We start from the raw sequence: 573,031 nt of genomic DNA, 5'->3' as shown, positions 1-573,031 counted from the left end.
AGCTATGGCTGCTTTCTCCCTCCAACCGCAGAGTCGAATGGTTGCAACAGAGATCATACAGCCCACAAAGCTGAAAATACTATCTGGCACTTTGCAGAACAGCTTTGCCAACCCTTGGCATAAATGATTCAATCAAAAAAAGTTTATGGAGAACTTAACTTTGGTGAAGGACAAGCTGTTCTGGTCTCCATGGACATTTCCTGTCCTGCTAGGGAAACAGTCACAACACAGGGTGATAAGTGCTAGGATGGCGCAGCACAGGGGACCAAGGCCTCGAGCCACACTGAGGAGATCAGGGAGGGCTTCCCAGAGGCAGTGACATCTAAGTTGAGACCTATGAGTGAGAAGGAGCTGGCCAGCTGAAGAGGGGTGAGGTTAGAGGTGGCAGGAAGAATGTTCTGGACAAGTGGAACAGCATATTCAATGGCCAGAGGGATCAGGGCTTGTTAGAGAAACTGGGAGATGTTTGCATTATTATTTGTATCATAGGCTTATTTGTAATTAGACAAGTTAATTTGCATATAGATAAATAATCATCTACTTAGGGCTCTTAGTGATATAAGCAAGGAAGGGGGAAGGTCAAATCATTGGTCAACTGATCGATTCATTCATTCATTCATTCATTCAACGAGCATGAAGTAAACACCTTCTAAGTGCTAAGCACGAGGCTAAGTTCTGAGGATACAGAGGAAAACATGTGGATCCCTGTCCTGAAGTCTTAGTGAGGAAAAGCAGATAGATTTAAAAGTAATTTCTGCAAGTATGAGGAGTGTCTATTCTGCCAGGTCAGGGACGGCCCACAATTTCCATCCCTCTTCCCCCTTGCCACTTAGTCATTTTCCCAGCTCCCTTGCTGCTAGGACTGGATATGTACCCCAGTTTTAGCCAGTGAGACACAGGGGAGATCTGCTGAGAAGTGTCTAGGAAAACTCTGTAGATTAAAGGTGATGCCACAGGACACCATCGCTTTCCCCCTCTTGCCTGCCTTTGAGTGGGACTGTGGTGGTGGCACAATGGGATCTGTGGCAGCCATCTTGTGATCATGAATTGATGAGCATTAGGACAACATTGGTGGTTGTTGGCATCATCAAGCTGCTGCCCCAAACCACCTGGAACTACCTGCCATCAGGGACTCCTAGTTAACGTGAGATCATTGCATGTCGTTATTGCTTAAGCCAATAGTTCTCAGCTGGGCGAGATTTTGCTCTCCAGGGGACTTGGAGGCATTTTTGGTTTTCACTACTGGGTGGGATACTACTATCATCTAGTGAGTAGAGGCCAGGGATGCTGCTAAACATCCTACAATACACAGGACAGCCCCCCTCCCCTCTAGCAAATAGGTTTACAGTCCAAAATGTCAACAGAGATGAGGTTGAGAAACCCTGGCTTAAACCAGGTGCTTCCTTTACCGGCACAGTGTGAGAGGGCTTGCCAGAGCCACCGGAGGTTGAGGAGACCAATGTCCACCTTAGGACCCAGGAAAGAGGAATTTGGGGAATTATCCTGGCTGGGCTCACCGGTGTGACACTGTTGGGCTTGGAGCAAGTTCTGTGAGACAGCTGTGGGCCCCTGTCCCATGATGAGACCTCGCTGTGGGCTCCTCTACAGCAAATGCTCCCACTACCCAGGTGCCCACCAGCATCCTATGCCAAGTGCTCACTGCATCGCCTCACTCAAGTTTCCTAACAGTCCTGCAAGGTTGGTATCATTTATTCCCATTGTAATGGTGTGAAAATTGAGGTTCAGAAGAACAGTGGAGTGAACTTTGGAGACTGACAGATTTTAATTTTTATTTTTTTTGGAGACAAGGTCTCGCTATGTTGTCCAGGCTGGATTAGAATTTCTAAGCTGGAGAGATCCTCCCGCCTTAGCCTCCTGGGGAGCTGGGAACACAGTTGCATGCCATAAGGCCTGGCTGACTGGCAGGTTTTAATCTGCCATTTACTAGTATCACTTAAGCATTTTACCTTTTTATTTTTTTTTTGAGATGGAATCTCATTCTCGCCCAGGCTGGAGTGCAGTGGTGCCATCTCGGCTCACTGCAACCTCTGCCTCCCAGGTTCAAGCAATTCTCCTGCCTCAGCCTACCGAGTAGCTGGGACTGCAGGCGCACGCCACCATGCCCGGCTAATTTTCGTATTTTTAGGAAAATACGAAATGTTGACCAGGCTGGTCTTGAACCCCTGACCTCAAGTGATCCGCCCGCCTCAGCCTCCCAAAGTGCTGGGATCACAAGTGTGAGCCACCACACCCGGCCTATTTTATCTTTTTGAGCCTTAATTTCCTGATCTGTAAAATAACAATATATTCTTTATGAATATTATTGTGGGGCAAAAATCATGTATTTAGAAGCTCGTGCTACGGGCTTGAGGTCTGGTAACCATTTTGCGAATGGCCGTTGTCATTGCGATCACCAGCGCGCCCCCTGGGGGTGGGCAGCCGGAGCTGCAGCGCAGCTCTGCCTAATGTCAAAGCCACAGCTTTCCCACTCCATGGGGACGGGCACTCGAGGCCCCCGCTTGCAGCAGGGACCCACAGACAGCTGAGGCGGAGGAGAGTCTAGGAGTCGCTGGGAGCCACGAGGCAGGGGAGCCTGGAGGGGAACTGAGATTCACTGAGCACTTCCGGCACAAGACCTAAATCAGGCATCGCACACAGCAACCGAGGGGATATTCTGAGGCTATTTTCGGGCTGGAGACTTTGGTCCTGGGTTCTGACGGGGCTTGGGAAGGAGTGAGGTCATAGCCTTTCCGGTACCTCTCACTGAGGACACTGAAGGAGACTTAGGGAAGGCCGGTGGGTTGGAGGCTGGACCTCGAATTAGCAGGCTCCAGGCAGAGGGTGTGGCCCGGGAAAGGAGTGAGAGTTCACCAGCTTGCTCTTTGCTCTGCGGTGAACAAGAGCCGCAGAGCAAATGAAGATCCAGGCTCATTTCCATATGTAGATAATTCTGCCGGGATGGGGACGGATTTCTGGGAAGCAGCGTTCACACTCAGAGAGGTTAGAGTGTGCCTTGTGAAAATCCTTCTTAGGTTTGTTACTCAGAACCGCCACATCCCGCGCTCCTGAGACTGGGGCCCTGTGTTCCACCCACTCCTCTCCGTTGGCTACCATCATTTTTATCCAAGACCACGTTTATCTTCCGTGCCCCGTGCTGCACACGCAGCCCACACAAGCGGGTGAAAAATCTTTATAAACAAATGTACAGACTCTCTGGGAAAAAACAAACAACAACAACATCTCAATTGTGTGAATATGCCACTGTTTGTACATTTTCCTGTTAATGGGCATTTAAGTAGTTTCAAGTTTTTGAGAGTTTGGCTCTCACAAACAGCACTGATATACACATTCATATCAAAGTTGTTTCGGGGGGCCATGGGGATGCATTTCTGTTGTGTATCTATCTGGGGGTGGAATTGCTGGGTCACAGGGCAGGTGTTTGTTCAGCTTTGATAGATATTGCCAGCCGATTTTTCCAAGTAGTTGTGCCATTTTCCACTCCCACCAGCAGCGTATGAGAATTCTGTTTGCCCCACATGGGCTCTGACACTTGGGATTGTCCGTCTGAGAATACTCAGCAGTATGGCTGAGTCCCGCAGACATGCGGTGAGAAAAGCCAGGCGTAAAAGAAAACATGCAGACCGATGATGCTCAAAAATAGGCAAAACCAATCTAATCTGGGAGTCGTGAGGGGAACAAGGTGGGTTCTGGGGTGCCAGGAATGTTCTCTTTCTTCATCTCGGTGGTGGTTACACAGGTTTATTCCCTTCGTGAAAATTCATCGAGCTGTCTGCCTGTGATCTGTGCACCTTTTTATACGTTATACTTAAATAAAAATTTCAAAGATATTCTCTCTCAATCTCCCTCTCTCTCCCTCTGCCATCTTCCCTCCCAGCACATGGTTGGGAACTGTCACCTTCAGAGCCCCCTTCAAGGCTGTGTGACCTGGACTGTTGCACAGGGTGTGCACTCAGAAGGGCAGGGTGCTTGGTTTAATGTTCTGCTGTCTGTCTTGAAACTATTAATACGTTTTGAACAAGGGTGCTTTGTTTTCATTTTGCATGGGGGCTCACTCGTAGTGTAGCCGACCTTGGCCCTGGGACAGGCAGCTGCCAGAGTCTGTCTCCAGATCGTGGAGATCGTCTCCAGGATATGGTCTTTGCCAGGCACTGAGGGCAGGGCTAGGTTGCCCCCCGGACCCCTGATGGAGAAGGCGTGGGATGCCCAGAGCTGCCCATGATGGCTCTCCCTCCCGTGAGAACCTAGGAGCGTATGTACCTGCAGATGGGATTGCTGGGTACATGGGAGATGTCTGCACGGTGTGCCACGTGGCTGTCTGCCCCTCCCCTTCTTTTTATTGTGGTAAAATATGCATGACATAAAGTTGACTGTTGTAACCTTTTTAAAGTGTACGGTGCAGTGGCATTAAGCACATTTTGATTGTTGTACCACTCTCCACCACTGAACCATCTCCAAACTCAAAAGTTGAGTTTGAGTGTGCCTTGTGAAAATCCTCCACATCTCAAAAGTTGTGGAGATGGTTGAATGGTGGAGGTAGTGGTACCACATTCCTCTCAAACTGAAACTCTGTACGCATTAGACAACTTCCTATTCCCTTCTGCTTGCTTGTATGATTTTTCTCTGTGTGTTTCTCTCTTCCCAACTACTTTATGGACTCCATGAGGGCTGGGCCAGGCTGGGCATATTCACCTTGGAATAAGAAAGAACACAAACGATACACACAGGGCCTGGAAGAAGTGGTTGACACAATAGTTTCATTAAATAAATGAAAAATATGTAATATTATTTAACATTTGTTTGAAGGCTGAGTGACTTCTTGGACTAATAAATTCTAAATTTAGTGCTGAGACAGTGTCTGTCACATAGCTGGATCCAAAACCTGTTGACAGAATGAATGAAGCATTAATAACTCTGTTGCCCGTAATAAAACATTGGCCCTTTATTGAGCCCTTACAAGTACCAGGCACTGTTAATACACAGAAAGAAAGATGTCTGGCACTCCATACATTTCCTTCCTTCCTTTCCTTCTCTTTCTTTCTTTCTTTCTTTCTTTCTTTTTCCTTCCTTCCTTCCTTCCTTCCTTCCTTCCTCCCTCCCTCCCTCCCTCCCTTTCTTCCTTTCTTTCCTTCTTTCTTTTTTTCCTTCCTTTCCTTCCTTTCTTCTTTTTTCCTTTGAGACAGGATCTCACTCTGTTGCCTAGGCTGGAGTGCAGTAGCACGATCATGGCTCACTGCAGCCTTGACCTCCTGGGCTCAAGCAATCCTCCTGCCTCAGCCTCCTGAGTAGCTGAGACTACAGGCATGTGCCACCATGCCTGGCTAATTTTTAAAATTTTTAGTAGAGATAAGATCTCACTATGTTGTCCAGGCTGGTCTTGAACTTCTGGGCTCAAGCAATCCTCCTACCTTGGTCTCCCACAGTGCTGGGATTACAGATGTGAGCCACCATGCCTGGCCTTCTTCTTTTCTTTGTAAGCATTATCACATTTGGCCCTACAACTACCCTCTGAGATGACTACTTGTTTTATAAGTGAGCACAAGCTCAGTGACATCATGTCCCCTGCTGTGGTTACACAGCTGGCAGGTGTCTCCAGATGGGGCCGACTCCAAAGTTTGGTGCTTCCATATATATTTTGTGATGCCTCCCTGTGTTAATGAACCAAAACAGAATTTCTTAATATTTTTTGCTTTTTTTTTTTTTTTTTTTTTTTTGAGACAGAGTCTCACTCTGTCACCCAGGCTGGAGTGCAGTGGCACGATCTCAGCTCACTACAACTTCTGCCTCCTGGGTTCAAGTGATTTTCCTGCCTCAGCCTTCCAAGTACCTGGGATTACAAGTGTCTGCCACCATACCTGGCTAATTTTTGTATTTTTAGTAGAGATGGAGTTTCGCCATGTTGGCCAGGCTGGTCTCGAGCTCCTGACCTCAGGTGATCCGCCTGCCTCAGCCTCCCAAATTGCTGGGATTACAGGTGTGAGCCACTGTGCCCGGCCTTTGCTTTCATTTTAATAAAACATGTTTTTCTTTTCTGATTATAAACATGTATTTACACTCTATTTTTTAAAATAAGGCATTACAGAAAGTGGAAATCTGACTTTTTAAGACTTCTTAGAATGTTCTCTCAAGATCCATGGCAACCCTTCCCGGGCATAGCAGATCTGGAACACGTGGCTCTTGTGGGCTCTTCCTTCTGGGTTGTCTCCAGGTCAAGGGATGTATGTATCACATCGCTGACCTTTCTTTCTAGGTACCTCCCTCCCCACTAATCTTCAAAGATAACTGAGGGACGTTGTAAAGGCAATAAAGCCACCTTGACTTTCTCCCCCTAACCTGCATTTCCCATTAAGGCTTGTTTTCAACTCTACAGGCGGGGTTTTCCCCAGCCAGACCTTAGGTTATTTTCTGAGCTTTGGTTTCTTACTGGGGTTTGGGTGCAATAAGGAAGTTGACAAGTGAAACTGTTTTTTCCAGGGTAGCTGAGCTAAGCCTCCTATAATTGGAGGAGTGGGGAGCAGCCCTGGGATGGGTGGTAACAGGTGGAGGCAGGTGAGCCAGCCCATGGCTCTCTGGATTGGCTGCCATGTATTCAGTTCCTGGGAGATACTGTATATATGGACGGCCAAAGCATCTTCTGAGACACTCAGAAAATTGCCAGCACCAAAGTAGTGGCATCTTCTCCCTGGGAGAGCTGGGTCTGACTTCTCATTGGACACAACTTCCAGCTGACAGGGAGCAGAGCCTAACACAGAGACCTCTTGTCTGAAGATCCCAGCCCAGGGTGTTCAGGACAGAAGTGATTTCTGTGGTCCAAGGTTGGTTGAACAATACCCTCTCCTTTGGGGGTGGGAGCAGTGGGTATGTATCTTGGGATCCGGAGAAGAGTTTAGTCCTGGGTGTCAAACCAAGAGTCCAGTCCCAATGCTGCTTCCAGCATGCTGGACCCTCCCAGAGAGGCAGTGGGGGTGGAGGTGGGGGAATCAGTTTTCTTATCTCTAAAAAGAGGGAGCAAGGTTCAATGACATTATCTCAACGGGGTGTTTCTCAAAAGGCTCTGGGCTCACTCGGACTTAAAACTCTGTATTCAAGTCCCAATCCTGCTTATTAGCCGCCACCCGGAGCAAGTTTCAATGACATTATCTCAACGGGGTGTTTCTCAAAAGGCTCTGGGCTCACTCGGACTTAAAACTCTGTATTCAAGTCCCAATCCTGCTTATTAGCCGCCACCCTGAGCAAGGAACTTCACTTCCTTGGGCCTCAGTTTTCTTGTCTGTAGGATGGGGCAGCATTACATAGCTCACCTGCTAGTTTCCCTCAGGATGTGGTAGAGGTCGAGTTATAGACTTTATGTGAAGGTACATGAGGGAACCCCCTGATAAATGAGAGGTGTTATTATGACCTATGGTTAAATTAAGGTTCTATGAGTTTTAAGGTTTTTGGAAGTTAGTCCAAGAATGGGGAAATCTTATTAAAATAACTCATGGTCTACTGCTCTCTTGGATGGGAATGTAGAGGCTGGGGGGTGGATTATAACCCACAGTCCTGACCGACTCCTCACACAGTGTTGTATTGCCCGTGGTCTTGGATAGAGGACAGAATGGGGTGGGGAGGGCATGGGTGTCTATACCTAGGCACACGTGATTGTGTGATTCCATGTGCATAGGTCATGGTAGGTGTGTATGTGAATGTGATTACCTCCATCAGTGTGAAATAGCAGGTTTCTCCCCTAAAGTCCATGTGTAAGCGTGTGCATGTGTATCTATGCTTACATGAGGCCATTTGGTGTAGAACAGAGAATGTAGGATTTGAATCGGGAGAAGTGGGAGAGTCTCAGCTCTCTGCTTCCCGGCTATGTGACCTTGGGCGTGTCTCTTAATGGTCCGGAGCCTCAGTGCCCCACTGTTAGCCCATCTGATTCACTGCTCCTGGCAAAGATGAAATGAGATCATGTCAATGAAACGGCTCTCTGGACACCGTGTGGCTGCATGAAGGTGAGCTGGTTTGGGTTTGCACATGCCTGTGTATCATTTGTTTGTTTCACAAACACCGAGAGCCTCCCAGGCTCAGGTCCCCTCTCATGGAATTTAGAGTTAGGACCGATGGCAAGTGGTGAGTTTGGTCACATAATTATTCCCTTACACTTGGAACAGGAGAAATACAGGGCGTCTTGAGTCCATGTTGGTCTGTGGTGTGCACAAGTGTGTTCTGGTGACACGTGGATGTCTGTGGTGTTGACTGTGGGTCCACGTGTGTGTGCCACACACTCTGTCCCTCAGGGTGCTGCTGTGGGTGTGCAGCAGGTTGGCTCTCTGTGAAGTTTCTATTGTGTGAATCATGGGGTGGAGAAGGGGAGCCGCGAAGTTATCTCCATGAAAGGCACCAGAGCAGTTAGAGAGTAACGCGGCCAGGTGAACAAATTAGAGAACAGCATAGAGATGAGGTCACCGTGCAACTTAGAAAGTAAACAACACACAGCAGCAAGCTTGGGGAAGGCAAGCAAACTTCCTGTTCCAGGGTCAGCTTTGTGAGCCTTCTCTGGTTCTTTGTTGCTGTTGCTGGACATGTCACCGGTAAATGTCACATCTTATCAGAAGCAGTCTTGTGATGTGCAGATCACTTGGGTATTTCTGAGCTGATTTGGACTTTGCTCTGACATCCACTTTCGGCCAAGGCAATAACAAGTTTACAAGATCAGCTGGGTTTCCGCATAGTGAGACCACGCTGCTCACTTAGGATTCCTGGTCTGGAGCACAGTCTGCACAGGGTGGGATTCCCTGGTGTTCGGGCTGAACGTAGTTGAGCACCTGGGGCACAAAACAAAAAAAGAAGAAGAAAGGAAAGGAAAGTCTTGCTTTGATAAATCCTGGATAGCAGAATTTTATATTTGGAAAGTCTTTAACGGTTTAATTTTGGCACATGTAGGAAAGGGGAGGTTATTAGGATTAAAAGACAAGCTTCCCAGGGCTTAGAGACTGAGGACACCCCATCCGCAGAGGTTCTTCAGGGGTCTTCCTGGGGGCGTGTGGGTGTGTCTTCCCCAGTCAGCCGCGCTGTCTCAATCCCTGGCCTAGAGCTGAAGACAATCTTTGGAACATTACAGAGGAGGAGCAGTTGGAGCGGGGGAGAGGGAGGAGAGAGCTGGACTGAGGACAGTCACAGCCACCCAGAGAGGAAAGAGAAAAGAAGGAAGTAGGGCTGGTATCAAATGCTGAAGCACGTAAGGGAGGACAAGACATGGGAAGAGGCCACTGGATTTGGAATTAGGAAACCTTGGGAGACCCTGGAATCTCTTCGTTGGGGAAACTCTTGGATAGCAGAGGCCCCCTTCCTGCCTCTGGGCTGCAGCAGCCGCTGCGGGGGCTCCTGGCCTTAGTTCCTCTCATCTCCCCGCGGGCTCAGGGCACCGGTTATTCCAGGGAGGGAGCGGCCAAATCACCGCAGCTTTCCTGAAAAAACATCAGGGAAAGCATGTGCTGGTGGGATTGTGTTAATGTTCTGATCAGGAGGAGCAGCGTGTCCTTGGAATGTGGTAGGAGGATACTGCTGCCATTGGCAATGGCGAAAACCGTTTCCATAGCAATGACAGCTTTTTAAAAGATTACTGCGTCTCTCTTCCCGTTAACTGGGTAAGGAAGCGCCGGTCCTCCGTGCGATGGGTCCCATGGAGCCAAATCTGTGCAGACGGAAGAGAGGCTGAGCTGAACAAGAGTGTCCTGGTTCTGTGGTTTTGTTAATGAACAGCTTCTCTGACAACCCCATCCAATTTGCCCTGACCACAGGAACATATGGAAAATGCAGAGAGAACCCTGACACCGTTCAGTAAATATTTCTGGTCAGCTTACTCTTTTTTAAATGTGATCTTAAATCACATAGAACTTCAACCTAAATTTATCTTCTTTTAAGACCATGTGCTTCTGAAGAGAGAGCAGATGCAGGGGAATGGGACATTGCTGTCATCACTGTGTACTCACGTCCTTATTCCTGCGCATTCAGAGAAGACCAGAATATTCCCTCTGGGGGCACACACTGCATCTCGTTCATGATTGTATCCCTAGCACTGAGCATAATTTCTGGTGCAGAGTGGGTGCTTATTAAATGTTGAGAGAAATAAGTGAGAACAAACATAAATATTTTCCTCTATGATCTCTTCTCCTTATCCTACCCTGCATCGTCTTTGGAAACACAACCATAAGGCAGCCAGTCTCTGAGCCTTTCAGGAACATTAGTGAATTTCCATATAAGGTACAGATACATATCGCTAGAAGTTTCCATGTAGCACAGATGTTCCTTTTAAGGAACATTAAACAACAAATAAGTCCTTTTAAATTGCCTGCCTCCTCCCCGACCTGATTTCTCATTTCCTCCAAGGTCGTCCACGTGTGGACACTCGGCCCCAATGGCCTCTGGCCTCGGCGACCTGGGGCTGCAATACCATCTGGTTTCCTTCCCATACTGGTGCTTGGAGGAGGGAAGGCATCCCAAATGTTCGTGTCACCTTCAAATATGTGTGTTCCCATTTCTTTTCTTCTTTCTCTGTATCTTCTTCACTTTCCTGTGGATCCCACACATAAGAAATCGCAATTATAGATTCTTATTTTTGCCTCTAAGCTGAGCGTAGCAATAGAATACATTTTAGAGTACATCCCATACCACTAAACATTACTTGGTCAATGCATGCTAAAGCTATAATGACAAATTAGAGCAGGCAACCTGTGGTCCTAAACTCCATAGGACTCTCCAGGGCTCAGGTTTGGCAGTCAAAACCATATTTTATTTTTCTTTTACCTTCCACTGAAGGGAAGAGGACTTCTGAACAACTCTGGAAAAATTGGAAAGCCCCAAGAGTTTTAGATTAAAGACACACAAATCAAATGCACTGCCCACACCCGGGCGGGCTTGAAATGCTGCCCAGGTGGGAAAGGTTTTTTTTTGTCATTTTTCATTGGCCGCTGCTTCATTCTGGATGGAGAATGGAAGAGCCCCCACTGCTCTAAGATGAAATTGGCCCGAAAGCACTGATTTCATGTTAACTACACATCCAAAGATACCTTACGTGTTGTGCCATTTACTACATCTATTCATTTATACATCTATTTATACATCTATTCATTTGTTTAATAAGTGCTTATTGAGTGGCAGTGATATGCTAGACATTGTTCTAGGCACTCAAAGATAGAAGACCTAGCAAAATAAACACAGGAGATGGAGAGAGACTCAGACAGGAAACAACTAAACACATGAAGACACGACATTGCATACCACCAGGCCGTAGGGTAGGAGGGGAAAGGGTGTGCTGATGGGGAATGGGCAGGGAGGGCCTCGATGGGAAGGTGACAGTTGAGTACAGCCTCAAAGGAAGTGAGGGAACAAACCATGAACAAACTCATTCTTTCCATGAGGGAAGAATGTTCTAGAAAGAGGGACTGGCCAGTGTGAAGGGCCTGAGGCAGGTGGGCCTGAAGGACAGCAAGCAGGGCTGTGTGCGTGGAGTGGAGTGAGAGAGATGTGGTCAGAGGGGTGATGGAGGCTGGGACGTGTGGGGCGTGACAGCCGCTTTAAAGACTTTGAGTGAAAGGGGACCTCTTGGAGGAAGGGACGTAAGTTTTGTTTTAAAAGCCCCCACAGCTGCAAAGGGGAGAAGTTACTGTAAGGAGGGCAAGAGGAGAGCAGGGAGGTCAGTTAGGAGGTGGTGGTAACAGTTCAGGTGAGTGCAGATGGGGACCTAGAGACCACAGGGGGCCGTCGGGGTGAGGACAGGCTCTATGAGAGTGAGGCCAACAGGTTCTGCTGATGAGTCGATGTGGGAGTAAAAGAAAGAAAGGAGGCCAGCAGTGGCTCATGCCTGTAATCCCAGCACTTTGAGAGACCGAGGTAGGTTGATCGCTTGAGCCCAGGAGTTTGAGACCAGCCTGCACAAACACAGCAAGACCCCATATCTATTTTCTAAATACAATTATTTATTTTTTTAAAAAAGAGAGAAGTCAGGGGTGACTTTACATTTTTGGCTTGAGCAGTTGGAAGAAAAGAGTTGCCACTGACGGAGCTGCCTCGTGGAATATTCCTCGTGGAATATTCATGCAGGGCTCAGGCATGCTTCAGATGAGAACACGGGGCCAGAAAAGGTGCCTGAGCTGCCCAAAGTCCCAAGGCTAGTGAGGGGCAGGACTAGGCCTCTGGCTCCAGCTGTATTCGTTTTCCATTGCTACTGTAACAAAAGCCCCCAGACCCGGTGGTTTTGGACAAGATGAATTAATTATCATGCAGTTCTGGAGAAGTCCCAAATCAGTCTCGATAGACTAAAACCTAGGTGTGGACAGGGCTATGTTCCTTTCAGGGGCTCTGGAGGTGCGGCTGACCAGCCCTGAGATCTGAGCACAATCTTCCTGTGGTCCAGTTTTATCCTCTGGAAAATGAGAATAATGACCCCCATTCCCCGAGGGTTTTGGGGGAATTTGCACAAGACAACAGCTTTGAGAAATTGTTGACACTACTCACGCTAGTGGGCAGTGTGAATGGGCCCACTGGTCAGCACCAGGAGCCAACTTCGGTGTGCCCAGGAGGCCTCTGCTGAGGGAGCTGTTTGGCCGGGCGAGGTGGCTCATGCCTGTAATCCCAGCACTTTGGGAGGCTGAGGCAGGCGGATCACCTGAGGTCAGGAGTTCAAGACCAACCTGGCCAACACGGTGAAACCCCATCTCTACTAAAAATACAAAAATTAGCCGGGCGTGGTGGCGGGCACCTGTTATTCCAGCTACTCAGGAGGCTGAGGCAGGAGAATCGCTTGAACACAGGAGGTAGAGGTTGCAGTGAGCTGAGATAGCGCCACTGCACTCCAGCCTGGGCAATAGACCGAGGCTCCGTCATAAAAAACAAAAACAAACAAAATAAACAAACAAAACAAAACAAACAAACAAAAAAGCTAAGGGAGCTGTGTGTTTTGGTTGCAGCCCGATGGAGAATCCAAGGTGCCCAAGGAGGCCCCTGGCGGAGAAGAAAGCCAGGTCTCTGGACAGGCCGCAGGCCCCCGGGAAAGGCTCGGAGTCGTGGGACTGCCATTGTCTCTCCCTGCCCACTGCCCCCTCCAGGAAGGCGCTTCACTGGACGACCAGTGATTGGGCCAGACATTCAGACAGCCCAGCTCCATCTGCAGAGGCTCACTGCACCACCGCTGCAGCCCCCACTCCCGAGGAGACCGGAGAGTTTCTCCCCAGCGAGCAGAGGCCTTTGCAAGACACCAAGAAGGGGTGGCTGAAGACCATGCTGAACTTCTTCGTGAGGACGGGCCCTGAGGAGCCCAGAGAAAAGGCCAGCAGGAGGCCAAGGGGGAAGGAGGGTATCTCCCAGCATCCGGAGCCCCTGGAAGCAGCAGGGGAGCCAGCCCTCAGGAAGAAAGCCCACCACGACAAGAAGCCCAGCCGCAAGAAGCAAGGTCACAAGAAACACGCGGCCGAGGTGACTAAGGCAGCTCAAGACCAGGAGGCCAGAGGCCAAGAGGAAGGGTTGTCCAAGGCAGCTGCTGCCTTGCGCTCCGGGGAGGCTGACCTGGGCCCAGCTCGCAGGGGTGAGCGGACCGTGCCTGTTCCTATGGCAACCCCTAGGGTGCTCTAAACTTGCTCCAGGAGCCTCTCCACAGAGGGACAGGGATAGTCGGGGGAGCTGTCAGGGGCCGGCACCGCTGTGACTTCCTTCCTTCCTCCCTCCCTCCCTCCCTCCTTCCCTCCCTTCCTTCCTTCTTTCCTTCCTTCCTTCCTCTCCTCCTCCTCCTTCTTCTTTCTCTCTTTTCTCTTTCCTTTCTTTCTCTCTTTCTCTCTCTCTCTTCCTTTCTTTATCTCTTTCTTTCTTTCTTTTTTCTTTTTGAGATGGAGCCTCTGTCGCCCAGGCTGGAGTGCAGTGGCATGATCTTGGCTCACTGCAAGCTCCTCCTCCAGGGTCAAGTGATTCTCCTGCCTCAGCCTTCCGAGTAGCTGGGACTACAGGTGCCCACCACCACGCCTGGCTAATTTTTGTATTTTTTAGCAGAGACAGGGTTTCACCATGTTGGCCAGGCTGGTCTTGAACTCCTGGACTCAAGTGATCCACGGGCTGTGGCCCCCCAGTGTGCTGGGATTACAGGTGTGAGCCACCACGCCCGGCCCACTGTGACATTTCTTTGAGGTAGAACAGCACCGTGGCTGAGCGCTCCAGGGAGAACCACTCGCAGTGCCGCCATTCACAAGTTGTGTGGCCCAGGGAGGCAGCTTTCCTCTCTGAACCTCAACTTTTTTCATGGATAAAATGAAGATAAATATAACGTTACTGTCTCATGGAGTGGCCACAGCCCACAAGGAAAGTGCTTAGTGCACAATAGCTGTTATTGCCAACTCCTATAGTTTCAGGAGCACAGACCTAGGAGAAATGAGAAAGCAGGGAGCTGGGTGAGGAGCGAAGCCCTGCTCCCACCCCACTGGTGCCTATGTGCTTCTGGGCTGCTGCTTCCAGGCCTTGGTTCTAGACTTGGCTCCATGAGGAGTAAACTTGCTGTGTGACCTTGAGCTTGAGCTGCTCCCTCTAGAACTTTTGATTCCCCACATGTAAATAAGGGTGCTGGCTCCCAAGGTGCCTTCCTATTCTGCCTCCCAAGGTGCCTTCCTATTCTGCCTCCCAAGGCTCTGGAGCTGAATGACCACTGGCACCTAGAGGGAGGGGGGCTCTGCCTTGCAGCACTCAAAACTCAGTGTTTATGATGGGGAGAAGACTGAGGATTTGCAGGGAGGGGGTTAGCGAGAGAGGTGTCTTGGTGGAAGCAGCCTCTTCTCAAATAAAAATCTTAGTGGGTTTCTGATTTTTTGGTTAAGCCTAGAGCGGGCTGCAGCAGCGCCTGTTGCACTGTGAATTCTGTGCTGTTTTCTTGTGTTGATGAACAAAGTCAGGAGAATGTCACTGACACACGCACACACACACCTACATACCCGTTTGCTTTCGTCTCTATTCCAGGTGGGGAAGATTCTGATCACCAGTCCTTCCTCATCGAAGTGGATGGTACTGGAGCTTTGGATGTTTCTCCCCATGCCACAGGTCATCAGCAAGAAGAGGAGCTCAAAAAGCCTGACCGTGAGTCGGAATCTCTAGTGACCTTTTTGCCTGTGGCTGAGGTGGCTGTTACTGAATGAGACGGATTGTTCTGAATGATTACTGAGACCTTGGATGGTGGTTCTCAAAATACTTGCACTGGCCTTTCTTGCCTCTTTTGGTGCTTCTGGCCACGTTTGCTTATTTTAGAATTTCACAGAAGGGAGGCTGGGGAATTGGAAATGCTGCTGGCAAATGCTTCTGCCTTATGTGTTAATGAAAACGGAACTTTTCTTAGTCTTTTAAAATTTATTTTACTTTAAAAAATATGTAGAAGAATGAAAAGTATCATTCAATGCTTTGTATACTCACAGTTGTTTACACGATGCCACGACTTGTATACTTATAGTTGTTTACACTCTGCCAGTTTGCTTTGTGTGCGTATCATTTTGTTGCTGAATCATTTTGGAGTAAATCATGCCTCATCCCTAAATACTTAAACTTGCATCTCCAAAAAATAAGTACAGTCTCACACAAAACCACAATACCATGAGTGCTCCTAATAAATGGAGCATAATCCCCTATTCATCTAATTCCCTGTAAAAAAGATGAGCATATTTTATCATATATGAAATGAAGGAGCTATGCATATGTCCAAGAATAACTAAGAGGCATTGAGTTAGTTATTCTGCAGCTAATTGTTTTCTTACATGAGAGGGAACCAGCTGGTAGCTGAGTCAAGCGACAAAAGCCAAACAATTTATAAGTGACAGGGAAGTTAGGAGTAAAAAAAAAAAAAAGCAAACCCACAGACAGCCTGGGAACAGGGAACCTTGTTTGCATCTCTTTTCATGTAAACTCATCAGCTGGCACCTAGCAGAGGACAGTGTGGGCACATTGTCCTTGAATAGGCTGACTGGGGTATCAAAGGAAACCATTTCCATTGTCAGTGGCTTCTCCATGCAGACATGGGTGTGTGGCTGAGGCATCAGCATGGCAGGCTGTCTCTGTGTCATGCCTGCTGACGTCCTTTCATCCTCCACCTTAGTTAGCCCAGGTATCTGCCATTTTCCCACTGGAATTTTGCAGGTTGGAAGATCAACATCAGCCTTGCAAAGTGTTCTCAAGCCCAGTCCCTCATTTGACAGCCTTCTGAGGGAGGCAGGACAAAGATTATGACCCACATTTCACTAGGAGAGATAAAGGCCCAGAGAGGTTAAGAAACTTATTCAAGGTCACACAGCTTACTGAACCCAAAGTAGACATTCCTAGATCTGTGACTTTCCAAGGAAATAGTGGGGCACAGATTGAATGCCTAAAGGGCTGACCTGAAATTTCCTGCATAAAGTGTCATGATTTGGCTTAGTGCCTTCCCCGGTGGATCTTCCAACCTTCTCTCAGAAGAACCTGCCCCTGGGATGTGGTGCTTTCCCTCCATTGTGTGGCCTAAAGAGTTGTTTAAGAGAACTATCCAAGATGGTAATTTAGAAGGAGTTGTCTGTGCATTTAGAAAGAATAACCGGATGCATTCGCTTTCTTCCAGAGGATGCTATCATTCAGATGATAGTGGAATTGCTCAAAAGAGTGGGAGACCAGTGGGAAGAAGAGGTGAGGAGTAAACTTTGCAGGTCTCCAGGGGCTCTCTGCCTTCTCCTCCTCCTCCTCTGCCAAGCTCCACCTGTCCTTGCAGGCCGGGCTCTAGTCCCTTCCTTCCCTGAAGCCTCCTTCTGCAGCTTCAGAACTCAGCCCTCCCCCTGCTCTGGGCTCTGCTGCCTCCCCTCTCTCGGGGCCATCTTGCAGCTTGGCTGCTCTTCACTTGCCTCCAGAGAGCTTTCCCCCTCTCCTCAGTGTCATGAACCTGACCCAGTTTTTCTCCTCTCCCCAACAGCAATCTCTGGCCTCACAGCTGGGGGTGGCCCTGCCAAACCCAGCACCAGCTGTTAGGAAGAAATCCCAAGAGAAAAAGACAAGCCTCAAGAGAACCTCAAAGACAAACCCCAAGAAACACGGCTCCGAGGAGGCCAAGAGGGGGGCTGCAGATGTTTCCAGTCCAGAGGCCCGGCCACCCAAGAAGTCCAGCTTTCTGCCCCTGTGTGTCGGCGGCCATCGGCCTTCCATCTCCAGCAGCTACGGTGAGCAGGCTCTGCAGTTGCCATAGCAACCCTGCAGCTGCCTCCAGCTCTGGAACCTTCCCTGGGGATGGAATTGACCATTTTAAAGGTTGCGTTGTGCCTGGTCTGACTTTTGCACTCTGCCCTGAGTGGTGTGAGGATGACTGTGGGAAGACAGAAAGAATGCCAGCAGGTCACCTCCACACACAACACCTCAGCGAGCTCTAGGCAACCCCAATAAGCCCTTGATGGAAATTATGTTCCGGGATTTCCCAACCATCCACATTTCTTGGCCGCCTCAACTTCTGCACCCTGGCAGGGAGGGGAGTAGTGTGTGCAGGAAGGAGCTGGAGCAGGGGAGGCAGGAGACCTGGGTTCTAGCATATTGTCTATGTCATTCCCCATCTTTGTGCCTCAATTTCTTCACCTGTAAAGTGAGACATTTCCCTGCTGCATATCTATAACTCGATCAGTCCTCACAGCCATCAGATGAAGTGCAACTATTATCCCCACAGCCATCACATGGAGTACAACTATTATCCCCACCTTACAGATGAAGGACCTGAGGCTTTGGGAGGTAAAACAATGTGTTCAAGGCCACATGGCCCATGGATGATGGGGCCAGAGCTAGAGGCGGAAAGGATCAGACAAGTCATTTCTTCCTGGGCATCAGGGAGAACAGGTCATCCTGTTAGTTCATCCCGGCCAGGAGAATTTACATCTTAGAAAGGAGGGAGTGACGCTTAACACCAAAGAGGGGAATTTCAGGCCCATGGGGAGATATTTTCATGCAGGGGGATTCTGGCTATGATTCATTAATTCATGCCATGGAACCAGGCCTCTACTATTCAACTTGTGAATCAAGTCAAAACGGTAGAGGGAGGAGAGGGCAGCAAAGCCCAGGAAAGCCAGTTCTATGGAAGCACAAAGGGATAAGGGAACTTGGTCTGGGCCAGTAAATCAGAGACACAGCCTTGCCCAGCAGCTGTCTTCCAGCCCCATAAGGCCTTAATGTGATCCAGCCACAGAGCCCACTTTTAGTTTGTGCTAGCTTCTGTGCATAGTTAACAGCCCCAGACAGACAAAACACACCCTCGTTTTCCTTCTGCTTCTCAGGCTTGGAAGAACCTGAAGTCCAGGAGGCCCCATCTACAGAGGCTGGGGCTCCAGGTCCCTCCGTGCTTCCCACCCCATCAGAGAGCCAGGAACCTGGAGAGGAGCTTCCACTGGACAGAGCCTCGGAATACAGTCAGTACTCCTCTCTTTTTCTCAGACACCCCTTGCAAAACTTCTGTTCTGACTCCCCCACTTGCAAAGAGACACTGAGCCAGAGAGAGGCAGTGACCTGTCCAGACCTCCCTCTGAGTACAGCAGGCTGGGGAGGCAGCTTGGGTCCCAGAGCCCAGGCCCAAGCCAGGCTGCCTGTCTGAACCTCGATAAATGGCGATAGTGTTGGTGCTTACCCTGATGAGGCAGACAGGAGGCAAAGGGAGGAAAGTGCTGGCCCACACCAAGGGCTCGGCCAATGGGGTGATCTTATGGACCTTGGTTTGAGTCTGGGCTCTGACCCCTTTGAGCCATGTGGACTTGGGCAAGTTACTTCATCTCTGGTCTCAGTTTCTTCATCTGTGAAATGGGGGCAGCAAGTACCTGCTTTCTAGAATTGTCGGCAGCATTTAGGGCAGCCCCTGTTAGTGGCTAATATGTGTTAGGTGCCATTTGTTGCTCTTATTGTCGTTGTCGGGTGGCCCAGCTTGACAGCAGAGCTCAGAAGTAAAGAGGATAGGGACAGGGGTAGGGGCCTTGGGAGGGAAGCTCAGCTAATGGCAGCTGCCATTGCTGTAATTATTATTTTACCATTGGCAGAGCCAGGCCTAGAAACATATATATATATATATATAAAATATCACCGTCAGGTCTGAAAAGACCTGGAAAGATCTCTGCCCCCTATCCCCCGCCATTCTGCCTTGTTTGCTTTTCATAGAAAATATGCCTTGAAGGGAAATTTTGCCTGGACAGAGAGAAGGTGCAGGATGAGGGCACCTGTAGGGAATGGGCCTTTCCAGATGGCCCTGAGGGGCCTCCTCCTGGGTGTCTATTTAGAGGCCGTCATTGGTAAAGTGAATATGTATCCCATGAAACCAGCTCTGCCCTCAGGCCGCCCCAGGGAGCCACAGGGGCATTAGGAAATGAAGACTGACCGCAGAAGAGCTTTTCTAGCACCAAAGTTAACCATGCGTGTTGATCTTTTTCAGAAGAATTCATTCAGAAGATCATTTCCATGCTCCAAGATGCAGAAGAACAGCAAGGAGAGGAGGTGAGGAAGACGCTCCCCATGTAACCCTGACCTCACTGTGGGCTCCCCAACCCTGCCTGGTGTAACAACTTCCCTGTCTCTGCTGCTCTTCTGTGTCCTGCCAAAGCCCTGCTCCAGTCCTTCCTCTTTTTTTTTTTTTTTTTTTTTTTTTTGGAGACGGAGTCTTGCTCTGTTGCCCAGGCTAAAGCTCGATCATGGCCCACTACAACCTCCACCTCCTGGGCTCCAGCGATTCTCCTGCCTCAGCCTCCTGAGTAGCTGGGACTACAGGCATGCGCCACCACACCCGGCTAATTTTTGTATTTTCAGTAGAGACAGGGTTTTACCATATTGGCCAGGCTGGTCTCTAACTCCTGACCCCTGGTGATCCACCTGCCTCAGCCTCCCAAAGTGCTTGGATTATAGGCGTAAGCCACTGCACCCGGACCCAGTCCCTCCTTCTTGAAGCTTCCCCAGCCCCCTCCAGACCACACATATTTCCCCAGCACTGAGCATCAACCACTCTTCTCTGGGCAACGCCTGCTAGCCCACCGTGGCTCTCTTTCCCCACCTCACCTGAGATCTCCTCAAGGTCAGGGGCCCTGACTCAGTTTCTCTCATCTCCCCCACAGCAACCTCAAGTCCAGCAGGAAGAGGTGGGTGTAGAAAACCCGGCCCCACACTGCAGAAGGAAATCTCAAGAAAAAAAGTCGAGCTTCAGGAGAGCGTTTTACCATAAGAAACACACCTCCAAGGAACCCAGAAGAACGGGGGCAGCAGGGGCTGCCAGCCCAGAGGCCCGACGACCCAAGAGGCCCAGCTTTCTGCCCCTGTGTGTTGGTGGCCATCGGCCCTCCACCTCCAGCAGCCTTGGTGAGCAGGCCCGGTGTTGCCATGGTAACAGAGGCTTCCTCTTGGGCAAGGCTGCTGTGTGGCCTGTCTGTCGTTGACAGGCTGGCATAGTAGAGGATGTCCACTGTTGCTGAAAGCCCTGACTGTGTCTTTCCATGCTGAGTAGAGTGGGGGGTGTGGAAGTGTGGGGAGAGGTGAGGGTCCAGGTGCCAGCAGGACCCCACCCCCAGTAGGCCCTGCTCACTGCACACGCCCTCCCCTCCCTCTCCACACACAAACACTTAACAACAAATGTGATGGGAGATCCGTGCCGCTGTGCATCAGAATCACCTGGCCAGTTCATAGAAAAGCACAGAGACCTGGGTTTGATGAAGTAGGAGATGGCCTGGGCCTGTTTTTTCACTACACCAAAGCCTGAGGGCCACTGGTGTACAGTAATTCCCCTGACATCACAGAGTGCCTACTACCTGCTAGTTTCACACATATCTCATTTAACCTGCTTGCAACCCTGTGAGGTCAATCTTATCACTCCCACTTAACAGATGGAGAAAGTGAGGTTCAGACAGGCTAAGTGAACCAGAAAACCTGGCAGAGGGAAAGGGTTCATTTGGTGGGCCCTGTTGGCACACCTGTTTTAACTGTGCCCCTCCCAGACTGAGGAGGCAGAAAGGGTTGGTGGGCGAACGTTAGGTTTCTGGAGAAGGCCAGGAGTGCACCACGAACTCCTCTGAGGCAGAGCCCGGGGCGGGAAATTCACCGAGGAGCCTGGAAACCAGCCCCTGCTTATGCCTGTGCCTCCGAACAGCTTCTTGTCAGGAACTAGATTCAGCTCTCTGCAAAACACTCAACAACTCTTTTTTTGCCCTAGATCCAGAAGATCTCAAGTGCCGGGAGCGCCTGCCCGCAGAAGGGGAGCCAGTTGTGATCTCAGAAGCACCCTCCCAGGCCAGAGGCCACACGCCAGAAGGGGCACCTCAGCTGAGTGGAGCATGTGAATCTAGTCAGTAACACCCCTGCTCTTACCTGGACAGCTTCCCGGGTGCTTCTCTTCCACATGGAGTTCACAGGCTGAATAGGGGATGGTTCTGAGGAAGGAATGGGGAAGGCAGCAGGCAAAGACCCCAGGAGACTCTAGGATGGGGCAGGGGGCACAGGCTTGGCCTTTAAACTGGGGCTGTTGGGGCAGAGTTGCAGGTAGAGGACACCTGTCTATCCTGTGGAATGTAATTAACACCCCCATTCGTTTGCTTGAATGTTTCATATGAAATTCCTAGCTTGCTCCGGGTCTCATAAGCAGTGGTGTGCTGGCAGACAGGCTCTCCAATGGGAGAAGGATGCCCTACTTTGTAGCATTTGCAGATTTCCATGGCATAAATATTTTTACCTTGGCTGATTTCAAGCTGCTAACAGTTTATAACAACTAGTCCACAAATGAATTAGCCTGGCATGGTGGTGTGTGCCTGTAATCCCAGCTACTCGGGAGGCTGAGGCAGGAGAATCACTGGAACCCAGGAGGCCGAGGTTGCAGTGAGGCGAGATTGCGACACTGCACTCCAGCCTGGGTGACAGAGCGAGACTCTGTCTAAAACAAAACAAAACAACTAGTCCACAAATTTCCTGAATATTTACAGTAAACTTAGTATGAGTAGGCCCTGGCACACCGCTGCTTAGAACCCAGGTGGATGGGTGCATTCCTAATGGGTCAGTAGCCCTGGCATGTCCCCTCCCTGCATTCTGATGTGCTGCTCCTCGTCCAAACTCCCATTCTTGACTGTGCTACCCTGTAGCCTGGATAAGGGACACTGGGAGGCCTCAATTTCCCACCTATCAAATGAAGCTGAATGTGGTTACAGGTGAGGCCCAGTAAACCAGAGTCCCTTCTATTTCTATAAAGGGAACCCAAACAAGTCTCTCACACTCCAGCTCTAGCTTAAGGCAAGAATTGTCTGGGTCCATCATAACTAATGTGTGTGCTGAGTTTTAGAGAGAAAATACTGTCTTTCACAGGTGGATGTGTTGTTGCAGCACTTTGTTTTTGGAAGGGAACTGGGCATCACCCAGTCAACAGTCACTCAATCCTCCTTTCTTTTCCTTAGAGGAGATCATCATCCAGAAGCTTGTGGCACTTCTCCAAGAAGTGGATGGCCAACTGGGGCAGCAGGTGAGCACCACTCAGCCCTCCCCAGGCCAACCCCAGGGCCTCATCTACCCACAGCTGAGACCTGGGTTCCATCCCCAAGTCTGCACCTCTGGGCAACTTTGAGCATGTCCCTTAACCTCTCTGAGTCTCGGTTTCCTCTTTTCCAAAATGAGAGAGAATTACCTACTTGACTAAGCTTAGTGCATATGTAGAAAACGCCAGACATGTAGCAGATGAGGGAACTGTTTAAAATAACACAACGCTCATGTGGCCTCCCTGCCCCAGCCAGGACCACTCCTGTCCAAATCAGCTATTGAAGTTCAGCTCATGTCCCCTGTCCTTGGAAGCCTCCTCCGCCCACACCTGGCCACTCCTGGCCCCACCCGCCCGGCTGATTCCATTCCCTGTGGTCTCCGGGTTCACTCTCGGTCTTGCCGTGCTCTTCAGCATTTATGCGGTCTCTCATTCTTTCAAGCTTGTTGATTTTCTCCCCTGATAGGCAGTCTGTAACAGAAGGTTCCCCACCCTTGGAAAACACAGTCTATTTTGAGAGACAAACACAGATCACATGTGAAGAGGTCAGGTTAAAGATGAGTAATCAGCATAGTGGACGCTCTGGGTGCCTCTCTTCACCACCAGAGTGCACGCTGGCCCATCCAGCTGCCAGCACCTGCCTCCTTGTGCCTGAGGACCCAGGGCCATTTTGCAACTCATGTGGGGGGCAGAATTAACAGCCTCCACTTCCCCATGAGCAACCCTCAACCAATGGCTGGTGGGAGTTGGTGGATAGAGACCCCAGCTCCCTTGCCTTTGTGGGGTATAACTGAGGAATGTGCTCTCAGCTAGCTCCCAAGGTGCCCTGAGTGGATTAAGCTCCAGTTGCCACCCCCTGGGCCGCCTTCCCATTCTTGTTCCAGGTCTCATTCTTCCATTAGCATTTCCTGGGATCATTTAATGAATAAAATGCCTGTACCCAAGTCCTTGTGTCTGGGTCTGCCTCTGGGGAACCCATTTAGTTATTAAGAGAAAGGAGCTTGTTGGAGGAGGCTTAGAAGGAACTAAAATTCCTCTGACATCTGTACTAAACATTCCTGTACTAAACATTTTATATAAATTCTCTCATTTCATTCCCCACCCCTCCAATCCCCGCCCAGCAATCCTGGGGCTGGGTGGATACTTTACATTTTATGGATGACCAGAGGCTCACACACATAGTAAGTGCAACTTAAGCATCCCAATTCTAGACTGTTATATGTTTAAATAATAAAGTATGATTATTTGTCAAATATGGAATGGCCAGGGTAGACGAGAAGGCTCTGTGGGGTGTTTGCTTCTGAATTATCTGAGTCTAAAGACCTGTACTTCCACCCTTGCCCTCTACTTTGTCCTGCTGCTTTGAGCTGGACCTTGCAGAACAGATTCTGAGAGGCTAGGGGCAGTGGAGGGATGTAACAAGGGGAGCTCATCCCAGGGACAAGGAGTGCCCCGCCTGGCTGCATGGAGTTGTGGGAGGGGCAGTTGGTGGGAGGGGTACTGCCAGCAACACTAATGACCTGTTTTCATTTCCACTTCCAGATCAGGCGCCACCCCAGCTTTAAGAGGTTTTTTTACGAGTTCTCGGACTCCTCCCTCAGCAAGCTGGTAGCCACCCTGCGCAGCCAGGTGGCTCACTCCTCTAAGCTGGACAGGAACCGCGCCAGGAGACTCTACCAGTTTGACGTTAGCTTAGCTAACAAATTTGCTGGCAGCAACAGCCATGCCATGTGCATCCTCATGGGCCTAAGAGACCACTACAATTGCACCCAGTTCCCATACAGGGAGGACCAGCCGGTGAGAGAGGGCGGGGAAGACAATGGCAATGTAGCATGAGTGACAGCAGGCTCACAGCTGGCCTCCAGTGGGATCTACTTATCCTCCTCTCCCCTCCCCTGCTCAGTTCAGAATTTTTGGGTCTATCTCAAATGTCACCTCCTCACTGAGGCCTTCTGAGACAATTCTAAACCATGACAACCTTTTTCTTTTCTGAAACCTCACTGATTTTACTCCATAATTAACATCTTCTTTATTTGGCTCTAGTCTTCAATTACATGTACATTTCCATGCTTTTTGATAGAATGGCATATTGGACTGGCTACAATCTTAGCTTGCCTTGTTATTATTTTGTGGGCTCTGTTGCTTGGCTTCTCAATTCTAGGCTGTCATAAAATGTAAATAACAAAGTAAGGTTATCTATCAAATAAGGGGTGGCTGAGATAGACAAGAAGGCTCCATGGGCTGTTGGTTCTGGAAGGCTTCCAGGAGGCGATCACTCACTGACCTGGCCTTGGTTGCTTAATGAACAGCCTCTCTCCTGCCGTCACCTTCACTGTTCTGAGTGCATTTATGCTTTTCCTAATAATTTCGCCTCCCCCAAGTCTCTGAGATATTCCCTTCAGAGATGACGCTTGTCACTGATTTTTTTTTGAGACAGGGTCTTGCTCTGTCACCCAGGCTGGAGTGCAGTGGTGTAATCACGGTTCACTGCAGCCTCAACCTTCCTGGGCTCAGATGATCCTCCCACCTCAGCCTCTCAAGTAGCTGGGATTACAGGAGCATGCCACCACGCCTAGCTAATTTAAATTTTCTTTTTTTTTTTTTGGTATAGAGATGGATTCTCACTATGTTGACCAGGCTGCTTTTGAACTCCTGGCCACAAGCAATCTTCCCACCTTGGCCTCCCAAAGTGCTGGGATTACAGGCATGAGCCACCACAGCTGGCCTGATTTTTTAAAAATTCTGAGCTCTCATATTTTCTGGTGGACTCTGATAAAGATTTCTTCATCCTTTTCTAATTCACTTAACATAACCTGCTTACAAACATTTGACCCAGATCCACAGCGTAGAAGCCTCTGAATGAAGGTGTGACTTTAGAGGAATGAAATGTTCTGTTTGCTGGTGTTGGACAAACAGGACCAGAACTTCTACATCCAAGTGGTCCCCTGGGAAACCTTTTGCAATGATGCTACTATCACCCGAAACACTTCTGTCTTTCTTGGAATTACCTTTAGAAGCCATTTGAAAAGTCTCTCAAGAGAGCTGGCTTATTTCATGGTAGTTGTATCTTGTCATTCAAATGCTCTCCTCTACTTTGGTTCATTTTCCTGGTCGGAAATCCTCCTTACCATGGACCTCTCTCTCTCCTTGGCTTTACTGTCTTCTCCTAGAGAATAGGAATGTTACAGATAATTTGCCCTCTAGGGTGGCTTAGGTAATAGCTTACAGATCGATCTGAGTTATTCGTGAAAGATATTATAGAAACATCAGTTCTGACATCCTCAGTTGCCCTGACTCCATCTTCTGGTTTTACTAACCATTCATTCATTCATTCATTCATTTAACTGGTAGCTATTGACAGCCTCCTATGTGCTTAGTTGTGCAAAGGGCTGTGAGGCTCTGTGGAAGGTTCTGCCTTCAAAGGCTTCATCTGCCAATTGAAAAGACAACAGTTTGATGACAAAATTAAATAGCAACCAAATACCAAATGAGTGGTAGCTGAGGCCCATGAAGCAAGTAGGTCCTGGGAGCCTTCCAGGAGGTGGAGTTGCTGATTTTGACCTTTGAGAATGGGGAGGCTGTCTGGGGAGAAAGGATCAGGAGAACAATGTCAGCAGGAGGTGTCCCAAGAACAAAGACCCAGAGATGGAGGCTGGGGTGGGGTGTCAATGGGATAATGGGAAGTCTGTTGTTTCCAGAATGAACCCATAAATAATTGAGCTGTGGCTAACACCTATGTTCTTTTTCTCTTCCCAGAACATCACAAGTCCTGAGGTTGAAAGTCCAGATTGAAAGCTGTGTCTTGCACTCCAATTCCCTTGAACTAGCCAAACGGTTCGCAGCTTTAGCCAGGAGACCCTGAAGATGCTCTGTAATGTCCCAATCCCTGCTTCACAAACGTGATGGAAGACAAGAGCAGACAATCATTCTGTGTCCATACCCTAGTATCTGAGAAGCACAGAGCATTCTTCCACAAGGCAAGACACAGAGGCCATGTCTGGGGAAATCAGCACTGGACTGGGAATGAGGAAGACTGGGGCTCTACCTGCTGAACCTACCCCAGACTTGCTGCATGACCCTGTACACATTCCCCCTCCTCTCCAGACTTTGGAGTCTAGGATCCCACCCAGAAGGCCTACTGATATTTTCTCAGATGTTCATTTTAACTGAGTCTGGTTTTTAAACTAAATTTTTATTTAATCTCTAAACAGAACATCCACATGCATCCAAACAGATGTGCATCGAAGTGTATCCCATCATTTCTTCAGTTGACCAGTAGTTCTTCATGCTCATATGGATTTGTAGATGCCTCCCAGGAACTCTGCAGGCCCAAGATGGAAAGACCTAGAGACTGGGGACACTTGGTCTCTCAGAATCCTTCTAACTCTGTGTCCTGTCATTCTATGACTAGAGAAATGGAGCGGATACCTTGCACCTCTCCCATCTCATGGGATTGGCTAGGAGTCAGTGAGAAAATGGATGTGAAGAGTTCTGAAAATTACCTAGTGCCATGTCCATGTAGGCACTATAGCTTCTTTTGGGTAGTTTTCAGGAAGTGGAGGAGGGCTTCAATGGGCTGGACTGCCATGGATTGTTGCACAGGGGTGCACTGCTCAAGAGCACCATACTCCAGGAGGTACTATTCATGTCCTAGACATTGTGGATTTGTAGATTTATCATGACAGTTTTGCAGCTGGTAGCAGTAACATGTCTTGAGAAAAGGGCTGTTTTTTTGTACTTGCACAAAGGTGAAGTGTGCGGGTGCCAGAGGCTCTGCCTTCTGTATAGCTCAACAGTTTCAATAGCTTGACTCAGGTGTGAAATTTGCCACATGTTCATATCTATGTGCAGGAAGGACAAGACTGTAGACAGACAGTCGGCTCCCTTGGACACTGCCCGGAACATGTGGTCATGGGGGAAAGGGTGTTAAACCTGGATGGCAAGTGAGATCTTGTGACCCTTGGGGACATGGTATTGCCGTGTTGAACCTGCTGTCGCACCATGGGGTAGGACTGGGGAGGAGGAGCAGTCTAGAGCGGAGAGGCCCTGGGTGCTTATATGGGACTGGCCTCCAACCTGAGGCACTGGCTTCATAAGCTCAACTCAGCCTATCCAGAAAGCCATTTAGTTTTTATTGCTGCTTCTGAGAAGTGGGGGAGAGGTGAGCTATTTGTGGATTTGTTTTAGGCAGTGTTCACAATCATAGCACCTAAATATGAAGGATCAGAATAAGTTATGAAATGAAGGTCAGGAACCTTTTGTACATAGTTTCTTATTTGGAATGATGTTCTTTAAGCCCTATGAGTATTTGGTATGTGCTCCTGATGCTGGCATCTGAGTCTCATTTTTGTACCGTGTTATTTGAGCAAATAAATACATTAACTTGCACAAACCTGTGATCTGGGTTATTCACCATGGAAGCAAGACAGATACCCACCTGCCACATCTATGACAGTCTGGTGCCTGCAAGGCTGTGTGGGTTGGCCTCCTTGTCCCTGCCTGGATCCCCTCCAGGTGTCCCATCCTTGGAGTGCCAGCTCTCTGATGCAGTAAAAAAGTGTCCTGGGCTGGGTGTCAGAAGACTTGGGTTTTAATCCAGCTGCCCCCAGGCTGGGTGACCCTGGGGACAAGATACTTGCCCTCCAGACCTGACATTCTACAACTCAGTGACTCTCAATGTGACAGTTCATTGCATGTTCAGGAAAATCGGGAGCAGTACTGATTCCACCTTGTCTCTTATTAGTCCCCCAAATCTGGTGATTAAATTCTGTCACTCAGAGCCAAGATAAAAAATTGTTAGACAAGGAGAACACATGGACACAGGAAGGGGAACATCACACTCTGGGGACTGTTGTGGGGTGGGGGGAGGAAGGAGGGATAGCATTAGGAGATATACCTAATGCTAAATGATGAGTTAATGGGTGCAGCACACCAGCGTGGCACCGTGTACATATGTAACTAACCTGCACATTGTGCACATGTACCCTAAAACTTAAAGTATAATAATAATTTTAAAAAAATTGTTAGAATACAGCGCTAGGTTTTTGGTCCATAAAATGTGGTCTCCAAGGACAGACATTGATGATGTCCTTTCTCCTCTCTCAGGTGACACATGAGTGTCTGTTCCTCAACCCCTGAAGGCTCACCCTAATGCTCCAAGGAGAGCAGGAGGAGGCAGCATTATTATCCTCCTCTCACAGATGAGGAAACAGAGGCTCAGAGTAGGGAAGCGCCTTGTTCACAGTCACACAACCAGATACAGACAGAACCCAGCCAGGAGCAGGCTCTGATAACTCCTATTTTAGTGCCCTTCCCTCCAGTTATGATCTAATCCATTAGTTCATTTATTCAACCAATGTTTATTGAGCACTTACTATGTACCAGCTCTGATGCTAACTGTGTGGAATGAACAAATGCAAAAGACAAAACCCCTGCCCACAGGATGCTCACAGACCCCACTGGTTACGGGGCTTTTGTGCCAATATGAATATAGGGCACCCTGTGAGGGTGCTGTGGAGGGGTGGGGCCCCTCAACTCCCACCATAGATGTTTTTGGTCTTTTTCCGCCAAGGGCTGGCAAGTATGTAGAGCAACACAGATGGTTTTTACAAGAGCACTGGGGTGCATAGAGGTCCTGCTGCTTTGCATGGCTTTAAAAAGGTGGGCAAGTAACATCACAACATAATTAACCTAATTCCCTCCCTCCGAGAAGTCAGAAGCCTAAGTGGGTGAGTCAGAGATAATGGGGTCAGCTGAGAACTGGTTGAGCTGGAGGTGTTAGCTGGGTTACAGCGGGGTTGTGCTGTGGGTATCAGTCAGAGGTGCTGCCTGGAAGAAAAGACAGCATTCTGGTGTTGCCCCGGGCACAAGTGAGGCCTCCCAGTTTCAAAGCACAGTGGCTGACATGTAACAATTCGTTCATGTTGATCAGGAAAAAAAAAAAGAGAAAAAGGAGACAGAAGCTAATTTGGGTTGCCAGATTTAGCACATAAAAATACAGGAGACCCAATTAAATTTGAATTTCAGAAAATTACAAATAATTGCAATATTGAGGACATACTCCTAGTAAATAATTATTCATTGTTTATCTGAAATTCAAATTTAACAAAATGTCCTCTATTTTATCTGGCAACTCTGAAACTAATGTAAGAACAATTATTTTAATTACCTCAAAACAAGAAAAATAATTAAACCAAGTGAAGGGAAGTATGCAAGAGGATGTATTAATACTTTAACATAATTGACATTAAGAGCATCTGGGCTCTAAATACAGACTTTGAATTAAAACAATAATTATGATTAAGTTCGAGTCTTCCTTGGGTCCCAGGGAACAAGCATTCCTGGGCTGTGCAAGAGAGGACACTCTCCTCCCGCTAGTTTCCCAGGCCTCAGGCTTCTGCAAACATGGAGGCCACTCCTGGAAGAAAGGCCTGCGGCCGGCCGGGCCTCTCTAGTCAGTCTCCCCCCAGTACACACCTCCAGCTGCTTTCCTTTGACCGGTCTGGCCACAGATCAACCAGAGTAGGCAGAGGATGCAAGACCCCTGGGACTTTGACCATTTTCAGGGTCTCAAAAGTACATTTTGTCCCCTGGAATGGCTGTGTTAAGTGGGGTCTGTTGCCACAGCCAAGCCCCAACCCTCTAAATCCCCAGCCCCACCAGCCTTAAATTTGCATATGGTCTCCTCAGGCTCCAAAGGGCAGTTTAGTATGGTCCTCCACCCATTCATTCTGGGTTTTGCATTTCAGGATTTGGTAAGCAAATGTACCTGAGGCCTGTGGGCAGCTGGGGCTTCCTTGCTGGGCCTGGCGGGACCTGGAGGTTGTCTGCTCTCTGGGGAGGATGGGGGCAATTATTTTCTGGACAGGCTGGAAAAATTGAGGCTGAAGTTGTCTTCCTCACGGAACATTTTCACTGAGGTGTGAACAGCAGACAGAGAGCCCTCATTTGTGTTGGCTGCAGGGGAGGGACATTTGGCCTCCTTCTTCCTCTACAGCCACCCAGGACTCCAGGGCAGCCTGTCTCAACACCACAGCACCACATAATCCCGGGGGAGCTCTAAAGATCTCAATGCCTGGGCTGCCTGACCAAATTCAGCCAGCGATTCCAGTGACCAGCTCAGGCCAAGCCGTTAGTACACTGTAAGAATTAAAAACCAAACAACAGAACTTGGGCTCCTGCCACCACAGGAAAGAGGGAGCGTGTCGTTGGCTCAGTCCTGCTGGGCCCCCAGGAGTTTTGCCCTTGGACAGGATCCTGGGGAGACTAGAAATGATCTGGCTCATCTCAAAGAAGCAAGCTCAGGCCAAGGTTGAGAGGAAGGTCCATGAGTGCCGATCAGTGCTGGCATCCATCAGTCTGTTCAGAGTAGGGTAGTGGAAGGGTTGAAAGGATCGCAGGAAGCTGAGGTGCTCACCCTCAGATCTTGTGCACCCTCAGAAGGGAAATAGATCTTGTGCACCATCAGGACTGGCAATAGGTGTTGCCCCTGGTCCTCAAAAAGGCCCAGAGTCAGGGGAGTGTGCCGGACAGCAGTGAGAAGCAGGCTTGGCCTCAGGGTCCTCAGGTTCTCTCCTGTTCCAGCTCCAGTTCTCTCTCTCAGCTCACAGCTTCCTAGGAAATCTCCCCCATCTAGGACTTCCCTAACCTTAGTTCCACCGGGGATCACCCTTACAGGTTCATACACCTTGGGCAACCCTCAGCAGGTAGCCAGGCCTTTTATAGCCAATGCATGGAAATTGGAAATCTCAAGCTACACCAAAAGCCAGTTAGGGGGTTCATTTCATTACACAAGGGTCTTTTGCTGCTTGCAAATGTAATCTCCAGTAGGAGGTGATAAAAGGGTGTTTGAAACATCATTCCATGTATGAAAGTTCAACTGATACTTGTTTTTTTAGGAAGGGGATGGGGCTGAAGTGGTCTCCGGATGGCTGAGTACAGTTGTGCAGATTTTACACTATACAAGGGTACAATGCCATATAAAAGGGGTAGGCGATTCGCAGACTTATGCATGTCTGTGCATGTTCTTTGTAGTTTTCTAGCAGTTGTCAGTCAAGTGTCTTGCTCTAACAAAATCAGCATATTATGACAATTTTCCAGCAGCTGGTAGTCAGGTTCTCCAGGAATAGGTGCTATTTTCTTAGTATAAAAGGTACTGCCTGGGCTAGTGTTGACCTTGACTATGACCAGGAAGGGAAGGTCGGAGAATAAAAGGAGCTGGATCAATGAGACCCAGGAGTCACCACAGCATCCCAGAACAGGACAGGCAGTATCTGCCTTCCAAGGTCATCCTAAGGAATTCCACACTTCAGGGCAGCATTCCTGGATCCGGCCGGGATGAGGTCTGTAGGTGACCCAAACTGTCTCAGAAGTGGAGAGCAGAGGGAAGTTGAGTGGGCAGGGAGCAGACCTGGATAGGAGAAGCCGAGGAAGAACAGGTGAAAAGAAGGGAGACAAAAGGGAGAATCAGAAGACCTCACTTCCAAGACTTGCCTCCACCTCCTGTGTCACTTGGGGCAAGTTACTTGCCCTCTCTAGGAAATTGGAGGAAGACACTTGCCGAGCCCAGAGAAATGCTGGGATGTGGATTTGTACATTCTTGGATAATTTTAAAATCTCCGTAATTTTCAAATCTATCATTCTGTTGCTTAGACCCTGCAATGACTCTGCAGCACCACACGGGAAGTCCAGCCTCATTAGCCGGTCATCCAAGGCAGCCTGACCTACCTTCCACCACATCTCCAAGTTCACTTCCAGGCCTCTCCGCTACCTCCATCCTTGCAACTGCAGTTAACTGCTTGCATAGACTATTTCCTTGTTCTGGGCCATCCCGTGTGCCTGGAATACCCTCCCACACCCTTATCCTCAGTCTGACTAACTTCTGCTCATCTTCCACATCTCCACCAGGTTCCCTGAGATCCCCAAGCTAACAGAGCGAATTAGCTGCCTCTCCTCTGTGCTTCTATTCCATAGTAATCCAGTGGTTCTCAAACTCCAGCGTGCATCAGTCATCTGGTGGACTAAGTGAAATACACACCGCTGGGCCCCAGCCCCATTTCCGATTCAGTAGGTGCAGGGTGAGCCCAAGAATCTGCATTCCTAAAAGCTCCTAGGCAGAACCGTGCATTCAGATACCCTCTCTTTGCTCCTTTCTCTTGGTGCCCCAGTCCTACACACTGCCCCGGGACCCTCCCAAATGTCCCACACAGGCCTGGGCACTGGTCATAAGGTTCTGACATGTCTTGTTAACCAGAATTACACAGGATGCTTCCACATTCAGCTTCTCAGTTAAGTCCCAAATAACCATGGGTTGAAGGCAGGGTGAATGTTATAAAGAGAAACCGAAACTCCCACTAAGTAAAGTAACTTGCCAGAATAGAGAAACCAGTGCTAACCCCTGTGACTTCTGACTCCCACCCCAGTGCTCCCACCACCCTCGTAGGCTGTATCACTAAGTTGGAACATCAAGACACTGGTGACAGACAACCTGAATTGGGATCCTGGCTCTGCCACCTACCAACTGTGTAGCTTCGGGCATGTTACTTAACCTCTCTGTGCCATGGTGCTGGGCACGTAAGTACTATGTAAGTTGTAGCTATATTATTACATTCACATCGGAATGGGGGAAATTCCATAGAAACTCAAAGAAAAGGATCTTTTATGGTGGAAACTTGGGGCATCTCACAGACTTGATAGGAATTAGGAGGATTTGGGGGCAGGATGGAGTCCTCCTTCTCCATTTGTAGCCTGTAGGCAGCCTCTCAATTTCTCACTCTGTCTCTTCATTTTGAGGCCAGTGACACAATCCAGAGTCGGATGACCACGGAACCCTTACTGGAGGAGAGCCAAGGCTAGCAGAGGAAAGCTAGGCTGATGCATACACCCACCCAAGCTCCAGGAGAAGAGCAAGTCTGGCATCACTGCCGTTCCTAGAATGAAAGGGGCCTGGAGCAGACTTAACCCAGCCTGCAGCCTAAATAGAGCTATCCCAGCCAACACATAGGCCCATGAAAGAGAAACACAAATATTTGTCCTTGTAATCCACTGAGATTTGGGGGGTTGTTTGTTATGCAGTGTTATCATAGCAGCAACAACTGACTAATACAGTTTGCATCAGAATATGAATTTCAACCTCTGATTAAAAAACAACACTGATTAGTGTATGGGACATCTACACTTTAGCTTTTGTTCTAGCCTCTCTCTACTTGTCTGCAGGGATATCAGCTGGGGACTGGAAGTTTGCACAGGACTAGCCATGGATGTGACAGTGGTTGTAATTTGGGAGGAAATGAACAGGTTTCTCCTCTTCCTGAATCACTCCCCCCTTCTCCATCCCTAACATTTTTGAGCTTCTCTTTTCTACCCCTTACCCCAGCCTTTGGAATTGCTTAAGACCATCGATTGGTAAATTGCCACCTCCAGGCCGGCTCAGCATCTGTTCTGTAAAGGAACGCAGCAGACAACCACCTGCCTGGTGCAGGAGGTGTGACCCAATGACAACAATGCTTCCCACAGTTTATGAATGTTGTCTTGTTTGTTTTTATCACAGCCTGCTTCTTTGTAAAGCACCTTCATTCCCAGAAGATTTGTTAACCAAAGTGGCTCTTGCTGAATTGCACAGTTCCCGCTTCTCTGCTGCAGTGGGGAGAGAGCTGGCCCTGGAATCAAGGAACTGGAGCCTGGGCTTGGCTTCCAGATAGTGCTCCTAGTCCCAGGGAGGCTCCCCACACCCACCGCAGATCCGTGGCTTCCCAAGGCCGAATGTGACCATGAGCTCCTAGAGACAGAGATAAGGACACTCAAAGGTCAGGGAAGTGTTGGGGCTGGAGATCAAGAATGAGTGAGAAGAATCCCAGGCTGGGATTGTTGATCCCATGAACCCAGGGACCTCGAGCTGCCGTCCTGCACCCTCCCTTACCTACCTGTCATCCAGAAAGAACATGTGGTTTGTTCCACTTCCTGCAGCAGCTCTCAGAATCTCCGCTACCATACTGCTTCCCACCACTCATCAAGTGCATTGCTTAGACTTCGAGATGAGCCTTTGGCCACCGGGTGAGCCTCTGACCCTTGTCTGTCTGATAAATCCCTGTGCCCATCCAGGGACCCCACTTGGGACAAGAACAACCAGGAAGGATGTTGCTCAGAATGATTAGAGGTTTTTCTGACCAACAAAGACTTGAAGCAAATTATATAGCAGTGTGGGTCTGTTCCATTCAGAGAATACTATGTTGCCCAGCCCAGACTCCAACTCCTGGGCTCAAGCAATCCTCCTGCCTCAGCCTCCCGAATAGCTGGGACTACCGGCACATGCCAACATGCCTGGCCAATTCAGAAAATACTTTGATAACCCAATGAAATAACTGTAAATAATACCCCACTTGGTTTGAATCTGAGGCTCTCATTTTGAATTTGCGAGTCTGTTTGTATACATGCATGGGGCTTTACTTAAAATATGATGACTCGGTAAAAAAATTAAAACTTGGTTTAGGTGGGACTCAAAGTTCATCAGATTCTTAGGTTTTAGTCTTATCTTTGATCTAAAGTTAGACTAGGAGTAAACTGTTGAAACTTGGGGATAGAGTTTTAATTCATTTTTTATTTTGCCAGAGTCCAGGAGAGTGTTTGGCACTTAGTAGGTGCTCAATAAATGTTGACTGACTAAGTCAAAGACAGCATAATATAGTCAAAAAGCTATAAGAAGCAGGCCTACATTGACTAGGGCCCTTAACTGTATACTGGCAACATTTGAGTGTCACGTAGGCACTCACTTGTCTAGTTTTGTTTTTTTTTTTTTCGAGATGGGGTTTCGCTCTTGTTGCCCAGGCTGGAGTGCAACGGCGCAGTCTTGGTGCACTGCAACCTCTGCCTCCTGGGTTCAAGCGATTCTCTTGCCTCAGCCTCCCGAGTAGCTGAGATTACAGGTGCACACCATCAAGCCTGGTTAATTTTTGTATTTTTAGTAGAGATGGAGTTTCACCATGTTGGTCAGGCTGTTCTTGAACTCCTGACCTCAGGTTTTCCACCTACCTCAGCCTCCCAAAGTGCTGGGATTACAGGCATGAGCCACCATGCCTGGCCTGTCCAGTTTTGTATTTAAGTAGCATAAATACAAACATAATATGTAAACATAATACCTACTTATTGTGAGCTATTACACATTCTGCATTCTATGAAGCAATTTACATCATTGATCGCATTTAACTCTCACAACTTTATGAAGTGGTATCATCCCCATTTTACAGGAAATGGAGGCTCAGGGAGAGCAAGTGTCCCAACCATGATCCCTGAGTGGAGCTGTGGCAGAGCAGGAATTTTATGTCGGATGTGTCTGTTCCAAAGCCCAATCTCCCACTGCACCCCCTACTCCCTTACACTCTCCTCTATTCCTCGGAATCTCTCTGAACACAGTTCCCAAAGCTGCTCCTCTCCGTGGGATTTAAGGAACATTAGCCATGCTCACTGCACTTTGCTGCTTGGTTTTTTGGATCCCGGATGTCTTGGGAAGCCTTTTCTGGTGCCACTTGTCTTTTGCTTGTTCTTCTTGAAGACCTTATTCACCCAGTTTGAGTCTTCAGCAGGGCTCTCCCTAGGCAAAGAGATTAAGTAGATGGTTCATTATGGGCCTGACCTCGGTCCTCCAACATGGTGGCCTGCTCAGCTCCGCAGGTGGACACACCCGCGCTGTGGTTCTCAACCCTGGCTGAGGATCGGATTTCCCAGCAAACTTTTTTAAAAATATAATCAATGAATATTTATCTAAGTAACATCATGCCCATGAGTCAAATGAAACTCAGACTTTTATAGAGTTATATGTAAATGCAAAAAAGTTTAAATTATGTGAACAAAATGCATAACTTATGCCTAAGCTCAAAATTGTTAAATTTATACAAACTCTTTCAAAAAGTTTTATGGTTAAAATTATACTTAATGTGGGAAGCAGGTAAATTTTAATATGCTTGATGTGAGAGAGAGTGCAAACATTAAAAGCAGGAATGCCTCGGGCCCTGCTCTCTCAATACCTGCAGCTGTGGCCATGGAGAAACCCAGCTACTGCCAGAGTGGTCCCAAGGCAGGGAGGGATGAGAGGGGGCTGGGGTTGTGGGGAGAAATACCCTTGACCCAACTTCTAATCTCCTGCGGTGCCTCCCCCACCACCAGTACAAATGGCATTCAGCCAGCAAGGGAGCCTGGGTAATGTGGTCCTCAGGGAAGTTTTTAAAAAAGCAGATCCCCAGGTCCTCTCATAGTTATTGCAAAGATATAATGGAGTGTATATTATGCAACCCAGACACTTGATGTGCATAATAAAAAAGATTTTCTGGGGACAGTCTACAGTCTAGTACTATCAGGTTATTATCATGCTAATAGAAAATAGTTCGAAGTAAGGAAGGCCTTTGATAGAGACCCTTAATTCATTTCATGCAGGAGCTACCTAAGGCTGGGAGGTAGGATGCCTGCAGGCCCTCTTGGAACTGTGGCATCACCAGAGAGTAAAATATGAGGGCAGGGGATGCACATTCTTGCACTGCACTCAGAGAAGGAGCATCCCCAGTGTGCAGGAGAAGAGAATGACATCATCAACACGGACAGGCTCCTTCCCCACACACTGCCCTAACTGAACAAGAGAAGGCAGCTTTGTGAGATGTAAAGGGGTGGACCTGGAATCACACAATCACACACACCAGAAAAGGATCCCAGAGTTCCTGGCGCAGCTAAGGTGGTGGAAGATATCGCTTAGCCGGGCTTGCTTCTTCCGCCCAAAGGAAAGAGCGTGCTCCACGAAGGAGAAACTTACATTACATAAGGCTTGCTGACGGTTTCCTTCACATGAACCAGAGGCACGGCGCTTTTTGGTTTTGAAGAGACAAGAAGAGCTACAGCTAAAAGTAAAGATATAGGAAACGGGAGTGAGATGGGGAGGGGGGATATGGAGTCATTTTTGAAATAGCAATAGTCAGTAAATGAGAATGTTTAAAAACAGCAAAGAACTCTCTTGTCCTCAAATTCTCATCTTTACAACCAGAGTCATGTCGTGGGACTTGACTGAGACGCAGGCCCGCGGCATCTGTGGGGCGGCTGACTCGGACCCTTGGTGGAACATTAGAAACAACTCCCAGGGGCAGGCCCGGTGGCTCATGCCTGTAATCCCGGCGCTTTGGGAGGCCAAGGCGGGCAGATCACTTGAGGCCAGGAATTTGAGACCAGTCTGGCCAACATGGTGAAACCCTGTCTCTACTAAAAACACAAAAATTTAGCTGGGTGTTGTAGTGCATGCCTGTGATCTCAGCTACTCGGGAGGCTGAGGTAAGAGAATCACCTGAGCCTCAAAAGTTGAGAGTGCAGTGAGCCGGGAGTGAGATACTGTCCCCTCCTCCACCACCAAAAAAAAAAAAAGAAAAAAAAGAAAAAGAAAAAGAAAAGAAAGATAAGGAAAAGAAAAGAAATAGCTCCCTCACAGAAAGCAGCGTGTTAGGGAAGGTTTTCAGGAAAATCCCCTGAAGGGGCCTGGACTTTCCATCACATGCTTCATGTAATGCTTTTTGTTTGTTTCTTAGAACAGAGTATGAATAGTTTCATGGCCATTACTCTTAAGTAAGCTCTTTACATGTTTTTAATGAGTATGGGGATACATAATATATGAAGGTTAATATGTAATTATGTATTATATATAAATAAAGGTAATATAAAGTATATGTGGGTTCTTCTGAAGTTATTTTGTTAGAGACTTGTTGTATGTCCCCAACTCTCCCAAATCTATTCACAGTGAGGCTTGTCCTTTTGTTTTTGGATTTTCCTAGGGCTTTTAACTATTTTCCTGTTCTCCAATGCCACCAATGGCCATCATTAAATGACTGATACCACTAAACTCTAGGGCAGGGGTGTCCAATCTTTTGGCTTCGTTGGGCCACACTGGAAGAAGAATTGTCTTGGGCCACACATAAAATACACTAACAGTAATGATAGCTGATGAGCTGAAAAAAAATCCAAAAAAAATCTCACAATGTTTTAAGAAAGTTGATGAATTTTTTATAGACTGGTGCATTCAGAACCATCCGGGCCGCAAGTTGGATAAACTTGCTGTAGGGGGTCTCAGCTCTGCCTAACTCACATAGATGACCTAGGATGTCACCATTGAGGCTCAGCTGTAAGCTATAACATGGCTTCTCAATCTCAGTACATGCTATTGACACTAACGGTCAGAAAGCACTTTGTGCAGAGACTGTTCTGTGCACTACAGGATATTTTTCAGTGTCCCCAGCCTGTAACCACTAGGTGACAACCAAAATGTCTGCAGACATTGCTAAATGTCTCCTGGAGACAAAATCACTCCCAGTAGAGAATAACTAGACTATATATGCCCTCTATCCACCCCCAGCATGAGTGAGGAATGCCGACTTGGGGTGCAGGATTGCTCAGGTACCTGAAGATGGCCGCCTTCATGCACACGTGTGGTTAATGTAAAACAAGTGTTTTGTATTTAACAGGAAATAAGAGAGCAGGTAAAACACTGCGCCCAATTTTCTGACTCTTTTTTTTTTTTTTTTTTTTCCTGAGACGGAGTCTCACTCTGTCGCCCAGGCTGGAGTGCAGTGGCACGATCTCTACTCACTGCAACCTCCGCCTCCCAGGTTCAAGTGATCCTCCTGCCTCAGCCTCTTGAGTAGCTGGGACTGCAGGTACCTGCCACCATGCCTGGCTAATTTTTTGTATTTTTAGTAGAGATGGGGGTTTCACCACGTTGGCTAGGCCGGTCTCGAACTCCTGACTGAAAGTGACTTGCCTGCCTCTGCCTCTCAAAGGCATGAGCCACAGCCTAATTTTCTTAATGGTGTTTTGTTTTTGTCTCATTAAAAGAGTCAAAGTAAACCTGTTCCAAAGAAAGGGCATCTCTACCAAGTTGGGGCTAATTCCCAGACGAGGAGACATTGCCGATCTGTGACGTTTACCATAATAGCTCTGGAAGTTTGGCTGAGGACTATCAGCACCCTACAATCTGGCTTCAGTCCTTCATTTGGGTCTCTGTCCCTCTGTCTCCACCCAGACCATCCATGGTGGCCACACACAAGTCCTCTCCTTCCTAAAGTACCTTGAAAGTACCCTGCACATTCCTGCACTGCACCTGAGCATCTTAAATAAACAAAATCGGAAATGCTCTTTCTACTCCAACCCATCCAATCCCACAAACCACGATGTTCAAAATCCTGCCCATTTAAGCTCACCTGTCACCTCCAAGAAGCTTTTCATACTGCCCCAGAGATAAGTGGTCTTATTCTCTACGAATACCCTCCAACACTGTGTTTTTATTAGTTATATAGTACTTAATACTTCTGATTTTTTTTTAAATGGATTTTCACTCTTGTTGCCCAGGCTGGAGTGCAATGGCAGAATCTTGGCTCCCTGCAACCTCCACCTTCTGGGTTCAAGCGATTATCCTGCCTCAGCCTCCCAAGTAGCTGGGATTACAGGCATGCACCACCATGTTTGGTTGATTTTTTGTATTTAGTAGAGATGGGGTTTCACCATGTTGGTCAGGCTGGTCTTGAACTCCTGACCTCAGGTGATCCACCCGCTTCGGCCTCCCAAAGTGCTGGAATTACAGGTGTGAGTGACCACACCCAGTCCCTGATTGTATTTTTGAGGTTAGTATCCGTGTTATCTCCTCTGCTGAAAGGGAGATTTCCTGAGTAAGGAATTGAGAACATTTTATCTTTGCAGGCCCTATAGTGGTGCTTCTGAAACCGTCTGTAGTAGTAAGGAAACAGTTTTTTAAAAATTTCTGGCTGGGCGCAGTGGCTCATGCCTGTAGTCCCAGCACTTTGGGAGGCCAAGGCAGGCAGACCACAAAGTCAGGAGATTGAGACCATCCTGGCTAACACAGTGAAACCTGTCTTTACTAAAAATACAAAAAATTAGCCAGGCGTGGTGGTGGGCATCTGTAGTCCCAGCTACTCGGGAGGCTGAGGCAGAAGAATGGCGTGAACCCGGGAGGCAGAACTGGCAGTGAGCCAAGATCACGCCACTGCACTCTAGCCTGGGCGACAGAGCGAGATTCCATCTAAAAAAAAAAATTTTCTTTGTAGTCTATAACAAACTAGTAATTTTGTGAAATACAATGCAAATGAATTAGTAAAAAATGGTCAAGCTCCGGGATGTTGTGGAAATACCTTAGTGCTATAAACGTTTCTAAATGATTACTTTTAATTTCTGCACACCCTCCGTGGTGGGCTAGTAACACACAGTTGAGGGCTGGGTTGGTCTGCGGACCACTCTTTGAGTAGCACTGCCCAGCACAGCAGGTTTCACAGTAAAAATCTACTGGCCCAGCGGTCTCAAATGTGAGCAGGCAAAAAATCAACCTGGAGGGCTTGTAAAAAAGACAGCTGGGCCGCACCTCCAAAGTTGGTGATTTAGTAGGTCTGCAGTAGGACCTGAGAATTATAATTTCTAGCAAGTTCCCAGGTGATGCTTTTGCTGCCGCTGGGGGGATCGCACTTTGAGAAGCACTGCACCAAGGGAAATGAACTAATGTCTATTATACTGCCCCCTTGTGGCGGACTGTCCTCATAATGGACAGAGATGCTAAAGCTCACTGCTAACTTCAGCCACGCACCCCTAAAGAAGCGGTTATCAGCCCTGGTGTCCTTGCTCGCTTGCCAAGGGGCTCCAGGCATGAGAAAGTCATAAGAAGCCAGAAGGGTCCATACCTTGGGGCTGTTCTTGGCCTAGTTCCTCCACAGGTGGCTGAGCAGGGAAGGCTGAAAGAGAACTTCGGGGCGGTGTTTGAGGTGCCCCCACAGTTGAAGGCCCCAGGGATGGCCTGGGTGAAGTGGGTGCCTGAGAGTGTGGGGATCTGGCTGGTGATCCAGACGGTTGTACCTGCTGCTGAGGTGACAGAGGTGACAGTCCAGGTGGTGGGGTGGGCAGTGATGAACCAGGTGTGGAGCTGGGTGGCTTGTGCACAGCTGGGAATGATACAGGTGGCATGCCACTTAGAGAAAGTGGAGTTGAAGAGGCCAGTGGCTGTGCAGGTGGCTGCTCAAGTGGAGAGACTGGTGCTGAAACAGGTGACTCGCATGTGAATTCAAGTGTCTGCACAGGTTGGGACACAGGCGGACCATGGCTGCCCCTTCCATCCCCTTTGGGAACCCACTCTGTGTGAGGTTGTGTGGCACCTTCCAGACTGGCCTGCCGTGCTCGAAGGTTTGGTTGACTGCGTTCAGGGCACTCATTGCCAAGGGCGAGTTCTATCTGGCAGTACACTTCCACCCGGGGGAAAATCACTCTCTTGGAGGAAGAATTAAGATAAACAGCATCTAGGAGAAACAACAGCATGGGGTGTTACTCAGCCCTGGCAGCAGCATGGCCTTTGCAAAAATGGTTTCTTGAGTTATTTTCCTAAACAGGAACAGTGCTTTTCAAAGGTCTTTCTGTACTTACTTGAATTTATAGTGAGTGAAAACAAACGTGATGGTTTCTGGCACTTACGGTGTAGTGTGGGGAAGCAGGCATTGCCCACCCAAATTATCTAGAGTTTCAACTGAGGCAAGTGCAGGAAGAGAGGAATGTGGTGCTGTGAGAGAGGGCAGGTCATCTGAGGGATTGGCAGTGAGTAGAGATCTGAAGGGTACGTGGCCCAGGATGGTCAGGGCGGGGTGGTGAGGGTGTTTCAGCAGAGGGAACAGCACACACAAAGGCCACAAAGTTTGAGGACACACCAGGTGGTCGGGGGCCTGAAAGGTCAGTGTGGGGCGGGGGTACTGTGCTGGGGGAGGAGGCTGAGGAGGCGGCAGGGGCCGGACCATGTCAGGGCTGTAGGCAGCAGCTAGGATCCTTAGTTTTCATGGCAAGCATTATTGTAGCATGACTTTTAGGCAGGGGAGGTAATCAGCTGAGGCTGGTTCTGAGAAGGTCACTGTGGCTGTAAGACTTATTGAGAAAGGTGAAAGGGTTGCTTGAGCCTGGGAAGCTGAAGCTTCAGTGAGCCATGATTGTGCCACTACGCTCCAGCTTGGGTGACAGGGTGAGAACCTGTCTCAAAAATGGTGGGTGGAGGGGGCAGGGGGATGGCGTTTATCTAGGCCACATAACAGCCCTTAAATAAGAAAACAAACAATTCAGTTTTTAAAATGTGTAAAAGAGCCAACTGAAAGGGCTCCCAATGGCCAAAGCCGGAACAATTTGAAGAACAAAATAAAGTAGTATTGAATAATAACCCAAAGTATAACATAACCGTGAGTCCATACTGATATAAACATATATTACGTAGGTAAGTAAATCAGGGAGAAGAGAGAAAGCTCCCCTGCAGAAGAATTCTTAGTAATTTATGTAGATGCTTGACCCTTTAGGAAGTGGAGCATAACTTCTCACTCCTTAAGTATGAGCTGTGCACAGTGACTTTCTTCCAAAAACTGCAGTAAGGATAGAAGGAGAAAGAGTACTTCACAATGGAGAAACCCGATGGACACTACCTCGGCCAGGCGGTCATGGTCAACATCAGCAGGGATACGTCATGTTTGCAGCACGTGCCCATGAGGTAACGTGATGTGAATAGCACCTTACCTCTGTGGTCTCCTCCCCAGAACTCACAACCCCAGCCTAATCATGAGAAAAACATCAGACAAACCCCAACTGAGGGACGTTCTACAAAATACCTGACCGATAGTTAACTCTGTCAAGGTCATCAAGAATAAGAAAAGTCTCTGTAATCCCAGCACTTTGGGAGGCTGAGGCGGGCGGATTATGAGGTCAGGAAATTGAGACCATCCTGGCTAACACGGTGAAACCCCATCTCTACTAAAAATACAAAAAATTAGCCGGGGGTAGTGGCAGGCACCTGTAGCCCCAGCTACTCGGGAGGCTGAGGCAGGAGAATGGCATGAACCCGGGAGGTGGAGCTTGCAGTGAGCCAAGATCGCACCACTGCACTCCAGCCTGGGCAACACAGCAAGACTCTGTCTCTCTCTCTCTCTCTCTCTCTCTCTCTCTCTCTCTCTCACACACACACACACACACAAGAATAAGAAAAGTCTGAGAAACTGTTATAGGCAAGAGGAAACTGAGGAGACGTGACAACAAAATGTAATGTGATTCCTGGGTGGGGGGTCCTGGAACAGAAAAAGAAATTAGGTAAAAACTGAGAAAATCTGAATAAGCAATGGCTCTTAGTTAATAATATGTCAAGATTGGTTCATGAGTTGTAACAAATGTACTGGACTGAATACCGTGTTATATATGTATCATTCTGTAACGTCTAACAGATGTGAGACAAACACCCTGTATTATTTTCACAAGTTATCCATAAATCTAAAACTACCCTAAAAAAACAAAGCTTATTAAGAGTCTAGGTGAGAAATGTACAAAAGAGTGGAACGAATGCTTCACCAAAGAAGATCTATGGGAGGTAAATAGGCAAATGAAAAGATGCTCAAAGTCATTAGTCATTAGAGGAATACTGATTAAAACCACAATAAGTTACCGACATGCACCTGTTAGAAGGGCTAAAATGAAAAATTCTGAGCATTAATTAAAAATACCAAAAGTTGGCCAGGCGCAGTGGCTCACGCCTGTAATCCCAGCACTTTGGGAGGCCGAGGCGGGTGGATCACGAGGTCAAGAGATCGAGACCATCCTGGCCAACATGGCGAAACCCCGTCTCTACTAAAAATGCAAAAAATTAGCTGGGCATGGTAGCGGGCGCCTGTAGTCCCAGCTACTCGGGAGGCTGAAGCAGGAGAATGGCGTGAACCCAGGAGGTGGAGCTTGCAGTGAGCCGAGATCATGCTACTGCACTCCAGCCTGGGTGACAGAGCGAGACTCCATCTCAAAAAAAAAAAAAAAACAAAAAGACAAAAAAACAAAAAAAACCCCAAAACTTTTGGAGGAATGGGAACGCTCATCCACTGCTGGTGGGAATGAAACATGGTACAACTGCTTTGGAAAACAATTTGGCAGTTTATTAAAAAGTCAAACATATATTCTGGTTATATATCCAAAATAATTGAAATAGGATCTGGAAGAGACATCCATGGGCACTGCAGCATTATCCACAATAGCTGAAAGATGGAAGCAACTCCAGTGTCCTTTGTCAGATGGATGGACAAAGAACATGTGGAATATATTCAGCTCTAAAAAGGAAGAAAATCGGCCAGGCGCGGTGGCTTACCCCAGTAATCCCAGCACTTTGGGAGGCTGAGGCAGGCAGATCACGAGGTCAGGAGATCGAGACCATCCTGGCCAACATGGTGAAACCCTGTCTCTACTAAAAATACAAAAATTAGCTGGACGTGGTGGCATGTGCCTGTAGTCTCAGGTACTCAGGAGGCTGAGGCGGGAGAATTGCTTGAACCCAGGTGGCAGAGGTTGCAGTGAGCCGAGATCACACTACTGCACTCTAGCCTGGACAACAGAGCGAGACTCCGTCTCAAAAAAGGAAGAAAATCCTGTCACATGCTACAGCTACAACATGGATGAACCTTGAGGCCATTATGTTAAGTTAAATAAGCCAGTCACAAAAAGACAAATACCGCATGATTCCATTTATATGAAGTACCTAGTGTAGTCAAAATCATCAGCACAGAAAGTGGGATGGTGGTTGCTGGGGGCTGGAGGAGGAGAAAAGGGGGAGTTGTTGATCAATGTGTGTAAAGGTTCAGTTTTGCAAGATGAAAAAGTTCTAGAGATCTGCTGCACAACAATATGAAATAGTTAACACTACTGAACTGTGTGCTTAAAATTTGTTACGTGTTTTTTTACCACAATTAAAATATTTGTGTATGTATGTTAAACATGAATGTACCATGCAATCCCGTCATTCCATTTCTAGGTATTTACCCAAGAGAAATGAAAGCATATGTCCACACCAAGACTCATGCGTGAGTGTTCATAGCAGCTTTATCCATAATAGCCCAAATCTGAAAATAACCTAAATGTCCATCAACAGGGGACTGGGTAAATGGGCTGTGGTATATGCATACAGTGGTATATTCAACTCTTTTGGTAGATGAGCTGTGGTACATTCATACAGTGGCACGGAACGTAAAAAGGAACAAACTATTTATACATTCAACAACATGGATGAATCTCAGAATAATTATGCAGAGTGAAAGAATTCAGATTTTTTAAAAAGAGTTCACATTGTAGTGAATTAATCTATAATGGCAGAAAGCAGATCAGGAGTTGCTTGGGAATGGCAGGGGGTGAGGGAAGGTGGGAGGGATCACGAAAGGGCATGAGGAAATTTTGGGGATGACGAATTATTCACTAACTTAATTGTGGTGATGGTTTCACAGGGTGTGTGTGTGTGTGTGTACAGAGAGACAGAGTCACTTACCAAACTGTGAGAGGGAAGAAGGGAGTGGGGGAGGAGGGCGGAAGAGAGGTTTGGCCAGGAGTGCCTGAATGCCGGATGGATATTTTAGACACGGCATCCTCTGAGCTCCAACCTCACTCAGCACCCACATTCACACATCTGTGTGGGGAATGCGGATTTTCAAGCACGCCAGCGTGCGCTGCCATTCCCTTTGGCAGAAGGCCGCTGCCAGGATGGGCCGAGTGTAGACAGAGTGGCTTGCCTGGCAGCAAGAATAATTAATTCTCCCCCCTTGGGAGGGAGGAGAAAGAGGCTGTGAGAATGTGAGCTGAGGAATGGAGGGTGACATCTTTTGGGGTGTAGTTTCCTGCTGGAGGTGACCCCCACCCAGAAAGCAGCCCAGGGGAGGCTGGGCGGACTCCCATTTTCTGTTCCCAGATGGCAGGTGGGGATAAGAGTGTGGCTCTGGAGACCAACTGCAGTTTCTCAGTATGTGTCAGTAGTTCCTGTTCACATCCGATGCAGGCAGAAAAATCCAGTCCCACTAAATCCAAGAGGACTGAGGTGGTGGAGGTGAAATCTGCGCTGAGAAACCCGTGCCATACACTGGCAAATCGGAAGAGGAAGCAAAAATAGCTGGTAGTCAGCACGAGACCATTTCTCCCTTAGGAGTTGTATCTGTTCCTACTTGGAGTGATTCCAGGACCATTGAAGAAACCTGCCCCCATCCATATACTGGCTCAATTTTGGGGACAGATTCCTGAAGTGCCACCATCAGATTTCACCCAGCAGTAGGCGGGACTGACTGTGGCTAGGACTCAGCACTTTGACGTTCTCATGAGAGCTACCATTTATTTGAGCATTGTGATAAGGGCTTGTGGCTTTGCTCCTTTAATCTTCAAAATAAATCCATAAGGCCCCTTTTACAGATGAGGAAACTGAGGCCCCAGGAGATTAATTACCTGCTCAATATCACACAGTTAGTAGGTGTCAGGAACTAGGATCTAAACCCCCTTTTTTTTTACAGATTAGGAAACCAAGCCTTAGAGAGGAGAAGCGATTATCCGGAGGTCACACAGCTTGTGGGTGGGGTGGGGGCCTAGAGCTACTTGCCTCCAGGGCCCAGGTTTTCTCCATCCTGCTCTCCTGTCCATCCAGCCTCTCCACCCCCCTTGTTGGGAGAAAGGACCCAGGAGAAAGTAGAGACAGGATAAGGGGAGCTTGGGAAGCAGGAAGGAATTTTGAAGAAGGGAAAAATAAGTGAGCACCTCCTAGGAAGAAAATCTCATCCAACCCCTTAATCTCACCCACAGAGTATTTTTTAAAGCTACATATACAAAAAGTTTACCACAGAATTACTCATAATCACGAACATTTGGAAACTCAAACAAATGATCAAGCAAATTTTTCTGCACAGCTATGATGGAATATTATACAACTGCCAAAAAAGACAGTCACAAAGACATGTGGCAACAAGGAAAATGTTTCTGATGTAACATTAGGTAAACCCTTTGACCTGGTGATCCCTTTTTCTGAAAATAATTGATTCTAAATATGGCAAAGCTTTTGTTGATTTCTTTCTTTTTTTAGAGACAGGGTCTCACTCTGTTGTCCAGAGTAGAGTGCAGTGGTGCAGTCATGGCTCGCTGCAGCCTTGATCTCAAGTAACTGGGGCTATAAGCGTGTGCCACCATGCTCAGCTAATTGTTTAATTTCTTGTAGAGCTGGGAATCTCACAATCGCCCAGGCTGGTCTCAAATTCCTGGGCTCAAGTGATCCTCCTGCCTTGCCCTCCTACAATGCTGAGATTACAGGCATGAGCCACCACACCCAGTCCTGTTCATTTCTTTTAACAAAGATGTTTGCCATGGAGTTAGCACATAAAAGACATGTCATTGGAATTGTTTCTTCCACCCTGATAAAGCACAGAGAATATATAGGTGGAGGGACCACCATTCCAAACCTACATAGGGCAAGGGCTCTTCTCTGTGATTTGCTGATCAATAGGTCACTCAAAGTCTTACACAAATATAAACTAGTGACATCCAATTCTACATTAATAATGTGATTTTACTAGAAAGAGAATAAAGTGGAAGAGAATGAAATGACATGAAAATGGAATTCTCCAGGAAGATCTGAACTCTGGATTTCCTAAATAGAGTTTTTACATTCATAAGCATACATGCACAACTGTCCTAGACACTGTGCCCTTAGTTAACCCCAAAGCCCCCTTTACATGGAGATCCTACTTTCTGGACCCAGCGGTCTGGGCTGGGCGATGCAGCCTGTTAGGTCCCCACCCCCATTTCCAGCTCTCCCAGGTGAAGGGCGTCTCCGGGTCACAAATCTGGGGGGAATACCCCTCCATTCAGCCCTTCTACTGTTTGAACTTTCCCTACCCTCCAACACTGCCCTTACCTGGGGTCCCACCGGTACTTACTCAGCCGCCTCAAGTACAAAACTGCATCCTCGTACCCTCGGTAGTAGTAATCGTGCAGGATCTGTGGGCGGGGGCACCAGGAGAATTACCAAGGCTGCGGGGAGGAAGGGAGCCACAATTCCCCTGACCCAGGGCAGCTACTCCCATTGCTCTTGAATTTTATTTGATGGGCTTTTCAAAACGTACCCATCCAGTGTCCCATCCCTCACTATCTGCTAAGAAGAACCGAGGAGCCATTCCTGATCACACGCCCCAGTGATGCTCCGTTCATGAGTTACACCATTCATGGTGGAGCCTCGGCCTCCCCTGGGAGGAGAGTGTGGGGTGCTCATGGCAGAACCAGGTGCACTGGGGCCATATGAAGAGCAAAGTTTGGAGCCTGAGTTCAGGTCTCTGGGCTGCCCCTTATTGGCTGTGTTGCTGTCACCTCTCACAGCCTCAATTTCTTCATCTATAAAATGGGGACAGTTATAATATTGATCACAGAGGATGCTAGAGGATTACATGAGCTACTGCCCACAAAGCCTTTTCTGTAAAGGGCCAGATAGTAAATACTTATTTTGGGCTTTGCTGGCCACATGCAGTCTCTGCCTAATGTTCTTTTTCTTTTTCTTCTTTTTTTCTTTCCCCCATAACTCTCTAAAAATGGAAAACCCTTTCTTAGCTCACGGGCTGTACAAAAACAAGCCATAGGCTAGATTTGGCCCGTGGGCTGCAGTTTGCCGACCTTTGATTTGGTACATGAACTGTCTGAATGGATGGGTTCAGTTAATATTTCTATCAGCATTTCTGGCATCATCTCGCTTTACCGGGGAGAATATTGAAGCTGGGAGAGCTTGAGGCACTTGTTCAAGGTCACATAGCTAGTTAGCAGCAAGGCCAGGATGCAGGTCTAGGAGGAAGTTTAAAGGATCATTTGAGGGGAGGAGACTCAGATGGAACTTGAGTGGGCCCCAGTGGCTCTCTAACCCCACCCCTAGTCCCTGGTACCTTCTGCTACTCCCCAGACCCCTCCTGCCTCTCACCACCAGGTCCGGGGGGAACAATGCATGGGTCATCCTGGCGATGTTCTCCAGGGAGAACTGGAAGGAGCAGTTGAACATGCGGAAGTCGTGGAAGATGGCCGGGCAGTCCCGGGGACAGATGTCCTGCTGCCCACTGAAGGTGGAGATGGTGATGGCGTCGGTCCAGAAGGCACAGGGCTGCATGCCCGTGAAGCCCCCATCGATGTACCTCTGTGGGGGCAGAGTGAGAAATGCCCACTTGGGGCCAGAGTTCTCAGCCCCACTCGGGGTACATCGAAACGGCCCATGGGACATGGCACCAGCTTCAAGGGCCCATCAAGGAAGATCCAGAAGACCCCTCAGGATAAGCCTGGAGACGGAAGTCCTGGTGGGTGCGTGGTGTGCCCCTGGTCACTTAGTGAGTCTGCATTGGCCTCTGGACTCCCAGCCCGGTGCTCTGTCCTGCACTGATCCTCCCTCCACTATCTTAGTGGCGCTGAGACTGGGGCTCCCAGGGCTCTGTGTGCAGGGGACCCATACTCTGGGTAAAGCAGGAGACGTGCTCCTCTGCTACAGCCCCACCACCTGTTCACCCACAAGCCCCTTCCTTTCTGGGGCTTCTGTTTTCTCACCTATGAACGAAGGACAACAAATACTGAGGCTCTGACTCTCAGGGCTGGCTGACATGCAATACAAGCTCCATCTACTACCTGAATCCTAGTCTCTGGCCCTGACTTTCTCTGCATATAAAATGAGGAGGGGGCATGAGCTAGACCATCACCACTCAGAGTGTGGCCCACCCACCAGCAGCACGGGCAGTACCTGAGGCTGGTTAGGGGCGCAGACCCTCAGGCACTGCCGCAGACCGCCTGGATCAGAACTTGCATAATTTTATGAGACCCCGAGTGATTCAAGGGCACATTAAAGTCTGTAAGGCCCTGGCCTACAGGGCCTCAGAAAACATCCTCATCATTTGAGTTTCCAGGTCCCAGTGCTTCATCTCCTCTGCTCTGTCAAGTCTGGGAAAACCTGCCAAGCCTATGGAGCCTTGATTTGCTCGGCTTGGCAGTGGGTAGGTGGGTCCAGAGAGGAACCCACCCCAGCTGGAGAAGTTCATCTTAAAGGCCCAGAAAGCCACCTACATTGGGAATTCTGAGTAACAACACGAGAAACTCTCCAACTCTAGGTCCTCCCGCTGCATTCTGAGACCACCCCCCTGCTCCCCCAGGTGTGAGTCACAGGGACCCGAGGTCCCTTGGATCCCGTCTCACCCCTCACCATGCCGAAGCACTTACCACACCGCGGTAAGTCGGGGGAATGAGGCCGCAGTACACCGGGACGAAGCAGCTGCAGTATAGGGCCTGTGCGGAGAGAACAGGGCTGAGATGCTGGAGGCCCGGGGGTGGGGTGGGGACAGCTCACCTGTCAGCTCCTGGGCCACCCACCACCAGCCCGGACCTCCTTAAATTCTAGGTGAAGGTGCCACACTGGGAAGCAAAGCTCCGAGTTCAGTTCCTGGCCTGGCCTTCACTAATTGGGTCCTTGGTAACCTGCTTGGTCCGTCTGACCCTGATGTCCCAGCTTTAAAGCGGGAGGGGGTCCTCCATAGCTTCGGGGTTCCTTCTGATGCTGAACTTTCATGAATCCAGTGGGATTCAACAACCATTAATGTGTGTCAGCCCTGGGCCAGGCCCTGGAAGCAAAGGAGGCTGAGAGGCCCACCTTTGGGAGTGCCCTATGAGAGGGAGTGAGTAAGTGGGTGACGGTGCAGTGGGGTGACAGGGGCATGGTGGAGGTGAGCATGGGCACCGTGGCTCCACAAGAGGGGTGCAGGCAGGGTGGGAGGGGATGAAGGGAAGTGCCCTGGCAGGAGGGACTGGGTTTCAGGAGCAGGCAAAGCAGTGTGGGAAGGAGGGAGGGGATCCCAGGCAGAGGGAGCGGCAGGTGCGAAGACCCAGAGGCCTGGCTTGTGTGTGGTTTGCTAGGGTTGGCATGGTAGGAGTGGAAGGTGGGGGAGAGGGCCGGGAAGAGAAAACTGCAGCAGTGGGCGATGAAGTCAGAACGGGGGTGGGCGTGAGGAGGCAGATCTGGAAGAGCTGGCTGCTGATAAACCCAGGGGGCCGTGAGGGACGGAGGTGGTATCTGTGCCCACTGCCTATTCATCCCTCATCCCCAGGATTACTGCCAGGCCAGTATGGGATGAGGATGGAGTGGCGAAGGCCCTGCATGTGGGGGAAGGAAGGAGAGTGGAGATGTGGGAAGGAGGCCACACAGCTTAACCCCTTTTTCCCGAAAGACACTGGGACCTACCTGCGGCCCTTTCCAGCAATCATTATTCATAACTAAAATTAATATTAATGAGCTTAGGGCAGCGCACTCAGGATTAGCGTGCACTTTTCTAAGTGTTAACTGATTTGGTAACCATTCAATCCCTTATCAAGGGCCACTGGAAGAGAGGGGGCAGAAAGGGGACATGGGGGCCCCTCTCCCCTGACCGTTCCCAAAAAGTGGGAGTAATTCTGGGGGGATGCATGGCAGCCTAGCCTGGAAGGCCCTGAAGGAGACCCAGGCCCTCTGCAAGTCACACCTGGGCCTCTGGGAAGCTCCAGGCTTAGCGCAGAGGGCCGGGCAGGATGGATGTGAAGGCCGAAGCATTGAGGGTGGCGGTCAAGCCTGGTTCGTCCTGGGCTTCTGTGTCCATCTCATCTAGCACTGCACCTTGCACAGCGAGACACTGGGGGCATGAAGGAAGGGAAGGACTAGGGAAGTGAGGCAGGTGGATAAGGCATCGGGTTGAGCTGTGGAGAAAGAGCAGGAGCCGCCCTCCCCCGCCCCCTCCGTGTCCCTCCCTCCCAGCCCAGCCCCCTTGCCTCAATGAGCTCCTCCTTGGACGTGAACTCTGAAACCACCACATTCTCCCCGTCCGTTAAGCGGGTGAGGCTCACATGGAGCTTCCCCGTGGTGACCTTGTAGGAGTCCTCGGGCAGGACCCGGTACAGAAACTGCCTCATCATCTGCACCATCTTACAGGACGGGGACAAGGGCCCCAGGAAGGATTTCTTCACCTCGGCCACACCCACGTTGAGGACTCTGAGATACTCATCTGCAAAGGAAGCAGAGAAGAGGGGGTGGTCGGTGCCACCCAGTGGCCAGGGGCCAAGGGAGGTCTAGGGTGGTTTCTCCAACTCATCTCTGAATCCAACAAATGGGGAAACCTAGAATTCAGAAGCTGGGAAAACCCCAGGAATCGGCCTGCTGTCTTGCACATGACGGAAGCAAGATATTGAGGAAGGAAGTCGCTGGCTCCGGAGAGCCCAGAGCTAGGCGATGATGGAGCTGGACCCAGGCATCCTGACCTTTGTCCAGGAGTCATTACGTGACAGACACCTTCATATCAACAGCTAAAGGAACACTTTAGCCCAACCCCCAATAGCTTTCCCTAACTTCTTGTCACTCTGCCTGGAAGTCCACTGCCAGATGACATTTTTGGGGTCCTGTATGAGATTCCTATTAAAACACTGGTGCAGTTGGAAGTTGTTCCTAAGTGACACCCTGGGATACTTGCTTGGTGCCCACTGAGTCTGTGGGCAGGGAAGGGGTGCTGGCCTTGGGCCGGTGAATTACGAGCAGGAGGTGAACTTTGTCTTGAAACCATTGCATCATCTTTCCTTTATGGCCCTGGTCCAGGTCTGAGAGGGAGATGACCCTGAGATATGGAGTATGTAAGGCTCGCCTGTGCCATTTGCTCAGTGGGCAGATGCGCTATTCGGGGGTGGCAGAGGAGGGTGTAATCTTCCCCACCCCAAGTCCCCAGAACCCCACCAGGGAAGTCTGGGTTGTAAGCTTAATAAGAAGTGCTAACTTGCTTAATTCCCACAACAATACTGGGAGGTAGGTATTTCTATCTTCCTTTTACTGATCAGGAAACTGAGGCTCAGATAGGTAATATAACTTTCCCAGGGTCAGCATCAGCCAGTTTGTAAGTGGGTAAAGTAGCATTTCAACCTAGGATGAGTGACCCTAGAGCCCAGGCTCCTTCTATTACACTAAGCCAAAAGCTTCTTCTGCAGCCGAGCCCACACCTGCTTTTTGCTGACCCCTGCTCATCTCTACCCTGTGCAAGCCTTTGGGAAAATCCGGAGTGAAAATAGCTCTGGAAAGGATTGCTAACTTTTTTAAAACAAACATTTATTTGTAAAATATGCTATAATATGCTATATGGTAGAACTTTCTTATGGTTAGTGTCATGAGTTTTTTGCCACAGGAGGTAACCAGGCAGAGGCTAGGCAAGTATCTCTGTCAGAGAGTTTATCAAAAAGATTCCTGCATGAGTGGTAAGGGCTAAGATTCCTTCCAACTTTGAGATTCTGTGATTCTCACAGGCACCTTGCAATATATCCGGGAAGTAATCAGTGTGCCTTACTCGCCTATTTATAAATAGAGCAGCTGAGACACAGAGAGGTTAAGTGATTTACCCAAAGTCACTTGGCAATCTGGGGACAAGCCAAAACTAAGGATGCCCTACTCCTCCTGTGTTTTATGGTTTACCGATTATTCCACCCCAGTCCTGGAGGTGAGTAAGAAAAGAAGCTTCAGCACCATTTTACAGATGCAGAAACTGACACAGAGAAAAGCTAAGTGTCTTGCCTGAGGTCAGGCAGCCAGGCAGTGATTTTTCTGACTCCATACCCCACTTTCTTTCCCTGGGGTTTGGACTGATCTCAGGAATGAAGAGGCTGAGCAAGCCTGGGTTGCCATGGTGACAGCCTTTTCTTTTTTCCAACCTTCAGAATCACACCTGCATATGTGTAGCAGGGACCTCCCTGAGCAATGGAGCATCGTAGTTGTCACCCTCCTACAGGGGAGGGTGCTCCTGGGAGGCGGAAAGGCCCTACGGTTTTAGTGAGGTTAGCCTTACCATGTGCCAACAGAGGTAAACAGTGTTTGCCTTCAAGGGAGGGCAGCAGCTAACCCACTCACAGGTGATGCGGCAACTGCTCATTTGGATACCAAGGTGTTGGATCACTGAGGTCTCGCCCATAACACCAGCTGGGATGGGGAGTCAAGCCGGGGCAGGGAATTCTTAGTGAGCAGCTTAACACCTGGTAAGGGTCAATGGCTTTTCCCATGAGGCCTGAGAGCCAGGAACGCCTGATCTCCCAGCAGAAGCCACCCCTGGGAGGGAAGCAAGGAAATTTGTTCTTATTACAAAAATCAGACATGCTTATTGTGGAAAAACTTTTAAAAATGCAGATAAGCAGAAAGAAAAAAATTAAAATGTCTTGGAATCCCTCCTCCTAGAGACTAACATTTGGTCTGTCTTCTTAAGCTAAATATTTTATTTTTATTCATACTTATAAGGGGTCATATAATACACACTATTTGTAACTTGCTTCTTTCACCTAATATGTTATGAATGTTTTTCCAGGTCAACAAATATCCATTTATAACCTAATTTGTTTTTTCAAATAGAGTTTTGTTCTGTCACCCAAGCTGGACACCATGATAGCTCACTGCACCCTGCAATGCCTGGCTCAGGCAATCCTCTCACCTCAGCCTCTTGAGTAGCTGGGATTACAGTCATGTGCCACCACATCCAGCTAATTTTTTTATTTTTTAAAAAATAGGGTCTCGTTATGTTGCCCAGGTTGGTCTTGAACCCCTGGTCTCAAGCAATCCTCCCACTTTGGTCTCCCAAAGTGCTGGGATTACAGGCATGAACCACTGCACCCAGCCTATAATCTAATTTTAAAAGCGGTATGGAAAACTGTTGTAAGGTTATACCATTATTTATTGATCAGGAAACCAAGAGTGGATGGCTATTTAGTTTGTTTCATTGCTTTTCTAAATAACGATGCAATGAACAATCTCATGCTAGCTTCTTTATCCGTATACTTATTTTCCTTAGGATAAATTCCTAGAAGTGAGAATGCTAGGTCAAAGGCACACATATTTAAAGTCTTACAATGCTTACTTTAATGGTGGCTTTAGTATATTATTCATCTACAGTCAACTCTCACCTATTCAGGGGTAGGGTTGGGTGACAGGAACAAAACAGTGGACAAAATAATGCAAACAGTGTCGACATTCCAAAGTACTCACATCTGAAAATGGTGCTATCTGGAAATTAGCAATGCTCTAGCCAGTCATGTAGCCTGGGAGGAAGAGGGCAGGAAGTTTTCTGATTCAGTCTAGCTCTCCTGCTGCTGGCTGAAGCCACACACCAAAGGATACTGTTATCTCTGCATCTTCTTACTTCTCTCCAGGGGTGGGTGTGTGTGTGTGTGTGTGTGTGTGTGTTTCTGTCTGTCTTCAAAGTCTCTGACTGTCTTTCTCTGTGTCTCTTCTTTCTCTGTGTCTCTTTGTCTCTGTCTCTGTCTATCTCTCTCCTTTCTCTCTCTCCCAGCAACTAATCTGGTTAAACAAATCTATACTGGTAGAAAGTTAAGTGTTAAGCACAGCAATTGCTGGGTGCTGAGAAAGGGGATAAATTTAGCTTCTTTATGTATTACCATATTTTCCAGCACCTTCTCCCATTTAAAGGCCTCCTTCCGAGCTGCAGGCTGCCAGGCTCTGAGACACAGAGTCCCACACTAACCACAGCAAGGTTATTAGAAGCAGCACCGCGGACCCAATGTGTCCTGATCAGGGTACTCAAGGTTGACTGCTCCCACCCCTCAGCCCACTCTAGGCACATCCACTTCTACTCAGAGGAGGGGATTCTCTGAGGGTAAATCTGCTTCTCCTCCTCCTCTCACAATAGCCTGTCACTGAGCTTTGCCCATAGGAAGCTCCTCAGAAACCTCCCCTGAGGGCTGGAAATTCCTCCAGGGGAGAGATGGGCCATATTCTATGCCCACCAAGGCTCTCAGTGTGTGAACAACGGAATATAAAAACCTGAGAGCAATGGAGATGCCCCCAAGGAAGAGCTACTTGACTTAATTACCCAATAAAAGCTTGAAGGCGAGATCATCCCAGATAGATGGATAGACAACAAGATTGGATAGACAACAACAATATTGATTACTGTGGTCAGCTCACCAGGTTTTATGAGTCTAATGTGCCAAGAAAAATAAGTAAATAAGATGCTGGGTCAATGCTGGGTGTGGTGGTTCATGCCCGTAATCCCAGCACATTGGGAGGCTGAGATGGGAGGATCGCTTGAGCCCGGGAGTTTGAGATCAGCTCTGGCAACCTAGCAAGACCCCTGTCTCTACCAAAAAAAAAAAAAAAAAAAAATTTAAATTAGCCAGGCATAGTGGCATGCCACTGTAGTCCCACCTACTCAGGAGGTTGAGGTGGGAGGATCACTTGAGTCCGGAAGGTCAAGGCCACAGTGAGCCATGATTGCACCACTGCACTCCAGCCTGGATGACAGAGTGAGACCCTGCCTCTAAAAAATAAAATGTAAAAAGATGTTGAGACTGGGAGATTTTTGAACGGCACTTGGAAGCTATGTTTCCAAGTTTCAGCCACTCAGAGAGTCTTTCTTTTTTAAATTTAATTTAAACTTTTTTTTTTAGAGACAGGGTCTCCCTCTGTTGCCCAGGCTCCTCAAAGGATCCTCCCACCTCAGCCTCCTGAGTAGCTGGAACTACAGCATGTGCCACCATACCAGATAATTCTTTTTATTTTGTAGAAACAGGGTCTCACTGTGTTGCTAAGGCTGGTCTCAAACTCCTGGGCTCAAGCAATCCTCCCATCTCAGCCTCCCAAAGTGTGGGGATTACAGGCATGAGCCACTGTGCCCAGCTGATCAGAGAGTCTTTCCATGACCACATCCATTTCTTGGAAAGAGCTTAGGCTTTGGAGCCAGGCAGATTTGGTTCAAATCCCAGCTTCACCACATGCTATCTAGATCATCACTGGCCACTTAAATAACACCTTTCATCCTCAACTTTGTTGCCTGTAAAATTAGTATAAGAATACCTACCTTACTGGATTATGATGAGGCAGACAGCTTTTAAAGTGCCAGCACATAGTAAATGACCAAATATTGGGTATGGCAATAATTCCTTATGTGACAAGGCACTTTGATGATTCGGACTCTCAGACTGCTCATCTGAACAGGAGACAGTGATCCCTGCCCCCACATCCTTATCAAGGTGTGGTCAGGCTCATGTGTGGAATCAAAAGAGCAAAATACGAGCTTGGAGTAAGAGGGTGCACCCCAGTTTCAGAGTAGTGTAGGCCTGACTGGGGGACACTCCCTCTCCTGTCAAGTTGGGGGACCCTACAGATATAGTAGGGGGAAAGAGGGGCTAGAAAAATCATCAAAGGGGGAAGAAAAGGGATAATTGTACATGCGTTTATTTTATTTGTTTAGGTGGATAATGTTCCCCTCTTCACCAGGGCAAGGACGGTCTCTGTCTTGTTCATTCTTTTGTCCCTAGCACTCAATATAGTGCCTGGAATACGGTGGGCACTTAAGAAACATGCACGCAGGCATGAATAATGGATGAATGAATGAACTCCAGAAACTGAAGCGGGATACTGAGGTCTAGAGAGAGAAGTCGCTATTCAAGATGACCCAGAGGATAAAAACAGAAGGCTTCTCTTCCCCAACTCCACGTGGCCTCTTGCTAAATGAAAAATCACAGAAAGGCGGGCAGTTGGGGCTGATAATTTAAGCTGCTGAGGATGCCGTTCACAGGGTGCCGGAATTAGGTCTGCAGTGAGGGATGGATCTGCCACAGAGGATGGGACTGCGGGGCCCCAGGCTCAGGGCGCACTGGTAGCCTAGCAACAACCTCCGGTTCAACCAATCGCTGCGAGGCGGCGGCGCCGCCGGCCCTGCTCCCAGAGCAGCGTGCGTGGTGGGCGCGCGGGAAGCAGGGGGCGCAGCAGCCCCTGGGGAGGCGCCGACGAATGCTCAGAATCCCTGCATGGATCACCTGAGAGTTGGCTGCTGCTATCTGGTCCCTAATTGCAGACTGAATTGTAATCTGCATTTTCCTGTGGGTATATCTTGAACACCCTACCCCAACGTAATAATAATTGTTATCATCTTAACAACAATCGTTTCCCTAAGCAGGCTTTCCCACCTATTATCTCAGTTTATCCTCACAGTGACAGCCAGCCTCTGAGGAGCAGTGACCCTGGTTTATTTACCATTTTATTTCTATGCCCTACACTGCAGGGGTATTGATTGAAAAACAATTTGGCTTGAAGCTACAGTGTCACTACTAGAAGGTTTACAGAGACCCTCTGGGGCAGTGAGTTTTCAGTAAGGGAGGCTTTGTTCGAAAGAAATCTTAAGTAGAAACCCAATATATAAAACAGCTAAAAATGTGGCTGTTCTTGGTTGAGGCTGTTCTGAGACTGTCCCATCGCCCCACCCACCTTAGGAAGGTAGCCCCCAAAACACTGCCCTGAGACTCCTAAGATTCTGGGATCCTAGGTCAGAAATACAAGTCCCAATGAATTCTCACATTTTACAGGTAAGAAATCTTGCCCAGGAAAAAGATGAGCCTCAGTAAATGTCAGCCGGATGGATGGATGGATGGATGGATGGATGGATGGATGGATGGATGGATGAGTGGATGGATGGTTGGATGGCTGGTTGGATGGATGGATGGATAAAGGAAGGACATACCCTAGGACCTAGGTCACACAGTTTTTGTTTGCAGAAATAGAACTAGAATGTATGTGAAAACTCACATTTTTCTGCTCTGCCCTAAATGCATTACAGGCTTTCGCCAACAGCAAAACAACTCTGACCTATTCAGCACTTCAAACCAAACCAAACAAAACAATGTTTTTAATGGATAATAACAATCCTCCACATAGACCTTCTTCTAACCCTAAGAGTTTACTAAATAATTGGATTTAAAAGTTCAGACTGGCTTATATCCAATTGTCATGGAAACAGAAGTGTCTTCTGCTGATTCATCACCTGTGCTCCTAGCAAGGTGTCCACAGGACTCTTTGCTTGCCCTCAGGTAGAGGGCCTGGGGCCTCAGCCCTCACCCTACTATGAGCTTTTCCCCCCAGAATCCAGGCACAACCTCCAACATCCCACTGCAGGTTCTTACTGATCACTCTGAGGTGAAACAGGCAGAGAGGGAATGCACCTAGAAAGTTCCCTGGAAATGATCATGTATTCAGGGCCATTGCCCCTGCTCTTTTCTCTCTGTTTTCTTTGGTGGACCCAGAAGTCCTTTTGGGGCCCTGCTCCAAGGTGGAAATTAATTCTGCCTCTCATCTAGGCTGTGGCCTATCCTGCCGTACAGATTTTCCATGCACTACCAAGGGGACACTGGGATGATGCCACAGCTGTGAACTAAGTCACCCCCTAGTCTTAAGACTCAGCTGGACTTGAGGTCTGATGAGGCAAACCACAGGCAGTGTGCTCTTTCAATCCTGCTTCTAACTTGTGTTCCCACATGGATGCATACTAGACTCTGAGCTAGGGCATAGGAGGAGATTCTTTCTTTTTTTGTTTTTTCTTTCTTAATTTTTTTAGAGATAGGGTCTCACTACATTGCCCAGGCTGGACTTGAACTCCCGGGCTTAAGTGATTCTCCTGCCTCAGCCTCCTGAGTAGCTGGGGCTACAGGTGCACCACCATGCCCAGCTGAGGAGATTCTTCCTTACGTGGTGATTTCATGAGGACAGAGTTGGGTTACCCACAGGATTCATGGGTGAACTCCTAACTCAGGGGAACCAAAAAAAGTCTGGAGGTTTATTTACCATTTGTTTGGCTGTCTTCCCCCTAGAATTGGAAAAAGAGCTCAACTGTCTTTCTTGAATTTGAGGCCAAAGTGAAGCAAAGAAAACAATGCTATTTTAATACTGTCTAAGTGAGTTGGTTTAAAAATGGATCCTCCAAATGCAGTGTGGAATCCTGGATTGGATTCTGGGACAGAAAAGAGACATTAGTAGAAAAATTGGTGAGATTCTAATAAGTCTGCAGTATAGTTAATAGGAAGGTACCAATATTGATGTCTTAGTGTTGGCAAATGGACCATGGTTATGTAAGATGTTAACATTAGGGGAGACTGGGTGAAGGATATGCAGAGCTCTGTACTATTTTAGCAAAGTTTCTGTGAAGCTGACATTATTCCAAAATAAAAAGTTTATTATTAAATTTTTTAAAAAACACAGATCAGGTCAGGTGCGGTGGCTCATGCCTGTAATCCCAGCACTTTGGGAGGCCAAGGTGGGCAGATCACGAGGTCAGGGGTTCAAGACCAGCCTGGCCAAGATGGTGAAACCCCATCTCTACTAAAAATACAAAAATTACCTGGACGTGGTGGGATGCACCTGTAATCCAGCTACTTGGGAGGCTGAGGCAGGAGAATTGCTTTAACCCAGGAGGTGGAGGTTGCAGTGAGCTGAGATCTTGTCACTGCACTCCAGCCTGGGTGACAGAGCAAGACTCTGTCTCAAAAAAGTTAAATTAAATTAAAAACACACACATACACACAGATCAAGCAAGGTTGTTAGGGATACAGTGTCTGGCACTCACAGGGGCTCAGTTAGCACCTGCTGATACCAGGGGGATGGATTAACATATGTCACCTACATGAGTTGCTTTCCAAACAGATGTTTCTACTGTGTAACCAACACATTCAAAGCTTTACCAGATCTTCCATTCAATGTTCTTCTACTAAAAAGTCCAAGGGATTGTTTGGGGAAAATGAATCTTTATCCATTTGGATAGAGATGTTTAAACATGTAAAGCATAAGTTCCTTTGAGTGAGATGGAAGATACTGGTTCCAACATGGTAGTGGGAGTTACAACAACTATCGCACAATGACACCATTTCCATAATATTGTATAAAAAGTCCTTTTGTATTTGTCATGCCATTTGATCTTTCTTTCTTTCTTTCCTTCTTTCTTTCTTTCCTTCCTTCCTTTCTTCCTTCTTTCTTTCTTTCTTTCTCTCTGTCTCTTTCTTTCTCTCTCTCTTTCTTTCTTTCTTTCCTTCTTTCTTTCCTTCCTTCCTTCCTTCCCTTCCTTCCTTCCTTCCTTTCTTCCTTCTTTCTTTCTTTCTTTCTCTCTGTCTCTTTCTTTCTCTCTCTCTCTTTCTTTCTTTCTTTCTTTCTTTCTTTCTTTCACAGAGTTTCACTTTTATTGCCCAGGCTGGAGTGCAATGGTGCGATCTCGGCTCACTGCAACCTCCCCACCTCCTGGATTCAAGTGATTCTCCTGCTTCAGCCCCCCGAGTAGCTGGGATTACAGATGCCTACCACCATGCCCGGCTAATTTTTTGTATTTTTAGTAGAGACAAGGTTTCACCATGTTGGCCAGGCTAGTCTCAAACTCCTGACCTCAGGTGATCCACTTGCCTTGGCCTCCCAAAGTGCTGGGACTACAGGTGTGAGCCACGCACCCGGCCAGATCTCACTTTCTTAACCAATGTATAAATAATTGCTTGACACATGGAGTGTAACAAGAAAGCTGTCATGTTGCTTGCAAAGCAATTTCTGAAATCATGATTAGAGAGGATGTAGAATGTAGACATTTAGAGAAATCCCAGTCTTGGCTCTGTTGTATAAACCTGGGAAAATTATCTAATCTCTCTAAATCCCTGTTTCCTCATTTGTAAAGTGAGTATAAATATAGTGTCTGCTTCATAGGGTTGTGAGGGGATTAGAGTAAATGATGCATATGAAGCACTTAGCACAGGACCTGGCACATTCTAAGTGCTTGGTAAATAGCTGTTATTCAAAAGACACTAGGATGGGAATTTGAGCAGAATACCTTTTTACAGAAAACACTGCCATCTCAGATAACTAATTTTGGGAGTGATTTTTAATGAAGACATTTTGATTCTGAAAGTGTACCCAGCAGCCAGGACTGAAATCCAAGTTACATCTGGGCAACATATACATGTACACACCCACTCACACTCACCCACACACCTGCACCAGGAAAAAATGGAGGTTCTCATTCATGTATTAAGGAACACTGGAGAGACTTCCAGCTCCAGTAGTATGGTGGGCTGAGCTAAAGAGGAACCTTTCCAGCTTCAGAAACAAGAGATCAGGTGCCATGGCTCATGCCTGCAATCCCAGCAATGTGGGAGCCGGAGGCAGGTGGATTGATTGAGGCCAGGAGTTCAAGACTAATGTGGGTAACATAGTGAGACCCTGTCTTTACAAAAAAAATTTTAAAAATTAGCCAGACATGGTGGCACGTGCTTACAGTCCCAACTACTCAGGAGGCTGAAGCAGGAGGATCGCTTGAGCCCAGGAATTCAAGGTTAGAGTGAGCTATGATGGCGCCTCTGCACTCCAGCCTAGGTGACAGAGAAAGACCCTGTCTCAAACAACAACAACAATAACAACGAAAAGCCCAATATTAAATACAATATAAAACAAAGTTATAAGACATGATTGAACTCACAAGAAAGGAAGAAATGAAGAGGGAACTGAAAGCCAGTGGCATGAGAAGGAAAGCTGATGATGTGGTAACTGTGGGGACTGTTATCAGACAAGAAACTGGCAGGGACAGGGACTGCGTTCTTGGGCTGGGTGAACTGAGACCTCTGCTTAAAGCTAGGACCCTCCAAAGGCTGCTGGGCTATTACAAGCTGCCAGTGGCTTGTGTCTGCCCAGGGATCTGGGTGAAAAAACACAGCTTCCCATAAAAAATGAAAGACCCAAATCTGTATTACATATGGTTTAGAGCTTGAATTGATACAACCTACAGAGTAATTAACATGAAAATTGGTCCCAAGTCAGCAATAATCCTAGGGTGTTTGGCCGGAGCCAATGTAAACTAGCTGAGATGGGTCCTTCCACTGCCAGGGCCACACAGAATTCCTGCAAAAAAACCAAGTCCTTGTGCAGATGAGCTCACAATTACCATGAAAAACATTGCTCAGACTAGGCTGGATTCCAGTCATCTATGTTTTTGTTTTTGTTTTTTGAGATGGAGTCTTGCTGTGTTGCCAGGCTGGAGTGCAGTGGTGCAATATTGGTTTACTGCAACCTCTGCCTCCTGGGTTCACACAATTCTCCTGCCTCAGCCTCCCGAGTAGCTACAACTACAGGCATGCACCACCACGCCTGGCTAATTTTTGTATTTTTAGTAGAGACAGGGTTTCACCGTGTTGGCCAGGATGGTCTTGATCTCCTGACCTCGTGATCTACCTGCCTCGGCCTCCCAAAGTGCTGGGACTACAGGCGTGAGCCACCGCGCCCAGCCTGTTTGTTTTAGTAAAGTTTAATTTGTTCTCTGGGACATTCTTGACTTTGGAAAGTGCTGCTTTATCTATGCTTTTCTATTTCAAGGTAATTTTCTTTTCATGTATTCATCCATTCATTCAACATTCATTCTTCAAAGACTTATTTTGTGACTAATATTTGCCAAGCACTGGGCCAGGAATGCATCCATGACTTCTTTTGTCTTTCACCATAATGTCCAAGGGATGTGTTTCCAATCACCCAAGTTACAGATGGCAAAACCAAGGGCGAGATGGGTCCCTGGCCAGCCAAGAACCCACAGAACTTGGGGGCAGAGTTGGAAGTTCAGCCCTAGCCCTCCTCCTTCCTGGGAACTCTATTCTCCACTAATCCTGGCTATGTCTCATTCCTCAACTGAGTGACAAAGATAGGTGCATGAGTGACCAAGGAAAGGAGTTACTAAAGCGAGGTTCTCACAGAGGAAGTCTTGACTCCCCAGTGCCAGCCCCAGTGGACCAGAATACACCTTGAGCCACCTATCAATGACAATAACCAGCCAGCCTCAGCTCCAGGGCCCCAGGAGAATTTCAGTTACTGGGCGGGCAGGAGCTGCCAAAGGTAGCACTGGCCCTAGTGTGGGAGGCCGACCAAAACACTTCTCCAGTGCTCTGTCTCCATGGGAGAAGTTGTGCTGGGCCCTGTTGTGCACACATTTGCAGGGCAGGGGGCAAAACACATGGCTCCTCTGGACCTCTCATGTGTTTTGCAAGATCCCTTTGAAGCCCATTTCCCGTCCAGAGGGACAAGCCATCTCCCTTTCTGAGAACACAAGCATGTTTTCACCGGGGGGCAACTACACCTGCAGACCTGTCAGCCTGGAACTCTCTTCCCTCAGTGCACGTGGCTCTCTCCCTAGCTTCATCCACCTCAGAGGGGCCTTCCCTGGCCAGCCCACCCAACACTGTGCCCCTTGTGTCATTCTCCCATCCTTCCCCTGCTTTATCTTCTCCTTTGAGCACGCATGCTGACCTTTTTTATATGCTTAATTTTCTATGGTTTAATTTCACCAAGAGAATATCAGCTTCATGAGTGTGGACATCCACTGCTTTGCTCACTGCCAGATCCCCAGGACCTAAAATGAATGAGCGAATGAATGATCTATTTCATCACCGTAATTCAGCCAAAATCTGATCCTCAAACTCCTTGTCTGCATCTTGAGGGAACTGGGCTCAAACAGTGATTCTCAAACTTTAAAAGAAATTACTGAAAGATTTTCTTTACATATAATTTTAGCAAGATCCCCCATGTATAAGATGGACAACAGCGGGGCTGTACTAGTGCAGCCGGGGCTTCAGACGTGTCTGTCCCCTGCTTTTCCTCCCCATCTGCAGAACCCTAAGGATCCCTGGAACACAGTTTGGAAACTATTGGCTTAAGTGAGGTCTGCCTCCAACTAGTCACTTTCTCTCCCAGGGTCTAAATACAATTATCTGCAAAATGAGGGAGCTGGACTTACTGACCTTGACACTGTAACATTCTAGCGTTATATCTCATATCCGTAACTACAGAAAATTATCCAAGAGCCAGGGAAACTACAAAATACAAATAGCAAAGACACATTCAGTATCACACTGGCCAATAGCCAGCAAACACCAGGAGTTTATCAAGGAGTTCTTGTTTTATGAGCAGTTTGTGGGAGCCATAGGACCCACAAGATCTCAGATTGCTCAACAAATCTAGTTGATGAAATGAGACACTGTATCTGAAACAGTTAAGACCATACAACATCAAATGCTAGAATATGTGGGCAGATTTTATGGGCAAACTAGACATCATGGAAAAGAGAGATGGAGTGGGATAAAATGGGATGGGGTCTGGGGAGGAGGTTTTCTCTCTGAAAGTGGGGCAGAGGGTCATTCTAGGCAGGAGACACAGTAGGTGCCATGGTGCATTGCCCAGGCCCCCTGCTGCAAGACTGAGGCACTCATGCTCCCACTGCCACAGGGGCAGCTGCTGGTGGGCCAGAGCTGAGCCCTTTCCCAGACAACAAACTGGACTTGGCTTTGTGATTGTTTGTTTGTTTTTAGAGACATGGTCTCTCTCTGTCACCCAGGCTGGAGTGCAATGGCAGAATCATAGTTCACTGCAGCCTCAAACTCCTGGGCTCAAGTGATCCTCCCACCCCAGCCTCCTGAGTAGCTGGGACTATAGGGACAGGTCACCACACCTGGCCAATTATTTTATTTTTTGTAGAAACAGGGTCTCACTTTGTTGCCCAGTCTGGCCTCAAACTCTTGGCCTTAAGCAATTCTCCCGCCTCAGCCTCCCATAATTCTGGGCTCACAGGCACGAGCCACTGCATCTGGCCAACTTTGTGATTAGGAAGTCATGGTTTTGGTCTCAGGCAGGGGCAGAGTTTCTCCAGGATCCTCATGCCATTGATTATGGTTGTTGCAACAGAGACTGCTGGTTGTCCCCAATACCCATTCTCCCCTTCTTCCTTTGTAATCGAACCTCCAATTTTTAGCTGGCCACATGGCCTCCCAAAAATAAAGTCTACATTTCCTGGGTTCTGTTGCAGTCAGGTGTGACCATGTGACTAAATTCCAATCCATGGGATGTAGCTGACGGGACATGTGTTACCTCCAAGTCCTGCTCTAAAGGACTGTGCCCTTCCCTTTTCCCTTTCCGACTAGCTGGAGTGCAGACATGGCAGGGGGCTCTTGGACCACAGGAAAGGCAACGCCTTTCAACTCCTGACGTCAGTTGACTTGCACTGTTTACCATGCTCTGGAGGCATCATGTTTCCCCACTGTGTGGCTTTGTCGTGTTGTCATGCTATGTCCTTGCTGGATGCCTTGGTTCCTGCCCAACCTGTCTCTACCTGTCCAACTTCTACTCACATTTCAAGCATGGACTAGCTCAAATGCCGCTTCTATGAGGCCTTCCATGTTTGGAAGTGTTTTCTCCATCCCTCTGCACTCCTATGCCTTATAATTCTCTAACATTCAATAGGAACTTTCTTGCATTATAACTGTTTGGTAGCTGCCTTTAAGTTTGAGTGGACTGTAAGCTCCTTGCAGCAAGATCAGAGTTTCATTTTGTGTTGTATCTTCGCATCCTCTGCAGGGCCTAGTATGTGCTCAACTAACACGGAAGGAAGGAAGGAAGTAACGAACGAACGAAGAAAGGAACGAAGGGACAGACAGATTGGCTTGCCAGTTTTTTATGGGGAGAAAGGTGCCAAGAAGTAGCTTAAGTGGGAGTAGGGTTTCAAGTCTGCCAAATCACTATTCTTCCATAAGAAACATTTTGTTTTTCAAAATTATGCAAATGCAGCTTTGAGGCACGTTTCCAACCCCACTTCTGACAAGATTGGAAATTCTGGATCCCCCAGTGGCAATCACGGAGACCACCCCTCCTAGGTGAATGAATGGATTAATGAAGGTTACCCATCTCTAGTAAAAACCAGGCACTATGTTAACTGCTTTTACAACATTTTCATGTGCCTTGAACTGGCCTAGTCACAGAACTGGGCATACACGCCAGAAGTTGCACCTCTGCCACCTCAGCTTTCACAGGAAAAAAACACAGGATCTCAGGATAGAAAAGCCCCAAACTGGCTACAAAAGTGGGGACGTGGCCTTGAGAAGAGCCTCAGAAAATGCTAGCTGGGTGCAGTGGCTCACACCTGTAATCCCAGCACTTTGGGAGGCCGAGGTGGGTGGATTGCTTAAGGTGAGGAGTTCGAGACCAGCCTGACCAACGTGGTGAAACCCTGTCTCTACTAAAAATACAAAAATTAGCTGGGCGTGGTGGTGGGTGCCTGTAAGCCCAGCTACTCGGGAGGCTGAGGCAGGAGAATCTCTTGAACCCGGGAGGCGGAGGTTGCAGTAAGCCGAGATCACACCACTGCATGTCAGCCTGGGCAACAGAGCGAGACTCTGTCTCAAAAGAAAAAAAGAAAGAAAGAAAGAAAATGCCATAGGTAAAAAAGATCCCATTTCCCGTAGCAATAAAAAATAAAACCACAAGGGAAAAGTAAATCTAATAAAACACACAAAATCTTTACTGAAGGACACAAAAAGACCAGAATAGAAAGATCAACTATATCTACAAATGGAAAGATGCAATTTCAGTCGAAAGCCCAGCAGAGCTTTTCACATGGGGCAGGGAAAGGGCCAAACATAATGGAGGCACTATCTGAAGAAGAAAAAAGGAGGAAGAAGAGGAGATTGCTTGTCATATGTGATGAACCCTTTATTATAAGACTATAATGATTAAAACAGAAATAGACAAATTAGCCAACAGAATAGAAGAGACACTTGAATATTCCAGAAGCAGCATTTCAAGTAAGTGTGGAGATAGCCTCTAATTGGCTATCACATGGCAAAACAATTTAAAAATTAGATCTCTACCTCAACCATCAACAAAATAAATTCCTGAGGAATTAACCTAAATATGAAAATTTTAAAACTTTTGAAAGACAACGTAGAAGAAATCATTGTAATAAAGATATTTTAAAACACAAATTATAAGAGGATGGCCAGGCGCACTGTTTTACGCCTGTAACTCTTGCATTTTGGGAGGCTGAGGAAGGAGGATTGCTTGAACCCAGGAGTTCAAGACCAGCCTGGGGAACATAGTGAGACCCTGACTCTACAAAAAAATTTTAAAAATTAGCCGGGCGTGGTGGCACGCACCTGTGGTCCCAGCTACTCAGGAGGCTGATGCAGGAGGATCACTTGAGCCTAGGAGTTCAAGGCTGCAGTGAGCCATGAATGTGCCACTGCACTCCGATGTGGGTGACAGGATGAGACCTAGTCTCAAAAACAAAATAAAACAAAACCCAAGTTGTAAGATGAAAAGATGGATACATTTGACAGCATTAAAATTAAAATCTGAATAACAAAAGACATCAAAGCAAAATAAAAATACAAGAAATAGAGTGGGAAAAGAGAGGTGCATTGTGCATAACTGGTGAAAGATAAGTGTACAGAATATATAAAGAACACCTACACATTAAAGGAAAAAGATAACTCAGTAGGAAAAAACAGGGAAAGGTGGTGAACAGGCACAGTACAGAAGAGGAAACGTCTAGTGGTCAATAAGTACATGGGGATGCTGAACATCACTAGCAGTCAGGATAGGTAGATTAAATACAGTAGATGAGACACAATTTCACATTTATTCGGTTGGCATAAGATTTTCAAGTGTGACATTGTGGGGAAATTAGAACTCATATCTGCTGCTTGTGATTAAATTGGTACAACTGCTTTGGAGAGTAACTTATCAAAGTCATTAACAAAGTTAATGACACAAATACCCTAGAATGATATACATGTCATGTGAGCATGGGAGACACAAACAAGGATGGTTGTAACAACAAGGAAACTGGTCAGATCCATCAATAAAATGACTAACTGTACTGTGGCATAGGAATGCAGAGACTTGAAGAAAAACCGGAGATCTAGCCCTGGTTCCTTTTCGGCTTCTAACTAACGATGAGACTTTTGCTTCTGCGTAGAATGTTCTTCCCAAGATATTCTTGGGCTCATTCCCTTACCCACGTCAGGTCTGTGTGGAAATTCCACCTGTTCAGAGAGACTCCCCGACCCTGCCTCCTCACCCCTTAACATCGCATTGTTAAGCAGGGCAATTTAAAGGATAAGAATGTAGACTCTGGCCAGACTGAGTTCGAATTCTAGCTTTACCAAGTGCTATCTGTGTGACTATAGGCAAGTTATTTAAATTTTCTGTGACTCAGTTTCCTCCTCTGTAAAATGGGGATAATAACAGTTTTCACCTGGGAGGGCTGTTGTGAGGACTCAACAAGTTAATATGCCAGAGGTAGAACGGTGCCTGATATAAAAGGAAGTGCTAGTTAAGAGTAAATTGTATGGCAGTTAAAATGAGTGAATGAACTAGACTGGAGTGACATTGACAAGTCTCATAAACATGCTGCTGAGCGGACAGCGTGAGTCCCACACATACCTCCCTCACCCTTCCCTGGACTTCTGCGATAATTACTAGCAGCCCACAGTCTAGTCCTTGATTACACCCCACTGCTTGATGTCCTTTTTACAGGTTTTAGTTCCTACCACTGCCGTCCATGACCATCACAGCCTGGCCAAGTAGGTTTGCAGCAGTATTCATCAAACTGAATGAATTAAATTAGGTCTGAAAAATCTTTTCTTTCTTTCTTCATCTTTTTTTTTTTTTTTTTTTTTTTTTTGCGATGGGGTCTTCCTGTACTATCCAGGCTTCTCTTGAACTCCTGGACCCACACACAATCTTCCTGCCTTGGCCTCTCAAAGCGCTGGGATCACAGGCATGAGCCACTGCACCCAGATGCTGTATTTTAAGATGACATAAAGACAGAAGAGTGAGGGTAATGGAGCAGATGAGCAACGCAGGCGCCCGGAAAAGGAGAGAGAATCTCTGCACCAGGTGTTTCCAAGGCAGGAATTCGGTGACTCCAGGACACAGTGGGGGCTGTCACCCTATCCCCATTCTGAAGGCCTGGAGTTCAGTGGGGAAGAGCCATTAACGGCTACATTCAAGGAAGACTGTGCATTAAAAAGATCTGGAAAGATCCATGCCTAGCCCTTAACACTGGCTAGAGGAGGGAGGGGGGGATTAGGGGCAGCCGGGCAAATGGAGGCTTTCTTTCTACTATTTATTTATTTATTTATTTATTTATTTATTTATCTGAGACAGAGTCTGGCTTTGTTACCCAGGCTGGAGTGTAGTAGCGCGATCTCACTGCAACCTCTGCCTCTGGAGTTCAAGCAATCTCCCACCTCAGCCTCCCGAGTAGCTGGGACTACAGGTGTGCACCACCAGGCGTGGCTAATTTTTGTATTTTTTTAGTAGAGAAGGGGTTTCGCCATTTGGCCAGGCTGGTCTTGAACCCCCGATCCACCTGTCTCAGCCTTCCAAAGTGCTGGATTACAGGCATGAGCCACTGCGACTGGCCTCTATTTTCTACTTTTACTCTATACACTTTCGCACTGTTTGAATTTTGTCCAGTGAGAAAAATGTGTTTATTACTTGTGAGACATTAAAAAGAAAAAATTATATTATACATTAGAGGTACTCAGTGAATGGGCATTACTATTATTCTTTAAAATAAAGACTTTCCACCCAGCATAGAGGTCCCCAGCCAGGAAGGCACCCTGCTTGGGCTGGGAGGGGCTATTATCTGCAGCCTGTCCCTCACACAGCCCAGCCGGCCCTTCAGAAAGTCTCACTGGCTCTACTTTCAAAGCACGTCCTGAATCCAATCTCTTCCCTTATCTAGTTTCCACCTTGCTCCCTCAAACACACTCTGCCCATCGTTCAGAGATCTTAAGAAGCCTAATCAGATGGTTGCCACATTCTCAACACTTGCCATGTGCCAGGTATTGTTCTAAGCAGGTATTCATATTAGCTCAGCCAATCCTATAACCAGGGGTTCCCAACCCCCAGGCCATGGCCCCGGGTCTGTGGCCTGTTAGGAACCAGGCCGCACAGCAGGAGGTAAGCAGCAGGTGAAGCTTCTTCTGTATTTACAGTGGCTCCCCATCACTCACATTACCGCCTGAGCTCCGCATCCTGTCAGATCAGTGGCAGCATTAGATTCTTATAGGAGCATGAACCTTATTGTGAACTGTGCATGGGAGGGATCTAGGTTGTGCACTCCTTATGAGAATCTAATGCCTAATGATCTGTCACTGTCTCCCATCACCCTCAGATGGGACTGCCTACTTGCAGGAAAACAAGCTCAGGGCTCTGATTCTACCTTACGGTGAGTTGTATAATTATTTCATTATATATTCAAACATAATGATAATAGAAGTAAAGTGCACAACAAATGTAATGCGCTTGAATCATTCTGAAACCACCCCCCACCAACCCTGGTGTGTGGAAAAATTGTCTTCCACAAAACCAGTCGCTGGTGTCAAAAAGGCTGGAGACCGCTGCTGTAACAATGCCGGGAACTAGGCGCTATCAGGAGCTCCCTTTTGTGGACGGAGAAACAGAGGCGCAGAACGTTCAATAACTTACTTCAGGCATGCATCATGAAATGGCAGAGCTGGGATCCCACCTGAGGAGCTCACGCCCTCTGCCCCCTCCCCACTTGCTGTCACAGCCGTCTGTGCTCCCCCTCCCTTAGGTGAGATCAGAGCTTGTGGCTAAGGCCACATGACCTGGCCCCTGTTGACCTCCCACCACCTTTTCCACACCACAGGCTTCGTGGCTGCTCCTCCACCAGGAATTCTCCTTTTCAGGAGCTCCCAGTAGCTTGTTCTATCACTATACCCAGCTCTAGGCTTGAATGTCACCTCCTCAGAAAGGCGTCCCTGACCACCTTCCTGAAATAGTCTCCATTTTATTCTCAGTCCCTTTCCTGCTTTAATTTTATTCATAGATCATATCACTTCCCGACCTTACACTAGAAGGTGCCTTGTTTGAATGTTTATTATCTGTTTCTTTTCTCTAGAATTTCTGCTCCACAAGGGTGGGGACCTTGTCCTCAGTACCTGGAACAGAGCTCTGTCTAGAATAGGAGCTCTGTAAATGAATAAATGCCCCTCCAAGGTAGCTCACTAGGCTGTTGGGCTTGTTCCTTGGAGCTGCTAGATGCATCTGCTGTCCGGGACAGTGTTTCTCTCTCTGGGTTAGCAGTGTAGCAGTCCTTCTCGCTGAGGCTCCTGGACCAGCAGGACAGAAGGTGAAGTGAGAGCTTCTGTGTTCTCTCCCCACCCCTTCCTATTCTTCTCCCACTCTGGGCTCCCTCCTGTCTACCCCTCCAGCCTCAGGGCATTCATCTTTCCAGCCACCTGGAAATGGTGGACAATACGTCCCCATCAGGGTGATAGAGATTTGAAGAGTTGCCTCTCCCAAGGGTATTTGCATTTTGAAAGAGGCCAGGCAGGAGCAACACTGAACCCCAATGTATGACTGTGCTGTGGTGTAGCTTCTGACAGCACCATGTTCGATGTTCGAGGGAGATACTGTCCTTTACTCTCCCAGGCGCTGGGAGACAGAGCATCTCACAGGTAAGGGCACTGAGGGAGAGGGACAGGGGTCCAGGCTCACCCTGCAGGTTAGAGACTGGGGCCTGGCAGACCCCAACCTTCAAATGTCACAGCTGCTGCTATCCTACTCCAACCAGCTCTTCCCTTCCCTTCCTGCCACCCAGGCCTGGCTTTGTCCCCCAAAGCATCCCCAGCCTCTCTCACGCTCCTTCTGTCTCTGTGGAATCCCCCAAGAGACTTCCCAGGGGACCCAGAACACAGGCCTCACCCATTTCAATCCCGCAGATGGCCAGGGCGGCGATCACAGCACCTGCCGACGTCCCCGCAAAGCGGTGGGCTGTTTCCAGCATCCGGGGGGCCAGGTCCCGCAGGGCGTCCACGGCCCCCGCCTGGTAGAAGGAGAGGAATCCACTGCCCGAGAAGGAGATGGAGTGAGGGGTGTCCGGGTCCCCCTTGAACACCTGTTCTTCCATCTCCTCGGCCTCTGGCTTTCTGCGGAAGGCGGAGCCACCCTTCAGCACTTGCCTGCCCGAGCCTGGGCTGCCGCTCCCTGTAGGAACTCCCTGCCCAGCTTCCCTGCCACCCCGGAGCTTGGAATGTGGCTGTCTCTACCTGGCTGGAGCAACCACAGGCTGCTCAGGAAGCTGCCTCAGCCTGTTAAGCTCCGCCAGGAGGCAACTCCAAAGGTTGGAAAGGGGCCCCAGGATGAGATGCAGAAGGCTCCCCCGGTGTGTGAGCAGGGTCCTGGTCCCGTGAGCCCCCCACTGGCTTCATTTCTTGGCTAGATTCATCTCAGGCACGGGATCCTCAGCCCTCTGCCCATCCATGGTATACCAGGGTGCATTCACTGCTCCCCAGCACAGGGCCATGCCCAAGGAGGCGGGCTCTGCCCAGCCCTCAGCTGCAATATTCAGTTGCAAAACCTCTGTGATGGTTATCGGTGGACACCTCCCTCCCCAACATGCTGCTGCGGCAGTGAAGGGCTTCCAAGCCCGCCTCCCTCCAGGAGGACGGTGCCTACCCCGTCTCTTTTGGACGGGTCCCCCAAAAGAGATGCCCCTCCTGGGCTCCTTCAGGCTATGTGGTATGTGTGATGTGTTACACAAGCATTTTTATTTGTTTTTCTTACATAAACACCCCTTTGTTTATTCACTTGTTTATTTACATGTTAGCATCGGCCCTGGGTAAAATTTTAAGAGAAGTGTGACTTTGGCGGCCCCACCCACCACCGCCTCTGCACCTCTCTCTGTTTTTTCTCCTGGGCCCTTCACTGACCCTGTGACCTTGGTCAGTGCCCTCTCGACAAGCCCCAAGCCCTCATGCTATCTTCTAAGTGTGCAGGAAGAAATCAACCTGAAATCTAGATCATTCTAAGTGTGTGAGGCTTCGTGTTGCGTGTTCTTCTTCCCGCCCAGAAATGAGAAGTTTGAGATAGCAATGTTTAACCCCAAGGAGGAGCAGCTGGGGAGGTCACCTGTGGGGACGTCGGGGTCAGGGCAGAGAGACGTTTTGGTAAGGGAGGTGGTGTGAGAGGACCAGAGTTCGCTCCAGGGGCTGCGGTTCTGCCCCCTGAGGGGCTGTATCATGTGGTCCTGATGGGGAGGAGTGGTTCTCACACCCACAAAATGTCCCCTCATGGAGATATAACAAAGTAGGCAAGATGGCGTCTCCCGCTCCCCTCAAAGACCACACAGCAACAGGACCAGAATCAGAATCAAGACACCAAGGCCTCCACCAAGTGCCAATCCAGGATGTGACATCAGTGGCTTCCCCGCTTCTGGGGAGCTTGCACCATTCTGGTGGACTCACTTATCTGCAAGGGAATTCCACAGTGAGGGCAAGGCCAGGCTTCAGTTAGGAGGGAGTTTTCTGTCTTGGGTAGGTAATTCCAGGCATATCATTGCCTCAGGTTGAAAAGAGAGCTTTAGATTAGATAAAGTGTGTGTGCCTACATGCGTGTGTATGCATGTGTGCATGTGTGTGCAGATATCTGAGGCATACTGCTGGGGTGGGGGTGGGTGTGTCAGGGTGGAGTCCAGTCAGCTTTTGGACAGCAGAGACCCTGCCCCCTCCCTGGAAGGTCAGGTCAGCTCCACTGAGGGCTTGTGTGCCAAGCCCTGTGCTGTGTCGGGGCCCTGGGGGACAGGAGCACACAGAAGCTCCATCCCCAAATCAGACATTTGCAGGCTTCTTGGGAACAAGACAGGCAAATGTGAAATAAGCAGAAAACCGTGCAAGGCAATCTATAATTAAGTACTAAACTGTGCAGGGCTGAGATTCCTGCCAGAAAAGTTAAGAGGCGGGGCTGAGCAGTGTGGGCTGGAACATCTGAGGAGCTGTGCGGCGGAGGTGTGGGCTGCGGGACTGGAGGCAGCTGGGAGGAGCAGGCGGGCACTGGACGAGGAGCAGCAAGAGCCCCTTGCAGAGAAGGGAAGGGGTGTAATGGGACCTGTTTCACAGGATGAAGGGCTTTGGATGAGAACCCTTCTGAGTCATGACATTGGATCCCAGCTCTGCTATTTACAGGCAGTGTGACCTGTGCATGATCTCTCTGAGCCTCAGTTTTCCTCATCTGTGAAAGGGACAATACTGTCATTCCTATGCTGCACAGTAGCTGTAAAGGCTAAAGGTAATGGCTGTAGGACGCCTGGCACATGGCACGTCTGTGGTTATCAGAGGGTAGTAAGAGTCAAGGCTTCTGGAACAGATAGACCCCAGAGATAAGGTGGAATAGAAAGGCAGGGTCCAAAGGGGAAGGCTTGATCCACATGCGACATGAGGAGGAGCTTGGAGAGGTCTCAAGATGCAGAGCCTTGGAAGGAAGATGAGACTGGGGCTGGAGAATGAGGAAGGAGGATGGTGGCCCATTCTCCTAGGTTGATGGTGGCCAGGCCAGGGTGGCAGCTGCAGGAAGACAAGTTAATGAAGTTATTACTGCAGAAGACTCTCAGGGCCAGGGACTGGTTGGATGGGCAGGGTGAGTCAAGGCTGAGGCCTCACTTTTAGCCTGGGGGTAGGGAGGAGTGGGGCTGCCTTCTGCAGAGTTGGGGAAACTGGAACAGACCTGGGGAAGCTGGGTGGAGGATGATTTTACTTTAAGATGCATCTGAGATGACAGCAAGACATGGGCACTATCCATGGGGGGGGGGGGGGGCAGGGATGGCACCAGAACCAAGGACAGAGATCCCTGCCACTGAGGCAGCAGAGAAGGGTAAGCAGGTGGAGGAGGGTGTGGGGTCATGTTGAGGGGAGGACAGCTATGGATAAGTTTCTTTTTCCGGGTCATCCCAGTGAAATAGAAAGCAAGGCCACCTGCTATACATGGGCTGCAGGCACCTGGGGGGGCTGGGGGCCCACCACCCCTTCAGAGACAGCACATCCTGACATGGCCCCCGTTGTCCCCACCTCCTTGGACCTGGCTGACTTCCACGAATGCACATATGTTTCTGTTCCCTGTGGACGTGGAGACAGCAATGCCGCACAGCCTCCTCCATGCAAACACGCCAGCCAGAAATCCGTGACTATACCCAGGAAGGCCGTGGAGGAGCTGCTAACCTGGACCCCAAAGGCTGAGCCTGGCAGACTGGTCTCCACAGCTGACAAGGGCTGGTGAGCAGCAGGCCTCAGCCTGTCCTCTGCTGGGTGCTAAACTCTTGAGAAGGTTCCTTTCATTCGCCCTGGTTCCTGACCCTCTACTCACGCCCTAAGAACTTCAAGCGAATGACATCGAGGAAGAATCACTTTCCAGCATCTCTGTATTTGATTTTTAGTCATCTCATGATCTTTGCAGGTGTTTTTTAACTAAGTTAACACTGCTTGTATGACTCATCCATCCCTGAGGAAATCACGTGGGAGAAACAGATTGCTTATCACACACATCCAACAAGACAACCCAAAATGAATTTCTAGAGGAACCTGGACTTCCCATAAGTTTAAGATATGTGAAGCCACCCAGGACGGATACTGGGGAGAAAGATGCACATAGACTCCAGACTGGCTTTTACCTGATGGGGTATCACCCTCTGCTTACATCCTGAAAATGTTAATTCAGTGAAGAACCTGGTGGTTTCTTGATTCGGTAGAGTAGGAAGGTCACAACATCACCCGTGATTATTCTTGCCAAAACGATGTCACCTGAATCTAATTGAGGCCTAACTTCCAGCTTACAGTAAATATGGAGCATGAAGGATGCCAGGTGCAAACAATCAGACAAATGGAGCCTGTGGGAGGCTGGCAGAGACTGTTGCTGGCTACCAGCAGCCATCTGCGGCCCACTTGCTCCTTGCCCACCTCCCTGTAAAGCAGCTGAAAGGCCTGGTCCTCGGTTTCAGCTAAGGGTGAATCATGAGCTCACGGTGATCATCAGACCCCACCCCCCTGGACAATGAGAAGTAACAGGGACTCTGCTGGATTGCTTCTTGGAAAGATTTCCCTCCTTGATAAAAGGTAAAAGGCACATAGGGAGACCCCTGTAGCCCCATCCCCTTTTCTTCCTGACAGAGACACTGTCCTGGGAGCATATGGTGTGCGGATCTATGACAACTGTTTTACATCCATCAGGGGAAACGTGGCAGACACACTGAATGTATTGTTATCCATTGCTTCATGACGATTTACCCTGAAACATGGCACTTTCAAACAATAAGCATGTATTATCTCACACCATTTTTGAGGGTCAGGAAACTGCAAGTGGCTTAGCAGGTGGTTCTCGCTCTTGTCTCTCAAGGTTGCATTCAGGCTGATAGCCAGGGTTGCAGTCATCTCAAGGCTCATTGGAGCTAAAGAACCCACTTCCAAACTCACCCTTCTGGTTGCCAGTGGGTATCAGTTCTTGGTCAATGTTGACAAAAGCTTTAGTGCCTCATCAAGTGGGCCTCTCTATTGGGAGCCAACTTTCTTGGCAGCTGACTTTCTTCAGTGAGAGATGAAGAGAGTGAGAGAGAGAACGAGGGAAGGAGAGTGTGTGAGCCCAAGACGGGAGCTGCAGCCTTTTTATAACCCAACCTCTGATGTAATCTCAGCTATATTCTATTGGTCACACAGACCAGCCCTGGTTAAAATGTAGGAAAAGTGTGAATACCAGAGGGTGGGTATTATTGAGGGCAAATTTGAAGGCTGGCTAAGGCATCAAAGATCGTATAAGAGAAAGCAAGAAAAACCCTGGGTCCTTGATGAGATTCTTGTGTGACTGCACCAACCCCCACACCATTTGTGTGTGTGCTTCCTATGATGACAGATAACTCAATGTCTTTGCTTTTAGTCACTGTTCCCTTGATATTTGCTGCTGAAAACCTCATGGCCAGTGCAAGAGCTCTTAAATATTTCTAGTAAAATGTAGCCCTTATTTTGAGAAGAATGAATGAAATATGCCCTTTGCTTTTAGTAAAAACAGAAGAAATACTTTAAGGTATAGATACTTTGTTATTGTAGGTAAAATAACTGATTCATGAAAATTCTGAAAAACTTAATTTGAAAATTTGTATATATTTTTAGAAATTGTTTACCAACTTATTTTTGTTAGAAGCCAAGAAGTAGATTTTTTTTCTCTTCCCTACCCCTCCTGAAAAATACAGTGGGGGTCTGATAACTTTTTTCTTTTTGAGACAGAGTTTCGCTTTTGTTGCCCAGGATGGAGTGCAATGGCACTATCTCGGCTCATTGCAACCACCGCGTCCCAGGTTCAAGACATTCTCCTGCCTCAGCCTCCCAAGTAGCTGAGATTACAGGTATGTGCCAAAACGCCCGGCTAATTTTTGTATTTTTAGTAGAGATGGGGTTTCACCATGTTGACTAGGCTAGTCACAAACTCCTGACCTCAGGTGACCCGCCCCCCTCAGCTTCCCAAAATGCTCGGATTACAGACATGAGCCACCATGCCTAGTCCTGATAACTAATTAAACAGCCCTCCACTGTAGCACTGGCCTTTTGAGGTGTGTGACTTAATTTTTGAATACTTGACCAAACATGTAGACATATCCATGGTGGGGGTAGAAGTGTTTAAATGTTTCCAAAAAGTCAGGAATTTTTAAAGGTACAATGTAAGGAGAGAGGAGAAAGTTTGGCACAGCTGAGATGGGCACAGTTGAGAGGCTTGCTGGCTTCCTGAGCTGTTGTTATTTTGTAGGACCTTGAGATTATTCATGCAGTCTAAATAGTATCTTTTTTCTTATAATGAAAGAGCTCTAGCATAAAGTACCCAAACTAGTGCAGCAAACATTCATATACCCACCAGCCAGACTGAAGAAATCTTAACATTTTACTACATTTGGCTCAGCTATTTCCCTGGTTTTAAAGCAATGAGACGTCACAAGTAAAGGTGAAACCTCCTCAAACTGTTTCCTAATCAATATCACCTTTCACTTCCCCTCCCAGGAGAACCAGGGAGGGAGTGTTCCATGTTGAAGGGACTCTTTCCCTTCCATGTTTTTTATACTTTCAGTATATTAATATGTTTCATAAACAATATATACTATCGTTTTATAAATCTTTTTAAAAATTTCACATAAACAAACACATTGCCTTTATTTTGCAAATTGCTGTTTTTACTTGGTGTTATGATCCCTGGCTCCAGTCTTTTCCATTTTCCTGCTTTCTGGTGACCCATTATGAGACCATGGGACAACATGTATCATTCTCCTCCTGATGGACATTTGGGTTGTTTCTAGTGTTTTGCTGTAACCAGCAATGCCACAGTGAATGCTTTTGTGTACATCCTTCCTTGGCCCTGCATAGGAATTTCTCAGGTCACAATGTGGGTTTATCAATGGTACCCACAGGATTTCAGTTGATGGAGGTGACTGAGTTACCACATGGAGAGGCTAGTGTCATTGAAGAGATTTCTATTACACATACTTACATTTCCTTGCCATGCAGGACTGCATGGGGAAGCTCCAGGTTCGGTCATGGGGCAGAAGGGACGAAAGGAGAGCACAGCCCAGAGCCTTTACGGTGTTTTCCGTGGGAAAGGGAAGGGAAGCAGGGAAGCAGCTTAGGGGCAGGGAAGCAGCTTAGGACTGGCTGATTCAAATCAAGGTGGCGGGCTCTGGGTCATAGGGTTGGTCTCTAGTTGACTGGTGCCTGGCTCTGGGTGATTTTGCCTCTTGGAGTGTAAAAGCCAGATAGAGAGGGTGGATCAGAGCATGGGCTAGTTTACATATGAGAGGCGCCGCTGCCCCACCCACCTCAGCCCTCTGCTATCTCTAAGAATGGGGTAGCCCTGGGAGGGGCAGCCTTGCCCCCATCAGTGAGGCCACAAATGCCAGAACATCAAAAATTCACAAAATAAGAAAGCATGGTTAATACAATGGGCATTTCTGCAACTCTGCAAGGAGTTGCTCGATTGCTCTCTAGAGTGGGTGTGCCAGTTTCCACTCCCATTGAGTGTTTATAAGAGTCCTAATCACGTCATTTCTCTTATTACCAGATTTAAAACGTTTTGCCAGTCTGAGGGATATGAAATGCTATCTCACTGTTGTTTAATTTATATTTTCCTTATTTTTTGGTGAAGCTAGGCATCATTTCATTTCATTCATTGGTTGTTCCTGTTTCCTTTTCTCTGAATACCTTGTTCTTAGCCTTTTCCATTTGGGAATGTGGGGCAGGGGGAGTGTTGTCTTTTTGTTAATAACATGTAGACGTTGGTACTAATATTGGCTCCGCTGAATGCATTGGAAATATCCTCTCCCGGTGTGCAGTTTTTTAGTCAACATTTTAATGGTGTCTTCGGTGATACAAAAGATTTAAATTTTAATGTAATAAATTGTGTCATTCTTTTCTTTTATAGTTTATGTTTTTTGTGTTTATGGTTTATGTTTTAAAGGCATCATGCTCTCCCATATAAAATAAAATCTTGGTTATTTTAAACAATTTGACCATCAAGCCTAAGCTATTCATTCAGTCTCCTTTGAAAAGCTGCATTTTGGTGGGCAATTTGGCACCATCTATTTAAAAATCAATACTTGCAGGAATTTATCCTACAGAAATACTCATAGGAGTCCTCCAAAAATATAGGCAAAGAATTTTTAAATACAGCATCAATTGTAATAGCAAAGATCCAGAAATAACCTAAAAGTATATCAATGGCAAGCTAGTTAAATGAATGATGGTATAGCCACATAATGCAATTTTCTGCGGCTATTGAAAAGAATAATTGTGGACCTGGGTGTGCTCACAGGGAACGTTCTCCAAGATATATTGGTAAGAAGGAAAAATAACGATAAAGAAACAAGGATTCAGGCAATATAGTATGCTACCATTTATGTCTAAAAGGTAGAGGAAGAGCTTCTGTATGTATATGCATGTAACATTTCAGAAATAAAACCGCTGAGGATGGTTACTTCTGAGGAAGGGACTGGGGCTTGCGGGTGGAGGGAAACCCATTTTTCACTGCTAGCCTCTTGTGTTGTTTTCATTGTTGCTTCCATTACAGTAAACAAAGAAGAATTACTGTGGATGGTCACATTTTCTGTGCGCTGCTATTTGTTTTGGCATTTGGAATATTCTGAGGTGAAGAGGGCCTTTTGTTCCAATAGCTATGAAGAAATTGAATTATTAGAAATGGGGCGGGAGGTTTCATTATATGTGCTGCGTAGCCCCGTCTGGCTGATAAGATTTAGGCTTGCTGTTGTCTGGGGATTAAGGGCAGAGTGGGAGCAGTGGAGGATGGGAGGGTTGTCTGTGGGACAGAGGTAGGGTGGGACGAGGTGGGGGACAGGGGAAAGTGGATTGAAGGTGGGACAGGTCTGAGCCAGAGGATCAGCCTGGGCTTCTGTAGCCCCAGGACCAACTGTGTGAGGTCTGGGTCACCCCCAGGCTCTCAGTCTCTTTGCACTGCCTGGCTGCAGGGTTGGAAGAACCTCTGCACCCCCTCCCCAGTGGAGAAGGAGAGTCCCAATCTCAAAGGCTCTGGCAGGCGATTCTCCCCAGAGGATAAAAAGCCGTGCTCATCCTAGGAAAATGTTCATCCAATAAAAAAGAAATAAAGGCACCCTGAGTTTACCCTGGTTAAAAGAAGAGAAAGGGATTGGATCAGCATCCATGGAGCAAAGACAAGATGTGCCGCCAGGGTTAAGTCCAGCCGCCTTTCTTAGGGCGGTACAGTATGGCCACTTAGGGAGTCCAGCTGTCTTAGTTCAAGACACAGCTATGTTAGTTGCACCTTTGACAAATTATTTGACATCTCTGTGCCTTAGCTTTCTCATCTAGAAAATGGGAAAATAATTAAACTTGCCTCCTAGGGTTTTCTCCTGGCACATGGCAAGTGCTTACCAAGTGTTAACTGTTTTTATTCTTTATTTCTCGCTTTTGTAAGTTCAGCACAGCTGGGCCCTAAGACTGTGATATGGTCAGTGCACGAAGATTGGAACCACGTCTGAGGTGAACACACGTTCACCAAACTCACAAGCCTGATGAATGAATTGTAACCTAACTTGTTAATTTACATTGACCTGAATACGTAGGTAAACCCATCAACACTTTCCTCCTCCCTTTTCCTCATGTGGGAGCCCAGACTGTCCTCAGAGGCTCTTTAGGGGATGGGAGCACTTCTGTGCCTTATTTACTTCCCTGGCTGTTCCTGCTGTTTGATTGTAAGCCCCTTAGGGGAAGACACTTCGGTACACAGGAGGATCACCATTCATGGTGGTCAGAAAAATATCTGTTGAATTAGTGATGGTCATTGCAAGTGCTCTCTATCATAGCAAAACACTGGAAACAACCTAAGTGTCCAACAACAGGGATTTGTTATTAAATTGTGGTCTAGTCACCTCACAAAACTGAACAATCATTAAAAATGATCATGAAAATGGTCGTGGCCAAGCTTGGTGGCTCATGCCTGTAATCCCAGCACTTTGGGAAGCCAAGGAGGGAGGATTGCTTGAGCCCAGCCGTTCAAAGCCAGCCTGGGGGACATGGCAAAACCTCATCTCTACAAAACGCACACACAAAATATTAGCCGGGCGTGGTGGTGCATGCCTGTGATCCCAGCTACTTGGGAGGCTGAGGCAGGAGGATTGCTTGAGCCTGGGAGGTCAAGGCTGCAGTGTGCTGTGATGGCACCACTGCATGCACTCCAGGCTGGGTGACAGAGCCCGCACCCTCCTCCCTGCCCCAGAAAACAATCATATGGAAAGATAGATAAATGCTTGTGATGTAATCTTAGAAAAACAAAATAAAAATAATCGAAACAGACCTGATGTGGATTCATCTGTATGATATTTTAAGTACAAAATGAGGTTCAGAAGAGGGTGTATAATATGCTACCATTTGTGTAAAAAAGGAGGCAAAGAACATAAGACTTCACTTGCAGATATAAGGATAAACTACCTCTGAATGAGACACAAGAGACTGAAAACATCGGTGGCCTCTGGGGAGGGGACCAAGAGATGGAAAGTAGGGAAACCTGTCCCTGACAATACTTTTGCACCTTCTGAATGTTGAACCATGTGAATGTGTTTCTGATTCAAAATTTAAATAATTTAAAACACTTTCTTCTACATAGCAAAGTAAAACTAAAATAAATATACTTTTTCCATATATTTCTCAATCCTAAGGCACATATTTTCCCCCCAAGTTGTAAGGTTTCTGATATTAAGATGTATCTCACCATCAATTGCCATTTTATTTTTTATCCTTATTTTTATATTTTAGGGACAGGGTCATACTCTGTCACCCAGGCTGGAGTGCAGTGATGTGTCATAGCTCACTGCAGCCTTGAACTCTTGGGCTCAAGCAATCCTCCTGCTTCAGCCTCCCAAAGTGCTGGGATTATAGGTATGAGCCTGGCCTCAATGGTCTTTCAACTTTTATTTTAGATTTAGGTAGTACATATGCAGATTTGTTACCTGGGTACATTTTGTGATGCTGAGGTTTGGGGTACAACTGATCCTGTCACCCAGGTACTAAGCATAGTACTCAATAGTTTTTGAACTCTTGCCCTCCTCCCTCCCTCCCTAGTAGATCCCAGTGTCTACTGTTGCATCTTTATGTGCTTGAGTACCCACTGTTTAGCTCCCACTTATAAGTGAGAACATGCGGTATCTGGTTTTCTGTTCCTGAGTTAATTTGTGTAGGATAATGGCCTCTGGCTACATCCATGTTGCTGCAAAGGATGATTTCATTCTTTTTTATGGCTGTATAGTATTAATGGTCATTCTTATTAGGTTCTCACAGTGTTTTTTTTTCTCCTGAAAAGCTTTTACTAAATCAATGTTGGATCTTAAAACTGATAGTATTTTATAATCAAGGAGATATAGTACATAAAAATGTGGGTGTGTGGAGAGGGACTGTACAGTGAAAACCATTGTGTGGTGGGATTGCGGGGATCTTTCTTTTTCAAAATAGTCTTTACTAGTATATTTACATCACCTTTTCAATATTTTTTTTCTTTAAACACAGTTTTAACTGCTTGCAGCGGATTATCGATGGTTTTGGAGGAGTTCCCCAGATAACCTGCAAAGCAATAACCCCATGAAAGTCACCAACTCCTCAGCTTAGTTTAGCTTAAATATAACTGACAGAGTAAAGCCCTGAGCCCTAAATTTAGCTGTGGTTCCAAGGAAAGACCCTTTGTCTTTGGATTTTTCATGAGAAATCCACCTTCTAGGAACAGGTTGCGCAAAACTGAGATAATACTCCCTTGGTCACTAGGAGGGTCTGTTCCAGCAATTGGTTCAGACCTCAAGTTTTGGTCTGAACCATTGCTGTGGTTCACAACACAATGATGAGTTGGAAATGGTGATACAACCCAGAATCTGCTGGCCAGACTGCCATAGTGGGGCAGCACACTGAGCATTGTGACCAAAGGGTGGCCTTGAAATCCTGCTGCTTCCAGAAATTCAGACCAGTCCTGACAAATCTCCGTGGATAAAGGACTTCTAAATCAAATAAATACATTTAAGGAATATTGCAGGTGAGATTGGGATAAGCACTTGGAGAGCGACAATGCAAACCTTCATATTAAAGGCACTGAAAAGTTCTGTGTAGCAAGTTTTATTGGATTCTGGTCCCTTTCTTCCTGACTAAACAAATCCTAATTCTGTTTACCTTCTTCAGGGTAGCCAAGCCCTTCAGGACAAGAAGACCCCAGAACAAAGGAGTTTAAGAAAGAGCAGATAAAAACAATTCTGGTCCATAAGATAGAGAATAAACCTGCTGGGGAATTCTGAGAAAGATGTCTTTGCTCTTTAAAAAGACACTAACAAAAATTTTGCATTCAGTAGTGGCTGAGTACCTCCCATAGGACCACAAACCTCCCACATGAAAAATTATAAAAAACAACTATGAAAACCCTGGAGAGTGATCAAAAGGCATGAATATTGGAGGGGAGACAATACTTGGAAGAAGGGAATAGGAATGGATTTTTAAAAAAAAATTTTTGTAGTTTGTTTGCTGAGGGAAGCCCCTAGTCAGGGATGTGTGGGGTGGTTAAAACTAGGATGTAAAGCTCACGCTTGTACTGGCTTGAAAAACCAGAGGACAGAGCTCTGGTGACTACACAGCTGGAAAGTGAGGGAGGAAATCCTGGAAAGGAGAAGAAGCCATAAATGAGTAACCTCAAATTCTGTGTATAGACTCTGCTCAAATCTCTGAACCCCACATGTGCAGGACAGACTCCAAGCTGCATGGCTAAGGCTAAATGATCTAAACTAAGATTTCAGCTCCCAGCCAGATGCAGTGGCTCACACCTGTAATCCAGGCACTTTGGGAGGCTGAGGCAGGAGGATTCCTTGAGACCAGGAGTTCCAGACCAGCCTGGGCAATGTAGCGAAACCTCATCTCTACAAAAATAAAAATAAAAAAATAAAATAAAGATTTCAGCTCCTATTCATCAGAGGGAAGAGCATTTGCAGTTTGAGAGTTCAGCCAATTTAACGGCTAGCTAAAACAAATAAACACAAACAGTAATACTTTTCAGAAGAACAAAAGAAATCCAGAGTTCCTACACTGTACACTTGCAATATTCAGGAGACAGTTCAAAGATGCTTGACATTAGAAGCAGGAAAATGTGACCCATACAAAAGAGAAAAAGGAATCAATGGAGAACAACCTTGAGACAACTCAGATGTAAAAACTAACAGACAAGAATTTTAAAGCAGCTATTATAACCATTTTCAAGAATGTAAATGAGAATATGCTCACAATGAATGAAAAGATGGGAAACCTCAGCAGATAAACAAAAACTGTAAAAAGACCTCAGTGGGAATTCTAGCACTGAAAAATACAACATCTGAAAGAAAAAGACAAACAAGCAATAACCCATTTTTTGCCTTTGGCCATCATCAGGATGTGATGTTTATTTTGCCACAGTCAACTTCTGGTCATAAGGATAGCCATCCTGAGGACAAGGCCTATGTGCTGTGCCATCTATGGCAGAGCAAGAAGACAGAAGGAATGTGGGTCTTTAATCATGTCTCTGAGCTGCTGGACTAATTAGAATTTCCCTGATGCCAAATGTCTTGTATTGGGAGAAAAATAAAATATCCTTATTTAAGCAATTTCTGTTTGGATTTTATGTTACTAACATGAGAAAGAAAGCATTGTTGGGGCTCAGAAAATGATACACTAAAATATGCTATTTTGGACTTCAAACTGAGAGTACCTGGGGAGCAGCAAATGCAGGGAAGGGTTTTCTCTGAAGTTCTCCACCCAGAAGCTCCTCTGGAAGATATTTAATTGTTGTGAATCCCCTCCCCACATATTTCACCTACTGGAGGAAACTGATGCATATTGCAAAAAGGAAGACTAGAGTTGACACCACACCCAGATCCCAGGCAAAATTTGTCCCAGGCTATTGTCTGTTCTTCAGAACCGTTAATCTCCCCTAGAAATCACTTACTCTTCTTCTAAAGTTGCCTATATCCCCCCACTCCCTCTGCCCTATGAAGAGGGTAGTTAAGCTTTAATTATCTTGCCCTTCTTTGAGTTTCAAGCTTTGTGGGACTCCCATTCATTTGCATGTTAATAAATTGGTATGCTTTTTCTCCTATTAGTCTGTCTACTGTCTGTTTATTTCAGACAAAATTATCAAACCTCAGAAATGTGGGGAGTAGGCCAGGCGTGGTGGCTCACGCCTGTAATCCCAGCACTTTAAGAGCCTGAGGCAGGTGGATCACGAGGTCAAGAGGTCGAGACCATCCTGGCTAACATGGTGAAACCCCATCTCCACTAAAAATACAAAAATTAGCCAGGCATGGTGGCACGTGCCTGTAGTCCCAGCTACTTGGGAGGCTGAGGTAGAAGAATTGTTTGAACCCGGGAGGTGGAGGTTGCAGTGAGCCGAGATCACACCAATGCACTCTAGCCTGGAGACAGAGCAAAACTCCATCTCAAAAATAAATAAATAAATAAATAAATAAATAAATAAATAAATATGGGGGATAATTTCTTAGAGCATCATAAGTGATAACACTCTGAAGTAAAGATTTTGGCTTAATTTGTTTAACCCAAGGTTCACTAAATGTATGCAACTACATTTTTTTTTTTTTCTAAGACAGGTTCTTCCTATGTTGCCCAGGCTGGTTTCAAACTCCTGGGTTCAAGGGATTCTCCTGCTTTGGCCTCTCAAAGTGCTAGGATTACAGGCATGAGCCACCATGCCTGACTGACCACATCTTTTTAAAGTAACATCTATTGACATATCAAGAACACTTAGGAAAATCTTGTGTAGATCCTAGTTTCTACCTTAAAAATCTGCATCATTCAATTATATCACCTGTAGGATATTAAAGGCCTGGGCTATTTTGACCATATAACAAGTGAGATACACAAACAACTGGTGACTGGAAGTCTGCTAGGAACCTACCGTTAGAAATTTTCATGTTTGCAAATTACTGGAAACTCTTGGTACTCAAAGTGTGGTATGTGAACAGCAACATCTCAGCCCAAGCCCAGACCTACTGAATCTAAGATCTGCATTTCAGCAAGACCCCTCAGTGTTTCAGATGCATGTTAGAGTTTGAGAAGGACTCCTGTAAACTATAAACTGCAATAGAGATGTTAGCGGCACTGTTATTAAAGAAAAAACTACTACAAATAATTTCTTAGCCTGCTATTTCAGAGACCTTCACAGAATCATCTCATTTGGCTTTCACAGCAATGCTGTCAGTTAGATTTTTTTTTTTTTTTTAGACGGAGTTTCACTCTTGTTGCTCAGGCTGGAGTGCAGTGGCACAATCTTGGCTCACTGCAACCTCTGCCTCCTGGGTTCAAGTGATTCTCCTGCCTCAGCCTCCCAAGTAGCTGGGATTAGAGGCATGTGCCACCACACCTGGCCAATTTCGTTTTTGTTTTGTTTTGTTTTGTTTTTTGAAACAGAGTTTCACTCTTGTTGCCCAGGCTGGAGTGCAATGGCATGATCTCGGCTCACTGCAACCTCTGCCTCCCGGGTTCAAGCAATTCTCCTGCCTCGGCCTCCCAAGTAGCTGGGATTACAGGCATGCGCCACCATGCCCAGCTAATTTTTGTATTTTTAGTAGAGACGGGGTTTTTCCATGTTGGTCAGGCTGGTCTCGAACTCCTGACCTCAAGTGATCCACCCGCCTCAGCCTCCCAAAGTGCTGGGATTACGGGCATTAGATTTTTTTAAAACCTCTGTTTATAGAAGAGGAAATAAGATTCAGCAAAGTAAAGTGACAGATTATGTTAAGTTATGATCAGTCCCATAGTTGGGAAAGAAGTTGCAATTCATTGTCCGGGCACTAGGTCATTGTTTTCAATGATGCAGGCATTTGATGCCCAATTAAACTCGGAGGCAAGCCCCTGCCATCCCTTTGAACATCCTTTTGCAGTCTCTACTTGGATCTTGCTCCTCTCTCAATGCCCAGGGCTGTCCTGTGCCCCAGAAGGAGAGAAATGATAATCCAGTTCACACAAGCAGCCACTTCTGTCTGTCTACCAATGGCCCAGAGAGGTCTCAGCCCCTGAGAGGGGCCTGAATCCAAGGCTCAGAGTTAAGTAGACCCAATGGCCACAATAACAAATTCCTGGTTAAGAAAGCCAGGTCTGTCCCTACAGCAGCCTGCAAGGACTTTTAAACTGCACTCCAGTTAAGATGGCCCATTCTTTTCTTTTTCTGTTTTTTGTTTTTTTGTTTTTGTTTGAGACAGGGTTTTCCTCCGTCGCCTATGCTGGAATGCAGTACTGTGATCATAGTTCACTGCAACCTTGAACTCATGGGCTCAAGTGATCCTCTGCCTCAGCCTCCAGCGTAGCTGGGACTACAGGTGCATCCCACCACGCCTGGCTAATATTTTAAATTTTCTGTTGAGATAGGGTCTCACTATGTTGCCCAGGCTAGTCTCGAGCTCCTGGGTTCAGGCAATCCTCCTACCTCAGTCTCCCAAAATGTTGGGATTACAGTTGTGAGCCACCCACCCTTCCTAGGATGGCCCAATCTAATCAATTAGGGAACCAAGACCAGGATGGGATTAGGATGTGATTGAAAAGAATTTATGATTAGTCAGAAAAGAACAGAAGCAATTAGTTTTTAAGAAATTTAAGCATTATTTAAAGGTTTATTTGTAAAAACAATTCATGATGCATTCTTTACTTGGCTATTTAATGGTTGTTTAGCTGTTTAATAAAGGGTTGCAATTTTGTTTTTTTTAAAGGTGAGAAAACATATTGCTTTCTAGCTCAGTTAACAGTAGCTACAACTTTAGCTCTGTAGTCAGACCATATGAGCTCGGAATGGGAGCAGCATACCCTGACTGTAAGGAATCTAAGATGAGGACAGTGCTGAGGGCTAAGCTCACATGGGGAGAATACAGCCGAAAGACACGTTCACTTCTTCCTGGTTCAGGTGAGCCAGTCTTGCACTTTAAATGTTGAACAAAATTCTCATGTGCAATGATAGAACCTTTCTGAAAGGTAATTTGCTATTTACCGAGAACTCTGGCCAGGAGCAGTGACTCACATCTGTAATCCCAGCACTTTGGGAAGCCGAGGCAGGAGGATCATTTGAGGCCAGGAGTTTGAGACCAGCCTGGGCAAAATATTGAGACCCAGTCTCTACTAAAATTTTTTTAAAAATTGTCAGGTGTAGTGATACATTCCTGTAGTCCCAGCCACTTGGGAGGCTAAGGCAGGAGGATCACTTCAGCCCAGGAGTTTGAGGCTACAGTAAGCTATGATCACACCACTGCATCTAGTCTGTGACAGAGCAAGACTCTGTCTTTAAAAAAAAAATTATCAAGAATTATAACAGTTGTGTCTTAGGTGAGACTCACTGTTTTCGATATTTCTTTGACTTAGTTATCCCATTTGTGGAAATATATTCTAAGGAAATAACCTAACTCTAAACAAAAGAGCTCACCGCATTATTTTAACTACTCAAGCATTGTAAAGCTACATTGCAGAGTAAGGGAGTAGTAAAATGATCTACAGTGTATCCACCCAATGCTATGTTGAGTAGCCATATTTTAAATGATGTTGACATTCATAGTATATTTGGTATTGAACTAGACTTCCCCTCTGTTGCCTTTATTTATTTATTTATGAAGACAGCGTCTCGCTCTGTCTCCCAGGCTGGAGTGCAGTGGCCCAATCTCAGCTCACTGCAACCTCCGCCTCCCAGGTTCAAGCAATTATGCTGCCTCAGCCTCCCGAGTAGCTGGGACTACAGGCGCATGCCACCACGCTCGGCTAATTTTTTGTATTTTGGTAGAGACGGGGTTTCATGTGTTGCCCAGGCTGTTTTTGAACCCCTGAGCTCAGGCAATCCGCCAGCCTTGGCCTCCAAAAGTGCTGGAATTACAGGCGTGAGCCACCACACCCGGCCCTCTATTGCCTTTCTGTCCAACAGATGAAAATGGTTGAAACAAAGTTAAAAATGAAAATTGCAAGGCAAAGATTTTTTGTGAAGTGCTAGCTGTAACATTTGGTCTAAGATAATACCAGGAAGGGCCTGCCTAGACATACCGTCTCTTCTATCCACTCAGATCTGAAGCTCAGCCATGCTTCATGTCCTGTCCTCTCCACGAGGCTTCCCCTGAGTCCTCAGCCCTCCTTTCACAACTCCGACAGCACACTTTGGTCCTCAGATAGACTGTCTTGTGGAGTGGGTGTCTTCATTAAGTACCTGTGTCTTCCCTTGGGCTTCCTGACATCAGTGCCTGGGGGTTTTTTTTGACCCCTTTTGCTGTGTACACACACAGCCCAACCCCTGAACCCAGTCGCTCACCAAGTCCTACTGATTCCGCTTCCTGGCTTCCTTACTCCATCCCTGCCTCTCTGTCCCCTCCGTGAAGGTCTGCGCTCAGGGCTGCCTCATCTCTCGCTGCATTACTGCAGCAATCCATGCTGTCTCTGTTAGGCTGCTTTGGGCTGCAAGTTACAGAAAACTCAATGTGCAGTGGATTACACGACATGACTATTTGTTTTATTGGGGAGAAAAAACCCCTTTCTAGAAAGCCCTCCAGAAAGTCCTCAGGATCTGCCAGCTGGAACTGGGTCATGCATCCATGCCTGAGCTGCAGGGGAGGCTGAGAAAGCCCTCGTTTGGCATTTTCCATCACTACAGTGATGCAGTCTCTGCCTGGAGGAAGGAGAGAAGGCAAGGGGCAGTTTCTATTAGGATAGGGAGCTGACAGTTCTGCCTCAAACTTCCTTACCTTGGATCTCCCCACCCCTTTGCTTCATTCCTGACACTGCCACTATTCATTCATTGATTTAACTAATTGTTCATTCATTGCATTAGTCAGCTTTGGCTAGGTCTTTTTGTTTTTTTGGAGACAGGGTCTTGCTCTGTCATCCAGGCTGAAGTACAGTGATGCCATCGTAGCTCACTGTAACCTAGAATTCCTGGGCCCAAGCAATTCTCCTGTCTCAGCCTCCCATGTAGCTAGGACTACAGACTTGCACCACCTCACCTGGCTAATTAAAAAAAAAAATTTTTTTTTTGTAGAGACAGGTCTCTCGCTATGTTGCCCAGGTTGGTTTCGAACTCCTGGCCTCAAGCAGTCCTCCCACCTCTGCCTCCCAAAATGCTGGGATTTACAGGTGTGAGCCACTGCCTGGTTATGTTGTGGTAACAAACAATCTTGAACTACCAGTAGCTTGGAATAACAAGTTTACATATTTGGCCATGGTATCAACTGAACCTTCACTGGCAGCAGGGGGAAGAGAAAAAGAGATCTGTGCCACCTCTGAAATGCTTCCACCTGAACTTGACATGCATCACTCCTGCTCACATCTTACTGGTTAAAGCAAGTCACATAGCTACACCTAACTTCAGAAGGGCATAGAAGAGCAATCATCCTTTGTGCAGGATGAACAGAAGTAACAGTTACCACACTCAACACATATTTATTAAGCATCTACTATGACATTGTAAGCAGAGAAACCAAACCCAGCAGCCCAGGAGTTCTAGGTTGCAGTGAGCTATGATGGCATCACTGTACTCCAGCCTGGATGACAGAGAAAGAGCCTGTCTCCAAAAACACAAAAAGATCTAGCCAAAGCTGACTAATGCAATGAACGAATGCTTAGTTAAATGAGTGAATGAATAGTGGCAGTATCAGGAATGAAGTGAGGGGATGAGGAGACCCAAGGTGAGGAAATTTGAGGCAGAACTGTTGGTTCCCTACCCTACTAGAAACAGCCCCTTCGCCTTCTCTCCTTGCTGGAGATGCATTGGTGAGCAAAACGAAGTATGTGTTCTGAAAGCCTTTACAGGCCGGGCGCTGTGGCTCACACCTGTAATCCCAGCACTTTGGGAGGCCGAGGCAGGTGGATCACGAGGTCAGGAGATCGAGACCATCCTGGCCAACATGGTGAAACCCCGGCTCTACTAAAAATACAAAAATTAGCTGGACGTGGTGGCGTATGCCTGTAATCCTAGCTACTTGGGAGGCTGAGGCAGGAGAATCACTTGAACCGGAGAGTCAGAGGTTGCAGTGAGCCAGGATCACGCCACTGCACTCCAGCCTGGCAACAGAGTGTGAGCCGCCACACCCAGCCTACCTCTTACATTTCTATTGCATTAAAACACCAACTTGCCTGTCTCCCTGAGTAGACTATAAAACCTTAAAGATGGTTATCTCTTCTTATGACCCTAATACCTAGAATGGTGCCTAGCACTAGTAGACACTTAATAAATATTTGTTGAATGATGTATGAGACAGGATGAACTCAGCTACAAGGAATAAGATGCCCAACTGTCATTGGCTTAAACAAGCATGGGTGGTGGTGGTATTTTTACAGAGCAAAAAATCTAACACCCAATAACTGCTGGGGTTGGTTTCTCTGCTCAGCAATGTCACTCAGCACCTAGGCTCTTTCCAGCCTTACACCATGATATTCTCAGCTTTTGGGCTTTCCTTCCTGTGACTGTGCCTCATGATCACAGGACTGCTGCCACAGCTCCAAATAACATACAGTATTCATATTTAAGGTGAGAGAAGCAGAAGGGACCACAGGGGGCTCTTCTCTTGGGACTGTTGCTTTAGCAGGGAAAAAAAGGCCTCCCAGAAGCCACCCAGTAGCTCGCATCTCACAGCCAAAGCATGATCACATGGCAGAACAAGGCCAGGAAAGAGAATATCTGGATTTCCAATCTCTGTGGTTGGAGATGGCAAGGAAGGGGCTGGGAATGGTTTGGGTAGCCAACCGAAAGCGTTCACTGCAAATGAGGAGTATGTGCTTAATAAATATTTATTAGTGGAGGCTCAGATTTTTATGGTCTGGTTCTTCCTTTATTTGTAGTAGCATATAAAGAACCCTCATCATTGCAATAACTAACCACTATTGACCACGTTTTCTGTTCATCCGGAACTCTGTGCTAAGCAAGTTATATGAATTTTCTTCTTCTATCTTTGCAACCTTAGGACAGAGGTAATATCAATCTCTGTTTTACATATGAAGAAACTGGATCTCAGAGTAGTTAAGCAACTTGTCCAACTTGTTCACTTACCAGCTAGTAAATGATGAAACAGGGATGTAAACTCTCATGGTCTGAGTCCAGAGCCCATGTTCCTATCCTAGAACATTAGTTAGATCTCAGGGGAGCCTAGAGCTCATCATACACAAATCCTTCACTTACATGGTGCTGAAGCTGAGGTCCAGAGATGGCTGGTGACCTGCTCCAAGTCACACCACAAGCCTAAGTCAGAGCCAGGCCCAGAACCCACGAGTCCCAACACCCAGGCCATTGTTTTATTTTCTGCCACACTGGGCATCCTCTGTTTAGAAACTCCACATCAGTTCACTCATCTTTAAAAAGACAAAATGTCAAATTTGGAATCCTGTGGACAATTCGGTCAAAAATAGAACTGTATTTGACTTAAGGTCTGGCAAATTAGAACAAGCTGTTTCCTTTTTTGGAGTCAAAACCTGACGATAAGCTGGTTCCAACTCTTTTATTCATCTCAATGGAAACTCCAGTGTGTATAATATTTTTTAGTTCTCAGGAAATAAAAGGAAGAATGTAAGGTCAGAGCCTCAGCTGCGATGTACTGAGATGACTTCCAACCCCAAGCTCATGACCCAGAAATGCCTTATTAGTAATGTTTACTCATGTCCTGTGTAACACAAGCCTTGGGAAGTCTCTAGGAGGAGAAAGTATGCAGGTTATACCACCTCCTAGCTGTGGGATCCCATGACTAGGCCCCTAGCAAAAACTAAGCAGCACTAATGGACAGAAACACCTGGCACGAAGTAGGACTCTGTAAGAGCAAGTTCCCTCTCCCCTGGCCTCTGCACCTTCCCCGTTGGGCCTCTCTAGGGCAGATATGCAGCCAGCATCCATGCAACAAGCAGTGCCGACCTTGCCCACACCCCCGCTATTTCAGAAGATCAAGTTCTTCTCAATAGGACTCAATCTTTTGTGGGGGGGAAGTTTGCCTAAATTGAAAAGTTGGCCAGGTTCAGTGGCTCACACCTGTAATCTCAGCACTTTGGGAGGCTGACGTGGGCGGATCACCTGAGATCAAGAGTTCAAGACCAGCCTGGCCAACATGGCGAAACCTTGTCTCTGCTAAAAGTACAAAAATTAGCTGGGCGTGGTGGCATGTGCCTGTAATCCCAGCTACTCAGGAGGCTGAGATAGGAGAATTGGTTGAATCCAGGGGGCAGTTGCAGTGAGCCGAGATCGTGCCACTGCACTCCAGCCTGGGCGACAGAGCAAGACTCCGTCTCAAAAAAAAAAAAAAATGAGAAGTTATTTTGGTGTGGCATTTAAGACACCTAAGTAAGGTTATAAGCATGAGCCCGAGTGAAGCAGTGTTTGAATTTAGGCTGTGTCACTTCCTAATAATGTGTGTGGTTATGCAATTTCCTTGTGTCTCAATAAAATAGAAGTAATAATAACAGAGCCTCCCTCAGAGGGCTGTTGGAGGAGTAGATGAGGTGCTACATGCAGGGCCCTGAGAACTGTCCTGTCGCTCAGGAAGCAAGTTTTGCAGGTTCACCAGAGCCTTGTCGAATCCTTATATCTGTTCTCCACTGCATTTTTCTTTTCTTTTCTTTTTTTTTTTTAATCACCTCCCTTCCTCCCACAGCATTGTTCATCTGAGTGTTCGGTGTGGATTACACCAAACATTTTCTCTGCTTCTTTTAAGGGTGTGGACAATCGGGCAAGTGACTGCATGTGACAACAGAGAGAGGGCATGGTACACGGTGGCAGATGAGCCCGGGACTGGAGGCAGATCTGGGTTCCAGTTCCGGCTCTACCAGCAGCACCCATGTGTCCTTCTGTTCTCTGGGCCTCAATTTCCTGTTGTAAAATTCAGAACTTGGAAGAGGTAAGTGGTTAGGTCACTCCTGAGACATCCCAGATAATCACAGCCATCCAGACGCTGGCTCGGGAGCCCTGAGTAACCAAGACTGCAGGAAGCAACAGTTTAGTAAAGGTTCAGAATCCTGTGATTAGGGCTCGAGAATGAAATACTCTTCTAAGAGCTTCTCCCAGACCAAAAGGAGCTAACTAGGAAAGAATGGTGGCATTCTCTGGGCAAACTGGAGGAGCCCCTGGGCTTGGCCTCCTTATGCCTTCCTCCTTGACCCTCCTCTAGCCCCCTTGGACACAACACAATTTCCCCCCTCTACTTTTTCCCCAGATACTATGGTAAACCTGCTCTCAGATCTTTCTCCACACCTAGAAAAATTCATTCATCAACTATACACTTTAATGAATATGCACTTACTATGTACCAGATATTCTTTGGCTGCTAGGGCAGAGTAGCAGGGACATAGCCCCTGTCCCCGTAGGGTCAACATGCTGATGGGGGCAGTCAGAGGTAATAAAATAAGCAAGTAAGACACACAGTAGAGCAGGCAGAGTTGGAGGAGAACTGGATCTAACTGGGTTGGGGTTTTGCCAAGCGAGTCCAACTTGGGGTGCGGAGGGAAGGGTATAGAAAAGGTAGGGACTAGAATAACTAACCCTGGAATTTAGGCTGGGAAAGGAGGGAGTAGGGATTTGAAAGCGGGTGAGGTCAGTAGTCTGTGGGGTCCTGAGGGGTCGATGGCTCCAAGGCACGAGCCGGAAAGAGGTTTGACAGTGGCTTCTCTGGAGGGCTCAAGCTTGACCAGGAAACTGAGTGCCGAGCCCTGGAAGATCACTGGGGAGAGGAGGTCAAAGAACTGGGAGTCCAGGGCACCATCGGCGGGCTGGTAAGTGGATGGTGAAACCACCAGGCAGGGGGCAGGAGGAGCTGGAGAGAGGACACGAGATGGGAGCTAAAATCCTAAAATCTGCAGGGAGTGCGGAAAGCAGTGACAGCAGTGAGCGCGGGGGAGGCTGGTCCTGAGTCTGGGATGGGGCGATGGAGTTCAAGAAGACATATTTAAGAGTACTATGTAATTTTACGTGTGGGAAGAACCTTTTGTTTTCATAATTAGAACTACAGAAAGGGACAGAGCTGTTTATGTCATGAAAAGCAGGCCTGAGCATTAGAAGACTGAGAAACACCTGGGAGGATCTTGTTTCAACAGAGCTCAAAGCCGTGGCTAAAAGGATGGAGCTCGAATTGTGCAATTGTGAGTGACTCGAAGCTGGGTGGGAAAGCGTCTAGTTTCTTATGCATAAAGGACCTTCCTGTTGTCTCTGAAATCATACCAAGTAGATGCCACCATTTCAGCAGAGGCTTGAATTATATTGATAATGACAAGTTATCAGTATCATATAACTAATGTAATTGATTGATAGGAGGAGTTAAGGACACGGGATCTGGCCGGGCACCATGGCTCACACCTGTAATTCCAGCACTTTGGGAGGCCGAGGTGGGCGGATCACTTTAGTTCAAGAGTTCAAGATCAGCCTGGGCAACATGGCCAGGCAACACGTAAAAATACAAAAATTAGCTGGGTGTGGTGGTGGGCGCACCTGTAATCCCAACTACTTGGGAGGCTGAGATGGGAGAATCATTTGAACCTGGGAGGTGGAGGGTGCAGTGAACTGTGATTGTACCACTGCACTCCAGCCTGGGTGACAGAGTAAGACCTTGTCAAAAAAAAAAATCCAAAAATGTGGGATCTGTTTAAACCCTGGCTCTGCTCCCTGCTACTCATTACCCTCATCTGTGCAGCAGGGGTGATACCAGCCCCCACCCCTCTGTTTCTGAGAAGTAGATGAGCGCGTATGTGCACAGAGACCTGCCTGCAGTGTTGTGAGGACTCACAAAATGTTGGCTAGATATCCTAATCTTTCTCATGTTTGTTGGCAAACAAAAACAGGCTGAGATGGCCCTGTGCCATTCGTATATCTGTGTGTGGAATAACAGACAGTATAAAGCTGAAAAGCAGGTCCTTCCTTGGCTAATTGCATTTCAGCAGCCGCTGGGAGGCAGTGTGGCGGGGGGCGGGGAGTGAAACTGTGCGGGGAGTCAGGGAGCCTGGGTTTCCTCCTCAGCCAATGAGGCCAAGGCCAAATCAGGATGTCCCTGAGCCCCTGTTTGCCTACCTGTAACGTGGGGATGACGGTTCCTGCCAGGTACCCACAAGGCTGTTGTGAGGACTGAATGAGGAAATGCTCCTTGAAGATAAATGAGCGGATGCAGCTCCCCTGTGCTGAGTACTCACCTACTGTGTGCTGGGTACAGGGGCAGAGCCACCCACCCCTCCCTGCAGCAGTGCCTGGAAGGCAGGACCAGCATCCGGATAGCCAGAGTTGAGACAGAGTTTAAGGGCCTGCCAGGCATAACTCCCTCGCCAGGCATGGAAATAAAGGAAAATCTTGAGTTCTTTCAAGGGAAGTTCCAGGCACCTAGCTACCCCTGAGAGTAAATGAACAACATGATAAGCAAGAAGGTAATAATAGCTTTTTTAAAAAAATAGCCAAGGAAGTTAGAGTCACAAAATACTTGGTTCCCTATTGAAACTTAAGATAACATCTTAATATATGTTCCTGAGTTGTTTTTCAGAAACCCAGGCCCCCAGCAAATGGAAAATGCCATCCACTGGCACAGAGACTTCAGTTGGGAGCCGAGGACTGAACTCAGACCACCATTCTTTGTTCAACATTTCTTCCTGAGGGGCCTGGAGGAAGTCACACCCACAGGCCAGAGCTCAACATTCCTTTCTGCTGACCCCAGGTTTTTAGACAAAGCTTTGCCTCCTTAACCAATCACAAATCAGAGGATCTTTGAATCCACCTATGACCTGCGGGCCCCGCTTCGAGATGTCCCACCCTTGTAGGTCAAACCAATGCACAGTTTCCACGTATTGATTTATGACTTTGCCTGTAACCTCTGCCTCCCTGCCTTTAAAAACCCTTACCTGTGAGCCACCCTGGAGTTCGGGGCTTAAGCATGAGCTGCCCGATTCTCCTTGCTTGGCACCCTGCAGTAAATGCCTCACTTTCTCTTGCTGCAAATCCCAATGTCAGTGCTTGGCTTTGCTGCACCTGGTGGGCAGACCCAAGTTTGGCAACAGAGTCTGTGGGAGAAAGTGCTGTCAGAGGAACATGCTGGAGCAGTCAGATTATAGAAGAAAGAAGTATCGTTATGGTTAAGTCTGTGAGCAGATTTGAGGAGAAGCTAACGAATGGCACCAAGTGTGTTCAGCATCTCCCCTTCTAGGGTGTCATCTGACAGATGTGTTATCTGACAGATGTGCTGCTCATGCCTTCTGCACCTGAGGTCAGGGATGCTCACACAGAATGGGTTGTAACTGCATAAGGTCGGGAGCCCCCTCTACATCCACCAAATAGAGGATGAGTTGAATATGCAGATAATAAAGCAGAATAAGGAAAGGCTCTTTATGAACTGATAGGGAAAGACTATCAAGAAATACTAAGTTAAAAAAAAAAAAACCCTCAGTGCCAAACAGTACATATAGGATGCCACCATTTTTTTTGTCTAAAAAATGGGGAAGAATATCTATGGAATATACTCATTTATATATGAATAGAATATTCTAAAGCTAGTTGCAAGAAACTAGTACCCTTACTTTTCTCTAGGAAGGAAAACTGGGAAATAGTAGGAAGAGGATTATCACTGTATATCCTTTTGTACCCTTTGATTTTGAGACCATGTAAATGCAATTATCTAAGAGAGAGAGAGAGGAAGGAGGAGGAGGAGAAAAAGGAGGTGGAAGAGGAAGGGAGAGAAAGAAACACTGTGCATGGGCTCTAGAATCAGACGGACTTGTGAATTCCAGCTCCACTGCTTCCCAGCTGTGTGACCTTGCCCAAGCTACTCAACCTCTCTGGGGCTCAATCTGTGCAGGAAAGGGGCATGACAATTACATAATGCCTCCAACCCACCTGGACTGTTGGGAGATTGAGACTAATGAGTTTAAAGCTCTTAGCTAGAAATGGTTGCTATAGATGTTTAGCCAGCCCTGGCTTCACACTCTCCAGACCAGCTTCCAAACTTCCTGGAGGGCACATGCAATTCATCTTTTCCTTTCCCATGCAATTCCCCAGGCACCAGTCCATGGCAGTCCCTATGCCTGCAGGATACCACATCAAAGCAGAGTTGGGGGAGGTGAGTGCCTTGAGTCAAATGCAATACCAGCCCCCATGCTTCCTCCCAGAGCAAAGCCCCCTGCAGACTAACTGCTGGGCTCTCTGGTAGTAGGGTCCTGCTCTACTGAACCCCACATCCCTTTATCCCAGGCTGCACCTCCTTCCTCAGATGAAAATAGCAATTCTCAAACACAAGTGCGCGTCTGAATTTCTGGTGCAGGGCCAATTCCTGGGCCCACCCCAGGACTTTGTTTTGCCCACTGAGTTGTCAAAGATGGAGCTCTTGCCACCTCTCAGGCAGTAGGTCCCTCACCCTTTACAATCCACATCTCTCCCCAGTTACACACTGGTTCCCAAACATGTCCAAATCTTTCCTCCCTCACTCTCCATGCTTCTGATTTTGCAGATCTCCCCTTCAAGAATCTTCGCACCACCCCCCACCATGCATTCATGAACATTTTCCCACTTGCCTAAACGATGCCTACCTTAGTAGAAGCAGCTCAATCATCTCCTCCTCCAAGAAGCCCTCCATTGTGGACTGCCCTCCAATGTGGGCTCCCCTCTGGCTGATTTTGTGTCTGTCATGGCATCTTCATAGCTTACTTGAATTAGAATTATCCTTGATAACAATGAAAGCTTTGACTAGTGAATGCATGAATGTGAGTGGTTTATTAACATTGGCCCTCATCTGCCCCACACCACAAGGGGTAAGTGTTATTGTCCCTTTTCATAGAGGAAGAAGCTGAGTCTGAAGGATGTCAGAGGGTTTGCCCAGGGCACAGCACATAGGGGATGGGTTGGAATTTGTCTGCCTTTACCTGTTTTTTTTTTGTTTGGTTGGTTGGTTGTGTGTGTGTGTGTGTGTGTGTGTGTGTGTGTGTTACTGGGCTGACTTTTGAGACTAAACACTCTCTAGAGTGGTGGTCAGTTTGTTTTTCTCTCTTTCAGGGCAAGGCAAAGTCTAATCCCTCAGTTAATACTAACTTGGATTCTCAAGATGGGGATGTCAATAAGAAAGATGTCTGGCAGTGACTTGGGAAGCTGAGGGGGGAGGATTTCTTGAGCCAAGGAGTTTGAGACCAGCCAAGGCAACATAGCGAGACCCTGTCTCTACAAAAAATATAGCTGGGTATGGCGGCGAGCAGCTGCAGTCCTAGCTATTTGGCAGGCTGAGGCAAGAGGATCGCTTGAGTCCAGGAGTTTGAGGCTACAGTGAGCCATGATCGCACCACTGCCCTCCAGCCTGGGTGACAGAGCAAGACCCTGATCAAAAAAAAAAAAAAAAAAGGGAAAGAAAGAAAGAAGGAAAGAAAAGGAAGGGAGGGAGGGAGGGGGGGGGGAGAGAGAGAGAAACAGAAAGAAAGGGAAGGAAGGAAGGGAAGGAAATGAAGGAAGGAAAGGAAGGAAGGAAGAAAGAGAGAAAGGAAGAAAAAAGAAAAGAAAAAGTGAGAGATGCCGGGTAGAGACAATTCCTGAGGAGTCTATGAGGTGGGGGTGGCTCGAAGGGAAGCGGGTGGGAGATGAACATCATCATCTGAGAGAAAAGATGGTACGGTGCAAACAGGACAGGGTGGATACCATTCTGACCCTGGGGCACTCATGGAATTCAGGGAATTTGTTGAAAATAGGGAGGCACAGGGCCGGGGGAGCAAACACTATCTTTCCTTTTCTTCTAAGCATCTCAGGAGGTTCCTGTGAAAAACCTACATGCACACACCCCCACGTGCAGCTGCAGACTGCTATCTATACACGAAGTTATGCATCGCAGAGTCGACTGCAAAAGGCTGGAGCCCACACAGCGTCTATCAATAGGGAACGGGTTAAATCGACCACAAGATTTCCATATGACGATGGAACACTTTCCAGCCAAGAAAGGAGGAGGAAGTCCTCACTGCTCTGATACGGAACAGTCACCAAGACATATTTTAAGTAAAAAAAAGGCAGCATGCATAACCAGGGAAATGAAAACTAAAACCACAGTGAGTTACAATTTCACACAGATCCATCTACAAAAAAAAAAAGCTGATAATTGCAGGTGTTGGTGAAGAAGTGGAGTGAGGGGAATGCTCAAACTACTAGTGGGTGTGCGAATGGTTATAACCACTTTTTAAAATTTTGGCATTATCTACTGAAGTTGACAATGTACTTTCCCAATGGCCTTGCAAATGCCCTGGAGAAGTTCTTACTCAACCCCCGCCATTCCCCCCAACACACACCAAAAGAAACAATTAAGAACATTTGCACCAGCTCTGTTCCTAGAACCCCAAAACTGAGGCCAGCACTGAGGCCAAGCACAGTGGCTCATGCCTGTAATCCCAGCAGGCATGAGCCACCCTTTGGGAGCCCGAGGCCGGAGGATTATTGAGGTTGAGAGTTCAAGACCAGCCTGGGCAACATAGTGAGACCTTGTCTCTATAAAAGAAGTTTTAAAAATTAGCCAGGTGTGATGGCTCATGCTTGTAGTCCCAGCTAATTGGGAGGCTGAGGTAGGAGGATCGTTTCTTGAGCCCTGGAGGTTGAGGCTGCAGTGAGCCATGATTGCACCACTGCACTCCAGCCTGGGCAACAGAATGAGACCCTGTCTCAAAAAATAAAATTAAATTAGAAAACAATAATAATTATTATTAATAAATAAAATAGTCCAATGAAAATAATCATACTATCTCCATGCAATGGAATTCTATACAAGAGTGAAAATGAACTAACTCCGGACATGCGTATCAGTACACTGAACTTCAGAACTATAATTATGGGTGGGACAAAAGCCAGCCGTAGAAAACTATTCTATTCATAATCCCAAAAAGTAAGGTAGTATACCATATTCAATTATTATATATATTTATGTCTTGTTATATATAATGTTTATTACATTTATCTTAGTATAAAAATATAGTATATTTATTATAATCTATTATAAACAAGTAGTAGGATTATAAAAAGACAAAAAGGGCAGGATAAGGGTAAAATTCGTGATAGTATTTAGGGGAAGAGGAGGGTGGGGCTGGAGAGAGGCACATGGTTTCAAAAGCCCAGCTTCTTTGTCTAAAACAGGGCGTGGGTACCCATACTGGTCTATTGTATTGTGGGTGTTTTTAAAATATATATATATTCTATAACTACTATTTTTGTATCTACTCAATATTTAATTTTAAAATTTTAAATGAGGCCTAGAACACTATAAAAAGTATGCTACCATTTGTATAGAAAAAGTGGACACGCACATCACTCATGTGCATAGATTAAAGTGTCTCTGGAAACTTACACATGCAACTGGTGAAACTGGTTTCCTCTGGGGAGGAGAACTGGGAGTCTGGCGACAAGGAGGGGCAATAAATCAATTGAAATTAAAAATCACAAAATTTAAGGAGAAGGAGACAAAGAAGGGAAGGAGGAAGAGAAGGGAAGGTGGAGGGGAGAGGCCAAGTCCTGGTCCCAGGAGGGACAGGGAGCAGAAAGAGGAGGACTGGCCAGGCTCTGGCTATCAAAACCTGTGTGTGCCACAGGCACGAGTGGAGCCAGAAGCCTGCAGTCCTGCCCAGGAAAGCCTGTGTCCTCTGCGCACAACTCAGGCCTAGACCCAGAGAATGCTCTTTCTTGCACCTGAGGACGGGGCTGGCTTCAAACAGTTGCCCAGGTTGACCCTGGCTCTGCAGTCTTTTGTTTCCAGAGCTTTGCTTCCAAACTAGGCTCCCTTGGGTCTCTTTCCCTGGCCCTGCCTTCTTATCTCCAACCTTCACCCCACCTGTGATCCAAGTGATTCCTTTGAAGTTGCTTCAGAGTCTTCTGAGCCTTCATCCTTGATGACTCTGAAATGTGCGTCTGTGGCACCAAGGTCAGCCAACAGCAAGTAGGCCCTTTTCATCTCCTTTTAAACCTTCCCCTCAAGGACTCAGTGTCCTTGCTGTATTGCCTTATCAAAACCTGCTCACACATCCTTTGTTCACACTGGGATACCGGTCACTTAAAGGAAAACAGGCCCACTCTAACCAGGGTCACTGCCAAGTCCCTAAGGATCATGCCCTTGAGAGGTAAAAGCATAAAGCACTAAGGGTAGAATTTTGGGCATCAGCCAGTGGACAAGGACAAAATGGGTGCAATATGCAGGGGTCCCTTCTGCCCCACCGGTAACCATAACACCTCAGGACACAGGCTGGGGTCTGTATTCAAAAGTGGGTCCCTCAGACCGGGCACAGTGGCTCACGCCTGTAATCCCAGCACTTTGGGAAGCCAAGGCCAGCGGATCCCTTGAGCCCAGGAGTTTGTGACCAGCCTGAGCAACATGGCGAAACCCTATCTCTACAAAAAATACCAAAATTAGTCTAGTCGGGCATGGTGGTGCACACACCTATGGTCCCAGCTATTTGGGAGGCTGAGGGGGGAGAATCGCTTGAGCCCCAGGAGGCAGAGATTGCAGTGAGCTGTGATCGAGCCACTGCACTCCAGCCTGGGCAACAGAGTGAGACCCTATCTCAAGAAAACAAAAACAGAAAGTAAAAAAAGCAATCCTCGAGCAAAAGTGGGTCCCTCAGAGCCCAATGACAGTGATGAGGAGGATGAGGTGGGAAAGGTAGTGTTACTCTGAACTAAAAAGGACTGCCCAGTGTGACCCTATCTCCCAAACAGCCCATGCAGGGATCTGGGTGGCACCATAGTACAGAAGTGGGTGCTAAGAGAGGCCTGGGCTGCACAGCCAGGTGCATACATGCCCTGGAGTCCAGGACAGGATCAGCAGCAAATCCACTCCAGGGAGCTCTCCCCCCTCACCATCCTCTCAATCAGGGTTCCCCAGTTGAAAAGCACCTTGGCAGTTCATAACTCTCCCTCTAAAGCCAGAAAGTGCTGTAAAGGATAACAGAAGCCTGGCTGCACAGTGGAGCTTAATGGAAGTCATTCAACAAGCAGGTCTGGAGCAAACATCATGGACCAGCAGTACTGTGTGTTGGCACAGATGTGAAGCAACTACACTCTGATACGGCTTGGATATGTGTCCCCACCCAAATCTCATATTGAATTTTAATTCCCAGTGTTAGAGGAGGGGCCGGGTGGGAGGTGACTGGGTCATGGGGGCAGATTTCCCCCTTAAGGTTCTCACGATAGTGAGTTCTCAGATCTGGTTATTTTAAAGTGTGTAGCACCTCCCACTTTGCTCCCTTCCTCCTGCTTTGGCCATGTAAGATGTGCCTGCTTCGCCTTCCCCTTCCGCCATGATTCTATGTTTCCTGAGGCCTCCCCAGCCATGCTTCCTATACAGTCTGCAGAACCGTGAGCCAATTAAACCTCTTTTCTTTATAAATTACCAAGTCTCAGGTATTTCTTTATAGCTGTGCGAGATCAGACTAATACAGGTGGGGAGCTGTGCAAGATCAGACTCATACAGGAGGGGATATAAATTGAACACCAAACGGGAAACTGGCAGAATCCACTAAAGCTAAACATATATCTGCCCCGTGACCTAGCCATTCCACTCCTGGGACATACAAGCACTTATGTCCATCAAATGACATGTACAAGAATGTTCACAGCAGTGTTATTTATAACAGCCCTAAACTAGAAATAACCCAGTGCCCATCAGCAGAAGAATGGATACCCAAACTGTGGTGTGTTTGGATGATGGACTATTACTCAGCAACAACAAAAAGCAAACTATAGCTACATGCAAAACAGGGTGGAGCTCAGAGCCACAAAGTTAAATGAAAGAAGCCAGACACAAAAGAGCGCAAGCTGTGTCATTCCATTTATGTGAAGTCCAAGAACGAGCAACACTAACCCACAGCAATGGAAGTCTGGATGGTAGTTACACTTGCAGCAGGGGTCCTGACTGGACAGGGTCATGAGGAACCTTCTAGGGCACTGGAAACATTCTGTATTTTGATTTGGATCACAATTTCATGGGTGGGTACACATATAAACACTCATAGAGATTAATCTTAAGATTTGTGTCCCAGAGTTACTGTATGTAAAACTATATCTAAAATATGAAAATACTCAAACTTCGGGCTCTGTTCCTCCTGCTCCTGACCTGACTACTCCACTAACTGGTCCTGACCTCGGAAGCATGTTGTATCTGCTGTGGAGTGATCTTCGTTCCCGATGCTGGTGGCTGTACCCAAAAGCAGAGGTGGGAACTTCTCAATCAAGAGGAGAATTATATGGCCATATGGTGGCTTCCTCACTCATTAGATGTTTGTACATGGGGCAGAATTTGGTCTAGGACTGAATTCCATGGAAATTTACCCAAGAGAGCAAAGTTGTTGGGAGGAAGATATATAGCTCCCATCTAATTTCAAATGCTATGGAGACTATCAGTATTTTAACAAAACAGAGGAACAAACAGGCAATGCTTGGTTTAGGCCAGTCCATGAACAACAGCAAGTGAGAAAAAGCCAGACTTTGGCTGAGGAGGCGTGGGGAGGACTTGCATCCCAGTCGTACCATGAATTTCCACAGTGATGTCAGAGAGCTAACAGACTACTCAACTACCTAGTACAAGAAACTAAAATACATGCTCTACCTAGAAAAAACAAGAGACTATAAGGAATTACATTAAAATGGTAATTTCTGTGTGGTCAGAATAAGGGTAGTTCTTAATTTCTTTGCACTTAAAAATTTTCCCATATTACATACAAAACACCCCCACGGATTTTATAATCTTTCATGACCAGCTTAGATAAAATCTCCTTCAGGCGTCACTCTGGACTGTGAAGCTGAAGGGAAGGAGCCCACCCCTGGACCCTTATGTGATACTCCCTGCCCATGAGGAACCATCAACGTCACATCCCCAGTATGGCTTCTCTACCCCCCAAACGGACGAATACTAGGCAGACAGGAAGAGGAAGAGGAAGGGATTGAGACACGGCTTCAGGAGTTCAACTGAATCCACCCTCTTCCAACCAGCCTTACAGGTGTCAAGCAAAGGACATAAAATGTTCTCAGAAACAGCACCACGGCCCTTCTGAAATTTGGGGACACCTAGCTTTCTTGACTCTATGTAGCCTGTGATGGGGGTAGAGCTCAGTAGTAGAGTGTTTGACTGCATGTAGCCCGTGAGTCCTGGCCCTATTAAAGTTGAAGAGAATACTTATGTATATGTATACACACACACACACACACACACACACACACACGGACGTTTTTCTTCTATCCCCAATTACCTTCTGCCACCCTCGAAGGGAAAGGGCAGACAGAAGGTCACCCCAGGTGCCAGTGAAATGGGAAAAGTTCTCTTATCCCCCTCGCTGGGCATGCGATGGGGGTGCGGCTCACTTCTTTGGTGCCCCATAGCTCAAACCCCTAGCGGGAGCATGCAGACAGGCAGGTCATGGGGAGTGTGGGCTCCGACCCCACTGCAGCGTCTAAGGTTTGAGTGTTTACAGCTCCCCAAGCCCCGGTGGGTGTGTGTTACATTATGCTCTTCTAGTTTAGCCATCCGCAGACAGCTTGTGTTAATCAGCTTAATTAGGCCCTCTGCCTTATCACAAGGACAGAGGGCTTTCTGTATCCTGGGTTCTTGCCTTGGTGTACCAGAAAAATAGGATCACATGTGGGCTTGGAGGATGGATGCAAGGTTTTATTGAGTGGAGGTAGCTCTCAGTGAGGTGAATGGGGAGGCCAGAAGGAGGATGGAGTGGGAAGGTGGTCTTCACCTGGAATTGGGCTGCCCGGCAGCTGGACTCCAACCGCGCTGTGCCAAATTTCACGTCATCGTGGCGTCGTCGATAGCCTGTCGGCATCTGTTGGTGCCTTTCGGTGTGTTCTGCTTCTCTGGACTTCCAGCCGGCTGTGTGTGTGTGCCCGCTAGGGTCTCGGGGTTTTTATGGGCCCAGGATCAGGGGCGTGGCGGGCCAGAGTGGTCTTGGAAAATGCAACATTTGGGCTCAAAAACAAGAGTGCCTGTCCTCACCTAGGTCCGTGGGCCAGGCCTGAGGGTGAAGCCCTCACCAGGGACCCCATTCTTCTCTACCCAGCACTTCCCTGCCCTTCTCTCGTATCACCAGGGTGGATCCAGCACTCCTCTCCAGCTCTAGCCCAGCACGTATCTCCCTGGCCCTTCTTCCTCATCACAGAGTAAGAAACTTCTGCCCCACCTTTTGGAGAAACCACTTCCCTCCTCCAAAGACCTCCTTCCCTCATCCCAGCTTCAGTAGAGGCCAGAAGGCTGCAGCCAGCAGGACCAGAGACCTGCACACTCATTGCCCGACTGCAGACACTGTGGGAGGCCTGCAGACTCAGCGTAGTCAAGGCCCACACCCTCCCTCTCTCCTTCAGCACTACTCCGAGCCTGGCAGTCTTGCCACTAGCCCCACCTCTTCTCTAAAAGTGAAGCTCAGAGCCTAGCCAGGTCAGGAGAGCCCATCTGACGCACTGGCACATTCACACTCAGGTGCTAATGGCATCTAATACATTAATGGAAGCAGCCAAGCTGACCAGGGATTTTGGCAAATGCTTTCAATGATATTTTTTAACTTGTTAGGAGAATGGGATTCTCTATTCCGAGAGTCAGAGTGTCTCCAACACGTCCCAATATTACAGTATCATTTTAGACTTGAGTTCATGAATTTCAATCACATCATTGATAAAATTTATTAAGGACACTTTTGCCTACTTTGGGTAATATATAAGTCCGTGGAGAGCAGAAAGGGCTGACTGGGTGCTGAGTTCTGGTCCAGCCCTGCCTTTTCCTGCCTTGTGATGCTAAGCACATCTGACCTGCCTTTCTCCTCCATCTGTGGCATGAGGGCTTGACATTCCCTGTGAGGCCCTCCCTGGAGAACAGACCCTCAAAAGGTGCTGTCTCCCCCTTTCCCCCAACCCCAGACTCTAAGTGTAAGGGGCTTTCCTCAGGTCTGTCCTTCGCCTTCCTTGCTGTCCTTGGCCATTCTTCTAACTGCCCAGGTGGGCTCCACTGTGCCCACATTTCTGTCATCTGCTCCCATCTTTCTCCTGAATTCTGGGCTCAACTCCCATCTGTTTGCTGGAGGTTTTTCTTAGATGTCCCATAGACAACACAAACTCATCAAAAAACTACACTTTCTCCTCCCTTCAAAACCCACAGCGATCCCTCCAGCAGCCACCCAGCATCCTGTCTTAACACTCTTGCTTTTTAACTTTGATGTTTAGTTAGTTGCCAAGCTCCAATCAAGTCTCTGCCCTGTTCAAATCTTTCAATGGATGCTGCTACCTGCCATATATGAATGGCACCCACCTTGCCCTGTCTTTGGGATCCTTTATTACGTCAGTCTCAGAGATGCCCAGGGTCACAGAGTGAGTGACAGTGACAGGGCTTTTAAGCCCGATATACTGCTCGCCACCTCGGTGGGTTCCAGTCACGTGGGAGGTCAGCTAGTCACTGGAGCTGGAATATGCACAATCTCTTTCTGAGCCATGACTTTGTCTCCTCTTCTTAGCCTCACCTGCTAAAATCCTACCCATCTGGCCACTTTTATTTCTAAAATGGTTTATAGAATGAGCTTGTAATTTCACCCTAAATATTTTGTAAATATTTTGCAAACGTCTTTGTAATTCAACTTACAATTCATAAATAAAGTCTTTCCTAACCCCATTTGTCAAGGCTTGAATTAATTGCTGCTTCTGAAGGCTTTCATTACTCCCCAACCAAACATGTCTCTCCCAAACGCCTCCACATATCTGGGACCCTCACACTGGCCTTATGCGGCGTTATGTGAGATGTATCTTATAAATCAAGTTGTGAGTGTCTTGAGACCAGGGGTGTGTGTCTTTGCAGCCCCAACACGTAATACAAGGATTATCAGCACATTGGCAGTACTTTGTCAGTGTTAGGCCAAAATGAGAACTTTGACACTTTGACTTCAATGACAAGGCTGTCAAAGGCCCCGTGGAGGAAGTGATCAAGAGACCCGAGTCCTCAGCCACACCACTGAGACAAGCATAGGAGCCAGGTAGGACCAGAATGGGATAGGAGTAGGGACAGGGGAAAAGCTATTCTATGCCCAGCAACCAAGCAGTTTGTCTCTGGGAACTCCCCTCTGCTTCTGCTCTTCAGGACATTCCTATCCAGAAATGCCAGAGCCACAGCCACTGAGAGAGGAACACGATACAGAATAGGCCAGTGGAGTCTTGAAATGCTGTGGAGCCCATAAACAAAGCCTTGGCCAGATCCTTGTCTCAGAATTATGCCAGAGTTTCTTAGTTGGCTGACCTTGGTCTTTTAATTTTGCTGGTCTGTTTCCTTGTCTGTAAAATGAAGACCAGGTAGGCTCAAGGATGCCTTCCAGCTTTAAGAGGAGTGAGGCCTATATTCCCCTGTGTGTGTCCCAGCTACCCATCTACAGAATTAAAACAGCAGCAGTGACATAAGAGGTGTGAGCATCCTTGAGTCTCGAGTTCAGCAAGCTTGGTAAGTCACGTGTGTCCAAAGGGTCACTCTCCTTCTGAATGAGGAGCAGAGGCTCCTAAAGGAACATGGCCACAGGGAAGGCGAGGCATGGGAAGGTAGGATGGACCTTCCAACAGCTCCCAGAAGGTGTCAGCGCTGTCTGGGAGGGAAGCAAAGTCAGAGAACATCCTCACACTGCTCCTAGGGGTCCAAGAGATAGACAGAAGCTGGGCATGGTGGCTCCCACTTGTAATCCTAGCACTTTGGGAGGCCAAGGCGGGAGGATTGCTTGAGTCCAGGAGTTTGAGGCCAGCCTGGGCAACAACAACAAAAAAACAGCTGGCCATGGTGGCACGTGCCTGTAGTCCCAGCTACTGGGGAGGATGAGGTAGGAGGATCTCTTGAGCCCAGGAAATCGAGGCTGCAGTGAGCTATGATCATGCCACTACACTCCAGCCTGGGCAACAGAGACGCTGTCTCAAAAAAAAAAAAAAAAAAAAGATACAGCCCTCGCTAGCTAGGAAACTTTCTTAATGGTCCTGGCCTGTTGAGGAGGAGGCTGTAGGGAATGGGAAGACAGGGGTATGCCCCTACTGATTAAACACAACACAGCAACTACTGCCCATTAGAACATTTATTTCTCAGAGAGAAAATAAGTTTCAGACAGTCATATTATAGTAGGTAAAATTAACTTTTGTATTCTTTACAAGCATAGATTTTTCTCTGTTTATTACCTCTCTTATACCATCTGTTATAAACAATTCTAGAAAGCAAATAAAGTCACTTTCTACAATAAATAGAGCATCATGTGCTTCACAGCAGACGCGACAGAGACACATAGGCCCCGTGCCACAGCAGGATCTGAGCCGTTTCCCGTTCTAAAAGAGCATTTTAAAAAATGAGACTCAGAGAGAGACTAAAATATTCAGAGATTGAAAAATAGAGAGACTAAGAAGAGAAAGTGTTGGGGGGAAGAGATAGACATAGAAAGAGAGGAAGTCCCAAGATCTTACAACACAGGTTTAGACAAAGGTCACAGAGTCCACAGCTGACCAACTACCTGGGGAGAGGGGAAGCACTGGCTCCTTTAAATCAACGACACTGTGTGGCCACACAATGGAGGACTCCAGTAATGGAAACTATAGGCCTGAATAATTTAGAACAGTATTTTACAATTATATACACCATGTCCTTCCCTAGCCATATGCTGTATTGTTTTTATTATTATACAAAATCCAAAACCCCATCCTTTTAAGTTATAGTGTTTTGTTGGTTCCCTTTTAAACTCTGGCTCATGTCCCAAATGTATAAGAAGTTGTGGTGGTTGGTTGGTTGTATTTTTAAAAAGTCAAGTGTGTAAAAATGGCAGTGATCTCCCCAGTGACTGTTTTGTCCAAAACTCCCCTATGAAAAATTTAAAACAATTAAAAAGAATATCAGGTTAAAAATCAACATGGCAATCAGCGGCCTGCAACTGGCCCTGCGACTTTGGTGCTCAGGAGGTGAAAAGAAATGTCCAGAGAACAGACACTGAAGCCTCTGAAAGTTGTGTTGGTTTGTCAGTCAGCATTCCCCATTCACAGTTTTTTTTTCCTTCCATTTTTGAGAAGGTGAAGGTGGGGAGGGGGATGAAGAGAAAGAAGGAAGGAGGCAGAGGGTTTGAAATAAAAGTAATGCATTCCCTGGAGTTGGGAAGTGGGAGTAGCAGAGGCTAGGCAGGGCAGGGCAGAGCGCAGGCCAGGAAGATGTTTGGTGGCAGGCGCCATGCCATCCAGGTGGTGGAGAGTGAAGCTTAAGACTGCAATTGCAGAAAAAGTCCATGAGGAGAGAAGAAGGAGAAAAGGGGGAAGACGGCAGACCCAGCTGACGAGCACAGCTCCACACAAACCACCCTCGACATCCATGTGGACAGATGGACACTCGCACACCCAGCCTGACAGAAGCCCACCCTGAAGGCTTGGACCACCTCGTGGCAGCAAAGAAAAAAACAAGAGGGGACCCGCCTTGATCCAGGGGGCACACTTGCAGAGCCGGGAAGTTGTGTCAACAGCTAAAGGGAAGGTCTGTGGGTGGGAGGTGGTGTCCTGGGGGAGGGGGTCATAGGTTGTGGGCTGGCCTCTGTCTGGGCCTGAGGAGCCTGGCAGAGACACCACCTGGCATAGCAGCTGGCCTCAAGGGGAATGAGACATTAAAGAAAAAGACCAGTGTGGTGACGGTTTCTGTCAGTTTGGCACAAGAGAAAAAGAAAAGGAATATGGGAAAGAGAAAGCAAGACTGGGCAATGGGTGCAGAAGATGGGACCGAGAAGAGGTGTGAGAATAGGCGATAAGCGGGAGAGAGAGTGAGCTTGGGGAGATTCCCCCTGGGACCCTGGTGTATCCACGGCATCTCTGGGATCAGTGTCGGAACCTCACCCGCCCTGAGGTGTAGTTAGTGGGAGTAGGATGGAGGGGGCCAGGCAGCCCCTCAAGAAGGAGCCCAGGACCTCTTGCCATCTGGGCAATCTCCTAAGCTGGGCCCAAGCCCCACAGCTGTTTCTACTTCTAACTGGTTCTTCAGTGAAATATCCCCTGAGGGACCTTGGGTGGGAGTTTTTGGCACACAGCAGGCCTGCCAGGAGAACCATGCAATTGGTCAAAACTGGGGCCTTGCCCTTAGTGGGGAGAAAGCCCAGTCCCTGGCCTACCATAAGAGGGGGAAGCTGCCGGCCATACATCTGGCAGGGGCAGAAGAGGCTTCTCTGTGCCCTGCGGGACGGAGGCAGGGCAAGCGGATGCAGGCCCAGCCCTGCCCTTACAGGTAGCTAGAAGTGACGAAGGAGTGGGGCCCCCGGACTCTGCTCAGGTGGATCATCGCACGGTCATAGGCCACCTGCACTGACTTGCGGATGCTGGTCTTGCGGCCTTCCAGCATCTTGAGCTTGTCCACGGTGTCTTCCACACCCAAGGGCAGGACTTTGTCCCTTGGAAGCCACTGCCTGAAATGCAAGCACAGTAAGAGGCTGGGCAGTAGTGGGTCTCACAGGGGGCTCCTGTGGCCCCACTTGGCCAGGACCAGCAAAGCCAGGGAGAGGGTACAGGGCAGAGGGAAGCAAATTGGGGGACTCCATGCAGGAGGCCACCAAGAACCTAGCAGGTCAGGACAGCAAGCAGGATATGCAGGAGTTGGGTGGGGGAATGGCATGGAATCAATTTTGCAGCTAGGTCCTTCTCTGGGCCCTTACTCTGTTTGGAGAGTTGTAAGGGTCCATAGGCTAAGAAAGGCCCACCTGCTGCCCTCTGGGGCCAGCTGAGCCACCCTGGAGGGCTCTGAGCCTCGCCTTGCCTTGGAGAATTAGGGGGCGATGGCTAGGAAGTAGAGCTGATGCCAGGAACTGATAAACTCATCTGTGGTGGGACCTGCACACTGTGTATGTGTTTTTAAAGCTCCCCAGGTGAATATAACATGTGGCTAAGGATACAGCCTTTGGAGCAAGATCTTGTTTTGTATCTCAGTTCTGGCTACAGGGTCTGGACTTTCTGAGCCTCAACTTCCTCATCTGCAAAATGGATTATGAGGGGATTAATGAAGACTTAAATGAGGATTAAAAGAGATCAGATATATAAAGCAATCTGCATAAGGACATGGAGTAAGCACTCAATGGCAGCTACTATGATCACTGTTTTTATTAGCTAGTTCTCCCTCCTCACTCTATAGAAGCTAAGGTGAAAGCACTCTCTTGTTGGTGCTAAGAGAAACCTTAAGTGTTGTAAACCAAAAATGAGCAAGTCTCCTGTAGCGGACACTGCACTGGCCAGAACCCCCCTCAGGACGGAAACATGCTTCCCAGAAGCTACTGGAAGTGCTGGAAGCTCACAGGCTCTCATCTGAGTCCCTCTCTAGGAATCACCCTCCACCATGGAAGCCTCAGGCCCAGGCCACACCCCTCCCTCGGGGCAGTGGCATTGAATAACTAGTTGGCACAGGGCAAAAAGGCACAGGCCCAATTCCTGACATCTCTTATCTTGTTGAGCCACCCAGCTCCAGATGTGCCCAGTGGATGAGCTGAGGCAGCAAGTGGGCTGTAGTTCAACTTCTGCCCAGTGCTGCATCGCTCCCACCCCACAGCTCTCCTCAATAAGCCTCCTGATGCAAGTCTCGACCTCAGAGTGTTTCCCAGGGAATCTGATCTGCAACACCCCTCAGTTACTATTAACATGCCAAGTGCAGGCCTGTTGCTGGCAAGTGGAGACCAGGGTAACTGGTAACATCCATGGCCCCTCTGTACACCTCACTAGCACAGCACCACTGGCACAGACCCCTGGCGTGCCCCTCAGCCCCCTCACAGCAGCACCCACTAACCAGGTGCGCTTGTTGTCAAAGAAGAGGACAAGGAAGAGCTTCTCTCCAGCCTCTGCCTGTTTCTGCTCTCCCAGCTTCAGCACGTCCAGCGGGGGGACAGGGATGGGAACGCCATTGTGCAGGAGGCCCTCCCGGGGCATCTTGGGATCGATGATCTGGAGGCAGAATAGAAGATGGGCACTCAGTGAGGGAGGCCAGGGTGAGCAGTGCCCCTGCTGCAGGACCAACTGCTGAAGCACCCACACCAGGGGAGTATCAGGCCTGAGTGGGATATCTTTGATGTCCAGACCAGACAGGCAAACCCCTTCCTCCAATGTCCCTTAGGACAGAAGAGTAGAGGTCACTTTTTTTTTCCTGTCAATTTCCCCTTAGTACCTTTGCAATTCACCTCAAATGTTTGGGGGCCTTCCCTAGGTACCACGGCTATGAAGAAGGCTTTGCATCGGGAAGGCCATCCAGTTGGTTCTAACGAGGTCTCTGGTTACCCAGTACCTTCCTGTCTGACTACAATCCTTCCTGATACATGGACCAGATATATTTGTGACACCTCCATGGTAAGATCAGAGAGGAGGCTCAGTGTATAGCTAGAGAATGAGCTTGGAGGTTGATGGAGAGGGGGGTATGATGTGGGTGGAAACAAGGGCCACTGGAGGCATTAATCCTTGAGGCAACAAGCTCCACAAGGGCAGCAGCTGGGCCCTTCTCCTTCAGGTTTGCTTCTGGCATCCAGCCCCGCCTTGCCTGGCTCAGAGACGGCAGGTGCTCAGCAAAATGCCTGGCAGCATCAACACAACAATCAAAATCCAGGTCTAGGGAGCACTTTCAAAGTTTCCAAAGCTCCTAATTATTCACACATCATCTCATTTCAATCTCTTGCTGATGCTGAGAAGTCTGCTAACAGGTGTTAGCTGACAAGAGGAAAACACCAAGCACAGAAGCAGAATGTAGCTGGCTAAAACCACATTGGGACTAAAACCAAACAAGGCTTGGGCCTCCACAGCCCACTGCCTCCTACACAGCCCCTGCTTCCAGAGCAGAGAGCTAATAGCTCTGGGAGCAAAGACTAGGAACTTACTGAGGAAGCAGCCTTCTCCAGAGACAGAGCAATCTTACTTCCTATACGCTGTCCCAGTGGGCCCCTTCTTACAATAAACTGCTCTCATTATTTACCTTTGCTTGTCTGCCAATTTCACTACATCCTTCTCAAGATAAGCAGCTGAAAGCAGCTGTTCTGGTTAGGAGTTTACTCTAAGGAAGAACCACCTTACCCCACCCACCAGGTGTGTAATTTGATCAAAACTCTCTCTCTCAGCCTGTCTGTCCCTCCTGGGATTGAAGTAAAGGGTCTTAAGGAGAACCACCATACAAGCCCTTGTAAGCTTCCTTGATTACCAAACAAGACAGTGAGGCTACTCTGATATGTTTCCTCTTGACTAAGGCATGCTGGTTCCTGCCTTGGAACCCAGGGTGCTTGCAGAGGGTAGATTGTGAAAAATTTCCCCTGAGGGCAAAAGCAAGGTGGGTAAGTCTGCCATCTGAGGACAGCTTTTGTGTCCCAAAATAATAAATGGTCCATTCATTCAATGAATACTATGCAAATGTAAAACAACATGGTAACAAAGCTTGTGATAAAACTTAACATATGTGTACATACACTATTATTACAACTATAATATGAATATGCGAACAATAAATAGAACGATACAAAATGCTTGGAGTCAACATTAGAATGGTGGGGTTTGTGTTTTTTCGCCTCTATTTTTCCAAACTTCTATAATGCAGTATATTACTCTTACAAAAACAAAAAACAAAAAACAAAAACAAGAAAAAATGTTTAAAAGACAAGAAAAAAAAGACAAGAGCCAGAAAAAATTAAAAACTTTATATCCACTATTTATGGATGCAAATACATACTGAAGAATGCATAGGAAAAAGACTAGGAAAGCATACACCAAAATAAAAACACAGGTTGTGTTCAGGTGGTGGCTGAATTTCTTTAATCATGACAAAATGTATAATTAAGAGGGTAATTTTTAAAAAAAAGACGAGTTTTAGACTAGTTTTTTTGCATTGTGAGGTATTCTGTCTGTTTTTTAAATCCAAACCTGCACAGCTTAATCACTTCTTTAATGACTGAGCTGGGAGTCCTGCGGTTTCACCGCTGGCAGGGCAGAGAGCCCTGTGAAGGCAGGCAGCCCCAGGCCCTAACTCTTCAGCTGCTAGGTCACAGTATGGATTTTCCCCACCTGCTACTGCTAAGGAGGGAGTAGAGTAGGCAACATGGTTTCCAATATGGCTCCAACAAACTGTATTAATACAACCTCTTTGAGCTATAATTTCCTTATCTGACCAAACAGGATCAGAATTCCTCCTCTCCTTATCTTAAAAGGCTGCTGTTAAAAGTTGCAGATATGAAGGGGCTGGGAGGAACCCAGAGTCCTGTATACATGTAAGAGGCTGGTGGGGTGGTTCCCAACCCTGGCTACAGATCATCTAGGATGTTTTCTACAAAATATTGATGCCTCAGTCTGGCCTCAGAGAGTCTAATTTGATAGCGCTGGGGTGGAGGTGACTTGATATGGGTATTGTTTTAAAAATTTCCACAGATTATTCTGACATGCCCCAAAGGTTTAGTATCAGTGTTATCTTCCAGAGCCAGGTGGACACTACCTCCCCAACTGAGAAAGAGTTCAGAAATAACAATCAAGGTGGTAAAAATTGAACTTTTAACTGCTGCTACTATGACAGAAATGAAAAGTTTAGTTACTGCTGGTGTGAGTATAAACCAAAATGAACTTCCAGCAACTTGGCAACTTGTATCAGAATTCTGCATAGACTTTGCCCCAAGAAGGGACTCCTAAGAATTCACTGTAAGGAAATAATCATGGATGTGCACAAGGGTAAAACTACAATGATGTTTATTGCCAACTGTTTATCATAGTGAAAAATTCAAAACAATGTAAGTGACCAACTAGGGAATGGTTAAAATATGGTACATGCATACAACTGAAGACGATGCAATCATTAAAAGTGATGTTGATGAAGAATGTTTAATGGCATAAGATGTGCATGTTCATGATATGCTGTTAAGTGAAAGGGAGGCTAAAAGCAGTATGGTCTCATATATATGCATATTTATACATTTTTTGTAAAAGAGTAAGTGGATATACACCCCAAGTTATCCCTGCAGGACTGTGGATGATTTTGAACTCAGTGGCTCAGAACACAGGCTTTGACATCACACATTTTAAGCCCTGGGCTCAAATTCCAACCCTGTCATTTATTAGCTGAATGACCACAAATCATCAGTTTTCTTCTTACAAAATGTAATAATCATACTTTCCTCAGTATTTCAAGGACTTAGCATGACAAATATTTAATAAAATGTCTAAGCATTATCAGTAGCTTTAAAGATTCTCTAAAATGGGCCCTGTTACTTTTATGCATAAGGAAATAAATAAATGCTATTAAAACTCTAAGAACCCTGGCCTTGATCTGCATACTTTTAGCCTATTTTTAGTGCTCCAAGCTGGGAGCCTTGCTAGTTTGACCCACTCAGGCTGGGGCAAAACCCCCCTCCCCTCTACAGCTAAAGACACTCTGACTCCCACCACACTCTGCTGGCTTAATCCAATCAGATTAGCCCCCAAGGCAAGGCAGGGGAGATAGGAGGGTGGCGTCTGGGGCAGACTCACCAAGGCAGGGTAGGAGGGGTAGCCTCGGCACTTGGCCCACACCAGCTCCAAGGGCTCCAGGTCTCCGCGGTCTTCAAAGGGCAGCAGGAGGCTTCTGCCTGGGGGTGGGGGAGGGGAGGAGACAGCACCCAAAGGGGACTTGGAATGGTGCCCAAAAGGCCTGCCTGTGGCCTCCACTTGACTGGGGCAACCCAGGAATGAGTCACAACATCCCCTCCACCCTTCCTTTTCCCTCTCCTTTCCTTAGAAGTTAGACTGGATCAGGGGTCGGCAAACTAGTTCTGTAAAGGGCCAAATAGTAAATATTTTAGCTTCTGTGGGCAATACGGCCTCTGTTGCAATTACTCAACACTGCTGTTGTTATAGCATGAAAGCAGCCACACACACAATCTATAAATGAATGAGCATGGCTATGTCCCAACAAAACTTTATTTTTTGGACACTGAAATTTGAATTTCATGTAATTTTCATGTTATGAAATATCATTCTTCTTTTGATTTTCTTTTCAATCATTTCAAAATGTAAAAACCATTTTTGGCCCATGCACCATACAAAAATAGGCTACAGGCCATAGTTTACCGACCTCTGAACTAGAACCCTAAGACAGCTTTCCCTGGAAAAATGTTAACTGCTTCATCCTCACGGCCTTAGGGAGAAGGGCCATAATCCAGCTTGGGCAATGCCACATACTGCTCTCTGGGCCTCCCTGAATGCGGAGTCCTCATGATGGAGGCTTCTTGGACAAAGATGCCAGGGAAGACATCCTGGTAAAATTACTTGCTAACTGAGTTATTTTCTGACAGGGTCACACCTGGCCATCTAGGACACCTGGATGCACGGCACTCAGCAGAGCTAAGCAGTCTGCAAGTCCTTCACATGCCTTCTTTTGTCAGAACTGAGACTGGGTATCCCTGGGGCAGGCACTGCATCCTTTCATCTTACTTTGCTCTGCACTCAACGCACTAACACATGTGAATGAGTGCTTCACAGATGCTTCTGAACACACAGAAGAACCTCTCTTTCCCTCCCCACATCTATACACTGGAATGGGCAGATGACCACACTCAACCAACGAAAAAAGTCCAAATCTAACAGGGTGGAAATTGTTATTTCTAAGGAAATATTACTACCTCACTTTTTAAAAAATTTTATTTATTTATTTTTTTGTAGAGATAGGATCTCACTATGTTGCCCAGGCTGGTCTCAAACTCCTGGCTTCAAGCAACCCTCCTACCTTGGCTTCCCAAAGTGCTGGAATTACAGGCATGAGCTACTGTGCTTAACTCCACTTGTAATTTTTAAAAATGTATTAAAATTATAAGATACTATTTTGCACCTATTGAATCAATAGCAGTAACAATAAAAAGATAAAATCCAATACCAAAGAGGTAGACTGAGTAGAAACTGGTGCAATCACATACTACTGATGCAATTGCAGACCAAACCCATCCTTATGGAATGTAATTTGGCAGTATGTCTGAAGAGCCATTTAAAAAATGTATGAACCACCTGTTCCAGTAAATTCCTCCCTGGGAATTTATTCTAAGAAAAATAACTTTAAAGATGAATAAAAGGATTTTAAACAAAAATATGGGTTCACTACATTACATATAATGCTAAAAGCCGGAAACAACCCAAATGCCTAACAATAGAATGGTTAAGTAAATTATAATGCATTGTTAGATACACTGTTCCAATAATATGAGATATATAAAGATTATGTGTCAACGTGAAGAAAGTACAAAAAAAAATTGAAAAAAGTAGAATACAAAAGTGCATGTGTTTGGGTCAGCATTTTGTTAAAAATGTGCCTAAAATAAACAGAAGGCAACACAGAAAAATGAAGACAATCATGTTACAGTGATGGAACTATGGGAGGTCAATATCCTTTGGCGTAATTTTAGTAAGCATGTGGTTTTAAAAGTAAGAATAAGATGTCACCACCAGAAGCACAAAGTGTGCCAATCCACTCCTGGCTTTGTGTGAGATGCTGTACAAATTCATTTAGACATGAGCCTGACCTTTTGGGAACTGACAGTTACAGAAAGCAATGAAACACACAGGCATGCATTCATCAACACACATACGAGAAAGAAACTGATGCTAAGGGAAAATAAAGCAGTTGGGTAAAGGAAAGAAGGAAGAGAAGCCCTGCAGCCTGTGTGTTAGATGGACACTTCAAAGACAGGGCATCCAGGGAGCACACACCCCTGTATAGCAGGGCTGGACAGAGGTGAGCTCAGAGAACAGCCTGCTTTGCACCTGTCCCACCTAAGCACCACCCCAGGCCTCTCCCCCAGGTCCTGCCCTGCCCTTTATTCCTTTTATCCAAGGAGACAAGGCCCATAAAACTACAGGGTTATGTATGTGCGAGATTCAGTGATACAGGCTATCACTGATAACGTTTGTGAATGGGGACAGGCAGTATCCATGAAAACTACAAACATACACTTCCTTCAATTCAGTAATTCCACTTCTATAGATAGGCTCCCTATGGATATAAAATTATCTATGCATCAGGTTGCTCACTGCAACACTGGTTATGATAATAAATGAAAACAATCTAAACGTCCATCTTTTAGAGGACTGGCTAAGCAAATGATAGCATTCCTATATAATGGGACACTGGGAAGCCAATAAAAAGCACAGAAGGATCTCCAAGATATATTATTAGCTGGAAAAAAAGGAATGGTTTAGAGGAACATGTGCATATTAGGCTTCTCCACTCACTCTCTTAATTATTCATGCAAGTTTTGGCTTGTATACATATGGATTACCTCTGGAAAGATATAAAAGAAAATGCTAGCAGTTGATGTTCCAGGGAGGGGAGTGCTAGCTTTCATTATACACTCTTTTGTACCTTTTTGATTTTTATTACTATGGGCATGTATAACCTATTCAAATTTAAGATGCAATTAAAAAAAAAAAAGAGTATGATTGGCCTGGGAGAGTGCCATCTCCCTGCCCAAGGGCCCAAGAGTTTGGGGGAGCTCAAGGACTGGCTGCCTGGTACGGAGCCCCAGCAGTGCAGCAGCCTGAAGAGCTGGCTCCTCAGAAGGCCTGGCCCCCTCAGTTCTGCCTGAACACTGCTCCTCACCTGAGCCATTGTAGTCAGAGTCTCCGTTCACACCTTCCAGGAAGGGCACTCGAGACAGGGCTGGCTTCCCACGGCTGCGTTTGGGGGGCGTCAGACCACTGCACACAGAGCAGGGAGAGAGGGGTGAAATGAGCAATTTCAATGACTAAAACGCCCACTCCCCTTCTCCCCTCTCCCCTCTCTGACAGGAGTGGAGTTGCAAAAACTCTTCAGGGAGGACAGTTTCTCACCTTCCCCTAAAAACTCACACTAACCCATGTTTTTGACTGAAAAGTTCCCATGAGGTTTTGAGGAACCATTTCATCTACATGGAAGGACTGAACCTGGAAGGAGTTGCTCGGTTCCCTGCTCAGGAACCTTGGACTTCATCCAAAGGAAAGGTCACACCAGTCATTTGTCAATCCTTCCAGCGTCTAAGCAGCTTTGCCATGACAGGGGCCATCTTACATCTGCCCAGAATTCTTTGCTCTGGTTCACATCGCTTTTCTTTAGAAACCAATTTATTTTTGAGATTCAAAAATTTGCCTCTTTGCCAAATTTTCTAAAGTGGACATGTCATACTTCCTTAATTAGAAAAGACATTTTTAAATTGGAAAAAAAAATGCACTTCTCACTTCCAAATGGTTTATGTGTGAAGTTTTTCTTGGATAGAGAGAAGTGGATTTTTTAAAGTAAAAAGTGGGCTGGGTGTGGTGGCTCACGCCTGTAATCCCAACACTTTGGGAAGCTGAGCTGGGCAGATCATGAGGTCAGAAGATCGAGACCACCCTGGCCAACATGGTGAAACCTCATCTCTACTAAAAATACACAAATTAGCTGGCCGTGGTGGCACGTGTCTGTACTCCCAGCTACTCAGGAGGCTGAGGCAGGAGAATCACTTGAACCAGGGAGTTGGAGGTTGCAGTGACCCAAGATCATGCTACTACACTCCAGCCTGGTGACAGAGCAAGACTCCATCTCAAAAAAAAAAAAAGTAGATCAATTTTTGTTTCATGACTATTGCAAAGAGGCAAAATGTATATTACACAAAGACTAAAAAGTGATAAGCAAAAATTAGAATAGCAATACCAAAGCAATGTTGCAACTGAAGCCCACCCGGGCATCAGTATTTTCAAATTGTTCCCCATACAATTCTAATGTACACCGTAGCTTCTGGGCAAAAATGATATGGCTAGCACTTTTTTCCATCCAAACTTCAAAAAATAATATTACTCCTATATAACTTTAAATTTTCTCACTAAAAAATGCTTAAAGAATAGGTCATCAATCTGCAGAAAAGCAGAAATGCTTAAAGAAACCCCTAGTGGGATAAGAAACAGCCAGGAGTAGGGACTGGTTGGAGAGTAGGGTACTCCCGTTTTACTGAATCAGAACTGACTTTATCAGGAACGTATGCTAAGAAAACTTTGCTTAACCAAAACCCAATGAATCATAATTTTTCAGTAACCAGTAGTTAGGTTGGTAGTTTTTATTGCTAGTCAAAATAGAAACTGTTTGGGAAAAAACAAAAAATACCCAGTTTACATTTAGGATTTAGTTCCCATTTACCCTATAAAAATCTGCCAACATATTAGAGAAATTGAGGCCTTGTACAAATGTAAAGTGCTAGTAATTTTATCAGGAAAGCCTCTCAAAGTTCACGTCAAGATGAGAAAAAGAAAAACAAATCAAAGTTCACATCAAGAATCTGGGGAGACATCTTCAAATACAACAGAAGACAGCACAGCAAAGTAGTTAAGAAATTAAACTCTTGGAGCCTATCTGGGTTCAAAACCCAGCTCTTCTTATCAGTTCTGTAACCTTCAGCAAGTTACTTAACTTCTCCGAGGCTTACACTCCCCACGTGTTGTTGTAAGGATTAATGAACGAACACACATAAAACTCTCAGTACAGCACATACCATGCAATCAATAAACACAGCTGTAGTGATTGTCATACAAAGGATAGTAAATTTTAATGTCTTACTTAAAGTATTACAAACTGCTAATACTGTACTATAGAATGATGAGCTCTGAGAAGGATGAGCTCAATAAAATAGGATGCAACACCAAAAATAGGTCTGTATGTTCCTGATTAGTAGAAAAAAGCACAACTGACTCAATCATGGCCTGCATTTCAGCCCTTTCTCCAAGTTACCCCAGCCTAAGCAGACAACCCAACCTACAGTTATCTTATTTACTGGTTTAACATCCATATCCATGAGAACAGACACCTTAGAAGATAATCTTCATGAGAACAGGCACCTTAGTGCTTAGAACAGTACCTGGCATACAGTAGGTGTTCAGTTATCAATATTTGAATGAGTGATCTACAGAAAGCACATGTAGCACCAACCTGCTCAGAAAATCATCAGAAAAGATAAACCAAGGGGTAAGTGAAAAAGGGAGTGTGGGGGATGGGTTAGTGACCAGTTCTTTCAAGGTTATTTCTAATTCTGGGATTATATGATTCTGGTCTAATAAATAAGGTCTTCCCTTATATAGTTATTACCACAGTATGGGGGGGAAAAGAAAAACAACCCTTGCAGTTGAAGCCTTTGGATCTCCTATTTTAAACCCTGAAATATTAATACATACTTCCTCCAAGGGGCCCCAGATAAATCAAGGGCATTGCACTGGAGTTCTGCAGAAAGGCAAACACGCCACCCGAATTAGCAGGCTAACCAGAGCCTGGCCTTGCTTGCTCTTGTGGCTCATAGCTGAAAAGAATGCCCTTCATAGAAGAAGGGGCCAACAACACACCTTTCACTTTTAGTCAAGAGCAAGAAAAGGATAGTTTGATGGGTCCAATCCTACCCTGACCCCAACAAAGTGGGCTTCCAGGTACCTTATCTTTGAAGGGAGTCAGGAACTTCAACCCAGGGCCAGGCTAGAAGCATCGTGTAAGATTCTGAAATCTTTCTCTTTCCTGTGCCTGATAATTTTTTCCCATCTACTTCCCCTATATCTCTGGAGGCTGCAATAGGAAGCTAGGGCAACTCTGAGGGTTGGCGGGGGGTAGGGGAATCTCAGAGAAACCATAGCAGGGAACCAGTCCAGGCCAACGAGTAGCTGGGGACCCCCTCAGCCCTACCAGTAGTCCTACAGCCCAGGTAGACTGAATGCCTAAAAGAACACATGCCCAGTCTGCCTTGGAAGCACTTCAAACACAAACAGTCTTCTGGTGCTGCCCTGGGACCTTTCCTCCCCTACTCTGAACCTAAGACCCATTCAGCAGTCATGGGTGGGGCCATGACATTAGCCTTCAGGACAAGTCACTTTTCCTTTGTGGCCGTGAGGGTTTCTCATTTCTAAGAGTCCTCCCCGCCCTGGTGTCTTGCAGAACACAGAACACAGAGCAGGGGCTCCATAAGCTCTTGTGCCTGGAAGAAACTTTAAGGTCTGGTCTGAGAAATCCTCCCTTCAGATAAAAGAATGGGAAGAAATCCATCTCTTTTCAGCTCAAGGACAGCAGAAGAGCTTTGGGGCCTTTGTCTGAATAAAAGGCAATTCCAGGCCAGGCACAGTGGCTCACGCCTGTAATTCCAGCACTTTGGGAGGCTGCGGCAGGCAGATCACTTGAGGTCAGGAGTTCAAGACCAGTCTGGCCAACATGGTGAAACCTCATCTCTACTAAAATACAAAAATTAGCTAGGCGTGGTGGCACGTGCCTATACTCCCAGCTACTCAAGAGGCAGAGGCAGGAGAATCACTTGAACCCAGGAGGCGGAGGTTGCAGTGAGCCGAGATCGGGCCACTGCACTCCAGCCTGGGCAGCAAGCAAGACTCCGTCTCAAAAAAAAAAAAAAAGGCAATTCCAAATTTCCTACTTGGTCATTTCATACACCTACACCACACCTCTATAAAGAGGCTATGACGCCCCAAAAGGCAAAGAGCAAAACCAACTCTGTAATGGCTGGGTTGTCTAAATGTGTGTAGGGGCAGCAGGGGACTTTGGCTTAAATGTTAATTTCACTGAACAACAGGAGATTTAGCTTTTCTTATCCTCTAGAGTCCAAATTCAGCCCCACAAACCCTGTAAGCATCAGCACTACTCTTCCTCTCTCAGATCAGATCTGAGAGTCAAGGGTCACCCTGTTTCCTAGGAACTCCCAGAGTTACAGATAAGAGGCCTCAGGAAATAGCAGGAGTGGGGGAAGAGAGAAAAAGGTAAGCAGGAAGAGGTTCAATCTGTAGCTGAATGAAGAGTAAAAGGAGGGGTAGCAGAGCTGCTGACAAAGCTTTGGGAATGTGTTCTTACCTGCAAGCTTCAAATGCCAGTCCACCACTGAGACCCAAACTACATTCAGAGTCAGACCCGCTTTCGGTGTGTTTTCCAAAGCCGTTGGTCATGCCTGCCAAGGACACACACAGTGAGTCTGAGTGCAGAAATCCCCCTTCCCAACACATGCTACAGGGTGAGGCAGCCACCTCAGGAGGGCTCAGTGACGAGTGGAGAGGATGGCTATTCCTTTCCCTGTGAGAAATGGGTCTTGGGTGATAGAGAAGATCTGATCAAGATAAAAGTCTGGGGGGAAATATTGCTGGCTAGGGCAAGGAGCAGACACTGCAATTTCCTTCCCATCCTTCTGCTTTTTGTTTAAGGAAACCATAGCACACAGCTCACTCAGCTACTGTCATTTGGCTACACAGGGAGATACTAAGACTTCTCCTACCCTGGCTGGCTCACAAGTCCTTGGATCTGCTTCTAATTTCAAACCTCGATTATCAGGTAGCCTTCTCTGCCTTTTTCAGGAGCCCAACCACCTTGCCTCTTCAGATAAAGACTCACATAACCTATGCATCACACAGCTGGCAACAGCTAGTTTGATTCTTTGGGGGTGGTGTCAAGAGAGACTAGAGATGGATAAGGGCCCTTTGTCAACCACACCCTGAGATATCTCACAGGGCTAATCCAAAGTGAGGATGGGGGCACTCTTCAGCAGAACTAAAGCAGCCCGGAACTTCCTGGGAGGGAGAGTCAGAACCTGGGGTTCTAGGCTGGGCTCTGAAACACAGGTTCCTTTTCTCTTGCTTTGAGGTCTCTTGACCTCTCCTTTGGTGAAGTGAAGATAATACCTTACTTACTTACTATTCCGTATGTATGAGAGAAGGTCTGTTTATAGTGGGGAGCCCTTCAGAGGCGAATGAAGGCTGTTTGGTCATCCCAGGTATATGACCTTGAAGTGAAGGCTTCTACTCTCCTATCTATCCAATTTATTTTTCTACTTTTTGAGATAGGGTCTCGCTCTGTTGCCCAGGCTGGAGTGCAGTGGTGTAAACAAGGTTCACTGGAGCCTCAATAGCATGGGTTCAAGTGATCCCCTGCCTCAACCTCCTGAGTAGCTGTGACCACAGGCATGAGCCCTATGCCCAGCTAACTTTTTAACTTTGCAGAAACAGGGTCTTGCCATGTTGCTCAGGCTGGTCTCGAGCTCCTGGGCTCAAGTAATCCTTCTGCCTCAGCCTCCCAAAGTGCTGGGATTACAGGAATGAGTCACTGTGCCTGGCCTTTATCCAATTGCTAGCCACACTAAAAGTCCTATAATTCTAACAGCTGAGCCAAGAGGTGTACAGAGATGGGCCAGGCACCTGATTTGAAAGCTGTAGATTACAGACACCGTAACTAGAAAACTGTGAGGCAAGTCCCTCCTATAAGAGCAGGTGTCTGAGCCACAATGTCTATCCTCTGACCTGGCTCTGCCTCTAACATTATGACCACAATTTAAATCACTGAAGCCATCTGTGTCTTGGGTGCCTCACTTACGAAGGATCAACACCTCTTTTTGTGAGATTCAACTAAGGTTGTATAGAAGTATCCCTGAGTGCCAGGCAACTGGGATGGTGAGAGACAGGATTCTAGCAGTATCTCCAAGCAACAGGCCCCATCAGGTTGGATGGGCCTCATGTACAGAGCTACTTCCCAATAGCAGGATCTTTCATTCTTTTAATGCAGTGTTCTCAGCACTGTATGGCTAAGCCTGATTCAACTGACAGGATGACAGTAACTGCTACCATCTACTGCTATATGCCAAGTGCTTTATAAAGGGTATTTCTAGTTCTTAGAACCCTGCAAGGTAGGTATCAGAAACCCCATATTAAGAATAAGGAAACAGGCTCAGAGAAGTTAATTAATTTTCCTGTCGTTACACAGCCAGTAAGAAATTGGGGATTTGAGTGCAGGTATGCCTAACTCCAGGCCTTAAGCTCTTGCCTCTATATACCAACTTACTCCCCTAACACAGAAAAGTTTTGGCCAGATGAGATGGGAAGGTATTGTTGAAAACAAAATGTCAGGCAAGAAGACAGAAAAGCAAGTGCTGGCCACACAGTCCAAAGTCACCACATAAAAGTACATGAGGGACACAAAGAGCAAAAGCCAAGAGCAGCCCTCCCTGCCAAGAAAGTGGGTCTTCCCTAACCCACCAAGACCTAAGTAGTCTGCCCGGCATTCAAAGTCCTTCACATTCAGTCCCATCTCACCCATCCAGTCTTGGCTCCTGATGCTCTGGGAAGCCCCTCTCTAAGCTGTCCCTCACAGAGATTCTGTCCTCCTTGTTCCCACACACCCAGGCCTGAGGCCTTCATAACCATTCCTTTCCAGTCTGCCCTCATCCCACAGGGCCAGCTCAGCCCAACTCCTACAGCTCAAATTCCCTGAACACCTCTAGCAATGCTACCTCTCACCTGACAAATAACAACATACTGTCCACCACTGTGATTTCTCTACATTTTGAGAGACTCATTTGCCCAATGGCCTGTGAACCTTCCAGAGCTGGAATTAAGTCTGACTTATTTTATTACTTCCTCACAGCTACTCATGACTAGCTCCTGCTGGATGTATATTAAGAACACTTTAGGTGGGGCGCGGTGGCTCATGCCTGTAATCCCATCACTTTGGGAGGCTGAGGCGGGCAAATCACTTGAGGTCAGGTGACCAGCCTGGCCAACATGGTGAAACCCCATCTCCACTAAAAACACAAAAATTAGCAAGGCGTGGTGGCGGGCACCTGTAGTCCAGCTACTTGGGAGGCTGAGGCAGGAGAATTGCTTGAACCCAGGAGGCAGAGGTTGCAGTGAGCTGAAATCATGCCACTGCACTCCAGCCTGGGCGACAGAGCAAGACTCATCTCAAAAAAACAAAAAAACAAAAGAAAACCTCTCTTTAGTGATGGAACCTCCACTACCTACCTCTATCACCACCTCACCCCACCCCACCCCCTCTGCTGCAGCCAAACTGGTTCCCTCAGTGTTCCTCAGACATGCAGGCATGTTCCCACCTCCAGGACCTATGTACTTTCTAGTCTATCTTTTTGGAATGTTCTTCCCCTAGACATACAAATAGCTCATGCCTTCAACTCCTTCAGATCTTTACTCAAACGTTACCTCCTTAGAAAACCTGGCCACCCTCTCTAAGACCACTCTAGCATTCCTTCCCTGCTGGATCTTTCTCCAAATCTTCTAATACAAGATACGGTTTACTCATTTGCTTTTAATATATTCCCCCATAAGAGAGCAGATTTTTGTCTGTTTTGCTCATTGATTTTTTCCCCCAATGCCTAGAACAGTGCCCAACACAAATATTTGATGAATGAACTGAAATGAAGGTAGGAATCATTTTACTTTATACAACATTGCATTACCCTCAGGGCCAATGAATCCCAGACACAATCTGGCTCTCTGGAAAATACCTGCTCAAAGCCTATTTCCCCTGGCTGCTACTCACGTGCCAGGCCCAACTGTGAGCTATGGTGCCCTCAATGCTACTATTGCTGTCCAATGGGGCCATTAGAGAGATGGCCAATTGGGGAAGGTGCTGGTTGGCAAGGCAAAGCAGAAAAGCAGATGCGAAGTATCAAGAGAAGTCACAGGCAGGGTCACCTGTCTCTTCCTCCTGCTGGGGGGACCTCTCCCCTTCGCTCTCACTACAGCTCCTGCTCCTTGGCCGCTTCCGGGAGTGGCGCTCTTCCTCGATGCTGGCTGGAGAGGCAGGAGAGCCTGCCACACCATGGTCCTCGCCATTCTCCAGGACCCTGTCTGGGCTTCTCTGTAGCTTAACCCCATTCTTGGCCTTCTTGAAGAGGACTGATGTGCGGCGACCCACACCACTAAGTGGGGTACCGGCCGGGGTGTCAGGGGCCATGAGGGATAGTCTGTTGATGCCATTGTCACTGAGCAAGCGTTGCAAAGGCTCATTCCCTAGCTGCAGTGGTGATTTTTCCAAGAGCTCATCTTCTTCCACCTTTCTGGGCTTTAGGAACCTGCTTGGAGGTTTGCTATCATTAATGGGTTTCAGAGTAGGGGGCTCCGGGGGGGATTCTTGCTCAGACAAGGAAGGTGCAGGCCCAGTGGGCTCCAGGGTTGGCGGAGGAGGCAGTTTGGAGTCATCTATTAGAAAAAAAGAGAATCTGCTTGAACATTTTAGAAAGAGTCTGCTCCTACAAGCTAGATACTGACACTGACAACCAAGGACCAAAAGCATTGGCTGTTATAAGGCTTGAGATGCATTCAAGGTCTTAGATCTGAAGCAAAGAGAAAGGAGGATTAGGTTTTTTTTTTTTTTTCAGAGACAGGATCTTGCTCTGTTGACCAGGCTGGAGTGCAGTGGTCTGATCACAGCTCACTGCAACCACAAACTCCTGGGCTCAAGTGATTATCCTGCCTCAGCCTCCAAAGTAGCTAGGTCTATAAGCACACACCACCACACTTGGCTAGGCTAATTTTTTTAAAAAATTTTTGTAGAGACAGGGTCTTACTATGTTGCCCAGGCTGGTCTCAAACTCCTGGCCTCAAACAATCCCCCTGCCTCTGCCTCTCAAAGTGCTGAGATTACAGGGATGAGCCACTGTACCCATCCCCAGGAGAAGTAAGTTTTATCTACACTAGTAGTTCTCAACCCTGGCTATGTATAAGAATCACATAGGAAGTTTCTTAAAAATTCCAATGCCTAGGCTCCATCCCATACCAACTGAAACCAAATTTGTAAAGATAGGGTATTTTGTTTTTTAAAGCTTACCAGGTGAGTCTAATGAAGTGAGGATTGCAAACCATTGCTCTACACAAAGAAAGCCACATGCTTAATCAATAAATAGGTTAAGTCTCAGCTTGACAGATTAGGTATCTACAATTCTCACTGGACTCAAGAGTTTTCTCATCTGTCAATCGATTTTATTTCACATCACCCAAGTAAGAACAAGTACAGCAGGCAGAAAAAGTTCACAAATGTGAAAAACAGAGACCAAGTAAGTTAAATCAGTGGTTGCCAAACATGTCTGCTCACCTACCACCTTGAAACTTTTAAAAATGGAGACTTCCAAGCCAAAGCCCAGACATCCCTAACTGAATCTATGGGAGGTGAGGCTACACCTTTTTTTTTTTTTTTTTTTCTTTCTAGGTGATGCTGTTGGCCTACTGGGCACAACTCTGTACTGCCACAGCCCCAGAAGTAGGGATACAAATGGCATGCTGACTGTCATACGGGGAGTCCAGAGGAGTCACAATGGACATAAAGCCCTCTGATGTCAAATGTGATCTCTCAACTATGTCTCCATTCTCTGCCAACCAAAAATAAAATGGGCTGTTACCTATAATTTGGGCCCCTATCCATTGGAAGTAACTTCCAGCCTTTTCGACTGTGTGCGTGACAGGCCCTCCCAAGCTATAGGCTCAGATCCGAAGGCAGGTAAGAGGGAGACAATTCCATCCCCAATGAAGGAGAAGAATGAGAAGCAGCTTAGCTTATAAGGTTCCTGGGTTTCTGAGAGTCACTTCCCCGGCTGTCTTTTCTTCTTTTTTATTTTTATTTTTTTGTCTTTTCTCAAGATTAAGAAAAACTGTGGAAACCAACTATCTTTTATAGTCTGGCCTCTCTACTTGAGATGGGCCTGTAGATTCAGCCAGATGGGGTAAAAACCATGAGGTGGCTCAAAAGCCCAGGGTCTTTCCTTCTCTGCTATCACCTCACACCCCAACCTAACCTGCTCTAGAGTCTCTCCACGTGATGTTACAAGGTAGGCTGATATTTAACTGGTATGTACAATACGGCTGTATCAGGTGCAAAATACTGACATACTTAATTGGCTAATAAACAGCTGCTGGGCTGCAGCACCTGAAACTCCCCACAATCCAGCAACTAAATATCCACAACAGGGGCCTTTGGGAGCCCACTCCAATATAACAGCCAACATCTACTGAGATGGATAAATTTTGGTCTCTAGTGATTGTTAAATATTATGAACATCATCCCTGCGTATACATGGAAGTGTGGCCCTTCCAAGCGCTTTTGCTTGCCCACAAGTGTCAGATCTAAACTCAGAAAGAATACCCCCATTATGATATTTCAGCTTAGCCTTTGTCCCTCTTTACCCTCCAACCCCCTGCCTGCCTGTGACTATCTCTCACCTCTGTCCCCATCGTCTTCTGGCTCCTCCTGCAAGGCCTGCTCCAGCACAGCTGCATCCCCCTGGGGCCCTGCTGGCAGCTCCCCATTGGATACTGTCTTGTTGAGTGATGGTGGCTGTGGTGGTAGTGGCTGTGCCAGCTTCTGCCGAAGGGCATTGATCTCCCGGCGTAGCAGGCGGACACGGCGGGTGCGGGCCCCACTGGACCGCATGGCGCTCACCAGGTCCAGTTTCTCCAGCAGCTCCTTCAGCTGCACCTCTGGGGACAAATGCGCCCGGTTCTCTGGGATGAGGATGTTGTCCACTGCCAGGGAGAAGGGAGGACAGAAGGGGCTGAAGGACCTGCCCAGCACAGGGCAAGAGAAAGGGGCCGAATCCTTCGGATGCAAAACTCTCTCTTGGAATGCCTGGGCCAGCAGCTTCCAGCAGCGTCACTGTGGGCCTTGGCCCTGCAACACCACTGCCCAGAAGGCAGCCACAGGGGCAAGGTCAGAATCTGGGAAACGTCTGCAGGAAGCAGTTCACAGTCACGATTATGGGCTCCATGGAGCAGGCATGAGGCAGCTTGGCAATACCCTGGCCTGAGTGACTGGCTGCTGCCATCGAGAAGCAGAGAGCAGGGACAGGCAGCGTGTGGGGCTCAGAGGCAATTCCATTTTTCTGGTCCTCCACCTGCAATCTTCTGAATGAGCCAAACACACACCAGCAATGCACTCTCCCTGTCCCATGCTCCAATGCCATACAGAGGGGATCCAAGAGAGGAAGACCTCTGATGAGGCTTTAAGCTTTTCAAACAGACCACTAGTACCTGATTCCCCTTTTCTACCACTTAAGAAGTGCAGGGTGCATTAGTTAAACTTTAACCCTTAGAACTATTCCAGCCACAAAGGTATACCTCAGTCTGTGCTCACCCTCAGCTTTGCTCCTGGAGTCTACCTATAGCCCAAGGACCACCCTGATCCCTCACTCTGTAGACTCTGTTCCTGTGCCTCCTCCTGGCCCCTCTCCTCCCCACCCATCCAGGCCTCTCACCGTCTTCCCAGGAGAAGCGGTAAAAGTCTTCCAATTTGGGTGACTCGGGCAGGTGAGTGCCCCTCTCGGGGTCATAGCCGATGTTCTCTGCCTGCCGCCGGGCGTGCCGTAGGATGGCCCCTCCCAGGTCCCGCAGGCGGACAGCTGCTCGGTGGAAAATTGTGTCTTTAGCATTATACTTCATGCAGTTGGTAACTATAAGGTTAAAGTCCTCCTCAAACTCCTCCAAGGTGCGGTACAGGTGGGACTCCAGCTTCCGCCTCATAGTAGAAAAATCCATTGGCTTGGATATGAATTCCAGGTAATCTGGAACCTAAACATATAAAACCTGTACAATTACAACAACCATTTACTAGCCAAACAGGCACACCCTTCACCAATACTCTTGGCCTCCTCAATTTCTGATTTGGCCATGCCAGGCTAACTCAAAGACCTACAGTCCTGGCCCACCCTGGCCTGCTGACCCCTCATCAAGGGCAAGTCTACTAGCTTTGCCAGACCCACCCTCCTACCCCTGGTTTTGTACACCCTGTGGCCCAACTCCTTCCTAGCCTACTCAGACCCTGTTCCAGTTCAAGAAGAATTTACTACTTGGAAAGTAGGGGGAACTTGCCTCACTCAAGTTGACTGGTTCTGCGAAGATGTGTGCAGGATCCTTCTCCTGCAGCAGGTCCAGTGTTGTCCTCAACAGAACATTGAATGGCATCAGCTCCAGCTCCATGGCAGCCTGCTGGACTTTGACCTGTGGGGAAGGTGGGGTGAGATCAGATCAGAACATCCCCTGCAAAGATGTACTGAAACTTTTTCTTGATAGTTTGACTTTTACCAATCTTGTACAACAAATTTTCATAGAATATTAAGCTGACCAGTATATGAGAAGCTATCACCCAACCTTTAGCCTAGGAATAATGACACCAACAGCTACTATTTTATTATTGTTTCCTATGTACCAAACATCATACTAAAATTTACAGTAACAATAATAATTATCATTACAATTATAATAATTAACACTTCTATAGCCCTTACTAAATGCCAGGTAATGTTCTAAGCATTTTATGTAAAATAAATGAGTATATGAGGTAGGAACAGATGAGGTATTTTACAAAGAGGAAACCAAGTAACTAAGGAACTAGGAGGAAACTAGAGGAAACTAAGTAACTGGCCTAAAGTCATAGCTAATAAGGAGCGGAGTTGGGATTCAGTCCCAGTGATTCTACAGTGAGTGCTCTTGACCATTATGCCACACTAACTCTGTACTTGTATTACCTCAATTAATCATCACGATAACCCTGAAACAGAAATTATTATCCCCATTTTACAAATATGGATCAGAACAAGGATCACCAAGGACTAAAAGAAAAAAAATACAAATTAAAAAAATGTATATGGAATCTGAGGTTTAGAGACAGCATGATGAAGGAGTTACTAGTCTAAGGTCATCTGGCTAGAAAAGAATAGAGATAGGATTTGAACCCAGGTCTGACTTAGTCCAAGGGACACAATGATGATGTAAAATGTGCTTGAACCAGAATTTCCCATTCAGTGTGCTGAGATACTGATTCCATCAGCCCTTGGAGCATCTGGGTCAGCATGGGGTCACCAGGGCCTCCAGGCTTGCCCCCGCAAGTGGCAAGTAGCTTCATATACTTACAGTAGTATGCTGTACAAATGCTATTTTCTACATATGCCCTAATGTGAAAAGTTGGGAAGCCACAAATTAAGACTATAGAAAATTTCCACCTTTTGGCTATATCAAAACAGGCCTGCCTACTTCCCCAGGACCAGGCCTTCTTCTCTCTCTCATTTCTCTGAACCAGAGATGAGATGAGAAGTTCAGCTGTGGGATCATGCCTGGGACAGCACAGACATTTTGAACCCTTGAAGAAGGTCCTGAGATGTCCTCCATGGCCATCCATGGTAAATATGGCATGAGCTGCCCAGGCTATGAGGAGGAAACTCAGGCTACTGGCCTGCTAGAAAAGAGGTTGTGCTAAGGCTGACCACTGAATTAGAATTTGGAGAAAGAGAAAGAAACATCTTTTTTTTTTCCTCTTTTTGTGGAGAACAGGTCTTGCTTTGTTGCCCTGGCTCGTCTCAAACTCCTGGACTCAACCTATCCTCCTGCCTCTGCTTCCCTAAATGCAGGGATTACAGGCATGAGCCACTGTGCCCGGCAAGAAAGGAACATCTTTAACCCGGGCCTCTGAAGCATGTGAGTGACAGCTGCTATTCCTAGACCAGAGAGAACAGTTTTGGCTTTTCATCCACTTAATTAATAGTATTTGCTCTCTGCCATGTGCAGTAGACACTTCAGAGAAGCAAAGAGTATTGATAATAATAATAATGACAGCAGCTGACATTTCTCTGGCTGTTACTATGTGCCAGGCACTGTTCTAAGCTCTTTACATGATGAAGTCATCTAATCCTCAAAACAACCTTATGATGTAGGCTCTATAATTACCCCCATATTCCAGGTGAGAAAACCGATGTATTAAGCGATTAAAGAACTTGCTTAATGTCATACAGGTAGTCAGTAGAAGAGGCAGGATTTAAACCCAGGCAGTCTGGTGCCATAGCCCATGTTCCTAAACACTATGCTACACTACCTACCTCAACATTTCCTATGCTCAAGGGCTTAAAATCTCCTAGAACAGAGGAGAAACAGAAAATTTAAATGATTCAGGACCATAAGTGTTTAAGAGTCAAGTGGGAACCCTCAGAAGTTCCCAGGCCAGAGGCTTTCAACTGATGATGCCCATGAGAATGGTCTAAGAAGCTTTTCAAAATCCTCAAGGCCAGGCTCCCTCTGAGAGACTTCCTGAATCAGAAAATACAGGGACAGGCCCAGGCATACGATATTAAGCTTATGCTTGAGGCCACCAGGAGCTGAAATCCAAACTATAGAAACCATCAGTAGCACCACATCTAATACAAAGTAGGCAGATCTTGGAGCCTACAATCCTGGGTAGGGAGGGGAGAAAGAAAGCTAGCATAAGGCAGGGGCTCCCAGATTTCCCAATACTAGACTAATAGTGGGAGAAAGTGGCCTTGAACTAGGGCCCTAGGGCTGGGGGCTCCTCCTTACCTGCTCTCGTTTGAGCTTCTCTCTCTTCCGAATCAGCTCAATCAGCAGCCGCGCCCGCTCCAAGTCATGCCGGAGCTTCTGCCAATACTTCAGCTCCTCCTTCACTGCACTTGTCTTCTCATCCTGCTCTCGCTACAGGAGGGAAGAGAAGAGGGACTAGGAACCTCCTTCTTGCAAAAGTCCTCTCCCTGTTCAAGCCTCACGGGGCTGCAGCAGGTAAAAGTCTTGTCCCCTTCCTTGACCCACAGTTCCAAGAGCCCTTCCACCCCTCTCTACCCCATGCCTTCCTCCTGAGCTGCCCCAGTATTACAGCACTGTTTCTTCATTATAAAGCAATAACCTTTGCTGGAGTAGGATCTGGGACTGCTTCCCCCTATCCCCAGGTATGCCAGAGAGCAGCTATGGCCCTCTGGGTCAGAAAGAATTTCATAAGAAAACTGACCTCAGGGGTGAAAAGAATTTCACCCTAGAGCTTTCACTTGGCTAGAAAACAAAGCAAGGTTCTTACTATAAGCCTGAACATACTCTGGTAAAACAACAACAAACAAATCATGATTCCTGCCCTAGAAAAAATTACAGTTGGAGTCAGGGGAAGGGAAGAGACCTAGAGCTTGAAGCACAAGGGCATATTAGCATAAAGATAATACAAACTAATAATATAAACTGGAAATAAAATGCTAAGAGGATACAAAATAGAAGATCTGAGTAGGTGGAGGTTAGATCAGAGAAGCTTCCTGGTGAAGACTCTTACTAGAGTTTAACATACAGGTAGGTGAAAGACATGGATGGGCAAAGTAGTAAGGATGGTCTCTTCTGGAACCAAAGGGATGAAAGGGGCAGAAATGTAGAGGCAGAATTAGTGATTCTTTGCTTAGTAAGTGAAACAGGCTGGCCAGAACAGAGATGCTGGAGAACTACAAAAGCCAAGGAAGATCCAGGATACAGCTAATAAGAAGCTTCAAATGTAAGGCAAAAGAGCCTTAACTTCGTCTGCCTAGAAAGAGGAGTATATTCTGGAAGAGGAAGTAAGAGAATGGAAGAGCAGGACATTGCTCACCTAGGCCTTGCTCCTCTCCACAGTCAGACATTCCTGCCCCAAAGCCAAGCTTATAAAATCAAGAACTAGGCCTTTCCCCAAAGGACAGATGCCCACCAATGTCCATGCCAAGCACACCTGCCCAGATGTAGGCAGCACCCTCCCTCTACAACCTCTTGGCCATGGAGGATCCCAACAGCATGTGAATAAGAAACTACCAGTTGATTGGGAGGCCGAGGTCAGGAGATCGAGACCATCCTGGCTAATACGGTGAAACCCCGTCTCTACTAAAAATACAAAAAATTAGCCGGGCGTGGTAGCGGGCGCCTGTAGTCCCAGCTACTCGGGAGGCTGAGGCAGGAGAATGGCGTGAACCCGGGAGGCGGAGCTTGCAGTGAGCCGAGATCGCGCCACTGCACTCCAGCCTGGGCGACAGAGCGAGACTCCGTCTCAAAAAAAAAAAAAAAAAAAAAAAAGAAACTACCAGTTGAAGATCAAAGAAAGAATTAGAGGCTGGAGATCACCCAGAAAGCTATTGCTGAGATTAAGAGGGCATGGATGAGCAGGAGAGCTGCAGAATGAAGACAAAAACCCATGTTGATAAAGCCCCCAAAGCAGCTTAAAGGATGATTAAAAATGGCCCTTAGGGAGTAAAGAGTCAAAAGTAACTCCAAGGTGGGGAACTCTTGACATGAGTCCAGGAGGGAGGGGAGAGCCATAATGATGGGGAAATAAGTTTACTGAGAGGAAAAAAGATAATTAATTTCCAATATTTGAGTTACAAATTAACAACATCCACATGGAAACATCCCTGAGGGACTGATGGCAGAAAAAAGGGATGAGAACAAGACAAAAAGTCTGGAGCTGCTATTACAGTTATTGTCAATTATGAGATTGGACATGTTCTCCAAGCAAACGAGCAGATAGCAGAGCCACTGAGAATGTTACCATTAAAGAGCAAGAAGTGGGATCAGCATAGGGTACAGTCAGAGAGGTAGAAGCAGCCGGAAGTGGTATCACAGAGAAGCTCTTAGACAAAGTCATTTGTGGTGTCAAATGCAGCCCAGTGATCAATCAGGTGAGAATATAAGGAAAGACTTCCTAGGAGAAGGTAGCTGATGTTTTAGGGGAGGCTTCAGTGGAGCAGGTGGACCAAAAGGTTCAAGGGGGGCCAGATACAGGCTTATACTTCAGGAGTTTAGTTATAAAAGGCAAAAGTGAGATCAGACAGAATGCAGAATGCACCAGACTCACATAAAGCTTTGCTTCATCTCTGGAGCAGCAGTGTGGGAACACTTAAAGGCAGAAAGAATAGAACAGGTAAAGGGGGAGAAAGAACTAAAGAGTTAAAATAAGAGAAATTAGGAGCAGAAAACATTAAACATGCAGCAACTCCAGTTGCTAATGGCTAACAGCCACCACAACTGGACAGGCTGTGTGCTACAACTTAGATCGTAAATTTGTGTATTTACTATGAAACATTTTTTGGCAGATGGCAGTATAATGTCTTGAGGAAAGGGCACCTTTTCCTAATTAACACAATGTGGCCACCCTGGCTCTCATTCAGCCTACTTCTGGCTTTCTGCTACATCTAGAGGATTTTCCCCACATATATGGAAAGCTAGGCATGCTCTCCACTCTCCCCTAGAATTCTCTACAAAGTCAAGCCTCATCCATCCAGAAGGAGCTGCTTGAAGATCTCTGCAGTGCTGGGGGTTGTTCCTGGGATAGGCCACCCAGACAGGTAGGCAAAGGCTCCATGGAGGGATCAAGAAGGGGTGCCAGCCCCACCCCAACCATCATTCCTTTTCCTTCACTCTCCACCTCCCTCTACCAGCCTCAAATCACCACTGCACCTACCTGCTCAGCGTTTCTTTGGGACTGCAGATGGGAGTGCAAGCGCCGGATAAGAGGGACACCATTCCGTGCCTGCCGCTTCAACAGCCAATAGTTGTGAAGCCGCTGCATAAACTGGTTTTTCCTCTGAAAGGAGAGACCACTACAGATCTTGTTCAACCTTGAGTAGAGGCACACGGAAGTGAAAGACAAGGTCAGTGGGCAGCCCAGATTACAGCCTATGCATCCTATCCAGACCTGGTTCATTTCTGAACCTTATACAGGAAGACAGAATAAAATGGCCAAATACCTCACCTCAGAGAAAGGCTTGAAAAGGACAGTAAAGTTAAGCAGCTCAGATTCAGCATGAGTTATTTCATTTGCTTTTCCACCTCTTGCCTTGCAGTCCTAATCCTCCAAAAGAACCATCTCCCAGAGTCCTGTTTCCTATGGTCCTAGACTTCCTTGTTCCACGTACGGACTGAGAAACAAGCCTATGCCTCAATACCCCCAGCCTCCTCTTATAAAAGCAGCGAAAGGGAACAGGAACTTGGGTAAGCTATGGTTAATGTGGCCACTATTTCCTGCCTTCTGCGGCTGAGAGTCCCATCAAACCAGGGGGTAGCCCACAACCAGGCTGAGCCCAATGCAACCCCTTAGACTTGTTTGACGTCTGGTTTTTCATGGTATAAACCTCAACAGCCTAAAAATGTTGTTTAATTTTGAACCAAATGAAAAAAAAAATTGGATCTAAAGATGTAAGAGGATGGGAAATGTGAAAACCCAGCTGGCTAAACTACTCAAAAGTCTTAAGGTCAGGGTTTAAGCCAGTAACTCCTTGGGGGAGGAAAAGGGGTAGGAGAGGAACTAATGCAAGCCTATAATATCTGTCTTTAATATCCATATTGCAAGGTGGGTATCATTATTTCCATTTTACAAAAGATGGAAAGGCAGCATAGGAACAGAAGCTGAATAAACTGTCAAAGTAACTAATACAGCTAATAAGATGGTGGATCCAGGTTGGATTTGAATCCACTATCTCTCTGCTATACCATGGTACATCCCCAGACTGGTTATCCACAGGGTAAGCAAGGCCTCAGTGCTCTTGTGGTGTTTCCTCCCCTTTTTCTCTTCATGCCACTCCATTGAAACAAAGATACGCACAGCTAAACAAGTTGAAACCTTAGAAGGATGGGCATGTTGGGCAGGACATTGCTCACCTAGGCCTTGCTCCTCTCCACAGTCAGACATTCCTGCCCCAAAGCCAAGCTTATAAAATCAAGAACTAGGCCTCTCCCCAAAGGACAGATCCCGACCAATGTCCATGCCAAGCACACCTGCCCAGATGTAGGCAGCACCCTCCCTCTACCTCTTGGCCATGGAGGATCCCAACAGCATTTGTGCAGGTAGGGAAAAGAACAGCAATAATAAAATAGCAGCAGCAGCAGTAGTCACCATTTATTGAGCACTTACTATTTGCCAGACACTGTGCTAAGTGCTTTACTTATATTATCTCATTTATTTCTCACAACAACTCTATGTGGTGGGTTCATTTACAAACAAACTAAGGCTTAGAGCAGCTAAGCAACTTGCCAAAAGTCACAAAGGTACTAAGTCACAGAACTGGGTTTCAAATGTAGGTTTGTCTGGTTCTTAGCCAGCAAGCTCTGCTGGCCCCAGCAAGAGGAATCTAGAACAACATATATGTCAACCAAAGATTCTAGCCTCAGGGTAAAACCACCCTACAGATGGGAACTAAGCATCCACCCACTTACCTCAGGAAAAAGAATAACCTAGAACAGCTCTGTGACTAGAAAACACATACAGAGTCACTGAAATTCTAACTTGGGTAATAACTGGCAATAAGAGCCTCCCCCTTCTGATCTCGCACTTATGTCTTCTTCCCAGCCTGGCAAGTCTGGTTGCCTATTCATAGCTCTCACACAACTCTTTCCCCAGCACTCCTTTCTCTCTACCCTTCTCATCAAGAGAGACGGACTACAGGAATGCAACCTAGAGGCATCATGAGCCCCAGCTCTTGTGGTATAGGGTCTGTCACTTTCCACCTGGTTCCATCCCTTAGAACAGGACATGGCATGTATTAAGTGCTCAATAAATATATCATTGAATGAATAAAGGAGTGAACAACTTTACCTCCCTTGGCCGCAGTTTCTTCATCTGGGGGTGTGGGAGAAGGTGCAAGGACTACATCAGATGAACAGTCTCCAAGACTCCTTCCTGCTCTAACAGTGTATACTGTTTAATGAATACCACCCCTGAGATGAGCCTCTGCTAGGAAATCTTCCCTATCTCTTGCTTCTCTGCCAAGCTCCCATCCCTCCAATGGTTCCAGATACCTCTCTGATGTTTTAAAACAGGTACCATGGGCTCTCTACAGACTCAATGGCGGGGGCGAGGCGGGGGGGGGGGGGGTGGTCCACAGAGCTTAGCTACACAGCTGAACTGAATGATCCTCTTATCCCTAAATCTAAAGCTTCAAGAGGAGGAATAGCATGTTCTCTCCACACCACCACCCCCCTCATACCCAGGACAGAACTTGCTGGACAGCAGATGGCCATGCCGATCCTCTGAAACAGTGGTTCTTCACTGGGTAATTAGTTCTACCCTCCCCAAGGGTTTTTGAAAACATGCATGAGGAGTGTTTGAGTTTGTCACAAAGACCAGGCAATGGGGGAGGGGATGCGACTGGCATTTACAAAGACCAGGGATACTAAACATCTAGAAATGTACAGGACACTTCTAATAATGAAGAATTATCCTGTCCAAAATGTCACTTAGTGCCCCTATTGAAAAATACTCTCTTAGATATCCTATCACCTGAGTTTCTAAGTAACTTAAGTGTTTTATTTCACTTTGAACTAAAGGAAATACGTTACTCTAAGGGCAAAATCAAAACCACAAACCAGGCCAGGTGAGCCTGGGGTCAAAAGGAAGAGTTTAAATTTGGGGAGGAGGATATAGTGTCCAACTGTGTTAAGCGAAGGCCTGGCACAGGGCCAACACCAACCCAAGAAGAAACCATGAGTCCCTAAGGAGCCCTTCTGGGCATGCTTACCTGTAAGAGGGTATCTGTGGGACAGCGAGCATGGGGAGAGTGGAGGGTGTGTCTTGGCCTGCTTCCTCTGACTCCTTCTTGATCTTCTGCTTCAAACTCATCTTGCTTTTCTTGGGCACTCCCTTGAGGGGGCCACTCACCCCGCCTTGGGCTTCCTGCTCCTCTTCCTCCACCTCTTCCTCTTCTTCCTCCTCTCCATCACCCTCCTTCAGCCCTTCCTCATCGCCAGTCTCACTGATGCTTCTAGGGGAGTCGCCCTTCCTCCTAGCAGTGGCCGCACCTGGTGGCGAGTGGGCCTCACAGTAGGCAGTCTTGCGCACTGTAAAGATGGTGCCATTGAGGCTGGTTTCGCGCATGGGCTCAATCTTCATGAAGAGCCCAGCCCGCTGTGCACATGTCACATGGAATGCTGTGTAGCAGTTCACCTTATGGCACTGGATGGCTGCACCTAGCCCTTTCTGCTTGCAGATATAGCAGGTTAGTTTCCAGCGGGCAGGCGGGATATTGTCAATGCCCTCAATAGGTTCCAAGAATACGGTGTTAGCAAAGCAGACTTCAGGGATCCAGATGGCACACACCACATGGGCCCAGTGCCCATCACTGGTCTGTTTGAAGGCGCCACCCTTATTGGGGCAAAGGACGCAATCCACAGGCCGGGAGGGAGACTGCAGGCAGCAGCGGCATAGCCACTGGCCCTCAGGGATGTATGGGACGCCATAGCACTCCTGGTGTACAGCCAGGTTGCAGATGTCACAGAAGAGAATAACATTGCTATTGTGACATTCATCATCCAGGCACACACAGCAGAAAGCGTCTTCATCGATGAGTGACTGTTGGGCCCCACTGCTGCGACTCTCCAAGTATGACTCTTTCTCAAGCCGGTCTACCAGCAGCTCAAAGGTATCTGCAGACACCAAACTGTGCCCATCTACTCGCCGTTTTTCATTCACCATGTCCAGCCAGGCAAGGTCCTCCTCATCCATGTCATACTCTACCTCTGCATCCAGGTCTTCAGGTGGCTTCTCAATGTAGCGATAGTAGGCAGCAGGCAGCGGGGGTGCTTCTGGCTGGATGCCTGAGTCCACCATACGGAAGCTGGGCTGTGGGAGGTGGAAGGAAGTACCAGATGCATGCTTGGAGCAGGATTCCTTCTTTTTGCCCTTGGATGAGGGTTTCTTGGACTTGCCAGGGAACTGAGGCTGTTCACTGTTTTCCTTGTTACTATTGCATTCGGTGATATCCTGGGCAGTTAGCTCATCCTCAGTGATGATTTTGAGTGGGTCATAGATGCTGATACGATGCAGGCGTCCATCAATGTCTACCTCGACAATCCGCTGGGCCTGGGCATATGTCAGGGTCTCCCGGGTGGGTGAGCACTTGAGACTGTAGGGGGACGGGGAACGCCGGCCCTCGGCATTCTGCCGGGACTTCCGACGAGGCTTCCTCATGGCACCTGGGAACTGAGGGGACAGGCCTAAGGAGAGAAGGCCAGGAGACTATGAGTTGGATGCCCTTATGCACCCATTCATCCTCCCATATGATCAAGCATCCACCAAGAGGACTGGCTTTTCCCTCTGTCTGAACAACTTGCCCCTCAGGCATCCACATGGCTTGCTCCTTCACTTCCTTTGAGTCTTTCATTTCTTCAAGTGAACAACACTTCTCAGTGAGACCTTCTCTGACCACTTTATCTAAAATTGCAAATCCTTTTCCTCCACCAGCAATCTACCTTTCATTCTGCTTTATTTTTCCCTTTAACATTCATCATCTTATACCATGCTACATAATTTACCTACTACTATGTTTATTGTTTCCTTCCTTCCACTAGAATATAAGCTCCATGAGGGGAAGAATTTTTGTTTGTCTTGTTCACTGCTGTATCCCCATTTCCTGGAGCAGTGCTTAGCTCCTAAGTAACCACTCAATAAGTATTAGTTGAATGAAAGAAGAAATCAAACACACATGATCCCTGCCCTCAAGGAGCCCTGTCTAACTCAAAAGACAGAAAAGTAAACAGATTATTACAGTGTAACATGGGGAAAGATCTAATGTTCTAATGATGTACATAAAGCTGTGCGACAGCTAACTATGGAAAACACATGTAGTTAACGGTTTAGAAAAGAAAACAAGAAAAGCATCCACTGTCAAGCTCTGTATGTGAACAATGGGCCCCATCAGAGGATCAAAAGTCACTAGAGTCTTCTCCCAATATCTCTTACCACGATCAGAAACCCTACTCCTTGACCCTGCCTAGAGGTGAAGGGGTGAAGGCATCTGAAATATCTATGATACATGGTCTAAGGGCTTCAAACTACAGTATGCAGGGTATTCCCTACAAAAGGCACCATCCAGGACAGCGGTCCCCAGCCTTTTTGGCACCAGGGACTGGTTTCGTGGAAGACAATTTTTCCACAGATGAGGGTGGGTGGTGAACACTGTTCCACCTCAGATCATCAGGCATTAGTCAGATTCTCATAAGGAGCATGCAACCTAGATCCCTCACATGCGCAGTTCACAGTAGGGTTCGCGCTCCTATGAGAATCCAAAGCAGCCGCTGATCTGACAGGAGGCAGAGCTCAGATGGTAATGCTCGCTTGCCCGCCACTCACCTCTTGCTGTATGGCCTGGTTCTTAACAGGCCACAGTCTGCGGCCTGGGGGTTGGGAATCCCTGATCCAGGATACACCAACTAGTACATTTCCAGGCAGAAACAAACCCTAGAAGCTCTGAGAGTGGCTCCAAGAGATCTCTAAAGTTATAGTGGCCTGTCTAGGACCTTCATTCGACCTAAGGCCAAGATGATCTGGGCAGTATCTGAGGTAAACTCTCAATGCATTCTGTTACCTCAAAAGTCTCTCCCAGAACACTCATATCTAGTCTATCCTTGTACAGCCAAGAGAAAGTCCTAGTTTCCCCCATCATTCTCTGGATGACAAGCTCATAAGGAGCTGCGGTAGGCAGTTACCAAGGCTGTCACCACCAGGAGAGACCTTTGGGGATACAGGGCCCCATGGTGTGGGCAGACTTGGAAGGATATGAACAGAGAGAAGATTTCAAAGAGAAAAACAATTCATCGCCTTGGTTGCAGGGTCTACCATCTATATAAAGTAGAGACGGTGATAATAAAAGCACTTTTTCCAAACTACAAAGCCCTCTTACTTTTAATATTTCTCACAACTACCTTAGGAGATGGTGTAGCTATTATCATCTACACAGAAGCTCAGAAAGATGTCACTCAACCTAAAGCTAGTAAGTGATAACGCTACAATTTGAACCCAGGTCTTCCGATGCTCAATTCCTCTCAGTGGGAATTAAGAACACCACAGAGGTGCTATGGTCTGGTACAAAACGAGGCTCTGGGGCAATCTAGGTTCTAATCTTGGCCCTCTGTGACCTGGAGAAAGTCCCTTAAGCTCTCTATGCCTCCATACTCCATCAGTAAAATGAGGGTAACACAATCTAGCTCTCCAGGTGCTACTTGTTAATAAGGTATTATTAACATCTTTACTTGAAAGGCCTTCCAATCCCAAAGTGTGACTGAAACAAACAAAAAACCAATTTGGCTGAGGAGCAGTGCCAGGCGGGCTGGCACACACCCCCATTTGGAGCCAAAGGAAACAGAATCATCGCAGCAGTTCTGTCCGGGTTCCAGAGGCCCTTGGCTACTGGATTCCTTACAAATGCCAAGTCCCTGGGGGCAGACAGGGCCAACAGACCTGCTTCATCACCCACCCCTCCAAAGGCACCGAGGCCCTAGAAGAGGTGAGAACATCTGCCTCCACACCGACCCCAAACAGCGCAGACAGGCGGTGCGGCGCCCACTTTCATGAAAGCCGCTCCATCTTCTCCTTCCCCACCTGCCACCTCCTCGGCTGCTCAAGCATCTCTCGATCATGCAAGACTCTACACAGACGTGTTTTGTCCCACCCACGCCTCCAGACACCGGGGAGAAACTCTAGAGGGGGAAGGGACTGCTGATGAGGGAAATGAAGAGTTTCGCCCACAAGGAGCTTACAGTCTAGACGAGTTTTTTGGCGGGAGTTTCTCAACCTACACAGCCCTTCCCACATACACACCTCCAAAATATCTCCAACAACCCCCGCCCCCCCAGATTTCCCCTCGGCACCCCCTGACCCCTCGCTCACCCACCCCATCCAGGTCCCCGGAGAATGAGGAGCTTCTGCAATTAGACTGTATCCCCTGCACCTCACACAAGATACTCAGGAGACAAGGAGAACCCCAGCCAAGGCTCCTGCTCCTTTAAGGGGGCACCTCTTCCAGAAGAATCTTGACCCCTCGGAGAAGAAAGGAGGGAAATAACATCTCCTCAGAGGGGAGGGGCGAGCGCACCAGAGACAGCCTGACGTGGAGTCCGACCCTCAGACAGAGAAAGCGAGCGCCAGCGAATGAGCGGGGCGGAGAGGCGAGAACCCATTGGCTGCGTCACCTGCCCGTCAGAGGGACCCAGGGGACCAAGGGCCGCTCAAGGGGCGGGACTCTCGCCTGGCCAGGCCAATTGGAAGGCGTGGCGGGGGCGGGGCTTAGCGGCTCGGAATCCAGGGCTGGGGGGGAGACAAGATGGCGGCTGCGGGAGGGGGTCCTCGCTTCTCAGCTCCCCCGCTCACCCGCCTTCTCCTTCCCTGCCGCCGCCCTCGCTCCAGGAGAGAGCTTTCGCACCGCCCCCGCCCTGCTCGGAAAGCCCCCCGCTTCTCCGGTTTCCCCCCGTGCAGTCCCTGGTCTCCGAAGGCCCCGATGCCCCCGCCCCCGCTCTGTCCGGCCCCGCTGCCGCCCCCATTACCTCAGCCGCCTGCCCGGCCCCACCGTTCGGGGCCCCTGGGCGCGGGCGGGCAGGCCGCCGAGCAGGTCGGCGCGGCCCGGGAAGCGGAGCGCGGTCTTCTCCCGCGCCTGCCTCCGTGGCCTCCGCCGTGCCCCCTCCCGGCCCGCGCTGGGGCCCCGGCCCGGCCGCCGCCGCCGCTCCCGGGGGAGGAGGGGGAATGGAGCCGCCGCTGCTGCCGCTGCCGCCACGGAGCCCGGCCGAGGGGAGGGAGGGATCAGCCCCCAGGCAGGATCCGCCCCTCCGGCCTCCCCCCGCCACCTCCACCCCTTCCCTCGCTCCCTCCCTGACTCTGCGGGCTCTCCCGCTGAACAGGAGCGAGAGCGCGAAAGAGGGGGAAACGGGAAAAAAATCCCCCCGCCCGTGCCTGGCGCGGCGGCGGCCGGGGCGGTGCGGAGAGGAGCGCGGAGGCGCCGCCGCCGCCGCCGCCACGGGGCACCGTCCCCGGCTCGGCCTCACGGTGGCGGTGCGGGCGCGGCGGGGACACCGAGCAAGAGACCGGGTCTGCGCCCGCCGCGATCCCTGCGCACCACGGCCCTGCCCGCCACGGGGCGAGCCCGATAAGAGGGCTGTGGACGTTCGGGTCTAGTTGGGAGAGACAGGGGTCCCTGACTCTTGAGCGGTCAGTCATTTCCTCCCCAGTCCTTGTGGGTGACGTGGCTACGGTTTGGAGCAGCAAGCCCCCTCCCCGAACTAAAGGGCCTCTCCAAAGGTTAAGCCAGGGCAGTCATTGAGGTCAAAACCAATATGTAGTTTCTTGACTGCAGGTGCCCAGAAAGTCGCGTCTCCCCTAACCCCCATGCCCAGGACCTGAGGACAAAGGTCTAGCGATTGTCCATCCCCTCCCCCAGTGAGAACAGCCGGGAAAGACCTGCCTTTGTTGTGTACAGGTGAGCGTCTTGTTCCGCACCACACATCTTTAAAAAAAAAAAAAAAAAATCTGACTTTCCGGTTAAAAGGAGTAAACAAAAGTTTGATAGTCTGCTTAAGCATGCCTGGTAACTCGTCTGTCACTGTGGGCATGGGAAACACTTTAAACCTGACTTGGTTAATTTAATGCACTAGGCGGCTTTCTAAAAGATGCTTGACAAATGGCAGCATCAGACCAAACTGGCTTTTGTTTTGATCTAAAAAAACAAAAAAATAAAGAAAAGGGCTCCATTGCCACCCCCTTTTGCCTATAAACTGGAAAGCTTACCTCATGTGACTGAAGTCTTAAGCACCAATACATAATGATGTTTATAAAGGACGTATGGATAAGCTGCCTGTAAATGTGAAGGTGAGTGACAGTTTGAAAGTGTTTCCTCTGCCGGCACTTGTGGTGTAGCTGGTGAGACTCAATTTCTTTCTTGGTTCTGATGATCAAGGACATGTATTCTAGAGTCAGAAGGATGAAGGATAAAGTCTTAGGATCCAAATTTTCTGAATGTTTAAAGTGAACATACTGCTACTTTGGAAGTATAGATGTTATACTAAGGAATTTAAATATAGAGAGTTTCAAATTCAAAAGTTTGATTAAGGAAGCTAATTTGTTTCCAAGTAAATAGCATCTTCTGGCAAAGAGATAGTACAAAAATGCTTCTGTTAACCAATTTTTTAAATGCAAGGGGGGTGGCTCGTGGAGCTAAGCAAGGGCAGGGCAATGTTTTGAAAGCTGTGAAGATGAAATAGTATGAATTAATGTCAAGTGTTCTGAAGCTAGGGGGAATAATCATTTGGAGGGAAGGTGTGGAAGAAAAAGATGATTCATTGTGGAAGAGAAAGCCCCAGAGGCAAGAAAATATTGCAATTACAGTACTTTTAGTTAAGAAAAAAAAAGTCTGAAAACTAACAGAAACTATCGAATTTCTTGTTCTTTTAAAACATGAAATATAATAATCATTTATACATATGACTAGTAACTTTTATTTCTTGATGGATGTTCTCAAAATTTATTTAGCACAATTCCCATTTGTGTGATCAGGAGCTATCTTTTTCCACTAAAATGAATGAATAAATACCTTGAGAAAATGCATTGGTTTCGACTTGTAAGTCAACGATTTAAATGCTGTTGAAAAGGCATTAAGTCAACCTAATGCATGTGATTTTTTTCAGGTTTTTCTATTCAAAGCTTTCATATTAAGACCTTATTCAACCTAAGTGTTTCTCTTCCATTTTCAACTTCTACTTTTTTAATGATATCATTACAGTTGCCCTCACTTTAATTTTTGACATTTGGAATTGGTTTCTACGAGCATAACTGCACACGTAACCAGTTCCCTGTGATGGAATCTTAAATGTAACATGGAACAATTATGTTATTAAAAACAAATTTGGAACATATATCAAAAATCTCAGAGGCACTAAATTTAATTCACTTTAATCGTTTGCTATTTTAAACGGTTTAAATTCACCACCCCTGGCCTTTCCAATAAACCATACAGCAATTAAATTCAACAAACAGAGGCATGGATCTTTGATTCCAAATAGTTGTTTTTAAGAACCTTCCAGCTGTAAGTAGAAACCAACTTATTTGGGATAGGAGAAGGTTTTACCATTTAAAACTAAAAGAAACATGAATACAAAAAAAATCACCATTTCCCCACCTCTTTCTTTCATACTTCCCCATCATACTTTTTTTCAGCATCTCAGGATATCTTTGTTAATGCTTCACTATTGTCATTAGTTTATCAGGCCAAGAAACCTCTCAAGGGTCAGACGCAGTACCCACTGGATTAATAACGTGGATGATGAGGAAAAAATAGGCCTTGATTGATTGTTAAATTATTTTTAATAGAATATTCCTTCCTTAGATACTTGACTAAAAGAATTCTGAAACCACAGTTGGGAGGAATGTTTGAGGTTGGAATCATTGTGATACTTTTACACTAATTAAAATGGTTTAAGAATGTAAAGTTTGCTTGGAAAATGGGAAAAGTTTAGCTAGGTTAACAACAGGTCTTAAATAGAGTAACATACCACACTCTCTAGATTTAATTCCATTTATGTATTTCTAAAACATATTCATTGACCACTTAGAGTGTGTCTAATACTGCACAAGTTCATTGGAAAATAATGACAAAATCTCAACCTAGAAAGGGACTAATGATCATAAGTATAGATAGAATATATTTTTTCTTGCCTTGAGTAGTGTGCAATCCAGAATGGTAGAAATAAGTGGAAAACACATACAAGAAAAAATAGATAAGGCAGTGAAGAGTATGGAGCCACCATTATTCAAAGAAGGCTTCTTGGAGAATGGGAGACTTCTTTAAGCCAAGTTCTAAATCATGATGGATGTGAACTGGTGAAAAGAGTGTAAAGTGACATTGGGTTGGTGACAGGACAGTCCAGGCAAAGGGAAAATATGCAGGGAATAATGCGGAAATTATCCTAGCTGGTATGTATGGGCAGATGATAAGAAAAAGATTGAATTGGGTAGGAGGTATGGCAAGGGGACAGGGATAATAAAAATAATACCTAACACTTATGTACAAGGTACTGTGCTTAGTGCTTTATATACTCCATTTATTAAAGATCTTTGTTGCAGTTAGCAGAAAACCAACTTAAGTGAGTTTAATAAAGGAAATAAACTCTCATAACCAGAAAGTCCAGGGGTGCATCTAGCTATAGACAAGATCGAGTCAAAGGACTCGAATTATGTCATCAGCATACTGTATCTTGCAATTTCTCAGCCATCCTGAGCCAATAACTGTGGCCAGAGGGACATGCTGCTTGTCATGTATCAACTCCTAAAACCAGAGGACATGAGCAGGAGAAGATTGTACAATGGGGTAGTAGGTACATGTACAAACTAGGTCCAATATGCACACCATATCTTATTTATCAACTTACTAACTCTATAAAATGTTACTGTTATCCTCTTTATGTATTGGAGAAAGTAGAACAGGAGATCCGGTAAACCTGGAAGAGTTTACTATAGGTAATTAGGCATTATGAAAATAAAAAGGCATTAAGCAGAATGATGGAAAATGTGTTAGAGAAAGAGGAAAAGGAAAGGTCAAATCAGAAATCAGATGACAAAGCAACTGTTTTGTCTGGACATAAGAACAAAGGAGAAGATTGAAGAAGAATCTAAGTTCAAACTTTGTAGGTTCTCACAGTTTGGTACAATCATTGCAAATTAAGAGGTGGCAAAGGGTTGCTCGGGAGCTCCTATTGGAGGTGGGAACCTGAGGATTGAAGAAATGATGAAATCAGCTCAAGTTCTCTGGAACCTCTTTTGGTCACACTGAAATACATATTTATTCAATTACTATTTGTGAGCTGCTGGTAAGGTTCTATTTTATGGCTGTAAAGGCCGCAAAGGTGAAGAGAGTATGCTTGCAGACTTGAAGGCATTTAGATTCTAATCACAGTATAAAGCAAGGGTATTTATAACTGGAACGTGCTACAATATAAGCACTTCAAGAGAGACGCAAACGAAGTGCCAAAGTTTGGAGGAGGGAGTGAGCTCGTCTGTTTAGGAGAAGAGGGAAGGCTCTGTGAAGAAAGTGCTATCTGAGCTCCACCTGAAAGCTCTCAGGTAGGTGTGTCAGCTAGAAAGATGGTAGAGGGAGTGTGGTCCAGGCTGAGCCACCAGCATGAGCAAAGAGGAAGAACGTATCAAAGAATAAAATTTCAACAAATGAGTCCCAAAGATCCAATTGGCTTTATTAGCTGTTTATGAACTGGGCAACATCCAGTCTACAAAATAGAAAGGAGTTCCTTTGAGCTAAACAAGTAGGTGAGTTTTATAGGCAGAAAGAAGTGAAATAAATCAGGAACAATGAGCAAATAGCAGATTGGTCTTTTCAAGATTATTTTTCTTTATAGGAATGTAAATGAAATCTTGTTGGTTTAATGGGATTTGACTATCATCTCTCTCCTGATTTCTTGAAGAGTCAGATCTTATAGTAAAATACAGGTTTTGGTTTGGTGTCATGGAACCTCTCAGCATGAATGACTCCATTTGGGGTCTGCTGTCTTTTCTTTAACACATGGAATGCCATAAGATTGTTTCAGGAAACAGTGGGTTACCCATTGACCCAAAAATGAGGGATATGAGAGAGAAGGCTGGGAAGGTAAAGTCAGAGCATGGAGACTGTTGGTTGGGTAGGGAGCTAGACATGAAGGGACAGGAGACCCTGATGATTTTTGGAACAGGGAAATGACTTCAATAGTTCCATGCTTTAAGTTCTAGTCAGGCAAGAGAGTGTGATACGGTATGGTTTAAATTAGCTATCCAGTGTGGCTTGCATTATCCTCTGAACTTGAATTCTAGCTAGAACATTTTACCATATACTCAGTGGAATGCTAAACCAAGCAAGCAAGTAGTATGTGACAAGTATAAATTGTTCAACTTGATCTAATGTCTTATCATTTCAACCTTTAATTAGGATTTCTATTAAATCCTAAACTCTTAACTGTGAGTGAAGCCAGGACACTATAAAATATAATTCCATATTTTAGCAGAAGTACCAACCCTAAAAGTAGCCATCTTATTGGCATAATTTTACTAAAGGGAGAGAAAATACACAAAAATAATAGCACATACTAAACTAGAACCTGCATTTTGACAAGATTTCCATAAGTAATTTATATGCATATTAAAGTTGAGAAACAGTGAATTAGAGGATTTTAGAGAATTCCAGGATTAAAATACTCTGAGAAAAAGGTAAAGTTAAAGGATTAATATTAGCTTTTGATTACTCCAGAATACCTATAATAATAAAATACATGTTTCCATTTATATGAAATTCTGGAAAATGCAAACTGCTCTATAATGATAGCAGATTGGTGGCTTCCTGGATGTGGAGGGGAGGAGGGACTATAAAGGGCATGAGGAAACTTTTTGGAGTGATAGAAACATTCTGTAAGTTGATGGCAGTGGTGGAGAAACAGGTATATATACATTTGCCAAAACTTAAACTGTACAGAGTAGCTGTCTTTTATTTTACATAAATTTTACCACAATTAAGTTGATAAAGCATACCTGTTGCAATTTTTAGACTAATCATTAACATTAAAAGAATGAAAAAATGAGGATGTAACTCACAAACTAGTACAGAGGAAAAAAAGAATAAAAAATTCGACCGACCTAAAGGAAGTCAAGGAAAGAAAAGGAAATATAGTAAAGGTGAAACAAATATAAAACAATGAAATGATGGCAAATTTAAATTCAATTTATAATTTACATTGTACATTGTAGAAAGAGTAGTCCACAATGAGTGGGACATTTCTGGAAAAGTTTAATGATTGCATGGTTAAAATAATGTCTGGCTTGACAACATGCATTGGTCCCCACTCCCTCCCCTAACTTCAATAATGTTAGTAAAGGATAAAAAAATCCACAAGACAATGAAATCCACAAGAACAAAGAGAATGAGGGAAAACAACAGCAGATGAGATTTACTATCTCAAGAAATTGAACTAAAGAAGTTCTAGACTTGGGGCCACCAGGAACCAATGAAGACAGCGATGAAGTGTCATACTGAAAACGGAAATTAAAGGGAAACTCTGCATACTAAATAATAAGATGCTCCCCCGAGCCCCAATAATCACCATCACATGTTCTTCCCTAGACTGATGAGGGAGGGGAAATCTGGTACAAATTGCTGGAATCTGGTGGTGCAGAAGGGGGCTAAGAGAAAATTCCATGAAAACATTTCTAGTCAGTCCATCCTTTTAGTTGAAATAAATGTTTCATAGATCAAAATTCTTAGTGGTCCTGCCTCTTCCCCCAATCACATTGCAAAACACTGGAAGCCAGGTTTATTTTAGAACTTTGCTAGTGTTTGTTTTTGTTTTTTGAGATGGGGTCTTGCTCTGTTGCACAGGCTGGAATGCAGTGGTGTGATCACAGCTCACTGCAGCCTCAACCTCCCAAGCTCAAGCGATCCTCCCACCTCAGCCTCCTGAGTAGCTGGGACTACAGGGACACAGCATCATGCCTCGATAATTTTTTTTAAGAGACAGGGTCTCACTTTGTTGCCTAGGCCGGTCTTGAACTCCTGTGCTCAAGCAGTGCTCCCAACTTGGCCTTCTAATGTGCTGGGATTGTAGACGTGAGCCACCACCCGCAGCCAGAACCTTGCTACTTAGATTATTGTTCAAGAACCGATAGTATTGACATCTCCTGGGAGTTGGTTAAACATGTGGAATTTTAGGCCCCACTCTAGACCTACCAAACCAGAATCTGCATTTTAAGATCTCCCTACATGATTCATATGCATATTAAGATTTGAGAAGCAATGGATTACAGAATGTTAGAGAATACCATGATTCCTCTCTGAAGATGGAGAAAAGACCTATTTATGAATACTGGCGATGGAACATCTTTACTAAAACATCCACCTTGTCACCTTTTGCCTTATGCTGAAGCTCACCTGGTATCAAGCATTCCCCACCCCTACCCCAACACACATAGAGTTTTAAACAGCTTTAAAAAAAACTACCTCTTAACATTGAATAAACAATCAAAAACCAACAGATATATGAGGAAAGTATCATGAAGATCAGAATCCAAGAAAAAAGAATGGGGAAAACAATATAGAGAACCAAAGAAGTCTTAACAAACAAACAAACAAAAATCTCAGCCTCAAAGAGTAGCTGGCTGGGGCGATGGTTCATGCCTAGTAATTCCAGCACTTTGGGAGGCCAGAGTGGGACAATCGCTTGAGGCCAGGAGTTTCAAACCAGCCTAGGTGACATAGCAATACCCTGTCTTCATTTAAAAAAAAAAAAATGCTGGGCGTGGTGGCTCATGCCTGTAATCCCAGCACTTTGGGAGACCAAGGTGGGCGGATCGCCTGAGGTCAGGAGTTTGAGACCAGCCTGGCCAAAATGGCAAAATCTCATATCTACTAAAAATACAAAAAAATTAGCTCGGCGTGGTGGCGGGCACCTGTAACCCCACCTACTCAGGAGGCTAAGGTAGGAGAATTGCTTGAACCAGGGAGGCGGAGGTTGCAGTGAGCAGAGAGAGTGCCACTGGACTCCAGCCTGGGCAACAGAGCAAGACTCCATCTCAAAAAAAAAAAAAAAAAAAAAAAAATGGGGAGGCCAGGCACCGTGGCTTACACCTGTAATCCCAGCACTCTGGGAGGCCAAGGTGAGTGGCTCGATTGAGCCCAGGAGTTCAAGATCAGCATGGACAACATAGAGAAACTCTGTCTCTACTAAAAAAAAAAAAAAAATTAGCCAGGTGTGCTGGCATGTGCCTGTGATCCCAGCTAGTTGGGAGGCTGAAGCGGGAGGATTGCTCGAGCCCAGGAGGTTGAGGCTGCAGTGAGCCAAGATCGCACCACTGCACTCTGGCCTGGGTGACAGAGACCTTGTCTCAAAGAAATAAAGATAGCAAGGGGAGGGGAGAGAGAGAGAGAAAGGGAAGGAGGAAGGAAAGGAGGAAGAAAGGACAGAAAAGAAGGAGTCAGAAAAGAGCAAATCTTGAATATTAAAAATGTGAAAAAATTTTAAAGACTGTAATGGAAGAGTTAGAAGGTGAGGTTTAACAACTGTCCCAGAGAGAAAAGGAGATGGAAAATAGGACAGAAAAGAGAATAAAAAAGAGAATTTGAGGATGAATTTAAGAAGCTCAACATCCCATTTACAGTAGTTCTAGAAAGAGATGAGAATTTTCCCCAGAAATGAAGGTAGTGAGTTTCCAGAATGAAAGTCTCCTTCAGTGCTCTGGTACAATAAATGCAAAAAGATCTAAACCAAGAACACTAGTGATAGAAAAAGAGAGAATCCAAAAAGTTTTTGGAGAGGAAAAGCAGGTCAGATACAAAGAACTAGGAATCAGAATGTTATCAAGCAGCTATAAGGCAATGAAAAAACTCTTTCAAATGCTGAGGAACAATGTTTCCAATGGAAAAGTCTATGCCCAGCCAAAATATCAAGTGTGAGAATAGTATAGACATTTTCAAACATTCAAGATTTCACAACATTTATCTATACTTCCTCAGGAAATAACTGCATGACATTTTTCACAAAAAATGAGGTAGAAAAAAAAACCAAGAAAAGTAAAATACATGGGATCCAGGAAATGGCTTTGGAGCTGAGTCCCTGCCGAAATCTCATGTCAAATTGTAATCTCCAATGTTGGAGGTGGGGCCTGGGTGGGAGGTGATTGGATCATGGGGGCAGATTTTCTGCTTCCCCTTGGTACTATCATCACAATAATGCGTTCTCATGAGATCTGGTTGTTTAAAAATGTGTGGCACCTGCTCCCACCCTTCTTCCTGCTCCAGCCATATATAGTGTGGGCTTCCCCTTTGCCTTCCTCCATGATTGTAAGTTTCCTGAGGCCTCCCCAGAAGCAGATGCCACCATGTTTCCTGTATATAGCCTGCAGAACTGTGAGCCAATTAAACCTCATATATCTATTTAATATATATTATATATTTAACATATATTATATATATTTAATATATATTATATATTTTATATATTATATATATTTAATATATATTATATATTTTATATATTATATATTTAATATATAATATATTATTTAATATATATTACATATTTTATATTTTATATATAATATATTATATATTATATATTTATATATATAATATATTTAATATATATTATATATATATACCAGTTTCAGATATTTCTTTATAGCAATGTGAGAATGGACTAATACAGGATTCAATGTAAAAAAGAAGCAAAAGATATCCCCAGGATTACGATGAAGGGAAATTCAAGGAAGAGAATTGTGTGGCAGGTCTCAAGTGAAACCATTGGAGTAGGAAGACAAAGGACTCCAGAAACAATTGGAATGGATAGATTAACACATACATTTGACCATATGAGAGGAAGTTTTTCAATATTGCTGAAGAGTTTCTGGATGGATTTAATAATGTATACATAAAAAATAAAAATTTTAAATTAGAGAATTACTAATTCCAAGAAAGATAACTCACATTGTTTTAGTCTGTTCTCATGCTGCTATAAAGAACTGCCCAAGACTGGGTAATTTATGAAGGAAAGAGGTTTAATTGACTCACAGTTCAGCATGGCTGGGGAGGCCTCAGGAAACTTGCAATCATGGCAGAAGGGGAAGCAAACACATTCTTCTTCACATGGCAGCAGCAGCAATAAGTAGAATGGACAAAAGGGGAAAAAGCACCATATAAACCCATCAGATCCCATGATAACTCACTCACTATCACAAGAACAGCATGAGGGTAACTGCCCCATGATTCAGTTACCTCTCACTGGGTCCCTCCTGTGACACGTGGGGATTATGGGAACTACATGATGAGATTTGAGTGGGGACACAGCCAGACCATGTCACACATGGGAAAGAAATATAGATTGGGTGCAGTGGCTCATGCTGTCATCTCAGCACTTTGAGAGGCCGAGATGGAAGGATCGCTTGAGGCCTGCAGTTTGAAACCAGACTGGGTACCATAGCAAAACCCTATCTCTAAAAATTTTTTTTTAAATTAGCCAGGCATGGTAATGCATGCCTGCAGTCTCAGCTTCTCAGGAGGCTGAGGTGGGAGGATCACTTGAGCCAGGAGTTCGAGGTTACAGTGAGCCAATCTTGTATGCAGATCCTTCAAGGATGGTAACCAGACCAGGCACATAGTTGGCATCTGGAGACTTGGATTTTAGGCGTGTTCTCCACCACTCTAACTGATAAGAGTGACTCCACTGGGAGAGGATTCATGGAAGCTTGGGCCTGGTTTCCTCTGGACTTCACTCCATGTGTATTTTCCCTTCACTGATTTTGCTCTGTATCCTTTCAACATGTCACAGCCATGAGTACAGCTGTATACTGAGTCCTGTGATTCCTTCTAGAAAATCACTGGACTTGCGGGTGATCTTGGGGACCCCAACACACATATTTTAATCCAAATATCTCATTAAAATAATAGGGTTGGGTTCAGTGGCTCACACCTGTAATCCTAGTGCTTTGGGAGGCTGAGGTGGGCAGATTGCTTGAGCCCAGGAGTTCATCTGGTACAAATTCCAGCAATTTTTTTGTCTCTACAAAAAAAATACAAAAATTAGGCAGGCATGGTGGCATCCACCTGCAGTCCCAGCTACTTGGGAGGCTAAACTGGGAGGATCAGTTGAGTCCAGGAGGTTGAGGCTACAGTGAGCCATGATGGCACCACTGCACTCCAGCTTGGGTGACAGAGTTAGGCCTTGTCTCAAATAAAATAAAATAAAACTAAATAAAATAAATAAAACATTAAATAGTGTAGTTACAGGATGTGTGCTTGCAAGTAACAAAAAACAACTGATCTAATTTTTTTTTTTTGAAAGATGGAGTCAAGGCTGGGCTCAGTGGCTCACGCCTGTAATCCCAGCACTTTGGGAGGCCAAGGCAGGCAGATCTTTTGAGGTCAGGAGTTCGAGACCAGCCTGGCTAACATGGCAAAACCCCGTCTCTACTAAAAATACAAAAATTAGCCGGGCATAGTGGTGGGTGCCTGTAATCCTAGCTACTCAAGAGCCTGAGACATGAGAACTGCATGAACCCAGGAGGCAGAGGTTGCAGTGAGCCAAGATTGCGCCACTGCACTCCAGCCTGGGTGACAGAGCAAGACTCTAAGAAAAAAAAAAATTAGTTCAACCTTTTTGTGCCTCAAGCACAAAAATAATTTATTGGAAGGGTTTAAGGAGGGCTCATAGAATTGACAGGAGACTGGAGGAGGAAGCTATAAAGCAAATATAATCTAGCCTGATCATTGCCACCACTGCCTATAATGTAAGTAGTATCTTAAATTTTTCTCCTGTTAGTTGTATTGAAGATATAATTTATTTTTGCATATTCATTTTATATTTAGCCACCTTGCTAACCTTTATTCTAATAATTTGGCAGGTTAAGAGTTTTCTCTATAGAATTATATATTTGTGAATAATAGTTTTAATCCTCTCTTTCAAACATTAGACCTTTAATTTCTTTTTCCCCCAGGTTTACTGAGATATAATTTACAAGTAAAAATTGTACATATTTAAGGTATACAATGTGATGTTTTGATATTTGTATACATTGTGAAATGATTACCACAAGCCTGTCTTTGGCTTATTTCACTTAGCATAATGTCCTCCACATTTGTTCTATCCAGTCAAGTCCAGTGCTGAAGTTGCCACAAAAGTGGCAGCAGAGAAGTTCCTGCAAGGGACTGACCAAACCATCCTGACATGGAGAGAGTAGGGCTTCCAAAGAAAGAAGCATTAAATGCCAGAATGATCAGTCCAAAGCATTAATCAGGGGGAACTTATGTACAGAGTGCATCAGCAGTCCTCATGATGGACAGTGAGAAAAAAGATGTTCTACCTAGGTATGTCAACAAAGAGGTTGGATTATAAAGTTTATATGAGGGGGTTTAAGGAGTTTGGCTCAGGGCCAAGGATATTTTCTACATATTTGGCAATATGTTGATGTTTCAGTGTTTTGGACAACAGCCTATACAAATTTATCAGTTCATGGAGATGTTCAAGGTCCCAGCTTGGGTTCAAGCCGATAGGAGAAAACATGCAGCTGGCCAGGCCATAGAATGGTCAAGGCACTCTGTCTCTGAGTCAAAACAAAGAAAGCAAGCAGGGGAATCTGGGGACTCTGCAAGGTTCATCTATGTTTTCACAAATGACAGCATTTCCTTCTTTAAATTTTTTTAGAGACAGGGTCTTGCTATGTTTCCCAGGCTGGATTCATCTCCTGGGCTCAAGTGATCCTCCCACCTCAGCCTCCCAAGTAATTAAGACTACAGGTGTGAGCCACAACACCTGGCTATTTTTTAAAAAATTTTTTTACAGATGAGGTCTTACTAGGTTGCCAAGACTGAACTCAAACTCCTGAGCTCAAGCAATCCTCCCACTTCAGCTTCCCAAACTGCTGGGATTGCAGGCATGAGCCATCATTCCTGGTGGATTTCCTTCTGTTTAAGGCTGAATAATATTTCATTGTGTGTGTTTATCACATTTTCTTTATCCATTTATCCATTGATGGAAACTTTGATTCCAAATCATGGCTGTTGTCAATAGTGTGGCCATAAATAGTGGAGTGCAGGTACCTCTTTGACATAAGTCCTTTTGTTTCACTTTGAAGAACTTTCCTTAGCATTTGTAAGGCAGGTCTAGTGGTGATGAACTTCCTCAGTTTTTATTTGTCTGGGGAAGTCTTTATATCTCCTTGATTTGTGAAGGATAGCTTTGCTGGAGTTGGCAGTTTTTATTGTTGTTGTTTTCTTTCAGCACTTTGAATATATCATCTTAGTCTCTCCTAGCCTACAGGGTTTCTGCTGGGAAATTCACTCATAGTGTTACGGAGTTTCTTTGGACGTGACAAGTCTTTTTCTTTTGCCTCTTTCAAAATGCTCTCTTTGGGAATTTGATTACAGTGTGTCTCGGTAAAAATCTCTTTGTGTTTAACTATCTGGGTTTTTGGGGGAATTAATGGACCTGGATGTTCATTCCTTCTCCAGATTTGGAAAGCTCTCTCTCGTTATTTCTTTAAATATTATTTCTGTCCCTTTATCTTTCTCTTCTGGGAATCCCATAATACATACATTGGTTCACTGGACAGTATCCCACAAGTCTCATGGGCTTTCTTCATTCTTTTCCATTCTTTTTTCTTTTTGTTTCCCTGGCTTAGTAATTTCGAATGTCCTGTTTTTGAACTCACAGATTTTTTTCTTCTGTTTGATGGAAACTGCTATTGAAGCTGTATGTGGAATTTTTCAGTTCAGTTGTTGTGTTTTTCAGCTCCAGAATTTGTTTGGTTCTTTTTATGGTTTCTATCTCTGTTGAACATCTCACTCATTTTCTTTATGTCTTGTTTTCCTGATTTTGCTTAGTTGTCTGTGTTCTCTTGTAGCTCACTGATCTTCTTTAAAATTTATTATTTTTAATTTCTTGTCAGGCAGTTCATAGATCTCTGTTTCTTTAGAGTTAGTTACTGGTGCTTTATTTTGTTCCTTTAGTGGTGGTGTCATGTTTTCCTGATTATTCGTGATCCTCATTGCCTTGTGTTGATGTCTGTGCATTTGAAGAAGTAGGCATCTCTTTCAGTCTTTGCACACTGGCTTCAGCAGGGAAAGCCCTTCACCAGTCAGCTTGTCCAGAGATTCTGGGCAGGCCAGCTGGTGGGGTCTACGAGAAGGCTTATTGCTGGAGTCCCTGGACAGCATGGCCTAGTGTCTGAATCAGTGGGCAGGCAGGCCTGGTGCCTGGGTCTAAAGGGACAAGCCAGAGACTGGGGTCCACTGGATGTATATGGTATCATTTCTCTCTCTCTCTCTCTCTTTCTCTTTCTCTCTCTCTCTCCCCCCCTCTCCCCTCACCCCAGCTTTCAGCACAATATTGGATAGAAAAAGCGATAGTATAAATCCTTATCTTGTTACTTATTTATTTATTTATTTGAGACAGGGTCTTGCTCTGCCACCCAGGCTGGAGTGCGCTAGTGTGATCACGGCTCATTGCAGCCTTGACCTCCTGGGCTCAAGCAATCCTCCCACCTCAGCCTCCTGAGTAGCTGGGACTACAGGTGCATGCCACCACACCTGCCTAAATTTGTGTATTTTTTGTAGAGACAGGGTCTAGCTATGTTGCCCAGTCTGATTTTGAACTCCTGGGCTCAAGCAGTCCTCCTGCCTCAGCCTCCCACCATGCCCAGCCCTGGTTACATAGTTAAGAGGAATGCTTCTGACATTTCCCTGTCAAGAATGATGTTTTCTATAAAGGTATGTTAGATACTCTTTAATAAATTAAGGAAAATCATTTCTACTTTTAATTGTTTTATCATCACAGCTGTTGAATTTTATCAAATGCTTTCTCTGCATCTATTGAGATAATAATTGGTTTTCTCCTTGTGATATCGTGAAGTATATATTTGGTCTTTATTCTTGTTTCCTGACATACAGTCCCTAAAACCCTTGAAATCCCTGAAGGGGATTTCATGATAAGGGGGTGATAATGATAATTGATAAGGGGATGTTTTGTATGCTAGTGAGATGACTAGTGGCTGGCAGCTCATAGGTAGCTTCAGGATGGGGGCTGGTCACAGGAAAGACCAAGGCATTATTAGAGAGTTGGGATATTTAGCCCCACCTCCCAACATCCAAGGAGAGGAGAGAAGCTGAAGCTCAAGTTGATCACCAATGGCTAATGATTTAATCAGTCATGCATATGTAATGAAGCTTCCATAAAAACCCAAAAGGACTGGGTTTAGAGAGCTTCCAGATAGCTGAACATGTAGAGATTCCTGGAAAGTGGCAGGCCTGGAGAGAGCATGGAAGCTTCATGCCCCTTCTCTCATACCTCACCCTATGCATCTCTTCCATTTGGCTGTTATCTATATCCTTTGTAATATCTTTTATAATAAATGGATAAATGTAAGTAAAGTGTTTCCCTGAGCTGAGTGAGCTGTTCTAGCAAATTAATCAAACGCAGGGAGGGAGTCATGGGAATCCTCAATTTATAGCCAATTGGTCAGAAACTCAGGTTGCACAATGTAAGCACAATCTATGCTTGCAACTTGCATCCAAAGTGGAGAGGAGTCTTGTGGGACTGATCTCTCAACCTATGAGTAGAGAACTCCAGGTGGATAGTGCCAGAATCAAATAGAACTAAAAGACACTCAGATGTTATCTGCTGCAGAACTGATTGCTTGCTTGATGTGTGGGTATAAACCCCCACACATCTGGAGTCACAGAAGTGTTCTGTGTTGTGAGGGTATAGTAGGAGAAACTGAGTTTGTTTTTTTCCATACCAAGTACCCCTTTAATCTTTAATGTGAATAATTGTTTCCCTAATATTAAACCATTCTCTTAGCAATGGAAAATTCTGCTTACAAAAAATATATGTATTAAACCATTCTTGCATCCCTGGAATAGCCTGACTTTGTCATTATTTATTACCTTTTTAAAATATCTCACTGATTTGGTTTGCTAATACTTTAATATTTTTACATATAGGCTCCAAAGTGAGATTGTCTATAATTAGATTGTTTAGGGAATCAAGTTTTATTTACCTCATAAATGAGTTGAGAATATTTTCTCTTTTTCTATTTTCTATAAGAGTTTGTATAACATTGGAATAAGCTGTTTATTGAAAAGTTGGTAGAACTCACTGTCTTACTGTGTTTCTGTTGCTGTAACAAAATACCTGACACTGGGTAATTTATGAAGAAATGAAATTTATTTTCTCACGGTTCTGGAGGCTGGAAAGTCCAAGATCAAGGTGCCAGCAGGTTTGGTGTCTGGTGAGGACCTAGTCTCTGCTTTCAAGTTAGCGCCTTGTTGCTGCCTCTTTCAGGGGATGAACACTATGTCCTCACATGGCAGAAGAGATGAAAGGGCAAAAGGAACTGACTAGTTCTTTGGGCCCTTTTATAAAGTCACTAATCCCATTCATGAGGACTCCACTTCATGAATTAATCATTACCTAAAGGGGTTACCTCTTTGTTTTATTATCACCCCTGTTTTGACACAGAAGAATTACCTACCTCTTAATACTATTATATTGGTGAGACTGCTTCAACTTGAAACAATATGAGTTTTAGGGGACATTCAGATCATATAAATTATTTAATCCTGATGGCTTCATTGTAAGAAGATTTTTATTAACTTCAATTTCCTTACTGGTCATAGGACTTATTTCTTCTTGAAGTATGTTTTCCTAGGATTTCGTTCATCTAAGTTTTAAAAAACTTTTTTTTTCATCTCTGATCCTTCTGTAGTTATGTCCCCCTTTGCATTACTAATATTTTTTCTCCCTCTCTCTTCTCCCCTCCCCCTGCCCCCTGTAGTTTGTCAATTTTATTAGTTTCTTCCCTATATAACAAGCTTTTGAATTTGTTGATCCCCTCTATTGTACTTTTTAAAATAGTTTTTAAAAATATCTCATTTTATTTTGTTTTTATAGATGGTGTCTCACTGTGTTATCCAGACTGGACTCAAATTTCTGGGCTCCAATGGTCCTCTCACCTCAGCCTCCCAAGTAGTCAGGACTACAGGTACACAGTACTGTGCGTGGCTATTGTATTTTCTTGATTGTTGCTTTAATAATTTTTATGTGCTTCCTTTTACTTTCTTTGAGTTCATTCTTTATTTTCTACTCTCATTGGTTGGGTGCTTAATATGTCATTTTCAGGTTTTAATTTCCAATATAAACATACAAGACTATATAAGTTTACCTTGAATTACCACTACTATTTTGTTTCCCAAGTCTTGATACACAGTATTTTTATTATTGTTCATTTCTAAATATTTTTTACACTTTTATTACAATTTCATCTTGGATTGAAGTATTGTTTCAGGAGTATGTTTAATTAAATTTTGAGATAATTATAGATTCACGTGCAGCTGTAAGAAATAATAGAAAGAGATCCTGTGTACAGTTTACCCAGTTTCTCCCAATTTGTAAAATTTCTCCTATTTGTAAAACTATAGAAAATATCACAATCAAGATACTGACATTAATGAGAAATCAGCTGTTAGTTTTACCGAGGATCCCTTATATGTGATGAATTACTTCTCTCTCACTGCTTTCAAGATTCTGTTTGTCCTTCGCTTTCAACAATTTGATTATAATGTGTCTAGGTGCAAATCTTTTTGAGTTTATCGTATTTTGAGTCTGCTGAGCTTCTGAAATGTGTAGATTAATGTTTTTCACAAATTTGGGGAGTTTTGGCCTTTTTTTCTTCCAGTGTTCTTTTTAGGTCTCTCCCCTCTGCTTCTTTGATTTCTTTTATATGTATGATAGTACACTTCATGGTGTTTCACAGATCTCTGAAACTCTTCATTTTCTTTATTCTTTTTCTCTCTGTTTTTCATATTGGGGCATCTCAATTGACCTTTCTTCCAGTTTGCTGATATTTCTTTCTGCTAGCTTGAATCTACTATTGAGCTCCTCTAGTGAATTTTTCATTTCAGTTATTGTACTTTTCAACTCTGGAATTTCTGTTTGGTCCTCGTTTATAATTGTATCTTTTTATCAATATTTTCTAGTGAGACATTATTCTCATGCTCTTCTTTAGTTCTCTAGAGATAGTTTTCTTTAATTGTTTGAACATATTTATACTATCCTATTTAAAGTCTTTGTCTAGTAAATCCAACATCAGGGCTTCCTGACAGTTTCTATTCATTGCTTCCCCCCACCCAGCCCCCACGGTGTATAGGTTATTTTTGCTGTTTCTCTGCATATCTTATACACTTTTATTGAAAACTAGATGTTTTAAATAATAAAATGTGGCAACTCTGGATTCCCCCTCTTCCCCAGAATTTATTCTTGCAATTGCTGTTGCTCCTGTTTGTCTAGTTACTTTCCTAAATTAATTCTGTAAAGTCTGTATTCTTTGTAACGTTTGGCCACTATAGCCTGTGTTTGCTTAGCTTAGTGATCAGGTAATAAATGGACAGATATTTTCTTAAATGCTTTGAATTGATAAGTCTCCCAGCCTTTGCCAAAGGTCTGTGTGTGTGTGTTGGGACATATCCATAAAGCTGTACCACACACTGGACAACTCTGCTTTAGTCTTTACTTTCTGCTTGTGCAGAACCTCAAGGTCTGCCAGTGGTTAGAGATTAAGGTCTTCTCAAACCTTTCCTGGGTACGCACATAGTTCTGGGCAGGGATACATCCTGTACATGCATGTGGTCACCTGTACATGCATGTGGTCATCTACATTTCCGGGAAATCTGATTAAGCTTTCCAAACACACTTACAAACTTCTTAATCCAGCTGGGCAAGGTGGCTCATGCTTGTAATCTCAGCACTTTGGGAAGCCGAGGCGGGCGGATAATTTGAGGCCAGGAGTTCAAGACCAGCCTGGTCAACATGGTGAAACCCCATCTCTACTAAAAATACAGTAATTAGCCAGGCATGGTGGTACATGCCTGTAATCATAGCTACTCAGGAGGCTGAGGCAGGAGAATCACTTGAACCCAGGAGGCAGAGGTTTGCAGTGAGCCAAGGTCGTGCCACTGCACTCCAGCCTGGGCAACAGAGCAAGACTCCATGTCAAAAAAAAAATCTTATTCCTCAGTTTTTCCTTATAATCTTTTTTTCCCCCAAATGTTATCACCTCAGGCACCTGAGATGTTAAACAATTGCCACTAATTGTTTTCAATAAATACTCCAAAGAAAAGGCTGTTCACAGTAAATGAACCCTGAGTCAGTTCCAATAAAGACCAACCCTGAGAGCCCCTGTGGTTTCCAGGAAACTGCCAGACAAGTCAAAGAATAACTAATGGAAGATGAGCATTTAGGGGAACTCCAAGCCCATTCTGCCTGCTTCAGTGACTGCTAGGTTGCTGGTTTTCAGGGTTACCGTGATTGAAGGTTGTTGGTTTCCAAGGCTACTATGGAACTACAGAAAGAGGGATGGCAATAGGACAAGTTAAAATGCCACCAGTCTTGCTCTTCTTATGAGATTTAGCCATGTGTATGTGTGTGTGTGTGTGTGTGTGTGTGTGTAAATGCTCTTCAAACTTTTGTGAGCCTTTGGTTAGTTTTCAGAGTTCTAAAAATGTTGATTTTAACAATTTTTTGCCAGTGCTCTCATTGCTTTTCTGAAGAAATCAATTTTTGGCGATTTTTACTCCACCATTCTGAATGCAGTTCCAATCATATTGACATTAATACAGTCAAGATACAGAACAAAATACAGTCAAGATACAGAACAATTCCATCACCACAAGGATCTCTTGTGTTGTTCTTTTACAGCCACGTGCATTTCCTTCCTATTACTGTCTTAGGCCCTGGCAACCACTAATCTGTTCTCTATTTCTATAATTTTGTTATCTCAAGAATTGTATAAATGGAACATGCAGTATATAGCCTTTTGGGATTTTTTTCACTCAGCATGATTCCCTGGGGGTTTATCCAGATCATTGCCTTTATCAATAATTTGTTATTATTGCTAAGGAATAATCCATAATATGGATGTACCACTCTTTATTCACCCACTGAAGAACATCTGAGTTGTTTCTAGTTTAAGGATTTATGGATAAAGCTGCTGTGAATATTCATATACAGGTTATTATATGAATATAAGTCTTTCTTTCTCTGAGATAGATGCCTAGAAGTGTAATTGTTGAGTCATACTTCATTTAGTTTGTTTTTTTTTAAGAAACTGCCAATCTGTTTTTCAATTCAGCTCTACTATTTTACATTCCCACCAGCAATATATGAATGATTTGGTTTCTCTGCATACTTGCCAGCATTTGATGTTGTCAAAATTTTTTATTTTAGCTAGAGAGAGTATATGCTAATATTTTATTGTGGCTTTAATTTGCATTTCCCTAATGGCTAATGATATTAAACATCTTTATATGTGCTCATTTGGCATCTAATTGGATTATTTTTTACTGTTGAGTTTTGAGAGTTCTTTTGAGAGTATATTCCGGATACTAATCCTTTGTTGGATATGTGGTTTTCTTCAGTTTTTAGCCTTTCTTTTTATCTTGTCAACAGGGTTTCTGAGAGAGCAACAGTTTTTTAATTTTTTATAGAGTCCAATTTATCAATCTCTCCTTTTATGAATTATGTTTTGGTGTCAAGTCTAAGAAATTGTTGCTAGTGCTAGGTCTCAAATATTTTCTCCTATTTTTTTTCCTAAAAGTTTTATAGTCTTGTTATTTACACTTAAGTCTGTGATCTATTTTGAGTTAATATTTGTAGAAAGTATGAGACTTACTTCAAAGTTCATGTGTTTTTGTTTGTTTGTTTTGCATATGGATCTTCAATTACTCCAGTGCCGTATGTTGAAAAGGCTATCTTTTCGTCATTGAATTGCTTTTGCACCTTTGTCAAAAATCAGTTAGACATTTTTGTGTAGGTCTATTTCTGAGTTCTCTTTCCTGTTATATTGATCTGTATCTCTCCCTCTGCCAATACCACACAGTCATGATTAGTGTAGCTCTATAAAAATCTTGAAATTGGGAAGACTGGTTCCCCCACTTTATTCTTTTTTCTAAATTATTTTGGCTATTCTAGTTCCTTTGTCTTTTCACATAAATTTGGAGAACAATTTTGTGTATTCTACATAAAACCTTGCTGAGATTTTAGTAGAAATTTTATTTAACTTATATATCAATCTGGGGAGTATTGACATTTTTAGAAGTGTGTTTTTAAATTTATAAATACATGGAGAGTTCCTTTCTTTTCTTTCATTCCTTCCTTCCTTTCTTTCTTTTTTCTTTCCCTTCCTCCCTCCCTTCCTTCCTTCCTTCTTTCTTTCCTTCTTTCTTTCTTTTCTTTCTTTTCTTTCTTTCCTATGGAGTCTCGCTGTGTTGCCCAGGCTGGAGTGCAGTGGCACGATCTCGGCTCACTGCAACCTCCATCTCCCAGGTTCAAGTAATTCTCGTGTCTCAGCCTCCCACGTAGCTGGGATTACAGGCACTTGCCACCACGCCTGGCTAATTTTTGTATTTTTTAGTAGAGACAGGGTTTCACCATGTTGGCCAGGCTGGTCTTGAACACCTGACCTCAGGTGATTCGCCCACCTCAGCCTCCCAAAGTGCTGGGATTACAGGTGTGAGCCAGCACAGACAGCCTTTTTCTTGATTATTAACATCTCATTTAATTCTAGTGTAGTCAGAGAATATTATTATTATAGCAGTTATTTGAAATTTGCTGACACTTTATGGACTAGTATTTAATTTTTATAAATGTTCCACATGTGCTTGAAAAGAATGAATATTCCCTAATTTTTAGATGTTCTATTGTGTTCTATTGTGTGATCAAAAACTAATCCTGCCATTCTGGCCAACATGGTGAAACCCTGTCTCTACCAAAAAATATAAAAATTAGCTAAGCATGGTGGCACATGCCTGTAGTCCAGCTACTGGGGAGGCTGAGGTGGAAGAATCACTGGAACCCAGGAGATAGAGATTGCAGTGAGCCGAGATCGCACCATGGCACTCCAGCCTGGGCGACAGAGTGAGACCCTGCCTCCAAAAACAAAACAAAACAAAACAAATTAATTGTGTTATTCAAATCTTTTTTATTTTTTTAACCAATTTTTTGTGTACTTATAACCCCCTAGCATATTTTTAAAATTATATAACAAACTTCTTCCTTGCTAATAATGTTTTTGTCTTAAAATCCATTTTCTCTAATATTAATATAACTACCTCAGCTTTCTTTTGTTAGTATTTGTCTGGATTAGTCTTTTTCATCTTTTTACTTTCAACCTGTTGACTTATGTTTTAAGTGAGCCTATTGTACAGTATATTATTGGACTTTGTTTTTATTTCAAATTTAAGTATCTCTGTCCTAAATGGCACTTTTAGGTCATTAACTTTATTGTAATTATGATACATTTGGCCTTATTTCCATCACCTTGCTTTGTGCTTTGTCCCCTTTTCATTATATTCCCCCCACCACACGCATATACACATTTCTTGTCTCATTTTAGATTTTTGCCAAACGTTCTTTCCTTCCTTCCTTCCCTCCCTCCCTCCCTCTCTCCCTCCCTCCTTCCCTCCTTCCCCCCCATTCTTCCTTTCTTTTCTTTCTTTTGCATATATCTTCTCTCTATTGGTTTGGAAATTATACATTCTAATTTTATTATTTTGTGGTTACCATTAAAATTTCACCATGCATACTTTAAAATGTCTTGAGCTAATCAAATCTGTAAGCCTTCTGAACAACATAGTCTCCCTCTGAAGTTCTGAATCTTCAGATTCAATCAATTGCTGATTTAAAATATTTGAAAAAAATTTGGCCAGGTGCGGTGGCTCATGCCTGTAATCCCAGCACTTTGTGAGGCTGATCACCTGAGGTCAGTTCAAGACCAGCCTGGCCAACATGGTGAAACTCCGTTTCTACTAAAAATACAAAAATAGCCAGGCGTGGTGGCAGGCACTGGTAATCCCAGCTACTTGGGAGACTGAGGCACAAGAATCGCTTGAACCCAGGAGGCAGATGTTGCAGTGAGCCAAGATTGCACCACTGCACTCCAGCCTGGGCAACAGAGTGAGACCCTGTTAAAAAAAAAATTAGGCCTCAGTAAACCTGATATTTTTAAAAAGAAAAAAAGAAATTGTATAATTAACCACTTTTACACACCAAATATAAATGGTACAAGTGGAGATGAGGAATTTTAAAATTCATTAAAATGTATAAATATATACCCAACGAGGAAAGAAATATGGGTAGAGGTGACAGTCCCTATTCTGTAATTGCTTATGGGGCTGTAGTTGACATGTATAAATTTTCCTCTCTGTAATTTGTGTCATGTTCCCTTTGCCTTCACAAAAGAACTCAGTAAGTTGGAGTTTCTTACCAAACTCACCTCATAAGAATTACTTCCTTGGTAAATCTGTCTTCAGGGATATAGCAGTCTTCCATTAACTTTTTCCATTGGATATGGTTGTTTCAGACCTGCTCCAGAATAGCAGACCTGAGTTCTATTAAGATTTTCCTATCCCGAGGTCAAGGCTATAGTGAGCCATGATGGTGCCACTGCACTCCAGCCTGGGTGAGAGAGTGAGACTCTATATCAAAATTTTTAAAAGATTTCCACATCCCCACTTTGAAGCAGCAGCCTTCTTTCCCATGATGATCAAGATTATTCAGGATCAGTCATCCCAGTCAACATCATGACCTTCTTTATTTTTTTTTTTTGCCTGTGGTATAAGAGCCCAAAATGACCAGCAGTGGAAACATTGTTTTGTCTTCTTATAGAAGCAGTTATCTCTTGGATCCCCAAATGCCAAGTCAGCAGAGCCCCAAGTCATGGAGAGGAGAAGCAATAATTTGATGAGTAACAAACACATTAGACTTAATCATGAAAGGTACTATCCCATTTCCACCCCATTGTTTCCATACCTGTATATTCTAATTACAGGAGAAGCCACACATACGCATACATTGGTTCATGATTCAGAACATATAATATATCCTGCATGCCAGTGCCCCACCCTCATGAGGTGTTGTCCTAATTGGAGGCACAGCTGGCTCTTCAGCAGGGCATTCTGCTATTCTCTAAGGCAAGCTGCCAGACTAGGCATGGTGGGAGCATGTGTTACTTATATTCAGACAGCTTATTGTATCTTCAGCTATGGCTGGAGCCTCATTCTGTATTTTATACCTCTTATAGCTCATGTTAAAATGTTGCATAGAATGCCCAACTTCATAGCTAGGTAGCTGAGACAACTCACAGTGGGCAGTTTTGATCTTAGCACTTGGACTCCCCCAGATCCCCAGAGCAAGGCTAGAGCAGTTTTCCAAAATGAAAATAATCACTTGCTTATGAGGCAGTGGCTTTGCTCCATTACTTTAGGGGCCGCCACTGCAATTCCTGTTGAGGATTGTCACAGATTTCCTATCACATTCACAATTCCCACTCATTTATGGAACACCATTGGATCCACTGCCTCATAAATGCTAAGGGAAGGAGCTTCCTATGTACTTCTGCATTATTTCAAGAAACTTCTGGCACCTCAACTTAGTGTGTTCCATTGTCAAGTGAACACCAGGTGGTTCTGGGTTTTGGTTAACCAGCTGAGCAAATTGTTAGAACTATTCCCTGCTGCTAGTATAATGAGTCCAAAATCATAAGGACATCCACATCAGTAAATTCAGTCCCAAACTAAAACTATATTCCTCTTCATTTGGTGGGCAGACGCAGAATCCAGTTCTGCTATAAATGGGCAATATCCCTATATTTATTTTTGTGTGTAAAGCTTTTCCTAGATTTGACTTGGACTTATATCCCTAAAAGCTTACTGGGATTTGTCTTTAGTTAGAGAGGATTGTCTTTCTCTTACAAGGAAAGGGGATAGGTATGTTTTCGAGCAAGGGAGAGACAGCTTCATCAGATAAGGGAGGAGAGAGAGACTTCTTCAGTGGGTAATGAAAGTGGAAGTGAATGTTGAGGCTAAACACAGGAGGGTAGTTGAAATAACAGCCCCTTCTACCCAAGTCCTGGCACAGACAGCACAGAATATTTTTCTAAAAAGAATAGAACACAAAGTCTGGAGGCAGCTAGTGTGATGTTGGCACCTCACCTAAAGCCCTCCTCATTCTGGAATTTGAGAACTTCATTGTAAAGTAAGATTCCTGCACTTTACCCAAAGCAATATAGGCCTCCCATGTACAGGGTCCTCAGTGAGATGTCTTCTTTTCTATTTTCACAATATGAGTAGAAAGCCAAAGATCACCAGACATTGAGAAAGGTCTGTAGCATACAACTGGAAAATCAAAATAAAAAAAAAAAGAAAGAAAAAAATCTGACACCAGAGACAATTCAGGAAATAGATTAGAAACAACAACAAATAATTCATATTCTCAAAGATACAGCTTTTTTAATTTAAAAAAGAATTATAATATTGTGAAACTAACAAAGAACAAGAAATAATTCTTGAGAATTAAAAACATGATTGCTGATTTTAGGAAGATGATGGTAGCATAGTTTTTTTTAAAGCAGCTTTATTGAGGTATACTTGGTATAAAATCATCTGCACATGTTTAAAGTATATAATTTATAAGCTTTGACATATGTATATACCCATGAAACCATCACAATCAAGATTATGAACATACAGTCACCTCCAAAAGCTTGCTCCAAAAGTTTGTAATTCCTTTTTTTTTTTATTCCTCTGCCTCCCTGCCTGGTAACCAATGATATTCAAATGAAATGATATAGTATTACTATTTTGTCTGGCTTATTTCACTGAGCATAATTACTTTGAGATTCATCCATATCATGACATGTATCAGTAGTTAATTCCTTTTCATCGCTTAGTAGTATTCCATTGTACGGTTATACCACAGTTTATGCATTCACCTGTGGATGCACATTTTGATTGTTTTCATTTTTTGACCATTACAAATAAAGCTGCTATAAATGTTTGAGAACAAGTCTTTATGGGCATATGTTTCCTTTCTCTTGGATAAATTCCTAGCAGTGGAATGGCTGAATCATATGGCAGGTTTATGCTCAATTTTTTTTTTCTTTAAGAAACTTCCAAATTGTTTTCCAAAGCAGTTTTACCATTTTTACATTCCCATCAACAGTGCATGAGAGTTCTAACTTTTCTACATCCTCACCAATACTTGGTATGGACAGTATTACAAAAAACTTTTTGGGACAGGGTATCACTCTGTTGCCTAGGCTGGATTGCAGTGGTGCAATTATGACTCACTGCAGCCTGGACACCTAGGTTCAAGTGATCCTCTGCCTCAGCCTCCTGAATAGCTGGGACTACATGCACCACCATGCCTGGCTAATTAAAAAAATTATTTTTTATAAAGACAGGGTCTCACTATGTTGCCCAAGGTGGTCTCCAATTCCTGGGCTCAAGCAATCCTCCCACCTTGGCTTCCCAAAGTGCTAGGATTATAGAGGTGAGCCATTACATCCGGGTACTATTTTTAATGGTTTAAAGCAACTTTATTGAGTTGTTATATAACTTACATACCACAAAATCCACCCATTTAAAATATACAGTTCAGTGACTTTTTAGCATCACAGAGTTGAGCAATCAATGTGACTATCTAATTTTGGAATTTTAGAAAAGGCCTCATCCCCATTAGCACTCACTTCCTACTCTGCCCTCTCCCTGACTCCATCTCCCATTCTAGGCAATCTCTAATCTGCTTAATCTGCTTTCTGTCTCTAGATCTGCCTATTCTGGACATTTCATGTAAGCTGCATCATACAATATGTGGTCTTTTGTGCCTGGCTTCTCTCATGTAGCATACTGTTTTCAAGGCTCATCCATGTTATTGCATGTATCAATACTTCATTCCCATTTTAAACATTTTTTAAATTTTAAAATAATTATAGATTCACAGAAAATTGCAAAGATAGTACAGAGAGGTCTGGTGTACCCTTCATCCAGTTTCCCCAGTGGTTACATCTTACATACTTACAGTACAGTGTCAAAACCAGGAATTTGATATTGGTAAAAAATAAAATGGTGTGCACCATTTTATCACATGTATAGATTCATATAACCACCACTGCACTCAACATACAGAACTATTCTATCACCATAACGCTCTTCCTCATTACTGCCCTGCTCAACATCCCTAAGCCCTAGCAACACTAATCTGATTTTCATCTCTATAGTTTTGTCATTTCAAGAATGTTATATAAATGGAATCACACAATGTGTGAGATTGGCATAATGAATTTCCCCTAGTGTTCAAATAAAGACAGAGTAACTAGATAGTGAAACCAAAACCATGTAGATGATACTTTTAAGAAAACTAGGTGACAAACCCAGAAAATATCAGGGAGTGGGCCAGAACAACAGCCCCAAACCTACACAGTATCAGCACCTGTGTGAGAGGAAGCAGAGGAAAGATGGTGTGCCTGGGGGACCTGAGAAAATGAAAACCACAAAATGTTCCCAAAAAAGTATTACTGGAAAGTGAACTAGGGCATTCTGAGAACAGCCACAGAAACCAGGAGGAGTTCTGCTCACTCCACTAGCTGGCAAGTGTAAGGCCATCCTCAGAAAAGTCTGAGAAGGCTGTGGAAGTACAGCACCTTATTCTCATGAGACTGACCTCCCAGGACTTCCACATTGAAGAGAAACTGAGCAGGACAGGGACAATATCAGGACCAAAGGAAACAAGGAAGGGCAAAACAAAATTTGGAGGGTCAGGGAGATAGAGCCAGGAAATCCCAGAAGGTAAGTTGCCATTTATTTGAACAGTACACAAAAACAGAAGAAAGAACTCTGTGAGGTTGGAAAACCTCATCTGAACTATACTGCCTTCTAAAAGTTCAGAGAAACAAATCTCAGATAAAAATGAGCAGCAGAGGCTGGGTGCAGTGGCCCACGCCTATAATCTCAGTGCTTTGGGAGGCCGAGGCAGGAAAATCACCTGAGGCCAGGAGTTCAAGACCAGCCTGGGCAACATAGCAAGGCGGTGTCTCTACCAAAAAAAAAAAAAAAATCAGCTGGGCCTGGTTGCATGCACCTGTAGCCCCAACTACTTAGGAGGCCTAGGTGGGAGGATTGCTTGAGCCCAGGAGTTCCAGACTACATTGAGCCGTGATCTTGCCACTACATTTCAGTCTGGGAGCCTGGGTGACAGAACAAGACTCTGTCTCAAAAAAAGAAAAAAATGCAACAGAAAGTATCCAGATCGATCCGATACAAAATTGTTATAATAAAAATGGAATAATATGTAGAATAACATGCCTACAACTAATGAACACACGCCAGGATGAGCCTATACAATAGATCAAAACTGTAACTTGTTACTTTAAAACAAGCTAAAAGACATTCAAATAAAATAATACATGGGATGAAAAACCCTAAATCAGAATTAGAAAAACAGCATGGGTGACAAAATTCAGAAAATAATTAGAAATAAAAGATCGTTTCATAAATGAAAACCAAATTAAAAGAAAGACAAGTAGAATAAACACAACACGTGATGCCTTAAGGTGAAAAGAAGATTTGCAAATAAAAAAAAAAGATAAAAAAGGATTTGAGAGAAAATAGCCAATATTGAAGATATCTCCTCTTCAAAACAAAGAGGAGCCAACATATATGTAATGAGAGTCCCAGGGTTTAAAAAAAATCAGAGAATATAACAAATACTAAAAACTAAAAGCTTTCTGATTTAAAAAAAAAAGATTTAAAGCTACATATTGAAAAAGACTTCTCCATCCTCCTCTTGTGCCTCTTCCAACACATGTTCTGTGCTGCATGTTGCTGAATGTTCTGAAATTCTACGATCATGCTTTATTATTATGCCTCTCTGCCATTGCTCAACTCAGTCCTATGCCTAAAATGTCTTTCACCATTTCTTCACTTGGTGCCCTACAATGTATTCTTCAAAACTCAATTCCAACATCACTTTCTCTACGATGCATTACCTGAGTCCTCTTTCCCCACCCCATACCCAGTTCTGGGTTACATGCCCTCTTCTGTGCTTTTATAACACTGTGTAAGTATGTTTTCAGAGCTGTGTCTATCATATCTTCACATATAAAACTGTAATTATGTGCTTATTGACTGTGTCCAGTCCCTCTCCCTGACTGTAAGTATTCCAGGTCACAAACCTATCTTTTTTTTTTTTAATCCTCTTTATCTGGCACAATATTTAGCGACCTGTCACTGTAAAATGAGCAAAAGATAATGAATTTTGTATAAGTTACTATTAGAAAGGTAAAATAGCTGGACTCTCCCATTTGTTATGGTTTAAGGAGGTTTGAGAAGAGAACATCATCCTATTACATTTACATGGCCACTATAATTATATCAGAAACATTTTTTGCCCTAATCTAGCAAATAATTATGACAACATTTTATCAGAAAAAAAGTATTAAATAAAAACATGAAATTGTGATAATATATTCTCAATGATGATAGAGGAAAATGTATGCATAAGCCAAAAGAATGGATTTTTTAAATTTTTAGTTTTTCCATAAGTTATTGGGGTACAGGTGATATTTGATTACATGAGTAAGTTCTTTAGTGGTGATTGGTGAGATTTTGGTGCACCCATCACCCAAGAACTATACACTGCACCATATTTGTAGTCTTTTATCCTTTGCCTCCCTCCCGCTCTTCCCCCCAAGTCCCCACAGTCCATTGTATCATTCTTATACCTTTGCATCCTCATAGCTTAGCTCCCACATATCAGTAAGAAGATACAATGTTTGATTTTCCATTCCTGAGTTACTTCACTTAGAATAATAGTCTCCAGTCTCATCCAGGTCACTGCAAATGCTGTTAATTCATTCCTTTTTATGGCTGAGTAGTAGTCCATCATATATATACCACAATTTCTTTATCCACTCATTGATTGATGGGCATTTGGGTTGGTTCCACAATTTTGCAATTGTGAATTGTGCTGCTATAAACATGTGCGTGCAAGTATCTTTTTCATACAATGACTTCTTTTCCTCTGGGTAGATACCCAGTAGTGGGATTGCTCAATTAAATGGTAGCTCTACTTTTAGTTATTTAAGGAATCTCCACACTGTTTTCCATAGTGACTGTACTAGTTTACATTCCCATCAGCAGTGTAGAAGTGTTCCCTGATCACTGCATCCATGCCAACATCTACTGTTTTTTTTTTTATTTTTTGATTATGGCCATTCTTGCAGGAGTAAGATGGTATCACATTGTGGTTCTGATTTGCATTTCCCTGATCATTAGTGATGCTGAGCATTTTTTCAGATGTTCATTGGCCATTTGTATATCTTCTTTTGAGAATTGTCTATTCATGTCCTTAGCCCACTTTTTGATGGGCTTGTTTGTTTTTTTCTTGTTAATTTGTTTGAGTTTGTTGTACATTCTGGATATTAGTCCTTTGTCAGATGTATAGATTGTGAAGGTTTTCTCCCGCTCTGTGGGTTGTCTTTTTACTCTGCCGACTGTTCCTTTTGCCATGCAAAACTCTTTAGTTTAATTAAGTCCCAACTATTTATATTTGTTTTTATTGCATTTGCTTTTGGGTTCTTGATCATGCAGTCCTTGCCTGAGCCAATGTCTAGAGGGGTTTTTCCATTATTATCTTCTAGAATTTTTACAGTTTCAGGTCTTAGATTTAAGTCTTTAATCTATCTTGAGTTGATTTTTGTGTAAGGTGAGAGATGAGGATCCAGTTTCATTCTCCTACATGTGGCTAGCCAATTATCCCAGCACCATTTGTTGAAAAGGGTGTCCTTTCCCCATTTTTGTTTGTTTTGTCAAAGATCAGTTGGCTGTAAGTATTTGGGTTTATTTCTAGGTTCTCAATTCTGTTCCATTGGCCTGTATGCCTATTTTAATACCAGTACCATGCTGTTTTGGTGACTATGGCCTTACAGTATAGTTTGAAATCAGGTGGTATGATGCCTCCAGATTTGTTCTTTTTGCTTAGTAGTCTTGCTTTGGCTATGCAGGCTCTTTCTTGGTTCCATATGAATTTTAGAAATATTTGGCATTGGTGTTTCTTTTCTTTCTTTTACTTTTTTTTTTTTTTTTGTGGAGACAAGGTCTCACTTTGTCACCCAGGCTGGAGTCCGGTGGCACAATTATAGCTCACTGCAATCTCAAACTCCTGGGCTCAAGCGATCCTCCAGCCTCAGCCTCTCAAGTAGCTGGGGACTACAGGCATGTGCCACCACACTTAGCTAACGTTTGTATTTTTTGTAGAGACGGGATCTCCCTATGTTGCCCAGGGTGGTCTCAAGCTCCTGGCCTCAAACATTAGGAGTACAGATACAAGCCACCTTGCCCAGCCTGACACTGGTGTTTCAAAGGCTTTCACCCTCTGTGTTTGGATCTCTGCCTTCCAACACTTAAAAAGGGGCTAGAGAGCCAGAGACAACATGGAAGAGCCTCTTCCTGTTCATAGTGGTCCATACTTAAAATGGCTGAAAGACTCTCATGTCTCATATTTTTTTAATCTTGAGTCCCTTTGTCTAATACATCCTTTAACAAAGAGGAATTAGAGACATTTGCAGTCATTTTGGTCTAAACTAGCTGATAGAGCAGGCAAATCCGTTGTCTGTGGTTATTTCCATAAAAAATGCCACACTAGGATAAACACGAAAGAGTCTGGGGAACCTGGAGAGACCAGTTTGTACTCCAGAATGACACAGTAACATTTAGTTGGCAAGAATTTGTGTTTATTGCCACAGGAAAAAAATGGTTACTCCTCAGCAAGGCTGGAATCATTTAAAAGAATACAAACAAAGTTATACTTTTTTGTGTGCCTGAGTTATAACTGCAAGTTTTCTTTAAAACTGTCCCTTTCTTTTCTCTAGTATTCTTCCTGGTCATGTACAATAATTCACTAAAGGTATTCCTAATGGGAATAATCAATTATGACTGAGAGCTGTTTTCTCTATCATTAGTGTCAGCTTAGTGTTCATATTCTCACACTGTAGTGGTGCTCTTTTCTCTAACATTTGTTCGTACTGTTCTAATGTTCTGACCAATGATACAGCTTCATGACACCTTCCCAAGGGCTGTCTCCTTTTGCCCTGTGCTTCATCTTATGATATCGCTACACTCACTTAATTTTGTACCCCTTCTCCAAGATTTATAAAAATGGTAAATATGATTATGTTTGCATTGATTCCTAGGAAACCCCACTGAAACATCTCCCTTGAAAGAAGTATCCATTTACCCCTGTGCCTTCAGCCTGAATTTGCTCTTCCCTAATTTGAGTGAAATAACTCTTAGAGTTTGTGATTTCCCTAAAAAGTTAAGCATAAAATTTGACCTAGCAATTCTACTCCTAACTATATTCCAAAAACAATTTAAAATAGGTGCTCGTATCTTTGTAAACAAATGTTCGTAATGGAACTATTCACAATAGCCAAAATGTAGAAATAACCCAAATGTCCACTAATGGATAAATGGATAAACAATTTATGGTATGTGCATGCAGTGAAATATTATTCAGCCATAAAAAGGAATGAAGGGGTCAGGCACGGTGGCTCATGCCTGTAATCCCAGCGTTTTGGGAGGCCAAAGCTGGTGGATCACTTGAGCTCAGGAGTTCGAGATCAGCCTGGGTAACATGATAAAAACCTGTCTCTACAAAAAATACAAAAATTAGCCATGTGTGGTGCCACACACGCATAGTCCCTGCTACTGGGGAGGCTGAGGTGGGAGGATCACTTGAGCCTGGGAGGCAGAGGTTGCAGTGAGCTGACATTGTGCCACTGTACTCCAGCCTGATGACAGAGTGAAAACTCTGTCTTGAAAAAAAAAAAAAAAGGAATGAAGTACTGATACATGCTACAATGTGGATGAACCTTCAAAGCATAATGCTAAGTGAAGCTAGACACAAAATTGTATTAGTCCATTTATTTGAAATATCCAGAATAGATAAATTCGTAGAAAGCTTGGGGGTTGCAAGGGGCTATTGGTAGGGAGCAATGAGGAGTAGCTGCTTAGAGATTGCAGGATTTATTCTGGAATGATGAAGTGTTTTGGAACTGGAGAGAGGTGGTGGCTGCACAGCATTGTGAATGTACTAAATGACACTTAATTGTTCACATTATTTATTATTTATTTATTTTTTTTGAGACAGAGTCTCACTCTGTCACCCAGGCTGGAGTGCAGTGGCACAATCTTGGCACCCAGCAACCTCCACCTCCCAGGTTCAAGCGATTCTCCTGCCTCAGCCTTCCAAGTAGCTGGGACTACAGGTGCCTGCCGCCACGCCCAGCTAATTTCTGTATTTTTAGTAGAGACAGGGTTTCATCATGTTGGCCAGGCTGGTCTGGAACTCCTGACCTCAAGTGATCTGCCCACCTCGACCTCCCAGCGTGCTGGGATCACAGGTGTGAGCCACTGCACCTGGTCTGTATTGTTCACATTAAAATGGTTAATTTTAGGGTCTCACTCTGTCATCCAGGCTGGACTGTAGTGGTGCAAGCATGGTTCATTCCAGCCTGGACTCAGGCTCAAGCAATTCTTCTGCCTCAGCCTCCCTAGAAGCTGGGACTACAGTTATGCACCACCATCCCTGGCTATATTTTATTTATTTTTTATTTTTTGTAGAGACAAGGTCTCACTATGTTGCCGTCACTGGCCTCAAACTCCTGGGCTCAAGCAGTCCTCCTGCCTTGGCCTCCCAAAGTGCTGGCATTATAGGTGTGAGCCACTGCACCTGGCAATATATAGATCTGTTCTTATCATAGATCTTAGCAACCTCAGCATACGATTTTTCTTTCTTATTAAGTTGACAACTTTCAACTTTTCACTTAAAGGAATCACTTTATGGCATCTCTTTGGCATATCTGAATTATCAGTATTACTATTTTTGCTCTTTGGGACCAGTATTACATAAAATAAGGATGACTTGAACACAAGCACTGAAATACAGTGATGTAATGATACAGTTGTTCGACTGGAAAACCCAAGGAACCAATTTGAAAACTACTATAAATAATACTATAAATAATAAGAGACTTTAGTCAGGTGACTAATTACAAAATTAATATTTAGGAATCAATAGATTAATAGAAAAAGTCTTACTTACAATAGTAACCAAAAAGATAAATTTCTAGGAACAAGTTTAACCCAAGAAATGTGCAGTTTTCTGAGTGACATAACAGAAGATTTGAACAAATGGAAAAGTGTACCTATTGTGTCTTCTGGGTTTGATTTTTATTTTTCAAAAATAATACTAAATATTTTGGTGAGGATTTGAAGTAAAAGGCACTTGGCAAAATACGGTAAGATGTGATTTGGTGTACACCTCCCTAAGGTCAGGTTGGCAGTATTTGTCAGTGTGTAAAACATACATGCTACATTTTGTGTAACAAAGGAAGGAATAAGAATATATAATAGTGTTTGTTTGTTTTTATTTGCATAAGTGATGCAGGGCGGGTTCTTGGCTTCGCCCAGGAAGGAATTCAAGTTCAAGAGCTAGCCGATGGTAGCAGACAGCTTTATTGAAGCTGTGGCAGGGTTATAGCTCCATGACTGCTCCTGCAGAGCAGGGCTACCCCACAGGCAGTGTGCTGAGAGCAGCAGCTCAGTGACAGTTCTGCATTCACAGTTATACCCACTTTAAAGTACATGCAAATTAAGGGGTGAGTTGTTCAGAAATTTGTAGGAAAAGGGTGATAACTTCTGGGTGCTACCATGGCGATGGTAAACTGACATGTCAATGGCATTGGTGGGCATGTCTTGTGAAGAGGTGCTTTTTTTAAAAAAGTCTTTTGAGACAGGGTCTGGCTCTGTTGCCCAGGCTGGAGAGCAATGGTGCTATCTCAGCTCGCTGCAAATTCCGCCTCCCAAGCTCAAGCAATCCTCACACCTCAGCCTCCCGGTAGCTGGGACTACAGGCGGGTGCCACCACACCTGGCTAATTTTTTGTACATTTTGTAGAGACGAGATTTTACCACATTGTCTAGGCTGATCTCAAACTCCTTGGCTCAAACCATCCACCCACATTGGCCTCCAAAGTGCTGGGACTACAAGAGTGAGCCACTGTGCCTGGCCTGGAGAGGTGCTTTCACCTCTTCCCTGTTTCAGCCAGTCTTCAATGTGGCCTGTAGTAAAGTCCCACCTCCTACTCCATAAGGAAGCTTAGGAAGTCTTCACAATAAAATAATAGGTAAGGTGTAGATGGAAATGGGATATAGGGGGGCCAAAAAAAAAAAAAAACCCTACCAGAACTAATAAGTGAATTTGAAAAATCTGTCAGTTCAAAAGATGATAAATATTGTATTGTTATTATAATTAGTTAATAATCTTTGACATTTAAAGCCACCCACTATAATCCCCAACACTGTGAGAGAGTTGAGACACTGCAAGACCAGCAGGTTTTAGCTTCACCTTCTCAGTCATACTTAGAAGGCACAATATCCTTCTGCAGACCCAAGGTCTTTCTCTCCACTGCACTCCCCAGGTAACTTGTGTGCCGTGATAGCACAGCCAATACTTTGGAGACTTGAGCAAATGGTGGAGGGAAATGCCAATCAATAATATTGATGATAAATGTTTACCAGATGTCTGATCAATCAATAATGAAGCAAAACAGAAACAGGAACAAAATGAAACAAAAATTAAGGTAGGGGCAGTGCATTGCCTGTTATTGCGTGACTGGTGGCCAGTTATGAGACCTCTCCTCTCACACCCCACCGTGTTCAGCTGCAATTATGCTTTAAATGTTTACTCTCTCTGACAATTTCCTTTAGTTTATATTGATGATTTGGGTTTGTTATTTTCCTAATTATTCTTTTCAAGGCTAAAGTCAAGCATATTTACACTACGCTTCTCTATGTATATTTACAAGAGGCACTTTCTCAGACTGAAGCAGCCTGTCTTCAAAGAAATAACCGCACACCACGCATACCTCCAATTGTTCTTCCTGAAGCATGTTTTATTCTGTGTTTTTCTCTCTCTAGCATATCTCCTCTGAATTTTATTCTTATGCCCTAGGCCTTATAGCATTGCTCTGTTGTGTGTTGAATTGAAATCCTAAACCCTGTGGCTGTGACTTTATTTGGAAATAGGATCCTTGGAGACATGATCAAGTTAAGGTGAGGTCACACTGGAATAGGGTGGGCCCTAAATCCAATGACTGGTGTTCTTATAAGGAGAAGGAGATTTAAAGACACACACACACAGAGGGAAGACAGCCATGTGCAGACAGACAGAGATTGGAGTGATGCAGCTATAAACCATGAAATGCCAAGAATTTCCAGCAACCACCAGAAGCTAGGAAAGGGCAAGGAAGAATTCTTCCTCCTTTAGAGCCTTCAGAAGGAGCACAACTCTGCTGACATTTGACTTCAGAGTTCTGGCCTCCAGAACTGTGAGAGAATGCATTTCTATTGTTTCAGGCCATCCAGTTTGTAGGAATTTGTTATAGCAGCCGTAGGAAACTCATACTCACTCTTCACCTCAGCTTATCTAAATTAAACATGTCAGACAGAAACACTATGAATGATTTGGTGGGTTATCTTTATAAGAAGCATGCTTAGGCCGGGTGTGGTGGCTCGTGCCTGTAATCCCAGCACTTTGGGAAGCTAAGGCAGGCAGATCGCTGGAGCTTAGGAGTTCAAGACCAGCCTAGGCAACATGGCGAAACTCTTGTCTCTACAAAAAATACAAAAATTAGCTGGGCATAGGGGCACACACCTGTAGTCCCAGCCACTCAGGAGGCTTGGGTGGGAGGATCACTTGAGCCTGGGAGGCAGAGGTTGTAGTGAGCTGAGATGGAGCCACTATACTCCAGCCTGGGTGACAGAGCGAGAGACCCTGTCTCAAAAAAAAAAAAAAAAAAAAAAAGCATACTTAATCAGAACCTGCAGTTATTTACAAAATCAATTAGCTAACAAGTCTATCAAATACATTTCTTTCTTTCTTTCTTTTTTTGTGTGACAGAGTCTCACTCTGTCGTCCAGGCTGGAGTGCAGTGTACGTTTCTTACAAATATTGTTTTAAATGAAATAAAAGTGTGAACGTTAAAGCCATTCAGAACTCAAATTACTATGCCTACTACTAATTCCATTTGGAACTCCATTACAGAAAGAAAAGGCAAATGGGAAGAAACTAGTTAAATTTTCTTTGATACAAGAGATGTTGTCCGTTTAAATTATCTAACAGAGAGCCAAGTGTAGTGGCTCGTGCTTGTAATCCCAGCACTTTGGGAGGTCAGGGTGAGAGGATTCTGTAAGTCCAGGAGTTCAAGACCAGCCTGCGCAACATAGTAAGACCCTGTTTCTACGAAACTAAAAAAATTAGCCAGGCATGGGGGCACACACCTGTAGTCCCAGCTACTCAAGAGGCTGAGGTAGGAGGAGGGTTGCTTGAGCCTGGGAGGTTGAGGCTGCAATGAGCCGTGACTGGGCCATGCACTCCAGCCTGGGTGACAGAGTAAAACTCTATCTTAAAAATAAAAAATAAATAAACTCTGTAACAGAAACCTTTTGTTGTAGAAGTTTCCTGGCTGGGCGTGGTGGCTCACACCTGTAATCCTAGCATTTTGGGAGGCAGAGGCGAGAGGATTGCTTGAGGCCAAGAGTTCAGCCCAACCTGGTCAATATAGTAAGATCCTGTCTCATTAAAAGAAAAGAAAAAAAAAAAAAAGAAGTTTCCTTACTAAGGCTGCAAGAAAAATCAGTGAAGAAGCTATTAATTGACAAGTGAGCACTTCATATAAATTTGGGCCAAACAGGCTGGAATTGAAGTTTGGGAAGTGTTTGCTCATTTATCTCCTGAGGTTGGTTCAGGAAATCGGCGACTACTACCTCCATATCATTTGCTCTCCTTCCTTTTAGAACTCCATGGCAATGTTTTGAGGATTAAAGAGGAGAGTGATGACTATCCAAACGTCAGAGAATGCAACTATGAGACTAGAGACACTGGAAAACTAAAAAAGTAACGGGCCTTTGCTGACTCAGGGAGATGATTTCCCAAGAGGGAAGAAAACTGGAACCTGAGAAATAAGTGATTTAGTAATGTGGCTGCTAAAATACGGAAAAACTAGAATGAATGGCTTACACATTTTTGAAATGAAGTTAGAAGAGGGTTATACTGTGAAGAAGAATGAAAAAGCCAAACATTTCATTCAGGTAAGCATATCACATAGGAGAAACTCTAGGTGACTTTGGTTTGGCAGTGAGTTTTTAGATACAACACCAAAGCACAATCCATAAAAGAAAAGAAAGATAGATAAGTTGGACTTCATTAAAATGAAAAACTTCTGCTCTGCAAAGACACTGTTAAGAGAATGAAAATACATGCCACAGACTATGAGAAAATATGTGCAAAACACCTATCTGATAAAGGAAGTATGTCTAAAATACAAAGAACTCTTAAAACTCAGCAATAAGAAAATGAACAACCTGATTAAAATATGGGCAAGAGAGCTGAATGGAAACCTCCCCAAAGAATATATGTAGATGGCAAATGAACATATGAAAAGATTCTCAACACAATATGTCACTAGAAAATTGCAAATTAAAACAAGATAGCACTATACACTTATTAGATGAGCTAAAATCCAAAATACTAAGAACAGCAAATGCTGATGAGGTTGTGGAGCAACAGGAGCTCTCATTCATTGCTGGTGGGAATGCAAAATGATGCAGCCACTTGGAAGACAGTCTGGCAGCTTCTTAAAGATTAAACAAAGTCTTACCAGACACTCCAGCAGTTGCACTCTGTGTATGTGTGTGTATTTATATATGTGTGTGTATATGTGTGTGTGTATTTATATGTGTGTATTTGTGTGTGTGTGTATACAGTGATCCCTCGGTATCCACAGGGGATTGGTTCCGGAAAGCTCCATGGATACCAAAATCTGAGGATGCTCAAGTTTCTTACATAAAATGGTGTGAGATTTGCATATAATCTATGCACATCCTCCTGTATACTTTATTTTTTATCGTATGTACTTATTTTTTGAGACAGGTTCTCAGTTTGTCACCCAGGCTGGAATGCAGTGGTGTGATCACAGCTCACTGCAGCCTTAACCTCTGGGACTTAAGCAATTCTCCCAGCTCAGCCTCCTGAGTAGCTGGGACCACAAGCATGCACCACTACACCTGGCTAATGTTATTTTTTGTAGAAATGGAAGTCTCACTGTGTTGCCCAGGCTAGGCTTCTGTATACTTTAAGTCATTTCTAGATCACTTATAATACCTAATACAATATATAAATGTTATGTAAATAGATGTTATACCGTATTTTTAAATTTTGTATTTTTTTAATTGTTCTATTATTTTTTATTGTTGTTTATTGTTTTGTTTATTGTTTTGTTTATTGTGTTGTTTGTTTTATTGTTGTTTATTGTTTATTGTTTTTATTGTTGTTTGGAATATTTTTGATCCAGTTGGTTGAATCCATGGATGTGGAACCCATAGATATGGAGGGCCAACTATATTTATTATTTAGATCAAGATATATTTCAATATATAAATTTAAAAATCTTTTCTGAAATGAAGATTGACTCTTCTTTTCAAGTCAAAGAACATACCATGTGCCAGGCAAAATTGATTCAAACGTATCTTCGTAAAACTATTGTACAAGGGATCTTCTCTTGCTACCTGAATAAATAGTGTGAAAAATATGGTTGTTGAAGAGACAAAATAATAGTATCTGTCAATTCATTTTGATAAATTTCAGTTTTGTAAGAGATTATATATATTTGTATATATTTTGCATTATTTGTATATATGTATATTTAATATTATATATTTTATATATGTGTGTGTGTTTATATGTATGTGTGTATATATATATTTGACTCTTTATATCCATGGGTTCATCTAATTACCTCTGCTTCTATTTAACATTGTACTGGGCTGTTTTGTAGTGATGTTCAGGGAATACAATCAGGACAGTGCAGTTCTGCTCTGTAGAGGAGTTTCATGGGTGGATGTTGAAGAGCCTCAAGTCACCTTCCCAACCCTCCTACCAATATAGCTTCTCCCTGACTGGTTGAGATGAAGACTTAACCTGAAGATTGGTTTGATGTTACTGGTTTTCTGGTGCCCAGGTTATATGGTTTGGCTGTGTCCCCACCCAAATCTCATCTTGAATTGTAGTTATCATAATCCCCACATGTCGTGGGAAGGACCTGGTGGGAAGTAATTGAATCATGGAAGTGGTTTCTCCCATGCTGTTCTTGTGATAGTGAGTAAGTTCTCATGGGATCTTATGGTTTTATAAGGAGCTTCCCCCTTCACTCAGCTCTCATTCTTCTCCTTCCTGCCACTGTGTGAAGAAGGACATGTTTGCTTCCCCTTCTACCACGATTGTCAGTTTCCTGAGGCCTCCCCAGCCATGCTGAACTGTGAGTCAATTAAGCCTTTCTCCTTTATAAATTACCCAGTCTCAGGTATGTCTTTATTAGCAGCATAAGAACGGACTAATGCACCAGGGCTCTCTTAGTGTTTGTTCTTCCCCATCACACACCCTTCACATCTTTCTCTTTCTGTCCTGTCTTTCACACACACACACACACACACACACACACACACACACACACACACCCTTTAGCTCATTACTGTAATACTGTGGCTTCTGTCCTTCCCCAGTGTTCCTTATTGGACAGAGGAGCTAGGGGATATGAGTTCACAGACCAAACTAAGATATCTGAGTAACACAACCACTTCAAAATAAAAAAATAAAAAAAATCATGGCCAGATGACGGATAACATCAGAAAGAGATGCGTTAGAACAGATGAACCAAGAGTTTAGAATAAGCATAATAAATATATTAAAATATGTAAGTGAGGATATTAGCAACATGATAATAATGAAATACATTGTATATGTACAATTCCAGGTTTCAGGGTTTTACTTTTAGCACATTAAATATGGCATTCCATTGTCTTTTGGCCTTCATTATTTCTGATGAGAAGTTAGCTGATTTTTCTACTCATGGTTCCCTGTATATAGTATATGCTGTTTTTCTTGGTCATTTTCCAGATTTTCTGTTTTTTAGTAGGTTGATTATGATATGTTCAAGAGTAGTTTTCTTTGTATTAAGTTGTGTTGAGCTTCTTGGATCTGTAAGCTTATATTTATCATCAAACTTGTGAAATTTTTGGCCATTTATTTCTCCAAATAATTTACTTCTCCAAATATTTTTTCTGTCCCATTGTTTATTTCTTCTCCTTCTAGGAAATGAATTTTGTGTATGTTAGATGATTTTATATTGTCCTATAAGTTACTGAAGCTTTGATTATCTTTTCAAATATTTTCATCTCTGTTCCTCAGATTATTATAAATTTTATTGATTTTTATTCAACTTCACCTTTTCTTATTAAGCCTGTCTAGTGAGATTTTCACTTCAGATATCATGCTTTTTAATTTTAGAATTGCCATTTTGTTCTTTTTTGTAGTTTCTAGTTCTTTGTTGAAATTGCCCATCTGTTCATTCATTATGACTGTGTTTTCAAAGTCCTTGAAAACATATATTATATTTGCTCTGAAATCTTTGACTACTAATTCCAATAGATGAAGTGTTTCAGGATTGGTTCTCATTGACTGCTTTTCTTTTCTTTTTTTCTTTTTTTTTTGAGACAGAGTCTCACTCGGTCACCCAGACTGGAGTGCAGTGGCGCCATCTTGGCTCACTGCAGCCTCTGCCTCCCCGGTTCAAGTGATTCTCCTGCCTCAGCCTCCTGAGTAGCTGGAATTACAGGCACGCACCACCTCACCCAGATAATTTTTGTATTTTTAGTAGACATGGGGTTTCACCATGTTGGCCAGGATGGTCTCGATCTCTTGACCTCGTGATCTGCCCGACTTAGCCTGCCAAATGCTGGGATTACAGGCGTGATCCACTGCACCTGGCCAACTGCTTTTCATTGACTATAGATCACATTTCCCTGCTTGTTTTCAAGTTTCGAGTTTTAAAAAAATTGTATTATTCTAGACATTATAGATAATACAATATAGAGAATCTGGATTCTGTTACCTTCCTCTGAAGAGCATTTATTTTCAGGCAGCTAACTTGGCAGGCATAAGTTTCCAAATTCTGTGTCCCCTGAGATGAGTGGCAGCTAAACTTTCTGCTCAGTTCTTTCAACTTCCTGTCTTTTACCTTCTGCTTGTTTCTTGCTGGGCTCCTTAAAGTATCCCCTATCCATGCACATCAGGAGTCAGCCAAGGATTTGATCAGATTTTATATGCACTTTTAAGAAGCCTCTGTGGTTTCTTCATTTCTTAGATTTTCTTTCTAAATCCCATTCTCTGACTTGTCAAACCAGTAAGACTAGCCACTTTCTGGCCATCCTGTGCTACCTGTTCTGAAGAGTACCCTCAGGCAAAAGCCTTGTGATCACAAATCTTCCCCGCTGCACTTCCTTCTTCTGGTGGTTTACTCCCCTCTGGTTTCTGCCTGCTTTTGGTCTCTCCAGTGCCTTCCAATAGTTGGGTTTTTTATTATTTCTATAATGATCATAATACAATACAAGCGACTCCACCACTACTAGAAGCAGAACCTCTGACTTTTGATTTAAAACACTCAAGGGAAGATGTTGACTTGTCTGAAATCAAATACAAACATCCAAGGTAGAGATGTGCATTTGCTAGTCATCAGCATATGGATGGTATGGAAAGCCAGGAGAGTAGAAGAGACCATTTAGAGGGGAGCATGAACAGAAAAGGGCAACCAAGGAGAGAGCCATGGGCACTCCACCATTAGGAGATGCATGAGAGGAGTTGCTGGTGGAAGAGACTGAAAAGAAAAAACTGCAGTAAGAGGAAAACTTTGGGGGAATTAAGAAAAAAAAACTCCTAGAGATTCAGTTTCTATGTTTGTTAAATTGGAATAATAATTGCTGTGTAATTAGTGCAAAGATTAGATGTGATATATTTAAAGTACCCAGAAGAGTGCACCTAGAAAACATGCAACAAAAGGATAGCTACACTACCCATGATTTATATCTGTTATATTTTATTTCCTTATTTCATGCAAATAGAATGAAGATCCCCTACATGTCTTACCAGGGGATAGGTGGGTGTTAGGATGGAAAAGGGAGAGAGGATCAACAAGGAAGAAGCCAGATGAGAGCGGGAAGGGCCTCCAGGGTGCTCATCCAAAGTGAACTCTGGATTGGTCAGCATCAAAATGGGAGAAGTGAAGCATCTTTCCACCACCCGCAGGACTCCGTGTGTTTGCATGACTGATGAGTTGACTCCCTCTGGCTGTGAGCAGTACCTCCAGATCCTTTCAGGGAAATGGGCTCAATTCACACAAAAGAAAGTAAAGCCTATAAATCAAGTCAAAAGGTAGAGCTCTTTAAAAATTTATTTACTGGCCAGGCACGGTGGCTCACGCCTGTAATCCCAGCACTTTGGGAGGCCAAGGTGGGCAGATCACTTGAGGTCAGGAGTTCAAGACCAGCCTGGCCAATGTGGTGAAACCCTGTCTCTACTAAAATACAAAAATTAGCTGGGCATGGTGGCAGGCATCTGTAATCCCAGCTACTCGGGGGGCTTAGGCAGGAGAATCACTTGAACCTGGGAGGTGGAGGTTGTGGTAAGCCGAGATCGTATCACTATACTCCAGCCTAGGCAACATAGTGAGACCCTGTCTAAAAAAAAAAAAAAAAAAATTATTTACTAGCCAGGCACAGTGGCTCATGCCTGTAATGCCAGCACTTTGAGAGGCCAAGGCAGGTGGATCACTTGAAATCAGGAGTTCAAGACCAGCCTGGCCAACATGGTGAAACCCCCATCTGCACTAAAAATACAAAATTAGCTGGGCATGGTGGTGGGCGCCTATAATCCCAGCTACTTGGGAAGCTGAGGCAGGAGAATCACTTGAACCACAGAGGGAGAACCCACACCACAGTAAGTTGGTTGAAATGACTAAATTCATAGACAGATAGAAACCATAGTTTTAAGTCTTTGGAATTAACAACAACAAAAAAGATAAAAAGCAAAACTGTCTCAAGAAGATACAGAATGTCTAAACAGGCCTATAACAAGGAGTATGATTTAGTCATTTATAAACTTCCCCAAAAGAAAAGCCCAGACCCAGAGGTATCTGTCAGTATCTTTTCCTAGAACATTCCTACTTCCCCAAAGGCAGAGGTTGCAGTGAGCTGAGATTGTGCCACTGTACTCCAGCCTGGGGTTCAAGCAATTCAAGACTCCATCTGAAAAAAAAAAATTTTATTTACTATTTGTATTAGTCCATTTTCACACTGCTGATGAAGACATACCCGAGACTGGGTAATTTATAAAGAGAAAGAGGTTTAATGGACTCACAATTCCATGTGGCTGAGCAGGCCTCACAATCATGGAAGAAGGCAAAAGGCACTCCTTACATGGTGGCAGGCAAGAGAGAGTGAGAGCCAAGCAAAAGGGGAAACCTCTTATCAAACCATGAAATCCCGTGAGACTTATTCACTACCTCCAGAATCATGGGGGAACCTCCCCCGTGATTCAGTTCTCTCCCACCGGGACCCTCCCACAACACATGGGAATTATGGGAGCTACAATTCAAGATGAGATTTGGGTGGGGACACAGCCAACCCATATCACTATTATTACTTATTTTTATTATGTTATTTATTGGATTATAACCAAGGTATAAAATAAACACCTGTTGGTCCATAGACCTAAATTATTGAGAAAAATAGCCCATACAGAAATATTCCAAATAATTTATCTAGATATTCCCTTCTCAAAGAAGTGGAGTACACTTCCCCTCTTTAAGTATGGGCTGTGCTTAGTGACTTATTTCCAAATATTATAGTGTGGGAAGAAGGGGGAGAAAATCACTTCACAGTGGAGAAGTCCGGCAAACACCACCTTAGCCAGGTGATCAAAGTTAACATCAGCAGTGCTAAGTCATATTGATAGGATATAGCCTTGATATGATGTGATGAGAAGGTTACTTTACTACTGTAGTCTTCCTTCCAAAAACACATTACCTGAGTCCAATCACGAGAAAAACATTAAACGAGTCCCAGCTGAAGGACATTTTACAAAATCCCTGACGAGTACTCCTCAAAACCACCAAGGTCATCGGAAACAAGAAAAATTTGAGAAACTGACGTGGCCAAGAGGAGTTTAAGGACACATCATGACTAAATGAATATGGCATCCTAGATGGGATCCTGGAACAGAAAAAGAACATTAGGTAAAACTTTAGGAAATAAGTTTTACCGTAGAACTTTGGTAAAAACGAAGGAAACTGAATAAAGTATGAACTTTACTTAATAATAATGTATCAGGCCAGGCGCAGTGGCTCATGCCTTAATCCCAGCACTCTGGGAGGCCAAAGTGGGTGGATCACCTGAGGTCAGGAGTTCGAGACCAGCCTGACCAATACGCTGAAACCCCGTCTCTGCTAAAAATACAAAAATTAGCCAGGTGTGTTGGTGTGGGCCTGTAATCCCAGCTACTCGGGAGGCTGAGGCAGGAGAATCACTGGAACCCGGGAGGCAGAGGTTGCAATGAGCTGAGATCACGCCACTGCACCCCAGCCTGGGTGGCAGAGTGAGACTCTGTCTCAAGAAAAATAAATAAATAATAATATATCAATATTGGTTCATTAGTTGTGAAAAAAGTGCTGTACTAAGATATTAATAAGAAGGAAGCTGGGTGCAGCATATATGGAAATTCTCTGTGCTCTTCTTGCATCTATTTTATAAATCTAAAATAAAGAAGTTGTTCATTGTATAAGTTTTGTTTGTTTTTTAAAGGATGAGGTCTTGCTGTGTTGCCCAGGCTGGTTTTGAACTCTTGAGCTCAAGTGATCCTTCTGCTTCAGCTTCCCAAGTAGTTGGGAATACAGGCATGCCCCACTGTACCCTTAAAATAAAAAGTGTGTGTGTGTGTGTGTGTGTGTGTGTGTGTGTGTGTGTGTATAAAATCTTAATACTGTACACAGAGAAGTTCTTTTGAGATCATTTTATTCCTGGTTCTGAAAGAGGCAGCTGAAGTAATGGCTTTACTGTAAAAAAAAAAAAAGGATAGGAACAGGCAGGGCTGGTGTGGACAAAGGCAAGCAGACTCCTAGGCAGGCAGAGATGGGTGCCAATTAATTGGGCAGAAACAATGAAAAGGTCTCAGAGAGAAGCAGAGAAACCCATATCCCATCCCACGTATTTTTAAAAATTGATGCCTAGGCCGAACACATCAGAAGTAATCAGTGGACAACACTGGTTTAAAAAAAGAAAGGAGGGAAGGAAGGGAGAGGGGTGAGGGGGGAGAAAGAGAGAGGGAGAGAATTTCCACTTATAAAAATTACTCTTATTTAAAACAGCTTTTTGGAATGTTAGCAAGATTTCACAATGCAGACATCTCAGTTTGAGACAGCTTGATTGATTTCCTGATTTCCAGGAAAACGGAGCTATCATCTTGTTCCTGCTTCGTTGTTTACTGGCATAAATATGCAGTTCTTACAAAATGTGAAATGGCTGCTGAAGAAGTGAAATTTAATTCTTTTTGATATATTGTTCCAAATCCCCTCAAAAACGAAGAAACCAGTGGAGAAACTTTATTCCTTCCTTCCCAAAAATGAATGTGAAGAATTGTGGAAGATTTTGTTCCTTTGGGAGTTTTACATGAACTAAAGGCTCTGAACCAGTCTGTTGGGCCCCAGAGTCAGATGGGAATAAGCACAGTTCACCTCCATACTTGCGTGTTATACCTACACAGCCCAACCAAAAACTGGAGGGCAGCAGCCGTGTTTTGTAGGTCCCATATTCCCAAGAGTATTAACATCATCCACAAGTGTTTTTGAGTACCCACTGATACAACCACAACAATAGTAAAAATAGCTAATATTTACTGTGCACTCTGTATGCACTTTACCCTCACTAGTTCTATGAGCTGAGCTCTTCCAAGATTCCATCTTGGAGAAGGAAAATAAGGCTCAGAGGAGGAAAATACCCTGCTCCAAAATGCATGGTGTGACAAGCAGGCTTACATGCCCAGTTATTTGGTTAAACAGTCTAGATGTTGCTGCAAAGAAATTTTGTAGATGGAATTAGCATTTACAATCAGTTGGTTGTAGCAGATTACCCTCCCTACTGAGGGTGGACCTCAACCAATCAGGAAAAGGCCTTAAGAGCAAAGCTGAGGTTTCTAGAAGGAATTCTGACTCAGGACTACAACATAGAGATCTTGCCTGAGTTTCCAGCCTGCCTGGCCTGCTCTATGAATTTCAGATTCAAGATTGCAACATCAACTCTTACCTGAATTGCTAGCCAGCTGGTCTGTCCTACAAACTTCAGACTTGCTAATCCCCAGCAATCTTGTCAGCCAATTCCTAAAAATAAATAAGGATAGATAGATAAATAGATAGATAGATAATAGATAGATGATAGATACAGATATAGATGACAGATGATAGATACAGATATAGATAGATGATAGATATAGATTATAGATATACATGATATGTTGCGGGAAGTCAGGGACCCCAAACAGGGACCGGCTGAAACCATGGCAGAAGAACGTGGATTGTGAAGATTTTATGGACATTTATTAGTTCCCCAAATTAATACTTTTGTAATTTCTTATGCCTGTCTTTACTGCAATCTCTAAACATAAATTGTAAAGATTTCATGGACACTTATCACTTCCCCAGTCAATACCCTTGTGATTTCCTATGCCTGTCTTTACTTTAATCTCTTAATCCTGTCAGCCGAGGAGGATGTATGTTGCCTCAGGACTATGTGATAATTGCATTAACTGCACAAATTGTACAGCATGTGTGTTTGAGCAATATGAAATGTGGGCACCCTGAAAAAAGAACAGGATAACAGCAATTGTTCAGGGAATAAGAGAGATAACCTTAAACTCTGACCGCCGGTGAGCCGCGCAGAACAGAGCCATATTTCTCTTCTTTCAAAAGCAAATGGGAGAAATATTGCTGAATTCTTTTTCTCAGCATGGAATATCCCTGAGAAAGAGAATGCGCACCTAGGGGTAGGTCTCTGAACTGGCCCCCCCGGGGCATACCTGTCTCTTATGGTCGAGATTGTAGAGGTAAAATAAACTCCAGTCTCCCATAGCGCTCCCAGGCTTATTAGGAAGAGGAAATTCCCGCCTAATAAATTTTGGTCAGACAGGTTGATCTCAAAACCCTGTCTCCTGATAAGATGTTATCAATGACAATGGTGCCCGAAACTTTATTAGCAATTTTAATTTCGCCTACATCCTGTGGTCCTGTGATCTCGCCCTGCCTCCACTTGCCTTGTGATATTCTATTACCCTGTTAAGTACCTGATGTCTGTCACCCACACCTATTCACACACTCCCTCCCCTTTTGAAAGTCCCTAATAAAAACTTGCTGGTTTTTGTGGCTTGTGGGGCATCACGGATCCTACCAACATGTGCTGTCTCCACCGGATGCCCAGCTTTAAAGTTTCTCTCTTTTGTACTCTGTCCCTTTATTTCTCCAGCCAGCCGATGCTTAGGAAAATAGAAAAGAACCTATGTGATTTTCGGGGCAGGTCCCCCAAAAATGATAGATACAGATATAGATAGATGATATATATAGATGATATAGATATAGGTGGATATAGATAGATGATAGAGATTTTTGCAAGTTCTGCATATATCCTGTTGGTTCTGTTTCTCTGGAGAACCCTGACTAATACGCATGGCTAATAAGTGGCAAAGCCAGGATGCAACCCCGGGTCTTTTTGAATGCAAAACTGAGGCTCTTAACTCCACACTCTGCAGACCTTGCCCGAAAGGCTACTAGGGTTGTAATACAAGCAAGAGCTGCTGTAACACAGCTGTGTTCCTACTGTGGGAACTAACACAGCCAGGCGGGGTATGGTACCTGGTGCTGTAAGCAAGAGGGGTCTATTTTTGGCTTTTGAGCAAGGGGATGAAATGTCTCAGCAGCATTAAGGAAGAAGGATCTGGCAGCAGAAAAGATAAGAAAAGGAAGAGCCTAGAGGGAGGAAATCATTGTGTATTATTAATCTTATAATAGAACAGGTGCAAAGGGGCCTGGAGTGGCCAACACAGAATAGCTGGGAGGAGCATTATCACAGAGGGGCCCCGAGATGTGGGATGAACAGGGAAACAAGGCAGAGGCAGGGAGGGGCCAGCAAGGTGGCCCTGCTAAATGGCCAAGAGATAGAGGGCATCGTGGGCCAGAGTGGGGGAGTCTGATGGGAGAGCTGGTCTAGGGAGGTTAGTTTAGGAAGGTTAAGTGGGAAGAGATGTGGTGGCCCAGTGGGAGGATTCCACGGAAAGCCTCCGGAGTCAGATCCAGGCTCTAGAGAGAGGACCAGGCTGGTGGGCCAGTACGGCTGGGAAGAAAGGGAAGCCACAGGCTAAGGACTTTGCTCTGTGAGCTAAGTCAAAGGCAGGAGGAAGCTGGCCCAGTGACCAGACTGGGGAGATAGAGCTGGAAGGCACTGAGGGGGTGGGAGACAGTCACACCACTGAGGAAGAGGGGCTCCCTGTAGAAGGGGGTGGCAGGCATGGTGGAGAGGCATGGGACCCAGGACAGCAAGATTTGTTGATCAGAGACTGCTGTAGAACATGACAGAGTCCTTGTGGAAGAAGGGTAGATGGTGAAGGCAGGTGTCAGGGTGTTTGCTAGGGAGTCGTGGTGAGAAAACAGAGGTGACACACACAGACTCCTCTTTGAAGACAGTTTGTCAAGAAGGTAAAGAACCCAGGTGGGAATAAGGTAGTAGACCCACTGAGGAGGGATTTAACATGGACACAAGGTGAGTGGGAAAAACTGCTACTGAGAAGGAGGAAGTGGAGATGTCAGGAAGATGGGGTAATCGAGGAGGGAAGAGGATGTGGTAGAGAAAATAATAAAAATAACAGTTAATGCTTGGCAAGCACTTCCTTTGTGCCAGGTACTGTTCTGAGTACATTCCTTATCTTTATTTCTTTAGTGTTACTGTCCTCATTTTACAGATGAAGAAACTGAGGCCCCAGATCACAGGGCTGGTGAGAAGAACGTGATATCTCCAGAGCTAACACTTAACTACTATAGTGTACCACACAAGGAGAGAGCAGCATTAGAGAGGGGTGCCACTTCCTCTGATGGAGGATAAAAAAGAAAGATTGCCAGCCTGGGCAACATAGTGAGACCCTGTCTCTACAAAAAATAAAAATAAAAAAATTAGCTAGGTGTGGTGGCATGTGCCTGTAGTCCTAGCTACTTGGGAGGCTGAGGTGGGAGGATTGCTTGAGCCCAAGAGTTTGAGGTTGCAGTGGGCTATGATTGTGCCACTGCACTCCAGCCTGGGCAACAGAGCGAGACCCTGTGTCTAAAAAAGAAACAAATAAGATAAAAGGAAAGGCTGAACTAAACTCAGATTTCTAAAGGCAATGCCCTATCCTGCCGGGCTGGAGGAAATCCAACTGCAGCCTTTACTGTGGTTCTTCCTGGGAACTTTACAAAACTTCTGCCATCTTACGGACCCCACAATCTGGAGAAAGCCCCCGTGCATATGAGTCTGTATTGAAACCACTGAGATGCTGTGCCAGTTAAGAATGTATGGGCCATACATACAAGAAACCTGCCTGATAGCGGCTTAAGCTAAAAAGTGATTTAGTTATTTCACACAGCAAGAGGTCTAGAGGCAGGCAGTCCTCAGAGTGGTTTCATAGTTCCCTGATGTATCCAAGCATTTAGGAACTTTCCATCCTTCCATTCCATCGTCCTCAGTGTATGGGCCTTTTACCCTAGGCTTGCTACCTCATAGTCACACCATGGCTGCCAGAGCTGCAGAGCTCACAAAACCATCTTCAGGGCAGGTAGCAGGTGCAGACCACCTGTATCTTCTTCCCAGACTTCTCCCAAGTTCTCTTGGGCAGGACTGAGTCCTAAATCGATCCCTAGCAAAGGGAAAATCAGCACATTTGGTTTAGGGCTTTCATGGGTCACCTTCTGGAGCTGGGGGAAAGGCCACCTTCCCGAGCAAGCTGCATCTAGAATAAAATGTGAGTTCTTTAAGGAAGATGGGAGAATGGCTGTTGGGTGGGTAACCAACACGTCTGTCTCAGAAGACCACTGACCCAGTCCACAGGGCTCTTTGGGGTCCATGGTCTGCTGCCCCAGGCCACACTCCGGACACAGAAATTTCAGCCAAAACCCCGAGCCCTGGGCTTAGGGTCCAGCCTTCCCGGGCACACCCAGCAGCTCCTTCCTGGGCTTTGCCAGGGTGTTGTGGGGAGCTGGCACCGTCCCAAATGAATATGGGGACTCATGGGCTTCAAACTCCTTCTGGTCAGGAGAAACCTCCTATCTATCTAAGCCACAGTGCTTCCCAACCACACTTCCCTCTCTCATCCCCCACCTTGTCCCATCCCAGGGTCCTGGCCAAATATTCTCAATAGTGAGACCTTTGGGAACACAGAGAGGAATGTATTGTGGCAGCTCCTTCTCTTGGCCAGTTAGTTAACACAAACTTGTCCCAAGGTGTGGCTACCTTTGTGCCTATGGTGGCCGGGGGCTCAGGGGCAGTAACACAGGGAGCAAAAAACACAAATTCATCTCCATAGTGCCCGTGCCACACTGGCAGCAGGAAGAATGGTGCAGTGGTAAATTGGAGACCTGAGCCCTGGCCCTACTCTGGGCCTAAGTGTCTTCATCAGTAAAATTGTTTAGAGGGACCACAGTAGGGCAGGAATGGAGGAGTTCCACCCATTCTGCAAACTAGATATAGAGGCCTCCACCAATTCCCTAACACAGGGTTCCCCAGCCCCCAGGCAGGGGGCCGATACCTGTCTGTGGCCTGTTTGTTAGGAACGAGCTGCATAGCTGGAGGTGAGCCGCAGGTGAGTATTACAGCCTGAGCTCTGCCTCCTGCCAGATCAGTGGCGGCACAAGATTCTCATAGGAGCACGAACCCTATTGTGAACTGCACATGCAAGGGATCCAGGTTGCACGTTCCTTATGAGAATCTAATGCCTGATGATCTGAAGTGGAACAGTTTCACCCAAAACCATTCCCCACCACCTTTCCATCCATGTAAAAGTTGTCTTCCACAAAACCAGTCTCTGGAGCTAAAAATGTTGGGGACTGCTGCCCTAGCAAAATGCCCCAGTCAGGTCCATTTCTACCCAGATGGTGAGGTTGGGCGGTCCAGAGGAGCGGGCCCTGATGAGTGTGTGGGCGTCCAGGTGCAGTGCTGGAAGTTTCCAGCCTGGCTCCATGATCATAGAGGGTGGGGCTGGGGGGTTTGTTAGGAATTGACAGAGGATACCTAAAGCCTCATTTCAGTAGCTAGAACAGCCTCATTCCAATAGCTCATAACTGGGGTCCACAAACTATAGAATTCAGGGGTCTGTGCACTTGGATTGGAATAGAATACAACTTTATTTTCAGTCATTTCTATTTCCTTGGTTATGAACAAAGGTAGCAAAGTGCAGTTGTATCAGCAGTGCCAATAGAAATTACAGAGTTTTTCATATCCCTTTACAGTTTGCCACAGGTATCTTAAAATATTGTTTACACTCATCTCTACTTCAGTTTACCATTGTTTAATAGGCCTACCCTCGATCCTTTTATTCAATATGTTAATAAACCTATACACATAGTATCACGTTATACATTTTAAAAATATTTTGACAACTGTATATAAATATAACTAGCTTACTTTGTAATCCTACATATTTTATGTGTATGAAAATATTATTCTGAAATTAGCCAGGCATGGTGGTACATGCCTATAGTCCCAGCTACTTGGGAGGCTGAGGTGGGAGGATCACCTGAACCCAGGGAGGTCGAGGCTACAGTGAGCTGTGATTGCACCACTGCACTCCAGCCTGGGCAATGGAGTGAGACCCCATCTCAAAAGAAAAGAAAAGAAAATATGATTTTGAGAAGCGATCCATGGCACAAAAGATGGCCAAGAGCCCCTGACTGAGAGGGGCCCTGTTGACACTCACATGCCACCCGCCCAGAGTGAGGGCAGCTGCCCAGCTGAGCAGGGACCCCGCAGGAGGAACCAGAGCAGGAGAATCCCTGGCACCACCCTTGCTCCAGTACACACCCATGGGTGCTCAATGAAGAAGTGAGGACAACTTGCTGCCATCTTCAGTTTGATGGAATGGCCTTAGGCCTCTGCTGCTGATTGTGAAATCACCGGCCTCTTACCTAAAAGCTCAGGAGGATTTAGGGGGAATGCAGATAGAGCACCTGAGTTCACTGTGTAATGAAGGAAGGGGAGCCTCCCAGCATTAGATCTTAGGGAATTGTTCAAATTTAAGGAAGCAAAAGCCAAGAGTTGGGAGGAGAGGCAGGGAGATATTCCTTCCTCCTCAGCTGTAGCTATAGCATTGCTTGGGGCCATGGAAAAACAGTTTTCCACACCCTAGCAGACAGCAAAAGCTATTTCAATGTGCCAAGTGAAAGTTGAGCCATGCCCTCATCCAAACTAGCCCCCAGCCTCACGCAGGCAGCTCCGGGCACCCGTGCACACTGGGTTCACCCTTACGGAGCTGTTCCTCCATCAGGCAGCTCTGGGCACCGGTGCACACTGGGCTTGCCCTTATGGGGGCTGTTCCTCCATTTCTGTCTCCCCTTGTGCTGCCCCTCACTGGGGGCAGTGCCACCCCAATCCACGCCAGGCAAGCCCTGCCCTGGGACACCGCTGCTGTCTGTTTTCATGGATGACTCAGGCCCCAGCAAAGATACTCTTTGTTCCTCAAAAGAGGGAATGGAGGGTACACTTGCTCTTAGGAAATGTCCCCCACCTTGCAGTCTGGCTTCCTGATCTCTCTCTGTTAAGATCTTTTAAGCCACCCCATCAGCCACAGAACGAAGCGCATCCACCAAGAATACCTGAGCCCACATCTCCCCCTCCCTCGCCCCGCCAGCTCCTCTGCCCCCCGACAGCTCCTCTGCCCTCCGACAGCAGGAGAATGGACTTGTTTCCTATTACACAGGCCATGTGCCCACTGGGCAAGACCCAAACCCGTGGAACCCCCACTCCCTCTACTCCCCACCCCCTCCACCCCCCACCTTGCACTGCTGAGCACCTCCACTGCCTTTTGAAGAAACTTCACAGATTTGAGAAAACTCTGTGGGAGGGGCTGAGGTTTAATTCTGGAGTGGGGATGGCCTAGGAGGACACCAGAGGATGAAGCGGGGGGTGGGGTCTGGGAGTCTGAAATAATAGACATTTTCAGGAGAACAGCTCAAAGGTACAGCCCAGGGCCACCCACTTCTGCTTCCTGCTGGGCTCTCTGCCACCTTCCATATGACATTGTCCTGGTCGGGGCAAAGAAGTGACCGACAGGCCCCTGGGACATCTTTCACTCATTATTCATTCACGCACAGGTATTTGCTCACAGTGGGCAACGGGAAGGGGAGGCCAAACCACACACTAAATGCTGCCCACAGAGGGCCTGCAGCCCAGGGGGGATGATGGAGAACAGCTGCCTGGAGGGAGGCCTAAGGTAGAGCCTTGAAGGCCAAGGAGAATGGAGAGGAGAATGGAGGGCCTTCCACGCACGGGCACTAAAAGAAGGCCAAGCCTACTTGGGGAGAGGCAATATCGGGACCTGTGCACTGGGCTGCACTGGGCAAAAAAGGCTAAGTGTGTCATGCTGTTGGGAGAAAATGGGTCCTGCGGTTAAGTACATCTGGGAAGTTCTGGATTAAATGAGGAACGGATCTCTTTACTGCAGGACTTGTCAAGACCTTTAACCTGTGAATGCAGAATGAACCTTACGGTGGATCCCAGGACTGGTGTCCCACACTGACATAAGGACTAGCTAGGGGAGGCAGTGGGGGCTGATGAGATTAGAGAGAACACAAGTGGTTTTGAATGCCAGGCCAAGAAGGAAGGCTGGACTTTTTCCTTGGGGCAGTGAAAATTCTCAGGAGGCTTAGAGGGATGTAGACTCAGGGAACCTGGGGCAGTTTAGTAACCAGCGAGGCCAGGGCTGTGGCAAGACTAGCCAGTACCAGTCAAGGACTCCCCAACTCCTTGACAGCAGGGCCATTCTGTGGGAGAGAAAACAGAGACCATGGACACAGTCAGCAGTAAGGGTCTCAGACTGGCGTGAAGAGGGAAGGCTGGGCAACCCTTGAATCCAAGCTGGGCACAGTGCTCAAGCCTACTTGGGTTCCAATCTGACTCCACCACTTCCTAGCTGTGGGTGTCTGACCCAATGTCTCTGTGGCTTCAGGGTATTTGTTTTTTTTGTTTTTTTGAGATGGAGTCTCACTCTGTCACCCAGGCTGGAGTGCAGTGGTGTGATCTCAGCTCACTGCAACCTCCACCTCCCAGGTTCAAGCAATTCTGCCTCAGCCTCCCGAGTAGTTTGGGATTACAGGCATGCACCACCAAGCCCAGCTAATTTTTGTATTTTTAGTAGAGATGGGGTTTCACCATGTTGGCCAGGCTGGTCTTGAACTCCTGACCTCAAGTGATCCGCCCACCTCAGCCTCCCAAGGTGCTGGGATTACAGGCGTGAGCTACTGCGACCGGCCTGTGGTTTATTTTTTAGAGCAGTTTTAGTTTGGCAGAAAGTATAGAGGTTCCCACCTACTTCCTCCCCTTCTCTCTCCTCAGTTTTCTTGATGAGTAACATCTTGCATTAGTGTGGCACAATTGTTACAATTTATGAACCAATACTGATACATTATTATTAACTGAAGTCCATAGTTTACTTGAGGGTTCACTCTGTGTTATCCAGTCCTACAGATGGTAACAAATGCACAATATGTATCCACCATTACAGTATTATACAGAAGAGTTTCAAGGCCTTAAAAATGCTGTCTGGGCCTGCAGGGTGGCTCATGCCTATAATCCCAGCACTTTGGGAGGCCAAAGTGGGAGGATCACTTGAGTCCAGAAGTTCAAGATCAGCCTGGGCAACATAGAGAAACCCCGCCTATACAAAAAAGAAAAAAATGTTTTAATTAGCCACCTGTAGTCCTGGTGCACCTGGGTGGCACAGACCTGTAGTCCCAGCTACTTAGGAGGCTGAGGTGGGAGGATGGCTTGAGCCCAGGAGGCTGAGGTTGCAGTAAGCTGTAATTGTGCCACTGAACTCCAGCCTGGGTGACAGAGCCAGACCCTGTCTCAAACAAACAAACAAAAAAAAGCTTTCTGAGCCTCAGTTTTAACACCCGTAAGATGAGTGTGAAGCTCCATCTGAATCCCCCCAGTCTCCTCCTATAGGTTTTTGATTTAGGCCTCCCAACAAATCAAGTATGACTGAAATCCACTGAATGTCTCGAACTATGGTCTGATATCCATCAGAATCACTAGGCTTGGGTCAGGGCAAGAGGTCCTCATTCAAATGCACATTCTAAGGTCTCAACTCCAGACCTGCTGAGTCACAAGCCCTGGGGTGGGGCCCAGGAATCTGCATTTTAACAAGTCCCCTGGTGCACAAGGAAATTTGAGACCCACTGTGCCCGACAACTTGTGCACATGGAAATTTGTTCTGCCACAGTTTCTCAGATAAAAACAGAGAGGTTCTAGCCACTGTCAGGTCAAAGCTCTGGAGAGCTGTGCCATCTCCCAAAAGGAGCAGAACGGTTTGCCATCAAGCCAGGCAAGAGCCCATTTCTGCCTGTGCAGCTCGCAGTCTCCGAGCCTGCTGTTGTTTCATATCTTGATTGCTTATCACTCACCCAAAATAACCTGAATGAAATCGCACCAGCTGCAGCTCTCTCTGCAACTCCCTTAATTTAGCAGCCAAACACATTGGGTTCCTTCACAGAGCACAAGGCCTCAGCACGGGGCCCAGGAAGGGGCCCCTCCCTCCCAGCTGTCTGTAGTGAGTTGAATCATTTCCCCCTGGAATTCATGTCCACCTGGAACCTGAGAATGTGACTTTATTTGGAACTAGAGTATTTGCAGGTGTAATTAATAAGGATCAAGATAAGATCACACAGGATTAGGGTGGGCCCTAAATCCAATGACTGTTGTTAAAAGAGGAGAGAACAGAAGAGACAGAGACTGGAGTGATGCAGCAATAAGCCGGGGAATGCCACGGACTGCCGACTGCCACCACAAGCTAAAAAGAGCCAAGGAAGGATTCTTCCCCAGAGCCTTCAAAGGGACCACAGCCCTGCCAACACCTCCATCCCAGATTTCCAGCCTCCAGAACTGTAAGGGAATCAAGTTCTGCTGTTTCAATCCACCAGGTTTGTGGTAATTCGTTAGAGCATCTCTAGGAAACCAATGCAGCATCACTGCCATAGGCCCCCGGCCTGGCTCAGCGCCCACTCAGCCCCACTCTGGCGGGAAGGAAAGGGCCCCACCTGCAGGCGATTCTCCAGATGGGCAGTTTAACGTGGCCTGTTAGGATCAGAGCTAGTTTCTCCCAACCGACATCTTTGAATTCTGCATCTACTAGGCCCATTTCCCACATAAGGAGAAGGACCCTTCTGTCCTCTGCTTGAAAGGCTGTATTCCAAGAAGGGCTGAGTTTGGTAGTGACAAATAAATACTGGTCCTTGGGCAGTGTCTGGCCGGCGGTGCCATGCAAGATGAGTCCCTACAGCTTCATGCCACTCCGGCGCCGTGAGTCCTTCCGGGCAATGGGGCTGAAGTTCACAATCTCCTTGTAGATGTGCTCTGAGAAAGGCAGCATGGTTTAAGGTGCGTAAAGAGGTGCTGTGGCGAGAAAGTCCACCCCCCTTCAGAGACAGCATGGAGAGCGAAGTCAGCTCAAGGAGAAAGCAGCACCCAGGAGACAATGCCCACCAAGAAGGAGGTGGCAGGTAGGGCTGGCAGAGGCCAGGCACAAAGATGGAGGAAGCAAGGAAGAGAGGCTGCAGGCGGAGACGAGGAAGCCCGAGGCCCCAGCTCTTACGCTTCCATTCATCCACTGTGAGTTTCTCGTGTTCTAAGGAATCATCAAACGGCTGCTGGGCCTCCGTCTCTTCCTCAGGGTCCCGGAAGGGTTCAAAGAAGGGATGGGTGAGGGCCTGCGCAGCCGTCAGGCGCTTGTCCACGTCTAGCTCCAGCATCTTCTCCAGCAGGTCCGCAGCTGCAGGGGCAGAGCCATGAGCCTCACACCGGGGGCTGGGAGAGCCCGCCCTCTGGGATACGCTGAGAGGCCCCTGGGGAGCGGGCTCTGAGACTCACCCTGGGGGCTGGCCCGTGGGAACAGCTGAGTGAAATCCTTCCTGGGGGTCTGTGGCAGGGACTGGATGTAGGATTTGGCCTGGAAGACAGAAAAGCATCAAACCCCTTAGGGCTCTGGCCTCAGCGTGTAGAGCAGGGATTTCAGAAAAGCCTCAGAGCAGGGCTGAAAGTTCAGGTCAGGGTCCACGGTGGGATTAAGACAAGAGTGCCTGCCAGGGTAGGAGGATGCTGTGGGAAGGTGCTGGTGAGCCTTCTTCCACAAAGGCCTGCAGCCCACTGGGCCCACGTCAGGCAAGCGCACAGCCCAGGCCAGCCTAGGTCCCATTTACCACCCACCGCTTTGTCGTTCAGCTTCTGCACAAACTCCGTGCCAGGCACCCCGGTCACTTTCAGGATCTGGGTCAGCTGGTCCAGGTCTTGGTGGCAGGTTAAGGCTTAGCCTTGCTCTCCTGGTGGGTCTGAGACTGCCCTTCCCGCGACCCCACCATCACTTCACCCGGGCACCATGGCAACTGATCATCCAGGCTCCAGCCCTGCCTAACCACCTCCTGCTCTCAGGAGGAGGCTTATTCTTCAGGGCTCAGGGCTCTGGAGAGCTTTCCAACATGCCAGGCTGAGGGGGGTCCCTACCCGACAAATGCATGTGGACTTCTCAGCCTTCATCCCAGTGACTCTTTTCTGTTTCCTCGTCTTCTCACCAAAGGCCTGCCCTGCACACACAGGTACTCAGTTAATGTGTGCCGTGCCAAAATGTATTTTCCACATAGTGGTAGAATTTTTCATCATTTTGCTTATCTACATTTTTTTTTTTTTTTTTTTTTTGAGACAGGGTCTCACTCTGTCACTCAGGCTGGAGTGCAGTGGCACAGTCTTGGCTCACTGCAACCTCCACCTCCTGGGCTCAAGCGATTTTCCTGCCTCAGCCTCCCGAGTAGTTGGGATTACAGGCGTGAACCACACCCGGCTAATTTTTGTATTTTTTGGTAGAGATGGGGTTTGACCACGTTGGCCAGGCTGGTCTCGAACTCCTAATCTCAGGTGATCTGCCTGCCGTGGCCTCCCAAAGTGCTGGGATTATAGGTGTGAGCCACCATGCCCACCCAACATTTTGTTTTTTTGGTTTTTTTTTTGAGTTAGGGTCTCCCTCTGTCACCCAGGCTGGGGTAGAGTGGCACAATCATAGCTCACTGCAGCCTCAACCTCCCAGGCTCAACCCTCCCACCTCAGCCTCTCAAGTAGCTGGGATTTTTCTTTTTCTTTTTCTTTTTTGAGACAGAGTCTTGCTCTGTCACCCAGGCTGGAGTGCAGTGGCGCGATCTCGGCTCACTGCAAGCTCCACCTCCTGGGTTCACGCCATTCTCCTGCCTCAGCCTCGCGAGTAGCTGGGACTACAGGTGCCCGCCACCACGCCCGGCTAATTTTTTGTATTTTTAGTAAATACGGGGTTTCCCCTTGTTAGCCAGGATGGTCTTGATCTCCTGACCTCATGATCTGCCCGCCTCAGCCTCCCAGAGTGCTGGGATTACAGACATGAGCCACCGCGCCAGGCCCATGTCTGCCTAATTTTAAAAAATTTTTTAGAGATGGGGTCTCACTATGTTGCCACATCTGGTCTCAAACTCCTGGGCTCAAACGATCCTTCCACCTCAGCCTCCCAAAGTGCTGGGATTACAGGCGTGAACCACTGCGTCCAGCCTTATCTGCATTTACAAATTATTCTACAGGGAGTATGTATCACTCTCACATTAAGAAAGAAAAGACAGTTATTTAAAGTGTCTGTTGAAGGAAGGAATCCCTAGATGGAGTTTGGCTTTTCCAGCAAAGGATACAATCTTTCCCCTTGAACAGAGTTTTCCCTGTCAGCATCTCTGCCATGATACAGCCCACAGACCAGATGTCCACTGCAGAGGGAGGGAGAGTGTCACCTGGACGGTGTGACTGGGGCCCAGCAGTCAGTGACCAGATGGCCCCAGGACCGCCCTCTCAGGCATTGACCACTGACCTGTCTGGTTGTAGTGCATCCAGCTGAGGATCACCTCGGGGGCTCGGTACCAGCGGGTCACCACGTAGCCAGTCATCTCGGCGTCTGCATGTCGCGCCAGCCCAAAATCCAGAATCTATGGCACGGGATAAATAGAAAAGGAACTTGCTGAGGGGAGGAGGCTCTGGGAGCGGCTTCCAGGGGCTTCCCGGGGGAGGGCCCATCCCGCCTCTGGGCTGAGCCTGCAGCCCACTCACCTTCAGTTCACAGTCCTCATTCACAGCCAGGTTGCCTGGCTTCAGGTCCTGGGGGGAGGACAGAGAATGCATGCTAGGCTGAGGCAGAGATGGAGCTTGTCCTAGCTCCACCATCACCCAGGGGTGTGACCTCAGCCAGGCCCCTTCCCCTTCTGGGCCTCAGTTTCCTCGTGTAAAATGAGGGTTGGACTAGGTGTTCTCTCAGGGCCCATCCAGCTCTAAAATGTTCCTGATTCTTGAAGCCTGAAACACTCAGCTCAGGGCTCACTTTGTCTGCAGCAATTCCCCATGAAGTCCCCTGGGACACAGTGACTTTTGAGCAGGCCTTCCTGGGCCGTGGCTGGGTGTGAAAACTCCACATTCTGTGCTCCTGGGCAGTGTCCTCTCCCTCCACCTTTCCCACTCCTTGATTGCCAGAGAACCCCATACCCAGGGATGGGACGGGGGCCTCTGAGGACCATGGCAGAGAAAGCACTCACCCTGTGCACGACCCCAGCCGAGTGGATGTACTATGTGGGAGAGAGAGAAGGGTGAGTCCATGGCCCAGCTTCCACACCAGGCACTTCAGGCTGGCTGACCTGTAACAGTGCACTCCCTCCAGCCTCCCCAAACCTCAGGTCTCGACAGCAAGGCGTCCCCTCCAGCCTCCAAGTCCCCACCCACCTTAAGGCCTTTGAGCATCTGATACACCAGGTACTGGATCTTCTCCTCACTGAACTCCATCCCCATGATCTTCTGCAGATCCGTCTGCATGAAGGGCATCACCAGGTAGCTGGAAGGCATGAGGGCTTCTTGAAACAGTGCCGGGTCCCACCCAGCCCCAGGTCAGAGCTCAGAGGAGGGACCTCAGGGCAGAACAGGGGTCATAGAGACACCCTCCAGTGTGCAAAAACCAACTCCACCTCAGCCAGCCAGATCACCACACGGACCTCTGGGCTCCTGGCTCCCAGTCTCCCTGTGGCGGGCCGCCCAGCTGGCAGAGCTCAGAGTAAGCGCTGCAGTTGGAGCGTGCTCAGGAAAGCCACGTGGAACTGTGTTCCCGCTCTTCAAAGGTACTCTCTCCTTGCCCTCCTCCACACCCCAGGGAAAGCCACAGCTAGGAGTTAGAAACATCTGCCAGTATTTCCTTCGGCTTCTGTCCAAATATTTGATCCCTCAGAGGGTCATGCCCAGCTGAGATGGCTCCACAAACAAACAATATGTCTACCTTTCCAAGAAGGAAACAATACAACAGTTTCCAGGAGGGTGGAAGAGGGAGATGGGGAGGCTCCTGCAGCCTCTTAGGGGATTGCGCAACAGGATAAGGCCAGCAAAATGTAACTGTTACAGTAAAAGCAAAGACCAGGACAAAGACAAAAAATAATAAAAATTATAAAATAGGCCGGGGGCATACCTCCAATCCCAGTGCTTTGGGAGATGGAGGCTGGACGATCGCTTGAGGCGAAGAGTTTAAGACCAGCCTGAGCAACATAGAGACCCATCTTTCTTTCTTCCTTTCTTTTTTTCTTTGAGATGGAGTCTTGCTCTGTCGCCCAGGCTAGAGTGCAGTGGCGTGATCTTGGCTCACTGCAACCTCCACCTCCCAGGTTCAAGCGATTTTCCTGCCTCAGCTTCCCTGAGTAGCTACAACTACAGGTGCACGCCAGAACGCCCAGCTAATTTTTGTATTCTTAGCAGAGACGGGGTTTTGCCATGTTGGCCAGGCTGGTCTCGAACTCCTGACCTCAGGTGATCTGCCTGCCTCGGCTTCCCAAAGTGCTGGGATTACAAGCGTGAGCCACCATGCCCGGCCTGGACCCCACCTTTCAGAAAAAAAAAAAAAAAAATTAGCCAGGTGTGGTGGCATGCACCTTTAGTCTTAGCTACTCAAGAGGCTGAAGTGGGAGGATCACTTGAGGCCAGGAATTCAAGATCAGGATGAGTAACATAGTGAGACCCCATATGTATAAAAATTAAAACAAAAAGTTGGACATGGTGGCATGCATCTGTAGTGCCACCTACTTGGGGGGCTGAGGCGGGAGGATGGCTTGAGCCTAGGAGTTGGAGGCTGCAGTGAACTGTGTTTGTGCCACTGCACTCCAGTCTGGGCAACCCAGCCCTATCTCTAGAATATAATAAATTTAAAACTTTTTTAAAATAAATGTTACCTTAAACAATTATAAAATAGGTTGTGTTTTTTGTTGTTGTTGTTGTTGTTTTTTTGAAAGGACATGCTGGAGGCATCTCCAGGAGACTCTGGATTTTGGCAGCCCTCTCCTGCCTGACCACACACCTCCCTTGGGGGCCTCTCCATGCCCAGTCTCCTCCTGTGTCTTTCCCCTCCACTCAGGCATTGGTTCTTTCATCTTGGCGACATGCTTCCTGAAGCCTCTCTGTGCCAGAACCGCATTCCCTTGACTTTGCTTCTTCAACTGACCACCCCTTCTCCCTCTCTCACCACCAAACTTCTAGAAAGGGCGGTCCACACTCCTGGATCCCACTGCCTTAACTCCCAGTCCTGAGTTAACCTGGTTTCTGCTTCCCTCCTACTGCCAGACCACTCAGCTCAAGGTCACCAGTGAACACCCGACAAACACACCATGACTCCCTTTTCTTCTGATCTAACCTTTCACCAAGTCTGAAACTCCCTCTCAATTCTTTGCTGACTCTCCTCTGCCTCCTATCAGGCCCTCTCAGCTTCTTCCATCTGCTCATCCTCTTGGATCTTCTCTTTCATGTTGATATCTGAATCAATACTATCTTACCACATTCTACAATTATCTGTTCCCGGGTGTCAGCTATAACCCATCGGTGATGATTCCAGCGCAAATCCACATCCCTAGCCCAGACCTTCGTCTCCTGAGGTTCATATTTATTTGCAACTGTGATTAAACATTGGAATGTTCACAGGTTCTTTAAAAGTAAAGTGTCCAAAATGGAGTTCGTTATCTTTCCCCCAAGATCTGTTCTTCCTCTACCGTGTATTTCAAGCAGGAACCTGCCCATTCCCCCACCTCTGCCACCTCACTCAGCTACTGCACCCCAACAGATGGAACATTGTGTCAGCCCTGCCTTCCAAATGGGGCCTCAAGTCTGCTCTTGGCATCCCATCACCTCTGCTTTAGATCCCTACTTTAGATCACTAACACTGACCTCCAGGCTCTCCCCCTCTGCCTCCGAGCTGCTTCCTACTCCTTTCTTGCTGCTGCCAGTGTGCATCCCCCAAATCCCATCTGAACATATCACCTCCCTGCTCAAAGTCACCAGGTCTTGAGGCTGCCTGTAGGGTCAGTCCAGATTCAGCTTGACCAAGCCAGCTGCTGGCCTCCACGCACCACACTGACTTCTCCATCTTGTCCAAATAGTCCAGTCTCATTCAGACACTGCACAGGCAAAGCTATACATTTTGCAGCTAAGTATTCTGGTTCTCTGCCATTCTGTCAAACACCCCCATCAGCCAGAGGCAGCCAAGGCTTCTTAATCCTTGCTTCATGCTAGAAAGAGCTCCAAGGTCCAGATTCACATCTGTGTCCCCAGGAAAGTTGAGTTGGTGCTAACCCTGTGAGGACTGGCAGATGTGTCTTCAATGGTGTTAAAGCTGGGTAAAAAGCAAAGCAGCTGTGCAGACTGCCCCCTGCCAGGCAAGCACCCCACAAAGTCCTTCCTGCCTGCCTTTGGCTAAAAGCATCTTTCCAGAGAGAATCACACTTGACAGGCAAAGGCACAGGACTGCCAGGGAAGGAGGCTCTCCCCGCCACACCCAGAATAGAAACCCTAGACCCTCCCCCACCTTGCTCCCCAGCGGCATGTAAGGCCTGCAAATGCCCCAGAACCCAGTGCAGCCCAACTCACAAGTCATGGAAGTTGCGCAGGGAGGAGGCTGGGGTGAAGACATCCAGGAGCCCAATGACCTGGGGAAGAAGTCACCTGTGAGGGCTAGACAGACGCTACCTTCTCCTCCCACCTCCTCCTGGGCCCTGGCCATGCACAGGGCCATCCACCCTTTCCTAATACACCACCTCCAGCAGGAGGCCTGTCTCCAACCTTCTTGGAAGCAGTAAAAAGGGCAGAGGCCTAGAGGAATCCCCTGGATTTGGAGGGAGTTTGCAATAAATCATGACAGAGAGTCAGGCTGGGGAGAAGGGAAGGTGGGGAGAATGATGTGTGCTCATTGCTCTCAAGTCTGGTGTCAGGGCAAGCAACACAAACCCACTCTCAACTCACCTAGGCAGCAGGAAAGCATAAGGGGAGGGTGGAAGGGAAAAAGGAGGGAACAGAGAAGGAGCTTTTCAGCCAGCAAACTCCCTGCCCCTGACCTTGGGTCTCCAGCCACATCCATCCTTGCCTGCCACAGGGCTGGTTCAGAGCCAAGGGCAAGATCACCCTGGCTGGAGGCCATAGGGGAGGGGTTTGCTGGAGAAGGATGGGCTTAAAATGTACATAACATTTTGAAATCATTCTTTGAAATGTCTGCCCTCCAATCTAGGTATCCTGCAGCAAAGCCTGGCTGCCAGGCCCTGAGCTGGGCCCCTGGTTTTCCCAGCTGCTTCTATCAGACAAGACAATCTGATGGTCATGTGCTCAGACCGGGAGCCTCGCTGCCAAGATTGAAACCCCAGCTCTGCTACTGACTAACCATCTAATCTGTGAGCCTTGCTGTGCTTTAGTTTCCTGTCTGTGACATGGGGGCAGTAGTACTCATATATCATGAGGACTAGACAAGTTAGTGTATGCAGAGCTCTTAGAACACAGGAAGTGCTCAATATGTGTATATTGCTATTGTTATCAGGGTCACGTGGACACAACGCTAACTAGGATTCTAGTCCCAGCTGGCCACAAGCTCTCAGACATGGAACCAATTACAAAGTTCCCCTGTGCCAATTTCCTCTGTAGGATAAGACAGTCTGTACCTCACAAAGTGCATTCTGCCAAAAATACCCTTTGACCTCTTCCTGGAAAGTGGGCAGGGAAGGTCTCGGCACCCCCTCCTTTCAATAGTGAGGCGAGAGGCACCGTCAGGGGAGCAGGGAGGAGACTGTCCCGAGCTCTCCATACCGGGAGGCCCCGCCTGCGCCTGCCCCTGACTCCCCAGGGCAGCCCCGGACCCCCTCCCCGGGGCAGCCACCACCTACGTTCTCATGCTGCATGTGCTTCAGCAGCAGCAGCTCCCGGTAGGCGCGCTTGGCGAAGATCTCGGACTGAAAGGGTCGGCTCAGCTTCTTGATGGCCACCTTCTCCCCTGACCGCTTGTCGATGGCCGAGCTGTCGGGCACAGGCCGGTCAGCAGGCGAGGCTCTCCTCCTGGGCCGTATCTCCCAGACCGCCCTGACCCCTCCCACTGGGCAGCTGGGCTGAGAGGGGACTAGGCCCACCACCTAGAATATGGGGGAGCCGCGGGACGCAGGGCAGGGAGTAGGAAGCCAGGCAGGAGCTGAGAGAGGGGCACAGCGCCAGGAGCAGCAACGTCTCATTGCGACGGGATCCACGGCAGGGCGGGAGTCTCACTCTGTCTGCAACTTGGCGAGCCACCTCCCCCTCTTGGGGCCTCGGTGTACTCGTCTGTAACAGTGAGGATCTGCCCGATGAACTCCGGGGTCTTGCAAGTGTACAGTCCTGGAGAACCAGGCCCAGTCCCAACTCAACCCACAGAGACCTCACTTAGCCACTCGGTGAGAAAAGGGAGATGGCCGCTGGGTGGCCCCGGGGAGGGCGCTGGGCCTTGAGGTCCGCGGTCAAGGTGGCGCTGGCGAGGGGCCAGCCCAGGGCCGGCTGGGCGGAAAGGGGAGAGCCTGGCGCCCGCCCCCCGCCCCCCAGCGGCCCAGGGGTCTCACCACACGGAGCCATAGGCCCCGCTGCCGACGTGCGTCGGGGACACGTAGGTCTTGGGCAGCTCCCAGGCGGTCTTGTTGACGTCCTGCTTGTAGAAGCCCTTTTTCCGGATGAGGCTCATCCCGGGCACCCGATCTCGGCGGCCCCGGCGTGGCGGCTGCGTTCGCGGCCCAACGGGCTCCCAGCGCCCCGACCCCCGCTGCGCCCGCCCTACGCCGCCCGCTCCTCCCCCGCGCGAGGGCGGGGGCCCCGGGCTGCTACGCTCCCACCTGCCGGCTCGCCCAGGTGCGCCGGGGCCGCCACGCCCGGGCCTGTCCAGCCCTGCGCTCCCGCGCTTCCGCCCGGCCCGACGGAGCCACCGCGGCAGGTGCGGCCCAGGCACGGGGTCGGGGCTGCCCAGCGGGACCCCGGTGCCTCCCAGCCGAGCGCGGGCCAGCGGCGGGGCTGGTGGGTCCAAGCAGGAGCGGGGAGGCAGTGCTTCCCAGCTCCCTCCAGCCCCGGTCTCCGTAGGAAGAGCTCCCTGTGACTGTGAACACACAGGAAAGCAGAACAAAACCCCACAACCTCTTCATTATGGAAAATGTCAAACATGCAGGAAAGAAGTGAACAGAGTAAGCCAGCGCTTCTCACACTTGAGTGTGCTCAGGAATCCCCTGGGCATTTTATTTGATTAAAATACAGATCCTGACTCAGGAGGTTTGGGGTGGAGCCGAGATTCTGCATTTCTAGCCAGCTCCCAGATCTGAGGCTTCTGAACCACATCTGATAGGAGGTTCTAATGAACCCCCGTGACCCCAATTCCCCAGCAACCACAACTCATAATCAATTTTATTTCATCCACATTCCTCTCCCACCATCGTTTTGAAGCAAAACCCAGGCGTCATATCATTTTATTCATAAATATTTTTGTATCTCTAAAAGGTAAGGATTTTTTAAAGTACGTATCCACAATACTATATATATATATATATTTTTGAGACTCTGTCGGAGTGCAGTTGCCATCTCGGCTCATTGCAACCTCCGCCTCCCGGGTTCAAGCAATTCTCTGCCTCCGTCTCCCGATTAGCTGGGATTGTAGGTGCCTGCCACCAAACCCGGCTAATTTTTGTATTTTTAATAGAGATGGGGTTTCACCATCTTGGCCAGGCTGGTCTTGAACTCCTGACCTCGTGAACCACCTGCCTCGGCCTCCGAAAGTGTTGGGATTACAGGCGTGAGCCACCGCACCTGGCCCACAATACATTCTTAAACCTAAAATTAATAGCACTAATTCTATAATACCAAATATCCACGCAGGTTCAAATGTGCAGGATTTTTGTTTGTTTTTGACATGGAGTCTCAGTCTATTGCCTAGGCTGGAGTGCAGTGGCGCCATCTCAGCTCACTGCAACCTCCGCCTCCCAGGTTCAAGCAATTCTCTTGCCTCAGCCTCCTGAGTAGCTGGGACTACAGGTGCACACCACCACTCCTAGCTAATTTTTGTATTTTTAGTAGAGACGGGGTTTCACCATGTTGGCCAGGCTGGTCTTCAACTCCTGACCTCAGGTGGTCCGCCCACCTCAGCCTCCCAAAGTGTTTGGATTACAGAAGTGAGCCACCGCACCTGGCCCAAATGTGCAGTTTTGAACACAGTTTCTGTGGACTTCCTAAGGCTCTATGAGTACAATGACTAATTGGGGCCCTTGCCACCTGTCTGGTGGCCTGTGCAGCCTGATGGAGATTCTATGCTCAAATCACAAAGGCCTCTGAGGAGCAAGGTGGGCAGGTGGGGGGAGGAGATGGCTGCAAGGGCTCTGGATGCCCAGCCTGACTTCTCCAACCCCTCTCTAGCCCAGGCATGGGGCTGTGGAAGGGGTGGGGACCACCTGCTTCACTTTTTCAAAAAGAGAGAAGGTCTATTGAACAAGGAAAGGAACTTGCTAGGGGCTTACAGCAAGCCGGGGGTCCACACTAGGGAGTCTGCAGCCCCCAAACTCTGTGCCCCAAACCCTCCCGGGCAGTCCTGCAGCCTCAGGCACAGCCTGGAAGATCATTCTGAGGTGAGGGTGGGGTGCCATCATCACACAACAACACCCGCCATTATTTCAGTCAGGCAATATGTCTTTTTCATTTCTGGCACATGGCAATATATCAGCAAATGTGTGGAGAATGAATGGAGGAGTCAGCCCATTAGATGTAAAAGAGTCATTTAATACACACTTGTGTTTGCCATGTGCCAGTCATTAAGTGTTTTATATAACTCACTTAATCCTGGTAAGAGGCCTATGAGTCAGTACTATGATTATCCTCATTTTAGAGATGAGGAACCCGAGGTACAGAAAGGCTAAGTAATTTGCCCAAGGTAACACAGCTGGTAAGGGCAGAGCTTGGTGAAAGCAAGTACAGCCTGATTCTAGAGTCCCTGCTCTTGGCTGCGAGGCTATGCGGTGGCCTAGAGTTGACAGAATTGCTCCTCAAAGGAAATGGCCTTGCCCACATCATAAGGACATGTCTACTGATCCAACCGTGTCTCCCTCAGTCCATCCTGCCCTGGGGTATCTGATATTTTCCCCAGCCTTTTCCCTCCCCCACCCCCTACTCTGGCCCTGAGACCCCATGAGAGCCTAAGGAACGGGGTCGCTTGCCTGTGAGTGCTGCAGGAGTTTTGGACCTTTGGGATCAGTGGCACCAGTGCAAGGTACCTTGATTCTGAAGTTGGGGTGGGGTCCTGGAAGCCAGATTTTAGGCTAGACGCAGGCAAAAGAGAGTAACTGACCTCAGAGATTCAGGTTTTCTTCTGGTTTGAGGATCCAGTAAGGAAAGGGGCTAGGATGTGGCACCAGGTCAGGATGGCGCCTCTCTGCTGCACGTCTTAAACACCTGAGTGGGGCAGAGGTGAGCCCAGGAAGGTGGGGATACCAAGGACATGCTCATCGCCCAAGTGGGTGCGATCTTCTGAGGGCACGAGCGGCCACTCTGGCTGTGGCTCCGGATGCTCTTGAGCAAGGGTCAGGAAGTGACTCAGGCCTCCGACTCTGCTGACACTGACCCCTACTCTGGGCCTGACTGGCTCTGCATTACTCAGCAGCCAGGCAGACTGGGAGGGAGCCCTTGGAGGATCCAGTTGGGGAGTCATGAAAGGGAGGGGAGGAGGAGAGGGTCACTCAGGTCATCCTGGATACCCTGCTTCTCCAGCCTGAGGCTCTTTTCTTTTGAGTTCCAAGGGCCCTTTGCTCTTCTCCTCCAGACACCAACCCAAGGTTGTCTTGTTGGTTTCTGCCCTATGAGCGTGGAGGCAGGGATTCAGGAAACTAGCTTTGGAATGAGGCCTGAATTTACATCCCTTCTCTGTCATTACCAGCTGTTTGACCTTGGGCAAAGTCTGGCCCTCTCTCTGAGCTTCAGTGTCCTCCTTGTGAAATGGGGATAATAATAAAGTATGACAAGCATATTGAAAGAGCCTTAGGATTGTATCATTTCAAGTACATTTTCCTCCCAACAACCCAATGAGGTAGGAACTTTCAATGCCTCCAACCAGAGATCACCAGAAACACACGTGTGGGTGAACAAGCTGAGCTGATGACTCGTTGCAACAAGGGAGAGCATGCACCATGGGGATCATGGGGCGTCCCAGGAAGGGGGCGTTAGAAAGGACTTAGTCTAATGTTTGGAGTTGTGTTAGGTGATTGGGGAGGGGTTAAGGAAGTGAGGCTTTGTTCTGGGTTGATACTGTCAGGAAGTGGAGCTAACACTATGATTGGGAGTCTTAATACATCTTGCCTAGAAGGAAAGCAGACTAGAGCAAGGCTGAAGCTACAGCTGGTAAACCAGCAGCCTCCACTCAGCTTAGCTCTACAGGGGGATTTGGGTCATTTCTGTGGTTTGACAATATTCATGTTTTGTCTGTGTTCAGATATGATTAAGGAGTAGTTTCATTTTTGTCTTAGTCTGCCCTGGTCGCAGATGGCCTTGTTCTATGCTGATGTCTGTGAAATCGTCTATGTTCAGCACAGCAAGACCGAATTGCACCAGGCTGGACAGCTCTGAGCAACCAAGTCCTGGCTGATAGGACCAGGCAGCTCCCAGATGTCAGGGCTGCTTTGGTCTAGTCTATTCCAATATAATTATTCCCCTGGTACAGATGGAGAGACTGAGGCCCAGAGAGGTTATGTAATTTGCCCAAGGTCGCACATAACTAAGAAAGTGGTGAACATGATCTTCATAACCTGGCATCTGGCTCCTAAGTCTGCACATTTAACTGTCAACTAGAATTCCTGGTGCCCAGCAAGTGCCTGAGAAGTGGCTGCTGTTGTTGCATTGTCTTCCTAGCTAGCCCGTGAGCCTCTGGAGGCAGAGACATGGTGTGGGAATTGGTGACTGGTTTCTTAGAGATCAAGACAAAAGCCCCACATAACTATGAGACTGTCATGTCCCCTATCCTGGCCACCCAGACCCTATCTTGCCCCACGAGCACAGCAGCCACCCTGTCTGTCCCAAATGGCAGGACCAGCATGAACCTCCTCACCATAATGAGGATGGGCCAGCAGGAACATCCTCACCATGAGACCTCCACAGAAATGAGAAAGCATGACACATCTGGGGTCCTGTGAGGGTGGGACAGGCCAGGGAGCCCTAGAGCTCTGGCCCCAGCTCTAGAGAGTCCCATGCTCTTCTGGGGCTTTCAAGACTCCATGAAACAAGCAAAATTGCAAGGAGGCAGGGAGATGCAGAAGAAGGACTGCAGATGTGGGCTGCTCTGTGGCGTGGTAAGCTGTGTGATCTTAGACAAGTTAGTTGGCTCCTCTAAGCCTGTTTTCTCATTTGTAAAACGAGAGTGGGTGATAAGACCCATGTTACAGGGCTGTTGTGAAGACTAAACGAGATGACTAGAAAAGTGTCCAATTCAGTGCCTGGCACACAGTAGGTCTCGCCAGAGGCTCCTTCCCCAGTGGACTGTGTCAGCTCTGCCCGGGTACTCCAGCTGCCCAACCCCAGCCCCTGCCCTTTGACTGTCCAGTCCCTGCCCCAGAAAGTGTCCCCTCAGTGAGAGTCGGCTCCAACTCACGTCCAACTCCTCTATTAAGTTTTTTGCCAGATACTCAGCCCAAGGATTCATTGACCCATTCATTCAACATTTATTTGTTGGCTGGGTGTGGTAGCTCATGGCTGTAATCCCAGCACTTTGGGAGGCTGGGGTGGGAGGATCACTTGAACCCAGGAGTTTGAGACCAGCCTGGACAACATGGTGAAACCCTGTTTCTACTAACAATAATAATAAAAATTAGCCAAGCATGGTGGCACACGCCTGTGGTCCCAGCTACTCAGGAGGCTGGGTGGGAGGATTACTTGAGCCTGGGAGGTCGAGGCTGCACTGAGCTGCACTCCAGCCTGGGCAACAGAGCGAGACCTTGTCTCAATAAACAAGTAATTTAAAATGCTGGTATTTAATACTTCTGTATGGTTCAACTAAATGTAGTGGCAGGTGGTATTAGGTGCTATGAAGAAAATAAGGCAGAGTAAGGATCTAAAGGACTAGTGAGTACTATTTGATCAGGGAAGGTCTCTCTACGGAGGCAACATTTGAGCAACCCTTGAGTGGGTCTGGGAGTGAGCCCAGCGGACATCTGGGGAAAGAGCAGGTGCCTGCCTCCCAAACCCCTCAGGAGACACTTGACCCTGCAGACCAGGCACCCAGCCTCATTCCTCCTGTGCCCATTACTTCCCTACTCCAGCAGCCTCTGGTAAGTCCCTCAGGGGAACAGCTTAGAGCGCCTGGGACACCTTACTGACCTCTGGAAACTTTTTTTTTTTTTTTTTTTTTTGAGACAGTCTTGCTCTGTCACTCAGGCTGGAGTGCAATGGCGCGATCTCGGCTCACTGCAACCTCCGCCTCCCAGGTTCAAGCAATTCTCCTGCCTCAGCCTCCTGAGCAGCTGGGATCATAGGCATGGCCAGCTAATTTTTGTATTTTTAGTAGAGACAGGGTTTCACCATGTTGGCCAGGCTGGTCTCGAACTCCTGAATTCAGGTGATGCGCCCGCCTCGTCCTCCCAAAGTGCTAGGATTACAGGCATGAGCCACCGAGCATAGCCAGCCTCTGGAAACTTGATGGGGTGCTGGGCTCCTCCTGCAAGGCCATCTCCCCAACCTTGTCTCCCCATTACCTCTTCCCCTTCTCAGGGGCAAGGGCTGGTCAGCAGACTTAGGGCTCGAGCAGAACATCCATCCCAGCAGCAAAAGATAAGGTACCATCAGCCAGGTGCGGTGGCTCATGCTTGTAATCCCAACACTTTGGGAGGCTGAGGCAGGCAGATCACCTGAGGACAGGAGTTCGAGACCTGCCTGGCCAACAAGGTGAAACCCTATCTCTACTAAAAATACAAAAATTAGCCGGGCATGGTGGTGCTTGCTTGTAATCCCAGCTACTTGGGAGGCTAAAGCAGGAGAATCACTTGAACCCAGGACGCAGAGGTTGCAGTGAGCCGAGATCGTGCCACTGCACCCCAGCCTGGGCAACAAGAGTGAAACTCCATTTCAAAAAGAAAGAAAGGCAGGCAGGAAGGAAGGGAAGGAAGGAAGGAAGGAAGGAAGGAAGGAAGGAAGGAAGGAAGGAAGGAAGGAAGGAAGGGAGGGAGGGAGGGAGGGAGGGGAGAGAGAAAGAGAGAGACAAGAAAGAAAAGGCACCCTCCCCCACTCCCCTGCACCTCCTCCACCTCCTCCTCTCTCCCCTCCTTCAGCTTTAGCACCCCCTGGTGGAAGACGGGGGTGGGGACAGCTCTGTGAATCTGGCACCTCTCAGCCAGCCTTCTGGGTTCGGGATGACAGGCTTCCCCTCTTCACACCTCCCTCCCCACACCATCCAGTCCACACTCCCCTTTCCACTCCACCCCTAAGGCCTGCCTCCCTGCACCCAGCCCACAGGTCACCCCCCTCCACTCCACCCTACAAAGATGTGGCTGGGGTAAGGTCTGGTGCCCAGGCCTCCGCTGTTTGATCTCGGCCTTGTCCTTGGTAGCATTCAGCATAATATTAATTAATCTGCATTGTCTTCTGTGATATGTCCCTCTCCACCTCTGGACAATGACTCTGTAAGGGCGAGGGCAGTATTCTGGCCACTGCTGAGCCCCCGGCACTGTGCCTGGCCCATTGTAGCTGCTCAGTAAAGACTTAGTGACTGAACCAACCAAGGAGTTTTGTGTCTCTTCTGGGTACTACCCATAAGAGGAAGATGTGGCTTGAAGACCCAAATGGTGGGACCGAGTAAGCAATAGTAGGGGAATATGCTTGGCTAGCCTACCACAGGGTGGGATCTGGGATGTGTGGTCACTGTTCAGTCTGATAAAATCTGTCCTAGGATGTTTCTGATTTTGTTGTTCTTCCCTTGCTCCCTGAGGGAAGGCCTAGAGGCCTCATCCTTGTGGGGCCCCCAAGGTCCTAGCATGAGGCTGGACCTTCGTATGGTGGTGAAAGAACCAGAGTGTACAACCTGAATCTGAGGCCTCTTCTCTTGCCATGAATTTGCACCATCCACTCCAAAGCAGGTTCCTCCCTGTGGACAGCCCTCCTCACCACTCCCACTGAAGCTCTGCATGAGCCAGATCCTCTCCCTATGGAACTGTCCACCTTTCCTTCCTTCCTCTTTCCTTGCCTCCCTCCCTCTCTCCCTCCCTTCCTTCTTTCCAAGCCTAACTCTAAACTCACATCTACAAGGTGTTCCCGAGTGAACTCTAGATCCACTCACCCTACTAACCCTGTGCATATCCCTCTCCCCAAGACCCCCACTGCACACCACCCGCTTCCCCCTCCACAGGCTTCGTGACGTCCACATTCTTGAAGCGTGCTTGTACTCCTGTGAGCCAGTAGAGAGGTAGCTGAGTTCTGGGAGACAGGGCTGAGTCTGAATCTCGTGCCTCCATTTGTGGCTACAGGTGGAGCTTCCTCATCAGTAAGATGGGAGAATGTCACTTGCATAGCCAGGGACACCAGCAGGGTTTACTGAAGCAACACATGCCAGTTTGCAGGCATTGTGCATGGTGCTCCCTCTGGTCCTTCAGGACTGCTCATGTGTCACCTCCTCCGAGGTCCCCCTGACCTCATTACAAGCCATGCTCACCTGCCTTACCTGGCCTCGTGTTCTTCAAGCCCTGTGTACCTGTTTATTGTCTGCCCCCCTCTAATAGAATGTCTTGAGGTTGGCAAGGGTAGGGGCTTTGTCTATTTTGTTCATCACTGAATTCCACGTACCTGGAAGAGTGCCCGGCAGCCGGTGACTGGCTGAATGGCAGGGATGTAGCAGGGCCTTATCCCCAGCAGCCTTGTTATCGATGCATCTCTGTCTGTGTGCAGCTGATATGCAGGCCCAACTCACCTTCGTGCCTGGGGCAGTCTCTGCTGTGCTGACCTGACAAACCGCAGTAATGGAGTCAGGTCCTGCCTGGACTCCTGTGTGCAGCCTGCCTCAGGCAGGAGAAGCTGTGCACCCTGGAGGCCACCTCCACAACCTGCCTGTCCAGGGCAGAGGCCACGGGGTCTCCTTGCTCCACCCCTTCTAAGTAAACTATCCAATGTCAGGACACATAGATCCTCCCCAGAAGCCCTATGGACCTTGGTCAGGGGCAGATAACCCCAAACAAGACTAGCAAGGCTACCTGCCATGGCAGAGGTTCGGGCTCTGATTCTAGCTCTGTCTCTAATTTGCTGTGTGACCTTAGGTAAGTCAGACTGCCTCTCTGGATACATTCATTTTCTATTATATGCATTTAATAAACATGGAAAGAGCACTAATTACTTCCCAAAAGTTGTTATAAGAGCTTTACATACATGTAACTTAATCCTCCTGAGGACTCTATGAGATGGGTTAACAGTATCCCCCATTTTATGTATAACAATGAGACACAGAGAGGTGAAGTGACTTGCCCAAGGACACACAGCTAGTAAGCACTAGAGCTGGGAGTGAAGACCAGGTAGTCTTGCCCAGGGTCAGTGCTAGTAACCACTATGCTTAGCTGCGCTGGATGATGCTTGTGAAAGGCCAATCTTTTGTAAGAAATAAAATTAAGTAGAAAGAACATTGCAAGACCCTGTCTCTAAAAAAATAAGAGTCACAGAGAGCTCCAGGACACCACTGTCACTGTCAGCCCGAGCACAGGTGTGGCAACAGGGATGAGTAAGGGGCTGTGGAGGGGAAGCTACCCTGATCCTGGTGACTACACTTCCCTGACAAACAGCTTCTCCCTCCTTCTCAGGCCTGGTCTTCACTCCCTCACACTTGCCCAGGGCTGCCCTTCCTAAGCCAGGGGGCACCCAGATCCAGCTTTGGTCACCTGGAAAGAGGGTGCTCCAGCTGGGCAGCTTGAGGGCAGCACAGCTCCCATGTGACAGGCAGCCAGGGGCAGGCAGCCCAGCTGTGATTAATCTTCCTGTTTCAGAGCAGCCCTGCCTCCCCATAACGCCCCACCCCCGGTAGCTCTCAGTGGCCTCCAGGATAAAGTTTAAACTTCTTAGTCTGTTGGGCAAGGCTTGCCCCCATCCAGACAGGCCCTGCCTTTCTTGCTAATCGGATCCTCCAAGGTGTCTGTGCCCAGGCAACCTCCATTCTAGCCATCCGCAAGCGTGCCTTCCTCATCCCTGTCACCACGTCTTTGCTTGAGCTGTTTGTGACCTGTCTGGAATACCATCCTCTGCTTTGCCAAGGGCGGGGGTGTGGGGGGGGCATCCTCGTTCCTTACAACCTGCTCAGCAGCTCTTCCTGGGCTGGCTTTGCCAGGCCACTCTCACCAGCACCCTTAGACTTGGAATTCTCAGTTAACTTTCAAACAAACCTAAATTGTAAGTTCTTGAGGGCATGAGTGTCTTATTTTTCTCTATCCTCCTTACCTACCTGGTGATTAAGGTAAAGCCTTAATCCATTCAACCAAATTTTGCCAGGCACCTCTCAAGACATTGAGAATACACGGACAAATGTCACAGTTCCTGTGCTTGAGAAGCTCCTACCCTAGTGAGGGCGGCAACAGGAAACAGTGACAACACTGTCGTCGGCAGGTGGGAGTGTCAACTGGGGCAAGCTTTTAGAACCATTTGGCAATGCTGCAAAAGTGTCAAAATGTGCACCTTGTTAATCCGGTAATCCCATAGCCATCAATTTAGTGAAAACGCGAAAACAGCCGGGGGACACACACTTATCACCGCATTGCTCATCATCTATATCAATAAAGAAAAGTTTCCAGCATCATGGGGGGGTGGGCGGCGGTGGTGGGGGAGAGGAAAAGGAAACACACTGCTTGGATGAGTTGTCTCAGATTTGGAGAGTATGTTCGGGATGGCCTGCCTTAACAAATATAGACTAAGTGCTGACGGTGAAATTCACTTGGCTGGTGGGGGTGGCAGGAGGAGTGAAGGTCCTTGTCAAGGCAGAACGCTGAGCTGTTTCACACACATGCCATATTCACTTCTGATATTTTAAAAATAGAACATCATAGATACTCATCATCATGATGAAAATGGTGACAAAAACATATAGTTCTTACTATGAGCCACACACTGTTCTAAGTGCTCTACATTGGTTAACGTATTTAACCCTCACCACAATCCTGTGAAGAAGGCACTATTATCAATATCATCCCATTTTACAGTTGTGATAACTGAGGCCCCGATTGATCAAGCAACCTGCGGAGGTTACACAGTGTCAGTGGTGGAACCGGGATTAGAACCTAAGCTGTCTGGCTCTTGGCAGCTGAAGCCCTTTCATGCCCCTCTCTGATTCCATGCCCTCTCTGCCTCCCTAGAGGTGACCCCTCTACAAGTTGGTGTTTGTTATTCTCGTCTGCTTTTCGTTTTACTGTATACGTATGCATCTGTAAACGATGCCAGATAGATCGTTTTGCAGCCTCCTTTTTCACTTAAGGTTGTTGGTGAGATCTGCCAAGATGTTGAGTCGTCTCTGTTTCTCAACCTCGGCACTGCTGACATGTTTTTGCTGGGTAATTCCTTGTTGTGGGGGTCGTCCTGTGCATTGCAAAATGTTTAGCAGCATCCCTGGTCTCTACCCACTAGATACTCACCACCCTCACCTCCAAGTGTGACAACTAAAAAGGTCTCCAGACATTGCCTATTGTTCCTGGGACAGAGACAAAATCAGGGGTCTGGGGTGGTGGTGGGGGAATCATTCTAGTTCATTTGTCTTCACTGCTGTTTAATATTTCATTGCATGAATACATAATGCAGTTTATTTCCTATTCCCCTATTGATGGTGTTTGAGGTTTGTTCCCATTTTTTCCTGCTATTACAAATGATGTTGAGTGAAAAGTCTGTACTCTGTTCCTTGTTGACATACGAGAAAGCTTCTAGAAAGTTCTAGAATTACCTAGAACCACAGCTATGTACAGCTTCTGCCCTTACTGAATCCTGCCAAATGGACGCCAATGTATGAAAGCTCTACAGTTTTTGTATGGGCAAATTCATTTGCCTTTTCCTGCATGGTTTCTACGTTTGGGGACATGCTTTGAAAGCCTTTCTCCATTTAAATCTTTGACCTGTCTGGAAATGATTGTGGCTGAAGGAGGAAAGTGGCTATCTAGCTGTTTCAATGCCATTTATTGACACAGATCACTGAATAATAATGAGTTTTAAAAGCGATGGTTTTTTTCCAGATTTAAAAAAATTTCTTGGAGTTATGCCAATCTGTCAACAGCTATTATTTCCAGGTAGTGGGATAATAGATGTTACCTACTACATTTAAACATTTTCAACAATAAATATGTTTTGTGTCATGAAAGAATAATAGTTAGGCAAAGTAATGTGGTAAGTGCTTTGACCCTGGTAAGATCAACACAAATTACATAAACACTTGGAGGGGGGCACCTGACTGAACTGGAGGCTGGGGAGAGGACTGGTTGGGTGGGGGCTGTTTCCTCACCGTGAAGCAGGGTGGGGCTTGTTGCGGGCACAGCAGCCACTCGGCTGTTTGCCTCCAGATAGGGACACTCCCCACCACAAGCACTGTGTCAGCAACCATGATCAGGTAGTCATTGCCTGTCTCACTGGGCAGAGCTGTGAGTGGCTGAGTTTCCATAGAGGACAATCAGCTCTGTCATACTTGAGCAATGGCCCAGGGGAAATGGGTCTTTGTGTAATGGCAGCGGATGGTGACCTCACACCTCACATTGGAAACACACAGTGGAGCCAGCTGATCAGGTCGAGGTAATCCAAGAGGACATGCAGCCCTGGACGCCACGAGAAATCCTATTGTCTGTCAGTTGAGTGCCAGGGAGGTGGATCAAAGGTGCACCGGCCCAGAAATGGCCTCCAGCAACAGGTGCTTAGATGGTCTGTTCTAGGGGTGCCAGTGAGATGGTACAGTCATTGTTTACCACTGCCTTTTCCCATGAAAACAATGAACAACTCCATGGGGACAGGAATTTGACTTTTATTCTTTCCCATATTCCCAGTGCCTGAAGATGGAAGGTACCTAATAGATATTTGTAGAATGGCTGAATGAGGGTGCAAGACACCATAATGCCTTCCAATTATCTTTCTTTTGCCTTGCTATTTTCATTTTAAAGTGGCAGATGGATGGGGACACAGTAGGAATTATCTAGATCATGGCCATCAGCCACTTTCAATAATCTTTTGGTTCTTGTTCTAATTCATTAAATTGCTGTGCAGCCAACTTGAATTACACAACAAGACATAGCAAAGAGAATCAGAAGCCAATTCTTCTAACACGTGTCTCTTCTTAAACAAGGAAATTCCACACAGCACCATTTCTTAGGCAAGGCAGATAACCCATACATATTTGGTTTTTCTTTAAATGATCTTTGATTCTAAAGACTATTGATTGTAAAAACAGGAAGCAAAAGACAAGGTGATCTGCAAGGGATTAAAAGCTGACAGTCATTTACGGACTCGGTCAATAAGGACTGAATGCCTACTGTGTGCCAGGTACCAAGCTAGGTGACAGGGACACCACAGTGAACAAGACATGATCTGTCTTCGATGACATGCAGCCTTAAGCCAGTATTTAGCATTTACTGTATGCTCAGGGTTTTTCATGTCTTAACTCATTTAGTCCTCACAGCCCCACTCTCTATTATTGGTACAATCTTGAGCAAATTACTTAATCACATCAAAGGTTCCAGAGCCTGTATCCTTAACCTTTATATGTTTTTCCTTTTTGAGCAGGTGGTACAAACAGCAAGCAATGATAAAGCAGTGTAATCAGTGCCACCAATGATCATTCCAGATTACAGGGTGCATGCAGAAGACACAGCTAATCCAGGCTTGGGAATGGTCAGGAATTTACTGAGGGAGTGATGTCAAGGCTGAACAGAAGAACGAATACATTAGCTCAGAGGAATGAGGAGGAAGAGGGTTCTAGAGAGAGGGACTATCACGCACAAAGACCAGGAGAGAAAGCAAGAGCACACAGTGACTTTGTCCCATTAGAGCACTGCTATAGAGAGCCAGAGGGAAGCGTGCTCATCTTCTAGGACATACAAAGCGAGTGCTGGCTTGAGCCCTTTTGGCTGAAAGAGGGAAAAGGTAGTTTCTCTTCAGAAGCCTGGAGGTACATTTCTATCCCAGATGAGTAGAGAAGCGAGGGCAAGGGGCCTGGAACTAGGGAGAGAGACCCAGTGTGTGCTGAACAAGATAAGGCACCAGTGCCTGGCTGTGGCTGCCAGGGACTCCTCCCCAGTTTGGCCAGCAGCAGCCAGGGAGTCCTTATGGAAATTATGCTGAATTAATTTTTTTAAATTTTCTTTAAAAAAACCAAAAGAGGCGTGTCTAACACCAATGCTATAGAACTCTTTGGAACCAGGAGTCTTTCAACGTTGATATCAGGATAGTCTGTTGAATCTAGCCTCAGTTGTAACGTGACTGAGAAAGAGACATTACTTGTATAGAATATGCAAGAATGTAAATTGCCTAACATACAGTAGCAGTTCATTAAAAGAACTACCTTTTAGTAGGGAGGTAAGGAAAGTAGGGGGAAGGAGGTGAAGGAAGGAAGGAAGACAATAGGGAGCCAGGTCTGTCCTGCATTGTGGAGGTTTCACTTCTTAGGACTCCAGGTGTCCCAGAGTCATTTGATCTGTCAGCAGTTCTCAGCGGGTGCACTGAAATCTCTGGGGCCATTTTTGGTTATCATACTGATCAGGAGTGTTACTGATATGAGCATGCACGGTCCATTGTGCAGAGTGGGATTCTTAACAAGAATTGCTTCACATTACAAACATCCTGCTGGACATTCATGAAGGTGGAAAAAACTATTTATGATTATCTGAGCCTAGACTGTAACTTGGTTTTACATACCAAACAAATACTTTTCTGCATATTAATATACTTACATTTCCCAGGATCACAACTGAGTAAATCAAAAAGTTCTCCAGGCTGGGCAACAGACTGAGACCCTGTCCAAAAAAAAAAAAAGATTCTAATTGTTTGTTTGAAATTTTTACCAAGAGTTGCTTACCACTTTCAGAAAAATCATGACTGACAGCAGTCAGCCATGGTATCTGAGTTGCCAAGACAACACAACTGTATGAGTACGCATTTGGAGCTGTCATATTCAAGGTGATTCTATGTATAGGTACAAGCATCTAACTACTTCATTATTTCTTTTATGTAGCTATGCCTCAGAATTTACTTTTATTTTATTTTATTTTTTTTTAGACAGGGTCTCACTCTGTCACCCAGGCTGGAGTGCAGTGGAATGATCATGGCTCACTGCAGCCTCAACCTCCAAGGCTTAAGCAATCTCCTGCCTCAGCCTCCTCAGTAGCTGGGACTACAGGTGTGTGCCACCATGCCCAGATAACTTTTTCTTTTTTCTTTTCTTGAGACGGAGTCTCCCTCTGTTGCCCAGGCTGGAGTGCAGTGGCATGATCTCAGCTTACTGCAAGATCCACCTCCCAGGTTCAAGCAATTTTCCCGCCTCAGCCTCCTGAGTAGCTGGGACCCAGGTGGGTGCCACCACAGCTGACTAATTTTTCTATCTTGTACTAATTTCGTATTTTTAGTAGAGATGGGGTTTCACCATGTTGGCCAGGATGGCGAGTGATCCACTTGCCTCAGCCTCCCAAAGTGCTGTGATTACAGGTGTAAGCCACTGCGCCCTGCCCCAGTTAACGTTTTAAAAATTTTCTGTAGAGACGGGTTTCTCCATGTTGGCCAGGCTCATCCTAAACTCCTGACCTCAAGTGTTCTGCCCGCCTCAGCCTCCCAAAGTGCCGGGATTACAGGTGCGAGCCACCATGCCCAGCCAGCACTTATATATGGAAATGTATTCGTATTTTTCCTTTGTCATTTATATTGGATCATTATATTTTCTTTGAAATTGTGTGAATTATCTATGAATTTCACCTCAGCATTATAAAAGAGGTATTATAAAATATTAGTTATGCAAAGGGTAATAGATCTGACAAGAGTTTAGAACCACTGGTTTTTGTTAAGAATCTAGGCTGGGTCTGTGGTTTTACATCTTCTTATTTTCTGCTGCAACTGACACTCAAATGGTGGTGGCATAGTTTCTATTTTTAGTTGCAAACTGAAGGTTACTTCCTTATTTAACTTATAATAACTTCTAAACAAAGCACCTTCCTTAAATTGAACTACTCAAATAACTCTGCAATATAACATTATCCCACTGGCTATGCGTACTTAGACCACAGCCTATGGCTTCAATAATGGGTTTTCCAGAAACTGCCTCAGGACCATTTGTCCTCAGGAGCTCTCTCCCCAGTTGGCTTTAGAGACACACACGGTTCCCAGATGCAGAAGGCTGCAAACTCCCCCTAACAAGACAGCCTCGATGTCCCCCGTTAACTCGTGAGATGCAGACTAACCAGTATCTTGAGTGTCCACAACACACCAGGCACACTGAGGTTTGTTATTTCCTTACCGGTCTAAGAAAATCTTGTAGTCATACCCCCAGTTTAATTACCAGATTTTCTGCCTGTGGATAATGGCAAAGAACTTCTGAACAAAGGATAACTTACTCAACCTACTGTTTTTTTTTTTAAGAAATGAAATGACCTTTATTCAGTACCAAACATATTTCCCCTAAAAATATGTATTTGAGTCTAAAAAGGCCTTTCCAATTTGTACTTTTCCTCCAAGATGCCAAGCTACTTTTTTTTTTTTTTTTTTTTAAACAGAGTTCCACTCTTGTTGCCCAGGCTGGAGTGCCGCGGTGTCATCTTGGCTCACTGCAACCTCCGCCTCCCAGGTTCAAGCGATTCTCCTGCCTCAGCCTCCCAAGTAGCTGGGATTACAGGTGCCCACCACCAAGCCCGGCTAATTTTTTGTATTTTTAGTAGAGACAGGGTTTTGCCATGTTGGCCAGGCTGGTTTTGAACTCCTGACCTCAGGTGACCCGCCCACCTCGGCCTCCCAAAGTGCTGGGATTACAGGCATGAGCCACCGTGCCCGGCCACCAAACTACTTCTTTAAGTTACAACAGGCCAGTGGGTGTTAACTCTTTTTTCAAGAAAAGAGGCTTTGGTGTTCTGCAAGATTAGGAGGGATGAAGTGTTAGATTCATGGTTTTCAACCAGGGATGATTTTGTTCCCCAGAGGCCATTTGGCAACAACATCTGGAGACATCTCTGGCTATCCCAACTGGGGGAAGGGAGCATGAGTGCTACTGGCATTAGTGGGTAGAGGCCAGGGATGCTGCCTAACACCCTACACTGCACAGGACAGCTTCCACAACAAATAATTATCTGGTCTGAGATGCCAATAGTGCCAAAATTGAAAAATCCTGCTTAAGATCCTTAAAATACACCCTTCTACTGAAGAAGAAACAACCAAACCCTCCCAGCTGGGTGGAGAATCCCGCTACAAAGTACTGGTGCGGCTTAGCTTGCCAGAGGCCTAACAGCTGGGTGCAATTTCTTTCCAGCAACTGTTCTCCTGCCTTGAAAGGCTGGGCTCTAGCCCTGGCAAAACTGAAATTTGAGAATGGTTCCCCAGGTCACACAGACTTTTAAATACCTTTCTCATTAAAAAACAAAACAAAGAAAGAAAAGGTCTCTTCTGATCACAAAACAAAACTCTCAGTGTAAAAAAAGGTACACATTACAGAAATAGCATAAAAATTAAAGGGCACAATCCCACTGCCTAGAGATGGTTGCTAACAGTTCAATGTATATTCATTTCCTAGCCAGGCATTACCTATCAACAAAAAAGGGGGCCAGGATACTATAGTTTGCCACTGACTTTTTCTCCTTCACAATGTATGTTGCACATCTATCCATGCCTAGCTGGATGGTATTCCACTGCACAGATGACCATCTTATTCAATCAAGTCCTTATTCATAGATATGTGGGTTACTTCCAGTATTTTGCTGTACAAAGAATGTGACGCTGAAAAACATTCTACTTTGTGCACTTAAGACCTTTTTTTTTTTTTTTTTTTTTTTTTTATGAGACAGGGTCTCACTATGTCACCCAGGCTGGAATGCAGTGGCACAACCATGACTCACTGCAGCCTTGAACTCCTGGGCTCAAGAGATCCTCCCACCTCAGCCTCCCAAGCAGCTGGGACTACAAGGCATGCACCACCACACCTGGCTAATGAAAAAAAAATTTTTTAGAGTCAAGAGTCCCCAGCTATGTTGCTCAGGCTGAAGACTTCTGAGAAGTGTAAATGCTAAGTTCAAAGGGCATGTACATTATTAAAACATATCTGCATTATAAATAAAAGGGGGTCTTTATTATTTGCATATTCATTAACCAAGTCCTTGCAGCTACCAAATTATATAGAGAAGTGAAAGTCATCCCAATGTGAAAACATTCACTAATGAGCTATTTATAAAAAGTTAGTCCCTCTTTGCTTCTTAAGTACCTGAAGCCAAAGTATTTATCCTGCCCACTGTATTCTGGTCTTCTGTTAGTCTCTATGGTTATATTGTAAGCATATGACAAATGACACAAATAGAATGCAACTTAATTGCAATAATCACAAATCTTGCAAATGGTGGTGGATTTGATGAAGTTGATAAATAATGCTAGAAAACTGCTCAAACCTTAAGCAAAAGCTCTGAAAAGTGTGGGTGACAGACTCAGACCAGTTAACAATAAAAGGAAAGTTGAGGAGGTGATCACCGATAGATACTTATAAAAAAGAATGTGAATATCAAAATATCAAGAGGCCTTCTGAAAACTGATGAAGCCCTCAAATATTTTTGCAAAACTTCCTTCTATGATCACGTTGCAAAAATCAAATGAGAAAATTATTGTAAGATACAAAATCAGTTTCACTTCAAAAACAACTTAATTTCCTTGTCAGAATTAATATATCTTTAAAATTATGAACATGCTTTTGTCATTTTGTTCCATTTTCATGATTAAAGTTCCATTCAGGTTTCCCCTATCCCCCAGTGTCCACCACATATGAAATTTTGGTCCCCGTTTTAAGTGGATTCACTTCAGGGGAGCTTTTTCTGGTGTCAGCTCTCCTTGGGCTAAGCAGGCCCTCTTCTCAGAAGCCTAGGAGGAAGGCTGCTCTCATGTCTCATGTCTGGTATGTGAAGGCAAAATACTCCCTACAACGGTCTGATTCTTTTTTTTTTTTTTGAGACGGAGTCTCACTCTGTCACCCAGGCTGGAGTGCAGTGGCATGATCTTGGCTCACTGCAAGTTCCGCCTCCCCGGTTCATACCATTCTCCCGCCTCAGCCTCCCGAATAGCTGGGATTACAGGCGTGCACCACCACGCCCAGCTAATTTTTTGTATTTTTAGTAGAGACGGGGTTTCACCGTGTTAGCCAGGATGGTCTCGATCTCCTGACCTCGTGATCTGCCCGCCTCAGCCTCCCAAAGTGCTGAGATTACAGGCGTGAGCCACCACGCCCGGCCAACTGTCTGATTCTTACAGGAGCTAAAGGACCCCATGTAACAACCGGGGCCCTTTTCTCTCACCTCCTTACGAAGTCACTGGGGATGGAAAGGAGACTATGCTTGGTCTGCCTTCGATCACTGCCTTCATTCCCAGCTGCCAGCCAGGGCCTGGACAAAAACCCAGCTCTCAATATCCTCACAGGCTGAGCCCCACAATCCACCCTGGGACACCTGCTGGGTGTCATTCCAAGGACACCAAGAAAGGAAGCACATCAGCAAAGTCCCTGAGAACTCAGCTGTGAGACCCCGTGGCTCTTTCATCCCGTGATGCAATTCAGTCATTCTGAAGAATATTTTCAAGGACCGTAGCCAGCTAAGACAAAACAGAGTCATAAAATACATTCGCCTAAAAGCTTACAAACAATGTACACCTATATATACACAAACCAAACCTTCTCTCTGGCAGTTTTATAATAAAAATATATGACTTATAGATAGTCTCAAATGTCAAAGATGAAAAAAACCTGAACTTCACTTTATAGATGAGAAAACTGTAGCCCTGGGCCAAGGGTCAGCAGACTTCTCTAAAGGGCCAGATGGTAAATGGTTGACATTTTGGAGGTCCTATAGTCTCTGCTGCAACTATTTGCCTCTGTCACTGTAGCACAAAAGCAGCCACAGACAATACATAAACAGATGAGTGCGGCTGTGTTCTCATAAAACTTTATTTATGGATACTGGAATTTAAGTTTTACATTACTTACATCACATGCTACAAAATCTACTACTTCTTTTTTTTTTCTTTCCCAACCATTTAAAAATGTAAAAGCCATTCTTAGCAGGCTACACCAAACAGGTGGTGGGCCAGATTTGGCCCTCAGGCCACAGTCTGCTGAGCCCTGTCATTTCGGCCACTCTTACACTCGAGTGTAGATAAGACAGGCCCCAATGCTTAATACTTCGTTCATTTGCTCTTTGCTTTACCCATCCACAGCAAAGACCTGGATACTCTTCACCAAAAAATGTACAACTAAGAAGCTTTATCAACATTTTCTAAATGTTAGGAGTAGTATTAAGATCTGTCAGACAAGTATGCCAGGTCACAGTTTAAAGGATATTGATGTAATGCCATATTGTGCATTAAATAACAACAAGAGAAAAATATAATAAACTTGAGAAACTCACTGAATTTGAAAAATAGGCTTTATTTTAACCAGTGGTATTGTCTGACATCCTATACGGCATAACTGATTACAGCCAAGTTCATGAATACAAATAAAATAGCAATTTCCCTCATTCTCTCTTTTGTTTTCTGTTCAGAGAAATCAGGAGATGGGAGCATTATGCTCAGAAACCGAAGAGCTCTTCCAAGAGCTCCAGCTTAGAGTCCAGGCTTCCAGAGCATGCAGCCTCCTAACACGTATGTGGTCACATGTGCAAAGACCTTTATTACAAAATATTCAGAGCAGTATTTCTGTAGGAAATCACACGAGCATTTACAACCAAACATGGCTGATAAAATTCATCTTGCTGTGGATGGTGAGGATTTGAACTGCAATAAAGGAGATGAGGCCTTTACTTTAAAGGTTCACTTTCCTTGAAAGGGGGAGAGTCCCGGGTGAGAGGGAATCGCCATCAGTCTGCCTCCTTCCTTCTTGCTCCAGTTGACTCAGGGGGTCCACCCTGTCCCTCTGGAGTACATGTATCACTGCACTGATTGAGAAATGGAAACACCTTGGCCCAAATACAAGATTCTGTCACACAGCCAACACTGGAAGTGACTTTATACTTTCTTATTACACAAAAGGCTTAAATATATGAGTCCTCATGTAGAACAAAATGCCTGAAATTCAGCAAGTTATGAAAACGACACTTCTCCACCCCTGAGGATATTTTATCTTTATAAAGTTGAAAATACAAAATATTAAAATAATTTGCCCTTTCTCCCCATCAAAAGGAATCACATTCTCAAAGGATTCCTACAATATACAAAATTCTGAAACAAAATTTATTTCTCCCCAAACCAAGAAGTCAATGTTAAGCTGCCAAGAAGACCCTTTTCCATAGGAGTGGAAAAGACACCTTGTTACTTTTTTATTTTAAAGTAATCATATTTAGAGAAAGATAGCAAAAGGAGTTTCTGGCCTTATGGGCTTTAATTTTTTACTTTGATTTTCAGCATTTCTTAGCATTAGTTATTGGGAGTGAAGAGAATAACTTGTTTCCGAAGTTTGGGATATTCCTGGGAAAAGCCCTGGTCTTTTCCCATGATAATTCCTCAAAAATAGTTGGTTGAAAACAGATGGCATGAATAAAAATGCTATACATCCACCTGTTCCTCTTTTCATGATTTTCACATCAAAAGCACCTGAAGTATCAATTGTGTTCAACACAGAATAGCACTAGGGGCTGAAGAGAGGTGATGTCACTTGCCATAATATCAGCTGAGGTGACATGGGATCTAAACTACCCAAGAAGTCTTCACTGGCAAACCTGCCTGACACCAGGGCCTCCTGAAGAGAGCAGGACAAGCAGCTGTGCATGCTCAAATAGCAAGACGTGCAAAACACATCCTCACTCTGCTAGAAATAAAGAGTACACAGGAAGTACATGACATCAAGAACCTGCTTCTGACTACTGGGGCAGATATTCAAGAAACCTCTGCACCAAAGGTGAAGGGTAAGCAGAGAAATGGCAACACCTGGGGGTGAGGGAGAAAGAGAGACGCACATATACGCATGCGCTCACATGCACACATGACCGCCTATGAAGGCTGCCTGATTACTCCGGGCCCACAAGCAGCCGTCCAACAGCCCTCTCGACTTGCCCGGCTCAGAACTTCAGCAGCTGCAGTCTTTTAACTATCTACACTTTCTTCTCTCCTTTTAAGGCACAAACATATTTACAGTTTCAAATATACTGTCAAGATCTGAGAACCATACTAAGCAAGTTAATCACAGGCTAGTGCACAGAAGCCAGTTGGTCCTTTTTGGCTGTACGTATCACTGAGGGACGGTGTCAGGTCTGAAGCAACCAGAAGGTATGGGCCTTCTCTCCGTGCCACTGTGGGATGTTGTCAAGTCTACGCCCCACCGTCAAGGTGGGGTCACAGGAGAAGCCAAAGTGGCAAAAGCATGACCGGGATTGGGGACAATTCATATTTTTTTACTTTGCATTGAACATATTCCTAAAAGGACAGCAGCTCTTGTCTGCCTGAGCCAACTCTCAGAAAGAAGAGCAAGGTGGAGGCTGCCCTGGAGCATCCACAACCTCCTGTAAAGTCACTGTGATCATAGTTTGTTCATATTGTCTTACCCTCCCACAAAGACACACACATGCACACACACTAACACGCACGCACACGAACGCACACCCCCTTCCACCATGGAGGAAATCTCTGCAACAAGAGGCACTTGAATAATATTTGGAGAGTTCCCGTGAAAAGGCCTTCCCCTCACAGTGAAGTGGGATCAACAGAACAGAAACCAGGTGCTCAGGACTCCATCTCTTCTTGGTCAAGGGGTGGTGGCACAAAGCTGATGACTTCATCATAGGTCAGGCCTAGAAATTGGGAAGGAAAAGTAAGATGTGAGAGTTTAGGCTATTCTCTTTGCTGGCAAGCACTCTGACTTCTAAGCTCAAGATCCTTCCTCTCTGTCCAGGTAGTGGTTTGATGGGCTACCTCACAGCTTGTATGTAATAGCCTACTGGAACACGTTATCACACAGAAGTTCAAGGGACATAGAAAAGAACCATTTTTTTTCTCATGTTTTTCATCGCTGAGTGCCTCTTCTTTTAAGCTCTCTACGGAGGTGCTCAAGAATGAAAGAGCACTCTCACAAGCTACAGCAACAGATGGTCTTGGCTCTTGGGATTTAACTAGAGTTCTGAACTTGTGTTTTGTGGAAAATATGGGACTGGACACAGGATACATGGGTTCCATTCCTGGCTATGTCCCTAACTAGTTCTAAGTTAACTGATAAGACATAAATTCTCTTTGCCCCAGTTCTACTAATTGTAAAACTGTAAAAGCTCAGAGAGATGTTGTAAATGCAATGACTCTGAAAACCTCAACTCTCCATGCAAAACTCCTATGTGAGGGGCTGTGCATAAAATCAGACTAGACATAAGTATCTCAAAGGTCCAGAGAGTATCACTGTCTACAACAGTTTCCACCAGAGAACATATTCATTCTGCATTAGAGACCTCATCTACAAGCTTTAGCAAGTTGGTTATGACCATTCAGTTTTTATTTTTCCCACCGCTTTTGGTTAGTGGTTCAAGATGTTAATCCTACCCTTAGGACTTACTTTTCCACTCATCTATAAGGAGGTCCCTGCTTTCAAAGGACTGATCATAAGGATCGGCCACTGGTTCATCATCAGGATCGTGGTACTGAGCAAAGTAGGCATGTGCAAGGGCTTGGGCCGCTGTAATTCTCTTATCTGAGTCCAATACAAGCATCTTCTCCAGCAAGTCGACAGCTATCAGTACCATAGACAGGAAGGAAAAGAGTTTTTAACATGTTACAAAAAAGTATGCCTTATTGAGCAAACATAGTTTTGACCCTTCATATCCAAACAAAGAACTCTCCTCCAAAATACCTACTCTAGGATATATTAGCCCTCTTCTCCTTTACGTGTGTGTGTGTGTGTGTGTGTGTGTGTGTGTGTGTATCTGTATTTTCTATGTGTTAAAATTTTTTATTTTATTTTTGATTCGGGGGTACATGTGCACATTTGTTACATGGGTCTCACCACGGACTGATGGGGACTGGGCTTCTAGCGTGCCCATTAACCAAACAGTGAACATTGTACCCGACAGGTTATCTCTCAACCCTCACCCTCCTCCTGTATTTTGTATTTTTAAAGAATATGTTACTAAAGAAGAATTTTTTTAAATGACTGGGATTCTGTTTGAACAGGCTTTTGTGGACCGTCAATGTCAAACTGCTACCAGTGTAGTCAAACTGTATAAAACAAAGCCTACAGCTAAAGTAACCTACAATAGGTAGGCAGGGCTGTTTGTTTTTTTTTTTTGTCCCCCTAAGCTGTTTATTTACTAACATCAAATATTCATCAACAGATCTTCAAACAGTGAATAAACTGGGGGTTTTACATGGTGATGAGGGTGAGACATGGTATTAAAATCAAAGGGAATTTTATTTTAAAAAATTTCACTATGAAAAATTTCAAATATACAGAAACAGAAAAGTAAAAACTATGATAAAGTGAACACTCATATGCCTAGCATATTCAACAATTAACATTTTTATATTTCTGTATTTATATGTATTTTTTTCTGAACTTTTAAAATAAAATTATAGACATGACACTTTACCCTCCCCAAATATTTCAACACAAAGACATCTTCCTATATTATCATAATACTGTTATTATCTCTGACAAATAATTTCTAAATATCATCTAAAATCCAGTTCATGTTAAAATTTCTCCAATTATTCCAATGTTGTCTTTTAGAACTAGTTTGTTGAAACCAGGATTCAATTAGGGGCCATGCACTGCAACTGACTGGATTTCTTTAGTCTCTCTTAGTCTAGAATAATCTTCTTACTTCTAAGCCCTGTTCTTTCCTGATTTTGATCTAAAGAGACCCTCAGATTGTCCTGAGAATGACCGTTTCTCGGGATGTGTCTGATTTTGCTTCTTTTGCTGTCATGTGTCTATACCCTGCTTTCCGCTATCCCCTGTACTTCCCAAAAACCAGAAGTTAGGTCAAAAATCTTGGTAAGAATCAGGTTAAACATTTTCAGCAAAAATACAGGTGATGCTGTGCACGTGACAGTGCATTAAGGCCATCTGTCCCACTACTAATGAGCTAAAATTGATCACTGGGTTAAGATGTTTCCCCTTTGACCAAAGCAAGTAATCTGTGGGATATTTTGGTACCAAGTAAATATCCATTCTTTTCACTTACGGCTTTCTGCATTCACTGGGTTTCCTTCCCAAAAGCAATTATTTCATAAGGGGTTACAAAATGGTAATTTGTCTAACTCTATATTTCAAATGAGTATTTTTGTGTTTCAGCATGGTGGCACTTGGGAGAATAAATACTGCCATATAACCAGTTATCACTGTGGTGAAAAAGGCTTTTGAGACTTTGCAAATTACTCCTTAAATGTGGAGGGTGTGGGGGTGAGTAGTGAAGAGGACAGCTTCCTATGGAGATCTACTGCTGTGTATATTGGAGGCTGTAAAACACCCGTCCTACAGCTTGAATTCCAGAGTAATCCACTGGAGAAATATGGGCTTCAAGGGGATACAGAAACAAAGTAAATATTCATGTGTCAATTCAAGTTCATAAGTTTACACTTTACAGTACTAGGTGAATGCCTGGATTATATATATATATTCTTCTGATGGTCTTCTCTTCTTAGAAAAAGAAACCTTATCAGCTGTTGATTTTATAATTGAACACAGATTATACGACAAGTCTCTGTTACCCTTAGGGTAAAAAGGACCATGTTCTTACAACCAATGAGGTCAGGGGCAAGAAAAAATTCCTCAAAGATCTTATTAGCTGGGCATGGCATTATGTGCCTGTTGTCTCAGCTACTTGGGATAGGGAAGAGGAAGGATCACTTAAACACAAGAGTTCGAGGTTATCGTGAACCGTGACTGTGCCACTGTACTCTAACCTGGGTGACAGAGTGAGACGCCATCTCTTAAAAAAAAAAATCTTGACAGATAAATACATACACTAACATCAAGGGGTAATTTAAGTTTTAATTCATGTTTTGGGAGCAGCAGTGAAACAAAGTCAGTGGCTGACAAAACAGAGCTGTTAATATTTATATTTCTGGCATGTTCCTGCTCAGTTAATATGCTGGGCACGAGCTTGCGATAGTAACACTGTGCTCCATCTGCCCAGCAAGGGGAGCCTCATTATATGACATCACTGTTTGGCAATGGGCTGTAAGGCACGTTTAAATGCTGAGAAGTACAGTGCTGAGCACCAGATGGACCAAAGCCTCCTTTCAACTCATTAGCAAAGTGGTATCTAGTTCTTTTGGAGGTTTCAATGTCATGATTTCAAAGATGGGAAGACCTATCAGGAGGTATGTGACCTAAATAAGCTGCTGGAACACAAATATCTCCCCTCTCCCCCTAAAAAATGAATTAACACATCTTTCTGAGTCTGTTAAGAGGGTGTCAGTGAGTACTGCCCTGTTCAAAACTTAAGGCTTATAAAATGAAACAACTTCAGAACAGAATGACGACAAGAAAGAACATGACGGGCTGGGTGCAGTGGCTCATGCCTGTAATCCCAGCACTTTGGGAGGCCGAGGCGGGCAGATCACGAGGTCAGGAGATCGAGACCATCCTGGCTAACACGGTGAAACCCCGTCTTTACTAAAGATACAAAAAATTAGCCAGGTGTGGTGGCACACACTTGTATTCCCAGCTACTCAGGAGGCTGAGGCAGAAGAATCACTTAAACCTGGGAGGTGGAGCTTGCAATGAGCCGAGATCGCACCACTGCACTCCAACCTGGACGACAGAGCGAGACTCTGTCTCAAAAAAAAAAAAAAAAAGAAAGAAAGAACACAACATCTTTTCCCAACATCCTGTAGTACTTAAGGCTCAAAGAGAGCTTCTCACAGACCCTTGAACTAGATAATACAGCTCAAATAAATCACACAAAGCCAATGAGAGCATGCCAGGGCAGATGCAAACCTAAGCCAGTCTCAGTAGAATCGTACCCACCCCTGATGAGACTGTGGATTCATTCTAGGGCAGGAGAGCGACCCAGCTGAGATATGACATACTCTCTGTCTCCAAGGCTGACACGAACTCATCCACAACTGCCCAAAACTTCAAAGAGCGTGAGTATCTCTGCTATTATAAGAATTATCACAGCGACACTAAAATTCCTCTCCATAATCACTATGGATGAAGTACTTAAAAAGGTAAAATCACCTAGCCTTCACCCCAGCTTCTAAAGAGGTCAGCATGGCTGTCAGCCCTCAAAAAGATAAAACTAAACCTGAAGCATAGCTGCCAAGACCCTTAAGAAGACAGATGACCCAAACAGATGCAAAGAAATGCAGTGAGATTTTAAAACACACCACACAATACAATCTTAAGAAAAGTGAGAAGGCAGATTATACTCGTTACCATAGCATAGCTCCCTTCCCTATTGTAGGGAGGTCCTGGTCTGATCCTTCTGTGTCCACCATTAAACAGCACTGTCCACTGCCCTCTTCAAGAGTCAGGGAATGAGCCTCAGGCAAAGCAGTTTTCAGGGGCCATCTGAAGCACACATCACTCCTCCCCTTCAAAGAATATAGTCCGCCAGGCACAGTGTCTCACGTCTGAATCCCAGCACTTTTGGAAGTTGAAGTGGGCAGACTGCATGAGTCCAGGAGTCCATGATTAGTAAGATGGTGAGACCCTGTCTCTACAAAGAATTCTTTAAAAAATTAGCCAGGCTTGGGGATGCATGCCTGTAGTCCTAGCTAGTTGGAAGGCTGAGGCAGGAGGATCATTGGAGCCCAGGAGTTCAAGCTTGCAGTGAGCTATGATTGTGCCACTGTACTCTAGCCTGGGTAAAAGAGCGAGACCCTGACACTACCAAAATAAATAAATAAATAAATAAATAAATAAATAAATAATAATAAAGCAACTCCTTTTTTAGCCACGGCAACACATATCTTCAGCTGCCACCATCACTTCCCTCTGCCAAGGATCTTGAAGGCATAGGAAGCCATTCCTTTAAGTTTAGGTAGCAAATAAGCTCCACAAACAGGAGAGGATGGTTATGCCTCTGAGGGCAGAGAAAGAAGAGGAGAGGGGAAAAGTTCATGAGTGTGGAAGATGACAGGATCTGTAGCAACGGCAGCTACCATTAGAGCAGAGCACCCTGCAGGGAGCTCCTGGGTGGCTCCTCTAAACACCCACCTGCACTTCAGTGGTTTCTGTCCTCCACTCAGAGACACCATAAATCCACAGCAGTTGTGAACAAGTTACAGCTTTCTTCTGTATCTGCTTCTTCCTGCCTCACCAATCTTTTCTCTCAACATTCCCATTACTTTCTCTCCTTTCTCCACTGTACCTGCCCATTCCCCCAATCCCAAGTTCTGTGATCATTTAAACATACAAGCATCTCATGTGATTAAAAAAAAAATCTGACAACACAAATAGATAATAAAAGCCGTATTTATCACCTTCCAAGATTCAACTAATGGTACTTTATTTGGTCAAAAGGAGAAACTCTTCTTCAAATCCCCAATTTATATCATAACCAATTCAATATCCATGAGGTGAGGATATATGGTCAACTTACCCAGCGGATTGGCACCAATAAATACATTCGCAAAGTTCATCTTTGGCATCTGAGTCAAAGACTGAATATAGTTTCTTGCCTGAAAAAACAAGGGTTTTCAGAATGACTTTGTTCAATAATGTTACTGCTCTCAAAGAAAGAATCTTGGTCCTGCTAAGGAACGAGTGTTAACTGACAAAGTCCACTAACTTCAATGTTTATAACTGTCTTTGATAGAACTTCTCCCTTACTGCCATCCTAACTTCCCTAGTTATGATCATCACCTTCTTTATTCCTGCTATCTCTCACAGTTGCATTTCAAGTGAACGAGAATGCTCATCAATCAAATTCTCTTTCATTAGCTTTCTGATCACAGGATGAGAAGTTCAAAAACTGAGGCCAAGATATGTAAGAAGTAGCCCTGAGACAGCCTTCTCAAACAGCTAAATTGGTAGAGGGGTTGGTATTCCCAAAGAAAGTCTTGGACCAGCAGTCTTTTGACAGTGCTGACTTCAGTAGGTGCTCTTAGTACATCAAAGGATATCAATATTAAACCTTGCTAACAAAGTAACAGTGGTAACAAAAAAGTTAATATAAACTTAATATAACAGTCCTACCTCACAGGGTTGGAGTGAAGATTAGAGATAACAAACCTAGTACTTTCTTAACACAGTACTTGGTTCCAAGTGACAGTTCAAGAAACATTATCTGCTATCCCACTATCACCTTCAGAAGCAAAGTCTGCTGTCTATCTTAACCACCTCTTTAAAATTCCTGTTTTAATACAGTCCAACAGTAAAGGTATGTATGTATATTTATGTTTACACATACACACACAAGTTTATAAAAAGTTCTGGTTGCCCAGGCACGGTGACTCACGCCTGTAATCCCAGCACTTTGGGAGGCCAAGGTGGGCAGATCGCTTGAGCCCAGGACTTTGAGACCAGCCTGGGTAACATGGTGAAAACTTGTCTCCAAAAATACAAAAAATTAGCCAGGTGTGGTGACGCATGCCTGTGGTCCCAGCTACTTGGGAGACTGAGGTAACAGGATCGCTTGAGCAGGGAGATGGAGCCCAGGAAGCTTAAGCCCAGGAGGTGGAGGTTCCAGTGAGCTAAGATCGTGCCACTGCACTCCAGCTGGGGTGACAGAGTTAAGATCCTGTCTTAAAAAAAAAAAAAATCTGGTTGCTTGGGCAAGTTCACCTTCTTTATTTATTAAAAAAATTTTTTTAGAGACACAGTCTCTGCTCTGTTGCCTAGGCTGGAGGTCACTGGCACAATCACAGCTCACTATGGCCTCCAACTCCTGACTCAAGCAACCCTCCTGCCTCAGCTTCCCAAGTAGCTGGGACTATAGGCATGTGCTATCATGCCCTAATTTTTAAATTTTTTTGTAGAGCTGCAGTATTGCTGTGTTGCCCAGGATGGTCTCAAACTCCTGGGCTCAACTGATCCTCCCATCTCAGCCTTCCAAAGTGCTGAGGTTGCAGGTGCACGCCACCACACCCAGCCTTCCGCTTCTTAATTATTGCATGTGGAGTCAGGAGGAAAGGTCTGCTTTGAAAAGCAATTGAGAATCTTTCTGATTTGAAAAGAAAGTTTTAGGAATTGAATACATAAATGTCTGTAATCCCTTTCTACTTGAACATGTAAATAAAAAGAGGAAGGGAAAACAGGTAAGAGAGAACTATCTCATTCAGAGAACAGTCATCCCTTTAATAAAGATAAATCAAAAGACGACCTGAATATAGCTGAAGTAGAAACAAAGCTGCTGGGAAGGGCCCTCTGTGATGCCAACCTGGTTCCCCAAAATATTAAGGGTATCTTAGAAAGAAAGAAGTGCCCCAATCATCTCTGATAATAAAATAAGAGTTAGACTAAGTAGTTAATAATTAATAAAGAAGGTACCTAACTGTACCAAAGTGTTTGTATTTATTCTATATTATTTGTGTATTTTCTTTTAAATATAGTACATATTAGTATTGGATATTTCAGTTTTGTTTTGTTTTTAAATAAAGAATCCTCTTTTGGTCATTAAAAAAATGGATGAATTGGAAAGCATGCTAACGGACTTCAGTTAACTACCCTTCTGATAAAGGTCACCATAGTAGCACACCCTAGCTACAGGCAGAGCACCTAGAAAGAAACTGCCTCACAAGCACTAAATTCACACAACCACATATAAAAATAACAATTTTCCATTTACAAGCTTACTAATTATATTCCCAATCTCACAGGACTGGATGACATTTTATCCCAAAAGTCAACATCTTGCAATAGCACATAGGCAGGCCTCAAGGCACATGCAAGCATCCAGTGATGTTAAGAACTGTTGGTTATACAGTGGCAATAAAATGAGAATGTGGCTTCTCAGTGCGACATCCCTGTACAGTCTCTTTGTTCTCACCTCATGGCTTGGCATCCTGTTAATGAGATAAGCGGGGGGTGTTCCTGTCAGACGCATAATCTGCTGAAGCTGGTTAATATCTTAGATGCCTAGTCAAGGGCATTGTTAAACATACAGTGCAAAAAATAATTTTCAACTCAAGTTTTTAAAAAGGTCAAAAAGCCACCCCCAAACAGACAAAAAAACCTACCCCCCATTCCCCCTACCCGAGAGCCCACAGCTGCATGCTAAAGTACACTTCTGTGAATGACATGAGTAACTAGGCACGTAGCCAGTGACTGGCCATGCAGATAAGAAAAATTACTTTTCTTTGGTTTTAGCATCATCTTTACTGTTAAATATTTTAGGTTCCCTGGAAACAGACTGCCCCTTGATCCAGGATGCCAGCCAGAGAACTGTTTTCAAGTACTGATGGCCAAAACCTGTTTGTGGGAGAAATATAGATGATTCCAAAAATTTTGACTCAACTTTGAACAAAATAAAATATCCAACATATCCATTCAAGGAAGAGACTAAACTTTTGCAGCACAGTTTCTCCAAGGCACCATCCCTCTGAATTAAGACACACGTGGGCATCTGGGTTAATAAGCAATGCCACATTTCAAAGACATTAGTTAGTGGTACATTTAAAATACTTGCCACAAACACAAAATGGTAAATGAAGAAAGAGGAGAAGAGGAGAAGGTTAGAGGCTAATGGCAAAGGCAAAACAGAAGTCACAGGCTGCTGAGAGTGTTAAAGCATGCCACATGATTTCCTCCACAAGTCTCTTCAACAAGCGAACAGACTAACCTCATTTAACAAACAGCTGGAGGGAAGTCTGCAGAATACTCTGCAAGCATCTGATAAGGGCAGAACTATGAGATTTTCTATAGGTATAGGCACATATGTAAGCTGTACTACAACTTCTCTCTTTTAACTGTTCCATCAATGTTAATACAATTCACCCTCTTCTAAAATGTCAGAACTGTTTATCATGTTCCTAAGAGCAGAAGTGATGAGATTTTAAAAATATTCAATGTAATTCAATAAACCCCTTTTCTAGTCCTGTTCTTGTTAACTACTAATTCCCTCATTCAGGTGAAGTGTCATCTTTAATAAGCACCATGGCCAAGCAATTTTACTTCATGGCTTTCCCAAATAATTTTTCTACTTTAGCTCGTCCTCTGAACTGAACTCCCTAGTGGTCAGATGACTTAGCAGTAATCTGTTTAAGGCTGGCCACAGGGAGGGAGCTAGAGCCATGTGCTCCACGCTGCCTTTTACGCTCCCTAAGCCCAAAGACAGAGGCCAGTAAATTCCAAAAGGGGGTAGGAAATACACTTTGATTTGCGGTCCTTTTAAGAAACGTTAACAGATCCATACCAGATGATGGAATTCTTTATTTTGTTAGGAGTATAGATAACAGAATTTAGAGTTACCTTTAACAAATCACATAACAAATGATACTTTTCATGCCAAGGGAAATAACAAAAAGGGGCCACAAAGTAAACCAGCAATAGCAGAATACCAGTTGGGTCTTAAAATGTAAAAATCCTCCACTTCCCCTTTCTTTCTGTGAATGATACCTGGCCTGCACATTTTCTGTCCTTGTCTCCTTCAGTCAAAGAGGTTATTATATCCCCTTTCTGTCAAGAAGTTAGAAAGATTCTATTTCTGGAGGAAAATGTGAATGAGTCAGGTCTTCGCTTTTTTATCTAATTTAATTAATTAGTTTATTTATTTTTAAAGACAAGGTCTTGCTCTGTCGCCCAGGCTGGAGTGCAGTGCATGATCACCACTCCCTGCAGCCTCAAACTCCTGGCCTCGAGTGATCCTCCTGCCTCAGCCTCCCGAAGTGCTGTGATGACAAATGTGAGCCACTGTGCCCAGTCTGTTTTTGCTTTCTTAATATGATTTTCTTGTCCTTTCACTGATTATTATAGATACTGGGACATTAACCAAATGAATTCTCTGTCCTTGGCCTCCATCACGACCCATTTATACCTTTTCCTATGGCTCATTCTAATAGGTTCTAAATCCATTACTGCATTCTCTTACTCGGCATTCAATTTCTTCATAATTATTGCCATCACTACTTCACTACTTTTCAGGAGAATGAAAACAGCTGTTGGCTATTTACTGCACTCCTTCACTAATGTCTTTTTTCTTTTTTTAATTTTTAAAATCTCTGAACAATTTTACTCACCTGGCCTTATTTTTCCATTCTGTTCCCATACATCATGCGCTTTTAAGATAAACAGGTACTTGGGCCGTGTCACGAACATCAAATTAATCTTGTCTACCCCTTAGGATGTTTAAACTACTTTTATCCACTCGCCCCAATTATGTAGGAAACAAACAAACAAAAAAACCTTTCTTATTCTTATACTCAATATAATATTATTTGAGTTAAGTTCTGTATTCTGGTACTCAATTTCAGTAGAGCTGTTGAAATGTATAATGTGCCTCATTTCACAGAGGGACCTCCATTATTAGGCTGTGCACTCACTGTTTCTTTCTTAAAAATAAGCAATGGATTAATGACAGATAAATACTATTGACTATTTATTACCTAGACTTTGGTTTGAATTCCTAATCCAATTCCAAATGACTAATAGCACGTATCTATAGGGCAGATGGTTGGGATGGAAGAGAAGACTAAGAAAGGGCTGCTAGGAGACACTCTCAGGAAGGAAATGAATTTGCTTGGTCTCATTAGCACTATTTATTAATTGAGCTCCTCCCTCTGCCCTTAGGTCCTCTTACTGTAAGACAGTGTTTCTAAGCAAAAACATTAAAAAAAAAGTACTGCTCTTTCTAAGCATCATCTGATATCTTTGATTCACTCTAATCCAGCTTCTACATATCATAAAGGGGAAAAAAAATACCTCTTTAGGTTGACATTGTGGTAACACTGACAATGACTTTCAAAATAGTGTGTAATCACATGGGATTATAGTTTGGATCATGTTATCAGAACATCTGGGATCTATACTCAGCTCTGCCACGTGATTCAGTGCATGACATGGAAAAGTCACTGCCCTTCTGGGCTTTTGCTTCTTTATCTTAAATAAGTAAATGAAACAAATTCAGAGTGGAGGTTCAGAAATACACTGGGCTTTGGGATCCTTTCAAGAAATGTACCGGATACATACCAGATGACGGTATTCTTTATTTTGTCAGGAAGATGATGAACGGTTCCAACTCACCTGCTTATGCTTGCCTCAAGCTACCCAGCTGTCTTCCCAACTAGGCAAAGGGCCCCTTCAGTCATAAATGTTGGGAGGAGAATCCAGGAAGGCATAACTGGAGCTTGGCTCCATAGCTCTTTTTTCCTTTTGTTCAACTGCCTGGCAGCAGATCGAGGGAAAAAGAAAAGCTGGGCTTTCATGGCTTCTCTCATGCCTCTGGCCCAAGAAAATGACCAAGAGCAGGAAATCATAGCAAAAGTAAGCCAGACTCACATTCCCATGGCTTCTGTCTAAGTCCCTGCTTAGAAGCAAGAAAGCACTAGTTCCAAACTCTGTCTCAGGTTATCTAACTTATAATTACAAGGCAATAGGAGGAAAATTTATAACCACATTCCTGTGTATCTGAGGTATCAGGAGTGAAGTTGTTTCTTCTGAGTGGGGTCTAGGGACTGGGTAGAAAGGTCCCTCTGTTGGGAACAAATATTTTACATAGGATATGTGAGTATCTATTCTAAAACAATAAAAAATAACTTCTGGGAAGGGGCAACAGTGTGCAGACAATGTACATTTTATTCTTTTAGTGATTAAGTTAAACTAAATACATGGTGAAGCTCATGCTCTGAGAACAAACACTAGAAACAGTGAAAAGAGCTCTAGAGCATACGTGAAACTTCTGAGAAAGAAGAAAGTCAGGTCTTGAGGACAGAGACACAAAGTTTACATTAATCTCTTGGAATGAATTAGAATCTCAAATCTCATTGCTTTACTGGGATACTATTGTCCAATGGAGGCTCCCGTGATCTTAGTGTGTACCCAGATAGAGAATAAAACACACTTGTGCATGCAAGCAGGCACACATGCGTGCACGCACGCACACACTCACACTGTCTTATACCTCACTCATCCGGGAAGTCAGCACACAAAGGGCATGTGTGCTTACAAACACACCCAGGTCAAAGTACAGATTGGTAAAAGGCAAGTGGCAGAGGCTCCCAACAGGGCAGATAATTACAAAGCATCAACTCACAGACTCTGAGGAGATTTTCTTCAAAAGCTCAGCCCCTGGGGTTCCAACGAGTCTTAAAATGAGCTTCAACTGATCAATATCTAATGGTGGACCATAAAGGAAAATGTTGGGACAAAATAAAAATGAAAAACAAACAATGACAAACAAAACAAAAACAAACAAACAGAACACACCGAGAACAAAAATGAAACACCCCAAACCTAGCCAACACGGTGAATCCCTCTAGGTCAAGGCTCCTGCAGGATGATCACTTCACGTAGGGCATGCTCCTCCTGTACAAAGATTCAAAATGCTACCAAACACATATCCACTTTATATTCATTTTATGCATCTGTCAACAGCATGTATCAGTAAAGTGAGGCAACTTTAGCTGGTTCTTAGCTGCCAAAGACAGCAGGTGAAAACACAAGAGCTTCACTCAGTTTACATTGCCCTCTTCATCTGCCATCACAGTGTCAGTAACCAGTTCAGCAAAGTGCACTGATAATTAGAGGGCCACAGATAAGGAAAAAAGCAGCAGAAGACAGGAGCTAGGGATGTACAAGTCTATTTATGAATATTCTCCCAAGCGTGACCTAAAGAGCTTGTGATATGACAGTGGAAGGCCTGTGAGACCCCAAAGCCTGACCACTGGAGCACACCCTCTGGAAAGGGAAGCCTCACCTCTCACACTGGCTATAGTAGGCACTATGAGGGAGAGTCGCCAGCAGAGGGCGCTCTCCCACCGCATGTTCCTTTAGGAGCGCCATGAGAACGCAAATACAGGCGGTTTCAACCTTATAAAATGCAAATGAACAATGCTTAACAAACTTCACACATCCCAAAGGCTCTAAATAATAGGCCACAATGCCAAAACTGTTATCCTGGTAGCTAACACTTCAATGTATACTCAGAATGTATGTGCATGTGTTAACCAGAAGACAAAAATTTGTTTGTTCTCATTGCTTTTAATCTTACCTAAAAAGGAAGTTAAAAAGAGGGGGAAAAATATTATAAAATAGCTTTTAATATTTCCTCTGAAAATGTGAACAGTTTATCCACGTTTACACTGACTGACATTCCAGGGAGGGAGAAGGGGAGGATAACTGTCTTCTGACCCATCAGGTTTTTCACATGACTAAATCCTCTTGGCTTCAGGTCTCAGCTTCAACTTCACCTCCTAAGGGAGGCCTCCCCTCAACACTCTATATACATAACACCCCACCCCCCAATTCTCTCTCAGCACCATGCTTGATAACATCATAGTGCTTATCACAGCCTAGAATTACTTTGTTTGCTTACTGTCTGCCCCCTGTACTGGTCTACAGCTCTACGAGGACAGGGGCCACTCTGCCTCTTCACCATTTATCCCCAGCCTAACATCTGGTACATGACAGGTAGTCAAAATATTTGAGGAAAAGGTAGAGCAGGATGAAAGAAATTTTTGCTTATGGCTATACATATAAAGGCAACATAGCAGCACTTAAAAACAACAGTCTCTATAAGCCACAGGTGCCTACGTTATAGGAATAACTTAATGCAGTAATTTGACATCTTGTCTTTTACTTTCTTTCAGACATGAAATCAGCTTAAATGGAAGAAAATTCTAGGCTGGAGTCAGCAAACCCCAGTCTCTGCCTGTTTTATATATAAAGTTTTATTAGAACACAGCCATGCCCATTCATTTATGTACAGTCTATAGGTGTTTCCAATTACAACAAGCACAGTTACCACATGGTTCCCAAGCCTAAAATATTAACTACCTGGCCCTTTCAGAAAAGGTGCGCCAAACCCCACCCTAAACCCAAACAACTTGTGTTCTTTAGCAAGCAAAAACAAACTAGAAACAAGTCCACTCACATTATTTCTAAATTAAGAATAACAGGGAATTTTGTCATCTGCAAATGGCAAAAATCATTGTGTTATAAAGGTTAAGATTTTAATACTGGCTTCTCAGTTCAAGATGTTGACAAGTAAAAAATCTTACAGCATATGTTCATGGGACAGAGTAGGAATGGGGGTGGGATGGATACTGTCTTGCTCTAAAATAATCAGATTAATTATATTACAATAGAAATCAGTAAAAAAAATTCTTGCTCATCTAAAATGACTCAATTCAAAAAATTTAGTTTCCTCACATTAACACTCTTCAGGAATATATTTAACTGGGTAGCCACCACAAGATAAAGTAAATCATATATGGGAAAAATCTTGACTACTTCGAATCTCAAACAAGTGGCTTTACAATATATGCATCAAAAGTAATCTCTAAAATGAAGCTTTTGATATTGGTACTCTTGTTTAAGAGACTTCTTTCTGACTACTTAACAATGAGAGTCAGTTTTTTTTGTTTTTTTTTTGAGACGGAGTCTCTCGCTCTGTCACCCAGGCTGGAGCGCAGTGGCGCGATCTCGGCTCACTGCAAGTTCCACCTCCCAGGTTCACGCCATTCTCCTGCCTCAGCCTCCAGAGTAGCTGGGACTACAGGCGCCTGCCACCACACCCGGCTAATTTTTTGTATTTTTAGTAGAGACGGTTTCACCATGTTAGCCAGAATGGTCTCGATCTCCTGTCCTCATGATCCGCCTGCCTCGGCCTCCCAAAGGGCTGGGATTACAGGCGTGAGCCACCGTGCCCGGCTGAGAGTCAATTTTTATACTCTCTCTAAGGAAGACAGGCTCTCTGAGCTGTGAATTTCTCAACTACCTGAATTTCACCCCAACCTACCTGAAGAATACGCAATTTCCATTAGTCACAGTGGCTCATTACATCAATGAGCTGGGAAACCCTCTCTCTCCCACCTCTGCTGGCATGAAACAATATCAGGCCTGAAGAATCAAGCCTAGTTTGACTCTGGCTCAAATTATTATTCTTTAATGCACTCAATGCTTCAACTCACATCAGATATTCCAGGCACTTCTAAGCTTCCAAGTACTTATTTATGTAACTCATAAACCAGAATACCTCCCCCTTCTCCCGTCCTTCCAAGCCTTTTCTATTCCTATTTACACTTTGAAGTCCTATTCAAACAAGAACTCTGCCATGAAGTCTTCTTGGATTTTTTTCAATAGCTTATCTATAACTCTATTCTAGTGTATTTATCACTCCATCTTATTTTATAATCAGAGACAGTTGTTCAAGTAACTCTTGTAACTCTCTTTCCACTGAGTCTGATCATTCTGGTTTTAAGGACAGGTACCATCCTGTCCCCAGCACCTTCCACAGAGCAGCTTGATAATTACTGGTTGACTTGAAAAGATGAGCCATGGCACATCCTTTCAGCACCTCGGGAGGTGCCGATGTCTTGAGTCGTGACACCGGCGTATGCTGACACTGCTGCCTCCAGTAGTTCTTTTGTCCTCTTCCCTTTGTCACTCCTACACTTTGGAGGTGAACTTCTCTCCTGAGGGCTGTAAAGACTAGTTTGAAAAGGGAGAGCCAAGAACCAACTGAATTGTCTCAGAATGGAAACACTATATTATTTCAGAGGAGTTAATTTCAGAAGGAAAATGGGTCAAACTTGAAAAAACAACATACATGGCTCCTATTGGTAAAACTGGAACTTGGGACTCAGTGAAACATACGACCAGGAAAGAACAGACTGGTGATGATGTAGCGGTCATCCCTGTGCTGCAGAGAACGCTTCACTACGAGTGTATCGTTCTGGTGAAACAGTCCTGACCACCAATGGGTGGCTACTGCATAGAGTTCCCTGCAGGGAACTCATAGAAGATGGTGAAACCCCAGGAGCAGCTGCTCTTTGGGAGCTTGAGGAAGAAACTGGCTACAAAGGGGACGCTGCCGAATGTTCTCCAGTGGTCTATATGGACCCAGGTTTGTCAAACTGTACCACACACATCGTGACAGTAATCATTAACGGAGATGACGCAGAAAATGTAAGGCCCAAGCCAAAGCCAGGGGATGGAGAATTTGTGGAAGTCATTTCGTTACCCAAGAATGACCTGCTGCAGGGACTCGATGCTCTCGTAGCTGAAAAACATCTTACAGTGGATGCCAGAGTCTATTCCCATGCTCTAGCACTGAAACATGCAAATGTGAAGCCATTTGAAGTGCCTGTCCTGAAATTTTAAGGCCAAAGACGACACTGGCCATTTTTGTAAATGAGACTACCAGGCCTTCTTCACAAAGGCTTTGTATTCAACTTAGTTTAATGTAGATTTGAATTAGCTTTTTCGTAAAATAAAAGCAGCAAAAAATGAAAAAAAAAAAGAAAGAAAAGAAAAGAAAAGATGAGCCATATTATGCTTTTCAACTCAGCTTTACCCCACTGCCTTGCCCTCAAAACACAGAATGACCATACTCCATGGAAAAACACACAACATAAAATAAAAATCTTAGTAACTAAAAGCATTTGCATGAAGGAAGTTAAAACATGCAAACCTCAGAAGAAATCACCATGGGTTCTTCAAAAGCTGGCAAATCCACTGAAATACAGGCCAGTCTTCCAACAGTACCAGCTACTATAAGGCCACTATGATTTGTCCAGGCAGTTAAGACCAGAAGGAGCGTCACGTAGCCACATTAGCGGAGTAAAGCAAAACTCACCACATCATGACAATCAGTTATTTCCACAGTGAGCCATCCTTTGTAATAGGTTTAGCCCTGTTTCTCTTAGGTAGAAAATATTTTTACTATTAGTTTAAAATGTGTTTTAATTGTAATGATCACAACGTCAAAATTTAAATCATAAATCTCCTGAATCTTTCTAAAACAAATGAAGAAAAGAACAACTTAAGCCTAAGATTACTCTTTAGACGAAGTCATCTTTAACAGAAGCAAGTCAGTCAGAATGAACAGGTAAAGAAAAAAAAAAACAAAAAAACTAAGCATAACAGGATATTTCTAGGGAAAGTAAAAGAGGGATATTCTAGTCAGTTCTAAGTGCTCCAGGCACTCCTAAAAAACTCCACAGGCCAGAAAGTTGAAGATGAATAAAAGGACCAATTGCAGGACCTACCTGCCATGAGCAGTAATTTTCAAAAACATAAATCCACATAGGGGTGAAGTGGAGCACTAACCTTTGGGAAGGTAGGAAATCTTCCTGGTGACAGACAGGATAGACTAGAATAAGACTTAGCCTAGCTCCTTATCTTCCAAGTTGTCAAAATAGTCATTTTCACTGTAACACAAAGAAAATTTCTTAAGGGACCCTTGGTTTATGGACAAATCTGAGGATTCTACCTTTTTCTGAGAAAATGTATTCTCAAGTTAGAGAGGAAAGGGCAAATAACCTAATAAAATACTTTTCTTCTTCAGCATTTATTAGGACACTTGCTTTTGGTGTCTAAAGTGAAACTGCTTTTTAAAAATGAGAGAACATCCAGGCTGGCCAACATGGCAAAATCCTGTCTCTACTAAAAATACAAAAATTAGCCGGGCGTGATGACGTGCACCTGTAATCCCAGCTACTCGGGAGGCTGAGGCAGGGAGAATCGCTTGAACACGGGAGGTGGAGGTTGCAGTGAGCAGAGATTGCGCCATTGCACTCTAGCCTGGGCGACAGAGCGAGACTCTGTCTCCAAAAAAAAAAAAAAAAGAGAGAGGGAGAATATTTGGCAGGGTGCAGTGGCCACACCTGTAATCCCAACACTTTGGTAGGCCAAGGCGGGCAGATCACTTGAGGTCTGGAGTTCTAGACCAGCCTCAGGAGGTGGAGGCTGCAGTGAGCCGAGATTGCGCCACTGCATTCCAGCCTAGGCAACAGAGTGAGACTCCATCTCAAAAAAAAAAAAAAAAAAAAAAAAGAAAGAGTATTTGAAACCAATGACTGAAAGTGATGGGCAGATGTGAGAGAAGGGTCTCCAGACGCTTTAGCTCTATTGCCAGTGTTTTAACTCACAAGCAGGACAGTATGAACAGAGGTGTTTATTATTCTTTGTCTAGTAGTATGTCTGAAATATTTCAAAACATGTTTGCAAAAGAAGAAATAAAAAAAAATATAAGAAGCAAATTTAATACACTAGGAAAACTCCCATAGACCAGGGCAGTAACTGAGGGCAAGTGGATTTTAACTCAGCTCCATTAACCCATTATGTCTTAAGAGCACCATTTCTGTTAAAATTAAAGAAGGTTTTACACATAAGGAAATTCACTTGATTATGGAGAAAAGGAAAATAACAGCAAGCCAAGGCTGTGATCTCTGGTAGAAAAACGGTATTTGATGCATAACAGGGCTATAAAACTTTCTCTCTTCCTTAAGCTGCAGAGTGTTAAGCGTTGGTAACAGAATTTTCAAAGTGGCTTATTCATTTCAAGATCTATGGTATTTGAAATAAGTTAGTACTGTACCTGAAGAGACATTCTGTATCCTCCCTCCTTTCTAGTACAAAGTTCTGTCAGCTGTGTCCACTTGATATCCCTAGTCAACTAGGCTTTTAAGAAAGGGCTTCATTCTTTAAAAAATAATAATACTATTATTAGGCCAGATGGAAGGGTTCTGCAAAGTCACAAACAAGAATAATTTCTAATCTGATAACACATTATTGGCTTTAAGACACCTAGGTGTTAAGCCCCGCATGCATTAGCTATTTATCCTGATGCGTTCCCTCCGCCTGACCCCCACCCCACCAACAGGCCCCAGCGTGTGTTGTTCTCCTCCATGTGTCCATGTGTTCTCATTGTTCAGCTCCCACTTGTGAGAACATGTGGTGTTTGGCTTTCTGAGGAAAATGGCTTCAAGCTCCATCAGTGTCCCCGCAAAGGGCACAATCTCATTCCTTTTTATGGGTGTATAGTATTCCATGGTGTATATGTACCATGTTTTTTTATCCAGTCCATCACTGATGGGCATTTGGGTTGATTCCATGTCTTTGCTATTGTGAATACTGCTGCAATCAACATACACATGCATGTATCTTTGTAACAGAATGATTTATATTCCTTTGGGTATATACCCAGTAATGGGATTGCTGGGTCAAATGTTATTTCTGGTTCTAGGTCTTTGAGGACTTCACCAGTCTTCCACAATGGTTGAACTAATTTACATTCCTACCAACAGTGTAAAAGTGTTCATATTTCTCCATAGCCTCACCAGCATCTGTTGTTTCTTGACTTTTTAATAATCACCATTCTGACTGGCATGAGACAGTATCTCATTGTGGTTTTCATTTGCATTTCTCTAGTGGTCAGTGACACTGAGCTTTTTTTCATGTTTGTTGGCTGCATAAATGTCTTCTTTTGAGAAGTGTTTGTTCATGTCCTTTGCCAATTTTTTTTTTTTTTTTTTTTTTTGAGATGGAGTCTCGCTCTGTCGCCCAGGCTGGAGTGCAGTGGTGTGATCTCAGCTCACTGCCAGCTCCGCCTCCTGGGTTCACGTCATTCTCCTGCCCCAGCCTCCTGAGTAGCTGGGACTACAGGCGCACACCACCATGCCTGGCTAATTTTTTGCATTTTTAGTAGAGATGGGGTTTCGCCACATTAGTCAGGATGATCTCGATCTCCTGACCTCGTGATCCACCTGCCTCAGCCTCCCAAAGTGCTGGGATTACAGGCATGAGTCACTGTGCCTGGCCCTTTGCCAACTTTTTAATGGGTTTTTTCCTTGTAAATTTGTTTAAATTCCTTGTAGATTCTGGATATTAGACTTTTGTCAGATGGATAGATTGCAAAAACTGTCTCCCATTCTGTAGGTTGTCTGTTCACTCTGACGATAGTTTCTTTTGCTGTGCAGAAGCCCATTTGTCAGTTTCTGCTTTTGTTGCCATTGCTTTTGATGTTTTCATCATGAAATTTTTGCCCATGTCTATGTCCTTAATGATATTGCCTAGATTTTCTTCTAGGGTTTTTATAGTTTTGGGTTCTACATTTAAGTCTTTAATCCATCTTGAGTTAATTTTTGTATAAGGTGTAAGGAAGGGGTCCAGTTTCAATTTTCTGCACATGGCTAGCCAGTTCTCCCAGCACCATTTATTAAATAGGGAATCCTTTCCTCATTGCTCGTTTTGTCAGGTTTGTTGAAGATCAGATGGTTGTAGATGTGCAGTTTTATTTCTGAGATCTCTATTCTGTTCCATTGGTCTGTTTTTGTACTAGTACCATGCTGTTTTGATTACTGTAGCCTCGTAGTATAGTTTGAAGTCAGGTAGTGTGATGCCTCCAGGTTTGTTCTTTTTGCTTAGAATTGTTTGGGCTATATGGACTCTTTTTTGGTTCCATATGAATTTTAAAGTTTTTTTCTAATTCTGTGAAGAATGTCAACAGTAGTTTAATGGGAATAGCATTAAATTTATAAATTACTTTGGGCAATATGGCCATTTTCATGATATTGATTCTTCCTATCCATGAGCACAGAATGTTTTTCCATTTGTTTGTGTCCTCTCTGATTTCCTTCAGCAGTGGTTTGTAGTTCTCCTTGAAGAGGTCCTTCACTTCCCTTGTTATTAATAGCTATAGTTCTGGGTATTTTATTCTCTTTTAGCAGTTGTGAATAAGAGTTCATTCATGATTTGGCTCTCTGCTTGCCTACTGTTGGTGTATAGGAATAGTTGTGATTTTTGCACTTTGATTTTGTATCCTGAGACTTTGCTGAAGTTGCTTATCAGCTTAAGAAGCTTTTGGGCTGAGACAACAAGGTTTTCTAGATATAGGATCATGTCACCTGCAAATAGAGTTTTACTTTCTCTCTTCCTATTTGAATACCCTTTATTTCTTTCTTTTGCCTGATTGCCCTGGCCAGAATTTCCAATACTATGTTGAATAGGAGTAGGGAAAGAGGGCATCCTTGTGCCAGTTTTGAAGGGGAATGCTTCCAGCTTTTGCCTATTCAGTAAGATACTGGCTGTGGGTTTGTCTTACATGACTTATTTTGAGGTATGTTCCATCAACACCTAGTTTACTGAGAGTTTTTAACAAGAAGGGATGTTGAATTTTATTAAAGGCCTTTTCTGCATCCATTGAGATAATCATGTGGTTTTTGCCTTTAGTTCTGTTTATGTGATCAATTATGTTTATTGATTTGCATATGTTAAAACAGCCTTGCATCCCAGGGATGAAGCTGACTTGACCGTGGTGGATGGATAAGCTTTTGACATGCTGCTGGATTTGGTTTGCCAGTATTTTACTGAGGATATTTGCATCGATGTTCATCAGGGATATTGGCCTGAAGTTTTCTTTTTCTGTTGTATTTCTGGCAGGCTTTGGTATTGGGATAATACTGGCCTCATAAAATGAGTTACAGGGGAGTCCCTCCTTTTGTATGTTTGGAATAGTTTCAGAAGAAATGGTACCAGCTCTTCTTTGTACCTCTGGTAGAATTTGGCTGTAATCTGTCTGGTCCTGGGCTTTTCTTGCTTGGTAGGCTATTTATTACTGCCTCAATTTGAGAACTTGTTATTGGTAGATTCAACATTTTCCTGGTTCAGTCTTGGGAGGTCATATGTGTCCAGGAATTCATCCATTTCTTCTAGATTTTCTAGTTTATTTGCATAGAGGTGTTTATAGTATTCTCTGATAGTTGTTCATATTTCTGCAGGGTCAGTGGTGATACCCCCTTTATCATTTTTATTGTGTCTATTTGATTCTTCTTTCTTCATTACTCTAGCTAGGAGTCTATTTTATTTTATTTTATGTTTTTCAAAATACCAGATCTTGGGAGTCACTGATTTTTTTGGAAGGGTTTTTCGTGTCTCTGTCTCCTTCAGTTCCACTCTGATCTTGGTTATTTCTTGTCCTCTGCTAGCTTTAGGGTTTGTTTGGTCTTGGTTCTCTAGTTCTTTTAGTTGTGATGTTAGGGTGTCAATTTGAGATCTTTCTAGCTTTTTGATGTGGGCATTTAGTGCTATAAACTTCCCTCTTAACACTGCTTTAGCTGTGTCCCAGAGATTCTGGTATGTTCTCTTTGTTCTCATTGGTTTCAAAGAACTTCTGATTTCCGCCTTAATTTCATTATTTATCCAGGAGTCATTCAGGAGCAGGTTGTCCAATTTCCATGTAATTGTGTGGTTTTGGGTGAGTTTCTTAATCTTGAGTTCTAATTTGATTGTGCTGTGGTGTGAGAGGCTGTGTGTTATATTTTCAGTTCTTTTGCAGTTACTGAGGAGTGTTTTACTTCCAATTATGTGATCAATTTTAGCCTAAGTGCGATGTGCTGCTGAGAAGAATGTATATTCTGTTGTTTCTGGATAGAGAGTTCTGTAGCTATCTATCAGGTCCAGAGCTGAGTTCAAGTCCTGAATATCCTTGTTAATTTTCTGCTTGATGATCTGTCTAATATTGACAGTGGGGTATTAAAGTCTCACACTATTATTGTATGGGAGTCTAAGTCTCTGTGTAGGTCTCTAAGAACTTGGTTTATAAATCTGGGTGCTCCTGTATTAGGTGCATATATATTTAGGATAGTTAGCTTTTCTTGTTGAATTGAGCCCTTTACCACTATGTAGTGCCCTTGTCTTTTTTGATATTTGCTGGTTCAAAGTCTGTTTTGTCAGAAAATAGGATTGCAACCCCTGCCTTTTTCTGCTTTCCATTTGCTTGGTAAATTTTCCTCCATCCCTTTATTCTGAGCCTTTGTATGTCTTTGCATGTTAGATGGGTCTCTTGAATACAACAGCATACTGATGGGTCATGATTCTTTATCCAGCTTGCAGTTCTGTGTTTTTTAATTGGGGCATTTAGCCCACTTACATTTAAGGTTAATATTTTTTATGTGTGAATTTGATCCTATCATCATGATGCTAGCTGGTTATTTTGCAGACTTGTTGAGGTAACTGCTTCATAGTGTTACTAGTAAAAGAAAACAGTGTGTTTTTGTAGTGGCCAGTAAGTTTTTCCTTTCCATATTTAGTGCTTCCTTCAGGAGCTCTTGCAAGACAGGCCTGGTGGTGACGAATTCCCTCAGCATTTGCTTGTCTAAAAAGGATTTTACTTCTTCGACTATGAAGCTTAGTTTGGCCAGATATGAAATTTTGGGTTGGAAATTCTTTAAGAATGTTGAATATTGGCCCCGAATCTCTTCTGGCTTGTAGGGTTTTTGCTGAGGTCCACTCTTAGCCTGATGGGCTTCCCTTTGTAGGTGACCTAGCCTTTCTCTCTGGCTGCCCTTAGTATTTTTTCCTTCATTTCAACCTTGGAGAATCTGATGATTATGTATCTTGGGGTTGATCTTCTCATGGGGTAGCTTACTGGGGTTCTCTAGGGATTTCCTGATTTGAATGTTGGCCTGTCTTGCTAGGTTGGGGAAGTTCTCCTGGGTGATATCCTGAAGTGTGTTTTCCAACTTGTTTCCTTCTCCCCAATTCTTTTAGGTACCCCTATCATTCGCAGGTTCAGTCTTTTTACATAATCCCATAGTTCTCAAAAGTTTTGCTCAATTCCTTTCATTCTTCTCTTATCTTGTCAGCAAGACAGTCTTCAAGCTCTGAAATTCTTTCCTCCACTTGGTCTATTTGGCTATTGATACTTGTGGTTGCATTATGAAGTTCTCATGTTGTGTTTTTCAGCTCCATCATTTATGTTCCTTTCTAAACTGGTTATTCTGGTTAACAGCTCCTGTAATGTTTTATCATGGTTCTTAGATTCTTTGCATTGGGTTAGAACATGCTCCTTTAGCTCAGTGAAATTCATTATTATCCACCTTCGGAAGTCTACTTCTGTCAATCCATCCATCTCAGCCTCAGCCCACATCTGTGCCCTTGCCAGAGAGGTGTTGTGATCATTTGGAGGAAAAGAAGCACTCTGGCTTTTTGAGTTTTCAGCGTTTTTTCATTGATTCTTTCTTATCTTCATGACTTTATCTAGCTTTGAACTTTGAGGCTGCTAACCTTTGGAGGGGTTTTGGTGGGGACCTTTTTGTTGATGTTGTTGTTGCTTTCCATTTGTTTTGCTTTTAACAGTCAGGCCCCTCTTCCATAGGGCTGCTGCAGTTTGCTGGGGGTCCACTCCAGACTCTCTTTGCCTGGGTCCCTCCTGTACCTGGAGGTGTCACCAGTGGAGACTGCAGAACAGCAAAGATGGCTGCCTGTTCCTTCCTCTGGGAGCTCCGTCCCAGAGGGGCACCAACCTGATGCCAGTGGGAACGCTCTTGTATAAGGTGTCTGGCGACCCCTGTTGGAGGGGTCTCATCCAGTCAAGAGGCACAGGCCCACCTAACGAAGCACTTTGGCTGCCCCTTGGTGGAGGGGGTGTGCTGCACTGGGGGGAATCTCACTCATCCAGACTGCCTGGATTCCTCAGAGCCAGCAAGGGGAAAGACTAAGTCTGCTGATCTGTGGAGACTGTGGCCACCCCTCCCACCAGGGGCTCCATCCCAGGGAGATTGGAATTCTGTCTGTAAACCCCTGGCTGGAGTTGCTGAAATTCCCGCAGAGAGGCCCTGCCCCGTGTAGGGGGATAAGTCAGAGTTCAGCCTAAAGAGTCAGTCTGGCCATGATGTGCCACCACCACTGTAGAGTCTGCACTGTAGGGAATTCCTTCTGGGTCCCAACCGCCCAGTCTCTCCAGCACCAGCAGGGGAAAACAGCAGACTGGAGCTGCAGTGATGACAGCAACCCCTCCCCCAAGGAACTCAGTAGTCTTATGTAGTCTCCAGCCAAGAGGCTACCAAGAACCTACACAGCTCTGTGCTTGGGACCCAAGGCCCTGGTGGCATGTGCTCATGAGGGGGATCTCCTGAATCACAGGTTGCACAGATCCTTGGAAAAAGCATGATTTCCTGGACAGGGTAGAACAATCACTCACCACCTCCCTTGGCTTGGGGTGGGAGCTCCCCTTGCCCTTTGCAGCTCCGAGGTGGGCTGTCGCTCCACCCTGCTTTTCCTCACTCTCCATGGGTCATGCCAACCACCTAGTCAGTCCCATTGAGAGAAGGTGAATACCTCAGTTGCTGGTGCAGGATTCACTCACCGTTTTCGTTCTTCTTGTTGGAAGCCTCTGATTGCAGCTATTTCTAGTTGTCCATCTTGTCCCCTCCCCAGTATTTCTTATATCTTTAAAGGAAATCCAGGAATTACTAACAACCAGTACCAAAATAATCTTTCAAGAAGGAGACTAATTACAAAACCCAAGAAAAAGGTAGAACAGGAAGATAACTTGAAGAGATCTAAAAATGCATAAACCAATACCACTAGCCATGTGTAATTAAGTTTAAATGTAATCTAAATAAAATTTTAATGACATTTAAAATTCAGATAAAAATACTCAGAAAACTGTGAACAGAAGGTGATAGGGTTTGGATGTTTTGTCCCCTCCAAATATGTTGAAATGTGATCCCCAATGTTGGAGGTGGGGCCTGATTGAAGGCGTTAGGGTCTTGGATCCCTCATGAATGGCTTGGTTCCCTCCCCACATTAATGAGTGAGTTCTCGCTCTATTAGTTCATGCAAATGCTGGTTGTTTAAAAGAGTCTGGCATCTCTCTTGCTCCCTCCTTTGACATGTGACATGCCTGTTCCCCCTACCACCATAAGTGAAAGCTTCCTGAGGTCCTGACCAGAAACAGATGCCGGCACAATGCTTCTTTTACAGCTGTGCAACTGTGAGCCAAATAAACCTCTTTTCTTGATAAATTACCTAGTTTCAGGTATTCCTTTATAGCAATGTGAAATGGACTACCAAAGAAGAGAACTTCCCCAACATGATAAAGGGCATTTATGAAAAACCAACAGCTAACATCATACTCAATGGGAAGAGACTGAAAGCTTTCCCCCTAAGACAGGAACAAGACAAGGATGCCTACTTTCACTGTTGCTATTCAGCGTTGTAGCAGAAGTTCTAGACAGAGCCATTACATTAGACAAGAGAAAGAATTAAAAGCATCTAAATTGGAAAGGAAGAAATAAAACTATCTCTGTTTGCAGATGACATAACCCTATACATAGAAAATCACAAAGAATCTAGAAGAAAGCTGCTAGAGCTAATAAATAAATTGAGCAAATTTGCAGGGTGTAAGATCAACAATCAAAAATTAATTTGGTTTCTATATATCAACAATGAACACACCAAAGAATTTCCATTTATAATCGCAGCAAAAATAATAAAATACATAGGAAAAAATTTAACCAAGGTAAAATACTTTACAACTGAAAACTATAAAACACTGCTGAAAAAAAAATAAAGACTTAAATAAATGGAAAGAGATCCTTTGTTCATGAACAGGATGACTTAATAGTGGTTAAGATGTCAATATCACTTAAAGTGATCTAAAAATCTGACACAATCCCTATCAAAATTCTAAAGCCTTTTTTTTGCAGAAATAGAAATGCCAATTGTTAAATTCATATGAAATTACAAGGGACCCAGAATAGTCAAAGCAATCTTGAAAAAGAAGAACAAAGCTGGAAGACTCACACTTCCTGATTTCAAAGCTTACTATAAAGCTACAGTGATCAAAACAGTGTGGTATTGCCATAAGGATAGATATATAAACCAATAGAATAGAACTGAGAGTCCAGAATTAAACCCACACGTGTACTGCTAATTATATATACCAAATTTCTAAGAAACAGGTAAAAGGTGAATGAAACAAAAAACTAAGGAGAAATCCTAGGGTACCATGTTGATTCGATGGGGGAAGTAATAGTCTCTTTATGGTGCTAGAATAACTGGACTTCCAGATGCAAAAGAATGAAGTTGGGCCCCTACCTCACATCATCTATAAAAATTAATTCAAAATGGATCAAAGACCTAAGTATAAGAGCTAAACCCTATTATATTCCTAGTAGTTACAAAACTCTTAGTAGAAAACATAGGGGTAAATTATTCATGACCTTGAATTTGGCAATACAGTCTAAAATATGACATCAAAAAAGCATGAGCAAGGACAGAAAAAAAATAAATTGGAACTTTATCAAAATTAAAAATGTTTTATGTATCAAAGGACATTATCAAGAAAGTGAAAAGACAACCCACAAAATAGGTGAAAATACTTGCAAATCATGTATCTGATAAGGGTCTAAGATATATAAAGAACCACCACTGAACAACAAAAACACAAACAACCTAATTAAGAATAGGCAAGACTTGAATAGACATTTCTCCAAAGAAGACATACAAATGGCCAATAAGCAGATGAAAAGATGCTCAAAATCATTAGTCATGAGAGAAATGCAAATCAAAACCACAGTGAGATACCACTTTGTAACTACTTGGGTGACTATTAAAAAAAAAAAAAAGAACAAGTTTGGAGATACAGGAATCCTCATGCATTGCTGGTGGGCATGTAAAATGGTGCAGACACTATGGAAAAGAGTTTGGTGGCTCTTCAGAAAGTTAAACATAGAGTTACCATATGATGCAACAATTCCACTCCTAGGTACATAACCAAAAGAATCAAAAGCAGGGACTCAAACAGATGCTTGTATGACAATGTTCACTGCAGCATTATTCACAATAGCCAAAGGTAAAAACAACTCAACTGTCTACTAACAGATGAACAGGTCAACAAAATGTGGGATATATTAAATACTTACAATGGAATAGTATTCTGATACATGCTACATCATGGAAGAACCATGAAAACATTATACTAAGTGAAATAATCCAGAAACAAAAGGACAAATATAGTATGATTCTACTTCTATGAAATTTCTAGAATAAGCAAATTCACAGAGACAGAAAGAACAGAGGTTACCAGAGGGGAGAATGGGAAGTTACTGTTTCACGGGCTGAGTGTTTCCATCTGCGGTGATGAAAAAATTCTGGAAATAGGTAGTAGTAGTGATTGTACATCATGAATGTAATTAATGCCACTGAATTGTAAACTTAAAATGGTTAAAATGGGGCCGGGTGCAGTGGCTCGTGCCTATAATCTAGCAATTTGGGAGGCTAAGGTGGGCGGATCACTTGAGGCCAGGAGTTTGAGACCAGCCTGGCTAACATGGTGAAACCCTGTCTCTACTAAAAATACAAAAATCAGCCAGGCATGGTGGTACACACCTATAATCCCAGCTACTTGGGAGGCTGAGGCAGGAGAATCGCTTGAGCCCGGGAGGCGGAGGTTGTAGTGAGCCAAGATCATGCCACGGCACTCCAGCGTGGGCAACAAAGCAAGACTGTCTCAAAAAAAAAAAAAAGGTTAAAATGGTAAATTTTATGATAAATACATTTAACCACAAAAATATTTTCAATTCAATTTCCAAGTTAAACTAGCTACATTTCTTTTTTTTCTTCTCCACAACGTTACTGCTCATCACTAGCTGCATTTCAGTTGCTTAATAATTAGCCACAGGCAGCTGGTGCCTATAACCACCACATTGGATAGCACAGATATAAAACATTTGCAATACCACAAAAGTTCTAGTACATACTTCTTACTTACAAGCCCAAACCACCAATTCCAAATGCAAAATGATCAATAAATAAGGAAAACAGGGAGAAAACTGGACACTCAAACAATGAGTACCTTCTAGAGCAAGCTTTTCCAACCCAGGGCCTGCGGGCTGCACGTGGCCCAGGGCTTTGGATGCAGCCCATCACAAATTTGTAAACTTTCTGAAAACATTACGAGATTTTTTTTTTTTTGCAATTTTTTTTAAGCTCATCGGCTATCATTAGTGTATTTTATGTGTGGCCCAGGACATTTCTTCTTCCAATGTGGCCCAGGGAAGCCAGAAGATTGGACACCCCTGTTCTAGAGGTTGCATTTAAAAATCATAAATAAGTGGCAGGTGCATGTCTTTCAGGCTGAAGGAAGAGGGTATGAGGCCAATACATTCTCCAAAGGTTTTTTAAAGAGGAGTTCTGCAAATTAGAAGAACAGCGAAGAACAGAATATTGGAAAAGAAATTGTGGCCTATGTGACAGGTAGCTTTGGATTATATTCTCTGGGTCTTGGTTTCCCCATCTATTAAAAACAGGGGATCCAACTAGATGTTTTCTAATTAACTTTCTGATCTCATTGGTACTTTTCAAAAAAAATGAATAGAGATTACTAACATCTTCAAGACCAGCCAAGATTAAACTAAAATTCAACTGGGTTAAACTCTAGTTGTACTCAACACTAGCTGCAAACTAGAAGACTGTGCTTTGATCCATGACAACAAAATGGAGTCTTTAGGGTGGTCCCCAGGCATCTAGAGTTTTTAAAAGCTCTGCAAAGTGATTCTGACACACTATGAGGGTTAAGAACCACTATGCTGGAACACAAGTGACCGTATAGTTCAGGCAGGAAAAGATAATGGGAAACATTTTCCTCTTGTCAGGCAATCAAAGCTGTATCTACACAGATGGCAACTTACAAGAGAAAGGTTAAGTATATTACAAATAAAAATCCTTTGAATTCGACTTTTACAATCCAGGAGAGAACATCTGTCTGAAAAAGAGCCAAGTAGAATAAAATAAATAACTAAAACCAAAATTTTGAAATGAATTCTCATGTATTAAAAAATGAATCCCTTATTAAAAAGTTTAAACACTAGGTTGTTTATCTAAAGCTCACAGAAGAAAAAGACCTAAGCATAAAGGGAAGATTTCCTACAGGCAGAAAGTTAGCATTTAAAAGGGTCAGGGAATAGACAGGTGTCTGTGAGACAGGACCACAAAGGTACAAGACTCACACTGCTTCGAAAACTTTCTAACACTAGTCTGCCAAGGAGTTCCATCCTTTCCTACCTATCACAGAATTAAAAACAAAACAAAACATTAATGATTCATAGGTAGACAATTAAGTGAGAGGGTGAAGGGGTAATCTGTTTTGCAAGGCCATTACTGAACATGATGGCTAACATTTACTGGCAGGCTCGTCTCAGTACTTTCCAGTTATTTTCTGGCTGAATTCTTACGACAACCTTGTGAGTATGTATGATTATTATCATTTTACGGTTAAGGAAACTGAGAGAAATAGAGGTTAGGAAACTTACTCAGTTACATAGCTGGAAATAAAAGAGCTAAGATCTAAATCCAGGAAATCTGGCTCCAGAGCATGTGCTTAACCTGTATGTTATACTGCCTTTCCCTCTCTGCCACCTTGTGTGTCTACACTGGCATGGAGGTCTGTGACTGACTAAATGGTAGCTGGAGATACAGACACAAGAAGAGGAAGGGGAGCGGGGAACAGAGAATAGCATCAGGACAGCAGCTACTCTAGAGGACAAAGCAAGGATGGGACTCTGAGATACGTACCTGAGGAAAGGGGGAAGTATGAATTTTCCCTAATTCTCTTACCTTGGACTGTAATATATATATACCAAATTTCTGAGAAACAGATACAAGGTGAATGAAACAAAGGACAAAGGAGAAACACCAGGTATTAAACTAATTTAAAATCCAGAGGTAGGGAGTAATAAGGTAAGCTAAATACAGGGAGACTGAACTCTGTTATCAATCCTAATATTCAGAGAGAAAGAAACAGCTTTACCTGAGAAATAGAGGTTTTTTCAGTTCATAATGAAAGTACATTCTCTCTAGCAGAAGATAGTTAGAACAAGTGGGTAGATATCATGAACATCATAGCCATTACAGAAGTATATCCCAAACTGTAAGCAAGTGAATTGACATTCTGGTTTATAAACTCAATTAGTTTATTTAGGTAAGGGACTAAAACAGCTTTTAGATCTCTAGGCATAATAGATCAGAGGTAGCATGTCTAATATCGCCCAACCAAAACCACCTGAAGGCTAGTTAACTCAATTCTATTAAAAAAAGAAAAAAATCCCCAAAACTAATTCTAGACATATATTTTAACAATCTTTCTCACCCAAACATCTTCCATAAGTAGAACTGATGAGAGTTCCAACAGACCACATTTTTCATGACATTAATACTAAACCATGAAACAAGCATACCGCAGATAGGAAAGGAGCTAAAATAAAGGGGCTATAATAAACCATAAACTAGACAGTAAGTCTTGGAGTAAATTAGGGTTTGGCTGCAATCTGGGAAAAAGTTGTGCTGGAAAAACAAAAGTACATTACATGGTAACCTTTTCACTTCTTGCTTTTACTATTTGTTGTCAAACAACAAACATAACAAGTAAGCAGTATATCATTGCAGGTACCAAACACAGCCCTTTTAATACATAAACATAACAGCAAGATGCCCTTCATTTATAAATGGGTATCTTGTGCTCATTAAGTGTTTACACAAGTAGACTAAAACTGTCACTGGGATCTGGAGTTTCTCATGAGTATGCTCAGGTCTCAGAACTGCTGTGGGATGATTAATAAGGGACTGTTGCAAAAAGAAGACAGACTTGATGGGTTTTTCAACTTATGAGGAATTTTTCCAACTCACAAAAGTAAACTGAAGCCTCTTTCTTGGCAAGGCAAGCTACTCAGTTTGAAGAAAGACCTCGTAATGCATTATCTAGACTATAAAAGCAAAATACTGAGAGTCTTCCCTGGAGATAAGTAAAAGGAGTATACACCCATGGACACTGGAATACAGATAAGAAACAAGAATCCAAAACTTTTTAAAGGATACGGTCTGTACCAGGAAACAATGTTCTTCCAGTCAACAGCTCGGCCATTATGCATCCCACTGACCAAATATCAACTGGCAAAATTAAAAAGAAGTAAAAGTATATGCAATGTCACTGTTACAATTCTTGGCAACAAATGAAACCGTAACTAGGGGTGAAATATTCAAATTACTATTTAAGACATCTGAGGCTCAACAATCATACTCATTTTTACAGAAATAAATAGCTTACTAAGATCTTCACTTGACTAAAGGGCTGTTCAAAGGTGGGGTAAGTCAAAACACACTTAAGAGAAATAAGCTGTTTAAAAAGGGGCAAGTTTCTTATTAGTAGAATGGTAGATTCTTCCAAGTAACATTGAGGGGTTAAAATTATGGACTAATTGTCTTTAGGTATAAGTACTCAGAGAATATATTCAAAATCTAAATAAATAAAAACCCAATTGCTAAATCACAAGGTTTAAAAGCTGTGTATAAAACCCCACTTCCCCATCTGAGGAAGTGAAATATTTTTACTTGCAGGCTTTAAAAGGATCACTGAGGGAAGAAAAGACATTTCTTCCCACTCCCACCATCTCTATTTCTGAGAATCCCAAATGCATCCAACATGGAATTAAATAAGGCCCTAAATAACCAAGGCGAGTAATACCTGTCTGGTTGTAATGCATCCAGTTCAGCATGATCTCAGGAGCCCTGTACCACCTAGTGGCCACGTAGCCTGTCATTTCATCATCTGTGTGCCGAGCCAGTCCAAAATCCAGAATCTAAAGGGCAGAAGAGGAACAGACAAACTGCTAAGACTTAGAAACAGGCAGGGAAAAAAAAAACAAAACAACAACAACAAACAAACCTCTGTTGCCTTATTAAAAAGGAGAACAAAACAGCACTTTCATAAAGAGATTTCCTGGTCCATACTTAGAATGTATGGTAAATATACAGCAAGAACTTAAAATGAAATTACAAAAAGCAAAACAAAAATGTCACTCCCAGGTATTTAATCAAGTGCAATGAGAACTTACGTCCATACAAAGGTTTTCACATAAACATTCACAGTTGCTTTACACAGCCTCAAACTCAAGCAAATGTCCATCAGCAGGTGGATAGATTTAAAAATTCTGTTATGTTCATAAAACAAAATACTATTACCAATAAAAAGGAAGAAACCACTGACACACACAACAATACCGAATCATTACACCAAGCAAAGGCCAGACACACAAAAATACACACTATATGATTCCATTTACATGAAACTCCAGAAAAGATAAACCTAATCTATAGTGTTAGAAGCAGATCCATAGTTGCCTGGAGCCAGAGTTAGGGGTGGAGGGGTAGGGATTGACTAGGAAGGGACACAATAAACTTTTTTTTTTTTTTTTTTTGAGACGGAGTCTTGCTCTGTCGCCCAGGCTGGGGTGCAGTGACACAATCTCGGCTCACTGCAAGCTCTGCCTCCCAGGTTCACGCCATTCTCCTGCCTCAGCCTCTCAAGTAGCTGGGACTCCAGGTGCCCGCCACCATGCCCAACTAAATTTTTGTATTTTTAGTGGAGATGAGGTTTCACCATGTTGGCCAAGATGGTCTCTATCTCCTGACCTCATAATCCACCCGCCTTGGCCTCCCAAAGTGCTGGGATTACAGGCATGTGCCACCACGCCTGGCCATAAACTTTTTAAAGTAATCCAAATGTTCTTGGCTGGGAGCAATGGCTCACACCTGCAATCCCAGCACTTTGAGAGGCCGAGGCAGGTGGATCACGAGGTCAGGAGATCGACACCATCCTAGCCAACATGGTGAAATCCCATCTCTACTAAAAATACAAAAATTAGCCAGGTGTGATGGCATGCACCTGTAGTCCCAGCTACTCGGGAGGCTGAGGCAGGAGAATCGCTTGAACCCGGGAGGCAGAGGTTGCAGTGAGCCAAGATCGCACCACTGCACTCTAGACTGGGCAACAGAGTGAGACTGCATCCCAAAAAAAAAGAAAAAAAAAAGAAATGGTCTTTATCATAAATGTGAGTTAAGTGGATATATAATTTTGCCAAATGAAATGGTGCATTCTAATGTACAGACATTTTTTCAAGTTAAAAAAATGAAATGAAATGGAACAAAAGTTCTAGAGCTGCTTGCTCTTTAGAAACAATTAATTCACTTATTTTTTATTTGAATTATTTTGAGTGAGTGGGTTTCTGCCATTTCTCCTCTTAGAAATGTATTTAATCTAGTTATCACCTCTTTGGGACTGCTTACTTGATATTTGACTATTATCCTCCTTTATTATGACTAATATATTAAATTTATAATTTAACTTTATGTTAAAATAAAAACAAGTGATGCCACTTTCAATGTCACTTAGCTTATTCAGAAATGGTTTAAATTTCAAAGTCTGATAATAAAAATAATACGAATTTCAGATAGTCATGGCTCACAAATCTACTCCCTATGAAAGTCTGCCTGCTTAGTCAAACATATAATCTCAAAGTAAAGCAAACAATGAACACTGTCTCTTCATTTTACCTTCAGCTCACAGTCTTCATTCACAGCTAGATTACTAGGTTTTAGGTCCTAGGAAGCAAATACAGGGAAGACAGGATCAACTTTATGATGCATGATCAATTCTCCCCCTACAGGTAATAATGAGGATCCAGACATAAAAGACTTCATCCAGCTATCAAAAGACAATCTCCATCCTACAGTCAATATCCAGTCCAAGTTAACCTTACATAGAAAAAAACTACACATCTTCTTTCTTTAATCAGCTTAAACCTACAGTAAAGTTGCAATCAATCAACATTTCAATGGCTAAAGTTTAGATTAGGATCTTGGCTAAATGCCATTCTTCCACTCTCACCCCACTTCCCCAAAATAATGTAATCAAAGTCACAATACATACCCTGTGAATTATGTCAGCTGAATGTATATACTGCAAAAGAGAAAAAAGTCAAAGTTACCTCCAACCTTCTATTGTCATATTATATAACATATTTGCTGCACATTTTCATGAATCAGTAAGAACTGCTAGTGTTAATAGTAAGATTAGAAATCAGCATAAGTAACTATCAGTATTGTGTACATTTACCATTACTATAATTTCCACAGCCATTGACTCCACTCAGTTGAGCTTTTAATCTATTTTCTGGTTGGCACTCTGGAGCTCAATAAGGACTCAAAGCAGCTAAATATCAAAGATGGGTTTAATTTTAAAACACTGTTTATCTGCCCCTCCAACAAATAAATCAGTCTTTCTTGAGGATTTTTTGAAAATCTCAACATTACGCTGACCAGATATTAGATTACATCAATAAATTATTGTTTAGATGTAAGAATGAAGAGTCCTTATCTTTCAGATATGCATACTGAAGTATCTATGGATGGTATTATATAATGTCTAGACTTGCTTTAAAATAATCCAGGGCTTGGGAAATACAAAAGAAACATGATTGGCCATATGTCGGTAACTGTTGTCACTGAGTGAACATGGCAGTTTACTGTACTATATGACCTTTACCTGTGATTTTATGTGTTTGAATTTTCCATTAGAAAAGTTGTTTACTTGTTTGTTTAAGCCCTAAAAGGAGGGGAGAAAGGGAGAATTCATTTTAAAAAATTATTACTTGTATTATCTGTACCTTTAGACCTCGGAGAATTTGGTAGATAAGGAACTGAACATGGTCATCTGTAAGCTTCTGACATTTCACAATGTTGTTCAGATCTGCCCCCATGAGATGGGTCACCAGATACCTAGAAATTAGTGAAAAGTTACATAACAATCTAGAACCCCTAAGAAAGTTCTTATCTTCAGAAGACTTTTATAAGTTTTTTGGTTTTTTTGGTTTTTGTTTTTGTTTTTGAAATGGAGTCTCGCTCTACTGCCAGGCTGGAGTGCAGTGGCGCAATCTCAGCTCACTACAACCTCCGCCTCCCAGGTTCACGCCATTCTCCTGCCTCAGCCTCCTGAGTTGCTGGGACTCCAGGTGCCCACCACCATGCCTGGCTAATCTTTGTATTTTTAGTGGAGACGAGGTTTCACCGTGTTGGCCAAGATGGTCTTGATCTCCTGACCTCATGATCCCCCCGCCTCAGCCTCCCAAAGTGCTGGGATTACAAGCGTGAGCCACCGCACCCGGCCCGACTTTTCTAAGTTTTTAAGGGAAGGCTACCCTTCCCTTAAAATGGTAGCTGTACCACGATGACAGCTAAAAGCTAACAACTACTCATTTTTTGGGGGGAAGGGCACCTCATTACCTCATTTTCAACATCGCTATTCTTTTACTTTTCTTTTTTTTTAGAGACAGGGTCATGCTCTGTCATGCAGTGGAGCAATCATAGTAATTCACTGCAACCTCAAACTCCTGGGCTCAAGTGATCCTCCTACCTCAGCCTTCCGAGTAGCTAGGACTAAAGGTGTGCACCACCACGCACAGCTAATTTTTTTAAATTTTCCTGTAGAGATGGGGTCTCACTATGTTGCTCAGGCTGGGCTCTAACTCTTGGTCTCAGGTGATCCTCCCAATTTAGCCTCCCAACATTACTATTCTAACTTTAACTACCTGCCATCTATTCTAAACATTTACATACTTATTCCTACTTGACATATCTTTTTCCAGGTTATCTCAAGAAAAAAGAAACCAGGCCAAGCTTTGTGGCTCACACCTATAATCTTAGCACTTTGGGAGGCTGAGGCAGGAGTGTGAGGTCAGCCTGGGCAACACAGGGAAACCCCATCTCTACAAAAAATAAAAGAGAAAAGAAAACAAAAAAAGCAAAGGTAGGGATTAGAAAGATACATGTGTCAGTATCAGTTTTCTTACAAATGTTATTCTTGCATGACAAATATATAGTATAACTTACTGCATGGCTATAATTAAGTATCTTGTAGTTTTAAATCCACCGCTACATTTTCACCTCATTATAAGTCTTCCACATTATAGGTTCTAAAATAGGAGTATTTTTTTATTTTCAAACTGTAATTCTTTTTCAGGAATGACTAGTGAAAGGATTTTGTTCATTGACAATATTCCTGCATTTACCTTAAAGGAAGGAGGAACATGTTTTATCTGGAGGCAAGATGAGGCATTCCAGAATTTCTCCTCACAGGTGTGGTGCTGGTTATTAATCCCATCTTTATGTGGTAAGATTAGGGAATGATTACATTCAAGTCCAACAGGTTCACCACACATATTCTAGACACAATGCCTTAACCCACTCATTACTGTATTACACAGCTATGGAAACATAAAAAGTAGATCGGTTCTAAAAAGGCTGATTTTTTTTTTTTTTTCTTGAGACAGAGCCTTGCTCTGTCGCCCAGGCTAGAGTGCAGTGGCACAAGCTCGGCTCACTGCAACCTCCGCCTCCTGGGATTAAGCGATTCTCCTGCCTCAGCCTCCCGAGTAGCTGGGATTACAGGTACTCGCCACCATGCCTGGCTAATTTTTGTATTTTTAGTAGAGGCGGGGTTTCATCATGTTGGCCAGGCTGGTCTCGAACTCCTGATCTCAAGTGATCCGCCCACCATGGCCTCCCAAAGTGCTGGGATTACAGGCGTGAGCTACCGTGCCTGGCTAAGAGGCTGAATTTTTTAAAATAAGTGTAAGTTTTATTTACTGTCTAAGAATCATTCCTATTCCTGAGATTGGGTAATAATATATATCAGCTGAGCTATAAAGAATGCTGATTTCATTTCTATTTTCATTTTTTTATGAATTTTGGAGGGAAGAAAGCAGGTCAGTAATTTAGATCTATTATTAATATATTATAAGAATAAACGTGTGTGTGTGACCTCTCTTTATATACCTACACACACAACTAATACACTATATTTATTACTTTCTGTCCTCCAAGAGGAATGGAATTTTTTTCTCTGTCATAATTTCCTGGTAGGGCTGCCATGGTCAGTTCTCAATTTCATGAAGATCAACAGGACTTAACCCAGTTGCAACCTTAAGATGTTAGCATTTCATATTTTTAAAACTTGCATGTTTATACGGCCTTGAGGAAAGAGTAGACTCTAAATGTAATTAATAAGCAAATGAGACTGAAACGTTTTAAGAAATGTTCCAATCTCAACACAACATAACCAAAGGCACTAACTAGCACTTATTCTGTGTCCAGCACTGCAGCAAGCAGTTTATTATGTCCATGTACTCATTATGTCTCATGTACTCTTCCCAATAACTCTGTGAGATAATGTCCATTAGCGTTCCCATTTCATTGACAAGGAAATAGAGACAGAATAAGGATAAGCCATCTACTCAAGGTCAAAAAGAGTAGTAATGTCAGGAGTTGGATCTAAAACTAACTGACCCCACAGACCATGATCTTAATCACAGCACATATTCTTCCAACAATTCTTTCAGCTGATACAAAATTTACATCAAGGGAATGACCTTTTTAAAAACTCTTATAAATGTCACAATAACTAGGGAAGCAATATGTCTGAATAATTTCCTTAATAATTCTCAATACTGTATTTACTATCAAAGTTAATCTTAACAAAGTTCTCAGGCTGGCAAGAACATAGCAGTATTCTGTCCTAATCACAGTTACTGTATTTTTTAACCCTAAATTGATGCATGAGCTGAGGAAGACAGAATCTAATTTCGGTCGTATAAGACTACTTTGCACATAATTATATTTTTTGACATTGGATAATAAGAGGGTTATTCTTTGAACTTTTCTAAATAATTTTATGGAGAAGAGACAAACATAACTTATTTTTAAATAAAAATAATACTAGTCCTAACTAATAGGCCTGAGCCAGTTCACAAAGGTTAGGCAAAACTACTAATGAAACCATAGCAACTTCAAGTACAGCTATTATGTGTAAATGGTTACCAGTGAGTTAAGAAATCTTAGGCAGCCAGAGGACCACTGACTGCATGGCAACAGAGAGAGAGAGAGAGGGAAAGAGCTTTTAATTAGAACAGTTTACCACTATGTAATTTCTCTCAAATCTTTTCCCCCTCAGAGACCACATCCATTTTATCACCAAAATTTAGAACGAGGGTGAGACTGCCAAAACATTATGTACGTTTATAAGATTAATCAGTCTATATAGTAATAACTATCAAGCATTACTACTAAGCTACAATGAAATAAACTGAAAGGCATTATTTATGGCAGAAGCATCTTGCAGGAACTAACTTAATCACTATACTTGTTTCCAGGAGGCCCAAAGACCAATCCATGACCACCAATTGTTACATTCTAACTCCCATATAGAAAGATTTTCAAAATAAGTCTTACAACAGGGGACAAAAGCAAGCATCATGCAAAGTTGCTGATTGTTTATGGAAGATGCACCAACTTCTAAAAATAATGAACAGGATGGGGGGCAAGGAATATAAATGAGCACATTTTAAGACGCACATTCCAAAAGAGGCATTAATGGAGAGTCACATAATTTCTATAGTATTTGTTTCTGGAAAGCATAGTCAATTACATTTTAGTAAAGACATGCCTAATATTGTCAATGTATATAACACCTAAAGTAAATTAAGTAAAGTAAATTAAGGAAGGTTAGACTTGAGTATGGTTGGAAAGCTATCTAGTTCTCACATCTTTACAAAGGAATTAAGTTCAGTTGGACTTTATTAGGCTAAAAGCTGAAAACAATTTCATGGACTGATACAAATCTTGTTTTTCACTTTTCTTGTGAAGTTGGTCTTCTTTAAATTTAATCAAAGTATAGAGAGCACAAATCACATTTCTCAATGTGACTCCTGTGAGTAAAATGTACTGTGACAGCAAGAAGGAAGAACTCTGTCATGAATGCTTTTCAGTACTCTAGACAGCACCCCATTTTACAGCTTCATTTATACTTCTTGGATAATACCCAATTGTTAAGACCAGCACCACTGCCCCCGCCCTCTTCCTCCCCACCTCCCACTTTTTAAAGCACAGAACAATCAGAAAGAACCTATGTAGAAAAAACTCTTCGATATCTATAGACTGGCGTCTCTTACTACTATCAGTCCTATTCAAAGCAATTATCAAAAGGCAAAAAACAAAACAAAACAAAAAAACCCATTTATTCCATATTTAAACAGGGTGCTTAAAACAATCACAGGGATTGACAATTTGTAAGCACAAGCTTCTGCAACTCACCTATTGATCCTTGGGACTTACTACAGTCTATTCTCAACACAGGGGAAGAGTGTTTCTTTAGAAATAAAACTCAGATCAGGGCACTCCTTTCCTCAAAAGGCTCCCTATTTTACTAAGAGTAAAACACAAAATTCCTTTCAATGGCAGATAAAGCCCTACCTAATCCAGTACACTGCCCCTAATTATGTCTCTGACTTCATAGTCTATGTCTCTGTCCCTTGCTCTTACTCAGCTCCACACTGGCCTCCTTGCTCCAGTTCCAATATATCATGCAGTCTGCCTCAGGACCTTTGCACTGACTTCCTCTTCTGCCTGGAATCCTCTTCCTCTAGATATCCCCAGGTCTAATTCCTCTACTTCTTCACACTTTTGCTCAAAATTCATCTCAATAAGGCCTATCCATTTAAAATTTCATCTTCCCCCCTGCCCTTGTACTCCTAATTCCCCTTTCCTGTTCTACCTTTTCTTTTTAGTTATAGCATTATTGTCTGCTAACAGACTATGTAATTTCCTTTTTTATATGCTCACTGTTGTTTATTGTTATCTGCTTGTACAATGTTCGTGGAGGACAGGGTTATTTTTTGTTCCCTGTAGTATCTAAAGTACCGAGAACAGTGTCTGATAGATAGTAGGCACTCAATTACCACTGAATGACTCAGGACAACTCACACAGCACTACTAGTAAGATAAGACAAGGGCTCATTTTATTGAAATACATGTGCCAAAGATCTTACTGGTAAGCAGACCAGACTGTTCTAATTTAGGGGTAAAAGAACCATTCAGCAGCCAAGTAGGCAGCTTAGTAGGCTTATTTCACAACAAATTATTCTCACTTGAAGCAAAGATTACTAAAAGATGCCCTCTACATTACCTGCATCAGTGAAACTAGACTCAATATTTTACCACACAGTCTACATTACAGGATGAAAACAAAAAAGCTAGTCAAAGGAGAGAGCACTGAGCATGCTTTCAGACAACCAAATCATCAACCAGTTATAAACAGTGACAGCACAAAGTTATTCACTCATTCTATCACTCCATCAACAAATACGTATTTCTGGGCCCTGGGGATGCAGCAGTGGGAAAGACAGATACAGCATTTAGATGAAAGGAAGGCATATATGAATATATAATCATAATAAAGGGACATATGGTGATGGAGAACACACAGGAGAGGGTCCCAGAACAGACTTAGGAAGAAGTGAATTAGAGAGAGATTGCTGAAGGACTCAAACTCTAAGCTAGGCCTTGAAGCTTCTTTACCTTTTAAAACTAGCTAATCTGAGAAAAAGGTGGCATCTTATTGATCATGTCAGGCAAAAACTGAATGATATTTTCTTAAGAGATATGTAACTTATTTAGATTTCAAATGTGAGTTTGTAAAAACATCTACAAGGAGTTTCGCCACCCACCATCTCCATTTCAGCAGACCTCTCTGATAAAAAAAAAATTGTAAACATAAATGTTAATAGTTAACTCATTAATCTTTTTCCTAGACCACTTCTCTTCCTGTGTTCACTATCTTGAGCACTTAGCCTAGTTTCAAGCAACTAGGCTAGGTATTTCTTTCAGCATTATTTCCAAAACTACCATGTTTATTAGCTAAATTAGGAAATAACCTGTAAGTCCAAGCAACTCGGCTAGGTATTTCTTTCACCATTATTTCCAAAAAGATCACATTTATTAGCTAAATCAGGAATAACCCTACACATACACACATACACACATACACACACACACACACACACCCAGAATTCATCAATGCACAATTTTTATCCAAGTACAAAAGAAGTATCAATAGTTATTCTCATTTAACACTCTCCATTCCATACAAATCTCTTTTCTGTACACTTTACATATTTCCTTCATTCTCTGTCTGGAATAAATTTCAACTTCCACATCCTATCCCTATTTGTTTCTTCGGACACAGTTATTACCTTCTTTAGAGGCTTTTCTCCACTAAGCTTCTCTAATATTCTGAGTTTCATGCAGCACCCTGTAAGTTGTCTAGACATTACAGATTTGACTCAGCCCTTCAGTTATTTTAGGTAAGCATTTCTTAATAAGAAATGCCTCATTTCTTTAATAAGACCATAGCAATTGGAAAACAAGACAGGCCCTTAGTTTTGGCATCTTACCTAGAACTTAACACAATATTTACTCAATAAGAAGGGGTAGCAGACTTTCAAATAATAATCATAGCCTTAGATCAGAAAAATGTGATAAGAAATAGGTTTAGAGCCAAAAGACCAGGGAGAGATGCAATTTTGTATGTGATATTATACAATTAGGTTCATCTCTCTCAACCTCAGTTCCCTCATCTGAAAATTAGAGATAATACCATCTATTTCACAGGATTGTTGTGTCAAATAAGATTATGTGAAAGCCCTTTGTACCCTCCAAGATGTTACTGAAAAAAAAAGAGTTTTTATAGAACTGCTCACCCACATGTTTTGTCAGTTTCACTCATAAGCATAAGACCCTGTTTTTTGAAGAAAGGACATAGTTGTAATGTTGGCAAGAAGTCAAACCAAAAGAAATTAAAGTCAGATATTAACAATGAGAAGCATCATTACATAAATTTAAGTTCCCAGAAAAGTCTTATATCCATTTCAGATTTTCAACTAGTATGCTCATCCAAAATATTTCCTAATGTGTTAAGGATCCAGGAGAAAACTGCCTCTGGTAAAATGATATCTTTTTATCACACACTATGGAATGTGTTTGTGTGGGGAGGAAGGGGGAGAGAGTTGTAACTATGTCATCCCACATAAAAGTAAAACCTTTCATCCTTTTTCCAATCCCATTTCCAGTTCCCAGTACCCTTTGATCTCTTCTCTACAGCAACCACCTTAATGAGGCTTAGCTTATAAAGCCCCAAAGATCTAGTCCCTCCCCATTCCAGCTTCATCTTTTGCCATATACACCTCTATTCCCACCAAACACACACACACACACACACCTTTTCTGCCCTCAGCTCCCTCTCTCGGCCCCTGGATGAACTTGTACTTTCCCCACCTTTCCAACTCTCCTTCATCCGTTAAGCCCTCTGTGTATACATCTTTTTTGCAGAGGCTTTCCTGAAGACACCCCATGTCTGGGTTAGGTGGCCATACTATGCAGTCCTTTAGCACTCTATACCTGCCCTATAATGGCAATTCTTGTGTTCACCTGTTTAACAAACAATGGAGAGCATATACTCCAATAATGATTCAGCAACGAAGAAAACAAACTCCGTGCTTGAACACAGCTTACAAACAAAGGGAGAAGACAGACAATAACAAAATTTGCTAAGAACAAAGCAGGGTAAGGAGTAAACAGTGACAGTAGGGGTACTATTTCAGTTAGAATGGTAACAAAAGAAGAGCTTCTGATGAGAAGACCCTTGGGTAGAGTCCTGAAGGAAAGGAGACAGTCATGTAGGTATGTGGGGAAAAAGTTCCAGGGCAATAACAGAAACTGGTGCAAAGGTCTTATTGCAAATGTGGTTGTCTGTACTCAAAGAACAAGAGGCCAGAGTGACTGGGGTGGAGACAGAGTGGAAAGAGGACTAGGTGAGGTTAGATTAGAGAGTACACCGGAGACCAACTCATGTAGGACCTTTCAGGTCTTACCACATGGTATTTTGTTTGATCATTTACATTGTTCTTGTCTCCCATTAACAGTCTCAGCTCTTATTTACTGTTATATTCCTCAGAGACTATTACTGTGCCTAGCATAAGGTAGATATTCAAATATTTATTGAACAACATCAGGTTAAAATGTAAATCCAGAAATTTCCTTTACCAATTCAGTGTTTTCAGCAACTTTTACATTGAAATAAAAAGCTAAACTTATTAGTTGAGCATTGTTAGTAAGTGGAAGAAGTGATCTCTTCTCATTGGCTTTCACTAAAACAAAGGCTGCTGAATAGCCTTGTTGTAGGTCTTCCCCTCTATCATGGTAGAATCCAAAACCCCACTTCCATTTCCCTCTTCAAGAATGAAGCAGAGATAAGGAATTCAGCATAAGAAACCTGGGATGGGAACTTGTAAAATAAAGGAAAAAGTATCAGAAGACTAATTTCCACTTAACTCATGACAATTCAGTTTCCATGAAATTTGAGGAAATAGTTCCCAGGAGGAATCAAAAAATTCTTGTCTACTATGCTTGCGCAAAGAACCACTACAGTTAAGAAAAAGGGGTGGGGGGGCATGGTGGCTGTAATCCCAGCATTTTGGGAGGCCAAGGTTGGGGGATTGCTTGAGTCCAGGAGTTCAAGACCAACCAAGGCAACATAGCAAGGCCTTGTCTTTACAAAAAAATAAAAACAGCTGAGTCTAGTGGTGTGAGCCTGTAGTCCCAACTACAAAAAGAAAACAAACACACACACACACACACACACACAAAGAAAAGGCAATATTATAGTAATACTGAATTACAGCTTGCTCTGGTGTTAGGTTCAAATATTGGCTATTTAAGATTTTTGCATTTCTACTGGTAATATCTGCTGAATACACAGGAATATATATGCATGCAGTATCTTGCCAAACATTACTATCAAGAAGCCAACAGAAAGGCCCAAAGCATTTCCAATCATTTAAGAGATCTAGATGTACTGTATCTTTACAAAATTTTGCCATCTGTACAACCACATCCTATGGTGGTCAAGAGCAACTTAGTATATCCATCTTTTAACACTACATTTTCCAAAAATCATCTCCATCCAGATTCAGTAACTGTATATTGTTCCTAATGTTCAAAATGCACTACCTATTGTTCCTTTCTCAAAGGTATAGTCTTCATTTGTAAGAATTAAAATTTAAAACATAGCAAAAATCTGAAGTAGTCATGTACCACATAACAATGTTTCAGTCAACAGTGGACCACATATATCACTCTGTCACCTGGGCTGGAATGCAGTGGCGCAATCATGGTTCAATATAACCGCTGCCCCTGGGCTCAAGTGATCCTCTCACCTTAGACTCCCCAGTAGCTGGGACTACAGGCATGCACCACCATGCTCGGCTAATTTTTTAAATTTTTTTGTAGAGAAGGGGTTTCCCTATGTTGCTCAGGCTGGTCTCCAGCTCTTGGGCTCAAGTGATCTGCCCACCTCGGCCTCCCAAAGTGCTGGGATTATAGGAGTAAGCCACTAAGCCTGGCCTACAGTACCATATTTTTACTGTTGTTTTCTATGTTTAGTTATGTTTAGATACACAAACACATAGCATCATGTTACAGTTACCTACAGCATCCAGTACAGTAACATGCCATGCAGGTTTGTAGTATGGGAGCAACAAGATACACCATATAGACTAGGTGTGTAGATTATACCATCTAGGTTTGTGGAAGTATACTCTATGATGTCTGCACAATGACAAAATCACCTAATGACATATTTCTCAGAACACATCCCAGTCATTAACTGATGCATGACTGTATATAAATTAAAAGTGCTAACCGAAACATAAAGGGACAAATACACGTACCACATGATTAAAAGCCAACTGTAGGCCAGGCGCGGTGGCTCACACCTATAATCCTAGCACTTTGGGAGGCTGAGGTGGGTGGATCACTTGAGGCCAAGCGTTCATGACCAGTCTGGCCAAAACAGTGAAATCCCACCTCTACTAAAAATACAAAAATTAACCAGGCATGGTGATGTGCGCCTGTAATCCCAGCTACTTGTGAGGCTGAGGTAGGAGAATCGCTTGAACCTGGGAGGCGGAGGTTGCAGTGAGCTAAGATCGTGCCACTGCACTCCAGCCTGGGTGACAGAGCGAGACTCCACCTCAAAAAAAAAAAAAAAGAAAAGAAAAAGGAAAAAAAAACAACTATAAATCTGAAAGTAATTAGAGATTTTGCTAATTAGCATTTAAAAATTTGTGTTCAAATTATAGCCTGCTCTAAACAGGCAGCTTGTAGAACCACTCTAGCCTAAATTATGTCTGGTTTGGCCAGAAGTGTAGGTTTTCGTTTGTTTACTTGTTTTGTTTCAATGTGAATTTGAATACTTTTAGGAGGTGCAGATGTATTTTGCCACAGACCCCACCACTCCCAACTGTGTAACACTGAACCTCATTTATGTTCTTTGTGTGACCCTGAAGGTATTTAAATTTGCAAACCCTGCAAGTGTAGGTGAAGATGTTTAGTTTCTTATGCATATCCCAAAATAACTTTAGAAAATACTGAAATGGCTGGGTGTGGCGGCTCATGTCTGTAATCCCAGCACTTTGAGTGGCCTAGGAGGGCGACCACCTGAGCTCAGGAGTTCGAGACCAGCCTAGGCAACATGGCAAAACCCTGTCTCTACCAAAAATACAAAAATTAGCTGGACATGGTGGCCCATTCCTGCAGTCCCAGCTACTTGGGGGACTGAGGTGGGAGGACTGCATGAGCTGGGAGGCAGAGGTGGCAGTGAGCCAAGATCTTGCCACTGCACTCCAACCTGGGTGACAACAGGGCAAGACGCTGTCTCAAAAAAAAAGAAAACACTGAAATAACTTTAGTCGAACTACAGTGATTTTTTCAGTGATATGAACATCACAATAAAAAGTAAACAATGGAATATTTTTCTTAGGGCAAACAAGTTCATTCTATTTTCAGAGACTTTCTGTAATTTAAAACACTTCAGAAGTCAACGACCTCAATTCTCATCATTTTACAGTGAAATGACTGGGCCTACAGTGGTAAAGTGACTTGTCCAAGGTCATATGGCCAATTGGTAGCTTGGATACAAAAGTGCTTTGAATTCGTTTCCCCCAACCAGACACTTTCATCAAAAGGAAGGGCGACTGTTTCTGATTATTCTGAGCCTGTGCTAACACTCTGCTCAGTGTTCTGCATTCAATAAGTAGTCAACAAGTAGTAATGAGATTTGCTTCCAAGAGGTAAACTCAGTTATTGTTTATAAAAAAAACAGTATCCAGCTAGAGTTAAATAGAAAGAACAGATTCCTGCTCAACAGCCATAGTATTTATTGAATAAATGAATGAATGAATGAATGGTTGAATGAATGAATGAAACCTTAGTTCAAAGGTAGATTTGTAGTTGCTGGGTCCTTACATGGATGAAGGAGCCAAACAAAGGCACCACTATCAGTAACACTTAACCTTCTAAATAGACACTGGCCTTAATTAAGGTCTTTTCACATAGGAAAAATAGGTTCTTAATCCAGTTCCAGAATGCCCAATTAGGCCAAAATACAGCATTTTGCACTTTGCACAAGTCAGCAAATCATTTCCTTTGTTATATAAATCCATCCTTAGTATACCTAAAATTTTGGGATACAGCTCAGATCTAACTCAAATGTTTTCCAAAGTAATTCACAAACACATTACTTCAGCATTTCTTCTACATTTAGGAAAACTATTTTTAAAAACCATCATTCTGCAACATTCCCTTTTCCAACTATAGCATACAGTAGGGCTCAACAAACTGTAATATACATGCCCCTGGGTAACATCCAGTAATCTCTGGAAGCCTCCATATTGTTGTATCAAGCAGGGCTGCGAGAAGAACAATTTTTCTTAGTTATTGGCTATTTTTTTCCTTTGTTTCTTAAACTTTCATTAGCAGGATCAAGGTTAATGTAGCCAAGGAGATCTTGTAGGTGGACCAAATTCTCCTCTCTTAACTTCTACTCTTCTACTCTCAGCCATACACTGTTCCAACTAAATTCAAATGGTGGAGAAATGTTTTTGCCACCTTTCCTCCTTCCCTTTCCATTTCATCTTCTTTTATTTCTTTCTCCCTTTCCTTAGACAGAACATAGAAGTTCAAACATATCCCCTTTGTGTTCTGTGGGGAAGGAGTAAATGGTATTTGCGATCAGCCCAGGATAAGAATGGGAGAAACTGAAACCAGGATAAGGGTGAGGAGAAACTGGTTAGGTTCAGCCCTGGGGTCAATGGGGGAATGGAGGTTAAGGAAGAGAAGTCACGATATTCAGTTCTGTTTTGGCTTTCATAATAGTAACACTCTCCATTTAGGAATGCCAAAATTTCAATGTGACCAAAAGTATAACTGTGTTTAAGGTTTTTTTCTCTTTCATGGTATAGTGTATATGTGAACTGGGGGCAGGGAGAGCTGTGTCAACTCAGATACTAGAAAAGCTACTATAGTAGAGAGTTCACACATACATGGGAACACTTGCTGGAATCTGTCTTATGGCCCACCAATGTGCAACCTGGGCATGTGAAGGCACTAATGACATATGTGGCAACCCTTGCCAATGGGGTCAGGAGCCAGTGTATTAATGATCCCCATCTGAGGTGCATTACGTACAGCTTCTTAGATCTTGGCAGTTTTCAGCCCAATTGTCCATAGTGGTGACCAACTCAACATATACCCATAGAAGCTTTCTCTCCTTTCCTCTTTCATTTTCCCTAGCCCCCCACTACTGGTTCCTGAGAATCCCAGGCTCTGCTTTCTAGGGGTATCCCAGGCTAAAACAACAGAGGTGGTTACAAAGCTGGGAGAAGAAGCCTTTCTCAACAGGTAGAGTCTGCCCCTTATCCCAGTATAGAAATCTAATACTTCAAGGATCAGCATGTAGTTCTAGTATCATCTCCCACATGCATGGGCAATAAAAGAGGAGGGAGTCTATATGGCTGGGGATCCGTTACATTTCTTGAAGAGCACCTTTAAAAGTTGGGATCGGCCAGGCATGGTAGCATGTGCCTGTAGTTCCAGCGCCTCAGGAGGCTGAGGTGGGAGGATCACTACAGCCCAGGAGCTTGAGTCCAGCCTGGGCAATATCACAAGACCCCGTGTCTTTTAAAACAAAAACAACAACAACAACAACAACAACAAAAAAAAAAACCAAACCTGGAATAAACACTTTGAAAAGAAAATCCATAGTCAAAACTCTCTCCACTCCTTTCTCCATGGAACTTTTGTAAGAATTCAAGACTGACTCTTCAATGGGGTACAATGTGCCTGAAATGATGTAAATACTAACACGCACCACCCATAACATACATCTTCTGGTATCCATCCCTACACCCAAAAAGAGGTGCATGATAGGAATAAAGAATTTTTTGAAGTCTATATGTTGCTAAATGGTTCAGGAATAGAAATGGGCTATTAGTCTTCATTCTGTAGACCAGGAAGGCAAACGCAAAAAATTTACTCACACATCATTGAATTCCTCCAGAGACCTTGCAGGTGTAAAAACGTCCAACAGACCAATCACCTGTAAGAAAATATAAAAATTAATAAGTAAATAAATATTAAACTCAGTATAGTACCCATCAGGTCTTAATCTTCTTTTTTTTTTAAAGAGTCAGGGTCTAGGCCGGGAGCAGTGGCTCACGCCTGTAATCCCAACACTTTGGGAGGCCGAGGCGGGCGGATCACCTGAAGTCAGGAGTTCGAGACCAGCCTGGCCAACATGGTAAAACCCTGTCTCTACTAAAAATACAAACATTAGCCAGGCGTGGTGGCGGGCGCCTGTAATCCCAGCTACTCGGGAGGCTGAGGCAGGAGAACTGATTGAACCTGGGAAGTGGAGGTTGCAGTGACCCGAGATTGCGCCACTGCACTCCAGCCTGGGAGAGTGCAGGTGCAGAGTGAGACTCTGTCTCAAAAAAAAAAAAAAGAGTCAGGATCTCACTCTTGACACACAAGCTAGAGTACAGTGACACCATCACAGTTCACTGCAGCTCAAGCAATCCTGTCTCAGCCTCCCAAGTACCTGGGACTATAAGCACGTGCCACCACCATGCCTAGCTAATTTTTCTTTTTTTGTACAGATGTGTCTCACTAGATTGCCCAGGCTGGTCTTGACCTTCTGGCCTCAAGCGATCCTCCCACTTCAGCATCCCAAAGTGCTGGCATTACAGCAGTGAGCCACCACGGCCAGCCACATCTCAATCATTTTAATAGGAACTAATTCAAAACCAGCTACCTCAGTTCCATAACATCACATCATATACTTAATAACTCCAACTAATTTTCTACCCAAATTATGCTTTTGTTTTCTACTTGTTAACATCAATTCTCATATTAACCCACTTTACCATTAAAAATCTTCATCTCTTTAGAATTTAATCATATGTAGTCAGTAGTTTATCAGAAGGCAAAAAGATTTAGGGTCCTTGCCTTACGTATGTACTAATAGTCTAATGAATTAATCCAACAGGTGAAAAAGGTCACACGTCCATGGTTGTTACCGTAATACTGTGTTTTTTAAAAATGTGTTCCACGAAAAATTTCCATATTAACTGTATATGCTTCAAAACTGACATTTTTAAAGTCTCAAAATATTCTCAGTATATTCTTGGTATTATTCTCACAAAGTCTTAATGTATAGGGTATTTAAATCAGACAATTTAAAAATGAAAAAAAAAGTCTATTTTTACACAGGGATAAAGCAAAGAGCTACTTAATACTCAATAACCCATGGTCTTTGAGCAGTTTTTCTGATCAGGAATTTATACTGATTTATCCACATACAGCACCCTCCAACCCCTACCTCCCATCTATTTTCCTTAAAACCCAGGCCGTTCATTTCTACAAAGTTAGGCATTGACAAGGCAAATAAGAAATATATAATTCATTTGTAATACGCCCAGCCATATTTGAGAGTATCTGGTTATGAAGCAAGACTGTGGCCTCACTAGCACACTGTTCTAAACTGCCAACTTAAACACAAAGCTCTAGAAGTAAGATATGTTAACACTCAAAACATTATCATGAAAAAGATCTTCTAATTAGGATGTTACTCCACTCATCCAAATATCAGACTTTTTTTTTTTTTTCTTTGAGACAGAGTTTCGCTCCTGTTGCCCAGGCTGGAGTGCATGGCACAATCTCAGCTCACTGCAACCTCTGCCTCCTGGGTATAAGTGATTCTCCTGCCTCAGCCTCCCGAGTAGCTGGGATTACAGGCATGCACCACCACGCCCGACTCCAAATATCACTTTTTAAAAGCAACTTTAATTTTACAGTCTGAACCTGAAAAGGAGGTGGTGGGACACGTACTTGGAATTCAAGAATAGGTTTCAAGTCCTTGAAAATTGTTCCAAAGGAAATAGAATCACTTTCAGATCTTACCCAGACAACAGTACATAAGAAAACCAAAATTACCCATAATTATACCACCCATTATAACTATCATTAACATTTTGAGATATATTTCCTTTGATTTTCTGATGTACATAAATTAAATTGGGGTTACACCATGCATAGTTTTATATCCTGCCTTTTTACTTAATATTTAAATATTTGTATACAGTATATCTATCATTTGTGTATACCATAACTTAACCAATTTCCTATCTCTAGACATTTAAGGAATACTGCAAGAAAAATATATGTATTTTGCACATCTCATATTTTCTTCCAGGAAATAAATTTCAAGAAACAGAATTACAGAATCAAAGGACACCAATATATTTAAGGATCTTAATATTGTCAAATGGTCCTCCATAGAGGTAAGGCCAACTTACATGCCTCCCAATAGAGTACCTGTGACCTCATTCACAATAGTGCTTTAAATTTAAGTCAAATCCATTTCCTTTTACCTTCTCCATCTAAACCATAATCGTTTCCCTTGAGTTTGGTATACTCCTGGCTTAAGACCTCTGGTCTTTTAATCACTCTCCCTTATACCCACTTCTACTTAAGGTAACTGAGGTCTAGAAGCTAACTTTATTCACCGTTCCAATATTTTCTAATCAATGATTCTTGTTATCTGAGATGCCCATCTCCTCAAAACAACAGAAAAGTTTAAAACTATTTACATTGTTTTACATTGTTTCCATTGTGATTGTGAAAATCCTCCTATGGAAATAAAACTAAATCATTAGAGATCTGATTTACACATGCAAGAGTTACCTCAAAAGACAAAAGTCAAAACTATTTTCAAATAAAAACTCCAATTTCAAACTGAAAACACAACAGACATTTTGGAACCAAGCAGCTATAAGTTTGAACCCCAGTATCAGTTTGTGATTTCTTGGGTCCAAGAGCTTATAATTTCTTCATTCCAATAATGTTGGCACTTGGAATGGAGCCTGGCATTCAGCAGGAGTTCAATGAATGGCTGTTATGTAAATAATAATTGGCAAATACATTTGGTATCTTCTCTGAGTCCCATTTTCCTCATATGAAAAACATGAGGACATCATTGCTTATTTTCACAGTACTGACAGCAAGACTGAGCAGACAATGTATCTGAAGGTGCCTAGTACAAAAGACTGACCCACTGTGGATCATCAAAGTAAGTGGTGACCACAGCCCACACAGTTGAATAGACAATTACAAAATACAATATACCTAAGCAAACTATCTGAAGCAGCTACTTCCATTAACAGAATATGAGACATAAAGCTCAACTATTCAAATGATTAAAAAGCATGACTGCAAGAAGAAAAATAAAGTAACCTGAAAAAAAATAGAGAAAAGCCAACTAGTAAATACCCTACCAAATTTTAATTTCCTAAAAAGGGCAATATTTACAATATTTAATGTGTTTAACATAAGCACACCGAAAATAACAATTTTGAGATTAAAACTACCCATGCTAAATCAAAGTACTTAAATTTTTGATGGGTTTTTACAAAATATCCCTCACTCCATTAATCATACTTATGAATATTAATCATAAGGAAAATACTGTAAAACAAAAGCTTATCAGCATTAAAATAGATCTGGAAAATATTTTAGGAATCTATTCATTTCTCATTTCTTTTTTTTTTTTTTAATGTAATAATAGAGATTGGTTTCTGCCATGTTGCCCAGGCTGGTCTCAAACTTCTGGGTTCAAGCAATCCACCCACCTTGGCCTCCCAAAGTGCTAGGATTACAGGCATGAGCCACTGCGCCCAGCCATTTCTCATTTCTTAAATGGAAATTCCCTTCTAAATCAAGTCATATTTTAGTCTATTTCCTTAACTCCTTCTGCTGTTACATGACTTCAGTCACCTCAAAGTAACCCAGGAATCAAATTTTTAGAAAAGACATTCATAATACAAATAAGCAGCAAATATCTCTAATGATTATCCCATCATGGTCCAAAGCCTGGCAAATATAAGTCGTATTTTTATTAAATTAGCACACATACCAAAAAAAAACTTTAACTCAGTATCCAAAGACAATATTTAGCATATTTAACAAAAGCACACCAAAACAATCTCTTGGTCTACAATGGTAAGGTTAAATCTAAGGCTCCCCAAATAAAATTTACAAAACAATTTCCTTGATCATTTTTAAATTCTAAAATGTACAGATCTCTAGGCCCATATATGGGCCATCTCTGTAGTGTCTGCCCAGACAGCAAAGGATGCAGCTGGCAGGCTGCCTCCCTTTAATCTTTCCTTAGAGCAGGTGTTAACGAGATCAAGGTCAGAAGTTCAATCAGGAATGGTCCAACTAACTTTGTTCTGACAGAAACTCTCACAGTCACAGAGGACATCCCCTAGCTTCAGTCACTCACCTAATAAATGTTTATCTATTATTCATGATCACTAACAGAAGAGACAATTCAAGATGAACTACCGATTGTGGGTCAGAGGCATTTTTGTGTAAAAGATCACATGTGCCCTCTGGCACCTGAAAATTGTATTTGTTACAAACACTTAAAATGTTCACAAGTTTTAAGCGCCTGTTGCTGCTGCCTGTGGGAGGTTTGGCCGCTATAAAAATTGGATGGTGACCCAAAACAGTAATTTTTTAAAAAAGAAGAGGAGGGTAAACAAGATGAATTTCTCTGAAAACCCTCAATTAAACTTACCGGAAGTTTTGGTTCTTTATTGGGTAAAACTACTTTGACATTATAAGCACCTAACAAATGTTTTCAAAATAGGCTAAAATGCAGGAATTTTTCTACATTGAGTCAAGTCTTTTGGCTTCAAACATTTGCCAATGGAATAGAGAACTATGAGACATTCAGCCATGTGCCTTATTTTGTTTAAATAACAAATCACTGATATCTAGGTGACCACCTACTGTTAGAACTTAAACATCTTTATATTAAAAAAAGACTGCTAGTAAGCAAGCCACTTATAAAACAATGTATGGAAATTAAAATCCTATTTTTCTAATACCATGATCCCTAAACATTGGCTTAACATATTTATGAAGAAAAGCAAAACAATCAGTGTAGCACTGATAATCTCCTAAACCAGATGTTCTTAAATTAGCATAGCCACATCAATAGGATCCTAGTGGCTCCCAAAGGTGCTCTGGGGTTCCATAAATGTTTGGCTTGCATTTCACTTTCAAAATATCCTTTATACTTGCAAAGCTGTGACACTGTCTCTGTCACATATAATAATGTGTAATGAAAAACAGCATACACACTTAAGTGTGTTAAAAATCAAACGCAAACACATCCCTTAAAGCTGCCAGGCCACTTTGATTTCATGCAGACCTAGGAATAAAGTTTCTGCTGCCAGCTTTTTCCGCATATCTCAACTTCTTGTAAACATGTCACTGATTAGGAAGGCTGCAGCTCCACACTGAACATTCTTAAAACTCTGGTTTGCACATAGCTACTTAAGTAAAATTATACTCAGGAATAGAAGTTGTCTGTAGAAATAGGATTTCCTCAATAGCATACAATCAAAATAAAATGTGAAAATAAAAAGCAGCAGCTGTGATTATAATGGCATCCATAATCCAATTACAAATTTAAGTCTTAATGTTCTCAATTTAGAAGAAACTTGCACTAATGAAACAAATGTACGCTAATGAAGAGTCACTTATCTGTGACTTTTTTCTCGCTATGAAGAAGTTAAATTACTAAAACAGTCTAAATAGTCAAATAATAAATTCACAGATTTTGAATTTTCTTCCACATGGTAACAAGCAGTACAGTCAGAGGACTTTGAAATCTCTATGGCCATTGTTTCCACAATGCTACAAACTTCACAGTACCCTTCATATAGCAGTCACAGAAATTCATAACTTGATTTTGAAATTCAGTAAAATAAGTGTCTTCAGTCAACTGTCTTTTTACTTTCAGTTAGTATTCCAATTATATCCACTTATTTACCGTATTAGAATTTGTAAGCATCTTTGCAGAATGGCAACTGAATCAACAAATTGGTAAAAAAGAAAAAGTTATATTTAACTTAAACAATGCCTCTGACATATTTATTAAAATACGTGAATCTGGAAAAAAAGAAAAATTATTAACAAATATATAAAATAATAGCCATCTCTGATAGGACTTTCAGTGAGCCTAAGGCACTCTTTCTCAGATTTTTCCACTTAAAAATATTAAGGCTATATTATGAGAATATGGGAGTCTGTGGCTATTTTGTCTTTTAATAGCCACAGACTCCCATATTCTCATAATATAGCCTTAGGAAAACCAGGCAAAGAATACATAACTTCTTTTTAATATTTTCTCTTAAAAATTCTTGTGAATTTTGTGTTGTATTTCATAACATATCCTTTAATTTTAAAATTTTAAAGAGTTCTTTCTCCTCTAAAAATCTTTGAGTAAAACTAAAACTCCAGGAAGATGCATCACTTTCATTCCAAGTCTTTGACCTGACATAACCAAGTGGCCACTAACACCCCAGGACAAGAAGCAGGGACCAATGTTTGATGCACTCCAGCATATTTCCACCTGCAGTAATTAAAACATTTTTCCCCAGTCTATTCAAGATCAAAATGTATTCTTCCTTGAACGAATAACTTACATTTTCATGTTTCATATGTTTAAGTAACCGCAGTTCTCTGTAGGTTCTTTTTGCATGAATGATGGACTGAAATGGTCTGGAGAGCTTCTTCACTGCCACACGTAACCCCGTTTTTGTGTCAAAAGCAGCACTAAGGAGAAAAAAGGGAAAAAACCCACCATTAAAAAGCTGTTCTAAATATTATTTTGGGGTATTTATAAGGCTATTTCCAAATTAAAGGGTCTATAACAAAATACCAAAAAAAAGCATAAAGATAAAAAGCAAAATGACCTATTATCCCATTATCCAAATAAAGCTTCTGTTATTATTTTTGGTGTTTTCTCCTTGTCTTTTCTATGTATCTAAATCAGAAGTCAGCAAATTTCTTTCAATGAAGGGCCAGATAGTAATATTTTCAACTTTGCAAGTAAGACCTCTGTCACAACTACTCAACTCTGTGGTTGTATCAGGAAAGCAGCCAGAAAATAAGTTTTAAAATGGGTGTGGCTGTGTTCTAATAAAATTTACAAAAACTGGCAGCTGCCTTATCTAGATGAGCCAACAGATTAATAAACAGAGTTGAATTCTGTCTTCCCTGCCTAGGCCTCACTGTCGTCACCTTGCCACATATGCTGCCTGCTCAGAGTCGAGGCCCAGGAAACCGTGTTTTCAGGACAATAAATTGCCACAAATATTTCTTGAGCACCTACAAAGTACTTGGCACCTTCAGGGAATGGGGGAAGAGCAGAACAGAATAATAAAATAATTTCAAGTAGTGATGAAAATACTATGACTAAATAAAAGGGTAATGGGATAAAGAGTGACAGAAAGCCAGTGGAGTTATACCACTTTAGCTAGGATGGCTGAGGAATGACATCTGAGCTGAGAAGGAAACAATATAATGATTAAATTCCCTATATAAATATATAAGAAAAAGAGCTTCAAGCAGAAGAAATAATAATATTATTAATGTTTATAGAGTCTTTACCCACACATACAAGAAATTGTTCTAAGCCCTTTACATTTATTTGTCTCAATTCAGCTTTTGTATTTCCCCGAATCCCCTATGAAATAAGTACTATTATCATTCTCCCACTTACAAGTAAGAAACTGAAGCAGAGAGAAGTTAGGTAACTTGACCACGGTCACAAAGCTTAAAAGCGGCAGAGCAGGGAGTCTGGATCCAGAGCTTATGCTACTGACCACTTGACTCTGCTATCTCTCAGAAGAGCAAGTGCAAACAAATGAAAAAAGAAACAGAGGTAGGAAACGTATGGCATGCTGGAGTGAGTGACAGAAAGACAGAAAGGCTGTGTGGGTAGAGCACAGGGAGCAAGGGGAGAGTGGGAAGGGATGACGTAAGAGATGCAGGCAGCAGCTAGATCATGGAGGACATCTATAGCAAAAATGCGATGTGTATTTTAATTATTTTTAGAAATCGTCGCCAGGCACAGTGGCTCATGCCTGTAATCCAGCACCTTGGGAGGCCGAGGCAGGAGGATCACGAGGTCAGGAGCTCAAGACCAGTCTGACCAAGATGGTGAAACCCCGTCTCTACTAAAAATACAAAATTAGGCGCAGTGGCAGGTGCCTGTAATCCCAGCTACTCAGGAGGCTGAGGCAGAAGAATCACTTGATCCCAGGAGGCGGAGGTTGCAGTGAGCTGAGATTGCACCATCGCACTCCAGCCTGGCAATAAGAGTGAAACTCTGTCTCAAAAAAAAAAAAAAAAAAGTAATAACAGAAATTGTCTGGGCCAGTTCCATTATGCCTCATCCTCCAGTTTGTCTCAGTCTCTAACATGTATCCAAGACTTTCTGGTCATCTATTATCACCAAACTCTCTGCCTGCCAAACTTGCTTTTACAACTCTGTACCTACTCCAGTGCCCTTCCTTTCACTCCCAAACTTTTATGGCATACCCTCAATCTTCAAATCCCAATTTGTGATAAACTCCTATAAATCTTCAACCTCTTTTCTGAACCTCCCCTCCATCTCTGAAACTAGGCCATTTCTAGAAGACACTGCTTCTCTTATAGCCCTGCCATTAGAAAGCATTCTCTAATAGCCCAGATACCTCCTGGCTAGCAGGTGGGTAGGAGTCTTCCTTGGCAGCCGTTACCACTTCAGGACCATTACTTTCCATTTGTTCTATAAAATACCTCCTGCTCACAACCCTGAGAAACTATCCCTCTCTGCTGCAGGTATCCACTGACCTGAAATTTTCCATCATTCATTGAAAAGTTAGTTTCTATCCAGAAGATCTCTCTACACTCTCAACTTCTGTCATCATTCTTGGCAACTTCAACATCCAGGTGAATGGCACACCCAACATCCTGTTTCCTGACCTCTCTAGGAAACTCCACCACACCCAGCCATCTTCATGGTCACATTCTAGACCTTTATTCCTACCAAAAACTGCCCACCTACAAAATTTTGAATGCCAGCAGCATTTGCTTTTCATCACAAACCTAGTTACCTCTAGTTTACTTGTACCCTGACTACAACAATTTGTTAACCTCATTGTCATTGCTTGTTTCTATCCTTCAGCCCTCTTCTGTCTTCATCTCCCTTCCTGTTCCATGATTATAATCACTCCCTTGCACTTCTCTCTCTCTCTCTGTCTGTCTGTCTCTCTGATGTACTCACCTGGATAAAGTCTAACCTTGGGTAATCTCAACCACTTAATTCTCCATGACTGAATCCAAGGAACTGAGGTTGAACAAGAAAGACTGTAGAATCAGATTTTCATTCTTAGTTTCTGACCTTAATCTCAAAGAGGCTCTCAATAAAGCCATTTTCTTCTAGTAAGTTCATTTTCCTACTCGAAAATGATCGTTTGACATGTTCTCTCTCAAATCTCCAATTCACCCTCTTCCCTCAAGAGTTGTCCTTGCCTTCACTGAGAAAACAGAAACCATCAAGAGGGGAGCTCCATTTGCTTAGCCCCAAATCTATAAACCCATCGTCTCCACCTTCCCTCTTGCTATAACTAAGAATATGCCCCTGCTTATCAAAATTCAAGACCACAATACATGCTTTGGAGCCACCCCCCTCATCTTCTCAAGGATTTCACTTCTTCATTCCTCTTCTCTCTTGCATCATCAGTGTCTCCCTATCTACTGGACCATTCTCATCAGCATAAATTTGCTCTACTTGTTTACTGCCTTCAGCCAACAAACAAAAGACTTCCCTTAACAGTTCTCCATCACAGTTAAAATTCTCCAAAAAAGTCACCTACACCAGAGGTTCCCAGATCAGCAGCATCAGTTTCACCTGGGAATTTATAAGAAATGAAAATTCTCAGGTACCACCCCAGAGTTAATGGAATAAGAAACTTTGAAGTGGGTCTAATAATCTGTATTTTATCAAGCTCTCCATGTTATTCTAATACATATTACAGTTTGAGAACCACTAATTTATACCTTTGCTATTCAAAAGTGTGCTCCATGGACTGGCAGCATTGGCATTATCTGGGAGCTCATTAGAAAATGCAGGATCTCTGCAGACAACAGGAAAGGAAAAAAGAAAAGAAAGGAAAAGGAAAGGAAAGGAGATCTTGGGCCCTAAAATAGAATTTACTTTTTGACAAGATTTCCAGGTGATTAAGGTGTGAGAAGCACACATCTACACAACTGACTCATTTCAATCCCATTCTTTCCTCAATCCATTCCACTGAAACTGCTCTTCTCAAGGTCATTAATGACCTCTGCTACCAAATCCACTTTTCTAAGATTAGTAATTGACATAGTCACCACTTTCTCTAAATACTGTCCATCCTGGAGTCTATATCAACACTTCCATTGGTTTTCTATGACCCCTCTGGCAGCTCCATCTCTGTCTCCACTGCATGTGCTGCTTCTACTCAAACTCTGTATGTCGGAGTTCTTCAGGACTTGGTACTGGGCCCTCTTCTCTCTCCCACATTCTCTTTCTAGATAATCTCATCTATGCCCATGACTTTAAATTAAATGCCATCTATATATTGAAAACTCCCAAATTTATGTCTCTCACTGAAATCTCTTCTCTGAGCCCTGATGTCTCCATAAGAAAGACACATAAGCACCTGAAGCGTACCAAGTTCAAAACACCCAGAACTATTCTTCTCCATGGCTCTGTTATCTCAACAAATGGACTGTTCATCCAGTTGCTCGAGCTAGACATTTGATTGTCATCCTTGATTTCTCCCTTTCTTCAGTCCTCATTCAAATCTATTGGCAAGTCTCATGGTTTTCACCTCCAAAAGACGTCTCAAAGTCAACTGCTCTTCATTTCACCAATATCATATTAGTCCATGTCACTGGCCTACCTCCTTCTAATATGCTTTCCAAATGCATCCAATACAGTCTTTTAAAAATATAAATTATGCCAGGCACAATGGCTCAAGCCTGTAATCCTAGCACTTTGGGAGGCCAGAGCAGGAGGATTGCTTGAGCCCAGAAGTTTGAGATCAGCCTGAGAAACATAGCAAGACCCTGTCTCTGCAAAAAATAAAAAACGGGTTGGGTGCAGTGGCTCACGCCTGTAATCCCAGCACTTTGTGAGGCCAAGGCGGGTGGATCACTTGAGGTCAGGAGTTCAATACCAGTCTGGCCAACATGGTGAAACCCGTCTCTACTAAAAAAATATAAAAATTAGTGGGGTGTAGTGGCACACACTTGTAACCCCAGCTACTTGAGAGTCTGAGGTGGGAGGATCACTTGAATCCAGGAGGTGGAGGTTGCACTGAGCCGAGATTGCATCACTGCACTCAAGCCTGAGCAACAGAGTGAGACTCTGTCTCAAAAAAATAATAATAAATAAATTAAAAATTAGGCAGCCAGGCGCAGTGGCTCACGCCTATAATCCCAGCACTTTGGGAGGCTAAGGTTAGGAGTTTGAGACCAGCCTGGCAACATGGTGAAACCCCATCTCTACTAAAAATATATATTTAAAAAAATTAGCTGGGTGTGGTGGCAGGCGCCTGTAATCCCAGCTACTCGGGAGGCTGAGGCAAGAGAATTGCTTGAACCAGGGAGGTGGAGGTTGCAGTGAGCTGAGATCATGCCATTGCACTCCAGCCTGGGCAACAAGAGCAAAACACCATCTCAAAAAAAAAAAAAAAATTAGTCAGGCATGGGCCACCATGCCCAGCTACTTGGGAGGCTGAGGCAGGAAGATTGCTTGAGCCCAGGAAGGCTGAAGCTGCTCAACCTTGTTGTGGTGCGCCATGATGGCACCACTGCACTCTAGCCTGGAAGATACAGTGAGACTCTGTCTCAAAAATGAAAAATAAAAAATAGCAATAAAAGTACAAATTAGATCACACCACTCCCCTCCTTCAAACCATTCAAGGAATCTCCTTGGCATGCAGAGTAAAATGCAAATTTCTCATGATGGCCTACAAGGCCCAGGTGATCTGGTCACCACTGATTATTCCACCTGTTCCTGTGCTACTCTTTCCCTCTCTCTCAGCTGCTATGTTCTGCTAGCTCCTTTCAGTTCTTTTAACTATTCAGACAGGCTGCTCCTGGTTCCTAGGATTTTCTTCTCCTCCGCCCCCATCCCACCCCATAGCTAAATCCTTATCCTTCAAGTATTGGTTTAAATAGTCACCTGCTCAGGAACCTGTTAGGGACCTCTAAGAAGCCATTACTCTGTCACAACACCCTCACTGACTCCTTCCTTATCTCACATAAAAGAGGGTGGTGGTTCTCTTCTTTTCCACTCCCATTGCTCCTACAAACCCATAAATTAGTAACGTCTTCCCTCTCAAAAGTAGCAAGTAAATGTATACTCATCTCTAAACCCAGTTCTCTAAACTAGCTCTGGTGAGACTGGAAAAATGGCCATTGCCCCTGTGGGACCCAGCTTCTTCAACTTCCCACCTCAGAGTTTGCCTTCCACCTGCAAGCTGAACACTTTCTTCTCTCCTCCATTGGTAAGCCTGCTGGGGAGCAAGGAACAGCAGCAGTTTTCTAGCTGATCTGACTGATTAAGTGTGCAAGTTCAATTAACTGGGGAAGAAATAAGAAGCCCACTTGAGTTGCCCATCCAAGGCACTCTGCATGCCAGCTTTACTAATAAAAGTAAATATTTTTATCTCTATTTGACTCCTGAATCTATTCAGCAAAAGGCAGGCTAGAATTAATCAGTACCCTATAGACCCCAACAATCACAATTTATTATTACATGTTTATAATACTCCAACAGAGTGATTAAATAAGAGCTGGGACTTTGGAATTAGACTATCTGGATTTTAATTCCAGTTCTGCCACTTAATAGCTATATAATCTTGAGGATGTTAATTAAATTCTTTCATGAAATGAGAATTATGTTTATATTTCATCTGTTGGATATGTTAGGATTAAATGTAATAACTTTTATAGTAGGTTTGGCAAGGAGCTTGGTCCATGGCAAAGCTCAAATACGCCTCTCAATCACATCTGTAAAAGTAGAGCTACAAGTAAAACCTTGTTTTCATGAACAACATTATAAAATGAAATTATCTTTATGATAAACAGGTTCTCCAAACTAAAATTCAGGACATACTGTTTAACAAGTTTTTTCCCCAATTGTGAATTTACATGAACTTTTCCAAAATTATCAAATTAATTCACATTTTATAAAATCATTGGTATAGTAAAAAATAACTGAAAGAAATATAAAAATTAGAAGCAGTTATTACAATATTAGGATGTCATTGTCACTCATCTACTGCTGACTGTGAATCCAGTACATAACACACAAGGATAATCATTAAATAAACTTCAATGTTTTGTTACACATTCATACTTGCCTCCCCTTGTGTCACACACACATAGAAAATGTGGGTTACTAGATTCTTCATATATCCTAATATAATTCTGTTTAACTTCTAAATTTATTGATGTACACCTTCCTTTATTCACAATGGATTTAAAGCAGACTGAAATTGTATATATAAAACCTGACAAAATGGTAAGTGATTAAGGGAAAATAAGAAAGTCTGTACAGCTGAGGTTAGCATATATCATGAGGTCCTTTCTTTTTTTTTTTTTTTTTTTTTTTTTTTTTTGAGACAGAGTCTTGCTGTGTCACCCAGGCTGGAGTGCAGTGGCGCGATCTCGGCTCACTGCAAGCACCGCCTCCCGGGTTCACGCCATTCTCCTGCCTCAGCCTCCCCAGCAGCTGGGACTACAGGTGCATGCCACCACACCCAGCTAGTTTTTTTGTATTTTTAGTAGAGATGGGGTTTCACCGTGTTAGCCAGGATGGTCTCGATCTCCTGATCTCGTGATCCGCCCACCTCAGCCTCCCAAAGGGCTGGGATTACAGGTGTGAGCCACCACGCCCGGCCAGAGGTCCTTTTTAAATACCCATTAGAGGTAGGCCTCAAATTTGGCTCAAAGCTCACTAAAGCCATTAACAAAGAGAACACAATCAGTTAGGACATGAATCACAGAAGCCATACAATAAAAACCAACCAGGTACTCAGGAGAGCTGAAGAGAGGCATAATTATTCCTATAATAAACCAGGGAAAAGTTCATTCTGTGTATGTTCAAGAAGGAGACATATAATGTGGTAAAAATGTCCTAATCAACATCTTTAAAAGAATATAATAGTGGGTTTCAGATGGTTTTCTTTTTAGAGCATCCATCAGTACAGATTGCTGTCGTAAGGCCAAAATACAGTTCATTATTAGCAAAGAGGGTAGGAGTACAAAGTATTACGGTGTTGCTTTTTTTTTTTTCTTTAAGGTCTCACTCTGTCACCCAGGCTGGAGTGGAGTCATGTAATCATGGCTCACTGCAGCCTCAACCTCCTGGCCTCAAGCAATCCTCCAACCTTAGCCTCCTGGGTAGCCAGGACTACAGGCACGTGCCACCAAGCTTCGCTAATTATTTTGATTTTTGTAGACACAGGGTCCCACTATGTTCCCTAGGCTGGTCTTGAACTCCTAGGCTAAGTGATCCTCCTGCCTCGGACTCCCAATAAGTACAGGGGTTACAGGCGTGAGCCACCATACCTGGCCTCTCTGACAGACTTAATCCAAGAGGAAATCTTAAATACATTTAGAAAAACAGATAAGCTCCATATTCTTCAGACAATCCTCCAAAGATGACTGGAGCTATCAATGAGCTTTTTGTTTATTATTTTTAAAATTTTCTTTTGTAGAGATGGGGCCTTGCTTGTTGCCCAGGCTGGTCTCGAACTCCTGGCCTCAGGCGATCCTCCCACCTCAGCCTCTCAAAGTGTTTGGGTTACAGGCATGAGCCACCATGTTCGGCTGTCAACTGAGCTTTTGATAGGTATAGAGATATAGGGAACTTGTGTTTATATTCCATGATGGGCACCTGACTTGTAGATTTTCTGTTATAAGGTAATGGCAGATCAATAAATTTAACATCAGCTGAGTAGAGAAAGGGAGACAACCTCTTAAGAAAGGTAAGGTGCTGGACAAGTGCCCATGTCCACAGAGTATTAAAGTACAAACGACTGCACCATGATTTTCCTCAAAAAACAATCTGTGTTTTCATCAACAGAATATGAAGAATGAGTAATCACTCAGCAAGTCTTTGAGTAATTTGTGGGGATCGTAAGTGATTTTACAATTTCTTTCAATGGTCATAGATGACTTCTAAGAAGATAAACACAATTTGGTTTACTTTTGGAAGTTAATGGAAATATTTAAATATATTGAAATCTGTAGTTACACTGAATTAGCAAAGTCTCATTAATACATTAAATTCATTAGAATATCTATAAAGTGAGGGCCGGGTGCGGTGGCTCACGACTGTAATCCCAGAACTTTGGGAGGCCGAGGTGGGCAGATCACCTGAGGTTGGGTATTCGCGACCAGCCTGACCAACATGGAGAAACCCCGTCTCTACTAAAAATACAAAATTAGCCAGGTGTGGTGGTGCATGCCTATAATCTCAGCTACTTGGGAGGCTGACACAGGAGAATCGCTTGAACCCGGGAGGTAGAGGTTGTGGTGAGCTGAGATTGCGCCATTGCACTCCAGCCTGGGCAACAAGAGCGAAACTCCATCTCAAAAAAAAAAAAAAAGAAAGAAAAAGAAAAAAGAATATCTATAAAGTGAGAAGAAATAATTTGCAAAAACATGACACCTCTTCTCCGGATCATACAATTTCAGGCTTTTTTTCCAACTGAATCAGGATAATTAATAATAGTCTTCAAAACTTGCCTTCTAAATAACTAAATAATTAAGACCACTAACTTGGAACTTTCTCTTTACCTGTAGCACCTGGAACAAATTTCAATAAATGACATACTGGAAATATTTTTCTGCACATGTTACACTCTATTACAGAAGCCTAGCTTTTCTTCCTTCCATATTCAAGTAAATGTGCAAATATCACTGTTGCTCTGAAGCGGATGCTCTGTCCTGCCATTTTGGAAATAATGTCTTGAAAATAAAGGCAACTTTATGCAAAAATTGGAACTTAAGTTTTGATTTAGGAACCTCAAAAAATATTCTTCAAACCTAGTGAAATAGAAAAATTAAAATTATATACATTTATCTTCTTCAGAGTAGCAGGAGATTTAAGATTGACTTTAAAAACTCAAAATTTAAAACATTAGCTTTAATATCTTCGCTAACTCTCAAATATCTTGTTTTAATGTCAACACAACAGTATTTATTTAATCACAAAACAATTTCGCCACTGCAATTACATATATAGTATTTTTTAATGAAACTTACTTTCATTTTTAATTTTTTTTTTTGAGACGGGGTCTTGCTCTGTTGCCCAGGCTAGAGTGTGGTGGCATGATCACGGCTCAATGCAGCTTTGACTTCCCAGGCCCCAACAAACCTCCCACCTCAGCTTCCCGAGTAGCTGCTACTACTGAGGCACACCACGACGCCTGGCTAATTTTTTTATATTTTTGGTAGAGACAAAGTTTCACCATGTTGCCCAGGCTGGTTTAGAAATCCTGAGCTCCTGAGCTCAAGTAATTCACCTGCCTCAGCCTGCCAAAGTGCTGGGATTGCAGGCATGAGCCTGCAAGTTCCAAATGAAAGTAGAATGATTTTATAAGATGTTTCCTGCTAGGTGCGGTGGCTCACACCTGTAATCCTAGCACTTTGGAAGTCTGAGGCAGGAGGAAGCTTGAGCTCAGGAGTTCAAGACCAGCCTGGGCAACTTCATGACATAGTGAGACCTCGTGTCTACGAAAAAAAAAAAAAATTAGGTGGGCATGGCGGCACACACCTGTAGTCTCAGCTACTTTGGGTGGCTGAGGTAGGAAGATCACTTGAACTCAGGAGTTCAAGGCTGCAGTGAGCCATTGACTGCGTAACTACACTTCCACCCGGGTGACAGAGCAAAACCCTGTCCCCCAACCCAGCCACAAAAAAAAAAAAAAAAAAGATATTCCTTCACTGAAGCTTTAAAAGCTGATTGTTTATGACCTCAAGGAACTAAGAAATATAGCCAAGGAGTCAAAATGAACAGAGGCACACATAAATTTACCAGACTTTGACAAAGCAATACATTTGTTTCCTCTAATCCATTCTTTACACTCCAGCAAGACCAATTTTAAAACAATTTTCCTCCACAGTTCACAACTCAAGAAACTCCAACAGCTCTCTACTACCTAAAGAACCATTTGTAGACTTTTTAGAAATGCAACTGCCTAAGTCCCACTCCAGATCTCATTCTTAATTTCCAGAGGTATGTTTAAAAGTTCCACAAGTGAGTCTGAAGCACAACAAGAATGAGAACCACAACTGGGTTCACCCTACCTGAGATGTTCCTCCTGTCAGAACAGTCCTTTTCATATCTATTCTCTTGGTTTATGTTTTCTCTTGTCTGAAAATGTTTCCTTTTCTTCTCTCCAAATACCCATCTTTCTAAATAATCTTCAAATCCTTTCTCCTCCATAAAACCATACTGACCACTATAACTCACAATGTCTCCACTTCTCTGTACACATCAATACCTTCATACATATATACACAATTTATTAATATTTTAGGTCTATTTCTTTTACACATTGGTGGGCATTTAACACTGATGAACGACTGGCAAATTTCCTTCGCTACAGTAAATCTAAAATATAAGCATCAATATTTATACCTATATATTTCAAACTTTCAAAATTATGTTACATTAATACCTAGAGTTATTGAAAACTTCAGGTAAATTGGTTCATTCCTGATTGTAATTTTTATAACTACTGTCAGTCATCAGTGCTAATGATGACATCCGCTTCACATATCTAAACTGAAACATTCAAGTTTGTAACATGAATCCCATTCCAACGGAAGTTAGTGCTACATCTCTGGTATCTTCAAGAAGTGTGTAGGAAAGTAATCAAGGGAAAGCATGAAACATTACATCTCAATAGATTTAGAATCCAAAGGATCAGTCATTCTTGAGATTAGGTTTGAAAGTACAAATTTGGAAGGATAGTATATGAACAAGACCATTGTTGAGACTATCAGATAATGAATTCAAAAAGAATATGCACAGAAAGAGAAAAGAAAATTTAAGAATGGATCATGGAGCAGAAAGAAAAGAGGAAGAAAAAACTTTCCAATGGATGAAATAGGAGAATTAGAGAAACACAAGGAAAAATCTGAATAGCAGAGTACTTTAAGGTGGTGTTTAAAAAAAAAAAAGAGCACAATAAATGTTAAGATGTATACATTGTGACACTAAAGTTAGTTACTGCCTCACAGCCTTAAAGTAATTAAAGCAGTAGCAATGATAATTCAGGAAAAGGCATTGTATCTTCTAAGGTACCAGAATACATAATGTGCCTAAATGACATTCTAAATCAAAGAAGGCTGATCTTCCTGAGTTACTGCTACCTGAGATCCACAAGATCTTCAAAATTTCAGTCTGTTATTACCTAATATTTTTAAAACTAAGCAAGCCTTCCCAGATGCAAGAACCTTCAAAAACATACAGAAAATTAATTCACAATGTACTACTTCTTGCTCCTTAGTTTATGTGCAGCTCTCTTTGTGGTTTTCTAAACAGCATTTTATTTCTAGGAGTTTGAAAATGCTAAATACTGAAAGAAGACAGGAGAGAAAGGACACAGAATACCAGAAGAGACACTAGGGAAAATGCTACCTACCTACCAACTTGGACTTCATGCTAATTTCCTTTCCAGAAAAAATTCAAAACACCCTAAGTTGGGGCCATGACAATGACAAAACACAATTATTCATGAAAATTGGGTCTCCCTCACTAATTAGTTGTTTCTCAAATGTGCCAGTGATACACCTGGCCTCTTGCAAGCATGCTTGTGCAAGTTCTCCCATCCATTAAGCTTATTGGGTTATAGCTAGGACCTTGACCATTAGAAATGCTGTTACTCTCCTAGAAATAACAAAAATCATGTTTAGAGAGGCCCAATTTATAATGCAGAAAGTATAGCATTTCTGCTTTTTTGCAGGTGGAAGGTTCATGTTATCCCATCTAGTTTTTACTCAATCAAATATACAGGGTTATCAATCCAAATATATAGGGTTATATAAGTGGTTCTCAACTAAAGGTGATTTTGCCCTCCCTACCCATCAAGAGATATGTGGCAATGTCTAGATATTTTTGGTTGTCACAACTGGGAATTGCTATTAGTATATAGTGAGTTGGAGACAGGGATGCTGCTAAACATACTACACTGCACAAGTCAGTCCCTCACAACAAAACATTATCCCACCTAAGATGTCAATAGGTTGAATTACCCTGGGTTATACAGGTTGAGTATCCCTAATCTGAAAATCCAAAACCTAAAATGCTTCAAGATCCAAAACTACAGAGGACTTCCAAAGCCATCTATGAGGAAACATAAATATGTCTCCTCTGGACTGATACTTTTTTTTTTTTTGAGACTGAGTCTTGCTCTATCGCCCAGACAGGGGTGCAGGGGAGTGATCTCGGCTCACTGCAACCTCCGCCTCCCGGGTTAAAGTGATTCTTGTGCCTCAGCCTCCTGAATAGCTGGGATTACAGGCACACACCACCATGCCCAACTAATTTTTGTAGAGATGGGGTTTCACCATGTTGGCCAGGCTGATCTCAAACTCCTGACCTCAAGTGATCCGCCCACCTTGGCCTCCCAAAGTGCTGGGATTACAGGCGTGAGCCACTGCACCCAGCCTGGACTGATACTTTAGAAAGCAGGGACCCTTCTTTTTTTTAAAATCTCTGTAAACAAAATATCTAGTATAGTGCACTGGAAATATTAAATTAATGAACTTACGAAAACAAAGAACAAAACTGGTATGCTTTTTTTCTTCACATGCTCAGATTGTGTGGTGTCTACATTTTAAGCCATAAGTTTGAAAATGCAATCAATACACACTTTTGAGTAGAATGACAGTAAGACACACATACTCACACACACACACCTTCCTTCATATCACAGGCACAGTGACAATATCACCAAGGCCTAAGAGAAGTAAGTTTTGAGGAAAATAAGGAGTTTGTAACCACATATTCAAATAACAGGAGCCAACATGTTCAGGGTCTAATGGTACTCAGACAGCAGGTCTAGACAAAATAAACATTTGTTCTATTACCTTTTTGTTATGTTGCCATGGGAATCTATGTTTGCAGGAAAACTTATTTTCTGCAACCTGATGATAGAGCAGTAAAAGAGGGGGAGCTCTGATGAAAAGAGGAGAGGGGTTTACATCTGTAAAGGCAGGGAGGACAATAAATAATATGGGTTTTTATAGGATCACATGTCTGTAGATAATCTTTCAATCTACATGATATATTTAAGTTTAACAGAGAAGTCCTTGGGGCCTCAAAGCTAAGACATTAATGACAGATAACAATGGTCTAACCTCTACTAAAAGTATTATAATGGGGAAAAGGCAGAGGAATGTAAAGCAGAAAAAGGGTCAAATAAAATCAAATAAAACTTAAATGTTTAACTGTTGAAAGAAGGTAAAAATGACTTTTAAAACATGATCCAAAAGTAAGAAAAACCCTAAAAGCCAAAGAAGTTAAAAAACACTCAATCTGCCAGCAGACTAATCTTCCTTTTTCAGCTAAACTCAAGAGCTAATCTCTGCTCCTTCCTTTTGGCAACAAAAACCTGAAAAAGTAAAGTAAGCCCATGTTATTTAAAGAGCTGGACTGGAATACCCTAAATTTCTAGGGCCCAACAAAAATACTGGCTCTGGCACTCTGGGACTGCTGGAATGAGAGTTGTGAGCATGGGTCAGGGCTTGCACCAATTCATCTAACTCCACCGTTCTATCCTATTCACAGTAGTGGTTTAGGGTAGAATGGGTAAGGAACCGAAACGAAAAACTTGGGACCCTAGAGCACAGTAATCTGTTAAAACAAGATTTAGGTCATGTCCTTCCTCTGGTCATAACCCTCCAAGGCTTCCCCTCTCACTTAAAGGAAAAGTCACAGTCTGTATAAAGGCAAATAAGACCCTACATGATCCCTGCATATCTGCAACCCTCTCCTCACCCCACTTTTCTCCCTATATTTGGCCCCTGGTTCATTTAGCTCTAGCTGTACTGGTCTCTTAGCTATTTCCTGGAGCACAGGGCCCTTACCTCAGGGCTTTTGCACACTTGCTAATCCTCAGCCTAGAATGTTCTCACATCCTCACCCATGTCCAACCAGTGTCCTATATCACCTTCTTCAGGTTTTTGCTCAATTGTTACTTTATCAATGATGCTTACCCTGTTCACCTTTCTTAAAAGTGCAACAGCCATCCTAGCACTCACTCTCCTTCCCTTCTTGCATTTTCTCCACAGCACTTATCTGACACACTATATATTTTGTTTATTATCTACTTCCACTCTTCCACTGCCATCCCCATTAGAATATAGCTTCCTTTTTTTTTTTTCTTTTTGGAGACAGGGTATCACTCTGTCACCCAAGCTGGAGTACAGTGGCAGGATCACAGCTCACTACAGCCTCAACTTCCCAGGCTCAAGCAATCCTCTCAGGCTCAAGCAATCCTTCCACCTCAGCCTCCCAAGTAGCTGGAACTACAGGAGTGTGCCACCAAGCATCCCTAATTTTTTATTTTTATTTTTTAGTAGAGGAGCCTCCCCATTTTTCCCAGGATGCTGGTTTCTAACTACTGGGCTCAAGGAAACCTACCTTGGCCTCCCAAAGTGCAGGAATTACAGGTGTGAGCCACTCACTGCACCTGGCCAGAATACAGCTTCTTAAGGCAGAAATTTTTGTCTCTTTTGTTCACATTTCATCTCCAGCACTTACGGCAAACCATACATGGTAGGCACTCAAGGTATAATGAGTCCTGTCCTCAAGGAGATTACCATGAACCTATGCTCCTTCCCCTTTCTCTCTACAATCTTGGACCCTGTAACACTCTTTTGTAACTTTGTAACACAAAGTTCAGAAAATGGCACTAAAATATATCCATTTGCCCAAGGCCAAAACTTAGAAATCCTAGACTCCTCACTCTCCTATACTTCTTTCCCCCAACATTCAGCCTTGGAGCCAAGCATGCCCAAAACCCAGTATCCATTTGTCAAGTACAGAATTTACAAACCACCACTTCTTCTTCCCTATAATAAATTATTAAAAGACTTGAACACTGCACGGGAAAGCTGGTTAATTTTGTAAATCCTTAACACATACATACAGGTGTACCTCAAAGATATCATGAGTTCAGTTCCAGACAACCACAACACAGTGAATATCACAAAAAAATGAGTGACATAAATTTTTTGGTTTCCCAGTGCATATAAAAGTTATATTTACATGATACTGTAGTCTATTAAGTATGCACTAGCAGTATGTCAAAAAAAAAAAAATATATATTATATATATATATACACATACCTTAATTTAAAAATATTTTATTAGCCGGGCACAGTGGCTCATACCTATTACTCTCAGCACTTTGGGAGGCCAAAGCAGGAGGATCGCTTGAGGTCAAGAGTTTGAGACCAGCCTAGCCAACATGGTGAAACTCCATCTCTATTAAAAATACAAAAATTGGCTGAGCGTGGTGGTGCACACCTGTAATCCCAGCTACTCGGGAGGCTAAGGTGGGAGAATTGCTTGAACCTGGGAGGTGGGTGCAGTGAGCCGAGATCGTGCCACTGCACTCCAGGCTGGGCAACAGAGCAAGACTCCATCTCGAAAAAATAAATAAATAAATAAATACTTTTTTGCTAAAAAATGCTAAGGGTCACCTGAGCCTTCAGCAAGTCATTATCTTCTTGCTGGTGGAGGGTCTTGTCTCAGTGTTGATGGCTGCTGCCTACTCAGGGTGATGGCTGCTGACTACTCAGGGTGATAACTGCTGAAGGCTGGAATGACTATGGCAATTTCTAAAAATAAGACAACGGTGAAGCTTGCTGCATTGATTTATTCTTCCTTTCGTGATAGATTTCTCTGTAGCCTGCAATGGTGTTTGATAGCATTTTACCCACAGTAGAACTACTTTCAAAATGGGAGTCAATCCTCTCAAACCTTGCTGCTGCTTTATCAACTAAGTTTATGTAATATTCTAAACCCTTTGTTGTCATTTCAACAACGTTCATAAGCATCTTCCCCAACAGCAGATTCCACCTCAAGAAACTACTTTATTTATTCATTCCTGAGAAGCAATTTCTCATCTATTGATTTTTTTTTTTTTTTTTTTTTTTTTTGAGATGTACTCTTGCTCTATCGCCCAGGCTGGAGTGCAGTGGCACGATCTCGGTTGCCACTTGGTTGCAGTGGCTCACTGCAACCTCCACTTCCCAGGTTCAAGCAATTCTCCTGCCTCAGCCTCCCAAGCAGCTGGGACTATAGGTGTACACCACAACACCAAAAAATATAAAAAACAAATTTTTGTATTTTTTGTAGAGGCAGAGTTTCGCCATGTTGGCCAGGCTGGTCTCAAACTCCTGACCTCAGATGATCTGCCTGCCTCAGCCTCCCAAAGTGCTGAAATTACAGGTGTTAGCCACCGCCCCCAGCCACCTTGCACTATAAGTTATGCTATGGAGACAGGTTCTTTCCTTAAACCTATGAACCACCCTCTGCTAGCTTCAAACTTATCTTTTGCAGCTTTCTCACCTGTCTCAAACTTCATACAATTAAAGAGAGTTAGGGCTTTGCTCTAGATTAGGCTTTGACTTAAGGGCATGTTGTGGTTGGTCTGATCTTTTATCCAGACCACTAAAACTTTCTCCAGCTCAGCAACAAGGCTGTGTTGCTTTCTAATCATTCATTTGTTTACTGGAATATAACTTTTAATTTCCTTCAAAAACTTTTCATTTGCATTCACAAATTGGCTGTTTGGTACAAGAAGCCTAGCTTTCAGCTTATCTCAGTTTTCGACATGCCTTCCTCACTATGCTTAATCATTTCTAGCTTTTGATTTAAAGTAAGAGGCATGCAAACATTCCTTTCACTTGAACATTTAGAAACCACTGTAGTGTTATTAATTGGCCTAATTTCAGTATTATTGTGTCTCAGGGAATAAGGACGCCTTAAGAGATGGAGAGAGGGAACAGCTGGTTGGCAGAGCAGTCAGAACACACACAATGTTTATCAATTAAGTCTGCCTATGGGCATGGTTCCAGACACCTCAAAACAATTACAACAGCAACATCAAAGATCAGTGATCTCAGATCCCCATAATATTTAATAATAATGAGAAAGTTTGAAATATTGCGAGAACTGCCGGGCACAGTGGCTCACACCTGTAATCCCAGCAGAACTGCCGGGCATGGTGGCTCACACCTGTAATCCCAGCACTTTGGGAGGCCAAGGCAGGCAGATCACAAGGTCAGGAGTTCGAGACCAGCCTGACCAACATGGTGAAACCCCATCTCTACTAAAAATACAAAAATTAGCCAGGTGTGGTGGCACATGCCTGTGGTCCCAGCTACTCGGGAGGCTGAGGCAGGAGAATCGCTTGAAACCGGAAGGCAGAAGTTGCAGTGAGCCGAGATCGCACCATGGCACTCCAGCCTGGGCGACAGAGCAAAACTCTGTCTCAAAAAAAAAAAAAAGAAGAAAGAAAGAAATATTGCGAGAATTACCAAAATGTGACACACAGACATGAAGTGAGCACATGCTTTTGGAAAAATGGTGCCAAAAGACTCGCTTACCACAGGGTTGTCACTAACCTTCAATTTGCAAAAAAAAAGCAATTATCTGTGAAGCATAATAAAACGAGTTGTGCCTGTGCTTAATTTATGGAAGCATTGTGAAAGACAAACTACTCCAAATACTGAAAGTTTCTTTTACAAAAACATTTCCAAGTTTAAAGAAGTTTTTGGTTATTTTCCTGACGAAACAGCTGCATGACTTCCATAGCAGCCATGAGAAGACATCCCTAAGTTCCAAGTCAGGGGAGCCCACTTTATAATGAGGCTTTTCTGAGCACTGCAGTAATTATACCTCTTAGATAAGAACAAATCAGTTTTACCCCAAATTTTACTGCAAAAAGCAAAAATCTAATGTATTTTCAAAGGGCTGGAGAGGCAGTTATTTCTATTTATATCCTACACTTATGTAACACAAACATGTACAGACAGTCCCAACTTTACATAAATGTACACTGAAGAATTTCAATCCAATAGGATTCATAAATTCAGGAATTAACTATTTGCACTGCCTAATAATTCCTTCAGAAAAAATTTTAATCTGGGCAATGAGTGCATTTTTGATTTATCAGTTCTGAGGAAGAGACATGACTCTAATGGGTTAAATGGGTTAAGTCATTACCCCTCACATAAACTGGGCAATGACACTGGTGGAACTGCTTTCCTACACTCAAGCTCTATTCCGAGTGACTCAGCAACCCCTTTTTCACAAGAGGAGGTGAACTGCATAAGAGAAGGTGCCACCGTGCAACCTCAGCAGCCCACATCTATCAGAAAGGAGACTACTAAAAGTAGCACTGACAAGTATGCCATTCCTTTAATGAATGAGTCCAGCTCCCCATCTATAAAATGGAGTTAATAAATATGAGCCTCCATGGAGCTAGTGAGAACTGATTGATAATGCTTTGAATGAAAACACTTTATAAACTGCAAAAATCCCTAAAAATGTCAGTTAATTCTAAAGTGAGGGTGATCTACCCCAGTGAATTCTTCCATCTTTGAATTCTAGGCCCCAGGGGCTCAGCAATATCTGCACTCTTGCCCATGAAAGGCAAAGTCAACACATCATCTCTGAGACTGGGCTAGAAAGAAATCAAAAGCAGAGTACTCCTCAGTATCAAGAAATCAAACTGGCAGAACTGAAAACCTGGAGATCCAGGATAAGCTTATTTTAAAGAAGAACCAGTGGAGGCTGTGTGCGGTGGCTCATTCCTGTAATCCCAGCACTTTGGGAGGCCGAGGTGGGCAGATCACGAGGTCAGGAGTTCGAGACTGGCCTGACCAACATGGTAAAACCCCGTCTCTACTAAAAATACAAAAATCAGCCAGGCATGGTGGCACGCACTTGTAATCTCAGCTATTCAGGAGGCTGAGGCAGAATTGCTTGAACTCGGGAGGCAGAGGCTGCCATGAGCCGAGATTGCACCACTGCACCCCAGCCTGGGCAACACAGCAAGACTCCGTCTCAAAAAAAAAAAAAAAAAGTGGAAAAATGGGATTTGATAATAAAATGACTTTATAGCCAGCTTCGAATGAACTCTTTCTTAAAACAATCTTTATACATCAATAATACAAATGCTTGCCGTTAATTATGTTTAAAGACTTCTTATTGACTGGCACTGGTAACATACAGGCAACTATCTTACTTTTGGTTACAAAGAAAAGAATGGAAAGCTCAGCATGGACCTACTATCACTACTAGAAAAGTAAAGGGCACACCCTTCTCACTGGTCAGGAGTCAAGAAAGTCACCCTTGTATACTTAATAATCATGCACTTTTATTTCTTTGTGCCCTGGCTCATTCTAAAAAAAAAAAAAATAGATTTAAAATGGTGAATGGCCATTAATAGTTAAAAAAAGTTAGCTTCACTTATTTCTATTATACTAGAATAATCTTGTTCCACAAAGCACTTAGGAAGTTGTATTTGATTTCTTAGCAAGTTTTGCTATCCTTTTACCAAAGGTTTTGTTATATACTTTTTATGCTGATGATAAAGTGCACAGCACAATGCTAGAACATAGCAAGCAATCCACAAAATGTAGTTATTAAACCCACTAGGCTGTAAGTTCCAGGAGAGAATGGATTGTCTTGTTTCTGTCTTGTTTAGCACTCTATTTCCAGAACCTAGCTATCTGGCCCATAGTAGGTATTCAATAAACACTGTTGAATAAACAGTTGAATAAGATCTAAGAGTAATTCTCAACTGTCACCTCCTATTTCATGGTTACCAGTGCCCCACCTCCTCTAATCAACAGCAAGGGCCTGGAAGAACCCTACCCCAGAGGAAAGGCACTTAAGTTCCTGTTTGTATTTCCTTAAACTCACCACAAAGATTCTCCCCTTCTGTCCCAAAACCCCAAAATCAATGCTTTGCAACAATGTATTCTTAAACAATTTTGCTTCATTTCCCCTCACAGACAATGCATAAAGTTCCTTAAAACTGCAAGACCTAGTCTAGTTCCCTTTACCCTTTAACGGAAAGGCATATTTGTAAAACTCTATTTTGATTCATAGCTGGTTATCACACAGGCTTCTACTTGTTTTTTTACTATACTTAGTATAAATTAAAATAATATAGGCTTAAAATAATTTGTAAATGTTACAAAGCATACCACACTTTAGAGCAATAAAATTCGGAAACTGACAAATATTTCAATGAATGAATTTTATTCATTGAAATATTCTATTCATTCATTTTCATTCTTGAAAATAAAATTCAGGGGCTGGGTGTGGTGGCTCATCCCTATAATCCCAGCACTTCAGGAGGCCAAGGTGGGGGAACTGCTTGAGGCCAGGAGTTTGAGACCAACCTGGGCAACACAGTAAGACCCTATCTCTACAAAATAAATAAATAAATAAAATAAAATTCGGAGATTTTTTGGAAGTAGACTTCAGGTCCAGTTCAAGAAGTCACACAAAAAATTATGTGTTGTTACTTTATAGTTATAACTCCTATCTGACCTAAAACAGTAGTATCACCAACCTGATTGCCTTATCTTTCTTATCAGACTTGAGTCCAAATTCCCTAAATTATTTGGATTCAAATGAACTGTTATTCCCTAAAATCAAATCTGCTCTCAAAAAAATGAAGATGGATGGCTAGAGACGGTGGCTCACCCCTGTAATCTCAGCACTTTGGGAGGCCAAGGCAAGTGGATCACCTGAGGTCAGGAGTTAGAGATCAGCCTGGCCAACATGGTGAAACCCTGTCTGTATTAAAAATACAAAAATCATCCGGGCATGGTGTTGCGCACTTGTATCCCAGCTACTTGGGAGCCTAAGGCAGGAGAATCGCTTGAACCCATGAGGTGGAGGTTATAGTGAGCAGAGATGGTGCCATTGCACTCCAACTTGGACAACAGAATAAGACTCTGTCTCAAAATAAAAAAGAAGAAGAAGAAGAATATCACAGGCTCCAAAGTGGATTCTAAAAGAAGTTCCAAAATATGTTTTCTGCCACACCTAAAAAGGTACTCATTGAAAGAACAACTTCAGGCTGGGCACCATGGCTCAGGCCTGTAATCCCAGCACTTTGGGAGGCCAAGGAGAGCAGATCACTTGAGGTCAGGAGTCTGAGACCAGCCTGGCCAACATGGAGAACCCCGTCTCTACTAAAAATACAAAAATTAGGTGGGTATGGTGGCGGGCACCTGTAGTCCCAGCTACTAGGGTGGCTGAGGCAGGAGAACCGCTTGAACCCAGGAGGTGGAAGTTGTAGTGAGCCGAGATGGCACCACTGCACTCAAGCCTGGGCGACAGAGTGAGACTTCGTCTCAAAGAAAAGAAAAACTTCAAATAACTACGCTGAATCTCTGAATAAGATAACACTTAATTGTAAATCTAAATTCTGGTATTTTCATTCCAACATTAGTTATAATTTGTTTATTGTCAATTGTCATACAATTTCAGTTTCGGTTGTATTTTCTTTCACCAATATGCTGTAGGTTACATCTTAAATCCCTTTAGTAGAAAGACTACTAAACAAACAAGCAAATAAAAAAAAACTGCCTCTCTGGAAAGACACAAGACACTTAACAGTGCCTGTCTTTGAGAGAGTAGAGTGGCTGGAGAACAAAAAGGAAAGGAGACTTTTCACTGAATATCTTTTTTTTTTTTTTTTTTTTGAGACGGCGTCTCGCACTTTCGCCCAGGCTGGAGTGCAGTGGAGCGATCTCAGCTCATTGCAACCTCCGCCTCCCGGGTTCAAACCATCCTCCTGCCTCAGCCTCCTGAGTAGCTGGGAGTACAGGCGCCCACCACCACGGGCGGCTAATTTTTTGTATTTTTAGTAGAGACGGGGTTTCACCGTGTTAGCCAGGATGGTCTCGATCTCCTGACGCCGTGATCCACCCGCCTCGGCCTCCCAAAGTGCTGGGATTACAGGCGTGAGCCACTGCACGCGGCCCACTGAGTACCTTTTTAAAACTTTCAAATTTTATACAATGTCAATGTATTTTTAAAAATCTGTTCAATAAAATAAAAGTACTTTTAAGGGTCAGATACTGCTGGCTTCTATACCACAGAAAAGTATACCACTAAAGAATTGTGGAGTTAATTTTAATGGTACTTCACTGTAAATCTGAATCTCCTGTTCCAGTGCAGAGCCAGTCACCAATAGTAGCGAACCCTTGCAAGCAATTCAATTGGAGTTCACCCAAACCCTCTATAGTTGAGTTATTCTGCTGTATCACTCCATTAAAATTTAAATAGCATTGAAAAAGAAAACGTGATACTACAGAAATGTGTCAATTCAAGAATGAAAAAATGGAAGTATATGAATGAGCTATAAAATATTAAAAGAGCAATGATCCAAATACATCTTTGAAAATTAGCAAATCAACTAGATATATATAATATGTATATACCGAATGTATATACCTATATAATATGTATATACTGAATGTAAAATGCTGCAAACCAACTACACACACACACTCTCTGAATGTAAAATGCTGCAAATTCCTTTAAAATGTAAACTGCCATGCTGTAAAAATGGGAGAAAGATGTCAAGCACGGTGCTATCTGCAACATAACTTAAGCAGCTTGAACTAGAAAATGCAATATGATCTGTTGCTGGACACAATTGCACAATCTCAATTACCCAGAAGATTCTACCAAACAGGAAATTCATGATGTGACTTTGGGAAACACAGAAATCATACTTAAAGATTAACACATCCAAAAGCCTGGAATTTGTTCCAAAACAAAAAAACTATTTTACAGGCCCGTTTTCAAATGACGCATACAATACGAATTACTAAAACACAGAAAAAGCTAACAGTTAAATCTGATACTTAGTTTAAGATCCGTAGCTTTCAAATTATAGAAAATCTAAAATACAGGGTATAAAACCTTGGAAGTTAAGAGAGCAGTTAGTGAAACATTTCAGGTCTGGAAATTATATGCTATCGACTTAATTTAAAACACACTCACGGTGTAAATTAAAGCTAAAAAGTATCTCTTCCCTTCCTTTTCTATGTGGTTCCATATCCTTACGAAAACCATCGTGTACCTCAGGCCATAAATGCAGATAACTAGATAACTCCCTGCAAGCTCTCTAAGGGACTTTTAAAACACAGTATTCGCAAGAATTATCTCAAAAAATATTTACAATACCTCCCAGCACTGTTAATAACTTTTTGATCTTGAGGGCGCCTTACAGATCTGAATCTTTCTTGCTCCAAATGAGAAAATTGTTTTGTCGAACAATACTTAAATGAGCAGTGGTATGTGACTAATCAGTGAGCCTGCCAGTTTCTCAAGCTGCAGTGTTCTTGCAGGCACTACCACCGCCGCCCCTCCACGGAAAGGAAATACGCTTTCAACCGAATCGGAAACACACCACTCAAGCTGGCACAGTGCTCACCGAGATAAAGTCGGTATTTTAAGCTCTATGGATCGCTGTTAATTCAAGTGCGAATTCAAAAAGAACGCTTTTCAAGATGGGATTTCGACAGAGTTTTGCAAAAAAAAAAAAAAAAGGCCCGGAGAGAGCTCCCTTCCTGGTCAGTTTTGTTCAGATGACCGCAGTCTTCGGGTTGGGCTGTGCCCTTCTGCTTCTCCCGGCAGTTCCCCGAGCTTGTCTGCTCAGAGCACCCAGGGTCCGGAGCCCCAGCGTGGGCGCATCACGGAGAGGGTCCTTCTGCTCCAGGTAGGCAGGGAGACCCCCAAGGAAGCGGCCCTTCCCCCGGTGCCTGTTGCCGAGCAGCAACCCTCCGAGAAGGGAAGGCGCAGGGTGCTAGCCAGAACCGAGCTCCAGCACCACCACCTACCTCTCGCAGCGGACCTGAGTGCTGCACACGGTGGACCGCATACCTGCGTGAGTGCAGGGCGAGGGGTGCTGGAGGTGCAGAACGGGCAGAGCTCGAAGGGGCAGCAATGCCCTCCCCCGAGGAAAATTCCTGCCACTTGACGCAACGCTGAGCAGTGGGGCAGGCCTGGCCCTCGGGCGCGAAGGGCCACCCTGTCCACAGCGGCCCCAGGCCCAGCGACACTCACCACACAGAGCCATAGGCGCCAGAGCCCACTGGAGACAGGTTCTGGTAACGCTCGGGCACCTCCCAGATTGTCTTGTTCAGCTCCTGCCGGTAGAACGTGGGCCTCTCCTGAGACATTTTCCAGCGGCAGCCGCCGGGCAAGAAGGTGGCCCTATGGGGCCCCCGCCTGCACCCGCACCCTCTCCCCGGCCCTTGCTGCCCGCCCAGCCGGGCGGGGACCTTGCGCTGGTCGCCCGCGCAGGTGCGGCTGCCGCGACCCCGCAGACTCCCGCGCGCGCGGCTGCTGTCAGCCGCAGCGGCTGGATGCGCCCCTGCGACTGGGGCAAGCCCCGCTAAGGGCAGGGACGCGCTCCGGCGCTCAAGGCTGCGCCCGCCGCGATCTCCGTGCACCTTCGCCCCTACAAGGCCGACTCCGGGATGCGTCGCAGTACTCCTGCTCCAGCTGCTGCGCCCGCTAAGGCTCCAGTGGTCGCGGTTCCAAGAGCCAGCAAACGGGAGCCTCCCGCAGTACTCTCGCGAGAACAGCTCCCGGGACTCTCCGAGAGCCGAGATTTTACCCAATATGGAACCTCTCCGCGGGCGGGGCTTCGTGAGAGAAGAGGATGGGAGGAGCAGTTCTCGCGAGAAGAGAGCAACAACTGGAGACCAAAGGCAGAAACTCCCAGGGACTGTCTCCTTAAGGGCGCGAAGGCGGATCGGGGAAGAAGAGATAAGCTGGCAGCACACGCCGCGCGCGCCCCACCGTGGCCGGCGGGGCAAATACCTGGCTCTGTGGTGGAAAACGACACTGACAAATAGCGGGTCGGGGAAAGAGTCAAAAGATCTTTAACTGCGAGTAGTTACCAGCAGCAGAGCACCTGCTCACCTGAACCCCCAAATTCCAAAAAACACTTGTATAAAAAAGAGACAAGTGGCCGGGCGTGGTGGCTCAAGCCTGTAATCCCAGCACTTTGGGAGGCCGAGGCGGGCGGATCACCTGAGGTCGGGAGTTCGAGACCAGCCTGACCAACATGGAGAAACCCCGTCTCTACTAAAAATGCAAAATTAACCGGGCGTAGTGGCGCGCACCTGGAGTCTTAGCTATTCGGGAGGCTGAGGCAGGAGAATCGCTTGAACCCGGGAGGCGGAGTTGCGGTGAGCCGAGATCGTGCCATTACACTCCAGCCTGGGCAACAAGAGCGAAACTCCGTCTCAAAAAAAAGAAAGAAAGAAAGAAAGAAAGAAAGAGACAGGTTCCGGCCAGAAGGCTGTTGCATTCCCATCTGCTCAAGGACATATGGGTTACTCTTTGAGATGCTGACGAAATATGTCCCAAAGGCAAATGTTAACCCTGCATCAAAGCTGAGGCTTTCCAGGGGCTGGGGGCAGTGGCTCACACCTGTTAGCACTTTGGGAGGCCGAGGCGGGTGGATCACGAGGTCAAGCGATAGAGACCATCCTGGCCAACATGGTGAAACCTCGTCTCTACTAAAAAAAATACAAAAATTAGCTGGGCGTGGTGGCACGAGCCTGTAGTCCCAGCTTCTCGGGAGGCTGAGGCAGGAGAATTGCATGAATCCGGGAGGCGGAGGTTGCAGTGAGCTAAAATCGCGCCACTGCACTCCAGCCTGGCGTCAGAGGGAGACTCCGTCTCAAAACAAAAACAAAAACAAACACAAACCGAGGCTTTCCATTAAAACTCTCCCAGTTAAACTTACATGCAGAAAAATCACCCTGGGAGTTTAAGATGCAAGTTCCCAGAACTCACAGGGAGTCTAATTGGGTAGGTCAGAGGAGGTCATCAAGAGCATGCATTTTAATAATACATCTTAGGTGATTCTGATTCAGGAAAGTCTCTGATATCTCCCTTTGAGAAACATTTAAAAAACCATTACACTGAAGATTTGAAACTGACTCCTATCCTGAAGAGCCATCAGTGAAGAGGATTTTAAGCATTTAACTCAGGCCTCTTCGAGTAAGAAGAATAGGGCAGGAGTCTCATCGAATTTAGGCAAGTCAACTGACCTTTCCTGAACCTCAGTTCCAGCTTCTACGAGAGAATTCCTGCCCTGCATTCCCGACTAACAGAGTCATTTGTAAAAACCAAACAAGATAAATGTGAATGGGCAAGGCATTCTAACCCCATGCCTACATCCATTATCAACCTACGCCTATGCTAAAGCTTGTTACAATGAGCAGAAGAATCAGATCCTGTCTCATTCTCTTAGTTTCTTGTATTAGAAATAACTAGGTCCAAGCCAGGACATTTCTCAACATTTCCTGTGATTATTCTATTTTGTGTCATACACACCTTGGAGGGCTCAGACTTTGCATATCTTGTCCCAACATCTAGCACGATGTCTAGAACATAAAACATGTGTCATAAATATTTGTTGAAAAAATTATGAACAGTGACCATGATTTCAATTTAAGAAGTGGTACAGGATCCTCAGTCCTCTTCAAGGAAAGCAATATAAAACCAAAAAACAGATAGTCATGGGTGATTCATGGAAAGCTGTTTTGGATCCAATGTAGCTTAGCTGGAATTCTCTTATCTACAAAAACATGTTGCTTAAGAATGTTCCAAACTAGGGAGGATAGGAAGCTTTCTAAGAAGTAATGGAGGGTGAAGGGGAAGTAACAGCAAAAACATGATTGTGAAGAAATGAGGGATGGGGTTGGGGGGATCAAGGGAATGAGGGAATGGTTACAAAGGGTGAGGAGGAAGCTTGGAAGTAGGAATCCTCAGAAATGCACATTTTTATCCTACAAATTGGGATGATGAGGTGAGGGTGATTGAAAGGGTAAAGATAAAGTAAGCAGTATATTCATACACTCATTCAACCAATGTGTATTAAATGCCTACTAGGTGTCAAACACTTGCAGTTTAAAAGTGATTAAAAACTACAGTTGCTGCCAGTGTGGAGCTTACAATCAATGGGAGGGCAATCATTCAACAAAAATTCATTGAATACTTCCTATGTCCACCACACTGCTGTAGGCACTGATAATAAAACAGTTAATGAAAGGGATAAAAGTCCTTGCCCTCATAGGGGTAAGATGATTTACAAAAAGGAATACATAAAGTGCATTATAAGGTAGACATTAACACAGTCATCAAACAAACAAGTGTAAAACTGTAACTGGGCCAAGCAGGAATACAAGGTGGAGTGAGAGACAGTGCTAGGGACAGGGATAGGGTGGGAGGAGGGTAAAGGGAGTGAGTGCAGATGGCATGTCTGCATCCAGAGCAGATCTGGGCAGGAGGGTGTCATCCAGTGGGGAGAGTCGGGCTTGTGGGGCAGACAGCCTATGGTTGGAGACCTGGGTGACACTCCTAGCCTCCATTTCTTTTTACCTCTTCTGACCTGAGGAAGGCTTAATTCTTCCGAAGACGTTAGTGAATTACCGTCTGTGCAGTACACATGTGACACATGTGCACTGCTGTATGTTCAGGGCACGAGGCCTGGCACCAAATAGGCCCTCGATCAAGAATAGTAAAACCTCGGAGAGAGTAGGAGCCTTGGTATCCAGGTTTACCAAATACCAAGGGGCTCCCACGACTCAAGTATGAGGAGGGCGACCCAGGTACCACTTTCCTGGCTCCCTAGCCCAGCTGCTCATGCTCCTCTTCCTCGTCTCCTCCCCCACTCTCATCTCCTCAGCCCGCCCGGAACGCCCGCGGGCTAGGCCACAACGGCTCGGGAACCGCCGCCGGTATCCGCGTCCGCAGCGCCGCCAGCCAGGCGGGAGCCGTGTGGGATCCCAGCGCCCGCACTCCCGCCCCCGCCAAGGAGCCAGGTGAGCCACTGCTGGGAGACGCCTGGGCGCCGGGGGCTGCAGGTCCCAGGGCGGGGGCTGCGTCCGTCACCGGCAGGTACCCAGGTATGCCGCAGAGCCAGGCACGCCGTGGGCACTCAGTCAGTATCTGTGGAAGGAATGAATGATGGTCGTCCCTGGGAGCTTATCTCTGAGGTATTGTCTCTACTTTCAAAGGCCGTGTGGATGGCAATGACAAGAGACAACAGTGTGTGCGTTTTGCAAGCTGCATCGTTTCAAATTCTCCTGTCTATATTGTCAAAAGCCCCAGAACTGATGTGCTACCTGCACCCCACCGCCTACCCCATCCATTTCCTCCTGAGGCCTGACTGCCCGGCCGTTCCTCTTCCTTTCAGACCTCACTGCTTTTGTTAATTTTATTCCCTGTGACTGAATCCCCACCCCCACCTCCTTGCCCCTTTCTTTTCATGTCAAATGCCATTGATGTGTCAGGGGCCCCCGTGAAGCCTTCTCCAGCACCCCCACCCCAATAATGAGCATCTCTCCAACACACCATGTTACTCTATCCACATTGCATGGAAGGTGGTTGTCCTATGTTTATATGTCCAATGGTCATCCGCTTAAGGACTGTCATCTTACTAGTCATCCCTAGCCACTAGCCAGAGTGACTAAAGGATCTAAAGGCCAGGCTGTTTGCTTATACCTTTTCTGTATTCCCAATACATTCTCCATAAAAACCTAGGTAGTAACAGGTGTAGGGTTGTTTCTGATGGAATTACAAATGCTTATTTTGAAAATTCGGAAGTAAATTTTGCCTTTCCGTGATTATAGAAAACATAAGAAAGTTAACAATATCAGGGGGAAGATATTCCTGCAACTAAACTAGCTTTCAAGATTTCATATTATTTGGGTCAATAGCTAAAAAATTGGATTGTATTTAAACTTTTTATTCTTGACTTTTTTTTTTTTTTTTTTGAGACAGAGTCTTGCTCTGTCGCCCAGGCTGGAATGCAGTGGTTTGATCTCGGTTCACTGCAACCTCTGCCTCCTAGGTTCAAGCGATTCTCCTGCCTCACCCTCCTGAGTAGCCAGGACTACAGGCACGCCATCATGCTCGGCTAATTTTTGTATTTTTAGTAGAGACGGGGTTTCACCATGTTGGCCAGGCTGGTCTTGAACTCCTGACCTCAGCTGATCCAACCGCCTCGGCCTTCCAAAGTGCTGGGATTACAGGCATGAGCCACTGAGCCATGTCTGGCCTATTCTTTACTTTTAAAGCACTCTGAACACAGATAATGTAAATAATTAGATAAATGGATGGATGGATGGATGGATGGATGGATGGATGGATGGATGGATGGATAAGGGTACTATGGAGGGTGAAAGAGCTAGGCCAAAAGTGCTTGTATTTTAACAGGGCCCCCAAACTTAGCACTGAAAGGCTCATGAAAGATAATCCACTATATTTATAGTGGTACTCATACTTTAATTTTTATCAGAATCACCTGGACAGCTTCTTTGCTTTTTTTCTACCTAGCAAGACCTACTGAATCAGAATCTCTGGGGGCCCAGCAGTCTGGACAGCTTCTTAAAACAGACTGATGGCCCCCAGAGTTTCTGATTCAGTAGGTCTTGCTAAGTGGGGCCTACTCAACAGCAGGAGTTTCTGGTCATTGCATCTTCTTGAGAAGTGTCCTGCTAGTACATGAAAATGAGCCACTAGGATTTCTATGAAATCAAGAAAGACATAATGGAGCTGGAGAAATTCCAAAGAAAATTGCTTAAAAAAAATAATAAGGAAACCATGCATTTACCCTTGCTGCTGTTAGCCAGACATTTGATGGAGTTCCTTAAAGACAACTTTCCACCTGCTCCTCCTAGCCATCCTCACTGTGGTCGTAGGAGTTTAAGACTTGATAACCTCTCCTAGACTATTATATTAATGGTCTCCAATTGGCTGTTTTGCCTCACTCTCTCCTATCTCCACTGTCCAACAACTTTTTGTGATGATGGAAATGTTTTATGTCTGCACTGTCCAGTAAGGTAACCACTAGCCATATGTGGCTGTTGAGCACTTGAAATCTAGCTAGTATAATTGAGGATCTGAATTTTTTATTTTAAGTTTAGCCACATGTAGCCAGTGGCTACCATACTGGACAACTCAGCTCTAGAACATGACACTGGCACATTTCATCTTCCCAAAATGCATCTCTGTGCGTATTACTACTTCTGCTGAAAGACTTTAAATAGGCCAGGCGCAGTGGCTCACGCCTGTAATCCCAGCAATTTGGGAGGCCGAGGCGGGAGGATCACCTGAGGTAGGGAATTCAAGACCAGCCTGGCCAACATGGCGAAACCCTGTCTCCACCAAAAATACAAAAATTAGCCAGGTGTGGTGGCACATGCCTGTAATCCCAGCTACTCAGGAGGCGAGGCAGGAGAATCGCTTGAACCTGGGAGGTGGAGGTTGCAGTGAGCTAAGATCGTGCCACTGAACTCCAGCCTGGGTGACAGAGCTGGACTCCATCTCCAAAAAAATAAAAAATAGGCCGGGCGCGGTGGCTCACGCGTGTAATCCCAGCACTTTGGGAGGCCGAGGGAGGCAGATCACGAGGTCAGGAGATCAAGACCATCCTGGCTAACATGGTGAAACCCTGTGAGCTGAGATCACGCCACTGCACTCCAGCCTGGGCGACAGAGCGAGACTCTGTCTCAAAAAATAAAATAAAATCATATAATATACATATATATTTATATGTATACGTAAACATATGTAAAGTAATTGACAAAATTTAAAAGCCAGAAGATTCCACATGAAAATCTGGCATTATGGCTTCTCCTGGAAAAGATCAGATCTAAGCCATTCCGGGCCCCACATTGACCGATGGCAAAAATGGCTAGAGCTAAGCAGCTTCTGCTGCCTTTGCCAGCCCCACTGTTCCCACCACTCCTTGACGGTCATATTTTGCCTATTTTACACCAATCCTCCTTTAATGTCACTTTCAGAACAAAATGCTGGGTTCTAGACTCTCGATGTGACCCAGGATATCAGTTTTGTCATTAGCAGACTAATTAGGCTTGTTTAGGTTGCTGGGAACAAAGAGACTACTCATGGAAGTACATTGGACGATTATACAGGGAAAGTAAGGAAGATTGGGTCTGTATTCCTACGGGTGGGGAAAGAAAGGTGGGGGGGAATTCCTTACATTTTAATATACAGTTCTACCTTTTTTTCTTTTTGTAAGAGACATGAGGCACTAATTATCTTAAGTGATATATTGTAAAATACCTCTCCCATCCTCTTCTGTATTCCCCAGTCACCTCACTGGTTTAGAGAATTTGTGATCTTTAGTTCATGGTTGTTATACAGCATATTACTTCTACCCAAAGCTTTGAGGGTAAAAATACAATATATAATTATGGCCCAATTACTTATGTTTTCTAAAATCTTGGTTTTACACCTGTAAAATGAAAGAAATAGTAGTACTGGTATTGTTGTGGAAATTTAATGACATAACTCGTGAAGAAATCTAGTGCAATGCATGGCATAGGATAAATGCCCAATAAATGTTGGCAATGATGATGATGATGATTGTTCTGAAGGAAAACAAAGTTGCTGACACATTAAACTTATCTGCAGCATCACCCATCATCTATATAATTGTGTAATCTATATAATTTGAGGGTTTACCAATATATTTTATAGGTATGTGGTTTATACATATGCTTTTTTACATTTATGTGGAAGAATTTTAGAGTTTATGCTTTTCTTATTGTTCAAAAACATAGATTATTAAGACTGGTTATACTTTCTCCCAGAGATGGATCCCTATCCATCCTCATTTACTCTATCTTTTCAATCTTTTAAAAAAGCAGGATAATATAGATTTTTTTTTCTTTTAGAGACAGGGTCTTGCTCTGACACCCAGGCTGGAGTACAGTGGTGCGATCCCAGCTCACTGCAACCTCCACCTGCTGGGCTCAGGTGATCCTCCCACCTCAGCCTCCTGAGCAGCTAGGACTACATGCCATGCCATCATGCCCAGCTAATTTTGTTTCTATTTTTAGTAGACACAGGGTTTCACCATGTTGCCCAGTCTAGTCTTGAACTTCTATAGCTTTTTCTGCTACACCATGAGGCCACTAACTGTATGCTTGGCAGTCATTCAAGAAATACTTGTTAAGGGCCTGCTAAGTTGCTAAGTGAAAGCCATTATTTTGGGTCCTGGGGCTGCAACTGTGAATAGTCACAGTCCTGCTTCCTGGTCTTACATTTTATGGGGGAAACAGACAATGGACAAACAGACAAATAATGAATCAGGTGCTGGCAAGTGCTGTGAAGAAAAGTAAAAGGTAAAGGGATAATGATGTCTGCTATTTTAGAGGAGTTACAAGATTTGTATTGAGCACTTAACCCTTCATCTGGACTTCTTCATATATGCTGGATAGTGAGCATTTTCAGTGAAAATTGTTGATTAATACTGTCCACCTCTTGATCATTTTCCTACAACATAACACAACTGAATATAAAGAAAACTAGGCCTCCCAGCAGGACACCTGGGTTCTAGTCCTGGCTCTAATAAGTATCAAACAGCAAAGACTGTTTAAACTTCTGGGTTTTGTTGTCTCCATTTGAAAAATGAAAAGAATACATATAAAATTATACAACTTTGAGAAAGAGTTTTTTACAACTGAAAGATGCTATGCAAGTGTAAAACATTATTATATAGGAATTTTATTTCCTTAAAAATATGCTGAGGATCTGGATTACTGAAAATGCTCTTTTATTTGCTCTCTTTCCACTCATCCAGGAATGGCACAACTAGAGAGGAGCGCCATCTCTGGCTTCAGCTCTAAGTCCAGGCGAAACTCATTCACATATGATGTTAAGCGTGAAGTATACAATGAGGAGACCTTTCAACAGGAACACAAAAGGAAGGCCTCTACTTCTGGGAACATGAACATCAACATCACCACCTTCAGACACCACGTCCAGTGCCGGTGCGTGTGTCCAATCTTTCAGCTGCCGCCGAGCCGGGCAGGACTGAAACCTAACCTGACTCCTTTGGTGTCCGCTTCTCTTTCTTGTCTGAGTTCCTGTAATCAGAATCATGCAGTTTATTGTGCAATTTTTCTTCAGTCATTTTTGTGGCTTGTCTTGTACTACCTTTTCGATTGTAAACTTCCTGGGCATAAAGATCTTGGATGTCCCTATGGTACCTAAGGAGGATATTTCATAATTCCATTGTTCAATCAACCATGACTACCAGACTCCCGACCAAAAATAAGATAGCCAGCAAGACGCAATGGCTCACGCCCGTAATCCCAGCACTTCAGGAGGCCAAGGCAGGCAGATCACTTGAGTCCAGGAATTTGAGACCAACCTGGGCAACATGGTGAAACCCCGTCTCTACTAAAAATACAAAAATTAGCTGGGCGTGGTGGCACGTGCCTGTAATTCCAGCTGCTCAAGAGGCTGAGGCATGAGAATTGCTTGAACCTGGGAGGCGGAGGTTGTAGTGGGTCGAGATTGTGCCACTACACTCTAGCCTGGGCAACAGAGCAAGTCTCTGTCTCAAAAAAAATAAATAAATAAGATAGCCATGGTGGACTGATTAATGGTAGGGGAATGAGATTCTTCTAGTCTCATATCCAACAGTGCCCACATGGTGGTACTCATGGTCACTAAGGTAGAATCTACCACCACCACCTCTGATACCCGCTGTGACTAGCTAGGTCCTACAGTTCAGGGGCTCTTACCCTGTTTTTGTGCTTTGAACCTTCTAGCAGTCTGATAAAGTTAATCAACATCTTTCAGAATAATTTTTTAAATGTTTTTTATTGTGGTGAAATATGTATAACATAAAATTGGCTATTTTGACCATTTTTAAATATACAATTCAGTGGCATGATTGACATTCGCAATGTTGTGCAACCATCACTGCTATCTATTTCCAAAACTTTTTCATCACCTCAAACAGAAATTCTGTTAAGCAATAATTCCCTATTTCGCCACCCCTCAGCCCAAGTAACCTCTCTTCTGCTTTCTGTCTCTATGAATTTGCCTATTCTAGCTATTTCACTTAAGTAGAATCATACAATATGTATGTCTTTTTGTGTCTGACTTCTTTCACTTAGCATAATGTTTTCAAGGTTCATCCATATTGTAGCATGTATTAGAACTTCATTTCATTTTATGGCTGAATAATATTCCATTATATTTATATACCACATTTTTGTTTATCCATTCGTTAACAGACATTTGAGTTGTTTCTACCGCCATTAGGCTACTGTAAATAATGCTGCCATGAACATTGGCACAGGAGATCTGTTTGAAGTCCTATAACTAGGACTAGAATTGTTGAATCACATCATAAATCTGTGGTAAATTTAACTTTTTAAGGAACTGCCAAACTGTTTTCCACAGTAGCTGCACCACTTTACATTTTCACTGGCAATGTACAATTTTTCCATGTGCTCTCCAACATTTGTTATTTTCCATTTTTTTAAATTATAGCCAACCTATTAGGTATGAAATGATATCTCATCGTGGTTTTTTGTTTTTGCTTTTGTTCTGCATTTTCCTGATGACTAAAGGTGATGAGTATCTTTTGGTGTGTTTATTGGTTAATTGTATATCTTCTTTGGAGAAATGTCTATTCATTTCCTTTGTCCTTTGTAAAATTAGGTTGTTTGTCTTTTTGTTGTTGAGTTATAGGAGTTCTTCATGTATTCTGGATATTAAATTTCTATCAGATATATGTTTGTAAATCTTATATAATTTTGTAAATATTTTCTCCCATTCTGCAGGTTGTCTTTTCGCTTTGATGTAGAAAAGTTTTTTGGTGTTTTGTTTTGTTTTGTTGAGACGGAATTTCACTCTTGTTGCCCAGGCTGGAGGGCAATGGCATGATCTCTGCTCACTGCAGCCCCTGCCTCCCAGGTTCGATCAATTCTCCTGCCTCAGCCTCCTGAGTAGTGGGGACTACAGGCAGGTGCCACCACACCCAGCTAATTTTTGTATTTTTAATAGAGATGGGGTTTCACCATGTTGGCCAGGCTGGTTTTGAACTCCTGACCTCAGGTGATCCGCCTGCCTCGGCCTCCCAAAGTGCTGGGATTACAGACGTGAGCCACCGCACCTGGCTGATGTAGAAAAGTTTTTAATTTTGATGAAATCCAATTTATCTGTATTTTCTTTTGTTGCCTGGACTTTTGGTGCCATATTTAAGAAACTTGTCGAATTCAAGATCATGCAAGATCATGCATCTTTTCTTTTCTTTTCTTTTCTCCTTCCTTCCTTCCTTCCATTCTTCTTTCCTTCTTTCTTTCTTTTTGAGGCAAAGTCTCACTGTCACCCAGGCTACCATGCAGTGGCACAATCTCCGCTCACTGCAACCTCCACCTCCCAAGTTCAAGCGATTCTCCTGCCTCATCTCCGAGTATCTGGGATTACAGGTGTGCGCCACCACGCCCAGCTAATTTTTGCATTTTTAGTAGAGACGGGGTTTCATCAAATTGGTCAGGCTGGTCTCAAATTCCTGACCTCAAGTGATCCGCTTGCCTTGGCCTCACAAAGTGCTGGGATTACAGGCGTGAGCCACTGCTCTGGGCCAAGATCATGCATATTTTCATCTATGTTTCCTTCTATGAATTTTATAGTTTTAGCTTTTAAATTTAGGTCTTTGATCCTTTTTGAATTAATGTTTGTATATAGTGTAAGGTAAAGGTCCAGCTTTATTCTTTTACATGTAGATATTCTGTTTTCCCAGGACAATTAGTTGAAGAGATTGTCTTCACCTAGTAAACGGTCTTGGCTGAATAATTTTTTAATGCATAAAATAAGCAGGATTATAAGGAAAACCAGTTACATTGAAATACAGTTATCTAAATATCAAAAATACCAAAATTGTGTTATTTAATAACATGGGTCTAATAACTACCATAATTTCAAAGTAGTGATGAATGTAACTAATATTTCAAGATCTCTTTAGCAATTGTAATGTAATATAGAAATGTTTGTCATTTCTACTGGTGACAAAGTCAAGTTCTGCTGATACTACTGTGTTTTGTTGCCAACATTCATAATTGAAGGAAATGCTAAAGAGGTTAGTGAAATAAAGATATAAGTTCACCTATATAATTTCACATATGTCCCCAAATACTATCTACAGACTCCTTGGGGGTCCACAAACCTCAGGTTAAGAACCCTGGCCGGGTGCAGTGGCTCACACCTGTAATCCCAGCACTTTGGGAGGCTGAGGTGGGCGGATCACTGAGGTCAGGAGTTTGAGACCATCCTGGCCAACATGGTGAAACCCCTTCTCCACTAAAAATACAAAAATTAGCTGGGCTTGGTGGCGCACAGCTGTAGTCCCAGCTACCCGAGGGGCTGAGGCAGGAGAATCGCTTGAATCCGGGAGGCAGAGGTTGCAGTGAGCCGAGATCACGCCACTGCACTCCAGCCTGGTGACAGAATGAGACTCTGTCTCAAAAAGAAAAAAAAAACACAAAGAATCCTTTGTGACCTACATCATTATAGTAATCTTAATTACTCAAGTTGTCCTCAGTCACACTCTGAATTTATTAGTCCTTCTTGTCCCCTGGTTTATCACCCACAATTGGCACATGTTGGTATGTTGGCATGTTGGTGACAAGTGTGGAAAGTCCCTACACAGCCCTGCTCCAGACTGTCCTCTCCTTGAGACATTCTCCTTTGTCCACATTCTGCCTTTTGCAAGTTGTGTTCTTGGATATCCCCCCCAGTCCTCTCACTTCCTCTGCTCCATGATGGATCGGGGGACATGTGCCAAAGAGGGTATTTGGGGGCAACATTGGCTTTGTCTCTATAAAATGATAGTCTTTTTCCCTAACTTTACCCTCATTATAAATAAGTATTCCCAGTGAAATTTCAACCTAACTCCTTTCTACCTTCCTTACTTAGCCTTGCCATCCGGACACTTAAATCTGACCCATTCTGCCTCCCATAAGCTTTCTAGCAACTGTTACTCCCTACTTCTAAAACATACAATTCTCTCCACTTCTAAATTTTAACCAGAAAGGTAGCACAGCACAATGCTTGAGAGCACAATTCTGGCTGGGCACAGTGGCTCATGCCTGTAATCCCAGCACTCTGGGAGGCCGAGGCAGGCAGATCACGAGGTCAGGAGTTTAAGACCAGCCTGGCCAACATGGTGAAACCCCGTCTCTACTAAAAATACAAAAATTAGCTGGGCATGGTGGCACGTGCCTGTCATTCCAGCTACTTGGTAGGCTGAGGCAGGAGAATTGCGTGAACCAGGACCGGAATGCAAAGGTTGCAGTGAGCTGGGATTGCGCCACTGCACTCCAGCCTGGGCTACAGAGTGAGACTCCCTCTCAAAAAAAAAAAAAAAAAAAAAAGCACAATTTTGAAACTGGGCTGCCTGATTTTGAATACTAGTCCTGCTGCTTTTCAGCCTTGTGACCTTAGGTAAGCTATTCAACTCTGCTGTGCCTCAGTTTCCTTATCTGTAAGATCAACATGATAATAGCACCTGCCTCGTAAAGTGATTGTGAGAATTTAAAGAGTATTTGTAAAGCAACTAGGAAATAGCACTAGATAAGTGAGGTTTTTTTTCTCTTTTTTCTTTTTTTTTATTTTGAGCCAGAGTCTCGCTCTGTCATCCATGCTGGAGTGCAGTGGCGCTGTCTCAGCTCACTGCAACCTCAGCCTCCCGGGTTCAAGTGATTCTTCTGCCTCAGCCTCCCGAGTAGCTGGGACTACAGACCTAGTTTATTTTTGTATTTTTAGTAGAGACGGGGTTTCGCCATATTGGCCAGGCCAATCTCGAACTCCTGACCTTGTGATCCGCCCGCCTTGGCCTCCCAAAGTGCTGGGATTACAGGCATGAGCCACCGCACCTGGCCATAAGTGTTTTTTTAATGTAAATGAAATAATTTTTTAACCCCATCTCTTCCTTTCTGCAGAAAACCTCTTAATAGCTTTCCTCATTTTCTTCCTCTTTAGCAACTGCAAATCCCCCCTCTTATCAAAATCTCCCTTGTGCTTTCATTTTGATTCTTCCATTTCTCACTTTTAAGATGTCTTAACTGAAATCCAGATTCATGTCTAAATGCTAATATTATTCCCCCGTCAGCTTCAACTTCCATTCCTCTAATTCCCTCCTTAGTTTCTGTCACTCTTAAAGCCTCATCACTCCGTGTCCATTGTATTTTTCACCATGGGGAAGAGCTTTGATGACTTTGCCTTGGGTGGCTGGCTGGTCTTTCCCTAAGTGACACACAGAGAGGAAGGCAGACTGAACCAGGTGAAGGAACAAACTGTTCCAGTGCCATGCTCTACTCTTCTCCACAGAGGCTCATAATCAGAAAGAGCATATTTTGTACACCTGCCACACACCCAGGGACTCTCCTAAGAACAGCAATGCGATGTTCCTTCCAAACCAATGGTCTTACTCATGGCTGCCGAGCAGCATTTCACAGCTGCCAATAGGAAATTTGGAGGCAGGAGAGTGGCTAGAACACTGAGCTAGAAATCAAGGACCTTGTTTCTAGCCCCATCTCTACTCACACTTATTCCTGTGACCTTGGTAAAGTCATATTTATTTGGCATTAATTACCTTAGCAATAGTAATGCCATAGTTGTAACAGTAAAACATAAGTAAAATTACTTCTTGTCTGAGCATGCACTTCAGCCCTGACTACGTTAAAGTTATATTTGTTGTTGTAGTCAAATCCCAATTATCTAGCACAGTTTACACATGAAAAATCTTCATACTTTTTACTTTCAACCCCTGCTAAAATCTAAATAATGAAAAACAATTTAAAACCAAATTGGTTTTCTTGGTTGATTAATGATGATTCTGTTGTTTTAGATGATCTAAAAGTTAAAGCAGGTTTTCTCAATCTCAGCATCATTGACATTTTGGACCAGAAAATTCTTTCTTGTGGAGAATTGGCCTGTGTATTCTGTGATGTTTAGCCTCTACCCACTTGCCAATTGCAAGAATCAAAAATGTCTCCGGGCCAGGCACGGTGGCTTATGCCTGTAATCCTAGCACTTTGGGAGGCCGAGGCGAGCAGATCACCTGACCAGCCTGGCCAACATGGTGAAACTCCATCTCTACTAAAAATACAAATATTAGCCAGGCATGGTGGCGCATGCCTGTAATCCCAGCTACTCAGGAGGCTGAGGCAGGAGAATTGCTTGAACCCGGGAGGCAGAGGCTGCAGTGAGCCAAGATTGTGCCACTGCACTCCAGCCTGGGTGAAAGAGCAAGACTCCATCTCAAAAAAAAAAAAAGTCTCTGGACATTGCCACATGTACACAGGGGAACAAAACTGCACCTAGTTGAGATCTACTGGGCTAAAGGATAATAAAGTCTTATTTTATAAAGTTGTTTCCTTACATAACTAAGTCTTTAAGCACAGGACTTCATATTCTCTATTTTCTACTAATTTCTACATGTCACAGGTCAAGGCCAGACAGAGTAAACGTTTGGTAAAAATTTTAATTCCATGCTCTCCTCTCCTGCACAGAGGGTCATAATTAGAAAGAACACACTTTGTGCACCTGCCTCGCACTTGGGGACTCTCCTAATTGGGAATAACATGAATGTGTTAACTGCCCTTCCACCTATCAATGTCACACCTCAAAACACTGTCCTTGTCAAAAGAAAACAACAGCAGTCCATTTTTCTACTGGAAAATTGGTAGGTTTAATTCTTCCCAAATATCCTGTGAAAACACAGAACTGATTACATGCTGGACGTATATGGCTTAGTTCTTGACATATACATAGCACTTGGTTCTGAAGCTAAGGTGATTTGGTCCCCCAGGGAACATGTGGCGATGTCTGGAGACATTGTTATTGTTAGCTGTCACAGCTGAAGGGGGGAGTTCTACTGATATCAAATGTGTGAATGTGTAGAGACGAGGGATGCTGCTAAACATCCTGCAATGCACAGGACAACCCAACAACAAAGAATTATCTGGTCCAATATGTCAAACTCTCATTAGTGCTGACAAGACTCTACTTTTTCTTGGCTATGTGGGCCAAATGCCTTTTCTTGGCTATGCGGGCATTTTCTTTGGAGAAACTAACCGAGTCTCTGCTCTTCTCTCTCACAGCTGTTCATGGCACAGGTTCCTACGATGCATGCTTACAGTCTTTCCCTTCCTAGAATGGATGTGTATGTATCGATTAAAGGATTGGCTTCTGGGAGACTTACTTGCTGGTATAAGTGTTGGCCTTGTGCAAGTTCCCCAAGGTAAGGAAGATATGAAGCCTGTTCATCCAAAGACAATGTATCAGACCTTGTCCACGTGCCCAGGGTAAACAATTACTTGTGCTACATGAATAGAAAAAAATTATTGAATTTTATTCACAGCATTACCATTTGTTCCCTTATCTGCCAGATTTCTAACCTCTCCAGGGTGGTTCCAAAAGACTTCGTTTACTTTAGACCCCTGAATGCTTTCCAGAGTACTTGTAACACCCACTCTTTGTTATTTTTTCCCTTCACTAGTTATTTCATGTTTATGGCTATAATACATCTCACTTGGCATTGGTTTTACCTAGAAAGGGGAAGGATAGGCGGGCACATTGGCTCATGCCTGTAATCCCAGCACTTTGGGAGGCCAAGGCAGACAGATTGCTTGAGCTCAGGAGTTCCAGACCAGCCTGGCTAACACAGTGAAACTCTGTCTCTACAAAAAAATACAAAAATTAGCGGGGCCTGGTAACGTGTGCCTGTAGTCTTAGTTACTCTGGAGGCCAAGGTGGGAGGATCACCTGCGCCCAGGAGGTCGAGACTGTAGTGAGCAGTGATCACACCACTGCACTCCAGCCTGGGCAACAAAGCAAGACTCTGTCTCAGAAAAGAAAAAAAAGGTAAAGTATAGGAAACATAGCATGCCAGCATCTCTCCAGCAAGTGACAAGCAATCCAGTGCTCACTCTTTGGTCTTCCAAGTAGCAGTTCAGATGTAAGACAACAAGATCACACAGATAGGTGTGGGAGCTTATCTGGGCTTTAAAAACTCATTTCCCAAATAGGAATCAACAACTTTGTAACAGTGCCATAAATATTGCTTCCAGAGTCCCATAATGGACAAGTCCAGTTGTAAGAGTCACTATGCTCAGAGAATCCCAAAGGTAGGGCTTCCAACTGGACATTTATCTTTCATTCACAGTCCTCTTGGTCCAGATGGAATATACTATTTGGGTTCATTTTTACCATAAGCAATTCTGCCTGGTAACACAGCTGACGTTCTACCATTATAAGGTTTCCAGGGAAACAGAGCTAGAAAGTTAACCCCAGATCAAATTCATCCTCAAAAAATAGAATGGGTTTTATAAATCCTTTACTCACAGTAGTTTATAGTTCCCCAGATAGTCTTTAAATACCTCCATTTCTCTATTTTTCTGAGGCTCAACAGGCAGGGTTGAAGCTTGTGATCGGGCAGGTTGTGGATAGCACAAAAGAGGTCAAGAACATGAACAAGTTGTGGCTGAAATCCAACTCTAGCACAGCACTGTTAATTGGGGAAAACAGATGACTTTTTAAATCTTTACTTACTTATTTGTTTCTAAATTAACAAATAGTAAAATTGGCGCTTTTTTTCCCCTTTTGGTGTATACTCAGATTGATTTTAACCCACTTGGCTGGGACTGGTGGCTCATGCCTGTAATCCCAGCACTTTGGGAGGCCTGGGCAGGCAGATTGATTGAGATCAGGAGTTTGAGACCAGCCTGGGCAACATAGTGAAACCCCATCTCTACTAAAAATACAAAAATTAGCTGGGAGTGGTGGCACGCACCTGTAATCCCAGCTACTTGGGAGGCTGAGGCAGGAGAATTGCTTGAACCCAGGAGGTGGAGGTTGCAGTGAGCCAAGATCGCACCACTGCACTCCAGCCTGGATGACAGAGCGAGACTCCATCTCAAAAAAAAAAAAAAAAAAAAAGAATACATATATAGATTTGTGTAACCACCACCACAATTGATGCAGAGTAGCTCCATCATCTCCAGAACTCTCTCATGCCATGCTTTTTAAGCCACATACCCCCCAATCTATAACCCCTAGCAACCATTGATGTGTTCTCCAGCACCATAATTCTGTCTTTTTGAGCACATCATATAAATGGAATCATAGAGTATGTAAATTTCAAAGGCTGGCTTCTTTCATTATGCATTGTGCCTTTGAGATTCACGCAAATTGTTGTGTGTATCAATAGTTCATTTTTATTGCTTAGTAATATTCTACTATATGGATATATCGCAGCTTGTTTATCCATTCACTTGTTGATAGACATTTTGTTTCCAGTTTTGGTCTCTCACAAATGAAGTTGCTCTGAACATTCACGTACAGGTTTTGAGTGAACATAGTTTTCATTTTACTAAGCTGGAGCTGGATAGCTGGTCACATGGTACGTGTATGTTTAACTTTATAAGAAACCACCAAACTGTTTTCCAGAGTGGTTTTTCTACCATTTTACATCCCCACCTGCAAGCATAAGAATTTCATTTCCTCCACATCCTCATCAGCACTTGATATTGTCAATATTTTTAAAATCAAACTTTCTATTTTGAGATAATTATAGATTCACATGCGTTTGTAAGAAACAACAGATAGAACCCATGTACCCTTTACCCAGTTTCCCCAATGGTAATATCTTGCAAAGCTATGGTTCAGTCTCACAACCAGGATATCAGCATTGTTTCAGTCAAGATAGAGAACACTTTCACCACCACAAAGATCCCTCAAGTTGTCTTTTTATAGCCACCACTACCTGCCTCCTGTCCCTAACTCCTCTTAATCCCTAGCAATCATTAATATGTTCTTCACTTCTATAATTTTAACATTTCAAGAAAGTCATCTAAAGGGAATCATACAGCATATAACCCTTTGGTATTGGTTTTTTTCCCTCATAATTCTTTGGTGATTCATCCAGATTGTTGTATATATGAATTGTTTATAACTTTTTATTTTTGAGTAATAGTCCATGGTATAGATGTATCACAGTTCATTTAAACATTTACCCATTGAAGCATATCTGGATTGCTTCCAGGCTTTATTATTACACATATAGATGATATAAACATTCATGTGCAGGTTTTTTGTTGTTGTTGTTGTTGTTGTTGTTGTTGTTGAGAGGCAGTCTCACTCTGTCACCCAGGCTGGAGTGCAGTGGCACGATCTCGGCTCACTACAACCTCTGCCACCCGGGTTCAAGCAATTCTCCTGCCTCAGCCTCCTGAGTAGCTGGGATTACAGGCGCATGCCAGCACGCCCAGCTAACTTTTGTCTTTTAGGAGGGACAGGGTTTCACCATGTTGGCCAGGCTGGTCATAAACTCCTGACCTTAAGTGACCACCCACCTTGGCCTCCCAAAGTACTGGGATTACAGGCAAGAGCCACAGCGCCTGGCCTCATGTGCAGGTTTTTAAAATAAATGTTAAGTCTTCATTTATCTGGGATAAATGCTTAGGAGTGTAGTATATTGCTGGAGTATATAGGAATTGCCTGTTGCCTTTTTTCACCAACCTGTTTTCCAGAGTGGCTTAACATATTACCTTCCCACTAGCAATCTATGAGTGATCCAGTTGCTCTGTATCCTCACCAACATTTGCTGTTGTCACTATTTTTTATTTTAGCTATTCTGATAGTCATGTAGTGATATCTCATTATGGTTTTAGTTTGCATTGTCTTAATGGCTAGTGATATTTAACACCTTTTCATATGCTAATTTCCATCTGTTATTTTCATAAAATGGCTCTTCTCGTCTTTTGCCCATGTTCTAGTTAAATTATGTTTTTACTGTTGAGATCTGAGAATTCTTTGTAGATTCTGGATACTAGTTATTTTGTCTTTTGTGTTTTGCAAATATTTTCTCCCAGTCTGGAGCCTGCCTTTTCATACTCTTAACAGTCTTCCAGAGCAAAAGTTTTCATTTTGATAGGCTCATTTTTAGTATCTTTTATTTTAGCCATTCTAAGAAGTACGTAGTGGTATCTCATCATTGTTTTAATTTGCATTTCCCTAATGGTTAATGAGGTTGAACATCTTTTCATGTGCCTAACTTGCTATCCTCATATCTTCTTTGAAGGGTCTGTTCAAGTACTTAGCCTATTTTTCCACTGAGGTTTTATTTTTTTCTTGTTGTTAATTTTTGAGCTTTTGTTTTGTTTTGTTTTGTTTTTAGAGACAGGATCTTGCTCTGTCACCCAGGCAGGAGTGCAGTGGTGTGAACGTAGCTCACTGCAGTCTAGAACTCCTGGCCTCAAGCATCCTCTTGCCTTGGCCTCCTAAAGTGCTGAGATTACAGGCATGAGCCACCAAGCCCGGCCTCAACACCATTTTTTTTTTTTTTTTTTTTTGAGACGGAGTCTCGCTCTGTCGCCCAGGCTGGAGTGCAATGGTGCAATCTCGGCTCACTGCAAGCTCCGCCTCCCGAGTTCATGCCATTCTCCTGCCTTAGCCTCCCGAGTAGCTGGGACTACAGGTGCCTGCCACTATGCCTGGCTAATTTTTTGTATTTTTAGTAGACACGTGGTTTCACCGCGTTAGCCAGGACGGTCTCAATTTCCTGACCTCGTGATCTGCCCGCCTTGGCCTCCCAAAGTGCTGGGATTACAAGCGTGAGCCACCGCGCCCAGCCTCAACACCATTTTTAAAGAATATCCTCCAGTGAATTGTTTTTGCACCTTTGTCAGAGATCAAATAGGCATCTTTTGTGTGAGTCTCCTAAATTTTCTTCATTCTGTTCCATTGATCTATGTGTCTATCCCTTTACCAATACCATATCTTGACAGTGAGTTTTAAGGTTGAGTGATATGCTTCCTCCAGCTATTTTTTTTTCCAAAATTGTTTTAGCTATTCTTCCGTATTCATTTTATAATCAGCTTATCTAAATTTACCAAAAAAGGTTTTTGTTTAGATTTTGATAGGTATTCCATTAAATCTATAGATTATTTCAGGAAGAATTGGCATCTTTATTATGCTGTCTTCCAATCCATGATTATGGTGTCTCTCCATTTATTTAGGTCCCTTGATTTCCTTCATCAGCCTTTTGTAGTTTTCAGCATAGAGATCCTACGTGTTTTGTTAGATTTGTGCCAAAGTATTTCATTTTAGGGGTTTAAATGATGGTTCAGTCTCCAATTATTCATTGTTTGCATATAAAAATACAATTGATATTTGTGTGTTTTTCTTGTATCCTGAAACTCCTTTATTAGTTCTAAGAATTTTTTGTAGATTCCCTGGAATTAACTACATTGACAATCATGTCATCTGTTAATAGGGGCAGTTATGTTTATTTCTTTTTAATATGAATGGCCTTTATAACTTTTTATTGCTTGTTATACTAGCTAAGACTTCCAATACTATGGTGAATAAGGGTGGTCAGAATAGACATTCTTGCCTTCTTCCTGAACATAGGGGGAAAGCATTCAGTCTTTTACCACTAAGTATGATGTTAGCTGTAGGATTTTTGTTGATGTCCTTTATTAGGTTAGGGAAGTTTTCATCTACTCCAGTTTGCTGAGAAATTTATCATGAATCAATGTTGTATTTTGTGAAATTTTTTTGCATCTATTGATAATGACCATGTGGTTTTTCTCTTTAGATGATTAATATGGCAGGTTACATTAATTGATTTTTTTGAATATTGAACCAGCCTTGCATTCTCAGAATGAGAGTATTCACACTAAGTTACCATATGTGCTAGTTGCATTCCTGCAAAAAGAAATTTTCATGTGGCAGCTACAACCAAAATGGCCCATTTGTATTAACATAGTCACTTTATTTCTATGAATAAAATTTCTAGCATATTCCTATGGTGCTGCAATGAGACAGCTAAACTCTTGGAATTGATGCTTTAACTATGAGCCCCCTGCCAGTTTCTACTTATATTTAAATAAAGACCAAAGTTTGAGGATATCCCATTGCTAAATTAAAAAGTCATCAGTATAATCTTGTATCAAAATAAGAATGGCATTAGAGTAATATCTAGCATTCACCACAACACCTAGCACATAGTAGGTACTCAAAAGATGTTTGTTGAATAAAAATGATTGCATAACTGGTTATGGTAGCTCACACCTGTAATCCCAACACTTTGGGAGGCTGAGGGAGGTGAATCACTTGAGGTCAGGAGATCGAGACCAGCCTAGCCAATATGGCAAAACCCTGTCTCTACTAAAAATACAAAAATTAGCCAGGTGTAGTGGTGTGCCTGTAATCCCAGCTACTCGGGAGGCTAAGGCAGGAGAATTGCTTAAACCTGGAAGGCAGAGGCTGCAGTAAACTGAGATCACACCACTGCATTCCAGCCTGGGTAACAGAGCGAGACTCCATTGGAAAAAAAAAAGATTACATAGCTATATGAATGAATGAATCCAACCAGCTCTTAATACTTGATTAAGGGATTGAATATTAGTTTAATTGATGTGAATAATAAGATAATTTGTAGTGTGAATAATTCAAAAATTGTACTTACATTTGAATACCTGATGACAATAATTTTATTCAAATGAAACAAAAATACTATATGAAGACCTTATTAAAAAGGTGCTGGATCTTCCTCACAGTAGAATTCCAATTTATAAATGTAGAATTAAAGAAGAAAATACAAAATCACCTTCATGAAAATACTACAGTAATAATTGTACATAAAATCTACCCAGTGGATGCTAAAACCAGTGGGTGAAAATTTGCAAACTAAGAAACAGGATTTGCATATTTTCAAAGTATCTCCCTCGAGATATTTATTAACTACCCCACCACTTTACAATAGAAAACCTAGGAGAAAATAGCTTAACTAAGTGATTAATGTGAACATCACCAGTAGTAAAATATATGGATATCATGAATCCTGTGATATGATACAATGAGAAAGATACAACATCATTTCTGTAGTATTCTTGCCAAAAGTGTATAACCTTAGTACAATCATAAGGAAATATAAGACAAACCAAAATTGAGGAGTGTTTGACAAAATAACTGATCTATTAATACTCTTTTAATTTGTCAAAGTCATGAAAGACAGGTAAAAATTAAGGAACTGTTATAGATTGCAGGAATAAGGGGAAATAACAACTAAATGAAATGTGAGACTCTGGATAGAATCCTAGAACAAAATGAAAGACATTAGTAAAAAAACTGATGAGATTCAAATAAAGTTTTTAATTTCTAATGTTAATTTCCTAGCTCTGATCAATATACTATGACTATATAAAATATTAACATTAGGAGAAGCTGTGGAAGGGATATATGGAAACTGCATTATTTTTGTAACTTTTCTGTAATTCTAAAATTAGTTTAAAATTTTTGAAAATTTTAAGGTGTTGGAAAGTTTGGAAATTTTAATTCCCTCTATTTCACTATGGCCTAAACTTAAATGAGACTAGATAACTTAATTCTCAGATTGTTAACCCAGTAATTCTCTTACCTTCCCAGCATTGGTTAGTTATTTAAAACTAACAAAAGATTTTTTCTTCATGCTACACACTGCTTTTCAAGAGTAAATGGGGGCCAGGCGTGGTGACTCATGCCTGTAATCCCAGCACTTTGGGAGGCCAAGGCAGGCAGATCGCTTGAGCTCAGGAGTTCAAGACCAGACTGGGCAACATGGTGAAACCCTTGTCTCTACTAAAAAAAAAAAAAAAAAAAAAAATTTAACTAGGTGTGGTGGTGCAAGTGCCTGTAGTCCCAGCTACTTTGGGAGGCTGAGGTGGAAGGATCACTTGAGCCTGGGAGGTTGAGGCTGCAGTGAGCCAAGATCGCACTCCAGCCTGGGTGACAGAGCAAGACATTGTCACACACACAAAAAAGAAAAAAAGTAAATAGGGGCTATTCAACATTACAACATTATAATGGAGTGCACACGCAGTATATTAAAGCAAGAAAAAGAAGTACAAAGTATAAGAATTATAAATGAATAAAGCTTCATTATTCACAGATGATTTTTATGCAAAGAATTCAAAAGAATATAAAGAAAATTGATATGACTTTTTTAAAAGCAAAAAAAATTTTAAAAAGGCATAAAAAAAGAAAAACAAAGAAAATAGTAAGATTTTATGAATGTTGCTGGATACTAAATCCGCATATAACAATCAGTTATGCTTAGGTGCAATGGCTCATGCCTATAATCCTAGCACTTTGGGAGGTTGAGGCGGGTGGACTGCTTGAGCCCAGGAGTTCAAGACCAGCCTGGCAACACAGTGACACCTTGTCTCTATGAAAACTACAAAAAATCTAGATGGGCATGGTGGTGCATACCTGTAGTCCAGCTACTTGAGAGACTGAGGTGGGACGATTCCCTGAGCCTGGGAGGTTGAAGCTGTAGCGAGCTGTGATTACACCACTGCACTCTAGCCTGGGCAACAGAGCGAGACTCTGTCTCAAAAAAAAAAAAAAAAAGCAGAAATAAAATTGTGTTCAGTATAACTCTTAATATAAAGTTCAAAATGGGAGCAAATTAAACTGTATTGTGTAGGGATATGTACACTACTGGTAAAGAAAAGCAAAGAAATAGGCCGGGCACAGTGGCTCACGCCTGTAATCCCAGCACTTTGGGAGGCCGAGGCGGGCGGATCATGAGGTCAGGGGATCGAGACCATCCTGGCTAACAGGGTGAAACCCCATCTCTACCAAAAATACAAAAAATTAGCTGGGCGTGGTGGCAGGCACCTGTAATCCCAGCTACTCAGGAGGCTGAGGCAGGAGAACGGCGTGAACCCAGGAGGCGGAGCTTGCAGTGAGCCAAGATTGTGCCACTGCACTCCAGCCTGGGCAACAGAGTGAGACTCTGTCTCAAAAAAAAAAAAAGAAAAAAAGAAAAGCAAAGAAATTATTATCATAAATGCCAAAATAAGGAATCCTTCTGTGGGGAGAGGTGGTGTTGTAATCAGAGACCTGGGTGGTACTTACGTAAGTGTTTGTTTTATAAATATTAAGTAAGCTTGACATCTATTAATCTATTTTAATGCATTTTCTACGTGCATGTTATATTTCACAATAAAAATGGAGATTACTAAATTAATTACCAAAACTATTACTAAAGTAATTAGAGCAATTAACACAGTACAATATTGCAGAGATAGACAATTAGGCCAATGAAACAGAAAAAAGTCACACGTATATGAATCACATGATGTGTATCAGATATGTCACTACAGAGACAGGCTTTTAATGACAAATGATGTAAAACACTTGGGTCTCTACAAAGAAAAAACATTTCAGGCCTTTACCTCACACCATACACAAAAATCTATTCCTGGTTGATTAAAGACCTAAATGTAAAAGTTAAAGCAAAAAAGACATTTTGGAATAACATAAGAGAATATCTTTATGATCCTGAGGTAGAAAAAGGTTTCTTAAGTAAGACACCAAAAGCAAAAGGAAAAGCCCAAGGGAAAAGACCGATAAATCTGAAGTAAGTACAATTTAAGAACTTCTATCTATTCAAAGCTGCTATAAAGTTTGAAAAGTGGCCAGTCACAGTGATTTATGCCTGTAATCCCAGCACTTTCGAAGACTGAGGTGGGTGAATCATTTGAGGTCAGGAGTTTGAGACCAGCCTGGCCAACATGGCGAAACCCCGTCTCTACTAAAAATACAAAAATTAGCCGGGCATGGTGGCGTGCGCCTATAGTCCCAGCTAGTCAGGAGGCTGAGGTGGGAGAATCGCTCGAACAAGGAGGTGGAGGTTGCAGCAAGCCAAGATCATCACTGCACTCCAGCCTGGGAGACAGAGAGAGATGCCATCTCAAAAAAAAAAAAAAAAAAAAGATTGAAAAGCAAATCACAGAATGGGAGATACTTGCAAAACAATACGCAACAAAGGCTTTATTTATTATATACATACTCCTATAAATCCATAAAAATAACTAGACAAGGGTGCTCAACATTATTAGTAATAAAGTGGAAAATGAAATTGAAATGAGTTACCACCATACACACTAAAATTAAAAATCTAGCAGTATCAAGTGCTAGCATAGATGTGGATAATGGGAACTGTCATACATTACTGGTGGGAGTATAAATTGCACAACCATTTGGAAAACAGTTTGGCATTATTTAGTAAATGCCCCAGAAGTTGAAATTCAAGCTATATATTCTCAAGAAACTTGTAAATCCATGTACCAGGAGACATGTACAAGAATATTCATAGCAATATTGTTCATAATAGCCCCAAACTGGAAACAAAGACAGGATACCATGAACCCTGGAAACAAAGAGAATGGGAAGGTAGCAACCTTGGATTCTGATGGCTTTTTAGTTCGGTTCCAGTCTCTGATGAGGTCTAACTGCCCTTTGTACCCTTTTAATAAATTTCCTATTTTGCTTAAGCTAATTTGAGTAGATTTTCTGTTACTTGCAATCAATAGAGCCTTGCATAGGGGAAAAAATGTGGTGAAAAAATCCTATAGATTACAAGAGACTTAAGAGACATATCAACCAATGTGAGGACCATATTTGGGTTCTGATTTAGACACACAGATTGTGAAACAAAGCACAACATGTAACAGCAAATAATTTTTTAAAGATCACCCCAAAACTCATCATACCTCTGGTTCAAGGTCTCTCGTGAGATTGCAGTTATCTCAAGGGTCTACTGAGCCTGGAGGATCTGCTTCCAGGCTCACTCATGTAGCTGTTGGCAGGCCTGAGTTCCTCCCCATTCTGGCTTCTCCATATTCACAACATGGCAGCTGGCAGGACCAACTATATGTGTTGGGCCCAATACAAAATAAAAACACAGGGCCCTTAGTTAAAAAATTATGCAGAATTTCAAGACAGTGACAGCAAAGCATTAAACGAAGTGCAAAGTCCTTCTAAGCCCAGGACTCTGTCTTGACTGCATAGATTACAAACCTTTGAAGCCACCTCTGGCTGGTAATGACCTGAATGAGAGAGCACCCAAGATGGAAACCAAAGTCTTTTTGCAACCTAATCTCAGAAGTGACATCCTTTCATTTTTGTTATAGTCTACTCCTTAGAAACAAGTTGGTTAAGTCTATTCCACACTTAATGGGGAGGAAATTGTACAAGGGCAAGAATACCAATTGGCCTGGCTGGGCGCGGTGGCTCATGCCTGTAATCCCAGCACTTTGGGAGGCCGAGGCGGGTGGATCACGAGGTCAGGAGATCGAGACATCCTGGCTAACACGGTGAAACCCCATCTCTACTAAAAATATAAAAAATTAGCCGGGCGTGGTGGCGGGCGCCTGTAGTCCCAGCTACTCGGGAGGCTGAGGCAGGAAAATGGCATGAACCCAGAAGGCGGAGCTTGCGGTGAGCCGAGATCGCGCCACTGCACTCCAGCCTAGGCAACAGAGCGAGACTCCGTCTCAAAAAAAAAAAGAAAAAGAATACCAATTGGCCATTGTGGATCATATTAGAGACCCTCTACCACAACAATCATTTGTAAGATAATCAGGGAAATTTGAACACTGAGTGGATAATGATGATATTGTACTTAAATTAGAAGAGTATTATCATTTAGAGACACATACCAAAATATCTACAGATTAAATAATCGAATGCCTTGGATTTGCCTCAAAGTAATATAGGGTGAGAGAGGAGTAGAAGCATAGATTGGTTATGGGTTAACCATTGTTGAAGTGGATGATGGGTATATGGAATTCATTATACTCTATTTTTGGATGTGTTTGAAATGTCTTATAAAAAGGAGCCTTGCTTATCTAAGACAATAAACCACCTCACTAAATTCATAACTGAATTTAGATGAGTATATCGGTATGATGTAAATTGAGGACAGACTCTTAGGGAAGGAAATAGGGGCTTGAAACATCAAAAGGATGACACTATGCCTGTTAGTCCATTTGCTTCGAAATTTCCAAATTCTCATGGTGCTTCTTAGAAAAGAAAGTAAGTATTAGAGAAGCAGCTGAAGGAAGAGGCTGGAGTGATTGGCCTATGGAAGAGAACCGACACATACCAACTTCAAGTCAGTGAAGTGTGATTCTTGCCTTGCTCTCCAGTTTTATCTTCAGCCCTGGAGAATTCCCACGGCCTGCTTGTGCTAGACTAGGCATAAGGATGGGGCTGCTTTTGAGCTGTTGGAATTAGGGGTCTTATTGCTATGGTATTTGCTTTACATGTTTAGTATTAAGACCTTGCAGTGAATGATGTTTCAGCCTATGATATTGAATTGAAGTGTAAAAGCATGTGGCAAAATAGGAAGAGAAGCTAGGAATCAAAGAAGATAATAAAAAGTGCTAATGAAGGATTGTATGTCCAGAAATACTATTACCACACTCAGTCAGCTATACACATGGATGATTTTTATTTTAAATATTCTTTACAGTTTTTATTTAAGGTGACTTTTAAAGACAAGCTGCTTTTTCTTAAATTATCTTGTTTTTCAGGCCTGACACTTAGTTTGCTGGCAAGGCAACTGATTCCTCCTCTCAACATCGCTTATGCAGCTTTCTGTTCTTCGGTAATCTATGTAATTTTTGGATCGTGTCATCAAATGTCCATTGGTGAGTTCAGCACTGAAATACACATGTGGTGGATGAAGTTTCCATCTTGATCATATATTTATTGCTAAGGAACCCAACATAAAGCTTTAAGATAGAAAGAAAGGAGGCAGAAGGTGGACATTCTATCCATACAGTTAGTGTTCAGATTGTAGAAATAAATACTTCTAGTGTATCATTATTGTCAACACCAGAAAACAGGCCAGCAAGATGTTTCCCAAAGAAATTAAAGGGCAGAGGTACTTTCCTTAAGAAATCACCACACATTGGAATCTGACTTCCCTCAACCCAGAAGATGCAGAAATGATTGTGTCAATACTCCTAGAGCAGATACTTCTTTCATCTGAACCATAATAACCAAACTCCATGGGCTGACTTGTAATACAGCATGCCAGCTTATTAATTTACAGTGAGAAAATGTTATCACAGTAATCAAAACACTGACATCCATAGGATAAATACTTCCCTTCCCTGAGTCAAAAGTCCATCTACTAATTTATAATTAGAAATAACTGTTACAGAGGCCAGACTAATTAAAGGTCATACGATCAGCACATTTACTTCACCTAGGTGAGCCTGCATTGAAATCAAATCACAAAATTCCCCTGTAAGTTTAGAAGGTCATTGCCAACATTTACTCAGTGATGTGCCTTTTCCTGGATTTCTCCACTGAACTGACCAATCCACCAACATTTACCATTCTGAATGACACATTCTTTATATATGTTTTTATGTTCAGTCTGATTAACATCCCATCCTTCCAGACGTGAAGTGCTACTTTTCCTTTTTTAAGAATAGCTTGGCTGGGTACGGTGGCTCATGCCTGTAATCGCAGCACTTTGGGAGGCCGATGCAAGTGGATCATGAGGTCAGGAGTTTGAGACCAGCCTGGCTAACATAGTGAAACCCCATCTCTACTAAAAATACAAAAAATTAGCTAGGCGTGGTGGCGGGTGTCTGTAATCCCAGCTACTTGGGAGGCTGAGGCAGGAGAATTGCCTGAACCCGGGAGGTGGAGGTTGCAGTGAGCCAAGATCACGCCATTGCACTCCAGCCTGGGCAACAAGAGCGAAACTCCGTCTCAAAATAAATAAATAAATAATAAAAATAAAGAATAGCTCATATCTTTATTCAATCTGCTATGTGTTGATTTTACATTTGAACACCAATAAAACAATTTTATTCCTATATTTCCAAGTTTCTGAGGAACCTCACAATCATTTCCAAATACTTATAATAAGGGTTGTTAGAGATTTATTTATGTTAGGTAAATTTAAAGTTAAGATATATCTTTGCTTTCTTATGTGTTATGACAATATGAGGACTAAACAAAATAATGTTTGAAATAAGTTTAATTTACCTCAGTGTCAGTATTATTTTTCTTCCTATTGTTATTGATTGCTTCGTTTTCTTTTCTTTTTTTTTTTTTTTTTTTTTTTTTTGAGACGGAGTTTCGCTCTTGTTGCCCAGGCTGGAGTGCAATCGTGCCATCTCGACTCACGGCAACCTCCGCCTCCTGGCTTCAAGTGATTCTCCTGTCTCAGCCTCCTGAGTAGCTGGGATTACAGGCATGCACCACCATGCCTAGCTAATTTTGTATTTTTAGTAGAGACGGGGTTTCTCCATGTTGGTCAGGCTGGTCTCAAACTCCTGATCTCAGGTGATCCACCTGCCTCAGCCTCCCAAAGTGCTAGGATTACAGGCATGAGCCACCACGCCCGGTGATTGCTTTCTTTTCTAATATTTTCACTGCCGTCTCACTTTTAACCTTCTCTAAGAGCAGACACAGCAGCTGAGCCTGACACCCATTTCAGTCAACTTCTCTATTCCACTCAACATACCCATAACACGAAGAGACTAAATACCTAAACCACCACCATCTAAATTCCATGAGTTGGTCACAATATGTGGAGGCACAGTTCTCTTTCTTGATCTTTCTTACTTCTCAATGGCCACTTTCAAATGAGAAAAGTTATTCAGTTGAAGGACAATCCAGAATTCAACCATACCTTGCTTTTGTCAATATCAGTTTACCTGGACTTGAAACTTCACCTTCTACCTAACATCTTCTTCCATAGGTTCCTTCTTCCTGGTGAGTGCTCTGCTGATCAACGTTCTGAAAGTGAGCCCATTCAACAATGGTCAACTGGTCATGGGATCTTTCGTCAAGAATGAGTTTTCTGCCCCCTCCTACCTTATGGGCTATAATAAATCCTTGAGTGTGGTGGCAACCACAACTTTTCTGACTGGGATTATTCAGGTAGGATCTGAGTCTTCAAATCCCTGAAAAGGAACTGAATAAAGGGGCTATAAACAGACCCCTTCCTTATACTGCTCCTGTGATCCACTGTGATATACCTGGAACTTCAGTGATTTATTTTTTGAAAAATCAGAGGCTGTGTGAATAGCGTGTCTCCTTAGTGACAAAACTTCTCTCTCCTCAGAAATCGTCTACCACTGATTTAGGATGAGATATTGAACATTCTCTTCGGTCCTTTCACCTCTAAGACAAAGGGTCTAAGGGACGATGGTCCAGAGCAGTGGTCCCCAACCTTTTTGAAACCAGGGACCACTTGCAAAAGAAGACAATTTTTCCACAAATGGCAGGTCCGGGCCAGGGAGGGTGGTGGTTTTGGGATGAAACTGTTCCACCTCAGATGACCAGGCATTTGATTCTCATAAGGAGCATGCAACCTAGATCCCTCGCATGTGCAGTTCACAATAGGGTTTGTGCTTCCCTGAGAATCTAATGCTGTGGCTGATCTGACAGAAGGTGGAGAGCTCAGGCAGTGATGCTTGCTTGCCTGCTGCTCACCTCCTGCTGTGCAGCACCTGGCTCCTAACAGGCCACAAACCAGTACCAGTACCGGTCGGTGGCCCCAGGGGGTTGGGGACTCTTAGTCCAGAGCTCCACTCCTGATCTTACCTTTTCAAAAATTGCTTCATATTCTTTTTTTTTTTTTTTAGATGGAGTTTTGCTCTTGTTGCCCAGGCTGTAGTGCAATGGGACAATCGTGGCTCACTGCAATCTCCGCCTCCCAGGTTCAAGTGATTCTCCTGCCTCAGCCTCCCGAGTAGCTGGGATTACAGGTGCATGCCACCACACCCAGCACATTTTTATATTTTTAGTAGAGAAGGGGTTTCACCATGTTAGCCAGGCTGGTCTTGAACTCCTGACCTCAGGTGATCCACCCACCTCGGCCTCCCAAACTGTTGGGATTATAGGTATGAGCCACTGCACCCGGCCAAAAGTTGCTTTATATTCTATCAACAAGAATGGACTCATTTAGCTGGGCATGGTAGCATGTGCCTGTAGTCCCAGTTACTCAGGAGGCTGAGGTGGGAGGATCACTTGAGCCCAGGAGGTTGAGGCTGCAGTAAGCTGTGATCATGCCACTGCACTCCAGCCTGGGTGGCACAGTGAGACCCTGTCTCCAAAATAATAATAATAATAAAAATAATGATGGCCTCACAGGCTCACACACTATCTTTGGGTTAGTAAGCTTTAGAGCCAGATCTGGAATCCTTTTTCTGCATTGACAAGGACCACAGCTAAAGGACAATAATATGAATGACTCATTAAAATCTCAAAACTTATTTTGGCACTGTCTTTAATTTCCTCTGAGAGTCTATCACCAAAAGTTCATCTACTGAACTAGTCACATCCTCCAGGGTTATTTCTCTTTTTTCTCAACTAACCCAGTCTCTAGTTGATTTTCACTGATCTCCCCTGGGACTGTCTTTCACTAAGTAAAGATTTATTGGGTACCTACAAAGGCAGGCTATCAAAGTGGGCAGACTCCAGCCCTGACACTATGAGCTGTGTGAATTTTGGTAAATTATTTTACCTTGGTGGGCCTCAGTTTCCTCATGTGTAAAGCAGGAATAATATTTGTTTTGCAGGGTTCTTAGGAGGATTTAGTGAAAAAAATGCATGCAAAGTATTTAGCCTAGAGCTTGTCACATAGTAAGCATCAATACGTTATAATTAGTGGGCACAGAGAAATGAATTTGGTACTTTAACAGAGACCAAAAATTTAAAAAACAATATATAGTTTCCTGTGGTTAAAAAGTTTAATCTTGTGGGATAAGACAAAATACACAAGCAACCTTTTAATTATCAAGGGGCCTCATGCATGCTTTCTCTTCTCCTTCAAGCCTCAGCTTTTTTCATCTAAAAAAGGAAGAGGGCTGGGCATGGTGGCTCACATCTGTAATCCCAGCACTTTGGGAGACTGAAGCAGGAGGATTGCTTGGGGCCAGGAGTTTGAGACCAGCCTGGGCAACACAGGCAAACTCTGTCTCTACAAAACAAAATAAAAAAAAATAGCTGGGTGTGGTGGTGCACGCCTGTAGCACACTACTATGGTCCTTATTTTAAGAAAACAAGGGCATAGAGAGGTTAAGAAAATTGCCCAGGGTCACATAGCTAAGACACCGAACTGGGATTCAGTTTTAGGGTTGTCTGATTGTAGAATCTGTGCTCTAGGAAATCTTAAGCGTAAAATAATATTCATATAAGAGTTTAGTGCCTAAAGAACATGAAGTTACAAAATAACCTCTAGTTGAGTCGAAGTTATCTGGGAAGGAAACAACTATTTATTGAGCCCCCCCTTTCATTCATTCAACATTTAGTACTGGCTTCCTATAAGAATGGCAGATAGGTTTCATCTCACAGGCCAACCCTGACTGATTAACAGTGGCTGCCTAGAATATTATGTTAACACTGAATGTGATGCCATATTACAGTGGGCAAGAAAGAGTTCTAAGGCAATTGCAGATTTTTGCCATTTACAAGATGGAAGGCAGGGATGGTATGAAGGAGAGTAACATATATTTGCATATATGAGTGATACATATTTGTCACTATTTTCAGATCTGAGCTAGGTATTTTATATGTGTGATGAAATTTAATCTATTCAAAACACTTTACATTGAATATTATTCACATTTTATAGATGAGGAAACTGAGGTTCAGAGAGTTAACTTGCCCACACTTACACAGCCAATGAGTGGCTGGGCCAGGACTGAAGCCAGATTCTCCAAGCCCAGGAACCATGCTTTTTTCACCACACTCCTTAAAGGAGAGGAATTTTACTGAGCTCTTGAAAGATGATGCAGGCCAGCCACAGTGGCTCACGCCTGTAATTCCGGCACTTTGGGATACCAAAGCGGGTGGATCACTTGAGGTCAGGAGTTCAAGACCAGCCTGGCCAACTTGGCGAAACCCTGTCTCTACTTAAAAATACAAAAATTAGCCAGGCGTGGTGCTGGGCACCTGTAATCCCAGCTACTCGGGAGGCTGAGGTGGGAGAATCACCTGAACCTGGGAGGCAGAGGTTGCAGTGAGCCAAGATTGTACCACTGCACTCCAGCCTGGGTGACAGAGCAAGACTCCATCTCAAAAAAAAAAAAAAGAGATGATGCACATGGATTGGCAGAGATGGAAAAAAGAGGGGCTCATGCATAAGCACAGAAGTAGGAGTCAGCCAGTCACTCAAGAAATAGGAAGCAGACTGGCCTGACTAGAGTAAAATAGAACATTGGGCGGCAATGACAGGAGATTAAGGGAGACAGAGTCGGCAGGGCGCGGTGGCTCACACCTGTAATCCCAGCACTTTGAGAGGCCGAGGCGGGCAGATCACAAGGTCAGGAGATCGAGACCATCCTGGCTAACACAGTGAAACCCTGGCTCTACTAAAAATACAAAAAATTAGCCGGGTTTGGTGGCGGGCGCCTGTAGTCCCAGCTACTCAGGAGGCTGAGGCAGGAGAATGGCGTGAACCCGGGAGGTGGAGATTGCAGTGAGCCGAGATCACGCCACTGCACTCCAGCCTGGGCGACAGAGCAAGACTCCATCTCAAAAAAAAAAAAAAAGAAAAAGAAAAAAAAAGGGAGACACAGTGCCGGGCTGATTGAAAGCTTTGAAACAAAAACCTGTTAAAGCAAAATGATTTATTGTTCCAAATTTGTTTGTTTTCTGAGAGCTTTTAGTGGAGTGGAGAGTGAAGTGACGATTGTAGGCTTTAAGACTTCTGTTTTGCTCCTTTCCACCCTGCTTACTGAAAAGTCTTCATTGGGCTGTGCCAGTTTTCTTAACCTACCCTCTTTTTGTTTTTTATTTTTCTTGTTGTAGAGACAAAGTGTCGCCATGTTGCCCAGGCTCATCTCAAATTCCTGAGCTCAAGCGACCCTCCCACTTGAGGCTCCCAAAGTGCTGAGATTACAGGCATGAGCCACCACACCCAACCTAATTGTGGTTTTTATTATAAAAGACGAACATCTCAAATAGTAAAAAAGTGTATAAATTATCAAATGTTGTCCCCAACATCTAACCCCATTCCCCAAAGGTAATTCCTGTTAATCATTTGAGGTCTATCCTTTTAGATCCTGTGTGTATAAAATTTTATTATATACTATATAACATAAATTTTACATACGCATATTGACATGTAAAATACCTTTTTTATTTTTCTTCAGGATATGCATAATCCTGAAAACATAAATAAATTCAATTTAATTATTCTCAGTAAAGATAAGAGTCAAAGGCCAAGAAGTTTGAGCTCGATCCCACTGTTTTGAAATTCTCTTCTCCTTTGTGAAAAGCTGCATTCCTCAGAGGAATGTTAACATCTCCTGAAAAGGGCTATCAAAGCTTCTAATGAAAGAGGTTTAAAAAGGCAAAGGCAGGCCAGGCACAGTGCGTTCATGCCTGTAATCCCAGGGTTTTGGGAGGCCAAAACAGGAGAATCACTTGAGGTCAGGAGTTTGAGACCAGCCTAGGTAACATAGCAAGACCCCCCCCCAATCTCTATTAAAAAAAAAAAAAAAAAAAAAAAGCCCAGTGTGTGCGTCTGTAGTCCCAGCTATCTGGGAAGTTGAAGCAGAGAATCCCTTGTGCCCAGGAGTTTGAGGTTACAGTGAGCTATGATTGCACCACTGCACTCCGGCCTGGGCAACAGAGTGAGATCCTGTCTCATAAATAAATAAATAGGCAAAGGCTTGTTCTGATCACCTTGTCCCTGTTTTCCCCAAGTCAACCTAGAGAGCAGTAGATTCTAGGGCAAGAACTTAAGTGAGCTGACTGCTCACAAAGAAGGAAAGGAGTAGTGTGGGCTAGCACTTGTCGGGAGCCTCTGATCAACATACAAGGACCCATGTTATCAACTTCTGTTCATTAGGGAAAGAGAGTTGCAAGAGTTACCAAAGGGGCCTATCTTAACTTTTCTATTGGAAACCCTTCTTTTCCTGGAGAGTGCCATTGGTGCCATTGCTGGATTGAAGACATTCTACCCCACTCTGGTTTTCTCTTCTCTGCAGCTAATAATGGGCGTATTGGGTTTGGGCTACGTTGCCACTTACCTTCCGGAGTCTGCAATGAGTGCTTACCTGGCTGCTGTGGCACTTCATATCATGCTGTCCCAGCTGACTTTCATCTTCGGGATTATGATTAGTTTCCATGCCGGTCCCATCTCCTTCTTCTATGTGAGTAATTTCAACTCTTACCCAGAGTTACAAATGCCACTCCTCTTGCCTCCAAAGAAAAGTGGAGCTCAGTAGGGAGACTCCCGCCCCTTCTGAAAGGAGACACAGCCTATAGGCAGCTCAGTCAAGAGGGTACTAGAAATATTTTCCTTTATTGGAGAATTAGGGTCTTGATTAATTGCAGATGCCAGTTAGACCATGCTTTCAGTTGACTAACCATTTCAGCTCAGCCTTTTAAACTATCATGATATACATTAAAATTTGGCCTTTAAGATATTGTATCTATCACAGTTCTTCTCATTACCTATCTTATAACAGACATGTATCCTAAAACATCTAAAGGATATACAAGACTAAGTAGTTCCTAAATGTAAGAATAGGGTAGGAGCTAAGCTACAGTATATTATTTGGGAAAACTAATAACTATTGGCTTATAAACAGAACTTCTAGGGCCTGTTCATTATACTAAAACATACAGTGTATTCTCTCCTTATTCTTATTGAGCATTACTGTCCCTCTTTTTACAAAATTGGCCACCCCCACCATGCTTGCCCTCACTGTTCTAGTAATACCCATAAAGACCTTTGTACCCAGAAACTCTACTTGGGGACTTCTTTTTGGGTGAATCTACAGTGTCAATTTCTAGACTTAGGCAATTACTACATCCCTTTCTAAGCCTCCGTAATTTTATTTTCTTTCAGGACATAATTAATTACTGTGTAGCTCTCCCAAAAGCGAATTCCACCAGCATTCTACTATTTCTAACTGTTGTTGTTGCTCTGCGAATCAACAAATGTATCAGAATTTCTTTCAATCAGTATCCCATTGAGTTTCCCATGGAATTATTTCTGGTAGGTGTTTTTGATGTCTCAAATTCATAGTTTGCATAATTTTAGTATTTTTAAAAAATGCTGAGTTGAATTGTGTAAAAGCTGAATACATTTAGTTTTCAATATATGCTTATATTTGTGAAAACATGCTTGTTTTCTTTTTCTAAAATATGTTAATATACAGTTGACAACTAAAAATTGAATCTATTGTTTATGATGTGATATTTTGATATACATCGTGAAATGTTTAAATCAAGTTTTTTTTTTTTTTGACAGAGTCTTGCTCTGTTGCCCAGGATGGAGTGCAGTGGTGCAATCTTGGCTCACTGCAACCTCTGCCTCCCAGGTTCAAGCAATTCTCTTGCCTCAGCCTCCTGAGTAGCTGGAATTACAGGCGTGTGCCACAACGGCGAGCTAATTTTTGTATTTTTTTAACAGAGACAGGATTTCACCATGTTGGCCAGGCCAGTCTCAAACTCCTGACCTCAGGTGATCCGCCTGTCTCAGCCTCCCAAAGTGCTAGGATTACAGGCGTGAGCCACCATGCCTGGCCTAATTATCATTTTTAATTGTTTTCGCCTTGCAGCCCTAGCAGCAGTTATTATTTTTGTTGTGAGAACATTTAAGATCTACTCTCTTAGCAATTTCAAGTACACATTATTAACTATAGTCACAATAGCACAATAGATCTCCCTCACAAAATGCTTATTCTCCAAGTACTTTTATCTATTGCCTCGTTCTCATAAGATTTCAAAGATAAGGTTTTTTTTCCCCCTTAAGAAAGAAATACGGGCTCATTCTAAGTTTGAAAAACATAAGGAAGTTTAAAAAAGTGGTTGAGGAAAAGAAATTCCTATAGTTGCACCATCCAAAGTCAACTACTATTGATACTTTAGTATTTTCAGTTATTCACTCCTTTCTTCTCTCAGACAAACATATGACAGGCCTAGCCTCAATGTTGGTGAATTTCCGTCTTTTTCTACATAAATGTTTTATTTTTATTTTAATGTAGTTGAAATCATACTGTTTTCAACCTCCATTCCTTCTCACTATGCTACAATAAGGAAATTGAGGCAGCTCATCCCTGGACTTGAACATAGGAGCACATCTAGATGAGAAGATGTCAAACTCAGAGGACCTTCCTAAAAAATTAAAATAAAATAAAATCCAAGAGTTGAGGCACAAGCAATCTCATGTTAAATGATAACAGGCAAAGGGCCAAAGAACCAAGGAGGAAATGAACGGCCCTTTCCTATGGCTAGAACCAGATGCATTCACAAAGGAAACATATGATGTTCATGGAGAAACAATTGGAAGATTTGAACATCTTGTTCAATAAGAACCCATACCCAAACCTCAGCCTTCAGAAAGAAATGGCCTCAAAAATGGACATGTATCCAACAGTACAGGTTTGGCTCAAAAACCACAGAGCAGAGGCCAGGTGCGGTGGCTCATGCCTGTAATCCCAGCACTTTGGGAGGCCAAGGCAGGCAGGTTACCCGAGGTCGGGAGTTCGAGACCAGCCTGACCAACATGGAGAAACCCTGTCTCTACTAAAAATACAAAACTAGCCGGGTGCGGTGGCACATGCCTGTAATCCCAGCTACTCAGGAGGCTGAGGTAGGAGAATGGCGTGAACCCAGGAGGCGGAGCTTGCAGTGAGCCGAGACAGTGCCACTGCACTGCAGCTTGGGTGAAAGAGCGAGACTCCGTCTCAAAAAAAAAAAAAAAAAAACGAAAACAAACAAACAAAAAAAAACAGAACAAAACTCAAGAAAGCAAAATGCAAGCTTATTCAGCAAACACAATCTCAACAACAGCAATTAGCTGAGGATAGAGTCAAGACCAGTCCTTCCTAAGAAATACAGATATACCAGCCAAATCTCCTAATGATGCCTATCTTGTAGTCCTAGTTTATACAGATCACTGGGCACCCTGGTTGCGACTCACGTTATGCTCCAATGTTAAGGTCCCTACAGATGACTTTGTTGTCCACAAAACAGTTCATTTTGACTGCTGCCAAGATCCTAGAATATACTGCTCCTGCTTCTATCCCATTTTTGGAATCCTGAGTTTATTCTCCATGTTTCAATTCTAATTCTTTTGACTGTTCACCTCTACAAAGTAGAGAGAGATACTAGACACAAAAGGTAACATATTGTAATGTGTGTAATGATTTCCTACAAGAGAGTACTTTTCAGCAATAAGGAACAAACTGGAGATACACACACACATTGTGTGTACAACATGGATGGATTTCAAAAACATTATGTAGCATGAAAGAAAAAAGACACAAAAGGCTACATACTGTATAATTCCATTACATGAATTCCTAGAGCAGGAAAAACTAATCTGTCATGACAAAAAGATTAGTGGCTGCCCATTTGGAAAAATTAAATAGTAAGTGGTAGAAAACTAATTTATCAGGGTGATGGAAATGTTTCATGTGTTAATTAGCTGTTAGTTAGGGTGGCAGTTACCTGGCATATAAATTCCTCAAAACATATAGAACTGGCCGGGTGCGGTGGCTCACGCTTGTAATCCCAGCACTTTGGGAGGCCGAGGTGGGTGGATCACGAGGTTAGGAGATTGAGACCATCCTGGCCAACATGGTGAAACACTATCTCTACTAAAAATACAAAAACTTAGCCGAGCGAGGTGGCAGGCGCCCGTAGTTCCAGGTACTCGGGAGGCTGAGGCAGGAGAATGGTATGAACCTGGGAGGCAGAGCTTGCAGTGAGCTGAGATCCCACCACTGTACTCCAGCATGGGCAACAGAGCGAGATTCCGTCTCAAAAAAAAACCAAAAACCGTATAGAACTGTATATCTAAAAGCTGTGCACTTTACTGTATCTAAATTATACCTTAATATAAATAAATATATATAACAAAGAAATTGAGGCAAATGAGATGTTAAATGTTTTTTCTAATCTGTGTCATTAGTAAGTAGCAGAGCTAGGGCTCACTGTCTAATAATAATGTTTCTTGTTTCTTTTCTTTTCTTTTCTTTTTTCTTTGAGGCAGAATCTCGCTCTGTCACCCAGGCTGGAGTGCAGTGGCATGATCTCGGCCCACTGCAACCTCCGCCTCCCAGATTCAAGCGATTCTTCTTCCTCAGCCTCTCGAGTAGCTGGGATTACAGGCGCCCACCACCATGCCCAGCTGATTTTTATATTTTTAGTAGAGACGGGGGTTTCACCATGTTGGCCAGGCTGGCCTCAAACTCCTGACCTCAAGTGAGCTGCCTGCCTCAGCGTCCCAAAGTGCCAGGATTACAGGCATGAGCCAATGCATCTGGCCTCTTGTTTCTTTTCTAAAATCTGCTGATAAAATTTATCTTTTACAGTTATAATTAACATTTTACCATGATAAAGATATTTTCATCAATAAAGCTCAGATTTTCTAAGTCAGCATTTTTCATTTTAAGATTGCTCAATTCGGGGCCAGGCACGGTGGCTCACGCCTATAATCTCAGACCTTTGGGAGGCCGAGGTGGGCCGACCACCTGAGGTCAGGAATTCAAGACCAGCCTCGCCAACATGGTGAAACCTTGCCTCTACTAAAAATACAAAAATTAGCCGGGCATGGTGGCATGTGCCTGTAATCCCAGCTACTCCAGAGGCTAAGGCAGGAGAATCACTTAACCCGGGAGGCGGAGGTCACAGTGAGCCAAGATCATGCCACTGCCTTCCAGCCTGGACGACAGAGCAAGACTCCATGTAAAAAAAAAAAAAAAAGAAAAAGAAAGAAAGGTTGCTGAATGTTTGGGTGTCAATGAGAATTATTTCTTTTTTAAGTGGTGGTCTGTGGCAAAGATGCTTAAAATTAACCAAATAATCATGTGTCCCCTGCACCTCCCAGTCTCTCTTGCAATTAGGAGGACCCTGTGACTTTTGAGCCAAAGTAGAGGTGAATAGGTGCAAGTTCCCTCTTCTTTCCTCCCCTGCTGTGATGATGACAGGGGCAGTATGTTAAGAAAATGGAGACTGGGAGCGGTGGCTCACGCCTGTAATCCCAGCACTTTGGGAGGCCAAGACAGGCAGATCATGAGGTCAGGAGATCGAGACCATCCTGGCTAAATGGTGAAACCCTGTTTCTACTAAAAAGACAAAAAAATTAGCTGGGCATGGTGTTGTGCACCTGTAGTCCCAGCTACTCGGGAGGCTGAGGCAGGAGAATGGCATGAACCTGAGAGGCGGAGCTTGCAGTGAGCTGAGATCATGCCACTGCACTCCAGCCTGGGAGACAGCAAGACTCTGTCTCAAAAAAAAGAAAAGGAAATGGAATCCCCAGGTGAAATTAGCTCAAATCCCTGGGGCACTGCTTGCAAAGAAGCTGCCTGAGAGACACCAACCCACCATGGACTTTGTGTGGGCAAAAAAATAACTTCGATGTGTTAAAATGCTACAATCTCATGGCTTGTACGTTGCCACAGCATAACCCACTTATACTAACTAATCCAGGTCTATCCTCTTCAAGGTTGAAAAATACTGCCTTGGGACTTTAGACTAAACTTTCTTATAACTGTTACCTACTTCTTGTAGAGGTGCATATTCTTTTCCCTTTGAATGTTTGAAAAGCTATTAATTCATAAAGCCCAGAAGCTGAAAGGCTTGTTTTTCAAAAGATTTTTCAAAACCCTGAAGGCAGATCCAGCAATCCCACTATTGGGTATACACCTAAAGGAAATGAAATCAGTATGTTGAGTAGATACCTGCACTCTCATGTTCGCTGCAGCACTATTTAAAACACCTAAGATACAGAATCAACCCAAGTGTTCATCAACAGATAAATGGATACATGTGGTATATACAGGTATTAGTTGATAGACATGTAACAAAAAATGATTTTTTAAAAAATGTGGTATACATATACAATGGAATACTATTCAGCCTTTAAAAAAAAGGAAATCCTTCTCCTTAAAGCCTGGGTATTTTGTTTAAAAAAATTAAAATAAAATACAAAATAAAAAGAAGGAAATCTTGTCATTTGGGACAACGTGGATGAACCCAGAGGACATGTTAAGTGAAATAAGCCAGGCACAGAAAGAAAAGTACTGCATGATCTCATTTATATGTGGAATCTAAAAAGGTTGAACTCATTGAAGTGAAGAGTAGAATGGTGGTTACCAGGGTCTAGAGTTGCAGGAGAGTGGTTTGGGGAGATGTTGGCCAAAGGATACAAAATTTCAATTTGATAAGAGGAATAATTTCAAGAGATCTGTTGTATAATATAGTAACTACAGTTAGTAACAATGTATCATATTCTTGAAAATTGCCAAGAGATTAGATTTTAAGTGTTTTCACCACACCAAAAAAGATGTGTAGGCATGGTAGCTCACACCTGTAATTTCAGCACTTTGGGAGGCCGAGGCGGGTGGATCACCTGAGGTCAGGAGTTCAATACCAGCCTGGCCAACAGGGAGAAACTCTGTTTCTACTAAAAATACAAAATTAGCTGGGCATCATGGCACATGCCTGTAATCCCAGCTACATGGGAGACTGAGGCAGGAGAATTGCTTGAACCCAGGAGGTGAAGGTTGCAGTGAGCCGGGATTGTGCCATTGCACTCCAGCCTGGGCAACAAGAGCAAAACTCCGTCTCAAAAAAAAAAAAAAAAGATGTATATGTGAAGTAATGCATCTATTAATAGCTCGATTCAGCCATGCCACAACGTGTATATATATATATTTTAAAACAACATGTTGTATATGACAAATATATATGATTTTTATTTGTTAATCCTTAAAAACAAAACCCTGGATACAAATGGTGCTCTAGAGCTCGGGAAACAATGTGTATATCGAGTTTGTAGGGTGCAGTCAGAGACAGCCTCTCCTTTCCCAGCCCATCTCTGGCACCTTAGGAGGCTGCAGCTTTGTAGTCACCAGCAGACAGCAGCCATGAACAGACAGCAGCCCTCTTTTTTTTTTTTTTTGGAGACGGAGTCTTGCTCTGTCTCCTAGGCTGGAGTGCAGTGGCGCAATCTCAGCTCACTGCAGCCTCTGCCTCCCAGGTTCAAACGATTCTCCTGCCTCAGCCTCCCGAGTAGCTGGGATTACAGGTACACACCACCATGCCTGGCTAATTTTTTTATTTTTAGTAGAGACGGGGTTTCACCATGTTGGCCAGGACGGTCTCGATCTCCTGACCTCGTGATCTGCCCACCTTGGCCTCCCAAAGTGCTGGGATTACAGGCGTGAGCCACCATGCCCAGCCCTCTCTTAAGAGACATCAGCACCAAGGATCATAGTGATGTTCCTTCAAGCAGTCTGTAAACCCAGATGTATCTGACACAGGTCTCAATCAATTTAGAAAGTTTATTTTGCCAAGGTTAAGGAAGCCCCCATGACATAGCCTCTGGAGGGAGGTCCTACCAACATGTTCAGGGTACAGCTTGCTTTTATACATTAGGGAGACACAATATATCAATCAATACCTGTAAGATTTACACTGGTTTGATCTGGAAGGGTGGGACAAATTGAAGGGGTGGGGGCTTCCATATCATAGGCAGATTTAAAATTTTTCTGATTGGTAATTGATTGAAAGAGTTATTATCAATAGAGACGAATGTCTGGGTTACGGTAAGGGGTTGTGGAGACCTAAGCTGTGTCATGCAGATGAAGCCTCCAAGTAGCAGGCTTCAAAGAGAATGGGTTGTAAATGTTTCTTATCAGACTTAAGGGTCTGTTTTGAGGTTAATGCTGGTTGGCTTTTCCTGAATTCCAAAAGGGAGGAGGGATATAATGAGGTATGTCTGACCCCTGCTTCAATCATGGCCTGAACTAGTTTTTTCAGGTTAACTTCGGAATTCCCTTGGCCAAGAGATGGGATCCATTCAGATGACTGGGGGCCTTAGAATATTGTTTTTGGTTTACACAGCCTTGAAAGCAATCAACATGAACCAGAGTTATAAGGAAAGGAGAGAAGTGAGAGTGCAAAGAATTCTGTGGTTTGACCATTGCTGACAGATTGGTTTGTGAGCCACAGTCAAGATATTCCTCTGGGGGCCAAGCTCGGTGTCTCATGCTTGTAATCCCAGCACTTTGGGAGGCGGAGGCAGGTGGATTGCTCGAGGTCAGGAGTTCGAGACCAGCCTAGCCAACATGATGAAACCCCATCTCTACTAAAAATAAAAAAAATTAGCTGGGCATAGTGGTGCACACCTGTAGTCCTAGCTACTCAGGAGGTGGAGGCAGGAGAATTGCTTGAACCCGGGAGGTAGAGGTTGCAGTGAGCCAAGATTGTGCCACTGCACTCCAGCCTGGTTAGCAGAGCAAAGACTCTGTCTCAAAAAAAAAAAAAAAAAAAAAAAAAAAAAAAAAAAAAAGAAGAAGAAGAAGAAGAAGAAAGAAAGAAAAGAAGAATATATTCCTTTGGAGAATGCTATAAGTAATTACAATGCTCCATGAGGTGAGGTAGGGGAGGAAACAGAGGTCCAGCAATAAAATAGGTGAAGGCTTACAATAATTGCAGTTTAGGCATTAACCTTTTTTGTGACCTAATTTGTGCTCACAGGCTATTGAAGCCTGCAACACACTACCTATACACGTCATGTCAAGTGATGGGGACACAGTTTCTGCCACATAGCAGGGATTAGAGATGCAGGGTAGAACTAGAAAAAGGCCTCCCTGTTTCCCTTAGCAGTGAGGAAAACGAGAGAGGGAGGATGGAGGCGCCCACAGTCTAGGGTCTAAAATGCCTTTTACAGCACCCACAAAGAAATTACTAATGTTTAGATGTGCTGGAGGAAACTGCACACATCTATCAATCTGTCCTTAAGAGAGCAGACTCGGCCAGGCGCAGTGGCTCACGCCTGTAATCCCAGCACTTTGGGAGGCCGAGTTAGGAGGATCACCTGAGGTCAGGAATTCAAGATCAGCCGGGCCAACTTGGCAAAACCCCATCTCTACTAAAAAATACAAAAAATTAGCCGGGTGTGGTGGCACACGCCTGTAATCCCAGCTACTTAAGGAAGCTGAGGCATGAGAATCGCTTGAACCCAGGAGGCAGAGGTTGCAGTGAGCTGAGACTGTGCCACTGCACTCCAGCCTGAGCAACAAGAGCAAAACTCCATTTAAAAAAAAAAAAAAAAAAGAACAAAAGAGCAGACTCAATATTTAGGAAAATTTTCAAGGCAACAACTGAGATCCAGGTAGACTATACTGATAATTCAAGGGTCCCTTGGCTATAAGAAATTATACATATGTTCATAATTTATGTATATTTAAGCTGTATAGCAAACAAAAAATGTAACAATAGTTGTCTTTGGATGAGTTATTTCTGTTTTTCAATGTTTCATATTTTCATTTTTCTCTGTGAACAAGTATTACCTTTAAACTGGAAATAAGAGTTCCTTGCCATGCTTGCCATACTTCTTGCCTCTTAATTACATAAAAACCAAGACTCTTCTCTGATCCAAGCTGTAATCCAGATTCTTCCTTCCATTCTAATCTGTAGACTTCCTAGGGGTCTTCATCTGATAACAGTATCACAGGTTAGACAACTGCTGTTCTATTCAGCGTCTGGTTGAACTCCTGCAGTAGATGCTGGGGAAAGAGGTATGTGTTAGTAGGAAGAATAGGATAAAGCAACTGTATAATTGCTATTTTAAAACATAGGAATTGAGGTCTCTTGTCTCTGGTTTAATCTGCATTGACGCAGAGTCTTTATAAGCTATAACAGCTGCTAGGTTGTCTCTTTTCCCTCTAATTAAAAGTCAGGGACTAGAGGGAGAATTGCCATTTTTAGAAGTAAATGAAAGGGGGGAAAAGCAGGTAGTTGCTTTGCTACAGAACTTTTTCTTTGTGCAATTAAATGTTGCTCCATATTATTAAGGGTTAATCATGTTTCTCTTTTGGTATACCTCAACAAGCCCCTAAAAGGCATGTCTGTATTACTACAATGTACCTGGAACTAAAAACTTTTGAAACTGAAAACTTGATACAGCCATTATCTGAAAACATGTTTATATTAATCTAGATGTTTAAAGTTGGTGGGGAGATTCCCCACTTCCTGATAAACTCTGAAATACCCTTTATTTAAGGAGGAGCAAAGAGGTATTTTCCAAGTCATTCAGTATTTAAATGGATCGATCTCACTAAAAGCCATTGAGATTCAAATATATTAAATATTAAAACAAGAAAAAATAAATAAAGATGGTGGGGATACAGAAGTTCATGGCGTCCATTTGTTCCCATCATGGTCACAGACCAAGTTGTTTTGCACTCTGGCTTAGAGAACCAAAAGAATCAGGGAAGATCTCTAATGCCTGCCTTGCTCCGCTGAACTAGCCATGCCTCTCTCTCCAACTTGCATGCATAGGGACTGCTGCCTGTTTCATTTTCTGTCCTGCCAGAGGCAATGGGCAACTCTGCTTCTGGAAGCGATGCACTATATTTAGGTATTCATATGCCCCCCTCCCTTTTTTTTTAACCCCCTACAGATTATTGGCTTCACTGTGATTGCAAACAAGATAAGCATGGCCACAGAAACCAGCCAGACGCTTATTGACATGATTCCTTATAGGTCAGTAATTCCACTTTTCAAGATTGCTTTTCTCTTTCTGATACCCTCTCTTAGCCTCTGACCACACAGCCTGATTGATATTTTCTACTAGCAGTCTCTGGCCAAAGCAAAATTCATTTTAGAACACAGAGGTTCATGAAAGGAGAAGGGCTAGGGACAACTCCTTGTGTCTTCTCTGGTCAGCCTCTGTCTCTCTTCTCATAGTTGAACCAATCCCCTTATCCAGGAAAACTGTTATATGCACTGAATACCAGAGAATCTCATGTTTTTTTTCATAGCACATGATAGGCCTTCTCAACTACCATACCTCTCTGATTAATTCTCAAGGGGTGGACAAGAGATGCCTCGGTTTTTCTAGCCTCTCTCCTGTGGGTCTGTGTTCAGAAGATGAACGTTCCTTCTGCCTTCACAAACTTAGACTAAATAGATGCCCTGTTTTTATTTATTTATATATTTATTTATTTATTTTTGAGACAGGGTCTCACTCTGTTGCCTAGGCTGGAGTGCAGTGGCGCAATCATGGCTCACTGCAGCCTTGAATTCTCAGGCTCAAGTGATCCTCCCTCCTCAGCTCTCTGAGTAGTTGGGACTACAGGTGCACACCGCCATGCACTGCCACGCCTGGCTAATTTTTTGCATTTTTAGTAGAGACAGCATTTTGCTGTGTTGCTCAGGCTAGTCTCAAAATCCCGGACTCAAACATTCCTCCTGCCTTGGCCTCCTATAGTGCTGGGATTACAGGCATGAGCCACAGTGCCCAGTCAGAATTGGTGCCCTTGAGCAACATTGTTTTCTTACTCTGGGTAGAAAGTGATCTTCAAATAGCCTGGCATATGGAGTTCTTAAGGACTCACAATCAATTTACATTATAATTCCTACCAGTGACTATGAGGCATGGCTCTTGCTTCTGTTAGGAAATTATTTTTTTTTAACCTTAATCAGATGAATCACATTAGCTAAGAAAGGCAATATACTGCAGTTTCTTGACTCACAGAGAGGCTTTTGAAGAGCATTGCCCATTTCCTCACGTTGTATAATAAGGAATTCTGTAAAGAGTGAAGCATACTTGCTAAAACTCCAGGATCACAAAATGTAGGCTTTTTTTTTTCTTTTTGAGACAAGTCTTGCTCTGTCGCCCAGGCTGGAGTGCAATGCGCTATCTCAGCTCACTGCAACCTCCACCTCCTGGGTTCAAGTGATTCTCCTGCTCAGCCTCCTGAGTAGCTGGAATTACAGGTGCCTGCCACCACGCCTGGCTAATTTTTGTATTTTTTGTAGAGACAGGGTTTCACCATGTTGGCCAGGCTGGTCTCGAACTCCTGGACTCAGGTGATCCTCCCACCTCCACCTCCCAAAGTGCTGGGATTACAGGCGTGAGTCACCACACCCGGGCAAATGTAGGCTATTTTGACACAATCAGTTTGAACTAGTCTCATAACCTACCCAGTTCTCAATGAAATCTGACGATGGCTGAATCAACTTGAAATTCCAGTCAATTAAAAAATGTGGGCAGACACCACCTAGGTACTAGAGAGTACAAAGATAAGCAAGACACGATCTCTGTCCTCAGGAAAAAAAATAATAACAAGAACAACAGTGGGATTGACACTTTACATATTTGTATTATTTCATTTGCTCCCCACAGTAATGCTTTGAGGTAGATATTGTCTTCTTTTTTACGCTAAGGAAACTAAGGCTTCCCATGTTTAAATTACTTAGCACATTGCTCCTCCATGGCAGAGCTACCATTTGAACATATTTCTCCTTAATTCCAAAGTCTATAATTATAACCACTCTGTTATACTTACACAATATGCTTCTGTTATCAATGGCTTCAAAACCACACAGCCAGGCTGGGCACAGTGCCTCACGCCTGTAATCCCAGCACTTTGGGAAGCTGAGGCAGGTGGATCACTTGAGGCCAGGAGTTTGAGACCAGCCTGGCCAACATGGTGAAACCCCATCTCTACTAAAAATACAAAAACTAGCTGGGCATAGTGGTGTGTGCCTGCAATCCCAGCTACTTGGGAGGCTAAGGCAAGAGAATCACTTGAACCCGGGAGGTGGAGGTTGCAGTAAGCTAGGATCATGCCACTGCACTCCAGCCTGGGCAATAGAGGGAGACTATCTCAAAAAGTAAAAAAGAAAAAAGAAAAAACCCACACAACCAAGTTTTGCTTATCTCTTATAAGATTCAAAGGTACAGATGGACAAATGAGCATTTCAGAAGTCTAATTTTAAGCGTTGCTTTGAGCTTTCTCTTTTATTATGTATTTATCCAGGGCTGCTAGAGAATAGTAAGATTGGACAATTTAAGTTAGCTCCTGCTGTGTCCATGTCCCCTTTTAACCTCATTTGCTAACAAGAATTGGCTGTTACAGAGAACAGAAAGGAAAAACAGTAGTTTATGTTGTTATCATACTAAATATTCAAGCTTTACTAATATAGATTGGGGTAGTAAATTACATTTACTGTGTACCTCTTTGGGACAGCCTCATTCTTACCTAGCTTCTTACAAAGACAAAAAGGTGGAATTTGATAATAACTTAAATACCTACCTGTAAGCATTCAGTTATGCTTCTACTTAGCTCATTACCTGGAAAACGCAAAGGAGCTTGTCAGTTATAAATTATTTTATTATTTTTTTTGAAACAGAGTCTAGCTCTGTCGCCCAGGCTGGAGTGCAGTGGCACGATCTCGGCTCACTGCAACCTCTGCCTCCCGGGTTCATGCCATTCTCCTGCCTCAGCCTCCCAAGTAGCTGGGACTACAAGCACCTGCCACCACGCCCGGCTAATTTTTGTATTTTTAGTAGAGATGGGGTTTCACCGTGTTAGCCAGGATGGTCTCGATCTCCTGACCTTGTGATCTACCCACCTCGGCCTCCCAAAGTGCTGGGATTACAAGCGTGAGCCACCGCGCCCGGCCTTAAGTTATAAATTATAAATAAGAAATTAAAATAGACATAGTAGGGCCAGACACAGTGGCTCATGCCTGTAATCCCAGCACTGTGGGAGGCTGAGGCAGGCAAATCGCTTGAGCTCAGGATTTCAAGACCAACCTGGGCAACATGGTGAGACTCTGTTTCTAAAAAAAAAAAAAAAAAAATTAGCCAGGTATGGTTGCATGTATCTGAAATCCTAGCTACTTGGGAGGCTGAGGTGGGAGGATTTATTGAGGAAGGATGAGGCTGCAGTGAGCCATGATCACGCCACTGCACTCCAGCCTGGGTGACACAGCAAGACCTGGTCTCAATACAAAAAAAAAAAAGAAGAAGAAGAAGAAGAAGAAGGAAAGAAGAAGAAGAAGAAGACATAGTTGGATGGTGAAGAAAATGATATTTAGCTCTTTGAGGTGCTAAAAGTGAATTCTTTCTACTCAAAAATAAAATTTTAAATGCAAGAACTAATAAGAAATTTTAATTAGATAAGGGATTATTTGCTTTGTGGAAATATATATCACAAAATTTCTTTTAAGATAATTTTCCCAAGGGTATTTACATGATTCATTTTATTGAATTTGGATTTTTATATAATTTATCAGAAGGAAATCAACTGTTGAGGCATACATATTTGTCTTTGATGAAATGATTAAAGATAATCAAAAGAATGAATAAGCGTTTCAAATAGCAAACCTTATCTAAAACACTTAGATTTTTTTTTTCTGACTTAGAAAGTAATCTAGAGAAATAAAAAAGGAAGCATATTTGTGCTTCCAGATTTGACTTAAAGAATTATGCCAGTATGGATCTATAGAAAAACACCACTCTCCCCAAATCATCAAGATTTTTTTTCCTTCTATAGTCTGTTGGTATTGTGCTTGATTTCTGACTGTTAAACTAATGCTTCACTCTGGGATAAACCCCACTTGACCATAGTGTATTATCCTTTTATATATTGACTCTCTAAAATGATAAGAATTTTTGCATTTGTGTTTATGAAGGATGTTGGTCTGAGTGTCTTTTTTTTTTTTTTTTCTTCTTGTGCTGTCTATGTCTGGTTTTGGTGTCAGAGTATATTGAATTTTTTTTTTTTTTTGAGACTGATTCTCACTCTATCACCCAGGCTAGAGTGCAGTGGCACAATCTCTGCTCACTGCAACCTCTGCCTCCTGGGTTCAAGAGATTCCCATGCCTCAGCCTCCAGAGTAGCTGGGATTACAGATGCGCGCCACCACACCCAGCTAATTTTTTATATTTTTAGTAGAGATAAGGTTTCACCATGTTGGCCAGGCTGATCTCGAACTCCTGACCTCAAGTGGTCCACCCACCTCGGCCTCCCAAAGTGCTGGGATTGCAGGCGTGAGCCACCGCACCCAGCCATATGCCACCGCACCCAGCCGTATGTTGACATTATAGAAAGATTTGGAAAGTATTGCCTCATCTTCAACTTCTGGAAGAGTTTCTATAAAATAGGCATTATTTCTTCCTTAAATATCCATCTATTGTTCACCTATTGGTATGGTCTCAAACAGTATCAAGAAACCATTTTTCGTGAATCATTAATGTTTTGCCTGTTCTGTTTACTGCCATTGCTACCTGGCAGAAACATTGAACTACAAGACACAACAACATGTTCTCTCAATGGCTTTCATAACTTGGCTTGGTTTGCTGGCAGTTTTGGCAGGCTGCTGCCTCAATCACTCCGCTTGTCCCTATTGTCATTAAAAAAAAAAAAAAAATCAGGACAGCCCAGTGTTAGAATAGAGTGGCGGAGGTACCAAGAAAGGATTCCTGCTATCTAGAAGTAATTCCACTATTCTATTCCAGCTTTCTGTTTCCTGTAACACCAGATTTCAGCCTTCTTCCCAAGATAATTTTACAAGCCTTCTCCTTATCTTTGGTGAGCTCCTTTCTGCTCATATTTCTGGGCAAGAAGATTGCCAGTCTTCACAATTACAGTGTCAATTCCAACCAGGTGAGAGGACTATTACTTCCTCTGATCCTTAACTCTCTGTTCTTTAATCAAAGCCTCCTGCCAACATGAAGCAGGAGTCTTTTTTAACTGAAGAGCCACTTGGACCATGGTTTGGACAGTAATCACAAAGGATTTTTGAGAGGTGAGGGATACTTAACTTTGAGGGCACTTGAATTAACCTGAGTGTTATTGCCCTAGAACAGATATGGTACAGAGAGGCCAGAAAATTATGGCATCATGTTGTTAAGCTAGGAGAGTTTCACTTTTCTTAATTTTAGCTTTCTTTCTACCAAGTCCTCCAACCACATACTGAGGTGCAATAAGAAATGCTGCAGAACGTCTTATAACAAGCCAGGGTTGGGCCAGGAGTAGTGGCTCACGTCTGTAATCCCAGCACCTTGGGAGGCCAAGGCAGGTGGATCACGAGGTCAGGAGATCAAGACCATCCTGGCTAACACGGTGAAACCCTGTCTCTACCAAAAATACAAAAAAAAAATTAGCTGGGCATGGTGGCGGGCGCCTGTACTCCCAGCTACTCGGGAGGCAGAGGCAGGAGAATGGCATGAACCCAGGAGGCGGAACTTGCAGTGAGCCGAGACCGCGCCACTGCACTCCAGCCTGGGCGACTCCATCTCAAAAAAAAAAAAAAAAAAAAAAAAAAACAAAAGCGAGGGCTTCTAATACCATACAGTTGGCCTCCCAGAAATAGTGTTTGTCTTTTAGCCCTTTCCCTAGAACTCAAGAGGGAAATATGGAAACAACAGGTGTTCCAATTTGACCTTTTTTTTTTTTTTGAGATGGAGTTTTGCTCTTGTTACCCATGCTGGAGTGCAATGGCATGATCTTGGGTCACCACAACCTCCACCTCCCAGGTTCAAGCGATTCTCCTGCCTCAGCCACCCGAGTAGCTGGGATTACAGGTGCTCACCACCATGCCCAGCTAATTTTTGTATTTTTAGTAGAGATGGGGTTTCACCACGTTGGCCAGACTGGTCTCGAACTCCTGACCTCGTGATCTGCCTGCCTCAGCCTCCCAAAGTGCTGGGATTACAGGTGTGAGCCACTGCACCCAGCCCAATTTGACCTTCAGGGTAGTACATAAGGCAGGGAGAATAGCATTGTGCTTCTCCCTGTCATCCTAAGTCCTGGTCATCACTTGAAAGAGAATAAAAATGCCAGAGTCTCATTTTCTCACCTTGAAAAAGCACTTTCCTTGTGATGACTAGCTAAAATGATGATTTGGTTTAATCAAGAAAATCAGATGTGCCATCCTTTTGTTCTAATTTTTTTTTTTTTTTTTTTTGAGATGGAGTTTCGCTCTTGCTGCCCAGGCTGGAGTGCAATGGTGCAATCTCGGCTCACCGCAACGTCTGTCTCTCAGGTTCAAGCGATTCTCCTGCCTCAGACTCCCGAGTAGCTGGGATTACAGGCATGCGCCACTATGCCTGGCAAATTTTGTATATTTAGTAGAGACAGGGTTTCTCCATGTTGGTCAGGCTTGTCTCAAACTCCCGACCTCAGGTGATCCACCAGCCTCAGCCTCCTAAAGTGTTGAGCTTATAGGTGTGAGCCACCTCGTCCGGCCTTCTAATAATATTTCAATCTGTTATTTCAAGTGATGCAAACAACCCTATCTTCATATAAAAAAAAAACCATATGCCTTCAACTCAAAATCAGCATTCTTCAACAAAAAGGGGGGCCTAAAGCATCTGCTGTTTCTTTACAGGATTTAATAGCCATCGGCCTTTGCAATGTCGTCAGTTCATTTTTCAGATCTTGTGTGTTTACTGGTGCTATTGCTAGGACTATTATCCAGGATAAATCTGGAGGAAGACAACAGGTATGTTGAAATACAATTTGATCTCTAATACATAAACATATTCATATCAATTCATATGTATATTCAGAGTAGGGAATTAAATGGGTTTAATCTTCTTGCTGTTTCAATGCTATGCTTAATGGGAAAGACCTCTGGGAAAAATTTGGATTCCATGCTTGCCTTAATTTTTGCTCAGATTTTGTCTTAAAAGTTACTTGTCAATGTGGAACTTGAAAGCCATTTTCTACAGAAATATGTGAGAGGTTTCCATATATTAGCCCACAAAACCCCACTTTCCATGTAACATACCTAAAGGATAAGAATATTTTAGGTAAACTGGCCAAGTGTGGTGGCTCACGCCTGTAATACCAACACTTTAGAAGGCCGAAGTGTGTGGATCACTTGAGGTCAGGAGTTCGAGACCAGCCTGGCTAACATGGTAAAACCCCATCTCAACTAGAAATACAAAAAAAAAAGAAAAAAAAAAAAACAATTAGCTGGGTGTTGTGGTGCACACATATAATTCCAGCTACCCAGGAGGCTGACGCAGGAGAATCACTTGAACCTAGGAGACAGAGGTTGCAATGAGTTGAGATGGTGCCACTGCACTCCAGCCTGGGTGGCAGAATGAGATTCCGTCTCAAACAAGCAAACAAAACAGAATATTTCTGGTAAACTTACCATCATCTGCTAATGCTTTCCCCCTGTGGGAAGATGCATTCTCACACCTAGTCTGGAAAAGCAGTAATACAACTCTACACACCTTGACAGCAAACCAAAAATTTTCCTGGCTTCCTCGAAAGGGCATGGCAAGGGGCTTTCATGACAGGGTGTCAGGTCTTTGTCTAGGAGAGCCTAGAGAATGTATAATTGTTCTACTTTTGTATAAGAGAAAATTATCTAGGTCAGATTTTCTGCAGGTATTCTGAGTCAGTAAACTAAATGTTTAGGCATGTGTTAAGCATACATAGAGAGAATGGTGGTCGAAAAGACTGTAGAGGCAAAGTGTCTAATTGCAGGCATGAGATTTTATAAGTCTAATGTTCATGAGTTTTTTGTTTTTGTTTTTGTTTTGAGACACAGTCTTGCTCTGTCACCCAGGCTGGAGTGCAGTGACGCGATCTTGGCTCACTGCAACCTCCGCCTCCCAGGCTCAAGTGATTTTCCTGCCTCAGCCTCCCGAGTAGCTGGGATTACAGGCATCCGCCATGACATCCAGCTAACATTTGTATTTTTAGCAGAGATGGGGTTTTACTATGTTGGCCAGGCTGGTCTTGAACTCCTGAACTCAAGTGATCTGCCTGCCTTGGCCTCCCAAAGTGCTGGGATTACAGGCATGAACCACCGGGCCCGGCCCAATGTTCATGAGTTTTGAACTGACTAGATAAAATTACAACATGCTAACCTGAGAGGTGTCCCATCTCAACTATGCAGAGTGACAAAATGTCAGAGAGCTATCGGAATTGAAACTGGGGTTACCCGGGGAATGAGTCAGCATTCAGACGCCAGAGAAACAGTGGCAGAGGTCAAAGACAAGCTTCTGCTGCAGAAACATAGTAAAAGGTGTAGCCATGGTCAGAAACGAATGTGTCAGCAGAATGAACAGTCAACTTTCACATGGAAAGACAAAGTGTCATAGTCCATGGGCAAATATGTGGTGAAGCATAAGGTAAAAGGTAATACAAGTCAGAAAGATTAGGCAGGGGTGAGAGCATGGGTATAGAGCAGGGGTGTCCAATCTTTTGGCTTCCCTGACCCCACTGGAAGAAGGAGAATTGTCTTGGGCCACACATAAAATGCACTAATTCTAACAATAGTTGATGAGCTAAAAAAAAAAAAAAAAAATCGCTAAAATATTTTATAATGTTTTAAGAAAGTTTACGAATTTTTGTTGGGCTGCATCCAAAGCTGTCCTGGGCCACATGTGGCCCCGCAGGCCTCAGGTTGGACAAGTTTGGTCTAGAATAAGACTACATTGTACCATTTTATGTGGACCAAGTTTTGTTTGTCACAGAGCTTCTTCCGGACACATTGGCCTTTTCCACTACTGCTTAATAGACAGAGAAATTTGGGCTATGTTCAGAAGAAGAGTGTTTTGTACAAGCATGCAAAAACTTTGGAGTCAAAGAGACTCCAAAGAGACTTGGAGAGTTTTAGAAGAAGAAATGGAAATGGCGATTCCAGAGATTAGTTCCACTAACTTTTTATGACATACTTTGTTTATTCAGTATATAAGCATAATGTAAATTTGGGAGACAAGATGTGCACGGCTAGAAAAAACCTAAATCACAGTGCAAGGAAAATTGAGTGCAGAATGAGGACGATTTTTAAAAAGCGGCATAAATATTGCAAGAAGGAGAATGATGGCAGAAGTGGGACTTTCATGGAGTACTGAAAGGGTTTAGGGTATGTGTAGATGGAAGGAGGAAGAAGGGCTTCAGTTCAGCCTCAGAGCTGTCTTAACAGCAGGATTCCACTTGTGCGTGCAATGCGGACTGGAGGAAGACTGGCTGTGCCAAATGCACTCATTGATTCTGGGAATAGAAAGGCCAAGTTTTGGGAGGGTTTTGGCAGAGAATTGAATTTCCAACCCCTGAGCAAGCCCATTTTTAGCATTTTAGCCTGTTGGACAGAAGGTCTGCCTCAAAGGTAGCCTATGGCACTCATTTTGTTTTCCGCTGCCACCTTGTTCATCTGTGCAGCACAGTTCTGCCAGTGACACCTCTCAATGCAGTGCAGCGGCCCTCCACAGGGAGGCATGTCCCTAGGAATGCTGAGAAGCCCTCCCTGAGGCCTTGACATGCCCCTTGCAAATCCCTGGCTCAAGCAGAGAATGTTGCTGACCCCTGGCCCTACACATGGCAGCTGCCCAGACTATACTCTTGAGTTCCTAATCTGGACCAGAAAAGACCTATGAGACTCATTCATCTTCTTCATTCCATGGGAGTGGAGTTTTCTCTCCACCTCTTATCTCTGGAGGCCTTATGATTTTTTTTTTTTTTCAGAGACAGGGTCTCACTATGTTGTCCAAACTCCAGGCCTCAAGTGATCTTCTCACTTCAGCCCCCCAGAGTGCTAGGATTCCAGGCATGAGCCACCGTGCGCCAACCCGTTGGGGGCTCTTGATTCACTCTGCCTGAGAATGTCCCTATTTCTTCAAAGTTTCTTAGGACTGCAGAAAAGAGAAATATGTGGCTGGCTCTGAACCTCTCAAAAATAATCTGCCATCAAGGGTCACTTTGTTTTTATTTTTTATCTGGCATAGATGCAAACTGTGTATATGTGTTTAGATTTCACTTAATTTCTTGCTGTCTAGAACTCATTTCCCTCCAGTGGCTGCAGCAAAACCTACTGGTCCTTCTGGCCACAGCCTCAGCCTGAGGCATTGGCAGGCCTGACCCATGGCAAAGGGGATGTGATGAGCCCTAGTAGGCCTGTGGCCAGCTGGGCTGTCCCCCACTCCATCTTTCTGGTCATCCTATTCGTACCATTGTGCTTCCGTGTTCTCCAAGATTAGGTTTCTTTCATTGCCCCCTGCTTTCTAAGGACCTGCCTTGCCCAGGCTCCCCGAACAGCTTTAAAAATGGGTTATTGTAAAAGAGAGAAATGAATGCGTTGCATTCTTTTTAGAGGAAGTCAATGGGGCCGTGGAGAGAGCCTGGATTTTGGAGTCAGATGGTCAGGGGAGGTTGAACCTGACTCCATGCTTCCTAGATGTATGTGACCTTGGGCAAATTAATTTTGCTCTCTGAGGCTCTAGTCTTCATCTGGAAAGTGGGGATAAGACAAACTTGCCCATTGTGAGAATTAAATTAGATGCTAATGGGTGCCTGTCACTTAAGAGTTCAAAAATCATCACTTCTACCCCAAGACCCAAGTGCCTGGGCAGGTGTTCATCATCTGCTATTCTACTTCATGGAGCCCCCTGTACATGGAGCAATTGATGCCTGAGGGTCTGCATGTTGATTGTGGCTGTGGCTATGGAAACTCACATGGCTTTGACTCTCTGGAGAGAAGGCACAGTCAGTCTTTGCTCAAGAAAGCCTGGAAAAGTGATGGAAAATCTGGTCAGAAAAACAAAGCATGCATGAGATGTAAAACATGCAGACAGTGCTTGCTGTCATCAGACCCTGTTCAGGCACTGAGGCTGAGCTCTGAGAGCCATCAAGCATCTTCCTGAGGCACAATGCCACAGAGGATGGTCCTCTGATCCCAAAACCCATTCCTATGAATGTGCAGCCAAGAGGAACACAATTATTGGCAGGCCTCCAACCCTCTCTGAGCAGCTAATTTTATGGGATTTGGTGTCTAGTTTGTGCTCATTTTGACCTAGGATTTTTGTTGTTGTTGTTGTTGTTGTTGTTGTTTTGAGATGGAGTTTTGCTCTTGTTGCCCTGGCTGGAGTGCATTGGCGAGGTCTTGGCTCTGCAACCTCTGCCTCCCAGGTGCAAACGATTCTCCTGCCTCAGCCTCCCAAGTAGCTGGGATTACAGGCGCCCGCCACTACGCCCAGCTAATTTTTTTGTATTTTTAGTAGAGGTGGGGTTTCACCATGTTGGCCAGGCTGGTGTCGAACTCCTGACCTCAGGTGATCTGCCTGGCTCGGCCTCCCAAAGTGCTGGGATTACAGGTGCGAGCCACCACGCCTGGCCTAACCTAGTTTTATACAACTTATTTTGTGTCTGCCTGCCTTTGTTTCCTTAAAAATAATCAGAAGAATTTTGGAGAAAAAAAGTGGCAGAAAAGAAAAGGCCTGATATAGATTTCCTGTGCTAATGAAAATAGTTTTTTCTATAACATCAGCAAAGGCCAACTGAAGCTAGAGCCAGAAATTAGATCCAGCAACAGGCTGACATGTCACCTGGCTGGAGAGGCTTTGGGGTTACCTCTCTCAGTTCCACAGTGTCTGAAATGTTTGCCATCAGAGCTTTCTGAGTTTCAGTTATGGTGATCCATTTTCCTGAGTCCTTCCTACACTACTCTCATGTGATTCAGCCTTTCCATATCAGGCCACTCACTTTAGCTGTGAGTCAGCTGGGATGGGGAAAGAAAGAAGCAGGACGTTGATTGCATTGCTATTATTTTCGGCAATACATTTATAAGGCAAATAGCAATGAGTAGCGAGAGGGAACCCAGTGGGAAGGAGTATTTTTCCCCCCCTACGTAAAAAATACAGAGAAAAATTAGAGAATCATTGCTGAATGGTCCTTTGGTAGATTAGAATCGAGAGACCCTCTCAGTTCTTGCTTTTCTGTGCCATTGTTCTGATTTGTGGTTATAATTTTGCCCCATCCCCTATTCCCATCACAGTGGAAAATGACACTGGTTTCTATTATTTTTATTACTAGTGGCTTACAAAATAGAAATTTACCAATAGAGGATATAATGAGTTCAAGACTATCCAGAGACCATTGGGCTTATCAAGGAAACTATGCTTCTTAGTTTTCCATCTTTATTTTGACAAGTGAGAATCACTGCCTACCAAGAGACACTGAGCCCAAAGTAGTCAACCCAACTGGGATAGGATCCAGAGCTGCTATATACAGCCTTGACTCATGTTTGTAGCTTTTTCTTTCTTTCTTTCTTTTTGATGGCACTGGAGCAGAGAGAAACTAAAGCAGGAAAATGGGAAGTGATTATCTTTGTGTTTTTTAAGATGAAGCTCCACTGAAGCTGCTAGATGGGCAGTTACCCAAGCAGCAAACAGGAGAGTGAGGGGTGGGAAATTTACTTACATGGGAAGTAGGGTGCTTGGGATTTTAGGGCTGACACTGAGGAGCTACTAGGGCTTTTCTTTCCTTATATTTATTTATTTATTTTTTTTGAGATGGAGTCTCACTCTGTCGCCAGGCTGGAGTGCAGTGGCGCGATCTTGGCTCACTGCAATCTCCGTCTCCCAGGTTCAAGCGATTCTCCTCTCTCAGCCTCCCAAGTAGCTGGAATTACAGACACGCACCACCGAGCCCAGCTAATTTTTGTATTTTTAGTAGAGACAGGGTTTCACCATGTTGGCCAGGATGGTCTCCATCTTTTGACCTTGTGATCTGCCGGCCTCAGCCTCCCAATGTGCTAGGATTACAGGTGTGAGCCACCGCACCCGGCCAACTACGGCTTTTCTAAATTGTGCAAGGAGAGGTTAAACTTAGGAGGAGATGCAAATCAGATTTTAGGAGAATTCAGATTCATAGCAAAGAGCAGTGGCAGTAAAGATTCAAATGCCCAGGACAACGTGGAGCTTTTCAGGGAGCATCTTTCCATTCATTCAGGGAGTATTTATTGAGTACCTAGTATGTGTTTAGCACTTTGATAAGACTTGAAAATGTCAGTTCAACAAAAATACACTTGGACTGAACTCAACTCCTTTTAAGAAAAATTGACATGCTTCTCACCAAGCAGAAGGCCTCAGTTGCAGACAGGGACCAAAACGTTCCTGATGGTTTCTCTCCAACTGGCTCTGTCTCCTCAGTTTGCATCTCTGGTAGGCGCAGGTGTGATGCTGCTCCTGATGGTGAAGATGGGACACTTTTTCTACACACTGCCAAATGTAAGTAGAACTGATCAAATAACTAAGTCAACAACGACCAGGGCTCTGGATTGCTCCTTGGTGTGTGTGTGCGGGGGGTGAGGGGGTGGGGGCGGGGGGGCGGGCATCTCCGAGGAGAATTGCATTCGGATTATCCCCAATGGTTGCTCCAGCCTATTTCTAGTCCCTTTCATTCAAAATAATAGTATCTGGATCCCAGGGTTGAGGGTTAAATGATGTGATATATATATATATACACACACTTACACACACGTATATTTATATATAAGATTTATATGGTGTGTAGATAGATAGATGTAATAGTACTGGGCCTATAGTAAACACTCAAGAAACATTAGTTATAGGGCTGGGCACCGTGGCTGTTGCCTGTAATCCCAGCACTTTGGGAGGCCAAGCTGGGCAGATTACCTGAAGTCAGGAGTTCAAGACCCGCCTGGCCAACATGGAGAAACCCCATCTCTACCAAAAATACAAAAATTAGCCGGTCATGGTGGTGTGTGCCTGTAATCCCAGCTACTTTGGGGGCTGAGGCAGGAGAATCTCTTGAACCTGGGAGGCAGAGATTGCAGTGAGCCGAGATCCCACCACTGCACTCAAGCCTGGGTTACAGAGTGAGACTCCGTCTAAAAAAGAAAAAAAAGCATTAGTTATAGGCCAAGAGTGGTGTAATCCCAGCACTTTGGGAGGCCAAGGTGTGCAGATCACTTGAGGTCAGGAGTTCAAGATCAGCCGGGCCAACGTGGCAAAACCCCGTCTCTACTAAAAATATAAAAATTAGCTGGGTGTGGTGACAGGTGCCTGTAATCCCGGCCATTCTGGAGGCTGAGGCAGGAGAATCACTTGAACCTGGGAGGCTGCAGTGAGCTGAGATCACGCCATTGCACTCCAGCCTGGGTGACCGAGTGAGACTGTTTCAAAAAATAAATAAATAAATAAATAAAATTAAGTTATTATTATTATTGAATCTTCTTTTTATTGCTTAAGCTATAAAGCAAGCTTCGTAAGTAAGGATTCAGTGAAAAATGACCAAAATAGACTTCCGAAGCCACACCAACATGGGCTTGGAAACTCACTGTGCATTCATGCCATCTGTTTTCCTACACTGCTTCCAGAAGGCCTTGTTCTGCATTTGTGTGAACTCAGTCCTCCCATTGCTGCTACACTGCCTCTTGGTTAGTTCACAACACTAGAAGGCAGGTCTGAAAGTTGTGTCTTAACTCAGTATTCAGCAAGCATGCCTCTATATACAAATGTGTCATTCTTCCCTTTGTGTGAAACTGAGCACCCTGTAGAGATGCCAGGTGTGTTAATTATTAGCTATAATCCTTCTCTTCTTAGGTTACAGTAGGTCTATACTCAGTGACCATCATTTCCTTTTAAGTTTTCTTCATGTTCCTGTTAGCCATTTTTATGTAGTACTTAGGGAGGTGATAGAAGGTTTATTTGTGGATGTAGCAGCTTGGTTACACACCGATGTGGCTGTCCCTGAAGCTGGGGTGGTTGTAAATGTGATCTCCATCCTTCTGAATGCTTCCTTTCCACCTGGTGAATAGCAGGGGTCAGTAGAGCAGGACCACCCACAAGGCTGCTGCTGCCTTCTGCTCATATGATTCAAGGACCTTGGAGCCAAGGCATGGAATCTATGCAAGGAGGGTGGAACTAGTAAGCTCAAATTGACACGCAAGCGGTCCTCTGATTCCCAGTAGAGGTAATCTCCAGAATTCAGTTTCTACAGCACCTTTGTTGCTATCACTATTGGAATCTATTTTAGGAGGGCCACTCACTGATTTACTTTGGACATGGATATTTTTTCTTTACAACTAAATGAAGCAGAATTTTAAAATTCCAAAAGAACAAAAATTATCAGAGTTCACTGACGGGTAGTGATAAAAGTTGGGACTCCTTTATTATAAACATGTTGGGGACAGAACAGCCCTTGCTTTTGGCTAGCCATATTATATCACATTAATTTTATAGCATCTAGTTAGCATGTTTCTGAGTGAGCAGTTGTGATTATAATAAGATCAATGGAATAGATGAATTACTATAACAATAAGGTTCTATGAGTACTAAGCTATAAATGACTTCTTCCTTTCTTGAAAAACTGTGAATAGCTGCAAAACCCTTGTTAGAGTCCCTAGTAGAGCATTCAGGCTAGGATCTCAACTAGTTACAAGAGGACCAACACAAATTTTGAAAAACATGATATAAAATAATATATTCGATATTATTCCAATTTTGTGTGGAAGAAAAATGTAGAACATACCAGTGGTTATCTCTGGGATAATGGAAATTATGTATGAGTTTAACTTGTTTTTACAACATGAGCATGTTTCACCTTAATATTTAGAAGGATAAAAATGTTGTTGCATATTGTTTTATGAAAAGATTTGTTTCCTCTCCATACTCCCTGCCTCAAGTCAAAAACCTTTCAAAAACCCTATGAGGTTGAGTTTATTTTCCTTCCCACCGTATTTCTTCAAATTGAAGGAAGTTTGGAAATTCTTGACTGGGAAGAAGATAGCATAGTGGAAAAGATGGTATGGTGGGAAAGAAGTAATTTCTGCCAACTTCATCTTTGCTTTTCGCTCCTCTACTGACCTGTTGTGTCTAACGGGTCACTGGGTACCCTCAGAAAGCCAGAGTAAGCGTGGACTCAGCCATTCCTCATGGTAAGATTAGTTCTAATTCTCAGGCAGAGAATATGGAGGAGAGGACAGCTAGGAAAGGGCTAAGAAATTAAACCAATACAGGAATTTCATGACCACAAGAAAATCTTTTTTTTTTTTTTTTGAAATGGGAGTCTCCCTCTGTTGCCCAGGCTGGAGTGCAGTGGCATGACCTCAGCTCAGCTCAGCTCAGCTCACTTCAACCTCTGCCTCCCAGGTTCAAGCAATTTTCCTGCCTCAGCCTCCTGAGTAGCTGGGACTACAGGCACCTGCCACCACGCCTGGCTAATTTTTGCATTTTTAGTAGAGACGGGGTTTCGCCATGTTGGCCAGGCTGGTCTTGAACCCCTGACCTCAGGTGATCCGCCCACCTCAGCTTCCCAAAGTGCTGGGATTACAGGTGTGAGCAAAAATGTTTCTTTCTTTCTTTCTTTCTTTCTTTTTTTTTTTTTTTTGAGATGGAGTTTCGCTCTTGTTGCCCAGGCTGGAGTGCAATGGCGCAATCTCGGCTCATGGCAACCTCCGCCTCCCAGGTTCAAGCGATTCTCCTGCCTCAGCCTCCCGAGTAGCTGGGATTACAGGCATGCGTCACCACACCCAGCTAACTTTTTTGTATTTTTAGTAGAGACGGGGTTTCTCCATGTTGGTCAGGCTGGTCTCGAACCCCCAACCTCAGGTGATTCCACCTGCCTCAGCCTCCCAAAGTGCTGGGATTACAGGTGTGAGCCACCACGCCCAGCCAGGTGTGAGCAAAAATGCTTCTTAAAAGTAGGTTAAATTCTACTTTGAAGCCCTGAACGATTTTTATATCCTTGTGCGTATAAATCTTCATTTTCTCATATTTAGGAAACTTTCTTTCCATTATAAAAGTAAACATGCTCATTTTCAAAACTTTAGAAAATGCAAAATAGATAAAAATGTCATTCACCATCACAAATAAAAAACGATTCACATTTTGGCATCTATCCAACCAATATTATTTTCTATAAATGGATATCACTTTGCATAGTTGTAACCTAACTGTACAATTTTATATTCTTGTTATTTAATATATAGCATGAAACTTCATTCTATAACATTTGACATTTTTGGAAAATTAGGTTGTCTACATTTTTGTTATAAATAACAATGAGTAATTTTGTATGTCTACCTTTTTTTTTTTTTTTTTTTTTTTGAGACAGGGTCTCACTCTCTTGCCCAGACTGGAGAGCAGTGGCCCAATCTCGGCTCACTGCAACCTCTGCCTCCCAGGCTCAAGGAGTTCTCCCACCTCAGCCTCCTGAGTAGCTGGGATTACAGGTGCACGCCACTACTGCCTGGCTAATTTTTGTATTTTTAGTAGAGACGAGGTTTCACTATGTTGGCCAGGCTGGTCTCGAACTCCTGACCTCAAATGATCCACTAACCTCAGCTTCCCAAAGTGCTGGGATTACAGGCGTGATCCACCATGCCTGGCACATCTACAGTTTTCTAGATTTAAGATTTTTTTTTTTTTTTTGAGACAGAGTCTCACTCTGTCACCCAGTCTGGAGTACAGTGGTGTGATCTTGGCTCACTGTAACCTCTGCCTCCCAGGTTCAAGCGATTCTCATGCCTCAGCCTCCCGAGTAGCTAAGAATACAGGCATGTACCACCATGCCCGGCTAGTTTTTGTATTTGTAGTAGAGACAGGTTTTTGCCACATTGGCTAAATTGGTCTGGAACTCCTGGCTTCAAGAGATCTGGCTGCCTCAGCCTCCCAAAGTTCTGGGATTACAGACATGAGCCACTGCGTCTGGCCAAGATTTAGGATAAATTTCTGAAAGTAAAAAAAAGTTTTTGTGTGAAAACATATCAGCATTTCTGGATATACTGTCAAGTGATTTTCTAAAAGGGCACCGCCCTATTTCAACAACCATGTATAAAGGGTAATATCAATTATTTTATTTTTTTGAGACAGGGTCTTGCTCTTTCACTGGGCTGGAGTGCAGTGGCACGATCACACCTCACTGCAGCCTCCATCTCCCAGGCTTAAGTGATCCTCCTACCTCAGTCTCCTGAGTAGCTGGGACTGTAGTCGCATGCCACCACACCTGGCTAATTTTATTTTTTTTGTAGAGATGGTGTCTCACTATGTCACCCAGGCTGGTCTCGAACTCCTGGGCTCAAGTGATCCTCCTGCCTCAGCGTCACAAAGTGCTGGGATTACAGGCATGAGCCACCACACTTGGCTATCAGTATTTTAAATTTGCTCATTTAATTTGATAAACAAAATGGTATTTCATTAGTAAATCATTACAGTATATTATGATTCAACATGAAGAAAAGCCCAGTTGGAATTGTTTTAGAGTTTCTGTGAGTGTAAGTTCTCTTAATTTATCATCCCATCTGAGAATGGTTTCTAGATAAGGTAGGTAACAGATATGTCAAGCAAACCAGACAAGGCAAGGCCAAGTAGCCAAAGGCACCAGCTCCCACGGGTCTTGTTCCACACACCAAAAGTAACAGAAGCAGAAGGGGATAGATGACTATAACCTTTAGCTATGCCTGGCGAGATGTCAGAGCCCTGGCACCTGTGAGTGGTCGACTTGCGGGTTGGGAAAAAGAATTTACTGACAATAGTATAGGTTTGAAAAAGGAAAGTTTATTAGAAGGGAAGAACACTGCGAAAGGATGCAGTGAGGCGCCTCAGCAAGAGGACTGAGTGCGCTATGGTGGGTTTTCCTTAGGAGCATTCATAGACCTTAAGGCGGGAGCTTAGGGTTGTAAAACGAGTTTCAGCACAGCATTCCAGAGATGTATAGAAAATTTTGTTACTTATAAAAGTTGAAAGAGGCCTGGAATCACATGCCAATTTGAGATATTAGGGAAGTTTGTTTACTTCTAAATTCCTAGATAAGGGGTTTTGCCTCCGGATGGCCTGTCAGATGGTCATCAGGTGGTCTTTGCTCCCTTTTAAATTGCTCAGATAAGAAGTTTTTGTCTCCGGGGCCTGTTCAATGGTAAGGAGGTGATTTTCACTTTCCTCAAGTTACTCTTCCTCTCACTGTCTATGTGAGTAATGAACTACCTGAATCTAAAAGGGGCTATTGTCAGCTTTCCTGGCTGAATCAGTCAGGCCTTGACGTTGGCCTGACCTTGCCTTGTGTTTTTGGCAAATTAAGGAGGAGAGCAAAGAAAAATGTAGAGACAAAATTAGCCGTGAGTGATGGCACGTAGTCCCAGCTACTTGGGAGGCTGAGTGGGGAGGACGTCTTGAGCCCAGGAGTTCAAGGCTGCAATGAGCTATGATAGCACGCCACTGTACTCCAGCCTGGGCAAGAGCGAGACCCTGCCTCAGAAAGGAAGAGAAAAGAGAAACGTAGAGAAAATTTATTTGATTGGACAATGAGTTGGAACATAGACATGGTATTCATATAAAATATCAATGCAAAATGTCTCAAAGTGGCAAGGCTAACTTTTTGTGATTCCTTGGTGGGGATTTGTGAGTTTTACACTCCAAAGGGAAAATGAACCAGGATTTATCTTTTCCCCACAGGCTGTGCTGGCTGGTATTATTCTGAGCAACGTCATTCCCTACCTTGAAACCATTTCTAACCTACCCAGCCTGTGGAGGCAGAACCAATATGACTGTGTGAGTGTAGATGCCCTGGCTGAGGAAGGGGAGGGCAGAGGGAGGTTGGAGAGAGGGAGAAAGAACAAACAAAAGAGATCTGCCATGGACCTAAAGAACACAAACAACTCTTTGATGCCTAGTACTCCAGTTTTGCTTTAAAAAGGAGAGTCAAGGTTGTTGGTACATGAAAACATGAAGACCTCATTCCAACTATGCAAAATTAAATGAAAAGGATTAAGTGGCTACGGCTACATCCAAATCTAGCAAAAAGGGTTTGTCGTTCATCGCATATTTGGATAACTTTTTTTTTTTTTTGAGATGGAGTCTCACTCTGTTGCCCAGGCTGGAGTGCAGTGGTGTGATCTCAGCCCACTGCAACCTCTGCCTCCCGGGTTCAAGTGATTCTCCTGCCTCAGCCTCCCGAGTAGCTGGGACTGCAGGAGCCCACCACCATGCCCGGCTAATTTTTGTATTTTTAGTAGAGACAGGGTTTCACCATATTGACCAGGCTGGTCTCAAACTCCTAACCTTGTGATCCACGTGCCTCAGCCTCCCAAAGTGCTGGGATTACAGGCGTGAGCCACTGCACCCAGCCTTGAATGACTTTTAATCCAGTTAATGTAAATACATTTCAGGATAGGAGTCTCCAATCCCAATAAGGGAAGGTGTTGTCTTGTCAGGCAGAATAACTGCTGGAGCACACTCCTCTCTGGAGCACAAAACCGGAGGTCAGAAAGGGGAAACAGCAAGAAATAAAAGGTGGAGGATAGAATATGATGAGAGGAGGACCCAGGAGAGGCAAAGAAATATGAAAGGGGATGACTTTTGGAGCCAGATCCCTGAGGAGCTAAGAGGGGATGGGTCCACTGCACAGATAGTTTCTATTCCAGGAGGAGGCATAACACTTCCAAAGGGACGGAAGAGAATGAGGAAACATTGAGTATAGACACTGACAAGTGGCAGGTGGTGAGGAAAATATATATTTAAGGAATTTCAGCCGACTTTTCTTCTGTGAAGATGAAGTAATGGAGAAGGTGCTGGGGTAGGGGCCTGAAAAGGATGGTAAAGATTTGCAACAACTCTTATACGTCTTAAAATAGCAACTACCATTTGGTGAGTATTCTAGTTGGCTTTGCAAATGGTATTCCTAATCTCAACAAAGCCTATAAGGTAGACATTATTACTATTTTGCACATGAGGAAATTGAAGTTTTGAGAGAGATTTGAAGACAGAGGCGACCAGGGATGCATAAAAGAATTGCTAGGCATCCTGGAGGGCCCCATTGTTTGTCATGGCACCAGTCCATGTGGCTATGGAATATTTCTCTAAAGCCCAGGTGTAGTAAGGGAGAGGGTGAAGGAGAGTTGAGAAACAGGACTGATCATTTTCTCAGTTGAACTTGTTTTCATGATCATTTTCCCCTCATTCCCTTTTCCATAAGGCTCTTTGGATGATGACATTCTCATCTTCAATTTTCCTGGGACTGGACATTGGACTAATTATCTCGGTAGTTTCTGCTTTCTTCATCACCACTGTTCGTTCACACAGGTACTTTGTCTCAGGTAATAGGAGGTTAACAAGGCAAGGTAAGCCAACTCTGACCTAAAGGCAAGTGCATTTCCTTTCAGAGCTAAGATTCTTCTCCTGGGTCAAATCCCTAACACCAACATTTATAGAAGCATCAATGATTATCGGGAGGTAAGAATCCAAATGGGTCCCATTTCTCTGCCTAAGGGATAGGGTGGGCCCCACCTCATGCTTAGTTTTTCTACAAAATCCCTTGCCATTGTTTCCTGCACTGCAGATACACATTTACAAAGGAGGGGGATGTGATGTACAGTGGTAGAGATGGGTTCTTTGTTTTTATTTTTTTTTTTTGGAGACAGAGTCTTGCTCTGTCACCCAAGCTGGACAGTGCAGTGCAGTGGCTCGATCTTGGCTTACTGCAACCTCCACCTGCCAGGTTCAAGCAATTCTCCTGCCTCGGCCTCCCCAGTAGCTGGGATTACAGGCGCGCCCCATCATACCCGGCTAATTTTTTGTATTTTAGTAGAGACAGGGTTTCACCATGTTGCCCAGGCTTGGACTCCTGAGCTCAGGCAATCTGCTTGCCTCAGCCTTCTAGAGTGCTAGGATTACAGGCATGACTTAACACGCCCAGCCAAGACGGGTTCTTAAGTAGCTAAATTCTTATAGTATTGCAGCCAGTTAAAGATCATTTGTAAATGTACTTTAAGGAGAGTTTGGCCAAGAAAAAGGAAATGAAGGGAGAAAGAAGACAGCAGGAAAAGCAGAGGGTGAAAATGGGAGGAAATAATTTTCTAGTTCTTGTCTCTAATAAAGAAGAATACAGGCCGGGTGTGTTGGCTCACACCTGTAATTCCAGCACTTTGGGAGGCCAGGCATTTGAGACCAGCGTGGCCAACATGGTGAAACCCCGTATCTACTAAAAATACAAAAATTAGCAGGGCGTGATTGCAGGTGCCTGTAATCCCAGCTACTCAAGAGGCTGAGGCAGGAGAACTGCTTGAACCCGAGAGGTGGAGGTTGCAGTGAGCCAAGATCGCGCCATTGCACTCCAGCCTGGGCGACAGAGTGAGACTCTGTCTCAAAAAAAATAAAAAAATTAAAAAGAAGAATACCGACTCTCTAGGAGCTTCTAAGGATATATTATTCTTATTCCATAAAATAACTGAGAAATTTCCCTCAACTTCACATTTTGTCTTGCAGATCATCACCATTCCTGGGGTGAAAATCTTCCAGTGCTGCAGCTCAATTACATTTGTAAATGTTTACTACCTAAAGCATAAGCTGTTAAAAGAGGTATCTGCCCTCCTGCCCGCCTTTCTCAACCTGCCCACTCCCCGCCACTGGCATCTCTCTCCCACTCTTTCACCTTCTGTTCCACCATTGTCCCTCTGGATGAGACCTCTCACGTCTTTCAGGTTGATATGGTAAAGGTGCCTCTTAAAGAAGAAGAAATTTTCAGCTTGTTTAATTCAAGTGACACCAGTCTACAAGGAGGAAAGATTTGCAGGTGTTTCTGCAACTGTGATGATCTGGAGCCGCTGCCCAGGGTTAGAAATGCCTTTTCTTTCCTATGTTTTTGTCCATATTTTATAAACAAGTACACTAGTCATTTCTTAAAAAAAAAAAAATCAAAACCTCTAGGGGATTTTGACTTTTAGATGGACCATGAAGAATTCAGAAATTAAGATACAAGGTTCCTCTCACCTTGGAGGCTTGACTGAAAAAAAAAAGGCACAAGATTCCCCCTTGAGGTTCAGGTTTTCACAAGAAAGTAGGTGGGAAGTGTTCTGACTTCTACTGGTTGAACAGTGACCAGAGAACAGTTTGCCTGTTGAGACTGTAATTCTGTAGTTGCACCTATCTCCCTGGCTCTCAGCGGCCAAGCTTTAGATTTCTGAAAATAAGTGACTTAAAGATTGTTTTCTGATTCCAACTAGGGCAAGGTCAAGGTTGCTGGGCTTCTCAAGGATCTGCCAGGGTCTCCTGATGTCTTCCTGTGGCCAAGAAAATGATGATGGGAGATGGGGGAAAGGAGCGGGGAGGATGAGCACAGGCTGCTATTTCAGATTGGAATTTTACAGCATTTGGAGGTTACTTTCACTGACGAGAATTACAAAGTGTTCATTATTTCCAAACCGGACTTGATCTAAGTAGTCCCTTCCCCCAGAGCAGGATTGCTCATTTCTAGCTTTTGGGTCTTTCGGCAATCACCTAGTCTACAGCACTCACTCTGGAGGGGCAGTTCTCTCTATACACAAAGATTTACATCCTGCCCCGCAACACACACACACAAATGCCTCCACCCGCCATGCAGGTGCTTGCAAAACCCTGAGCATCCACTCTTGTTCCCATACTTTCTAATGGAGCATAGGTTCTACTGAGCTACTGAGAAGGGGTTTCACCATGTTGGCCAGGCTAGTCTCGAACTCCTGACCTCAGGCAATCCACCTGCCTCAGTCTCCCAAAGTGCTGGGATTACAGGGGTGAGCACCACACCTGGCTTGTTTTTTTCTTTCATAATAGTGGTATATCTTAAGATTGACAAAATAGCATAGTGAATCATGCAATATAGCATATAGCTGTCTTTTAAATTGTATGTTTAGATTCTAACAGCCCCAAGTAGCTGGGATTACAGGTACACGCCACCATGCCTGGCTAATTTTGTATTTTTAGTAGAGATCGAGGTTTCACCATATTGGTCAGGCTGGTCTCGAACTCAAGACCTCAGGTGATCCACCTGCCTTAGCCTCCCAAAGTGCTGGGATTACAGGCGTGAGCCACCACGCCCAGCTAGATTCTAACAGCTCTTAAGACGTCAAGTAAGGGGAGATTGGCATGAGCTCAAAAGTCAGAAAAACTTTGTGGTAGCATCAGCCTGTGCTGGGAAATTTATGAAAGAATTTTGGATTGATGTTGGGTAGGAAAAAAGAGGATTCCCAGTCCATGGACAGGCTTCGACAAAGACACCAAGGTAGAAATAAACATGGGGCTCTTAGGATAGAGGCTTAGCCTGGGAAGTAAGGTCAGGCAGATAACACATGAGGGGATTGTAAGAAAGATAAGAACGTAGAGTAGATGGAGGAGAGAAAAGAAGGATCTCGGATGGCCAGGCGCAGTGGCTTACGCCCGTAATCCCAGAACTTTGGGAGGCTGAGGCAGGCGGATCACCTGGGGTCAGGAGTTCGAAACTAGCCTGGCCAACATGGTGAAACCCTGTCTCTACTAAAAATACAAAATTAGCCCGGCATAGTGGCTCATGCCTGTAATCCCAGCTACTCAGGAGGCTGAGGCAGGAGAATCGCTTGAACCCAGGAGGCGGAAGTTCAGTGAGCCAGAATCTGTGCCACTGCACTCCAGCCTGGGTGACAAGAGCGAAACTCCATCTCAAAAAAAAAAAAAAAAAAGGTGGCTCTCAGAGAATTCCCTCTGCCTAGAGGAGCTCGCATCTCCCTGCCACTGAGCCAACCCTGGCCTGTTCCCCAAATGCCTGGCCCCAGTGACCTCAAGCCTTGGGAACAGCTCTCTCCTTTGAACTGCAAACTGCAGCATTATCATCTATCCGCACCACTTTTCTTTTCTTTTCTGCTATACAATATATACTACCTCATATTGTTTTTAGCTTTAAATTTTTAAAATTTATTTCACAAGCAACATTGTTAGAATAACATTAAAAAAAAATAGAAACATCACCCAGAATTACACCACTCTAGCAAAGGAATTCTTCTCATTATTCCTTGTGCTTTATAGTTCTCGTCCATATATATTCTTACTTATCCTTTTTATTTTGAGATGGAGTTTCACTCTTGTTACCCGGGCTGGAGTGTGATGGTGTGACCTTGGCTCACCACAAACTCTGCTTCCTGGGTTCAAGCAATTTTCCTGCCTCACCCTCCCGAGTAGCTGAGATTACAGGCATTTACCACCCTGTCTGGCTAATTTTGTATTTTTAGTAGAGATGTGGTTTCTCCATGTTGGTCAGGCTGGTCTTGAACTCCCAACCTCAGGTGATCTGCCCATCTCGGCCTCCCACAGTGCTAGGATTACAGGCGTGAGGCACACCCCCAGCTTTTGTTTTTTTTTTCTTTTGAGATGGAGTTTTGCTCTTATTGCCCAGGCTGGAGTGCAATGGCACAATTTCAACTCCCTGCAACTTCTGCCTTCTGGGTTCAAGTGATTCTCCTGCCTCAGCCTCCTAAGTAGCTGGGATTACAGGCATGCACCACCACACCTGGCTAACTTTGTATTTTTAGTAGAGATGGAATTTCGCCATGTTGGTCAGGCTGGTCTCGAACTCCTGACCTCAGATGATCCACCCACCTCAGCCTCCCAAAGTTCTGGGATTACAGGTGTGAGCCACCATGCCTGGCCTTACTTATCCCTTTAATGAACGTGTGCACACTGCCAGGTAGAGTCTGGTTCCTGTAAATGCAGAGTCCACATTTGCATCCTGCACATCATTATGTTCCTGGTCCTTGGTACTGTCCTTAAGCTATAGCAGGCAGTCTGGGCCTTTAGGAGGTTGACAGCAGTGGTAAAGACAGCCTTGCTCATGTAATTTTTTTTTTTTTTTTTTTTTTTTTGGACATAAGGTCTCACTCTGTTGCTCAATCTGGAGTGTGGTGGTGTGGTCACAGCTCACTGCAGCCTCAACCTCCCAGCCTCAAGCGATCCTCTCACCTCAGCCTCCTGAGTACCTGGGACAATAGGCGTGTGCCAGCTTTTTTGGGGGGGGGGGCAGAGGGGCACGACAGGGTCTCACTGTGTCACCCAGGCTGGAGTGTGCACTGGTGCAATCTTGGCTCACTGCAACCTTCATCTCCCAGGCTCAAGCAATCCTCCCACCTCAGCCTCCCCAGTAGGTGGGGCTACAGGCTTGCTGACATGCCCAGCTATTTTTATTCTTTTTTTTTTTTTTTTTTGTATTTTTTGTAGAGATAGGTTTTTGCCATGTTGCCCAGGCTGGTTTCAAACTGCTGAGCTCAAGGGATCCACCTGCTTCGACCTTCCAAAGTGCTAGAATTATAGGCATGAGCCACTGCACCCAGCCTTCAAGTGCTCTTTGTCTTAAGGAAGTCTGAAAGGAGACTGTTGCACTGATGAAGGAAGAGGGTGCTGAGACGAGGGACTGATGGGAAAAAAATACTTCACACAAAGTATTAGTAGGCACTGGAGACTAACTAGGACCCAAGCATGAGGAAAAGGAGTAAAAGATGTTTTAAGTCTGGCTCACTGGGACAGTGATGAACATCAGAAGTTGGGAGGGGGGTGTCGTGGGTGGTGAAGATGAGGAAAGATGACTGTGGTGGCTTCAGTTGTGAGCTTGAAGTGACAGATATCCAAGTAAAAAATGCACAGTACCTACTCTCGGGAGAAGTTTCATGAGAGAGGGACATGAGCTGGCAGAGACAAGAAATAGCATCGTTGCAAGTCCTTCCGGCCCTTGTTGGTGTCTTACCACAGCCCTCCCTTAACTCTGTCATCCCAGATTCTTTACACAGAGCGATTTGAAAATAAACTGGATCCCGAAGCATCCTCCGTTAACCTGATTCACTGCTCACATTTTGAGAGCATGAACGCAAGCCAAACTGCATCCGAAGACCAAGTGCCATACACAGTATCGTCCGTGTCTCAGAAAAATCAAGGGCAACAGGAGGAGGTGGAGGAAGTTTGGCTTCCTAATAACTCATCGAGAAACAGCTCACCAGGACTGCCTGATGTGGCGGAAAGCCAGGGGAGGAGATCACTCATCCCTTACTCAGATGCGTCTCTACTGCCCAGTGTCCACACCATCATCCTGGATTTCTCCATGGTACACTACGTGGATTCACGGGGGTTAGTCGTATTAAGACAGGTAAGTACTGAGGAGGCCTTGGCAGGAGCTCTGATCCCCCTCCTACCATCCCAACCCCACCCTGATCCTGATTGAATTCTGTTAGTCACTGATCAGCTGCTATGAGACTGCTAGGCCACCAGAGCCTTGGACACCGAAGGCAGTATAATATAAGGTCAATCAAAATAAAAAGAGAATGAACCAATTCTTTTTTCTTTTTTGAGATGGAGCCTCACTCTGTTGCCCAGGCTGGAGCGCAGTGGCACAATCTTGGCTCACTGCAACCTCCACCTCCCAGGTTCAAGAGATTCTCCTGCCTCAGCCTCCTGAATAGGTGGAACTACAGGCATGTGTCACTATGCCCTGCTAATTTTTGTATTTTTGGTAGAGACAGGGTTTCACCATGTTGGCCAGGTTGGTCTCAAACTGCTAACCTCAAGTGATCCGCCCACCTCGGCCTACCAAAGCTGTGGGATTACAGGCGTGAGCCACCATGCCCAGCCTAAAATGAACCAATTCTGATGTATTGAGCTGCAGTTGGTTTGGTAAGCATAAAACATTATTATTTCTCAAGAAATGAAAAACAGGACACTCTGAACTTCACTGAAACAGCAATCTGTGCCACGCCCAGTAACTCCCAGAACATCCTGGGAGTCAGCTGCAAATTTCTTCAAGGAATAGGTCTGAATGCTTCAGAAAAAAAGCAGCTCACCAGGAATTCTCCACAGTTCAGCTGATCTGAGCCAGCACTGTAAAAGGCACTGGGCTGTCCTGTACTCCAGTTTGAAGAGGTTGGGATGAAATGACACCTCAAACTTGGGGCTGGCTGTCCAGTACCTGCAGGGTCTTCCCCACTTCCTTCCTCACTGACACATCTTCAGGTGAGAAGGACAGGGATGATTTTCCCTTCAAAAGCTGTGTCCCTGGGTCCTGACTTCTTTTCTACTCTTGGGTTTCTCTAACAGTTCTCTTTTGTCTTCCTCCTATATGGTACAGACAGTTTAAGTGCACAGCTAACCATATTGATGTCATTGTTTAATGCCTCATAAGTATAATATTCCTTTTTAGCCAGCTTATCCCAGTTTACAGCACTCTGTCTCCCTCTTGGTGATGGCTCAGGTTTGAACATCCTGAACACTCATGGTGTTTGAGTGCTTCTTTTGAGATTTGTGCGCCTCTTTTGAGATTTGTGCCTTTGGATGGTTTTCCTTCTTTTATCCTCAGAACCTATTTTGTCATATTTTCTTACTCCTAAGGGAATACGACTGCCTCTTAAGTGAGTCCAGCTTCTCTTTGGTCTGGGGCAAAAGGAAGCTTTTCATAGCAGAAAGAACTCTGGTTTGCAGTCTGGGATGTATGCTCTGTCTTGGCTCACTGTCCTTCTGACCCGAGGCAAGTTACTAAATTGAACTGGGTCTCCCTTTCCTAATCTACAAAATGAGAGGTTTGGAAGAGATTAAGAGCTTTCCCATCCATGAGATCCTTTTATTTTTCAACACCGTTTTCTGACTCAATTATACTTTGAAAATCTGTTGTTATTTGGGCTTTTCCATCTTATTCTACTGGGCTATGTTCTCCCCTCCTGGTCTTGGGCTGTAGTTGTTACTTTAGATTTTATTCAGCCCACGTTACTGAGTGTCTACTACATGCCAGACTGAGCTGGGCACATGTATATACACTATCTCATGTAATTTTCACAACTGCCTTGAGAGACAGGCCATACTTTTCCCTAAGAGTCTGAGGCTCACAGCTCATAAGTGGCCTGTCCAGCATTGAAACTTTTAAGTATCTGACTTTATATCATACTTCCTCTCTGTTCCATGGTATAGTTGTGCCATTGTCTCCCTTGCTCCTCCTCTTTTTGTAGAGGCACCATATGTTCTGGTCCTTGGCAGCACCCTCCCACACCTGGCCCATGTTGATGACTTTCTGTTCCATCCCCAACATGGAGACAATGTCAGACGCCTTTCACTTTCAGCCTTCAGAGATTCATGGTGTACTTTTGCACTCTAAAAATACAGGTTTCTTCATTTCCTTTGTAGTTGTGTATACTGCCTCCTTATTGGAAGAAATCATTCTATTTACTTTATAATTGAAAACTAGAACCTAAGAAAAATCCATCAGTCCATTTTTTTTTTTTTTGAGACAGCATCTTGCTGTGTCGCCCAGGCTGGAGTGCAGTGGCATGATCTCGGCTCACTGCAATCTCCACCTCCCGGGTTCAAGTGATTCTTCTGCCTCAGTCTCCTGAGTAGCTGGGACTACAGGCGCACACCACCACACCCGCATAATTTTTGTATTTTTAGTAGAGACGGGGTTTCACCATATTGGCCAGGCTTGTCTCGAACTTCTGACCTCGTGATCTGCTTGCCTCAGCCTCCCAAAGTGCTGGGATTACAGGCATGAGCCACCACGCCCGGCCTACCCATCAGTCCATTCTTATTGGAGACAGCCACTCAGATTAAACTTCTTCCTAATTCATGGGACTTTCCTTTTCCAGCACTTGTCATTTAGAGTCTGTTGTGGCCCTTTGCCAAATGACTTTGTGATTTGCCATATGATCAAGAATGACTTCATTTCCTCTTGGTAGTGAAAGAAGCAGAGTTCGTTTCTTTTGACACTTTAACTTAGTGCTCAGGGTTGGTGTCTACTTAGTCTTAAGTATTAAAGTCGATATTGATTTGCTTTGAAGTGAACTTCAAGATTTATTGCCCCACAGTGTATATATTGACTGAAGTAAACTTGAGGACAGTAGCTGATGTTTACTTATCTGATAGTAAACATCTGATGTTTTACTAAAACCAAATGCAACTTTGCAAGGCAGCTCTGAATGTGACCCTCAGGGTTTCTGAATTCCGTTCCCTACTGCATCACTTGAGCGTCTCTGAGCCACATCTTGCTTCCTCTGCTCAGTAAACTCCAGGGGGAAGGGGGGTCTCATGCAAACACTAGGCCATCATGCCAAAATATGGTTGTTTGAGATGACTCTCCAGAGTGTTTGCCTCACACCTGTGCCTGTCTCTATGCTAGGGCTTTCCTCCTGCAGACGTCCTGTCTTGATGTATACTGTTTATCCCCTTGAGACTATGGGCAGCTCTCCCTCCTGCTCCCCACCCTCACATGACGCGGTCTGATTCTCTTTTGCATTCCCAGCACTGTAGATGTTTTCCGGCATAGAGAACTCCACTCATCAAATGTTTGTAGAGCTGAATTGGGATGCAAGGTACATATACCCCCAGACAAGTGAAGGGCCAAAGGGGTTTTAAAACTCAGCTAATTGGCTGGGTGCAGTGGCCCACGCCTGTAATCCCAGCATTTTGGGACGTCGAGGCAGGCAGATCACGAAGTCAGGAGTTCGAGACCAGCCTGGCCAATATGGTGAAACCCTGTCTCTATTAAAAATACAAAAATTAGCCAGGTGTGGTGGTATGCACCTGTAGTCTCAGCTACTTGGGAGGCTGAGGTGGACAAATCACTTGAACCTGGGAGGCGGAGGTTGCAGTGAGCCGAGATCATGCCACTGCACTCCATCTGGGTGACAGAGTGAGACTCTGTCACAAAAAAACCAAAACAAAACAAAACAAAAACTTAGCTAATTAGAAGGCCTTTCCTAGCAAGTATAAAGCCTTCTGATACTGGTTTTCTCTCCCCCCGCAGATATGCAATGCCTTTCAAAACGCCAACATTTTGATACTCATTGCAGGGTGTCACTGTGAGTATCCTTCACCCTATGAGAGGGCTGTTTTGCACCCTGGGTCCTCTGCTCCCCAAGTATCTGACATTGTGTGTGTTCTGGGTTTGGTTTTTAGCTTCCATAGTCAGGGCATTTGAGAGGAATGATTTCTTTGACGCTGGCATCACCAAGACCCAGCTGTTCCTCAGCGTTCACGACGCCGTGCTGTTTGCCTTGTCAAGGAAGGTCATAGGCTCCTCTGAGTTAAACATCGATGAATCTGAGACAGTGATACGGGAAACCTACTCAGAAACAGACAAGGTCGGACAAACAGACAAAGCATGAGGTTGGGGGAAGGGATTGAGGGCAGTGGGGGGATGGGTGAGGGGTGGCTGGGGGCTGGGAGTCAGGATACCTGATCAGATAGAGGAATAATGTCCAGGAAAGGTATTTAGTATGGCTGTACCAGAATCTGGGATGTTGAAATGCACCCTCACCACTTGGTAAATAGCAGTGGATCTGAGCAGCCAAGTGCCCTCACTGTCATGGCATCAGGGTTCCATTCAAGAAATTTCCCTAACTGAAGAGAGGGTTTGCCCAACCCAGCACAGACCTCAAGGATCCTTCTACGGCATTCTTGGTTAGTGTCTATTACCAGTTGCTAAATATTCTAAATGTCTCCCCTAGCTATACCTTTAGAATTCCTCCCCACCCCACCCACTCTTGGGATGAATAATAATACTAATGAACTAGCAGAGATTCAGATCTATAATCTTGTCTAATACCTCAGCTTTATTACCTTTACATTGTTGTGGTATGAGATTTACTCAAGCTGACCAAATGCAAAGGAGAATAATATATAAGTCTGAATTTTCAGCCTTTTATTAATACTGAGACCTGGCTGAGTGCGATGGCTCACGCCTGTAATCCTAGCACCTTGGGAGGCCGAGGCAGGTAGATCATGAGATCAGGAGTTCGAGACCATCCTAGCCAACATGGTGAAACTCCTTCTCTACTAGAACTACAAAAATTAGCCAGGCATGGTGGCGGGCACCTGTAGTCCCAGTTGCTTGGGAGGCTGAGGCAGAATTGCTTGAACCCGGGAGGCAGAGGTTGCAGTGAGCTGAGATCACGCCACTGCACTCCAGCCTGGGCGACAGAGTGAGACTCTGTCTAAAAAAAAAAAAAAATACTGAGACCTGGGCCTACTTTAGCATTTTCAAATCAGTACCTGTGTAGGTTAAAGGTTTCCAAAAACAAAAAAAGGAAATTAAAACAGATGGGCACTAAAATATTATCTAATATTATCTAATGACTAGAAATCATTATTAAACAAAGCCTAGTTGATGAAATGAGACACCACATCTGAAACAGTTAAGACCGTACAACGGGCGGGCGGGATGGCTCACGCCTGTAATCCCAGCACTTTGGGAGGCCAAGGCAGGCGAATCACTAGGTCAGGAGATCGAGACCATCCTGGTGAAACCCCATCTCTACTGAAAATACAAAAAAATTAGCCGGGCGTGGTGGCACGCGCCTGTAGTCCCAGCTACTTGGGAGGCTGAGGCAGGAGAATCGCTTGAACCCAGGAGGCAGAGGTTGCAGTGAGCCGAGATCGCGCCACTGCACTCCAGACTGGGCGACAGAGTGAGACTCTAAAAAAAAAAACAAAAACACACACACACACACACAACTAGTTAACTGGTAGTTAATAAAAAACAACTAGTTAACTAGTAGTTAATAATTAGTAATGACTAATTGGTTTGAATTATGCAGTCTGCTTTTACTATAAATGGAAGTTTCTCTATTTTTTAATTTATAATTATGATACTCGATATATTTGTTTTTACATATTTAGTCATATCTATTAATATTTCCTTTTCTTATTATATTTACTTTTTATTTAGAAAGTCATTCCCTCTTAGAAGGTAAATAAGACACATTTTCTAGATTTTTATGTTTTTATTTTTTATATGTTATACTCTTTAATGTAAATAGAATGTATTTCAGTATACAGGTATTGAAGGGTAATCTTTTTTTTTTTTTTATTTTTGAGACAGTCTCATTCTGTCACCCAGGCTGGAGTGCAATGGCATGGTCTCGGCTCACTGCAACCTCTGCCTCCTGGGTTCAAGCGATTCTCCTGCCTCAGCCTTCCAGGTAGCTGGGACTACAGGCGCCCGCCACCACACCTGGATAATTTTTGTATTTTTAGTAGAGACAGGGTTTCACTATGTTGGCCAGGCTGGTCTTGAACTCCTGACCTCGTGATCTACCCGCCCCAGCCTCCCAAAGTGCTGGGATTACAGGCATGAGCCACTGCACTCAGGCTTAATCTTTATTTTTTATCTATGTAGCTAACTATTTTGGGCTATATGCCATCTATCTTAGTTCATTAGTGCTACTATAACAAAATATCTGAGACTGGGTAATTTGTAAATAATAGATATTTATTTCTCACAGTTCTGAATGCGAGAAGTCCAAGATCAAGGTCCTGGCAGTTTCAGTGTCTGCTGAGGGCTTCTTCCATCTTCTCTCAGCAGCATCTCCACATGGCAGAAGGTGGAAGGACAAAAGGGTTTATGCTAGCCCTCCAGCCCTTTTATAAGGCACTAATCCATTCACAAGGGCAGAGCCCTTATGACTTAATCACTCCCCAAAGGCCTCACCTCTTAATACCACCACAATGTGGATGGATTTTGGAAGCCACACATGCAAATCATACCACCATCCAACCATCTATTGAATAAGCCTTCTTTCCCCTACTGATATGTTATTTTCATAAAATATTATATTCTTATGAAAACTAAAGTGTATTTCTAGTTTAGTTGTGGATGTCATTTTTCTGTATAGCTTCAGTATCACAGTGTTTTTTGTTTTTGTTTTTGTTTTTTGAGACAGAGTCTCACTTTGTCGCCCAGTCTGGAGTGCAGTGGCACAATTTCGGCTCACTGCAACCTCCGCCTCCCAGGTTCACATGATTGTCCTGCCTCAGCCTCCTGAGTAGCTGGGCTTACAGGCATGTGCCACCACACCTGGCTTATTTTTGTATTTTTATTTGAGACGAGGTTTCACCATGTTGCCCAGGCTGGTCTCGAACTCCTGACCTCAGGTGATCTGCCCACTTTAGCCTCCCAAAATGCTGGGATTACAGATGTGAGCCATCGTGCCTAGCCATCACACTGTTTTTATTAGTATTGCTGTATAATACACTTTAACATTTGGTTAAGAAGTCCTATGTCATCAGTGTTCTATTTCAAAATTTGCTAAGTCATTCTCACCAATTTATTCTTCCAAACCAACTTTTGAATCTTTTGTCAGGTCCCCACCCCACAAAAACAAATCTTATTGAAATAATCATTAGAGTTGTATTAAAAATATAAAATCCCTTGAGAATTTATATCTTTATAGTATTCATTCTTCTTATCCAGAAACATGAACTGTCTCTACATTTATTGTCTTCTTAAATGTTTCATTCATAGTAAGGTTTTGTGACTTTCTTCACATGGGAAAATCTTAGATACTTTATATGTTTTACTTTTTTGTTTTTTTGAGACAAGGTCTCCCTCTGTCACCCAGGCTGAAGTGCAGTGGCATGATCACAGTGCACCACAGCCTCGGCCTCTCAGGCTCAAGCAATCCTCCAACCTCAGCCTCCTGAGTATTTGGGAGTACAGACGCACACCACTATGCCCAGCTAATATTTGTATCTTTCACAGAGACGGGGTTTTGCCATGTTGCCCAGGCTAGTCTTAAACTCCTGGGCTCAAGCAATCCACCCACCTCCACCTCCCAAAGTGCTGGGATTACAGGCATGAGCCACCACACCTGGCCATTTCCATTATATTTTCTAACTGGCAATTGCTAACATATAGGAAACTCATTGGTTTTTATTAAATTATTTGGCTACCTTTGTGAATCACTTTACTATTCCTAAGAGGTTTCACTGTTAATTCTTTGGGTTTTCCAAATAGGAAAATATTTTCTAAAAATAATACTAATCTCTTATGTTCCAATTGTTAGAATTCTTATTTCAATATCATATATTATTGCATTAACTAAACCTCTCAGAACAAGTAATAATGATGAATGTTGTCTTATTCCTGAATTTAATGAGAAGGATCCTTGTGTGTCTCTATTAAGACTAGTGGTGGCCAAGTGTGGTGGCTCATGCCTGCAATCCTAGCACTTCGGGAGGCCAAGGAAGGCGGATCACTTGAGGCCAGGAGTTTGAGACCAGCCTGGCCAACATGACAAAACCCCGTCTCTACTAAAAATACAAAAAAATTAGCTGGGCATGGTGGCGCGTGCCTATAACCCCAGCTACTCAGGAGGCCAAGGCATGAGAATCACTTTAACCCAGGAAGCAGAGGTTGCAGTGGGCTGAGATCCTGCCACTGCACTCCAGCCTGGGCAACAGAGCGAGACCCTGTTTCAAAAAAAAATTAAAAAATAAAAGACGAGTGGTGATGCTGGTTTAAGATGGACATATCAGCCAGCCGTAGTAACTCATGCCTGTAATGTCAGCACTTTGGGAGACTGAGGCAGAAGAATCACTTGAGGCCAGGAATTTCAGAGCAACCTGGACAACATAGTGAGACTCTTATCTTGAAAAAAAAAATTAAAAATCAGCCAGGTATGATGGTGCATACCTGTAATCCTAGCTACTTGGGAGCTTGAGGCAGAAGGATTGCTTGAGCCCAGTAGTTTGAGGTCACAGTGAGCTTTGATTATGCCACTGCACTCTGGCCTGGATGACAGAGTAAGACCCGGTCAAAAAAAAAGATGGACATTATCTACTATGTTCTTAAAAAATATTTTCCTAATGTACTAACATTCTTATATTAAGACTTGGTATTGAATATGTCAATTGTTTTCTACTATTTAAGATAGGGAAGACTAGGAGAGGAGCAAGTTCTATTTCATGTGTATTGAATTCAAAATGCCTGGCCTCACGCCTGTAATCCTAGCACTTTGGGAGGTGAGGCAGGTGGATCACTTGAGGCCAGGAGTTCGAGACTAGCCTGGCCAACATGGTGAATCCTATTCTCAACTAAAAATACGAAAATTAGTCGGGTGTGGTGGCGCATGCCTGTCATTCCAGCTACTTGGGAGCCTGAGGCAGGAGAATCACTTGAACCTGGGAGGCGGAAGTTGCAGTGAGCCAAGATCATGCCACTGTACTCCAGCCTGGGCAACAGAGTGATACTCTGTCTAAAACAAAACAAAACAAAACAAAAAAATTCAAGTGGCCTATTAAACATTCAAATGGAGATGTCAAGAATGGAAGTGAATTTATGAACCTGCAGATCAGGGGAAGGGTTATAACCAAAGAATCATCAGCATCAGCATATAGATGGTAATGAAAATTATGGGCCCAAAATAAAAGTCCCTATGGAGAGAGCATAGATAGACAAGAGAAAGGTCCCAGGATCAAGCCCTGGGGCATACCAACATCTAGAAGTCCAGTAGAAGGAGAGGAGATAGCAAAAAGACCAAGGAGCAGCAACCAGGAAGGAAGGAGGAAAAGCAGAAGAGTGTCATATGGTGGTCGTGAAGAAAATGTTTCAGGAAAGTTGAAGTGTTTAATTTTGAGGAATGCTGTTACAGGCTGATTCAAGGCTGATGCAAGGCCTGTGGGCACCTGCTATGTGACAAGCTCAGTGTCTGGTACTGGGGATATCAAGAACCAGGCCCTGTCATATACCACAAGGAGCTTAGAGTCTAGTAAGGAGTAGGTTTGTAAATAAATAAAGAATATGTTACTGGTACTATGATGGAAGTGTGAATGAGATGTAGTTGGAACACAAAAGAAGCTGTGGTCCTGCCTGGTCATCTTGGCTCTGAATCTGGGGTGATGACTAAGTGGATGTGGACAAGATGGAGGAGGACAAGGTAGGCAAAGGGAATGGCATGCACAAAGCTGAGCAGTAGTCAGGCAACTCTGGGTAACTTTATGGTGAGAGCAAAGGGCGGGGACCACAGCTGGAATAAAGCTAAAGAAGAATGGCAAGAGGCCAGGTCACACACAGCCTTATATGCCCTGTCAAGGATTGCACTGGGGGTTGGCAAGACAAGTAAGATCAAGAAGACAAGATGTTTCAGAATGTTGTTAAGTCCATTGCTGTTTTAAATGGTTGGTCATGAAATCCGGTCTAGCTAGAAAAGCCAGAGAAATTCTAAGTTGGAAATTGATTGAGTCTGAAGAATAGTGAGTAACTGAGAAACCAGAAGGTAGAAAGAAGTTGAAAAGCAGATTTATGGATGATGTCATTGTCATTTTAAAGAAAATTTAAAAAAAATTTTAATGAAAAATAAATAAAGGTTGGGCGCAGTGGCTCATGCCTGTAATCCCAGCACTTTGGGAGGCCGAGGCAGGTGGATCACTTGAGCTCAGGAGTTTGAGACCAGCCGGGCCAACATGGTGAAACTCTGTCTCTACTAAAAATACAAAAATTAGCCAGTCGTGGTGGTGCATATCTGTAGTCCCAACTACTTGGGAGGCTGAGGCAAGAGAATCACTTGAATTCGGGAAGTAGAGGTTGCAGTGAGCCAAGATCATGCCACTGCACTCCAGCCTGGGCAACAGAGCAAGACTCTGTGTCAAAATTAATAATAATAATAAACAGAAAAGTAGATTTAGGCAAGAAATATTTTCTACTCTGCAAGGAACCCATGGTTCTGGTACCTTAAGTCCTGTTGTATTCTGAAATTCCTTGACTGCTCAAAAATTAAAATTCTGGGTTTTTTTGTTTGTTTGTTTTTTGAGACAAAGTCTCACTGTGTTGCTCAGGCTGGAGTGCAGCGGTGCAAACACAGCTCACTGCAGTCTCAGCCTCAAGCAATCCTCCTGCCTCAGCCTCCTGAGTACCTAGGACTACAGGCATGCGCCATCATGCCCAACTAGTTTTTTAAATAATAATAATAATAATTATTATTATTATTATTATTATTTGTTAAGATAGAAGTTTCACTATGTTGCCCAGGCTGGCCTTGAACTCCTGGGCTAAAGCGATTCTCCTGCCCCAGCCTCTCAAAGTGCTGGGATTAGAGGTATGAGCCACTGCGTTCAGCAGAAGGTTAAATTTAATTAGAAATTTTAATCCACCTAATTGTATTTCAGAATGACAATTCAAGATATAAAATGAGCAGCAGTTTTCTAGGAAGCCAAAAAAATGTAAGTCCAGGCTTCATCAAGATCCAACAGCCTGTAGAAGAGGAGTTGGAGTTGGATTTGGAGTTGGAATCAGAACAAGAGGCTGGGCTGGGTCTGGACCTAGACCTGGATCGGGAGCTGGAGCCTGAAATGGAGCCCAAGGCTGAGACCGAGACCAAGACCCAGACCGAGATGGAGCCCCAGCCTGAGACTGAGCCTGAGATGGAGCCCAACCCTAAATCTAGGCCAAGAGCTCACACTTTTCTTCAGCAGCATTACTGGCCTATGTATCATCCGTCTATGGCTTCCACCCAGTCTCAGACTCAGACTCGGACGTGGTCAGTGGAGAGGAGACGCCATCCTATGGATTCATACTCACCGGAGGGCAACAGCAATGAAGATGTCTAGGAGATGAACTAGAAATAAGGGGTCAGATAATGCTGGCAAATCCTCCTACCCAAAAAGGGGTCAATTGTCCAGAGACCTAGACTGGATACGAACTAGCAGTACTTCCTTCCTGACTGTGACTCCTACTACCTGCCAGCCTTCTTCCTTGCTCTGCGCTGGGATCATACTCCCAAATCACATTACTAAATGCCAACAATTATCTCTGAATTCCCTATCCAGGCTCCCCTCATTTCACCTTCAGCATATATTCTAGTCATGAATTTCCTTCTTCACACACCCCGCATATCTGGGCTTTGTGCCAGACCATCTCTAACTTAATCCTCTCATCCCTGTTCCCCTTTCTCCAAAGAGATGAAGCTCAAATAAAATGTATAACTCTAGTAACATTTGGATCCTTCCTGCGCCTTCTCCCTTCTCTGTATTCTGTATCCTGAAGGAAATGTCAAATGGGAGGGATCCTGGAAGGGAGTGGACATCATGGAGAAGAGATGAACAAGAAAAAGAAAAATTAAGTAGCATTTGTATTTTATATGCAAGGTATTTTCCCTGTACTGATAGGGGAAATGGGGAAAACAGGCAGGTTAATCCAGGCCAAAGGTAAGCCAGCCTGTGAGACTTGTAGTGCCAGGTCCTGCTAAGCTGAGAGCACTTTTGCTGTCATTCTCAGAGGTCAAGATCTTATCCTGCCACTGGTTTCATAAGGCCAATTAGTAGTACCAACTGATGGGAATTCCCTTTCTGGAACTCTCCCTGGTGTTCAGATTCACATTCACCATTGCTTCTTTCTTACAAGTTTTTAAGATATAGGCAATTTGGAATCTGTACTCTTGGTGCACCGAGGAGTTAAAATCTGTGACAGCCACAACCAGCCTAGAAGTTGGAAAAGTCAATCATTACTAGTTTTGTCCAAATCCATTCAAAAAATTTCCCCCTTCCCCATTTAAAATATGTCTAGTATTAAAGTATGACCAGAATAAAAATATAGACCCCTGGGCAAAGGTATATGAAATCCTGAATTTTATTTCCAGCTCAAAAAACATGAGTCCTCCTGTTTGGGTACTCCATTTCTCTTGTTAAGTGAAATAAATCTTAGTTAAAATATAGATTTCTTCTATCATAGAGATAGCACATGCATTCACTCATTCTACAAGCATTTTGTTACATGCATCTGCTACATGCATAGCACCTTGAACTGTGAGGTAGGTAAAATAATATTATCCTAATTTATACATGCATAAACTGAGATATAATGTGCAATATGACCTTGTAAATACAAAAAGAGGTAGGGGCCGAAGTCACAAGCTTCATTGTTTCATGTTTACTGAACACATTCATTGAACACCTACTCTGTGCTAAGCACTGTCCCAGGTGCTGAAGATATAGGATGAGTATAGAACAGATGACAAAAATAATTACAAATTGTGAAAAGCAATAAATTACAAATTGTGAAGGTGAAACACAAGAAACTCTTGGGGCATGTATCAAGAGACCTGACCTAGTCTTGAGTCTCAAGGAAGTTCTTCCTAAGGCAATGACATATGACTTGAGATCTGAAGGATGAGTAGGAGATAGGCTTAAAGCAAGTTCCAATGACTGCTAGAAGAGCAGGACCAAATGGGAGACCAAGAGCGGTGGCCATGGATGAGAACAGAAGCTGAATATCCTGGGGCACAACTAGATGGAGGCTATGATACCAAGGGCTCAACTAGAAATGTCAAACCAGGAATAAGTTGTCAGGATGGCAGGGACAGGCACAGAAATCTGCCAAAGCCAAGGAAATATTTCACATTTATAACAGGAGACTAAGAAGTGCACAGAGAGCCCAGTTTCTGCGGGCTGCTGCCTTCTCACTCCAGTTCCCTTCTAGTCCCATGTATCCATTAGAGTAAAGTCTGTAAACACAGAATCAATGGCTTCTGACACTTGCACCATTAAGTCATAGAGTCTAGACTTGGGTCCTTTCTGCCACAACTGCAACAAGGCTGTATTAGTCTGTTTTCACTCTGCTATAAAGATACTACCTGAAACCAGGTAATTTATAAAGAAAGGAGGTGTATTAGATCATTTTCATGCTGCTGATAAAGACATATCTGAGACTGGGAAGAAAAAGAGGTTTAATTGAACTTACAGTTCCACATGGCTTGGGAGGCCTCAGAATCATGGTGGGAGGTGAAAGGCACTTCTTACATGGTGGCGGCAAGAGAAAATGAGGAAGAAGCAAAAGCAGAAACCCCTGATAAAACCATCAGATCTCGTGAGACTATTCACTATCATGAGAATAGCATGGGAAAGATCAGCCCCCATGATCCAATTACCTCCCCTGGGTCCCTCCCACAACATGTGGGAATTCTGGGAGATATAATTAAAGTTGAGATTTGGTCGGGACACAGCTCCCAAACAAATCATTCCACCCCGACCCCTCTAAATCTCATGTCCTCAAGTTTCAAAACAAGTCATGGCTTACCAACAGTCCCCCAAAGTCTTAACGCATTTCAGCATTAACACAAAAGTCCACAGTCCAAAGTCTCATCTGAGACAAGGCAAGTCCCTTCCGCCTATGAGCCTATAAAATCGAAAGCAAGCTAGTTACTTCCTAGATATAATGGGAGTACAGGTATTGGGTAAATACAGCCATTCCAAATGGGAGAAATTGGCCAAAACAAAGGGTGTACAGGGCCCATGCAAGCCCAAAATCCGGTGGGGCAGTCAAATTTCAAAGCTCCAAAATGATCTCCTTTGACTCCAGGTCTCACATCCAGGTTATGTAAGAGGTGGGTTCCCATGGTCTTGGGCAGCCCCACCGCTGTGGCTTTGCAGGGTACAGCCTCCCTCCTGGCTGCATTCATGGGCTAGTGTTGAGTGTCTGTAGCTTTTCCAGGTGCACAGTGCAAGCTGTCAGTGGATCTACCATTCCGGGGTCTAGGGGATGTTGGCCCTATTCTCACAGCTCCACTAGACAGTGCCCCAGTAGGGACTCTGTGTGGGGGCTCCAACCCCACATTTCCCTTCTGCACTGCCCTAGCAGAGATTTTCCATGAGGGCCCCGCACCTACAGCAATCTTTTGCCTAGGCATCCAGGCATTTCCACAAATCTTCTGAAACCTAGGCAGAGGTTCCCAAACCTCCATTCTTGACTTCTGTGCACCCACAGGCTCAACACCATGTGGAAGCTGCCAAGGTTTGGGGCTTCCACCCTCTGAAGCCACAGCTCGAGCTCTATGTTGGCCCCTTTTGGCCATGACCAGGGCAGCTGGGACACGGGGCACCAAGTCCCTAGGCTGCGCACAGCACAGGGACCTGGGTCCGACCCATGAAACCACATTTTCTTCCTGGGCCTCCAGGCCTGTGATTGGAGGGGCTGCTGTGAAGGTCTCTGACGTGGCCTGGAGACATTTTCCCCATGGTCTTGGGGATTAACATTAGGCTCCTTGCTACTTCTGCTGCCAGCTTGAATTTCTCTCCAGAAAATTGGTTTTTCTTTTCTATCACATTGTCAGGCTGCAAATTTTCTGAACTTGTATGCTTTGCTTCTTTTATAAAACTGAATGCCTTTAACAGTACTCAAGTCACCTCTTGAATGCTTTGCTGCTTAGAAATTTCTTCTGCCGGATACCCTAAATCATCTCTGTCAAGTTCAAAGTTCCACAAATCTCCAGGGCGGGGGCAAAATGCCACCAGTCTCTTTGTTAAAACATAACAAGTGTCACCTTTGTTCCAATTCCCAACAAGTTCCTCATCTCCATCTGAGACCACCTCAGCCTGGACTTTATTGTTCATATCACTATCAGCGTTTTGGGCAAAGTCATTCAACAAGTCTCTAGGGAGTTCCAAATTTTCCCACATTTTCTTGTCTTCTTCTGAGCCCTCCAAACTGTTCCAACCTCTGCCTGTTACCCAGTTCCAAAGTTGCTTCTACATTTTCAGGTATCTTTTCAGCAGCAACCCACTCTACTGGTACCAATTTACTGTATTAGTCCGTTTTCATGCTGCTGGTAAAGACATATCTGAGACTGAGAAGAAAAAGAGGTTTAACTGAATTTACAGTTCCACATGGCTTGGGAGGCTTCAGAATCATGGAAGGAGGCAAAAGGCACTTCTTACATGGCGGTGGCAAGAGAAAATGAAGAGGAAGCAAAAGCAGAAATCCCTGATAAAACCATCAGATCCTGTGAGACTTATTCACTATCACAAGAATAGCACAGGAAAGACTGGCCCCCATGATTCAATTACCTCCCCCTGGGACCCTCCCACAACACGCGGGAATTCTGGGAGACACAATTAAAGTTGAGATTTGGTGGGGACACAGCTAAACCATATCAGGAGGTTTAATTGACTCACAGTTCCACATGACTGGGGAGCCCTCAGGAAACTTACAATCATGGTGGAAGGCAAAGAGGAAGCAGGCACCTTCTTCACAAGGTGGCAGGAGAGAGCAAAAGGGGAGCTGCCAAACACTTTTAAAACCACCAGCTCTCGTGAGAACTCACTATCACGAGAACAGCATGGGGGAAACTGCCCCCATGATCCAATCACCTCCCACCAGGTCCCTCCCATATGGCAACTGCAATTCGGATTACAATTCAAGATGAGATTTGGATGGAGACACAGAGCCAAACCATATTAATGGTAAAATATTGGCTTTGATGCATGACCTCAGAAAGACCAACCAGATGCTTGGACTATACTCCGTCTTTTAAAAATATTCTGGTATAAACCCATAGCATTGAGCCCCTCCCAAAGTAATCAAATAAGGAAAATTGATTAACTCATCGTAAATAGTACAGCACTAAAGAAAGGGTAAAGTGATTAACAATTCAAAGGCTAAGTCTTCCAACATGCAGATCACCCAAAATTCTAAGCCATTTCAAACTTTACCAAATGGTATAGTTTGGATTAGTTAGCTCACTTCTTGCAGCATGGTCATCATGGTTTTCTCTCTCTAATAAGAAACTGGAGAAAAATTCTAAAGGCTGCAAAATGGGTAAAGAATAAGTTGGAAAGTACAAATGTCTTGGAAGCACAAATACTTCCATTACTTTCCCTCAAAACAGCTTGTGTTCTACAGTAAATGGCGGTTGAGGTATGATTTTCATATGTGAATATCTAAGTGGATTCCACAGTACTGCAAAAAAGTCGGTTTGAAAGAGACTGTCAAAAAATAAAGTGACCCCAGGTAGCTGTCTCTATATGTGTTAAGTGTCACAAAGTCCAAGGACTCAACTATATTGCATCCAGATGTGACTCATTAGCAGAGGTAGAGAATAATGGCATAATCCAAGGTATTATCAGGGCCATAGAATTTCAGTGGTTGGAAGGACCACGAGGGCAGACTAGTCAAATTACCCATCTAATCTCTTACAATTTAATTAAACATTTATTGGAATGCTCACCATATCCTAGATACTATGTGTTTTAGTAATCTATTGCTGCGTAACAAACCACCCCAAAATTTAGTAGCTTAAAACAATAATCATGGATTTGCTAATAATTCTGCAATTTAGGTTGGGTTTAGCTGGGCCTATTTTTTAAATAATTTTTTAGTTTTGCAGCTGGGCCTGTTCTTTTATTTTTGTAAAGACAGGGTCTTGCTATGTTGCCCAGGCCAGTCTTGAACTCCTGGCCTCAAGTGATCTTCCCACGTCAGCCTCCCAAAGTGGTGGGATTACAGGTGTGAGCCACCACAACCCGCCCCCAAATATTTTTTATACCTGCTTGGTTGAATCTGCAGACGTGGAACTCATGAATATGGAGGGCCGACTCGACATAGTACCACCTATAAAGTAATTATGCCAAAAAATTGAACCTGAATATTATCAGTCCTCTAGATCTGGTAGATTGTAGTAAATACAAGGAGCAGAGGAACATGTTAAATAACACTAGGAGAATCTAATTAGTAGAATCCAGAAAATTCAAAGGAACAAATGAACCAGTTTCTTTAACAACTAAGATGAAAAACAGCTGGGCATGGTGGTATGTGCCTATAGTCCCAGCAACTTGGGAGGCTGACACAGGAGGATCACTTGAGCCCAGGAGTTAGAGACCAGCCTGGGCAACATAGAAAGACCACATATTAAAAAAAAAAAAAAAAAAAAAAGATGAAAAACAAACATAACAACAACAAAAACAAAGAGGGAGGAGGAACCTATAAACCAGGAGACTTAAGCGTTATATCAACTACGTGCAATGCATGGACCTTGTTTGAATCCTATGTGAACTAATTAACTGGAAAAGAACATAAGAAAACTTCTACTTTTGAGTAAAATGTAGTAGGAAGTTACAGTTTATCACTTTACATCCAGAGGAAAAACATGAGCTGGGCATCATGGCTCATGCATGTAATCCCAACACTTTGGTAGGTTTAGGCAGGAGGATCACTTGAGCTCAGGAACTCGAGACCAGCCTGGGCAACATGGTGAGACCCTGTCTCTTTAAAAAAAAAAAAAAAGTGAAAAAAATGAATGAATTATAAAAATCATATTTTGAAAGATATTGGAGAGCTGTAGAAGCAAAGAAGATTAAAAGAACTAAAAGTTAAGAGAGAAAAGATTCCTTCCCAGGGAAGTTGAGATTATTGGCCATTTTCTTTCTTAGGGGTTTGTATTAGTCTGTTTTTACACTGCAAAAGACATACCTGAGACTGGACCATTTACAAAGGAAAGAGGTTTAATGGAGAACTCACAGTTCCACATAGCTAGAGAAGCCTCAAGATTAAGACAGAGGGCAAGGAGGAGCAAACCACATCTTACATGGATGGCAGCAGGTAAAGAGAGAGTTTGTGCAGGGCAACTCCCATTTTCTAAAACCATCAGATCTCATGAGACCCATTCACTATCACAAGAATAGTACAGGAAAGACCCACCCCCCCTAATTCAATCATCTTCCACCAGGTCCCTCCCACAACATGTGGGAATTATGGGAGCTACAAGATAAGATTTGGGTGGGGACACAGAGCCAAACCATATCAGGGTTATTTGCTGAGTTTGGGTAAGTGCTAAAGATCAGGCTTTCCTTAGGCACAGTGAAGCTTCTGATAGCACATGGGCTGTCACAACCAACTGACTGCTGTTCTACTCAAGACATCTGCTGAGTGCCAGGGCCACTCAGGAGACTAGAGATTGGCCTGCAAAGGCAAAATGAAGTTTCCTACAGTCCGAAAATGCTTAGGAGACAAGGTACCACTATGGAAACAGGCCATAAGCACACAAAGAGTCTTCCCCTTGAAACATTTAAAATCAGAGGTGGGCTGAGTCTAACCAATGCCAGAGCATAGCTCAATTCCTGATTGAATTGAGATGATAACTGCCTCACCTTATTTGCCTTATTAGGCAAATAGAAAAAAAGAGTATATCTTATCTTGGGGGCAGTAACATTGACTTCAGTTTATGTTTTTAAACAACATCCAGCATATAGTTAGAAACAATCACAAAGCACATGAAGAGGCAGGAAAAGTATCTGATAATTGAGAAAAAATTATATAATAGAAGCAGTCCCATAGATGATCCAGGTGTTAGAATTAGCAGTCAAGGACTTCAAAATAATGATTATAAGGATGTTGAAGTAGAGTAAAAGCTGGGCAAAATGGAAAGATAGATAATTTCAAAAGAGAATTGTAACCTATAGAAAAAGAATCAAATGGGCATTCTAGAACTGAAATATGAAGTATTAGAAAATAAAAACTTATCAGATGAATTTAACAGACTAAACACAGCAAAACATAGGATTAGATAACTGAGACAGTAAACAGAAAATATTCTAAATGAAGCACATAGAGAAAAAAATGAAAAAAAAAACAAAACAGAAGAGAGCATTCAAGACATGTAGGACAAAGTCAAATGGCCTAATATATATCTTTTTTTTTTTTTTTTTTGAGACAAAGTCTCACTCTGTCACCCAGGCTGGAGTGCAGTGGCACGATCTCAGCTCACTGCAACCTCCGCCTCCTGGGTTCAAGGAATTCTCCTGCCTCAGCCTCCCGAGCAGCTGGGACTACAGGTGCGCACCATCATGCCTGGCTAATTTTTGTATTGTTAGTAGGGACAGGGTTTCACCATGTTGGCCAGGCTGGTCTCAAACTCCTGACCTTGTGATCTGCCCACCTCAGCCTCCCAAAATGCTGGGATTATAGGTGTGAGCCATCGTGCCTGGCCCCCTAATATATATCTTATAGGAGTTCCAGAAACAGAGAAAAGAATAGGGAAAGCAATTTCTGAAACTATAGTGACTGGCAATTTGCCAAAACAGGAAAGATCGTTCAAAGATTCAAGAAGGCTGACAAGCATGATAAATTAGAAACCAAGTGTAGGCATATAATAGCCAAGTTGCTGAAAACCAAAGATAAACAGTAAATCTTACACAAAGCCGAGAAAGAAGACCCATACTTACAGGAGAACAGCAAGAACACTGATTGCTAAACTTTCCCATGAAAGCCAGAAGACTCTTTTAGGATGACATCTTTTAAGTTCTGAAAGAAAAAAAATACGGGCTGCGTGTGGTGGCTCATGCCTGTAATCCCAGCACTTTGGAAGGCTGAGGTCGGAGGATGGATCACTTGAAGCCAGGAGTTTGAGACCAGCCTGGCCATCATGGCAAAACTCCATCTCTACTAAAAACTTTTAAAAGTTACTCAGGCATGGTGGTACGTACGCACCTGTAGTTCCAGCTACTCGGGAGGCTAAAGTAGGAGAATCGCTTGAACCCCAGAGGCAGAGGTTGCAGTGAGCTGAGTTCACACTATGGCACTCCAGCTTAGGCGACAGAGCAAGACTTGGTCGAAAGAAAAGAGAAGAGAAGAGAAAAGAAAAGAGAAAAGATGGCGGCCTAAAATTGCTGAGAGATGAATGAGCTTGAGGATGAAATGCATATTGCTGAGTTCTGAGGTCTCTCAGCTTCAGACTGATAACTCCAAAAAGTGGTTTGTGTGTATCATCAAAGAAAAAAAAAGCCTTGACAAATTAATTTTGACTTACCGCTCACTCCTCTCTATCTGAATATGGCCTAAAAAACAGTTTTTTATATACCTGAATCTTTTTATTCATTCATTCATTTACCTACCCATGCATTTATTCTCTTATTCATCCATGCATGTTTGGATCAAATATTCAAGATAGTCCTTACCCTGAAGATCTCCATAATCTGAACAAGATAGATGGACAGAATACACTACAATATAATGTGATATGTACAACTCAAAAATTAATTAAGAAAGAAAAGCTACAGTGGCCAGGAATGGTGGCTCTCATCTATAATTTCCTTAAAGAGCAAGTATTATTCTCCTCCTTTTCTGTATCTTATAGATTTCTCCAAAGAGCAAATATTCTGAGACACAGAAAAGTAGGGGAAAAGCGAATCTCCTGTACAGATAAACTCTCCTGCCTACAGATAAACTCTGTTAACATTCTGGGGTTTTTGCTTTACTGTAAAGCATAGACTTTGCCATAATAGTGGAGGAATTCCCCTTTCCCCCTTCCCAGTCTTATAGAACTTTAAAAAAAATCCAGCAAATCATGAGGTGCCTTGTTTAAATCTAAAAGAAAAATAACACATCCTAACATGTATTTCTTATTCTCAAGGAAATTAAGATAAACAACTTGGGAAGTGGGGCCAGCTCCCCATACCTGGACACAGCCCTCTAGGCAGCTCCAGACCTACATGTTTGTTTCCAGCATCCTTTCCTTAGGTTTAATAAACTTGAGAAACTGCCAGGGGAGTCGACAGAAACTATGGCCATTCCCTTACCCTCTCCAATTGTTTTAGGAAGCTGCCTCTCCAGTCCCAGGGAAGGCTGTCCTTGGCCAACCTGTGACATCAGCAGTTTACCTCCAGATTTCTTCACTTAAGGAATATTTGAGTGCTTGCTTTGTACTCAGCCTTATGCCTGTCTGGGGTTTTACAACATGAGTTCCTTCTCTGGAAGAAGTCACAGGCTGAGGGGGAGAGTGCATGCAACTCAGGGACTATAACGCTGGGTGCACTGACCAAGTTGTTTCAGAGAAGAGGGCTGTGAGGATATGGAGGAGGCAGGACAGGACTTTACCTCACCCTCTGCTGGGGGCATTGGGGAAGTCCTGTGGATAGGGGGCTTGAGGGAAGCATGTGGCTCTTCTGGTCACAGACACCCACGGTGCCCTTAACCTGCTACATCCCCTGAAACTTGACCACTGGTTTTCATTCCACCTGTAGTATCTGCCTCTGTGAGATCTCAATGCATGTTATAAAGGATGCATAGGAGACAGAGCATCTGAGAAAATTCCTACTCTCTCACTCCACAATTATGCTGGGCTGCCCCCTCTCTTCCAGATAACACATGTGTTTTTATCAGAGGCCTACAGGCAGGCCAAAATAGAATAACACCCATTTATCAACCCTTGGCTGTGTGTTAAGCTCTGTTCAAAGCACTTCATGAAAGTCAACACATTAACCTGCACAAAAATCCTGAGGTAGGGCTGTTATTACCCCATTTTTTTTTTTTTTTTTTTTTTTTTTTTTTGAGAGGGAGTCTTGCTCTGTCACCCAGGCAGGAGCGCAATGGTGCGATCTCGGCTCACTGCAAGCTCTGCCTCCCGGTTCAAGCAATTCTTCTGCCTTAGCCTCCCGAGTAGCTGGGATTATAGGCGTGCACCACCATGCCTGGCTAATTTTTGTATTTTTAGTGGAGACGGGGTTTCATTATGTTGGCCAGGTTGGTCTTGAACTCCTGACCTCAGGTGATCCACCCACCTCAACCTCCCAAAGTTCTGGGATTACAGGAGTGAGCCACAGCACTGGGCCTAATTTTTGTATTTTTAGTAGAGACGGGGTTTCACCATGTTGGCCAGGCTGGTCTCGAACTCTTGACCTCAGATGATCCACCTGCCTCCGCCTCCCAAAGTGCTTGGATTACAGGCATGAGCCACCACACCCAGCCTATTACCCCCATTTTCTAAATGAGGAGATGAGGGTACATTTTCCCTCTGCCCTAGTTTCCACCAAAACCCCTAAATCTAACATTTTGTCTGCTGCTTAGCATCTACAGCAGCAAGGGTTTAGGATGAACCCAGTAGTATAAATTTCTGGGCTGGTTAGAGGCAAGGGTGGTGCCACCAAGGAGGAAAGAGGCAGAGTTGGAATGAAGGACAACTCACACCAATGAGTGCATGAAATGGTGCAGATACCTGATGGGCATTATCATATTTCATGGTCACTTCCTCCTCTGCCTCTCCTGGAAGGAGGGCCAATTATTCTTTTTACACATGGGAAGAATCTAAGACCAGGAGTTTGCCCCAAAATTACAGCTATTCAATGTCACTGTCAGACTTCAAACCCAGGTTTGATTCCAAAGATTAGGCCTTTTCTCTGCTCCACGCTGCATCTTTGATTTGGAGAAAGGTGACTTTTTGGTGCCTTTGGACGGAGAAACCCAAATCAGTGCAGCACTGGGTGCCTCTGTCTCTTTGCCCGCTCAAAGTGCGTCCGGAATGAAGCCGCCGACCCTCGCCGTGAGTGTTACAGCTCTTAAGGTGGCGCGTCTGGAGTTTGTTCCTTCTGATGTTCAGATGTGTTCGGAGTTTCTTCCTTCTGGTGGGTTCGCGGTCTCACTGGCTCAGGAGTGAAGCTGCAGACCTTTGCGGTGAATGTTGCAGCTCTTAAGGCGGCGCATCTGGAGTTGTTCATTCCTCCCAGTGGGCTTGTGGTCTCTCTGGCTTCAGGAGTGAAGCTGCAGACCTTTGCGGTGAGTGTTACAGCTCATAAAAGCAGTGTGGACCCAAAGAGTGAGCAGTAGCAAGATTTATTGCAAAGAGCGAAAGAACAAAGCTTCCACAGTGCGGAAGGGGACCCGACCAGGTTGCCACTGTTGGCTAGGGCAGCCTGCTTTTATTCTCTTATCTGGCCCCACCCACATCCTGCTGATTGGTAGAGCCGAGTGGTCTGTTTTGACAGGGCGCTGATTGGTGCGTTTACAATCCCTGAGCTAGACACAAAGGTTCTCCATGTCCCCACTTAGATTAGCTAGATACAGAGTGTGGACACAAAGGTTCTCCAAGGCCCCACCAGAGTAGCTAGATACAAAGTGTCGATTGGTGCATTTACAAACCCTGAGCTAGACACAGGGTGCTGATTGGTGTGTTTACAAACCTTGAGCTAGATACAGAGTGCCAATTGGTGTATTTACAATCCCTGAGCTAGATATAAAGATTCTCCACGTCCCCACCAGACTCAGGAGCCCAGCTGGCTTCACCCAGTGGATCCCGCACCAGGGCTGCAGGTGGAGCTGCCTGCCAGTCTGGTGCCGTGTGCCCACACTCCTCAGCCCTTGGGTGGTCGATGGGACTGGGCGCCCTGGAGCAGGGGGCGGCACTCATCGGGGAGGCTCGGGCGGCACAGGAGCTCATGGAGGGGGTGGGAGGCTCAGGCATGGCGGGCTGCTGGTCCCGAGCCCTGCCCGGCAGGAAGACAGCTAAGGCATGGTGAGAAATCGAGCGCAGCGCCGGCGGGCTGGGCACTGCTGGGGGAACCAGTACACCCTCCGAAGCCGCTGGCCTGGGTGCTAAGCCCCTCATTGTCTGGGGCCAGCAGGGCCGGCTGGCTGCTCCGAGTGCAGGGCCCGCCAAGCCCACGCCTACCCGGAACTCCAGCTGGCCCGAAAGCGCCGCGTGCAGCCCCGGTTCCCCCTCGCTCCTCTCCCTCCACACCTCCCTGCAAGCTGAGGGAGCCGGCTCCAGTCTTGGCCAGCCCACAAAGGGGCTCCCGCAGTGCAGCGGTGGGCTGAAGGGCTTCTCAAGTGCCGCCAAAATGGGAGCCCAGGCAGAGGAGGCGCCGAGAGCAAGCGAGGGCTGTGAGGACTGCCAGCACGCTGTCACCTCTCAAAAGCATACAGCCAGAAACAGGTAGTTTTTACATTCTTTCATAACATTCCACATACATTCATCAAGCATCAAGTAGGTAGGGTATCCAACAGCTTTCTATGTCCTGGAGATACAGCAGTGAACAAAAATCAAACATCTCAGCCTTTATGGAGGTATCATTCCAAGGAGTGGTGGAGCAGACAAAAGTAGCAAGCAAACAAACAACCAAAAACAAATGCCTCTCTCCCTCCCCCAGTGAATCTCAGGTGCATTGCCAGTGGGTGTATAAATCTCCCAGGGGTCCACTCGAAGGAATATACTGAAATACTGGTGTCTGGATTAAAAAAGTAAGGAACTTTAATGACCAAGTAACACATCTTTTTGTAAGTTAGGTAGCCTCCAATTATTTGTTTCCAACAAAATTGAATAAGGACCTCCTGGAATTGTCAGCTGATGGGTCATTAAAATGAGTTTGGACTATGATTGTTGTGTGATTTTTGGCACATTATTTGGAAACAGTTCCAAAAGAACTGAATGCTATTGCTATAGCAAACCCCTTTTCATTCCCATCTACTTGTTTTATGTAAGTTTTCTTAATAAAAAAAAAAAAAAGGAATAGAATGATGCAGGACTCATTGAGAAAAATCACATACCATCACACTGAAATGCATTTGCAATAAAATTTCATTTATTGAAAAATGATGCTATATGTTACTTTGATTAATCATGCAATAATAATACTTGTAATAATAGGTAAGGAACTTTTCGAAGGATTATGGTCCGAGGAAATGTTTTTACAAATTAAATTTCCACATAAATGCACATTTGTGTGGCAGAGAAGTATGAAAGGATGATGGATAAAAGACTTTCAAGCATAAAATTACCAGAGGATAAACTTCTGTGAGAACAAAATGGAATAGAAAGACAAGTTCAAGGAGAAAAAGGAGTAATGTAGAATTTCTTATAGTTCCAAGAGTGCTTTTGCTTTATATATCTCTCTATATAAATGGATGATGGTACATAACAAATTGCTATATATATTTAAATTCCATTGGATGACATTCAAAACTGTGATATAACAGCTTTATTTTAAAATTTCAAATTCCCTTCCAATCTGTATGCCTTTTATTTAATTTTCTTGCCTATTGTTTCTGGCTAGAACCTCCAGCACAGTACTGAACAGGAGTGGCGAGAGTGGACATCCTCTGGTTCCTGATCTTAGGGGGAGGGCATTCAGCCTTTCATCATTAAATATGATGTTAGCTGTGGGTGTTTCATAGATGACCTTGATCAGGTTGAGAAAATTCCTTTCCATTACTGGTTTGTTGAGTGTTTTGCCTAGGGCTAGTTTTTAAGATTATTTTAGTGGTTAAGGGAGCATAATGCTTGAAAGTTCAAGTTCCTTAGATGTGCTATCCCTGCTATTTGTTACCCCAGCACCAAACACAGTACCTGCCTAAAAAAGAAGGGGGCCCATAAATATTTGTGGGCAAGCTATCTCTCACCACTCCCCGCTTGCATTGTATGTGTGTGTGTGTGTATATATATATACGTTTTGTTTTTTTTGAGAGAGGGTCTCACTCTATCGCCCAAGCTGAAGTACAGTGGCACAATTACGGGTCACTGCAACAACCTCCTGGGCTCAAGCAATCCTCCTGCCTCAGCCTCCCAAGTAGCTGGGCCCCCAGGTGCCTGTCAGTATGCACAGCAATTTAAATTTTTTTTTTTTTTTTTTTTTTTTTTTTTGTAGAGACAAGGTCTCAGTTTGTTGCGCAGGCTGGTCCTAAACTCCTGACCTCAAGCAATCCTCCCGTCTCAGCCTCCCAAAGTGCTGGGATTACAGGCGTGAGCCACTGTGCCTGGCCCTCTTACATTTTATACCTCTGTGATACCATGCTGTTTTCTCTGACTGGAGTTTTCTTTCCTCCCTTTTGTGTGCAGCTGATACCTACTCATGCTTTCCAACTCTGTCCAGGTGTCACTCATCCAAGAGATGCCTCTTTCCTTGCCTCTCTATAAATCCTGAGCTGACGGGGCCTCTTTTCTTGTGCTTCCAGGGTAGCTTCTGCATCTACCATTGTACATTGTATTTAATTACTTACTTATCTATCCATCCCCCACTACACTGGGTAGGTAATATAGTGTGTGGCTGAGAGTATGAATTCCAGAGTCTGACTTCCCAGATTCAAAACCTTGCCTCTTATTACCTTGCATGATCTTGGTTGTGCCTTAGTTTTTTCCTGTCAGAGATTAAAAGAATAGTACCTATCTTGTAGGGTTTCAGGGTTGTGGGACAACAGTGACTAGTAAATAGTAATTTTGTTGTTGTTGTTTGTTTGAGACAGAGTCTCGCTCTGTCACCCAGGTTCGAGTGCAGTGGCATGACCTCAGCTCACTGCAACCTCCGCCTCCGGGGTTCTAGCGATTTTCCTGCCTCAGCCTCCTGTATAGCTGGGATTACAGGTGGGCGCCACCATGCCTGGCTAATTTTTGTTTTTTTAGTAGAGACGGGGTTTCACCATGTTAGTCAGGCTGGTCTCCAACTCCTGACCTCGTGATCTGCTCACCTCGGCCTCCCAAAGTGTTGGGATTACAGGCATGAGCCATTGCACCCAGCCAGTAATTGTTATATAAGAGTTAGCTATTAAATCCTACAGAGCAAGGCCTATTTTTTTCCTTCTTTGCTTCTCACAGCCTAAGGGCTGAAGTGTAAATGTCTGTCATGAGGGTAAGTATGGTGGAAAGTATTTGAAAGAAGGAAACAAAAAAATGGATTTAACATTGCATAGCCAGTAGAAATCAGATCTCAAATGTGTAAGCCATGTTGTCCATTTCTATGTATTTCCTAAATTGACTTCAGTGTGACCCCGAGCCTGCCATGATGGAGAAGTTAAATCACAGTCCTTATAGAGCTTGTCTCTCAAGGGTCACGTAAGAGTCTGGGAGGTTTACACACTGCTCAGGAAACAGTAAAGACTTTTGATCTTGATGGATTCTCGCTCTGTCACCCAGGCTGGAGTTCAGTGGTATGACATCTGCTCCCTGAAACCTCTGTCTCCCAGGTTCAAGCAGTTCTCCTGCCTTAGCCTCCCAAGTAGCTGGGATTACAGACATGAGCCACCATGCCCGGCTAATTTTTGTATTTTTAGTAGAGAGAGGGTTTTGCCATGTTGGCCAGGCTGGTCTCAAACTCCTGACCTCAGGTGATCTGCCTGCCTTGGCCTTCCAAAGTGCTGGGATTACAGGCATGAGCCACCGTGCCTAGTTAGACTTTTGATCTTAAGTTCATTATTTTTATTGTCTAAGTCTGCATGACCCCTGGAACATGCTAAGTATAGCAGAGCATCTTTGTCTGGCTTGGGAGCCTCTTAGGGGCCCCCAATCTTATATTTATCATTTACCTTAAAATACTTTGGCATCTATCCTTGGAATCAAGGCAAGGAAAGCATATTCTAGGTAAGGATATTTAAGAAAGCTCTTCTGGGACTTCTAGAACCTTAGATAGGATCCAGCATGTTTCTGTTTTGGCAACTCACATAGAGGGGATGTGCGGTAAGACTTTCTTACATTCCCCTCGTCTTGGACTTCCAGATTGCTTTTTTTAAAAATTGGCATTTTAAAGAAATAAATCTACTTCTTCAAAAAATACCTGGGGGCCGGGCACCGTGGCTCATGCCTGTAATCCCAGCACTTTGGGAGGCCAAGGTGGGTGGATCACGAGGTCAGGAGATCCTGGCTAACACAGTGAAACCCCGTCTTTACTAAAAATACAAAAAATTAGCCGGGCGTGGTGGTGGGCGCCTGTAGTCCCAGCTACTCGGGAGGCTGAGGCAGGAGAATGGCGTGAACCCGGGAGGCGGAGCTTGCAGTGAGTCAAGATTGTGCCACTGCACTCCAGCCTAGGTGACAGAGCAAGACTCCATCTCAAAAAAAAAAAAAAAAAAATACTTGGGCATATTAAATCTTTTGGGAAAGACAGGATGACATTTGTAGGCACCAGTTATTTACATACCTAGGTGCAGCTTGTGTTTTAATCAGCAATTTCCATTCCAAGAGTGGTTAGTAAATATTCTACTCAGAAAGTGACAACAAAGTAATTCAGAGTCATTGACTGCCATAAATTTTGACAATGACAGCCCTTTTCTAAAATCCATTACACAAATTAACAAGCAACTCTTTTCACCAGTGAAAACCCATTTCTGATAACTCCTGTGATGTGAATCAGGTTTGGAACAGCATAACAAACATAAGGGAGACTCCACCTCTAGTTGCCTGATCCCGACTGTGAGGGTGAGAGTCCTGACTCTGGGATATTGTTGTCCCTGCCGTGAGTAAACCTTTCATTCATGCTGTGGCCAGAGCACCTAAAAGGACAGAGAGCTGGGACCTCAAAGAACTTACAGGACAGGTTATAGGACCTGTTTTGTGCCTGCCTGCTAATGGGTGTGCAACAAACCTACATGTGGCAGATTTTAGTCTGAAACTTTTCTTTATGTCCTGGGAGTAGGCTTGCCAGGGAGGCAAACCCTCACCATGTCAAGCTTCTCTGGCAGGCATCACTCCCAACCAAAAAAAGCTAAGAGTTGGGCATGATCAGCTAAGGTCAGTTTGCAACACCTTGCTCCCACCCAGAACACTTCCAGGGAGCAGAGCAAGGGCCCTACCTGCTCAGGAATCACCAATCTCTAACCTCCTCATTCTTAGAGAATCCCCTTCCCCTCCTAGCTACTGCCTTTATTCCCACCCCACCAAGCCAAGGCCTTTATTCTTTCATCTTCTCCACCTACGCCCCCGGATCTTTCACCCCAGCACAATTTCTTTGTGAAACTTAAGCTTTTATAGAATGAAGCCAGAAATGGGGTCATCTCCAGGTGGCATTGGTTCTCCAGGGGTCAGGGTGCCCAAGAGGCAGATTTACCTGCTTGGAAAATGCCAGCTACTTTGGGTGTCTGACTGCCCAGACAGGCTATGCTGGATATTCTGTTTGGCCCTCCAGATCCACTCTCCACCTTTCTCCACCCTGCTTTATGCCCTGGGAGGCTGGCATGTATGGACTGCATCACCCAGGCTTCCTTGCCATTTAACTTCCAGCTGGGTTTTGTCAATGGTGAGGCACTCGTTTGAGAAGATGTGGGTCTTTATTTCCCTGCCCTCTCCCTGCAGGGCTCATTAAAGGGCACAGCTGCTGCCAGGCGGGCCTCTCTTACTACAGCTCTGTTATGGGTTGAATTTTGCCCCCCACCCAACAAAAGATATGTTGGAGTCCTAATCTCCAGTACCTCAGAATGTGTCCTTACTTGGAGACAGGGTCTTTCCAGAGGTAATCAAATTAAAATGAGGTTTTTAGGATGAAGCCCAATGCAGTATGACTGCTGTCCGTATAAAAAGGGGAAATCCCAACACAATGAGAGACAGATGCACAGGGAAGATCATGTGGCGAGGGAGATGATGGTTACCCAGAAGGCAAGGAGAAGGGCCTGAAACACATTCTCTCTCACAGACCTCAGAAGGAACCAACCCTGCCAACACCTTGATTTCAGACTTCTAAGCCTGTGAGACAAGAATTTTCTATTGTTTAAGCTACCCAGTTTGTGGTACTTTGTTATGGCAGCCCCTGGAAAACTTATTATTATTTTTTTTTTGAGACAGAGTTTTGCTTTTGTTGCCCAGGCTGGAGTGCAGTGGCGCAATCTTGGCTTACTGCAACCTCTGCCTCCCAGGTTCAAGCGATTCTCCTGCCTCAGTCTCCCAAGTAGCTGGGATTACAAGCACCCGCCACCATGCCCAGCTAATTTTTTTTTTTTTTTTGTATTTTTAGTAGAGACGGGGTTTCATCATGTTGGACAGGCTGGTCTTGAACTCCTGACCTCAGGTGATCCACCCGTCTTGGCCTCCCAAAGTGCTGGGATTACAGGCGTGAGCCACCGCGTCCAGCCCCTGGCAAATTGTTAATAATAAACCTCTCCCTGGGTTCTGATAACACCTCCATCCTCTTCTCCCTTCAGGCCTAGAGATGGTAAAAACTCCAGCTGTTGCTAGTCCCTGGATGTCTAACTATCCCTTGTTTGTTTTCCTTAACACCTTTATTCCTTCATTAAATTCTTTTCAATTAGCCTTTAAATGTGCCATGTGTTTCCTGATAGCCAGGCCTATAATATGTAGATTTTCCCAATATAATTCACAAAACCATGTATCCAAAAGGTAAGAGAAAGTTTTTTGGGGGTTTTCCAATTATGCAGACAGCTATTGGAAATCTTAACTCATTCAAAATAAATCATCTCATGTATTTTCACTTTCTCCTGTTGTCCATTTCATCTCGCAAGACGTAAGTGACGCCATAAAGGGATGTGTTGCTTTGGATTTAAGTCAGATCAAAACTTTAGACAAAGCATAATAATTTGTGATAATCAAGGCAGACAATGTTGGGTATGAAGAAACGTGTGAACTCAACTTTAGACGTTCAGATTTCTAAAATGTCAAAGAAGTATTAGAGAAGATTCCAGGGAGTCTTAATAAGTAAGTTAGCTCAAAAGGGATAGGATCTTTTCAGAAATTAAATTCTGAGACTACCATGAGCAGCCAAAAATATGATGGGTTATGGTTTCCGAATACCTCTACTTTTAAAGGGACTTGCAGGAAAAAAATAGCTGATGGAGAAGGGGTATGCATGTAAGAATGAATAGCTACCACTTTTTTTGTGTCTTTCTTTTTTCCTTTTTGTGCAGAAAAGGGTCTTGCTGTATTGCCCAGGCAGGTCTCTAACTCTTAGGCTCAAGGTATCCTCCTGCCTCTGCCTCCCTAAGTGTTGGGATTACAGGCATGAGCCACTGTGCTTGGCCTACACTTTTTTTTTTTTTTGCTAACACTTTTAAGAATAGTTTCTGGGGAGCCTAAGGTGGGCAGATTGTTTGAGCCCAGGAGTTCCAAACCAGCCTGGGCAATGTGGCAAAACCCCATCTCTATAAAAAACACAAAAATCAAGTGGATATGGTGGCATGTGCCTGTAGTAGTTCCAGCTACTGGGGAGGCTGAGGTGAAAAAATTGCTTGAGCCCGGGTTGCAGTGAGGAAAGATTTCGCCACTGCGCTCCTGCCTGGGTGACAGAGTGAGACCCTGTCAAAGAAAAAAAAAAAATCTGGAAAGTTAAAAGTCCAGAATAGGCCAAGCTCTGCAAACTTGGGAGAAGAAACTATTTTTAAAGTTACATTTCAAGCAAAATGCACAAAAAGGGGATGGTTGTAGAATAGGGGAAATGAACAAACGTACTTACATGAACAGTTATAGAGGTCTTAGAAAAAGTGGAGAGCCAAAGCATGATGGAGGAATAGAGAAAAACAGATGGAAAAAAAAGAGAAATGGTCAATTCTGGGAACTCAGTCCAGTGAACTTCACATTGACTCTGGAAAAATTCTGAAAACGAGTTATTAAACAGATGGTTAGTAAGCTCTTAGAGAAGCAATAGCCACTCAGAGTCAGGATAGGTACGACTGTATCATGCCAAGCTGAACATATTTCCTTTTTGATGGGTCTGCAATAACCAATTCAGATTTAATACAGCTCTAATATTGTCCCTCTCAGTGTTTTCTCTCTCTTTCATCCTGACATTTCTCATAAACTGCAGATCATTTATTCTTTTTTTTTCCTTTGAGACGGAGTTTTGCTCTTGTTGCCCAGGCTGGAGTGCAGTGGTGCAATCTCAGCTCACTGCAACCTCCGCCTCCCGGGTTCAAGCGATTCTCCTGCCTCAGCCTCCCAAGTAGCTGGGATTACAGGCATGTGCCACCATGCCCGGCTACTTTTGTATTTTAGTAGAGATGAGGTTTCACCATGTTGGCCAGGATGGTCTCGATCTCTTAACCTTGTGATCTGCCCGCCTCGGCCTCCCAAAGTGCTGGGATTACAGGCATAAGCCACTGTGCCTGGCCCATTTATTCTTTTATTAGACAAATATATGAGCACCTACTAAGTGCCTAACACTGTGTAGGCACTGAGTTTACATCAAGGAAAACCTAAGCAGGGTCTCTACACTCAAACAGTTTACTTTGGGGTGGGCAGTACTTTCCCAATTCTGGGATTTTTCCTAGCTATCAGCTCTCTCCCTGTCTTTTCTAAACCACATGCGGTTATCCTGAACTCACACAACCCTCAGAGTCTAGGGCTTCCCTGTTTGTCCTAACCTTCCTTTTGTTTTCAACTTTACAGCAGGGAATAGACTGGGCTGCATCCTTCCTTGGCCAACAGGTACTGTCTTCTTTTGCAATATACCCAGACATGCTATCATTCAGGTTCCATGCAACATATATCAATTATCTAAATTTCAAATTTGGCTAACCTGCCTTTCCAGCCTCACCTTCCATTTCATCCCTTCAGTTGTTACCAGCCCCAATCCTAGCCCCCACCTACAGGTATCCACGTCTGTGCCTTTTTGCTCAATGTATTTTCTCATTCAAGAATGCCTGACATCTCCTTCTCCACCTATAGAAATCTTACATATTTCCTAAGACCCAGCTCAAAAACTGCCTTCTCTGGATGGGCTTAATTACTTACTTTGCTCAATAAGTTCTGCCAAAGCCCCCACGCTTGACTTGTGCTGTACTATTGCCCTCTCATCTTCCCTTCTCAATTACTTGTTTAGAGCAAAGGTCTTCAGAGCTTCCACTCTGTCCAGCTGCGGTACTTTACAACAAGGGTTGGTAAACTAAGATCTGAAATAAGAATAACCGTTGAAACGGTTGAAAAAAGATCAAAAGGGCCTGGCTCAGTGGCTCACACCTGTAATTCCAGCACCTTGGGAGGCTGAGGTGGGAGGATCACTTGAGCCCTGGATGTCCAGGCTGCAGTGAGCCGAGATCATGCCACTGTACTCCGGCCTAAGCAGCAGAGCAAGGCTGCTCTCTCTGTCTTTCTTTAACCCTCACCTTCCCTTCAAAACCTAACAAAGACCATGTTTAAATCAATAGAAGAACATTTTATGACGTGAAAATTATATGAAATTCAAATTTCAGTGTCCATACATAAATCTTTATAGGAACACAGCCCATATTTTCTATGACTGCTTTTGAGCTCCAATGGCAGAGTTGAGTAGCTGAGAAAGAGATCTTATGGTCCACAAAGCCTAAATATTTACTGTACGGCCCAAAGAAAAACTTTGCTGAGCCTGCTGTACAATAAGGGCTTGATGATTAAATAACTGGGTCGTACACCAAGATTCTGAACATATAGGCAGGCCCTCTTAAGTTTAGTGTCTTTGTGTAATGGGAGTAATAACTATTTTGCCTTTAAGTTGCCATAAACATCAAATGAGATAATGCACTTAGAAAATAAAAACAAAAAAACTTATAAACAAGACAACTTTATCATGTATTGAAGGTGGTAGAATAAGAAAACATTAAACGTTTTTATTCTCATTTCCCCTTCTTTCCTTTACAGCTTTCACTTAAACTTGAAATTTCAAGAGAAAATTCACTTTTGAAGTTTTTACTTTTCAAGTGATAATAGGGTCACAGGTTCTTTCCTTCCAGTCTTTTTGTGTTGCTCCCACTCCCTTTTCTTTCTCACATGTAATTTTTTTCCATTTTCTTTAAATAGTATCTCAACTGGGCTCACAATAGCTCAGGGAAGGAGAAACTGGGACATGCCTGATTAATCCATTTTACAGGCCAGGAAACTGAGGCAGATCCCAGTTGCCTCCGAAGCTCTGACTCAGCAGCATGCAGAGAGCCCTGCCGCTCTCTGCGCCTTTTCTAAGCAAATAGAACAAAACTAACCTTGCCAGGTTTCCAAGCTTGGATCTCTAACACTCCTTCAACGTTCACCCCCGGCGTTCCTCCCCGCTGCGCCCCCTCCCTCTCCTTGCCGCCCCCTCCTCGGGAGCAGGTGGTAGGCTCCGCGCCCAACGCGCATGCGCGCGGCATCGTGGGGCGGGGGTGGGGCGGGACTGAGGGCGGAGTGTGAGCAGGCTCGCTTTTGGGCCGCGGCGGGAGCCGGAGTCGCCGCCACTCGAGTGCGCAGGCGCCTGGCGGTTACCGGTCTCACCATGGAGCGGAAAGGTGAGCGGTGGAGCGGCCTCCGCCACGAGGGGCAACGGTCGCCGGGGCGAGGCCCGGGTCAGCGCCGGGAGCTTCGCTTAACTGCCGCGGTTCGGTTCCCGGACGTGCGGCGCCCCTCCACTGAGGTGGCGCCGCCCCACACCCCCTGCCTCTGGGCTGCGGGTCCGCGCCCCTCAGTCCGGGCGTCCTCTGGCGCCGGCCGTAGCCGCCCCTTGTTCCCCGCCAGGCCGGCTCGCGCCTTGGGGCCACTCCAGGGCCCGGCGCTTGGCGGGCGACGCAGACCCCCACCCGCCCGTCCCCTGACCCGGCCTGAGACCCCTCCGGCGCATCCCGCCTGGGCGCTGCTCTGCGCCCCGTGGGCCGCCAGCCCCACGGCCGGCCGCCTCGCCGGAGCCTCAGCGCTCGTCCCGCAGCCGCCCCCGAGGCAGGCCCCGCAGCCGGGCCTGGCGCCCCTGCTGGGTCTCCACCCTCACCTTGGTCGCCTCCTTTCCTCCACATTCGCCCTTCATCCATCCCTCTCTCCTGCAGTGCTTGCGCTCCAGGCCCGAAAGAAAAGGACCAAGGCCAAGAAGGACAAAGCCCAAAGGAAGTGAGTCTTGTACCCCAACATCCCATTCTTTGGATTTTCCTCCGGCACCTTCTCTGCTCTGGTTTCACGTCTTGAACGTGCACCGGGTTTGGGCACCCTGTGGCTGCAGCCACATGGCCTCGGGGCAGCTCGGAGGGTCGCTCTCCGGCAACCATGTGGAAGAGAGCTGCTGTTGCTGAACGCCAGGCCTGGGTCTTAGCAGCCCCGGGCCTGCTGGAAAGGGCTGTCGGAGGAGGACCAGAGCCCGCCCGGTACCTTTCCTCCCCAACTCCCCAGAGGAGGCACAAACTCCCCTAGCTTGGACCCCCCCACCGGAGCTGGTAGATCATTATCGGTCTGTTTCTGAACTCTGGTCTCTCTTACCTGCTCCCCAACGTCTTAACTTGCCTCCGACGTCTTCACGGTAGGCCTTAAGGAAATTCTTGAATGAATTTTTCCGTGTTTACTTTGGGTTCTACCAACCACACACTCCCTTTCACAGAGGAGGGCATGGGGCTTTTCCCTGGGTTAGTCAACTTCCTGAGCCTGCAAGGCGTATCGGCTTTTTTGCAGTGTGCCGGCAGACCTCTGTGTATACAGTCGGTGTCTGTTAACTGCTTCTCTTCTGTCTAAACCTCAACCAGATGCAGATAATCTTCCGGAGTGGACATCACAATAGTAACGGGAGAGTTCTTTAACAAACATTGATGATTCTGGTTTGGCGTATTAAGCGCCACATGTCCAGTTTTATCAGTAGGATGCATAACAGTAGTTTAGTGCTATCGTGGCAAGTTCAAAAGTTGATCACAGCCTAGTAGAAACTCAGGTAGCAGGCTTAGCAGCAAGTGAGGCTAAGCCTTAAGAACTTTCATCATGTACTAACGTTTAATTGCAAAGGATCTTGGAAATCAGCTCTTACACACTTTGTATTCAGAGAGAGCTTGTATGCCTGGTTATTAATACATCTTAATTTTAGATGTATTATCTTTATACTTTTACATTTATTTGATGTTTTGTGGCATTGTATGCGGTCTAATTCCCTCTGAGCTGATACAACACATTTCAAAGGCCTTCCTAGGTCACCCCACTGAATGACAATACCAGATTAGGGGGGTGTAGGGGTGTGTGTTGTTTTTGGAGGCTACCTACTGTTTGGGGAGAGCACATAATGACTTCTCTCTTTCAATAGAACTAAAGTGGTAGGTGACCTCACCTCTTGCTCCATTTTCTCTTCTGTCTTATGAAATGTATTTTGTAAGTGCTTGGTGACGAAGTCTTGTAAATGAGAGTTTGTGTGTGTCTGTTTACCTTTGGATTATCCATATATGGGATTATTCAAAACCAGTTTTTAATCCTAGATCGTTTAATAGAAACAGCAAGGTGCTAACTTGGTTCTAGTGTGCAGTAGGACTTGAAATGTTACTTTTCTGTGCCTAGTTTAGTTATTCTTTGTGGAATTGATGAGAATGTGTTAAAACGTTCTTTTCTATTGATACAAGGAAGTTGCAGTTTTTATTATATTACTCTGTATTTTTTAGAAATCCTGGTCTCTCAGACTATTTGTCCAGATCTCTCTTACCACTTAGAAATTAATTTGAGATTAGCCCAAATCAAGCTATAATTTGAGGGGTAAATGTATATAGATGATCATATACTTTAAGCACCAGATATCTGTTACTTTCGATTATCTATTTAGACCATATGCTTTATTTCTAAAGTCAGATATGTATCTGTTACCCCATTCACTACTATGGATAACTTAGAGTTATTTGTGTTAATTGTTTGCAAGTATGGATTATAGATAACCTAGCAGTCATTTTACTGAATATTTCATCTTGAACAACTTTGAATCCTGAAAATATGCGTGAATGAACTGCCCCCATTTCCTTGTAACTTCAGAGGTGTTTTATTTTTGGATTTGTTTCCAATTAATAAGTTTTTTTTGTTTGTTTGTTTTTGAATTTACCTGCCTTTTTTTTCTTTTTCTTTTTGAGGCAAAAAGAAAGCCTGTTGCCCAGGCTGCAGTGCAATGGTGCGATCTCGGCTCACTGCAACCTCCACCTACCAGGTTCAAGCAATTCTCTTGCCTCAGCCCCCCAAGTAGCTGGGACTACAGGCGTGTGCCACTACGCCTGGTTAATTTTTGTATTTTTTGTAGAGATAGAGTTTCGCCATGTTGCCCAGGCTGGTCTCGAACTCCTGAGCTCAGGTAATCCGCCTGCCTCAGCCTCCCAAAGTGCTGGGATTACAGGCATGAGCCACTGCACCTTGCCCTTTTTTTTCCTTTTTCTTTCTTCCTTTTTGTCTTTCTTTTCTTTTGTTTGTATCCCAGCCTCCTTTTAAGTAGCTGAAATGTCTAATTAAGTTGGTTAGAGTACTGTGTTAGAAGTTCAAGCCTCAACTAAGGTAACTTGACTCTGTTCCATGACTTCTGACTGCACTCCTGATGACTTCCATTTACTTTGCTAAGGCAAGCTGCTAGTTACAGGAGGTGAGTCAGGAAGAAGATTTGAGGAAGAAGCATGCCATAGAGTTTGGTCTTTGGAGATAGATGTGGTTTTGAATTCTGATTTTGCTACTTTTTAGCAATCTGACCTTAGACAAGTTAGTTAAGGAAACAGTCTTATGTATATATCCTGACTGGCAGTTCAGTCATAATGAAAACTGATCAGGACCTAAAGGTATAAAAACAAAGCGTTTAAATGAAAATTTTAGAAAGTTTGGGAAGTGTTACAGTAAATAGCATCCTTAGTAATTTAGTCGTGTTGTGTCACAGGCGGAAGGGATTTTCAGTCTCCTGGTACTGTAGATCTTAAACCCAGGGTCTTGAAGCTGGTGACAGAAGAACCAAAACTTGGAATTCAGGGTCCCTTTCCAGCTCAGTGTTTGTTAGAGTGGATTTCCTTTGGGTTCTTTTCACTGTGCTGGAGTATTTGACTTTGGGATTTTAAATTTTCTTATTTAGACAATTCTTCATTTTACTTTTGCGGACGCTATGCTTTTATTTACTAACATTAACTAGTTGGTGATGATCTCCATTTTACTTTACAGATAAGAGAATTGAGGTTTGTCAGATTACTCCCCTAGAAAATTGCAAAGCTGGGATTTGAACCCAGGTCTGACATACCCAAAGCCCTGGCTACCAATCATGTGTTTCTAAGTGACAGTGCTTTTGGTGTGTCTTACAACAGGTAAGGTAGAAGCTGAGTTGAAAGAGGCTTCTGAATGAGAGACCTCTGGATGCTTGGGGGTTTGGGTGCCCTTTCATGACGTACTGTCCTGTGTCTATGAAACAGCACAATCATCTATCTCCCTCTGAACATTTGTTTTCAGTGTTTATACCAATAGCTGTGAGCCTTTATTTGTTTGTCATAAGCTTTTATAATTTAACAGTGTATGTCTGTTTTTATTTTGTTTTGTTTTGTTTTGTTTTTTGAGACAGAGTCTCACTCTGTCACCCGGGCTGGAGTGCAGTGGCGCATTCTCAGCTCACTGCAACCTCTGCCTCCCGGGCTCAAGCCATTCTCCTGCCTCAGCCTCCCAAGTAGCTGAGATTACAAGCACCTGCCACCACGCCCGGCTAATTTTTGTATTTTTCGGGGTAGAGACAGGGTTTCACCATGTTGGCCAGGCTGGTCTCAAACTCGACCTCGAGTGATCCACCTGCCTTGGCCTCTCATAGTGCTGGTATTACAGGTGTGAGCTGCCGTGCCTGACCTATATGTCTGTTTTTGAAGTTGTTTCTATGGAACATAATTCCAGAATGGATTTCATACTTACTGATTTTATTACTTACCTTAGGAAGCTGGTTTGGACAGTAATTTTCACTTTATTTGCAGTTAAATAATTATGGATTTAGTATACATTTGGTAGTAAAATTAATTCAGCTCTAACACTGATTTGTGGAGTCATTTGGGAGATATATTGAAAATTTACTTGAATTTGGCCACAAATTTTAAAAAAAAATTTACAAGAGAAAATACTTAAATATCTAACATTTTTATTCAGTAGGAAGTAGAGCCAGTAAATTTGAAACAATTTAAAAAATGAAATAGTATTTGATGCTTTTTACACTTAGCAGTGCACCTTGGAAATTGGTTCTATATTCCGTATAGTGCAGCCTTACTATTTTTTTTAGGGTCTACCTTTTTCACTGAGTCTTAGAAATAGTTCCATGTCAGGACAGAAAGAGAACCTCATCTAGCATTCCATTAAGTTGATATGCCATAATTTTATTTATTTATTTATTTATTTATTTGAGGCAGAGTCTTCGCTCTTGTCATCCAGTCTGGAGTGCAGTGGTGTGATCTCAGCTCACTACAACCTCAGCCTCCTGGGTTCAAGTGATTCTCCTGTCTCAGTTTCTCGAGTAGCTGGGATTACAGGCACATACCACTGTGTCCAGCCAACCATAATTTATTTTAATTTTTATTAATAAACGTGTGTGTGTGTGTGTGTGTATATATATATATTTTTTTTTTTTTTTTTTTGAGACAGAGTCTCGCTCTGTCGCCCAGGCTGGAGTTCAGTGGTGCAATCTCGGCTCACTGCAACCTCCACCTCCTGGGTTCAAGTGATTCTCCTGCCTCAGCCTCCAGAGTAGCTGGGACTACAGGTGTGTGCCACCACGCCCCACTAATTTTTTGTATTTTTAGTAGAGACGGGATTTCACCGTGTTAGCCAGAATGGTCTCCATCTCCTGACCTCATGATCCGCCCACCTTGGCCTCCCAAAGTGCTAGGTTTACAGGCGTGAGCCACCGCACCTGGCCTGTATATACCCTTAAAGACAAAAATGGAATCACTGGGCATACTTTTCCCTAGTTAACATTATCATGAGTATTTTTCATGTATTAAATATTCCACTATGGGCTGTTTCCAGTTTTTCACAATTAATTCACAGCTATAGTGAATAATCTTTTGGACAAATCATTGCTTACATCAGTGATTATTTCCTTAGGATAAATACTTCGAATGGTATATACATTTAAAATATTTTTAGTTCATTTTGTCAAAATTTTGTCCAGCAAGATTTTTCTTTTTTTTTTTTTTGAGACGGTGTCTTGCTCTGGTCGTCCAGGCTGGAGTGCAGTGGCGTGATCTCGGCTCACTGCAAGCTCCCCCTCCCGGGTTCATGCCATTCTCCTGCCTCAGCCTCCCGAGTAGCCGGGACTACAGGCGCCCGCCACCATGCCTGGCTAATTTTGTTTTTGCATTTTTAGTAGAGACGAGGTTTAACCGTGTTAGCCGAGATGGTCTCGATCTCCTGACGTCGTGTTCTGCCCGCCTCAGCCTCCCAAAGTGCCAGGATTACAGATGTGAGCCGCCATACCCGGCCTTCCTCCAGCAAGATTTAACAGGTTTGGCCGGGCACAGTGGCTCAAGCCTGTAATCCCGGCACTTTGGGAGGCCGAGGCAGGGGTATCACTTGAGGTCAGGAGTTCGAGACCAGCCTGGTCAATACAGTGAAACCCTGCTTCTGGAAATACAAAAATTAGCCAGGTGTGGTGGCAGGTACCTGTAATCCCAGCCACACAGGAGGCTGAGGCAGGAGAATCGCTTGAACCCGGGAGGTGGAGGTTGTAGTGAGCCAACATCGTACCACTGCACTCTAGCCTGGGCAACAAAGCAAAGTTCCGTTTCAAAAAAAAAAAAAGGATTTAACTAGTTTAACTCTTATTCATTAAACAAATAGTTTTTGATCTCCCACCCTGTCCCAAGCATTGTTTTCCATATTCGGGATTCAGCAGTGAAAGAAAAACATTCCTGTCCCCTTGGCTACTATATTATTATAGTGGGAGGGAAGACAGAATAAACAATAGACATAAATAAGTAAATTAAATAGTATATTAGGTGATAGGTGGAGAAAAAAGAGAAAGATAAGTGGGGGTTGAGAAATGGAGATAAGGTTACAGTTTTAAATAGGGTGATGGAGGCCACACTGAAAAGGTGACATTTGAACAAAGACTTGGAATAGGACTGCTCTAGGCAAAGCAGTGGAAATGGGAGTGTTCTTGTATCTCCTGTGAAGCCACCAGAACTAGGTAATATTACTTGAAAAATCTTGCCAAATCTGGTAATCTATAAAATACCTTGTTGTAATTTTGAATTTTTTGCCCATTTTTAATATTAGATTGTTGATCTTTTTCTTGATCTTAAGAACTCTTTATTAAGAATGTATCCTAGCCAGGTCTGGTGACTCAAGCCTGTAATCCCAGCACTTTGGGAGGCTGAGGCGTGTGGATCACCCAAGGTCGGGAGTTCGAGACCAGCCTGATCAACATGGAGAAACCCCTTCTCTACTAAAAATACAAAAAATTAGCCGGGCGTCATGGCGCATGCCTGTAATCCCAGCTATTTGGGAGGCTGAGGCAGGAGAATTGCTTGAACCTGGGAGGTGGAGGTTGCAGTGAGCCGAGATCGTGCCATCGCACTCCAGCCTGGGCGACAAGAGCGAAACTCCATCTCAAAAAAAAAAAAAAAAAAAAGAGAGAGAAAGTATCCTTTGTTGTGCGGCAGACTTTTATTTCTCAGCTTGTTATAGGTCCTTCAGATGTCACTTATAGTGTGCTTTTTACATAAATTGATTTTTAAAACCGTGGCAAATTTGTCTTTTCCTCTGCTTTTTCTTTTTTTTCTCTCTCTCTTTTTTTTTTTTCTTTTTTTGAGATGGAATCTTGCTCTGTCACCCAGACTGGAGTACAGTGGCATGATCTTGGCTCACTGCAACTTCCGCCTCCTGGGTTCAAGCAATTCTCCTGCCTCAGGCTCCCGAGTAGCTGGGATTACAGGTGCGTGCCACCACACCTGGCTAATTTTTATATTTTTAGTGAGACGGGGTTTCACCATGTTGTCCAGGCTGATCTCAAACTCCTGACTTCAGGTGATCACCTGCCCTGGCCTCCCAAAGTGTTGGAATTACAGGCGTGAGCCACTGTGCCTGGCCTCCTTTGCTTTTTACTTTTTTTTGAGACGGGGTCTTGTTCTGTTGCCCAGGTGGGAGTGTAGTGGCGCGATCTCGGCTCACTGCAACCTCCACCTCCCGAGTTGGAGTGATTCAAGTGAATTCAAGTGATTCTCCTACCTCAAGGTCAACTGTTATATCTTTTTTAAAATTTGCATTTTTAATTGTGTGTGATTCCCTTAAATATAAATTTACTTGCAAAATTGAATTTCTAGAACTCCTCTTGTCAGAAAATATTTTGTTCTCTTCTTCCTCTGTAGTTTCATTGGTTAGTAAGTTTTATTTACATTAGTGTTTCTACTACAGTGCGTCCCAGGCTTGACAAATTACCATTTTCCTTTAGATTACTTGAAACCAGCAACTTGTTGAAGTGCCAAAGTGAATAAGGCTGCGGGTGCTTAGGAATTCCCTTACTAAAAGTGAAAAAGGCTCGGTACAGTGGCTTATGCCTGTAATCCCAGCACTTTGGGAGGCCAAGGCCTTGAGCCCAGGAACTTGAGATTAGCCTGGGCAACATGGCAAGATCCTGTCTTCTAAAAACACAAAAGTTAGCTGGGTGTGGTGGCACGTGCCTGTAGTCCCAGCTACTCAGGAGACTGAGGTGAGAGGATCTCTTGAGCCCAGGAGGTAGAGGCTACAGTGAGCTGTGATTATGCCACTGCACTCCAGCCTAGGTGACAGAACAAGACCCCTGTCTCCAAAAGAAGGGAAGAAAGATGATCAACTAAAATCAATTTAGACCTTGTGGAATAACTGGCACTTTTTTGTGGGGTTTTTCCCACTTTAGGTCGGCTCTTGTTGCTCATGCTCTCCAAATCCTCTCTATCACTGTTACTAGTTTGGGGATATTTTTAAATTGGCTAAAGTATTACAGGCATACTTTGGAGATACTATGGGTTCACGTTCAGTTCCAGACCACCTCAAAGCGAGTCACACAAAGTTTTTGTTTCCCAATGCATATAAAAGTTATGTTTGCACTGTACTGTAGTCTGTTAACTTTGCAGTAGCGTCATGTCTTTTAAAAATGTACAGACCTTAATTTAAAAATACGTTATTGCTAAAAAATGTTAAGGATCATCTGAGCCCTCAGTGAGTCATAATCTTTTTGCTGGTATAAGGTCTTGCCTCAATGATAATTTTTGTTTAAGAGAGATGGGGTCTGGTACTGTTGCCCAGGCTGGAGTGCAGTGGTGCTATCATAGCTCACTGCAGCGTCGAACTCCTGGGTGCATGCGTTCCTCCTGCATCAGTCTCCCAAGTAGCTGGGATTACAGGCACATGCCACCATGCCCAGCTCATTTTTTATTTTTTATTTTTATTTTTTTTTTAAGGGATGGAATCTCATTATGTTGCCCTCAAGCTGGCCTTGAACTCTTGGCCTCAAGCAGTCCTCCTGCCTTAGCCTCCTGAGTAGTTGGGATTAGGGGTGTGAACCACTGCACCCAGCTATGGTCTTGCCTCAGTATGGATGGCTGCTGACTCATCTGGCGGCTGCTCAAGGTTGGAGTAGCTGTGGCAATTTCTTAAACAATGAAGTTTGCTGCATTTATTGACCCTCCCTTACACAAAGATTTTTCTGTAGTATGCGATGATGTTTGATAGTATTTAACCCACAGAGGAACTTATTTCAAAATTGGAGTCAGTCCTTTCAAACTCTGCTACTGTTTTATAAATTAAGTTTATGTTATATTCTAAGTCCCTTGTTGTCATTTCAACAATGTTCACAGCATCTTTACCAATAGTAGATTCCATCTCAAGAAACCGCTTTCTGCTGGGTGTGGTGGCATGCACCTGTGGTCCTAGCTACTTCGGAGGCCGAGATGGGAGGATCGCTTGGGCCCAGGAGTTCAAGGCCAGCCTGGGCAACATAGTGAGACCTTAGCTCTTAAAAACAAAAAAGAAAAGAAAGAAACTTATTTTTTAAAAAAATTAATTAATAAACTAATTAGTTATTTTGAGACAGGGTCTCACTATGTTGCCCATGCTGGTCTTGAACTCCTGGGCTCAAGCCATCCTCCTACCTTGGCCTCCCAAAGTGCTGGGATTACAGGCGTGAGCCACCACGCCCGGCCAAGTAACCACTTTCTCATCATAAGAAGCAGCTCCTCATCTGTTCAAGTTTTATTATGAGATTGGAGCAATTTAGTCACATCTTCAGGATCCATGTCTAATTCTAGTCCTCTTGCTGTTTCTACCACATCTGTAGTTACTTCCTCCACAGAAGTCTTGAACATTTCAGTCATGCATGAGGGTTGGAATCAACTTCTTCCAAACTCCTGTTAATGTTGATATTTTTACCTCTCCCCATGACTGTTCTTAATAGCATATAGAATCATGAATCCTTTCCAGAAGGTTTTCAATAGATTTTTCCCAGACCCATCAGAGGAATCACTATGGTAGCTATTGCCTTATCAAATGTATTTCTTAAATAATAAGATTGAAAGTTGAAATGACTCCTTGATCCATGGGCTGCAGAATACATGTTATGTCATTAGGCATGGAAACAACATTAATCTCTTTGTACATTCCCATCAGAGCTCTTGGGTGACTAGGTACATTGCAAATGAGCAGTAATATTTTCAAAGGAATCTATTTTTCTGAGCAGAAGGTCTCAATAGTGGCCTTAAAATATTCAGTAAACTATGCAGTAAACAGATGTTCTGTCATCTAGGCTTTGTTGTTCCATTTATAGAGCACAGGCAGAGTAGATTTAGCATAATTCTTAAGAGCCCTAAGATTTTTGTGATTGTAAATTAGTATTGGCCTCAACTTAAAGTCACTAGGTACATTAGCTGCTAACGAGAGTCAGCCTGTCCTTTGAAGCTTTGAAGCCAGTCATTGACTTGTCTCCAGCTATGAAAGTCCTAGATGGCATCATCTTCCAATAGAAGGCTCTTTTGTCTACACCTAAAATCTGCTGTTTAGTATAGCCACCTTCATCAATTATCTTAGCATCTAGGTAACTTGCTGCAGCTTTTTCATCAGCACTCACTGCTTTACCTTGCACTTTTATGTTATGGGGATGGCTTCTTTCTGTAAACTTCATGAACCAACCTCTGCTACCTTCAAATTTTTCTTCTGCAGCTTCCTCACCTCTCACAAACTTCATAAAATTGAACAGTTAGGGCCTTGCTCTGGATTGGGTTTTGGCTAAAGAGAATGTTGTGGTTGGTATGATCTTCTATTCAGACCACTAAAACTTTCTCCATCTCAGAAATGAGGCTTGCAAGCTGGGCGTGGCGGCTCACTCCTGTAATCCCAGCACTTTGGGAGGCTGAGGCAGATGGATCACCTGAGGTCGGGAGTTTGAGACCAGCCTGACCAACATGGTGAAACCCCGTCTCTACTAAAAATACAAAATTAGCCGGGCGCGGTGGCGCATGCCTGTAATCCCAGCTACTTGGGAGGCTGAGGCAGGAGAATCTCTTGAACCCGGGAGGTGGAGGTTGCAGTGAGCTGAGATCATGCCATTGCACTCTAGCCTGAGCAATAAGAGCGAAACTCCATCTTAAAAAAAAAAGAAAGAAATGAGGCTTGTATTAATCTGTTCTCACACTGCTGTAAAGAATATTACCTGAGACTGGGTAATTATAAAGGAAAGAGGTTTAATTGACTCAGTTCCACAGGCTTACCAGGAAGCATGGCTGGGAGGCCTCAGGAAACTTAGAATCATGGTGAAAGGCAAAGGGGAAGCAGGCATCTTCTTCACAAGTTGGCAGGAGGAAGTGTGTGCAACAGCAAGGAAGTGCCACACTTCAAAACCATCAGGTCTCGTGAGAACTATCATGAGAACAGCATGAGGGGAGCCACCCCCATGATCTGATCACCTCCCACGTGGTCTCTCCCATGACATGTGGGTATTACAATTTGAGATGAGATTTGGGTGGGGACACAGAGCCAAACTGTATTATTTCACTCTTGGCCCCTCCCAGATCTCTTGTCCTCACATTGCAAAACAATCATGCCTTCCCAACTATCCCCCAAAGTCTTAACCCATTCCAGTATTAACTCAAGAGTCCCAAGTCCAAAGTCTCATCTGAGACAAGTCTCTTCCACCTATAAGCCTATAAAATCAAAAGCAAGTTAGTTACTTCCAAGATACAATGGGGATACAGGCATTGGGCAAATGTTCCCATTCCAAATGGGAGAAATTGTCCAAAACAAAGGGGCTACAGACCCCATTAAAGTCTGAAATTCACCCGGGCTGTCATTAAATTTTAAAGCTCCAAAATAATCTCCTTTGACTCTGTGTCTCACATCCAGGGCACACCGATGCAAGGGGTGGGATCCCATAGCCTTGGGCAGCTCCTTCATGGACTGGCATTGAGTGCCTGTGGCTTTTCCAGGTACACGGTGCAAGCTATTGGTGGATCTACCCTTCTGGGGTCTGGAGAACGGTGGCCCACTCCTCACAGCTCCACTAGGCATTGCCCCGGTGCAGACTCTGTGTGGGGGCCCCAGCCCCACATTTCCCCTTTGCATGGCCCTAGCACAGGTTCTCCATGAGGGCTCCACCCCTGCAGCAGACTTCTGCCTGGGCATCCAGGCATTTCCATATGTCCTCTGAAATCTAGACAGAGATTCAATTATTGACTTCTGTGCACCTGCAGGCCCAACACCACGTGGAAGCTGCCAAGGCTTGGGGCTTGAACCCTCTGAAGCAATGGCCCAAGCTGTACCTTAGCCCCTTTTAGCTTTTTCCTCCTAAGCCTCTGAGTCTGTGATGAGAGGGGCTGTCGCCAAGATCTCTGACATGCCCTGACGACATTTTCTCTATTGTCTTGGTGATTAGCAGCCAGCTTGAATTTCTCCCCAGAAAATGTTTTTTTCTTTTCTATCCCATTGTCAGGCTACACATTTCCCAAACTTTTATTCTTTGTTTCACTTTTAAACATAAGTCCCAATTTCAAATGATCTCTTTCTGAAAGCATAAAACTGAATGCTTTCAGAATAACCCAGGTCATGTCTTGAATGCTTTGCTGCTTAGAAATTTCTTCTGCCAAATACCCTAAATCATCTCTGTCAAGTTCAAACTTCCACAGATCTCTAGGGCAGGGGCAGAATGCTGCCAGTCTCTGTTAAAGCATAGCATGAGTGACCTTTACTTTAGTTCCCAATAAGTTCTTTGTCTCCATCTGAGACCACTTCAGCCTGGACTTCATTGTTCACCTCACTATCAGCATTTTGGTCAAAATAGTGCAAGTCTCTAGGAAGCTCCAAACTTTGCTACATCTTACTGTTTTCTTCTGAGCCCTCCTCCAAACTGTTCCAACCTCTGCCCACTACCCAGTTCCAAAGTTGCTTCCACATTTTCAAGTATCTTTATAGCAGTACCCCACTCTCTGTGGTACCAATTTACTGTATTAGTCCATTTCACACTGCTATAAAGAATATTACCTGAGACCGGGTATATAAAGGAAAGAAGTTTGATTCACAGTTCCACAGGCTTAACAGGAAGCATAACGAGGGCTCAGGAAACTTACAATCATGGTGGAAGGTGAAGGGGAAGCAGGCACCTTCTTCACAAGGTGGCAGGAGGGAATGTCTGCGAGAACGAGGAAATGCCACACTTTAAAACCATCAGCTCTCGTGAGAACTCACAAACTATCAGAACAGCGTGGGTGAACCACCCCCATGACCCAGTGACCTCCCACCTCATCCCTCTGCTGATGTGGGGATTACAATTTGACATGAGATTTGTGTAGAGACACAGAGCCAAACTATATCAAGGCTGTTCCTCTTTCTTGTTGTTCATGTGTTCACTCCATCTTACTTATTTTTTATTTTTTTTTTTGAGACAGAGTTTTGTTCTCATTGCCTAGGCTGGAGTGCAATGGTGCAATCTCGGCTCACCGCAACCCCCGCCTCCCGGGTTCAAGTGATTCTCCTGCCTCAGCCTCCCAAGTAGCTGGGATTACAGACATGTGCCACCACACTCAGCTAATTTTGTGTTTTTAGTAGAAATGGAGTTTCACTATGTTGGTCAGGCTGGTCTTGAACTCCTGATCTCAGGTGATCCACCCACCTCAGCCTCCCAAAGTGCTGGGATTACAGGTGTGAGCCATCGCGCCCAGCCTCACTCCATCTTATTTTAAAGCAAATCCCAGGCATCATATTATTTTATAAATTATAGACTCTTAATTTTTTTAAAGCATAGCTACGGTAGTATAATTGCCCTAAATTTTTTTAAACAAGTCTTTAATGTCAAGTATTCAATCTGTGTTCAAATTTTCCTAATTTTCTTTGGATCAGGATCCACAAAGTCTTTCCATTGCCTTTGTTTGAAAAGTCTCTAGTCTTTTACTCTGTAGGTTCTCTGTGGTTCTTTTCCTTGCAAATTTGTTTTTGGCAAACTACCTATGGGTGGTGGTGTAAACTTTCATCAGGAAACATCAATTCTGGTTGTCTCTTTTTTTCTGGTGTTAGTGGCTATTGATCCTTGCTTAGATCCATTAATTTATTTAGGGTTTCAAAAATGGTAATATTCTATTTCTTAATTTATTAATTGTAATACTTCTATAAAGAGAAACTTTATCTCATAACTTTGGTTACCCAGAGAGAGAGTTGACAGATCCCTAGCATGCTCCAAAATGACCAATAAACATTTGATAATAACTCACAAATTTGAACGTATTTGTGGTTTAGTCCATTAGAGTGGGTTTTTTTTTCCTACAGTTTTATGGAGGTATAATTAAAACTCATTTTAACTGTGCAATTCAGTGGTTTTTAGTATGTTCATAGAGTTGCACAAACATCACTGCAGTGTAAATTTAGGTTGTTTTCATCAACTCCAAAAGAAACCTGGACCTATTAGCAGTCATCCCCCTTGACTCCCGACACTGCCTCACCTTCAACCTTAGGCAGCCACTAATCTACTTTCTGTGCCTATGGAATTTCCTATTCTGGACATTTCATATAAATGGAATCATAACATATGTTATCTTTAGTGACTGGCTTCTTTTACTTAATGTTTTTAATATTCGTGCATGGCTCACATCTGTAATCTCAGCACTTTGGGAGGCCAAGGCCGGTGGATCGTTTGAGGCCAGGAGTTTGACACCAGCCTGGCCAACATGGCCTAACCCTGTCTCTACTAAAAATACAAAAATCAACTGGGCGTGATGGTGCACGCCTGTAATCCCAGCTACTCAGGAGGCTGAGGCATGAGAATCACTTGAACCTGGGAGGTGGAGGTTGCAGTGAGCCGAGATCATGCCACTGAACTCCAGACCAGGTGACAGAGTGAGACTCTGTCTCAAAAAAAATAATAATAAAATTCGTGCATGTTGTATCATGTGTGGTTATTTTTATTGCTTGTCCACTGTTGGCTAATTGGAGTTTTTTTTCATGGTAGCTCCTGAGTTCATTTTACTCAACCTGAGATGTCTTTGATTGCTTTTTTTAATCTGGTGTGACAGTATGTCTAAGGCTTATCTTGTACATTTTCTGCCACCGACTAGGAAATAGCTGTCTCTCCAAGAAGCCTTTTAGTGGGAAATGGTATTTGGAGACCATAATCTGAGTGCTTAAGGAGCTTGTTACTAGTGAGTGAGTTAGTCATTGTTTCTAGGCCTTTTCTGTGACTAGAGCTTAGGAAATAAGTTGTGTTTTTTCATTTAAAAAAATCATGAGTTCATGTTATACTTAAACATGGAATCATAGGACCCAAGGATTTTTGTTTGATTTTATATTTCACTCTTCTTTCTCCCACGCTGAAAATCCCAGTTCTCAACAGCATCATGATTGCTCATTTTCTTTTTCCTACAATATATACACAACAGTCTTAGAATTACAATTCCAGCACTACCCCAACAATATGATTACTAAAGAAGATCACAATTTTTGTTATTGTTCTTAGAGTATATTTCACTGGGGATGTAGAATCAAGTGACTGAATTTTATAGTTGCATTGACTAGTTCCTTGCTGTAGGATTATGCTACCACCTAATTTCTCAGATTCATGTGTTTCATTTTGCTTTCATTTTACATCATCTTTGACTTTTTTAAAAAGTCCAAGTCTTGCAGAATTATTTGGGTCGTCTAGGCTTATTGCTTAAAATAAATATTGTATGTAATTTGTGATTATGTCGGGTTTTTTTTTAGAATATGGCTTATGAAGCATACTATGAGTAAGACAACAGGGAATGGTTCTGTGCTTACTAGAGTGTGTGAAGTGTGCCTCCTCCTTTATATCTAAAGAAGAAAAGGTTTCTTAGCTCCTGTTACCCTGTGAGAAGATGGGTCCACTATTACCACGTCTTCAGCTTTTTCAACAGAAGCTAGAACTTTGTTTTTATGTGATTCTCCAGATTGTTTAGTGTTCACAACTTTTGTTTGTCTGTTTTTTGTTCTTTATTTGAGATAAGGTCTCAGTCACCTAGGCTGGAGTACAGTGGTGTGATCATAGGTCACTGCAACCTCAAACTCCTGGGCTCAAGCATTCCCTCTGCCTCAGCCTCTGGAGTAGCTAGGACTACACCACCAGGCCCCCTTAATTTTTAATTTTTTTTTTCTTTTCTTTTGTAGAGATGGAGTCTTGCTGTATTAACCAGGCTGGTCTTGAACTCCTGGCCTCAAGGGATCCTCTCACCACCTTGGCCTCCCAAATTACTAGAATTACAGGTGTGAGCCACAGTGCCCAGCCCACGACTTTATTTATTTTTTATTTTTTTATTTTACTTTTTTTCTTTTTTTTTGTGACAGAGTTTCACTCTTGTTGCCCAGGCTAGAGTGCAATGGTGTGATCTCGGCTCACCACAACCTCCACCTCCCGGGTCCTGGTTCAAGCAGTTCTCCTGCCTTAGCCTCCCGAGTAGCTGGGATTACAGGCACGCACCACCATGCCCAGCTAATTTTTGTATTTTTAGTAGAGACAGGGTTTCACCATGTTGGCCAGGCTGGTCTTAAACTCCTGACCTCATGATCTGCCCGCCTCGGCCTCCCAAAGTGCTGGGATTACAGGCGTGAGCCACTGCACCCGGCCCACGACTTTATTTAAAAACCATTGTATACTTTTGTTTACAGGCAGGATTCAGCTTGCAGCCTGTAGTATGTAATCTCTGCCTCAAGAGTCTTTATGGTGAAAGGTAGGCATTAATAGGCTGACTGTTGCAAGTTCCCTCTCTGAGTGATAGTATTAAGCACAGTTGTGGAAGAGCCCCATGGTTCCATGGGCCTCGTAGTGGAGGATTAGCTTTGGAAATTTGAAAAAGACCAACAAAGATCAACTGTGAAGACCATAGTATCCAGTTTTTCAACTAATTTAACAGGGTATAACTTCAGAAAGTTATCAGAAGCCCACAAAATAATTTGAATACACTTAATTTTCAGATAATTGTAGTAAAATGTTTCCACTAAACACAAAAATCAGTTGGCAGGAGCTAGATAAATAAAAATCATGGCTTGGCATGGTGGCTCATGCCTATAATCCCACCACTTTGGGAGGCCAAGGTGGGAGGATCACTTAAGCTTAGGAGTTCAAGACCAGCCTGGGCAATTCAGTGGGACCCTGTCTTTAAAAAAAAAAAAAATCCGCTGGGTGTTGTGATGCACGCTAATAGTTCCAGCTATTTGGAAAGCTAAAGTGGGATTGCTTCAGCCTGGAAGGTCAAGGCTGCAACGTGCCATGATTGTGCCACTGTACTCCAACCTGGACAGAAGTCCAGGTGTGTAATTCATTGCTATTGGGTAATTTATTGGTGGCTTAAATGCCTTGAACAATATTGATGAGTATTTTAGGATGGCATATCAAGAAGTTTCAGAAATTTTAATATATATTTTAACTACCACATAACAATTGTCACCAATTCTTGTTTGGTGAACAAAAACATCAATGGTATGAAGCTTGGTACTTGTAGTCAATCATGTTGATAACCTTTTTTAATTTACTCAAATTCTAAAATTTATGATCTGAGTGTCATAGAGGCCTAGGCATTTTGAACAAGGCTAACAGTCCTTTTGGGGATAGTGTTGTGATTTTTTTTTCTTTGGAGACAGTCTCACTCTGTCACCCAGGCTGGAGTGCAGTGGCACAATCTCGGCTCACTGCAACCTCTGTCTCCCGGGTTCAAGTGATTCTCGTGCTTCAGCCTCCCAAGTAGCTGGGATTACAGGCACATGCCACCACACCTGACTAATTGTAGTATTTTCAGTAGAGGTGGGGTTTCACCAGGTTGGCCAGGCTGGTCTCAAACTCCTGACCTCAGGTAATCTGCCCGCCCCAGCCTCCCAAAGTGCTGGGATTACAGGCGTGAGCCACCACGGCCTCTTGTGAACTTTTGTTTCCTGAAATATTAGGGTAAGCCTTATTTTGTAACTGATTATCAATGTACCTTGTAGGCAACCCTATCTTTCCATTCATTCACTTTGCTTTTTTTTTTTTTTAAATAGAGACAGGGTCTCACTGTGTTGCCTAGGCTGGTCTTGAACTCCTGGGCTCAAGTGATTCTCCCACCTTGGCCTCCCAAAGTGCTGGGATTATAGGTGTGAGTCACCATGTCTGGCCCACTTTGCTTTTAATTATTGTGCTACTCTTCAGCTTATGAACATTTTTTGATGTGCCTCCACTTAGCAATTTGATCAGAGATGCCAGGTTTTTTCTACCTACATATGAGCTTGAGGACAAGCTCACTTCTGCTAGTTTTTATGCCTTTTAGAATAGCTTTAACAGGAATTGTATTTTGCATTTTTCTTTACTAGAAAGAAGAATGCAGTGGGATAAATTAGGTAATTCATGCTAATATTTCTAGGTAGAAGGATAATACAGTACATGCTCAATATGCTGTTTATCAAAAAGAGCTTGTCCTTTTGAATTACACAGTCCCGGATTTCAGCCTGCCTCCAACACCATTGTTAGGTGAACATGGACAGTTTCTTTTGACTTTTCAGTTCAAGTTGCCTTATCTGTAGCTGGCAAGGTTATAAGGATGAAATTGCATTGAGTGCCTAGCCCAGTACTGAGGTGAAATAAGTTTTTGGATGACTGCTTTCTTTCTCATGCTTCGTTCTTTACCTTAGATGGGTTTATCTTTGTCTTTTATGTGACTTTTTTTTTTGGATTTTTATTTTATTATTATTTTTTATTTTTTAGAAACAGGGTCTCACTTTGTTACCCAGGCTCTGGAGTGCAGTGGCGTGATCATAGCTTACAGCTGCATCACACTGCTGGGCTCAAGGGATCCTCCTGCCTCTGCTTCCTTAGTAGCTGCGACTACAGGCACATGCCACCAAGACTGGCTAATCTTTTTTTTCTTTTTCTTTTTTTTTTTTTTGTAGAGACGGAGTCTCGCCATCTGGCCCAGGCTGGGCTCAAGCATTCCTCCCGCCTTGGTCTCCCAAAGTGCTGGGATTACAGACATGGGGCCACTGTGCCAAGCCTTTGTGACATTTCTTAATACTATTAGTGTATCAAACTAATAGTTTTAGCTCATGTGTTGGTGTTTCATTTTCATGTATATTTATATATATGTGTGTATATATATGGTAGAGTTTGGAGTATAGTCACCTGAGGATCAAGGTTGAATTATATTTATTTGTATGTAACACCTGATAAACTTAGGCACTCAGATTTTTATTTTTATATTGTTAGACCCTAGTTCCAGCTTAAGATTTCTGAGTTGAGAAACTTAGACTACTTGTGAGTATGTCTGAGAAGTTAAGTTTGGATAAAATTAGATATGTAAAGGATTATGTCAATTTGCAAAAGAAAAAAATCTTTCAGGAAAAATATATATGGAAAAGGTAGTGGGAGAAATTTAGCATTTATTGAGTTCCATTGTGTGTAGGTGCTAGAACCTAAAATAGCATCTCGTTAAATCTTTGCATCACATCTAAATAAGTGTGATAACTCTAGAAGGGATACAGAGATGACTGGGACACAGTCCTTTCCTTCAAGAGACTTAGGATTTCTTAAGGGAAATAAGTATACAAACATGATTTTCTTCAGTCTTCTGTAACAAAGTACCAAAAACTGGGTGGCTAAACAACAGAAATTTATTATCTCACAGGCTAGAAGTCTAAAAGGTGTCAGAGGGTTGATGCCTTTTGAGGGCTGTGAGGGAGAATCTGTTTCAGGCCTTTTTCTTGCCTTGTAGATGGCCATCTTTTCCCTGTGTCTCTTCACATCGTCTTCCCTCTATATGTGTGTGTGTCTCTACATCCAGATTTTCTCTTTTTAAAAGGACAGTGGTCATGTTGGATTCGGGCTTATCCTGATAACCTCATCTTAACTTGATTACCTCTGTGAAGACCCACCCTGTATCTAAATAATGTCACAAGCCCAGTTATTGGAGGATAGCACTCCAATGTATCTTTCTAGGAGGGGCACAATTCAGCCTCTAACACAGGCCTCAGAAGGCAGTTCCCTGCATTAGGAGATCTTAACCATTCCCCACTCCCAAGACAGAAAAGACTAAAGTTTATATGTAAGTAAACTAAAGTTTCAAAGGTGCTTTTTCCAGTCAGCTTTTAGTCTCTCCTTCTTTCTCTCTTTAATTTTTAGTTTTTTGTTATTTAAGAGATGGAAATCTCACTATGTTGCTCAGGCTGGCCTTGAACTCCTGGGCTTAAGTGATCTTCCACCTCAGCCTCCTGAGTAGCTGGGACTACAGGTGTGTGCCACCATGCCCAGCTTTAATCCATCCTTTAGAGCCATAACTAAATCATTTCTAAGACCCCAAACATACCATCTTTAAATCCGTTCCTCTCCCTGAATTTCCATTTTCTGAAACCACCGTTTTGAATCATTCCAGATAAACTCCCAGCATCGCTCACCTCCTTACTCAAATGTCACAACACTATTTAAAATAGCATGAGCACACTGTGTCCCCTTGCCCTACTTAATTTTTCTCTATAGCTCTCTTCATAGCCTGACATTGTAGAGCATGTATCTCCTGGAGAGACTGAGATAGGACTTTGCTGTCCCAACTTTTGCTGTTCACCAGCTAAAACTCAAGAACCGGATAGGTTCAGATAAATTAGGGCTATTTTTTGTCACTTCATGCTAGAATGTAAACACAGTGAAGGCAGGAACCCTATACTTGCTCACAGCAGCATTCCCAGTGCCTAGAAAAAAGTACCTGGGATATCTACAGACACTCAGTAAAACTAAGTTGAATAAATGAACACATACTTGCTTGTTTCTTTTATTTTCTACCTACAATGCTAAAATTTATGTTCAGGCACTGTATTAACCACAGGAATAACATATCCTCGCAAATGCCCTATGAGGTAGGCATCATTTCTGCCTTCATTTTACACATAAGGCGAGAGGCGCAGAGAGCTTCTTACACTAACAGTTTGTTCAGAGTTTTGGAGCTCTGGTAAACTGTGGAGCCAGGATCAAACTCAAGTCTCCTGACTCCAGAGACCTTTGCTGTAACTATTATCTCTGCAGTGGTCCCCAACATCTCTGCTTTCTGGTTCCCCTACATTTTACAAACCTTACCAAAGGAATCTTTTTATTTATTTTATTTTTTTTATTTTTTATTTTTTTTGCGATGGAGTCTGGCTCTGTCGCCCAGACTGGAATGTAGTGGTGCGATCCCAGCTCACTGCAACCTCTGCCTCCCAGGTTCAAGCGATTCTCCTACCTCAGCCTCCCGAGTTGCTGGGGTTACAGGTGCCCGCTACCATGCCCAGCTAATTTTTGTATTTTAGTAGAGATGGGGTTTTGCCAAGTTGGCCAGGCTGGTCTTGAACTCCTGACCTCAAGTGATACACCCGCCTCGGCTTCCCAAAGCTCTGGGATTACAGGCATGAGCCACCGTGCCCGGCCCCAAAGGAATCTTTCTAAAGCATTTCTTCTGTAGGGCCACTCTAATGGCTGCACTTCCTTCTTTGTAAAGTGCTTCAATGCTTGACATTTAAGGCTCTTCACAGTCTAGTTCTGTTGGGGGCAGATGTGTAATGGACTTTAACTGAAGAATGAATAATAACTAAATACGAAAGAGAAATACCTTGTACACATCCCGGTTCTAGGCATTTAGGATATGCCATTGAACAAAAAAAGGCTGCCCTTTTGAAGCTTACATTCTGGGAGTGTCTGGAGGAAGACAATAAAATGCCAAGTGCTGAAGAAAAGTAGCGGGTTAAGGGGAGTGGCAGAGGGCATGTGGCAAACACTGCTGTTTCATATAGGAAAGTCAAGGAAGTTCTCTGAAAGGGTGCCACTTTAGCACAGGCCTAAGAAGATATGTATAGAGAGATGGGTTGGAGGGGGCAATGAAGAGACAGATCACGTAAGGTCTTGTAGGCCATTGGAAAAAAATCTGTTTGGAGTATAGTGGTTGCCTAATTGTGCTTCATTAAAGATCACCAGTGTTTTGTTTTGTTTGTGAGATGGAGTCTCGCTCTGTCATCAGGCTGGAGTGCAGTGGTGCGATCCCGGCTCACTACAACTTCCACGTCCCAGGTTCAAGCGATTCTCCTGCCTCAACCTCCTGAGTAGCTGGGACTACAGGCACGCGCCACCATGCCCAGCTAATTTTTGTATTTTTAGTAGAGGCGGGGTTTCACCATGTTGGCTAGGCTGGTCTTGAACTCGTGACCTCAGGTGATGCGCTTGCCTTGGCCACCCAAAGTGCTGGGATTACAGGCGTGAGCCACCACGCCCGGTGTCTGTGTAGGATTTGTTGACATTTTTGTTTTGTTTTGGAAAATGTGAACTGGAGTTCAGAGGGCTTTAAGAGGGAGGTTTTAGGGAAAACAGAGAAGAAGGCATGCTTGACACTGGAAGAACCTGACAATATGATAAATTAACTTTTTTGAGATGGGGTCTCGTTCTGTTGGCCAGGCTGGAGTGCAATGTCATGATCTCGGCTCACTGCCACCTCCGCCTCCCAAGTTCAAGTGATTCTTTTGCCTCAGCCTCCCAAGTAGCTGAGATTACAGATGCCTGCCACCATGCATGGCTAAATTTTGTGATAAATTAACTTGTAAAAAATATAGTAATACATAACTTAAAAAAATAATTTCTTTATTTCAGTAGTTTTGGGGTACAGGTGGTTTTTATTACATGAATGAGTTCTTTAGTGGTGAATTCTGAGATTTTAGTGCACCTGTCACCTGAGCAGTGTACACTTTACGCAATATCTCGTCTTTTATCCCTAACCCCCCAATCTTCTCCCCAACCTTAAGTCACCAGAGTCCATTATATCACTCTGTATATCTATAAGTCCTGATTGCTTAGCTCCCACTTATAAGTGAGAACATACAGTATTTGCTTTTCTCCATTCCTGATTTACTTCGCTTAGAATAATGGCCTCCAGCTCCATCCAAGTTGCTGCAAAAGACATTTCATTCCTTTTCATGGCAGAGTGGTATTCCATGGTGTATAGATGCGACATTTTCTTTATCTGTTTGTTGATCAATGGGTACTTAGGTTGGTTCCATATCTTTGGAATTGAGAATTGTGCTGTTATAAATACTTTAAAAGTTCATTGCATGGATACATTTTCAAATATAGTAAACATTCATAATGCAATGTATTGATCAATTGGCCTGCGTAGATGATCCTTTTAGCAATTACAGGTTTTACCTTACATGAACAAATTGGTAATCAAATTTAAATAAACATACAGGTGATCTATGCAGCTAATAAATATATTCAACCCACCTCTTGTTGGACATTTAGGTGTCTAATTTGTTCCAATAGAATACGCAGTGGAAGCCTTTTTAAATAAAAGCTACAGGCTGGGTGTGGTAGCTCATGCCTGTAATCTCAGCAATTTGGTAGGCTGAGACTGGAGAATCACTTGGGCCCAGGAGTTTGAGACTTGTCTGGGTAACATAGTGAGATCACATCTCTAAAAAATTTTAAAAATTAGCCAGGCATGGTGGTGCACGCCTGTAGTCCCAGCTACTTGGGACTGAGGTGGGAGGATCACTTGAACTGAGGAGGACAAGGCTGGAGGGAGCCGTGATAGCACCACTGCACTGCAGCCTGGGCGGTAGAGTGAGACCCTGTCTCATAAATGAATGAATTAATGAATTAATTAAATAACTGCTACATAGTCCTCTGTCTCACCTTTTCCCTAGACATAGGTCTACTTCCTAAAGCAACTACTTTTACCCATTGCTTTTTGTTTATTTTATTAATAGTTGGATAGACGTGCACATCTCCAGCATACTTACTGCTATTCTTTGATTGATCAGCTTTAGCTATTACCATAAATTCTTGCTATGATTGAGGAAGATACAGTTCACTTGTACTATCACCACTTTATCTCTCTCTTCCTCTCAATAAAGCACTATATTTGGACCTAGTTTTCTAAAGCTTTATTGAGACATAATTTGCATGCCATAAATTCACCCATCTAGTGTACACTTCCATTGTTTTAACATATTCAGAATTGTTATATCTCACCATGATCTAAGTTTAGAGCATTTTTATCCTCCTGTAAGAAAACTCCAAACCCATTAGTAGTCACTCACCATTACTCGCTTTACTCAGACCCTGGCAACTGCTAATCTACTTTCTGTCTCAATGGATTTGCCTTTTCTGGACATTTCATGTAAATAAAATCTTATGATTATGTGGTCTTTTGTAACTGGCTTCTCTTAGTATAATGTTTTCAAGGTTCATTCATCTTGTTAAAGCAGGTATCAGTACATCATTCCTTTTTATGTATAGATATATGAATTTTGTTTATCCGCTCAGCAGTTGGTGGACATTTGGATTATTTCCACTATTTGGTTATTATGAATAATGTTGTATTTGTATATTCCACCCTGTCCCCAGGAATCAGTCAGCATTTTACTTTATAGTACATTCATAATAAGTTCCTGCATTTCCAAGGTAACCAGATCCCATTCAGGTTAACACTACTGGTAACAAAATCATACAACTATGCATTGTGAACATCCATGTACAACTTTTTGTGTGGATACATGTTTTCATCTCTTGGTAAATACCTAGAAGTGGAATTGCTGGGTCATATGGTAATTCTAATGTTTAGCATTTTGAGGAATTAACACACTTTCCAAAGTGGTTGTGCCGTTTTACATTCCCACCAGCGATGTGTAAGGTTTCCAGTTTTTTTCACTTCTTCACCAACACTTGTTATTATCTATTTTGATTACTTTATAACTTTAATATACCATGAGTAGGAAAACTTCAAACTGTTTTGTTGTCTGCTCTCACACCACAACAATGAACACAGACTCCTGTGACCAAATGTATGAGACTTTTTCCCCTGCCATACACCACCCAATCAGTTCTGCAGCAGATACCAGCTAGATGTCCTCTGATTCAATTCAGTTCTGACAGTGTCTTCTTGGAGACCCCACGGATTGAGGGTTCACTCCTCAAGACTGCCTCTCCCCCGTTTCCAGTGCCAGTTGCAAGCCCAGGTTGTTTTACCTGTGCTTCTGATCAACTGGCTATAAATTGTGTTTCCCACGACACCTCCTTGGGTTGAATTAATTTGCTAGAGGAGCTCACAGAACTCAGGGCAACATGTTTACTGGTTTTTCTAAATAAAGGATATTACAAAGGATAGAGATGAATAGATGCATAGGGCCTAAGGTATGGGAAGGAATGCAGAGCTTCCATGCCCTCTCTGGGTGTACCACCCTCCAGGAATCTCTACTTATTCAGCTGTCTGGAAGCTCTCCATACTTCATCCTCTTGGGCCTTTCATGAAGACTTCATTGGATAGGCATGAACAAAGCATGGTCAACTGTGTAGAAATGTGATTGGACAAAAAGAGTACGACCTAATAGACTGGGTATGGAAACCCAGCAGGGCCTGTCTGTTCAGATTCTTGGCCTCTCTGTGCATCATTCCTTCCCCCAAGGTATGGGGCTCTGAAATGGGGATCTTATGAATCAGGATCAGATAAGGTAGGTCAGATAATTTCTTTATGGAAAGGCACAGGAGGATTACGTTACTGCATTGGGAAGAAAAAGGAGCAGGTGAAAGAGGGCAGGAGGTCTGTTTTCTGAGGCCTGCTTTTGAGACCTGAAGAGCCCCAACATTATAACAAAAGACTAACAAGGGCTGTGGGAGTTACGAGCCAGGAACTGTGGATGAACACACACACACACACACACACACACACACACACACACACACACACACACACACACACAAGCATATGCCTCAACCTTTGTTTTTGGTTTCATTAACTGTAGGCACTTTAACTTCGTAACATGAGAATATTGGTGGACTTTTCTTTCTCTCCCAACTGGCCCCTAAATTCTATCTTTACAGTGTTTACAAAGAATCCTTACGTTCTACTTTGTAGCCATAATTAGGTATTTTGTGCTTTATCATTAGGTTGATTTTGAAGTAGAAAATCAATAATCTGCATTTATGTTATTTTGACTGTGTCTTGTGCTGTAATTACATAACTTTTTTTGTTTAGATTTTGTTTGTTTCTTGGAATTCGTAATTATGTTTTTCTCCCTTGTGTTACCTCTTTTTTATCATATTGTTAGATTCCTCCAGAAAGTATGTCTCAAGCATACTTTCTTGTCTTTGTTTTTTTCCCCGGAATCTCTCAGAGCTCTCTGGTCTCTGGCTCTAGGTCAGATTAAATGCATTTCAGGCCTTCTCTATAGTTGTGCTCTTGGAACTTCCTTTTTGGCTCTTCTGTTTTTGATCTGTAAAACAGAATCCTGTGGATCCTATGTCTTCTTTCTCAGTTTTACTGCTTTGTTTTCTTGACCTCAAGTAACTTCTTCAGACAAGATGAATGGGAGATAAGTTTCAATGTTGGTCCATATTTGAAAAACTTTATTCTGCTCTCAAATGTTGTTGATACTTAGACTAGGTTAAAAAAAAAATCCTCAGAATTTAGAAGTCATTGCCTCATTGTCTTTTAGTGTATTGGCTTTCTGATGAGATAGATGATGACAGTCTAATTACTGCCCTTCTAGCTTTTTTAACCTAGAAGCCTTTAGAGTCTTCTTAACACTGGGATTTAAAAATTTCCCTAATAAAAAATTAAGTAGAGCTTCCGTTCAATCTCCAGAAATTTCTTGAATTTCTTTAATAATTTTATCTCTTCTATTTTCATAAGTTTCTCTTTCTGCAACTCTGTTATTCAGATGTGGGAACTTCTGGTTTGATTGTGTTTGTCTCATCTCTTTTTGAGCATTATTATCTTGAGTAGAGATATTACGGGATAATGGGCGATTATGAGATAAGTGGGCATTTTTTCCCCCCTACATTTAGGGAATGGTCAAGTTTATTTTCTAGAACTTCTTTCTGACTTTACTCATCTTTTAGACTAGAGCATCATAGTCTGTATGGAAATCGGCATCATTTAACATTTCTCTATTCATATTAACTAGTTTTTAAGTTTGGTCTTTCTCCTGAATGCATATCTCTCTTCTAGGGTCAGTTTTCCAATTGCTTATCTTGGTCTCTGTCTTTGGGGCTGTGGGCTTTCCTCAAATGTTCAATGATCCTTAGTCACCTTTTATTTTTATGGATGAGGCATTAGAGACCTGATTGATAGCCCTACGTCCCTAGCAAGGCTTTTTCTTTCTTTTCTTTTTTTTTCTTTTATTTGAGACAGAGTCTCGCTCTGTCGCCCAAGCTGGAGCACAGTGGCATGATCTCGGCTCATTGCAACCTCTGTCTCCCGGATTCAAGCAATTCTCACACCTCAGCCTCCCGAGTAGCTGCGATTACAGGCGCATGCCACTGCGCCTGGCTAATTTTTGTATTTTTAGTAGAGACGGGGTTTCACCATGTTGGCCAGGCTGGTCTTGAACTCCTGGCCTCGGCCTCCCAAAGTCCTGGGACTATAGGCATTAGCCACCATGCCTGGCCAGCTTTTTCTTTAGAGTAAATAGTTAGGAGGCTACCTGTGTGATGTTTGGTCCCACTGAATGCCAGAATCTGGAAAAGTTTACTCTGGGGCAGCATCATCCACACTAACAGCATTTGTTCTTTCCAGTTTATTTTCTTTAGAGAATAGGCCTCCTTTTTTTCCCCCTGCAAGATAAATACCAGTCTGTCTGCTGTGCAGTGTACGGTGTCAACTCCATTATACAAGCCTTCAGTTAATCATCCCCCACCCCTTTTTTTTTGAGACAAGGTCTTGCTCTGTCGCCTATGCTGGAGTGCAGTGGCACAGTCATGACTCACTGCAGCCTCAACCTTGCAGCTTCAAGCATTCCTCCCACCTCAGTTCCCCGAGTAGCTGGGACTACAGGCACGCACCACCAAGCCCAGTTAATTTTTGCGTTTTTCTTAATGATGAGGTTTCACCATGTTTCCCAGGCTGGTCTTGAACTTTTAGGCTCAAGGGATCTGCCCGCCTTGGCCTCACAAAATGCTGGGATTACAGGTGTGAGCCACCACAACCGGCCCCATTTCATTTACTTTCATTAAGTTTGAATCAGAGAATCTGTTTCAGAATTCCATCTTAATCTCAAATTGGAGAATGTTGTTGTTCATTCAGACTCCTTATTTCCACTTAGGAAAGTGGGCCAGTGTATTACTAAATAAATTTCCCAAAGACATGTTTTCAGTTACAATGAACATTGAATCATGCAGTTTTATAGCTAATTTTGTGTACCCTGGGGGATTAAAAAGAAAATCAAGAATTGAGGAAGGTTGGAATGGCCACCAAAAATCTAAATCATTAGTTGCATCAAGGTATTTCTTATGTCTTAAATAGCTCAGTCATAGCATGTAACTGGTTTTGCTATTAAAATGCTTTTCTGTTAATTGAATCTTTTGAAAAAATAATCTGATGAAACAGGTTGATGAAAAGGTAAATAAATACTGAAAAATTAAAATTAAGATGTATTTTCCTTTAGCTATTGAAAGGAATGCTGTGTACCCTGCCTTTTTGTTTTGTTTTGTGTTGTTGTCGTCGTCGTCGTCGTCGTTGTTGTTTTTAGACAGAATCTTGCCCTGTTGCCCAGGGTGGAGTGCAGTGACGCGATTTCGGCTCACTGTAACCTTTGCCTCCTGAGTTCAAGTGATTATTGTGCCTCAGCCTCCCAAGTAGCTGGGATTACAGGTGCCTGCCACCACACCCAGCTAATTTTTGTATTTTTAATAGAGATGGGGTTTCTTTATGTTGGCCAGGCTGGTCTCAAACCCCTGGCCTCAAATGATCTACCTGCCTCAGCTTCCCAAAGTGCTGGGATTACAGGCATGAGGCCCAGAGGTACCCTGCTTTTTTTGCTTAAAGGTCCTAGAAGACAGGCAACTAATAAGTGTCAGAGCCTGAATGTAAATTCAGGTTTTTATGCTGCTTGAACTTCTCAGTGCACAAAAGTTGTGATATAACTAATTGAAGACATATAGAGAAGGAAATCAGTAAATATTTTTAATGCATTATAAAATGAAATATGATTTTTACCTATCAAATAAGCTAAGTTTTCAGAATGAGGTAGTACTTAAATACCAAAAGCCCATGTGTGGCTGGTGGGGATGTAACTTAGTACAACCTTTTTGGGAAGCAGTCATACTACATAAAAATCATTAGAAGCGAAGCATTCATGGCCACTGACTAGAAGGAAATATTCCAAAATGTTAATAGTTGTTCTGATTAGGTATGCCTTGAAACAAGTGTTTTCCAAATTTTCCACATTTAACATGTTGTTTTTATAAATAGGAATGTTTTAACCCCTACTTAGTAGTTTAATTTTAGGGAAATAATTCTAATTACAGAATAAAGATTATCCAAAAGTATTCAACAACTATATTTTTAGTAGTGAAAAATTGGAAATAAATGTCCAGCTGAGCAGAATGTGCCAAAGTAAGCAGTGATACTTCTAAGGGAAGCATGTTAAGATTTTTTTTTTTTTTTTTTTTTTTTGAGTAAGAGTTTCGCTCTTGTTGCCCAGGCTGGAGTGTAATGGCACAATCTTGTCTCACCGTAGCCTCCACCTCCCGGGTTCAAGCAATTCTCCTGCCTCGGCCTCTCAAGTAGCTGGGATTACAGCGTGGGGTGCCCACCACCACGCTGGGCAAATTTTTTGTATCTTTAGTAGAGATGGGGTTTCACCATATTGGCCAGACTGGTTTCGAACTCCTGACCTCAGGTGATCCACCCACCTCGGCCTCCCAAAGTGCTGGGATTACAGATGTGAGCCACCATCCATGCCTGGCCTCCATGTTAAGATTTAAGAGATTTCATAGAAATGAAAAAAGTTTGTAATAGAAAAAGCCAGATGCAAATTTGTTTATGTAGTATGTGATTACAGATAAATATTTTTATGAAGATACAGCAACATAATGGAAGAAGAGTCAGTAGTTTATCAGTGATTATGTTTGGATATTGAGATTCAAGTAATTTTTCTCCTTTGTTCTTTTTAATATTTTTCAGATTTTATTTATTATGTACTGAAGTTTTTAAAAAGTATTTTTCTAACATGAGGTAAAACTACAGCTAATATTTTCCTAGGCTGCCACTTGGTAATACTCTGTTCATATTATCTGAAAGTTTAGTTTTTTGTGGGGAGGGCCGCATTTGATAATGTCTTATTTTCTTCTGTCCAAATGGAATGGGCATTTTTGTATCATTTCTTAGATCTGAAACTCAGCACCGAGGCTCTGCTCCCCACTCTGAGAGTGATCTACCAGAGCAGGAAGAGGAGATTCTGGGATCTGATGATGATGAGCAAGAAGATCCTAATGATTATTGTAAAGGTAAGTTCATAAAGAGGTATGAAGTGAGACATGAGCCATCTATTTGCAATTTCTCATTTGGATGTTTGATCTATCAGCATAAACACATTTTTATTGCTGTTTACTTGTATCCTTTTCTCTAAAACATAGGAAATAGTATTTGTTCTTAGTCTGACTTAATTTATCAAAGCCTGATTTTATATTAAATGTTTTTACCTTTTTCCTCTTTAAAAATTATAATACATATTTACCTTAGAAAATTTCAGAGCTGTGTTAAACAGAAAAGAAAGTAAAAGACTTCTGCAATGCTATCAGCCACATATAACCAATGATAACATTTTGGCATATAGATTTTTACAAAATACCTTCTTACTACTTTTTTTCTCATAGTGATGGCTGTTAAGTTAAACTGGAATGACAGACACTTAAATGGTGTCATCAGGTTGCCTGTTAATCTTTTCTGTTTCTTGATGAGACTTTCTAGAGTCTTTGGGTAGGAAGACAAAATGGAATGTATCATACCATCTAGAAGAATGTGGTCCTTCTTATTCTCAGCTGACAAAGATAAATATGAAAATACCTTGATTCTTGCCACTGTTGGCAGCCTTTTCAGGCCTTCTTCTGTTTTCTGGTTTTTTAGGGGTTTTTTTGTTTTGTTTTTTTGAGACAGAGCTGCCCAGGCTGGAGTGCTGTGGCACGATCTCAGCTCACTGCAGCCTCTGACTCCTGGGTTCAAGCAATTCTTGTGCCTCAGGCACCCACCACCACGCCTGGCTAATTTTTGGGATTTTTTGTTTTTTTGTTTTTGAGGCGGAGTCTCGCTCTGTCGCCCAGGCTGGAGTGCAGTTGGTGCGATCTCGGCTCACTGCAAGCTCTGCCTCCCGGGTTCATGCCATTCTCCTGCCTCAGCCTCCCGAGTAGCTGGGACTACAGGCGCCCGCCACCATACCCGGCTAATTTTTTGTATTTTTTTTTTTTAGTAGACACAGGGTTTCACCGTGTTAGCCAGGGTGGTCTCGATCTCCTGACCTTGTGATCCGTCTGCCTCAGCCTCCCAAAGTGCTGGGATTACAGGGGTGAGCCACCGCGCCTTGCCGTTTTTTGTTTTTTGTTTGTTTGTTTGTTTGTTTGTTTTTTGAGACAGAGTCTGGCTCTGTCATCCAGGCTGGAGTGCAGTGGCACAATCTCAGCTCACTGCAACCTCCACCTCCTGGGTTCAAGCGATTCTCCTGCCTCAGCCTCCTGAGTAGCTGGGACTACAGGCATGCACCATGACACTGGCCAATTTTTGTATTTTTAGTAGAGACTGGGTTTTACCATGTTGGCCAGGCTGGTTCTCAAACTCCTGACCTCAGGTGATCCACCCACCTCGGCCTCCCGAAGTGCTGGGATTACACGCGTGAGCCACCATGCCCAGCCTTAATTTTTGTATTTTTAATAGAGACAGGTTTCACTATGTTGGCCAGGCTGGTCTCGAACTCCTGACCTCAAATGATCCGCCCTCCTTGGCCTCCCAAAGTGCTGGGATTACAGGCATGAGACACCGTGCCTGGGCTGTTTTGTTTTGTTTTTATTTAGAGAAAATCCCGTTTGCTTACTTGCTTTTTTTTTTTTTTTTTGCTAAATAAACCGAATTATTCTGTCTCCTAAAAAACACCTGAGACTGTAATTGTAAATAGATATATATGTTTAGATAAACCTATTGAATTATTGAGAGACAAGAATATCATGATATACAACCTTTTTATTGTTTTTGGATGAGACTGTTGTAGGCTCAATCTAAATCATTAATCTTACTCACTTTTTTTAATAACATGAATTCAGTAATACTATGTGGCTGATTTGACTATTAAGATTTTTTTCTGTTGAATTGATTGTATAAAAGAAACTTTTTATTGATAAAAGGTATATAGATGTTGAAAAATGTGATGTAAAAATGCCTTTTCTTACCATTGTTTCTCATCCTGGTTTTTCTGATTATATTTCCCCTGTTTCTTCCAGGAGGTTATCATCTTGTGAAAATTGGAGATCTATTCAATGGGAGATACCATGTGATCCGAAAGTTAGGCTGGGGACACTTTTCAACAGTATGGTTATCATGGGATATTCAGTAAGTTTTAGTGGTTCTGTAAAAGAATTAGTTAGATGATGTCTAAATGTGTTTGTCTGAGTTTCCACTGCTGATCCAGGCTTCAATCTGTCTCTAGCCTGATTCATTTATCAGAATTTTGTTGTTGGCAATAGTCTCTGTATTCTTGGAGAAACCACTTTTCTTTCGTGAAGAATCAGTATTATGTATCTCCCTTTCTACTATAGAGACAGGAGTGATTAAATTAATAATGCTGGTAAAGCTTTTGTCGTTTGATTTTTTTGTGATTTTTATCATTTTCTTTTCACCGAAGTATTTCTTCTGGCTGCCTATGGGAAAATATTACAGCTTTTAACCTTTTAGTTTTTGCCTATATACAGATATATACACAGAACACTTGGAATTTGGTAATATCTTTCCCCTTATTTATCCTCATTTTGCAGTTTTGCTTGTAACTCAGGGAGATATTCAAAAGAAGGATTTTAACTCAGAGAAAATGTTCAACAACTGAGATCATCTGAGAACAGATTTTTTATTCTTCCTGTAAATGAAATCTGGCCAGTTAGTGTCATTAACAAGTATAAATGTTCCCATAGAAGTAGCTTGTTTGGGCTACAGGGAAACGTGAAATCAATATTTGTCCTTTTTAACCATCTTAAAGCTAAATCTTAGCTTCCTAAAGTAAGGGTAGGCTATGTAGTCTTAATTGCCTGTGTTTGTTTCTTAGGGGGAAGAAATTTGTGGCAATGAAAGTAGTTAAAAGTGCTGAACATTACACTGAAACAGCACTAGATGAAATCCGGTTGCTGAAGTCAGTGAGTATTAGATTATATGTATGAATGTGAAGAATTATAAATAAATCAAGTTTCATTGAATAAAAACACACCAAGTGGAGACTCTTTAGCATGGATAATTTTCTCTATAAAGTTCTAGTAACCTTAAAGAGGTAAAGGAAGACAACAATATTTACACATACCATGCATGTAGTAGGGAACTGGTGGCAAATGCTATAATGAGAATTCTTCTTACACGCATGAACCAAAAAAAAACCTTTCAAATGAATAAAAATATTCACTGAGCATGTTTTACAGGCCAGGTAGCTACTGTCATAATGTTTTTTTTTCCTACAATGGTTAAAAGGAAAGTTGTGTAAATAAATATATAGCATCTTTTTTGTTGTTTTTCAAATATGTTATAGAATACATAATATAAAAATACTGTATTTACTGATTCCATTTATACCTGGAAACTGAGATAAATTCTATCAAAAATGTATTTTTAGTTCTGTTTTAAATTAGGAATATGCCAGTGTGGTAGAAGGAACTTAAACTCAGAATTAGAAAACCTGGGTTTAGGTTGCCTTTACCCCGGTATGTCCTCCATGTTACCATTTTTTTCTTTCTGAGTCTCAGATTTTTTATTCATAAAGTGAGAATGTTGCACCAGGAGATTTCTATGGCAGTAGTTTTCTTTTTTATTTTCAACTCCTGGCCTCAAGTGATCTGCCTTAGCCTCCAGAGTAGCTGGGGTTACAGGCACAAGCCACTGCATCTGGCTTAAGACAGTACTTTTCAGAATGTCCGTTTGTGACAAGATAAGGAGCCTTGTACCTACCCAAAAGTAAATCAACATACTGTTTTCTTCATTGAGAAAGTTTTTCCATGAAAAAAAAAATGTCCGCTGAAAAAAACAGTGTGGTTAGTGCTGTAGTTGATTTGCATCCTGCAAAATCTTCTTAGTTCCTCATAGCCTGGTAATCATCAGTTAATTTGGAGGCCACACTTTGATTGATATCAGGGAGCAAAATAGTTTAATTAGAAAAATAGTTCCTGTTGGTTGTATTTCCTCTTATGAATTGACTATTTAAGATTTTTCTCCATTAAAGCTATTGAAATTTTAGTATATTTTAAAAATAGATTTATGTGAGCTCTTTCTTATAGTTAATTTGCTGTAAGTATTCTTCCCCTACCATCTGGTTTATTTCCATGCTTTACCTTGTGCTAAACACTGTCTCTTCCCCACTACAGGTTCGCAATTCAGACCCTAATGATCCAAATAGAGAAATGGTTGTTCAACTACTAGATGACTTTAAAATATCAGGAGTTAATGGAACACGTATCCTTTTAAAAACCTATTTGAGAATAAATCATCCCAATCCCAAAGAAAGGAACTAGATTTGTTGTGTAGATGGCCTTGGTGTCTTTTCTAAGGCAAACTATAATAAAATTACCTCTTTTATTGTACACTTCTGAACACATATCTGAATTTTGTCTAATTTTGTGTGGTGTGATTTTTCAGAATATTGCTTTAAGCTTCTTGTCCTCTTTTCAGGCAAATTAAAGCGAAATCAAAGGAAACTTTTAGAAAATGCGTTGTATCACTAAGTAAAGAGTCTATGATTTTTGTCAGTTAGCACAGAAACTTTAAGGGAAGTAATTTCTTATGAAAAATACTGAGTAGGCCGGGCACGGTGGCTCATGCCTGTAATCCCAGCACTTTGGGAGGCCGAGGCAGGTGGATCACCTGAGGTCAGGAGTTCGAGACCCACCTGGCGAACATGGTGAAACTCTGTTTCTACCAAAATACAAAAATTAGCTGGGCCTGGTGGCAGGCTCCTGTAATCCCAGCTACTGGAGAGGCTGAGGCTGGAGAATCACTTGAACTGGGGAGGCAGAGGTTGCAGTGAGCCGAGATTGAGCCCACTGCACTCCAGTCTGGGGGACAGAGCCAGACTCTGTCTAAAAAAAAAAAAAAAAAGATACTGTCTAAAAGAAAGAGAAAAAGAGAGAAAGAAAAAGAAAGGAAGAAAGAAACTGGATGAACAATTTAAGGTATGATTGTATTTATTATACTAAGCCTCAACTTTGAAGAGGCTGTGAATGTAGTTTATGTTTAGAGTCTAAAAGGGTGTAATTGTTCACGTTCTATTATAATGAAAAACTGACTTGTTTTATGTTTTTATCTGGATGTTTTAGAACTGTAGAATTGAAAGGAACCATAGCTGATTTTCTTCACAGGTATCAAAGTGACGTGCGGTGAGCTAATGGAAAGGTTATTGCAACAGCTGTGCTTATAAAGGTCAATCAGATTTTTCAGTAAAAGATGAAGTCGAATCTTACTTAGATTGGATAAATCTAAAATCACCTGTTTATAAGCTGTTTTTAAAATGTATAAAGACATTTCATACATTATTTTACTTTTCATGCATGTTTAGCTTCCTTTAATGCACATTCCTAATTGCTGTTGATCTTTTTGTATTTAAAGGAGACAGGACTACATATGACTGTAGTTTCATGTAGACTATGGGAAGAGATTTGAACAGAGAAGCAGGAAGGAAGGGATGGGAAAGGAGAGAGAACAGCTGATAATGTGGAAAGACTATTGTTCTAAAGTCAATTCTGAGTCATTTCTTAGAAAAATACAAATCACAGATTACCCAGATGTCTAAGGAAAACTGCTGCAACCATCTTAAAACAGTATCTTGTGCTTATTGTGGTCACTTTGTAGATGGCTCGCTCTCTCTCTCTCTCTCTCTCTCTCTCTCTCTCTCTGTGTGTGTGTGTGTGTGTGTGTGTGTGTGTGTGTGTGTGTGTTCAAAGAATTAAGAATTCTAACCAAGGAATTTTTTAAAAACCTACACAGGGTGTCGTGATGGCCATATCTGTTTTTTCTATTATTTAATCTTGCAATGTTTGTCATTGTTCCAGATTTCTTTACTAATTTGCAAAAGTTCCAAGTAAAACTATAGAAATACTCTCAAATCTCCCTCGTAATGCTGAGTACCTTTATTTGACCCTAACTAAGCAAAGAAGGCTTTTTAACTATTGAAATATCTTAGTAGGTTTGAATTTCAAGTTCCAAGATATTTTTCTTTTTCTTTTTCTTTTTTCTTTCTTTTTTTTTTTTTTTTTTGAGATGGAGTTTCACTCTTGTTGCCCAGGCTGGAGTTCAATGGCATAATCTCGGCTCACTGTAACTTCTGCCTCCTGGGTTCAAGTGATTCTCCTGCCTCAGCCTCCCGAGTAGCTGGGATTACAGGTGGATGCCACCACACCCAGCTAATTTTGTATTTTTAGTAGAGATGGGGTTTCACCATGTTGGCCAGGCTGGTCTCAAACCCCTGACCTCAGGTGATCTGCCCGCCTCGGCCTCCCAAAGTGCTGGGATTACAGGTGTGAGCCACTGCGCCTGGCCCCCAAGATATTTTTCAAACATTGCTAGGTGGTTTCTCTGTAGCTTCTGTCCATTGATTCCCTATTTTATTCTTTTCTCCATTTATTCTTAGCCATTTTTTCCTGTCTTTCTTCATCCTTATCTCCCAGCTGTCTTTGCTTCTGCATTATTTACTACTGTTAGAGATTGAAAGGATATAACTCAAAACACTATGTTAAGGGTTAGTAATGGCTCATGTCACTCTCCTGCCTCTATCTGTTTTCCCAACATAACATACCCACACAGAGCAGTACATCCACATTCGTGTGTATGTTTGTTCAGGCGTTTTTTTCTCTGGACCACTATCGTTTCTCATATTAAAATATAAAGGACCCTAAACTAGGAAGTTAGTTCTTACAGAATTCCATATAAACTGGCTCACTCTACTTGCCTGGAGAGTGAGGGGCAAAGAATGATTAAGAAGGAGGACAGTTGGTTTCTCTATATAATGTTGACATTAGCCAGTCATTATTGTCTACCTATATGACCTCCTATGTCTTTAGGATACTTTTTTTTTCATGCTGTATACTGTCTGTTTTGCTAGCTCCTCTTATTCATAATGTGCCCTAAATGTGCTTACTTAATAACATAAGCCTTTTATTTTCAGCCTTTTGTTATTTTCTTTACACTGTCTCCCCATTAGATTTTTTTAAAAATATAACCTTGTGGGCCGGGTGCAGTGGCTCACACCTGTAATCTCAGCACTTTGGGAGGCCGAGGTGGGCGGATCACGAGGTCAGGAGACCGAGACCATCTTGGCTAACATGGTGAAACCCCATCTCTACTAAAAATACAAAAAAAAGCTGGGCGTGGTGGCGGGCGCCTGTAGTCCCAGCTACTCAGAAGGCTGAGGCAGGAGAATGGCGTGAACCTGGGAGGAGGAGATTGCAGTGAGCCAAGATAGCGCCAACTGCACTCCAGCCTGGGCGACAGAGCAAGACTCCGCCTCAAAAAAAAGAAAAGTAACCTTGTGATTTCAATTACTAGTGCCTCTGATTGCTACTCATTAGCTTTCTTTCACTCAAATTATTTGGCTCTTCCTTTTTGCCACTTGATTATGATGTTTTGTCAAGTTTTTTTTTAAGCTACTATATGTTTGGTCATTTTAATATCACTGCTTACAAATTAAAACATTTTCAAATTGTAATACTTCTCTCAACAAATAAAAATTAAGCAGATGGAAGCTAGAAACATAAGAGAATAGCTTTACAATCCTATTTTATGTTTAGTCTTTTTAAGTAATCTGCATTTTAAATAATCTTGTTTTGATAATTTTTTTTATTTAATTGCTTTTTTATTTTTATTTATTTTGAGACAGAGTTTCGTTCTTGTTGGCCAGGCTGGAGTGCAATGGCGCAATCTCGGCTCACTGCAACCTCCGCCTCCCAGGTTCAAGCGATTCTCCTGCCTCACTCTCCCGAGTAGCTGAGATTACAGATGCACACCACCACGCCCAGCTAGTTTTTGTATTTTTAGCAGGACGGGGTTTTGCCATGTTGGCAATCCACCTGCCACAGCCTCCCAAAGTGCTGGGATTGAAGGCATGAGCCACCATGCCCAGCCTATTTAATTGCTTGTTTAAAAAAATTTCCTGGCCAGGTGCAGTGGCTCACGCCTATAATCCCAGCACTTTGGGAGGCCAAAGCGGGCGGATCACGAGGTCAGGAGTTCAAGACCAGACTGGCCAACATGGCGAAACCCCATCTCTACTAAAAATACAAAAATTAGCGAGGCGTGGTGGCACGTGCCTGTAATCCCAGCTACTTGGGAGGCTGAGGTAGGAGAATGGTTTGAACCTGGGAGGCGGAGGTTGCAGTGACCTGAGATCATGCCACTGCACTCCAGCCTGGGTGACAGAGCAAGACTCCATCTGGGGGGGGGGGAAATTTTTTTTCTCAGCAGAATCATTGGTAAATTTCAAATGTAAAGAAGTAGAAATAGTTTAATGAATCCCCACAGATCCATTACCCATTTCAGGAGTTATCAACTTATAGCCAATCTTGTTTTGTCTGTACCTCCTGATAATTCTGTAGCCAATCTTAAACATTTTATCTGTAATTGTTTTAGAATGTATTTCTAAATGACAAGGACTCTTAAAATATAACCTAGCCAGGCACTGTGGCTCATGCCTATAATCCCAGCACCTTGCAAAGCTGAGGTGTTCAAGACCAGCCTGGGTAACATAGCAAGACCCTGTCTCTACAAAAATAAAAAAATACTAGCCAGGCATGGTAGCTCATGCCTGTAGTCCCAGCTACTTGGGAGGCTGAAGCAGCAGGGTCACTCGAGCCTGGGAGTTTGAGGCTGCAGTGAGCTATGATAGTGCCACTGTACTCCAGTGTGGGTGGCACAACAAGATGCATTCTCTGACAAAAAGATTTGTTAAATAAAAAGATAACCTGAATGCAATTATTATACCAAAAAAAAGAAATTGGGACCAGTTTCTTAGTCACAAGTTTCTCTAGTCAGTGTTTCAGTCTCACCAAATGTCTTGTGCTTTATTTTCTTTTTGTCGTCTTCTTCTTCTGCTGCTGCTGCTGCTGCTGCTGCTGCTGCTACTACTACTACTACTACTACTACTACTACTACTACTACTACTACTATTGCTACTACTACTACTGCTACTACTGGTTGTTCTTATTGTTCTTGTTCTTCTTCCTCTTTGGTCTAATTTTTTCTTTATTGTGGTAAAATACACATAACATAAAATTGTGCAGTCATTACCATCATCCATCTTCATAACTTTTCATCTTGTAAAACTGAAGCTCTATACCTGTTAAATGGCTATTAGATCTCATTGGTTTATTGTGTTAAGTCCTCTATTTCCTTGCTTATCTGCTGTCTGCTTGTTCTATACATTATTGAGAGTGTGGCATTAAAATCTCCAACTATTACTGTAGAACTATTTCTCCCTTTAATTCTGTCAGTTTTTGTTTTATATAGTTTGGTGGTCTTTTAATAAGTATGTAATGTCTATAATTGTTATATCTTCTTGGTGGTTTGTTGAACCTTTTATTAATATAGATAATGTCCTTCTTTATCTCTTATAACTTTTTCTGATTGAAAATCTATTTTGTCTGATATTAGTATAGCCACCCCTGATTTCATTCAGTTACTATTTGCATGGAATCTTTTCTTCAGCCTTTCACTTTAATCTGTTTGTGTCTTTGGATCTAAAGTGAGTCTCTTGTAGACAGCATATAGTTGGATCTATATCTATATCTATATGTGTATTCTACCAAACCAAAGTTATAATCATACTAGCTTTTAGACTAATTATTTTTTGACATATTGGTTTTTTAAATCATGTAGAAAACAAAAAGAGGAGTTATAAACCATTATTACAATATTAGCTTTTATAATTGCTCAAGTATTTACCTTCATTGATAATCTTTATTTCTTCATATGGATGCCTGGCTTTGTGTTATTGTTTAGTGTCTTTTCATTTCACCTTATAGGACTCCCTTGACCATTTCTTACAGGGCACATCTGGTAATGAACTCGTTCAGCTTCTGTTTACATGGGATGTCTTAATTTTTCTCTCACTTTTGAAATACTGTTTTTCTTAATATAGGATTCTTGGTTGACATTATTTTTCTTTTAGTATTTCAAATATATTGGCCCACTGCTTTCTGGCCTCCAAAAATTTTTGATGAGAAACTTGCTGATAATCTTAGTGAGGATCCTTTGTATGTGAAGAGTCACTCTTCTTGATGCTTTCAAGATTCCCTCTTAATCTTTCAAAAGTTTGATTATAATGTGTCTTGATGTGGGTCTCTTTGAGTTCATCTTGCTTAATGCTCATTGAGCTTCTTGGATTCATGTCTTTCATCTAATTTGTGACGTTTTCAACCATTGTTTTTTTTTTTCAAATATTCTGTCTGGCCATTTCTTCTTCTTTTCTTTTCTTTTTTTTCTTTCTTTCTTTCTTTCTTTTTTTTTTTGAGATGGAGTCTCACTCTGTCACCCAGGCTGGAGTGCAGTGGTGCAATCTCCGCTCACTGCAATCTCTGCCTCCCGGGTTCAAGCCATTCTCCTGCCTCAGCCTCCCAAGTAGGTGGGATTACAGGTGCACACCACCACACGCAGCTAATTTTTGTATATCAGTAGAGATGGGATTTCACCATGTTGGCCAGGCTGGTCTTGAACTCCTGACCTCAAGTAATCCACTTGCCTTGGCCTCCCAAAGTGCTGGGATTACAGGCGTGAGCCACCGTGCCCAGCCCCCTCCTCTATTCTTCTTCTGGGACTGCCACAGTGTATATTTGGTCTACTCGATGATGTCCCACAGGTCCCTTAAGCCTCTTCACTTTTCTTCAATCTTTTTTCTTTCTATTCCTCACACTTGATAATTTCCATCACCCTAACTTCAGGTTTGCTGATTCTTTCTTCTGCCTACCCAAATCTGCCTTTGAATCCCTCTAGTTAATTTTTTCATTTTGGTTATTGTACTTTTCAGCACCAGAATTCCTTTGGTTTCTTTTTAGTTTTTTTTTTATCCTCATTAATATCTCCGTTTTGTTTATATATTGTTTTCTTGACTTTCTCCACATCTTCCTTTTGTTCTTTGAGCTTTTTTTTTTTTTTTTTTCTGAGACAAGGTCTTGCTCTGTCAAGGTCTTCACACCACCCAGGCTAGAGTGCCGTGGTGCGAACACAGCTCACATCAGCCTTGACTACCCAGACTCAAGTACTTCTCCTGCCTAAGCCTCCAGACTACAGGTGCATGCCACCACACCCAGCTAATTTTTAAAATTTTGTAGAGATGGAGTCTCACTGTGTGGCCCAGGTTGGTCTTGAACTCCTGGGTTCAAGCAGTCCTCCTGCCTTGGCTTCTGAAAGTGATAGCGTTACAGGAATGAGCCACCACACCTGGCCTGAGCATCTTTAAGACATTTGTTTTAAAGTCTTTATCTAGTAGGTCTGCATCAAGTCTTTTTCAGGGACAGTATCTGTTGATTTATTTTTGTCGTTTGAATATGCTGTACTTAACTATTTCTTCATATGCCTTGTGATTTTCTTTTGAAAACTGGACATTTAAATCTAATATGGTAACTCTGGAAATTAGATTTGGCCATATCCCTAAGGTTTGATGGGGTTTGTTATTTTTATTTATTTATTTTTTTGAGACAGGATCTCACTCTCTTGCCAAGGCTGGAGTACAGTGGCACAGTCATGACTTAAACTGCAGCCTTGATGTCCTGGAATCAAGCAGTCCTCCTGCCTCAGCCTTTCAAATAGCTGAGACTACAGTTGCATGCCACCACACCCAGCTAATTTTTTATTTTTTGTGGACATGGGGTCTTGCTATGTTGCCCAGGCTGGTCTCAACCCCCTGGGCTCAAGCAGTCATCCTGCCTCAGCCTCCCGAAGTGCTGGGATTACATGCATGAGCTGCTGTACCTGGCTCTGTTTTGTTTTTGTATTTGTTTTTCTTATGTAGTCTTTCTCTTCCAAGGATCAGCCTGAGATGTAAACAAAAGGTCTTTGCTCAGTCTGCATCTTTCCCTGGGCATGCGCAGTCACTTTCTGATTTTCCCTCTATATGCAGTTGCTTTTGAATGTCCTAGTCTATTTATTTATTTAGAGACAAGAGTCTCTGTCACACAGGCTAGAGTGCAGTGGCACAGTCTCAGCTCACTGCAACCTCCGCCTCCTGGGTTTAAGCGATTCTCCTGCCTCAGCCTCCCGTGTAGCTGGGATTACAGGTGCATGCCACCACACCTGGCTAATTTTCGTAATTTTAATAGAGACAGCGTTTCACCATGTTTGCCAGGCTGGTCTCGAACTCCTGGCCTCAAGTGATCTGCCCACTTTGGCCTCCCAAAGTGCTGGGATTACAGGTGTGAGCTACTGTACCTGGCCGTAAATGTCCTAGTCTTAATGTCTGGCTCCCAAAGGGGAAAAAGAAAGAAATTGAAGGAGAGGAAATAGGGCACTGGCCCTTTAAATCTTTGCAAGATCACTTGAGCCAGAAGAGGGGCTTAAAACAATGGAGGGGGGTTACAAAAATGGCCACCCGCCTCTCTGGTACTTGGGGCAGGATCCTTTTTGCCCACCATGGCTCCAACAAACTGTGTGCAGGGCTGCTTGCTATAGGATTAGGGGATAGGTGGTTGCCACTGTGCTAAGAGCTGAAATTGACCAACATTTACAATAATTTATTATCCAAGCCTCTTCTTCAGGAAGTTGTGAGCCCTCAGTAGACTCCAGAGTTTCTTAAGAATCACATTAGACAGATTCTGCCAATGCATTGGTTGTCTAGGTGGGGAAACAGATTTCTGGTGGCTTCTTACTCCACCATCTTCTCAGACTCTTCTCTAGTTTACGATTCTTACTTGAGTCAGGATCTGTATGACATTTTGGCAGTTTATTACCTGGCATCAAGATATTGCAGGCTCACCTTGTGAATTTCCTGTCTTAAATCTAGAATCAGTTTTTCTCTAAGAAGCCCTAATTCCATTCAGTGGGAAATGACATCCAGAATCTAAGCACTTAGGGGTATGCTTTGCTACTGGGTGAATCTTTACCTTTATGATTTGTTGATTCATTGCAAAAAGCACATACTTTCACCTCCTTCCTGTCTTCCCTTTTGGGGGGTCACTATTTGAGTTGCCCCCAAAGCTTGCTTTTGTGGATGGGTAGATTTGTTTGTTTGGATTATTTTTCCAAATTGTTTTATTTTGGACTAATTCTGTTGCTGTGCCATCAAATTCACTAATCTTTTTATTCTACAAAATCTAATCTGCCATTTATTCCATCCAGTGTGTTTTGATCTCTCACATTGCACTTTTTGTCTCTGGAAGTTCATTTTCAAGTCTTTTTTTTTTTTGAGACGGAGTCTCCCTCTATTGCCCAGGATGGAGTGCAGTGGTGCAGTCTCGGCTCCCTGCAACCTCCGCCTCCTGGGTTCAAGTGATTCTCCTGCCTTAGCCTCCTAAGTAGCTGGGACTACAGGCACGCGCCACCATGCCTGGCTAGTTTTTTTGTATTTTTAGTAGAGATGGAGTTCCACCATATTGGTGAGGCTGGTCTCAAACTCCTGACCTCGTGATCCGCCCACCTCGGCCTCCCAAAGTGCTGGGATTACAGCCATGAGCCACTGCACCCGGCCCATTTTCAGTCTTCTAAAAAATACTTTTCATGTCTCTACTTAATTTTTTGAACATATGGAATACAACTATAATAACCATTTATTGTCCTTGTCTAATTCTAACATCTGTGATGGTTCTAAGTCAGTTTCACATGATCGATTATTTTAATTTTGGATATGTTTTACTACCTGGTAATCACATTGTAAGTTTTACCTTGTTGGCTGCTGGATGTTTTGTATTTCTATAAATCTTCTTGAGCCTTGTTCTGGGATGGTGTGATGTTACTTGGAAAGTGTTTTATCCTTTTAGATTTTACTTTTATGATTTGTTAGATGGATCCAAAGCATTGCTCAGTCCAGATCTAATCATTCCCTCTACTGAGGCAAGACCTTCCCAAATATATCCTACCCAATACCCTGTGACTAAATTTTTCTAGTCTCTTTGCTGGGAACAGGCACTGTTCCAAGCCCTATGCGAATGCTGGGCATTGTTCTCTATAATCCTTTAAGATGTTTTTTCTTCTCTGCCTATGCTAGTTTCCTCACACACATGTGCTTTGCTGAATCCTTGAAGGGGCGGGCCCCCTCTGCAAATCTCCAAATTTCTGTCTTTCTGCAGCTCTCCCCTCTCTGGTACCTTTTTCAGTGAATTATAGCTGCCTTGGTCTCTCCAGACTCTCAGCTCCCATTGATTCAACTTGTGGAGTCTACCTGGAAAGCCTCAAGGCAATAAGATGGGGCAATCCCACGGTTCAGCTCTTGTTTCATTTTTTCAGGGATCACTGTACTTGTTGTCTGATGTCCAGAGTCTTCTGTTGTTTTTGTATTTGGTCTGTTTGAGTATTGTTTTTTCAGTAAGATAAGTCCAGTCCCTGTTACTCCATCTTGGCTAAAGCAGAAAATTTGATAGGTGCTGGGGTTTTTTGTTTGTTGTTTTTGTTTTGTTTTTGAGACGGGGTGTCACTGTGTCACTCAGGCTGGAGTGCCGTGGCATGATCTCTGCTCACTGCAGCCTTGACCTCCTGGGCTCAGGTGATCCTCTCACCTCAGCCTCCTAAGTAGCTGGAACTACAGGCACACGCCACCACACTTGGCTAATTTTTGGATTTTTCTTGTAGAGACAGGCTTTCACCTTGTTGCCCAGGCTGGTCTTCTTGAACTCCTGGGCTCAAGGGATCTATCTGTCTCGGCCTCCCAAAGTGCTAGGATTACAGGCATGAGCCACCATGCCCGACCCGTCATAGGTTTTATATTTAAGAATTTGCCAAGCAGTTTTCCAAAGCGCTTGTACCATTTTAGACTTCTACTAGCATAATACAAGAGTTCTAATTGTTCCACAACCTCACCTACATTTGGTGATGTTTAGTTTTTTTATTTTAGTCATTTATTAGTTTGAGATGCTATCTTATTGTAATTTTGATCTGTGTTTGTGGTTGTCATGTGCTTTTAATCTTACGTAGTTTGGAACATTTATGACATTGCCTTTTTTTTTTTTTTTAATTTAAGAATCCAGGCTACTTGTTTTATGCCACCTTAGTTTGGATTTGTTTGATTGTTTCCTCATGATTAAATTCAGGTTAACTGTGTTTGTCAAGCATACTACATGGATTATTGCATTAGAATATGCATTCTAATGCATATTAGTATATTGCATTAGAAGGCACATGATGTGAATTTGTGCTTATCATTGGTGGTAGTAAGTTTGATCACTTGGTTAAGGCAGTGCCTTCCAGATTTCCCAGTTGTAAAGGTACTTTGTTCTTTTTGTAATTAATAAGCAATCTGTGGAATGATATTTTGACACTGTGACAATCCTTTTTCCCAACAGTCTTTCACATAGTTGTTTTAGTATTCACTGATTCTTACCTGAATCAGTAATAGTATACTATAGTGATTGTAAAAATGGTGATTTTCTATTTCTGTAATCCCTTATGTATTTATTATTTGGCTTTCTTCTCTAAAGAAGATGTTTCTCTTCCTCCTGCCTCCACACTTACTTTCAGATCAGTGTGGACTTGTTCTGTTTTTAATTCATATATTAACTCATAATTTTATCCTTTATAATGGTCTGGCCGGGCGCAGTGGCTCACGCTTGTAATCCCAGCACTTTGGGAGGCCAAGGCAGGTAGATTATGAGGTCAGGAGTTCAAGACCAGCCTGGCCAATATGGTGAAACCCCATCTGTACTAAAAATACAAAAATTAGCCCAGCGTGGTGGTGCACCTGTAGTGCCGAGAGGCAGAGGTTGCAGTGAGCTGAGATAGTGCCACTGCACTCCAGCCTGGGCAACAGAGCCAAGACTCCGTCTCAAAAAAAAAAAAAAAAGAAGTCTCCATGTTGGCTGGTGACATCCTTTTCAAGATGGTTCCTGTTTCTTCCTGACAGGTTCTCTTATTTGTTAGAACAGCAAGGTGTTCCAAGTTTACCCTGTATTTTTCCTACCTTGGATTTGGCCATTTTTCCAAGGAGCTCAGGCTTTCCTTTAATGGAGAATGTTAAAGTCTGAGCACTAGACCATTACTATATATGTATGTCTTAACTTGCATGTAGAAGCCAGTGGGGGTGGAAGACATCAAGATACTACTAAAATCTCTGTAGTGCCCTGCACAATTTTAGACTCAGAGTATTCCTGCTGTGTGGTGTCATCAGGTTGTTCATACATAAGGACAACACATGGTGGCACTGGAATCAAGATTAGTTTCGTAAAATACAGAGCATTAAGCAAGTTTCCTATTTAAAAAAAATGTTGGCATTTACGTTTTTGAGGTTTAAGTCTTTCTTGTACATTCATCTCTTCTATAGTTAAGGAATAATTTGTTTTTCCTTGCTTTGAAGCTGTGAGAGTGGGAATTTTTACCCTGGACACCAATTTTGATATTAGGGAAGAAACTAATTTACCTGAAGCTAATCAACAGCTTGAGGCTTGAGCCTACTGCTTTCTTTCACTATTTGCATATGTAGGTTTCACTTTTTCTTTTACCATTGAGTATTTTAATGTACATAATAATATTGATAAGCCAGCTGCCCACAATTTAATGTTTCATGGATGCTTTCATTGACTATAGCATTAGACTTTGAAATTTTAGAATATTAACAGCTACATATTTATTCATTCAAGCTCTGTAACTTTTTATACTGAAAGAAAATAATACATAACATTTAATAGGGTGGAATTCACAGCTTGTCTTGCCGTGTTCTTCTTTTGTGCCGTTTTTTCCCTCCTTAATGAATTCCTAGATATCTGCATGGTATTTGAAGTTTTGGGGCATCATCTGCTCAAGTGGATCATCAAATCCAATTATCAGGGGCTTCCACTGCCTTGTGTCAAAAAAATTATTCAGCAAGTATGTATCTTGAATCAGCAAGTATCTTAGTCTTGACTATGTAGTGATTTTTTAATATTCTTGAAGTGTCAGGACTTTATTTTTTCCAATAGAATTTTTGTTTTAAGGCCGGGTGTGGTGGCTCATTCCTGTAATCCCAGCACTTTGGGAGGCCGAGGCGGGCAGATCACGAGGTCAGGAGATCAAGACCATCCTGGCTAACATGGTGAAACCTCCTCTCTACTCAAAATACAAAAAGTTAGCCGGGTGTCTTGGCAGGCGCCTGTAGTCCCAAGCTACTCGGGAGGCTGAGGCAGGAAAATGGCGTGAACCCAGGAGGCGGAGCTTGCGGTGAGCCGAGATCACACCACTGCACTCCAGCCTGAGCGACAGAGCGAGACTCCGTCTCAAAAAAAAAAAAAAAAAGAATTTTTGTTTTAAAAAGTAAGTTATTGGCTGGGCGCGGTGGCTCACGCCTGTAATCCCAGCACTTTGGGAGGCCGAGGCGGGCAGATCACCTGAGGTCAGGAGCTCGAGACCAGCCTGGCCAACAGTGCGAAACCCCGTCTCTACTAAAAATACAAAAATTAGCCGGGTGTGGTGGTAAGCGCCTATAATCCCAGCTACTCGGCAGGCTGAGGCAGGAGAATCGCTTGAACCCGGGAGGCAGAGGTTGCAGTGAGCTGAGATCGCGCCACCGCGCTCCAGCCTGGGCGACAGAGCAAGACTCCATCTCAAAAAAAAAAAAAAAAAGTTAATTGCTAAAATTAAATATTTCATTCAACCTTTAGAATTTATTGTGCTTATTCTCTTTTTAAATGTTTTAGCATAACCATTTTCCCCCAGGTTTGCCTCCTATAATAATTAGAAAGGGAAGCTGAGGTTCCTGACTTGGGAACATTGGAGCCCTTATCCAGAAGTTCTGGTTGCAAATAGTAATTTTACCTGAATAGATAATTGCTATGTCAGATTATTGCCATCTCTTTATACAGCATGATTCATAGGCATTTTCTAATTTTCTAAAGAGCCTTCAATATACAGTATAGATTTTACCATCAGGAAAATATTAATACTTCAAGGTGCAAAAATTTGTTTGGATTATATGTCCTGGAAAGAGCTCCAAACTGGGCAGCAAGAGACCTCAATTCTTCCTCAGTGAGGAAATTTGAATTAAAGATATCTAAATCTCTGTCAGCACCTACATTACAACACTTAGAGGGTGTGTGTGTGTTGAAGTTTATTCTCAGTCTTTGCATTGTACATAGTTGAAGAATATCTCCAAATAGAATCAGCTTTGTAAAACATTGAAGAATTTTTTATTGTAAATAATTTCTTGCCTTTTTCATAGTTTAATCTTTCTGAGAAAGTTTATTTGAGCTTTTTTAAAAGGTGCTTTTATTCTCTATAGAAAACGCTATCATATCTTTTTTTTTTAATGTCATGTTATAATCTCTTACTTCTCCAGAAAGCCTGTATTTTGTGTTTGCAAGTCTGCCACTCTATTTCCATTCAGGTGTTACAGGGTCTTGATTATTTACATACCAAGTGCCGTATCATCCACACTGACATTAAACCAGAGAACATCTTATTGTCAGTGAATGAGCAGTACATTCGGAGGCTGGCTGCAGAAGCAACAGAATGGCAGCGATCTGGAGCTCCTCCGCCTTCCGGATCTGCAGGTATATTTTCTTTTAGGGACTTCGCTATCATTAGAAGTTAAAAAGAAATTTCTATTTTTATTCTGTTACCAGGGAATTAAACACCACTCAATCCATTTCAACAATAACATATTTAAGAAACATTATCAGCTTCCAAGAGACATTCTCACTGTTACTTCCATAGGGGAAGGAGAAAACTAGATATTGTGTCTTTGTGTTGTATGTTATAAAAGCTGGTGTGTATTGTTTAAAAATATTTTTTCTTATGATTTGATGATTTTTGAAGTGTTTACCTCTTACTGTGATCACACATGCTCATTTATAGGACTGGTAGTCTGTAGAGGGACAAGATAACATTGCTATTAATAGTTTGGGTTTAAACGCTGGAGTAGACAGACTTGGTTTGAATTTGGGCTTCATCCTAGACTGAGAAACCTTAGCTGAGTTATTTTACTTTATTTTCCCTCAACTGCGAATTATTGGGATTAAATGGTAAAGCAGTTAGTAGTGTGCCACACAATATTATATACCAAATAAATTGCGGGACCAGGCACAGTGGCTCACGCCTGTAACCCAACACTTTGGGAGGCTGAGGTGGGTGGATGATTTGGGCCCAGAAGTTTGAGACCAGCCTAGGCAACACAGTAAGACCCTGTCTCTACAAAAATTTAAAAAATTAGCCAGGCATAGTGATGCGTGCCTGTAGTCCATTTACTCAGGAGGCTGGGGCAGGATGATTGCTTGAGCCTAGGAAGTCAAGGCTGCCACGAGTTGTGATAGTGCCACTGCACTCGAGCATAGGCAACAAAGTGAGACCCTAAGACATAAAATTAAATAAATAAATAAAGGCTGCTTTATGATTTTTTTTCTTTTGAGATACAGATTTTAGTTTTAGTAGTGTGTCATTTTTTAGGAACTTGCTTGATCCTCAAGTTGAGGTATTAGTTATACACTTCTTTAAAAAGGAAGACTAAAGAAGGGGGAAATGGGGAGTTGGTTGTTAAATGGATGTAGTTTCTGTTTTACAAGATGAAAACATTCTACAGATCCTGTTATACAACAGTGTGAATAGTGTTAAAACCACTGAATGTACACTTATCTAGAGTATAAATTTTTATTATGTGTTTTTTGTTAACCACGGTTATTATACAAATATTTTAAAAAGAGGAAGACTGAAGATCCTACCTTCCAGCTAAGCTACACTGTTATCCATGACATGCTGTAGAGCAAATTACTATAGCTCTTGATGTCACCTAGACTCCCCTTTTAAAACTGACAGATTCTGGGTAGCATTTGAGGTGAAGAGGTTGTTGCTTGTCCCTTTCTATTTTAAGCAGTGCATGGGAATGGAAAATAGGTGATTTTTAGCAACTTTAGTCATGGAAACCAGAAATGGGAACTTGGTTCTTTGCACTTATTGATGCTACCTGGGGAGGAAGAATTTTATTTATCCCTTTTTTTTAAGTTTGGCAATTTCTATTCATTATTTTCTTTAAAAATGGTAATAATATAGCTTCTACTTAAGTCATTTAAAAACAATAGTTTTCTCTGCAATGTAGACTACATAAGAAAGACTTTTCATTCTGGTAGAGTGTTTTATCTGAGCCTTAGTTTATATTGCCTGATGAATGCCAGAATTCTTACTTGGTTTTCTTTTCTTTTCAGTCAGTACTGCTCCCCAGCCTAAACCAGTAAGTATAAGGTGTTTCTATATTTAATTTTGATCTATGGACTATGGGCATGGGTTCTTCTGTTGTGGATGGTAACAGTTTGTTTCAAGTTTGAGAACCAAAAGGAAAAAAAATTCCTGCGCTTCTATAATTTTCTCCAGTAAATTCCCATGCACCTTCATCACATTTGTACTGGTGAGGCCTCTAAAAAATTCGAGTTTGTCTGAATGTAAACCAACCCCACGGACTGCTCAGAAGACCACACTTTGTTATTTATTCTGTTTTTATTTGGGTTTATAAGAGTATCCCGCATCTTTTAATTTAATGAAAGACTTAAGTGCTATGTTAGGGAAAGATTTGTGAAATTTAATTAGGAAGTAATTAAAGTTAACTATCTCCAACTGGGGGTAATTAATTAGCCACCTGAAGGCTTTATCTGTTTGTAATCTCCGCCCAGGCTGACAAAATGTCAAAGAATAAGAAGAAGAAATTGAAGAAGAAGCAGAAGCGCCAGGCAGAATTACTAGAGAAGCGAATGCAGGAAATTGAGGAAATGGAGAAAGAGTCGGGCCCTGGGCAAAAAAGACCAAACAAGCAAGAAGACTCAGAGAGTCCTGTTGAAAGACCCTTGAAAGAGAACCCACCTAATAAAATGACCCAAGAAAAACTTGGTATAAATAGAACATCACGAAAATTACTTTACAACACACTTTAACGTTAATTTATCATTGCTATATAATACAGTGGTTTCATACATACAACACATCTCTGGGGGTATCTTTATAAGAATATGGATCTTGTCATAAATGTTAGGCAGGTAATATTTAAATGTAATTTGTAACTTTTCTCAGGAAATGGAACATAGATTTCATTTAACAATTGGGTAAAAGTAAGATCTTGGCCCTTCCGGAAATAGGTTTTAGATGTTTAGTCATGTTTTTATGTCACTCAGTATAAGTTCTAGAAAATGTTTTAATCTTGTGAGAAATGTTTCTGTTCTTTCACTCACACACATATGCATATATCTTTTTTTGTTCGTTTGTTCCTTAGAAGAGTCAAGTACCATTGGCCAGGATCAAACGTTTATGGAACGTGATACAGAGGGTGGTGCAGCAGAAATTAATTGCAATGGAGTGATTGAAGTCATTAATTATACTCAGAACAGTAATAATGAAACATTGAGACATAAAGAGGATCTACATAATGCTAATGACTGTGATGTCCAAAATTTGAATCAGGAATCTAGTTTCCTAAGCTCCCAAAATGGAGACAGCAGCACATCTCAAGAAACAGACTCTTGTACACCTATAACATCTGAGGTGTCAGACACCATGGTGTGCCAGTCTTCCTCAACTGTAGGTCAGTCATTCAGTGAACAACACATTAGCCAACTTCAAGAAAGCATTCGGGCAGAGATACCCTGTGAAGATGAACAAGAGCAAGAACATAACGGACCACTGGACAACAAAGGTACCTATGCAGCTATACTTCCTCAACACTCCTTCCCTGCACAACACATTCACAGATTTCTAGACTAAAAGTATGATTGTTTTTGTAACTATAGCTTTACAACAGGTGTGTCTAAGTTACGTTTAAATTGTAATCTGTAGCTAACTTTATCCATCATGTACTGAGTACACAGCACTTCATTTGTTGCTGTGAGGGCAGAGGTTTTTAATTCTGGAAACTCAAGGCGTTGCTGTGCTCTTTTTGTCTCAGAAAATGTAAGTTGTCACTTGGGTATTGCTGACTGTATTACTCTTACCTTGGAGAGCTTTATTACTCATTGAGTATTTCTCTGTTCATTGAACAGTCTTATTGATGATGCCTGTTGTCTGTAGGAAAATCCACGGCTGGAAATTTTCTTGTTAATCCCCTTGAGCCAAAAAATGCAGAAAAGCTCAAGGTGAAGATTGCTGACCTTGGAAATGCTTGTTGGGTGGTAAGTTAAACTTGCCTCAATGGTGTTTTGAAGTGACTGGGAGGATGAATGAGAATTTGGACTTAGTTATGCAAAACATCCGTAATTCTGTACCCAGATTGATACAACACTTCAGTGAATATTTTTTTACTTTTAAAAAAACCTTTTACTATGGAAAAGTTTAAATATACTTACGAAAGTAGAATGGTAATCGTGATCATGAAAAGTCCTTCTGTTACCCCACCCCACTCCAGATACCCATCACCCAGATTCAGTAATGTCAACTCCTGGCCAATCTTGTTTTTTATATATATATCATTATTAACTTTCAGACACTCAGTGCCTATGTTCATACTCCCCTACTCCCATTTTCAAAATTGATGACTAACTTATAAATTGTAACCTCCTTTTAATTCACTTAACATATTTTGGACACTTTGCTTTGTCAGCCAAAAATTTAAATACAATTCAGTTCATTACATTGTTTTCCTAGTACACTTTAATCTACATATTTTTGACAGCTCTTTGTGATGAGACTCTGCACGCAAATCTTTGTATAGTTTTTCTTAGGACATGTCCTAGACATAGAATTGCTAAGTCAGAAGTTCTGTGATTTTTAAAAGGGCTTTATGATGTATAGTGTCATTTAACTTATTTTTAGTTATTCATAATGACATGTAATTAGAAATAATTATATGTTTTTTGATGTATAGTGTCATATTACACTCTAGAAAAGATACTTCAGTTAGCCAGGCACGGTGGCTCATGCCTGTAATCCCAGCACTTTGGGAGGCGGAGGCTGGCGGATCACATGAGATCACCTGAGGTCAGGAGTTTGAGACCAGCCTGACCACATGGAGAAATCCCGTCTCTACTAAAAATACAAAAAAATTAGCCAGGCGTGTTGGCGCATGCCTGTAATACCAGCTACTTGGGAGGCTGAGGCAGGAGAATCACTTGAACCTGGGAGGCAGAGGTTTCGGTGAGCCGAGATCACGCCATTGCACTCCAGCCTGGGCAGCAAGAGTGAAACTCCCATCTCAAAAAAAAAGAAAAGAAAAGATACATCAGTTATTCTACCTTTAACAACTCAGAAAAGTATTTTCTTGTATGATCTTCAGGCTAAATAGTGGAATCTCATTTTAATTGGCGAATTATTTATACTGTTGTTTTTTACTGTGTATCTAATAAAGTGTTTTAAGGTTTTTTTGTTTGAGACAGAGTCTTGCTCTGTCACCCAGGCTGGAGTGCAGTAACTCAATCTCAGCTCACTGGAACCTCTGCCTCCCGGATTCAGGTGATTCTCCTGCCTCAGCCTCCCAAGTAGCTGTGATTACAGGCGTGAGCCAGCATGCCCTGGCTAATTTTTGTATTTTTAGTAGAGGAGGGGTTTCACCATGTTGGCCAGGCCAGCCTCAAACTCCGGACCTCAAGTGATCTGCCCGTCTCGGCCTCCCAAAGTGTTGGGACTACAGGCATGAGCCACCATACCTGACCAAGGTTATTTTTAATGGACATCTTTTTAAAATCTATAATAGAATGATTCACACATAAATGACAGTACTCAAAGAGCCATATGCTTTTAAATGGGACATGGTTCAGACCTCAGAAGGATCTTACTTCCCATATTGATTGTAGAATATTGTGATAACCTTTTAGAAAAAACAAAGCCAGCTTAGCACTGACTAATAAGAATGTGAAGCAGCTTTCCAAGTAATTAGAATTACTCTACTACGCTATCATCTGGTCCAGGTCACCCTGGATGACTTCAGTAGTGACTGCAATAGCTTCTTCACTTTCTCCCTTCTGCTGCCCTTGCTCCCCGTAGACTATTGGCAACACATCTATCAGAGTGATACTTTTTTTTTTAATTTGTATATGTTCATGACGTATAAGTGCAGTTTTGCTAGGTTGATATATTGCATTGTGGTGAAGTCAGGGCCTTCAATGGATCCATCACTGAAACAGTGCACATTGTAACCACCAAGTAACATCCCTTCATCTACCCTTTCACCCCACCCTCTGAGTCTTCATTGTCGATCGTTCCACACTATGCCTCCATGTGTACACATTATGTAGCTCCCACTTATAAGTGAGAGCATGTGGTATTTACCTTTCTTTGAGTTGTTTCAATTAAGATAATGGCATCCAGTTCCATCCATGTTGCTGCAAAACACATGATTTCATTCTTTTTTATGGCTGAATAGTATTGTGTTCATTCCATACCACATTTTCTTTATCTACTCCTAGACACTTGGGTTGATTCCATAGTTGTAATTATGAATAGTGCTGTGATAAACATACAAGTATAGGTATATTTTTGATATGATTTATTTTCCTTTGTGCAGATACCCAGCAGTGGTACTGCTAGATCATGTGGTAGTTTTATTTTTAGTTCTTTGAGAAATTTTCATACTATTTTCCTTCTTTCTTTTTCTTTTTTTTTAAATGGAGTCTCACTCTATTGCCCAGGCTGGAGTGCAGTGGTGCGATCTCTGCTCACTGCAGCCTCTGCCTCCCAGGTTCAAGCAATTCTCCTGCCTCACCCTTCCCGCGTAGCTGGGACTACAGGCATGTGCCGCCACAGCCGGCTAATTTTTTGTATTTTTAGTAGAGACGGGGTTTCACCATGTTGGCCAGGATGGTCTCGATCTCCTGACCTTGTGATCTGCCTACCTCGGCCTCCCAAAGTGCTGGGATTAGAAGCATGAGCCACCGCGCCCAGCCATTCATACTATTTTCTATAGAGATGGTGCTGATTTTCATTCCCACCAAGAGTGTGTAAGAAGTCCCTTTTCTCCACATCCTCTCCAACATGTTATTATTTTTTGTATTTTTAGTAATAGCCACTCTGATTGGTGAAAGATACCTCATTGTGGTTTTAATTTGTATTTCTCTGCTGGTTAGTGATAGTGGACATTTTTTCATTTATTTGTTGGCCATTTGTCTTCTTTTGAAAAATCCCTATTCATGTCCTTAGTCTACCTTTTAATGGGATTATTTGGGTTTTTTTTAATTGAGTTGAGTTTCTTGTAAATTCTAGATGTTAGTCCCCTGTTGGGTCATATAGTTTGCAGATTTTTTTCTCCCATTTTGTAGGTTGCCTGTTGACTCTTGATTATTTCTTTTGCTGTGCAGAAGCTTTTTTGTTTAAGTCCCATTTGTCTATTTTTATTTTTGTTGCCTGAGGTCTTAGTCATGAGTTTCAGGTCTTATATTCAAGTCTTTAATCGGTCTTGGGTTGATTTTTGTATACAGTGAGTGATAGGGATCTTTTATTCGTCTGCATATGGCAGTCCAGTTTTCCTAGAACCATTTATTGAAAAGGATGTCTTTTTCCCAGTGAATGTGCTTGTTGACTTTTCAAAGATCAGTTTGCTGTTAAGTATATGGCTTTATTTCTAGGTTCTCTATTCTGTTCCATTGATCTGTGTATCTATTTTAATACTAATACATGCTGTTTTGGTTGCTGTAACCTTGTATAATTTTAAGTCAGACAGTGTAATGCCTCTAGCTTTTTTCTTTTTGCTTAGGATTCTTTTGGCTATTTAGGTTCTTTTTTTGTTCCATATGAATTTTAGAATTGTTTTTTGTAATTCTGTGAAAAGATGACATTAGTATTTTGAAAAGAATTGCATTGAACCTGTAGATTGCTTTGGATAGTGTGATTGTTTTTAAAATTTTTTTAATTTTTAATTTTTAATGGGTACATAGTAGGTGTATGTATTCGTGGGGTATCTGAGATGTTTTGATACAGGCATGCAATGTGAAATAATCACATCATGGAGTAAAATAGGGTATCCATCCCTTCAAGCATTTATCCTTTGTGTTACGACAATCCAATTATATTCTTCTAGTTATTTTTAAATATATAATTATTATTCACTATAGTCACCCTGTTGTGCTATGAAAGAGTAGATCTTATTATTTGTAAGTAATTTTTTAATACCCATTAATCATCCTTATCTCCCCACTTCTCCCACACTACCCTTCCCAGCCTCTGGTAACCATCCTTCTACTCTCTGTGTCCTTGAGTTCTATTGTTTTGATTTTTAGCTCCCACAAATAAATGAGAACATGTGAAATTTGTCTTTCTGTGCCTGGCTTATCTCATCTAACATAATGATCTCCAGTTCCATCCATGTTGTAAATGACAGGATCCCATTCTTTTTTATGGCTGAATAGCACTTTATTGTGTATATGCACCACATTTTTTAAATTCATCTGTTGATGGACACTTAGGTTGCTTCCAAATCTTAAATATTGTGAATAGTGCTACAACAAACATCGGAGTGCAGACATCTTTTTTATATACAGATTTCCTTTCGTTTGATTATATACGCAGCAGTGGGATTGCTGGATAATATGGTAGCTCTAGTTTTCTGAGGGACCTCCAAACTGTTCTCCATGGTGGTTGTAACCAGTTTATATTCCTATCGTCAGTGCAGGAGGGTTCCCTTTTCTCCACATCCTTGCCAGCATTTGTTACTGCCTATCTTTTGGACGTAAGCCATTTTAACTGGGGTGAGTGAGATGCTCTCGTAGCTTTGATTTGCCTTTCTCTGATGGTCAGTGATGTTGAGCACCTTTTCATATGCCTCTTTGCCATTTGCATGTCTTCTTTTGAGAAATGTCTATTCAAATCTTTGGCCCATTTTTTGATCAGATTATTAGATTTTTTTTTTTCCTATAGAGTTGCTTGAGCTCCTTATATATTCTGGTTATTAATCCCCTATCAGATGGGTAATTTGCAAATATTTTCTCCCATTCTGTGGGTTGTCTCTTCACTTTGTTGATTGTTTTCTTTGCTGTGCAGAAGCTGTTTAACTTCATGTGATCCCATTTGTCCATTTTTGTTTTGGTTGCCTGTGCTCGTGAGGTATTGCTCAAGAAAATTTTTGCCCAGACCAGTGTCCTGGAGATTTTCCCACATGTTTTCTTGTAGTAGTTTCAAAGTTTGAGATCTTAGATTTCAGTCTTTAATCTATTTTGATGTGATTTTTATGTATTACGAGAGATAGGGATTGAGTTTCATTTTTCTGCATATGGGTATCCAGTTTTCCCAGCAGCATTTTTGACTGTCTATATCTTGAAAAGTTGCTGTAGTTATCTTTGATTGGTTGATCTTTCTACTTAGGGTAAGAGTAGTTTACACACTACAATTAACGGTGTTATAATATTCTGTGTTTTTCTGTATACTTACTGTTACTGGTGAGTTTTGTACCTTCACATGATTACTTATTGCTCATTAATGAGTTTTTCTTTCTGATTGAAGAAAGATTTTCTCTCTTCTTTAAGATTTCTTGTAAGGATAGGTCTGGTGTTGATAAAATCCCTCAGCTTTTTTTTGAAATCCCTCAGCTTTTGTTTTGTGTGGGAAAGTCTCCCCTCCCCCTCCCCCTCCCCATGTATTTGCCTGGGGATCAGTGGGCCTCCTGTATCTGGATGCCTTAACTCTCTTGTTAGACTTGGGAAATTTTTATCTACTATTTTCTTAAAGAGGTTTTCTAAACTGAAAAAAAAAATTATTTATTCATTCATTTAATTAATTAATTAATTAATTTTTTTTTTTTTTTTTAAAGAAACAGGGTCTCTGTTGCCCAGGTAGAAATGAGGTGGTGTCATCATGGCTTGTTGCAACCTTTAACTCCTGGGCTCAAGCAGTCCTCCTGCCCCAGCCTCCTGAGTAACTGAGACTACAGGCACGCACCACCAGGCTCAGCTAATTTTTTTTATTTCCTTATATTTATCTGACTAGAATATTTCAGAGGACCTGTTTTCAAGTTCTCAGATTCTTCTACTTGTTCCAGTTTATTATTGAGGCTTTCAAATGTATTTTGTATTTCCTAGAATAAATTTTTTATTTAATTTATTAATTTATTTGAAACGTTGTCTCACTCTGTCACCCAGGCTGGAATGCAGTGGTATGATCACAACTCACTGCAGCTTCAATCTCCTGGGCTCAAGCGATCCTCCTGGCTCAGCCTCCTGAGTAGCTGGGACCCCAGGTGCATGCCAACACACCCAGCTAATTTTTTTTAGTAGAGACAAGGTCTCACTATGTTGCCCAGGCTTGTCTTAAACTCCTGGGCTCAAGCACCTTAGCCTCCAAAAGTGCTAGGATTACAGATGTGAGCAACTGTGCCCTGCTTCAGTGAATTTTTTAGTTCTAGAATTTCTGGGGTTTGTTGTTGTTGTTGTTGTTGTTGTTTTAAGATATCTGTCACCTTGGTAAATTTCTCATTCATCTCTTGAATGGATTTTCTGATTTCCTAGTATTGATTTTCAGATTTCTCTTGCATCTTATTGAGCTTCTTTAAAATCAGTATTTTGATTTATTTGGCATTTCAAGGAATTCTTTTTTATTGGGATCTGTTGCTGGACAATTGTTGTGGTCCTTTGGTGCTGTCATATTTACTTGTTTATTTATGTTTTCTGTGTCCTTCCGTTGATATCTGCACGTTTGTTGCAGTAGTCACTTGTTCCAATTTTTTTGAAATTGCTTTTGTAGGGGAGAATATTTTTCTGAAGTTGTATATATGTTGTTGGTTAAGTAAGATACTTTTTGATTTTGATTTTGGATACCTCTGGTAGTATGGTTTTTGTATAACTTTTTTGGCAGTACACAGGGTCAGGGGTATCTGCAATTTCCTCTGTGGCTTAGGGTACAGTTTAGGTTGTGGTGAGGTTTTGCTGGGGACTTGGATGCCAGCTGAGCCAGTCTTTGGACCCTGATGGTGGCATTAGTGGGCTGAGTGTTCCTGTTCTTAGGCCCCAGAGCGTTGATTCCAGTGTTAGTGGGTCCTGGAGGTGTGATTCGTGGGTCTCTGACTGGGTATATGGGCAGGTTCTCAGGCCCCTGGGCAGCTGGTATAATGTGGGGGATGGCAGTTAGAGTGGTGGAGCAACCCGCTGGGACCCAAGCAGTCTGTGTTGTTGTTGTTGTTGTTGTTGTTGTTGTTAGCTGTGATGGGTCGGAGGGGGCTAGTCCCTAGTTTTACAGCCACCGATAGCAGGGCAGTGGGTATTTTCCTAAGTGTGCTTAGAGAAGCTTGGTCTCTGCTGTTCCTCTCCCAGCTGGGTGGCAGTTGCAGCCGTGTCGCCCAAGGGCAAGCGCATAGCCCAGCTTTAAACTCTCAAAATGGTGCCAGCTGTTGGCCTGTGACTGAGAGGGTAGGTTCCCTCTCAAATGAACAGCATGGGCAAGAAACTGTGGGGAGTTACAGTACACTCAAGTCTCAGTCTCAAAAAAGCCTGTTGTCTTAGGTATGCATAGGAGAGCCTGGTTTTCCTGTCCCTCCTCAGCCAAGTGGCAGCTGCAGCCAGGTCAGCCCGAAAGGGCAAGGCACAACCTAGCATTAAACTCTCAAAATAGCACTTTATGCCTGGGACCAGAGAGGGGAGGGTCCCTCTTAGGCCAGCAGCATGGGGAAGAAGCTGTGGGGAATGTGGTCCACTCACATCTTGGTCTCACCGGCAGCCCATGGCAGGGTGATAGGGACCCTCCCAGGAGTGCATGAGAGTGCCTAGCCTCCCCTCTTCCTCCTCAGAGCAGTGGAATGACAGCAGCTGCATCTTCAGATCCCTGGTATCAAGGCTGTCAAAATGGCACCCAGCTGAAGCCGCTTAGACTCAGATGCCTGTGGGATTCTCTGTGGGTTCCCTGTTTGGAGCAACATCTGTCCAATCTTTAGGCAGTTCTGCATGTCAGGCCCGAGGCCCTAGTTGGTTCAGGGTTTCTCCCATAACCAAGATCATAAAACCCATTTTCAGAATGTGGGATGCTGGGGATTTCTCTCTTACTGTATGCCCATGCCAGCTTCCTCAGACCCTTTCCTTCTGGTGCTTCCTATCACTTCTCTGGTGAATCTTAGCATTCCTTCCTGGACAATCTGTTCAAAATGTGGGTATCTTCTGACTGTTCTGGTTCCTTTCTGTGGATGAGGCACATACTACCTGTGTCTAGTCAGCCATTTTAAATGTAAGTCAAGTCATATATTCGCTAAACGTTGCAGTGGCTCCCTTCAGAATGAATACCAAAGTCCTTACCATGGCCCACACACCACCAAGCAAAGAGAGCTTACTCTTCCTTCTGCTTGGAATCCTCTTCACGTACAACTCCTTCAATTTCTTTAAGTTCTTACCCAGATGTCACTTATCAGGGAACTCTTCCCCTGAACACCTAATGTAATTAGCAAACCGCCACTCTCCAAACACTTATACCTTTATCATATTCACTCAGGTATTTGCTCACTCTTCCTTTCTCCCTGTAACTTTTTTTTTCTCCACAACACTTAACACAATCTAATATTATATGTTTATTTGCTTAATAAGCCTCTCACTAGAATGTACATCATATCACAATAAAGTTTTTCTGGTTTACCGCTGTATCTATATTTAGTACTTAGAACAGTGCCTGGTACAGAGTAGGTACTCAATAAATATTTTAGCAAGTAAATTGTGGAGAAACGTATTGACTCTGTAACAAGTATCACACCGTACAAACATCAAATGCTTGCCAATTTCCTGCCCACACCATGTTTCAGGCTCCAGTGCCTTTATGTTTGGAACACCTTCATGTGTGTTTTCTTACCTATGTGGCACACTTTATTCCGGTGGAGTCTTCTGTTACTTACATCACAACAGAATTAATCTCTCTTCAACTTTTATAATAAGCCTACTCTGTTAATTCATTCACACCCTGTGATAACCCATTAATCCATTCATGAAGGCAGACCCCCTCATGACCCAGTCACCTCTTAAAGGCTTAAAGGTCTCACCTCTTAGTACTGTTAACATTGGACATTAAGTTTCAATATTAGTTTCAAAGGGGACAAACATTCAAACCATAGCAGTGTCTCTGCGTTTAAAATGACTGCGTTCTCGGCTCACCCCTGTAATCCCAGCACTTTGGGAGGCCGAGGCAGGCGGATCACGAGGTCGGGAGATCAAGACCATCCTAGCTAACACAGTGAAACCCCGTCTCTACTAAAAATACAAAAAAAAAAAATATTAGCCAGGCGTTGTGGCAGGCACCTGTAGTCCCAGCTACTTGGGAGGCAGAGGCAGGAGAATGGCGTGAACCCAGGAGGCAGAGCTTGCAGTGAGCCAAGATCGCACCACTGCACTCCAGCCTGGGTGACAGAGCGAGACTCCATCTCAAAAAAAAAAAAAAAAAAAAAAAAAATGACTACGTTCTTTTCAGCCATTCACTCATTCAGCAAACATGCTGGCACATACTCTGATGTAGGCATTAGGACACAGTGGTGAACAATACATGTGTGTTGCACCCCATTGGATTCAGATTGGATCTCACTTCTTGATCTCTTCAGCACATCAGCATCTGGCATTCAGTAATGGAATTTTACATAATTTTTAACGAGCTGTATTATTAAACATACAGTCAACTTTTGAACAACATAGGTTTGAACTACACAAGTCCACTTATGCACAGATTTTTTTAACCAAACAAGGATCGAAAACAATATTCAAGGGATGTGAAATGCACATATATGGAGGGCTGGCTTTTTGTATATTTGAGTTCTGGGCCAACTGTGAAACTTGAGTATGCACAGATTTTATACTCGGAGGATTCTGAAACTAATCCCTGAAGTACACTGATGGACCACTGTACTAAGCTTTTTATTCTTTTTTCTTTTTTTGCTTATCAATCATGCATGTACACAGTGGGGGAGACAGTGAGTTATATAAGCTTTTATTTAAAAATCTGCCTACTTCTTTCACCAGTTTTTCACTCCCCTTAACAGTATTTACCTTTATATCACTAATAAATAACAGGTTATATTAATCCAATTTTGTTTTCAGTGTTACATATTATTTTTTTCCTCCCAGAAAATGGGGCTTATCTAGCACCACAGCACGAATTCCTCATTTCCCCAATGTAATCTAATTTTTGGCTACATGATCATTCCATGTTTATATCATTGAGACTCTAAGGCTATCCTCAGCTGAACTGAGCATATATTATGGTTCCTTTTCCTTTCTACATAACATGTTTCATTTGCTTAGTTTTCTTTGTACTGTTGATCACTTAATTCAATCCCATACTTTTACCCAGTGTTGTAAATACACTTTAATATGTACAGATACATTGAGTGTTCTTTCTACTATTATGTTTCTAAAGCGCTGTGTCCTAGAACCTGGAGTCTTCTAATCTGTATTGATCTGATTGGGTTGCCCTATAGGTCTGCTACATTATGTCATTTGGGATTTCCCTTCACCATCATCCTGGAGATTTATTGTTTTCTCTATATATATGTCCCCTGTTTTCCATGTCTCCTATCTTTCTTGGTTTATGTCATCTTTTTTGTAGAGTACATGCAACAAGCAATAGTTTCCTGAGAAAGGGTGTGAGATTGGGTGGGGGAAGGGTGGGATTTGCACATCTGATAGTCTTTATTCTGCTTTCACTCTCAGTTGGCTTTGTAGAGAATTCTAGGTTAGAAAACATTTTCTTTCAGAATGTCGTTGCTCCATTGTTTTATAGTTTCCAGTTTTGATGGTACTAAAGACCGATGCCATTCTGATTCTTGATCTTTATATGAAACCTTTTCCCCCAGTGGAAGTCTGTAAGATAATTTCATAGTGATATGCCTCACTCAGCCTGTTTTCACCTCTTATACTAAAGATTTGATGTGCACTTTCAACATTGAAACTCTGATTCTTTGGTTTTGCATCTTAATTTTTTTTTTTTAGGTGACAAAGTGTCACAGTTAAAAAGAATGATCTTTCAGAAAGCCATATTTATGAATGAAAAGAAAATGTCTAGTATGTACTTCAAAATCTGGTGTAGGTGTGGTGGCAGGGTTGGGATACAGTTGAAAATAGACTGGCAATGAGTGGTAATTGCTAGGTGACACTAGTATAATAAATGGCATGGGGTTCATGATTCTTTCTAATTTTGTATATATTTGAAATTTTCCATGATAAAAAATAAATGAATAATGAAGGACAAAAAGAAGCTTAGTGTGAGTCATATACAGGAAACAAAATTCAAATATTCAAATGTGATAGGAAAGTGTGGAAGACAATTCTCTAATCCTATTGAAATTTAAAAACAGGGAACAGTATTTGTGAAAAGAGGAAATTACTCAGAGAAAACTTCAGGTAGAAAACTAGTATACACCAGGGCTTCAAAGGGTACTAGATGAAATTTGACCAAAAGAGCAAAAAATACTCTAGGTAGAACATCAACATCCCAATAAAGGCACAGAAAGATACTTATTAAAGACAAGTATAGTAAATTGCAAGGTTAAAGAGTTTGGATTCCTTGGTGTGGTAGCTCACGCCTGTAATCCCAGCACTTTGGGAGGCCAAGGTGGGTGGATCACTTGAGCCCAGGAGTTTGAGTCCAGCATGGGTAACATAGTGAGACCCCATCTTTACTAAAACAATTTTTAAAAAGAAAAAACCTGTTGTTGTTTCCTAGACCTGTGTATATTAAGTTTAGGCTCATTTGTTTGTAAAAATAATTTGGAGTAGCTGTGTGTAAGGCAAAGGATTGTTGGAGCTAATAACATAAAAATGCTGTTTAAGAAATAAGCAAAGTGAGAACTTTGGTTTGGGAAAAACTTCAGAGAGTTTATTTTCATCTCCATTATTAAGCAGTATTGACTTGTTACTTTTTAGAATGAAGTTTAAAATATTGTTTCCTTCATTTTCTCAGCACAAACATTTCACTGAAGATATTCAAACAAGGCAATATCGTTCCTTGGAAGTTCTAATCGGATCTGGCTATAATACCCCTGCTGACATTTGGAGCACGGCATGCATGGTAATGTTTTTTCCCCTTGGCTTTCACTTGTTAAGTGGTACATATCTTGCCCTGTTTGCTAATTTCAGTAAACCAGCAAATTAACTAGCAGAAAAGAACGTAACACAGATGATTTACCATAGGTATTCTAAATTCTATGTCTAGAGAGGTCCGAATTCAAAAACCTGTCTGGCATTTCATTTGGTTACTGCTAAGTTCCTGTTAGGTGAAGGAACCAAAGGTTTCTTACTACAGATTGTTGGGGGGGGGAAATAATGAAAACAACTACTAAGAGGTGTTGTTGGTTTTGATTAGGAGATTACAAGTATCTTTGCATTTTTAGCACTCATCTATTTTCAGACCAAAGAAACCCCTGGAAACTACTTCATTTTGTACAATTCAGCAGCTCCTCAGATACCTTTGCAGCTCCCAAGATGTGAATCCCAATCATTCATAGATTCATAAATGGCTATTTTGCCTCTGGCAAGCAACTGTTCCAGTGGTCAGATTTAGTTGATGATAAATGATTTCCTACTAATATCCTCATGTTGGAATGTGTTACATTGTTTCTTAAAATGTATTATACTCCTTAATATCTTTAATCACCACAATTTCTAATCGTGTTTGTTTACTTGTTTCTCTTCTATGTTGTAAGCCCCATATTGTCAGGAATCATGGCTATTATGTATAACTGTCTGGATTCATTGCCTGACACATTTTGGGTGATTGCTTACAATGTAATTCCGATGCTAACTACCCAGAGTTATCACAGACTTCATAGGTTAAGAGCATGGTTCCCCACAAGATTGCCCTCACTTCAGACACTAACCACAAGCCTCAGGATCCACAAGCCACCTGCACTTCTAATCAACTGGCTACAAATTAAGAGGTTTGCATTACCCCCTCAGAAAGTGCTAAGCTTGCTATAGTTTTATTATAAAGAATACAAATCAGGACACATAGGGGGAAAGTCTGAGAGCGTACTAAATGTGAAGCTTCTGTGTCCTCAGGACTTTCACCCTCCTGGCACATTGATGTGTGTCACCACCGAGGGATGCTCACCCAAGCTTCAAGTATTCAGAGTTTTATTGAGATGTAATTAATTAGGTATTGATTGAATCATTGGCCATGTGATTGAGCTCAGTCTTCAAGCTTTCCCTCCCTTCCCTGGAGGTTGGGAAGTTGGAAAGCCCCAATCTTCTGATCATGTGGTTGGTCTTTCCCGTATGTCCAACTTTCATCTAAAACTATATAGGGGCTGGCCACGGTGGCTCATGCCTGTAATCCCAGCACTTTGGGAGGCCAAGGCAAGTGGATCACTTGAGGTCAGGAGTTCAAGACCAGCCTGACCAACATGATGAAACCCTGTCTCTACTAAAAATTAGCCAGACGTGGTGGTGCATGCCTATAATCCCAGCTACTTGGGAGGCTGAGGCAGGAGAATTGCTTGAACCTGGGAAGCAGAGGTTGCAGTGAGCCAAGATCGCACCATTGCACTCCAGGCTAGGCAACAAGAATTAAACATCGAAAAAACCAACTATATAGGGCCCCAACATGAGTCACTTTGTTAATATAAACTTAGATATGGTCCAAGGGACCCACCATGGATAAAGACACCTAGCACTTGGAAATTCCAAGGGTTTAGAGACTTCCTACCAGGAAAAAGGGACATAGATCAATTTCTTCATTATTCAACAGGGTTTAAAAAATATTTGTATACTACCTAATGAATAAACAGAAACATATTATGCTCTCATTTCAAGTAACATTTAATATTCACAGGCAACTCTGGGAAAAACTTGAGAAAGAGGGCAGATAACAATTCCAACCTGTTTTAAGTCATAGATTTCTTGCTGTCTGCATTCCTGAAAAACTTTGTCTTCAAAGCTAATAGAGATGATACCATGTTGTTAATGTGGCATGACCTTATAGAGCACTTTGTTGTGGCATATTATTGGTTTGTTTTTTTTTTTTTTTTTTCTGAGATGGAGTCTTGCTCTGTCACCCAAGCTGGAGTACAGTGGCGCAATCTTGGCTCACTGCAAGCTCCGCCTCCCAGATTCACGCCATTCTCCTGCCTCAGCTTCCCAAGTATCTGGGACTACAGGTGGCCGCCACCATGCCTGGTTAATTTTTTTGTATTTTTAGTAGAGACGGGGTTTCACCATGTTAGCCAGGATGGTCTTGATCTCCTGACCTTGTGATCCGCCCACTTCTGCCTCCCAAAGTGCTGGGATTACAGGCGTGAGCCACTGCACTGGGCCCATATCATTGGTCTGTAAAGCTGGTGAACTGTCTGAAGTAAGGTTTTAATATTGTTGCACAAAATGAGAGAATATTGGAATAAAATCTCAGGCTTCTTTCTTGCCACACTTTAAAGCTTTGCTTATTGAGGAATTTTATTTGAGTTGATTTGCTATAGAAAATCATAAATGATAGAGATGCCACCAACTATAAAGTGTAGCTGGTTAATAGATGGCATCTGATTTATTAAAATGTGGATTTGCTAAGATGTAGTTTTTAGTAGTGGATTAGTTGTTTACTGTAAGAAAATGACATTTTTTTTTCTTATTCCACATTTCTGTTTTGTTTGGGGGGCAGTAGATCCTGCTTGATATTTAATAAAGTATTTCTAATGTCAGGCTTAAGAAGTAAGGCTGAAAGATAAAGGCGTAATTAATCTCACCTCATAGTTCTGGACCCACTCACATGTCAGAATTTTCTTGACCAAGGAATGGAAGGTACTTACCTGACATGAGACAATATCATGAAAAATTGAGCCCCATTTGATCCTCAAGTTTTTATTTTGCCAGTCGACATAGAAAAACAAAATGTTGCTTTAAATTTGATCATAGAGCAAAAATTCTGGAGTATCGGAAGTGCCTGAAGAGATGGATCATCCTGCATCCAGTGTAATTAATTGATGGAAAGATTAGGACCCTCTCTGAGAGGTAATGAGATGGAACAAGTTGAGATTGCCTCTACATTGATGATTGAGGAATAGTTAGAAGGGCAGTTATAAAAAGGGAAAAGGGGGCCCAGGTGTAGTGGCTTATACTTGTAATTCCAGCACTTTGGGAGGCTGAGGCAGGCAGATTACTTGAGGCCAGGAGTTCGAGGCTAGCCTAGCCAACATGGAGAAACCCTGTCTCTACTAAAAATACAAAAATTAGCTGGCCATGGTGGCACATGCCTGTAACCTCAGCTACTCAGGAGGCTGAGACACAAGAATTGTTTGAACCTGGGAGGCAGAGGCTGCAGTGAGCTGAGATCACACCACTGCACCCCAGCCTGGGCAACAGAGCAAGACTCCATTTCAAAAAAACAAAAAAAAGGGGGAAAGGGGAAAATATTTGTGAAGAACACAACAGTGAGACTCTGTCTCAAAAAAAAAAAAACCAATCTCCGAATGCTGGAGTCAGGACAGGTAGGACCATAACTGGCAGGATGAGATTATCTTCTTCTCTGGCCTTTGAATGCCCTTTCTCCCACTGTGGGAAAGTATGTTTGTAGTCCCCAGTTGTCTTCCTTTTCTGGTAAATTCCTCTTTTGAAGTGATTGCTTTCTGGGATATGTTCCTTTTCTTCACCTTTTGCTCTCTGAAATTCAGGGCAGGATTTGTAGGACTCCCACTGGCACTTGTGAGAGGTTCTAGGAGTATAGCTACACATATTTAGGACATGGGGCGAAGTGCATGTCTTCATAAACCCCAGAAGTTGGCCAATTACTAATCAAGGGAAAGATTAGGGAAAAAACTAGAGAATATGCAGTCATCCCTTAATGTCCTCAGGGGATTGGTTCTAAGACCCCCTGCAGATACCAAAATCCACAGGTGCTCAAGTACTTTACATAAAATGGCATAGTGTTTGCATATAACATATATAACCATATGGCCTCTGTGTACTTAAATTGTTTCTAGATTACTTATAATACCTAATATAAATGCTATGTAAAGTTGTTATACCATATTTTTTTAACTTCTTTTTTTTGTTGTTGTTGTTTCGTTTTGTTTTTTAGGGATGGGGTCTTGCTCTGTTGCCCAGGCTGGAGTGCAGTGGTGTGATCATAACTCAATATAACCTCAAACTCCTGGGTTCAAGGGATCCTCCCACCTCAGTGCCCTGCCCCTTCCCCCCGCCAACGAGTATATAGGCACATGCCTAGGACTATAGGCGTGTGCCACCCACTTGGCTCATTTTAAAATTTTTTTGTAGAGACCAGGTCTTGCTATGTTGCACAGACTGGTCTCAAACTCCTAGCTTCAAACGATCCTCCTACCTCAGCCTCCCAAAGCACTGGAATTACAGGCATGAGTCACTGTGCCTGTCCTTTACTTGTATTTTTATTGTGCTGTTGTTGTTGCTGTTTCTGAATATTTTCAATCTACAGTCAGTTGAATCTGAGCATGTGGAACCTGCAGACACCCAGGGCTGACTAACTTAATTCTTGGTCAGGTGTTTCAGTAAGGGAGTGAATCTTTCAGAAATGGGATCCAAAGGGGTTTATCCGTAACTGTCTTCTCTGTCTAGAACTCTTAAGGCTACTAAAATCCTTAAACTATCAAAATCCAAAGTGTAGTAATTTGACCCAAGAGCTCTTTCTCCATCATCACCAATTCCCAATCTGAGCTGCCTGAATGAAACGGCAGAAATATCTGCAGGTGGTTATAACTTCTAGCACTATGCACAATAGCTCTTTAGATTTCACCAAAGATTGTCACCTTTATTCAACAGCAGTAAGTCACTGGAGGCTGGATTTTGAATGCCATTTTAGTAAGTAATATTTTGAGTTCTTTTTGTACAATTTCCTTATCCTATACAATGAAAGCTATAGGTTTGCTTTTGTTTACTTGTTTTTGCTGCCAGTGTTCCGCTAAACAGAGGTAATACAAACACCAAAAAAAAAACAGAGTATAATCTCATCTCTTTCACAGTTCTGTAATAAAATCACTAGGACCTGTGTCTTTACAGAAGATCCCTGCAGTTGGTATGTGCAGAATCCCAGGCATTGCTCTCAGTGAAGGTAAAGGAGAGCTGGGTATTTGCTGTATTCAAGAGATGGGAGTGATTAAATGCACAGCTCCCCAAGTCAGACATTCTAAACAGGGAAAGAAGCAGGAGGAATTGAGAGAGGCAAGCATTTGTTCCCCAGGAATGATGGAGTTATAGTTAATTAACTGTAGGACCTTCATTGTAACCCCATTGAATAGCACACAATTGAGAGGAAGCCTTTCAGCTTTCACCAGCCAGGGTGCCCTAGATCCCTGGGGCAAGATAGTCTCATTCATAGCTTGTACATGTCAGTTCATATAACTGTATGTTGGCATATTTATTTTAGGCATGCTTTGATTACCGAAGAAAAACTAAAGCTTTAAGTCTATAGCAGTGCCTTGCCCTTATTGTTTACTTTTTGTTTATACCAATTAATGAGAACTTAAATAGATAGGCCCTTCCTCTTAATTGAAAAAGGACTCAGCCCTTGGCCCTCCTCTCTCTTCCTGGGGGATTTCATCAAGTCCCATGATGTCTCTAGCCTCAGTTCATCTCTATACTTAATCCAACTTTTTATGTCCAACTGTCTGCTTGACGACTCCATTTGGATATCTGATAAATATCTCAAATGTAACATTTTCAAAATAGAATGCTTGGTTCACCCTACACATCCTGTTTTTGTAAATTATCCCCCTGTTCACCCAGCCATTCAGACTAAAAGCTTAGAACCTGAACCTTTTAGGTTAATTCTTAATTCTTTTTCCTTTGTCTACACCTAGTCCATCAGCTGTTTCTATGTGTTCTACCTTCAGAATATATCAAATACCGGCTGGGCGCAATAGCTCATGCCTGTAATCTCAGCACTTTGGGAGGCTGAGGTGGGTGGATCACCTGATATCTGGAGTTCAAGACCAGCCTGGCCAACCTGGTGAAACCCTGTCTCTACCAAAAATACAAAAGTTAGCCGGGGTGGTGGCGTGCAACTGAAATCCCAGCTACTCGGGAGGCTGAGGCACGAGAATCGCTAGAACCCAGGAGGCAGAGATTGCAGTGAGCCAAGACTACACCACAGCCTGGGTGACAGAGTGAGACCCTGTCTCAAAAAAAAAAAGAAAAAAAAAAATCCAATACCAACCACTTTTTACTTTTTCCATTAACTCATTATAGCCCATGCCATCATCATTTCGCAAATGGATCAATACAGTGACCTCCTAATTTCCTTTCTCTGCTTCTGTTTTTCTCCCTTCATGTTACATTATCACATAGTGGCCTGAGTGATCTTAAGCGTTAATCAAATCATATTACTTCCCCGTTTTAAATCCTTTAATTGCATCTGTTCCACTCAAAATCCTATTTTCTTTCCCTAGTCTTGTGAAGCTCATACTTACCTTGGACCTTTGGATGTGCTTTCTCCTTCACCTAATGCAGGTCTTTGTTCAACATAATCTCTTTAGAGATATCTTCCTGACTACTTTATTTGAAATAACCCCCACTTTATCACTTTTCTTTGTCACATAGAACTTGTCACTCCCTGAGATACATGGGGTTTTTTGTTGTTGTTGTTTGCTTTCTATATGAGGCAGAGAAATTGTCTATGATTCTTAAATAGGAAAGGGATATGTGCAGTAGACATATATGCATTTTGGAAAAGTTCTTCGGCAATTCTTACGTGCATCTTTGATATAGAACCATTTATTTGCTTTGATTAATATAATTTACAGCTGTGTTAAGACTGGAAAAACTCTACTTTTAAAAATGGAAGTGAGTGGTAGAATGTATTTAGTAACAACAAAAAAGCTAATAACTGAACTCTGGAGTTTCCCAACCATCCTTTTTGATCTGTGGCTATTGTAACCCTCTTTTGGCCTTTCTAGTGCTGAAACATTGCTTCCTTGCTGTTAAGACATCTTTCCTTTGCTTCATTCCCCTGCTGTTGGTTGTTTGCAGAGCACTAAACACTAGGACTGGTTACTTAATTATGTTACTTCTCCATATCTAAGACGAGCAGTAAGTAGACTTCTAAACAAAATTTGAACAAAACTTGGCATATCTGGTTTGAAATGAGTTTCAAAGCCACCTTCAACTTAGTATCTTCATGATTTGAGCAATTAAATATGGTTAGTAACAGAAATGAGGTACGAATGTACTCGTCAGATGTTTCTAGAAACATCGTTATAGTTAAAACTAAATTTCCTTTTTCCCTTTTTTTTCTTTTTTAACTCTTTAATCATCTCCCCATTATCTTCACCCCCCAGTCTCTGTAACCACCATTCTGCTCTCTGCTTCTATGAGTTAAATTGTTTTAGATTTCACATATAAGTGAGAGTGTTGCAGTATTTGTCTTTCTGTCCCTGGCTTATTTCACTTCATATTGTTTTCCAGTTCCATCCATGTCACTGCAAATGACTGAATTTCCATCTTGTTTTTAAGGCTGAATAGTATTCCATTCCATTGTGTATACAAGTTGAATATCCCTAATCTGAAACACTTGGTACCAGTTTCAGTTTGGGGAATTTTTTAGATTTTGCAATATTTGCAGAATACATAATGGCTGAACATTTCAGATCCAAAAATCTAAACTTTGAAATGCTCCAAATGAGCATTTCCTTTGCGTGTCATGTCAGTTTTGGATTTTGGAGCAACCTGTATATACCACATTTTATTGTCTGTTTATCTCATCTGTATAGACTCAACTTAGATTGATTTTAAAATCAACTTAGGTTGATTCCATAACTTGGCTATTGTGAATAGTGCTGCAGTGAACATGGGAATGCAGACATCACTTAGACAAACTGATTTTAAATCTTTGAGGTAAATATCCAGAAGTGGGATTGCTGGATCATATGGTAACTCTATTTTTAGATTTTTAAAGAACCACCATATAGTTTTACATGAGGGTTGTACTAATTTACATTCCCACCAACAGCATTCAAGACTTCCCTTTGCTCCACATCCTCACCAACACTAAATATTTCGTCTTTGTGATAACAGCCATTCTGACAGATATGAAATGATATCTCATTTTGGTTTTAATTTGCATTTCCCTAATGATTAGTGATGTTGAGCTTTTTTTTTTAATAGATCTGTTGGCCATTTGTGTGTCTTCTTTTCAGAAATGTTTATTTAGGTCCTTTGCCTGTTTTTTAATTGGGTTTTTTTGTTTGTTTGTTTTCTTGCTATTGAGTTGAGTTCCATATTATTTTGGATATTAACCCCTATCAAATGTATAGCATGCAAATATTTTTTCCCAACCCATAGGTTATCTCTTCACACTATTGTTTCCTTTGCTGTACAGAAGTTTTTTAGTTTGATGTTATCCCATTTGTCTGTATTCACTTTTGCTCCCTGGGCTTTTGGGGTCAAATCCAAAAAAATCATTGCTCAGACCAATGTCATGTGGGTTTCCCCCTATTTCTTCTGGTAGTTTTTCAGTTTCAGGTCTTATTAAGTCTTTCATCCATTTCGATTTTTGTATTCGGAGTGAGATGAGGGTGGTCCAGTTTCATTCTTTTTATATCCAGTTTTTCCAACACCATTTATTGAAGAGACTATCCTTTTCCCATTCTGTATTCTTGGCAATTTTGTCAAAGATCACTTGACCATACATGCGTGGGTTCATTTCTGGGCTCTCTATATTGTTCCTTTGGTCTATGCGTCTGCTTTTTTTGCCAGGACCATACTGTTTTAATTACTATAGCTTTGTAGTATAGTTTGAAATCAGGTGCTTTGATGCCTCCAGCTTTGTTCTTGTTTTGAGACAGAGTCTCATACTGTCACTCAGGCTGGAGTGCAGTGGCGCAATCACAGCTCTCTTCAGCCTCCGCTTCCTGGGCTGAAGTGATCCTCCCATCTCAGCCTCCCAAATAGCTGGGACTACAGGTGTGCCCCACCACATCCAACTATTTTTGTATTTTTTGTAGAGGTGGGGTCTCCCTGTGTTGCCCAGGCTGGTCTCAAAACTCCTGAGCTCCAGTGATCTGCCCACTTCAGCCTCCCAAAGTGCTGGGATTACAGGCGTGAGCCACCATGCCCAGCCCAGCTTTCTTCTTTGTGCTCATGATTGCCTTGGCTATTTGGGATGTTTTGTGAATCCATGTGAATTTTAGGATGTTTTTTCTATTTCTATGAAAAATAATATTGGAATTGTGATAGGAATTGCATTGAATCTGATAGATCACTTTGAGTAGTACGGACATTTTAACAATAGTAAGGCTGGGCACAGCGGCTCATACCTGTAGTCCCAGCATTTTGGGAGGCCAAGGCAGATGGATTGTGTGAGACCAGCCTGGGCAACATGGCAAAATCCCATCTCTACAAATAATTTAAAAATTAGCCAAGTGTGGTGGTGCATGCTACTTGGGAGGCTGAGGTGGGAGAATCACTTGAGGCTGGGAGGCAGAGGTTACAGTAAGCCAAGATTACACCACTACAGTCCAGCCTGGATCACAGAGCAAGACCCTCTCTCAAAAAATAAAATAAAATAAATCTTCCAAACCATGAACATAAGATATATTTTCATTTATTTGTGTCTTCAATTTCTTTTATCAGCATTTTATAGTTTTCAGTGTACAGGTCTTTTACCTCCATGGTTAAATGTGTTTCTAAGTATTTTTTTTTTGTAGCTATTGTAAATGGGATTGTTCTCTTGGTTTATTTTTCAGATAGTTGTTAGTTTACAGAAATGCTGCTGATTTTTGTGTGTTGATTTTGTATCCTGCAACTTTACTGTATTTGTTTATTAGTCCTAACGGGTTTTTGGTGGAGTCTTTAGGGTTTTCTATATATAGGATCATGTCAGGCCAGGCTTGGTGGCTTCTGCCTGTAATCCCAGCACTTTGGAAAGCTGAGGCAGGAGGATCACTGGAGCTCAGGAGTTGAGACCAGCCTGGATAACATAGCGAGACCCCATTTCTACCAAAAGAAATGAAAAAATTAGCCAGATGTGGTGGCACATACCTGTAGTTTCAGCTACTTGGGAGGCTGAGGAAGGAGGATCACTTGAGCCCTGGAGTTGAGGCTACCGCAAGCCATGATTGTGCCACTGCACTCCATCCTGGATGACAGAGCAAGACTCCGTCTTGCCAAAAAAAAGTTATGTTATCAGCTAACTGACATTTGTACTTCTTTCTTTTCTGTTTGGCTGCCTTTTAATTGCTCTAGTAAGGACTGCCAATACTACAATACTATGTTGAATAGAAGTGGGGAGAGTCTTGTTCTGGATTTTAGAGGAAAAGCTTTCAATTTTTCACCATTGAGTACAATGTTAGCTGTGGCCTTCTTAAATATGGCCTTTATTGTGTTGAGGTACATTCCTTCTATACCTAATTGTGTGAGCATTTTTATCATGAAAGGATGCTGAATTTTGTCACATGCATTTTCTCCATCTAATAAGATGATCATATGGTTTTTGTCTTTTTTTGGCAGTAGCAGGGGCAGTTTGAGACAGATTGCTGTTAGTTCTTCGTTATATGTTTGGTAGAATTCAGCAGTGAAGCCATCAGGTCCTGGGCTTTTCTTTGATGGGAGACTTCTTATTACAGATCTAATCTCTTGTTTCTATTTCTTCATGGTTCAATCTTCGTAGGTTATATTGTCAAGGAATTTTTCCATTTTTTCTGGGTTATCCAATCTGTTGCCATGTGATTGTGCATAGTAGTCTCTTATCCTTTGTAGTTCTGTGGTATTCATTATAATGTCTCCTCTTTCATTTCTTCATTTCTGATTTTTTTCGTCTTTTTTTTTTTTTGGAGACATGGTCTCACTCTGTCACGCAGGACGCAGGTTGGAGTGCAGTAGTACAATCTCGGCTCACCCTCCTGAGTAGCTGGGACCACAGGCATGTGTCACCATGCCTAGCTAATTTTTTTGTATTTTTGGTAGAGACGGGATTCACCATGTTGCCCAGGCTGGTCTCGAACTCCTGAGCATGAGTGATCCACCTGCCTCAGCCTCCCAAAGTGCTGGGATTACAGGCATGAGCCACTGCGCCTGGCCTATATTCAAATTTTTATACAACATATCTTTAGATTTTTTTTTTTTCTTAAGAGATGGGATCTCACTGTATTTCCCAGGCTGGTCTTGAACTCCTGGGCTCAAGCAATCCTCCCGTCTTGGCCTCCCAAAGTGCTGGGACTACAGGTGTAAGCCACCCTACCTGGCCTCTTTAGAAATTTTTTATCTTTCTAAACTGAAACTCTATATACCATTGAAGAAAAACTCCGTGTTTCCCTTTTCCCCTATTCTTTGGCAACCTTTTTAATTTAAAACAGACTTTATTGTTCCAGCCTCCAGCCCTGCTCTGGAATTTTACTTCCCTTTGGTATGGATTGTTGAAGACAGGAAATTTGAATCATCTGTTAATTCCTTTTTTCTAAAATAACATTTCCAGCACTTCGGCCTTTCTTAATGTGGTCAAACCTGGGGTCAAGATAAGGGCCCTTAAGTTAATACATTGAGCACACCTGCATCTCTGCAGAAGGCCAAGCATCAGGACTCTGACTTGTCTTCCTCACTTTGAGACAGCCATTGGCCAGCCCATTGATACAGATGATGGACATGTTACTTTATAGAAACAGCTCTTACCTGAAACTCCTCATTTTCTGTTTGGTAATCACTCCTTGGCGTTCTGACCACACACAACCATGTTGCTTATGAAATGCTAGATTGCCCCTCAAGCTGTGTCAGTATTCCTTTCTGCTACCTGGAGTTTGCAATTTACTTCTGGATCTGAATGTAATTAGTCTGTTTAAATTGTCATTGTTTTAACTTTTCCATGCATTTCATGCTATCTTCTAAGCCATTCTTCTCAAAGGCAATAGTCTAGAGAAGGTTAACAAAGGATGGTACACTGGTTTTATTTGGGTTTGTTTCTTAATAGACTTTATTTTTTAGAGCAGTTTTAGGTTCACAGAAAAATTGAACAAAAAGTACAAATAAGTTTTATATGCTCCCCACACACAGAGCCTCCCCAACTGTCGATCTGCTGCTCCAGAGTGATACATTTGTTACAAACAATGAACCTACATTGGCACATCATTATTAACCAAAGTCAGTAGTTTACATTTCATTTCACTCTTTTAGAAGTTTTGACAAATGTGTCTATCATTATTATATACAATATCGTTTCACTGCTCTAAAACTCCTCTGTGCTCTGCCTATTCATCCCTCCCGTCCCCCACTCGCTGGCAACCACTGATATTTTTATTGTCTCCATAATGTCAAATAGTTGGAATCATACAGTATGTAGCCTTTTTAGATTGGGTTCTTTCACTTAGTAATATGTATTTAAGGTTCCTCCATATCTTCACGGCTTAATAGCTCATTTCTTTTTAGCACTGAAGAGTATTTCATTTTCTGGCCTCCTGAATAGCTGGGACCACAGGCATATAGCACTGCCGCGGCTGGCTCTGTGTTTTTTGTTTTTTGTTTTTAACTTTAATTTCAGTATTTTTACTGAACTCTATATATGAGTCCATGAGATTTTTTTTTAAAGTACTGGTATCAGGAATGATTGACAAGTTTTGGTGAATAAGAATCATGATTTGTTTCTCTGTTGCTTTGGGACTATAAACCTCGGGACAACTCAGGGTAGAACAAGTATCTGCTCTATCACTGTGGTTCAGTTTCTTAATAAACAAATGAAATGTAAAATAAGCAATGCCAAGCAAGAAGCCATAGCACTGCTGACATTTAGAGATAGTATTTGATTCCTAAACCTATCCTGAAACTTCTGGTTTTGTGGTCTCCCTCTGGACGGTAGTACAGTTTTGAGAAAGGCTGTTCTGTCATGAAACTGCAGAAACTGACACTGGTGAGCCACCAGGATCTAAACTTGGGTCTAAATTGAGAATATGCCCCAACTAAGTCCTGGACTCTACAGTTCTTGAGGTTGTTTGGACTGCTTAGTACCATTGATTTAATCAAAATTGACCTATGACTAGCGCTTATTTTATAACTGTGCTTCCCTATCAATAAGGTCATTTTTAAAAACTGCTGTTGGCCGGGCGTGGTGGCTCACACCTGTGATCCCAGCACTTTGGGAGGCCGAGGCAGGCGGATCACGAGGTCAGGAGATCGAGACCATCCTGGCTAACATGGTGAAACCCTGTCCTACTAAAAATACAAAAAATTAGCCGGGCTTGGTGGCGGGCGCCTGTAGTCCCACCTACTGGGGAGGCTGAGGCAGGAGAATGGCATGAACCTGGGAGGCGGAGCTTGCAGTGAGCCGAGATCGTGCCACTGCACTCCAGCCTAGGCAACAGAGTGGGACTCCGTCTCAAAAAAAAAAGAAAAAGACCTGTTCTTCTCATGAATAATAACTTAGAATCACCTTAATATCCAGGTATGCCCCTTTCCAGCCAAAAAAGGGAAACTCAGGAGGGCTGAATTGCTAGGGTTTAGGGTGGGGAGGTTTGGGCATGAAATAACCCATATGTTAGTATTTACTGAGTCTTTGCTGTTTTCTCCATTTTATTAAGATAGGGATGTGGAAGGAATGCTTTAGGAATAATCTTAAGTTTTTTTTTTTTTTTTTAATGATCTGTAAGTTTTCCCAAGGGAACAAGAGTTACTTCATATTGGGCCAAATAGCAATCAGCTTTCCAAAGGCCTTCTTTTCTTTTGTGCTTTCATATACTGTCCTCTTTTTTTTTTAGGCCTTTGAACTGGCCACAGGTGACTATTTGTTTGAACCTCATTCAGGGGAAGAGTACACTCGAGATGAAGGTGAGTCCCCTTAACCATGGATGTGTGTGCGTGGTATTTACACTTTCCACATTTAGCTAACATCATTTGTTAGTACCGAAGAGCCTTAGTCTTGTTAGTGTGCAAAACATATGTAAATCCCAGAAAAGTTAGAAATATAAAAGACATTTTATATTAGGTTTTTAGATATTTTCTGAAAGATACTAAAGAGCTCTGTCAGAGTCAAAAGGCCACAGTTCACCTAAAACTTCTGTGTGCTGGACAATTTTTTCTTCAACATCTAGTTATCTTCCTTTCTGTATATATCAGTGGTTCATTCTTTACCCAGTTTTTTACCTGCTCATCAACCTGTTGCTCAATTATGCCTCCAAATTTATTTAGAGGTCAGTTATTTTAATATACACACACTACTTGAATGCAGAGACTATATCCTATTTCTATAAATTCTGCCAAAATTTAGCATTCTTTTTTCCCTTTTCTGAATATAAAACTAATTTTTTCTTCTTTGGAATTCCATTTTAAAACAAAGTAGAATGGATTTACATGTTGTGGTAGCCAGTGGGAAAAGCCTAGGCTGCCAGTTACTTTGTCTGAGAGACTGTGGAAGCAGCAACTGTGTGTGTCTGATTTTTCTATTATGATGGCATCCAGATAACTAAATGAGTTAATAATTTGAATGAACAAACAAAATGGTTTTGTGATTTTTTTTTTTTTTTTTTTTTTTTTTTTTGAGACGGAGTCTCACTCTGTCGCCAGGCTGGAGTGCGGTGGTACGATCTCGGCTCACTACAACCTCCACTTCCCTCGTTCAAGCGATTCTCCTGCCTCGGCCTCCCGAGTAGCTGGGACTACGGGCTTGTGCCACCATGCCCAGCTAATTTTTGTATTTTTAGTAGAGACGGGGTTTCACCATGTTGGCCAGGATGGTCTCTGTCTCTTGACCTCGTGGTCCACCCACTTCAGCCTCCCAAAGTGCTGGGATTACAGGCGTGAGCCACCACGCTCAGCCAAGAAAATGTTTTATACAGTTGAGGCAGCTTATGTTTTATTTGTAGGATTAATGAGGATTATTTTGAGATATCACTACAGCATCTACCCTCCCAATGTAGAGAGCATGTTCTTTACTTTTTGTGCTTTCCTTGAGTCTTTGGGAACGCATATTTCATGCTGTATGGAACCAAGAGTGCTCTTTGTTTCTCAAAATGTGGTCTTCTGGGATATTAATAGGTAATGTTAGTAGGACCTGCTAATATTCCTAATGAATACCATTTGGAAAATGCTATGCTATGTAATTCCCATGAATGCCTATTTAAGTGGGTAGAGTTTGGACATATTTTGTATATATAAGCCCCATGTTAGAGGATACTATAATTACTACTTGATTTTACCTACTCTCTGCTTGCTGTTTTTCTGGGTTATAGGTTTAGGGTTATAGGCTTACAGTGTTTGGGGTTATAGGCCTAGAGACTACCTACTATGTTTGTTTGGGAGGGTAATTAATTTTTTTTCCCTTTACTTCCCTAGATTCTCCATAAATGGTAGTGTGTGGTACAGAACACATATAGTGGCTAGAATTATATCGGGTGTTACTTTATGCTACCAAACCTGAAAATTTTAATACATATGCAGAGTCCCAAATAAGGGGACAAGGAAAAACCATCTTCCCTAGATGTTTAGATTCTAATTTATTCCATCCTATACCAGTTAGTACTAATAGTCCTTAGGTCAAACATCAGCCCCACCGGTGCTGTTCTGCTGCAGTTTGGCCTATAAGAGCAGGAACAAGCAAACCCTTACCCCTGACTAGTGTGTACATAGTTTGTTACGAGTCGTGGTAGGACAGAAGCCTGAGTACCATGTCCTCTACTCTGGCTTTCCACAGCCCTAACTCATGGGATAATACCTGATAATTTTATCTGTCAAGTATATCAATCCTATCATAAGCCAAAATAGGTTGCAAGAATTAAGTGTAAAGTAACAATTTCAAGGGAATTCCTTGGTATAGGAAAAATATTTAAAGAACCAATATTTTACTTGGAAGTTTACTTAAGTTTCTAAGAACTTTAAGAAGCTCTCTTAGAAATTATAGTCTAAGTTTTTCCTTAGTATTCTTATTTTTGTTATTGTTAATGGTAAAAACACATTTGCAGGTCCTGCCAAAAACCAGCAGAAAATTCTTGGCATGCAGGTACTTGTTACCAAACCATAAATTCAGTCAAAACTGCTCAAAGGTTGTAGGGAAGTCATAAATGTGAAGTCCCCTTTAAATGACACCACTAACTCCTTTACATGAGAAAGATAAAACCTGAAACCTTCACAAATTCCCAGATAATATGGACGTCTCTAGCATGTTATTTCCCCTATAAGATACATAACTGGAAGTTTAAACCTTAATGATTCTGTAACTACACGATAAAAGTATTTTATAAAGCTTTTTTTCTGGCCAGGAGTATTATGCCTGGGTGTGGTGGTTCACGCCTGTAATCCCAGCACTTCAGGAGGCTGAGGTGGGTGGATCGCTTGAGCCCAGGAGTTTGAGACCAGCCTGGGCAACATGGCAAAACCCCATCTCTACAAAAAATACAGGCCAGGCACAGTGGCTCACACCTGTAATCCCAGCATTTTGGGAGGCCAAGGCGGCAGATCACTTGAAGTCAGGAGTTCAAGACCAGCCTGGCCAACATGTGAAACCCTGTCTCTACTACAGATACAAAAATTAGCTGGACCTGGTGGTATGCACCTGTAATCCCAGCTACTCAGGAGGCTGAGACACAAGAATCACTGGAACCCAGGAGGTGGAGGTTGCAGTGAGCCGAGATCATGCCATTGCACTCCAGCCTGGCGACAGAGCAAGACTCCATCTCAAAAAAAAAAAAAAGTTTTATATTCTTAATTTCTGTCACCTGCAGAGAGAGAAAAAAAAAGGGGGGGCAGTAGATCTACCTGAGGTGTGTGTACTGGTTGGTCCCAGACTCACCTCCTGGTTAAGAGGCTGCATGCCTCCCTGGTTGTGCTCATGGTCCATATTCATACTGTGACATTTACAGATCATCAAGTAGCTATACTTTAAAATGTTTGTGCTAATCTTTACTTTTAAAAAGTGATTTTAGGAAGAAATTAAAAGCTTTAGACAAGACATAAGATCATTGGTTTTCATTTGAGTTTTAGCTCATATTAGCCCTGAAGTTTCAAGTTAGGCCGTTCATGCTTTTTGAAGTTCTATTTTCTCATCTTTAAAATGGGGTATCAGCCAGGTGGTGGCTCAGGCCTGTAATCCCAACACTTCGGGAGGCCAAGGCAGGAGGATTGCTTGAGCCCAGGAGTTTGAGACCAGCTTGGCAGTATGCCAAGACCTCATCTCTACAAAAAATGTTTTAAGTCAGCCAGGTGTGGTGGCACATGCCTGAAATCCCAGCCACTGGGGAGGCTGAGACAGAATGATCACAAATAATAGTTCTAGAATGCCTAACACATATTTGGACAGTTTTTTATCTTGCCTAAAGAACCTACCTGAACCTAGATATATAGACAAAATAGAAGTAAAGATGAAGATAAGCCTCCAAAATCCAGAATGGGACTTGCCAGACACTATTGGGTGACCAACCACCTGAAATAATTCTTGGCCTTCCCAGTCAGTCTTCCTTCAGTATCCTTGGTTTTATTTGTAGTTACTTTTAAACAGCTAGTCCTTGAAAAAGCTATTCATAGAAAAACCTCTTTTACAGCTTGTCCTTGATCTGTTCTTCTTACCCTTCTATTTTAGACCACATTGTGCACATTATAGAGCTGATAGGCAGAATTCCAAGACGCTTTTCCCTCAGTGGGAAATATTCACAAGACTTCTTCAATCACAGAGGTAGTATTGTTACATGAGTTTTAATGTAGGACCCAGGGATACTTCAGGAAGCAGAGCATTCACACCAAGATTGTTTTTAGTTATCACTGAATCCACAAAAATTTGACTTTGTGAATTCTCCATTAGATGGATAGAGTCTTCCTCTTCCCATTTAGGATAGAAAGCAAGCCTGATAGGCTTTACAAAGAGATGTGCATGCTACTCCTTCTGCTATTTTCTAGAGCTGCATTTGTTACTCTTGTTACGGATCTTTTTTTTCCCCCCTCTTGAAATGTTCGAAATATACAGATCACATTGCATTGATCATAGAACTTCTGGGGAAGGTGCCTCGCAAGCTCATTGTGGCAGGAAAATATTCCAAGGAATTTTTCACCAAAAAAGGTAAAGTAAATGTGTTCCCAGACATTAAGGAGGCAGAAGTGTTTAAAAATGAAGAGGTAAGCACATATTCCCAATGTCCTACAGAATGATGGGCCTGCCTTGAATGCTAACCTGTGACTTAGCAAAGAGGTAAAAAAGAGGTAAAAAAAGTGGTCAAGAGCAGAGACTGAGCCGGGCGCGGTGGCTCATACCTGTGATCCCAGCACTTTGGGAGACCAAGGTGGGCGAATCACAATATCAGGAGTTTGAGAACAGCCTGGCCAACACGGTGAAACCCCGTCTCTACTAAAAATACAAAAAATTAGCTGGGAATAGTGGCGGGCGCCTGTAATCCCAGCTACTCAGGAGGCTGAGACAGGAGAATCACTTGAATCTGGGAGGCGGAGGTTGCAGTGAGCCAAGATCGCACCATTGCCCTCCAGCCTGGGCAACAAGAGCGAAACTCTGTCTCACAAAAAAAAAAAAAAAGCAGAGACTGGAGCCAGGCATGGTGGCTCACGCCTGTAATCCCAACACTTTGGGAGTCCAAGGCAGGAGGATCACTTGAGTCTAGGAGTTCAAGACCAGCCTGGGCAGCACAGGAAAACCCCGTCTCTACAAAAAAATTTTTTTAATTAACTGGGCATGGTGGTACACACCTGTGGTCGCAGCTACTCCAAAGGCTGGGGTGGGAGGATCACTTGAGCCTGGGAGGTCAAGGCTGCAGTGAGCCATGATTGCCACTGCACTCCAGCATGGGCAACAGAGCAAGATCCTGTCTCGGGGAAAAAAAAGAGCAGAGACTGGAGCCAGACTGTCAAATCCTGGCTACTCCACTAGCCATGTGACCTTTGACAGGATCTAACTGTGCCTCAGTTTGCTGATTTCTTAATGGAGATAATAATAATGTATACTTCTTACTAACAGTTAATATGTATAGTGCCTGCATGCAGTTGGTTGATTACTTCTATAGCACTTCTGAAAAATGGGCAAATTTTTTGCTGGCGTTTGGTCTAAGAACTGCCTCTACCAAAGGGCAGGTAATTTAAGCTTCTTACATAAGGGCAGGGACTACATCTCACTCATCTTTGCATCCCAGTGACACCTAACACAGTCACTCGAAGTACATTAGTCATACAAACGAACTTCACACTTTTTAGTTTTATGTATTTGTTATTACAAAAAAAACCACAAAAACAAAACTTCCAATTTTTGACTTGATAATATATTTCTTAAGCATTGCAAAAAAAACCTGAAATGTGAAAACCTGACCTAGAAGCATCTAGGAAATGGTCTGGTTTTTCTACCCCCATTGTGCCATGGTTCCCTTTTTCCTCACAACTTCTACAGAAGTGCTGAGAAAAATGACTTTTCTCAATCCTTGGCAGGAGCCATCCTCAGAAACATTACCCTTTCTTAAACCTCTTTTTAGGTGGGAAAATTGTAAAATGTTTCATAAGAGTTCCTCCTCATGTGCAGTCAGATTAAGGCATGTGTGTTTACCAGGTAGGTAATCAAATAGGCACTCACTGCTCACAAAAGAGACTTGAAATTTTTATGTTTAAAAAAATTATTATTATTATTGAGACAGGGTATCACTCTGTCACCCAGGCTGGAGTACAGTGGCACGATCTTGGCTCACTGCAACCTCCACCTCCCAGGTTCAAATGAACCTCCTGCCTCAACCCCCCAAGTAGCTAGGACCACAGGCATGTGCCACCATATACAGCTAATTTTTTTGTATTTTTGGTAGAGGCAGGGTTTCACTATGTTGCCCAGGCTGGTCTTGAACTCCTGAGCTCAAGTGATCCACCCAACTCAGCCTCCCAAAGTGCTGGAATTACAGGCATGAGCCACTGTGCCTGGCCAACTTAAAATTTTAAAGCAGCATTTGCCTTAGCTATTAATAATTGACTATCTTTTAAAAAGTTGTCACTTCAAAGAAGCAATTAGGTTGATACTCCAGTATAGTGTAGAGCAGCGGTCCCCAATCTTTTTGGCACCAGGGACTGGTTTTGTGGAAGACAGTTTTTCCATGGACGGGGGGGTGGGGGTTGGTTTGGAGATAAAACTGTGTCACCTCAGATTGTCAGGCATTAGGTTCTTTTATGGAACATGCAACCTAGGTCCCTACTGCAGTTCACAGTAGGATTCACGCTCCTATGAGAATCTAATGCAGCCACTGATCTGACAGGAGGTGGAGCTTAGGCAGTAATGCTTGCTGGCCCACCACTGACCTGCTGCTGTGCAGACCTGACAGACCGCAGACTGGTACCATAGAGGGTATTGGTATAGAGTTGGGGACCCCTGGTATAGAGTATATGAAGCTGTTGTATCTGAAAGCTGTGTAGGATTTGGGGGTTTTTTTGTTGCTTTTATCCATGCTTGACATGATGTTTTAACTTTACTACCTCACTGTAAAGCAACATTTACTAAACTATTGAGCACATACACAAAAAAAGAGTATAAGCAAATTATTCTCGGTATGTGGTACTAGAGTGTCTCTGCACACCATATAAGACCATGTTGAAGACATAGGCATTTCATGTTTATTTTAGTAGTAAATACCTAGTTCTTGATTGTCACACCCAGTTTGACTGGGACCAAAAAAATCCTAGAATAGGGGAGAAAACAAATTACCTTAAATTTTTGGAGCCGTATGAAGAATAGAGGCACTTCTTTCTGAGGCATATGTCAGAAAAGAAATGCTTTGTGAATGAAGGATTAGATTCTGATTGCAAAATTTGATTCCTCATAGACTACATGGGTTAGTTTGTGGGTTTCCACAAGAGTACCTTGTCATTTGTCTGTGTTGATCAGTGGCTTTTTCTATACTGTCTTCACTGCAGGTGACCTGAAACATATCACGAAGCTGAAACCTTGGGGCCTTTTTGAGGTTCTAGTGGAGAAGTATGAGTGGTCTCAGGAAGAGGCAGCTGGCTTCACAGATTTCTTACTGCCCATGTTGGAGCTGATCCCTGAGAAGAGAGCCACTGCCGCCGAGTGTCTCCGGCACCCTTGGCTTAACTCCTAAGCCCCTGCCCAGCACCACAGCAGAGATCACACACTGACCCTCCGCCCTTCCCCTCCAAGCATTTTCCTCTTCCCTTTTCAGGGTGAAGCTCTTCCTTCAAGAGTTTCTAGATCTTGTTTTTTTTTTAATCCAACATGTTCATTTGGGTTTGCTTACTTGACCCTGTGGAGATCCCCACAGCCATTGGGCATCCTAGGTGAATTTGGCCTTGGTTGGGCTCTGCCAAAGACTAATGGACTAAAATGTGAAACAGCCTCTTGCCCTGTACCTTTCCTTCCCATTAGGACATCCTTTAAATTATAAGCATCCTTTTTGAAAAGAGCTATGAAGGTGTATGAGCCCATCCTTTTATTCATTGACTCTAAGAGTCAAATTTTCTAGTGCATATCCTATTGCCAGCATAAGGATGAGGAGGGGGAAAGGGTCTTAATTCTATGTACAGCAGAGACATTAAACTTGCTGTGTCCGGGCTGCATCATCTTCCTGGACTGTTTCTGTTGTTCTCTGTGTTCACATTTTTTCCTGCAACTTTTAAGCTACTGTCTTTTTTAAATAGCTATATGAACACCAAATTTGGGTACCATTTTATCACTGTTCAAAGCACTGTCAAATTCCTTTCATCCTTTAATAGTTAAGATCTTTGAATCTTCAGTCTGATTTTTAATGTAAGCAAAAACAGAACCATTGAATAGTAATTTCTTGAGAACCTCAGGTGTTCTATAAACAGTCCTTTCTTGTATGTCTTCTATTACCCTAAGACCAGAGTTATTTTGGTTGGTTGTTTTGTTTTATTTTTTGTTTTTGTATCCATGGCTGGCACTTTACTCATTGCACTTGAGTTTATTGCCCCATAACTAAAGGATCAGGATGATGGTAGAACGGAGATCTGGGTTTCAGAGCTTTCCCGTTTAAGAAAAATAGATCTTGAGATTCTGATTCTTTTCCAAACAGTCCCCTGCTTTCATGTACAGCTTTTTCTTTACCTTACCCAAAATTCTGGCCTTGAAGCAGTTTTCCTCTATGGCTTTGCCTTTCTCATTTTCTCAGAGGCGCGAGTCTTTAATATAACCCCAAATGAAAGAACCAAGGGGAGGGGTGGGATGGCACTTTTTTTTGTTGGTCTTGTTTTGTTTTGTTTTTTGGTTGGTTATTTTTTAAGATTAGCCATTCTCTGCTGCTATTTCCCTACATAATGTCAATTTTTAACCATAATTTTGACATGATTGAGATGTACTTGAGGCTTTTTTGTTTTAATTGAGAATAGACTTTGCAATTTTTTTTTAGGATGAGCCTCTCCTAGACTTGACCTAGAATATTACATATTCCTCCAGTAATACTGAAGAGCAAAAGAGAGGCAGGATTGGGGTCACAGCCGCTTCTTCAGCATGGACCAAGTGGGCCTTGGGGATTGCAGCGTTCTCGAAGTGGCTGTAGGACTCGAATTTACAGAAAGCCACAGAGGTGCAACTTGAGGCTCTGCTAGCAAGCCACCAGTGAGGCTATTGGGTAACCACCTTTCTATACAGGAGATTGGAATCTACTTTGTCATTTATCCACCACAGTGACAAAGGAAAAGTGGTGCCGTTATGCAATCCATTTAACTCATAAACATATTACTCTGAGTAACTGGCCAGCCATTCATCGGATCCTTCACTGGGTACTCCTGAAATCAGACATGTTCCTGTAGAAAGAATTTTAAGTTAGGCTTTCTATGCACCTATCAAGAATCAAGAGAATAGATTGTATCAAACAACGGCAGGGAAATCCTTCAGCAATTCTAATCCACTTTGGGTTTTCAGCTGTTTTTACATCTAAAGCAATAGACTAGAACTGAATTATCTTCTACATAGTAAAATCACAATTGTGGAATTACAGGAATTCTGGTGATATTAAGGTGAAATAACAAAACACAAAAGGCCCTATTTTAACAGTTGATGTGACAGTAAGTTTTAATAGAACCTGTAACTTCATTTTGGAAATGCTTCTCCACCAAATAAGGGCTTTTTCCCCTATTTAAGGAGCCAGATGGATTGAAAGATGTGGAAATAGGCAGCTGTAGCATAGATCTTGATCTTCCAGGTACCCCATGTACCTTTATTGAGCTTAATTATAATACTGTCAAATTGCCACGATCTCACTAAAGGATTTCTATTTGCTGTCAGTTAAAAATAAAGCCCTAAATACATTTTTATTCTTTCTACTGAGGGCATTGTCTGTTTTCTTTGTAAATGCCGTACAATAAACAAATTATTTAATAACCTACATGTTTCCAAAAATCTCTGTTCATTTGTTGTCCAAATTGCTCTGCCCTGAGTAAAAGGAGGAAAAGATTGGTTGAGTATGCTTTTTTAATTTAAATATGCAATGAAAGTGTACAAATTGCACACTTGCCATTTTGTGGGGTTCATAGTTTTGCTTCTAGTTTTAAATTGGGAGTGGGGTAGAATTAACAGCCAAATTAACATTTTTGGAATATACTGTTTTTCAGCCTTTTTTTTTTTAATTGTTTTTCCCTACATCCAATAGCACTTTCTTTCAGAAGATTTGTCAGGGGTGGTGGTTTTTCTCAAATTATAAATGCACGGTATGTGCAAAATTCAGAAGACTTAGAAATATAAGCTCTTATTAAGGCAATGGCATGATGTATTACACAGGCTTTCATACACTTATCTCATTTCTTGGATAGATTCTTGAACTGTCTGGGCCAGAGAGCACATTTTTGAGGCTTTTAATAAATATTGCCACCGGGCGCGGTGGCTCATGCCTGTAATCCCAGCATTTTGGGAGGCCAAGGCGGGTGGATCACGAGGTCAAGAGATTGAGACCATCCTGGCCAATATGGTGAAACACTGTCTCTACTAAAAATACAAAAATTAGCCAGGCATGGCGGCGTGCGCCTGTAGTCCCAGCTACTTGGGAGACTGAGGCAGGAGAATCACTTGAACCTTGGAGGTTGCAGTGAGCCAAGATTACGCCACTGCGCTCCTGTCTGGGCAACAGCAAGACTCCGTCTCAATAAATAAATAAATAAATATTGCCTAACTTATCTGGACAACTAGCAGAATGATTGGACTGTTTTTCTGTATACACCAGTGTATGAACAGGCCTATTATGAATCGCTAGTTTGTGCCCTGCCCCCTCCCCACAGGAATATCGTTATAATTTGCATATTGGATTACTGGTGAGGTCATAAACTTTTCATAGGTATTTGCATTTTTTGATTATTTATGTAAATTGTCCAGCTTTCTGTTGGAGTGCTTCCGTATTTGATGACTTGGTCAGGACTCATTATATACTAGAGATAATTTGTTATTTTTTGCTTCATACACTTGTCTAGTTTTTAATTTACTTTTCATTTTTATTTGTGGTAGTTTTTAGTGTTATTCATCTTTCCCCACCTACACCTGAACTACATAAATTGTTCTAGTTAATTTGTTTTAATTGTGCAATACTTAGAACACAGTGTTTTCATAGTGTTAAAATGTAACCTGTTGGAATCCATGAAACCAGTTTGTTCACCAGACTGACCAACCTAGGCAGGCCCTCCTACACCTTGTGTTAAATATATGGACCTAGAATTCCCAGAATTGGGGGAAACCTTAGTGCTGTTACAGGAGAGCTTGTAGCTATCTCAAAAGAGCCAACAAACAGGTGGGTTTACAACCCCCTTTAATTCTGAATTTGCTCTGCGTGTCCACAGGGAAACTATTTAGCTGCTGCAGAGCAGTCCCAGCTTATAAATGGACTTCGTTACTGCCCATTCTTTTCTTTTGAAACCTGTACTCTTACCAGTTTAGCCTTATAAGGAAACTGCTTTGCCCTTAGATTATTATATCACAGAAAATTGGTGATTTGCTGATAATCGAACTTACATTTGCTTTAAAATAAGGCCTTATGGTCGGGTGCAGTGTGGCTTACACCTGTCATCCCCACACTTTGGGAGGCCAAGGCAGGAGGAGCACTTGAGCCTAGGGATTCAAGATCAGCCTGGGCAACATAGTGGGACCCTGTGTCTATAAAAAATTTAAAATTAGCCGTATGTGTTGGCTGGCACCTGTAGTCCCAACTACTCAGGCTGAGGCAGGAGGATTGCTTGAGCCCAGGATTTCAAGGCTGCAGTGTGCTATGATCATGCCACTGCATTCTAGCCTGGGCAACAGCATGAGACTCCATCACTACAAAAAAAAATTTTTTTAATAAGACCTTAAGGCACCAGAGAAGCTTGAATAGTCAGTGCAGTTTGGGAGATAGCAAAGCATTGGTAGCATAAAGCTCTTACAAAATCTTCAGAATATTAATATAGAAAAGTGACTATAAACCTGAGGCCAACTGGGAAGGAAGTTTTTTTGTGTGTTGCTAAAGACATTTAAGTTGGAGGTTTGGGAAGGTAGATTGCAGTAAAGTAAAAGTTGGAGTTTAAAAACTACATGTGTAGGCCGTGTGCAGTGGCTCACGCCTGTAATCCCAACACTTTGGGAGGCCAAGGCAGGCAAATCACCTGAGGTCGGCAGTTCGAGACCAGCCTGACCAACATGGAGAAACCCCCATCTCTACTTAAAAAAAAAAAAAATGAGCTGGGCATGGTGGCACATGCCTGTAATCCCAGCTACTCAGGAGGCTGAGGCAGGAGAATCACTTGAACCCAGGAGGCGGAGGTTGTGGTCATCCAAGATGGCGCCATTGCACTCCAGCCTGGGCAACAAAAGCAAAACTTCGTCTCAAAAAAATAAAAACTACATGTGTAATATGCATTTATCTTTAAGTCCTCGCAAAAATATTAATCCACACTAAATCCTTATGATACAAGAGAGATATCCCAGTTTAAAGGCCAGGACACTTGAGATAATGTTAAGTGTTTAGAAATTTGGGGCCGGGCACGGTGTATCACACCTGTAATCCCAGCACTTTGGGAGGCCAAGGCCGGTGGATCATTTGAGGTCACGAGTTCGAGACCAGCCTGGCCAACATAGTGAAACCCCATCTGTACCAAATATTTAAAAATTAGCCAGGCATGGTGCTGCACACCTGTAATCCCAGTTACTTGAGAGGCTGAGGCAGGGGAACTGCTTGAACCTGGGAGACGGAGGTTTCAGTGAGTGGAGATCGCACCACTGCACTCCAGCCTGGGCAACAGAGCAAGACTCTGACTCAAAAAAAAAAAAAAAAAAAAAAATTTCAACCAGAGGATTAAGCAAGTTTACTTCGGTACGTAGTTGTGTTTACAGGCTGCACCATTTCTTGTAAAGGGAGGAGAGTTTCTAATACATATGATGTTCAATTTGATTTTATATCCTTCCAAGTTCACTTTTTAAAATAATAATCTCTGCCTGTTGTCCTTAATTTAGATCTACTTTTTGCCCATTTTAATACAATAACAAGCGTTGCCCTCCAAATGGCAGAATTAGACTGTTTATTGAAGTGCATCAGCTGCCTGCCATTTGAGCTATGCCACTAAGATGTGATTGTTTGCATTGGTTGCTTTGGATTCACTAGGATAGAGGAGAGAGTGGTTGATATTGGAAATAAATTTAGTAGACCTTATTATAAATCCTTTGAAGACAGATGACAAAAGTGAGATGGGTTTTCAGGGTTGGAATCCTTAACCATTCATCTTCATCAGCTTAATTTACAACAAAACAAACATGTATCCATCAACATATAAGGATACCAGAATCTAATCTCTGTCCTGATAAAGCATTCTGATAGCCAGGTGTGGTGGCTCAGGCCTGCATTCCTGGCATTATGGGAGGCTGAGGTGGATGGATTGCTTGAGCTCGGGAGTTCAAGACCAGCCTGGGCAACATGGCAAAACCCCTATCTACAAAAAAGACAAAAATTAGCCAGGTGTGGTGGCGCATGCCTGTAGTCCCAGCTACTTGGGAGGCTGCGGCAGGAGGATTGCCTGAGCCTGGGAAGTCGAGGCTGCAGTGAGCTGTAATCACACCACTGTACTCCAGCCTGGGCAACAGAGCAAGCAAAACCCTGTCAAAAAAAAAAAAAAAAAAATTCTGATAAATGCCCATTTCCACAGAAAATTTAAGTAATTGTGAAAACCTTTAAAAAGGCTCCTGTGATTCCCACCTGTTGGTATTCATATAATCCATTTGCCTTCAGTGTGGGCTGAACTTTCTTCTGTTAGAATAGGGCAGAAGCAATGGGATATCACTTCTGAGACAGTTACAAATGGTCTGGCTTCTCTGCCCATGCACACTGCCTTGCTCTCCTTTCAAAACCTTATTTTGGGAAACAAGCTGCCATATGAGTAACCCTAAGGAGAGGCTAACAGCCAGCAAAGAACTGAGACCCTCCAGCCCAACAAACTGTGAAAAACAATCCTGCAAACCACCACTGAGCTTGGAAGTGGATCCAACACAATTGCAGCTTGTGAGAAACCTTGAGGCAAAAACACTTAGCTAAACCTTGTCAGGATTCCTAATCCACAGAAACTGAGATATGTATGTTGTTTTAAGCCACTGCCTTCTGGAGTAATTTGTTAAGCAGCAGTAGGTAACAGGATTGTCAGGTCATGAGCACTGAGGATATTCTTCAGGTTCACATTTCACCTATAAATGACTGGCCCTTCCTATTTTGACCATATCTACTCAGGGCTGTCAGTGAAGCTTGAGCACCATAACTGACTCTACAGAACAGCCCAAAGCAGAGAGAGGCAAGCCAGAGTGAGAAAAGAATAAGGTTGACTTCATAAAAGGAGTGCTGACATTACTGATTTTTGTTTGTTTGTTTGTTTTATTTTTTGAGACGGAGTCTCGCTCTGTCACCCAGGCTGGAGTGCAGTGGCACAATCTTGGCTCACTGCAACCTCTGCCTCCCAGATTCAAGCAATTGTCCTGCCTCTGCCTCCCGAGTAGCTGAGCAAGGTGTGGGTTATAGGCAGATGCACCTTAAGCCCCTAGCAGCTTCTGCAGACCACTAAAGTTGCCATTTCAGTGAAATATTTTGAGAATAGACTTTTTTTTTTGAGACACAGTCTTGCTTTGTTGCCCAGGCTGGAGTGCAGTGGTGCAATCATGGCTCACTGCAGCTTCAACCTCCCAGGCTCAAGTGATCCTCCCACCTCAGCCTCCCAAGTAGCCGGGATTACAGGCATGTGCCACCATACCCAGCTAATTTTTGTAATTTTTATAGAGATGGGTTTTTGCCATGTTGCCCATGCTAGTCTTGAACTCCTGGCCTCAAGTGATCCTCCCACCTCAGCCTCCCAAAGTGCTGGGATTACAGGCGTGAGCCACTACGCCTGGCCAAGGATAGACTTCTGGAAATTTTTTTGTACCTCTTCAAAAAGTAAATTATGAGATAAATGATAGAAAAGTCACTAAGCTACAGAATTTGTCAAATTTTGTCATTCATCAAGCTTGCATAAAGTAGATACCTGACTGTGAATTAATTAATTAATTATTATTATTATTATTTTTTTTGACATGGAGTTTCACTCTTGCTGCCCAGGCTGGAGAGCAATGGCACGATCTCGGCTCACTGCAACTTCCGCCTCCCAGGTTCAAGCCATTCCCCTGCCTCAGCCTCCCGAGTAGCTGGGAATACAGGCATGTGCCACCACGCCCGGCTAATTTTTTATTTTTAGTAGAAATGGGGTTTCACCATGTTGGTCAGGCTGGTCACGAACTCCCAACCTCAGGTGATCTGCCCACCTTGGCTTCCCAAAGTGCTGGGATTACAGGCGTGAGCCACCGTGCCTGGCCGACTGTGAATTAATTTTATCAACAAAAGAAAATATGAATGTCCAGGCTGGGCAACATGATGATACCCTGTGTCTACAAAAATTAAAGATTAGGCGGATGTGGTGGTACACACCTGTGGTCCTGGCTACTTGGGAAGCTAAAGGCAGGAGGATTGCTTGAGCTGAGGAAGCCGAGGCTTCAGTGAGCCATTTTCACGCCACTGCACTCAAAACATATATACAGCCTGGGCGTGTTGGCTCACGCCTGTAATCCCAGAACTTTGGGAGGCTGAGGTGGGTGGATCACGAGGTCAGGAGATCAAGACCATCCTGGCTAACACGGTGAAACCCCATCTCTACTAAAAATACAAAAAATTAGCCAGGTGTGGTGGCGGGCGCCTGTAGTCCCAGCTACTTGGGAGGCTGAGGCAGGAGAATGGCATGAACCCGGGAGGCGGAGCTTGCAGTGAGCCAAGATCGCACCACTGCACTCCAGCCTAGGTGACAGAGCGACACTCTGTCTCCAAAAAAAAAAAAAATACAAAATTAGCCGGATGTGGTGGCACACGCCTATAATCCCAGCTACTCGGGAGGCTGAGACAGGAGAATCGCTTAAACCTGGGAGGCAGAGGTTGCAGCGAGCCAAGATCGCGCCATTGCACTCCAGCCTGGGCAACAAGAGCGAGATTTCGTCTCAAAAAAAAAAAATAAATATAAATATATATATATATATACACACAAATGTGATCATTCTCATAAACTAGCTGCCGTGGACCAAGTGACAAGATCAAATCCCATTATGGAAGTTCCCACCACCAATTTAACTGTGACAACACTGGGATACTCATTCCTAGTGACTGAGCAGGTTGTCACAGTGCATTGGCCAAACACACAGCTGACAGCCAAAGACAGGAAAACTGTTCCTGTATCACTGATCGGTTGATCAAGCAACAAGATTCATCTGTTCAGCTCTTTACCCGCACTTCCCCTATGAGAGAACAGCACACCCAGGTAGTTTCCTTACTAACTAACTGGACAAGGACCAGAAAAAACACCTTTTCCTCAGAATTGTTCACTGCAGACAATCAACAAAATCCTGTTTTTATGCACCACCCCCCAGGGAGGGGACAGCCTAAAGAATCGATTTTGGTCTTGGCTTTTGCTACAATGAACTATTACCTAAATTGAATTCCCCTTTGGAGGCCAACTGAAGATTCACCATTTAGTAGCTGGTCCTCCGTATCTGTGGGTTCCACTAAGCAGATTCAATCAACCACAGATGTAAAATATTCAGGAAGAAAAGCCAGTAAAGAATAACAATACAGGCCGGGCACGGTGGCTCACACCTGTAATCCCAGCACTTTGGGAAGCCGACGCAAGCAGATCAGTTCCAGACCAGCCTGGCCAACATGGTGAAACCCCATATCTACTAAAAATACAAAAATTAGCCAGGCGTGGTGGCGGGCACCTGTAATCCCAGCTACTCAGGAGGCTGAGGCAGGAGAATTGCTTGAACCCGGGAGGCGGAGGTTGCAGTGAGCTGATATCATGCCACTGCACTCCAGCCTGGGCGACAGGATAAGACTCCGTCTCAAAAATAAATAAATAAACAAACAAATAAATAAATTAGCCAGGCATGGTGGCACATGCCTGTAATCCCAGCTATTCAGGAGGCTGAGACAGGAGAATCGCTTGAACTTGGGAGGCAGAGGTTGCAGTGAGCTGAGATGGCGCCTTTGCACTCCAGCCTCGGCAAGAAAGCGAGACTCTGTCTCAAAAATAAATAACAATACAACAACAAATACAAATTAAAAGCCACACAGTACAAGTATTCACATAGCATTTACATTGTATTAGGTATTATAAGTAATCTAGAGATGATTTAAAGTATACAGGAGGATGTGCGTAGGTTATATGCAAATACTACGCTATTTTTAGCTGAGGACTTGGGCATCCATGTATTTTGGCATCTGCAGGGGATCCTGGAACCAATCCCCCTATAGATGACTATATGCCAAATCCAAAGTTTTTGAAAAAAAAAAGTCATCTATTCCTATAAAAAATTACTTGAACATAAGTAACACATTTCTGAAGCTGGTAGCCAGTTCTGGTTGAGTCAGTGTGGGCACCATAAGGAAATGTGATATTTGGCTCCCGGGAGGAAAAAAGTCTCCAGAGATTTTAGATCCTATCACCCACTCTTCATAAAACTTCCTGGTGGATGTTAAAGGATTCAAGTTCTGATGGCCCCTCCATTCCTTACCCTCCTCTGAGCAGCAATAAGAAAACAAAATATGAGAAGGGAGAAGCAAAAGACCCCTTACACCTCACCCTAAAAATGACCCAGCACATGTCCAGCCACCTCTTCAGTAGCCCTCTTAGAGCTGGTTGGGCATTTGTGTGTGTGTGAGAGTGTGTGTGTGTGTGTGTATGTGTGTGTGTGTATGTATGTGTGTGTGTATGTATGTGTGTGTGTGTTTGTATGTGTGTGTGTTTGTGTGTGTGTTTGTATGTATGTGTGTGTGAGTGTGTGTGTGTGTATGTGTGTGTGTGTATGTGTGTGTGTGTGTGTATGCTATCAGACACAGACCTGGGAGGGAAGGCCCCTAGAGATGGACCCATTTAGCCCTCTCGCTTTACAGAGGAGAGGCCTCAAGAAGGTGAAGCGATTTGCTGCTGTGCGGAACTAAGAAGAGGACTTGGATCCCATCCCCAGCAACTGAGCACTCCCTGCACCGCTCAGCCTCTGAATATCTTTGAAGTGGGTCACTGCAGTTCTGCTTCCCCAGAAAGAGTACAGTAGGAGGTCTTGTCTCAGGAGACTGTCCAGTTTTAGTGTTATAATAAAAGGCTTCAGGCTTCAGGCCTATAGTAGCCAGGAACAAGGAAACTTGGAAGAACAAGTTCTTATCTCTGAAGAATTTGATTCCCTAGTTTTCCTGTGTCTGGGAAATAGATGACCTGTGGTATAAGAAAAACAAAAGAACAAAAGATTGCGAGAGTTTAAAATCTGACATTTTAAAAACCAATATAGGCTGGGTGCGGTGGTTCACGCCTGTAATCCCAGCACTTTGGGAGGCCAAGCCGGGTGGATCACTTGAGGTCAGGAGTTCGAGGCCAGCCTGGCCAACATGGTGAAACCCTGTCTCTACTAAAAATACCAAAATTGGGCTCACACCTGTAATCCCAACACTTTGGGAGGCCAAGGCGGGCGGATCACGAGATCAGGAGATCAACACCATCCTGTCCCTCCTAAAAATACAAAAAATTAGCCAGGCGTGGTGGCACGTGCCTGTAGTCCTAGCTACTTGGGAGGCTGAGGCAGGAGGATCACTTGAACCTGGGAGGCAGAGGTTGCAGTGAGCCGAGATCAGACCATTGCACTCCAGCCTGGACGACAGAGCGAGATGCTATCTCAAAAAAAATTACAAAAAACAAAACAAAACAAAAAAACTATGTATCAAAAATAAATAATAAACACTTCCCTATGTATGCTCAAATTTTGACTTCAGTTCTACCTAGACATGCAAATTTCCTCATTCATGTGTAAGATAGTACTGATTGTCATTCAAGTAAAAACTTAGGTCTTTTAAAATGTAGTGTGAGGAAAAAAAAGGCAAACAGAGAGGTGTGGTTGCCCTTTGATTCAGTAATGCCACTTGGGATATTATCAACAGAAGCAAAAAGTTTTATTATCTATGATAGCAACCCTAAATGTCTAATAACCAAGGTCTGGTTTAAAAAATGGTACACCAGGCAGGCGCAGTGGCTCGTGCCTGTAATCTCAACACTTTGGGAGGCTAAGGCAGGAGGATGACTTGAACCCAGGAGTTCGAGAACATCCTGGACAACATGACAAAACATCGTTTCTTCAACAAACAAACAAAAAAACCAAAATTATTATAGCTGGGCAGGAGGTATGTGCCTGTAGTCCCAGCTATTCAGGAAGCTAAGGTGGAAGGATGACTTGAGCATCAGGAAGTTGAGGCTTCAATGAGCTGTGATTGTGCCACTGCACTCCAGGCTAGGCAACAGAGCAAGACCTTGTCTCAAAAAAAAAAAAAAAAAAAAAAAAAAAAAAAAAAAATTGTGGTACACCAGTGCTGTGGAGTTTCTGGCTTTGAAAAACCTAAATTAAAAATATTGCAAAAACATAAAAAAGGGAGCCGAGCACGTGGCTCATGCCTGTAATCCCAGCACTTTTGGAGGCTGAGGCGGGAGGATCACCTGAGGTCGGGAGTTCGAGACCAGCATGACCAACATGGAGAAACCCCGTCTCTACTAAAAATACAAAATTAACCGGGTGTGGTGGCGCATGCCTATAATCCCAGCTACTTGGGAGGCTGTGGCAGGAGAATGGCTTGAACCCAGGAGGCGGAGGTTGCCATGAGCCAAGATCATGTCATTGCACTCCAGCCTGGGCAACAAGACTGAAACTCCGTGTCAAGAACACACACACACATACACACACACACACACACACACACACACAAAGGTTATGCTCTAATGCTTTTTTATGCAAAGTGTGATTCCTGTTTGAGCAGCCTGTCACCCAAAAACTCATTAGAAATGCAGGGTCTACGGCCCCAGACCCACCCAACCAACTGAATCAGAATCTGCATTTTTTTTTGAGACTCAGTCTTGCTCTGTCGCCCAGGCTGGAGTCCAGTGATGGGATCTCAGTTCACGGCAACCGCCGCCTCCTGGGTTCAAGCGATTCTCCTGCCTCAGCCTCCTGAGTAGCTGGGATTACAGGTGCACGCCACCACACCCAGCTAATTTTTGTATTTTTGGTAGAGATGGGGTTTCCTGATGTTGGCCAGGCTGGTCTCTAACTCCTGACCTCAGGTGATCTGCCTGCCTCAGTCTCCCAAAGTGCTGGGATTACAGGCATGAGCCACTGCACCCAGCAGAATCTGCATTTTAACAAGATCCCCAGATGACGGTATGCACGCTGAAGTTTGAGAATCATGCTCTAATAAGTGCAGGAGGTGGAGGTGACAATTTTATGTATGATTATTTTTAAAGTATATGTGGTCAAGGATTGGAAGGCACTTTGCAAAAATAAAAACAGCTTAAATGGAGCTAAACCCTCCTTCCCACAGAAAGCGCCTGGTCAGCTGCAGGTCCTCCAGGCAGCTGTTAGGGAGGCAACACTGTTGTGAGGGTTTCTTTTTCTTTTTTATTTTTTTAAATTTTATTTTATTCTATTTTATTTATTTATTTATTTATTTATTTAGAGATGGAGTCTCGCTTTGTCGCCCAAGCTGGAGTGCAGTGGCACGATCTCAGCTCACTGCAAGCTCCGCCTCCTGGGTTCACACCATTCTCCTGCCTCAGCCTCCCAAGTAGCTGGGACTACAGGTGCCCACCACCACACCTGGCTAATTTTTTGTATTTTTAGTAGAGACAGGGTTTCACCATGTTAGCCAGGATGGTCTCGATCTCCTGACCTCGTGATCCGCCCACCTCAGCCTCCCAAAGTGCTGGGATTACAGGCATGAGTCACCGCGCCCGGTCCTCTTTTTCTTTTTTAAATGCATTCCTGAATGTTCTTGTTAAATCACATTTAACAAATGTTTGGAAACTTAAAAGATAAATGAATATGTTGCGCTTCTTTTTAAACCAGACATTAAAACTGGTTAACTTACTGTTTTTCTTTTTGCCTCGGCTATCAGGAATCAGAGCTAAATTTAATACTCAAGACAGTAATACTATTAGCATAGCTTTTTTGAATATTTGTTTTTCTGTCTATGACTTTTATTTTCTATTTTATTAGGTTTTCTAGTATGTTTCTTACAAATCACTTAAAAATTATTTCTGAAAATAAGGGTCCAAATTACAATAATGACTTCTAAAAACAGTCTGTTCTTGTGTGCCAGGCTCCATAAAACATGAATTTGTGTTTGAAATTATTTCTTCTTTCCCTGATCTTTTTCCACCTTTCAAGACACAAGTAAGGCCAGGCGCGTTGGCTCACACCTGTAATCCCAGCACTTTGGGAGGCAGGGGCAGGCAGATCACCTGAGGTCAGGAGATGGAGACCATCCTGGCTAACACGGTGAAACCCCGCTTCTACTAAAAATACAAAAAATTAGCCAGGCATGGTGGCACGCACCTGTAATCCCAGCTACTCGGGAGGCTGAGGCAGGAGAATGGCTTGAACCCAGGAGGTGGAGGTTGCAGTGAGCCGAGATCACACCATTGCACTCCAGCTTGGGCAACAAGAGCGAAATTCCATCTCAAAAAAAAAAAGACACAGGTAAAACTAAAGGCTTCCTGTTTGCTCCCCAGTGAAGGTCTCAGAGGCCAAATGGCTCCTGCCCCAGTGGGGTGTTGGTCCTCTCTCCCCAAGCAGCATCACAGCCTTACAGCCCAGCCCCTGGTGTCCTGATGCCTGAGGATTCAGTAAGGAAGCAGAGAGCCCCAGCCTTTCTAAGGGCACGCAGACCACCCTCCCATAGAATTACTCACCGACCCTTCAGCTGCTTCACACCTCCTCTGTAATGAAGGAGAGAACAGTATACGTTACTACCAAGTCTCGTTTTTAGGATAATTTCCTGCACACTACTCCATCTCCAAACTACATCAGATTCCTCTTACTCTCAAGAAAGCTTGCACTTTTTTGTTCATATCATTTATCAGCTTGTAGCTGTATCGCATGATTGTCTCCCTTACCAGACCATAAGCTCCAACTTAGATTTCCCTTAACCACTGTACTTCCAGTGCCTAAAGGCATTGTTCGGCAGCTGAAGCACATTAGCTGTTATTGGTTGGGCAGATGGGTGATATAAAAAATGAATATGGCCCAATGCAGTGGCTCACACCCATAATCCCAGCACTTTGGGAGGCTGAGGAAGGTGGATCACTTGAGGCCAGGAGTTCGAGACCAGTCTGGCCAACAAGGTGAAACCCCCGTCTCTACTAAAAATACAAAAAATTAGCCAGGTGTGGTGGCACGTGCCTGTAATCCCAAATGTTTGGGAGGCTGAGACAGGAGAATCGCTTGAAAATGAGAGGCGGAGGTTGCAGTGACCCCAGATCACGCCACTGCACTCCAGCCCGGGTGATGACGGGGCAAGACTTTGTCTCAAAGAAAAAAAAATAGTGAATATGCTGGAAAGACAGAAAGGAGAAAGAACTATCAGATCTGCTACTGTGGCATCAAAAAAAAAAAAAGGGGGAGAACTAATTTATTAATCACTTGCAATGTGCAGGCATTGTTAGTGCTTTATATATGCTATGAGATCCTCAGCACATCCTTTTTTTTTAAAATTAATATAATTCACTAACAAGCTGGGTGCAGTGGCTCACGCCTATAATCCCAACACTTTGGGAGGCCGAGGTGCACACCAGGATTCTGAGACCAGCCTGGTCAACATGGTGGAACCCCGTCTCTACAAAAAAATTTTTTTTAAAAAGCCAAGTGTGGTGGTATGGGCCTGTAGTCCTAGCTATTTGGGAGGCTAATATGGGAGGATCACTTGAGCCCAGGAGGTGAAGGTTGCAGTGAGCTGAGATCATGCCACTGCACTCCAGCCTGGGTGACAGAGCCAGAATCTGTCTCAAAAAAAAAAAAAAAAAAAAAAAAAAAAAATATATATATATATATATATATGGCTTTTAGTATATTCACTAGATTGTGCAACTATCATCACTAATTCTAAAACATTTTCATCACCCCAAAAAGAAACCCTGTGCCCATTAGCAGTCACTCTTGTTTCCCCTCCTTCCTAGCCACCTCCTAATCTGCTTTCTGTCTCTATGGATTTGTCTATTTTGAATATTTTATAGAAATTGAATCACAGATATACAAATGGAAACCAGTCTTTTGTGTCTGGTTCCTTTCATTTAACATGTTTTCAAGGTTCATCCACATGGTAGCAATTCTTACTACTTCATTCCTTTTTATGGCTGGATAATATTTCATTGCATGGATATACACATTTTGTTTATCTGTTCATCAGGAGATGGAATATACTAAAAACCACTGAATTGTATTCCATTTTTTGGCTATAATGCTGCCATGAACATTTGTGTATAAGTTTTTGTGTGAACATTTGTTTTTAATTTTCTTGTGTGTACACCCAATAGTGGAATTACTGGGTCATATAGTAACTCTATGATTAACCATTTGAGGAACTGCCAGGCTGCTTTCTGCAGCAGTTGCAAAAGATTTGCATTAGTAGTGAATGAGGGTTCCAATTTCTCCACTTGCTCACCAACACTTATTATTCACCTTTTTTATTATAATCATCTTAGTGGGTGTGAAATTGTATCTCAATGTGGATTTGATTGGCATTTTTACAATGACTAATGATGTTGAGCATCTTTTGGTGTGCTAATTGGCCATTTGTATATCTTCTTTGGAGAAATCTCTATTCAAATCCCTTGCCCATTTTAAGCATTGGGTAGTCTGTCTTTTCATTGTTGAGTTATAGGAGTTCTTAATATATTCTGGATTCTAGATCTTATCCAATTATAATTTGCAAATATTTTCTTCCATTCTGTGGGCTGTCCTTTTACTTTCTTGATGGTGTCTTTTGAAACAAAAAAAATTTAAATTTTAATGAAAGCTGATTTATCTATTTTTTTCTTTTAAGATTTTTTTTTTTTTTAGATTGAGTCTTGCTCTGTTGCCCAGGCTAGAGTGCAGGGGCACAGTCTCGGCTCACTGCAAGCTCTGCCTCCCAGGTTCACACCATTCTCATGCCTCAGCCTCCTGAGTAGCTGGAACTACAGGTGCCTGCCACCACGCCCAGCTAATTTTTTGTGTTTTTAGTAGAGACAGGGTTTCACCATGTTAGCCAGGATGGTCTCGATCTGTCCTCATGATCCACCCACCTCGGCCTCCCAAAGTGCTGGGATTACAGGCATAAGCCACCGCATCTGGCCTCTTTTAAGATTTTTATAGTTTTATATTTGTGTTTAGGTCTTTGAGTTAATTTTTGTATATGGTGTGAGGTAGGGGTTCAATTTCATTCTTTCACATACAGAGATCTGATTGTTCTAGCACTATTTGTTGGAAAGACTATTCTTTCCCCTATTAAATAGTCTTGGCATCCTTGCTGAAAATAAATTGGCCATAAATGTTTGGGTTTATTTCCTTTTTTTTTTTTTTTTTTTTAGATGGAGTCTTGCTCTGTTGCCCAGGCTGGAGTGCAGTGGTACAATCTCAGCTCACTGCAAGCTCTGCCCCCCGGGTTTATGCCATTCTCCTGCCTCAGCCTCCCAAGTAGCTGGGATTACAGGGGCACACCACCAAGCCTAGCTAATTTTTGTATTTTTAGTAGAGATGGGGTTGTGCCATGCTGGCCAGGCTGGTCTCAAACTCCTAACCTCAAGTGATCTGCCTGCCTTGGCCTCCCAGAGCGCTGGGGTTACAGGCATAAGCCTCTGCACCCAGCCCTACTAGTTCATTTTTTCTTCCCTTTATAGAATCCTCAAGGGATCCGGGACCTAGGCCTTTCCCTGACCCAGGAACTATAGGAATCTGCCCTACTGTGATGAGAAGAAATCTTCTCTCTCCTTGGCCCAGCTCTTTCTAGTAATTTGTTTTCTTTTTCTTTTTTTTTCTTTTTTTTTTTTTTTGAGACGGAGTCTCGCTCTGTCGTCCAGGCTGGAGTGCAGTGGTGCGATCTCAGCTCACTTCAACCTCTGCCTCCTGGGTCCAAGAGATTCTCCTGTCTCAGCCTCCCAAGTAGCTGGGACTACAGCTGTGAGCCACTGCACCCAGCTATTTTTTGTATTTTTAGTAGAGATGGGGTTTCACCATGTTGGCCAGGATGGTCTTGATCTCTTGACCTCGTGATCCACCCACCTCGGCCTCCCAAAGTGCTGGGATTATAGGCATGAGCCACCGTGCCCGGCCTATTTTCATCTTTAACCACATAACAGGTGGTTATCCTTCTCTCACCCCCAAAGAAGGATGAAATGTTTCCTATCACTTCCTTATGGAGCAGTGGGCCCCGGGCTTGGCCAGAGAGGACCTGAGTTCTGGGCTTCTTTGCCACTGCCTTTCTGGGAACTTCTGAGTGACTCTCCCTTTTGGGCTTCAAGTTCCTCATGTGGGAAGAGTCCTTGGTTATAGTGCACAGAGGAGTTTGGCTGCTGCTTCTAATCCAAGGGCTAATGTGAAGACAGCTATGGGGAAAAGAGACTGGAGAGGTTTCTGAGGTGTAACAGGTCCCCAGTGATGGCCACCTGCTGAGATCAGGCATTTGGGGATTCACAGGGGTGCAAGACAGGCCTTGCCCTTGACTTGGGGAAGAAATTTATGCTCTGAAAAAGTTAGCCCAAGACAGGCAGGGGAAGAGCCCAATGAGAAACAGAAGCGAAAGGCACCCTAGGAAGAAGGGAGTAATGGGAAGCAATCAGGGAGGGCTTCCTGGAGGATGTGCTTGGGCCTCAAGGATCAGCTACAGCTGACTTTTATGACTGACAGGTAGGATTTGGATGGGAGGGAATTGAAACAGGACGAACATTACGAGAATCCCAAGGCTGCTGTTCCTCCAGGGATCTCGGGCTCCCACCAGCTGCACTGCAGGAGCTGTCACTTCTGCACCCTTATTGGCCTGTTCTCAAGGTCGCACTCCCTCCCCAGCAACTCATCTGCTGTTGTTCCCCATCTCCACCAACAAACTTCCAGGAATATTACTTCGAGACCCCGCCTCAGTGCCTCCTTCTAGGGGAGACCACACTTAGCCCCCAAGGCTGGATTGCAGCTCTCTCCCCTATAGCCTCTGAGAGTGTAGAGGGGTGAGGGGGACATTCCTTTATCACAGATCGCCTTATCACCTGCTAGCTTGCAACCCTCCACTGGCCTTTGATTTCAGGGAGGACAAGGGGTGTGTCTGATTAGTCTTGGTGTCCCCATCCCTTGGCCAGGGACCAAGCCTTAGAGGACTGGCTAAGATGAACCCCCACCCACATCCCAGGGTCTCCAGGCAGGGGACACCATTGTGGAGTTGGGTGATTACCGGTTCCATCTGCCTTGTAGTCGTCAGGGAGGAGCTTGTCCTGCCGGTAGCCCAACACGAAGGCCAGGAAGGAGAGGATGAGGGCGTCACCAATGCTGAGGATGGCCAGCATGAAGGCCCAGCGGATGGTGCAGTGGCCCAGCGTGTACTTGCCCGTCTGCTCCCCACACATGCGCCGCACCTCACTTGAGTCCCAACCATCAGGGTAGACCAGGCAGCCAATCATTAGGCCTGTGGCTGAGGGGGAAGGAGGGGTGCAGATGGCATCAGGCCGAGTGTGCCTAGCCCGCTACCTCCCACACCTTGCACTGCTGTTATGTTGTCACCTCCCTTCTCCTTCTGTTAACAGCCTCAGGGGGCATGAGAGGCAGCCTCTACCATCCTTCTTGCAGAACACAGGTGAGAAAACTGAGGCTCTGAGAGTTAAAGCAACTGGCCCCCGAGACCCAGTAGTTGGGGCAGAGGCAGAGCTGAGCTCCTCAGCCCAGGCAGGCTCTGCCACCACACCAGGTGGTCCTCCCAGGCCTTCAGCCATTCTCCTCACCTTGGACTCAACCAGGCACCACCTACCCTGGCTTCAAAGCCCTCCGGTATCTAGTCCCAGCCCAAAGAACTCATCACTGCTGAGATGTACATTTCTTCGTACTTACAACATCTGTGAAATAAGCTCTATAAGAAAGTGTCTAGCCTGGGGGTGGTGGCTCACACCTGTAATCCCAGCACTTTCCGAGGTCGAGGCGGGCAGATCACCTGAGGTCGGGAGTTTGAGACCAGCCTGACCAACATGGAGAAACCCTGTTCTCTACTAAAAATACAAAATTAGCAGGGAGTGGTGGTACATGCCTGTGATCCCAGCTACTGGGGAGGCTGAGGCAGGAGAGTAGCTTGAACCCTGCAGGCAGAGGTTGCGGTGAGCTGAGATCACACCATTGCACTCCAGCCTGGGCAACAAGAGCGAAACTCCGTCTCAAAAAAAAAAAAAAAAAAAAGGAAAAGGAAAAAGAAAGTGTCAGGCCACGGCCAGATTATCAGTATATTTTGTTTTTATAGTACATAGAATAACAGTGTGTCCTACAACTCAGGTATCTTAGATTTAATGAATACAGGAAGGCTTTCCAGACTGTCCCTGGCTGCTTCCTTCAAAAGCCTTCCATTCAAGCAAACAGGTTTCCTCCTCACTCTTACCCAGTACAGCATAGTCCAGTTGCTACACGTCCCTAAAGTTAAGAATCCCCTGGAGGCTGGGTGCGGTGGCTCACGCCTGTAATCCCAGGACTTTGGGAGGTCGAGGTGGACGGATTACAAAGTCAGGAGATCGAGACCATCCTGGCTAACACGGTGAAACCCCGTCTCTACTAAAAATACAAAAATTAGCCGGGCATGATGGTGGGCGCCTGTAGTCCCAGCTACTCGGGAGGCTGAGGCAGGAGAATGGTGTGAACCTGGGAGGCGGAGCTACAGTGAGCCGAGATGGCGCCCCTGCACTTCAGCCTGGGTGACAAAGCAAGACTCCATCTCAAAAAAAAAAAAAAAAAAAAAAAAAAAATGCTAGTTCCTAGGTCATGGTTGGGTTCAATAATCCCTGTTTTCAAAAGCACTCTTCCAGGTGATTTTCTCAGTAGGAAAAGCTGGGAAACACTAGACTAGGCTGCCTGGATTTCAAACCCAGTTCTCTGCTACCTAGCTATGTGACTCAGAGCAAGCGACTTAAGCTTTCTTTTTTTTTTTTTTTGAGACAGAGTCTTGCTCTGTCGCCCAGGCTGGAGTGCAGTGGCACGATCTCGGCTCACTGCAACACCCGCCTCCCGGATTCAAGTGATTCTCCTGCCTCACCCTCCTGAGTAGCTGGGATTACAGGCATGTACCACCACACCCGGCTAATTTTTGTATTTTTCGTAGAGACAGGGTTTTGCCACGTTGGCCAGGCTGGTCTTGAACTCCTGGGTTCAAGTGATCCGCCGGCCTTGGCCTCCCAAAGTGCTGGGATTACAGGCGTGAGCCACCGTGCCCAGCCATACTTAAGCTTTGTTTGCCTCAGTTTCCTCATCTACAAAATGGACATAATAATAACTCCAACCTTCCTGTTGTGGTTACAGCAAGGTTCAAATGAGTTAATACTGGAAAAGAGTGTAGAACAGTGCCTGGCACAGACTTGGCACTCCATAAGAGTTGACTGTGAGAGTTATTATCACACCCTGTGCCTTACTTGACTTATTATTTACAGCTAAAAAATCTGTTGCCCCCACTTTCCCCCCACTTCTTCCATCCCTTTCCATCAAACCACCCCCTCACTTTAGCTTTGCTGGGGTGAAGCAGAGACAGGTGACATAATCCAGGATGCAACTGGGGCAGCCAGCCCCAGGCACAGCTGCCCCACGGGCAGGGGGTGCTCCCCTTATCTGTGCTGCTTTCCCACAGGTCTGGAGGCTCTCTAGTCCCAAGGTTGTACCCTACTCAGGAGACCCTCAAAGAAGCACCTCTTCAGGCCTAAAGTTACCTTCCCTGCTCCCAGCTTGTTCTACAAAGAAGGTCAGGAGGTCAAACAAATGCACAGTAAATGGAAAAATCAGGGTCCCACCTCCCCACCTAAATATATCACGCTTCCTTTGATCTTTTTTAGGAGAAGCTTATTTAGATAGTTCTTTATAGATCACAAAATACTTCATGTACCATCTTGACTGTGACCACCTTTCTGTGAAGTGGGCTGGCTATTAATATCCTCATTTTACAGATTAGAAAACTGAGGGCTCAAAGAAACCAAGTGACTTACCAGCCATCCAGTCATCCAGCTATGACAGGGCCAAGGCCTGAGTTCTCCATTCCTGACTTTCCTGACTTCAAAGTTTATTCCCTCCACCCCCAGAACATGACATCTCTCCCAGGGGCTGAATGTAATTAGCGGTGACATTTCAGACTTCCTACGTGTTCAGTGAAAACTAAGTGTTCAGGAAGATACCCACGGTGGAGGAGAGGGAGCCATCCACAGCTCCGTGGTGAAACCTACGTAGCCAGCCCTTCCCCGACTTGATGTGAGTCCAGCCCTCCAGTGCCTGGCAGGGCCCCTGGCTTCATGGGCAGAGGTGAAGGTGGGAAGGAGCTGCCCTTCCAGGCTTTGCATTCTCTCCATCACTTCCTCCCGTGGCCCCTCCCCTCCTGCACCATCTTCCTGTGGGGGCTCCGGAAAAAAGCCCAGGGCCTCTGACCTAGAAACAGGGTGTTGGTGCCACAGTCCCCTGCGAGCACTCTACCCATCCACCCACGGTTCTGGGGACAGTGGGTGTCAGCCCCAGTTGTGGCATCTCAAGGCTCTAAGTAGAAGCCAGCACAGTGTTCTCAGGCCAGGTTACTTACCCTCTCTGACTTCCGTCCTGTTGTCTGTAAAGTATCTGACTCATAGCAGCACTGTGAGGATTAAGTGTGATCATTTACAGAAAACGCTTACTATGATGTCTTGTACATGGTAAGTGGCCAATTAATGTTAGTCACTGCTATTATTATTGACATTGGAGTCAGACAGAAGCCACCTCAGTGACATGAATGCCATTAGAGCTGCTCACGAATATTCCAGGTGCAAGGCAAGGTTGTACTTCCTTGCTCCGCTCTCTTGAGGTTAAGTGAGGCCATCTGCCTTCCTCTGGCCAATGACATGTGAGCAGAGATGTGTGTATTTCCGGGCCACAGCACTTAGCTGCAGTGGGAGACCTCCCAGAGTTCCCTTCCCTCTGATGCGAGGACAGCTGATGGTGACTGATGCCACTAGCGAGGGTCCCAGGAGACAGCAGTGAGAGCGGAGCCCCCACCTATCCCCGGTTGGCACGGACCATAAGCAAGAAATACATAAACCTTTGTTCTAAGCCACCAAGATTTGGGAGTGGTTTGTTACTATGGCATCACTTCTCATGCTCACTGATATAGTTGTTTTTTGTGTTTTTCTTTTCTTTCTTTTTTTTTTTTTTTTTGAGACGGAGTCTCGCTCTGTCGCCCAGGCTGGAGTGCAGTGGCGCGATCTTGGCTCACTGCAAGCTCTGCCTCCTGGGTTCACGCCATTCTCCTGCCTCAGCCTCCCAAGTAGCTGGGACTACAGGCGCCCGCCACCAAGCCCAGCTAATTTTTTATTTTTGTATTTTTTTGTATTTTTGGGGGGGATTATCCCCTGCCCACAGGGCAGCTGTGCCTGGGGCTTCCCCAGTTGCATCCTGGATTATGTCACCTGTCTAATTTTTTTGTATTTTTTTGTAACACGGCGTGTCACTGTGTTAGCCAGGATGGTCTCGATCTCCTGACATCATGATCCACCCACCTCGGCCTCCCAAAATGCTGGGATTACAGGCTTGAGCCACCATGCCCAGCCTGTTTTTTGTGTTTTTCACAGGTACTGAGCACTTACCATGTGCAAGGTGTTTTACATGCATTCTATTATCCCATCTTCACAGAACCCCCCTGAAGTGGGTACTGCTGCTATGTTCTACAGATGGGGTACAGTGGAATGTTTGTTCCTCCCAGATTTCCTGTGTTGAAATCCTAACCTCCAGTGTGATGGTGTTAGGAGGTGGGGCCTTTGGGAGGTGATTAGGTCATGAGGGTAGGGCCCTCCACGAATGGGATTGGAACCCTTATAAAAGGGACCCCAGAGGGGAGGAGGGGCAGCTAAAGGTTGGTTAATGGATACAAAAGTATAGCTAGACAGGAGGAATAAGCTCTAGTGTTCTTTAGCACTGTAGAGTGAGTATAACCAACAGCAATCTATCGTATATTTTCAAATAGCTGGAACAGCAAATTTGAAATCGTCCCAACTCAAAGAAATGTTTTAAGTGTTTGAGGTGATGGATATGCTAATTACCTTCATTTTCTCAGTAGGAAAAGCTAGGAAACATTAGACCAGGCTGCCTGGATTTCAAGCCCAGCTTGTATACATGTATCGAAATATCACACTGTAGCCCATAAATATGTACAATTATTATGTCAATTAAAAACAATAATAAGGCCGGGTGCGGTGGCTCACGCCTGTAATCCCAGCACTTTGGGAGGCTGAGGCAGGCAGATCGCCTGAGCTCAGGAGTTCCAGACCAGCCTGAGCAACATGGTGAAACCCCATCTCTACAAAAAATACAAAAATTGGCTGGGCGTGGTGGCATGCACCTGTAGTCCCAGCTACTCGGGAGGCTGAGGAGGGAGGATCACTTGAGCCTGGGAGGTCAAGGCTGCAATGAGGTGTGTTCATGCCATTGCACTCCAGCCTGGATAAAAATAATAATTTTTGAGACCTTGACTCAATAATAATAATCATCAATGCAAATAAATACATAAAAGGGACCTCAGAGAGCCCTGTCATCCTCTTTTCACCATGTGAGGACATCAAGAAGTCAGCAGTCTAGAGCCTAGAAGAGGCCTTCACCAGAGATCTCGTGCTAATGCCATGCCAGCACCCAGATCTCAGACCTCCAGGCTCCAGAACTGTGAGAAATGAATTTCTGTTGTTTTAAGCCCCCTAGTCTATGGTAATTTGTTATGGCAGCCCTGACTAAATAGAACTAAGTAAAACTGACTAAGACATGAGGTTACCAAGACTCAGAGAAGACAAGCAGTTTGGTCTACCTGTGTTTCTAGGAGCTGGGACAACTCCCAGCCTACACCTGGCACCCAGAAGCCCAATTAATCTTGTTAGGCTGCAGCCCCATATCGCCCAAGCATCAGTCCTCCCTGCCCCTGCCCCCTCCCTGTTCCCAGGCTTCTTGGCAAGGGTACTAATGAATAGATGTATCTCCCAGCTGCTGGATATGGGACCCGCCCACTCTGCATCTCTCCCTTTGGCTCATTTCCCCTTCCGCAGCACAGCAGAATGGAACATGACACCAGTCTTGCCTTCCCTAACATAAATGTTGCATGAGATGGCACCTGGCCACCTCTGCTATCAGTGTCTCCAGCTTTTCGACCCAGATAGTGTCTGACTCAGATGGCCTGTCAACCCCTCCCCCTCCTGGCACTGCCTGCTCACACATGGCACCTGTTGGGGGATGTTTCAGGGAAGGGGGGTTTGCAGACAGCCCTGAGAATGAGACAGATGGTTGTGTCTCCAGCATCCCATAACCCTGAAAGGGAAGAAGAGCTGGCAAGCATATTAGGGTCTATTTCACTCCTCTTTGGCATAAAACTGCTAAATCTTCATTTTCCCTTTGTTCATATATATATATATGTATAAAATGAATATGTAGTAAAGAATATATATATATATACTCAATATTTTTATTAACCCAGCTAATTTTTGTATTTTTTGTAGAGACACAGTTTCGCCATGTTGCTCAGGCTGGTCTCGAACTCCTGAGCTCAAGCAATCTGCCCACCTCGCCCTCCCAAAGTGCTGGGATTACAGGCCTGAGCCACTGCAGCTGGCCTTATTATTATTTTTATTTATATATATTATTTATTATGATTATTTTTAATTTATATATATATATATATAAAATAGAGATAGGGTCTCACTATGTTGTCCAGGCTGGTCTTGAAGTCTTGAACTTCTGGCCTCAAGCAATCCCCTCTCCTTGGCCTCCCAAAGTGCTAGGACTACAGGCATGAGCCGCTGTGCCTGCCCCCACCATCATTCTTGACATGGCCACCACCTACCTTGCTCCCCACTGCCCACCCCTGCCCCGGCCTCTCTCTTATCATACAGAGAGACTACAGAGAACAGGGAGGTGGCAAGGGGGATTTGCTGGGAACTCTGAAGCCATGTGAGTAGCCTGGGTGCAAGATTTGGAATCAAAGGTGCATGCCTTCCTACTTGTATGCTCAAAGACAAGTTACCCACTAGGGGCCTTCTTTGTAAAATAGAGAAATACCCACCTCAATGGGTTGTGCTGGGGCTCCTCCAGATAATATATGTAAAGATATTTCATAGATCATTATACTTATGTAAATATGTGACTCAGTAAAAACATCTTAGGAATACATCTAGTTCCTTGGTCCTCAGTTGCCCGCTTAATTCTTCCAGGTCCTCAGGTGCCTGCTGAGCTGCTACAGCCTTGGCCAAGTCTGGTCCTTTCTCTCAGCAGCAGATTCCTCATCTATAGTTGGGGGGTGGATATAGCTCTCTGGGGTCCCCTCCAACTCTGCAGTCTTGAATCTGCATGTTTGGTGGTCTGGGATTCAGATGCCTGTTTCAGTCTCCCTCTTAAAGATGACAGCACTTCTCATTCTGACCAATGAGATGGTTTCACTCTAGTTTCCAGTCCCCGGCACTACTCCTGGACATCTCACCCACATGGACAGTTTGTGGCCCCTGAGGTGTGCAGGGACCAAGGTACCAGAGGCTGCAGCACAAGGTCTTAACCCTCTTCCTGGGCTACAGAGAAGAGCAAGACCACTTGGCACAAGGACCAAGAAGCCTTCCTGAGCTAGAAGCAGGAAAAAGGACCAGGGAGGTTTTGCCTCAAGGCACAAGTAGCTGCCTACCCCACAGTTTTATTTGTTTTATTTTATTTATTATTATTATTATTTTTAGAGACAGGGTCTTTCCATCTTGCCCAGTCTAGTCTCAAACTCCTGAGCTCAAGTGATGCTCTCTCCCAAAGTGTTGGGATTACAGGTGTGAGCTGCTGTGCCCAGCCCCCACATTGTTTTAAAGGACCCTAGGCCAGGTGCTGTGGATCACACCTGAAATCCCAACACTTTGGGTGACTGAGGCAGGCAAATCACTTGAGCCCAGCAGTTCAAGACCTGCCTAGGCAACATGACAAAACCCCGTCTCTACAAAAAATACAAAAAAATTTAGCTAGACATGGTGGTGCGCACCTGGAGTCCCAGCTACTTGGGAGGCTGATGTGAGAGGATCACGTAAGTCCAAGGAGGTTGAGGCTGCAGTCAGCTGAGATCATGCCACTGCACTCCAGCCTGAGCCAAAGAGTGAGACTCTGTCTCAAAAAACAAACAAACAACAACAACAACAAAAGGACCCTAAATAGCTTCCTCTACCTCACAAAATATCACTCCATTTGCTGCCTTAAGTATAAAATCCCATGATCAAGGAAAAAAGACTTTCACTCCACAATGAAAGAGGGGAATTTAGATGAAAGTTTCTATAGGCAAGGTCATACCCTGCATAATAGTAACACTCCAAAATCAGCAAGAGACCTTAGAATCTGAGAGCAGTTTGGAGTGGGAGAGAGAGAATGAGGACAGAGTTCTGGGCACTCTTAAAAAGAACAAAAGCCCAGAGGTGGGAGATGAAGGCATCTAGAATGTGCTTGACTGGTGTCACTACTTTGTGCTAGGGTTGAGTCCTATTCCCACATGGCCAACTATGGAAGCTTCCTTCTTTCTCTCTCTCACAGCTGCAAAAACTGATGTGATGGCCTGGGAATCAGGACTGGCAACTGTGTGCTCCTGGGCAAGTCACTTCCCCTTACAGATGAGGTTCTGGGCTCAGAACCTCATCTGTAGGATGAGAGGGTTGGACAGCTTGGTCTCTAAGGTCTTTTCTGCCTCTGCCATTTTAAGATTCTCAACTCCTCAGAATCTTCTGCAGAGCACTGAGTAGGACTGGGCTATAGGAGAACAGCTAAATTTAAGGCCCAGAGCCCTGGCAGAGGGTGGGATGGTGCAGCTGCAGCTGTGGCCCCGGGGTGGGCCCCTGCCTGCCCTCCCACCATCCCTGCTTACCCGCAGCCAGCTGCATCCATGCACAGATCTTATAGACTGTGGCCGTGTTGCAGATGAAGAACAGGCTGAAGCAGATGATGGAGCCAATGATGAGGAACATGCCCAAGGCCACAAAGAACATGGCAGTCTTGAAGGCTCTAGAGGGGATGGAGGAGAAGTCTAGGGGGCCGCCCTTGCAGATGAGCTCGGAGGACAGCACGTTACCCACGCAGTAGGAGAAAAGGCCGAAGTAGCCTGCCTGCGGTGTGTTGACGCTGTCGCCGATCCAGTAGGGCTGGATGAAGAGGGCCATGACCAGTACGGAGAAGCAGATGGTGAGGGTACCCCACATCACGCCCACGGCTCGCGAGTTCCGCACATAGTTGGTATGGTAGATCTTGGCTGCCTCCTGGGCCGGCAGCAATTTCACCATGGTGAGGGCAGCAGGCCCTGGGCTGGGGTCCCGTGGGCTGCAAGTCCGTGGCTTTGTGGATGGAGGCCTAGAAGCAGGTCACTCCCCAGCGGGGTTTGGGGAGGAGGCTGAGGTCAGGGCACCAGGTGAGGTCCCTTCAAGGCAAGGGGAAGAGGCTTAATATGACAAGGACAACCTTGATTTGGTCAACGAAAGCTTGCCAGGTGCCTGTGTCCGCTCTAGCCGAGGCTGTCTCCAGTCTCCTGCCTCCTCCCAAGCCCACCAGGGCCTTCTGGCGCCGCCCTGCCCGTCTTCCTTCCCGGCTCACGGCTCCCGAGAGCCCCGCCCCCTCCTCCGTCCGCGGAGGGCGCCGTTTCAGCACCGCGGCCAGCGCCCCGGGGTTCCGGGCGAGGGGCGGGGCCTGCAGCAGAGGCGGGGAAGGGGCAGAGCTCCCACTACAGGCCCCCGCCGCGGGGAATCGGAACACCGTTCACCTTCCTGAACCGGGATGACAAGAATTGGGAAGGTGGGGATGTGACTGACACATTCCTACTGCTCAGTTCCAGCCGCAAAAACGCTTTCCCCCCGCAAAAGCGCTGTCCACATCCCATCCCACCCCGCCCCTGCCTGGCTCCCTAGTCACCTTCCCAGAACCTCCAACTCCACCACTCCGGAGGTCAGCAAAGCCTTTCCTGGTTGCCTTCTGGTCACTGGTTTTTCGTCCTTAGCATTCAGTCAACGATTTCTAAAAGCATACTATGTGTTAAGATTATGTTGGAGAACATCTAAGCAAAACCACAGATAAAAAAGACAGGGCCCCCGTCCTCAAAGACAGTGAAATATTTACATATATAATATACGTATATATGTAGTCTATATAAATATATATATAAAACGCCTGTATATGCAGACTGATTGTGTGATAACAGAAGCAACTACAAAGTATAGCAGACAACATTCTTTATGAGCCTTCTCAGACCTGAACATATGTGTTTTGTCAAATACAATGCCTTTCTCCCCTTGTTTCTATTTGTTTGTTACATATTTCCCCATTTAAATATATATATGTTTTAATATATTATATATATATATACATATTTCTCCTGATTTTATAGGTAAATACATGGCTAGTGTAAAGAACTAGGAAAATTCCACTGGGCGCTGGGGCTCACGCCTGTAATCCCAGCACTTTGGAAGGCCAAGGCAGGCGGATCATGAGGTCAGGAGATCGAGACCATCCTGGCTAACACAGTGAAACCCCGTCTCTACTAAAAATACAAAAAAATTAGCCGGGCGTGGCAGCATGAGCCTGTTGTCCCAGCTGCTGGGGAGGCTGAGGCAGAAGAATGGTGTGAACTCGGGAGGCGGAGCTTGCAGTGAGCCGAGATCGCGCCACTGCACTCCAGCCTGGGTGACAGAGCAAGACTCCGTCTCAAAAAAAAAAAAAAAAAAATCATAACACCAACGTCCGGAGCTAAGGAAAGACAAGACAATCTTAAAAACATGGACTTTGGGGTTCAACAGGCCTGGATTTGAATGAGCTACTTACTAAGTAACCATCCATGGACTTAACCTTCCTTCCTGAGCCTCAGTTTCGCCATCTATTAAATGCAGGAAATGCACTTACGCCGGGCGTAGTGGCGGGTGCCTGTATTCCCAGCTACTCAGGAGGCTGAGACAGGAGAATTGCTTGAACCCCGGGAAGCAGAGGTGGCAGTGAGCTGAGATCGCACCATTGCACTCCAGCCTGGGCAACAAGAGCAAAACTCCATTTCAAAAAATAATAATAATAATTTTTTTTTTAAAGTGCTCAAAGGTACATTAGTGGTCTCTAATCCCAGCACTTTGGGAGGCCGGGCAGTCCGATCACTTGAGCTCAGGAATTCTAGACTTAGCCTGGGCAACATAGCAAGACTCCCGTCTCTACAAAAAATACACAACTTAGCCAGGCATAGCCAGGCATGGTGGTGCTTGCCTGTAGTCGCAGCTACTTGGGAGATTGAGGTGGGAGAATCACTGGAGCCCAGGAGGTCGAGGCTGCAGTGAACCATGATCACACCACTGCACTCCAGTCTGGGCTTTAACAAAAAAAGAGAAAGTACTCAAAAATGTTGGTGATTATTATTATTACCATTGTCAATCCCTGCAGTTTCCCCCTTCTGAACATACTCCTTTACACAATTGGATGATGTATGTACAATTTTATTTTATTTTATTTTATTTTTATTTTACTTTTCTTGAGACAGAGTTTTGCTCTTGTTGCCCAAGCTGGAGTGCAATGGCACTATCTTGGCTCACGGCAACCTCCGCCTCCCTGGTTCAAGCGATCCTCCTGTCTCAGCCTCCCAAGTAGCTGGGATTACAGGCATGCACTGCCATGCCCAGCTAGTTTTTTGTTTTGTTTTGTTTTTTGTTCTTTGAGACAGAGTTTCGCTCTTGTTGCCCAGGCTGGAGTGCAGTGGCACGATCTTGGCTCATGGCAACCTCCACCTTCCTGGTTCAACTGATTCTCCTGCCTCAGCCTCCTGAGTAGCTGGGATTACAGGCATGGCCGCCACACCCAGCTAATTTTGTATTTTTAGTAGAGACAGGGTTTCTCCATGTTGGTCAGGCTGGTCTCGAACTCCCAACCTCAGGTGATCCACCTGCCTCGGCCTCCCAAAGTGCTGGATTGCAGGCATGAGCCACCGCGCCCGGCCGTATGTACATTTTTTTCACTTAGCATTATAATGTTAATATTTTCTCCTATTTTTTTCCCTTTGGTATGTTTTGTCAGTTTCACCTTTTTTTTTTTTTTTTTTTTTTTTTTAGACAGAGTTTTGCTCTGTCACCCAGGCTGGAGTACAGTGGCTCAGTCTCAGTTCACTACAACCTCCACCTCCCAGGTTCAAGCGATTCTCCTGTCTCAACTTCCCAAGTAGCTGAGAGTACAGGCATGAGCCACCATACCCAGCTAATTTTTGTATTTTTAGTAGAGGCGGGGTTTCACCATGTTGGCCAGGCTGGTCTCGAACTCCTGACCTAAAGTGATCCACCTGCCTCGGCCTCCCAAAGTGCTGGGATTACAGGCTTGAGCCACTGAGCCTGGCCCTTCACTTTTTCACTTTATTTATTTTTTTTGAGACGAAGTCTCACTCTGTTGCTCAAGCTGGAGTGCAGTGGCGCAATCTCGGCTCACTGCAACCTCCACCCACCTCCTGGATTCAAGTGATTCTCCTGCCTCAGCCTCCCAAGTAGCTGGGACTACAGCCGTGAGCCACTACACTCAGCTAATTTTTGTATTTTTATACAGACAGGGTTTCACTATGTTGGCCAGGCTGGTCTCGAACTCCTGACCTAGTGATCCGCCCGCCTTGGCCTCCCAAAGTGCTGGGATTACAGCTGCGCCCGGCCAGTAAGGTTGTTTTGTTTAATTTTGTTTTGTTTTGTTTTGTTTTTTTGAGACGAAGTTTCGCTCTTGATGCCCAGGCTTGAGTGCAATGGCACAGTCTTGGATCACTACAACCGCCGCCTCCCAGGTTCAAGCGATTCTCCTGCCTCAGCCTCCCAAGTAACTGGGATTACAGGCATGTGCCACCATGCCTGGCTAATTTTGTATTTTTAGTAGAGACGGGGTTTCATTATGTTAGTCAGGCTGGTCTCAAACTCCTGACCTCAAGTTATCTGCCCGCCTCGGCCTCCCAAAGTGTTGGGATTACAGGCGTGAGCCACCGCACCTGGCTCAGGTTGTTTTTAATAGTAAAAAAGTGGCTGGGTGCAGTGGCTCACACCTGTAATCCCAACATTAATAATAATTTTGAAGCTAGCTTATTTATTAAAGATTTTACTTACATTACATAAACTTGAAACAGCATTTGACTAGTCTTTTCTTTTTTCCTGATAAAGTGTTCAAGTGCTTTTATTTTCTTAAGCCAATTAGAGCTCTTTTATTTATTTTCAGTAGTGAAACACTGTGCACACCACCCATAAATACATAGACATATCAGGCATGCCTATAGAAGTACATCTTACAGATTTACAAAAACCTTTTTTTTTTTTCCTATTTTAATCTTTCAGATTCTTTTTGTTTGTTTTTGAGATGGAGTCTCACTCTGTCACCTAGGCCGGAGTGCAGTGGTGCAATCTTGGCTCACTGCAACCTGTGCCTCCCAAATTGAAACGATTCTTCTGCCTCAGCCTCCCGAGTAGCTGGGATTACAGGTGCCTGCCACCATCCTCAGTTAATTTTTCTATTTTTAGTAGAGATGGGGTTTCGCCAGGTTGGCCAGGAAGGTCTCAAACACCTGACCTCAGGAGTTATCAAATTCTTGATAACCTCTTTCACAACCCTAAGCAGTTGACAGCTAAATAGCCTTAAATTTGCATATTAAAGGAAACAGTTCAGGTGAAAGTCAAACAGCAAAATTTACATTATAAGGTGCGCCGAGAAAAGTCTGGTGTTCTAGAGGGAAATTAAAACAGATTTAATTGCCAATTAAACATAAAAGTATGGAAATTATAAAGGCCTTTTAAATACACACACACATACCTTGTAGCTTTTACTTCAGAACTTTTAGCCATGAAATAAATACAAATTCACCTGGCTTGCAAAAAGAACTTGTTGGATCTAAACAGTGGTTTTTCTCTTAATAGAAAAATAACAGCAGATTGCCGGGCGTGGTGGCTCACACCTGTAATCCCAGCACTGTGGGAGGCCAAAGCGGGCAGATCATGAGGTCAGGAGTTCCAGACCAGACTGGCCAACATAGTGAAACCCCATCTCTACTAAAAATACAAAAAATTAGCCGGGTGTGGTGGCGGGCACCTATAATCCCAGCTACTCAGGAGGCTGAGGCAGGAGAATGGCTTGAACCCGGGAGGCAGAGGTTGCAGTGAGATGAGATTGTGCCATTGCACTCCAGGCTGGGCAACAGAGTGAGACTCCATTGAAAGGAAGGGAGGGAGGAAGGAAGGAAGGAAGGAAGGAAGGAAGGAAGGAAGGAAGGAAGGAAGGAAGGAAGGAAGGAAGATTTAGAGCAGGCAGAGAAGAAAAATAGAGAAAAAGATGACTTAGGAATTCTATAGTTTGCAGGTCAACCTTAGGGCTCTTTTTCCTTAATGTAAATGTGCACAAAGACCATGTTATTTCCATTTTACATAAACTTTGTCAAGTAGAGGTGCCATAAAAGCTACGGAGTGCTCAAAAGGGCGTCATTTTCTTTGTTTTCTCCTCATTCTGAAACCACCTTTGCAAAATTATGACTGAGACAGTGAAAGAGATCTAACTTAACTGACTCCATCTTGCTTCTAACCTCCAAGCTGTCCTTGTTCATTCCTAGGCATAAGCTGAACTAACTTTGGGAGAAACTTAGTTTATAGTTTAAACAAAGACAGTAACAGCCCTTTCCCAAAGCTGACTTCATTCTTGCCTGGGGACTAGATTGCCTTTGTAGGACTAACATTAGCCACAAGATTAGAAATTATGGTTTAGGAGTCACGCAGCTGGAGGCTACAAGATCCTGATCCTCCCTAAACTACTCCTAAGATCAGTGCTTGAGATACTTTGCTGACCCTGCACTTGATGGATCAGCTGGCCCCACCCAGATCAATAAACTGGCCCTCACCCAGTAACTGACTGGGTACACGAAGACAGCTCTGAGTCCCTATGATTTCATCTCTGACCAATCATCACCCCTGGCTCACTGGCTTCCCCCCACCCACCAAGTTATCTTCAAAAACTCTGCTCCCTGCTGGGCATGGTGGCTCACGCCTGTAATCCCAGCACTTTGGGAGACTGAGGCAGGTGGATCACTTGAGGTCAGGAGTTCGAGACCAGCCTGACCAACATGGTGAAACCCCATATCTACTAAAAATACAAAATTAGCCGAGCATGGTGGCACATGCCTGTAATCCCAGCTACTCAAGAGGCTGAGGCAGGAGAATCACTTGAACCCAGGAGGCGGAGGTTGCAGTGAGCCAAGATCATGCCATTGCACTCCAACCTGGGCAACAAGAGCGAAACTCTGTCTCAACAGCAACAACAACTCTAAAACTCTAGTCTCCTGCACCTGCACAGCTGGCTCTGCATGAAATACTCTTTCTCCACTGCAATTCCCCTGTCTTGATGAATCGGCTCTATCTAGGTAGTGGGCAAGGTGAACCCCTTGAGTGGTTACATCCTGAGGGCTGTGTCACAGGCCATGGTTGCTCATATTTGGCTCAGAATAAATCTATTCAAATATTGTACAGAGTTTGACTCTTTTCATTGACAGGTACTTAATTTTTGCTTTCCTTTTAGAAGCACATACAGTGTCAAAGTTCTCTTTGCTACACTTCATTTGTAATGGAAAAAACTCCAGCCTTTTTCCTCTGCAAGCTTGGCTGAGACCAACTAGGGACAGGGCTGATGGTTTTCACAGCTCCCTTCATGGAGAGAAATCACTCCTCTGATTCCTTTGCCAGTCTCCATCTTGACTTGTGAGAAGGGAATAGTGATTCCCTTCCCTGTGGCTCACCTCACAGAGGTCCTGGGGGTGGGGAGCAGGTAGAGAAAAGAGAAGGAAGGATCAGAGTGAACTCATAGGAAAAAGTGCTTTCAAACACTGAGTTCTATAAAAGAGAGGGGGGATAGTGTTCTTTCATCAATGGTATTTCTGCATCGCTGGAACCAAATTGGTTTTTCTCATTTTGAGAGTCTCCTGGTTGTTCCTCCAGCTATTTCTCTACATTCCACACCCCAGGGATGTAAAGGTGAGAGGAAGGGGGTCATATTACATGGCTGGGCACCCGCCATGTGCCAGGCACTTCCGAAGGTGTTCCACGTGCATTGTCTTAATCATGACCTCAGGAAGTAGGAGGCGTTATCCCCCTAAGGTAAATAAGGAAAGTGAGGTTCAGGGAGCTTCACTTTCAATAATGTGTCTGAGGCCACGTAGCTCTAGTAAATGCTGAATTTTGAAGCCAGCTTGGTCTGGATCAAAGCTGTGCTTGAGGCTGGGCACAGTGGCTCACACCTGTAATCCCAACACTTTAGGAGGCCGAGGTGGGAAGATTGCTTGAGCCCACGAGTTTTAGACCTGGGAGGCTTAGGGGGAGGATTGCTTGATCTCAGGAGGTGGAGGCTGCAGTGAGCCAAGATGGCACAACTGCACTTCGGCCTAGGTGACAGAGTGAGACCTTGTCTCAAAAAATTAAATTAAATTAAATTAAAAGCTGTGCTTGAGGCCTGGGCCTCTCAGTGGAGCTGTCTTCTACCTCCTGGGATGGAGAGGGGAAGGGCAGGGGCCTCTGGCTGCCATGACTAGTCCTTCAGGAAAAGCTGCTCTGTTCCCATGCCTGAGCAAACTCAGGCAGCTGTGCCCTTCCCAGCTTCCCGAGGCCCCTGCTCCATCTGAGGCTCATGAGACCTCTTCATTCTCAGCCAGGACTAGCGACTGCTCATGCGCGCACGTGGCCTTGGGTAGGAGGCAGCGTGAGTGGAAACCTTAACTAAAGGGGTGAGTATCTGATGCTGGAATTGCAGATAGTAAGTGAGGTAGAAAGGAAAGGGGAGGGAGGCATTTAGGAAGGGCCTCCTAAGGGCCCTTGAGTCAGGCCTGCAGGCAGCCCCTGGTGTGAGGGCAGGGGGAGGGTACCAAAGTGAAAGCACACACACCCTGGCCTGCTGGGGGTTGCAGAACTGTCAGCCCCAGGGATCTGGGCATGGCCTGGAATCCCCCGAGGAGACTGAAGGAAGGTTGAGGGGTGGGAGGCTGGGATCCTCGTCCCTGGAGTCTGACACTGCTAGACACCTGGGCTTGGGTGGGCCAAAGGCAAGGCCTGACTGTAGCGAGGCAGAGAGGCCCCAAGTACACAGAATGTAAGCAGGCACTCACACCATAGGTGCCTCTCTTGCCTTGGATTCATCCAGGCACTGCCCAGGAGCTCAAGACACAAGGGCAGCCACCCTTACCCACTGCTTATGTGGCATATGGGAATATACAATATAAATATATTCTTATAATTGTATATAATAATGTTTATATATATGTAACACATATAAATGTATATTAATTCAACCCTCACAACTCTTTAAATTATCCTTAGTTGACAGATAAGATGAAAGGCAGAATAGTTGGAACAGACAGTAAGTTTGCCTCACTAATAACTTGTACACAGTCCATACTCTTAACCATGATGCAACACAATTATCACCAACACACACACACACACACACGAAAAAGGCCACCAGGTACTCACCCAGTTTCCTTATCAGGAACCGCCCCACAGCAGATTGGCCACAGCTGTGCCTCTGCCCACGGCCAGCCCTGTGGGATGCAGGTGGGTCTCGTGAGGTCAGGGCCCCTTTTATAGCCCCATCACCACAGCTGGCTCTGTCTCCTGCCACCCACACCAGCTGTCCCACTCGACATGGAGAAGATCCTGATCCTCCTGCTTGTCGCCCTCTCTGTGGCCTATGCAGCTCCTGGCCCCCGGGGGATCATTATCAACCTGGTAAGAGGGTCTTCAGGGGAGGCGCCTCCTGATTCCCCAGATGAAGACTTCCTAAGCTTGGACCTTGACCTCTGATGTCTCCACCTGGACTGGCAGGGGCTGGGAGGAGTGGCATCTTGCATCCCTCTGTTTACTTCCATGTCCTGTCCTATGTCTCTTCCCAGAGGCCACAGGAAAGGCTGATCAGCCCCTCTCCAGCTCCAACTGGAGCATGCTCAGAGCAGCAGCTCAACCTGGCTATAAGGGACCTTTTTTTTTCTTTTTTTTTCTTTTTGAAACGGAGTCTTACTCTGTCACCAGGCTGGAGTGTAGTGGCACAATCTCGGCTCACTGCAATCTCTGCTTCCCGGGTTCAAATGATTCTCCTGCCTCAGCCTCCCAAGAAGCTGGGATTACAGGTGCCTGCCATAACGCTCAGCTATTTTTTGTATTTTTAGTAGAAACAGGGTTTCACCATGTTGCCCAGGCTAGTCTCAAACTCCTGACCTCGTGATCCGCCCACCTCGGCCTCCCAAAGTGCTGGGATTACAGGCATGAGCCACCTCACCTGGCCCTACGAGGGAGCTTTGTAAAAATCCAGAGCCCTGGGCTTCCATCCTGAGAAAATGCTTTGTGCCAATCATTCCAGCTTCTGACTTATGGAGATGCCTCGGAGATGTTTACTCATTCTGTTCTCATAATAACCACTGAGGGAGGTGTTTTCAGAGTCAGCCCTGTCTTCAGACAGAGAGAGGGTGAGCAACCTGCCTGAGGTCACATAGCTGGAAAGTGGTTCAGCTGGGGCCCCACCACTGCCCCACACCACCTCTCCACCATGGGTCTTGGCTGGGAAAGCCCTTCCAGAACGTCCATGCGGTTGAAAGGTTCTGAACTCTCTTAACTTGGGGCCATGGCTGGACTTGGAGGTCCAGGACCCTTGGAGATTATAGATCAGATCTGTTGGGGGAGGAAGGAGTCTTGCAGGGAGATGCAATCTTCACCGCCTCCTTAAAGAGGCGTGGGACCCAGAGTGGTTTGGAGAACTTGTCTAGGGGCCTTGTGTGCACATTCCAAATGGGAACACTGAGGCTTGGGAGGCAGTGACTTGCCCAGAGTCACACAGGAGGTTGGTAGCACAGCCGGTACTAGAACCCAGGGGTCCTGACCCTCTGTGCAGGGCTGCTTCTCTGTCACCGCATGCCCACTTCTCACGTGGGTGGGGGGCACAGAGGCCACCAGACCCAGGGGATGGACTCCTTCACACACATCCCTACCAGGGGAGACACTGTTAGTGGTAGTGTGTGGTGGGTGCAGGTCTGAATGGAGAAGGGACCTGAGGGAGTGGGGCCTGGGCTGACTGGCTGCTCCTGGCAGGAGAACGGTGAGCTCTGCATGAATAGTGCCCAGTGTAAGAGCAATTGCTGCCAGCATTCGAGTGCGCTGGGCCTGGCCCGCTGCACATCCATGGCCAGCGAGAACAGCGAGTGCTCTGTCAAGGTGGGTGCCTGAGGACTTGGCGTGGGTGGGGGAGAATGGGGAGGAGGGCCCTGAACACTTGTGAGTGGGATCAGGGAGGGGGGTCAGCCTGGACACTGAATGTTGAGGAGACGAGAGGGAGGTCGACAGGTGTCAAAGCACTTTCCCATCCCATCATCTCTCTTGACCCTCCCGAGTGACCAGTGAGATGGGTGGGGGTGGGGATTTGTTATCCCCATTTCATGGCTGGGTAAATAGAGGCTCCCCAGAGAGATCAAGCTAGTAAGAGCAAATGAGCCAGAGCAGAGGTCAGAGCTGGGGTCTCCAGGGCCCACGGCACCCCTGGGGAGGCAGGTGGGAGAGGCACTCCCCGAAAACACAGGCTGGCCTACTGGTTCTCTAGGTCAGGCAGGGGACAAGTGATGTCCAAAGTATCTCCCCATAGCCTTGACTCCATTGGCTGTGTCTCTGCAGACGCTCTATGGGATTTACTACAAGTGTCCCTGTGAGCGTGGCCTGACCTGTGAGGGAGACAAGACCATCGTGGGCTCCATCACCAACACCAACTTTGGCATCTGCCATGACGCTGGACGCTCCAAGCAGTGAGACTGCCCACCCACTCCCACACCTAGCCCAGAATGCTGTAGGCCACTAGGCGCAGGGGCATCTCTCCCCTGCTCCAGCGCATCTCCCGGGCTGGCCACCTCCTTGACCAGCATATCTGTTTTCTGATTGCGCTCTTCACAATTAAAGGCCTCCTGCAAACCTTTCCCAGTCTCCTGCATATTCTTTCTGAGTCAGCATCTTCTCTGAAGTTGCATCAGGCCTTTGGTCCACCAGGGCAGGCTTCAGGCAGGTCAGAAGAACAAGGGATGGGTCTGGGGCTGAAGAAGTTGTGGCCAAACAGATTTGAGACGGAAGACAAAGCTGTGAAGGAGGCCCAGCCAGCCTGGGAAACCCTCCATTTCTGGGGAGAAGTCACGCCTACCTGGGATGCCCTCCTTGTCCCTCCGGTTCTCAAAGAGACAAGCGGGCACATGTGCATGCACGCACACACACACACACACACACTTGTGGGTAAGGAGTTTTAATGGCCCATGTTCGTCACCCTGCATCAGAGGCATCAGAGTCCTGGGCTCTCACCTCTTTTCTGGACACAATTCTCAAATATGACAGCTAGCTGACACAACTCATGTGTTAAGGGGTCAGACCACTCTCAATTGCTATGAGCTTACTCTCTGCCAGCAAATGCTCACAAGGGTCCCAGGAGGGAGAATTTCTCATCTCCACTTTATAGATAGAGACAAAGTTTCAGAGAGGAGCTTGCCCAATGTTACATAATCAGAAGATGTTGGCACTCTACCATCTAACTCCACTGCCCTGCTTCTATGATTCCTTTTTTTTTTTTTTTCTGAAACAGAGTTTCTCTCTGTTGCCCAGACTGGAGTGCAGTGGAGTGATCTCTTGGCTCACTGCAACCTCCACCTCCCAGGTTCAAGCGATTCTCCTGCCCCAGCCTCCCCTAGTAGCTGGGATTACAGGCGCCTACCACCACGCCCGGCTAATTTTTGTGTTTTTAGTAGAGACGGGGTTTCATCGTGTTGGCCAGGCTGGTCTCAAACTCCTGACCCCAGGTGATCCACCACCTCAGCCTCCCAAAGTGCTGGGATTACATGTATGAGCCACCGTGCCCGGCCTTATGATTCCTTTTTCTTTCCCAATTATTCACATTAAGAAAAATGGGTGGAAACTGTAAGGAATTTAATTTTGCCTTAATATAAAAATTGTATATCCCCTGGAGCCATCAAACATGAGTTACCTTAGGCAGTACTGGGGTGCCCATCATCCAGGTACGCAGGTGGAAGCTCACTGACCCCTCAGTGGAGATGCTAGAGAGGAGATTCCCACAGAGAGTGAGGGACAGTGAACTGAATGAAACTTCGATGTCGTCCCAGCCCCAGGATCTTGCAGTTTTGTGATCAATGAATCCTTCTGTAACCACAGGCTTATGAGTTAGGATTGCATTCAACTGTAAGTAGCAGAAAAACCCAAGTAATTATGGCTGAAGCAAATAGGAACGTATATTTCTCATGAATCCAAAGCAAAGACACAGGAAGTGCTGGCATTCTTTTGGTGGCTGGTAGCTGTTGACCTTCTCTTCAAGGTTGCCACATGCCTTAGCAGCAGCTCCTGACTTCACGTTCTCACCGTATTCGAAGGCAGGAAGCATGGAGTAGCTGGCAGCTGGGAAGGCGGGAGAAGGAGCAGAGAGTTTCTTCTTGCATACCCTTTTTTTTTTTTTTTTTTTTTTTGAGGCAGAGTTTTGCTCTTGTTGCCCAAGCCAGAGTGCAGTGGCACGATCTTGGCTCCCTGCAACTTCTGCCTCCTGGGTTCATGCGATTCTCCTGCTTCAGCCTCCCGAGTAGCTGGGACTACAGGCGCCTGCCACCACGCCTGGCTGATTTTTTGCATTTTTGGTAGAGACAGGGTTTCACCATGTTGGCCAGGCTGATCTTGAATTCCTTACCTCAGGTGATCCACCTGCCTCGGCCTCCCAAAGTGCTGGGATTACAGGCATGAACCATGGCACCTGGACCATACCCTCTTCTTATCTTTCCTCAGATCCTCAAGGCCGACTTCTCTTCATATCTCAGTGGCTAGAACTAGGTTATCTGACTACCTCTAGCTGCAAGGGACGCTGGGAAAGCAAAGGGAATAAGATCCTTCTCCTGGGGCCAGGTTCATTGATGCCCAAACAATATTGGGTTTCAGTTGGCAGGGAAGGGGGCAATGGCTATTAGGAAACCAGGTAATGGTGTCTGCCACATATGAATTATGTGCTCAACAAGAGGAGCTTTCAATACCTTAACCCAGGAGGGGTCTCAGGCCCTGAGCAGGGCTGAGTCACGCTTCTTGGTGCCACATTCGGTCCTGGAGATCTGCATTCATGTCCCCTTCATGTGTTCACTGAATGACCACAGTGTGCCTGGCACCGTGTTTTGGACTGTGGGGGGCATAAGGAAAATGTCCCTGGTCTTCAAAAGTGAGTAGGGAGTTGGGCTTTGGGCTCTGCAGAAGCAAGTGACCAAGACCCCAACCATTATGTAGCTTGCATTTTATTTCCAACGGCCAGTGCTCCCGTAGACTCTCAATTTCTGCTGCTTTTCAGCATCACACGCCTACACAGCAGAGGCACAGTCTAACCACAGCTCAAGGAACCAGATGGTCCCCACTTACAATGGTTTGACTGACAATTTTTCAACTTTATGATGGTGCAAAAGCAATATGCATTCAGTAGAACATCAATAAATTACATGAGATATATTCGACACTTTATTCTAAAATAGGCTTTGTGTTATTTTTCCCAGCTAATGTAAGCATTCTGATTGAGCACATTTAAGGTAGGCTAAGCTAAGCTATGATATTCAGTAGGTTAGGTGTATTAAATACTTTTTTTTTTTTTGAGACAGGGTCTCACTCTGTGACCCAGGCTGGAATGCAGTGGCATGATCATGGCTCACTACAGCCTTAACATCCTGGGCTCAAGTGATCCTCCCACCTCAGTTCCCCAAGTGCTAGAACTATAGGCGTGTGCCACCATGCCTGGCTAATTTATTTATTTATTTATTTATTTTTGCGGCGGGGGGAAGATGGAGTCTGTCTCTGTTGCCCAGAGTGGAGTGCAATAGTGCGATCTCGGCTCACTGCAGCCTCTGCCTCCCAGGTTCAAGCAATTCTCCTGCCTCAGCCTCCCGAGTAGCTGGGACTACAGGCACATGCCACCATGTCCAGCTAATTTATTTATTTATTTATTTGTATTTTTAGTAGAGATGGGGTTTCACCATATTGCCCAGGCTGGTTGTGAACTCCTGAGCTCAGGCAATCTGCCCACCTAGACCTCTGAAAGTGCTAGGATTACAGGTGTGAGCCTCCATGCCCGGACTTAATTTTTGTATTTTTAGTGGAGATGGGGTTTCACCATGATGCCCACGCTGGTCTTAAACTCCTAGGCTCAAGCAATCCGCCCACCTCAACCTCCTAAAGTGCTGGGATTACAGGCACAAGCCACCACACCTGCCCATTAAATGTATTTTCTTTTTCTTTTTCTATTTTTTTTTTTTTGGAGACAGAGTCTAACTCTGTCACCCAGGCTGGAATGCAATGGCACGATCTCGGCTCGCTGCAACCTCCACCTCCCGGGTTCAAGTGATTCTCCTGCCTCAGCCTCCCGAGTAGCTGGGATTACAGGCATGCCCACCACGCCCAGCTAATTTTTGTATTTTTAGTAGAGACGGGGTTTCACCATGTTGGTCAGGCTGGTCTTGAACTCCTGACCTTGTGATCCGCCTGCTTCAGCCTCCCAAAGTGCTAGGATTACAGGCGTGAGCCCCCGCGCCCGGCCTATTAAACGTATTTTCAACTTATGATATTTTCAACTTAAACAATGTGTTTATCAGGATGTAGCCCCATCGTAAGTCAAGGAGCATCTGTACTTTATTCCCTACAAATCTCTTTGGATTCTGACAATGGCAGCCTCTACCAATGACCACTTTTCCCATAGGGCGGCGGAATCTCCATGGCTTGTGAAGGGGTCTAGAAAATGCCGCTGAAGCATAAAAATTATTTTGAGCAGAAGGCATTTGAAAATGGGCCTTTTTCTTTCTTTCTTTCTTTTTTGAGACAGAGTCTTGCTCTGTCGCCCAGGCTGGAATGCAGTGGTGCGACCATGGCTCACTGCAGCCTCAACCTCCTGGTGCTCAAGTGATCCTCCTGCCTCAGCCTCCTAAGTAGCTAGGACTACATATGCGTGCCACCACCTGGCTATGTTGCTGTTGTTGTTTGTTTTTAGACACGGGGTTTCGCAATGCTGCCCAGGCTGGATGAGAATAGGCTCTTTTCTGAACTCCTTTGTCTGCCTAAATGCAGAGCCCTGCAAAAGAGCTCCATTGTCATAAATCCCCCTCCCAGGAGTTTCTCAAAACCAGGGAAAATTGACTCATTGCTGGAGGGGAGAATAGTTGGCACCACACCTAAACAGTCAGGTCACGAAACTATAATAGCTCCCATCTTTTCTCCTAAGGGCCCATTCATCTTTCCTAAAAATTACTTTTCTATAAGTGTCCTTTCTCCTCCTCCCCTTCTTCTATTGAGATGGTATATAACCCCCAAATTCTAACTTCCTTCTAGAGTCACACTCTTCCATGAACTTCCCTACATTCTGAATAAAAATCGGTCGTTTCTCTTTTATCAGTTTAATTCTCAGGCCTTCAAATACTGAACCTAAGAGGATAGAGGATAAGTTTTCCTCCCCCAACACTTGGAACAAGTTTAATCATGTCAGCAACGTATCTTCCCCAACTCCCTTTCTTTTTTGTTTTTGTTTTTTTTTTTCCGTATGAGGCTAAAAATGTTTATTAAAAAAATTAACAACTTTGTTTTAAAGCATTTTATATTCCTGGATGAAAATATTCAATATTGGAAAAAAGTGAAATTTCAGCCGGGCACAGTGGCTCATGCCTGTAATCCCAGCACTTTGAGAGGCGGAGGCAGGATTGCTTGAGGCCAGGAGTTTGAGACCAGCCTGGGCAACATGGTGAGATCTCCCCCTCCCCATCTCTACAAAAATCTTAAAAATTAGTTAGGCGTGGTAGCGCACACCTGTGGTCCCAGTTACTCAGGAGGCTGAGATGGGAAAATCACTTGAGCCCAGAAGGATGAGGCTGCAGTGAGCTGAGATGGAGCCACTGCACTGTAGCCTGGGTGACAGAGTGAGACCCTGTCTCAAACAAAACAAAATCAAACCATAAAATTTCCTCAAATTAATTTTTTTTTTGAGACAGGGTCTTGCTCTGTTGCCCAGGCTGGAGTGCAGTGGTCCGATCTCGGCTCACTGCAACCTCCACCTCCCAGGTTCAAGCGATTCTCCTACCTCAGCCCCCTGAGTAGCTGGGACTACAGGCATGCACCACCACGCCCGGCTAATTTTTGTATTTTTAGCACAGATGGGGTTTCACCATGTTGGCCAGGCTGGTCTCGAACTCCTGACCTCAGATGATCCACCCACCTCGACCTCCCACAGTGCTGGGATTACAGGCATGAGCCACCGTGCTCGGTCCAGAGCTTTTCAGCATGTAGTCCCATTTGTTTATTTTTGCTATTGTTGCCTGTGCTTTTGGTGTCTTATCCAAAAAATCATTGTCAAGACCAATGTCGTGTAATAGTTCCCCTATATTTTCTTCTAGGAGTTTTACAGTTTCAGGTCTTATATTTAGGTCTTTAATCCATTTTGAGTTTATTTTTGTGTGTGCTATAAGGGTCCAATTCCATTCTTTGGCATGTGAATATCCAGTTTTCCCAACACCATTTATTGAAAAGACTATCCTTTCCCCAAGGTGTCTTCTTGGTGCCCTTGTTGAAACTTAATTGACTGTACAGGCTTGGGTTTATTTCTGGGCTCTGTATTCTCCCCTTCCCCTTCTAACTTCTTGACATTGGGTATCCTTGGGAACTTCTTAGACATTGGGTATCATTGGGTTTCCAGCCTGCCACCTCTCCTTCCGTGGTCATTTCATAGGTTTTCTCTGAATGGGGAGAGCTCACATAACACAATGGAAGTCTGGTTATCTGTCTGATACATTTAGTACAGGGCAGCATATTCTACCAAGGTATGGTTCACATCGTTTTGCTGTGACTTACAAGGGGGCGTTCTAAGTACAACCATAGTTTACCTCCAAACTCCCCAGCCCTTGCATCCTAAGCCCAACATCCTGGAGGGCATGTTTGGCTCAGTTCTGGTGGCTGAATGTGGAACCTTAGGTCCAAAATCTGAAATAATTAACTCCAAAATGTAACCTGAATATAACAGGCACTACTCACAGACAAGTGAGCTAGCATCTAACTCCAAAAGCCTCACCACACACTGAGACTTCCTAAAACTCCACTTGACTCATTCTCTCTCCAACCCCACACCGCAGTCGCTGCTCCAGTCTTTCTTTCTCACTCTTTCCTAGGCTCTCCTTCCTTCCTCTCTTCTTTTCTTGTCCCTCTTTTCTCTTGCCTCCCAGAAGATTCAGATTCAGCACTTTCCAACTGTGTGACCTTGAACAAGTTGCTCAACCCGTTTCCCTACCTGTAAAACAGAGGTGATAACAGGAGAGACCCCACAGGTTTGTTGTAGGATTAAATGAGATCATGTGCGTAAGGCAGCTAGAGCTGCCCCTAACATCTAGTAAGTGCTCAATAAACATCCTCAATTCTTTATACACATGGATATTTTGTGTACCTTCTTTCACATTTCTGAAATTTAAGGTCGTGGAACTGGACTATCGGTGTAAACTGGGCTTCCGGGGGGTAGATTACAGAGTGGGCTGAAGGCAGAAAGGTATTGGGGTGGGAAGGGAGCTTTGGTCTCTTCTGGGGGACTTTCATTCACGCCCCAACTGGGGAAAGACCCCAAGTCCAACAGTGTCCCTTCCTGCTTCCTCCGTCATATCACCTCCCCACCCCCCAGAAACCTGTACCATGCCCACCCCAGCCCGGCCCACCCAGGCCCCAACTCTGTGGGCAGCAAACATTGAAAAAGCTCTTTATTTCAATCACTCCCCCCTTCCCTCCACTCATGGTGGAGGCTCTGGGGAACAGGGTGAACACAGAGCTCTGGGTAGGGAGAAGAGCAGGTGGAGGAGGAGGAGGCGGCAAGAAGGAGGGAGCACTAGAAGAACATTTTCTTAGCCAACTTCTGCCTTCCAATTTTCTGACAACGGCCATAGGCGATGCTAAGCCATTTCTCATTCTTCGAATATATACAAGTCAGGTTCTGCAGGCAGGGACACGCTCTGTATTGGCCAAAGAACACCTGGGAAAGACAGGACTTTGACCTCGACCTTGGCGGCAGCTCTTCCCTGAGCCCCTAAGCCCAGCCCAGCCCAGCTCCAAGGCCCACGTGCTTGCCCACAGCCAGGAGCCAGGGATAAACGACAGCTTGCCAGCTGCTCAGAGTGGCACCTCTGGCTGCCTTCTCCAGGCTGGCTCCTGGATTGTTCAGTGTCCTCCCAGCTCCAGCCCTTGTAACCCTGCCTGTCACTGACCCATCTGCCTGTCCTAAGTCCATGGACACACCATCGCAGGACCTCTATGTCTTGTCTTTAAATCCTTCCATGGGCAAATCAACTCCCTCCCCTACACACCCAGCTCAGAGGCTGCCTCTGCCCATCCTCCACCAGGAACACCCAGGGCCACAGCAGAACTCCTGAGCTGGATGAAGACGGGGCTCTGGGGCAGAGGCTGGACCTAGCTGTGCCCATTTACTGTACTACTTTCGGAATTTGCTGAGAAGACCCCTGGAGAATGTGAACCCACATTAGAAAGTGAAACATCGCCTTCCCGCCCCAATCCAGGATTCCAAGACCCTAGGGTGGGCTACCATATTGGTTCCGTCCACAGGCTCCCCCAGAAGGCTTGGAGGTGCAGTCCCACGGGGGAATTCCAGGCTCCGGGGCATTTCCGCCCACCTACCCTTCTTTCCTCCCCAGGAATCTGGGCCCGCCCTGGCTCCCACTTCCCCTGGATCCCCTCTGGCTCCCCCCGGGCGGCGATACCCACCTGCGTTTGACACAGACTGCCCTCGGACCCCTTCTCCGCGCAGTGCGACTCGCAATTGTCTGGAGCACGTCGGCAGCACCCAGTCTCGCAGTCCTGGTTCCGGATGCAAGACTCCTTGAGCTCCTGCAGGGAGGGACACGGCACCGCCAGGCTCCACCGCCCGCCTTCCGCCCTCACCGCCCCGCCTGGGGCTTTCTCCCTACGGGGCTCCTCCCCAGACTGTGCTCCCACCATCAGTTCTGGCTCCTGCCAGGCAGGGTGGTCTCTACGTGGGGGCCGGGGTAAGTCTGTGCAGACGGTGGGTGCCTGGAGGGGACTGAACAGTTTTTAAAAGGTTTACTCTTGGTGCCCTCAACATAGGCTGCTTCTCATACACACCAGGGTGGTCTAGACTTTCCTGTCTCTCTCTTGCACTTCATTCTGCTGCAGAGCCTTCTCGCCCCAAAACTCATACTCACCCTTTCACCTGTGCCTGATGGTCACCTACATGCATTCCCACCGCCCCTCCCCCTACACACATCAATGACCTCCACCCAGTATTGGGGCTTAGGACAGTAATTAACATTATTGATCACAGCCACCCATCATCTCTGACAATTTCAACAGTCATTCAACAGGCAAATACTGAGCACCTACTGTGTGCCAGGCACTGTTCCAGGCACTGGGAATACAGCTGGGAACAACAAAAACAGAAATCCCTGTCCACCTGCAGCTGACATTCCAGAGCAGCACTGTCCAACAGAGCTTCTGCAGTGATGAAAATGTGCTTTTTCTGCTCTGTCCAATAGCCACTAGCCACTACTGAGCACTTGAAATGTGGTAGTGCAACTGAGGAGCTGAATTTAAATTTTTTTTCTTTTCTTCTTTTTTTTTTTTTTTTTTTTTTTTTTGTGAGATGGAGGCTTGCTTCCATCGCGCAGGCTGGTGTGCAGTGGCGTGATTTCGGCTCACTGCAACATCCACCTCCTGGGTTCAAGCAATTCTCCCGAGTAGCTGCGATTACAGCCGTGCGCCACCATGCCTGGCTAATTTTTGTATTTTTAGTAGAGACGGGGTTTCGCCATGTTGGCCAGGCTGGTCTCGAACTTCTGACCTCAGGTGATCCACCCGCCTCGGCCTCCCAAAGTGCTAGGATTACAGGCATGAGCCACCGCGCCCAGCCCTCTTTCTTTCCTTTCCTTTTTTTTTTTTTTTTTTTGACAAGGTCTCACTCTGTCACCCAGGCTGGAGTGCAGTGGTGCAATTATGGCTCACTGTAGCCTCAACCTCTAGGTTCAAGCAATCCTCCTGGCTCAGCCTCCCGTGTAGCTGGGACCACAGGCACACACCACCATGCCCAGCTAATTTTTTTATTTTTTGTAGAGATGTTACAGGTAGTCAGACAGGCAGGAGCGGGGTAGGAGAGGGCTCTCCCCCACCCACCAGGAATGTCAGGTGATGGTTCAACAGTTATCACATTGCCTCTCTAAAAATGATAATTTGGCAGCTAGGCTCCAGGGAGAGACAGGCTCCTAATGGTCCACAGCTGTTAACATTAAAGTGTCCATTGAAAGCAGGGGCCAGAGAGAAGCAAAAAGGGCTTCCAATAAAATCTCAGGTGTTGGGTGAGTGAGCCCGGGGAATGCACATTAAGAGAAAAAATGGAGGAGTATGAATTTCCGGGGACAGGGCCAGGCATGGTGGCTCATGCCTGTAATCCTAGCACTTTGGGAGGCCAAGGCGGGCAGATCACGAGGTCAGGAGATCGAGACCATCCTGGCTAACACGGTGAAACCCCGTCTCTACTAAAAATACAAAAAATTAGCTGGGCGTGGTGGCGGGTGCCTGTAGTCCCAGCTACTCGGGAGGCTGAGGCAGGAGAATGGCGTGAACCCGGAAGGTGGAGCTTGCAGTGAGCTGAGATTGCACCACTGCACTCCAGCCTGGGTGACAGAGCGAGACTCTGTCTCAAAAAAAAAAAAAAAAAAGAATTTCCAGGGGCACACTCCACAGGAAAAGGGAAGAAAGCCTCAGATGGGCATGCGTACAACTTCCTAAACACCCTGCATGTGCTCACTTCCCAAGGGTAAGGAGGACACTGCGCATGTGGTCAGCTCACCCTAAGGGAAGAATCAGGGGAGAGAGGCACACGACACTGGAGGCAGGCAAGACTGTAAAGGGCTAGGACCAAGGTTAACACTGCACTTGCCCTTCAAGTTGCCCACTTGGGACTCTTCCAAGTGTACTTTCCATTCTTTCCTGCTCTAAAGCTTTTTAATAAACTTCCACTCCTGCTCTGAAACCTGCCTCAGTCTCTTTTTCTGCCTTATGCCCTCAGTCGAATTCTTTCTTCTGAGGAGGCAAGAATTGAGGTTGCTGTAAATGCATACAGATTCATTGCCAATAACTCAGATACCTTGCACCAGTAAGAGACAGGAGTCTCGCTTTGTTGCCCAGGTTGGTCTCGAACCCCTGGGCTCAAACAATCCTCCCACCTTGGCCTCCCAAAATGTTGGGATTACAGCCATGAACCACCATACCTGGCTTGAATTTTAAATTTTGTTGAATTTTAATCAATTTAAATCTAAGTAACTATATGTGGCTAGTGTAAACCAAAAATAAAATTTGAAGCCTCCCACCACCACCAATCCACAGCCATCTCAGTGGACTCCTTCCTTGGCCAGGGCACTCTAAAATTTAACCTGAAAGACTGGTTCAGGCCATGACAGGAAGTGGGGGTTGGACATGCCTCATTAATACCCCTCCAGCATTAACATTAACAAAGACCTTAAGTCTGATCACAAACATGTACAATCTATTTTCTAAGAAGCCTATTACTGGAGGCTTCATCTGCATGATAAAACCTTGCTCTCCACAACCCTTATCTTAACCCAGACATTCCCTTCTGCTGATAATAGCTGTTCAACCAACTGCCAATCAGAATTTGTTTAAATCTACCTATGACCTGGAATGGAAGTCATGCCCCCCACTTCAAGTTGTCCCACCCTTCCAGATCGAACGAATGTAAATCTTACAGGTACTGATTGATATATTATGTCTCCCCAATGTGTATAAAAGCAAGCTATACCCCAAAAAACAAAAAACAAAAAAAAAAAGCAAGGTGCACCCCGGCCACCTGAGGCTGTATCACGGGTGTGTCCCTAACCTTGGCAAAATAAACTTTCTAAATTGACTGAGACCTGTCTCAGATATTTTGGGTTCACACTAGTAACTGAACTATTGGACACGCACAGCTCTAGAGAGGGAAGACAGGGAAGAGATACATAAGTGAAATGATACGGTGTCACAGAAAAAACATTGAGCAAAATAAGTCAGATTTTTTTTTTTTTTTTTTTTTTTTGGAGATAGAGTCTCGCCGTCGCCCAGGCTGGAATGCAGTGGCGCGATCTCGGCTCACTGCAAGCTGTGCCTCCTGGGTTCACGCCATTCTCCTGCCTCAGCCCCCTGAGTAGCTGGGATTACAGGCACCCGCCACCATGCACGGCTAATTTTTTTTTGTATTTTTAGTAGAGACAGGGTTTCACTGTGTTAGCCAGGATGGTCTTGATCTCCTGACCTCGTGATCCACCTGCCTCGGCCTCCCAAAGTGCTGGGATTACAGGCATGAGACACCGCGCCCAGCCCCCCCCTTTTTTTTTTTTGAGACAAAGTCTCACTCTACTGCCCAGGCTGGAGTGCAATGGCACTTTCTTGGCTTAGTTCAACCTCTGCCTCCCGGGTTCAAGCAATTCTCCTGCCTCAGCCTCCCAAGTAGCTGGGATTATAGGCATGCGCCACCACGCCCAGCTAATTTTGTATTTTTAGTAGAGATGGGCTTTCACCATGTTGGTCAGGCTGTTCTTGAACTCTTGACGTCAGGTGATCCACTTGCCTCGGCCTTCCAAAGTGTTAGGATTACAGGCGTGAGCCACTGTGCCTGGCCCAGATTTTTTTTTAAAAGTACATACTGTGTGATTTCATCATACAAAGTTCAAAACTAATCTATAATAATGGAAGTCAGGAGACAGTTGCCTTTGGTGCTATTGACTAGGAGAGTAAGAGTGAGCCTTTTGGGGTAATGAAAATGTCCTATATCTTGTTCTGATGGTAGTGATGAGGGGGTCTGCATAGATTCAAATCCATTGATTTCCATGTAAACTCAAGATCTGAGCACCTAGTAAGGTGTGATTTTTACCATATATGTTATATACATAACAATAAGTAATATTTATATTATATATGTATAATCCTATTATGTATGATTATGTGCTATAAAGAAAATAAGGCAGGAAAGGAGGATTGGCTATAGCCGCCTCCCGGCCTCCCTGCTTCCATCCTTGCCAGTGACCTCCCCCAGGTACCCCCTCACCATCCCCACTCTCACTTCCACCTCCCCAACCTCCTCAAGTCAGTTCTTCCCAGAATAGCTAGAGGAGTCTTTTTTAAAAGATAATTCCCACAATGCCATTCTCTGGATTCAAAGCCATCACTGGGGCTCTGAATCCACACCTGGCCTGGCCCCAGGGCATTTGCGCTTGCTGGCCCTCTGCCCAGAGCACCCTGTTCTGCACTCTTTGCCTGGCTGCCTCCCCCTCCTGCCTCAGGCTGAAGACTTCCTGGACACCAGCAGAGCAGTCCCCATCACCTGGTTGTACTTTGTTCACAACACTTATGACTCTCTGAAATCATCTTATTTATATGTTTAAAAATAATTTCCCCCTGCTAGCAACCTCAGCTCTGGGACGTGGATCTTCTGCTCTCATGTTCACTGCTATATTTCTTAGCCCCCTTGGACTAAAGTCCTTACACATTGCAGGTGCTGAATGCATAACTGTTGAATAAATGAGAATATTGTAACTGTGTTCTATTTATCTCTCTGAGCTCATCTCCCATGATTTCCACTCTCTCTTACTCCTCTTTGCTATTCCTTGAATATGCCAGCACATTTCCACCCCCGGACCTTTGCCCTGGCTGTTCCCTCCACCTTGAATGCTCTTCTCCCAGAGACCTGCCTGCTTTGCCCGTTAGGAAGGACTTCCCTCCCTTTAGGTCTTTGCTAAAATTTCACATTCTTAGTAAACTCTTCCCTGAGCACCCCATTTAAAACTGCAAACCCTGGCCGGGTGCGGTGGCTTACGTTTGTAATCCTAGCACTTTGGGAGGCCAAGGCAGGTGGATTGCTTGAGGTCAGGAGTTCAAGACCAGCCTGACCAATACGGTGAAACCCTGTCTCTACTAAAAATACAGAAAAAAAAAAAAAATTAGCTGGGCGTGGCAGTGGGTGCCTGTAATCTCAGCTACTTGGGAGGCTGAGGCAGGGGAATCGCTTGAACTCAGGAGGCTAAGGTTGCAGTGAGCCGAGATTGCCCCACTGCACTCCAGCCTGGGTGACAAAGCAAGACTCTGTCCCAAACAAAAAGAAAAAGAAAAAGAAAAAACACCTGCAAACCCTTCTCACACCACCACTCCCACAGCTCGATTCTTATTTTCCCTTTCCTTGCTTATCACCTGAGATAGATGCTATGATTAATAGCATCTATTGTAATGTTTTACTTCTTTGCCTCACACACTAGAGTGACAGCTCTACAAGGGCAAGGATTTTTATCTTTCTTGCTCACAGCCCTATCACTAAATGTAGAAAAATAATTTACATAGGTGCTCAATAAAAATGTGTTGCATGAGTGAATATCTGTCTCCCTTACCACATGTGCGCATGGGCAGGGGGGCTCTCTCACATTCACCTCTGTGGCAGCAGCACCTGGCACTGCCCTGGCACAGCTTCCAGGACCAGGTTGTTCTCTCTTTCCTCCGAGACATCTTCCACCCAACACTCCCTGCTGCCCCCACTTCTGGCCTTCTCCCACACTAGCCCCCATGCCCGCTCACCTCCCCAAATAGTACAGGCCTTAGGACAGTGGAGGGGGAGGTGACTGCACTCTCCAGCTTTCTTACCAAAAGGTTGTATTTTGTTGGAGAAAGTGAGCCCCTGGTGAGGAGGAAGAGAAAGAAGAGAAGGAACAGCAGCAGCAGCCATTGGGGTAGCATCATGGCCCACAGGTCGTGGTGGCTTTTCTAGGGTCCAGCGAAATATCCTGCACACCGACCATGTGGGCGTCCTCCCAGCTGTGGGAACACCATGTAAAACCAGCACCCAACCTCGTCAGAATTTTCCCATCCTGCACAAAACTCAGGCTAGGCCAATCAGCAAATTCCACCACAATAATTAGTTCAGGCAGACTAAGCCAATCCAATCAGAACCGATCTTAGGATGTTTGCTGAAAATTGTGGAACAGAGATGTTTTCTTTCTCTGAAAGGCACAGTATTGATGTACATGGTGGATTTGTGGTTAAGAGCCTGGCCTCTGGGGCAGGATTGTCTGGGTTCAAGTCTCAGTTCCAACCCTTACTTTAGGAGCCTCGATACCCTGTTTGTAAAATAGGGATAATTATAACACCTACTATAGCCCTGTTGTGACAAAAAGATGAGTCAATACAGTTAAGAAAGCACTTTGGGCCAGGCGCAGTGGCTCATGCTTGTAATCCCAGCACTTTGGGAGGCTGAGGCAGGAGGATCACTTGAGCCCAGGAGTTTGAGACCAGCCAGGGCAATACAGTGAGGCCCTGTCTCTATTAAAAAAGAAAAAAAGAAAAAGAAAAAAAATTGGCCGGGCATGGTGGCACACACCTGTAGTCCCAGTTACTTGGGAGGCTGACGTGGGAGGATCTTTTGAGCCCAGGGGGTTGAGGCTGCAGTACGCTGCGATCGAGCCACTGCACTCCAGCCTGGGTGCTGTCTTAAATTTTTTAATTAAATGAAAAAGAAAGCACTTTGCACAGTGTCTGGAACATAGGAAGTGCTCAATAAATCCTACCTGTTATTAGGTGACACCTGGAGTGTTTGTGACTACTGGGAAGGAATTCAGCCTGAGAGCTGCTGGCTCTGGCCCTACCTAAGGGTTGCCTGACCTCTGGACTTTCATTTCCGATCACCAGTAAATCCCCTCCTCACCTAGACCAATTTGGGGTGGTTTTTAAAATACTTGCAGCAGAAAGAGGCCTCACTGCTACCCCAATGATATGACCTAGGGCAAGTCATGTCGCTTCTCTGGGCCTCAGTTTCTTTGTCCATGCAGTGAACCGACAATACCTGAGACAGCGGAGGCATCCATGCACCAGGTCCCTTTCCCACCACAGGCATTTCTGCATTTATACTTTGCACATTCTCACCAACTCTCTAATGACCTCTACCCTTTTGTGCCCCACAACCCGCCCCGCAAAACATTCAGATGCCTCCACCTAGTCTCTCCCTACCACACACCCCTCCATAGGCACCCCAACATACACTCTCCAGGTACATTCCTCAATCCCGTCTCTCCCACACAGCCCTCCAACCAGAGAATCAGCCCTTTCCCAGACCCAGCCCCTGCTCCACCACACCCTCCCTGTGCCATTCCCTTCCTGCAGTTCTACCCTGACCTCCGGACAGGGCCAAATCCCATTAGAAGCTCATGCATGCCTCCAGTCTCCCCTTTTGCCTGCCCCCTGGACTGGTACAATCTCCACCAGGTCCCCTCGCCCAGAAAGTACAGACAGAGGCCAAGGACAGGAAGTGACTTTAATGTCTCAGGAGCTGGATTTGGAGCAAGTTGGTGCCACCCAGGGCCTACGGCCCCAAGGGAGCAGTGACCAGCCTGCATCTTCCTCTAAATCATATGGCACCGGCGGGAACACATCAAGTCCTTGGATATGCACGTCAAGCCCATCCGGCAAGGGCAGATGATGTTGGTAGCTCCCTTGGTCTGCAGGGAGTGGGTATGAGAATTGGGAGTCACCAGGATGCAGGAAGGATGGGGACTTAAACTTCTTGGGGACCAGAACCAAGAGTACCAGGCCTGGAGTAAGACAGACCTGGGCTGTCTCTACAGCTTATAACTGCGTGACCTTCAGCAAGTCAATGAACCTCTCCAGCTCGGTTTCCTCATCTGTCAAATGGGGACAGTAATAGTAACCCCCCTCATAGGGTTGTTGTGAGGACTAAATGAGATAGAGCAGATCAAGTGGTGATAATAAAAATACCCTTTAGGCCATGCGCGGTGGCTCACCCCTGTAATCCCAGCGCTTTGGAAGGCCGAGGCGGGTGGATCACCTGAGGTCAGGAGTTTGAGACTAGCCTGGCCAACATGGTCATGGACTAATAATATAAAAATTAGCACATGCCTGTAATCCCAGCTACTCCAGAGGCTGAGGCAGAGGAATTGCTTGAACCCAGGAGGTGGAGGTTGCAGTGGGCCAAGATCACGCCATTGCACTCCAGCCTGGGCAATAAGAGCAAAACTCTGTCTCAAAAAATAAAAAAAATAAAAACCCTCTAGCCACTTCAGCTGTAGGGTCAGGCCATGGTAGGGGCCCTGCTGCTTCCTTAGGGCATTGGCAACTCCCCACACAGGGACATAGAGGCTGGGACCATCCATCCTAGAAAGGTTTGGGCCTAGGGCCAGGTGGGCAGGAACAGGGCGTACTGAGCATTCTGCTCCCTGCATTCCTAAAAGCGAGTGACAACCATGCTGGACTGCACACTCTCCTTGCCAGGACCACATAATCTTCCCAACAGCCTGGTGGGGTAGGTACTTTAGCCTCTCCTTGTAGATGAGGAAACTAAGGCTCAGAGAGCCATGATGACCTGCTTGAGGTCACAAAGATAGGGTGTGGAAAAGTCAGGATTTAAACTCAGGTCCAACTCCAAAGCTGTGGTCCTGCCACTGCAGTGCCATGCTCCTCTCAAGAAATCATGTCACTGTGGCAGGGAGATGGGGACTAGTAAGGGGAAGGTCATTTCCTACTTACCCTGCCTCAGTGATGTGAGAGAAGAGATATTCATTCATTCAACAAGCATTTATTGGCCGGGCGCAGTGGCTCATGCCTATAATCCCAGCACCTTGGGAGGCCGAGCCAGGTGGATCACCTGAGGTCAGGAGTTCAAGACCGGCTTGGCCAACATGGCAAAACCCCATCTCTACCAAAAATATGAAAATTAGCCAGGCATAGCGGTGCACCCCCGTAATCCCAGCTACTCGGGAGGCTGAGGCACGAGAATCACTTGAACCCAGGAGGCAGAGGTTGCAGTGAGCCGAGATCATGCCATTGCACTCTGGCCTGGGTGACAGAGTGAGACTCCATCTCGAAACAAACAAACAACAATAAGCATTTATTGAGCACCTACTATGTGCAGATACTAAGCTGGGGGTAGGTGCTTCGTAGATGAATATGATGCAATCCCTGCCCTTGAAGAGTTCCAACCACTGGGAGAGGCAGAGAAAAGACATGGCCAGTTAGGGAGATACATGGTCTGCTGAGGGTCTGACCCCAGGGTACAGGAGCTCCAAGGAGGGAAGCCTTCTCAGAGGAGGTGGCTGAAGTTGTTTTGCACCATGAGTAGGAGTTTGCCAAGTGGAGAAGAAGGGCACTCCAGACAGAGGTGAAAAAACAGGTGGGGCCAGGTGTTTTTTTTTAACCTCCCTGCCCGCTTCTCTACTTGCCAGAAGTTGCCCCATACTAGGGCCTCACCTGGGGCAAGCAGATCATGGTTATTCTGGCCCTGGGGGCACAGAAGGCTCCACCGGAGTCCAAGTCCATGAGGCAGCAGCCACTGTAGCACTCAGAGTGGTGGAAGCACCTGTCTGTGATTTTCTGTGGGGACAGGCAGAATGTCTGCCAGGCTGGGAGCAATCCCTGAGTCGTGTGGGCGGGTAGGGGAGGGTTCCCACCATTGCCAAAGAGCCCAGGGATCCAGGAGAAGTCATGAGGTTGTCACCCCTGGGGGGGCTGGTTCCCCCCCAGACCCACCCCGGCCCCTCAGCAGGACCCAGGGCAGCAGAGGAGAGGAGGAGAGGGGGATTAGCACTTTTCCCTCGGCCTCTCCTTTCCTGGACCCCCCTCACCTCCATGAGTCCCATAGGGTGTGTACTCTTAAGTCCCATTTTGCGGGGCAGGGTTGGGGGGATGAGAATGAAGGGGCTGCGGGCTCGAAAAAGAGGGAGAGAAAGAGGAGAAAAGGGGAGAGCCCTCGTGCCTGGAAGAATCACTAGACAGTGAGAGGAGGTGGAGGAAGAGGAGGAGAAACCAGAGCAGGCAGGGTGGGTTACTGTGAGCAGTTTGGGGAGGGAAGCGAGCCCAGGACTGAGGCCATCGGAAGGGGCACGGGAGGGGGAGGTGGAGGGAGCGAGGGTGCTGGTCATAGGCCAATTTCTCTCCCCTCTGAGGCCACCAGGGGAAAGTGAAGCGGCTTTTGAAGTCCGTCTGAGGATGCCCCAGGCTACCCGTCTGGGTGTGGTTCCGGACCCACCTCTCCCTTTCAGGCTGCCCGGCGCCTTCGGGCTCCAGTGCCCCGGCGGCGGGGCCACCCTCTCCTGCGGTCGCGGCCGGCTGGGCGCGCTCCCCGGCTCACCTTTTTATATTGCGGAAGCGCGCTCCAGAGGGGCAGCACCGCCCCCGACAGGACCCCCGCCACGAGCGCCAGGGCTGCGGCCATGGGCCTGGGCGGCAGAGCAGCGGCGGGGTTCCGAGGGGCCGCGGGATAAAAACTCTTCCCCGGCCACGTGACCCGGCGCCCCAGGCCACCCCCGCGGAGGAGGGGCGTGGAGGGCGAGGACGCCTGCGGAAGGGAAGGAGGGAGGAAAGGCGCTCAGGCTCGCACGGGCGGAATTCCAGACTGTAGGGGCCCTGGGAGCCTCCATACGTGTTACTTCCAAGTAGAAGCTTGAAACTGTAAGATAAAACTCTATTTTTATTGTATTTATTTATTTTACAGACGGAGTCTCGCACTGTCGCCCAGGCTGAAGTGCAGTGGTGTGATCTCGGCTCACTGCCATCTCTGCCTCCCAGGTTCAAGTGATCCTCCTGCCTCAGCCTCCCGAGTAGCTGGGACTACAGGTGTGCGCCACCACGCCCAGCTAATTTTAAAAATTTCTGTAGAGACGGGGGTCTCCCCATGTCGCCCAGGCTGGTCTCTAACTCCTGGCCTCAAGTGATGGTCCTGCTTCAGCCTCCCAAAGTGCTGGGATTACAGGTGTGAGCCACCGCACCTGGCCTCAAAACTTTATTTTTATAAACGGCACAAAACATATATGCCGAAATAAAAAGAGCTTCCTTCCTGATGTTGATTCTCTGTCTGCCCTTGCAGCCCCAGATTCTCCCCTTACCTTCGGGATAATCCAGCCCCACCCTCTGGGCTGCTCACTCCCGCTGCAGGCCCCATTCTGCTCTTCTGTAAGAACCAGGAGGTGGGACAAGATGGTCTCTAAGTCTTAAATCTCTTGCAGTCCTAATCATTCTATTAATTGTCTAAGGATTTGTCTGTGAATTGTGTGAAAGTCAAGATGTGGGGGCAAAATGGAGAAGTGGGAAGAGAAGAAAACTCAGAATAGGGAGGAGGGTTAAGGGAGAGCTAGAGCTGCACAGAGCAATCCTAGAACCGGGAGAGGCAGGCCTTCCTCAGGACTTCCCTATGGATGAAGCTTCCACCTCACCCCACCTGCCTGCTTCTGCTTTTTTTTAATTTCTATTTTTTTAAAAAAATTTGTATTGTTAATATTTGTTATAGAGACAGGTTGTCCTTATGTTGTCCAGGCTGGTCTTGAACTCATGGGCTCAAGAGATCCTCCTGCCTTGGCCTCCCAAAGTGGTGGGATTACAGACGTGAGCCACCACTCCCAGCCTGCTTCTGCTTTTGAAGTTTCGCTTAAGAAATGAACCGAGGAATCCTGTCTTGGTGGGAAATAACAGCCAAGAATAACAGCCCCCACCACACTCAGAGGGCCCTGTATCCATTATTTCCGTGAACCCTCCCTGTATTAACACTAGCTGTCACAGAGTAATTAACACTGGCTGTAACAACAGAACTGCTGGAATTTCGTGGCTTGGCACAATAATGCTTTATGTAAAGTCTGATTTGGGGCAAGAGACCCTTCTTCCATCCTGTAGCCATCTATAAGACTGGCCTCTGGCTGGGCATGGTGGCTCATGCATGTATTCACAGCACTTCAGGAGGCCAAGGTGAGAGGATCTGTTGTTGTTTTGTTTTTGTTTTTTTTTGTTTGTTTTTGAGACAGAGTCTCACGCTATTGCCCAGGCTGGAGTGCAATGGCACAATCTTGGCTCACTGCAACCTCCACAAAGTGCTGGGATTACCAGTGGGAGTCACCATGCCCGGCCGAGAGGGTCTCTTGAGCTCAGGAGTTCAAGGCCAGCCCTGGGCAATATAGTGAGACCTCATCGCTACAAAAAAAATTTAAGAAATTAGCCAGACATGGTGGCACATGCATGTAGTCCTGGCTACTCGGGAGGCTGAGGCTGCAGTGAGTTATGATTGTGCCACTGCACTCCAGCATGGGCAACAGAGTGAGACCCTGTCTCAAAAAAAAAAAAAAAAACTAGCGTCCAAGGTCTCCATGGAAGACCTGCCTTCTCCACTCACAAACCACCTGCTGGAACTAGTCACATGATCCCAACCCTCTAACCTTCTGCAAGGGAGGCTGGGAAATTCAAAGGAGTCTTGGAATATTTAGCATCTACTATCATTTCTGCTGTGTAACTCTTAGCCCTGTTTTACAGACTAGGAACCTGAAGGCTCAAGATAAAGTTACTTGCCCAAGGAACAGGATTAAGTGGCAGAGTCAGATATAAATCCAGGGCATTCTAGCTCCTGGGTCCAAGTTCTTACCACTGATCTACACTGCTGCGGGCGGCCAGAGGGCTTTGGCCCTAGTAAGGGGGTTCCCATCATTACCTAGTAAGGGGGCTCCAGCAGTCGCGGTCTGAACTCTCTTCATATGTGTGTTCTGCTACCTTGGCTGACTAGTGACCCATCCACGCAGACCATTTGTGAACTGGAGAGGAGGCCTGGGGATGGATAGTTCCTTGTACTGCTTCACCGGCTTCCTTTGCCCATACCCCCATGACCGTTAGACACTTGAGAAGTATTGTTGACTGCTTAGGAAAGTGGCAAATTTGAAGGCAAGGGGCCAGCAACTGTGTGTCAGGGTTAGCAGCCCCTGGGGAACCCACTGAAGGCCCTGAGGGGTGGTGAAGCCCCTGGAATTCCGTACAAAATATTATGTGCATGGCTTTTTTTTTTTTTTTCTTAAGCCAGAGATCTTCCGGTTTCCTCAAAAACAACTGGTTCAGAACCTTTATTTTCAGTTGAGGAAACCGAGGCCCAGAGAGGGCAGGGACTTCTCCCAGTAACTTAGCTGGTGAGTAGCAGAGCCAGGCCTAGCTCTGCTCTGACTCCAAGTCCTGTACCATGGCCTGCCAGCACCGGTCACAGGCACATGTCCAGGGTACCTCTGCATTGCGGGGGAGTAGGAACAAGATCACCAGGGTCTCCAGCGCCGGGAATCACTGAGCTGCCTGACCTGTGAGCATGGCCACAGCTCTGCCCAGGGCCCAAAACTGGCCACCTCAGACTTCAGTGAGCAGAAGGGGGTCAGTTCAGGACAGGGGAGCACCTTGCTGGTGGACTTCTTACCCCCTATTTCCTGCCCCTTCACCTTCCCCTCCTCTGACAGTCTCTAACGTCTCACTTCTTTTCTTCTGCATCTTTCTGGTGGCGCAAGTGGTGGTGTCCATGACAATGTTCTCACTGGTCTGCAGCAAAATGAAAACAATAAGGATAATGTAGTGGTGTTTTTGTTAAAGGTAAATATATTCAATTTATTATTATTAAAAAAAATTTGTTTTTGAGGTGTCACCCAGGCTGTAGTGCAGTGGCGCGATCTCGGCTCACTGCAGCCTTCGCCTCCTGGGTTCAAGCAAGTCTCCTGCCTCAGCCCCCCTCCAAGTAGCTGGGAATACAGGCGCGCGCCACCACGCCCGGCTAATTCTTGTATTTTTAGTAGAGGTAGCGTCTCAACATATTGCCCAGGCAGGGAAATGTATTTAATTTAAAAAGTAATTATTTATTCTGAAATTATGTCTTTTCTACTTCTTTGGTGTTAAAATGTGCTTTTATGAAATAATGGCGATCAGGGGTTCAAGACCAACCTGGCAACAAAGTGAGACCTCTGTCTCTACAAAAAATAAAAGAATTAGCTGGGCATGGTGGCATCTGCCTATGGTCCCAAATACATGGGAGGCTGAGGTGAGAGGATCTCGAGCCTGGGAGGTTGAGGCTGCAGTGAGCCATGCCACTGCACTCCAATCTGGGTGACAGAGATAGACTGTCTCAAAAAAGTAATAATAATTAAAATAAATAAAATGGTGATGGTATTTGGAGGTAAAAAAAAAATTTTTTTTTAATATATTTTTAAAAAGCAATAATAGCCACGATACAGTAGTAGTTTTGTTTCATTGTTCATGTTCTTTTTTGGCATATATATATATATATATATATATATATATACTTTTTTTTTTTTTTGAGACCAAGTCTTGCGCTGTCACCCAGGCTGGAGTGCAGAGGTGCCATCTTGGCTCACTGCAACCTCTGCCTCCCAGGTTCAAGCAATTCTCCTGCCTCAGCTTCCCAAGTAGCTGGGATTACAGGCGCCCGCCACCACACCTGGCTAATTTTTTTGTATTTTTTTTAGTAGAGACAGGGTTTCACCATGTTGGCCAGGCTGGTCTTGAACCCCTGATCTTAGGTGATCCACCGGCCTCCCAAAGTGCTGGGATTACAGGCTTGAGCCACCGAAACTGGCTTTTGGCCAATATATTAAATATATGTGCACAAATTCTGTTAGTCCTCAGAATTTTTTGGAAGTCTTATCAGTCTTTGAAATCCAAAATAAAATTCTGGGGAAAACTGACCTCATGAAAATTGCGCATTACTCAAGTCCTTCCTGAAGGAACTCTAAAAGTAATCTGGGGAGAGTGAGGAACGAGTGGGTGCCCTAAGAGTTTGAAATGCAAAGATAGATCAGCAAAGCCTTCCTAGAGAAGAGGACCAGAGTGGGAAGTGTTTGGAGGTGAGGAGGTGGAGGCCTCAAGGTTGTATGTCCCGAACCCTGGCAGGAGAGGGCCGCGCTGTTTTGCTAAGCCTTGAAGGGGGACTGGGATTTGGCAAGCAGAGAGACTAAGGGTTTCCAACCAGGGGTACAGGGTGGGCAAAGATTTGGAAGTGACAGTGAGTAGCTATGGGTAGAACAGCAAGGAGATGGTGTCTGCTTGTTGGGGATACAGATTGGAGATGGGGCGGTCAGCGTGCCAAGGAACTTGAGGGTCTGTGAGAATAGCCCCTGTTGAGGTGGCTCCTCAGTGGAAAGCTGGGCTGGTGGTGGCAATGCTAGAGTCAGAGCAGGGGGACCTGAGCCATTGAGCCAGGGGTGCAGGGTGAGGGTGGGGTTGCCCTGCTCTGTCTGTGAGGACAGGAGGGTCTCTAGAAGGAGAGGCCCAGCATGCCCAAGGGAGATCAGCTCTTTCCCAGCTTCTAGTCACCCCACCCACACAACATACTCTGAACCAGGGGCAGGGCTCAGAACACACACTTCTCATTTTACTTCTTCCCGGGACAGGCTGGCCCTGCTGAGAGGCTATCAGCTCAGCTTGGGAGAAAGACAGGCCTGGAGGGAGAAGAGGGAGCTGACCTGCCGCCTCCTCCTGGACTGGGCTGGCCCTTTGACCCTAGGGCTTTGGCCTGAAGGACAGAGTGGGCGGTGGTGTCTGGCGGCCAGGTGTGCTGCCCCATTGCCTTCACCCATGGGAGGGGACTGAGCTTTTCCAAGCAGCTTAGCCTATGACAGGGGCCTTCCTCAGATGGGCCAAGGAGGGCACCCTACAACCTCTGTGTTCAGGCAAAAGGTTCATGCACAGAGAGGTCTCCAGAGGGGACATAGCAGGGGAATGCCCCGTGCTGCCACCCTGCCCACACCACCTGTGCGTAGGGTGCATGTGTAGACTCGCTGGCTCTAGAGCCCCTTCCTTCTCCCACTCGGTGAGGCTGAGCCACATTTGTGCCTAGTCGCCTTGGCAGTGAGGGCCCCTTGCTTACCTCAAGGAGCCACGAGGGAATCACAACTCCTGTAGCTGCAAGTGAAAGAATTCAAGCCAAAGTATGTAATTTTAACAATAAAAAGCAAAAGAAACAGTATTGGGTCAGTCACCAGGCTGGCCTCAAGGCTCCAAAGAGGAACCACTGACAGATGTCTCTCTCTTCAGCTTCAGCCTTCAGGCAGCCTCATTTCCTCTCAGGGAGGAAGACTGCTCTCTGTGGGGGGCAGCAGGGAGCTGTGCACAGCTCTATGCACCTCCCTTCAGCACCCATCTAGAAATCCTAGAAGGCCAGGGGGACTAGGGACCAGAACCTCATGGAACCTGAACAGGGCAGCTCCCCAAAGGCAGGGAGATAGGGGGTTGCTGTCTCCTGAGGAATAGGACATGGATACTGAGTGGGCAGAATTATAGGTGCCCACAACATCCCAAGTTGCCATACACGGAGGATTGCTCTGCTTAAGACCATACCTGGGCCGGGCGCGGTGGCTCACGCCTGTAATCCCAGCACTTTGGGAGGCCAAGGTGGGCAGATGATGAGGTCAGGAGATCGAGACCATCCTGGCTGACACGGTGAAACCCCTTCTCTACTAAAAATACAAAAAACTAGCCAGGCGTGGTGTCAGGCGCTTGTAGTCCCAGCTACTCGGGAAGCTGGGGCAGGAGAATGGCGTGAACCCGGGAGGCGGAGCTTGCAGTAAGCCGAGATCGCGCCACTGCACTCCAGCCTGGGCAACAGAGCGAGACTCCATCTCAAAAAGAAAAAAAAAAAAAAAATACCTGGATTCAGGAAAAGCTCCCTGGGGCAGGAAGGAGTCATGGACAGTATCCTTTAGCCAAGGGTAACACTGTAGGAAGGGTCCTTGGAAACTTGTTCCCCCCACCACCCCCAAGAAGCCTAAGCTACATTCTACAGAGCAATGGATCTCCATCACTTTTTTTGACTACAACCCATGGTAAAGGTACATTTCACACAGGTATTCAGACAACTAGTAGCTCCAATTAGTTGGTGTCTGTGTTATGCTGGTTTGATGATCACCACTGCAAACATGTGTGTGCTCGTGCATATATACAATGTGTAGGTGTGTGTATGGAACTAAAGTTTCACAAAACAATACTTACATTTACCATATGTGATCTTATCTGAGATTTTCTATTCTTTTCTATTTCATCTTTTAAAAGTGCTGGTTAGGAGCTGGGCATGGTGGTTCATGCCTGTAATCCCAACACTTTGGGAGGCTGAGGCAGGCGGATCATGAGGTCAGGAGTTCCAGACCAGCCTGACCAACATGATGAAACCCCGTCTCTACTAAAAATACAAAAATTAGCCGGGTGTGGTGGCACGTGCCTGTAACCCCAGCTACTCAGGAGGCTGAGGCAGGAGAATTGCTTGAACCCGGGAGGCGGAGGTTGCAGTGAGCCGAGATCGCACCACTGCACTCCAGCCTGGGTGACAGAGTGAGATTCCGTCTCAAAAAAAAAAAAAAAAAAAAAAAAGCTGATTAGGATGCACCAAATTGGTTTCATTGTCCACTTACAATCCATCAATTGCTCTACCATTCTGTTGAGTCCACTAGGTTCGTCTGTCCAACTCACTGTATACATCTTGGTGGTCTCCATTCCATTTACCTATTCATTCATCATTCATTCATGTATTCAACAAACGTTTAGTGATACCTATCTTATGTCAGGTACCTTATCAGAGCTCAGTTGCGGATAACAGATACCACCATACTTATTTTAAGCAGAAAGGAATGTAATACAGATAATTGAGGGCTGACGAAGACGTTGAAATGACTGGAAGAGTGGAAACCAGACTGAGCCTCCAGGAATGACTTAAAAAACAAAACAAAACAACCCTGCAGAACTGAGCTACCAGGGGAGCTACTACCCCTGCCACCATCAGGCAGTGAGGAGGTAGGTAGTCATCACTGCAGTCCCAGGAACACACACCTTAGCTGTGATATCGGGTTCAGGAAGCTGCCATGAAAGATTATTGCCTGCCAGGTGCAGTGGCTCACACATGTAATCCCAGCACTTTGGGAGGCCAAGGTGGAAAGATCGCTTGAGCTCAGGAGTTCAAGACCAGCCTGGGCAACATAGCAAGGCCTGGTCTCTACAAAAAAATTTTTAAAAATTAGTCCAGCATGGTGGTGCACCTGTAGTCCCAAGCTACTTGGGAGGTTGAGGTGGGAAGATCGTTTGAGTCTGGGAGATTGAGGCTGTAGTGAGCTATGATTGCATCACTGCACTCCAGCAAAACTATTGCCTGTAGGCAGATGTGGTGGCTCACACCTGTAATATTAGCACTTTGGGAGGCCAAGGCAGGAGGGTTGCTTGAGGCCAGGAGTTTGAGACCAGCCTGGACAACATAGTGATACCCTTGTCTCTACAAAAAAAAAAAAAAAAAAAAAAAAATTAGCTGGGTGTGGTGGTGTGCACCATATAGTCCCAGCTACTCAGGAGGCTGAGGTGGGAGGATCACTTAAACCTAGGAGTTTGGGGTTACAGTGAGCTATGATCATAGCACTACACTCCAGCCTGGGCAACACCCCTGTCTCTAAAAAAAAAAAAAAAAAAGTATTGCCTATGTCTTCCCTAGCCAAAACAAAACAAAAAAAGTATGCCTCCCACAAATGCCACTGCCCTCCCTTACCTCCATGAAGATTAGGCTTTAGGCAGTGCATGTGATCAGCAATCACACCTAGGTCTACCACTCTAGTGTTTAGCTTTCCTGCCCTGCAGTGCAGGAAGGGACACCAGAAGGAGATGAAAGAACAGCTGAACAAGCCATGCTACAGCAGCCACTATAGGGAAAAGTGCCTGGAGGTGGTGCAGGTTACCTGGAGAGGGTGAAGTTAGTTTTCTACTTCCTATTTGAAATCTTTTCAGTTTTTACAGCTGCAAATCACTTTTTTTTTTTCTTTTTGAGACAGGGTCTCACTCTGTTGCCCAGGCTGGAGTGCAGTGGCATGATCATAACTTACTGCAGCCTTGGCCTTCTGGGCTCAAGTGATCCTCCTTCCTCAGCCTCCCAAGGCTAGGAACTATAAGTGCACGCCACCACACCTGGCTTTTTTTTTTTAAGCCTTTTAAAGATTATTCATCTTTCAGCGCTTCAACATGATGCCAAAACAATAATTTACTGAATACAAATAGCAAGGAAAGGAATCAAACATTTATAAAATATATTTATTATTTTTCTGACCAAAGTGCAATGATTTAAAAGTGCCTGGAGGTGGTGCAGGTTACCTGGAGAGGGTGAAGTTAGTTTTCTACTTCCTATTTGAAATCTTTTCAGTTTTTACAGCTGCAAATCACTTTTTTTTCTTTTTGAGACAGGCAATTTTAATCTTTCAAACTACATCTCAATTAGTGGCTGGAAAGTATAGGTAAGACAAATTAAGTTTTTTATGTACTTTTTTATCGTCACAGGAGAGAATTAAGAGACATAACTTCATCTTAGTTATGGCGCTCACTAAACAAAGAAGCGTATCAAGCTTTTTTTTTTTGTTCGTTTTCTAGACCAAATACAAGGTTAGGATTAATTAGAAGAAGCAATCTAGTTAAATTTCCCATTTGTATTTTATTTTCTTGAATACTTCTTTTTATAGTTGTTTTTTTTTTATTTTTTGTACAGATGGGACACGTTGCACAGGCTGGTCTTAAACTTTTATTTTTATTTTTATTTGAAACAGAGTCTGGCTCTGTCGACCAGGCTGGAGTGCAGTGGAGTGATTTCGGGTCACTGCAACCTCTGCCTCCTAGGTTCAAGAGATTCTCCTGCCCCAGCCTCCTGAGTAGCTGGGATTACAGGCGTCTGCCACCACGCCAGGCTAATTTTTGTATTTTTAGTAGAGACGGAGTTTCACCATGTTGACCAGGCTGGTCTCAAACTCCTGACCTCAGGTGATCCGCCTATCTCGGCCTCGCAAAGTGCTGGTAATATAGGAGTTATTAAGAAACTATTTTAGGCAGACAGTAAGGGTAAGGAGTCCTCAGTAAGGCTTATTCTTTTTTTTGTTTTGTTTTTGTTTTTTGAGACAGAGTCTCACTCTCGCCCAGGCTGGAGTGCAGTGGCGCAACCTCGGCTCACTGCAAGCTCCGCCTCCCGAGTTCACGCCATTCTCCTGCCTCAGCCTCCCAAGTAGCTGGAACTACAGGCACCAGCCACCGCGCCCGGCTATTTTTTTTTTTTTTTTTGTATTTTTAGTAGAGACGGGGTTTCACCATGTTAGCCAGGTTGGAGGCTTTTTCTTTTAATAAAAGCACCCCCCCGCCCCAAACATTTCAGGGTTTTTTTGAGACTCACTCAGTCACCCAGGCTGGAGTGCAGTGGTGCGGTCTCCACATCCCGGGTTCAAGCGATTCTCCCTCCTGCCTCAACCTCCCGTGTAGCTGGGATTACAGGCGCCTGCCACCAGGCCGGCTAATTTTTTGTATTTTAAGTACAGACAGGGTTTCACCATGTTGGCCAGGCTGGTCTCAAACTCCTGACCTCGTGATCCGCCCCGTCCGCCTCGGC

At 44.0% G+C, this 573,031-nt stretch overlaps 12 protein-coding genes and 1 pseudogene across 44 annotated transcripts; 6 read left to right on the top strand and 7 right to left on the bottom strand.

Annotated features, from left to right (window-relative positions):
- Positions 1-6,432: 6,432 nt before the first annotated feature.
- BNIP5 (BCL2 interacting protein 5) lies at positions 6,433-27,890 on the top strand. 2 transcript variants are annotated; one of them, XM_016955347.3, is made up of 12 exons: positions 6,433-6,833; positions 12,966-13,579; positions 14,992-15,108; positions 16,610-16,674; positions 16,955-17,198; positions 18,294-18,425; positions 19,433-19,494; positions 20,106-20,346; positions 21,194-21,325; positions 22,422-22,486; positions 24,041-24,295; positions 26,255-27,890. In XM_016955347.3, the coding sequence occupies exons 2-12, from the start codon at positions 12,970-12,972 to the stop codon at positions 26,288-26,290; spliced, it is 1,959 nt and encodes a 652-aa protein (XP_016810836.1). In that variant the 5' UTR covers positions 6,433-6,833; positions 12,966-12,969; the 3' UTR covers positions 26,291-27,890. The 2 variants fall into 2 exon arrangements, with proteins under 2 accessions (XP_016810836.1, XP_063668476.1); XM_063812406.1 differs by having other exon boundaries at positions 6,462-6,833; positions 19,436-19,494.
- A 1,807-nt stretch (positions 27,891-29,697) lies between these two features.
- Positions 29,698-99,891, bottom strand: PNPLA1 (patatin like phospholipase domain containing 1). Of its 4 annotated transcripts, none has more exons than XM_054685730.2 (9): positions 72,678-73,338; positions 52,121-52,353; positions 50,546-50,611; positions 49,272-49,481; positions 48,247-48,307; positions 41,203-41,811; positions 37,293-37,377; positions 35,958-36,083; positions 29,698-31,907 (listed from the first exon to the last, which is right to left on the bottom strand). In XM_054685730.2, exons 1-9 carry the CDS (start codon positions 72,880-72,882, stop codon positions 31,784-31,786), a joined length of 1,719 nt encoding a protein of 572 aa, XP_054541705.1. In that variant the 5' UTR covers positions 72,883-73,338; the 3' UTR covers positions 29,698-31,783. The 4 variants fall into 4 exon arrangements, with proteins under 4 accessions (XP_054541705.1, XP_063668472.1, XP_063668475.1 ...); XM_063812402.1 differs by lacking the exon at positions 72,678-73,338 and adding an exon at positions 57,184-57,971; XM_063812405.1 differs by lacking the exons at positions 29,698-31,907; positions 72,678-73,338 and adding an exon at positions 99,797-99,891 and having other exon boundaries at positions 35,060-36,083.
- Positions 99,892-110,281: 10,390 nt separating this feature from the next.
- Positions 110,282-146,175, bottom strand: BRPF3 (bromodomain and PHD finger containing 3). Of its 12 annotated transcripts, none has more exons than XM_016955342.4 (13): positions 146,043-146,175; positions 141,245-142,718; positions 138,193-138,349; positions 135,297-135,428; positions 132,822-132,950; positions 132,209-132,521; positions 131,178-131,480; positions 128,658-129,164; positions 125,038-125,131; positions 120,799-120,896; positions 117,702-117,799; positions 114,007-114,161; positions 110,282-112,642 (listed from the first exon to the last, which is right to left on the bottom strand). In XM_016955342.4, the coding sequence occupies exons 2-13, from the start codon at positions 142,690-142,692 to the stop codon at positions 112,459-112,461; spliced, it is 3,618 nt and encodes a 1,205-aa protein (XP_016810831.2). In that variant the 5' UTR covers positions 142,693-142,718; positions 146,043-146,175; the 3' UTR covers positions 110,282-112,458. The 12 variants fall into 12 exon arrangements, with proteins under 12 accessions (XP_016810831.2, XP_009449412.3, XP_063668464.1 ...); XM_009451137.3 differs by lacking the exon at positions 146,043-146,175 and adding an exon at positions 145,595-145,679 and having other exon boundaries at positions 110,282-113,203; XM_063812394.1 differs by lacking the exon at positions 146,043-146,175 and adding an exon at positions 145,595-145,679.
- Positions 145,651-196,055, top strand: LOC104006817 (basic proline-rich protein-like). Of its 2 annotated transcripts, none has more exons than XM_054685734.2 (3): positions 145,651-146,968; positions 162,954-163,044; positions 195,817-196,055. In XM_054685734.2, the coding sequence occupies exon 1, from the start codon at positions 145,651-145,653 to the stop codon at positions 146,665-146,667; it is 1,017 nt and encodes a 338-aa protein (XP_054541709.1). In that variant the 3' UTR covers positions 146,668-146,968; positions 162,954-163,044; positions 195,817-196,055. The 2 variants fall into 2 exon arrangements, with proteins under 2 accessions (XP_054541709.1, XP_054541706.1); XM_054685731.2 differs by lacking the exon at positions 195,817-196,055 and adding an exon at positions 183,748-185,444.
- Positions 196,056-202,496: 6,441 nt separating this feature from the next.
- On the bottom strand, positions 202,497-212,275 carry MAPK13 (mitogen-activated protein kinase 13). Of its 4 annotated transcripts, NM_001034089.2 has the most exons (12): positions 212,034-212,275; positions 211,335-211,464; positions 210,055-210,113; positions 206,887-206,995; positions 206,703-206,732; positions 206,224-206,271; positions 205,988-206,102; positions 205,815-205,886; positions 204,322-204,401; positions 203,986-204,064; positions 203,711-203,887; positions 202,497-203,472 (listed from the first exon to the last, which is right to left on the bottom strand). In NM_001034089.2, exons 1-12 carry the CDS (start codon positions 212,150-212,152, stop codon positions 203,393-203,395), a joined length of 1,098 nt encoding a protein of 365 aa, NP_001029261.2. In that variant the 5' UTR covers positions 212,153-212,275; the 3' UTR covers positions 202,497-203,392. The 4 variants fall into 4 exon arrangements, with proteins under 4 accessions (NP_001029261.2, XP_016810150.1, XP_016810149.1 ...); XM_016954661.3 differs by lacking the exons at positions 204,322-204,401; positions 205,815-205,886 and adding an exon at positions 204,616-204,695 and having other exon boundaries at positions 202,704-203,472; positions 212,034-212,257; XM_016954660.3 differs by lacking the exon at positions 206,703-206,732 and having other exon boundaries at positions 202,704-203,472; positions 212,034-212,256.
- Positions 212,276-232,034: 19,759 nt separating this feature from the next.
- On the bottom strand, positions 232,035-314,928 carry MAPK14 (mitogen-activated protein kinase 14). 5 transcript variants are annotated; one of them, XM_063811866.1, is made up of 13 exons: positions 314,582-314,928; positions 314,364-314,446; positions 289,837-289,966; positions 283,318-283,376; positions 269,719-269,830; positions 268,983-269,012; positions 268,607-268,654; positions 266,739-266,853; positions 266,093-266,164; positions 246,744-246,823; positions 240,156-240,234; positions 235,160-235,333; positions 232,035-234,410 (listed from the first exon to the last, which is right to left on the bottom strand). In XM_063811866.1, the coding sequence occupies exons 3-13, from the start codon at positions 289,849-289,851 to the stop codon at positions 234,343-234,345; spliced, it is 852 nt and encodes a 283-aa protein (XP_063667936.1). In that variant the 5' UTR covers positions 289,852-289,966; positions 314,364-314,446; positions 314,582-314,928; the 3' UTR covers positions 232,035-234,342. The 5 variants fall into 5 exon arrangements, with proteins under 5 accessions (XP_063667936.1, XP_009449366.1, XP_009449367.1 ...); XM_009451091.4 differs by having other exon boundaries at positions 314,364-314,794; XM_009451092.5 differs by lacking the exons at positions 314,364-314,446; positions 314,582-314,928 and adding an exon at positions 314,138-314,243.
- Positions 250,346-250,813, top strand: LOC112209465 (ADP-sugar pyrophosphatase-like; annotated as a pseudogene).
- Positions 314,929-317,791: 2,863 nt separating the features above from the next.
- On the top strand, positions 317,792-398,996 carry SLC26A8 (solute carrier family 26 member 8). Of its 2 annotated transcripts, none has more exons than XM_009451129.5 (20): positions 317,792-318,142; positions 322,933-323,122; positions 330,254-330,393; positions 342,521-342,637; positions 344,713-344,894; positions 349,955-350,119; positions 350,821-350,970; positions 360,394-360,476; positions 365,245-365,392; positions 367,119-367,232; positions 373,678-373,755; positions 379,942-380,037; positions 381,461-381,567; positions 381,648-381,717; positions 382,750-382,842; positions 382,965-383,096; positions 387,035-387,400; positions 391,037-391,091; positions 391,189-391,373; positions 398,176-398,996. In XM_009451129.5, exons 2-20 carry the CDS (start codon positions 322,935-322,937, stop codon positions 398,614-398,616), a joined length of 2,910 nt encoding a protein of 969 aa, XP_009449404.4. In that variant the 5' UTR covers positions 317,792-318,142; positions 322,933-322,934; the 3' UTR covers positions 398,617-398,996. The 2 variants fall into 2 exon arrangements, with proteins under 2 accessions (XP_009449404.4, XP_009449406.4); XM_009451131.5 differs by having other exon boundaries at positions 318,061-318,316.
- Positions 398,997-421,246: 22,250 nt separating this feature from the next.
- SRPK1 (SRSF protein kinase 1) lies at positions 421,247-508,559 on the top strand. 5 transcript variants are annotated; one of them, XM_063812401.1, is made up of 18 exons: positions 421,395-421,486; positions 422,015-422,075; positions 437,544-437,639; positions 438,042-438,103; positions 451,517-451,635; positions 453,616-453,724; positions 454,431-454,518; positions 455,731-455,818; positions 468,246-468,352; positions 469,845-470,010; positions 471,655-471,680; positions 472,117-472,330; positions 472,710-473,129; positions 473,501-473,601; positions 485,267-485,374; positions 498,999-499,068; positions 503,192-503,284; positions 506,113-508,559. In XM_063812401.1, the coding sequence occupies exons 7-18, from the start codon at positions 454,450-454,452 to the stop codon at positions 506,295-506,297; spliced, it is 1,647 nt and encodes a 548-aa protein (XP_063668471.1). In that variant the 5' UTR covers positions 421,395-421,486; positions 422,015-422,075; positions 437,544-437,639; positions 438,042-438,103; positions 451,517-451,635; positions 453,616-453,724; positions 454,431-454,449; the 3' UTR covers positions 506,298-508,559. The 5 variants fall into 5 exon arrangements, with proteins under 5 accessions (XP_001172595.3, XP_054541704.1, XP_009449401.2 ...); XM_063812400.1 differs by lacking the exon at positions 421,395-421,486 and adding an exon at positions 421,496-421,611; XM_001172595.5 differs by lacking the exons at positions 437,544-437,639; positions 438,042-438,103 and having other exon boundaries at positions 421,247-421,486.
- Positions 508,560-515,824: 7,265 nt separating this feature from the next.
- LHFPL5 (LHFPL tetraspan subfamily member 5) lies at positions 515,825-534,355 on the bottom strand. The gene is made up of 4 exons (XM_016955339.4): positions 533,628-534,355; positions 524,973-525,209; positions 520,468-520,494; positions 515,825-516,954 (listed from the first exon to the last, which is right to left on the bottom strand). The coding sequence occupies exons 1-3, from the start codon at positions 534,037-534,039 to the stop codon at positions 520,484-520,486; spliced, it is 660 nt and encodes a 219-aa protein (XP_016810828.1). The 5' UTR covers positions 534,040-534,355; the 3' UTR covers positions 515,825-516,954; positions 520,468-520,483.
- Positions 534,356-542,371: 8,016 nt separating this feature from the next.
- On the top strand, positions 542,372-544,715 carry CLPS (colipase). Of its 2 annotated transcripts, XM_003950815.2 has the most exons (4): positions 542,372-542,490; positions 542,791-542,888; positions 543,844-543,966; positions 544,420-544,715. In XM_003950815.2, the coding sequence occupies exons 2-4, from the start codon at positions 542,847-542,849 to the stop codon at positions 544,549-544,551; spliced, it is 297 nt and encodes a 98-aa protein (XP_003950864.1). In that variant the 5' UTR covers positions 542,372-542,490; positions 542,791-542,846; the 3' UTR covers positions 544,552-544,715. The 2 variants fall into 2 exon arrangements, with proteins under 2 accessions (XP_003950864.1, XP_527612.1); XM_527612.6 differs by lacking the exon at positions 542,791-542,888 and having other exon boundaries at positions 544,420-544,554.
- Positions 544,716-545,690: 975 nt separating this feature from the next.
- Positions 545,691-558,675, bottom strand: CLPSL1 (colipase like 1). 2 transcript variants are annotated; one of them, XM_024356995.1, is made up of 3 exons: positions 558,478-558,675; positions 552,547-552,669; positions 545,691-546,189 (listed from the first exon to the last, which is right to left on the bottom strand). In XM_024356995.1, the coding sequence occupies exons 1-3, from the start codon at positions 558,571-558,573 to the stop codon at positions 546,142-546,144; spliced, it is 267 nt and encodes an 88-aa protein (XP_024212763.1). In that variant the 5' UTR covers positions 558,574-558,675; the 3' UTR covers positions 545,691-546,141. The 2 variants fall into 2 exon arrangements, with proteins under 2 accessions (XP_024212763.1, XP_001172513.1); XM_001172513.5 differs by lacking the exon at positions 545,691-546,189 and adding an exon at positions 551,517-551,800.
- Positions 558,676-560,126: 1,451 nt separating this feature from the next.
- Positions 560,127-563,151, bottom strand: CLPSL2 (colipase like 2). Of its 3 annotated transcripts, XM_009451125.3 has the most exons (4): positions 562,970-563,151; positions 562,090-562,212; positions 561,746-561,824; positions 560,127-560,324 (listed from the first exon to the last, which is right to left on the bottom strand). In XM_009451125.3, the coding sequence occupies exons 1-4, from the start codon at positions 563,051-563,053 to the stop codon at positions 560,149-560,151; spliced, it is 462 nt and encodes a 153-aa protein (XP_009449400.1). In that variant the 5' UTR covers positions 563,054-563,151; the 3' UTR covers positions 560,127-560,148. The 3 variants fall into 3 exon arrangements, 2 of the variants coding, with proteins under 2 accessions (XP_009449400.1, XP_003311311.1); XM_003311263.5 differs by lacking the exon at positions 561,746-561,824 and having other exon boundaries at positions 562,970-563,143; XR_001718692.2 differs by lacking the exons at positions 560,127-560,324; positions 561,746-561,824; positions 562,970-563,151 and adding an exon at positions 562,868-562,957 and having other exon boundaries at positions 562,150-562,212.
- Positions 563,152-573,031: the final 9,880 nt, after the last annotated feature.

Source organism: Pan troglodytes, chromosome 5, assembly GCF_028858775.2.
Source record: "Pan troglodytes isolate AG18354 chromosome 5, NHGRI_mPanTro3-v2.0_pri, whole genome shotgun sequence".
Lineage (NCBI taxonomy): Eukaryota > Metazoa > Chordata > Mammalia > Primates > Hominidae > Pan > Pan troglodytes.
This window is presented reverse-complemented; position numbering and strand designations above follow the sequence as displayed.

Excerpts from the sequence above, each read along its gene's own strand:
- BNIP5 (XM_016955347.3), top strand. The coding sequence starts at position 12,970 with ATGGAGAATCCAAGGTGCCCAAGGAGGCCCCTGGCGGAGAAGAAAGCC. Across the intron at positions 13,580-14,991 it reads CCTGGGCCCAGCTCGCAGGG|GTGGGGAAGATTCTGATCAC; the intron begins GTGAGCGGACCG and ends TCTCTATTCCAG. Across the intron at positions 24,296-26,254 it reads CATACAGGGAGGACCAGCCG|AACATCACAAGTCCTGAGGT; the intron begins GTGAGAGAGGGC and ends TTCTCTTCCCAG.
- PNPLA1 (XM_054685730.2), bottom strand. The coding sequence starts at position 72,882 with ATGGAAGAACAGGTGTTCAAGGGGGACCCGGACACCCCTCACTCCATC. Across the intron at positions 41,812-48,246 it reads TTTGTACTTGAGGCGGCTGA|ATGCTGTTTATCTTAATTCT; the intron begins GTAAGTACCGGT and ends TGTTTCTCCTAG. Across the intron at positions 36,084-37,292 it reads GTCAGCAAGCCTTATGTAAT|GGAGAGCCCTGCTGAAGACT; the intron begins GTAAGTTTCTCC and ends CTCTTTGCCTAG.
- LOC104006817 (XM_054685734.2), top strand. The coding sequence starts at position 145,651 with ATGAGCGGGGCGGAGAGGCGAGAACCCATTGGCTGCGTCACCTGCCCG.
- BRPF3 (XM_063812394.1), bottom strand. The coding sequence starts at position 145,679 with ATGGGTTCTCGCCTCTCCGCCCCGCTCATTCGCTGGCGCTCGCTTTCT. Across the intron at positions 125,132-128,657 it reads CCAGCAGGAGGAAGAGACAG|GCATGACCAACGGCTTTGGA; the intron begins GTGACCCTGCCT and ends TGTCCTTGGCAG. Across the intron at positions 120,897-125,037 it reads CTGGCATTTGAAGCTTGCAG|TGGTCTGACGCCCCCCAAAC; the intron begins GTAAGAACACAT and ends CTCTGTGTGCAG.
- MAPK13 (NM_001034089.2), bottom strand. The coding sequence starts at position 212,152 with ATGAGCCTCATCCGGAAAAAGGGCTTCTACAAGCAGGACGTCAACAAG. Across the intron at positions 210,114-211,334 it reads AGCACATGCAGCATGAGAAC|GTCATTGGGCTCCTGGATGT; the intron begins GTAGGTGGTGGC and ends CTTCTTCCCCAG. Across the intron at positions 206,733-206,886 it reads AGATGCTCAAAGGCCTTAAG|TACATCCACTCGGCTGGGGT; the intron begins GTGGGTGGGGAC and ends TCTCCCACATAG.
- MAPK14 (XM_009451091.4), bottom strand. The coding sequence starts at position 314,479 with ATGTCTCAGGAGAGGCCCACGTTCTACCGGCAGGAGCTGAACAAGACA. Across the intron at positions 266,165-266,738 it reads GATGCATTACAACCAGACAG|TTGATATTTGGTCAGTGGGA; the intron begins GTATTACTCGCC and ends TAATTTTGCCAG. Across the intron at positions 246,824-266,092 it reads ATTGTTTCCTGGTACAGACC|ATATTGATCAGTTGAAGCTC; the intron begins GTATCCTTTAAA and ends GTCCACCATTAG.
- SLC26A8 (XM_009451129.5), top strand. The coding sequence starts at position 322,935 with ATGGCACAACTAGAGAGGAGCGCCATCTCTGGCTTCAGCTCTAAGTCC. Across the intron at positions 350,120-350,820 it reads GTCCCATCTCCTTCTTCTAT|GACATAATTAATTACTGTGT; the intron begins GTGAGTAATTTC and ends ATTTTCTTTCAG. Across the intron at positions 365,393-367,118 it reads ACAGTGTCAATTCCAACCAG|GATTTAATAGCCATCGGCCT; the intron begins GTGAGAGGACTA and ends GTTTCTTTACAG.
- SRPK1 (XM_009451126.5), top strand. The coding sequence starts at position 421,474 with ATGGAGCGGAAAGGTGAGCGGTGGAGCGGCCTCCGCCACGAGGGGCAA. Across the intron at positions 451,636-453,615 it reads TCCTAATGATTATTGTAAAG|GAGGTTATCATCTTGTGAAA; the intron begins GTAAGTTCATAA and ends TGTTTCTTCCAG. Across the intron at positions 454,519-455,730 it reads AAATCCGGTTGCTGAAGTCA|GTTCGCAATTCAGACCCTAA; the intron begins GTGAGTATTAGA and ends TCCCCACTACAG.
- LHFPL5 (XM_016955339.4), bottom strand. The coding sequence starts at position 534,039 with ATGGTGAAATTGCTGCCGGCCCAGGAGGCAGCCAAGATCTACCATACC. Across the intron at positions 525,210-533,627 it reads ATGGATGCAGCTGGCTGCGG|CCACAGGCCTAATGATTGGC; the intron begins GTAAGCAGGGAT and ends CTTCCCCCTCAG.
- CLPS (XM_527612.6), top strand. The coding sequence starts at position 542,407 with ATGGAGAAGATCCTGATCCTCCTGCTTGTCGCCCTCTCTGTGGCCTAT. Across the intron at positions 542,491-543,843 it reads GGGGGATCATTATCAACCTG|GAGAACGGTGAGCTCTGCAT; the intron begins GTAAGAGGGTCT and ends TGCTCCTGGCAG. Across the intron at positions 543,967-544,419 it reads ACAGCGAGTGCTCTGTCAAG|ACGCTCTATGGGATTTACTA; the intron begins GTGGGTGCCTGA and ends GTGTCTCTGCAG.
- CLPSL1 (XM_001172513.5), bottom strand. The coding sequence starts at position 558,573 with ATGATGCTACCCCAATGGCTGCTGCTGCTGTTCCTTCTCTTCTTTCTC. Across the intron at positions 552,670-558,477 it reads CAACAAAATACAACCTTTTG|GAGCTCAAGGAGTCTTGCAT; the intron begins GTAAGAAAGCTG and ends CCCTCCCTGCAG. Across the intron at positions 551,801-552,546 it reads GCAGTCTGTGTCAAACGCAG|GTGTTCTTTGGCCAATACAG; the intron begins GTGGGTATCGCC and ends TGTCTTTCCCAG.
- CLPSL2 (XM_009451125.3), bottom strand. The coding sequence starts at position 563,053 with ATGGCCGCAGCCCTGGCGCTCGTGGCGGGGGTCCTGTCGGGGGCGGTG. Across the intron at positions 561,825-562,089 it reads CCATGATCTGCTTGCCCCAG|TGGTTGGAACTCTTCAAGGG; the intron begins GTGAGGCCCTAG and ends TGCCTCTCCCAG. Across the intron at positions 560,325-561,745 it reads CAGCTTAGTATCTGCACATA|ACCAAGGGAGCTACCAACAT; the intron begins GTAGGTGCTCAA and ends CACTCCCTGCAG.